Source organism: Anas platyrhynchos, chromosome 11 (assembly GCF_047663525.1).
Source record: "Anas platyrhynchos isolate ZD024472 breed Pekin duck chromosome 11, IASCAAS_PekinDuck_T2T, whole genome shotgun sequence".
Taxonomy (NCBI): domain Eukaryota; kingdom Metazoa; phylum Chordata; class Aves; order Anseriformes; family Anatidae; genus Anas; species Anas platyrhynchos.
Window position 1 is genome coordinate 11,285,399 of NC_092597.1, and position 406,123 is coordinate 11,691,521.

Here is a 406,123-nt window from a genome sequence, read left to right on the forward strand (position 1 = left end):
AGGCCTTTTAATCTCTAGGTTATAGCATTTATAGGCTGAGAGGAACCTTTCAGAGCACAACTGTTTTGAAAGGAATAATAATAGTAAAAAAAAAAAAAAAAAAGTGTTGTTCGTTGTGAGAGACTTTCTAACAATTGGTCTGTGCTTGGTGATAACTGAACCCAGACATTATTCTCACCCTGTCTTTTTTTTCTCCTCGTGAAAAAAGACTTCAGTTCTTCCTTCAAGTATTTGCTGTATTTAATCTGAATTACTATGTTTTATTCTTGATTTTGTTCTTTCTTGCAGCTCTCTTTCTTATGGGGGGAAAGGTGGGTCAGAGAGAGTTTCTTAGATCTTCACATGAGCCTGAAATGTTGAACGAGTATATGAAATGCAAGTATAATAAAAGAAACATCTGGTGCTCATTTGTCAGGATTGGAATAAGGCACTTTAAAATGTCATGCATATGGTTGGGACTTGCTTTTAGAAAGCACAAAGTTTCAACTAGTACATCAAAACTCGTAGTAAAACTTTTCTCTCCATTATGATGTATCTCACATGTTTCACCCAAATTTATGTATAAATTGCTATTGTCACTTCAGATATACATGGCAGCTCATGAGAACCTAATCTATGACTGTAAGCACTGAAAGCAAAGTACCTGAGCTCTAGGAAAATGTCTTTGGTTGTCACTAATAGGCTGTTTAGTTCTGAGCAAGTAAATAATGATCATGTTAGCTAAGCTGCTATTTTACACCCAATTGTGTACTTTTTAGTTTGGTATCCATTCCTGAAGCTGCAGCAGAAAATGCTCTTACACGTGTATTGGTAGGCTTTCCTATGCCAAACATCACCCAAGCAGCCAGTTAATTCTCAAGTGTAAATGAATGTCTGCAGTCACCACCTGTAAGGTACTGTTCTCATGAGGAAGAGTATGAAGGTATCAGGGATCCTGTGCTCCTGTGCACCTTTTTGTACCCAGGATGCTAGTTCTATTTGCATCTTGGTCATGTGAAGTTAGGACAGGTGGTGGCAAAGGAGACAAGGGAAGCATCTTTTTTTTAATTATTATTTTATTTTTTTTCCTTTTTCCCCGATCCCTGCAGACAAATGTTTGAATGGGTTGCTGAACTGAAGGACGGGAGGGAGAGAAGGAGGTTTTCCACTGGCTGTGGGACTTTCTCTGCCTGACTAAGCTGTTCACAGTTCACTAAAGAGGGAGAGAAGGCACAGTGGTTCCAGTCTCTGCATGTGTTATTTGCTTCATTGTAAAATGTTATTAATTTTATACTTCTTATGGATTCTCTTTCTAAAGTGACAATCCAGTTAGCTGCTTGAATTGGCTGTAAGCCTACTTTTTGTTGGAGTGGAGAGTCAAAAACTAAACTGGCACTGTGGCATCTTTGTAATTTTAAGGGTCTTTGTGATATGAAAAACATTTACAGGATCAGATGCAGAGGGTGCAACTCTGGCTGTTGTGAACAATTAGTAAGAAAACTCAAATTAGTACCCTTTATTCATTGGCAGTAAATGGAAAGCAGGTTTGTAATAATTAGCTAGGAGACTTTCAGAACATTTTCAGAAGTTGTACTTAGAGTTTGTTCCTATGTATTTTTGTGTCACTACCCTAGAATATATTTACATACATGGACACTCGGATCTTCAATGCCTAGTATCCGTTTGCATGGTTTGCTGGCAGGCAGGCTACGTGGACTCACACTTGGCTCAACCAGCCAATTACTTTACCACTTATCTTCATGTCACTGCCCCACTTTGTTACTGCAGCCTTCAATGCCACTTCTGTCTTCATCAACACTGTCCCATTCATGCTGTTTGCTTTGATGACTTTGCTGGGCAACCTCTTTCGTGTCCTTGTCTCCTTAAGAGGGGGGCTTATTCTTTTTTGGTTTGCTAGTCTGGCTCACAAGCCCTTGTGAATCAAATTGACAGTATTAATCTTACACAGAGGAGCCATGCTGGAGGATAAATGCCAGTGCTCTGCATGCTCTGGCTCCTGTGGAAGTCAGTGGGAAGAGGACTAAGCATGGCACATCATCAAACATTACATTCAGCTACTTTCAGATGAGATGCTTGAACCAAACTTTATAAATTTGGGAAACCTTTGAGTCATTTCCAGGCTGCAGAAGCCCATTTTACAGCGGTGATTCCACATACTATTCCTGCACAGCAAAAGAATGTTTTCTTGTCTCAGAGATCTTACGAGATCCAGAGCACACGTGCAAGTTCTCTAGTGATTCGATTCCATAGATAATATACATCACATGCTGTACGCTTTCCCCTGCTATTGTGAGTTATCATCGTGATGACTTTTGACACTATACCATCAATGAGAGTGTCATATAACGAAACAAAATCCAGATTTCTAATGAGATGATTGCTTGTTGTGGGCCACCTCTGTTTAGGGATGTGTTAGCAGATAAGCAGAAGTGTGGCGTGACAAAATCAGAGATTTTGTCTGTGAGACAAACATCATCTAGGTCCCAAGCTTTCTAGGACAGACACAGAGCAAAAGAAATAACAGAGGAAAAACTCCTTTTTATTTCAGTGATCATCAGATCAATCTCTGTGACTGGAGGATTATTGCCAACAGCACAGAACACCGTACTGGAGTTTGGATGCTGATCCCAAGGCAAGATTCAGTACTACGAGTTTTCCCCAACAGGAAATCCTGTTCTTCAAGAACTGCAACATTTGAGTTAATTTACGAGGTGGTAGCCAGAGCCCTGAGCTCCTAGTAAGAGATTCTTGAAGTTTGGTGGTTTCAAAATGCCTTCTAAAATGCAAGTGCTCCTCCCAAGCCGGACTTGCAAGTTTCCAGAACTGTGGAGGGAAACAGCTGAGGAAAGGCTTTCTTGCAGGGATGGGTCTGTTGAAAATACTAACTGCAATTCCCCTTGTGGTGTGTTGGTCCCATTGAACCTGCTATCTCAAGAGTGGACTTGGCAGTGCTAAGGATGAGGAGCCCCTAAACGTGCTCGCTGCATGAGGTTTGACAAGTGTTAGTGAAGAGTGCGCTGCTCAGGAGTCTGAGCCTTCTGTGTTTATCTGCAAGAGGGAGCCACCAGCTTACGCAGCTGTACTGAGCGGTGCCTGGATTTGTGACCGAGCTAGCTGAAGCTCTTGATGCTTCCTTCAGGAGGGAGGTCACGCACATTTCTGTAATGACACCTCAGCCAGAACTGACCCTGCAGGGAAACATTTGCCCACTGACCCCAAAACATGTGGGGTCAGGTATGAAGAGAGATCTTTTAGGCCCTTGCTATACACCCTCAAATTTAGTGCAGTGCAGTCAGCAGCTCTCATTTACTACTCATAGTTCATGTGTTGTTACTGGCAGTGATTAGCAGCTTACAGTTTAAAGTGCAACAGCCACCAGAGGAATGACCGGGATAGTTCAAATCTGAGTGCCCTCACTCGATATAACTGGAAAGAAACAAGTAATAGAATATGAGATTGGTGCAACTCTGTCACCGGGAGTTTCATGGTAAAAGCTGTATTGTGGAAATTTTCCTCCTAAGAACAGTGGTGGTAAAAATGTGTAGAGTGTTGAGCAGTGCAGCACTCACCGGTCTAGTGCAAACAGGCAAAGACAGGTCCAGTTCCTGCCCGCAGCAGCACAGTCTTAGAAAGCAGAGAACCATGGTTTCAACCCGATAGCTCAGTATAGAATAAGAGAAGGGACAGCAGTGGTCCTGCCTGGACTACGACTATAAACAGGAATTTTATGCGAATGCTCAAAAAGCAGCGGGTTTTGTTTTTCTCTTTTGCATGGCTGGAACCAGTACATACAAGGTGTTGATCCAGCAGAGCATTTAAGCATATGCCAAGCATGTTAGCATTGAAGTAAAAGTATTTTGAAGCACAATGTTTAAGTATTTTGCTGGTTCTGAGCCTTAATAACAGGAGTTAAAGGTAATAAAAGTCCTTTCCCATCTGTTCTGTGAAGGTTGTTGCCCAGATCCTGCAGAATCAATTTTAAGGAGGTATTTTATACTGATATTTTACCAAGGCTATATTCTTCAGTCCCTGAATTGGGGTTCCTCCCAGAAGAGTCTCCATGCGTTTTGATAAAATGAATAAGGGTCTGGAGGCCCTCTGAAGTGTCACTTTCCAGTATAAAAGGTACTCTATTGAGCAGCAGAAAAGAGAATGAGAAACTCAGGTTCACAGCTGGGTGGTCTAAATATTGGCACACGATCCTCTGCAGCAGTTTTAGATTTTGAAAAGCAGCTTTTCCAGCACATGTTTGGAATTGGAATAATTTACAATGTGAAGAAAAAACAAATGACAGATTTCCAGTGTAAGAATCAAGGACCAGTCATCCCTCGTTTCCATATACTGCCTCTTGTGCCAGGTTGCAGCTTCTGAGGAACCGAGTAATGTCCAGGAGAAAGTCTTTGCTGGGAGGATAATGCACAAAAGCTAAAAATGACTTAGTAATGTGAGCTGCAGACTGACTTTCTTTGAACCTTTAAGTCCTGGAAAGCTAGAATCTAGACACCTTCATTCTGACCCTGTGAGTGGCATTGTCAGCCATGGCCAGTTATGTTCCATGTGCAGTCACCTCTCCTCCTGTGCAAATCACAGCAAGAACAGCTTCTTTTCCAGGGATGGGAAGTTCCTGGGACTATCAGATGTGTTAATAGAAATACGTTATAGCAACTGCAGGTGAAGCACTGATTTGAAGTGATGCAGACTGTAAGTCATGGGTTTCAGTGGGCAGTGTTGCCTTTGAAAGACTGAATGCAACAGAATTTTTTTTGATTGTCTTCAGTCAACAATATCTTGAATTTGAGAGCTGGATTTCCTCCAAAAGCAAGTGGACAAAATCCACTTGTTGTGCAGAGTGAGTCTGTCTGTGAGGATTTCACATTGTCTAGCTTCTTAAAGAAGATCTCATCTTGCTGAGTCAAGACAATCTCCTTTGCTTTGCCATCTTTGCGCTGCTGTCTTCTGCACAGATTCTTTCTATTGTTGCTTATTTTTCTTTCTTTTTTTTTTTTTTTCTCTTTTTTCTTAAACACGAAGTGGGTCACTTTCCAGTCTTCCTGTATTAGGCTGTGGTGACAAAATGCAATGTGACAGCTCCCCAAATGTTCTGATGTTTCCAAGAGGGAGGTGTGAGGCAGTGACGAGAGGCTCTGCCCTTGAAGGAATTAAATCTCTTGGAAAACACAGTCTCAGGTCATTCCACGTGCTTCAGTGACCAACGTTCCGGCAGACTGCTGGAAACCTAATTGGACTGTTTCAATTGGTAAAGCAGATCTGAACCTTCTCAGACTGCTACATGTGCAAGAGGAAAACAAAGAGCCCCAGGCTACTGCCACTTCCTTTTACCTTCTTCTCTGTGGTGAAGTCTAGCTGGTGCAAGTCCCAGAGACCGCTTTGCTGAGGCTGGGCAGAATGTGCAGATGCTGGGCCCCAGGGAACCAAACTCGATCGTGTGCACTTTGAGAAGGGGGTTGGAGGGAAAGATCGAGGGAAGTCCACAGGAACAGAGCTCTCAGCTACCCGTTACATGGCTGCATCGTGCTCTCTATGACCTGATGCAGCTGCAATACAGTGGCTGAGGATCATGATCACCCCTCTTTCCAGAGTCTCTTTTGTCCCCTCTTCCTCTTTTAGGTGCCTGACTAAAAAAGGTGATGAGAAATGCTAGGGTTTGCTGGATGGCTCTGCAAACACAGTCCCTAACGCAGTCCAGTTAAGACAGCAATTTTTTTGATGCCATGCCTATTCCATTTTGGAGTGGCTGTTGTCCCTACTTCTGATGAAACAAAATCTCCAATTCGTGTTTTGAAACATACAGCACACGCTGAATTCTGATCAGACACGTTTATCTGAGGGTTAAGATGATGAGCATGTTAATATCAGTGGGGTGCATTCCACTACAAGCATACGCACTCAGATAAATTAATGCAATAGATGCAATACTTGTGGTTGAGGTGCAAGTTTCCTTGCAAAATTGTTATAATTGGAAGCCCTGATATCAAAAGCCCAGGAATATAGAACTGGAGTGGTCTAGCTGCTCCCAGTGGGCATCCAGAGATTGCATACAACCCATTCCGAGTATGAGAAAGAAAATCTGTTCTGAATTATTATTGTATAATAAATAATCTCCAGATGAAATCACTGGATTGATTTCAAAATCAGTATCCTCTGAAATAATAATGTAACAAGAACAGATGTATCATCGTGTTTACACGCATTACAAACAAAGTAAATAAATGACTGCTCAACATCCATCAGCTTCTATCTTGTAATAACTGGGGTAAGAAATTATGAGTAATTAGCATAATGACATAAACTCACATTCAATGAGAACCACAATATTGCACCATTAGCTAGTTTAGAAAGCTTTCAGAGGCAGTTATGGATAGATTTAAAGCTGCACTGCTGAACCCGTAAGCTCATCTATTAATCTTTCATCTGTGCCCAGGGCTGCCTTCTTTGCAGTTAATAGGAGTTGTTCTTGGTAATGATGAAACTGTTTAGAAATGAGCATTGGTAGAGACTTAATTAAATACCATTAAAAGATCAGAAGTAGCTCTTGTGGCCACAGAGAATCATGCAATCATTGAGAGATGATTGGATTTAACAGATTCGCTGAGCAAAACACCTCCTTTCAAGTCCTTTCATGGTCTGAACTTTTGGGTAGACCTGTGCGGTGTCAAGAGTTGGACTTGATGATCCTTAAGGGTCCCTTCCAACTCAGGATATTCTAAGTCTGAGTTTTAGGCTTTCCTAGGACAGCAGCTGAAATTCCTTTTCATGAGACCATGTATGATGAAGAATGGCATTTCCTTGTTTGGTTGTTCTTTTGTTTGTACAGTGGGTAAAGCTCTGTTTCTGTGTGTATAATGCTTTATTGGAAAGTTCGGACTGATAAATTTGGAGTAGATAATAACTAAAAACCTGGAGATGATTAAAGTTTATTTTGAAGATGGGGAAGGGTGAAAACCAATGGCATATGTAGAATTCATGAAGTAAAAAGGCATCTTCAACTCCAAAATTGGCACAGATAAGTAATTATCTGCTTTTCATTGTATTTTCCCTTTGAGTACATACCCCTTTTTTCAATTACTCTAAGACTTTATTAATTAAAAGTACCACTCTAAGTTGGTGAAAAAAAAATTTGTTTATGAATGTGACATGCATTGCATGGAAATTATGTCAAATTGTGCAATGTTCCTAATGTTCCAGATAAAGCTCTGCCTTTTATAAAAGCTTTCTTAGCAGCGAAATCAGCCTCATAGATAAAGTAATATCGTTCTAGCTGGAGGATTGCACAGTTCTTTTTTTAGGGAAAAAAGGTGAAAGAGGTGCTGTATACAAAAAATACAGTGCTTTTTGACAGGCATAGTTCTTACAGTGGCAGCCATTCTAGTAGGAGATAATCTTCCCAGAACTGATCGAAGTGGTAGAGAAATAATGATATCCTAAAGCAGCGGAGCATATTAGCATTTGCAGTGGGAATTTATGTTTCTGACACATTGCCCCTGCAGTGCTTTACCACTGCGGTTCCTCTGGAGTTGTGAAGTTCCTCAGTAGTCTCTTCTTTATTTTCTATTCCTGCCCAACCCAGAGGCTCATTCTGTCAATGTGCTCCTGTAAGGATGGAGATATCACAAGGATTTTTAAAATTCAATTTCTGTTTTGTTTTGATTTGTTGTTTGTTTGTTTGTTTTCCTTATTAAGTTCCAAGCCTGGCATCTCACGTTTACACGTGAGCTTTCTTTCATGCTATCACTGTAAATGCTTGCCCCGGTGAGACACAGCTGGCAGAAAACAGTACCAATTTCAAGCAGTACATTTAATATAGAAATAGGTGCTGCATGGAGTCTTTCTGGACATCTGTGGCTTTGCTACCACTTCTCTTACTTTTTTAAAACGGTTTTCTTTACACTGTAGCTTTGATAAAGATATAAAAAGAAATGTGGAATGACTAAATGCTGTGGCCCTGGCTAGGATTTACAAGATTTCCCTCTCCTCTCCAAACTGTAACTAACTTGGTAGAGCAGAGCTGGCTCCGAAGAGAATTTGAAGAAAACATCAGAACATACTGGATGCTGCAATTCACAAAATGAACAAGTTGAAAAGAATATCAGAAGAATGTATTTTTTTCCAGTTCTTTTCGTTTATGGGAATTTGTAAGAAAATCACAGACAGATATCATTTTGCTTCTTTTTCCTTTAAATTATGTCTGTTTTATGTGAACATAATATTCAGATTATTTCAGATATTAAAACTTTAGATTCCTACCGTACTACTCTCTTTATGTTGCAAGCTAGGGGAAGTGATTTTTCTTTACTTTCTTCTGATAAAATTCCAGATATCAATTTTTGTCCCACAAGTGAAACAATTAGACTGGGAGAACTGCCAAGAGCTTAAAACCTCTTCCAATATGTTGGCTTGTACATCTGATAGCTTTGCTAAGTAAATTTTTTCTAATACGCCCATCATTTTTCTGCATATGTACACAGTGCTATCCTAATGTTCTCATCTGCTACAACACCACATGGTGTCTAGAGACCGTAAAGAGTCAGTTGAGCGGAGTCTCTCCAAAACAAGCAGTGGTATCATGAATAGATGACCACCTCCCTCGTATTTCTGTTCGTGCCCAGGGCCAGGAAATTATAGGTTTTAATCTGAGCTGAAACCAGGGTGTTGATGTGCTGCTACTGGGCTTTGACAAGCAGCAGTAAACAGTCTTCTGGCTAAAATATTCAGGACTGTCATGCATTTAATTAGGGCTATATGAGCCCTAGCTGGCCTTACATACTATTTACCTTTCACTTTTGATACACCTTTACAATCATGAGACCATGATGCAGACCTTTTTTCCAGCTTACTCATGGGTGTACTGGTAAGAGCTCGTCTGTGCCAAGAATCACGTTACAGATTCTGCAAGGTGCGGAGGACTTCTGATTCTTGCTTCAAGGAGCATAACTGCCTCAGTATGAGTCCCACACAAGTAGTTTGTTGTCTATTTGTCTTTTCAGTGCATCACTTACCCTTTCTGCTCCTGTCTTGCTTTTCCTCACCATTGTGATTCTGTTTCATATTTAGCATGGTGCCCACCTACTCTTCGTCGGGTGTAATTAGTGTCACAGAGACCTGAGGAAGGAACGCCATCTGAGAGCTGGCTGTACTGACTTGTTCCCTTGGTACAATATGCCTCATCAGATACTTCACCTATTTCTTTGCCTAGCTATTTCCAGGCTTGGGACTCCATCTGAAATGTGTGCCAGCTGAATTGACTGTGAGTCATTTCAGATGTGTGAGATAATGGCTGAAGCCAGTAATACATTACATATATTTATGAGGTTTCTCCCAACCAAAAGAGGTTAGTGGTGTGGTGTACTATATATAGTCACTGTCATGCTGCACTCTGCATGTGCGTATGGTACAACCAAGCCCTTCAGAACTGTCAGATAAAACAGCATTTGAAACCTCTAGCCAGCAGCAAACCACTCCGTCACACTCATTAGACTAAAAACATGGGAAGTGCATTAGAGATTATTGTGAAAGTATATTCTGTCTAATCACAGCTGCAGGCAGCGTGTTGCTTAAGCAAGAAACAAATCAGCAGAATGAAGGTCTGATTTAACAGCACCAAGTCAGAAGGAGCTTATATACTGTTTACTCTAAAAGGCATGGTGAATCTTGTTTTTTGTGTCCACAATTGTTGTAATGAGTTAATGAAAATATTTCCTTATTAAGTTGTGCTTAGTCCATTTCCTAAAGGCAAATGTTGTTTCTGGAACTGCGATATCTCAAAATGATAAGCAGCAAGGTATTGTATTGCAGAGAAGTTTGCTGTTGCCACTTGAGAAAATCAGCAAACCTCTCACACACATAAGAGTGCATAAAAATAGCTGCAGCCTGTGCCACAGCCTGGTCTCGTGCCCTTCACCAGGAGGGCACCACTCCCTGTCACTGAACCAAAATGCTGCCTCCTGTCCAGTTCCAGTTCCCTCCATCTCTCAGTGCTCCTACCTCGCAGTTTCTCACTTGCAGGTGCAGCTCCCACATCTGGCGCCTGGAAGCAGTGGGATTCGGTATCCCACAGACCGATTGCCTTAGCACTGGGTCACCTATGCCACACCTATGCCACAGTCTACTGAAGTCCTTAGTGTATCAAATCCTTTGTTCTGTTTATTCCGGGACCTTTCCTGCTGTGAGGTCATTGATCGCATAGTTAAACCTTCTGCATCAGGAGACTGGCCACTGAGTCTTTGAAAAGGAATTTTTCAACCACAGTAACTTTATTCTAACTCAACAGTGAGTTCGGATTTCCAAAGCACAACAAGGTCCTGAATACAGTCTGGTTGCCTTGATATCTACCAGCTTTTCCCTGTTGATTTAGATCAAAGACAGCCCTCCTAGCCATCTTGCTTCTGGCAGTGGGACAGCTCTGTTCAGGAAGGTAGCCTCTCTGTCTCTATGGCAATCAGTTTAAGTTTTTTTCTTTTCATTAACACTACTCTGGCAGCAATGAATTTAAACCAAATCAGAAACTAAAAACCACACACATTAGAGAGTGTCCATTCAAAGCCAGTGGTATTATGTGCAGAACCTCTCTTGTTAGAGAAAGAAGGGTGCATTCACCATAGTGGCTTTCTATTATAGCTCATTAAGGAAAATCAGAATTAATCAATATACTACAATTTCCTCGTTTCCAGCTGTGCTAATCAGAAGTTATGTCTCTGACATATGGGCTCCGTTTCTTTTTAGAAATTCTGCTTAGGCTTGTAGACTTCCTTTTAGCAGAGATTCAACAATCTGGGTCCCAGATATATACATTGATTTGTTTGTGCCAAGAAAATATCATTCACAATTATTTATGAGTGAAGAAAAGTAGACAAAATTAGATCTATAGCACCTGGCATAACAGTGACTTTAATCTTTGGAAGGCCTTTTGAATGCAGTATTAAGAAACAATACATCATTGAAAAAGATGAATGTTGTATGAGTCCACCAGCCCTTTTATGATGTAGGTCCAGCTGTCTATGTGGAACTATTGAATTTTTCTTTTTGATGTAGACTTAGTGTTGATTTTAAAATGTTCATATAAAGCCAGTTGTTCTCCTTTTTTAAACTTTATCTGCCCAGACACAAACACTTTATATGATAGAACAAACAATGTTCTATCAAACAAGTTTAACGATTCCCCTTTAATGCTGCGCCTATAATCCTTCTATTGTTTGTGTCAGCTTTTATGAAAACACTCTCCTGAAATTTAGGTGCAGTATCTCTGCAACTAGTAGTAACCCCTGCTTTGGGGGTTGATACCTTCATATTACTTGACATAGTATCTCGTCTTTCTCCCATGTTTTTCCTTTTAACATTAGTGATGGAAGATGCCCATAGGAAACTGCTCAAGACTGAATGCAGCTGTGATTCAGATGGAAGGGCTACATGTGGGTGCGATGACATGGAGTGTGCTCTGCACTAGGTGGTGCTCATGGGAGCAGCTACAGCCTCCTGAGAGCTTCAGGAAATTTACTCCCACTATATTTAAAGTAAGAGGAGTACAAAGATATTTTGAGACATACAGAACAGAACACTTCTTAGATTTTGAATGGACTGTTTTGAGGGCAGACAGGACTCTCAAGAAACGTGAGACAAATTCCATTGAAAGTGACTTATTTGTGCTAAAAGGTTACATGAATGTCAAAATATGTCTGCTGTTCCTAAGGGCCTAGTAGTATGCACCTGTATCTTGGCCAGAATTTCTGCTTTCCCAAGGTATATTATACAAAGATGCCTCAGCCTGTACAACTACTCAGAACTTCAAACTTACTATGTCTTACCTAAACAAAGGGAAAGAGTTGTCAAAACCAGGTACTTCACTCAGAAGTACTGTTGAAAATCATGTGGATTCTAAAACCGTAAATTTAGAAATCTGAATGCAGCATCTTCTTTTGAGAATTTTGTTCATACTGTCCAAATTTGATTGCTTTCAGCTAGTTATCTAAATGCGTAGTGAGGCATGTAAATAAAAACATTGCTACTCATAGAGATGCTGAGCTCTCTGTCTTTTTACTGACATCAGTGGGAGCTTAAATTATAATTAATTCAGAAGACTGAGGTTCTTTTATAAAAAAAATTATAGATACCTTCTCATATAGTTTGATACAAGTTTCAGAATATAAATTTGAAAACTGTGGCCATAGTCACCTAGGTCCCTAGAGATGACCCCTCAAATCTTTAATGGTGTGGAAGTGGCTTGAGTTATCTTGATGCTTTCCAGATAATTTGTAGACAAAGAATGTCTGCATTATTCCTTTTCACTCTGAAATCTGCAGATCTAGTACTAGGGAGGAAGCCTGGAAAACAATGACCTCCTTGTCAGAGATGCTGATTTCAGTTGGGAACGGTCACTTGGCCTGTTTAGTTAATAAGCCCCAGAAACCTTCTGAATTAGAAAGAGCAAAGGATATTAGTTTAGAGGGTCAGAGGGTTAACAATGGAAGGAGCAGTTGTATTCAAGGTCATTTTCTGAGCAAAGTTTGGCAGGACAAAACAAAGAACGGAGAAGGATGGATAGGAATTCGAACACTTACAGCTTACATATTTCTGGACCTCATCTTCTGACTACAGAAATTGACATAACTTCACTGGAACTAGTAGAATTACAGTTACTTGTGCTGGGAAGAAGTGACTCCAAGCCCTTAGACTTATTATTGCTTTGAGATAGGCTGATGAAAAACCTTTGAAAGCACATTTGGAATTCTAAATTGAATTAACAGATGAGATTCCTATTTCCTGGTTCTAATTTACATGGAATGCTAAATACTGCATTTTGCCACGAAAGGGAAAATGAATTTTCTTCATCTTTTTGTCTGCCAGATGTAGTGGAAAGCTTTTGAATTTAACATACACACAAAGGTCAGGGCACAAGAGTAAAACCTAGGATTGTGCAAATGGTATGGCCCCTATAGCTTCAGGACATGGCCCTGTTGGGAGTTCAGTTCAGACATAAACGAGAATATACTCCTTTGAATTCAGTCATTCTTCTTCTGGACATGTGGAAAAAATAACATGGTCCTCTATCCCTGGGGACAAAGATCCTTTAAGAGTCTCCAATATCTAAGGTAATCCATGCATCAGCTTGGTCCATCTGCCTGAGTAAGTAAATCTTAATAGACCTGGGTCATCTTCAGAGAGGAGCTGACACAGGTTGATTGCTTTTATATTGACAGCTTTATTAATGCCTTTTGTTCACACAAAAGAGAATTGCAAAGCTCCTGAAAGCCTCTGTGAAAATCACTGATTTCTAATTTAATGATAACCCTTTCATGAGAAAGAAACAACTTTTCTGCATTAGTGATTGTGGGGAGTGTTCCCAATTTAACAACCACATTTCAACAATGTCAAATGCGAAATATCAAATCAAGGCTGCATAACATGCAGAGCACTGCTCTCACTTTTCAACACCCCTCACTTATTTGTCATGGGCACACAGGAAAACTACCAGGCATAGCTCAAAGGAAAGGTTGGGTTTTGAGAGTAGCTTTATCAACATTTCTATCTGTTGCCTGACTTAAGTGCACATTCAAAGGATTCTATTTAAAACATCGTATGAGGTATTAATTTAAAAGCCTCTGATAGGGGAACAGTAACTTTGTTCCTCACTGTTGAGCATGCCTACAGAAGCTTAGAGCAAGCAAGCTTGGCAAAGGTTTGCTTTTCTTTCTTAGACAGTGATGCAGACTAGTGTGATCTGACCTTGGGAGCCCAGGAGGCAGATTTGGGCTTCAGCAGCCTCTGCCTCAGGTCCTCTGCTTCCCTAGCCTAGGTCGCCTGTGAGCAAGTACAAGCAACTCCAGTGCTTTAAGAGCTCTTCATCATCTTATCTGGGGTGAAGGTACTTGTCTGGACAGAACCAGTCCCCAAATCAGTTGAAACAGTCTGAATAGACTATTCTGTTTAGCTCTCTTCAGCAAAGAATATGCTGGAGAAAGAGAAGAGAAGGCTGGAGTCTTATTTCCTAGTCTGTCATTCAGAAAGCCATCCTTGATTCACAGATCCACATAAAATCCATTTAAGCATGCATAAGGCTCTTCACAGAGGAGGACTTTCACTGCCAGGCCATTCTCGTGAGTCACGGGTTCTGAAACTCTTAAAATTCTCTCTCTTTTTTTTTTTTTTTCCCTTCCTGAAGCACATTATTTCATCCAACAAAACATGAAAGCTCTTTTTAGTCATGTGAATAGATTTTTTTCCTGTTCATACAAGACTATTTTAAACTTGGCAGATTTTTAATGTCCCTTCAAAACTGTTCCCTTCTGCCACGTTGCTTTATCTGAAGCAAAGGAGGTTGGGGACTTATATCTCCTTTGCAGCAGTCAAGCCACATGCAGAGTCTGACTTTTGGGAAACAAGAACTGAAGTCTTGTGCTGAAGTCGGCTGTTGATAGCTGGACCATTTAGACAGAAGGTAATGTCACTTATGCTCTGAACACTCTCAGTCAGTGCTCAAATTCTGTGCATGTCAGTTAAAAGGTCCAACTACTGAAAATCTGTATTAGATGTTTGTTATTCGGTGTGACCCTTCTGCATAAGGATTTGGCCATTTGTAAATGGGTTTCCAAAGCAGAGATTTAAACTATTACAGATAGAATATTAGTCTGAGACTGAACGATCTTGATCTTCCTCCCCACTGATATCGGTGGTACTACCCCGAGAAAACATGCCTGTGAGCACCTCTAAACCACAGTTTGTACTTATTGTGTTGCTGTTGTTGCTACTGCGCATTGCTGGATCCGAATCAAATTGCTCAGTGGTCTGCAGAATTAATGTGCAAGTGAAGAGACAATCAAACTCTGTATTCAGAGTAAGAGCAACAAATTATACATTGGTTAAGGAAATATTCTCAATTTCATTGTATTCTCGTAGCAGTTCATAAAAAAGATAGAAAGAGCAGGTGGCCAGCTTGAAGCCTGAATGCGGGAGATGACACAGATCAATTAGTGCCTCTTGAAAGGGAATATCATAGGGAAGGAATTAAGGTGATATTTATTTTTCTTAATGCACATAAGAGTGGCAGACACTTTACTGCCCATCTTTAACAATATGAGTATTCATTTGCGTTCCTATGAGTTAGGTCTCAAAACCCCAAAGGATAACTTGGGACTGGAAATCCCTCCAGCACTTTAGCCTGGGAACAGTGGGTATTCTTTCAACTGTTAATGAGAGTGCGGTAGACAATGCAACACTGCAGAAATGCTTTTTATTCTGCATACATCTGTATTACATTTCACCTATTGTCTTGCTGGAGGCTCGTGGTAAATTAATTTGGCAGATAAATTTATGACGGCAATTTGCCTTCCAGTTGTATAATTTATTCATGTCAGAAATAATTCATTATATTCTCCTTTAAACCATTCTTTTTTTGGAGGTACCACCTTAGTAAATAAAATTTATTGTTTACCCTGAGCCTTGTGTGACTTCACAGTGGTCAGTCAATAACCTCAAGGGGATAGTTTTGGTCACATTACTGGTCACTTATTTGGATGGATGATGGAGTACCCTGGTCCCATCTGTACATATATTACTTTCTTTTGTCTTAGGGGCACTGCTGGAAAGATTAATTAGGTCCATCTGTGGGGAAAGATCAGCCTTAGGGGATTCAGGTAAATAAAATAAACGCCAAGGGGAAAAAACTGCTGAAGGGGTTGTTTTGGAAATCAAACTGTTTCCCATATATGAATGAGGAAATTAAATACAGAAGGAGACTGAAAGAAAAGTAAAACTGCCTTTTAGTCTGGGTTATTTCAGCATGACCTGATAAACATCTCCTATTGCTGCTGTGCTAGGATAAGGATCTGTGATGAGGGGAAAAGTCCAATGAGAATATTCTCAGCTAACGTAAATCAGTAGCTTTCTGATCTCGGCGGAACTACCCTCACCTTATGACAGTGGAGATTTGAGTCATATCTGCCACAGTGATATTATTTCTCTCCTTCATTTGAGTGATCCAAGACATGAAGCAAGCTGATCCTGATTCTCATTGTCCCCTCTTATTTATTTATTTATTTATTTATTTATTTATTTATTTATTTATTTATTTATTTATTTACTATAATGGTGCTAGATTCTTTATGGCTCTTATATCCCACATCTGTTTTCTTTTCCTTTCTCTTGCCTTTCTTCAAGCTTCTTGCCATATTTTCTTCCTTATCTTTTTCTTCCTTTTTTTTCCCCAAGAAGTCCAGCATGCCTTTAAGTCTAACAGCATTGAGCTAACTGATATGATCACAGCTTGTTAACAGAAACTCAGCTCTCACTGACTTTTATATCCTTATTATTATACGTTTAGTTAATTGGTGTAACTGGTAGTTTAGTGGGTACTGTTAGCGTTAGGTCAGAGGTTGGACTCGATGATCTTGAGGTCTCTTCCAACCTAGAAATTCTGTGATTCTGTGATTCTGTGGTATGTAAGAAGGGAAATTTATCGCAATTTAAGTTATATCTCATTCCGTTGCCTTATCAGTCTAAGGGAGGACTTCTACACCACAAAAGAAGGGGGTCACAATCCCAACATTTGCATAAGACAGGAAAGGAAAAAGAAAAAAAACAAAACAAAACATTTTTCTCACTGAATTTTACCTGTCTTAAGGGCCTGGAACATAAGAGTTGCTTTGCTTTTAAACTTTTGTTGAAGTGAAGTTAGATTCTTTATGAGATTGCAGTTCAGATGCTGCCGACAGTTAAATGAATTGGTGAAGTCAGAGGAACGGGAGGGCATATTTTTGAGATAGAAAGGGAAAACATAAATGATTTAAAAGGAAAGAGAAGACGCCTACAGGAAGGCTACATGGAAGAATGTAGCTCAGAGGGCAAGGGGGAAATGGCTGTAGGTGATCAATTCAACTTCAGTATACATATGAAGCACTTTGGGTGAGAAGGAAGGCATGTGCTCTGGAAATACATGTGCCTGTCTCCAGCCCTGTACTTGCAGCACTGGCAGGGACCAGTCTCAGGGACAGTTCCTAGGGGGTTGAACTTTGAGGTCTAATTCTAAAGAGCCGGTGAACCCAGTCTGCACTGCTTGAGGGAAACTTGCTCTGTGTATAAATGAGGTGTGAAAGTGTACACATGGCCAGACAAAGCCAATTCAACACCCAAGAGCATATCAGGGGGGTTGTTTTAGAAACTATACTGTATAGGTGGATTGGTACCTCGCTGCCTGTAGAAAAGATTATTGTCTGAATGAAAATGTAGTTCGATGTCTGTGCATTTGGGCTGCATAGCTCCATGCACTGCCCTTGCAGAAGAGAGCCTTTATCACCCGTAGGCACTTGTTCCTTCAGCTTGCTGCGCTCTCTAGATGAAGGGTATTCTGAGGGCTCTCTGCTGGTCAGCATGAAATAGGTCAATGGCCACAGTCCAAGACAAAAAACCCCAGTCCTCCGTCTTAGGAACACTCTCACAGAGCGTGATTCCAGCTACTGAGAAGGGAATATTCCACCCACTGCAACGCTTCTGGTTCCGGCAGTGGTGCAGCAAATGAAAGAACAGTAGTGGATCTTAGGTGGTCCTTTGAAGACCAGCATGCCCCCATCTTAACATCTTCTGGGCCAATTTGTTTTCTCCGGTAGAGACAGAGGGTCCCTTCCAGTTTATGCTGCACATGTTTATTACCGTGAAGCCATTGTCCTGCAGAGGCCGTACTGCTCCCCCTCGGTCCGTGTGTACACGTTCTGTGTGCTTCTGGGAGCAAGCCTGGCCCGTGGCAGTGGGAATCCAGCGGTGCAGCTGGGAAGCTGAAACTGAGAGACTGAGCAGGGTCCCCTGCATCACGGCAGAACACAGACTTGGTGCAGGCTCCCTGGGCTTGTGGATTTTTGTTCATAAGATTCGAGCCTACCTGCACGAGGGCTGTGATCTGTGTGTGATCTGTGTGTCTGTTTGGTGTTTTCTTCCCCAGGTGTTTGGTTTGGTGGTGGTGGGTTTTGTGCTTTATTTGTGCTTTTTGCTTTTTTTTTTTTTCCTTCTTTTTTTCTTTTTAATGAGGTGACTGGGAACCTTAAAACATTTCAGATGGGGATTCATTCTCTTGTCATTTGCTAAAAGCTGAAAAATGCTTCGCATTTTTTTTCCTAGAGAAAACATGTTATTGAAAACAGATACTCCCCACTAAAATTTTTGTTTCTTGAAAAAAAAACACAAATACAACACATTTTCCTTCAGAATATTTCAGATAAAGAACCATGCCAGGTCTCCAGGGTATGCTAAAAAGACAGGAGAAAAGAATTGGTAGAAAAAGAGGGACTGTCAATGGAGAGAGGTTTTGTTCTGCCCGTATGGTTCTGCCTCACGGCTCTTTACTCGAGTACAACTCCTCCTGGGGTGACAAGTAGAGGAAGAGGAGAATGCTGCCTAACCTCTGGCTGAAGAAACTCCTAGATCTGTACATTTTCCAGGAGTGAACACATTTTATACATACCTCAAGCAACCAACTCGTCCATTTTACAGAGTGAGGCTAACAAGTGGAGGATGGTTGTGGCCGTACCGTGAAGCTGGCTCAGCAGAGCTTTTCCTATAATTACAATACATCTGGCTCTGGTCTGAGTGGGGAATCACAGACCTCTGAGCGTCTGGAGCATTTCCTTACGCACAACAGCAGCAGCAAAACTGCCTTAACCCGCCAAACCCCGCTCCCCTTCAATCAGCCGGGTGGGTAAATCAGCTGCAGTCCAGCACCCCGGACCTGACACCGGGACACTCGAGGCCAGGCACTGGAGGTGCTGCTGACACCGGGCGAGGCGCTCCCCCCGTAGCACACCGCTGGGGGCTGCAGCAGGCAGGGAACACACCTCGGGGGGCTTCCCCTGGGGCCTCGGTAACGACCCGGGGGTGCCTTCCAGCCGGGCAGCCCCACCTCGGCCCCCCTCCGGCGCCCCCAGCCGCGGGCCGACCGATCCCCCCCCCCCCTTCCCGGGGAGCCCCCCGGCAGGGCAGGGGGTGGCGCTGGCCGGGGGCTGCGGGGCCGGGCCGGGCCGGGGGGGCTGCCCCTGGCGGGGGCCGGGCCGGGGGCCGGGGGCGTGTGCCCCGTTGTGCTGCCGCCGCCGCGGCCCGCCCCGCTCACAAGGTGCCCGAGCCGCAGCCCGAGCAGCAGCGCCGCGACCCCGCCGCCGTCCGCAGCGCCCGCCCAGCCATGCCCAACTTCGCCGGCACTTGGAAGATGAGGAGCAGCGAGAATTTCGACGAGCTCCTCAAGGCGCTGGGTGAGCCGGGGGGACGGGACGGGACGGGACGGGGGGCAAGGGGCAGCCGCGCTCCGGTGCCCGGTGCTGGGCGAGCTGGCGGCTGAATTCAGGCTCTGCTTCCTCTCCTCTCCGCCCAGGTGTCAACGCCATGCTCAGGAAGGTGGCGGTGGCTGCCGCCTCCAAGCCCCACGTGGAGATCCGCCAGGACGGGGACCAGTTCTACATTAAAACTTCCACCACTGTCCGCACCACCGAGATCAACTTCAAAATCGGAGAGAGCTTCGAGGAGGAGACGGTGGATGGCCGAAAGTGCAGGGTAGGAGGAGAGCGCGCGTGTGTGTGCGCGTGGGGTGTCTGTGTGCACGCTTACAGACACACAACTGCTGCCCTAGCCATGAGGGATGCTGTGCCCATCCCACAGCGTTACCAATCTCTTCTTAGATAGGACAAACACTCCTGGTGCCAGCATCTCCAAACAGTGCCATCGCTGCCGTCCACCCACTTCATCCTGGGAAACACTCTGGGGGGGTTCATGGTGGTCGCAGCACCCTTTTTCCCTCTTCCAGCATTCTCCCTCATGCAGGACAGGGTAAAACTGAAATCTGAAGGCAACAGAGTGTTGCAGGTCCTGAAGGCACAGCTCGGTTCCTTGGCTGGCAGGGTTTTGTACAGTTCTCTTTGCCTCCCTCTGCCTTGGACACCTCAGCTGCAGTGGAGGATCTCCTGCGTCTCCCTCCATGATGGGAACACAGGGAATGGTGGAATGAGAGAGACTTCAAGAGTCAGGATTTAGTGCACAAGCCTGACATAACTTTTGTACTAAAATCAATCGGACATCTTCACAAGCAGGACCACAGACTATTGGTAGTTTTGGGCTGGAATCATCTCTCGAGTGCATGTCTTCAGTTTGCTGATCAGATAAATGTTTAACAGTGTAAGACAGACTTTCAGCCAGAGTTATAACAGACATAATTACACCATCTCCTTGTGCAGAAGTGCATCAGAGGGCGTTCACTGGAGTGTTTTGGGTTTGATTCTGAGTGTGTGAGCCCCTGCTCCTCTGCCCTTTGTAACCACTTTTGTGGCTGTGGAGGGGATATAATAGTGGTGCTGTCAGTCAGCAGCATCTGACACCAGCTTCTTGCTGGTGTAGATACATGGGATCAGGAGTACTGGAGAAAATCATAGCTGTCTTTGAAAAAAGTTAACAAAGACATGCGTTTGTAGTCCTTTGCCCAACTGCTTTGCTCTCACTGACATTTATATTTATATAGAGTACCAGAATGTAGTCCCAGATAAAGAGTATGGGTTTTAAAATATCTTGTGATATTGAAATAATCTTCTTGCCAAGCTGTAATCTCTGTTGATTTTTGGGCCAGCTTCTGAGACCATTTGAACAATTAAAAATTCAGCATAAACATGCTATCTTCAGTGCAATTGCTATGACTTTAAACTTACGAAAAAGGGAGGCAGATCTTGGGAGATGGTGAAGATTTAGAACATCCATTTCATCTCTAGGATGAGTTATCGTATATTTAACAGTTTGTTCAGGAAATGTTGCTGGCTTTGGTAGTTTATCTTGTTCAGCAAAAGTAGTATTTTAGTGTCTTAGTGCATAATGTGCACACAATAAATGTGACCCGCTTTCTGGAGAAGGATTTATTGCTGCAGATGGAAAAACAATAATTACGGCTGTAAGCTTTGAAAGTTGGAAAAATCTGAAAGAAATGTGTTTTCTGAAGTAGTAAATTTTTTCCATGTGTTGTGAAATTGTTTACAGTCCAGTCTCAGGAATGAGTTGTACGGTTGTGTATATATAATCAAGATGTGGCCACAGTGCAGAAACTGAGAGATAATAAAATAATACTTCAGAATATAATTTGCAATACCTGGCAAAATTGTGAACTGGTGATAGATTGTGATACACTTTATGGAGTGGAGGGTTTTGTTCTGCCAACTAACTTAATCCATTGTTCAGACAGACAAAGAAGAGTCCTACGCAGTTGCACTGAAAGGCATAGCTTCTATAACTGCTGCTTGAGATGGCTTGTCGGCCTAAAAAAAAAGTACTGTTTTGAAAAAAGTATTTATAAAGTGAACAGCTAATTCTAAATCAAAGGAAAGGGCTTTTATTTATTTAATTAATTTCCCCTTGCAAAGTCTGGGATGTGTTAACTTGGATTTATGCATACATATGTGTGCACACAGTATTTGTATATAATCACAGACTAATGAATGTCTCCCATGTGCTAGTTGTAAAGCAATTACTTGCACATTCATTATAGGGCATCCTTCTGCACAGCTGTTCCATTGCACCATAGAATAATAGTTCAATGCTAGAATGAAAAGCAACAGAAAGTCATGGCTTGCCTATTTGTGAAAGCTAAACAAAATCCTATGTTTTCTTAAATTATTTTTCTGTAGTTTCATAGTCATTATTCAAATGCTTTGAAAAATGCCTGAGGGAATTTCAATCTCCAGACCCACAGCCTTAAAAAAGAAATATTGCAAACAATAGAATCCTAACAAAGTTTCTTTAATTTAATTGTGATTTATTCTGGGTTGTTAGCACAATATGTGCTTAACATACTGTTAACTTGGCAGAGTGCCATATAGCATGAAAGGTTATAAGAGGCAGATACTGCATTATTTATGACCATAAAATGATACATACGATTCTTGATGCTTTTACACTAAGGGGACGCAGTAGTGATAAATAACATGTCACATCAAACACGTGTTTGGGAATGTGAACACTACATCACATTTTTAAAATATTTTTCACTATTAGGCATTTTATGAAAATGGCTTTTAATTTAGAAACAAATGCTGATCTACACTGAAAAGATACATCTACAATTACTTTGCTATTAATATATACTTACTTCCAGGAAGCCCACTTACACCTTAATTTTGATTTCACCACTTTCCACTGATGCCTTTTTCCCTTTGCCTTTATCTATGTGTTGCTCCTTTACTGCAGCAATTATTCTCACTACTGCTCATTGCTGTCTCTCTGCCTCATGCTGCTAGAGAATATAATTAATGTTATTCCTAATGGTTTTCTTACCCGCAGAGTTTGGCCACTTGGGAGAATGAAAACAAGATCTATTGCAAACAAACTCTTATTGAGGGAGATGGTCCTAAAACATACTGGACTCGAGAATTAGCTAATGATGAGCTGATTTTGGTAAGAACCTTGAACCCACCCAATGCATGCACCATATTAACAGCTTTCATTACTGTGTAGCATGATGTAGTATTTTTCCTTACCCAAATCTGTCTGGAAAACTGCTATTTTCAAAATTCTCTGTAGTATAGTTCACACATCAATCTTTCCTTTCTTTTTGATTTTTTAAAGAATGAATGAAAATATATGCAGTTTCTCACTTGCATTTTATTGTTATAGCTTTCATCATACTTTTACTGGTAAAATAATCACAAGTGGGCCACTTCTGCTCCACAATAACGCCAAAGAATTTGCTTGATTTATTGCAGATTTTCTCTGGTGAAAGTGAGATCAAAGTGTTTGACCTCATTTCTGAAGAACCTTCTTCTCCAGAAGGCATGCGTTTAATGTGTTGCTTCTTAAACAAAGTCACATGGTGTATAGGAGCGATGTGGCATGTTGTTAGTATGCTCTAATCTCATTTTGTTTATGAAGAACACACAGTTACTCCCTTTCTTTGCCACCCTCCCCAATTCCTTGATCATCTCTGAATGCAGTTCAAAATTGCCCTCATGAGCTTGTCAGAAATCCATCCATTTGCATGTTTGCTGTCAGCCAACATCCCCCCACTCCTGTGTAACTTTACATGTGGCAGCAGGGTTACTTTGAGCATTCTGAGCAGCACCTCTGCAACTGCCTCTCCATTTGTGCCATAAATCATATGCAGTTTCTGTATTTATATTGCACTTATTTCTGTTAGAGCTGAGTTCTCTTTACTGAATATTTCCTCAGTCATCAATTGACTTTAATGAAACAGTATCCAGAACTGGATATAGACAACAGTTTCTCTGGGTTGCAAGTAGCACAGTTCAGCTAGAGTTCAGAATCATTTTATTGCATGTGTTCTTACAAGTTAATTCTGGGTAAATCAGTAGGTTGAACTCCTGTGCCTCATCAGTTTGGTCACAGAAGGCAAGCTGCTGGAGTGACACGTAAGACATCAAAGCAGGAAATTTTTATTTTGAACTATCCAACTAATGAAAACCCTGCACTTTAAAAAAAAAAAAAAAACAAAACAAACAAAAAAAAAACCTCACAAATGCTTCTCTAAAGCAGTTGGAGCTCTGTTTTAAAGATTGCATCTAAAACAAAAACAAGACCCAAACCTAACCAAGTATAAATAAAAAGCTTTTAAGGTGTTAATGTTATTCCAGACATCTTGGAACTGTTCACCCACCCCTTAGGAGGAGGTGTATGCTGTTAATGAAATCAGAGTGGTTTCCTTTGAATTACTACTGTAATTCTGGATCTTTTTTTTTTTTTTTTTTTTTTCCAACTCAACCACTGAAATTCTTTATACTATCCAAAAAGTTTAGGAGACAAAGTACTTTGATCTCTGCTTCATCTTCATATATAGTGGAATGAACAAAATGTATTCTCAGCTATCATTTTTTCAGCCTTCTAACAATTAATTTTTGTAGTTTATCACCTAAACAACAAACTAGTGAGGTAGCTGTTAAACTAAGTGAATTGTTTCCAAGCAAAGCAGGAAAGCCAGTTATAATACTACTGTCTCCTGCAATCAGCAACATGAACTTATCCAGATGGCGAAGGGGAATGACGTTGGTTAAGAAACAAGAGCAATTCAAAGATTATAAAGCCTCCAGCCTTTTTTCTTGCATAATAGAGCCTGTTGAGCTTTTCTGAATGAATTGTTTTTCAAATTAGGATATAAGTTAGAAAAACCTCCTTCTTATTAAAATATTTCAAGTTATAGGAACACAAACATAACTTCTGATAAGTTGTTTTACTGGTTAATTGCCTTGCCACTAAAATATACACATTACTTCTAATCTGTACATGTCTAGATTCAACTTCCTGCTGTTACATATCGTGCTCATTAGAAGCTAAATATTATTCCTAATGTTCGTTATTGCAAATAATTTTCTTATCACCAATGAAGCCACCTCCTAGAAAAACCTTATTTTTGTTAGGCTAAATCACTAGAAGACCTTGATCCCTTCAATGTAAAACAAACTTTCTTTGAATCATTCTTCCAGCCCCTACAGTTTATCAATTCACTTTCTAAACTGTGAAGAGTAGAACTGCACGTGCTGTTTTGCCAGCAACCACACTAGCATCTGATGCAGTAGTGACTCCATCTCCCCAGTCTTAGCTGAAATTCTTCTGATTTATATGCAAATACTTTTTTTTTTTTTTCCTGGAAACTCTTGCTTAGCTGATCATGATCCCAAGTGTTTTTCCTAGTTTCTTATTCCCCAGACCAATCATCTTCCCCTTTTCTGCAAGTTAGGACCATGTTCATTGGTTGCTAAATAGGATTTTACTGTGGCCATTATAAAAACATAGTATATGTTTCCAAGTGATTGAGATCATTCTTCCTGTTTTTCACTATTTAATATGATTCTGTGATTCCATTTTTCTTTTCTGAAGCATAATGGCCTATTTTATTTTATTAAATAGTAGGGCATTGCTAGGTTCTCAAGACAAAGTTTCAAGCTCCTTGATGAGACATTTGATGAGATTGAATGTCCAAATCTTTTAAATGCATGGGTCAACATGTTCAAAATCCTCTGTCACCCTGGAGCTCGGTAATGAGGTTTTTCTGAGAGTAATGGTGGTAAGTGTGAGGGTCCATTTGGAGAACTTAAGATGGACAAAATTAATCCTTTTGGGAGACCTTCTCTTTAGTGGAAGACAGAAAGGATTAGGGGATACTACATTTATTGTCTGTAGCTTCTAATTGTAGAACCCCAGAATATTCCCTGCAGTCTGTTCTTTGGGCTTTAAAAGCTAAACTACCCAAAGGGTTTGGCTGAGGTGCATCCCTTGACCATGACAGGGAGCAAAGTAGGAGTAGGGAGCCCTTAGTGGGAAGACTGGGGAATCCCTTTTGATCTCGTGTCTCAACTGTGTTTGGATTTTTCATCACTCTGGTGAAGAAATGTTCAGCTTGGAATTTTATTTTATTATTTTATGTCTTGCTTGGAAATCTGCCTTGTGTCTGAGTCTGCAACCCCTCATTTATGTCTTACTTCTTCCAAACTAAGATCATGGTGAGAAGATGTATTGTCTTTGTCTTCCCCCCTTTTCTCCTTCCATCATCCTAGCTTGTTGAGGGTTCTTTAGGACCTGAAACTCTCATGCAGTTTTGCTGCCCATATCAGTTCAAACGTTTAATGGTTCCCATCTTCACACTTTTCAAACCTTCTTACTTACCTAAGAAATACTTTCTGGTCCTTCACTTTTCCTGAGATACTTTGGTAAAATTTCCACATTTCTATTCTGGCAAAGCTCCCTAAAGCTCCCTAAGCAGAAGAAACCACATTCCTATGAACTTCTAGATGTCTGCAGCTGGGAAAATGTCCTTTATGGAGCAGACCCTGTGATGTAGCAGTTCAGGAACTCTGTAAGGCTGATACTTCTCACACTCTGCTCTTGCTTCTCCAGCCAAATAAATCTTTCAAGAAGTCCTGTCTCCTTCCTAGCTATTACATGCATTTGTAGAGGAAATCAATAAAACTCATATACCATGTGCAAAAAGTTGCAAGAAGGAATCTAAACTGTGTTAGACTGAGGCATTAATGGGAAATAGGCTTGGGGCAACAGGCAGGGGGTGAGGAATGAGTTTTACTCTGCTAATAGTGTCTGTATAAACCTTGGAGGTTTGCCACATAATTTTTGATCTAATGTGCCACGTTGCTTAGGGGGTCCATTAAATTATGACATTTCCCTAGTGGAAGGATATATTTTTCTTTCCAACACAGCATGTTAAATAAAATGCATTTTTTAATCCATATTAAAAAAAAAAAAATCAGTGTTGAATTTTCATGACTACCACAGAGCTAAAATAAAAACTTTATTACTATATAATTATCAATCCTTATTGCATCCTAGCAGAAGAAATTCCTTGTGTTCTTCAAAGATACACCCTTGGAGCAATATGATGTTCTTTCATGGCACCTCTGTTCCTCTGGTATACAGATGCTGGGAACAAACTATTTAGTTAGGGAAGGTTTTCTTTACCTTCAGGTGCTAGTTAAGTTTGCCTTTAGTTCTTAGTTCCTTGCAGCATGGAGAGTGAGATTCCACTTTCTAGTAGCATAAGTAATATTTGGCTCACAGTATGGCAGATGTATGTCTGAAGTCCCATTAGAAAAGAGACCTTTCAGCTAAGTGAGGGATTCAGGATCGAGCTCTGCTTTATAAAAAAAGGTGCTGCAAATGTGCTAGATCATTGCATCTACTTTAATCAGTGCTGTTAATTATAATTTTGTGTGATGCTCTTGCTGAGATTTCAGCATTTCTGATTTTCAGAAGGACTGAATAATCTAGATGAAAAAGATTACATGGAATATGTAAACAAAGGAGGGTGGAAAGGATAGATCCCCATCAAAGTCCACATCTGCTTGTCTTGACTCTATTTTTGAGTCAGCATATCCTTGTCTACAATTCCACTCTGAAGCCACTTGGATTAGAGCTTGGGCAATCAAAATTGGAATCTAATACAAAAGTACGTTTTTCATTTACTTGTCTAAAAATTAAGACCTGGTATTTAGGCTGTTGTAACATGCTTTTCCATCCCTTAACTTTGCTTTTATAGTCTGTAGAGTTTTTGCTCTTGCTGTGTGTTTTTGTCAAGGAAATTAATGAGCTATCAATCACTTGGGTAAGTCAGAAGAACAAAAGGTCTGCTCTTACAAAGTTAAAGGATACTGCTTCCGAAAGTTTGCTATTCAAATGAGAAACATCTATATATTCTGACTTTATCTGCCTTGCTGCTTTCATAGCTGCTCATGCCTCTGTAGAAGTTTAATCTATAAAACAAATATTTTAAAGTGGATGGTTACTGAAGGCTTTAAAAACAGCCTCAGACCACATTTTGCACAGTTGATGTATCACACAGGGGTTCTCAGAATCAATTATAGCAAGGGTCAAAGATCAGAACATTAAGGGGGCAGAGGGGTTCAGGCATGGTTTATATCCTCCTTTCCCTTCCCAGAAAAATCATGGCATAGTTGATTAAAACTGGTGAACTGTGGAACTTAGATGAGTGAGTGAACATTTTTTAAATTATATTGCTGGCTTCTAAAATTAAACATAGCAGGTAAGAAAAGTCAATGAGGATTGGGAAAGATATTTTGCAGCTAAATGCTGAGATTTGTGACGTGCCTAAACCTTGTACAGAACAATGATAAACTACCTAAGCATTTAACTTTTCTATAGTTCTTGAAGAGTGATCATAGAATCATAGAATGGTTTGGATTGGAAGGGACCTTAAAGATCATGTAGTTTCCACTCCCCTACCATGGGCAGGGATGCCACCCATTAAATCAGTGTATTTAAGTGATGTTAAATTCAACCAGTTAACAAAAGGAGGGTCACCTCATATGGAAGTCAGTGTGGGACAGTGTAAAGTAATGTCTGCTTTATAGTATGCACGTGTACATATGGAGGTCTGCACGTGGATCCATGCAAAGCCTTTTCTGAGGATGGAAAGATACTACTCATTTAAGTAGTATTTTTTCTTTTCCTTTTATTTGCTGATGTCTTATGTCTTCCTTTTGAGAGTTGGCTCTGCAAGTTGGTCAGTCATGAACAGATAACATGATTTTTGCATATGGTGGCAGAAGTGATCTTAGCCAGTGATTGTTTCAGTGACAGTTTTCCTGATTATACTGTTCCACTTATCACAAAGGCTCCTTAGCAAATGTTTATAAAGAAGGCCTTATAAAAGCAATTTACTCATACAATTATATACTACTGCCCTGTAATTCTCATTTTATATGTGACGATATCAGTCGTCATCAGATCTTGAGGGAACTGAGAGATGGCAGTTTGTTGGATTATCCCCTTGTGCAGGGCTTTCTTTGCAGTGTGCATTTGGACTCTTAGCTACAGATTATGTCAAGCTAAATGAAGAAAACTCTTCCGTAATTGGCAGTCATTGCACATTAAAAACCCTATTTTAGATTCAGATAGAAGTCTGATCTTGTAGCAATTTGTAAATGAGTGGGTCCTTTGCAAGCTGGTGGGAGTGTGGTGTTTGAAAATCCTGCATCTTCTTGTTAGATTTGAATTCAGCTTGGTAGTGTTGCACTCTTTTGATTTGCAACTTCACCACCAAGTAGCCAGGATTGTTCTCTCTCTTTATTAAAAAGTTCTACTCCCTGAGTCATGGGAACCCCTAAAGTCTGCTTGTTCTGACAGGTACTAGCACTTTTTGCCAGTCTAGAATTAGAACCCTAGATATTAAACTGCTCCATCCTACCCCTGAATACAAGGATTTAAGTGTGAAGGATATAAGAGTAACAGCCTTTTGATTTGGATCTTCCCCTGAGCTTGGGCCCAGCTGTACAGTAGATGCTTCTGTGATTAACCACAAGAAAAGGAAAGCAGCACGTTTGAACGTGCTCCTCTTTGCTTGGTTTAGTAACGTGTAGTGGAGTTTTATCAACACTACTAGTAAGTTACAGTAAGGTAGGGAAACACCTTTTACCTAAGTCCACATTTAAACCATGTACATAACAACAACGGTCACAGCCATTTCTTTATGTGCTTCAGCATGGAAGTAAGAGCAGCAGCGACCAAAACTTCAGTTGGCTTAGCAGAATTTGAATGTACCACAGAAAGACTATCACTGTCAGTGACCTTCTAGTCTATACAGACAACCTCAAGCCCTACATGGTCTTGATTCTGACTTCCTTTCTCTGGCAGTGATCCTGCTGAAGCAATTTCACATTTGTGTATAATTTTGGAAATGCTGAAGGAAACCGTAGTGGGGGTGTTTGCAGCTGGTGCTGCGGGCAGTAGGAAACTAGCCGCATCCTTGAATATTCCTTCTCAGACATTTTCATGTTTAAGTTAAAAATCTTACCATCCAAAATTTTAACAGGCCTTTTTCTTCAGTAAAGTGAACAAAACACATGCCAGAGGTGGTTTTAAAGCCAAATCCCTTCAAAGTGGTGTTGGCCAAAGCAAGCGTAGGAAGCGTTAAAACAAATAAAGTCCAGCTGAATTTTCCTAACACACCGGGGTAGGTCTTAATTATATTTTCAGTGAGACCTTGGCAGTTATTACAGCCAAGCACCCCACCTCACAGCTCATTAGTAGTGAGCTTGAAACTGTCCATGTCAGTGTAGCTGGACATCTACTGTGCATGTAGTCAGTATTTCCTCATTCTTGCACACATATTTCCTTTATGTTTAATTGTTTACTTCAATTTTAGCCTGCCAGACTTGAAATCACATACAAACACTTTGGGTTTAGGTAGCTTTCTCAGGCAGCTGCCACAATCTCTCTCATGCCTAAAAGCCCTGATAATCTCTACTGCAATATTGCTGTCATTGAATTGCCTTTTACTTACAGGACTAGGAGGTGATTTGAAAGCAAGCAAGCAAGCAAACAAAAATGAACCAACAACACCAAAAACAACTCAAGTTTCAGATACATGTGAAACCCTATCTGAGTCAGTATAACATGATATAAGACCAACTCTAGGTACCTGGAAAATCAAGGCACCCTGAGATACTGAATCTGGCATGAGAAATGGGATGGTAATGGGACATTGTATTAAGTCAGTGACTCTCAGATGTGTAGTGATCAAATATTTAAGAGATATCATAATTTTTTCCTAACATGAAATGAGTTTGATCTCCACTACATTTTTTCTATTATGTGACCTCATTTCAGACTCTTTCTGTAGTTAACTAATTCACTGGTTAAGGTCGACATATCCTGAAAGAAGGCTGTGATTGACACTGTCCACATTACAGCTTGGGAGCAAAGGTTTCAATATCTTGGTAGGTTGTGTCAACATCTTGCAGCATTATGTTCACAGATCATACATACATATTCACCAACTCTTCAACATTGCTCTACTGACTTCATTTGAACTACTCTGATTTATACCTGCAAATACTAGAGAAGGTGTTTTGAACATGCCTTCTGATCTGAATTCCACCCCCACCATTTCCAGTTCAAAGTGTTGCAAATGTGTCTAAATATAACAGCACTACATTCCAAATTGTCTTTCTTTTCTCATGTTTATTTATAAATGCATGCCATGGAACTATAGAAAAAGGGAATTTCTGGGTCATTTATCATTCTGACAAAATTCATGGTGCCTGGGAAAGAAGGTCACCTACAGTGCATTCCTCTTCCAAAATGACTCCTTTCTTTGCTCTCATCTGTCAAAAGGCATAGGAAATTGCATTTCTGCTGTAGGACTAGCTACTATAGTAAAAGTAACATTAAAAATGGTGTTAAGCGTTTGCTGATTCTGTCTCTTCTGATTGATTTCTATTTCTTTTCCAGACCTTCGGTGCTGATGATGTTGTGTGCACGAGAATTTATGTAAGAGAGTAAAAAAATCCATTTACTTGTCATCTGGGATGAAGTGGAGAACTGTGAAAAGCCCCAGTGTAATGAGTATCCATGTGTGCTGTTACTAATGCGGTGTTGTATGTGACCGTGTGTGTTATATATGAATCCATATCCTGTTAAGTGTATTTCACTTTATTTTTCATCACAGACACTACTCCTTCTCATTTTTATGCCATCATTTTTTTTGTGTCTGCTTTGTATTCTGTAGTTGTCATTTGCTATGGTTTCATCTATTATTAAACTTATTGGGCATAACTCAGAGCTGTTTTGAGGTGTTTTTAATAGAAAACCCAGAAGTGCTTTGATAAGGATTGAAACGCTTTTTAACCTCTGTTGAAGTCAGTGTGGAGTTTCACTGCTGCTGGCTAGACTTTTGTAAGGCCTTTTGCAGAGCTGCAAGCTGCTTTCTCAAACTGGAAACTCTGCCTCTTCTTTTTTTCTGACCTGCCTCCTTTGGAGAGTCACTGAGGAACAATTCCTGTGATTGCTGGGGCTGTGATTCAGTGGAACCAGACAAGGAGAGCTCATTGCCCTCTTTCCAGCTGCATCTGTAAAGAATGACCGAGTAGAGCAACCATTTTTCTTTTTGAATCATCATTGGTTCGCTTTCTGGGTGGAAACACTCATTAACCAAATACAAAACCCAGCTGTATCTAAAGGACAAATAACATTTGTGATCATGACTAATACTTACTGTCATCACACCCAAGCATCTCAGACATAGTTAGAGAGCCAGAAGAATCTGGTAGACTTTACTTATTTTGGTCACAAAAAAGGTAATGCTGGGCAAAGCTGCTTTTCTCCTACCTTCTCACCTATGATGGGGAAAACTTCTGATGGCTTCACTCCCATTCTCAGTATTACAGCTCTCAATTTTGTCAATTCAGTATTTCTTTTGTTGAACTGAGTAAATTCACAAAGCAGGGCCATAGCTCAGTAATGAAACACCGAATTTAATGTACTTATTCTGGCGCAAAGTTCCAGCCACAGCACTATCAAATGTTAGATTCACTCTGAACAGACATTCCTATGATGAACCAAGAACTTTCTTGTTCTTCAGTGTGTGAGATATCTAGACATACATGCTAGGAGCACTACTTCGTTCTGTGCAGTCTCCAATCTTATCTGACCAATTTTTGGCTTTGCAAAATCATTTATCAGCTTTGCATTACCCAATCATAGCAGATTTTGAAGAGGTTCAGAGTTAGCAGAGTGTATGTCCTGTTCACTGGGCTGTACTCAGTATTCATAGCAGTAAAATAGGTCCAACTCTTGATCGTCTTTGGACATCTGTGGCAAAAAATTACTTTGTCTCTTTGTAGCTCTGCAGAAGAATCCCCTTGACATGATTCTTAAACTGCTGTGGAGAAAATAGCCACCTGTTCTATGTATCACACAGTGAGCTACAGCAGCACAACAGGAGAGAAACAGGATGTTTTCTGTCTCCTCTGCTCTCTGACAGGTCACACCTTCTTCATCCAGGATCAGCATTCAAGATGATTCAAGTTCAAGATTGTTCAGATTCACATAGTGCAGTTGAAGAGAGGGATCTTTTCCTTCCACACTCTAACCTTAAGCCAAGCCCCATTTTCACAATCTTGTTTCAGTTGGTACCAATTAAATATACTGCGTGTCAGCTTGCACTGAAGCATCAACTGAAATGAGTTCACTTTGGTTTGGATTTAGGTCATGCTGCCCACTGATGAGAATGAAACCATACGGGGGGGGGGAACAGTGATCTATCTTTATTTTTTATCTTATTTTAAGATAAAAATTGTAATTTTTGCCCACATAAATTCCATTTATGGAGTATCTGGACCTGCTTGTGCAATCAGCTATACCAAAGGGACTCCACAAAAAGTGCCAGGCAGAACTAGCTCAAAGCGTCTCAGTGATGTGGACAAAACTGTGTATTGCCACATCAAGGCTGAGAAGAAAAGAGCTCTGTGTTGTAGAGCATGCTGGCTCATGCTGTATCTCTGCATCAGCAGGAGGCTGCCAGCACTGTAGGGTGGGTGCTTTGCTTCCAACTCCTGACTCTGGGGTGGGTGAGAAGGTGGACGGTGGAGGCTGGTACAAGCAAGAGGGGGCAAGTACCAGAGTCCAGGCTGGTAGGTTCAGGACCCTTTTGCCTTTCCAGAAAATTGGCAACTACCTTTTCTGCCTGTATCTAAAGTAGCCCTCGGGTACACTCTGTGAGGACTCAGCAAAGAATTGGTATGAACCTCACTCACACTGTCTAGAGCCTGTGAGTGCACTTAATGGAAGCAGTGATGTCTATGTCTCATTTCGAGGAAGGATCATGCTAAGCTGTTGTGCCGCTCCAGCAAATATCCTTCAGAAAGCTTTACCACCAATTGGAAAATACCAACTTACATTTCCATCCAGTTGGCAACTGCTGTCCATGCAGTAAAGCACGAGCTGTGAAACTGGGTTGTAGAGGTTATGATTAAAAACAGACTCTTGAGATATGAGCTGCTCAGCGTAACTGGGAACTTTCCTCTTCCAGGATTTAAACTGTTCCCCCAAGCTCTGTTTACAGTCTGGCAAGAAAGAAGTTCCTTTCTTTAGTAATTTCAGTGTGGAACCTTCACCACTTGATTACATTTCATGGAGTTACATTAGAGTTACTGGTGCGTGGGTAAATTTGTATGAACAGAATTGATCCAGAGTTAGTTTTATGGTTCATTCTTGAAACTTTGCAAAGGCCAAATTGCATTTTGTGAGTCCTCCTGGATTTTAAAGCTCTTCAAATGTAGGCACACAAGGATTTGGAATGATTTTGCTGGCCAAAAGCCTTGCAGTCATCTCCTGCCCTTTTTTTCTTTGCTGAGATTAGGCCCCTTGGGAAACATGGGAGTTGAGCAATGCCAGGGTGGCCAACAGAGACAGTTTTATACACTTTTTGGGAAAAAAAAAATGAATTCATTTCTCTCCAGATGAGGTGATGGAAGCATAGTGGGGTGACTGTAGCCAGCATCCACAAAAGCTTGGTGTCACAGTGTCTGAGTGTTAAACAGTTGCTTAGCAGAGTAGGATCCTCAAAGCTTCAGGTGGCCATTCTGTGCACATGGGAGTGAGGGACTTCTATAGACGAAGATGCCAGGACAATGGAGCACCTAAGGGTTTACACAGAGGGTTTGTTGCCTACTTGATATCACTCGGATACCTGAAAAGGGTCCACGGCATTTATGGATACTGTTTTCCACATCCAGATCAAACAGACTCTCTACATCTCTAGGTGTTGAATCAAGCATGTGATGGAGCAAGCAGTAGGGTTCTAGGGTTCTGCTCACAGCTGTGTGTATCAGCAAGCAAGCTGTGCTCCTCCAGAGATGCAGAAACTTCCTTCCCCTCGTGCTGCTGTGTTCTAGATAGTGCGTTGGCCCTTGGCCTGGAAGCAGCCGGTGGTTACAAGCATGTCATGGTGACAAACAGCTCACCTCTGTCCAGCTGGTGGCTGCTCAGTTGCTGTACAGAAACCACTCACTGCATGTCTGCTCTCTTGCATGTCTCTCTGCCCAAAGAGCTCAACTTCTGAGGTCTGCTGGTGGCCAGTCGTGATGGCCAAATGCCCTTAGGGCTTTGTTGCTGTGAACCATACAAGTGAGTGTGTTCAGGAGCTCTTCTCCGTCATTTTATTCCATGCTGTTATTTATGGTTAAGAGTATCTCTCCACACAAAGCCAGCAGGTTACAGATAACTAAGAAGGTGGGAAGACTTCCTCCCTGGAAGACACTAAAATAGAAATGCCCTGATTTCAGTTGCCTCAGCAGTCCTACTGCTTTAAGGGGCCAAGGGAGTCTAAACATAGGTGCCTGTAGCTGTTTTAGATAACCTGTGTATCCACAAGATCTGCACCAGGCTAGTGTATAACACAGCCTGTGCATGAAATCTGTGCCTTTTTTTGGAGAGGCAGGAACAGACTGGGGACAAAACGTGAGAGCATTATAACGTAGGTGGCTGTGATTAGGCAGCTGACTCCCAGCCAATGTGTCTGCGGGCTTGGGGCCATGCTGTGCACTGCACGACTGATGGCAACTGCCTGCCACGGTAAGACAAAGAAGGGGCTATACAGCTATCTGCAGCAACTTGGAGCATGTGTAACATTTCACAAAAACAAAGCTTCTCCACATGAGTGGAATACTAGGATACAGCAGCCATGTTCTCTTCCCTAGGCAAGAAGAGTTCATTTTAGGATTTTCCTTTGGTTTTCCATACTTTGTTCTCATGCCGCTCTCATAAAACATGTATTGTTTTTCTTTTCTCCATGAAAAATAAACATCCTAACCAGTAAACAGATCAGGCAGTGAAGTTGAATTCAAAATAATCCACTGTGGGAAACCCAGCATAGGGAAAAAAAATCTTAGCCAGAAATGTGATATTGCTTTGAATTGTTCAGTTTGCACATATCTGTCCCAGCAGCTGCTATTGTATGAGAACAGAGCTGTCCCCCTGCATGCTGCATGCCCTGAAGAGCTAGTGTTGTGTTAGCTCAAGGGATCACTTATTGCACTCGTAGTGCAAAGGGATCTGTTCCTGCTGGCAGGAAACTCCAAACGCCACAGGGCTGCAGAATCCGGAGTCTCTGAGTCCTGTTAAAATATGGGCTGTCTGGATATTGTCCTGTCAGAAGTGGAACAACGTAGAGTTTTCTCTTTGATACTACAGATGGCTGGCTGGCTGAGGAGAGTGGTGAAAAAATGCTGGTTTTAATAGTGAAGGCATAGGTGGGAACAGATGTCATAGTCCTTTCTGCTAGTCCCTTCATTTCAACATTAACCATGTTACCTCCCAGATCATGAAGCCAGTTTGGATCAGAGGCAAAAAAGCCCCACCAGGATTCCTGAAATTTTCATTCACTCTTCCCCAACTCTTGCTGCACTCTGATAAATCCAAGTTCTGAAAGTTCTGAAACTGAAAACTCGTCCTCTGTCTGTCATCCTGCTTCCATCTGAGGCCTGCCGGGGATGCTCCACCAACGTAATCTGTGGCAGGCTCTCAGTTGTTTCTCCATGTTCTCAAAACAAAGAGGAATCTGGCAGCCCCTTAGTTTTATGAGCTTGAGTACAATTCGCTGTTAGAATTTGCTGTATGACCACACTGTGACCGGAGAGGAAGATGACAAGGTTTGAGATGGTTTCCGTGGCAGGCAATGCTTCAGTCTAGTACTAGATACTGCGACCTCCTGCACAAACCAGGTGTTCGCTGGGAGACAGCTCACTTGCTCAGGGGGAAAGGAGGTGAGAGTCTCGGTGACTGACTGAATTACAAAATTCTTAAAAGCTCTGTAGATACGTATCTCAGTGTTAATCTTCACAAGATTTCATCATACATCTGATGAATTCACAAAGTTTTCAAAGGGCTAAAGCTTTCATGTCTAAGTAGCTGCCAGTGCTGGGAGGTAAAGGTGCATCTGGAAATTGAGCGATCCCATGGAAACTGCAGAGAGGAATAGCTGCCATGGGTAAGAGCAAAGATTCTCTCTCCCCATGTGTCCACTGCCTAAGGCCCTTCCCTGACACCCTGATGAGCCTGCATATCACTTCAGCAGGCTGGGAGACATACAGCTAGCCTGCCTCTAAACCAGGCCTTGGAAATCTGCATGCTTGTGTCCCATTCTCTCAATTTCCTCACTTTTGTGTCCCACCTGCACAGAAAAATGCAGGACCCATCAAAAAGTGAAAGGGGTCTTCCACTGAAACCACCTTTTTAAAAGCACTGAGAATTTCGGGCATCTCAGGCTGGGCTGAGACAAACAGCATCACTGAAATCTGCAATAGTTTTGATGACCAGTGTCTTACAGCTTTTACCTAATGTGAGTAAAATATAAGCTTTGGTAGCCTTTTTTGTTTGGCTTCTGTTCTGCCCCGTGACACAAACCCAGAACATACACCTATGGGGTAAGAGTTTATCTTAGTGTCTCTGGAGAAAGATGAGTAATTTAAAGCAATCTTGATAGAAAGCAGTGTTATCAGTGTGAGTCAGGGAGACCTTTTGAGCAATAATTCATTGTCCATGTAAACGCTGAGATTCTGGTGCTATTAGGAGGTTACTGATTGCTGAAACTGTTCCTTTCAATTTCTCCTGCTGCAGCTGGGAGATTTTTAAAATGTTCCATATGTGGAAATTTATGCAAAATTGACACTGTGTGACTCTGGTGCACAGTGTGTCTGGAACATCTAAATAATGATTTTAATTTGCAGACGATCCTGCACAGGGTGTGCCAGGACATCAGCAATGACTGCAGTGAGAAGTCTGTGTCTGAAACAAGCACCTAATAACTCTTTTTGCAGCAGTTTTTAACACTGAGCTTATGCAGTCTGTGGCAAGGCTGGAGACTGAGAACATATTGCAGTTATTACAGACCCTGAAGTCCAAGTTCCTTTTTAGACACGTCACCAGTAATGCGTTTTAATCAAAAGTATTTTAGTGAAGGAAATTGGAATCATCTGGACATGGCTGGCATCATGTTCTCTCAAGTGTGATTTATTTCCTAATTCCCTTAATGATCTTGATATCAATACTCTGTGATGAGCATGAAGAACACTAAAGACCTGTAATGTGACCATTAGCTCAGGTTATACAGCAGTGTTACCGTCCTTGGCTTTATTGCAGCAGCAGAATCTTCAAAATGGGTCATGAAGCCATAGGGCAGCTATGAGAATGGTCAGAATGCTGTGAAAAGATCATTCTGGGGACACAGCTTTCTTCTTTGCTAGTGTCTAAGTAACAGCAGGGTGAATAAATTCACTGCTTTACTGCCCTCAGTTCATCCTGCTGGAAAAAATACCTAGGACGATACTTTGGGATGTGGGGTGGGGAACATAGTACAACATTTCCCCTCACCCTCTAGCCAGAGTCATAAGCAGGATGAACACAAAATTACATTTTCAAGAAAGGGAAAAAGTAGGTGAGAAAGGTGTAGTGTGTGCCTGCGTGTCTGTGAAACAGCCGTCATGCCAGAAGACCTGTATTTCACACAGCTCTGGCAGTCATAGCTAAAGCTGAACGCAGTACTTTTTTGCCTTTCTTCCAGTTTGTTAAAAAGTGACCAAATTTGTTTAAAAGTTGTTTCAAAAGACAGGCTAAAATGCAGAAGGAGATGTGCAGCTGACACAGCTGCAGTGACAGAAGGGAATGCGATATGCTCCCGTAGGCAGCGCCGTGGTACGGATCATTACCTTGTTGCTCCCAGAGCTCTGTGATTTGAGCACGTCGATCGATGCCGTGGCACACAAGATTTCCTGTACAAAACTCAAACAGCTCTTTCTCCTCTCACCCCAGAGAGCATTCTGTGTGTTATGTCAATAGATAAAAGTGATAAAAATCTAAAGTGTAGTACTTGGAGGCGTAGACAGACCTCAGAATAAAGCCCTGAATCTGTTCCAAGGTAGGGAGGAGGAGAGAGGGAGTTTATAACTTTCTCCATCATTTTTTTTTCTTCTTGTTTTTGGCTGAGGAACAGAATTTAAGGGAGAGATTGAATTCTCTGTCGTAATTAAAAGCCTGGGAAGAGCTTCTTTGTATGCTTTTAAAATTTGATGCAGTTGAACAAATTGCTGTTTAGGTCCCTAAATTGTTTGGCGTTTGCTCATGTTAAGGCAAATTGTGGTTGCATTTACTTTTGACCCCAATACCTTGTGAAAGAGTATGTTGCTCTCTACCAAGTTTAAACATTTGCATGTGATAAATTTGTGTAGTAAGTATAATGGTCTGTTAAATTAAGCTTGAACGTATTCAGAATATGTTAATTTACTTGGAATAAGTAATTGTCGTTTTGCCTGAAGCCTATCATTTGGATGCTGCAATAATTAGGGTGCCCCTTAGCCAGATTTTATCATAGAATAACACAGAGCAAGTAGGTAAGAAAATTGCTGGGTGAGAAGAATAAGCTTATACCTTGAAGAAGATGATACTGGGTTAAATGTAAAAGACTTGTCTCCATAAGCAGACAGGATTTAAATAAATTTTTGGAGCAGATTCAACAGTGGCAGAGTGACAGAGCTCCTCTCAGAGAGCAGCAGTCACAGCTGGGTGGCTGGAGGCAGCAGTGGGCAATGGCCCATGGAGACAGTTGGGGGCAGCCGCTCGTTGCGGCGGATGGAGCAGAAGAATCTGATGGCAGCCTGCTAATGTGCCTCTGGTGAAGAGAACAGTGCACATAAATGGGTCATAAATAGATGAGATCAGCCCCAAATAAATGATGCAAACGTACAAACATCCTGGTGTCCGCTGGCTGGGAATGGTGCGAGTCTCCCTCCTGTTTACCCGGTGCGGGAGGCGTGCAGTCACTGTGAGGCACTGAGGTCTGGGCAGCAGCTTCCTACAGAAGTGCATTATGGCCTGGCAAGCAGTTTATGAGCATAGTTACCCACACATATAGTAGAGGTGCTTTTTAAAATAACCTTTTCACTCTGTAGATGTGGCTTATGTTCCCACTAGAGCCCAATGAGTCTCTGCAGAAGATGGAAGGAGTTAGCTGGCTTTAGAGGGATATCCGCAGAAACACAGTGTGAGGAGACGTATGTCACACCAACGTGAGGCACCGTGGAACAGCAGGGTAGGGAACGCTGTGCGTGGAGCCAGTGCAAATCAGCAGACCAAAACAAGTTGCCTTTGGGCAAGGAAGCAGCTCTTGTTCCTCCTCTGCCCCTGCTTGCGAAAGTCAGGATGTGCCTTTCCCACTATGTCCAGGGGTAAGGCACGGGAGTGCAGGAAATGACAGGAAGGTGGGTGGTCAGGGACTGCAGCCATGCGCTGCTAAAATGGAAGGTGTTTGTGTGGGACACATGTTTATCCTTTGGAAATAGATGCAGCAGTCTCCTTCGAGTTCCAGGTGCCTTGCCCAGCCCGTTCCCTCCCCTAGTTAAGGCCTCAGACCTGCCATCAGGGTGCTGGATGCTGCTCACTTGAAAGCAAAGGGTGTTACATGCTCAGAGGCTGCTCAGCACGTGTGGGCCATGTGTGCACACTTCTGCACCAGGAGATCGTGGGGCAAGGTTTGAGGAAAACTACTGGCATGGGCATAGGGAATTTCTTTTATGGTTCGTCTGTAAAGTACCAACTGCATTTCTGACTATAAAAATAGCAACAGTGCCCTTTGTATACGTGACTTTAAGGGCAGCATTTGTCTTACATTAGTATAATAACTACTGTCTTTGCATTCTTAGTGTTGCAAGAATAGCCAGAAGGCATTCAGCCTGCATGAGGCCTGCATGAGAGATGCTGTGTTCTCCATAACATGTGGTAAAGTCCGCTATTGTTTCTGGAAATCTTTGTACTTTGAACGCATCATTTAGCTGCCTGATCATCTGTGTGCATGATAAACTGTGTGCTTTGACTACTCTTTTATAAAACTGTGGCTATGAAAATGCAATGGCCTTTTATTTTATTTGGGCAACAAAGTGGTGTACTGGGAGACGCACCCATTTCCCTGCTGGGAAATTACCGGGTGCTTTACGCCCCGGAGCTGACTGTGGGCTGTGTCTGTGCCTTTGCCATTGTTACTCACCATGGGCAGAGGGCACAAGAGGACTAAGCCCTTCTGTTGCCCTGGACTGTGCTGTGCCAGGTGCTCTACAAAGGCAGTTTGAAGATCTCCCAAACTTCAGCCTCTGTATAGGTGCCTGAGGGCACACTCCTTGTCCCTACGGAGTTCCACCAATCTACGTGTGGGTTGCCAGCTCGTATTTTAGTGGAGAGCTGGCGGGACGGGAGCAGGATTAGGGCAGTGCAGAAAAGAAGCCATTCACACAGCCTCATTTCAGGGCCTCCCCTCTGAGCACTCTGCACAGCAAGGCTTTCCTCCAGAGCCACACCATTTCCACTTTGCTGGGTTTTTGGCACAACCTGGACCTGGTGGAAGAGGCATGGCAGCACTGCCCCATCTGTGCAGTCTGCAGGGTGGGTCTCAGGACAACCTGCACTTGTGTGAAATGAAGCCCTGCTCAGCGTTAATCTGGTGTCACAGTCGAGCGCCTCCAACTTGCTTTGCTCAGCCACGATAGCTGGCTGAGCCCACTAGGCTTCATCTGGTGAAAGATACATGGCTGAAAGATGAAAACAGGGCTTGTTAATTGCCAAGCCACCTGAATCAATAGGGAGCTCTGCACGCTACTTCGCGTGGTCTCCATGGACCCCGTATGAAAGATGAAGGCAGCTGTGACCTCGCTTCACCACCCTTGCCTCAATCAATAGCGACCAGCTTTTAAAGTCCCAAAAGGTGTGATTAAGCCTCTGCTGCATGAAGTTAGCATTTCTTACCATACAGCCCATTGTCCAGAATGAAAGGGCCTAAAAGCCCTTATACCGAGAGAGTTAATGACCAGATGTCCCTGGAAGGAAGCCCATCAGCCCTGGCCCTCAGTGCCAGGAATTACCACAGCAGATTTCGTTCCTCTTTACATCTGTATCTTAGCTTCAGTGGGCACTCCACTTGAGTAAACAAGTGTATGTGTGCAGGACTAGACCCAGAGGTGTCCTGGGAGAGCACTGGAAGGAGAGTTGTGTTCCTTATTTCTGTGGCATGGAGGATGCTCCTAGTCAATGACAGGAAACATCAGAGGGTTGCAAGTTCAAACCCTTCCATACCTGGGAGGAGGGTGGGGTGTATTTCTGGTCCATATAGCCAGCACTTTCTCTGGACTAGTCCCTCTTACGAAGTGAGTGCTTGCATGAATGTGATAGTGGCCAGCGAGGCTTAAATCAGACTGTCCCCTTGTAAAAGCAAGGCTTTAATAATGCACAACAGGACGATGTCTGGGGGAAAACACTAAGGACAGGTTTGTGGTTTGCAAGAGCAGATGCACAAGCACCTTTAACAGGAAGGCAACGGGCAGCATTGTTTGGAGAAATGAATGAGGAAGGCAATCCTCATTCATATATGATCTATGTAGCATGCAGATTTGGTGGTTCTGGTACAGACACACCACTCTCCAAGGGCCGTCCCGATGTCGCTGTTTTCGGGCAGCAAACCACCAGTACATATGCCAACATAAAAGGATCCTTTGAGCAGCTGGCCTTCCTACTTGCATTTTTCTTTCCCCCCCTGTCATTATTGATCCCAGGGCTCAAGAGGCAGTGAGGACATCTCACTCCAATGCTAATACTGATATCTTGTTGTCCACATGGGGTACTATTGACTGGATGTTACTCCACACAATGGCACAGGGAATTTGGATAGCACAGTGTAACTGGGGTCTGTGCTGATTGCTGCGGTGTCCTTATCAGTCTTCTGTCATTCTCTTGCAGTTGCTAATTAAGGCTTTTATTTTACCTTAGCTATTTTGCATGTTAAAATTCTGAAAACCTCTGAAAAATATGGATAAACCTCTGGTGCCTATAGCCAGCAGCAGTTTTGCTTTTGGAGAAAGAAAAGCCCTGTAAGGCTGCTTCTCTGCAGTCTGTACCTTTGCAGGTGAGCTTGTGTGTAAGAACAGGTCGTTAGGGATTTGCTGCTCAAGGATGGAGGCAGAACTAAACTTTTTCAGGCACAGATGAAGCTGTTCATAATTCAGTTTGTGTGAGATTAGTTTCCTCTGAAACACCATCAGAAAGCACTTGTTCACAATCTAGGTCACAGCAATGAAAGCTGTTGGAGAGGCTGACTGAAGGCAATGGGAGTGAGGCTGAAATTACCTGTGTTCAACAGCAGCCTGAGTCTCAGCTGGATGCTTGCAAGGATAAATATTGTGTGGGAACAGAGGTCTGTACCCGTGTACTCTGTAGTGGGAAGAAACAGAATTGCGTGTTTAATCAAGTCCACACAATGACCTCCTAATTGTTTTACCTGTGCTATCGCAAATAATCTCTGCTTCTGCTTTTGCTAAAAGTATGCTGAATGCTCATTTTCACAGCTAGCTCGTACTGTGTTTTTCCTACAGTTTTACTTCCTTACCCTGAATAATAGATTTGTGCTTTGAGCTCAGTACCATGAACCAAACCTTGGTACGGATTAACATGACCAGCAGATGATGTGAACAGAAAATCCAGCTAGACTCATTCAGCATAAACAAATATTTTGAGGTGCATTTCTCAGACAGTGATTAGTTTGCCATCTGTAAGTAGAGCTACAGAGGAAATGAAAAAGATGGAGTATGCTGAAAACTGCAGTGGGAAAGAAACTACATCAGGGTACTGATTCATAATGCAGCCGGGAAACGGTGGGGTTTAGACTAGGATCTGCTGGGTTTTAAGATTCTTGCCTCTTTGAGAGTCAGCCCATCTGTGAGATGCTTTTCATGTTGTCAAGTCAGCAGTGGAGTGGAAACTTTTTTTTTTTTTTTTTTTTCAAATAGGCAGGAGGAGGGGGAAAACCCTGCATAAAAAAGAAGCTCCCATGAGAGGAAAATATTGTATGTACCTTTTCAAAATCCTTCAGGATGCAGCTGCAGATATTGAAGACAAATGGTTGCTTGAAAATGCCAATAAAGAGAGTAATGGAAACAAGCTATGCCTAAAATTCACTTCAGCCTTAAATTCTGAGAGCAACAAAGATAACAGCATAATTTAGGGCATTGAGTGCACCCTCAGTAAGTTCACAGATGACACCAAGTTAGGTGCGTGTGTCGATCTGCTCGAGGGTAGGAAGGCTCTGCAGGAGGATCTGGATAGGCTGCACCGATGGGCTAAGGTCAACTGCATGAAGTTCAACAAGGCCAAGTGCCGGGTCCTGCACCTGGGGCGCAACAACCCCAAGCAGAGCTACAGGCTGGGAGATGAGTGGTTGGAGAGCTGCCAGGCAGAGAAGGACCTGGGAGTGATGGTGGACAGTCGGCTGAATATGAGCCAGCAGTGTGCTCAGGTGGCCAAGAAGGCCAGCGGCATCCTGGCTTGCATAAGAAGCAGTGTGGCCAGCAGGGCTAGGGAGGTGATCGTCCCTCTGTACTCGGCTCTGGTGAGGCCGCACCTCAAGTACTGTGTTCAGTTTTGGGCCCCTCGCTACAGGAAGGACATGGAGGTGCTTGAGTGGGTCCAGAGAAGGGCGACGAAGCTGGTGAGGGGTCTGGAGAACAAGTCCTACGAGGAGCGGCTGAGGGAGCTGGGCTTGTTCAGCCTGGAGAAAAGGAGGCTCAGGGGTGACCTTACTGCTCTCTACAGGTACCTTAAAGGAGGCTGTAGCGAGGTGGGGGTTGGCCTGTTCTCCCACGTGCCTGGTGACAGGACGAGGGGGAATGGGCTTAAGTTGCGCCAGGGGAGGTTTAGGTTGGATGTTAGGAAGAACTTCTTTACCGAAAGGGTTGTTAGGCATTGGAACAGGCTGCCCAGGGAGGTGGTGGAGTCACCATCCTTGGAAGTCTTCAAAAGACGTTTAGATGTAGAGCTTAGGGATATGGTTTAGTGGGGACTGTTAGCGTTAGGTGAGAGGTTGGACTCGATGATCTTGAGGTCTCTTCCAACCTAGAAATTCTGTGATTCTGTGATTCTGTGATAATGGAGCCTATTGATGCACTAGGAGGCTGAAATATACAACAGCTAGAAAGGTAAAGAGTTATTTAGAATCTGAAAGTAATGTGTACAAAAGTCTGAGGTGGCAGATCATTGCTGAGATCATCAACACACAACCAGGAGGTGCTGAATAATGGAAGAACACTATGGCCTCCCGGCCTTCTCTTGCAGGCAGTATGAGGAGTGTCTCCAGTGCCCTCTCCCAAATGAGATATCTCAGCAAACTATACTAGGTGGAAGATAGTCACAACATTTTTAGAAATACAATTCTTTTTGCCAAGGAACATCAAATAGGCACCAAACCTTTCTTGTCAGTGATGGAAGTTTAGCCAGGAAAATTCAGTAGTGTTAGCGCAGGGTTTTAACTGTAAAAGCAACCACTTATAGAAAACATCCCAGTAATTTGGGCACTCAACAGTATTGCAAGAAAACTGGTTCTAAATTACTCTTGCTATTTTAGATGATGCTGTGAGCTTCAATCTGATGGTATGGAAGGTGCCTGCTGATGGTAAGAGCTTTTTGATGGCATGGAGATTTCTCCTAAGGCCTAAGAAATGAAGAAAAGATCTGAGAGAAATTAGTCTAAACTCTTCTGAAACAGAATAGAATACGAGTCCCCTTATCACTTCACATCTATACATCTGATATGTCGCAGGGCAGGAAAGTGTCCAGTTGTCCCACTTCCTCTGCTTTTGAAGGATCCTTGGGACACAAATTCCCTGCAAAGGAATATAAAGAACATATTTTGAGCTAGCAGTTCTAGAGAGGGGACTGAGAAGATTGAAGGATGGGACATAACAAATAGGAAAACAGAAAGGCCGGTTCATTTCTGTCAAATTCATCACAGGTTTCTTGGATGTTAATGGGGGTACTGTCTGAATCTGGGTAGGCCTGTTCTATGTACAACAAATACGGGTGGTCACTGAGCTCTGCTGAGAGCAAGGCTGTAAGTGTACGGGGCACACACCACTGGAGCAGTGGCACTTACAGGCTGCAAACACAGCTAGCAGCCTGTATTAATTAGGTTAGATCCGTTATCCAAGGATACCATAGATATATCACGGGAGTCTGTGACCTCCCAGAGAGACATCAACTACTGACCTCGCAAGGATGGCTTAGAAATGATCCTGTAGCCCTTCACGGCCTCTCCTCTTGTGTGTTATTGAGAATCTATCTCACACCTGCCCTTGAAACCTCAGCCTGCTCCTTTTGAACTTTCCCTGGTCGCTCACTTAGACTTTCTAACTACACATCTGCAAAACTCCCCAGAGGCACAGCACCGGCCCTCCTCAGGGAGCTTCCCGTGCCAGGGAGTCTGTGACACACTGGGCAGTGCTGTGGCAGCAGCAGGTCTGTGCTGTGCCACTGCTACTGGCGGCCGCTGGTACTTGGGGCTTCCCCTGCCGTCTGTCACCTCTCAGATGCTAAGGGTGTTGCAGCAGGAGCAGCCTCTGTCCCACACGCACATCCATTTTACAGCGGGGCCTCTGGTTGGAGGCAGCACTCCATTACCTCTAAACAGAAAAATACCACTACCAAGAGAACAAAGGCTTTCAGCTGAGATTAACATTTTATTGCATAGGCGGTAGGTATCAAAGGGCTTTATGGCTCTTCTGGAGGCACTTCAGTCCAGTTGGATTAAAATCAGCACAGCTGTTCCCCAACTGGTTATGAGAATGCTTCCAGCAAGCGCCACATCCTGCTGTCACTGTCCCTCTTCTGGAGGATGCGCCATCCGCTCCGCTTGCTCTTCCTCCTCCTCCCCCTCCTCCTCCTTGCCCGGGGGTTTGGTTCAAGCCTAGCAGCCTTCATCCCAGCGTCTTCCCCACACTTCCCGGCAACAACCTTCAGTACGAAACTGATGAGCAGGGAGCAGGGCGTGGGGTTACCAGTGAACAGAATGAAATTGCCCAAAGGAAGCGACGCCGTGAGGATGGGAGATGTCAGCCTCCTCTTGCACTCCTCTCCCCTGGACATTGGGCTTGTAGCCAGCAACTCCTCACCTGCCTCGGGGCTGCTCAGCAGAGGCAGCAGGGCAGGCACTGCTTCGTGTGGGCTGCTCTGGAGGTGGGGTGGTGAGGACTGCACAGCCACCACCACCAAACAATTGATCCTGCCTCTGCAGAAAACTTTAGTAGCAATGCAGCAAAGAAGAGGGGCTGAAGACTCAGGCCTCTGACTGCACCTGGAAGCGGGCAGTAGAGCGTGTACATTTAAAAGGGAATACACGAGAGGCCCTGTGCCAAAGAGGCCAGGACAGCAGGGCTGGAGCAGCTCCTCTTCTGCTACAGAGCTGCAGACAGAGGATGCCGGTGGGAAGCAGTGACAGAAGGAGGGTTCGGAGTTTGTCTAAGCTTCTTTGATTGCTCTGCGATGCACTGCATCAAGTGAGACTCTTGCTGTGCTCTAGCCTGGATTTCACTCCATCTCTAGGATGCAGATGCCATCTGCAGGAGCCACTCGATCCAGCCTCCTGGAGGCCACAATAGCCATGAAGGGAAGCTTTAATTCTAGCAGCTGAAGAGGCGTCAGAGAGGAGACTGCCTGCATCCCAAGAAGGAAGCACAACCTTGTTTGTGGCGTGAGCTGCAATGGCAGATGGCAGCAAAACTGCCCTCAGCCAGGGCCTGGGAGGGAGACCACTTGGCTCAGGCACGCTCCTGTTTTAGGTCATAGATTGTAGATAGCAGGTCTCTCCTGGAAAAGCTTTGGGTTTCCTGCCTTCAGCAAACATGTTTGATAGCATTTAGACAAGAAGACTGTAGTCCCCCTGCTGACTTCCACCCCTGAATACCTCTTGGGTTCTCCTAAATACACAGGTCTCTGGGACTCTTACCTAATCATGACTCGAGGACCATTTTCTAACATGGATGATACAGTGTTCTTATCTCAAACTAATACTCGGTCTCTGCTAAAGATGGGTATGGTTTTGATTGGTCGCTAGCTTTATGAATTGGATTTTATCTTGCTAAAAGCCTCATTCAATTGCTGTGAACGAGCCAGGTCCCACTAATCAGAAAACAAAATGCAGATAGTGGCTTGTCCTGCTGTGGAGGTTTTGGTGAATGACTGAGGATTGTCAGGTGGGCATAAACTGTCTTCATATTAGAAGTGTTTAATAACAATCAGTAGTTAAAAAGATCTTTAATTCTGTCCATACTCCCCTTGTGCACTAGGGAATTGCAGTGCCTGGTGCTGCGGGGCACAACTTTGCAACCATTCCTGCCAACTGTCTCACTAAATAAACCAATTTTCTCTGTTGTGGGTGTATGAAATGTCTTTCCTGCTGGTGTCCCTCTCTGAAGGCATGGAGCTGTGGCTCTCTGTGGCCCAGATGTGCCCGGCAGCAGTGCCCACTTTTTTCCCTCCAGCTGTGAGAATGCACATGGTGGTACTTGTGAAACTAAGAGCCCTCCTGCAGTGAGTGAGGAGAGCAAGCGATTTGGCTCTCCAGCATACAAGGGAGCAGATGGCAGGTGAGCCCTACTTTCCTGGGGGGGGGGGGGGGAATACTTGTGCCCCGAGGTTTTGGGGTGAAAGCTCTGCCAGCAATGTCCAGGCTTGTGAAGCTCCTGAGGTAAGAAAGCTGAACTGTGCCTCCCCCCACAGTTTCCAGCAGCATTTAGGAGAAGGCAACAGATGCCATCCATTTAAAACAAGCATGTCAGTAATAACCACAGCCTGAACCAAAACAGATGTCATCTCTATGGCTGTTAAGCCTGATATTTCACAGACTGCCACAAGCACTGGACAGTGTAGCTTGAGGTTCCCCAGTTGCTTGTACTTCCTGAAATGAAGACCTTGTGCTCACAACTCAGAATCCAGTTAATCTGCCAGCAGCACAGAATATCCCTTCTTCTTCCTGACATCTCTGGGAAAAGACTTTGCATGTTTAGACTCTAATGAGCAACTAGAAAAAGAGATTTTCAAACCCCCAACAATACAGCAGGACCAACAGTACTGTAATCTGAAAATAGATGTCTGCTGATGGAATAATAAAAGTTCATCATCTTATTCTTTTATTACATGATTTATTTGGAAGTAAGCATGTTTACCTTGCTGAATTTCCCCTTTGGTGCTAATAAGCTCTTCACAGCAAGGCTATTCTCCCAGACACCATTTAGACCACGAAATATACTGAGCCCCAGAATTAAGTTTTGAAAAGTGGCTTCCAGAATACTTAAACCACTCCTATACTCAGCCTGAACTTGAGAACAATTCATGTGCTATCTGCAGATATTTATAAGACAGCGTTATCATCTGATTTACTGAGAGTCTGCTGAATGTTTGGGAGGGACTTTTAGAGGGGTTTTAGCATTGTGTACATCTGTGTAAATGGCAGCTCCTGCAAGAGATTAAAACAAACTTTTTAACTTCCTGAGTGCCATCATTTCAGAGGAGAATTTACTGAGGCAAATGGAATTGCTATCAGTGAATCAAGTAATAAACACCAGTCTGAGATAATTAATATCCCAGGGGATGAGAAATCAAAGGAGTGTTATTTCTCAGTGGAGCCTAAACATGGGTGAGGAACTCGATTTTCAGTGTCCTTTGTGAAGCTGGCTCATGCAACACAGATTCATTGCCACACAGTTAGTGTTAGCAGTAAATGCTTTTTCCTCTGGAATTTATTTATTTACTCGTTTTAATACTGGGGATTTTGTGTAGGGATTATTAAACAAAATGCAATTGAAAGTAAAGCTTAAATTCATATTCTTGAAAACTACATGATGGCACTGAAGATACTGCAATACAAACAAATTACAAAAGCTAAGATGTATCTCAAATCATGTGGTATCAAAACAAAATATTCAGTCGGGTTCTTGCTGAAACATTCAACCTGCCTACGTGTCAGGAAGCTACATTCTTTGTTCATTTACAGCTAACCTAATTCCTGCAACTTTGCTGGAATTTTATATATATCTATACACAGCATGGGAACATGCCGTATATATATATATATATATAATTATAATTATATTTTTTTTTTTTCTTACAGGCTGTCCAATAAAAATTGTATAAACCTTTTCTTTAATTTTTTGTTACTAAAAATATGCTAATGTCAAAAGAGCTTTATGATCCTATTAATTAGCTGCCTCAAGCTACAACTTCAACACAGTCTGTGCATAGATTACTCTGTTCTACCCATCTCTGTAGATTTACTTGTGCATTTTAGATTCCTGATTGATTGGTCTGACCTCAATTTCTTAAATATCCTACACAAGTTTCTCAGGTTTTCATTCTCAAACTCCTACATTCCTGCATATGGAAAATAAATGTCAGTTGTTCTGGTTTTCAATCTACTACAGCTAGATATGGAAATTAAACATTATGCTCTTCCCCTAAATATCCCTTACTGCTTTAGACGGGAGAACTGTGTAAGGTTCACTGCATTCAAGCACTAAATACAGCAGTCACATGAAGCCTGTATGTAGCCAGGATTAAAAGAGATTTGATTCAGAGGCCTCTACTTCAAACTGCTGGACTGATCTGCTTCTCAAGTGGAACGTATGGGAATGGTGTGGCTGCTGCATGGCTGCTCCTACTATTGCCTTTCATCCACCTTTATAGAAAGGGGAGAAAAGCACAACCAGAAAAGTGTCTTGCGTTACACTGGGTTTTATCTTTCTTAGCATGATCTCTCTTCTTTATTATACTACTCTGGGACACAGAACTGAAAGCATTATTTAGCTCAGCTTTTTCTGCAACAAAACTACTTTATCCGTTTGAAGGTTGAAATACGGTAAAGGAGAGTGCTGACATTCTCTGTGTGCACTGGCTGCCTTTTGCAGAAGTAGCACAAAGTGCTTCCTTCTATTTGGATTCTCTTCTTCACTAAGACATTTCCATTTAGCCTGCTTCTGTCAGCTCCAATTAACTCTAGACCAGCAGTATCTATCCCCATTTTTCTTCTGGGCAAGCCCTTCCTTGAATTTGACTTATTTGGGATGTTAGGGTCCAGCTGGGAAATGGAGAAAACATTTTGGAAACTGCAAAAACACCTTTATTTTTAGACGGTCACATAACACCTTAAAGGACACCCTAATTCTCAAAGAATCACACAGAATGCAGAACAGTGGGGTAACCCAACTGCTACTAAGCAAAGAAAAAAATTCAGTACAAATTAAGACCATGACCAAGTGGCCAAACATTGTGTTATATCAAAATATATATGGGATTTGCTGTCAAAAAATCCATCTGATTTGATGGATTTGATATTCCTTTCATCTGAGAATGGAACTTAAAAACTAAGCATTTGATAATAAAGGATTTAGCACATGAACAAGAAATAGAGCAAAGTCAGACTTCAGTCAACAGTGGAAAAAAAACAGAAGTCATTTTGCCACTGGCACCCTGTAGACTCAGCCCTGTGAGACGAGAGGTTTCCCTCAGAAAGAAAAGCAAGTGGGTCAGCGATGGCGCAGAGCATCCCTGGAGATGCATCTTATCTGAATTTGTCAAGAGACAAAGCTGCCATCATTTGTCTGCCAACGCTTCATCTGCCCCTCGTGTCCCTCCCAGCACTGCCCCCCGAGGCTCCTGCCCACGCCCCCATTCCCACGAGCCAGTGCGTGGCCAGCACGTGTCACAGCCGCCTGCGCTGGGGAGCAGAGGGTGGCCAGCTGCCGTGTGCCAAGGAACAAGGCTGCAGCCCTCCCTGTTTGAGCTTTTAATGAAAAATGACTGCACTGATCCTACAAGGGCAAAAGCTGTAAACAAGATGCCGCACATAAACAATCTGTCTGAAGAACCAGACAGCTTTTGGCATCATGAACTCGCTTTATGCAGCAGAATTGGCGGAGCTCCCCTGGGCAGACGTCTCAGCCAGATCTTCCATCGTCTTCCTTCCCTCCTGCTGATCAGGGCCTGCCCCCTCCCTCAGCAATAATGCAGACAGTGCTGCGACCTGGGACAGACAAAAGGATGCCAGAATTACGTTGCTCAGGTGACTTTGAATAAAACTTTTGCAATCAGTGCCTCAAGTCATTCTGTTACAGCTCGGGATGTCAGTGTCAGTTTAGGTAAAAAGGGATGCAGACAAAAGGTAGTTTGCAATCAGACAGCGGCCAAGTCACAGACTCTCCTCGGCAGCCTTCCTGGGGGCCTGAGCCCGGTGACAGCCTGTGGGGGGCTTCGTGCCCCCAGCACTGCCTGGGCCTCGCAGCCGGGAGACACCAGCACTGAGGGATGGGGCCCACTGTGCTGCCACCTCAGGCACCAGCACCGTTGCTCTGAAGGTCAAGACAAAAATATTCCAGCCCCCAGCTATGGAGGAAGATCGTAATCTGAACGCAAGGAAAGAAGAAATCATGGGGTATGGCAGGAAGAAAACCTCCACAGGCAGGCTAACATCAGCAGGCGGCATGGCTGCACCTTGCGCCTGCCTTCCCAGGCTGCGGGAGCGCCTGCGCTTTGTGGGGCGGGTCGATGGGCTGGCACCCGCCAGGAGGGTTTGTCACGTCCCTGTTTATTAAAGCACGGGGATGAAAACAACGAGACAGCGGCTGTCTGCAAATAACGAGACATCAGTCGTTTTGGCTTGATTTCACGAGTACTGGTCAAATGTACAGCTCCAAAAATATTTTGGGGATATTCACATTGCTGCTGCCTTTCTCCCTTTCTCCCTGCGGCCGTTAGCCGTTAACCGTTAGCCCTCGGCCGTTAACCGTTACCGCCGGCCGTCAGACAGACCGGGGGTGAGGTGAGGCCGAGCCCCGAGCCCCGCCCCCCGCCGGGCAGCCCCGCCCCACCCCGGCCCGCCCCGCCCCGCCGCCTCCGTCACCGGCCCCACGGGTCTCGCGAGAGCTCTCTGCCCGCCCTCCCCTTTCCCTTCGCTTGCCCACTTCCGCCCGCTTCGCGACGTCTCGCGAGACCCCGCGCCCGTTTCCCTGCTGCTCGGCGGCGACTCTCGCGAGCGGCAGGCGGCGGGGCGGGGCGGGGCGGGGCGCGGCGTAGTCTCGCGAGATCTGTGCGGCCCCGCCCGGGCTCGCTCCCCCCCCGGCGCCGCGCTCCCCCCGCCGCGCTAATATGGTCGCCGGCGATGGACCCTGCCAGGACAGGTCAGTGCGGGCAGCGCGGCGCCCATACGGCCGGGGCTGGCCTCGCCTCCGCCCTCCGCACCGGCGGCACGGGCCCGAGCGCGGGGCTGCGCTGCTCCTCAGCCGGGCCGCCCCCTGGCTCCCTGTGTCAGGCCGGGCTGCGGCAGCGCTGCCTCAGGCCTGCGGCGGGCCGGGGGCGGCAGCGCCGGGCCCCGCACCCCCCCTCCTCCCCCCCCCCCCCCCGTTGTCCGCCGCCACCATCTTGGGCCCCGCGGTGTTGCTCGCGGGGCCGGGGCCTGGCGGCGGGGCCCGTTTGGTGCCCGGCCTCTGCCGAGACAAAGGGGCGGCGGCGGCGGGGTCGGCGCTGGGTGCCGGTGCCCCCGGGAGCAGCCCGGTCCCGTCCCGGCCGCAGCCCTTCTCCCCTGCCCCGCGTTGCGCCTCCTCCTCCCGCTCTCGCTGTTCGCAGCCCAAGGGGCTCGGAGGCACGGCAGCGGTGCGGGCCCTTCGTCTCGTTGGCGATTAAACAAGCCCCAGCCCCTCTGTGAGCCCCCGGCCTTCTCCAGGAGGCGTTTTTCTCCTCACTTAACGTCTGCCAGGAGGCTTGTTTCTGGCTCTTGCTCGCCTGTCATTAGCCAAGCACTTAATGATTTATGCTTTGTAGTGTATCTGGCTCTTATCTAGGTTGGTGAGGTGCATTTATTCTGTCCTGTAGATGGTAAACTGAGACAATAAAGGTCAGACGTGCATGTAGGCTTCTGACTCTGCTGATGACTTGCATGACCTGTACATACCTAGTAATATGAAAATTCCTGTTAGTCACACATCTCCATCGTCAGATGTCTTAATCCACTTGGAAGCTTTTCCATTCATGATTTACTTACAGTCCAAGAGGAACAATTTTTTTGGTAAAACTTGAAATAAAAATCTGGCCTTCTGTCAGTTATCACACCTTCCATTCTTTCGTATCTGCAACTTTTTTTTTTTTTTTTTTTCAGGAAGCCCTTACCAGCCCGTAATTGAAGCATTAACAAACTATCCACAAAAGAGGTTCTACAATGTCTCAAAGCTTGGAGGCTCCAAGTATGGTAATGATAACTTTTAACAGTTGGCAATTAGAACAGTGCCAGTAATAAACACACACCGCTTACTGCTGTAAAACGTTAGGAGATGCAATCGTGAATATGTGGGCTCTTAATAGGTATAGTTGAAAGCTTATTATTTTATGCTCTATTACTGCCTTGTGAAGCTGATTAATAGCTTAGGGCAGGGGGGATAATATTTCATGCAGCTTTTTTTCATCGAGGGAGAAAGCGCAGCAGGTATCACCAGAGTCTTACTCTAATACTACAGATCCGAATAATTTATCTTTTGTTAAAAAATACTGAAGTAACTTGAGAACTGGACTGTAGTGCTTCCAAAAAACTTTTTTTTTTTTAATTACACCTTTGTCCTGTTTGTTGGTGTGCTAATTTCACCTTAACAGTATCTTCAGACAGTGGATAACTGTTTACTGGAATGTAGCTTTTACTGCAGTTGCTGCGGAAGGATGAGTTCTGGTGGTGTACAAACAAATGCTGAGTCTCAGCATGTCATTAGTATGCTATGTGTCACTAAGTGATATGTGCCAAAAAGGTTTTTATTGGGCGTCTGTCTGGTTGCCTCCTAAAAAATAGAAAGCATTTGTGTGTGTGATGGGGGGAGGGTTAGAACTGCAGATGGGGAGAGCTATAGATCACTGTCAGCTGGAATAGGTTTTAATCTTGCAGATAATCAAAGCCTACTTTCGTTATTTTCTTAAGCTTTCATGTTAAACTCATAAAATACTTATACAAATAATATATTATTAGAGTTATTTGGGATTTTATTTCAGTTTTACTTTTTTTTTTTAAATCTGCGTTCCTTAACTAAAAAATTACCAGTGGATATTTCATTTTAAACCTGTGTTTGACAGCAGTAATTACTTGCCTGTCCTTAAAAGGGAATAGATGGGAGCTTTTTCCAGAGCAACAATGGCTGCTGCAAATTTTGTGCAACAGCTTTGTGCTCTTGCAAATTCCGACTAATGTAATGCTGTAGTTAATCTTTCAGATAAGCACGTGAGAAGGAGGTAGAATGCTTCTGTTCATGGCTTTGTCTGAGAAGCAGCAGTAGTGTGGTAGCAACAAAGCCAGTCAGTTCTGCTCTAGTTTTTCTGAGCGTCCTTGTGGCTGGAGTGAGAATTTAAACAGAAGATACTGCTTTCTGTCTGGATGAGTGAGTAAAGCTTGGAGCAGTACTGAAAGTAGTTGGAGAAATGTAGAGAAGTAATGTAAACAGAATAGGATAAGAAGGCCTTTCTCTTCCAATGGAGGCTGAGGTGCAGGAGGTGGAGGCTTCACATTAACTGCATATTGAAAGCATTTAAGTGCAGTGTGGGACAACAACTAATAAGGAATCCATTATCTGGAATTGTTCATTGCATTTATTGCTAGAACATTCATTTTGGCTATTGCTTGTTTGTCCTCTGCCTTGGGGCTTCTGACTATAATATGACAATAAATTAATCAGTTTTCTAATGTAAATGTTAATTGAATTATTTGCCAATTTGTAAGAAAAATCCAATTTTTCTAGTGTTGAAAACATGAATGAGTTATGGGTAAAATGGTAGCCATGAAGACCTCAGGATGATGTAGGACAGGAGGGACATTGAAGATCTAGGCCCATATCCTTGCTGGCACTAGTGCTAACTGGGAGAGCCTTTCTCACTTGAGCTCCACCAATCTGTGAGGATGGAGATTCCACTGCCTCTCTTGACCCTGTGCTTTGCCATCCTCCACATCATCTTCGCTGTATCCTATCACAGTATCCATTCCTGCACCTTCTGACTTTTTTGTGCTTTCAGTGGGCACATCTCAGAGTCAGACTTCTCCTTCTCTGCAGTTCCTGTTAGGCTGTAGAAGACAACAGTTGGTTTGCTTTGCTTTCTCCTCTCAGAGTGAGCAAACCAGGTCTCTCACCTGCTCCTGTGTGACAGGAGCTGCAGCTCCATAACAGCCCTCGGAGGCTCTTCTCTGGCTATGCTTGTTTTGTTGAGATCTGCCACATCCCCAGAGGCCCAAAGCCACACACGGTATTGCAGATAGGACCTTACTGCTGTCTGTTGGGGAGAAGTAATCCCTCCATAGCTGCTACCTGGCCCAACATGCAGTTAGCTCTTACTGCTGCAAGGGTGCCTTGTTTGTTGTTTGCAATCCAGGCAAAAGCAAAACAGTTTGGTTCTGGTTATTTGGCTTTTAAGTGAAGTGGTGGCATTACAGCTGCTTCAGAATAGGTTTGGTGACACTTCTATATTATTTTGATTGACTTGTCTAATTAGACAACAGTAGATGCATGATGAGAACAGTCAGCAAATCCTGTACTGATAGTCCAGAAGTTCATCCACAAGTTAGGTTGAGACCACCAAATCTTAACTCTCTTGGCTAAAACTTGAACTTAACTGTTTAACCCTCTTCTTCCAACTATTTAATATTTCTTACTGTTACCAAGTCATTTGTTTCCTTGAATTATACTGAGAAATATGGTATCTGGAGGAAAATGTGAATTCATCTTTTTTGTTGTTTGTGGGTAATAGTGACACATGCTTTTTTTCTACTTCTGCTTTTTTCATTTTCATTTCCAGTTCCCTGGACTTCACCATGCCAGAAAGCTGTTTCTTTCAATACCTTAATCCAGATCAGAAACAAAGTAACTGAATAGTGAAATGTTAGCTGTAATGTTTTATGAAATATTTTTATGGCACATGTAAGGATGGTTTCTGTTCTTTATATCACTGTTTATCAAAGACAAAGAAAATGATGTGACATTAGTTGCTTTTGGCTTGATGTCTCAAGTAATGATGAACTTTACAGGTTGGAAATCTTTCTGGCATATTCTCATTGCTGTTGCCTGTCACCCATTCTGTTTGGTAATCCCGGCTCTAGATGCCTTGCATGTATCTCCTGCTGGCATAGCATACCTCTTAAGTGTCAGTGACTTAACACAGTGCAGTCAAGGCATTGGTATCTTCTGTTCAAATTCTGTATGGTAATTCCTCTTCTGCAATGTACACGCTCTGCAGCTCGCCTTTCCACATCTTTCAACGAAGATCAAACCCAAAAGCAACTGGACAGTTGGGTTCCCATAGCTCTCATTCTTCTAATCCCTAGCAAACTGGACCTCTTTAGAAATGTGAAATTGTAACTTAGCAAAACACAGAAGCTTAAGGCTGTTGCACTAACTAAGTCACTTTGCCTATCCTAGATGTTCTGCCTTATTCTATACGAGTGTTGTTTGAATCCAGTATCCGTAACTGTGATGGCTTCTTAGTGAAAGAAACAGATGCTATGAACATTTTAGACTGGAAGACAAAACAGAATAATGTTGAAGTGCCCTTCTGTCCTGCCAGAGTTGTTCTTCAAGATTTTACGTAAGTGGAGTGTGTGCTTACATGTGTGCATGAAATACTGTGAAATATCTGTGTAAGCTCACTGAGTAGTAGGTGTACTTTAGCTTGAAAATAGAAGTAGCAGCTAGCCTTTTGATACTGAAATAGCTCTTTCTAAATAGCTCATACACTGCTGCTGCTGTTCAGCAGATATAACGTAATTGCATGTGATGGAAGAATAGGAGTCGTTCGTATGCTACCCTGGTTTTAGCACAGGTTGGTGAGGACGAAGCTGTTGGCCTACAAGGAACACTACAGGATAAGTGCCAAAACACAGATGGAAGTGACAGCATTCTGACTGTAGCCAGATGGCTGGCAGTTCATTGAAATACATAGTTTGTGCTTGAGACAACTGGGGATAACTATTGCTTGCTCCACAAGAATATGTAACCCAGTTCAAAGCATGAAAAATAGATATTTAATAAGTCTCTTAATATATTAACTTTATGTGATTTGAGTATGGCCAAGCTGAAAGGACAGTCCTTCAGCAACTTGCAAATATTAAGTGCCGGATGTCTTGGTGAATCATTATCTTAAGTGTTTATGAAGAAGTGAGGAAATTAAAAAATAAATAAATTAATTTTATTTTGTTTAGCAAGCAAAATTAAGAAGACTGATCTAGTACTGTGTTCTCCCTTCAGTTCTGTACTTCAGCTACTCTTACCTATGTAATAACCAGGGTATCAGCTTCAATAAAATGCTGAGCTTCAGAAATGACAGGTTCTGTAAGAACATTAATACATGCTAACATATTAAAATGTATAGCATGAGCATTGTTTGCAATACAAGATTTTATAAAGTAATAAGCATCTGAAAATTATGTACATCACACTTCAGACGCTTAGCAGGACAAAAGAGCAAATATAATTATTTTCTTTAAGGTGTTCTCATACTTTCTGGTATGTTAACCTAAAGCATGCTGTTTGTTGTGAATTAGTATCAATTCCATTAAATTATAAAAATATTTGGACTTCTTTAAAACTTAGAGAATAGAAAAACAGGGTTATATTGTCTGAAACAGAACTCAAATAGGTAGATATAGACTTAGAAAGAAGTTTCTATATTTTAGAGCATTAATGTCTGATGTTACTGTACTACTTTGTTTTTTCTTCTCTAAGTGGAATTCCAGCAATGGTGGATTTTGCTGCCATGCGGGAAGCAGTGAGAAATGCTGGAGGAGATCCTGTGAAAGTCAATCCTGCCTGCCCAACTGATCTCACTGTTGACCATTCTCTGCAGATTGATTTCAGCAAATGGTAACACCTTATTTTTTTGAGGCAATACATGCTTCTATCTGATGCTGAATTGTGGGTTTACTCTGGTCTTTGTATTGTCCCATCCCATTAAATCACTTGTTGTGTCTGGATCCCTGAAAGTAGACTTGATGGTAGCTTAAAGAGGACCAGATAAAAGTAGCAAAAATAATACTTTAGAGGGAGAAAGAGAATGGTTCTGAGGGGTTATAGATGGAGCTGACAGAATATAAATTCTGGGCAGGAGATTGCTGAAGTAGACTAGGTCTGTTATGTTTTCCAGAAGATAATGTCTCAAGAATGAGGTAGAGTGTTTGTCATTTTTGCTTTGCCCTGTTCTTACTGGTAAAACCTTTTGTTAGGTTAACATAATTGTAAGTCCCTTGTCGCAGCTCTGGAGGAATGGCTTTGCAGTCGGATGTATTGAAGGACTGTAATTTCAGCTCGTAAGTTATGACTGTGACTTCATGTAGGTCTTGATTTTGCTACAGATGAAAAACGGTTGTATAGATTTAGGGGAAGAGTGTACTTGGAGTCTGGAAAAGTATTAGGACAACAAAACTGTCAGCCTGGTTTTCTTCTGACACACACACTGATGTGATGAAAACAGCCTGGGGCTGCCTTGTGGTAGAAACATAATGCTGCAGAAAAGAAAAACTTGATTCAGTGTATGCTGAAGTTCCCTTCTAATACCCTCCACCCCTAATCCCCCTTCATCATGGAGCCTTCCCAAAGGTGTGCAGAACCGTGAATTGCTTGTTCTTTGCTCCAGGCCTTTTCCCCTGAATTATTAGAATTCACAAACTGGGTATGGATATGAGTCATAATTCTGTAGACCTTTCAAGCATATACAGGATTTCCATTTGGTTAATATCTTAGGAGAGTGGAAAATATGTTGCATATGCAGTTTCAGTCCTGTGGTCTGTCTCCTTGTGTCTGAAGAGACAGTGGACTCGATTACATTTGGGCTAGCCTGAAATTATCAGCAAGACCAAGTATTGACAAGAGGTCTCAGTGTGCTGCTTTGTAATGATAAATCAGGTTTCTGTAGTTTCACTTCTGGAAAGCTTGCAGGAACTCAGCAGCTGCTGGCCTAAGATAAGAAACCCTTCCCTGCAGGTTGGTTTGTGCTGCTTTTTACAGCTTGTATCTCCTGCTGATCAGAGGCTCATGGACTAAGTTGGGATTTAGACAAGGTATCCTCTAAGGCCATACAGTATTCTGCAGTTAGATAACTACCTATCTTTCTGTGTTAAAGCTGCAGAAAGCAGTGGCTTTACAAATCAATGATTTCGTAAATAATAATATGTAAGAAGTCATCCATCTTTCACAGCTGGTTTCTTGACTCTCATGGGGAAACTGAATATCCAACAAATAGTGGGTAGTGTGCCATATGGACTTCATTTTTAAAAAAAAGCACGACTTTTGTCTTCTGACAGAATTGATTAGAGCATAAAATGTATCTGAGCTTTTGAGAATTTGTATCAAAAAGCTTAATTAAATAGTAAGTTACATTTCTTTACTTGAAAAAGCTTTGTCATCTTCCTTAATGGATTGTATAAAACATGTATAGTACTACTGTAGAATAAGAAACATGCCAGTCCACTGCTTGTGTGAGGCGCTGCCCACCCATTCCAAGTGTAATGCCCTAAGTTTAGCCTTTGCAACATGTTCTTTTTTTAAACATGATCTTTCATGAATGAATTGATGGAGTTACTTGTCTGGTGTTAATCTTTCAGGAAATTCATTGCAGTTCACTTAACTAGTATAGCGGGGTAATAACTAAGTGAGCTTAAGTGGTTAGGAACAAAACAAACCTCATGTTTAAATGATTCTTCTATTTTATATTACAGTGCAATACAGAATACTCCAAATCCTGGAGGTGGTGAGTCACAGAAGCCGATGGCAAAGCTTTCTCCACTTAAAGTACAGCCTCGGAAGTTACCTTGCAGGGGTCAGACTGGCTGCAAGGGGCCATGTAGTGCTGGAGATTCAAGTCGCAACTCAGGACAGTTCTCTGCGCAGATTGAAAACACGCCAATCCTCTGTCCTTTTCACCTTCAGCCGGTGCCTGAGTATGAAAACTTACTATTTTAATTACTTGCATCTTTCTGTGTTGGGTACTGCCTGGGACAGTTTAGAGAGACACGTCTTTCTAAACATACTTCTGTACTTCTAGTCACACATTCTGTAGACTGGTTCCAGCATCTAGGAGGTCTGATGTAGCAGGTTTCAGTTAGTCTAAATTAGTCTCATTAGTCTAAATTTTTTAGAAGGATTTCAGTAAACAGTGCAGATGGCCATTTGTGTGACTCATGACTGTCATTTTAAATGATATTTTGAGACTTACCTCCTTTCCATACAAGGACAATAAAGCACAGGAGCAATCCTGTGTAAGTTAGAAAGTAAATGTCAATGAAACATTGTTTCATGGCTCAAAGTAAATTTTCATTTCCCTATGGGAGCTTTGCAGGAGTTTTTGGCTCTCAGCCTACACATTACTTCTCTCTCTGTAGTCTCGCAGTCTTTCTGTCACTGAGTTGAAAGTCAGCATACATTCTGCCTTTGTGTAATGGCACAGAGGAACCTCATCTGTTTGTCTTTTCCAGATTTTCAATATTAACAGATCATTGTGTACTGTTCCATCTATGACAATTACATGTAATCATCCTTCTTTCAGCTGCCACCTCTTTTCTCTGATAGACTATTCAGATGTCTATCACCTTGTGCCTGACAGGTGTAGAATTTAAAAGCTGATTGTCTTTGTTATTTTATAGATATGCAAATGTTCCTGCTCAGTGCAGGTGCAGTAACACAGAATTAGTGATGTTTTCAGCAATATTGATGTCTCTGGCAGGAAACCAGCAGTAGCATTTGTTAAGCTGAAGGTTGAATGATGGCTGTCCCTAAGGGCTTTGCAAAACAATATACCTGCTAACCTTCTGACGCTGCAAAGAAGAAAGGAGGAAGGGTCATGATGTAAAATCAGCCTCTGGAGAACTGAGGATTTTTTTTCCTTCCTGCTGTAAAACAAGTGTATTCCTTCCTTGTCCACCTTCTCAAAGCAGAGGTTATTGCTCTTAAGTTGTGGGTTATTCCATAATGGATGACAGTATCTTAATTAATATAACTTACAGAAGATAGTTCATGTTAAGAGACAGTACTAATGAGTAATCGTGAACAAAAAGTAGTGCCATAGAGGAAAAATGTATGGATATGGAGGATAGTTACCATGTCTTAACGTTCTACCCAGTTGCTAAAGGGCTAGTACTGAACATGGAGGGTGTTTTCCACATGAACTAGTGAACACCTTGATTCTTTACAGTAGTTGAAATTTGAGGTGTGCAACTCAGCAGAACATTAATTAGAGGAAAAAGATTCCTTATACTGTAGTACATGCTGGGAATAGATCTTATTTTTTGAGATTAAATGCTTGAGGCAAACTACACCTAAAACTAAATCTGTTCTCGGCACAGATTAAATCAGTTATTTTTGACTGTTTACAGACACTTTGCTGTAAGGAAGGAATTACCTTTGTTTTAATAAACCACTTCAAATTTTGCTGCAGGCTTAAATGAGTCTTTTGTCAAACAAGCAGAAATAACTTGTTTTTTTGTACTTTGAAATTATGGTAGTGCTTGTAAACTTACTGTCTTCCTAGGCCTGAGACAGTATTGAAGAATCAAGAGATGGAATTCGGCAGAAATAGAGAGAGACTTCAATTTTTTAAGGTATGTCTGTGAACTTCAAGCTTTGCGTGGTGTGTGTTTTGGTTGTTTTGAGATCTTGCTCTGTTCTCTGCTGGTGGTCAGGTTTAGATGATAAAAGAAATGTAGTAATTTGGAAATATCAGATGCTAATTAAATCCAAATTTAATATGTGAACAGAAAATTAGCTAATAATAGGTTTATGGCTTGAAATTTAAAATTGTTTAAAATTGTTAGACTGCACAGGTTCTAAACGTAGGTGTCACTTAAAGGGGAGAAAATATTTCTAATTCTGATTTGAAAAAGTTCACTATTTGATTGGTCTCGCAAATGTGATAGTAATGGGCAGACAAAGTAGTTATTTATGAAGCAGTAGTCTTTTAATGTGTTTTAATGAGCTCTGTGCTGTAGATCTCAATGAGCTTTTGAATAAAAGTTTTGCTTTATCCCTATTCCTGTTGAAAATCTTATTGAAGTTAGAAGTGTTGAACAGAAGCTGGTATTGAGGCATTGCTACTCTCCAGCTAGGCAGCCGTGCTAGTAGGCATTGTGATTAATACAAGTCTTCTGTGGCATCAGCATCTTTTTAGTCATGGATCTGCAGGATTGGTATTTGATCCTCATCCACTAATGTTGTTCATGAATTCAACGCAGTGATCCAAAAATCTTTTCATATAAGGAAACTAGGATATTTTTCAGAAAAGCTGCAAATTAGCTTGAATGTTACTGAAAAGGGGAAACTGCCAAGCTGAATTTTGTTACAAGTCTCCATGGCAGTTTCTTTTATATCTAGTATGCTGAGTTTAAGTGTCGTGCACTTCTCTAAATTGCCTGTTCAGTATTATACAGAGATGTAAAACCTGAACTGCAGTCTGCTAAATATTAATGGTCAGGTTCTGTTGTCCAAATATTAGTCTTAGTTGTGCTTGAAAATTAGTTGCATCAACTGGAAGTTAAGACTTCTGCCCAAAGCCCTGTTTTGGGAAGGCAATTATGAATTATTGGTGCAGCCTTTAACAGGAATTGAATTAATTGATTCAATTGCTAATCATTAAGAATATGTAGAATCCAGGGGGCTCATGTAACTCATTGACAACTGAGCCACTTATTCAGTATAACAGTACTTGCTGTTTATCTATTAGCTTTGTCATTTTAGCTGTTTAGTTCTAGTGAGAATTGAATAAGCCTTTGGGAAAAAAATCTTTCTCATTTTGTTAAAATCACAGTGGAGTTCAAAGGTTTTCAAGAATATTTCCATAATTCCACCGGAGACTGGAATGGCGCACCAAGTTAACTTGGAGTATCTGTCAAGAGTTGTTTTTGAAGTTAAAGATTTCCTGTATCCAGATAGTGTGGTTGGCACAGATTCTCATACGACCATGGTAAATGGCTTGGGTATCTTGGGCTGGGGTAAGTATGCGAAGAGTAACTTGATAGCACTTTCAAAGTCATACTAAACTGTTTCCTACTGAATATTTCTGTCTCAAGCATAACAAATTGTCTTGAATTGTTCTTCAAAATGTTTCTTGTTTAATAGTAATCTCAGGTAATCTCATCAACAAATTGATGTAATTTAAAAAGAAAATAGCAAAAAAACCTGTTGATATTGAAGTGCTTTTGGACATGCAGTAAAAAATCTAGAGAAAGGTTTCCTTCCTCATAGGAAATGAATTTAGATGCAGAGTGTTTTGTATTAGGTTGTGAAGTCCAGGAACTTCAGCAGTAATCTTGCTCAATGTCTTCCATGTACAAATATTTATTGGAAAATGTCTGCACTTCTTGCTGTAGCCTTTAGGCTTACAAGGAAGAGCTTTAGTAGATTTTTAGAACTTAAAAATATTTAGTCTGTTACTTAAACTGATGAAAACCAACATAATATTCATGTTACAGGTGTTGGGGGGATTGAAACAGAAGCAGTGATGCTGGGGATGCCAGTTACTCTAACTCTGCCAGAGGTGGTTGGGTGCGAACTGACAGGCACAGCCAGCCCACTTGCTACATCCATAGATATTGTTCTGAGCATTACAAAGGTAAGAGTTCAGTGCCTTCTCAAACCAAGTAAAATGTGTTGCGAGTTCCACCATGGGAGAGGTTGAGAAGAAAATAAAATGCTGGGAGTATTTGTGGTATACCTTTAAACATTCCAGAGTGTTTTTCCTCTGTAGTGGCTTATTTCTAAGTCCTTAAAAAAAAAAAGTCTGTGCAGTACAGAGGAACACAGAAAAGCCTTAATTCCCTTTTTTCTTCTATTTACAGCATGTAGGCTTCTTCTCTAGCTCAAACTTCTTCTGGATACCTTTTTTCTTCTAAAATCCTACTAGACACAAGGCCAATCTATAGTTATAATCTGGTATGACTGAAGAATGTATTTTCTGAAGCCAGGGTTTTGCCAGGGTGGCACAGACTATCCAGATTTAGTAAATGAAAAGCTAGTGTCAAAGCATTTAAGAACTTTGATTGCTTTGAAAATACATTCTGGCATAGTGCTTTGAGAAGCATCTGTATGTTCTTGACTAAGAAATCTGAAGAAATCTGCTGCAAATGGAGGTGTGTGTAATCATGTCAAGTTCCAGTCTAGAGAACTTAGTATCTTAATGGGGTTTGGAGGTTGTTGTTTTTTTTTTTTTTTTTTTTTTTGGCATATGTGGGACTTTGTTTTATTTCAGACAATCATGACTTGCTAATTGCATACTGTTGCAAGAAGTATTGCTTACATTATCTCTTGAGATAACAAATGTTGTTGTGTGTTCTTTTAAACAGCATCTTAGGCAAGCTGATGTTGCCGGAAAATTTGTTGAGTTCTTTGGGAGTGGCGTTTCCCAGTTGTCTGTAGCAGACCGAACCACAATAGCAAATATGTGTCCTGAATATGGTGCTATTCTGAGCTTTTTCCCTGTTGATAATGTGACATTGAAGCACTTAAAGCATACAGGTAAAGATGAAACTTCAGGTACTGGTTCATAGTAATAGTTTCAGATGTGTTAATGCACTTGCAGAAAACTCCATACTTAGAACCCTGCAGAAGACCACTCTTTATCTTGGATTTAACATACAAAATCCTGCCATACAATTATGATCCGTGTTGTGGGATATACTAGGATAAAATTTCTATCCTGTAGAATCCCATGGCCTATTTTGTCTCCATGTATTCCCCATATTTAAGTGAGGCTGTAACTTTTGCACATAGAACACTGGGGCACGGAAAACTGACTTGTCCTTGAGGTTTGCATCCAGTCTGGTTCATTTATCTGATACCTAATTTATTAACATTGTGTTGTTTTTGCTGAACTATTCTTTTGACTTTCAGAATCCTTGTTTTTGAAAGCATGTGTAAACTTTAAAGTATAAGAAAATTCTCATTTATATTTTCAAGAATATATGGAACATAAAATGGCTTGGATTGGAAGGGACATCTGTATATGAAATTAATCCCTTAACCACCTGTAGAATCCTTACGAAATCAACATCTAAAATACTTCTTAAGACGTGAAACAGCGAAAAACCCACAGCATGTTTCTGACTTTCACAGTGATTTTTTTCCTCTGAAAAGCATTATTTCAGTGACATTTGAAGCTAAGGTAGAAGGATGTCCATTCCTTATCAACCTAGAGCAAATGCAGAAAGCCACAGGGTAACAAGCAGCAAAAGCTTGTTGACATTAGTAAGCCTCTCTGAAACCGAAGTCTGTTGTTTTTAAGTACTAGTTAAAATATTTTTAATACCAAATATGCTTTGTCTGGTCAGCATAGATCAAACAAAACAGATTTTCTAACCATGGTCAGTAATATGGGATATTATAGACTAAACACGTGATCTGTCTAAAGTCTCAATAGGGGAAGAAATTAATGAACTTAAGGGAAAAATCTGTAAGTGTAGAGCTAATTGCTAATGTCGAGACAGCTTATTTTGTTCCTTGATTTAAGAGGGAAAGTTCAATTAATTTGAAAACAAATAAAGAACAAACAAAATGTGTTTTAATTCATATGTCATTCTTGATAGCTCCTAGATGGTGTGGTACAGAAGTGGTGTGCCTTGGAAAAAGGACTACTTTGGATGTTCAGGGATAATTTTAGATTGAAACAGTCTCAATTTCTGAGAGCTGTGTTTTGTTTTTATTTATTTGACTTTTTCATGTTTGTATTTACTAAGGTTTTGACAAGGCCAAGCTTGAAGTCATGGAAGCATATCTTAAAGCTGTGAAGTTATTTAGAAATGATGAGAGTTCTTCCAGAGAACCTGAGTATTCCCAGGTATGCTTGAAATGACTTGTTTTCTATTTGTTTGTTTCTCTAACAAGTAACAGCGGCTGATTTATGTATCTCCTGCTGTAATTTGTATTGGTTTAATGAAGTTGTATTTAACTCACAATACTAAACAGGGCATGTTTGCAAAACTTGGGTCGGGGTAGGAGAAAGGGGAAATGATGTTCATTCCAATGAAGAGGTATGTGTTTTAATTCCTGTCACTCCCAAGTAACTGTGCAAGTCTTAGGGATGGTAGAAAGTTAGGGGATAATGTTGAAAGCAGTTTGAAGAAGAACCTTTTAAGGTTTGGCTAGACAACATGTTTTTACCCCAAAAGGTTGGACCAGATGATCTCAGAGGTTCCTTCTAACCTGGGCTATGATTTTGTGATTTCTATGATTTTGTGATTGATAGCCTTGTACAGTGAACCATCTTGAAAATTGAAGGCTAGAGTTTTAATGTCTCAGAACACTGGTATTTTAAACAGAACATGTCCTGGGTGTCTCAAAGGAGTGTATTAAATAATGTGGAGCTGGGATTGATTAATGCATGCTTCTTTTCTTTCTTTTTCAGATAGTGCAAATTAGTTTAAGTTCTATAATTCCGTATGTCAGTGGCCCCAAGAGATCCCAAGATAGAGTGGCTGTTAATAACATGAAAAGTGACTTCCAAGCCTGCTTAAATGAAAAGGTTTGTACGACAGATGTACTCTTTGAAAGGCACCATAATCCACACAAGTAAATGTTGTTTACTCCTTGCACACCTACTGAGCCCTAGTTATTACTATGTGAACAGATAATCTAAAGATACTATTTTTTTGCTTGACAAACATCCCCAGGGTAGTAGCTGGTAAATTGTAGACATGTTCATCACAAACATAATATTCAAAAATCCTTATTCTCATAATTTAGACCATACAGAGGGAAACTTTAGTAATGGATAGTGTAAGCCGGGGAAGTGTTTTATTTTCTATTTTTTTAAAGAGCTGCATTTTACTTAATCTCCTAAACAGAACTAACAAGAGGAAGAAGTCCATCTTGTGTTAAAGGAGATGCAGAAAGACTTAGAAGATTTGAAGCTTCCTAGTGGTCTAGGTTTTTAAATTCTGTTTCATCCACCTTAACTTAGCACAGAACTTTTTGCTTGCAGCGTAATTTGACTTCAGAGGAAGTTATTTCACTCTTAAATTGGTATTTTTGGTTTGCAGTAAGCATAAGCATCTAAGAACGTAGATAATACAGAAATGCATGGTCACTTTTAATATTGCTCATTCAAGTTAAGGGCTAGCAACGATATTTGGTCTGAAACATTTCCACTTAGAAGTTCCATCAAAACTCTTTGGCTTTAGCATTTCTGGCTTGTAATGAGGTATATAAAATGGAATCATCAGTTGTGGTGGGGAGAGAAATCAGAACAGATTATGGATGACAGTGCTGCAGAGCTGGAGGAGCTAGTTTGCATTTAGTTATCCTTTTCAAATTTGTCTTAGGTATGTATCTAATTCAGAAACAAGCATTATATCAAATGAGATATATTCTTAATATACTCCTAAGAAACTTAAGGAACTGTTCTTACTGTTCTTTTGTGTGTAGCAAGAAATACGTGGCATCAACCATGCTTTGATTGGCATTTGTTCACAATTGTTGAAAAGTCAATGTATCTACAAAGAAAGGATAAGACTGTTATATGTATGGCAAGTGAGGTGTGTGAACTGATCCAAAATCTGCGTAAGGGTTCCTAATGGGACAGCTGATTATTAGTCTGAAATGTGTGTTCACTTGGTCAGGCTGTAATGTCATACTTAATATATAACATTTGCTAACATGTTTTTGTTATCTAGACTGGTGTTAAAGGGTTTCAGATTGCAGTTGAGAAACAGAATGACATTGTACCTGTTCAGTATGAAGGAAATGAATACAAGCTATCTCATGGCTGCATTGTCATTGCTGCAGTAATCAGCTGTACCAATAATTGCAATCCATCTGTCATGCTTGCTGCAGGTATGTTGTCTGGTAGCAACCTGATCCTAATGTTGTGCCCATGTTTATACAGCCTTTACCTTCATTTTCGTAGGTTCTCTGTAATGACTTGAAGGTTTTAAATGGTGTGCTTCTAGCCTTAAAATTCTACGTTCAAGAGGTTAGATAGTGTGAGATTTTCTTCAGTAATATGATCTCAAAATTTGTCATAAAGTAGTTGTAATAACAGTAATTCAAAAATATTTCTATTTGCTAGCATTTCAACAGGTAACCAGGTTTAGTGCTACCTTCAGGCAGATGCCCATTTTGAAACAAGTTGGTGCAGAAGGTGGGCTTTGTCATAGATGGTAATAGCTTGAACTGTATGGTTAGCAGCAGAGCCTGGAAGGTAAATCCAGTTTGCTGAACAATTGCTTTGTGCCTTAACAGTTAGGTACTATGTGTTATGTCTTTATAAGATGCATGTAATTTTCCTGGAACAGTTACATCTTCTCAGACCTTGCTTTGTTTCCTTTAAGATCCCTTGTGGCTAAAGCAAGTTTCGCTTTGAAGCTGTGTGACCTTTATCAGTAGAAGAGTGCTGTACTGATGGCCAGCTATAACATGGGAAATATTTTTGTTATAGAAGAGAAAATGGGCATCTACAGAGCAGGAATGAGAGCTAAAACCTGAATGATATTGTTACAAATAAAGTAACTTTATTCAGACAAGTAGTTACTTTAATAAATTGGAGGTCCCCATGGCCTTTTTTATGCTTGGTTTAAATAAGCTAGCATCATGTAAATGTTATTTTAAGGGGTATACAAAACATAAACTGTCTTTTTTTTTTTTTTGTCTTGTAGGACTTCTGGCCAAAAAAGCTGTTGAAGCTGGCCTAGTGGTAAAGCCCTACATAAGAACAAGTTTATCACCAGGCAGTGGAATGGTTACGCATTACCTCAGTTCAAGTGGAGTATTACCATACCTCAGTAAGCTTGGGTATGTTTTGATTCCTGTTCCATTTGTAATTTCAGAAAAATAGTTCACATGGGTTCTTGTACAGGTTGATAGCCATGCTTGCTATTCACTTTGGGATGGCTAAGTCTTAAGCTTGCTAGTCTGTCATTTTAGCTATGTGTTTATTTAGGGTTGTTTCACTGTTTTACTCCCACCTTAGAATTGTGTAAAGTTTTACTGTAGCTGAGCTCTGACTTTCAGTAACAATCCACATATGTGTGAGTATCTTTCTCGGGATGTACTAGTTCATGTATTTTGAAAGTGGAAGCTGGATGTAAATTCTTCAGGGCAGTCTGTTAATATTCAGCCTGAATTGGCCTTTTCATGCTTTCGTGGGGTGTTTAGCATGCTTTTGGTTACTTGGTAGAAATACTAGTTAGATTAGGTTCATATTTCTCTAATAGTGCCCAGCTGCGCGCTAAGAGGAACATAACTGCCTTTGCTTTGCTAGTATTTAAGGAACTGAAACCTTTTGAGGTATTTTATTTGATTAACCTTGATTGGTTACAAAAATTTTCTTGCGTCAATGAGATGCAATGTCTGCCATTAAATTCCTAAAATGCCTAATTAATAAAGGGGAAGAAAAATCCTCTTAGGGACAACTAGTAAAAAAAAAATGCTTTTTGCTAACAAACTGCTCTTAATCAAGAAGTACATTAAATCATTGTGATGTTTTTTTATTGTAGGTTTGAGGTTGTCGGTTATGGGTGTTCAACCTGTGTTGGAAACACTGCTCCCCTTCCAGAAGCCATCAGGAATGCAATAAAACAGGTAGAGGTCCAAGGCTTGTTGAATACAGAAACATACTTGTTATAGGGTTGAATGACTAAGAAATACAGGAATCTGCAAAGGAAACTTTGTTCTTGGTTTGGACGTAGTAATATTCTCAAGCCTCTGCATTTCAGAAGGAGACCATTGATTGGTGTGTAAAATAAATGTAACGTGGTCTTCATAGCATACAGATACAAACTGTAAGATAAATACATAGGAGCTAACCTTAGGAAGAATGTAATGTGCAAGGAGTTTTAGGAGTTATGTCCTGGATTGATTTGAACCAGCGGTGTCCAAATAGCTGCAGCACTTTTCTCCTGTGAAATAGAAGGAAGAGGTAACAAATTAGACAGGAGTTCACTGAAGTGACTGGAGGACACATGAAAGTTGAGAAAAATCCTTTTGATGGTAGGAGGAAGAGAAGGGGTAGCACTGGAGAACAAAGTGCCTTTGTGTTGAAGAATTAGGATATCTTTTTGAAGTGGAATGCTAAAAGCACATCTTAGTCATCAAAAAAATAACACAAGCTGTTGTAGTACTATGAAGTCCTGAAAAAGTTACATCTGGATCTGACTTTCAGGGTGATATAATTGCCTGTGGAGTGCTGTCTGGAACAAAGAACTTCGAAGGACGGCTCTGCGACTGTGTCCGTGCCAACTACCTTGCTTCTCCACCGCTAGTAGTTGCTTATGCTATTGCAGGCACTGTTAGAATAGACTTCGAGACTGAGCCTTTGGGTAAGTATTTCCATATGTCTCATATTTCTAATGCATATCTAGAAGAAGTTTCTTCCTGTGCATTTCAGCATAATATAACAGGATATTTGAAGAGAATGCACAGTTACATTTGATGTTGCTAGCAGCTAAAACAAAACATCCACTTAACTGTTTCTTAAATTCTTTGTCTCTGAAGAGCTGAGTGTGTGTACATATATGAATATAATGTGTATTAATAATCTAAGTATTTTGCTTCAAAATTGCTTTTCTGTTTAAAACCGTCCTCAGGCACTGGCTTTAATGGCAAAAGTATCTACCTACGAGATATTTGGCCCACCCGAAAAGAGCTACACACAGTGGAGGAAGAGTGTGTGATATCATCCATGTTTAAGGAATTGAAAGAAAAAATGGAGGTAAGAATGGTCTTTTGTTCTAAATAACTTAGAGGGCATTTCATTATAGTTTTATATTCCAGTTGAATGTGATTGGATTGTCAGTTATTTCTATTATGCTAAAGGAGGATTTGACTGATATGGTTACCTATATACTACAAATTACCTTATTGATATTATTTCACATAACTTAAAAAAAAAAAAATCACCGAAAGGTCTTTGCTTTCAGAATGTAAAAAGACTGTAAACAAATTCCTGTTCATTTTGGTTACTTTTATGTAGAAGGGAAACAAACGATGGAATTCACTGGAAGCACCTGAGTCAGCTTTATTTCCCTGGGATTTGAAATCTACTTATATCAGATGTCCTTCCTTTTTCGATAAACTTGTAAGTACATTAGATCTACCTACCAGACTATATGCATTAGATTTAAGTAAGGGAATAGCTGTTCCAGTAAAGCTTTGATGTGTAAGTATCAAATTTGATCATCGCTAATACTTGTCTTCTAAATACTGTTTGTATATTTGGAACGAGGGGAGCCTGTGCTTTCTCTTCATATGTTGCAGATGCCTGTTATTTCTAAAAGGCTCTTAGAAGAAAAATGGGTGTTATCCATCTTGTTCAGTTCCCCCTCATCACATCTCCCCCTTCTCTTTTAGGCCAAAGAACCAGTTTCACCACAAGCAATTGAAAATGCCCATGTCTTGTTGTATTTGGGAGATTCTGTAACTACAGATCACATATCCCCTGCTGGAAGCATTGCAAGGAGTAGTGCTGCTGCGAAGTATCTGACCAACAAAGGGTATGTTTTTTCATATTAAACAGCTCTGATTATATCAGAGGATTGCTTTACAAGTCAAATAACTGATCATCATTGTTGCTTGTCAATATAAATACCTATCTGCATCAAGTGGGGATTGTACATGGTTAAGCAAAATAGTAATTGCTACTGGGATTTATAAGTAATCATTGATCTTGTGGTCCTGTCTAGCGTTATATCAAACAACTGAGACCTACTGCAAGAGCTCCTTGTTATAACTGTTAAGGTAACATCTGCTGCCAAATACAGGCCAAAGCAAAAATGACTTCTTAATTTACAAAGTGTGATCTTACGTGAATGTGAGGTTAGAGACTGCTCCTGTTATCAGCCTCAGGAAGAGTCGGATAGATGTGCAGAACAGATAAGAAGTTCGAGAAGCATGTATCATTTGAGAAAGTGAAGCCTGGTCTTACAAATGTAAATTTGGTGCTCTAGATTATTTCTGCATCAAACAGCATCTTGCAGTGGTAGTACTGGGTGCCTTTCATCTCTTCTGAAATTCTGAAGAGTCCATGTAATGAGATGCTGATCTCTTCAGTGTCACAACTCCACTGAGTATTTTGGAAATTGTTTTGTACTATATTGCAAAGATGTATTATGATTAGTATCAGTGGAGCATGACAAAATAGTACCCTGTGGTGTGGACTCTGTGTTTTTAACTTGTATTCAGTCTGAATGAGTAGTATTAAAAGAGAATGGATGTTTGCTCCTAAGATGGTGGTTTGATTTAAGAGTAAAGCTGTCATTCTGGTGCAATATTTATTGATAAACATGCTGTTAGAGGTGAGAGGATAAGTAACCATGCTTTTTGTAAGATAATTCCTGTTTTAAATACCATACTGTTTGTAACACTTGATAATGAAGTTACAGAAAATGCATTTAAAATTTCAGCTTTCATGTAACAATGATTTACATGTTCATTATATTATTATAATAGTATCATAATTATAATAAAATTAAAACAATTGCATTTGTCAGATAAATAGGTCTTTACCTCTTGTGCTGATAACTTAATGTTTTTGAGATGCTGTGATACTTAAAATCATAATATCGTTCTAAATAAGGTAATCTTTGAAATGACTGATTCCCTTCTAAATGTTTTTATTGTAGACTCACACCTCGTGAATTCAACTCTTATGGAGCTCGAAGAGGTAATGATGCTGTGATGACAAGAGGTACCTTTGCAAATATCAAGCTTCTGAATAAGTTCATAGGAAAACCAGCTCCTAAAACAATTCATTTTCCATCTGGACAAACGGTAAAAATATTTGTTTTTATAGCTACTTTAAAAAATGTGACATGAATTTAGAACTCACTCAAATTATTTCATTTTTTTATTCCACAGCTAGATGTGTTTGAAGCAGCAGAGTTGTACCAGAAAGAAGGCGTTCCTGTAATTATTTTAGCAGGAAAGAAGTATGGACTAGGTAGCTCAAGAGACTGGGCGGCAAAAGGACCTTTTCTACTGGTATTGCTGGTTGTTTTTTGACAGCTGTGTTTTTTGGTACTTTAAAAGAAAAAATAGCTTCGGGTATAAATTTGTTTAGAAACTGTCTCCAACCTCAAATATAATGCCACATTTTGTTTGTAAAAACGTAAGTAATTTCTTTGCTAGAACTTCTGTAGAAGAACCTTCGTGGAAAAGTGACTGGTCAGAGGAGTAAATCTGCATTTCATAAATGTGTAGCTTACAAACATGTAACTTAGCATCCTAGACTCCAGACATTGAGGTAGATTAGTTATTTATCTAGTGTTGGACTCTGGTTGGTTTCTATTGGGATTTTACCATCTAGCTGTTATAGACTAATTCCTTGTAATATTCATAATATATTTGGAGTTAGTCATTCTTGCACCAGTCTGGAGTAATAGAAGCAACTGCATTGCATGTGGGACTTTCTCCCTGATAACTACAGCATCGTCACTTCATTCTAAAACTGTTTCATACTGTATGGGCCTGCTCCAGCTTATTTGCTTTTGGCTAGCAATAAAGCTAAAAGATGTTACCTACATACAGGATTCGTACAAAGCACTCTTCTTCACCTTGTATTGCAAGATTTTCTACATAAATTATTTGAAGCTTGCTTTTGTATTTAACTTTAACTCACTACTGTACTGAAATACTAAATTTTGTGTGTTTTTGCAGGGTGTTAAAGCTGTCCTGGCTGAAAGCTACGAGAAGGTCCATAAAAGCCAATTGATTGGAATAGGCATAGCTCCACTTCAGTTTCTTCCTGGGGAAACTCCAAATACTTTGGGTCTCACTGGCAGAGAGCAGTTTTCTATATTGTTCCCTCCAGAGCTGTCGCCTGGAATGACTTTGGATATTAAGGTATTTCTGCAGTATTTTTTCAATTTCTTACTGAACATGCTCATGATTAATTACTTTCTGTGTTTTCAGTCCTGATGATTGGAGCAGGAAAGAGTATTTGATCTTCTTCGAAAGTAAACTGATACTCTGGCCTAAAGTTTGACCTAGTAATTGAAGTTTACTGAAGTACATATAAACATATTAGGTAACAAGCCTTCCTTCTATGCACTCCTTGTGCAGCCTGAAATCCTTGATTTTTAATTTTTTAGCATTGCTTTCCCCCTTTATGGGCACTCCGTTAGGGTAGAATTGCGTCTTAGCTCATTCAGGTTCTTTGAAAGACAAGAGTGAAACTATTTGAGGAGGGTTCAGCTTTCCATCCTGTGTAAAGGATCTTTATGTTAAATATAATCTGCCATTTTAAGGAAGTGGCTCTTTGTGGTTATGGGTAGTGTAGTAACAATATATAGCATGTCCCCAACTGGATGGAAGCTGGTAGAGTAGGCTTCGTTCTATTCCCAGAAGTCTCTGTTCTGCAGTGACAGATAATCAAATTGAATTTGCTTGTGTTAGACAAAACTTGGGGTTAGAATACTAAGAATAAGCAAGGGGAGGTGAAAGGAAAACTCTTGATTGTGGTCTCTTTGTTTTTATTTTGAAGACAAGCACTGGAAAAGTGTTCAGCGTGATTGCCTTGTTTGAAAACGACGTGGAGATAACTTTATACAAATATGGTGGAAGTCTAAACTTTGTGGCTCGAAGATTCTTATAGTAACTACTGACTCTATGGGTACCTTGCATTAACTGGTAATCCTGAAAATGCCTTGTGTGAACCCAGGAATCTGTACTGTGGAACTGCAAACAGTCCTAGTGTGCTCAAAGTTACTTCGTCCATGGATGTAAAAGATTGTGAATCATTGTAACTGCAACAAGATCCTTCCTGATTTTAAATAATATTCTAATGGTGCTATTAAACATTGCTAAAATCAACATGTGTGTTGTGGCAGAGAGCTGTAAGTATGGAGGGGATGTTTTATGAGACCATTTTGTAAATAAACTACACGAAATCTGAAACTGATTGTGCTGAAGATTATTATGTAAGTTTTTCTGCAGTTGTTTCCACTTAGTTTTTGCACCTGTAAATCTGTGTACTGCTGTTTGTTGGTTTAAGGGTAGCAGATGGTATGAAATGGTAAAGGCCAGACGTTTTTTGGCATCAAAATCTTAGAACAGATCTTCAGTTTTGAATTACCTGCTCTTTAAATTATGCGCTGAGCAAAAGGCAGTCCACAAGGCGCACGGTGTCCTGTATGATAGATCATGATTTACCTTATGGCATTATATCCCTTACGGATTTTAAACTGCTCACACCATGAAGTACTGTGTGCTGGAAGTATGAAGTTTGCATGGGCAACATCTCCGCATTTAAGAAAATGCCCACGATGTATTTTGTTCATGCTGATCAAATATAGCACCCTGGCCTTTTGGTAAGCTGCAATTTGTCATGTCTACCTTAAGGTGTGCAGTTTGTCCTTTATGCCATCAGGTTTTTACTGTAATGTTTGATATCATTACCCAAAGTACTTCCCTTTAGAATTTTAACCTTTAAAAAACTTTATTATGACTGTTTAAATTCCTCTGCTATAAACACAGCATATGTCTAATAAATTCTACTTGTCAAATGTTAACTAGCTGAGATAGCCATGCAGCCTTTTACTGCTTTCTAATATGCTGTTAGTTTGCAGCTCTTCTGAACAAGTATCATATTCCCCAGCTGAAGATCTCTGGATACCGAACAAATTTGGCTCTTAGCCACTGCAACTCCAATAAATGTAATTATCAGTGTATTGGTGATTAAAAAAAATAATAATCCACTGTTGCATATTTAATGTTAATGAAAGATGCATAGTTTCAGCATAAGTGCATTTGTTTTTATCACTGCAATAATCATTGATTTTTCTAATCAGAGCAAGTGAGTCTTTACCGATAGCTTCAAGATAGCTATTTCTGTGCTCCTATATCTTGAACAGCTTCATAGTACCACTTATTATTATGCAGAGATAACTTCTTTTGAAGGGCAAAGCTGCAATAACTTGCCTATAACTTGTCGAGATTTTGCTTTTAGGATTTTGCTCTTGATAAACATTGTCTTAAATGTCAAAACTTGTAAGAGGAGTACATTAGCTTTACTACATGTGCTTTATTTAAATTTATAACCAGACGCTAAGCCAGTTGACTTGCAGAATAAGATGCTATTTAAGGATTTGAATGGTGTAGGTGTGACATGCCTAAAAATATAAAGTAAAAAACCTGACAATTATATCAATACAGTATAATTTCTGGACAGTTCAAATGCTATGTTCCATTTCTTTGGCATAATTCTGATATATCTTATTTTACTAGCCAAAATTCCTTAAGGTTTGAAATTCTATATGCTTCACTAATTTGGCTGTTTTTCTTTTAGTTGAAATGAAAAAAACAACCAACATTCCAGTGACTCATACCATTGGTGGGTACTAAATCAATGCATTTTTGAATACTGTATTCAACTGAATGCTGAATGAGTGTTCTGCGGTATGCTTTTGGCTAATTTTATCAAGAGTTAAGATCTTATTTCTTGTATAACAGCGTCTAATACTTCTTTTTCAGCTCAAGGATATATTCTTAATTGAAGAAAATGCATGTTCATTATTGAGGAGCAAATAAGACTTTAGAGCTGCCAGGTAATGATGCCTCATGCAGATGATAAATGAAAATACAGCTACCAAACTCTTGAAAAAATTTTTCTGTAACTGCTTATGCTTGAGTGGGATGCAGCTCCCACCTTCTCTAGTGCAGTAACACTCATTGCTTCAGACGGAGATAGTGATCCAAGCCATTTTAAGGTAAACCAATATTGTGAAGTTACGTGCAATTTCAAGGGCTGTGACTTATCCATGAGTTATTGTCACCAATAAAAGTAGTCATCTCTTTTAAGAAACTTGATGGCTTCATTTATCATAGCAACTACTTGAAATCTGCTGCACTCTTATGCCTTAACATCAATGAACAACAGCTCAAAGCAGAGATGCTGTTAACCTTGAGGCTCATGCTGATAGCATCTCGGTCTCTTGTGCAGACTGACTCCTACCCTTAGGATCTGTACGTATGAAGTGTAGCAGGTGCTGAGAGGAACAGTGCTGCTTGCATAGCCATCTCCTGCTTCTTGCGTGGTAGTGAACTGCCAGTGAAGAACCCTTGTGTGATTATCCATGGCAGCGTGCCTGTCCCTTCTCCCCATGTGCAGCAGTGAACATTACAAATTACACAGTCCAGGTCAATAATTCAGCAGTGAAGGAGGGACATTTGACTTTGAACATAGTGCTAGGAACCTGTGAGCAACAGTGAAGTTTGCCTTCTGGCAGTGGCAGTATACAATACAGTCTGAGGATTGCTGTGATCACACAAAAAAGCATTGTTCAATCAGACTTCATAGCATCTTAAAATATAGGAGAAAGTGCTCCTTTCTGAGGAAGTGACTGTGTTAGATGTATGTAACCTAGAATTCTGTCTCCAGTTTGATTTGGAGAAGAATCTATTACAGTTTTTCTAAACATTTACTCTGTGCCCTTCCCCCCCCTCCAAATGACAAAACTTTGGGATAGTGTTGATGTTTATACACTTTACACTGAAGTTTAAGGACATGAAATTATGTATATTGATAATATTTAAGCAACTGCAAATCTGTCTGCTGTTTAAAGCCAACAAAACAGTCATAAGTTTTAAGTTCAGTAAGTATTGTATAGCTGTATCTTACAAGAAGTTCAGTTGATGACAATTGTGCATAAAATGTTACTGATGCTGTAAATTATTTTTAATAAAGAAAATTGTATCACAGTTCTTGTAGTTACCATCTATTTTTAATAGATCGTGTAGAATAAAGTTAAAATGACACGAAGTCTGGAAGTGTAGGGTGAATAAGGAAAAGGGTATCATTATGCATCAGTGTAGTTTTCTCTTTAGGAGTATCTCATGTGGTTTTCCAAAGCGTGCTTAATCAGTTTAGAAGAAGGCTTCCTTTGTCAGCTGAGCTCCAGATATCCCTGTGGTTATTAAATCAAATGACTAATGAATAATCTGCTTATTTTTCTTAAGGTAAACATCTACGTCAATTTAGAATGTAGATCAACCCATGTATCAAAGCAGACTGCTGACTAAGGTTACATTTATGGCATGTAGAGCTTACGTATGTGACAAGTTTTTCCGAAGTTGACTTGGGGCTATCTGACATGAGCCTGTCCTCAAAGACTTGCATTCAGAAGAGGCAATTAAACTGGTATCCAATGCAGATGGTAATTTTATTTTTCTTACAGATAATGGTAGGAAAGGCTGAAGTACAGCTTTAGCCCTGGGGGTTGCCTTATGAATGCAGCATGCTTTCCACCAGAATACCAGGCAGGCAAGAAGCATGCGTAACTGTCTTAAATGTTGGCCCTGCTGTCTGGAGACTAAGGCAGGACTAACTGTAAAATGCACTGTAGTTATTGTTTACGGAGCGAGTGAGGACCTTCTGATTACATACTTTAGTCACAAGCATAGCAAGAATAGCAATGCTTTCCTGTTATCTCTGTTGCCCTTCAGTCAACTAAACCTTCTGTCTCAGAAATTGAGAGAGAACCTTCAGTCTTCTAGAGCACCTCTAATCTTAAAAAGCTCATTTGTGATTTCATGGGGCTGGGAGGCCCCTTGCTGGTAAGCAGCTCTGCATTATGGGGAATCATAGGAACAAAGACTGTCCTGGTAACCGTACAGCTTATTCTCTTTATTAACAATTGGACAGATTATGATTCTGAAATACGGGACCAAATTGAGGTCAAGGTGTGGGACTCTGCTACTAAAAACGGCAAGGTTGCAGTGGGATTGCTCGGTACCTTGCGAGCAGTCTCTGAAGCCTTAAAGAGCCCTGTGGGACCACAGTCAGACACGTGTGGTTTGCCAGACAGTGAGGGAGCTGCGGGCTCGTCCACGGATACTTCTGCTACACCATCTATCCCCCGCCGCTACAGCCATCGCAGGCCTTTGCTGTTACGCCCACTGCTGACCTGGATGGGCCTTTTGACCCAGGCCCTGTTGGCCCTGAAAAGGAGATGGGTCTGTTTCCCTTTGCTCCGGGAAGAATGGAATGCATAAAAGCCGAAGGCTGATTGCTTAACAACTTAAAGCAAGACATACAGTTCTGGTGTCTGTAATCAAGAAAAGGAATGGCAAATGGAGACTGTTATATGATCTGAGAAAAAATAATGATGGCATGGAATATATGGGAGCACTTCCACCAGGATTACCAACTCAGCTGTGTTCCCCCACTCATGGACATTAATAGTAATAGACTTAAAGGATTGTTTGTTAATCAAAAATGGTTGTTTCAATTGATACCTTTTCTGATTGCACATATGTATACAAGTACTCGGGTTTCTTATGTATATGTAAAAGCAATGTTCTATATATATTTAGGAAGTTTGATGTTTGTGTGTGCATGATGGTAGAGCATAGACTCCACTGGCACCCAGCGCTGTTTACTTGCCTTTTATAAACATTACTAAATTTGGATTGAATTGTATCTTCATGTTTAACAGTAGAAATATCTGCTCTAAAATGGGGTGGAAGGAAAAAAGAAAGGACCTTGTCTTTGTTACTTGGAAGAAGTTTCTATCATATGAATTCCTAAATGCATTAAAATATTCTCAAATGTATTTAATGTTATTCATAACACTGAAGTATTGAGACAGGCTTTTTAAACTGATCTACTTAAAAACATTAGGATTTTGGCCTTTTCTTCAGATTCCCAATGCTGTGATTGTTGAACCTCAGTGTTGTGGATTACTCCGTTTTTGTCGGGAGGGGTTCAGAGGAAAGTTCTGTACTGAAGGTGTGTGTGGTGGGGGGGAAGTGAGCTTTGTCAGCGGGTACAAAGTCTTAAAATTCTCTGAGACCGCTCAAGTGTTGCCAGCCTGAGTTCTGGTGCAGTCCAAAGGTCAGAGTCGGCTGATGCATCAAGTTTGTTTTAGGTAAATGATTATAGGTCAAACCACGACTTTTCCAAATCTTGTGTACTCATAAAATGATTTAAACACGCACGTGGACCTGTTTCTGCGGCTAGCAGGGGCACGTTTGGACAATGTTTGCAGGTTCTGACAGGAAGCTGCAGCTTTCCGCGCTGCTCGAGAGCAACCCCAGGAGGCGGGCGGCGCACGGCCTAGTGCCTGGGAGCTGCCCTGGCTGAGGGCTCGGCGGCCACTCAGCAGAGGGGCGGCCTGAAGCAGCCCCTGTGCCCCAAGGCCCCGCGGGGCCTCCCCCGACCCGCAGCCCGTGAGGCGCGGCCCCGGCCCGGCGGCTCGGGCGCAGGCGCGGCGGCGGCAGCGCCTCAGTGCTCGGCGGGGCCGCGTTGTCCCGGGGCGGGGGAGCTGCTGCGGGCGGCAGGAGGGGAGCGGGGGCAGCCCAGAGGTCCCCGGGCAGAGCCCCCCGGCGTCTGCTCGCTTCGCTTCGCGGAGGCTGCAGCTCGGCGCTTCCAGCAGCCGGGCGGGCGCCGAGAGCTGCGGCTGGAGCGGGCGGGCGGGACTCCGCCGTGCGCTCTGCGCCCCCGAGCGCTGCAGCTGGTGGTGGCCGGGCTGAGCGAGCAGGCCTGCTCTGCCGCCAAGTATCCGCAAAAGTCTTGCTTACCTTTCGCGGCTGCGAATCGAGAGCTCTCTGGTTAGGAAATCAGTAACTCTGTGCCTTAGGAAGTCGTGCCCTGTTAGCGATGCACTGGGTTAGGCTGCTACTGGAAAGCAGGCGATAAAAGCGCTGATCATTAACAATTCTGTTCTGTCTGCTTGCTGAGAACAGATTGGGTGCAGCTCACTTGGGAGGCTGACTTCTGGGGGGCAACAGATAAAGCAGTTGGCAAGGAGCTGTGATATAAGAAACGCAGACTTGCTTAGCACGTTAGTTTTTTTCCTTGTTTAACACACTCATCTCACTTATCTGAATGCAGTTTGTTGCAGTAACCGCTGCTTCCGATGTCAGAATGCAGATTGTGTCTTCCAGCATCTCTTTTTTTTTTTCCTAGAGACACGATGTCTTCTGAAAGCGAGAGCCAACCACAGACGTTGAGCAAACCAGCATTTGGTGAAAAGGAAGCAACAGAATTGGTTGACAGGGTGTTTGGATTAAAGGTGTCCTGGATCAGGCCTCTCCCCAGCTATGATGATCAGAATTTCCATGTGCGTGTCTTAAGAAGCAAAGGTGAGGCTGAAGGTGCAGACGAATATGTCCTTAAAATCACCAATTCGGAAGACAGCCAGGAGCCTGACCTCATTGAAGCACAGACACAGGCCATGATATTTCTCAGTGCTGAAGGCTTTCCTTCAGCTACACCTTACCTTACAAAAGATGGTAACATCATGTCTCTGGAGCCAAGAGGTGAGCAATTACAAGGACCTTTTCTGCCCTATTATCACCCTTAACTCAGTGGTAGTTTTGTGACGTGCTTGTTGCAATACAGCAGAGGGTTTGGATCGGTGACAGCCCGCATTCTGCTCCGTTGCGCTGATGCGAATGTGGAGTAATCTTGGATGATTACTTGCTCGTACGTGAGCGAGCCGGAGCAAGTTGCATGAGAGCTGGTGGTTTTCACCAGGCACTCTGCGCTCAGCTTCCACCTCTAGCGGTTCCTGTGCCTGCAGTAGTGGTCTGGTACTTTCTCAAGCCTGTAGATCCTGATCCATCTCACCTTTAGCTTTTGAACAAGAACTTCCCTGGTGAAATATTTGCTTTGGGGTGCAGGAATATCATGTTGAGAACATCAGGGTTGAGCCGCCTGCTTAATTCAGAGTGATAACATAGAAAAATCTGTAGAGACACCGGAGAACCTTGATCAGAGTAAGAGCAGTGCTGCAAGTGTCAGTAGGTGTGGGCTTGAGGTATGGCACAAGATCTTTGAATGGAATCTGTTTTTTCAACTACACCTGACTCCTGCACTGGGAGAAACCATTTTGCCTCTTGTGTTAACTAATGCTCAGTAGCATGTATTGAAGTGACTGTGTTTCTGCTTGCTTGTTAGGTAGCGAGCCTGACAACAAAAAGTACATGGTCAGGCTGCTGACTTACCTGCCGGGTACACCAGTAGCAAAAGTTGCTGCAGAACTTGCTACAAATCCTCAGATTTTCTATGAGATTGGTAAACTAGCTGCCAGTTTGGATAAAGCTCTCACAGAGGTGAGTTTTTGTTGCTCTGGCTTGAAAAACTTCAATAGATTTTTCCTCTGTTTCTTCTTGTGTTTGCTGTCAACTTTCCTGACTGTAAAAGTGAGGATGGTGAATGCAGACTTGAATTCAACTTCCAGGTGCCGGCCCCCATGCTGTAACTGGGGAAGCTGGCTGTTACTATAGCATTTCCCCAGGTAACACAACCAGCCAGTGCTTATGGCAGAGTCTCAGTGATCCTTTTGCAATGCATTTTTGTACCTTGAACAGGGATGTAAGTGTTTTGTTTTGTTTTGTTTTGTTTTGCAAAACTCACCTGTCAGGTATTTCAAGTCTGGCAAATTACAAGACTGAATCCTAGGCTGCCTGCACGTACAGCTTGTTTTGAAGCATTTTTGTAAAAAATGGTGCTCACAACTGCGTGAGCTTTTAATTTGAATTCATTTTGACTTGCTCTCCTGATCATTAGAACCATGACCAGTTATTGCAGTGGTAGCAGTTGGTTCCTTTTCTGTAATGCCACTTGTGCTAGTGAAGAGATATTTGGGACACTTCTGTCAGTTTCTCTGCTTCCAGTCAAATAATCTGAATGCATAGTAAGTTCTTTCTTTCCTCTGTAACTATGCAGAATAATAAAGCTGATAAATCATCCAGTGATTGTTTGATACATCAAAGAACTCTTGAATTATTTATTGCCTTTCATTAACCTTTCCTTCTCATGTTCTGGCTACCAGCTTCAGACAATTATGCGATGTGAATTGCTAGCTTTACCAACCGCATTCCTAAGTTACAGCAGCATTTTTCCATTGGGAAAGATAATTTACTATTGGCTTTTAATATTCTGATCGTGCTCTTATAATGTGATTAAAATAATTTATAAAGACCAGCTGGTCTCAAAAAATGCCTGTGACTTCTCCTGCCCAGTAGGAAGCAGCAGATGTGAGTGCAAATTTTGAAGGGAAATGCTCCTCGTGCCCTTAATATAAGGGTTATTATTTACCAAGTTTTGTCATTTAAAACAAAGAAAATTGCAATTGTTACTGTCAAAACTCCCAGATATCATTGACACCAAAAGTAATACCTAAGGTACTGTATTTTCTGATGGCAGATCAGGACGTACAGCCTTTTCTGTCCAGTTAATTGCTTGGTCAGTTTGATAGCAAAGGAATGTCCCATGCTTTGTTTTGTGCACCAAATAATAATTCCACCTTCTCTTGTTGGTGTCTTCTTTTGCCTGGATGCGTCTTTCATTTCATAAGTGGAAAAAAAGTGGCTGTTGATGGCTTCATAGTGATGAGGGCTCATGAGATTGAGATCTCTGCCTTTTTATTACCTTTCATGCATCTGGTATCTCATAGTTGGCTGGAATATCTGACTTGTGCTGGGGAAATTGCAGTGGTTGCTCACCAGATGGCACCAGATAGCACCAGTGTGGTGCTTTATAAAGGGTTAGGGACCCTCTGCAGTGATTTATATTTTAGGCTTGGTATTGCTCCTTAAATTTTCATATAGCTCTAGTTTTAACTATCATTTAGCTATCTTTAAGTAATAGCCTTAACTCTAAGCATTAATTTCTTTTTAAGAGGAAGGCAGCAGCTGTAATGGGAAGTGTTTATATGTGCCCTGTGCAGTGGCAGTATCTGGTTCGCAGGTACCTTAATGGGCGTTAAAGGGTTCAAGGATAAGAGTGGTGTGCAGTGAGAGAGAAGCTTTTCCTCCCAAAAGGTCACTTTCCAAACCACCTTTTTTACTTCTAGTGAGAGAGAGAGAGATCCTGTTTGTTTAAAATATTTAGGATACCTGGATGCACAAAGGCAAAGTCATACACAGCCAATTTGGCTGAACTTCCTTTCCAAACAAGTCAAGTGAGATGCGCATAGCCTACTGCACGTGGGTCAATTTGCTGGGGTCTTTGTGTACTGCAGATCCTGTAGACATTTTCATAAGAATAAACCTGTCAGCAGCTCTGTAAATTCCTGTCTTCAGGATTTATCATGTGCCAGTGGGTTCTAAGGCTCAACCCCAAAAACTGCCACCTTTAAGTGCACAGAGTGCATCTGTGTAACTGTTCTGACACGCTGGCACAGTTTGTGTCTCTAATCCTTTGGCAGCTTTTTGCAGTGCCAGCTCAGCTGCACAATCCAAACTCTGCCCATGTGCGGCTCCAGCCTTGGCAAGGCCTCAGAACTGCTAGAAAGTCAGTATCACTTGCAGAAACATTGCAGAATGCATCAATTTTAAATGAGTTCAGCGACAAAGGACTTATGATAACTTATGTACCTAAAGAATAGGGGGAAAAATGTTTTGTGTAGATATTAAGATGCTTGTCTGAAATAATCCGTCAGATTATTCTTTTGCTGGTTGATATAAATGGTCAGTGGTGTGGTGCTTTTCAGCAAGTCTTGTTTGGAACCTGTTAAAAGGGGCTTTGAATCAAGGTGTTTAATCACAGGAATGGGTTTTTAATTATGGCCTATTTTCTCTTGTACTTTTTCTAAAGAAATTCCATCATCCATCAGTGAAAAGTCTGCATCGAGGCCAGTTCATTTGGAACCTGGCAAACGTCCCTCTTCTAGATCGGTACATTTATGCCCTGGGCCAGAACCAGTATCGTGAAGTTGTGGAACAAGTTATTGAGCAATTTAAAGAGAAAGTCATACCCAAACTAAGCAGTTTTCGAGCCTGTGAGTATTTTATTCTCAGCTAATTATGTTGAACTGAGACACTGACGTTTCTTACTGAGGGTTCATGGAGAAGGAAAAAAAAAGGCAAAAGAAGCCTCCTTTATCCATAGCACACGTGGAAATACTGTGCTGAATTCTGCAGTGCTGCTGCTGGCAGTGCAGAACTTGCCAGGGGAGCGTGCTGTGCAGTACTGGTAAAGTCAGGTTCAGTTCTTCACCTATCTGCTGAGGTTGTTTCAGTTAAGGTCATGACTTTGATGCTGTTTCATTAGCTTAAGAATATGTGGAGTACACTACCTCCTTTCATAAAGGTCTAAGTAAATCACACAGAATCACAGAATTTCTAGATTGGAAGAGACCTCAAGATCATCGAGTCCAAATATTTACTATTTTTCTAAATCCAACTCACAATGATATTGTGGTAAGTTGACGATTTGATAGTTTGAAAACTCTGCTATTCTAGCATAAAACAGGTGTTACCGGAGCAGAATCAGACCTTGTACTTCTCCCTTGCTGTCTGGCCACCAGTTAGTGGAGTTTCTAGGCCCTTTGTATTTCCTAGGGAGCAGCAAGGCTGCTGAAGGCAGCACTCAGTGCAGGGGACACTCGTCTGGTTTTGTAGCAGAGTGTTAATTGCAGCCTCTGTGCATCTTTTCACAGCTGTTGCTTTGAGAAACTGGAAAAAAAATGTGCTGATTAATAATTATTTAGTATTATTTGTTTCTTCTGTGTTCAGGTATCAATCACGGAGATCTCAATGACCATAATATTCTGGTGGACTGCACCTCTCCCTCCCAGGGGGCTCCTCAGTACAGGGTGTCCGGCATCCTGGACTTCAGCGACATGAGCTACGGCTACTACGTGTTTGAGGTGGCGATAGCCATGATGTACGCCATGATCGAGAGCGCGGACCCGCTGCGGGTCGGGGGCCACGTCCTGGCCGGCTTCGAGCGGGTGGTGCCGCTGACGGCGGCGGAGCGGGGCGCCCTCTTCCTCCTGGTGTGCGGCCGCTTCGCGCAGTCCCTCGTCATCGCGGCCCACACGGCGCTGGCCTACCCGCACAACCGCGACTACCTGCTGGTCACGGCGCGCACCGGCTGGCGGCACCTGGCGCGGATGGCCGAGGCGGGGCAGGCCGCCGTCGAGCAGCTCTGGTTTGACACCGCCCGCGCCTACGGGCCCCGGGGGGACGCCGACTGAGGCGCCCCCGGCCCCGCCGTGCAGGTGCGCGGCCGCCGAGCTGAGCTGGGGGGGGGGGGCGGGCTGAGGGCGGGCTCCGTGAGGCGGCGCGCGGGCGGCCGTTACCGCCCCTCAGGGCGGGCCCCGCCCTCGGGCGGGCGGCGGCAGCGCGCATGCGCGGCGGCCATTTCCGACGCTGCGGTGAAGGTGCGGGAGCGGCCGTCGCGCCCGGGCCTTCTCCGCCGGCAGGGCCCCGACCCCCCCCCGGGCCCGGCCGGCCCGCAGTGGGCCCGCAGTGAGTGCGGGGGGCGCCGTGACGGGGGCGGCCCCGGGGGGCGGCCCTGAGCCGCGGGGGGAGCGCGCGGGGCCTTCGTCCTCCGGTGGGGGGGGGGCGGCGATGACTCCGCACTGCGGGCGGGAGGGGTGGGGACGGCCGGGAAAGGGAAAGGGGAAGGGATCGGGGTTGGGATCGGGGTTGGGATCGGGGTTGGGATTGGGATTGGGATTGGGATTGGGATCGGGATCGGGATTGGGATCGGGCCCGGTGCCGCTGCCCCGGCTCTTGGTAACGCTCCCGCTCCTCGCCGTTTTCCTTGCAGGCCCGCTCGCCGCCCGCCCGCCCGCAGCTCCGCGCCGGCACCATGGTGAGTGGCGGCCCCGCGCGGCGGCGCGGCCCCACGGCGCGGCCTGGTGGGGCGGTGACGGGCGGTGACGGGCTGTTTGTTGTTGCTTCTTGCAGTCTCGAAGATACGACTCCAGAACTACCATTTTCTCTCCAGAAGGTACTCGTTAACCGCGCTTTTTCCAATGAGCCGTAAATGTTTTAAACCGCTGTTCGGAACCAGGTGTCACGCAGATAAGCACAGATTCCCCGCGTTTCTGCCCACACGAGATGCAGAAATCAGAGTTACCCGCCCGGAGTAGTGCCCGGTTCTGTATGGACTCCAAAGGTCCAAAGTGGAGGCTTTAAATTCTTTCCTGTTCTGATTCAAGCAGTAATGTGCGTACGTTTCCACCAAATACCACTGATGCATTTTTTAAAAATAATTCAAATAAATCTTTACCGTTCATCTTTTGTTTGAGTGTGGATGGGTTTTGTTACTGCTTTGCCCCCTAGCCCCTAGAATGTGCATAGCATCCTGCTGGTGTGATCACATCTCCCTATTATTCTTATACGTGCTGAAGCAAGCACTTGCAAATATTTTTTTCGATGTCTTGTAGAAGTGATTGATACAAAATCTAGTATTTTTTTTTCAGTTAAAACTCGTTTTGTCTTGTTCTACTGTTTCAGAGAGTTCTTTATTTTTTTCTGCTTAGTAAATTATTTTTTTCCACACTGACTCTGCCCAAAATTGCCTTTTCAGATTTGTGTTTTTTCTCTCTTCTGACTCCTTCCTATATTTCAAAAAAAATTAATCTGCTAGTGACTGGTGATAGACTGAAGAAATAATCCTAATTTGCACACCAAGCACCTTTCATATTCTTGCGTATTTAAATCACCTTTTTGCATATTTGGTCTCATTCAGTGCTATTTTATGGCTGTTATAATTTAAATTGTTTCCTAGGCCGATTGTATCAGGTCGAGTATGCAATGGAAGCAATCGGACATGCGGGTACTTGCTTGGGGATTCTAGCAAACGATGGCGTTCTGCTAGCTGCAGAGAGACGCAACATTCACAAGCTCCTCGATGAAGTTTTTTTTTCAGAGAAAATATACAAACTTAATGAGTAAGTTGAAACGATGACCAGATGTTCACTGATGTTACGGCTAACTCTTCAGACGTTTTAGCATTGAGCCTGGATTTATTTGAAATGTTTATATTTGTTTTGTTCAGTGCTACAGTTGCGTATGACTACTTCATCGTTACCGCATTCATTGATTGTTTTAAAGGAGCACTGTGTTTTTATCTCTAAAGATAATTTTCCAGGAGGAATAGCCTGTTTCTTCTTACTTTCCATACACCATAATGTTGTTACATCACTCTTAAACTGAGAGTTCTCAGGTTACAAAATAGCAAGGGGTGGATGGGTAATACATAATCCACAAATCACTGTGCTGAGTCAGCTCAGCATCCTCTTTTACATCTTTTTTTTCACCTTGTATTATTCAAAGAGAGTAAGACAAATCAGGTAAAACACGCCTTAGCTTTCTTTGCTGCAGCTGTAGCAGAGATGATGTATGTCACTATTGTGACCTTCTAGCTCTATAAAAGTTAAACCTGTCATGGAGCTTCAGCCTTATTGTATGGTGCATATGAAACACAAACAGGTTTTCATCTGTTGATTTCCCATTCTGAATTATTTTGGAAGCAGCTGGAATTGTAGGAAGTACTGGATTTTTGAGGAGGTGGCAGTATAGTAAGTGCAGTGGAGTGGTTGCCTAGGCCGGCTCTTCCATCTTCTTAGCTAAATTAAGAACTTTTCAGAAGAATGTGAATTATTGTCTGGTAGTGAAAATTTTACAACAGTATCAGATTTGGCAAAAAAAAATTAAGACAATTAAGAATTAGATAAGAGGTGTTAATTAAGAAACAGTCAAGGACGCAAACTATATGTTGCTGGAAATGAAGATTAATTTTCAGCTAAAGCAGTTAATGGTGATTTTTGAAATCATCAATATCTCTAATTCATGTTTATATGAATGCCATGTGTGATTGGTGAATCCCACTGAAGGCTGTCACAGAAGCTGTACGGCTCCTTTAGTATTCTGGCGTGCTGTCTGTGTCAGGTTGTGCCCAGAATAGGTACTTGCTTGTAGCTAGTGGCTCTTGTGAAGATCCTCAGGATCTTGTCAACATGGTTAATCGTCTTTGGCATAGTCCTCAGAACCGTATGAGTAGCTGAGCTGCTTGCTTTCTGCTGTCCTGCCAAAACTTTTCTCCTCCTGCCAAAACTGTTATACTTTCAACATACGTGTACTCTAAATGCAGGAGCTTAGCAATCTGTTGCACGTGGCAGCTGTGTAGTTTTGATCAGAGAAGCCCAACAGCAGGTAATCTGCTTGAGCTACTGCATGAAGACAGGATTATTTCTTGGAGACTGATAGGAATCCAATTCATTCGTGTGCTTCTCTTGCAGGGATATGGCTTGCAGTGTTGCAGGAATAACTTCCGATGCCAACGTTCTGACAAATGAACTGCGACTGATTGCCCAGAGGTAGGTTTGCTGATAGTTATGTGATTTTACTTGCCTACGATGCCAGATTCAGTTCTGTCTATGTATTAAAGCAAAATGAACACGCGCTCAGTAGAATTAAGATTGATTGAACTAAAACAGCTAGGTTGGAGAGGCTTTAATGTAGGAGCTTGCTAAATGTTAAATGTACCAGGATAGTGTTAACAAAATTTTTGAGAACTCTTTTGTCTTTGATACTAGGTATTTGTTACAGTATCAGGAGCCCATTCCTTGTGAGCAGCTGGTAACCGCGCTGTGTGATATCAAGCAGGCCTACACCCAGTTTGGAGGTAAGGAAGTGTGAGGAACCATAGTGCTTTTAAATGTCTAAAGAAAGATTCTATTATGTAATTTGAAGCATCTGAGTCTCTGGACAGTTCTACTGAATTCTGCTGTAACAAGTTAAAGCAAGAAGAACTGTAGCCAAATTTAGGAGGGGAACAGGCAGTCATAATTAGTAACAAACTTGATTTGCTATTGAAGATGCTACTTTTTAGTCACAGAGAAACTGATGGCTGAGTTTCAGGCCCAGTGCTTTGAGTGCTCTTGAGTTTAGTGAACGCCTTCCAAAAGACCAACAGAAAATTGTTTGCTGTGTAGACTTTTAAAAGTTTTGGTCTCTCCATTGTAATGAATAGCAATATGTTTTTTTCTGCTACATGTAGCAGGGTATTAATATTGTAAAACATTAACAATGAAAAAAAAGTATTTTGGTGGATTGAGGAACATGTTAGAAAATGGCACTGTAAGGAGTGTTCCTTAGAATGTGAACTGACTATAATGGTGTTTTATGTATATGTAATGTGGAAGAATGACCTTTAATATATTTGCCTTTTGACTCTTATAAGTTAAATGCTTTAACTACATACTTCAAATGCTGAATTCTGATTTAAAGTTCAGAGATGATAAATTCCAATTTGTGGAGATGGAGATGAGCTGCTTATTGGGGTTAAATGAAATAAACCTCTGCTATTCCCTCCCCTCTTCACTTAGAAAGAACTAACGCTGTAGTGCTTATCTCAAGTAGCAGAAGTGCAGAACAGTCTGTTAAATCCCAGTTCATAGGAAAGGGTTTGACAAAGGAAATCAAAGAAAATAATTGTGACCAATCTTGTTACTAAATTTAGGTTACTAATGGCCTTCTTTCCAACAGGAAAACGTCCTTTTGGTGTTTCACTGCTGTACATTGGCTGGGATAAGCATTATGGATTTCAGCTGTATCAAAGTGATCCTAGTGGAAATTATGGAGGATGGAAAGCCACATGCATTGGGAATAATAGTGCTGTAAGTTCTGTGCTTTTCCTCTCCCCAAAAGTAATGAAAACCAAAAGTACATAAGTTGCATTGTACTAATTAAATTGAATTGTTGGTTATGAGTACAGAGCAGAAATGGATAACTGTACAAACACAATTACTTGTTTTTTGCCGATAATATCAAAACCTTTTTTGGTTCATTGTCCGATGATACCATTTTAATTTCCGTGGAATTTATAGGCAGCTGTGTCAATGCTAAAACAAGACTACAAAGAAGGGGAAATGACCTTAAAGACTGCGCTTGCGTTAGCCATTAAGGTTCTAAACAAGACCATGGATGTTAGCAAACTCTCTGCAGAGAAAGGTAAGCAGTTCTCCAATTTGGGATAACGCTCTTTCCTTAAAAAAAAAATAATAATAATAAAAAAAAAATTGTAAGTTTCTATATTCCACATGTGGCTTACTGGATTTTTAGTGCTCACATAAAAAATCTTCAACAATATAGTAGCAATCCTTGTTAACCTTGCTGAGAGGCATACCTATGACTTGGTTGAGGATGATCCAATGTGGTCAGCTCCAGGGGCTAGACCACAGTTCAGGCACTGTAGGTAGGCCACATGGGTGCATTAGCAGAAGTGGCTAAGTGTCTGGTGGAAAAACCACTGGAGAGGTATTGGGTGTGCTGCTGCAGAAGAAGACTGCTGCCACCTGGCTCGGCATCCAGGCTTTGTTGATTAGGTGGAGGCAGGACAAGAACCTTCTGCTTCGCTGCCAGTTGTAACAAATCTTAACCCATCTAACGATTGCTCTTTCAAAAGGACAAAATGTAATGCCGCTGTCTGTTCCATATGTTTCAGTTGAAATTGCTACACTGACCAGAGAGAACGGAAAGACAGTGATAAGGGTTCTGAAGCAGAAGGAGGTGGAGCAGTTGATAAAACAACATGAGGAGGAGGAAGCAAAAGCTGAACGTGAAAAGAAGGAAAAAGAACAAAAAGAGAAGGATAAATAGAATATGAAATCAAATATTCTGTAGATAATACAGGACCTGCTTCAGTAAAAGATAATCTGGATTTCTGTTTTGTAGCAGCCTACAAATACGCCATGAATTTGTATGAAACCAGAATTACTTTTGCTGAACCAGGTCCTTAATCATCATTCAGATAATTGATTTTCCGCTCCTTATATTGACCAATAATTGCTTTAATTCTCGAACACTTTCTTTCATCTTCTATTTTTTATTATGGAATAAAATTTAAGAAGAATAGTGATGAGTGTCTTTATTTCCTCAGTAATGCCTGGTTATGCACAATCTTGAGGGAGTTAATCGCTTTAAACCATTAAAGGTATATGCTAGTTGGTAAAGAACAAATATGGTGTTAGAATTGTTAGACTTTTGTGTGTGTGCGTGTGGGGGGGTCTTTTAAAGTAGTGAAAGGGGCTCCTAAGTTTGGAAAATCATTCGTGATCACTTCACAAATACTGAAATAAAGTGTGCTGGCATGCCAAGTTTTAATTTTGGCCTATTTTGTTCTATTAACAGGCTGTGTCAAACTGATGGTCTTGCAAGCAGTAGTATTTTAAACATGCCCTGTAGCAAATGTGTTCAGTTTAGCATAACCTTTCATGAGTGCATGTGTTTTCTATGAAATTAATCATATAACACTAGTTAGAGTCACACAAACTAGAAAGACACTTTACAAAGGCCATGGGAAAATGATAAGCTAACTTGTCCAAATACAAATAGTTAAATAATAGTGTGCAATTTTTAGGCCATGTTGACTATTTTACATTTTATCCTGAAAAGAAGTATACATGTTTTATATTTAGCTTAGTGTTGCTGATACTTCCCCAAAGAATTCAGTTCCCTTATGTCAGACAACAGCCTAGAAAACTAACCAGTTAACCACTTGAGAAATCATAATATATGTACATGAATTAAAAAACAGAATAATTTTTGTTGAGATTATTATTTTGCATTCAGAATAGGGACAAAAATTTCTGCTAGTTCTGAAAATGATTGGGAATTTATAGAGAAAATGTAAACAAGTTAGTTAAAATTGTTTTACACCCCTTTAAATTGTAAAAAGCAAGATGAAAAGCCCACTCAATTAACCCATTCTTAATCAAGAGGCCTTACCTGCTGTTCTTCAAGCTGTGCTAGTTGATTCAGCCTCTGTGGCTGACCCGGATTGATTGTGTGTGTGTGCATGCGCGCGTGATATCCGATGTTGATAGGATTTAATATGACCATTTAAAGCAAGTGAGTGAATCCATACCTTATTTTTAACCTATCCCAGATGTTTTCACTGATAAAATGTACATTGTCAACAGGGCCAGAAATTACCCTTAGTCTCAACAAAACCCATTTTTGAGCTCATTGCTGTAAGGTTTGCTGTTGAGTACAGAGGAAGGAATCTGGCTTGAGGTGTCTGTGCTGCAGCTTGCATAGATGTACTGCGCTCACTTCAGCATCTTCTCTACAGGCAGCGGTGTGGAGTGATGTGGGTTCTAAGCAGGCTGCAGTACTGTTGTTAATTTTGCAAGTCTCAGTGTAGGACAATTGCTTTAGTATTTTATACTCAGTACTTTGTTAGTTTTCAAATTTGATAGCTAATAAAGGTTAGAATTTTTTTTTGCACCTTGTGCAATATTAGATCTTTGCTTCCATATCATAACATAGGAATGATATGTAGCAAGTTCTGAATAGTTGCAGACACCATCTGATGAGTAAGGTTTAATCTCCACTATACATGGAGATTACAATCCTCTTTATAGGACTGTATAAATACCTCAAGCTCCATTTTTATGTAGAAAATATAGTGCCCAATCTTCTTATTCTTTGATGCCATAAATGCAATATTTCAGCGTCTTTTGCAGATTTCTAAATCAATGGGGATGGTTGTTATACCAAGAGCTCAGAATATGCCCTAAAAGTAGCAATGCTGAATGGGAGCTTTTCCCACCTTGTCAAAGATCACTTGAAACAGAACATGATAGACTCCAGCAATGCTTTCTGTCTTCTAGGAATCCATTAGAGCATTTAAGTCACGGTTCACCAATGTATATAAATCATGCAAGGTAATCTCACTGTTGTGCTACAAATATTACTAGATAATTTAGGTTGTAAATGTATTAAAATATTTTTTCCTAAGTTATGGTATTTCTAACAAAAAGGGGAAAATGAATACATGTAGGTCTTTGTTTAAAGAATTGTCAATAGTATTTCTTTGCCAAACACTACATCATTTCCTGGTAAAGGGGAGCTTTTCAGATACTGTAGTAAACATTGGAATGATTTAAATTTTCTCATCTCTACTCTGTTACGTGTAAGGAAACGTGATAAGTTGTGTAGTTACATTGCATTTTAAAAGGTCTACTTATTGAAAGGTTTTGTTTACTAAAAGTATTGGCAAATATTTAACAAGTGTAATCTTTGAACAGTAATAACCATTTTATTTTTAAAAGCTCCATCTCTACCGAGTGCTATTATTAGCTGATTGTGAGATGAGTCTCTACTGCCTTGGAATATGCAAGTAACTACAATATTAATAATAAGCTGTACGCTAGCTAACACCCATATCCAAAACTATCAGTAGCATTCCGCTAAACCTCACGTCTGATTCTTGTCTGCATTTGAGCCTAGGACAGTAAGCAGATGCTGGAGATTTTCTGTTGGATTGAATCTTCCTGGGACATTCTGACATCTGATGCAAATTTCTTACCTGTTTTTCCTAGAAATAGGGCAGCCTTTGACTGCTCAGGCCTACTGTGTTGATTCTGGCTTTGTGTGTTTAAAAAAAAATCACCACTATCTGTGCCTTTTCTGGGAGTGGTTTGGGGATAAGTCGTAAGAACAGAAAAATGATTCTGGCGATACATTTCTTTGCTAATCAAATGATCTTCCTGTTCTTTGTATTTATTTATTTATTGGGTGTATGTAGTGTTTATGTAGAATTTACGGTGTATTACATAAGTATTTCAAATATTTAGCTATTGCTGTGGATTAAATGTTATTTTAACACCAGAACTTCATGTGGTGCTGTGGAAGGTGACAAATTTTTCAAATTAGGTAGAAGTATTTACTTGAAATTGTTTGCATATTATGATGTTAGTAAACTTAAAGACTGGATAGTTTATATCTCACTTGACTGCATGATAGAACTTGCTAGGACAGGTACTCACACATAGATGTCCTAATAAATTGTAATGTGCTTTGTTACTCTTAAGTAGTTTAACGGATAATGAAACTACTGCTTCTCCAGTAATACCTGTGCTGTCTCTTGCATTTGTTGGTGTTTAGGAAAAAAAAAAGTTAGCTTGTTTTCTAGATTAATGTATTCTGTTCAAATAAAGTCAATTCAACTTCTAAGACTGCTTCTTATGCGTGATTTACTGTATTGTGCACTGAAAGATAGAAGATTCCTTTAGATACCTATTCATCTGAATGTTTTTCTTGGTGTAGTTAAAAAAATAAATAAACAAAAACACACCCACATTAAGATGCTAAATAACATGTTAAATTTGACTGCTTTTTCTATTTTGTAATGGATTCTCAAGGTCATTATTCTTTCAGTTCATAATCTTAAAACTAGGGATAATACTTCTCTGCCATGTGGTGAGAAAGAATATGCTAATTATTACAAAGCATTTAAATGTAATGCTTTTAGAGGCCGCAGAGCTGTATGTGATGCATGGTTTATACATAGCTATGTATACACAAGACGTCTAAGTCCTGAGTTAATACACTCAGGTACAGCAGAAAATTGAGAAGTGTTGTAGTTTCAGACCAGATGAGGTTCTAGGACTTCTTTATATGTCTTTCATGTCCTTTAAAGAAAAATTTTCATTACAGTTTTTTCTGTAGTAGAAGTTCTTATTTTAAAGTTTTAAATGCAGTTTATTCTATTATAATACGAAGAACTGCTAAAATAACTTATCTGAAAGAACTCATGAGTACCCTTAGCTGGCTATATAGCTCTTGGCTTTCATCTGGAGAAAACTCAGCTTCATAGAAAATTTTTGAAATATTCTGATTTCACAAAGAAAACTGAACAGCTTGCTATTTTTATCTGTGATTAATTCAGCATTCAGCTTTCCAGTTAAAGTACTCTTTGGTGCACGCTAAAAGCTGCCATCAGCCAATTTACTGGAGATTCACAGAACATGCTTCTGTGGGGACCTTCAGACGTCAGCTCCCACTGAGAAGGACCCTTTGAAAGATACCAGACAGTACTCGTGTAATTGTTTTGCTTTTCGCTTAACATGATGCTCTCAGTATTAACGTTTTGCTCCAAGCTCAGAGCAGAAGGAAAAAATCGGTTTCTTATTTATTACTACTCTTTTTCTATAACAGTAATAATGACATAATTAACGTATGCCAGATGATGTTACATAAAATATTTAGCAAAACGTTGGGCATGTAACCTAGACTGTTTAATCCTTATTTATCGTAGAGCATCTGTTTTTTCTAGCTAGGACGCAGCTGCAAACAAATTCATGGTTATGTAATAAAACCAGTGTGCTACGTCCTGCATGTTTGAGTGGCAGCTATCTTTAGCACTGATAACTAAACGTCATGGCTCTGAAATGCATTTACTGTGATGCACATACGCTGCTAATAGAAGTAAGGATTTTACATGACAACCTTATGGTAGGAATAGCAGGTGCAGTGCAGTGGTGGACCAGTTGCCATCCAAAACTACAGATTTCCAATTTCTGTAGAAACAATGCCCAGTAATTTTGGAGTACTTGGAAAACATCAAAACTCCAGTGTAATACAAAAGAATAGAATGCTTGTGGCTTTTTTTTTTTCCTTTTCATTGCTTTTTTTTTTTTTTTTTTTTTTTTTTTTTGGTGCCACACTTTGGGCTAGAATATGTTTTTATTTATTGTAAAATCTTGGGTTGTCCACTGCGTGCACACTGAGCATTTCAAAATAAGAGTCACACGCTGCATCCTTTAACACACACACACACGTTTTGATTGTGCATGCAATATATAAATGGATTCTTGATATACAGCACGAGTGTATTCACCGCAGAGCCTTCTGATCAATACAACATGCCACCAGAAGTGTGCTGGAGAAACTGCTGCGTAAGCACCCGCTTTTCAGATGGCTTGTACCGACTGCATTGTGTCTTGCACTGACACGCATAGCCTAAATATGGCTGCAGGACAATAAGACAATACAGAAAAAGATGACTTTAAAAATTAGGAGTGTGATTGAAATGCTGAGGCACTCCATTTTGATTGATGAACAGATTCACAGTGTACAGAAATAGATAACTATTCTTCTATAAAGCGAATACTTGATACAGAGAATTTTGATAATTGACAATGTGCTTAATGAAATTACTTCTTAGGATAATGTTCAGTTTAGGAAGTCTAAAGTTGTAATAAATAATCCGAGTTGAACAAGGTCCATTTTTTCTGAGCAGTCTGCTCTCTAGCTCTTCATGTAGCAGATGATGAGCACCGGGTTCAGCCATTAGCCCCTCTCTCCAAATCTTTTCTCTGTGTAAAGGTAAAAATCTTCACAAACAGTGCCTTAAAGACGAAAAAAATGTATTGCTTAATGCCAGCTGCTTCCATTTTCTGTGGCAATGTGCAGACTCTGTACGTTAACATCAGGATGATTTAGGAAGATCGCTCATATTTCACAGCTGGTGCTTTTAAAGCTGTCCTTCCTAACAGCTTTTATTCACCTGACCCTGGCATCAGGTTTGTTTTTGCGTCCATTATATTTGTCGGATATCCATAATACGCAAGAAGAGGGGAATACCCCGGGTCTTTTTAGCTTGCATCAGCTTATCTATTTCTGATGACGACTCCTAAAACACTCTGATTTAGAAACTCAGAAGAAGCTGCTAAGTTTTTTGTACGGAACGGAGGTTAAAAAGTCCTTTGCTCAGGAATCTCTTTCCCTGAAATCCGGCCAAAAGCACCCTCCCAGACGCCCCTGTCACCAGAGCCGAGCTCTGCGCTGCCCCGGGCCGCTTTACCTGGCTCATTCACCGCTCGCAGCGATCGCGGCTCAGCCCCAGCCCTCCGGGAGCCCCTCTGCGACCGGGGCAGCGGCCGGGAGGTGCCCGAGGTTCCCTCGGGGGCACCCGCCAGCCCCCCGCCTGCCGCGCACCGGCTCCCTCACGGGACGCGTCTCCTCCGGGCAGCCCGGGGGACTCCGAGCCGGCGTCTCCCGACCCACCCGGGGCCCGGCCGCCGGGGGAAGGGGCCCGGGAGGGCGCCTGAGGGGGGCTCGTCCCCTGGCGGAGGGGCGGGGAGGGCGCTGCCCCCCACCGGCCCCGCGCCCGCCCCTCGCGCCCCCTCACGGCTCCCCGGCGGGGCGGGGCCAGCGGCGCCCGTCGGGAGCGGAGCCGAGCCCCGTGCCCGCCGCGGGGCGCTGAGGCGGCGGGGGCCGCGTCCGAGCCATGGCCGAGCCGGGTGCCCGGCGGCGCTGTGGCCGTCCCCTGCTCCTGCTCGCCTGCCTCTTCGCCACCGTCCTCGGCAAGCCCGGAGCCGGCCCCGCTGGCCGTGCCCCCTATGCCGGTAAGGCGCCCCGCGGGGTGAGGGCAGCCGCGCGGGAGCTGCTCACCGGGACGGGCGCTGAGGGGACCGGGACGGGCTCTGAGGGGGTCCGGGAGCCGCTCGGGTGTGGCGGGGCTGAGGCCAAGCGCGGCCGGGCGCGGGGCGGCCCCTGAGGAGCGCTGAGGAGCCCGGCGAGCAGCGCTGCCGAGGCGCTGAGGCGGCTGTGCCCTGCAGCCCCGCTCCTGTCACCCCTCGCAAAGCCGCCACCCCGGGGCCCTGGTGCTCGCCGTGAGCCGGCGGGAGGGCAAACTTCGCCCAGCCCGAGCCGGTCACCGCAGCGGGCGGTGCTCCTACACGTCTGTAGCGCGGTCACGGCTGTCTGAAGTGCCAACTGCAGTATTCAGGAGCAGAAAGGGAATTCGTGAAGAGTAAAATTGACTCTTCTGAGTGTTAGCGCAAAGTTTAAGAAGTGTGGTTTAGGGCCAGTGAGTTGCTTTGGCGTCTTGTTTTTAGTTCAGCAGGCAAAACTGCGATCTGTTACTGCTAAATATGGTTTAGAAGGCAAGTCCTGGTCTCAGTTGTTAATGGAGCAGTGCTTTTCATCTCCGTGAAAGGTCTTGCGAAGTGACATTGCTATGGGGCATTATGTGGTGTATGTAAGCACCTGCAGCCGCGTTACGCCAAACCTGGCCTTTTGGCACAAGGCAGGAGATGTAACTTTGAGAACACACCGTACGTGGTAAGCATACAGCTTCCTTTTCACGGCGTTTGATCTAAAATAAAATGAGATTTGCTGTTAAGCTTAGGAAACGTTACTGCTGCCTGTTATTAAGGTATGGGCCAAACTGAAATAATAACCTCAATAAGTGCAGTTGGCATACCGGTAAAATTATTTTAGGCTTCTGTTTTGCGTGTGGTACAGCAATCGTTGTAATGAGTAGAAGAGAATTATGGATGTGACTTTGTTTTGATGATACTTCAAAAGCAAATTAAAATAAATTTGCTGTTTCCTTTAGTTAATAGTTTGGTGATGGACTAACCTTTTATCCTGGATCATTCTGATTTGACAAGACGAAGCATGAGCTGATTTAATATACAGCCAAATCATAAGTTCTGTTCCTTGCTGTGTATCTTAAATGAGCAGGAGAGATTTAAATGCACGGATGGAGCCGGGGCTTAACCAGCACCCAGAGCACCTCTGTGCCATGTGTGGGGCTGTGCTGGTGTCTCCTTGGGAGCTCCTTCACCCCAATGTGCACCGCTCGGCTTGGCACAACCGATCCTTCTCCTGACCAACAGGGAGCTGCAGGCCTTCCTCCTTGCAAGAGGCTCTTGGATTGTTTTTTTGTTGGTTTGTTTTTATTTTTTACTCTTTATATATTTTTTATTTCTTTGGAGATTCTTAGGAAGAAAAATGTGAACACTGATTTGTGGAGGAACATTGATTTGTGAGGAACAGGAAAAGGAAGTATTTGGGTACTTTCCCACTTCCCACAGTGGTTAAACCTGGTTTTTATTTGATATGTTCCAAAATCTCCCACTCTGCCTCTGCTTTTATCAGTTTCTGAATAACTGTGAGCCGTGGTTTGTATGTTCTAGTGTGTCCAAGACTGGAATCAAGCTGCATGAGCAAAATGCTGTTGTGGGCAGAAGGTAATGCCAGCGTGCAACTTTTGTAGCACCCAGGGCTGTGCTGGCAACTTGTCAAAAGCCCAAGGCCTGTGTCCTATTTGCATAAAGATTTACATCCATTGATACGTTGTTTACTTAGATTTGCTTCCTCTAAATTAAATCTGTATGAATAAATGGCTTGACCTTTAAAATTCTATGTACTCGCTCTTCCTTTTACTCCCTGTGCTCTCCACACTTGCTGTGTAAATGTCTTCTGCTGCTTGCACTCAGCATTCCTCAGTGCTGCCTTTGTGTTTCATCCTCAGTCCTTGCTGGCAGGTCGACAGTTGGGTGAGAACGATGCACATCTCCTATGGTGAGCTGAGGCTAGAAGTGGCCTAAGAGAGGTGACAGACTCCTGCATCTCTTGAATCCAACAGAAAAGGGCCCAGTGGCTTCTAAGATACCAGAACTCCTGCCCTGAGGCTCTGCCCATGCTTCTAGGCAGCCTGTTCATAAATGTGCCCTCGCTGCCAGGCAGGGAGGAGGATCGGAGTTCTCTCTTCTGAAAATGGAGCGGAGTGTGGGTGCCAGTGGACTCATAAGGAAGCGCCCTGCATCTGTAGGTGGTGCTTCATCAGGAGACTGCCTCTGGCCATGGCTTTGCTGGAGAGCACAGGAAGGTGTTTGGTGCATCCGTGTACTTAGCGTACAGTGCACGGCTTGGGTGTTGGGAAAGGGGCAGTTTGTGCTCCAAACAGCACGTCTGAAGAGTGCCACAACAGGGAAGGGGCAGTCTGCAGCTGATCGTGTGTTTCCCAATTAACTGCAAGCTGCGTGGCCATACAGTATGCTGATCTGTTATTTATAGCACTTGCACATGCATTCGTTAATGTGAGCAGTAATTATGCCTTGATAATAAGCTGTTAGGAGATAGTCTGGTTGTACTTTTCAACTACCAAGCAGGGAACTTTCATCTTTTAAATTAAAATTGAATGTAAGAAATATCTTGCCTGCTTTCTGTCTGTGTACTTCTGTTCCTGGTGGTTAGGGCCAAGCAACATCACAGTTCAAAATCCTTGGGAGTTTCGTGCCTGCAATAAGGGTGCTGCTGCTGGTTGGCAGCTTATTGCTGTGCTAGGTATGAGAGAAAGTAGAAATCCTCCCAGGAACTTGAAAACCCTGAAATAAATGTAAAATTTTAAAAGTTACTGCAGTAGCTGGTGGCTATAAGCGATGTCGTAGCACACAGTGACAGAAACACAGGACTGTTACCTTTGAGGTACCCAGATAGTGTCTGAAAAGAATAAAGCAGAACAATTCTGCACAAAGAGCCACCAAGAAGCAATGGTTAAGAATAACTGCTTTTTGTGTGCTGGTGGAGTTTGATTTGGCTTTGGTGAGTTTTCTGTGCTTGTTGTAGTGTTTGGCTTTATTTCTTAGCCAGGGAAGAACAAAAGGCCCATAGGAAGTTCAGAACACAGGAACTTTGGGCTCTTGCTGAGTAAATTGGGCAGAGTTGGTGGTCATCCTGCTCTGACTTAGGGGCATTCTGATAACAGCTGGTCTGTGCTTTCTGGATGCTTATTGCTAACTGGGTACTTGAACTTTCATCAGCTTCCAGCAATCTGTTCACTAAGGCATAGAAGGAGAAGTAGGGAAAAATACTGACAGTCATGCAGAAACTGGCTTGATCATTTTAAAGGGAGGGGAGGGAATCAAGGAAAAGATTATCATAATAAATTGAGCATAAAACATGTTCACACCTCTTCTGATCAGTGAAGTGGTGGCAGGAGGTTCTTGAAAATGCAAAGAAAGCTTTAGACAGAAAGAGATCTGTGTAGTTACTATTGAAAATCATCTTGTTCTGCTTTTTCCTGTCTGCTGCATTGTGAATGTGGCTTGCTGTTAAAGTCATCACCAGCTACCCAAACACTGTGGTGTGACCAGGGCTGTAAACTTAGAGGAAAAACACAAATGCTGAATGTAGAAAAAATTGGAGTTTATCGGAAAGATGGAAATGTATTTTAATTTCTCTCCAAACGACCACTGAACAGTTTTAGAATAAGGTGTCAAATGTTGCTGTTGCACTTGTAGCCTTCAAGGTGCTTCCTTTGTTATAAATCATGTAAAATGTACTAAACAAAATAGATTATCGCCTTAAAAATGCAAGTGCACTGAAAGTACACTTAGTAGTGTTATTTTCACTGTAGTGATATTTGGTTATGTGTCTGCATTAAGAATACGTATTTATTTGAAATGTGCACCTTAACATTAGGTTCCTAAAAGGTGACCCCTTACCTATCTCCCCTGGACCATGAATCTCATCTCCAGGCACACCAGGTGGCGATCCAAGGACAACCCGAGGTTGCTACCGCTCAGTTCTATCAATTAGGAAATGCTTTGACTTAAGTCATTTGTTCCTGGAGTTCCCACGTGTTCTTTTTCTAAGGAAGTGTATGTGTTTTGTCACTACTATCATTACTGCTTGCAATTTAGCAAACAGGATGCTTCAACTACAAACTATGACTAACTTGGTGGCTTTCTGTTTTAAATCATGAGTGTGCTTTGCAGAGAGAAACTTTTGGCCAACTAGCAGCTCCATGACTGAGGGCTCTTTGTGTTCTTGGCATGGAAATACTGAAAAGATTGAGTGGGAAAGAGTTTCAGGTGTAAGCAGTAGTAGACATTGTCACTGGATTTGTCATGGAACAGGATGGCTACTGCCTTGGGTTTAGGACACAGAACTTAACTGATGTCAGCCCAAGTAAAGTCATGTAAGCACAGGGGTGCTCAGAATGGCCCTTCAGAGGCTACAAAACCTTCCCAGAGTGTGGGGCAGTTTGCTGGTGGCAGAGCTGGGGGCTTCCATCTCCTCTCTGTCTGGTTTAGGGCGAGACTCATGCTGTGGATTGTTTGCTTGCTAATCACGCTACTCATAGGTTTTATCCTCTTTTTGCTTACCTACGACCAGTGTAGCCAGCCTGCTGTCCTAAGCCATTAACTGTATTTCCCCTTTCACTCCTTCTGTACTTGTTTTCTGTTTAGCACCAGTTCTTCAGAATCTTTTTCTTGGTGCTAACACCAGTAACGAACTTCAACAGTTACACACCCTATAATCCTAAAAGCATACAGACACACAGAAAGGAGAAATTGAACACCTGCAATTTGTGTGATGGGTGAGACGTGTGGTCCTAGGAAATAAAATATCCAAAGGTGGGGGGTTATTTATTTTATTTTTGCCAGCTCTTGTTATGCTTTTACCATCTCCAGCCTGCCCACGGAGCTCTCCTGGATGGAAGCTCCTCTTAGCGGGCAGCATGCCCCAGTGTAGCAGGAAGCACAGCAGCTAACCAGAAGTCTGGGAGGAGCATGGATATTGCTATGAAAGAAAGAAGTCCGAGAAAACTAGTTGGGTGATACTGTTAGCAAATGTGGTCATCTTATTAATTGGTGAGTATACTGTAGGTCCAAGTGAAAAATGTTTGAAAACACTTTTTTTTTTTTTTTTTTTTTTTTTTTTTTTTTTTTTTTAAGCCAGGAAAAGCATTAAGGGAGCACGTCCTTGTTTAGCACAGCATAAGAGAAGCTGCCCCTGGACAGTGTGTACCCTGAAGGTGCTGTGCTGGTGTACCAGAGGTCGTCTTACAGGAACATGGAAACCGTGGCAGTGCAGCTCTGCCTCTGCATTGCTTCAAGGTCAATTATCAGAGAGAGAATACCCAGCTGTGTCGTCACTGCAGATTGTTCAGAAATGCAGTACAGTGTCCTAACTGTAAAAGGGAAATGTAATTAATGCTAATGCAAAACTCAGGGATTTATGAAACATGAGGCTGAAATATATACAAAACTATTCATAATTCGGGAAATAGGGATATAGAAATAAAGAAATTAAGTTGTATCCTCAGGAAGTATTCTTTCAGGTGTCTGCAAAAAACAGGACCTGGCAAATCCATGTAGTTACAAATAAGAAGTTGTCCCTGGCTAACGAGGGTACTTGGAGCTTGTAAGGTGTCAGTACAAACAAGTACACCTTAACCCGATAGCTGTGATGGGTTGCATGCATGCAATGCCGTGTTGCTGCATCCTTCTGGGCAGCAATCCTTATGGCCGAAGTGTTTCCATGCGTCCAGCACAGCAGCAGCCAGGGTACAGGGTGAGCTGCCCCTTTGCTCCCTGCCCCTCCATGTGCCCGTGGCAGCACACGGGTAACGGGGCAGGCAGCTGTGCAGCACACGCAGGTAACAGCTCAAGGACCAGCAACGTGGTGTTTGCCAGTGAGCGACGTACTGCGTAAACAGAGGGGTGTTTTGGAACAGGAGGGTGGGCTGTATGAAAACCCAAGTGCTGATTTGGCATGCAACGAGAGCTGTTCAGCCACACCTTAGCATACGGTGGGATTTCCAGGGAAAGGGATCCTGCTCTTCCTGCTTTGCCGATCCTTTCTGAAGCCACAATTCTGCTTTTATCCCGACTTGGAAATTTCAGGCACAAGCCAGTTTGGGCTCATAATGCTGTTTCTCCTGGGCTGTCCCAGAACTGCAGTGCAGGAGGCAGGGAGCCCTCACAGGGCTGGGCTGGCAGCACAGCGCTGTGATGGATGGCAGGAAACGAAAAACTTGGGTGCCCTAGATGCCTAGGCCCAGCTGAATTGATGCCCTGATGGGGTTAGGCAGTCAAATGCAAGCCCTTGAACTGTTGATCAAGTTGTGAGGTGGATCTTAGAGAACTGTGTTAAAGTGAGAGCTGGTGTGCAGTGTGGTGCTACCTGCCCAGGCTCAGCTCAGTAATCTGAGGCAAGTGTGAAAGCTTAGTCTTCTGGTGTCTGACAGTCTGTGGTTCGCTGAACGTTTATGATGATAAACTTCAAATAGAAATTGTTTATTTAACTGACCCTTTTGTTTCCTTTCCCTTCTTCAATGAAAAAGCCTAAATATCATGACTGATTTGTCTGCATGTGTCATTCACTACTTCGTTTATGTCTGCTATGTGCACCAAATTCACCTCCTTGCCAAACAAAATAATGTTAATCTTTTAAATCTCTACTCATGTGGATGTCTGCCTCTGCTTTTAATCCAGTTATGCCATTTCTGGTGCTTTTCTATTCTTGATGCATCTTTTTTTAGACTGGTAGTGAGCACATCATTTCTAGAAAGGTCGTGCCATGCATTTATGTCATGTCAGTCGGGTTAAATCCCGTCAGTGAGCAGCAAAAACCCTTTCCTAAAGCAGGTGCTCCTGTCTCCTGCTTCTTGCTCTGAACTCGGCCTGGGCGTTGGAGGCCCTCCCAAAGCCGTTCTGGTCAGGGCGATGCCTGCAGCTTGCGCTGCTTCTGGAGGCAGTGCTCTTGTTCCACGCTGCCTTCACCTGAAAGCTCTTCTAACACAGGTTATTTTCTGGGTACAGATCTTTCCTCCTCTCTCCCCAGATCTTCCCCATGTTCATCCTTGTCATGTTATTTAGGGTATATAATTTTTGACATCGTGTCTCATAACAGAGAAACATGAAGCTTTACCCTAGATTGGGTAGCAGTGTTTCTACTAATTGTACTTAAGTGAGACAACAGAGGTAAAGGACTCAACTCTTGTGGGTCCTTTAAGATAAAGGACAGCAGTTGCTTGATGGAGTACCTAGGATGACTTAGATACCTGCTTTCAAATGTGGGCTGCTCTCTGCCTGCAGTTCCTACATTTACAGTGCTTTTATCCAAAGCTCTTCCAGGTATTCTCTTTGCTGTTCTTTGTAAGCTGCCCACAAAGATTTTTGGCTGTTCTGGGCCATCAGTTGGTCTCCAGGCCTTGAGATGGATCCTTGTGTACTCAGAAAATGAGCTAACTGCATGCCATTACTTAAAAAGAAAGGTGCCTTCCAGTCTATAAAACGTTAGAATAAATAGAGGAGTCACTGGTAAATAGATTAGCACGTGTTTTTAAAGTACAAAACTGTGTGTGTGGGGGGGGGGGGTGGGAATAGATCTTATGCATCATGGATGCATAACCATGAGAAGAAGTAAGGTGTGGAACGTGAAGGTGATTGTATTTCAAACAGGAGCACAAATTATGCAATATACTGAAGACCTGTATAGTGTGGGTGCAGGTTTTAGGAAGTGCCACCTTGGTATAGAATGATAAAACTTCGGTCCTGTGTAAGTTTTCAGTTGTAGAGGCTCTCTGTAATTACATGGCACCAGATCAATGACATAAGTGCGTTTTGCCTTTATTATTGTTATCATTATCCTTGTGTTTGTGAGTCATAGATTTAAAGACTGCGATAGTGGTATGGAGATGCTAATAAAAGCAGGTAAGCAATACATATGCACAACATTGGCCACGCTTCCAGATGAAAGGGGATAAGATGAGAAATTTAATACTGCATAAACATAATTGCAGCTGTTTGGACACAGGAAGGCAGATGTATTCTGTTCATTTAAATCAATGTTAATAAGTTATTTTTGTTGTATAGGCATATCTGAACCATCTTTTATTGCTAAAAGTGAAGATCGCTTGTTTAAACACTTATTTGAAGACTATCAAAGATGGGTTCGTCCAGTGGAACGCTTGAATGATACAATAAAAATTAAGTTTGGCCTTGCAATCTCTCAGCTAGTAGATGTGGTATGTATTTACTTTTTTCCCTACTTATTACAATTTTTGAATGCAGTATGAGGTGAATTAAGTGTGCATATTTTAGCTTAAATATGGTAGATTAAACATTTAAAATGATTATAAGCATAATGAGAAATACATTGTAGAAGGGGGCATGAAGAAGTGTTGACAAATTAATTGAGAAAACAAGGGGCTTTTATGTTTAGTAGTTTTCAGCCGCCCCCCCCCCTCAAAAAAAAAATAATGTGAGTGAAGTGCTTAATAAGCCTAGGGAATTGTGTTTTAATATACTTATTCACTAGGAAAACAAAAAAAAGCCAAATTTTAAAGCCTTATTTGTCAACTCTTTTTTAAAGTTCAGTAACACTTGCAAATACTACTCCTTTTTTTTCTCCTTCCTAACCAGGAAGAAATAAACAATATCCCTGAAAGCCTTCAGATACATTACTTCCATAGTAAGAAAGATTATCTCTTGGCATTACTTATCATGTAAAAAAGATGAACCAGATTTTGTTTTCTGAAACTTTTAACTTCAGAATATTCTTCTCATGTTGAATACATTGGTTATGGCTGCAAGAGGAGTTTTTCATCTTATAGCTCTTTTCCTCTTAGAAAATCAGTAAGACTGCATGAGATACAGTCAAAATAAAATGAAGGGAGGAAAGAGACACAGAAGAGGAAAAATGCAGCTTTTAAAAAAGTAAAGTGTAGAAGGCTCTCATATAAATGTGCTTACCAAAGACTGGAATGTTTTTAGAAGTGCTTTCTGTATTTAAAATTACAAACCTGTATGAACTATAGAGGTTAGTTACTATGAATGTGCTGTGCAATCTTTTTCATAAATGCACTTAATTTTTATAGGATGAGAAAAATCAATTGATGACAACAAACGTCTGGTTGAAACAGGTATGTGTAAAATATGAGTAAAAAAAATCTGAAGTTTCATAACTGCAAATCAAAAGTTGGAAGTAATGTTAAATATTTATGTATTGAGAACTTAAGTGCATAAATTCTTGTTTTATGTATTATCTTTACAAAATGTCCCTAGAAATGCTTTAAAGGATTAATTGCTATAAAAGCCAGTTTAAAGAAAAAAAAAAAAAAGTAAATTGGGAGGAAGAAAAAGTACCTGATTAAAAGAAATCTGACACTGCACTGCATGGCTATTTAAGACCAAGGCATGTGTATACACATGAAAGTTACTGCTTTGGTACATAAGCTTTCTTTTAAAAACTGTGTTAAGAAAAGTATGATGGATTTGTGTAATCTCTTGTATTATTGTTTTAATGTATTTCTGTTGTCAGAAGTTGGATAACTACCACTGAAGAATTTCAGAGTTGTATATGCTTGCTACAGAAAGCTACTTTTTCCTCTTAAGAAAATTTGTTTATCATCAGGAGAAAGCCTTAAGCCTGATAATAATCAAAGTCCAACAGTACAGTTAGCAGCCACTGTGAGCTTGGGAAATGCTTCTCACAAATCATTCTCAATTTAAGTTTGAGGAATGGTTGCAGACCCTAATTGTACTTACACGCTAACTAAATTATTTTTATTTGGGCAACTGCCTTTTGTTTTTCTTGGTTCTTCACGTTCTCTTCTTCTCCAGTAACTAACCTCAGGCATTTATTTTCCAGAAAACTTTGTTGCTACTTAGCAAGTATAAGATAGGAATATGTTGATGAGAAAACTTTGTTCTCTCTTAGTAATTTCTGCAAAACTTGTTGCAGTTAAACCAGTTAAAATGAAATAAGAACAGACCTGAATGTGCTTAAAATTGTCTTATGTCTAACTCTTAGAAACTTGCATTTTTTTTCTTCTTGAGATTTTAATTCAAATATAAAAATACCAAAATACTACTATGTTTTTAATGGTGTTATTTTTAGCATTGCTGGTGGAAATAGGACAGAGTTTTTTTCTGTTTGTTTTGATGAAAAACTTTATATTGCTTCTGATCACTTTGCAAGTTTCTCGATGTTCATTCAGAACCTATTTTTTTTTCTCCAAATTTAATTGTTTCAGCTTATAATACCTTTTATTTGTGTAAACATGCTCTGAAAAATGAATTTAATATTTTAAGGTCTCTGCATAAATACTGTGAATTGGCTCTTATAACAGAAAACAAACATGATGATATCGGTTGTCTGTTCAGCATATTCAGTGTTGTATGCTTTAGAAGAGTTTTAGAAGTTTGATGCATTTATTTATTTCAAATTGCCTTTATATCTGTTTTCATCAGATCTTGTCCTGCCTAAATAAACTTCACAATAATGATTTTTTCATTTCATGCATCTACAGGAATGGATAGATGTAAAATTAAGATGGAATCCTGAAGACTATGCTGGTATAACATCTATTCGTGTCCCATCAGATTCTATTTGGATTCCAGACATTGTGTTGTATGACAAGTAAGATTTTAATCTTTTCATATAAAATACATTTAGTCTTTATCACTTTACCATCCAAGCTGCATGTACAGGGCTTGCTGAATGGACCATGCATGTACATTTAGTAGAGCTAAGAATGTGTAGAAGACATTAGAATTTGCCAAATGCATTTTACATAGCAACAAAATCAATATGCAAGTTTTGGTTTGCTTCTGTATAGCATTTCCAGTCTTTGAAAAGTTTATTTCCACTTACTCATATTAGCTCTTTGTTAATTAGAAGACAACGTCTTGCACAGTGTTGTGTACAAACTAATAGTGTAGAGGGAGTGTGTGATGGGAGACGATTAACCAACTCATGCTGTTTTAAGTCATATTCAGCATGGATTTAAAATGAAGGACCCTCAACTGTAAGTTTGTTTTCTGTAAAGTAATGGATCCCAGAAGAAATAAATTTTGAATGAACCTTTCTGCTTAATTCAGGTGCGTGTACAACACTTTTACTTTTTATGACTTGCTGAGATGAGAAAAGCTGTTACTCTGATTATAACTTCAAGTTTGGAAGTGGCACCAAGTATTATCTGTCTAGAGTGTTTTTTTTCTTGAATGATCATGATTTTATGAAATTTAAATATATTTATGCTGTATTAGCAATAGAAACATTGGAGTTTGGTTATGGGGCTAAAAGTCAGGATTTTTACAATCCCTTGCTTTAATCATCAGAACCACCAAAAGTTGTACAGATATTTTCATGACTTGAAAATGTTCTTCACTATTGAAAATCTGTCTACCTGTATGAGATTCAGGTTTAAAAAACAAAACAAAAAACAAACGAACAAAACAAAACAAAAAAAAAAACACCCACCAAACAACCAAACAAACTTGAGAAATGGACTCTGCAATACAAAATTTTGAAGGAGCAAACAGCTGAAATGACATTAATGAAACATATTTTCCTATTTAAAACACACACACTCCATCATAAATGCATACATATATCTCTTTTTCAGTGCAGATGGACGTTTTGAGGGAACGTCTACAAAAACTGTGGTAAAATATGATGGCACCATTGCTTGGACTCCACCAGCAAACTATAAAAGTTCTTGTACTATTGATGTAACCTTCTTTCCTTTTGACCTGCAAAACTGCTCTATGAAATTTGGTTCCTGGACTTACGATGGCTCACAAGTTGATATAATTCTAGAAGATTATGATGTTGACAAAAGAGACTTTTTTGATAATGGAGAATGGGAAATAGTGACTGCAACAGGGAGCAAAGGAAATAGAACTGATGGATGCTGCTGGTATCCCTTTGTTACATATTCGTTTATAATTAGACGTCTGCCACTCTTTTACACATTGTTTCTCATTATTCCTTGTATTGGACTTTCATTTCTAACTGTCCTTGTCTTCTATCTTCCTTCAAATGAAGGTGAAAAAATTTCCCTTTGCACTTCAGTCCTGGTATCTTTGACTGTTTTTCTTCTTGTCATTGAAGAGATTATTCCATCATCTTCTAAAGTTATCCCACTTATAGGAGAGTACTTGGTGTTTACTATGATATTTGTGACATTGTCCATTGTGATAACTGTCTTTGCTATCAATATTCATCATCGCTCTTCGTCTACACACAATGCTATGGCACCTTGGGTTCGCAAGATATTTCTTCACAAGCTTCCCAAGCTGCTTTGCATGAGAAGTCACGTAGATAGATACTTTGCGCAGAAGGAGGAAACAGGAAATATGAACGGATCAGAATCATCTAGGAACACCTTGGAAGCTGCTCTAGATTCTATCCGGTATATTACGAGGCATGTTATGAAGGAAAATGAAGTTCGTGAGGTGGGTATATTAGTCATATTACACTAATCTTGTTAGAAGTAGAAATTAAACAAGTAATGGTTTGCTAAGTGATTGCATATTAAATATGAGCTAGGATTTCCAATTTTCCAATTTTGGTACTTCATGGGAAAGAAGTATGCTACAATACGGAGATACTGGAGATACTGGGCTGTCCTTGGATTCTTCAAGTATGTCTTTTTTTTTTTTTTTTTAGAAATAAACTCATGTTAATTATATGTTTTCAGTCACTTGTCTGTTATAAGAACATGTACTGTTAACATCCAGCAGCACCGCAGGTATTTTCATGTTGAAAGAAATAGGTATTTATCATTTTAATTTTGTACCTGAAGGCTACCTGAAACATATGTTTTGTTTACGTCTTCACAATAAATACTGCTAAGCCTTATTTTGGAGCTTTTTATTCCAAATAAAAACTTTTTTTTTTAATTCCATAATTTGTATTACTTCAAATACAGGCTATTACTGTGTATTAGCCATTTTGTGCTGAGACCGCACATGGACTCAACAATTGTAAGAGGTTTCTTGTAGCCCTATCATTATTGGTTTTTAAATTATATTGAAAGATGTCTGAGGGTTGTTTTTTCAGTCTGTACATTTGCACTCTGAACTATCCTTGGTGGGTATTTATACCATGCAGGTAAGAGCATTATGAATTTATTTTCTTTCCTTGCTTTGAAACTGGCACCACTGGAGCATGAGAGATCAACCTGCTGTTTTCAGGCCAGTATAGAAATACAGAAGTTTGCTGTCTTGTCTCATGATGTTGCTACATGTTTCTGACAGTGAAGTCTGAGCTTCTTTCAATTTACACAGAAATGATTGTCTTCAGAAGTTGCTGGTTGTTGAGAGGTATGAGCTTCTATGCTAGTATAGGAGTAAGCTAACTCCTCTGATGCAGCTTCTCAGGACTCTAATGTTATCGCAAGAGATACAGCCTGGATTTTGAATAACTGTGCTATCTACTGTACTGGTATATCCACTGTACTGTTAAAACAGGATCAGTGTATATGCAATGCATTGTGTACCCATGCCTTGTTTATACAAGGCAAAAAGAGTAGTTTGCTATTAAATATATAATTTCCAGTAAAATGATGGTTAGTTTTCTTTCTTACTGAGCCTACTCTGACTATGAGTGACAAGAAAGATGATAGCTTTTTTGTTTGTTTGGTTTGTTTTGGTGAAGAGTTGCTGTGACTCTAAACCTTAGAACTGAATACATAGATGACAGGGGGACTCACCTGTGTTTTGTTATTTGGCTTCCAGAGAATGCAAGTTTTACCTGCAGAAAGTTGTTAGCCCTGATTGTTGAAAATAAAATGTACACAACTGGTGTTGTAGCCTTGCCTCTTAGGAAGCAGTAGGCCTGGGAAATGCAGACAGCTCCATTTCAAATGAAAGATACTTGTTTGGCAGGGTTTTAATTTTCTTGTGTAACTACATTACGCATACTTGCAAAACTGTGTGTAGACAGGAGTGATCCTATCAAAAAGGAAAAGACTTTTGAAAGTAGTGTAAGTATTCTCCCTGGTGTGTAATTCCCTGCAATGATAACATAAGTTTTCAGGTTTTGTATATAACAGTAGACAGCAGCTATTGTATTAATCTTATACAACTTTTGTATCTAGCTCCTGCCTGGGAACTCTACTTTATGATGAGGCTGTGGCATGAATCCTAAATCCTTCTATGTTATAAAGTTGTCTACAGATTTTTCTATATATATAGTTAAGGATGTGCAATGCTTGTCAGGGTCAGTTGCTCCATTAAAATCTAATATTTGTGCTGTATGGTTTACCAGTCATAAAGAGAAGTTTGTTCCTGCTCTAGGTCATAGTGTGATTCTTATATATAGTGCGTGTGTGTTTGTGTGTGTAAATATAAAAGAGGAGTTATCAAATTGACCTGATTAGGAGGGGGAAGCAAATGTGAAGTGGTTAACTATTGCAGGGTTTGATGCTTGATGCTGTATTTTTACCTGTTCCTGCATGTACTGAGCAGCTCTTATATGTTCTTTGTTTTTTAGGTTGTTGAAGACTGGAAATTTATTGCTCAGGTGCTTGATCGAATGTTCTTATGGACTTTTCTTCTGGTTTCAATAATTGGATCACTTGTGTTATTTATTCCGGTTATTCATAAATGGGCAAGTATAATAGTACCTGTGCACATAGGCAGTACAAATGCATAAAATAGTTTTGGATCTGTCTCTTGCTGACATCCTTCTCTAAAAAGTTTGCAGTAACTCTGTTTCCATGCATGTTCTTTATAGGCATGTTTCTGATAAGAAAAAAAAGGAAAAACCCCAAGCCATAAAATTGTTTTGATGTTAAAGCATGACATATAGGACACCCAGAAGTCAATTTACTTAGTGCCAGTCTACTAAGATACTTCTAAATCAGGTCAGGCTCTAAAGAACCTTTTCAAGCACTTGCATGTATATGTCAGAAACAGTATATACTGACACCTACTGAGAAGTAGAAGGATTTAAAAATTTGTAATGATGATTGCTGTAGTCTTATTATTAAATTACTATGCAAATTGTTCTATTGCATATTAAATGTTTGCAGATACTTACACAGTAGAGTTGCTTATTTCAATTTATTATAGTACGCAAAGGTGAATTTATATTGGCATCAGCTGTCTTCAGTGTATTGTAATTGTACGGAGTTTCTACAGCGTAAATTAAAAATGATGATAAAAATGTCATCTGAACTTTATGCATATTCAGCATACAAATAGTGATTTGGCTGTGTTGTGTCTTCGTAAATTTTCAGTCGAATTTGCTGCTGAACTTACAACCTTTTTAACTCTATCATACTAATGTGAACACACAACACAGTAGGCCTTAAAACGCTTACAGGATACATGGATATTGAGATCTCTGTATCAGCTATGGAAAGAGAGGCAAAGGCAATTAAATGAGGTGTCCAAGTTGCACAATTGTTCTAATAGGTCAGAACATTCAGATTTCTTTATTCTTGATGAAGATTGTGATACTAATCTTAGTTGGCAAACATGTTGCTTTTTCCCGACCTTGTTTGCTTTGCAGAATTAAGTTTTGGAGCACAAATAGCAGGAATTTGAAGAATGCATTTCTGAAGGAAATAGGCTGAAAATTCATATGCCATGTAACAAAGTACAGACGATTAAATTTTCACATATGTTAAATTGAATTTAGAAAATTACCTTTTATAGGTTCTCTCACTTATAGAATCACATATAACTGAACTGTAAGGACTTAAAGCTTTCCATCTTTTCTTTTCTTTTTTCTGTGTTGAAAACTAAATAAAGTGTGTGTATATATATTGCAACTTTTTAATTATATCATTAAAATATATTTTAATAATGAATTTAAATTCAAATTCATTTCAATGCCACTTTTAAGAAAAGTTTTATTTCTGAAAGAGACGAGATAGTGTTTTCCTACACGTAAGCTTTGATAGTTACTTATGATGTTATTTTATAACACATTTGTATCCTGCAAGACTAATGGAGTAATGAAAAGGAAGAACAAATCTTGGTAAGTTTTTTGTTTGGTTAAATTCGCAGACCAATAATAGCATGTTTAGGTGAAACGTTTAATGTAAATTGTTATATTGTTGATAATGTAAGTAATAGTATTTATAGATTTGGGGAAAAGATACATTTTTCCTCTCTCTATCACCTTTAGAATAGCTCTATTTGACATTGTATTGATTATAATACTGATTGCTAATATCATAACTTATATATAACTGGAAGTTTATTTCAAATTCTTTCGCCAGCAGAATTTTCTTGGTTTTGTATAGCTTCTTCAGTCTCATGGGCAGGGAAATGATGCCAACCAATGTTCTATTTTTTAAAATATTTTTTTAAATCTAATTTCAAATAATTATGAAAAAGGAATCTCTTCTTCAGATATACGATTACATATGTCATTAGATATCAGTATATTCTGTATTTCCACAATAACTTAAAGTTGAATTTAAATGATTATCTAATCTAATCCATTAATTACATTTTTAACTTTCTCAGTATTACTAAGACTAATGCATCAGTAACTTTGTGTGAAAATGAGAAGTGCTTTAGTTATCTTCTTTTCTCTTCAAAATCAAAATTTCTTTTTATAGTCCTCCTTGTTTTTGAATTGCTTATTGAAATTTATCTGAACAGAAAACAAAGTAAGGAAAGGTATGGACTAGCTATATATATATATATATATGTATATATATATATATATATAAACACCCTTACTGCATCTTTTTGTTAAATGATGGTCGGAGACTGCCCAATTATATCATGAGATGTTTGGCAGTTTATTGGCAATGGAGTCCCAATCTTTATCTTAGTAACTAACAATTTTTGCAAATCCTTGAAATTCTTTAAGGTGTTTCTATAATCATACGATATGTTCAGATTAGAAAGATGATGCTCAAATCCTTGGGGTCTCCAGCCCATCCTCAGGTGTGTTTGAAGCGAAAAAAAAAAAAAAAAAAAAAATTAAAAAAAAATGACCCAGAAGCATGCACCTCTACTTATGTAACTCGTTTCTGAATGTGCTGAATTGTACCTAATGCTGCTTTATATGGCTTTTGTTACTCAGTCAAAATAAATGGGAAAAAAATCACTATTTTCAACAGCTTCATTCTCTTTATTTTCGTAACAGTTACATCATTTGATACCACTGCATTTCTAAAAAGTTTCCAGTTTGGTATGGAGAGAATGGTTCATATCTTTACAAAACATTTTCTCGTTACAGTATTTTGTTGCATGTTTTATTCATTATTATTATTAAATGATTTGCAGATATTAATTAAAAAAGAAAAAAGAAAAAGATGTCATATACCCAAGAGACAATTTTAACATACTTTACAGGAATATTTAATATCTACATGCCTTCTGTTATAATAAAACACTGTGCAGGATGTTTCTGTGTCCAAAATATCATACCACATTTTGATACTTTGCGTTACCCAATGACTGCATCTTACTGTGTTTAACTTGTATAGTTTTAAACATTATTAGGTTTAAATAACTTTGACAGACTTCTCATGCAGTGACAATACGGGGATACACAGACACTACATGACAATGCTTTAATTACCATCATCTATTACTCACCTATTTCTTCTGTAATAAACGTGCCCATAGTCCTTTCTTCCTACAGTTTGCATCAGTTTATACACTAGGTGGCAATGTTCTGCATTCAAGCAATTTGGTATGTATGCTTTCTAAATCATTTCATCCTCACGAGGGCATTCCTTAAACTAAATATGAATAAACTAAATATCCCAGAAGATCCTGCCAGGAATTAAAGGTACTTAACACCAGACAAAGTTGCCCAAAGTATTCTACCTGTCTTGACTCTTAGAATATTCATGCAATTTTCAGTTTCTTTACTAGCTTTTTAAAACATCCATGGCAAGTTTAATGTATGATCTGCATCTTTTCCAATTATTTTAAAAAATAGCTGGCAAGCATAGTGCATATTACTTTGGAATTAGCGGTCATAATAATTCAAAATATTTTTTTCATGTTTTCACATTTTTTAATAAAGCCTTCTTGGTCAAGCAAAGTTGAGGCCATGAAAGATCCTTACACTACTACTGAAACACATAGAGAGATCAGGTGCTTGGGTAGGAGTGCAGAGTTTGGTTGGCAAAAGTTTTATTTGACTTCACAATATAACATTTTGAATTTTTACATCTCATCTCCAGCCATCAAAGGTTGTAAAAACAATCCTGCTGTTCCTAGAATACATACCAGGATGAAAACCCATAGAAAAATACGATCAATTACCATGGCAACATATTTCCAGTCATCCTGAATCTGAAAAATAGATCAAATAGCAAGTAAGCAAGTTTATTAGATAAATAAGTTGCATTAGCCGTTAGGAGCATTTCATATAGCAAGCATAGATTTTTTTTTCCATATGTAGGTTTTCTTTCATGTATGTACAACTTTCATGTTGCTGTTTTCATTCATAAATATATTAATCTTGAAGAAGCTTTGTTTGAATATGCTATTAGTGTTAAAGCCAAAAGCTGTTTCTTCAAATACAAGGAGTTGTTCACCAAGACACTAAACATCAGAAGTACAATTTCTCCTCTGTATGTTAATCCTGAAAGTGAAAAGCCTTACATTCTTAAGTGATCAGGTTTTACAGAAAAAGCTTACTGAAGAAGACTGTTCCTATTGCTCCTTAAGCAGCATGTAGCAAAGATTAATTGGTATATAATTATTTGATATGTTTCCTATGTAATACTGAAATTTTACCATGTTCTCTTGCAAGATGTAAAACTGATCTCCTTACCTCACATTTAAGAGGGAACGAAGTTTCCAATTTTTTTTTCCAGTGGACATTACAACAGGAGTGACATTGAATGTATATGTATCTACGTATGTTACATATTAATAGTAACTACATTAGGTGATCCTTTTAGGTACTCTTCAGATCATAATCTAAATTTAGACTTAATTTTTCTTCAGGAAGGGTAATGTGAAATGGAAAATGGTTTTTTTTTTTTTTTGTTTTGTTTTGTTTTTGAAGTCTTTTGAAGCTGTTCTTGAAGGCAGACTTAAAAAAAAAAAAAAAATTCTCTATCAAGTATTCTAAATAAAGTTCTAATCTCAGCATAAACAAACTAACTTCATCCTAACTTTGAGTGCCTTACTGCATAGGATTTAGATTCAGTGATGATTGTAGTGGTGTGGTTGCTGTTCTTAGAATGTTTAAAGAATGCTGATACAGTTTTTGCTTTGTTTTTTTAGTGCATCGAGATGCAGAGTTATGAAAGGTGATGGTCCCTATCTTACAGCAATTGTCTCATTTCACTTCATTACTTTATTCCACAGCAGCAGAATAGGAAATGTCTTCACTGTGAAGGAAGTTTAAGTCTGATTCTCTCTATTGATGGTCAGGTGTAGGGAGATTGTAACTTTCTAAGGACACAGAAACAGCAAATTCCACTGTTAAGATTACAATTTGGAAAATCTACGCTATAAGTCCTGTAGGAGTTGATACTGAGCTGGCTGTCTAGTTACCCTAACATGCTTCACCCTGTGTATGTGTTGTCAATTGTCAATGAAAAGAATGCAACAGAGCTGCTCACCAAACTTACCTACATTCAAAGTTGCGTATATTCGTAATATACAAGTAAATTACACAAGCCATAAAATAATGGTGTTGTTTTTTTAAAGATATCTTTTTTCTTACAAAATATATTAATTGCAAATGCTGTCTGCAGTTTGAGTAATAGTAAAATACATTCTTACCTCTTTTGCTTCATTCTGCATTTTCATATTTTCTGCAATGTATTTAACACTTTCAATAGCATCTCTCATTTCTGGTGACAGAACTGAAAATGAAAACAGAGGATCTAGGGATTCAGAGCTTGAACTTCTTGTGAGATTGCCACTGAAATCTGAGAACTTCATTCTCTGATACTGGCAACAGCTGCATGCTGTATCTTGACATACAAAGCCATCTTTGCAGCATTTGGTTTCAGAACTGTTGAAGCAGTTTAAGTTTGAAAACTCAGACATGTAAAATGGTTTTGACTTATGATTAGTCTCTTCATCGCTGGCAGGCCTTGTCATAAACATGATCCTGGGAAGTAAGTTCAAGAAGATCGTTCTCACCCACACAGGCATTGTGTGTGTCTTGGGTGTTCTGTAGTGTACATTAAGTACAAATACCGTAATGACAATAGACAGAGTTACAAATATCATGGTGAAAAGGAGGTATTCCCCAATCAGTGGAATTACCAGGGACGTAGAAGGTATAGTCTCCGTGATAACAAGTAGAAACACTGTTAAAGATAGAAGGACTGATATACAGAGTGTCACTTTCTCACCACAGTCTGAAGGCAAATAGAAAACTAATACAGTCAGAAAAGAAATCAGTAGACATGGAATAATCATGTTGATAGTGTAAAATAAAGGTAAGCGCCTAATATAAAGAGAGTATGTGATGTCTGTATATATCTCTTCACAGCAGTTGTATTTGATGTCATGTTTATAACCAGGAGCTTTAATAATAGCCCATTCTCCACTCTCCCAGTAATCTTTCAGGTTCATTGTAGAGCCAATTAAAACCAAGTCAATCTTGGCTTTATCGTAAGACCAGGAACCAAACTTCATGGTGCAGTTTTGATAGTCAAATGGGAAGTAGGTTACATCTATTTTACATGAGCTTTTAAATATAGCTGGGGGTATCCAGGTCACATCGCCTGTGTATTTCAGTAGGGCCTTTGTCTTGTCATCGACCTGGAAATCCCCAACTGCACTGTAAAACAAATAAAAATAACAGTCAGAATGCAACTGATCCAGGTAGTTTCATATAAACAGTTCATGTACATTAAATCTTTAATCTGGTTTGTGAAAGGCAGCAGATACATGCTGATGTGGAACTGAACTGCATATGCAGCGCAGTCAATGGCTGTCATAAATTTTCACAGTTAAAAATTAAAATAAACAGCTGTGTAAATTTACTGTGGAGAATTTGAAAGGCAATATTCTCTTTTACAGGAACAGGACTCAGTGCAGTCAATATACAAAACAGCAAATGTGAGATCAAGCAAGTCAGAACCCAAGGGCTGATAAGAGGATGTGCAGTACTGGTATTTCCACCTCGTCTGTGGACCATGGAGGTAGTAACTATAGATAGAGGGATTAGGGTTGGGATGTATCTTTGCCTGCGTAGCATATTGGTGTATTTTTTCTTTAAGTCTCCCACATTGTTATCTTGATCTTGTAACAATTTCATTTGTTCATGTGAAAAAGTAAAACTAAAAAGGTAGTTAAACTTATTTAGGTCTGCAGTTAGAAAAGGACTGTACAAAGGCATAGAGGTAAGAACAGCAGTAGGGAGATGTGGGATGTTGAAAAGCAGTCTTTTTCAGCAAGTTCAGTGAACTTGCTGTTTGTTTGTTTGTTTGTTTTTTAAATAATAAATATCCTCCCTTCTCCCTAAAGAATACAGTCATAGAATGGTTTAGGTTCGAAGATCCTTAAAGATCACCCACTTCCAATCCCTCTGCCACGGGCAGGGACCCCTCCCACCAGCCCAGGCTGCCCAAAGCCCCATCTAGCCTGGCCTTAAATGCGTTCAGGGATGGGGCAGCCACAGCTTCTCTGGGCAGCCTGTGCCAGTCCCTTGCCACCCTCATTGTAAAGAATTTCTTCCTTATGTCTGATCTAAATCTCCTCTCTTTTAGTTTAAAACCATTACCCCTGAATTAAGCTTGAATTAAGAAGATAAACATGCAAGAGTCTTACTTGTTATATAAAACAATATCTGGCTTCCAGATCTGGCCAGATGGTACTCGGATAAATTCAGCACCTCCATAGTCCGCTGGATTCCACCGGAGCTTGTAATCATTCCAAATCTAATTATGGAAGAAGTGAGCCTACATTAGGTTTGTGATGAAATTGAAATTCTGTGGACCAAAGTCAGAACAAGTGCTGTCATATTGATTTTAGGGTTGTTTTATTCTGGACACTACAATGATTAGATGTTTCTTAGTTAAACGTGGATGTTTAGCATTTATTCACATGGAGACCATGGGCCCATGGGGCTAAGTATGACTTAGGCATGTTCGAGTCACTGTACAAGGAATGTGTACCCAGTAGATGAAAAAAAGATGAAAGTGTAGGATGGGAATAGTAATTCAGGTCTCAAGAAGCCAGGTCCACTGTTAAATGGTGAACACAAATTGTTAGGTAGCTCCAGTGCTAGATGAGAGCATTGAATGAAGGACCCCCACAGCAGATGGGTTGGGAAAAGCTGCAGGTGGCCTCATTCAGCGAAGTAACGGTCTTGTTTGTCAGTGCTCGTTAAGCCCCAGTTTAACCAATCTGAATATTAAGCTGAAGCTAGATATTAAGTTGGTTATTAAGCTGCTATTTACAACAGTAATTGTTTGAATTTTTAACCTATAAAAGTTCCTTGTAAGTGAAGTTGATGCTTTTGCTTTGTTATCACTTCTGTGGTGGCTAAACAGCACGGCATGGCCAGGTGAGGGACCTCCACGCTGGGGTGTTTCCTCTGTTCATTTTCCTAACCACCAAGACACTACTCTGGGGATTCCTGAGGGGAAAAAATGCATTTGGAGGCGCATTAAGTGTAGGAGGGTTGAGGCTGCAGCTGCCAGCTCTGCCCCTGGGCTGCACAGCTGCCTCCCGCGGTGGGCCCCGCGGGTACGCGCTGTGGCAGCCGCAGCTGCTGGCAGAGGAGGGCGGCGGGGCGGCAGCGGGGCTGGCGGCCGCTCGTGAGGGGCAGGAAGGGCCAGAAGCGCCTCCGGGCTCCTCGGGCGAGCCGCAGGGGGGCGGTAACGCTCCCGGTACGGCACCGGGGATGAGGGGAGCGGCGGGGACCGGGGCCCCGGGTGCCGGTGCGGGCCCCGCCCGTCTCCCTTCGACGCCTCCCGGGGGCTGCGGTGTTCCCCTGAGGGGTGGGGGCCGGGAGGGCTGAGGTGGCCCCGGCGGGAGCGGGGAGTCCCGCCGCGCTGTGGGGAGGGCGGCGATCCCTACTTACGTGCTTGAGCCACAGGTTGGTTTCCATTATCTGGTTGACTTCGTCCTGTAAAACAGAACTGCGTCGGGAACGGCGCCGGCCCTACCCAGGCCCGCAGGCGCCCCGGCGGGCCGCGTACTCACCACCTTCACCAGCTGGGACATGGACACCTCGAACTGGATGATGACGGGGTCCGAGACGTTCTTCACGGGCCGGACGAACTGGTTGTAGTTCTTGAAGAGGGCCGCGTACAGCCGGTGTTCGGCATCGGAGCCGCCGCAGCCTGCGGGGGCACGGCGCGGTGAGAGGGCACGGGGCCTGGGGCCCGCTCCCCTCACGGCCCGGGGGAGGCCCGCACGGCGGCCCCGCTGCCCCCGGTGGGCTCTGGCGGCCACCCGTGACAGGCTTTTCTCACATGCATCTCCCCAAACGCGCTCCAAAGATAGCGTGAAGAGGTTACTGAGGAGTTCGAGGTGCAAAACCGCGTTTCCCCCCACAGGTCTAGGCCCCCAGGCCTGCGGGAGTAGCAGGGGTGCGGAGCTGAGGAAGGGGTGAGCAGAACCTCACAGAGCGGGCAGTGTGGGAGCTGCTGGAGGGCTTGCAAAAGATTCCAGACAAAGGGTAACCTTCTGCTTTCTAGCCCTAGTGATGTCGGTGTGATAATAGTGATGATAGCAGGGTGCTTGTTGAAATATGCAAATAAGGATTAAAATTGATTAACCATTGTATTCAGCGTTGCTCAGTACATACAACGAAATGTGGTAATTACCCATTTGTTACTCTAAATAATGTTTATTTGCAGTATACGCCTTTTCTACGTTTTGCTGCTGATACTGCTGCTCATGGTGCCTTGTGGCTGATGGGAAAGCTGTAAGCTGGAATCGTTGAACCACAGGCTCCTTCAGCTGTTTACAGTGAGGTAGGTGTGAGAGCCCGTGTTTCAAACTACATCTTTATTCCCAGATCTAGCTAGACAAGTATCCTGGCAACTGGACGGTACTCAAAAGTCAGTGCCCTTTTCTCTTTTAAAGGCACTGCTGGACAGCACATTTTCTAGTACTCCAACCTAAAATAAATAAATAAAAATAATAAAAAACAACTATTTTTTGTATTATTTGGCAAAGACACAGACCTTAAGTCTGTTGAACAAACTCTACAGTTCCTCTGGAGCACAAATACAAATCTAGAGATATTTGCAAAGACACTTAATGTATTTTCCTCCAGGCTAGTGTTTTTCAAGGGGATAAATACAGGGGAAGCAGAAGTATCTGCAGGTGGCTGATCTGTTAGCAGATGACATTTGTAAGAGCTTTTCTCACACTCAGACAAAAGGTTCCCCTCATGTCAAGCTGTATTCAGTGAAAACTTCAAAGACAATTTTATTTTCAGATTAGTGAAATCTCTTAAGCCAACTTGCTAATTAAAAAATGAACATACTTCTTTGATACTTTTTAACTGCTAGCCTTACCCTAATTATTTTTTGTTATCTCTCAGACTGAGACTTCCTGGAAGAAATACTCAATCTTCTAGATGAATCATGTTAAAGCTAGATTGTAACTACACTTTACTATAGTCAAACCCAAATTGCCAGACTTTTTATGTGTCACCACCGATCTGATTAATCTAGCACCTGCTTTATCTAGAGAATAAGTGTATTAATATTTTTTCTTTTGAATGTAAATGTTTCTGTGCTTTCTATATCTGCAGATATAATGCATGCTGTTTGCAGCACATATGTAATGCTTTTTAATGTTGTTTCTTTCTTCTAGTCCTTCAGTACTCTACAATATATCAAACCAAATCTTTACATGTATGGTGCACTCCTTAATGTTAAAATGGCTCTGTATGTCTTGTTCGGCATCGTGATTCAGAACTACTTAACCACTTCATAAGAAGGAATTAAAAAACCACAAAACACTATATAACAAAAAGCTGGGGTAGGATTCTGTATGTTTCTTTCATTAGTTTGCAATAAGCTTCAACATTTCTTAAAATAATTGGCACCAAAGCCATCTTCTGCTCACCTCTTTAGCCCCCCCCTTTACCAACAAAGAAAAAACAAATTAAGGATCACTCACCTTGAGAGAGAATGCAAAGAGCAGCGGTTAGAAGGAAAGCGTGTATGCTCTCCATGGTGTTATGAATTACTGTCTGTCGACAGAGGCTGCTGAAGATGAGCTGAGCTGCGAGGATTGTATGAGCATAGGAAGTACGGGCAGCTCCGCTCCTCCGATGTGTGAAATGCCTGGAAGCAGCAGACGGCAGGACCCTGAGCGCAGTTCTGCGCAGTGAGCTCCCATTAGACTTGCTGTGCTGCCCCCTTTCCAGCTACTCGGACTGTCAGAGCATTGAAAACAGCAAATAAATTGCAGACAGAATAGACGTTATTGTAGGCAAAGAGCAGTGTCCTGGCAAGATTAATAGGCAAGAGTCCATAAACTGGTGCGTAAACGAACCTGGTACTCTGACAAGGCTGAAGATTTTTCCCGTTAGCTACTATAGAGGATTTTTCTTTAAAAAATTCTCATGCCAAGCTACTAGGAGAAGTTTAGTTAATGAAAATCTTATAATTGAATTGTGCCGAAATGGATATCGGCATTAGGGACACCTGATTTAGCAGTGAACTGAGATCATGAGACCTGAATTTCCAGTTATGCTTTTAATGTTGATTTTTTTTTTTCCTGACTGTGTGTCATCCTTGCAGGTGGTAGTGCTAGGTGCTTTACTGTAGCCTGGTTCTTCACAGTGTAAGAAGGATGTTGCTGTTCCCAGGGGTAATTCAGCACAAGCATAACTTCCCAGAAATCTAAGCCCAGAGTGATACACACAGCAGCCAGGGTCTGGCAAGAGACAGGGGTTAGAGCTGGAGGCAAAATTTAACCAAAGCACTTGAGAATAACTGTTGGTGGACCATCCCTGCTTTAAGGGGTTATAAAGGTGGAATTTGGGAAGGGGAATAAGAGCATAGGATCCTAGCCTGATCCCACAAAACCCTGTTGTTCAAGGGAAAGATGGGGGAGAATGGGACACTGTATTTGAAGTTCTGGTGAAGGTTACTCTCACACCATAACCCTGTCTAGAAGAGATCCTGGAGGCTGTAAATTCTCACTGCTGAGGAAATAGATTCAATCTTTTCCTATTGTCACGTATTTTCTTTGTGAAGTTAAAAAATCAAAACAAAAATGACCCAAAACAAACAAAAAAAACAACTGAAGTTCCTGACAGGATCTCTTTTAGCAGAGTTTTTATAGTAAAAAATCTTCAGGGGAGAGAATATTGCATCAGTCAAGAGAGAGAAGTGGGAATATAGTTTTTGTTTGTTTTTTCTTGGCATGTTTTTCTGAATTTAGGCCTTTTAGTAGGAACATGTAGCTGAAGTTGAGGTGTAAGGGATTGCCTTTTTCCTCTTGCCTGGGAAAAGCTTACTGCCAGGGATCATCCCATATCAGCCTTTCAGAGCCATCAGTGTTTGGTTTGTTTCCTCTTCAGTCAAAATCATGGTTTGCAAAGTGGCTCATTCCCCAGGTGCCCATCAGCTTCTTTATAAACTTGTATATCGCTTTTTGCCTCCCCCTGGCATGGCCAGGTGGCGCAAGACTCCTGCTCGCAGAGCTTGCTGGACTCATCTGGGCAGTGGGCGTGAAGGGAGGAGGGAGATGGAAGCGGTGAGAGGGGAGCGGAGTGGGGCGGCAGGCAGCCCCTAGTGGGTGCTTCTCTCTCTGTTGTTAGGGAAGGATAAATGACGACCCCATTTGGCGCTGTGTTAAGAGGCAGTGCTGAGAGAATGAGCGTCAGGCTGGGTTCAGCTGCTCTTGGCACAGAGCTTGTTTATCCAGTTTCTGTCTCTCAGAGCATCATTCACTCCATCCCCAGACACAAGCTCTCATGATAATTTCTGTAATTCTATTAGCTTAGAGGAAATAGGCTTTACTGTCCATTTGATTTTATTATTTTTTTCCAGAGAACTCAGCCGTTTGGTCTTGCAGCTTAACCCTTTGTGAACACATTTTCTTGCCTTGCCAGGACATTGAGATTAACTGTTTTCCCTTTCTGCCTTCTTGGTTTCCATGAAAGGGCAGCATTATGACTAGGATTTTTGTTTGAGTCATAACCAGAAATGAGCTAAAGCTTCAAAGATCAGATCCTAGCCTGTGTTTCCCAAAATTATGTGTCTAAAGCTGAGGAGTTTGGAAATGGCTGGTCTGCAGAGGCAGTGAAGAGCCACTGTATCCAGAGGTACAGGTATTTTAGCTTAATTTGCCTAGTTGCTGACATTTCCAGCTGTATTTGTATGTGTAGATGTTTTATCTCTAACATTATGTGATGAAGCTCCTGGTGAAATCAGCTCAGATGTGAGGTAGGATTATTTTTCTGTCCAGGGAGAGTGATACATTAAGAACACGTCACCATGACTGCATTGCAGAAGTACATAGAAGAATCTGTATGGACAGGGGAAAGCTCATTCCCCCAAGAATATCTGCAGTAACAAACTTTGTAGCCTTTGCTTTTTAATGATCATGCTACTTTGAAATGGCTTCCTTTTTGTTAAGATTTGTTAAGATCAGATCTTGATCAAATCAGGTGATGAGGAAAAGAATACCCTCACACCGTACTAGGGAATGGAGGTAGCGTCATCAGAACCTTTTCTTCACCAGAAGGGAAGCAACAGCTGGTTGTGCACTTTCATTGAAACAGTTTTAGTGGAAAATATGTTTTGAATGACCACATTCTTCCTCTTTAAATGAAAGTATTGCTGTAAAAACCTTGAAAAGTAGGAAAGTTAAAGTTTATTTTGTTTGATGAACTGGGACCTTATCATATTCATATAATCCTGCAAGAATACATTTCTAATGTTTCAATTTCTCTGGAAAATTTCTGGTTTTGAAATTTTGTCAAGAAATCAAGATGGAAAACCCTGTGATTCTTTGACAAGTTAATCTGGGATGGTTTATGTCTTATGTAGGCAGAGCTGCTGAGAGGCAAAAATAGATAGCGTTTACCAATCTGAAACCACAGTTTTAAGAGGTCAAAATTTTGTGAAATTTTAGCAATTTGGGTGAAATTTCCCATTCTGAAGTTTGCTATGGATGGAAATACTTCTGAAAACTTGACAAAAATGCCGAAGTGGTTTCTGAGAACATAACCTGAGAAAAGCATATCGCTTTACTCGTGATTATAAAGGAGTACGGCAGCCATGGAAAGCCCCAGAGCTCACCATATCTTGAGTGAGGAGCTCGAGCCCTGAAGGGATCTTCCTGGGGCCAGGGTTGTGCCTCCTGAAAGCACTTTCTGGGTTTGTCAAGTCGAGGCCTGGATTTGCCTGAGCTCCATGGTGGCTGCTAGCTGAGTTGCCAGATCCTTTTGGAAGCTCTCGGCTGCGCCAGGGGGGTAACGGAGCTGAAGGCTGCAGTTACAGAGCCGAGCGTTACCCATCGCTCCTGCTCACAGCATCAGACAGTGAGACAGGAGCACTGGGGGCCTTGTTCAGATGCGTTCAGGCAGTGCAGGGTGGGTGAGGCGAGAGGGTAAGTATTGGTAGGAGAGCCAGACGGAGCCGCAGTGCTGTTGGTGGGGGTGGAAAGGAGCGCAGAGGGGTCTCTGCTCTCAGCATCTGCCTACTGATGGGCTGCAGGGTCTGAGGACCACTCGCCGCAGCCTCGCTTGCTTGGATGTTTGAGTCCCTCTCCCTCCTGCCCTGCAGGTGGGTGCAGTGATTGGAGACAGTGTTCAAGTCTGTGCTGTCCCTTCCAGACTGGCTGTTCAGGGTTGTTGTGGGATTTAAAGTGGCTTCACCTTTATACTGTGCAGCACCAGCAGCTGCTCTGGCTTTCCTCTGGCTTCTCTGTAAGCAGAAAAGGCTGCGTAGCAGCTGTGACAGTGTGTGCACATGTGCTTGTAGTGTTCTATGCCACGGCAGCTTCTGGAGTATAACCCAACATGGGGTGTGCCTCCCTGCAGGGCACAGTCTCCCCTCTGCTCCCTTGGGACTGTGTGGGCTCCATCTCATCTCACAGCTGTGAGCAGTCTCACAGTTGGCTGGAGCCAAACAGCTCTGCTATTCGGGTTTAAGAGGGAGAAGACAGTTAAGAGGGAGAAGGCATGGAGGAAGGTTTGATCCCTTCCAACTCTACACAACTCTACACCACCCACCGGGCACCATGGGAAATTCCCAGAACAGTTAATGTTCGGGGGGGACCAAAGCATTGGCACCCTCTGGGAGAGGAGGATGAGGCAGCTCCTGTGGTTACAGGGCACACCAGCACTAATAGGGCCGTCCCACAGGCCTCCTTCACCCTCCTGCCCTGTCCTTCAGGGCACAGCTTGAGGACACAGCATAAGTGGACTGGAAGGGAGGATGACAGTGTTACAGCCATTCCTTCCTCTAGCCTACAGCCTAGGAGAGAGGCTGCTGCTGCTCACGGAGCCTTCCCCACCCCAATTCTGTTGCTTTTTCAGTGCATCTTTCCTAAGCTGCTGTGTTGCAGTGCTCAGGCCCCTGGGGAAGGCCACCCCTTCAAGCACTCCGGCTGCAGGTGGTGGCACTGGGAGCAGTGGGGCTGCAGCAGGGGGCAGGGCTGGCAGCAGTGCTGGGAGTGTTCAGCACAAGGGCTAGGAGTGAACGTAGGGATCAGCAGAGGTCCTGGAGTATCTCTGAACAGTCGGGAAGGCCTCCGTGTGACTGGTGTGGCGTGTTGAAATGTGTAGTTGTCTGTAGCTGCTAGGGAATGGTGATCTAGATAGGGATGTCGCTTAGTTCTGATGAGGGCAAATAAACCAGAGGTGTCTTCACCGGCAGCTTGCTGATTAATACACATTTAAGTGTCTGCTAATCCTCTCCTGGAACAGGTTGGCCTCAGGTCCCTTTCAGAAGAACTAGTAGGTGTTAACAGTTTGTTCACCAGTCGCTAGTTGTACCTATCAGTGGTGGTAAAATTATTCTGTGTCCTGACAGTGTCCCTAGCAAAAGCTGCGGTTGGTTTAGTTTGAATCAGCAGCCCACTGCTCTTTGTGGAGGATACGAGCTGGCTGGGACAAAGTTTGGCGAGATTATTCTGTGGTGGGAGTCTCAGGCCCTGATCTGCCCTTTGCTGAAGGCTTAAAGACTGTACATGTGCTAGCTCATGATAGCTTTCATAGCTCATTTGTTGAGGGTGGTATTTAAACCTGCGTAAACATCTTCTCAGCAAAATGCACAGGTCTGCTTGTTCTCAGGTGTCTAGCCTGATTCCAGCCACCTTTCACGGTTGTTGTGTCCTCTAGATGCTCTACTGGACTTCCTTTCATCCTTTAGATTCGTGAAAGCGTCTGTAGCCCCCACTTACACGAGCTGTTAAACTTGCAGGAACATTTCAGGACTAAATCTATATAAAGGAGGAGAAATTTTACATTTTATTTATATTTTATCACTGAACAAAGCATATAAACATTTGTTAATGATATGTTAATTTAGCCTCTGCTGTTTGATCTAGTAGCAGAGATGGCAAGATGAGAAACCTATTAGTGGTTACCTCAGAAGTGGCTCTGTTTCCCAGTTCGGTCTTAAATATCACACTCAGAGCAGCTAAACAGTGATTCCACCTGTCAAGCTCTTTATAAATCAGACACAAATAGTTTGATGCATTTGAAAGAACTAAATACCTTCTTTGAAGTATGGACAGTGCAGTATTCTAAGGAAAGAAAATGGCTTTCCTGAAGCAATGTATATAAAATTCCTTTTAATAAATAATCCCTGTGAGCCAAGCTGGCATATCGTACAGTAAATGCCTTTCTCTGTAATGTTCAGATGTCAAATAATTGAAAAAAGGGCCAAGATGCCACCAGAAGAACTGAACTTGTTGGAAAAAAAAAAAAAAGAAATGTTTTTGGATTTTTTCCTATCACAATAATCTAGCAAGTCAAGTTCTACTTTCCACATCCCTACCATAAATCTGATGTGAGAGCAACTCGGCTGACATCAGTCCGGATTTGACAGAGAGGAAACAGAGCCAAAAGAAACCCAGCATCTATGTAGGCATTGACAATTTTAAATAACAACTAAGGGTTCACGGCAGCAATGTGGTTTTGAAAAAGTGGCTGCAGAAATAATCCAACAGTCCCCAGGACACAAACAAGGACAAATATCCAGAGAAACAGCCTGTCCACTACCATGGCAACATACTTCCAATCTTCAATGACCTGGAAAAAAAAAAGCCAATTAAAGGTATTAGCAATTCGTCATATCCTTTTGCTTTTCCTCTTGCTGATACAGAGTCTTTGATTATGAAAACAAAAGGAAATAAATCTCAAGGTTCAGGGAATAAAATCACTTTAGACTTGGGAAGGATTCTGTCTCCTGCAACCATTCTGAGCAGTGGAGAAAAATACTGTAAATTTATCTAAGATGGTTTTGGTGCGTCAGTGCCTGGTGTCAGTCCGGAAGGACCCACGCTACAATCCAATTAAGGAATTTTTTCTTTAATTTTAGTTTGCAGATGCTGTTAATCTCAGTGGACAAATACAAACAGTATTTACTGCTGTTAAACAAGGTTAGCTTCTGAGCTCTTATCAGCAGTCTTCTTAACCAAGGGTTTTAATGTGTATTAGTACTGTTGTTTTTATTAAAATCCCTTTGGCCTTGCATGTGTTGAAACACAATGTGAGCCTTCGTTTCTGTTCTCAACCTGAAGTGACTTTGATGCTATTATTGTAAAGGATGAATATATCAATCTTCATTTGCATCTCCTCTGTCATTGATTCTAGTTACGTGTGGGACATCATCACCTCAGTGACTTTACCATGCTCGTCAATTATCTCACGTCTTACATTAGAACATTATATAGATTTCTTTCAGCGCACCCTTCTAATTTCCACTGCTGCTAATGGGAATTCTGCACTTCTGAAAAGAGGCTATAGGAAATGTACATGAGCGGTTGTTATCAGAGCGTGATAATGAAGGAAGATAGCAGAAATTAAGTTTATGAATCCAGAAAACAGTGATATGTAATATCAGAAAACCCCGTGTAAAAAGCATTCAATTCTTTTTTAATGCATGAAATACCCTCAGAAATTGTTCTTAGTCTCAAGTGGAGGCTCTGTAGATCCTTTAATATACGACGTATTCTTGCATGAGTTTCTGAGCTATTAGAATATTTTTTTTCCTGCTCTGTAAAGCATGCTTCTGTTCAGGCAGTTCTAATATGTATAGGCTCATGTCTAACATTAACTCCTGATCTTCTTTATTTATATTGACAGTAATTTCAGTTAATAGAAAACATGAACTACTCAGCAGCATGTTCCTCAAGGGACTTCTGCAATATCAGAAGCCAGACTATAAAATTATTTAGTCTGCTGGGCTGAAGGAGGGAGAGCGCAGCAGGAATAGAGAACCTAGAGTTTGAGTGGGATCTGGGACTGAGCGGGGTCACAGAGAGGATGCCTGACAGTTTTTCCTAACGGTGGTCTAAACAAATCCCAACCACCTGAGTTTTTCCAAGCATTATGTGCAGTGTATTTATATCAGCTTCAGCGTGCCAGCTAGTTACACATGAGCAGGGCATGTGAACAGGACACCAGCAACACTGCTTAAACATGTCTTGAATCCTGTACTTCTCATAGCTGATAACAAGTCTCACTTAACTCAAATGGAAGAAGTAACATCTCTGCTGGCATTAGGGTCTTGATTCTACCCACTGTATTTGCCATAACAGAGCAACATAATGTCTTGCTCAGTTATGGACAGAGATCTTAGGGCGAAGACGATGTCTGCAATTGTTTCCCAATTTTACTAAGTCCTTCTTCTGTGCCCACTTAGGTAAATTAAAGCTTGAGCTGCAGGTATGTTGTTTCTGGTTAACATGGGCTGATCATGTTCAAGTCTTTCTGAATACATTGGGGGAAAATATTCTTAAGCGGCATACTCCCAGACCTGGAACTCAGTATTTCCCCCCCCCGCTAGACATTACTTGAATGTCACAATGCAGCTTTTTTGAGGATGTTTCATGATTTACTGGGTAACCACCATTCTCTTTTCTTTTTATAAACATCCGAGTTACTTTCTAGGAAAGCATGGCTTTACTGAATTAATATTCATGAAGTTGTTTTAATGGCAAACATTATTTTGTCTGATAACCTATGGCTAGAATCTCTAAAATCTTCAAGCTAGCTAGGGAATTCAAATCTCCTTCCTGAAGAACAGCATGCTACAGAGGACAAGGGATGAAGTTTGGAAAGACCAGGATGATTTCTCATTTTTACTTACACTTTGGTCGTTGTCATCACTTTTCATGTGCTCTGCTATAAAACTGACTCCATCAATTGCTTCTTGGACTTCAGGAGAAAATTTCATGCCTGTTCTTAGCCTGAAATCTTGATGGTTGCTGACATTGTCAAGAGTCTCAGTGATTTTCATATCATATTTTTTGGCAGAAGCTGTGTTCACAAAGTAGGTAGAGTTCTTGTACAAGACGGCTGGGTCCATGGAAAGATTCTCTGCTCTTGTCTTTTTGCAGTTGCACAGCTTTTGCCGTGGAGAATTATTTTCTGGACGCTTCATGAACAGATAGGCTGGGAGTCTTTCAAGGAAAACCAGTTTTACCCAAGGAGGCATAGTGTGAGTACTTGGAGATCTGTGGTGGACATTGAGTACGCAGACACTGGTAACTATTGAGAAGGTGACTAGAACCATTGTAAACATGAGGTACTTCCCAATCAGCGGAACATCCAAAGATGTTGGAGGGACAATTTTGGAGATCAGCAGTAAGAACACAGTCAAGGCAAGCAACACAGATATGCATAAGGTCATTTTTTCACCACAGTCTGAAGGCAAGTAGAACACCAGGATGGCTAAGGAAGTAATTAGCACACAGGGAATGATAAGATTGATGGTATAGAAAAGAGGTTTCCTTTTAATAATGAAGTCATATGTCACATCGACATAATTGGGATCCAAAGGATTTACAGTCCTTCTTCCAGGGAGTGCTACAATGTCCCATTCTCCACTGGGTGTGAAGTCGTCCATGCTTGCCATGGAAGTTTTTAGTACCATATCAATTTCTGTATGATCGTATGTCCAAGACCGGAACTTTAAGGTGCAGTTTTGTTGATCAAATGGGAAATGCTTAACCTCGATCTTGCAGGCACTCTTGTAAATGGCTGGAGGCAACCAGCGAATGCTTCCATTATTCTGTACAATTACATTTGTGTACAGTGAAACTTCGTACGTGCCATCGGCACTAATGAAACAAGGGAAAAGAAAAAGGAGAGAAGACCAGGAAACATTAAAAGGGAAAACACAATTCAAAACAGAAAAACTTGCATTCTTTGTCTTGTGGGCCTCAGTTGTTGCTATAATTAAAGCTTAGGAAGATTTCAGTTTTGAAATCTATGTTGTAGGCAGCTATAATTTGATAGGGAGATTAATGTATGCATTTCTCCCAGTTAGAGATCTGATATTTTGTCCAATGCTTACAGAAAATTATTTTCATAAAATGGTTATTAAATAATAAATTTGCATGTCCAGTTTGTCCAAAGAACTGAAAGTGCTTTTAAATATTTTTTACAGTAATTAGGGCTTACAATATCTTTGAAGGCTGAGTAAAAATGAGATCATCCAGCAAGAAAACAGAGGTACCTTTGGTCTGGAGCACAGCCACTGCTAAGAGCACACAGCAACGCTCCTAAGTGACTTAGGCAAGGAAATAAGGATGTGCAGTGCTAGTTAGAAATGCAGGGAGAGTGCAGGCAGAGGAAATGTAATTATATAGTTTATAATTGATCGGCTTGTTCCAGTTAATGCTTACATATTACAAAACCAGGCCAGACAAGCCACAGGGTTCTTAATGCCCACAAATGATGTTGGCTTTGTGTCTCCTCCAAATGCTAAGCTTACACCAGGAGAGTCTCCTGTGTTATGCTGGGTCCTTTAATTCAGGGAGAGGATCATTATCAGTCAGTAGTCAGTATGGTTTCTTTTCCAGCGTTTCTGGGCAAACAACATGGGATTGTTTATCCTATGAAGTATCCTGAGGCAGAAGTGTGGTCAATTGTGAGAAATTTCCTTGAAATCTAGAGTTTGATAGTGTATTCACTGCATCTTTTCAAGCACGCTATGCAATGCCTTTCAAACTCAGTCAGTCCTGCTGACCAAGGAAATTGGAACAGGAGGGAGGAGGAACTTTCAGTGACTCTTTATTGATGGAAGAGGAAACTCAATTGCTGTTACTAAAACTGGGTTAGACACTTGTTAGGCTGCAAAAGTGAGTCTGGACTAGATATATCCCATTTCCTGTTGGATAAACAGCTACATTTGTAAGGAAGCTCATACAATTTAGAGACAATATGTTATCTGCACAACTAAAATACCAAAGTCAAAGTGTAAACAGAGGAAGTTCAACTGACCGTGATTAAATAGCACCCTTTTACTGCAATGGGAAATTTGCTCCTTGGGAGTTAGCAAGAAAGTCTAGTGAATCACCTGTCTGTTGACAAGTCATAAAAATAGAGCTGTTTCTGTACTAAGGTTGATTTTTCTGAGCAAAAAATCAGTGCAAGCATCCAAGGCTTGGCACGTGTATAGCTGCCCTCCAGATTGGTTACACTTGGCGATGCAAAGACGTCCTGGAGCCTAGCACTGCTGAGCTGAGACCCTTGCAGCTAATTTGTGTAGGCAGTGAAACAACTAAGTGCAGAAGTGAGAGGCTACAGTGTGTAAGGGTCTTTAGTTGGTTGCCAGTCAATATGTGTGTGTATATATTTATTTAGTTATTTATTTTTAGTAAAGAAACTATTTTGTCTCTCACATGTCTCTATTTCTCTATTTCCCTGAGTTAGATTTACAGTTAAGCCATAATACTGCATAGACTTGGGGGCTGAGAATATGCAGGTGCTTTTGCTTGCTGCCCCTGCCTGAGCTCTGAGGCCAAGCTGCTGGTGCTGTCTCAGTGTCCTCTACAGCCCCCTGTGCCACCTGCATTTGGGCAGAGCTGTGTGGTGCAGGAATGATCGTCTGTTTTCCTTGTTGGGACCATGCTGGACTGACTGCTGCCTACAAAACACTGCTCCAGCAGAAGAAAGTTACAGGGGGATCAGTCCTTACCTAAAACTTTAATTTCAAGCTTTGTACTCATGTAAAAAACAAACAAACAAAAAAAAAAAACATCAAAACAAAACAAACAAAAAAACCCACCAATATGGTGTTGCTAAAAGCTTGTTTCTGTACATTTAGCAAGCCTTTAAAAAATGTTCCTTGCCCTTCTTACAATCCACTAAATTATACTATTTGGGGAATAGGAAGAAAGACGCTGGGGGCGGGGACACAATTTAGCAGAACAAGATTTGACGAGGCAGAGTACATCCTAATCCACTAGCTGAATTATTTTGTGACTAATACAATAGTTTTTAGTATTTAAATATTTCTCAAATCTGATTTCCAGTAGTAGGATTCCAGGGACTTAATTCAGTTATATATAAACTTCCTAGGTTTCCCATCTGTACATGTTAGTAAACCATCCTGCGTTCATGAATTCATTGGTTTTCAAAGTATCATGAAAGTGTATTATAAGTTTTGGTTATTGTGGTGTTTATTTGTTTTCCAAAAAAAATGATATTATCTACTTCAACGCTTTGCTAGAGACTTAAAAACAAACCCCCCAAAAATCAGCAGTTGTTTGAAAGAAAAATCGAATCATGTTCTAGCTCCAAGGTTTTATTTTTCTTAGTATCGTGAAGCAGTGAGGTCAAATGTTGACAGATTTGTTATATATTCTTATAATTGACTTTTGAATGCTTTATGAAAATAGAATATAATCTGGTTTTGAAAGTTAATATTAACTCATGGAGTTCTGTTGTCTGTGAGCTTGAGGCAGATTTATGTCCTGGAGTCTGTGGTGGAAGGAGAGAAGAAGGAGGAGATAAAAATCTAGCACAGTGCCCAAGATGTCTGATAGAATTCCAGCTGTCTTTGTTGAAACCTGGTCAGCGTGCAGCTGTGCTTGTTCTTAAAATTCATTCTTTCCAAGCTTTCCAAGTAGTCTAATCTGATAAAGCCTTGTGTCTCAGTTGTGAGCCTTCTCATTGATCTTCTGGTGTTGTAACAACTCATGCTGCAGACTCGCCCCAGCTCTGCTAGAATCTCTCTGCCTAGAGTCCCGATTTTGCTGAAATGATCTTTAAGGCCAGGACCTCTGCCAGATATACTTGATACTGGCTAAAAGGTCTACCCTTTAGTTTCAGACTTGTCAGACCTACATCATTGGTTCTGATGCTTTTTTCTCAATATGTGGTTAACATTTTGTTCACCATCTGTATAAATTAGGGATGTTTTACTTACTTATTGTAAAGCACAATGTCTGGCAGCCAGATGTGTTTTGCAGGTATTCTCAGCGTATTTATTCCTTCATAGTCAGAGGGCTTCCAAGCCAAACGATAATCAATCCACTCCTAGGAGAAGAATTATACATTAGTGATGGGAGGATCCAGACCATCACAAACAAAACAATCACTGTGCTGTAGAGAAAGCAGTGCTGTTTGTGCTTTGCAAGGGCGTGCCTCTGTGGGTTTTGTTACCTGGTTCAGCCAGACATTTGTAGTCATGATCTGCTCCCGTTCATTCTGCAGGGGAAGAGACAGAGAAAAGCTGTCCTCTGAAATGTTCCATTTTATTGCAGTAATAAGATTTATTCTTTCTGGGATTTCAAGGATATTTCCAACTGTACAGAATGATTTTGCGTGGTGTATTTCAAAACAGGCAGTTCTCTACTGGTAGATGCCTGGCTTTGTGCACATATTGATAATGTATTGTCACCCCATAAGCAGGTAGGTCCAAGTGGCTTTTAACAAGGACAGTTGTGACTGGTGTGAATGCCACTCCTTGGGAACAATTTCTCCCCTGCAAGCTGACTTTTTTTTCCCTCGTGGGTCTTAGCTGAAACAGGAGGCAAACTTTTGCCACCAAAAAGCTCTAAAAGAATTTGTGTAAAGTTTATGTAAGGTTTGCCATGTAAGCTCTTATCTAGGAGGTTCATCTTCATGGAACTAGTAGGAGTTTCTACCAGAAAACCTTATAGCGGTCTTTCAGTACCAAAGAGGGCCTACAAGAAATCTGGAAAGGGAATGCTTTGTCAGGGTGTGCAGTGATAGCTCAAGGAGTAATGGCAAGCAGTGACATTATGTGCACAGCCCAGGAGAGATCCTGACCTGGTGTAACTCGCTGCAGCCTTACTGAATCCAGAGAAAGATCTTGATTTTTGATCAGTGGGATTGTATTGGATGAAGATCTGGCTGCTGTCCTTACGCATAGATTGTTGTAGCTGCATTCTGAAATAAAACCTGCAAACTGCATGTATGGGCCCTGCATGTTATGCAAAGTAGGAAATAGTGGGGACAGACTAACACCAGTCTGGCTTTTACTTAAGAGTGCTGTGTCCATAGTAATGAACTAAAAGGTGTAGCTTAACGTGAGCTTACCACGCTGATGAGCTGTGCCAAGGAAACCTGCAGTTCTATAGATACCAACTGGGATGAGTTGACAGCCGGGCGAATTAACTTATTGTACCTGTCAGGACTCAGTAGGTGGTTCATTAGCTTTTCTTCAGCATCTGCTGCGGTGCTTCCTGTAAAACATCACGTAACGGGCTCACAGAAGGGACACCAAGTGGCATGATGTAGAGATCATGGAATACCTGTGCATCGGATCATCTTCATGAAGTAATGAGGGCTTTTGATTTTCTAAAGACCGTCGTTTTGCAGGAGCAGAAGGATGTGGTGCTTGCACCAGTATCTGTTCTGCTGAAGCTGACTGTCTTTCACAGAGCATAGATCAAAAGCAGAAAGTTCAGGGCACTATGTGTTTGTGTTTGTTTTTGTTTTCCCCACAGTAAAATGCAAAGCTCAGGTTGATAGGTACTTTGGGGAGTGCATTCAGAAACCAGGAGGAAACCCACCTTCTTAATAACACAGGAAAAATGTTTCAAAGATCTAAATGGAGGGAGTCTGGGTGTGACTTTTCTCTTCATTGTCACAGGAGACGAGGAAAGAGTTGCAGGCACAGGAACAAATTGGAAGACTCTGGTCTGCGTAGGGAAAACCAGAGGATGAGCTGCAGGAGTCATAGGGTATTTTTAAAGATTTGGAGCTCTTTGGTGGCCAGTGATGTTTCTGTTTCAGAATACTTTTATATGAAATCCAGATGCACTAATATATGCCTTACTTTATGTGTAAAATCAACCTGATTTATGGACTAGCACAAATGCTTTAAATCTTAGGCAGCTAAAGCTGGAGTCCAGTATCTGCAAAATACAGGATCTGCAAGCTGCTGTCAAACAAGCCTGAACGTTCCCTGTGGAGCAGGATGGCTTATGGCACAGCTCCAGAGGTGACTGGGTCCCATGTTCTCGTGTTTGCTTTTTTATGGTATGGTAGTGGACTTTTCAAACCAGTGTTGACCACGTAATAATACTGATGACGAAGGTCCTGGTAACAACCTACCAGCAGTATTGTCCCCTTGCAGGAGAGTGATTCTGCTCTATGTAGAGTAATTCTGTGTTGTGTGGTACACCTGGCAGCGATGGACACAGGCGTTAATGAAAACAGATTCTAGTCCAGCGAACAGCGTGACTCTTCAGTAGGAAAGGGTACCTAACAACCTTAGAAATTGCAGAAATTAAAAGCATGTCTCTACAGCATATTTGCTTTCATGTGAACTGGGCTGTAAGTTGCTAGAGGGAACAAATCTCTCTTGAAACTTGGTAATTTTGAATTACACTCAGATATAAAAATACCTTAAGAACTTGTTTCTGATCCAGTATGAAGTGGGGAGACATGGAAGAAAATTTCATCAAACGGATCTGTCATATCTAAGCACAGCTTTTACTCAAGCTGTGGGGAAAGGATGAGATAAACAGCAGGCATGCTTTACTTCTCTTAAAAGGAGTATGTGCTACGTCATTGGTAGCACAGATTTTGTCACACGTCCTTAACTGTAATAGGGTCCTCTAGAATAGGCTTCTCAAGTACATCCCAAGCCATTTGGGAAAACATCTGTGTTTGTTGGGGTTGTTGGTTTTGTGATTCACACTTGCTTTGTACTCCTGCACAAGTCATTATGAAAACCTTAGTATCATGTGGTATTTTAATGTTATATTTATCCCCAATGTAAGCCTGCCTAATCAAAGGCTTATCAAGCTAGAGCTATGTTGATCCTTGCTAAGCTCCAGATTCTGTTTTTTTTTTTTTTTTTTTTTTTTTTTTTTTTTTTTGTATTGCAATTAAGATGGAGCTAAAGTTTATACAGTGTAGAAAAGGGGGCTTCATTCCAGGAATGGATTGTTTTGTGTTTACAGGGATAGCTGAAAAGCCTCATGATAGCTAAAGAGATAATTTATGTTAGTTATTTTTATTTAATTTTTAAGCAAATATTTGTGTTGCTGCTGCATATATAAGTGACATAAACTGACTGCTATAATTAAAATATAAACAAATTGTCATTTGGTTTGTTTCATATAGTGGTTGCTGAATGTTGCTAGCACAGAGAGTGAATTCTTGTTTGAATTTTTAAATATGGTTTCCCTGTGTTCCCATCTTTCTGTAGTTATTCTAGTGTATGGAGTGTTTGCCTAAGCGGTGAGAAAAGTGGAAACTGCAGAATATTTACAGAAACCTAATTCTGAAGGTACAGTAATCACTGCTTGTTCTCTGAAACCTGATTTGGGAAGTCGTGGTCATCTGGTCTGCAAATCACAACATACTGTGGGTCTCCATGTCTGATGAGAACAGCTTAGATTTTGAAGTACTGACTCTGTCAATAAACTTTATGCAGCTGAATGACTGCCATGACTTAATTATAAGAACAGCCTGTTAAATAATGAAGCCCTTTGAGATACTGTTCTCTGTTCTTAGGGAAGGGGTTCCTATAATGAAGAATTATTAACAAAATTGCCACACCATCCCAACTTTTAAAGAACTTAATCATCAAAAATTAAGGTCAGAGGGGCTACTCTACCTCACTCAGCTGCCTGTATCACATGCCGCTAGATGTCAGCAGTGCCCTGCCTTAAAGGTTGCCAGGTCTAATCTGCCTGTAAATAAAGTGTAAAAATGAGTGGCTCTTGAATAATTTTTATAATCCACTTTCCATTACCAATCTTATAGTAACCAGATGGCACCTAATGAAAACAAAATTGTCCTTATATGTATTTCATGATGTCAGTGGTTGCGCATTTGAAAACTCCTGTTTTTCCCCTCAGTGTTGAAAGAAATGCAAGTGCACTTTTTCCCCTCGCAAAATCCTTTTCTCCAAATAGCAGTAATCACCACAAATGCTGCAGGAAGTAAAACGTTGCTTTTAGAGAAATGATGTTAACAGTAATGATGAAGCAGCCCTAATTTGGGGGTAAAGTGTATTTGTGTACTGAAAGTAATAGGGAAAACACATTGGGGTGGATCCTGAGCTAGTGAAATTTTCATAGCTTCACTGAACATGCTGCACATCTCCTCCATTAAAAGGAAAGCAAATCACCCCATAAATTGCAGCACAGATTCTGCAGTAAGTTTGTATTCTCTGTGTAGGGGTATTACTGTTAAAAACAAACTGCTTTATCATGCTTTCAACTTCACAGTAGAAGAAACAAAAACAGGCTTGATTCACTACTCTGTGCAAACTTTACTTTTTACATGGTCAAAGTTAAATATAAAAAATGAAATAACTACTTAGTCTGTGCTGTACTGCTTATTTTCAGTGTAGTGACAAATACGTCGGCATGATTTCCCCAGAACAGAATAAGGAGCAGTGTCAACAAATACAGGCAAGTACACTGTTACCACTATCTAAACTGTAGAATTTAACAGAAGACATGCTTCCCCCATTTCCCTAACAAGTTATTAAAATAACTGTTGAAATAATAATAGTTTAGAAATAATATATTGCACAACCTATTGTCATTTTGGTCTTTCCTCTTTTGCAAATGACTTATGTTGACAACGGTGACGTACCAAATTCCCGTCTATAATTAGGAAGGAGCAAGTAGGATGCAGCAATAAGACAATCTTATTATCTTCTCTGAAATTACTTAGTGATGTTGTTACTTCTCAGTGTACTATTGAGTAAAAAGATCTACATGGCGTCTCAGGACAATGCACACTACTTTGGAATGCTTATTGTTCCTAAGCAAGTAATAGTGAATTTACTGTATTTTACAGCATATTTTAACTTCTGCAGTACAATTAATGAAAATAAAAATAAAATGCTGACGGATTCAAAAATGTGTAATCTAAAGTAGGCCCTCACCCTGCAGTAGTTACAAAGCAGATGTTTTCTGAAGTATAGAAGAAACAAAACTGCAGGTTGACTAGGTACATATAGGAAAATGTGATTTTTGTCCCAGTTCACTTTCTGCCAGTTTCACTCTGAATGCTTCAGTGGAGTCTCTCCGTGGGAAGATGCTCCCAAGGTAAATGCACTATTGTGTGCTGCTGTTGAGCTGTGCGTGTTGGCTAAAACATAGGCAAGAAATCCTGACGGGCTAAAGAAAATGTTCTTAATGTATGTTTACATTTTTAAATATATATTTATGTATTCTAATTGAATTTAAACATTAATTATGTATGAATCAAACAATTAGGAAATAAGAACTTTGCAAATACACAAACTTGAGTCAATAATTGTACAGAGGGGGGAGATCTCTCTCATTTATGCTTTATGTCTTGGTTCATTTTTTCTTTTTTTCCCTCTAAACGCAACGCCTGCTTTTCCTGTCACAGATTATCCGGGGAGCATCTAAAGGAACATTCTTTACTGGTTATCAATGTCATCTCCTACTGCTCTGTCATTTTATGTCCAACTTACATAAGCATCGTAGTGGATTTGCTGATACCGAATGAGCCAGAAACAACACTAAAACAATCAATTTCATGCATCTTCGTAAAGTCTGCAGCCTACTGAGGTGGTAGTTACGAATGGTATCATCTACCTCCTAGCCCTGAAAGCTAACACTGTTTCACAAACTGTATCTGAAAGAAAAGATCACTTACCGTTAAAATAATAGGAGCCCACTACAAAGAGAAAGAGGGTGTATGCATTCCTCATGGCAACAAGAAGAAGAGGTGGATTACTGTTCTTCAATTAAGACAGCTGGCAGTAGGCTCTGTTGTCAGGGTTGCACAAGGAAGAGATGTAAAAGCAAACCTGGATCTTGGAGGTATTAAATCCCTGGAAAGAGACAGACAGTAGGACCTGGCAGAAGCATTCTGCAAAGTGGAGTTTTCATAAGCATAGTGGTCCCTCCCCCTTTGCAGCTGTTTAAAGAGCTTTGTGGAGAGGAAAAGCACATAAGAAGAGGAACATAATGTGATAATGTTGAATAAGAGGAAATGAAAGAGCAAGCTAAAGAACATGATCTGCAAAACACAACTGCTTAATTCATGCTACTAGATAACATTTAGAAGGATTTCTGGTTAATAAATGCAGTGGGTGGGAATAGCTATGTGGGAAGAGCTGGATATAATTTTGTGCCATAAGACCTGTTAGTAAAAGTCATGTCAACTAATTGCACCCCTAGCAGAAACTTATCTTCTGTGTTAAGAGAAACAGTCGACTGCCTGTTTACAGCCCTCTTCCACTCCAAGGCCTGCACATGTGATCTCTATGAACTAGAACTCTAAAAGGCTTTCTGGGAGCAGCTGGAGGGGAACGGGGAATTTGCTGTCATTAGCATTTGACAGGATTTGTAGAAGAAAGCAAATGCAGCTTGGTGAGAAATAGCCAATAGCCATAAAGACATTTCAGAGCAGTGTTAGAGAAATCTTATGGAAGTTATCTTTTATAGCTGAAGGGTTCAGCAGAGTATAGAGTATCATGTTTTGGGATTTGCCATGGGAAGAGGTATAGAAAGAAGGGATAAGAAGAGTTTAGGTGTCCTTTGCAAGCACTGTGGGGCAGACTGAAGTTCGTGGTTAGAAAATGTAAGTTAATCTTCTAGTTACTATCTTATCCCCATATTGAGATTCCTCTCTGCGTATGGTGGCCACAGGATACAGTTCTGAGCTCGTCCCATCTCCCGGCAGTCTAACTCCCAGTGGAGGCATTCCTTATTTACCAGCATAACCCATGTATGGACCAGACCCTTAATCTTTACTTCTGCATCAAGCACAGTTGCTTTCTAACTGGAGCTATTTGGAGAAGGGCAACTGCTGCTATTTTGAGGCAAGCTGTTGGTGTAGCATTGAGCAATTCATTACCTTTCCTTTAAGCACTGTAGCCACCACCTATTTTTTTATTCGTCGCTAAAGAAGCCAGTGCAATCCAAGTGATTGCATGTGAATGGACTAACTGCAATGAAAACTTCAAAAGCTGGAGGAAAGCAGAGAAAGCACATGTTGAAATTGAGCTTTCCTACAGCAAATTGTTCTATTTTAATAGTAACAAACTCTAGTAAGTATGTGCCAAGGAAAGCGTTTATGCTGAGCCCTTCACTTCTGGCTCCTCACCATGGTGTGCTTCGCTTGTACCTCATCATAGGCCTCTACCAGCTGACTTTGCTACGCTCTTGTGCCTGCTGCTTAGCAATGTTGAATGGGGAATTGCTCTCAAGGGACTATGCCTTTAGTTGTTATGGGTATGGTTGAACAAAGTACCAGTCTGTTGGGGAAGAAGGACTGCAGCTGTTTCTCTGTTTTTACTTTCTGATATATGACCTATTTATCCTCAAAGGCAAATCTTACATCTGCCAACCCAACCTCTGTGCTTCAGCAGCAGTCACAGGAGTAACAGATGTATGCACCCTGAAGCCATTGCACTTGTACCATGTACACTGCTTGACGCTTGAGAGTTGAATAGCAGCTCAAGGTATAAGAAAACTGACAGGGACAGATTCACCAAACTGGCGGGTGGTCACAGAGCCAGAGTCACAAGTTGTTCACTGATTTTTGCTGCTGAAGCTGGGCAGGGAGAATGACCACAGCTGTGTTCCTTCTCTTTGGCCATATTCTTTCCTTTGCCATTCATGTCTGTGCATTCTTACCAACAGGTCACTGAAGGGCTTCCTTGGTCACTTGTGCTATGCAATACATCTTCCTAGGGTGATACTATAGAATTCCACTTGTTCATTACATTGATATCCTGAAATGACAAGTCTTTTCCTAGACGTTAGCATATGCACTGTTCTGGATTTGCATGTTAATACACTGTGCAAGCATGGGGATAGCATGGCAGACAGACATCCACTCGGGATTGTTCCTGGTGCTGCAATGCTTTGCATGTCTTACGGTCTTAAAGCTTTTAGGTACATGAGGAATATAAGATAGCCAAGTGCACAAGAGAACTGGCAGATCCTTTCCATGGATTTGTCACAGTGATTTGAAGTTTCCACTTGTATTAGGAAAGAAGCAGTCAGAAATGCTGGAGCTTCCAAAGCAGAAGCAGCCTGGAGTGCAGTCGCTCACTTTAGTGAGGCAGGTACAGCGAACAAATAAATGCTTCCAGGTAGAAAGCAGCAATTAATTTCCAGCAGTGGTGACATTGAAATGAATTTCAGGGTTGAGCTCATGTCTAAACTGTATCAATAAGGGACTTCAGATCATCTTCTAAAATACTGGCCTTACAAAACACAGAAGACTGTCTTTATGTTGTGCTTGCAGAATAGCTGTCACTTGCTGGCTGAAAATTGCTACAGAAGATGTCAACTAATGGCAAACTTTGTTTTTCTAGCACCTTACATTGAAGTGAACTTCTGTGATACCTGTCAAGGTCTTGGTCATCTCATCAACATCGAGGCATACTTGGCTTTCTGATCAGTTGAAAAATGGAACTTCTGGTACGTGAGTTCTCCAGGTAGCTGTTGTGGCCCCCTGTAGTTAAAATCATAGTTTTGCCTAGTCAACACTTTTTAAACAAGCTCATTAGAACAGCAGTGTTGGGGTTAACGTTCTCCCTTTTGTAATCTAAAACTTTGGAATTTAATAAGCTCCTTTTTCTTGTTCCCTCCCCCTCCCCCCCCCCCCCCCTTTTTTTTTTGTGATTAGTAGATGTTTTGTATGGGATAATTAGTTTTCATCCAGAGGTATGCTCTATGGTGGTGGACCATGTCTACATGTGAAATAATGTCAAGTCCACTTCTTACAGCACCTCTGTATTTATATTTGCCTTTCCAAATGGGATCTGACTAACATGGACAAGTCTTTGTGATAGGCTGTCTTCAGACATTGTGTCGTTCTATCACACTTTTGTAAATGACAGTGTGAAACAGGGCTGTGGATGCTACCAATTTTCAGATAAATAACACTCCTTTAATGTTTTGAACGATGATGATACTGTATGTTGATGCCTGATGTATCATCACATTACAGTCTGCTCCAAACCAACAAAATGTTCCAGAGAATTGCACTAATAGCACTGTGACAATAACACAAATGATGCATACAAATGATTCAGTAGCAATGGGTGTGATTCTGTCTCTCCTTGTCAAAATATGAATGATCAAGGATCAATGAAAAAGCCACCTTTCTACTTTAGGAATATGTCTGATGGTAGACAAAGTCACTTCTGGAAAAAATTGTTTTCTTTTTTCTGGTTTATTTTTTTAAAGTCATCACCATATGCTTTATGAGCTAGCAGGTGGGTTATGTTTGTAGATTCTTTGAGGCAGTAATAGTAAAGCATCTGACACTAAATGATTATTATCAACGTCTTAAACCTCCAAACTGCACAAGTGTAACAGGTTCAGAGTGTTTTCTAAAGCACTGCAGAAGCAGCAGCTGAGAGTGTGTTATGCTATTTTGGAGCTGATGCTTTTACTTTTATCAGTCTTTTTTGCTTCCTCTTATATGCTTTGAGATTCATTGCAAGCTTGCCTGTTACACATAGAGCCCAATGTTTCAGCTCTGTGCTGAGCAGTACCAGTATAATAATAAGCCAGTTTCATGATGTCTTAATGTATCCACTGAAAGTGTAAATTTTCAAATAAACACATATTTATATTGCTTTTTGAAGTACATCTGAGATGTATGTTTGTTGGGATTCAGGAGGTTTGAAGTGGGAGTGAACTAGTGCTATATTCAAAAGAGGAGTCTGTTGTTGGATACATCATCTTGGACATGTCTGGGTAGATTCAGGAGCTGGAAAATGTTTGATGAAATGTTTGAGGATAGTCTTATAATTTAGCCCACTGGCTTCCCTGTATGGGGACAAAACAGTTGAGTCTAATGTTATCAATTGTATGGGAAACTCAAAGCTGTATTTTTCTCCTGCTGTGGTGATCTGTTACCTTGGATATGGTAGAAGTGAGAAGCCCGTGTTCATTGTTCACTCATGTAGCCCAGATTAATCAATTTTTGTGAGTCATTTAATCCAAACTTTGTGATGCTGTAACTATTTATCTCCATTAAATCACTCCTCATATAAACTGTATGGAGGGATTAAGCCCAGATGATCAATTAGATCTTTAGGGGGATAACCTCATTGAAACACTCTATATCAAACCCCTAAACAGCATTACTGAATTGACACCAAGACATTGTTTGAAATGTTTTTATTCTGAAGTAAAGATACTACATAGTGAAGATCAAAAGAAAAAAGCAAATTTATAAATATATAGGCAGAATTTTCATATTGTATCAGTGTGATTGTTCAAGTGAGTTGAATAAATATTAAAAGATAAAAATATCTGTAGAAACCATCCTCTGTATAGATTTTGATTATCTTGAGCAAAGACAGGCAGTTTATAGGGATTTCAGTGTAATAATATTTCCTGATTATCAAACTGAAAATTTAGTGGAGGCTAAAGAAAGAAATGGAGGTGAATGTTATCACTAAGATAGTGAGAGACTTTTCTAGGTGAAAAATCATGAATAGAATCTGAAAGAAACTCAGAAATAAGACTGAATTCTATCTCTGTTTGTGTTATGTAAAATTCCAACTGATAGGGAGAAAAAAAAAAAAAAGATGAGAGATTTGGGGATTAACCCTAATTTTTCTTCTTGATTATAGAAGATAACAACTGAATAACATACAGATTTCTCTACTATGTATGCCATGCTTATGTCACTGGCAGAAAAGGTGTTCCCAAAATCTAGATAGAAATTTCCTTCAAGTTTACTTAGCGGAAGTCTCTAGGGGATATGAAGGAAAAGTACAAAACATCTTTTAAAAGATCGTAAACATGTTTGGTGTTGTGGTAATGGAAATAATCTTGCACTTGTTGAAAAGTGGGATGGTGTAACGTCACGAGGAGGAGAGGGGAGGTGGACCTGTGAAAGTGCCGCTCCAAAACAAGGCCCAGTACCAGAAATCTAGGTAGCCAGTTCATGTAAGGCAATGTTGTCCTCAGAAAGAGATCTTATTGATTTCTTTAAAAACGTACGGCTGACATGCACAAAAGAGGGAGATGAACTAAAATTCCAACTTGGGGAAGGCGCTTTTAAAGCTTCAGTAGATCAAGTCTCTCTCAGTGGAAAATGCAATCTGGGAGAAGATTCTAAGTAGGGTAGTCCCCAGCTGGCTGCAGTGAAATGCCACATTTTGTATTGATTCGCTGTACGTTTCTTGGTCCACATCACGATGCTCATCTCGTTCCTTAAGATATGTAGTGGATTTGGATCAGGTAGCTCTGTGACCATTTCTCTCTGTGTTATACCGCAGCAGCTGAAATATCCTGGGGAGTTAATTGCCACCCATCTATAACTCTCATGACCTCAGTTATTGTCTTCCCTCCAACCTCCTCCATTTGAAGGCTGTGGTAAACACCCTGATGTTGTTTATGTCTGAAAATTTTCCAAATTCCTTCTTTCAGGAGGCTTTCAATTTGTATAGAGCAAAGAAACTATATCTTGGTGCTTAAATTCAATTCCGTGATATCAGGTGCTCTAGAAATATCTTCAGATAGTTGCATTGTCTTTTCCAAGACTGCATCTGTGCTCATTTGTTTAAGTCTGTCAGCTGCCTTTGCTGACTGCAATTTTTTGCTGATATGTGCTGCAGCTCTTGCCTGAGTTTGAAATATGCTCTTAGGGGTTATGTTCTTACAGGTGGTGGTTTGGTCACTGATTTTAGCTCTCCTCAGGGTCTCATCCATGAGCTTTGGTCAGTCGTTCTTTCCTGATCACTGATGCAATCTCTCTCTTCATTTAATTCCCTAAACTAATATCTAGAATGAATTTGATGCTTACCTCACATTAGCTCAGAAGCTCTTCCCTGACTTTGGTAGGGGTATCACTCTGGTGGCAAACAGTTATACATTCTTTTAAAACATTGTAAATGAAGCCCTGGTCATTTCTGTAATGCCTGTATTTTTTCTGAAACTTATAAAAAGGGGCTAAATATATGGATGTTTAAGAACACATTTTAGCCAATACCAATATGCTCCTGTATGCAATATAAGCATTTCTGTGGGCTTGCACTTTTTGAAGTAAAAACTCTAAAAGTAAATTCCAGGAGTAAGTAGTGATATTTCTTCTGTTTATCTACCTTGCTATATTATTCCAGCTAAGAAACCATGCTTTACTACTGCTGTTTTCTGCATAATTTCTACCAGTTGTGGTAAGTTATTGAGAAGAGCTCTACTGACTACGAAAAGTAGGTGTTATGAGTAAATCACATGCAATATTTTCAATTCAAATGTGTGTGGAATTTAATGGTGCAGGGCCAGACCTACAGGTCATGCTCACTGTAGTGTGGTGCGAGTTTTATCTCGGAGGTTGGCAGATTTTGCACCAGACAGAATTGTATTAGGAAGATCCCTGTCTACTTGGCAGTAAAATATTTTTTCTTCTCAAGATGCCTCTATATTTTGCAGGGTGCTAATAGCAATAGAAAGCTCTCTGCTTCATAAATGGCCATTTGGAAAACCTAGAAGAGCTGTGGTGCAGAGCGCATCATTTCAACACGTGAAGAATTTTCCTTGATTTCTGAACATCTCTCTTCTTCACTGGGGTAGAACTGCCCATTGCTACCTCCTTCCTTGCTTTCACTGTATTGGGCCCATCCCAGGTTAGTAATGGCTGTTTTGTACACTGGGGCATTCGATAACCTGTGTGCCAGGAAAAAGAAAAACAAAACAGCTCTTTGTAGTGGACTCCAAAGGTTTCGGTTTCACATCCATGCTGAAGGGAATCAGAGCACCCGTATCTGCCTGTCCCAGCAAACAGAGGGAAGGGAGAACAGTGGATGGCAATTGTGCTGTTTGACATTTACCTTTTTATTTAGAAGTGCTGCATTTCAAGATGAGTAATTTGGAAAGTGCAGAAAACGGAGGGGTTTAGGATACAAGATTGAGAGCCAAAGGCAGGGGCTTAGCTCTCAGCTCTACCATGAGTCTCCAGGGCCTTGTCTAGATAAATACCATCGCTGTTCGGTGCTCCAGCTTCCCCGGTTGTAAAGCAAAGATAAGGATTGTCAGAGAATTAACTAATGTTTGTAAAAGGCTAGGATGGCAAGGAATGAAAAGGAATCATAAAAACAGAAGGAAGCCCAGCATTACTGTGGCTTTCACACTTAATTTCTAATACCACAGAGGTTTTTGCTTGTTGTTTAATACATGCACTGAACCAGGGAAGGAAGAGCTATCAGAAGAGATGTTTGCCTCCCTCTCGTAGGTGCCCTGCCTCCCCATGGCAGCTGAATAGGTCAGCTCTGAGTTGGTCAGGGAGCACTCCTAAGGGTTGTCACAGACCTTCCCCCAGCGGCTCACATGGCTGTGAAATCTCTGCTGGCTGCTCTGCAGTGGCAGCAAGCTAGATGCTACCTGCTCCTTACCAAAGGGCACTAACAGGGAGCAAACACTAAGAAGTATTTCATCAGAGAGCTCTGTTGTTAGCTACAGAGAGCTTTCTGGATTTATTTCCAAATTGATTTGCAGATCTTGAAGGGGATTGAAGGTCTGGAATGAATATATTGGCTCTATCTGTCATGAAGCTAACCTGGCAATAAATACTGCTTCATCAGGGCTGGTAGTCATTGAAGTCCTTTTAACTTTGTAATCCCTTTGTTTGTTTTTTTTTTTTTTCTTCTTCTTGAAGACAAAACCCCAGATGTGGCTATAGCGATGATGAACGCATCTTGAGCAATAGCCTGCATTATCACTGCTTCAAAGGGAGGATCATTAAAATCACATTAAGAGTTGGCAGAAGCCCATTAAAGGGCTGGGGACTCGCTGGACTTCCAGCTTCAACATTTCAGGCTTCTGCACTTTTCAAGTGCACAGGCTTTCAGTGCAGCACTGGGGGGTTGTTAGCGAGATTCCTTTTTATTTTAATTACTGTGGCAGGACATAAGCTGTACTTTATTTGCAGGTAAGGTTTAACAAAGTTTTGGGGGAGGCCAAGCAGTTTATGGCTGCTGCCAGTGAGAGCTGGATCCCTGTTTGGTGTCAGCTGTAGCCCAGCAGAAAGCCGTCTCGTGGCTCTTGCGTGAGACCTTCCTGTGCGGAGCTCTTTGGATCACACACAGCAGTGAGAACAAATATTAAGCCTGTGTAAGAAAACAGAAACAGCTACTGCTTCTGCCTCTGGCAGATACTGAAACTGAATGTGCAGACAGTGGCAAGGGTCTGAGAAGAGTGAAGTGGATAATTCCAGAACAGTTGTCTTACAGGAGCATAGAAATTCAAAGCAGAAATTCTTTGGTTTGGTTTGACAGAACACAGCCTACTGTGATTTTAGTGTCAGACCTTCTTAGAGGCACTGACAAAGCTGGCTAATGATTGGAAAGTATTTAACATATAGCATGGATGTTTTCGATGTCTTTCAACTCTTTAAAAATTAAACATGCTAATTGCAAGTAAATATGGCCAGGACAGATGTATAGGGCATGTGGTTCTGTAAATATAGGAGTGCAATAAGCTTAAAAATTTCAATGTGAGTGACTTCCCTTGAGGTCATTTAAAAGGTATTTGGTATTATTTTGGGATTATTTGGGGAGTTAGAGTGCATTAAACATTCTCCATATGAATAGCTGGGCAGCATTTCATTAAAAAAGCCTCCCAGATTTTTTTCAGTCACCTGTCTCTGGCAGGCTGTCTGTGGAAGCAGCATTTGTGCCTGCTCCTAACAATTCTTTAAAACTCTTTGTGACCTGGCCTCACTGATCAAAATGATGAAATGTAAACAAAGAAACAGCAGATGGCAACCGAGAGCTTGACTTCCAGTGCACACAGTGCAATAATAAAATGCTTATACAGGAAAATTGTGCAAGATAATGAAGTATTTCCATGTTTTTGGATTTGCAAATTAAGTATTTGTATATCAGCTAACAAAAACATTTTAAAGCCATGTTCCTGACAGCTTTTTTTTTTTTCTTTTTCTTTTTTTTTCTGGTCGTATTACTTGATCTAATAAAAGATGCTATCACTCCCTACAAGCCTTGCTTCATATAAATCTTGCGAACCTTTCCCAAACACCTGACCTCTAGCATTTCCTCTGACCTTTCTTCTGGTTTGGTCTACTAGGAAAAACTGAAAGAATAGGAAACCATCTAGAAAAACATTCTAAATGAGATTCTATTTTTTTTTTTCCAAGCCAAAAATAGGGCTCCCTTGTTTACTAGACAATAACCTATTATCTCAGTTTTGCACATCAGTAGATAGTTAATGGAGGGATATGAGCATCCAAAGACAGGCACTTCTATTGTTTTTTTTTGTAATCTAATGCAAGAATGCACAGTTGAATTTTGATTTTTAAGTATGTGAAGTTTTTTAAGCTCCACTAATGTCCCAAATTTTATTTCTCTCCTTTGCCTTACCTAGCATGCCACAGCCAAATTTGTTATTTCCAAATCAAAGGAAGCAGTTCCTTCTGTCTATTCAGATTTGCTTTTTGTAAGCTCTTTTAGTGCCTCTGGTCCTATCATCTGCGGAAAGGAATAATTTGTGCTGACATCATATAATTGCCCTGAAGAAAAAATATGTTGCATATCACCAAGTAAAGGAGAAATTTATCTATAATTTAGGACAACAGTAGGGTTTAATTCAAAGAGTCTTAGAGCATCTTGCATACTGACAGTTTCTACTGTCTTGGGATTCTGTTATGTGGGTATAATAAGATATGACTGAAAGGAAATCATTATGAGGACCTCAGTTTTGTAACTGTTTCTAAGACTTATTATCCTTTGTGGCAGCTGTGCTTTTGAGAACTCTGCAATCATTTGTTTTAACAAGGAAAAGACCCCCCACAAATGACTGACGTTCAGGGAGGTTCTGATAAGGAGCAACAGGCAAGGTTTGCCTCTCCGGTGGCAAGCCAGTGTGACAGCCTGCAGTGAGTCACTGGACTCTCGGTGGTTGTTCATAGCTCCCTAGCCTGCCAGGCCTGTGCTTGGGGCCCTGCCTTCAGCACAGCACTGCACTGCTGCAGAGTTTTGCAATGGCCTTGAGACATCCACTTACTCTTCATTTTCATGGTCCTCTGCACCTGGGCTGCTGCGCAGATGCTTGCGTCTCCCCAGAGGAAGGAAGCTGGAGCTGGATTTCGGTGTGAACCAGCTAGAGGTGGCACTGAGAGAACACACAACGTTCAGAGCCATAGTTCTAAACTCCAGACCTGCAGCACAGGGTGCTGTCTCTTTGGGGGGCTGCTGTCCTACAGCTGTGCTCTCTTCCTGTGCTACTCACTGCTAGAGGAATACCAGAAAGGCAGCTTTTGGCATTCCTTGTGTGGTATCCCTCTGTTCTAGGATATTTTTCAGGTAGTAAACTGTGGGATTTGGGGCGAGACATGCTTTTTGCTTTAATATTTTATGTTGTGTATCTGTTCCTTGCGTTTAGCACATTTCACATGCATGTCTGATCACTGGCTTTGCAGTGCTGTGTACAATAACAGCTTTTAAAAGTGCTGCAGAGTGATGGATGCTATGTGTAGTCTGGATTGCACAATAGCCATGTGTGTTTGGGAACAGGCCACCTCTTCCCTGCTGCCAGTGCAGGCTGAATAAGTAGCAGCGTGCTTTGACTAAGCTTTGCAGCTAAGCTTTTTCTGAAAAGCAGAGCCAGTTAAGCCCAGGGTGGCTGTTTCCAGGGCTCTTGTTGCAGAAGTCTTGCATCCACCTTTCATCATGCAGTTTAGAGCTAATGGTACCCATGTGCCTTGGCTGCGTTAGTCAACACCGCAGCTCTCCTTGTAAGGCTTTTCTTCTACTGGAGATGATGAGTCCCTGTTTAATACTAACACAGCACATTTGGGGCACACATTTGCTAGGCAGTTGAAGCACAACTGGTCCTCTTTTACAGATCGGGAGACTGAAAGTGAGAGACTGAAATTAAGGCAAATCATGTAGCTAATCAGTGACAAAATTGGGTTTAGTATCAGAATGTCGTTCTCAGTTCTCAAAAATTGTCACGTATCTGTGGTGCTTCCTTAGAGAGGGGGATGGATTTCTGTCAAATCCAAACCTTCCCAATCTTTGAGAGAAAAGCTTCCTTGACTTGTTCCTCAGTCCTAGCAGAGGACTGTGACTGGTTTCAGAAGGGTCTGCCGATAAATAAATGACAGGTTTGCTGTAAGATTCCATATGCTAATGCACAGCAGACGGAATGATCTATGTTCTTCATTCCTGCATGTGTTAATGGAGGCATGGGATTATTCACTTCATAAGAATTTTACAATTATGTATTTGTGTGACAACTGTAGATACGTAGACTCTAAAAGCAGAACACATTATCTGTGTTCTCCCTGCTATAGACCACAGGATACGTACCTCTCACATACAACTTAAGTTGATCTAGAACATAACGGCAAAACTTCTGCTTTTTCAATTAGACAATATCCATATCCTTAAATTGCAGAGTTCTGATGCTTAGTTATTTTGTTGAAATTTTGCACTTTATTTCTAGATTTCAGCCACTGTATATCATTATGTCCTTGTCAAAGATCCTCTCATATTCTTAAATATCCCCAACTAGATAAGTTTTAGATTCTTAGCCTTCTTCTGGATGAACAAAATAGCTTGTGTTTCTTGGTGTCTTGTTAATAAAGCAGGGTTCTTTTCCCAGACCGTAAGTCATTCTTGATGCTCTTTTTGCAGTTTGTCAGGGCACTCGGAGTTCTTGTGTCTGCAGTGTCAGGTAGAGATCTCACTACGTGCTTAATGGATTACTGCCACATTTTATTTGATTTTTCCTTGTTTGCAAAGGGTTGTCTTTGTTCTTTTAGTTATTGGCTCGTGGCACAGCCTTTGTGTCCTGGGATGTTGTCTTCAGCTAGCATAGGTCTAGTATAGATCATGATGCTTCATGGCATATAAGGCAATATATTGCCTCTGGTTTAAGAAATCAAGGCTTTGTTTGTGGAGATGATACATCTTTCACTAGATCATACATCTGATTTGGCAAGTAGTAGATCTAACTCACTGGGTCATTTATTTGTTTGATAAGTAGTGCATATAAGGTAATTAGTGAACTATCTTAGTTTCTTAATTGCATGCTTGATACATGATATGATTCTCCTGAATAATTAACGTGTGTGTGAGAGAGATTTATCTCTAGCTGTCTGTATGTCTGTCAAATTGTTTTTGTGGCATGTCTATCCCAATGCCTGGTTAAACACTACAGTTTCCCTGTTGTCACATAAAATACAGCAGCAGTCTCTCTGAATGTGAACATGAGTTAAATATAAACATACAATGTATTTTTTTCTCAGTGGAGATAGTGTATTTTTAGAATTCAACTGGAACATTACAATTTCTTGTATGTAACTGAGAGTCTCCAGAGACTACTGTGTCTTGGGTAGCTAAAAATCTATTTTGAGTGCTACCCAGTGCAGTCTACATTTTCATCTGCTCCTTGTTTGGGGAAGTGTGGAGCATGCCAGCATGCAGGAGAACAAAACCAATCCCATTTTTGCTAGACTAGAACCGCATCTGATTTCTTTGGTACAGTCCCATTTGAGGCTGTAGGAGAAATTGATTTACAGGGGTTGGCAAAAAAAACATATCAGGTGAGATCAAAGCTGAACTAATTTATTGAGCGTTTCTCATATGGAGTTTCTTTAAAAACAAATTTTCATCATTCCAAACAAAATGTTTTGGTTTTATATAGGCTGAGAACACTGCAGCTACTGAACTACAGATATTCTGGGGTGGAGTGCTTCCAGTCTCTGATTGCTCCTGCTTCGCTTTCCCAGAGCTATTTAAGTATTCATATCCCTCCATTTCTAATTCCTCTGCTTTGAATGACCACTTTCCAATACTAGGAGCAGGAGGCCTGCCTGGTTTCAAGCGTGTGCAGTCATTTGAAATTCAGAGTTAGCCTGGGTGTTTCTGCTTGCCCCTACCTTGTGCCATAAGGACATGCCCTGCCTTGTTATGATTTACAAGACTATTTGTTTCTGCTCAAGTATCCTTTTGTTAATGTTTCAGTTACTTCTAAGTGTAATTAATTTTTGTCAGATTGGAGCTACAAGAATTAAGAACTATCAGGGAGAGGTCGTTTTTCACCTGAAGACAGCTACTGAATGTGAGTGTCTGAGAACAAGGTGAATCCTTTGCCACTAGGGCTGGGTGGTTTGTCTGAAGGATCACATGGATCCTCTGAGCTCTCCTGGTGACCTGAGTTCCCTTAGTCCTTGCGCTTCTATAGAATTGGCTTGGGCTGCTGCCATTGAAACACAGAGCTAAAGCAGCCTTAGGAATGGGAGATGATGGGGGTTGGAAATCAAGGAGTTGAGAAACAGTTTGGTGGTTGGAGGAGAGTTGGACCAGATGATCCTGGAGGTGTTTTCCAACCTTCTGATTCTATGAAGGAGGAGAAACTTCCCAGAGCGATTGGAATGCGTGATTCCTCTATAACAGCTAGACATGTCAGGATGAAGAATTTAAAATGGCTTCAACATAAATGTTTAAAAAGAAAATGGAGCAAAAGACAGTTTAATCTAAATGTTCTCAACCATTCTATATACAGGAGTTTTAAGTATCCCCTGAAGAATACTTTTACGACAGCAAAGACATATATGCCATAGAAAATGGTACTGTTGATTTAACACTAGCTATTTTCTTCTTTTTTTGTTTACTTTTGGAGAGGGGAGAAAACAAATCTTCCTTAATTAGTGATCAGCTGCATTGAGTTTCTACAAATTTACTGATGGAGCAGGCAGGGGCTTTTGTAGCTTCCATTGACATGAGGGGAATGGGGAGAGGCTGTTCTGCTCTGCACAGCTGCACATTGCTTGATGGCAAATCCTCCTTCCAGAGGCTTATGGTGGTGGAGGGATAAAGCTCCCAGAGGCCATGCTGTAAGGCTGTACTGGGTGGGCTAAGGGAGGGTGTAAAGCAGATGAAAAAGCTTGGACAGTTTGAAAATTTGTAGTTATGAAAACCATTCATGCATTTTTTTTCCTGTTGAAAGTCAGTTTTGAAATTTGCAGAACTGTGAAAGTAGATATTTTCTTTTTCTCATTTAAAAAACAAATATGTTTTGGAACAATGCAGATACCTTTTGCAAAACTTCCCATTTTGCTGACGAGGTTATGTTCTGTTAGAAAAGTGACCGCTGTTTTTGAACAAGCGTAATTAATTGTCTGTGCAGAAATGCTACCCAGTGCTAATCCTTTCTGTACATGCATCTGGTCCAAGGATGTCATAAACTGGATTTGCTTCTGCTTTGTGTATGAATGGGTAAAAAAGTGAGGAGCTTAGGGTTTTAAAATCAGGAGAGACTTCCTCTCACTTCTAGATTAAAACTGACTCTTCTCTGGGCTGAAGTAGCAGAGTACAAGTGAAATGGCTACTACAAAGAATCAGGAGCAAAATGGCATAGGGTTTTCATTCTGCTTGTTTTTGAACTTGCTTTTATTTTTCCTGTTCTGAATAATTCGTATTTTGGAGAGAGGAAGCAGAAGTGTGATATATGTTAAAGATTCATTATTACCTGCTAACTTATATGTGGAAATAGCAGAGATGCCAAAAGCTTTGCCTCCAGCAATGTCAAGACAAGCTAGCCTTGATAAAGTGTATCCTTCTAAGGTGCAAAAAATTCTTTTAAATGTATCCCTTAGGTTTTGATGAATCCTTGGGGTAATGTGGGAAACATAACAACTCACTTTTCATATACAAAATTTATAATTCATTTATAATCAAACTGTATTTTGTCTCCCTGACAGCATGCCAGGATCAGAAAGGCTGTAGAGTGGCTGGCATGAAAGAGTAGGATTAAAAGGATACAAATGTCTGTCTTGGAAAGGAAGTTGGCTTTTGAAGCCAACAGAATTTCCCTCTGCTCTCAAAGCCTAATTGCAGGCTTTGTTAGGTGGAGCCAAGAAGGAGACAGGGAGATGCTGTTCATCAGTGTGCAGAAACTTTAAAGAGGGGGTTCCAAAACACTCATGTTATGTGTAACAGGTCTCTGCTTACAAAGGAATTATTCCAGCCTTTATATGACTAAGTGGGTTTCTTCATAAAACAATTTTGGAGGAAAGTGGTGACAAGTAAGCCCAGAGCATTAGCATGTGATGTAGTAGCTTACTTTGATTTTCCCATCCCTCACACCTCCCACATTCTATATTTCTCTCCGTCTGACTGAAGTCAGTTGCTGTGTGGTAGGTGGGGAGAAGTGTCACATTGCCAGCTCCCCCAAGTCCTGTCTCCACCAGCTTGTACTCGGAGGACTCTGATATCCTACCTCCCACTACCCATCCCGTGTTTGTATGAATCCCTTTGCTGGGGACGTCACCAAAGCTGCAGAAATAGAACTGATCTGAGCTCACACCCCATCAGCATGAAATGCTGTTTCCTGTTAAACTGAGAGCAGTGCTGATTGTACGCAAGTCATACTCTGCAGAGCGCAGATGAATACATCAGGCCATCCGTTTTGTCCTGACAGTCATGTAGAGTCTGTGTAGGGCAGCAAGGTGGTGAGCTGGCAGGGAGGTGCAGATCCCACAATGTCTTCTCCACCCGTTTTGCTTTGTCAGGCAGTTATGTTCTTCACATTGAGGTTTATGTTGGCTTCATTGCTGTCTTGTAAATCATCTTTAGGATGTTCCGTATCACCTTACTACATGCACTTGCAAAATATTTCAATTAAGGCAGATTAGTGTTTTACTAATATGATTTGGATATAGGCTGTTTTCAAGAAGCAGCAATGAGAGGGAGAATCTCAAAGCACTTGGTCCAGGCTCATGTTTGGAAAGGTTATACCTGAAACTTCCCTCTGTGTTGTGGTTAGCATAAAAGATAGCTTCGAACTAACTAGCCAGTGCAATACAAATAATAGAAATATTCTGACATGTTGCTAATTTAAATGAGTCTTTGGTCAGTGCTGGAATCAATGCGCTGCTTTCAAGTACAGCTGAGGGGCTGTCTGTGCATGTAGTCAGTATTTGTGCAGTATTGTTTCCCCAGAAAGCCCTTAGTTGATAAAGGAAGCTTCATTATTTTGAGTCTTCAAACTGTATGACAAAATTAAGGTGAGGCTCAGTAGCATCCTGACAGCCTGCTCTGCACTGGCAGCTGCTTCAACCACCTTGTAGCTACTTAGCCACGAGGAATAGTTTGTAAGATGGGGGTCAGAACAAGATGTACAGAGGTTTGGGAGGTCGTGCTAGTCAGCACTGCACTGCCTATAGGTCAGACAGGTGTCTTAAGGAGTCACATTGCACAAAACTGTAGGTAGTCAGCTTGTGAAGATGTAAGAAGGACACGTTTATAGGTAAGGGCTGTTAGTCCAAAGCTAAATACCAGAATGATTGGGGTACCTTTGTGTGCATGCCTGCAGGAAGAATGGGAGAATCCTTTGCAGTTTGCCTGGCACCATTTCAAAGCACCTGAAAATCATCACAGTACTTTGTATAAGGGTACTCTTTGAAATTATTTGCTTGAGGTCATACAAAGAGTCAAGATAACTTGATACTATATCCAAGGCCAGGCCCCATAGTACATGCTTCCTTTATATAGAGTAAGCCATGCTATTCTGCTTCGAGTTAATGTGCAACTACATTCAATTTTAAGTGGTGCTGTATTCTAAGGAGTTGCTACCGCCAATAAATAAATAATCAAAAAAAAAACCAAAACACAACATTCCACAGAAACTCGGATTTGTAGTTGCATCCTTTCTTGTGGCTGGGGTTATTCAAGGAGAATTGCTTATAGTTATGAATAAATCGGGGTCGAAAACTTCAGGACTGTCTGGAAATGGTGTCTAATTCACAAGGCTGTGTTTTGTATAGGTTTCCTGATGCTTTTAATTTAAGGTGAGCATATTGGCATTTCTCTACGCTGCTGGTTGCTGTTGCTGCAAACGTACTGGTGTGTTTAGAAGCCTAGCCCTTCTGGAGAGCTAGGCTTCAATAAGCTCTGAAGTTCAAAAGTTACTGGGGGCAAAGTAGACAGGAATGTAACATGCAGAAGTCTTGTTTCCTTGACAAGCAAGGCTGGGAACATAAAGCATGAAGTCACTACCCATCTAAGTTGAGGAACTGGGCTTCCCTTCTTTGTAGTGACCCTGTTTTTATTTGCTTTCCACTCAGACGGTGTGGTTTTTATTAGGCCGTTGCTTATACTGAATCTTCTTTCCCCAGTCCTTCCTCTCCCTCTCATTTAAATCTCTCAGCGCTGGCTTACCCCAATATCTTTGTGAATTAACTTTCCTCAGGATCTCCTTCACTGTTCAATTTACAGGAATATCCTTTCCTTCTCTCCCATCTTCTCTATCTTTATTCTTTGCACCTTCTTTCTCCTCCCTTGCTTTTACACACTTCCTCCTCTTCTGCTTCACACTTCAGCTGTTTTCTTCTTCCCATTTTATCACACTGGTGGGGGACCAGCAAATTGGAAATGCACAAAGTTTCTTCACGGGTGGCTCTTGCTATGTTTGCTACTAGCCAGCTGGAGAAGGAAATGCTGGAAAGCCAGATTCAGTCCATTTTCATCGAACTCCATGTTACAGTTTTCCTTTTTCCCTCGCCCCTGTGCCAGCTGGTTCTTTTCTGCTTACTTTATCTCAGAGCAGCATTGATGCTGATTTTGTGCACTTAATGGCTAGACAAGAGACCCAGGGTTGGTGTTGGTAGCTAAGCCTGATCAGATATTATGTTCTCTGAATGCAGCAGAAGTGCAGAGTAGGACTGGAAGAGGGCATAGAGGCTTGTGAACCAACAGCTAAGGAACCGTAGGTTTGGCACGTGAATAGGGGTGGACTTAGCACCTGTGTGGTCTTTATTATGCCACATGGTGTCAAGATGGCACCTTTGGCCTAATGCTCCCATTGTGTGTCTGTGTATTGGAAGTCAGCTTCCAGAAGTTGCTAACCTGTAAAACAAGATGCCAAGAGCAAGGTAATGGGGAGAGAAAGCTGGTGAGTCTGCCTAGAGCTGGCTTAAGCTGTCCTGAAGAGTACTGAGCAGGTGCAAATCCACTGGTGGTCCTGAACAGGATGAAGACTAGATTTCAGTGTTTCTGGATATCAGCGATTTGCTCCCCCTCAGAGGTCAGTTATATTTTCTCTGCCCAAGTGCAAGGGAAATTGGAGTCAGCAACCAGAAGCAGAACCTAAAAGCTTGCTTAGGCCAAAGAATAGAAAGTATCCTGCGTATCATATGTGTGAAGGTAGGAACCCTAGAATTTCGTCCTTCTATTTTCAGTTCTTTTCTGCAAACACGTACAAAACTCAATCCAATGCCCACAGAAGTCTCTAACGAAGTGTGAGCTTGGTACCCAGTGCCTCATCATTGCAAATTCCTCATCCCCAGCTAAAAAAAAACAGCCCTGTTCAGCTGCTTACAGCCCAGAAATACTATGAGTATTTTTCCATGGCGCTCTGTAGAAGGAGCAAGCTATTAAACTGGCGTGCTGAAAAAGCAACAGAAGCCCAGAGCCACATAGCAGGTGCACAGCATAGCACACCAAAGCAGTGAGCCTTTGGCCCCTCCTCACGGAGAGGACAAGCCATTCCCTGCCATTCTCCAGGGGTACGTGGGCACGGAGCCCTCATTACCGATGCAAAACCAGACTTTGTGTAAGGAGATGAAAGTTTACCCTGGCAGTGCCTTTGCTGAGCATCTCCTGTTAAAACATGATGCTGGGTCATCACAGCTAAGAAGTAACTTCTTACTGTTGACTAATACACTGCTATGAACTGACCTATTTGTGGGACTGAGCTCAACTTAAACAAATGTCTGTCAAACTCGGGCACTAACCTGCGTACAGTTTTCCTATGTCAAGGTTGCCTTGATCAGGAGAAGTGAAAAATGTATGCTGTAAGTCTGGCCATGAGGTACGAGAATTTCTGGCTGCTGACGCTCTGTTGCAGACATTATGGCTTTAAACAATATGAAAGTCAGCTAGTTTTTATTTTTCCTTTTATCACTGTTCAGAAAACAATTTGGCTCCATCATTCTGATGAATGCCGCATAGCAGTTGATTGCTTTTGCAAGGCAAAAGACAAATAGCCCAGCTCCTGAGATATGGCTTGAGGACCAGCTATGTATTCTGCTCAAAAGATTGCTGTCCCTCGACAGCTCGCAGAGGACACAGCCGGTTCCTGGCACTTGCATTGCAACAGACTCCTTATAGCATGTGCTTCTGAGGAGGTCATGTCATCCTGCTCCCGTTTGGCTCTTAGTTGTCTATTTTAATTAGAAGATTTCTTTAATCCTGAAGCAATTAAAAAAATCAAATTAATCTACTGCTATAAAGGATGATTACCTGCTGGTTGTTTATTGCTAATAGTTTACTTACTAAGTCATTTAAATAACAGGAAGGTGGGAACAGCCAGGTGATATGTCATATGTTAATAGGGATGCAATAGGTGCACGCAGGTAAGCACACATCAGTAAAGGTCTCGATCTGTTACAGTCTCAGTCATTTCAGGAGGGGAAATCTGTCTTAGTGCAGTGGTTTACACTCCAGCATGCGTAGCGGTCTTATCCCAAACAAAAAGGCAGGATCGGGTAACTGAATTGATCTTATATGCTCTTAAGAGTGAGTTGGAGAGATTTTTTTTTACTAAAAAATCGTGTCATGCTGCTCTTTTCTCACCTCACAGAGGGAGCAGACAAGCAAGTTCTCTGCTTTGCATACCGTTGGTTTTGTTCCTGCTGTGATCAGGAAAGGAAAGATTGTGCACTGCACTGCTGGTGTTTCCTTAAAGTCTCCTGTTGCTCTACAGGGGGAAAAAAATAGGGAAGAAAAACCACCAACAAAAATTGAGTGGAAAATACTTTCTGTCAGTGCTGCTTTTAAGTTTGCAAGAGAGGGTGATTACTTCTCTCCTTGGGATTTCCGGAACAGCACTAGAGCTCACACTCAACTTCACGACCTCTGAATGATAACTAGATGCAATCATTTTGGCAGATACTTACTGATTTCAGATTTAGGAAACCTGGGAAAGGAGGGAGCTTTACTCTGCTCCTTTGTGCTGTGCTTGAAAGGCTTGCATAGCTGCGTGTAGGCACTGTGTTTCTGCTCTGATTTCCTTCAAAGTATGCAGCAGCAGCATTTAGCGTTGTAAATCCCAGGCTGTCTCCTTTGGATGCAGACCTGCCTAAGAAATCTGAACAAGGCTGTCATTTGGTTTGTCTAGGTTACTATAAAGGAAGTTTTGAAGCCAGTCTTGCTGGGCTCCTCATCTCATGCTGCCTTTACTTTGGGAGACTGATAGACGTGTATAATAAGATAAATATTTTGGCACGTACAGCAGCCAGTGAGGTCATTCTTGGGGAGCAAAGAAGAGCACGTGGTAGTGTTGTATATGTAGGAAGGTGATAAGACTGGGCAAGTCCTCTTTGTTCTTGAACAGCTTTTGGCAAGGGTTTGGTAAACATGAACTGTAGCTGAAAACCAAACCATCCCTCCCCTGAGAGCTGGGGTCAATTAATTTCTGTTCTTCCTTTGTTCCATTGGGATGGAGTCAGGGAATGCCCAAAGCTTGTCCCTTCTCTGTTTCTGCTGTCAACTGGAACAGACTTCTCAAGTCATCTCTGTGCTATGCTGTGGTTAGAATTATCCCTGAAACAATGTTACTGAGGTCAATTAAAAGATGAGCCTGGATTTCGGGAAATTCATTTTCTGCCCAGCCTGTAGTAATTTATTTCCCTTGCCTTCATCCATGACTTCACTCCAAAACAGCGTGGTGAAGTTGGGAGTATTCCGGGACGCTGAATTTGTGTAGCAGATGCTTTGGAAGATGCACAGTGTTGGATTGTTTGTTTTCTGTAACCAGTGTGTACACTAAGTACTAGGCTAAATCCTTTCAGATTAGATAAGTGAGAGGAAGAGCGACTGTTTCTAGAGGGTATTTTCTTTCCATGGCCCTGATTTTTGTGTGCTTACTATTTTGCACTTGGCTGGAATCTGCATGTTTGGCACATTTGATCTTTTCAATCTATTACAATTGCAAAGATTTGAAGTAGCATCCAAAAAAAGTGCTGATCCCTTCAGGATGGCACTCAGCAGTCAGCACAGCACTTTGTCACCACTCTGCTTGCCAGCGTGCTGCGTGCTATTTATATCTCTGCACATGCACAGACTGTGGGAGCCTTGATGCGCAAATAAAAGGAACAAAAATCAATATGTTTCTGACATTGGAAAGATAATGGTGGTTTGTGCGTTTGGTGCTAGGGTTAGCTCTCCAGTGTGTAGTGAGCAAAGATGCTTCTAGTGCTTTGGAGCAGTAAAAAAGTATTAATATTTAAACATATATGCCTTTTCCATTCCACTTTCCTGAAAGGCATGCAATTATATATCCGGCTATCCCAGAGGCCTTTAAGAAAATGGACACACGCAGAGTGTTATGGTGACCTCCTTATTAAAAACTTCTTTGTCTTTTGCTCTGTCCTGGCATTGCTGGTAGAACTGTCCGACTCTCGTTGTAAAAATTCTGATGTGGAAGAATTGACATGAAGAAAAATAATAAATACTGAATAATGCCAGCTCTCGGGTTCTTCACCTCTTTGCCAGAGCTCCCCACATCTGGGTTGGAAAGTTTTTCTGTGTAGCAAATGCAGAATAAAAGTAAAAGGGTTTTGAAGGTACATTCTCATGCTTTTTAGGGGCTCTTTACGTGCTCTGATCATGGAATCATTTAAGAAGTCACTTCTGCTTTCACGATGCTTAGGACTTAGAGGACATTAAATGAAAAGCCAGTGGGTAATGGAAATAGTGAAATTTACTCAGTTTACAAATACGTTTAGGTAGTGTGATGCTGTCTTTTTATTTTTTAAAGATGAAGGGCAAGTGTTGCATGAAATAGAGAGGGTCTCATCTCTGAAACAGTGTGCACTCCAGGCTGTAGATGTCATTGCAGCCCATTAATAACAGTATAGAATAGTTACTAAAAAGTCTGCTCATGGACAACAAATACTTTTTATTTATAGTGATATGCAGCTGGTACTCTCACACAATGGAGAGCACTTTCCATATAGTATAAATCTTACTCCCCTTGCTTCATAAATACAGAAACTGATGAAGAAATGCAAGTGACTTGCCCCAAACTCTCTGTAATGTGTCAATTCCAGTAGTTCACAGATGAATGGCCAATAACTGGGCCTTAGCAGTAAGCACCCTAGTTTTGTGTGGAATGAGATGAAAGTGCACAGAGGAGATCAAGGAACTGGAAGAATTTCTCTGTCAGCTCCCAAGGCAGAGCAGGGAAGGTACGGTGGGTGCAGGAGATGACTCATTTTGCCTGCGGAAGCTGGGAATGGTTACAGTGCCTCCAAGGGCAACGGCTGAAGGGAGTATGCTTAATCTTGGTCTTAAAAACACAGAAATCACCATGAAAATTTGTCTTCAGGTGCTTTCTGCCATGCAGGGAGAGTGATTTCTCAGTAGCACCAGTAGGACTTTAAGCACTGTGTTTCTGTTTAGTTGCAGGGGGCCCTGGATACCCATCTTGGCCTTCTGTCTCTTTGAAATCCTTTCTAGTGGACTGTTGTCTCCTGGTGCTAGGCAGTGAGGAGCAGGGGCACTGCTTTGGGCTCTCCTTGTCCAGATAGACATTCTCAGGGGGATGCTGTCACTGCTTTGCTGCCACTTCATGCCAGCGGAGTCCTGCCACATCCATGTAGTCACTCTGTGGCTGTATTGCAAGGATGCAGTGTCTGGGAGGGAATGCTCAGCAAACGCTGCTTCCTCTGCTGCTGTACCTATGCAACATAATTAATTTGGTTCATTCTGAATCAAATTCATCGCTCTTTACCCAGTAATTGATTATTCTTCGTGCATCAGCAGGTCTTGTAAAACTTGTCCTTAATCCCAAAGTTTAAAATGCCAGGGTTCCAGATGTGGAAAAGACAAACACATCCAGACACCTCTTGCTGTTCTCACAGTGTTGAAGGTGTTCTCTCTGAACCAGCATCGGTCCCACTTGTGTGCATCTTTGTCCTCCAGATACACTCTGCAAACAGCAATCCAAGTGCTCTCAACAAGTTCAGGGGCCGGGGGGGAGCAGTCATGGTGCTGTGAGGCATTTGGGCAGAGCTGGGTGTGGGCTCCCTGTGACTGTCAAGCCCAATGGGTGCTGTGAGAAACAGTGGTGGCTGCTCAGTAGCTTCTGCTATGACATCTCAACTGTGTGCAGGGATTTAAAAAAAAGAATTACATATTCAATTTTATCTTCATTAACTATAATTCCCCCCGCTCAAAAAAAAAATATATAGGCAGGAAAAGGTGACTAGTAATTAACACAGGGAGTAAGAACAATCATGCTGGAGCAACTAAAGGTGCTTACTCAAATACCTGATCTATGCTGGAGTCGGTAATACATAAGATGCTTAGGGAAGGATATAAGAAATAGAGCAGCACTCATATGCAGGTATATCAGAGAGGTACAACATAATCATTCCAAACATCTCCCTTTTTACAGCCTTTGAGCATCAAACTAACATTTTTATTGACCCATTAGACATTATTCCATGTTATTTTCTTGAGGGACTATGGGTGATTTAGTCTATTGCTAAGTGCACACATATGTAGTTGGTGGTGTTTTACCCTTGTGTGCATTACTATTACATTGAATTTGAATACCCAGTGATTTAGTATTGTGGGATCTTTCTGAAATTCCTTGCAGTTGCATTTAGATTTAATTTTCCAAAATAACTGTATTTATACCAAACCAGTCAAGCAACTTTCTTATTCAAGTCACTCAGTTATGGGACTGCAAGGAAATTTAGCTTTGAGAGAGACATCTTGATTGCATGTGTGCTTTGAATATAAACATGGATTTTTAGGCTGACGCTATTCTGCTAATGATAGTATAGCTTTGCCTTTTTTTTTTTTTTTTTCAGATTTAAATGTCTAAGGACTAAGGCTAAGGTCCAGAATTAACAAATACATAATTTGATTACAGCTGTGGAGAATTGGTGAGATAACCTCCTGTGTTTACTATCAAATTTTACATGCATACATAGGGACAATGCAATGTACTTAAACTCCCAGTTTCTGTTTTTGTTAGTTAATACAGTTCTTGCATTTATAGAAGAATGCATATTTTCTATGGAGACCACAGGAAATACTGAAAGCTCATTTATTTTAGGTATTTTAGTGAAAAAGTGTAGTCTTGCTTTTTACATTGAGAACTTTAGATGGCTATAATTCAGTATTCAAAGGTGTAATCTAAAAATTATGTAAGATCACAGCAGTAAGTAGGGAGTTGGTAATAGCTAATAATATGGTTGCTCTGTATTTGTTTCTACTGTAAAACTGATCTGAAAAAAAGCAGTACTGAGAGAACAACCAAAAATGAACCTCACAGGGCAAGCTTGGTGACTGAAAGTAGTTTTTAGTCTGGTATGAGTTTGAAAGAAGAGAAAAGGCTTACTTAAATTTGACAAGCAAAGTTTTCTCTCTGTAAAGATCCAGTAAAATAAGAATAATAAAGTATCAAAAATATAAATTTTCTTATGAACTGGTGGCACAAATAGTTTCATTATGTACAAGAATTGGATGAAAAAGGTAAATTCTTTGGATGACGAATTTCTTGAATGGACAATTTATCATGGTAAGAGCCATCCATCAAGCCAGTCTTTTCATGTGAAAAATCACTGAAGACATCTTACCTCTTACCCCAAGCACTCCAGAGTTTGTCTGAAATAGAGCACTTATTGCTGTGCCATGATGAAGCCTGTTTAATGCTTAATAAGTCATGTTGAGAAAAACCTGCTTTGTAGTTTTCTTCCTCCCCAGAGGCAGCTGCATTTGAGGAGTGTGTGCCTACTGTGGGGCTGCCCATAGCTATTTTTAACGAACAGCAACTATACGTTTCTCTAATCAGAGGCTTCACTCTGTTGCGCATATATTCATTATGACCACAAGTGTGGTTTTACCAAGGAAGCTTCCAGATTCTTCTAGAATGTTTGGAAACTTCTTAAAACCAGACTTAGCTAAGCTGATGCTTTCCTTTTATAAATTCATCTATGACCCTGGTCCTTTCCTGCCTCCATCTCAGAATTCAGAGAAGTACGTGGCTAGTACTCATGGACGTGCGCGCTGCACTGGAGCTTCCCTCCTGTTGTTTCTCAACACAGCCACTGTGCTTCGGTGCTGTGCAGCTCTGTGGCAGAAAATGTTGCCTGGTTGTGGGCTGGGCAGAACCAGGAAGGCTTTCTTGAGACCATCTAGTTCTTGCTTGATGTGGGGACAAACCATTTCCCAGGATATGAAGTTAGTTTGCTAAGTTACTGTCTCCGCTTCATCCTTTTGAATTACTTCATTTGAAAGTCAGTGGCTATTTAATAGAAATTTAATGTCTCTTTATCAGTACTTCTCCTGAGGAAAGTAATTTGAGGGGAACAGAGGGAAGGATTTTTGACATCACTAATTCACCATTAGCTACCAATTACATTTATGGATATCAGTATGATACACAGAAATAATGCAGAATGACTTAATTCTCTGCTTCTTAATGCTGACCTGCTATGCTTTCTGGTGAGCCCACATAAAAGCACTTTAAAGAAGAGGCAGATACTAACCAGTTCTACTTACAGTTCTACTTATTTGTCTGTCTGTCTGTCTATTTACTACCTTTTGAATGTTTTACCTTATGAAGCAGGACTTGATTTTGCCTCCCAGCTCTGGTGCCAGTCCCAGTGACTGCCTGCCCAGAGGCCTTTTGAGCCCCATATGGAAGCAGGTGTGGTTCTCAGGCGGTTTTGAGGATGGTGTCTTCGCCAGAGAAGGCAGGGGATAACGGAGCCACGGAGACCTTGTTATTGTTTGTCCACAGGGGCTCACCTGAACTGTGCTCTGCTCTTGCGTGTGCAGTACTGCAAGCAATTAAGCTTGCTTGGATGGAGAAAGACACAATTTAGTAGTCAGCATAAGTAACAGAAGCATTAAATTATTGCTGTGACAAGATACTGACCATGGTTTATCTTCATAGCTAAGTTGCAGTCAGATTCGAGTCAGCAGACTCACGGGATTGGTGTGCAGTGGCAGTGCACTAAGTTGCAGGAGATAAAGCAGTTGTGGCCCTCTGCTCTGTTTCTCCCTGTGCCAGAGAGCTGAATGGGCCACAAATGAGCACCTGACAGGCTGCAATCTTTTAGATGGAGTGTAAATTGAGCCAAAATTAAATGTTGTTTACCAGGCTGAAGAAGGCAATGGTTTGGGAGTGGGCTTGTGTGCTGGTCCCTGGGGGGAGTGGCAGTCCCCTGGGCTGAGCAGGCAGCTGGGAGGGGAAGTTCATGGGGAGCGACAGTTTAGTCCACCATGTGTTGCCGTCATTTCATGTTGCAGGCCAGGAAGCATCAATAGGAAAAGAAGAGATTTCTTATGTATGGACCTGGATTTGGTTTCTTATCTGAGAATAAAGAAGTGTTTCTACCCTTCTACAGAAAAGAGTTAAAGGTTTTCTGCTGGCTATATTGCAAGAACATGCAATTCCTGTGTATAGTACAGTGATTCACTTAATTGTTATGTTTTCCCGGGTGTGAAAAAAGGAAATTACAATATCAGAAAAGATCAGACCCCCCCTGATTTCTTAACACGTGCTAAGAAACAGTGAGAAATGCAGTGATGTTGTTTGAGTTACTGCTCTGAGTAACAGTCATTTGCCCATCAGCTTTTCATGCAACTGCTTGTCTGCTAGTTTGTACAAGTCAGTTGCAGTTACTTTGTAAAAGGATGCTACTTACCTGAGACATGTGGAATGGAGAACTTAAGGTAATTACAGGTAATTCAGTGGTTCCCTTATCCTGATATCTTTATTCTTTCGCAGCTAATTGGTTTTAGGTTTTAATATTTTTTCGTTATATCACATCTGTGTAAAAAAGCCATGCAAGCAGTAGAGGAAATAAATAGGCCCCAAAAAAGGGAAACCTTGGGAGGACAAAACAATGTGTAATATGTGAACAAAGGTTAATTTTAACATCAGCAAATAGAAATTTTTCTGGTATATTTGGAAGAAGTTGGTTTTATGATGAAAGACTACTTTTAATTCAGAAATTGCTTATAAGGTCTTTGGTTTAATCTGGACATACGAGCAGCAGAAGGAAGATTATGCAGTGAGTAATATCCTCTCAGGGCTGTTTGAACCGAGTCTCAGCCTGGAAGTCAGGAAACCTGTTGTAGTCCTGGCTCTGGTCTGCAGCATGACTTGGGGCACTGCACCTCAACCCCATCAGCTTTCATTTCCTCTCTGACCTTGGGTATATTTTGTCTATTTGGGATGCAGATACACTGTAAGTCAGATTCTCTCTGAAGTACTTGTGCAATGCAGTCATGATCTCTGCTACTGAAATAATCTGTCATTAAATCTGCCTGGGTGAGGGGCCTTTCTGAGACTTTTTCTAATTTAGGAGCCATTTAAGATAAGCAGATCCTTCCTCCTCCCCCCAGTGCCAGTGATTTTTAATTGGAGCTGAATTTTCAATGCAATCAGAGGAATATTTTAATTTGCTTTGCACTTTTGTCTCTTCCTCATGGTACATTAGCATTGCTGGAATAAGTAATCTTCAAACAAGTTCCCCAGTCAGGAGCTTGGAGCACGTGCCTTGGCCCTGCCATGATGATGTTAACATCACATAACGCCCGTGCTTTGCAGAGGCTGTGGTTCTGAGCTTTCAGGTGCTGAGTTCCTTGAACCTGACTAAGTCAGGCAGTAGCTGTATGGGATTTCCTTGTGTTTGTTTGTCCTCCTTCTGATGACTTCAGAATTACTGTTACCCAGTCAGATCCTAAAGGGATGGTAAAAAATGTGACATTGTCAGTCATCGTGGGAAGATGAGCATCAGTGTGCTGGGTTTCATCTTGGGCTGTCAGAGGGGAAAAGGACTTGCTAATGAACAGTGAAGGGAGAGGCAAATAGGGTGCACTCTTCCTTCTTAAAGTAGGTCAGTCCTCATTAGGTAGTGTTTTCCTATGTCAGTGTAGCTGATAAATCCACACTTTTCTGAATATAAATGGACTTGTGTTACATCTGTGGATGTGAGAACCATTACTGGGTTGCATGTTTTAATTTGTGCTAATGCTTGCTCAGCTCCTGTGCAGCATGCTGAGTGTTAACTCTTTGGAGAAGTTTGACTTGCCTTTGACTTAGTCTCAAGCAGCACAATCCTCATTAGGCTCTGCAACAAATGTGCAAATTGTGCTACGAGTGTTTCAAGTAGCATTTTCATGCTTATGCGTCTAGCTCTTGGCTGCTAATCAACATGCAGAAGTGGTCTAATGTGTAGACAGGGTCAGGAAACTTTACTAGGATTTCTTGCAAAGAGCAAATTGCAGCACTGAGCTTCATTTCGCTGAATGGGCTTTCAAACGCCGGTTCAGCTTTAATGCGAACCCTTCAGACCTGCAGTTGCACCTGCCCCTGAGAGGCAGACTGCTGCATGCTGATTTAGCTGGTGTAGGCTGCTTGAGTGACCCCCTGGAGTCATCCAGAGGAGTAAAATGTCAGTAACACTTTCAAGCTAGCAGCAATAGAGCAATGGCATTTAATGGTTCTCTTCATCTGTATGTGTCTGGAGTGTTTTTGTTGTTGTTTGTTTTGGTATTGGTGTCAGTAACATCATTAATTCATCTGTTAGCTTTCCCGGTGAAGTTCTCTATTTCTCTGTAGCTGGGAATTTCTTAGGGGGGAGCTTCAGACTGGTGCTACGAGAATGGAAAAAGCCCTCAAGAAAACAAATACTCATACATACAGGCATCTATATTTATTATATATATTTGTATGCATAAAGTAAGTGGAGAAAGTGATTTAAACAAAAGCTTCTCCTAGGGAATATGCAGCAGGTACTTTCTCAGGCTGGTGCTTTTATATGCTACAAATGGAATTCCGCTCAAGAATACAGGAAAATGTAGGTTAATTTTGACTGAAAGGAGTTAATACCTATTTAATATGCTGGATGATTTAGGAAAAGAAAAGTCTGTTAAAGCATGTGTTGCATTTAAGATCACTGATTTACATACTGAATATTTCTTGTAATACTAGAGTGAATTGATGTAGTTACTCAACTGCTGGGTCCCCAGAAATTAAGAACTAGTAGATTTTAGCCCCTCTTACTTGGATTTTAGTCAGGGATTAGGAGAAGAAAATAAACTTTCCATATTTTTTCAGTTCTTACTTAATTTTGTGGCTTTTAGTGAAACAGAATGAGAAGAAAGTAAATTCTTATCCACCTGTGTAAGAGATGGCATTTGTGCAGATATGTTTATACTGAGCTTCTGAATGTGTTCAGTCAGCAGCCTCCATCACTTCAGCAGTCTGAATCAGTTCAAAATTTTGTAGAAAGTGTGCATTTATTTTGCATTTAATTCTAACTCTTTTAAAGAAGGCATAGTGCTATGAATCTTTGATGTATGATGCCTTTCAAATTACATTTGAAATACTACTTTCAAAAAACATAGAGAAAAATTAAAACTTTGTATTTTCCTGAGTAACATCAAGATACCTTTTTGTAGCATCCTTCATTTGAATTCCATTCCAGTATGCTTTATTTAATGAATAGTTTAAACTGAGGTGCAGTAGATGGTATTATACATGTAGGGAGAACTTGAAAAACTTAAAGACAGGGGCCCTGTACTACAATACCACAGGGTCTGTTCAGCTGTGACTAAGCCAGAAGCTCTTGACTGAATATTGAGTGTAATCCTTGTTGTGCAGTGACCTCTACAGTTAAAGGGATGATAAAGGCTGCTTTTAGCTTGTCTGCTGGTCCCTGACTGGCATCTGCAGTTGCAACTCATGTCAAAAGCAATCTGTGTAACTACTGTAGAAAGACCCGAGGGGTTTCAAATAAAGTTAAACTTGTAACAACCTGTCCCCATTTTGTTACTGAATGAAAATCATGGGCTGGCTTACATGTGCTACTGACATCAGCATTGTAAAAATACCACGGATTATCCATTCTTGGTTAAAACTTGACAGAGGAAACTTCCTAAAAATTTACAGTAATGACAAACTTCTGTATGTGCAGTGTAGGATTTCATTTAGGCACAGTTCTTCCAGAAGTTTAGCAATGGGTTGTTTTAATTTTACTTCACTTTTACATTTTCCTAGTTATTATTGAATTTTGTCTTTTATGGCTTCCTTCATTTCCACTGCAAAGATTCGAGGTTGTGTCTTCTGGTGGGAATTAGTGCTGATGCTAGCAGAGGTTCGTCAAAAATACCACAGTAAATTGATTTATTTTTTTTTAGTGTCTACAGGTGACTGCTGCAGTGACTCTTTTGTCAAGTATATTATGATAGAATCTCAGGAATAGATTAAAATCAGGGCCCTGTTGCACTGCTGTGCACTCAGGGACATCATCTCTGTTCCAAAGAACACCCATTCGTACTGTCCCACATGGGTCATGTCCATGAAATGGTGGAGGGAAGAGTATCCTGCTCTGCCTGCAAGCTAGGCATGGGACACCTTGTCCAGCTAATGCAGGAATTCTGATGCAAATACCATTTTGAATCAAGAGCTGGTGAACTGCTGTCCTAACCTCATTGTTGTCTTCTCTCTCAAATATCAAATTTGAAATTCCCCAGCATTACGAGGTTGTTGTAAATGAAGCCAGTGAGGACTCCAACAAGATTTTCAAAGGGTTTAATAGAAGGTCTAGCATCTCTGAGCAAGGTGTGAGGCTGCAGGCGAGTGTGGTCATAGAGTTCCTGGCTGTAGCAAAGAATTTTAAGGAATGTTAGTGGCAGCCACAGCACTGATAGTATGGCTTTTTCTGTGCCTTCAAGCAGCTCTGTGTTCCCATGGTCCCCTCTGTCAATAGGTTTTGTGATGCTAGACCTCTGATGTTCAAATAGGTGTTGACTAAAACCTGCTTTTTGTTTTTTCCTTTCCTGTTATTTCATCCATGATGCATGGTGCTAGCAGTATCTTTCCACACTTGACCACACCTAGAAAAGGCAGACAGGTTTCTCACAATTCAGATAAAGTTACACATTGGAATATGACAAAATGCAGGCTGGGCTTGCAGAAATCCTAACAGTGCTGCCTTAGGTATATAGCACAGTATGGTGTAGGGTTCTGTGCTGTGTCTGCTTGCACCTGTCTCAGGCTGATATTCTACATCTGTAGATGATGTTCTGACCCTGGTGTTCATCAGATAACCTTTGCTGTGAGCAGCTGTTCCCTAACATCTTCCAAATCCCTTTAGAACAAAGCCTGGAAGTCTGGAAACTGAGAGGCAAATGACACTTAGAATGGCACTCCCAGTGTTTTGTGTTTCTCTTTTAATGATTAAGAAAATCTTGATCTGCTGTTAGTCTGTAAGTTAGCACTGAGAGAGAAATCAACCTCCCTGTGAGACATTCCTTCATCAATTAAATATGAGATCTCATTTTGCAGATTAAGTATCTTATAGCGTGTGACATGGAGCATGCTATGGGTGGTGTTGAATTCATTGACAGTACAGAATGCCGGGTGGACTCTCCCAGAAATCCAGCTAATGCTAGATTGCTTCCCCAATAGTAGGCTTGTAAGTCTCCTGATAACTAGATTGATAGGATGATACAAGGTGAGCTTGTTTGTTGTCCTTCCAAAACCAGAAGCAATTACTGTTTCAACACACACACTCTTTTTTTTTGTCTCCAGCAAATCTTTGTTAAAAACATTTTGTGCAAAATGAAAGAGAATTAGCAAAAGCGTAAATCAAAGGTGCTAGCTGACATGCATCAAATGTTATTTACTGCAGGGATCCAAGGGTGCTTACTGCATCTTAGTTTCAGATCCCTCATTTTTTCATTCCCTTATCTAATTGTGAAAACATTTTTTACCAAGCAAATATAGCAAGCAAGCAAGAAGAGGGTCTGGTGAACCAAATACGTGATATAGTCAAGGGCTCAATTATGCATCAGTGGATTCAATTTATAGAGCAGAGAGCATCAGTCTTGGACTAAGTCTCCCACACAGAGCATTAAAGCATGTGCTGACAGAATGAATTAAATAGAGTGCTAGCCAGAAGTCACTAGTTCCAAAAGGTAATTTGATTCAGTCCTACAGAAATTAGACTCCTGAGGTAGACTATTTACATCTTTTGTTTGAAATAACTCAAAGTGTAGGACAAAAAAAAAAAAACACACAAAAAAACAAAAAACAAAAACCATATTTATTACTGTCTGCTTGTTCTTAGGTAGAAACCTTTCATCTCAGACTATGATAAATTTTTCCCAGCTGTATTCTGATACAAGTGAGCAATTTGTGTGAGACTAGCTGTAAAATGGTGGTGATACACCATGCATATAGGAATTGAGAGCATTGAAAACCATCTTATCTGCTTCTCTTATTTATAGGACCAAGAAAATCTTATTTGTGAAAAAGTGAGTGCCTCCCTGTGCTCTTGATGCAACATGTGCAGAGACTTCTTTAATGCACAGACAGCTGCAAGAGAGGAAATAAGCCTTGAGGATCCAGAATGAGGCCAGTTGCATTCCTGTTTGCTCTTGTGTGCCAGTAAAAGCTTTTAGCTGACTGTGGTCTGTTGCTAGCAAGCTAATAGACCTTAACCTTTGTTGTTGCAGGCAACCCAGTCTGGCCTCTCAAGTACTCCTACGTGGGTTTGTATGTTTGAACTGGTCAGGTTTCTCTAACTTTGCTTCCTGTTGGAAGGAGGATTATTTTTCAGAACTACCTGACAGATCTGGAGACTTTTGTTTTTCTATGGGAGTAGCCTTTTATAGCACCAAACAGGCAAAATTAGACTTCTTTTTAGTTAAAATGTATGATACAGAGGAGCAGAGAGTTGCAATCGAGCAGTCTCAAGTGCTTAGGTTTGTCTGAGGCATTTAAGCTCCATCTCAAGTGCTGGATGATGAAACATTGCTCTGCTGCCAAAGGAAGGAAAACAATACACATTTATGTCTGGTGTGTTCTGCTAGGAAGGCTGCTATCAGTTCCTATTAGCTGACTTAAGAGGTGAGCAGACGCAGCGTTGTGGTGAAGGACTTGGTTTTGTGGCCTTCCACAAGCCTCACCCTCCCATGCTTTAAAGAGTTGGGGGTTGTTTAGAGCTGCTCCAAAATGCTATACCTCATCTTTTTCTCTCTACTCTGTTCCACTGATGATTTACCAGCTCCACCAGAGGTTGCTGGACGCTGGAAAAGTGTGGTAAGCCTGTACTTCTCTGCAAGCTGAGCAGTCTGGCCCACGAGGGTTAGGCTGACTGCAGTGAGCTTTGCAGTGTGTTTTGCAGATATTTTTCACTCGATTGCTAGCATGGCCCCAGGCTGCTGCAGCTCACACCACTGACTCTTTCACTTGTGTTCCCAATTTTCTGTGCGTGAAGGTCCCAATCTATCACAGGCAGCCTTTCCACCGGCTGTTAATTCTCCCTGACTGGCTGATTGACTGGGCTCCTGTGCTGCATCCTTTAATAGGATTACCAGAAATGCAAGAACCTGGTGACTGGGGGGAAGGGAAGCGATAGCCAATTTGTCAGGATTGGTACAGGGAGTGAGTTCACCTCCTCTGAGGTATCAGAAATTGCATTTGACTCGTGGCAGCCTTAATGGCCCATTGTCATTTTGACTGACAGCCCTACAGCACAGTATGATGGAGGTGCTGTAAATCAATCGAGGACACAGTGACAGGCGTGTGTGCCTAGGGGCTGTCACCAGGGTGTACATCCTGGCTGCAGACAGCAAGTGGGGCCCGAGGCGGTGCTCGAGTCCAGCCCTGCCAGTGCTTCCACACTCTCTGCATCCATCTGAGGGAGACTGGAGGCTGTGCTGTGGACTCTGTGGACTGAAATGCTTGGCTGCCTGCACAGGATAGATGTGTCATGCCTGGTGCACTCAGTGCTGTGAGAACACACCAAAAATTAGCCTGAACAAAGAAGGAAAAGGTGGTGTTCATGGTAAGTTTGGGAACGGCTGGAGGTTAAAAAATCACCCAGGGTAAACAGTGGAACTATTTTTCTTAGAAATCTTCTTCCTTGGGTTAGAACAAAACTAAAAAATATTTCTTTTCACACTCTTGGCAAGATCTCACAAAAATCTGTATCTCTGTGTTTGTAGCCCAGCAGAGGAGGGGTTTGCATGTCAGTGGATACATGAGACAAATCCGGAAATTTCACAAATAAAGTTGGTGATGGACTTTCTGTTGTGAACCTAGAGAAGGTAAAAAGTGGGAAGATTGTCTCCGGGTAGGAAATATGTGAAGAAATTATAAAGTGAGGATGCTGCAAACCAAATGTTCTTGAGATTTTGAGGTGAATGATAGTTCTTCCTACTACTTGAGACTTCTACAAGTTTGTTCCCAGTACTTCAGGTATTCAAAATATCCCAACGTTGCCACTTTCTTTTTCTAGTATAGTTCACTGTAGTTCTCTGTCAAGACAAGAATTTCTTTAGTCTGTTCCTTAACTGCTGAGTTGGATTGATTTGTTTTTCTGTGCTTGAGTCAATCTTGTTTAATGAAGTGATTGAGGGTTTTGTATTGCCTGAATATAATTTGGGTGTGGTGCACAGGTCACATAAAACACTTCCCTGTGGCAAACACGTGGTGGTTTTGTCCTTTTGGTAACACCAGCATTAAGACCAAAGGCCAAAGACTAAAGCAGAAAGGATTGCTTACACCCCAAGAGAGATCTGTCTGTGTTGGAGGAACAAAGGAAGATTTTGGGGAACCATTTTTGTTGCCTTTTGTTAGGAATTTTGTGCACACTCCTCTTTTTCTCACAGAATCATTCAGCAGATTCAATTTATTTTATTCTTCTTTTTTTTTTTTTTTTTTTTTTCCTGATGAACGGGGAGATCATTTCTTTCTCACCCTCTACTCTCAAAGCGAGGTGTTCTCTCAAGTTAGCATTACTTTGTTTTGCACCTTGAGGACTTGTCACCATCAGCTTCTATATCAGCAAGGCTGCTCTAATCCTTTCCATCTGCTGATTTTGTGAAAACAGTTGTGTGATCCCTGTGCTGTAACTTGCTGCAGTTCCAAAGGCAGTAGTACCTGTGAGATTTCCGATAGACACAAGAACAGAACTGTTTTCGTATCAGTCATTTCATGCAACACCACGTGCAAATCCCAGCGTGCATGAAGTCTGCAGAAACTGTGTATCCTCACATAGATCATGAAAAGTGCTCATGAGGATCAGAAGTGCAATTTTAAAATATAGGCATGTACAACTTCCTGAGTTATCCTTTGCCTCTCTCAGTATTGGAAATGAAAAATAGATCCTTCTCAAAACAGTGCTTCTAGTCCTCTCTGAAAGCATAGGTTTTTGTACCAGTAGAGCAAAGTTAGTGTATCAGTGGAAAAAATGTAGGCTTATGTTTTTACAAATATATTCGTATGACAAAACGATAGTCATATAATTCATAATTAATCTGATTAAAATAGAATCAGGTTTCCTTTTATCAAATTTTCTTCCTGTGCAGAAATAACTCTTTCTGATTTAATACACACACAACATTGAGGCCTGGGGATAGATGTCTATCTTAGCATTACCAAGAGCACTGAAATGCCCCAAATTCTGTGTGTGACTGGGGCTAGGGCTCCATTTTGAGTGGTTTCTTCTCTCTTTAATAGCAGTGTAGCTAACCAGGAAGTTCTTCCTTGGATTCCCACTGCCTCTCTTTTTCCTCTCAGGTTTGTAAGCAAAAGACCACGTGTGTTTTGTTTTTAAAGCTAATTTGCTGGAGTACTAGTAAGCCAGAAGACTTTCATCTCTTACCATGCACAGCTTTCACAGGAACATTATTCTCTTCACTTACAGACAGCCAGAGAAGGCTGGACTTGGAAAAAAACACTCCAGATATAACTGAGAGTTGAACAGGGGTGCTGAAACTGACCTTCATTAATATTTTTATTAGGGGAAGGAGACCATGCAAAAGTTCACAGAGTTTCAGATCAAACCAAGGTTTAAATGGTTTCCTTTTCTATGAGGGCTGAAGAACAGTAAAGATGAGAGAAAAGCCCTATTCGTAGGGAGGCAGCTAAGTTTAATTTGCTGTCTGCGGATACATGCATAGAGCTGAACAGGTTTGAAAGGTACCAAACAACAAGGGGCTACCACAGTTCTTCAGGTATTTACAATGCATCTGCAGGTTGTTTGGGGTGATTCAATTCCCTTTACACATTGATTTGTCACAACTGTGTTTGAGGGGTAGGAGAATTCACAGGGGCAATCCTAACGTTAGAAGATAAAAATAGAGTGGTCCTTCCAAGGTCCATCTGCGTACCTCAGAAGGATAGGCACAAGTCCAAGCCAAGCATGGAAAACTGTGTGTGAGATTTAGAGAGCATCTACAGCTCGTGCCTGTGCTGTGAACCGGACCTAGAGACCTAAGAGGTGAGAGTAAGTACCCCATCGGGCAGCATGCATCTCTCTTGCAAGCCCAGCAGTGTCTGCAGTGCAGCAGTTGTATGAAACAAGCTGGTGGGTAAGGGTGCTGGGAATGCCAGGAGCTTGGCAGAGCTGCTCCAGTATGTCTGTACTCAGGAGCAGGACTGTAACTGCTGTGTAGATGCTCTGAATAAGCAACTGCACAACCTCTGCCATTTGACCAGCATTGCTTTCCACTAATCTATAGTTAATTTACTATTAAATTCACGTTGGTTTTAAGGCCTAATTTCCCTGCCAAGAAAGACAATCTGAGGAACCTCCTTTCAGAACAGCCAGAAACACAGACATTTTAAGAAAAATGCAACTAGAAAGGCCTGTACTTAACCAGGTGTCTCACAACAGTGCCAGTCTTGAAAAGGATCAAATCTTGTTCTCTAAACCATTTCTGTGCCTAGAAATGTTTTTGTTTGTTTTGTTTTGGTTTGTTTTTTTTGGTGTCTTGGATTTTTGTTTGCTTGGGCCCTTATGGTCCAGAACAGTGAGTCTAATTTCCACACACACATACAATAAACAGACAAAAGGAAATGGTAGCCCTGCGTTTGCCTTCTACTTGTTTATGGAGGGCAAAGCAACCAGAAGTCTGGGTGTAATGCCCTGACTGTGTGCTGCATATTGCAGAGCTGACTGTGGTACGTCTGCGTATGCAAGGCTTGCGAATTTTGCGTCTGCAGAGCTTCTGCTAATGCTCTAATCTAATAGCATTTTATGAATTTCTGTTTGCCTTGGTGGCCTTATAAAACATATGTTAACTGTATAAGGAGACTTTAAAAGGGTTTTTATGTACGGCTTATAAAGTATCTCCATGGACTAGTAGGAAAACAGTTTTTGCCTTGCAAATCAAGGCGGCCTGTACCAAGCTGAAGTTTAATTGCTCTTAGAGCTGTCAGAGTGATTTCTCAGTGTCTGATTTATGGCAGTGAATTGTACTTTATGTTGCTCTTTGGCTGTATGCCTTTTTTTTTGTTAATTTTATTTTCATGGCAGTCTTGGAGCTTTCCTGAAATGGAAGGAGCATTATACTGAGAAATGAATTTGTGTGTTTTACTTCTTTTTTGGGAAAAAATGTCCTGAACAACTGTTTACTCTTTCAAATAATGGAGCCTTGTGAGATAACTCAAAAATTCTCCGCTGTCATGAAAACAGAGCAACAGTGAAGAAATTCAAAGTAAAATAAAAGCATAGTAAAGCGAGGTTGCTGGTTGTGACATGTGCTAATAACATCTTGTGCGATTTGGAGCAATTTCTCATGAGTTCCCAAGTCATGTTTATAAATCCATCCCCTGAGAAGAACAGCGCTCAGGTCTGTGACTTCCATGAGCCATCTAAACTCAGTGTCCACTTCTGTATGCATTCTGCTTGATCCTGAGGGAATGCTGGAAGAGCTTAGCTCAGTGTATGGCGGGCCCTAGGAAGCTTCTCTAGCACACTTGGCAAAGAAATGAGCAGCAGCCAAAAACCACTGAGTGCCCTGGCTGGGCCAGGAGTGACTGGAATGGTTCCTGCTGGCTTGCCTAATGGAAATAGTTTTCAGGCAAACTGTGCTCTCCCTGTCACTGGTTTAAATCCAGAAGAACTTCACTCAGATGGGAGGAGAGCGGCAGAGACTGAAGTTAGCCTCATGGATTGACTCTGGAACAACTCATTCTTTCCTGGCAAGACGAAACCCCAAGGCATGGTAACTGCCCACAGGCTGCTTCCCTGCCTGTGCACTGCCCCACAGCCGGTGTGTTTGCAGCCACAGCTCGTGCTCTGCTTATTGTCCTGCTGGCTGCTGCAACTTTTGCCTCATCTACGCTTTCCTGGATCACCTTTCTGATCTTGGTTCACACCAGGTAAATCCTGGCTGTAAATACAAGGGAACTGTTCTGTGTGTTAAGAAATGGGTTGGGTGCTTTTAAGACCTGTTAGTCCAAGAGCAACAAGTCCTGTATGGGAGATGGGGGTTCTGGGAGACCTTCAGTGCATTAAATATATAATGTAGAAAATAAATACAAATATATTTACAGTGTTCACAGTGCCATCAGCCATAAAAAAAAATATGCAGAGGAAAGTTAATAGTAAAAGGATAAATACCTGTAGCCTTAGTATTTGTGTTTCTTTTAGCTTTTCATCTGTAGTGCAGCATGGAAACTGGACAGGGGTTGTGAATGGTGTTACTTTTTCTTGTGTGTGTCATGCCATGTTTTCTGTGATCCTTCCAAGTTTTCTGCTACATTTCCATTGACTTCACTGAAGTTGTTCCTGACCCTCCCCACTTGAGGGGGTGGGGTGAGCGTGGTGAGAACAGAAGTACTTCAGTAAGGTCAGTGGATTTTCTGAGATTGAGGACAGAACAACACAGCCAAAACTCCGCCCTGATATAATGACATTTACCTGCTGCTTTCTGTAACTGTGGTATCAGCAGGCAAAAAGAGTCATTGCTCTCCTTTCTAGCATGCAGACTCAGTCCTGAGTAAGTTTTGCTTTTTCCTGAGTTACCCAGAGGCAGCCACTATATCCTGGGTCTCCATAGCTGGTTACAGAAATGATGATGTCACAGAATCACCTAGGTTGGTGATTCTAGACGCCTCTGAGATCACTTAGTCCAACCTCTGACCTAACGCTAACAGTCCCCACTAAACCATATCCCTAAGCTCTACATCTAAACGTCTTCTAAAGACCTCCAGGGATGGTGACTCCACCACTTCCCCGGGCAGCCCATTCCAATGCCTCACAACCCTCTCAGTAAAGAAGTTCTTCCTAACATCCAACCTAAACCTCCCCTGGCGCAACTTTAGCCCATTCCCCCTCATCCTGTCACCAGGCACGTGGGAGAACAGGCCAACCCCCACCTCACTACAGCCTCCTTTAAGGTATCTGTAGAGAGCAATAAGGTCACCCCTGAGCCTCCTCTTCTCCAGGCTGAACAAGCCCAGCTCCTTCAGCCGCTCCTCGTAGAACTTGTTCTCCAGGCCCCTCACCAGCTTCGTCGCCCTTCTCTTGACTCACTCAAGCACCTCAATGTCCTGCTTTTCACTTCCCCATATCCTGCTAGTTTGTATTCTTTCCTGATTTATATTGCTGGCATCTTCCCTACCTCTCTTCCAAATAGTCCAATAGAAGTTAAAGAAAAGTTTTCCATTCTTACGTTTTTATTTAGCAGTTCCAGCTACTTTACAATAGAGCACTTGTGTATCAAAAATAAACAGGCAGGAGTATGAGCAATAAATGGCAATGCTCATTAATGCTATATGTTTTCCTGCCATGTGAATTCTTTTTCTCCTAATTATTTTTCCTTCTTCAGAGCCAATTAGTTTAATGTGGTAACAGGAATTTACAATAGGGCTGCCAAGCCATATGTCTAGAAATCTCCATGGATTCCCAGCATGACTTTTTGTTACGCACTGAGACATGACAGATGCGTGACTCTGAAAATATTACTTAAACATGGCCTATTTTTTGTAGCTTTGCACAAGACTCAGTTTAAAAAAAAAATAAAACGCGTAAGGTTACCGATAACAGTACATATTTTGGGAGTGTCTGCACTTGCCTTCTCATCCCTTGGTCCTGCAAAGATTCCTGTATATGCTGGGGTTCAGGTGCAGACAGGTCTTCTGAATTTGCCTGGACTATTCACAGAGATAAAGGTGAGCCTGAGAGTAAATCATGCAGGAAGGACTGGTACCTGAGCAGAGCACAGGGCTACAGAAACTGCAGCTGTCTGTCCAGGATGGGGTTCTTGAGTGTAGGGCGCTTCACAGAAAAGTGTGAAACATCTGTGATGCTCCTGGTTTCCCAGTGCTGTCAGTGAGGTCATGCTGTATTGACAGAGATTTTTCCTAACCTCCTCCTGGCCTGGATTCTAGTAACCAGTATCTGCTATCGAGGACTGCAAAAGAAGTACCCCTCTCTTTGTAGATGGCTAGACTTGTGATACTGATGGACGTTATTATTTTGGCTGTGCTGCACTGTCAGCATTTACCATACTACAGATTTTTGTATGTATTGTGATCAAGATGTGCAGTGCCAGCTGAAAGTGTTGGCAGCTAGATGGGGGAACATTTGTGATTTTGGGCACTTGGGAGATGTACGTGATGATTTGGGATTGGGTTTGAGCACTCCAGCTGACCATCTCAGTAAAATATTCAGCTGTGACGTACGTGTTTTGCAGTTTTACCCTTTCCATTTTCATTAGAATGTTTTTTACTTGTTGAAATGAAATGGTGACTGTTCAGGCGGCTCAATACTCATGTCTGAAGCCATCTGGGCAGTCTAGAAGATAGCAGTGGATGTGGTGGCTCAGGGATTCATGGTAAGGACTACACTTGAGTAACCTTGACATCCAGGAAGTGCACTACTTAGCAGTCCACGTGAACCATACAGTCATGCACAGAGTTTGGGAGGTGCTGGGCAGGTGATCTTTAAGGATCACAACACACCTCTGGCCTGGATGGTGGCTGGAGTAACACTGCAGCACACTGTGGCACAGCTGCATTGTGTAAAGACACAAATTGCTTTGTGTAGTGTAGAATGGAAGGCTACAAGTCTGACCCAGACTTAAGTGGTTTGATTTCTTGTTATAGCTGTTTCGGTGGTTGTATGCTGCCCTTTTTATGTAAATACCTGTTTTCCTTCCAAATAATTGTAAGGGATTTCTGGACAAGCACCAGTGCAGCAAGTTATTCAAGTCTGTGATATATTTGAAACATCTGTTTGGATGCTTACGTGAAGCTGAACTCACCCTTATCATATTACTTTATAAGCATCTATGTTATATAGCAATTCTTTCCAGGAGCAGTGTAGAAGAACAAATGTTAGTCCTGAAACAATCATTCAAGCTTCAGTTGTATTTTCTATTTATGTATCTGCTACATATGTTTCATCTGAAAGCACAGCATTTTCTTAGCAACGACCATGATGAAGCCCTTTCAGATGCTTTCTGATGTTCCTTATCTTTACTGATGGTGCTGTATCTGGGCATAATGTGTTTGGGTTTTTTTGTTTGTTTGTTTGGTTGGTTGGTTGTTTTTTTTATCTGAGCATTTGTTGTTCCAAAAGAAATCTGGCTATCCATAATCAGTGGAGTGAACGTAGCTTTTACAGTCACTGCTTTGTGTTCATCACCTCTATCCCTTCTTAGAATGTCTAATAATAGCGTGCCCAATTCTGCTGTATTTGAGGCCAGTGGAGGGTCCTGTTGCATTAATTGGAATCTGGAGTAAGATCAAAGAGAGATGACAATTAGGCTTGTTGTGAGGGCTGTGCATCCAATCCTGCCCTCAGCAGTGGCAGTATCCAGGCCTAAGTGTGAGTTTGGTTGTTAAAAAAAGGTGCAGTCCACAATGCAACAGACAGAGTGCTGTGTCTTACCATTGTATTAAAGGCTACTGACACTGAAGAGGAGAGTGTATTAGTTCAAGGATTAGTCTGAGGATGAAGGCTAGGCAAAAGGAGAACTACAATGAGCATCAGGAAAAATAATCTTGCTTCTGCAGTCCAGCGGAACAGAGAGGAAGTGGAAGCGCTATTGATGGGGTTATTTCAAAAAGGGTAAGAAAAACATCTCATCAAGAACAATCTTTGGCTGGTTAAATTACCCAAATGTTATTTGCCTTTTCAAATTGATGTAATTTTATCTCATGATTTTGTTGGGCATCTGAAGGATTAATCCCACACACACACACACACACACACACACACACACACACATGCAGATCTTCTACTGATGTCACTGGGAGATACTAAAGGTGCGTAGGGGAATCATTAAGACGTCAGTTCATAGGAGAAAGTAAAACTGATTAGGTATGAGCATCCTATAGAGCCTGCCAGCTCATCAGTGCACTACCAGTGTCATCTGTCTCTGTAGTGTTTTGGGCTAGTCTGCAGGGTCACCTAATCCTATAGGACGGCAAAGGATGGCAAAGGATTACAGCCCTCCTGCCAGTTCTTGGAATAAGGTACTCAAAGCAGGAAGGAAAGTTACAGTCCCCTTTGCAGTGGGATAGCTCAAGCAGAGAGCACTAGGGAGCTCCTGTATCAAAAGGGCAGAAAAGGAGTGGCAGAATAGGAAGGAAAGAGGAAGGAAACTAGCTCCAACCGTACCAAATTGCACTGTGACACCAGGATGTACCTTCATGGCAGCTGTGTGGAACAGCAAATGAGGGTAATAAAAACACACAGGGGAGTTTTCCTTTTGCATTATGATGCAGTGTATGTCATTCTGCTTCTGCAGTATCAGTTAAGTGATGATTCCCAGAAGAAACAGTTGATGATTGACAAAATGCCTTTGTCCAACAGGACCACGTCCTTCCCAAGAGCATTGTCACTGATTGCAGTGGGTACAGGGTTGATCTCGTGTGATGTCAACACCATTTAAATGAACTGTAAGCAGGCTGGATGTGTCAGCAAAATACACTGTCACTAAGCTCCAGTAATAACTGAGTCTGCTGCAACATCACAGTCCAGGTGTAAGTAGTGCCAATAGAAATACAGTAGCTACAACTTTTATTAAAATGTCTACTTTCTGTTAAAACTGTTTCTAACTCAATATTTTAACTGAGGACTGTGGAAATATTACGGGTTTGCAAGTGTAGTTAGTTAATGTAGACCATCACAAGCACTGGATTGAAATACGGGAGTTTCACCACATTTTCTGTGCAGACAGCTTTGATAGTATATAGGCATTTTCCTCTGCAAGGTGACAAAAGTTATGGTCAGACTGCAGTGAAAGCATTAACTGTGCCGTTAAACTGCAGATATTTCTTACCTGGATTATGAACTGTAGCAGAATTCATTTTCCATGCCATCCAGTTTTGCTGAAGATGTGATACGTGAATTGCTGTTCATTTGTCAGGGCTGATAATATTCGGCTTGTCTAGACTTCCCTGAATTATACTTAAAACCAACCAAACCAACCAAACAGTTTTGTGCATGAGTGTTGAAGGTATCTTCATTCTGGTGAACAGTTGACATAAGACTGAAGATTCGTAGATGCTTATTGCCTACAGTTATTTGTGGTGGAGGGTGGTGCTGTGCGTTCTGGTACTACTGAGGCACTGCCCATGCAATGGTGGGAGCAGTCCATGCCTCTGAATCCCCTAGAGGGGAGAGCAGAAACTCACGCTCACGTGGAGGATGGGACTGGCCCAAGAGGAGGTGACAGATCTGTCGGAGGTCAGTGCCCTACCATTAGCAACTCCCAGGTCTCCTGGCTGCCTCTCCAGTGCCCCTCAGCTAGAGCAGAGGGCATCCCCATCTTCCTTTGGCACACACTGCTTCAGGAACTCTGTCCTGCGTCATCCTAGGGGAAGGGGGCAAGTAAGCCACGCACCGTGCAGGCTGCCCAGAGTGCCTCTGGCGCTTTCAACATTCTGTCTCCCCTGACACACTGAAAAGATAAAATGTTGTCTGTAAATTGCATAATGTTACCTAGTATCTGGAGGAAAAGTCTGCACACCCACCCATGTTAGGACCTGGTACAAATGGCTGTCCACTTTTGGAGGCGCACTGAATTTTGGATACATGCTTAGAATGACACATCTGTTTAGAAGGTATGTTGAATTAGGGTCTAAATTTTTAGGTGGTCCGGGGGTATTGTGAATGTCATGTTTCAGAGCATCCTTTCATACTGGTGCTTTGCGTTGCCTGCTATGAGCTCTGCTTCTTAGTGCTTTGAAGCAGTTCTGTGGTGTGCTCCTGTCCATCTGGACTTGAATGTCTTGACACAGGTAGTTCACATCCAATCACACGTTCAGCTCACACAAATACAATCTGCTTTACTGAGGTGTTACCATCTACTACAACATAGACACTTAACAGGTAATGCTTCCACACGCTGAAAGTCACGAGCAGCGAAAGCACTGGGCTGTCTTGTTGGTAGGCTTTGCACATATGTTTCAACTATGGTCTTCAATTCCTTACGTTATTTTGAAAAACTGTAGAAGTTGTTAAACTGTCCTGTTTTCATTTGGACTTCAACTTCTGCGAAGATGAGGTGAAGAGGAATGATGATGCCCCTTGTTGTAATTTCATACTGAGATCATCAGTGGGTTTCTGCTGCATTGCACTGAAGTTGTTTTTCCTTTGTAATCTTATAATAATGGGATCCTAATGACTTCTCTACTAGACATTCGGGATGCAAATTGACAGCTTTTCAGCTCTATGATATTTTTCCTTAGAAGGAGCAACTTAATGGAATCATCAAGAGGGTTTCAAAAAGTTCTTTCTCACTTGTTTTGCTTTGGCAATGTGGTCTCTGTGTGCTTGCATTTACATCATGAGATCACTGAGATGGTACTAGGAAATTAGATTTAGTGCCATTTTGAGAAGGGGGGGGAAAGAAAGTAAATCAGTGTATTTGAGAGGTGGTGTAATCTGTGGAATAGTGCTCTAATCCTCAGTGGAAATCCAAATGGAATTATGGGCGCTCATGAAGTTTCAAGATTATAAACTTAATGATGATGGAGTTTCATTTTATTTTATCTTCTATGCTTTGTGGTTACAGCTACAGGGTTGCAAGCAAGCATTAAAATTCAATGAAAGAGATTTTCCCACAAGGAAGATATGTATCTGATAGTGATCAGTCATGCAGAAATTACACTAGCTTTTTTTTTTTAGGGTGAATAAGGTTAATGGGTTGAAAGTAAGTATAGACAGAAGAACTGTTAGAAAAATTACAGTATTATGGGCTGCTAAAAGTGGCTAGGGCAAGTGTGGGAGCATATCAGCTTTAGAATACCTGTGCCATTCTGTTTATGACTAGTATAAGTGTAGCTAAAGATGATGTTTCTCTGGCATGTATAGGGCCAGGTGCTCCAGTATACTATGAGATAGACGAAATCTTTTCTCCAGTTTCTGCTTTCTCTGATTAATCACTTCTGTGAAGAACTCCCACAGCAATTAACTGGTTGATCACTTTACAATTTCCATTGAAATTCCCTCTAGTCATTTGTGTGTGTATGTTGTGTATTTGACCTTCCTGGGAGTCCAGTGCTTGCTTCTGTACAGTTTGTTACTTTCTCTCTTCCACTTATATCTATATATCAGCTTTGGCTTCCAACGACTAAGAAAAGCAACTGCCAATGCTTTCTGGTTTTGGAAGTCTATTCAGGTGGAAAATAAACTGTGCTTTTACTTCCTGTCATTTGACTATCCCACAGTTACAAGGATTTCCAGAAAAAAATTTTCTTCTATTTCTTCTCTCTGTGCTGCAGACGAAAGAGGTGTGACTTTTCTCTTGGCTCACCTCTTTCTATTTATATTTTGTGTTTAAAACCCATAGGAGAATTGCTAGCACTTCTTTCCGATTCCAGCAATTTTGGTCCAAGACCTTGAGGTGTGCTGCACGCTGGCTAGTAGATAATCTCAAGTTTGCTCGTTAAATGCAAATCTCTCAGGCTGTTGACTCTTCAAGTCATAGAGTTAAAACTTCTCTTTCCTTGGCAGAAGATCACGGACTGTTCTTTATGGTTTGTTATCTATCTGCTATGGTGTTGCAAAGAGTTGCCTTTGCATGTTCACTACCACTTCTACCTTAGCAAGGTCCCCTGCTTCCAAATGCTGCTATGCTCATATAGCCAAACTCCAGATTCTTATGTAGCTTTTACTCTGACTCCTGTATGGGACCTGGTAAGAAGATAACGGCTGCTATAAGAGGCTGAGCAGGGGCTTTTGAGCTTGGATGTTGTCAAGTGACTTACTGTGTGAGTATCACTCCTGGCCATCTCTGTGAGGGGCTCCACAAACTTTCTTGATATTGCTTTGGCAATGTACTTCCCTTCTTCCCTGAGGTTTCCTGCCTCGCAGTCTGCATTCCTGTGGTCCTTACGTCTGCCTTTTCTTTCCATCACAGTCTGCCAGTGTGTCCTTACAGCGCTAAGTGATAGCACCTTTAACCTCTGAGGCAGCATGATGTCTTCAAATGTCTGCCCTTCCTTTCTGATTTAAGTTGCCAAGAAGGTGCACAGCTGATAGGCACTTAGGTAGTCAAACTACACCAGGTCGTTCCCCGAGGTTAATTCCCCCTTGTTTCTGGCCAGAAGCCACGTACCACCATTACAAGCAGGAATAGTTCTTGCTTTGCTTTTCCTCGGGGACTTTTCAGCAAGCGGGTCTTGGAGACTGTAGAAGGCTTTGTGTACAAACACAATTTTGTACCTTCTTGCTTTTATGGTTGGGACATAATTCTTTGCTTGGTGTCATTTTGGTGAAGTTGTTCCTCCTTTTGTGTCTGCTGTTACTTGAATGAACTGCCCTAGAGGGTTGGTAAGAGAATGGATGTATTCCTTTTGGTGTTTTTTCCAGGCAGTACTTCGAAGAGGTAAGAAACCTCTGTTGTCCTGGTGTTGTTTTTTGTTTGTTTGTTTGTTTGTTTGTTTGTTTTTATGTTATCACAGTCAACACTGGGAGAGATGTTGATGCATGGTAGGGGTTACAGCTAGCTTCTGCCCTTGTGCCTAGGTATCTGTCATATCAGGGTGCTTCTGTCTCAGACCCTTGGAGCAGGATGTTTCCAGGGAAATGCCTTGGGCCCAGGATCTTCTAAAGCCACTCTCTGGACACAGACACAAAACTATGGCTGCAGGTGGAAAGAAAAAATAGAACATGGTTTATTCAAGAGGGTGGCTGGGCATTTCAACCAGTCTTTCTTTCCAGTCAGAAGAAAATCTTGCCCCTAGGATCATTAACTGAACAAACAGTATTTAAAAGGAGAGCTGGCTGTGAATGTTTTGATTTGAAAACTTTCCCATTGGAAAACACTGACTATGTCAGAATCTCACTAGAAACATCAGTTTGGTGAAAATCTATTGGGAATTTTCTCAGGCATGAGATGGCAATTACTGTAAAAGCAAGCGATAATTAGGACATTAATTCTCTTACATGGAAAGTTAAAGTTTGAGGCCTTAGTCTTTTTCGAGCAGATATTTAGTCTTTCCAAGATCCCCAGTCTGAGCAACTACTTTTATTTCAAAAGTGAAGGTCTTGAATGAGTGCAACAATCAGATAAGCTGACTGTCTCGCTGTGTAAATGATGCAGTTTATAACCCAGTTGTGTATTTCAGAGCTGACTACAGGGGAGTCATCCATCAGTAGCAATTTGTACGACACTTCAAAATCCATTTAAATCAAAGAAATCAGAGTCGGAGCTCCTCCTGTGTAGGGGTCTGATAGAGCAGATCGAATTTCATTTGTGCAGATGATTCTTACAACTTTTTATGTCAAAAAGTTGAAATGCTAAAACTAGTTTTTTATAACGTGTCTTTCAGAGAAGGAAACAAAATCAGGTGACAGATAAAATTATATATACTTAAATGAGCTGCTAATCTTTCTGCTCAGAGTTGGAGTTAGAAAATTTGGTAAGGAATCAAATAGATGTCAAGTCCGTTTCTTTCAGAAGCAACCCTTGGTAGAATACTACCAAGTGATGACTTCTGAAAAAGCAGTTTGTGTAGAGGAGTTCTCTTAGCAAAGGAAACAGCCAAGCTCAAATGCAAAGGGTACAAAGCAGAAGGAGCAGAGGCTCTGGGAGAGGGAAAAAACAGCTCGTATTAGGTGCTTGCATTGGGTGTCAGACCTAACATTACTCTGTGGGGTGGGGAAGGGGGAAGGAATGGTTGGAAATTCCTGGCCTAAGAAACCAAGTTGTGGAAGCTGAGGAGGAAGATATGAGGTCAGACTGTGATGAAGTCTGGAGACTAGGCAAGAATTAGGCTTGTGATGAGGAGTTGCGGAAAATTGGGATGAAGTATTGAGAAAGATGAGGTTCGTGCAAGAGGCAAGAGATATCAGAGAAGTAATAGTAAGGACTAAACCGCAGGAGAAGCAGAAAGGTCTGTCACTGCCTATATGGGCTTCCCTCCAGGACATGGAGCTGCCTCTGAGATTCCCAGGTCTCACCTTGCCTTTTCTGCTGGTGTCTGCCAGCAGAATTGGAAGCAGTAGAATCCCTCATGGAAGTGTATCTTTGTCTAACATCAACTACGTGCCCAACATATGTATGTAACATTTATTAAAATAACTATTTATTTAAATGTCTTAGTGGAAGAATTCAGAAAAAAAAGTTAGGGAAACCTACGTACCTGGTGACTGGGACAAGAATTTTTCCTTTCTTTGGAGAAGAGTCAAAAATATTTTTGGTTTTCTTAGCTACTGTGAGATCTTCTTCTAGGTGTAGTGAAGATAGCTTTATGAAAGATAGGCAAAAGCTTGGGTAATACTTGTATCTAATATTTCTGGGGTGCATTTTATTAAAAAAAAAAAAAGACAAAATGAAAACACCCACCTGTGAATTATGCATGTACTTCCATGGTTGCATTCTGTTCTTGTTCCCAGCCTGGCCTATCAATGAACAAACACAACATTCAGCAAAGTTGAGACTTGCACCCGTGACCTCTCCTTCCTCTTGTAAAGATGTGGTATTATAAAAATGTGTTCATTACTGTGATTACCACTGCTGCCAAATTGTAGCAATGCTGGCGGTCTACATGGGGTCTACAGCGTACTTGTGCTTGCTGCTGGGACTTTGCAATAAGGGGCTGAAGCTGACAGCCATCACTGGCATCCATCTTACATTCCAATACGTTCCTACACTGCAATAAGCTAGACGGAAAATGTTTTGTCAGCCCAAGTTTATGCCTGCAGCTCTAGGTACTGAGCCATTTAACTGCTTGCAAATGTCAGCAGTTCTAGCTTATCTATTGCAATGCTTCGCTGCATTTCAAACCGCTGTCACGAAGTATGAAAATACTTCTTTCCTATGCGAGGTAGGCCAGCTGTGCGTTGGTCACCGCAGTGCTATTTTCTCACTCCTTAAAATGCTGGCTGTCATACATGAGTCATAAAAGTGAGTTAGTTGGTCCAAGCGTTCTGATTATATGTGGTGTATTAATTAGTATTCATGGTTTCCTTAGCATTTCTGCAGCCTAAAAATGGAGATGCGTGAATTTCAGTTCAGCTGTCAGTCAAGCAAATTCCCTCATGCTGATGTAATGGTGAACGTGTGCAATATATCAAAACATTTGGAAAGCAATTTTCAAAAGTCTGAGTTCAATTCTTGCATAGCAGTGGAGAAGCTGGGTGAAAGTATATGTGCATTAGGTCATCTGGAGATTGTGGAAATGGACGTAACTACCTGCAGTCTGCTCTATACCCTGTTACACGGGTCTGTAGAAGGGCACAGGGACACCTGAGCAACATACGTAAGGAGAGGGGTCTCTCCTTAGGGGAATGTCAAACCAGACCTAAGCATTGAATGATAGAGGACAAGGAGTGAGCAGGCAGCACTCAACAGGGCAGCTCTGGGGGAGCAGTTTTTAAGGAACCAAAGCAGAAACCACTGAGAAGCAAAGCATCAGCTCAGGGGTACAGCCAAAGCTTCACGGTCCAGTTCAGTTCTCTCCTAGCTTGAGGGATGGTTTGACCTGGATCCCAAAATATCTCTCCATAGGCCTATCCCAAGGCTGCCTTTCAGCACTCTCCAGTGGGTTGTGGGTATGACTTTTGTCTGTCAGCACAGAGTTCCTTAGGTGGAGTTTGCAGCTTACAGAGAGCTCGGTACTGCCATGGGCATCAGAACTAGGTGATGTGAAGCTAGCCCAGAAGGCTGCTGCAGGATGAAAGTGCCCCATGAAACCAGCAGTGCCCCAGCAGTGAGGGAGGTTGCTGTGCCCAGTTCAGAAAGTTCTGGATGTTTCTTTATCTGTACAAACCAACAGTGTTGATTCAGTGGTCCTGAGAGATCTCGCAGGTGAGTGTAAAGAGCTGTGAATGAGCATAATGATGCTAATGGGTTGTGTCACTTTGCTCTTGCCCTGGAGAAATGATGTGGAATGAAAGTAGAGTGTAAATTTTCCTGGAGGTAACGCAGAGCTCATTCACCCGACTGCAGCAGCAGCTCAGCTTGAGGTGTCAGGGTGTTTTCTTTTGCCTTCAGATCTTGCCATTATTACAGGTATTGCATGCAGTGGGAGTCATTCCTCTTTTTCAATTACTATGGTATTTTTGCTCTTATTCACTGTATTTAATCTTTACTCCCTCAATTTCTTTCATCTTTTTGTTTGTTTTCTGTTTAACAAGCAACCTGGGAGCTCCCAAAACAGTTTTTAGATAAGGGAAAACTCAGAAGCTTGTTTTCCAGTAGAACTTGGCCAGACAGGATGATGAAACACCGCTAAGAAGCAGGTTTTGTCAAACTGAGCTCTTGTGAAAAAGATACCTGCATAAAGAATTTTCTATATGACAGAAGAATATAGGTTTTAATTGATATTTTTGCATGCGGAGCAATGTAGTTTATTTTTGGATCCAAGTCAGTAAAGCTTTTGGTGTCCATATCCTTAAGTCAATGAACTGAGAACCTGGAAACTGGAGCTGCTCTCTGGCTTGGCTGCTGTCACTGCATGTGGCTGTGGGAAGACTTGTCCCACCTGGGAGTTTTTATAGCTGACTTCTCCATCTGTACCATGGGTTTGATGTTACTTCCTACATCTCTGTTCTGTATATAAATCCAAATCGAAGTGTTCAGATTTGGATGGAGGTGGCAGTCTAAGCTAGAAGTTCCACAGGCTACTTAAAATAAATTGCATTCCTATGCTGTCTCCATGCTAGGATATGCAAAAGCAGTTAATATGTATAAATAATGAGCCCTGCTAACAACAGTGAAGAATATATGGTGTGTTGGCTCTTGCTCCTCGAATAGAGGTGTTCTATAGGGGAAGGGAAGCAGGGTAGAAACGAGGCTGTACTGCCGCCTCCTGACGGCAAGGTCAGAACCCAGCCCAGCCTGCTCTGATCCTCAGTAGGAATTTCACTTAAGCTTTGAGGTTCAGCATGCCTCTCGCTTTACACCTGAACCGTGAGTTAGGTGTTCCTAGAAAGTACCTGCACAGCAAGTTACTGTTCACTAGTTACTGTCATCTCAAGCAAACAATCTGGCAGCTGACTTCTAAATATGAGTCAATCCTGTTATACATGTACTCCCCTTGACTAGTGTCTCAGGATTGCTCTATCAAAGATGTTACCTGAGCACTCTGTATTCTTAAAACTTAAAGTTGGGTACCAGGATGGGAGATTTGATCTTGCCTAAGCTCCTAGACTCCATTGGCTAGGTATGTGTCCTCTTCAGCTCACCCGGAGGAAAACAGAGCCGCATAGAGCTTTATGTACTACAGTTACACATAGACTTTGTGTTCAGTTTGCCTGAGGACAATTCAGTTTTAATCTCTTACTGCACAAGCTCAAAATAAAAATAACAGATCTGAATACCCGGGCTTCTATTGCAAAGTTACTGAGTGAAGGGCTGTCATGTTACATTAAGAGCACTGTTACTGCAGCTGATTACTTCATATAGTATATTTGCCAGTCTGTCTCCCGTGTAATCGTGAGGAATGCATTGACTTCAAAATATCTGTGGATAAATAAGTTGTGAAAAAGTCTAGGAGACAGCTGAAAGTCCCTGCCGTGATTGATAGTGGGGAGAAATATGCCAGAGCTATCAGAAAGGTTGTGTCTTTTCATAATGTATTCCAAAAGGTATGGACCAGTATCCCAAGAATTCTTCAAATTACTCTAAAAATTGGCATAATTAGTAACACTTGCTAGTGCTTAAGCCTAAGTTAATAGATTTAGTCCAGGTGAATACCAGCGTATGGTGTTGCCTAGAGCGCGTTGCTGTGTTTTGTTGTAGAAAAAAAGGAGTAAATAGCTGCTTGGGCTTGCTGTGGTCATTAAATACTGATGTGCTTGGGAGTATTCCATGTCTGGCTATTATGACAGCTCTTCAGAAGTCATCGTCTACAAAATATAGAATCATAGAATCATAGAATATCCTGAGTTGGAAGGGACCCTTAAGGATCATCAAGTCCAACTCTTGACACCGCACAGGTCTACCCAAGTTCAGACCATGTGACTAAGTGCACAGTCCAATCTCTTCTTAAATTCAGTCAGGCTCGGTGCAGTGACCACTTCCCTGGGGAGCCTGTTCCAGTGTGCAACCACTCTCTCTGTGAAGAACCCCTTCCTGATGTCCAGCCTAAACTTCCCCTGCCTCAGCTTAACTCCATTCCCGCGGGTCCTGTATGTATTCCTTGGTTCTTGTAAGGAGTAAAGCACTTCAGCTCTGTCCAAAGCCCTGAAGTCTACTTATATTCTGCTCTGGCTAGATAAAACCCAACTAAATAATCTCTTCAGTGAACTTAAGCAGTTTAGAATTGCATCAGGAAAAAGAACACCAGCTGCTTATCTTCTGTACATAAATCAGTGCCAAGGTGCTCAGTCACATACTTGTCCTGTTGAAACCTGGTGGCAGACACATTGCTTCTTCTTTGGGATTTTGTCTTTAAAAAGTCTTCCTATTTCTTTCTGCCTTAACTCATTTTTTATCTTCTCAAATCATCGTACTTCTTCTTAAGTCGTCTTACTGCCAAAGATTTCGTTTTTATTTGTCTCTTCCTCCTGTCACCAGCTGGCATTTCCATTTATTAAAAGATTATAAGAAGGGTTGGTTGTGTTCTTCTGGCAAATATATGGTTTTGCCAAAGATTGATTTAACTAAGTAAATTATCCAGAGCTGTCTGGATATCTCTTGGGGAAGACTACTTGTTTTTACTCCTCTTTTGTCTTGGGTAAAGCAGAGTTCCAGAGATGCTGTGTTTTGCTGTATATCTTGTGGTAGGCCAGTGGCAGATGAGCAAGCAGGAGCCAGGATCTTCTTTGGTCCAGCAACGCAATGAAAGTTCAAAACAGGGATAAGATGGGGAGCTATTGCCGTGTGCAGTTAAGCTGTGAAATTCGTGACTGTGGGATTCCATGTGCCAAAGATTTCCATGAACTTCTTTGTGGAAGTGATCTTCATCCTATACAGGCACCACCAAATAGTTCAAAACCAGGAAGTCCCTGAGCTGCAGCCTGTGAAGGGGCCACTGCCTTCCTGCGTGTGCTTCCCTCTGCATCTAGCTTGGCTGTTGGGACAGGCAGGATACTAGGGCCAGGAGAGTGTTTAGATCCAGCATGGCTGGATCTAGTGTGTCCTCAGCTAGAAGGTGAGAAATAAATGAGCGTGTAAATGGAGTTACCCGGTTCCAGTGACTGCCCCTTGCAAAAAGGGCCGAGATGCTTCATCAGGTCAGTGTCACACAACATTAGTGCCTGTTGCTCAGGCAGTACCAGCTCTGTGGGCAAACAGCAGGCTGCTGTTTTGCCTGCTGGTAGTCTGGCACCTCTTGTGAACACTAAATTAAATTTTAAAGTGAAAAAGTGCTGAACTATTGCCAAGAAGTTATGAGGCTGGGAAAGGTACATGGGGCCTGGGAGGAAGCCGCACGAAAAGAGCACTAAGTGAGGGATTCTTCTGGACAAGGTCTGTGCGCTGAGCCAGAAGTAACTGCGCTGAACTGGAACATGTTAAATGATTGATAGGAGATGTAGGCTGTCTCCAAGCAGCACAGAGGCCTTAGAGACTGGTAAATAATGAATATAGCTCTGCTCTGCTGCTGTTAGTGCTGTGACTCATGGCTAGCTGCCTGTTGTAACCACCTGCTGTAGGGCCAGAGGAGGACTGGACGTTGTCCTGAACATGGACCACAAGAAAAAAGAGCGGGGTTTTAAGCTCTCACTGCCGTCTGGTCAGTCCTTATCTACCTGGATATGAAAGATACCAACAGCACTTAATGATAGAGGTAACCTGAGAAGGGAGGACATAGGACATTCTCTGGTGTTTGGCAATAGAGGGTCTGGACTCGGAAGTTGTTTTTCTTCCTTGGCTTTGTCAAAAAGCAGGGAAACAGGAAGGCAACAGCTGCCATGAAGCTCTCCAGATGCGTCTCACACATCTTCTGTCAGCAGGTGCCAAGGGCTTCCCCCAGCACAAAAGTCTGGGAAAGAGCTGGGACAGAGCCCCTCTGCTAAGGGAAGGCCCCTTGAAGCAGCTGGGTATCTGAACTAGTGATGTGCGGATCAGTAGTGGCACTGGAAAAAACCTGGTGCTTTGTTCTGCCCATTTGACCAAGCCCAAAATAGTCAAAAGTTGAAGCCCTCAATTTTCTTCCCCAGCACTGATGTTCAGAAAACAGGAGCCAGATGTGCTGGGTGTTGCCGGTGCTGGTGTTACTGTCAGTCTGTGCCAGTCCCACTGCACAGGGCTAGGGGCAGCACAGAGCTAAAGGGTAAAAAAAAAAAGGGTAAAAACAGCTTGTGTGGCAGCAAGAGAAAGGTGTTGCAGGGCACCAAAAGCAGGGATCAGGTTGTGGTGTCCGTTGTGCACTAATCTTTGTTCTTTGATTGCCAGTTTCTGTCTGGTTGTCTTTACTCCCACATGAGCGTGGCGAACAAATGCAGGTCTGTAGCTGTGATTTTACCTCAGGTGTATCAGGCTCGTTACTCTGATGTGAGAAGAAAGTAAAGAATACCAAGTTAGTCTAATGGTTGTAAGGTTGCACTGAGAGACCAGCCTGAAAACAGTCAAACAGGAGCCGCAAAGCTACACAACTTTATTTCTTCTATAGGTGCCTTTGCATTTTCTGTTTCACTGAAGCTGCTGTGTAAACAAGTAACTCCTAGATTTTCCTCTGCAGTAAGCAGTACAACAGCAAAGAGCACCAGCATTCAGGAAAGAGTCCGTTCTTTTACTGCATACTAGAGAAGTATCTAGGATGATGTGGCTGTCTGGCAGGCAGCGTGCAGCACTGGGTGATGAGGTTAGGCTTGGTTCCATTAATGACTTCTGAGTCACTGGCATACGCTGATTAACATTGCTTCCACACAGGTCTCCTTTCTGCAGTAATACCATAGCTAAGGCTGTAGAAGGGAATGGTGGGACTGGGCAGGAGAAAAGAGACTGGAGAAGTAGAGAAGGAAGAAGGACAAGGCCTGAGTGAACTAAAGCGAGAAAAAATGTTCAGGGGGAAAAATGCCAGGCAGCACACCTCCTGTTAGAGGGGTCCTTGAACACCTCTTAGGACTGCATTTAATGTAGTTGTGATGGGAGGGTCCTCGAGGTCTTGGCAGATTTTTTTTTCTAGTGCAGAAAACTTGCCAAGCAAAAGAAAATTCCTTGAAGTCCAAAGTCAGTAGCAGGCAGGTGCAGCTGTAGCTGCTGTATATTAATTGCTGAGATAGACTAAATCCTTCTGTCGGACATCGGACCACTCTCAGTTTCAAGTACTTCGTCATCTTCCACAGGCTGCTTTGCCTGTTTCATTGATGGAGGATCTGGCAGCTGATGAGTGTAAGGTCACAGGTTAATGTTATGTGAACTGAGCCATTTTCTCAAGCCATTTACACCTCCTGCACCTTTCTCAGCCTGCCCGAGGCTTGCTGCCCTACCTTCTCCCTCCCAGTGTCAAGTCTATCTCCCTGTTTTTGTGACTGCTCCCTGCCTGCCCAGGGCTGTTACTAATAAGCTGCTTCTGTGAGATTTGGGACATATTTGTATCTGTCCTGTGCAGCCTGTAGGGGTGGGGTTGTGGGTTTTTTTGTTTGTTTGTTTTGTTTTAAAGTGCTTTCTTAAAAGCACTATTTTCTGTTGTTGTATTTTCCTTTTTTTTTTTTTTTTTTTTAATCCAGAATAATATATTGATGGTATTGAGACCAGCAAGCAGGCAAACACTTTGCACCAACATCCTGCCTTGGTTTTCACACCCCAAATTGCTTCATGTTTCCTACAGCCCCTCATCACTGGAAGTATTTTTCTCTGGCACATAACTCAGTGCCTTTGGTAAAGTGGGTATCTCCCTGTTTAATCCTACTTTATTCTGCAAGAAAATGTCCTTTCTGTTTACAGAGTTGAAAATCAAAATCCTTTAAGGTCTTTGGGAAACTGGAATATTCCCTAGACAAGCCTCCAGTATTTTCTGCTTAGACCACTTCAGAGTGTTTGTCGCGTGTTAGTTGTCTGTCTCTTCTCAAGTGAATTTAATGACTGTAATGTGCTCCCTGATTTGCTTTTAGACCTTCAGATAAGCAGTCTTCCTCTTTATGAATTCTGCCTTTGACGTGTCCTTCTGGTGATGCTCCTTGGGCTCAGTAGCCTAACACTGCCTACAGCCTTGCAGAATAGCTCATCTCTGCTTTCATGTTCTCTGTTGTACTGCCTGTGTGCCTAGAAGCTGCACCTGTGATCTTGGATGTATTTATTGTAGGAAAAAGGGCATGTTCTTCAGAGCTAGCAGTCTAAATAAATGAGGTGGATGACAGATGAGAATGAAAAGGAGGCACCAGCAGCCTGTGTGACTCACTTGACCTCACATGACTGGTGAGAAAAGTCCCACACGCAGGGCTTGTGACAAGGCTGGGAAAAAGCTGTCTGGGTTCCTGTCTCTAGACCGGGCAGTCTCCCAGAGTATCAGGTAGTTGAACCTTAAAAATACTAACAGTGCAGTGTGGCTGTAAATCAAAATGGTGCAAACATTTGTGGATAACTATATAATCTGTAGAGCCTTTGTATCTTAAAATGGGTTTGCTAGGGATTTACTCATCTTCTGTCAAAGGTAGCAAAGGCTGAGAAACTGTGCAAATACCAGCAGTGATGCAGCTACTTTTGTAAAGTACGAGATCATTCCCAGAGGGAGTGGCTGCTGGTAAGGCAGCATTAAAGTTCCAGGAAGAAACCTGCAGCTGTGAAATAACAGGAGCAGCGTGGCTACTCCAGAGACCGGCTAATTGATAGGGTCTCAGCAAGAATGTTCTTTGGCTGAAGTAGAAAACACTTGGATCATCCTCTTCAGATGTCCACCTCTGTGGGGCAAGAGCAGGACTGAACAGTCACAGCTGGGAAAGGCAAAAGTCACAGAAAGTCTTGGCTTTATTAGTTTCTTTGAAGTCAAATAGAAACTTCAGGTACTGTATTTATGTGTTATTTACCTAGTTTCCTACTCTGAAATGTACTTTAAGATCATCTGCTGAAAAAATTAATTTCCAAAATAAGCTTTTTTAATTTTTATTTTTTACAATACTGACAAAGGCACAGCCGGCATGTGGTAAGGAATTGTCAATGAAATTGTGAGGATATCGTTCAGCAGGGTTTGTTAGTGCATTAAAACACAATGCCTATATTAAATGTAGTAAAAAGGTGTTCTGTTACCATCCCATCGATTGGGTGTGCTATAAAGCAGATTTAACACCAAACTCTCATCTCACTTCTGCCATTGAAGGGCCCTGTGCTACAAATGCACATCTACTGCAAGTTTCCTTGTGGAGGAAGACAGGGATATTTATATCTGCAGGACGTTTATGTAAGGTGCTGCTGCCAGAAACATCTGAGCTGGTGCATAGGTAGGTCATTGGCAGGGTGTTTTGCAAAGCATTCACAAACAATTACTTATCCAAGGCTGCAGTAAAAGCAGTTGGGACGAGAGTGTATTTCGCACTGAGTTTAAGGTGTCGTTTACCTTGATATCACACTAAGTGAGGATGTGCTTAGTGCAAGTTGCAAGGGTGCACTCTTGTGGCTAAGAGGTGATAGACAGGGTATAGGTGGAGTTGAAATCACCTTCTGTTTGTTAGGAAATTGAATACTTTCACACAAATAAACAAGAGAGAAATTAGCTCTGCCAGAAAAAAAATCACTGCAGCATCACTGTATTGTATGAGTTCCCAGGTTGTGGGAGCTTTGCTTTGCTCTGCCGGAGGGTGCATTTGTACTCCTGTTTCTCTGAAGTTAAGGCCAGCTGCTGTTTGGCACGCCTCCCTGTTTGCTCCCCTTGTCAGCTATCCGTAGCTGCATCCCAGCCAGCTGTTTCTCTCTGCCTCTTATAGGAGGGGAGCTGTCAAAGGGCAAATATCAGTGGAGACACAGCCAGCTGTCTCCCTGAGGCATGCTGCATGCTTAGTGAGCCTTGCAAACCATGAAGCTCTGTCTCTGCTGCCTTTTCTCAGCAAACAATAGAAAAACTCCACAGTTGAAGCTGCACATGATTGTCTCCTACCCCAGCCTTGTGATACTTTCAAGGTTTACTGCCAGGAGAGGATGGCATGAGAAGGAGCTGGTGACCAATGCACCTATGAAATATTAATGGTAACTACTGAGCAGCAAAATCAGAGCCAAGGAAAAAACAACGGAACCAAAACCAAACAAAACCAAAGCAAACAAAACACATAACAACAACAAAAAAACAAGCTCATGTCAGAGAAGTTGCCAAGAACTGCTGCAGGTTGGTTCAGTCATCTTTTTTGTTTTCTTTGTTCCTCTTCTGTAACTCACAGGAGATTGTGTGCTTCTTTCCCACTGATGTATCTGCCTTGTGTGTTCAGAATGATTCTTTTTTAACTGTTTGCTGGGGTGTGATTGAGAAGTATTTAGCATGAGTCTCCATCCCATTCCTGCCACTGAAGGGCCCTGTGCTACAAATACACATCTATGACACGATGGGGATGTTTGCAGGACTTTTCTGTAAGGTAGTGCTGCCAAAAACATTTGAGCTGCTGCATAGGTAGGTCAGTGGCAGGGTGTTGTCCAAACACTTCTGACCATGTTTTGCAAAAGAAAGAGTAGTCAATTGACTAAATCAGTGAGTAATGTAAAAGGTTAATACCAAATAAATGTGAAGAGTGTTGCAGCAATCTGCCAAGCAGTTGGCTTGATTATACCTATGACAGATGGATCCCAGGTACCAATGCCAGTAACTGATGTATAGAGAAAAACATAATCTGTTAACGCTGCCTCTGCTTGTCATACAATCTCCTTCTGAAGATAAGTGGCTCTGCCCAGCTCCCAAGAGACCCAAAGCTCCCCTCACAGAGTCACTTTGAGCAGGACTTCCCAGCATAATCAAGAAATATCATCTGAAAGTGACAATAGAGACAGGTTTGATCAAAATAGATTTGAATGGTTTCCAGGATTTGTAGTTGAAAATAAGGAAAAAATGAAACAAATGGAATATTAAAAGCAGGAAAAATTAATGACCATCATTGCTTCTCCAAACTGTACATTTTTCCCCTGTGAAAATGTGTCAGTTGAATCAAATGGAGTAGATTAGCTTCGGAACACTGATATGAACATATTTTCCTTTTACAGCAATAAATTGCAGCTATTACCAATGGATCTGTATGTCAGACTGTCCTGTGCTGCACTCAGATGGTGAAGCTCTTCCCCGCAGCTCTGGGTGGCTGTCACACAGAATTAATGCCCTGGCCCATACAAGTCTGAGCCAAAGCAAATACTGGCAAGCAGATGAAGACCCATAGGAAGAAAATACACTTATATATTTCTAGATGCTTTTTCAAAACGTAAAAAATGTTATAGGTCTAAAGAAGAGTGAAATGATCAGGGGACTTTTAATCCCATGCTGGAAATACCGTGTGTTTGAACAGATGTTGAACAGGAAAATTGGTGTGATTTAAATTAATAGAATTAGTTATCTAGAAATAGTACACTTTGCTTGACCTTTAGAGTTCACTTTAATTCAGAATGCATTACCTGAACTAACACATCACTTTGGGAGGACAAAAACCGTCCCTTTCCATGGCAACTCATAAGGAATTATCTTTTAAGGTCCAGATTTTCAGTCTTCTCTGGACGAATTCAGACCCGTAGTAGCTGCAGTGATGTAATGAGAATGCTCCAGGTTTACCTTGTTGTCATGGACTTGTTGTACTGAGATACCTGCCAAAGAACGTGGTATTTCCCAGTCTTAAAGCTACCTTGATATCTTAAAAATATTAAGAACTATTTTCTCTACTCCTTTCCAAAAAGATTGTCAGGTTGTTTTCCTTTCTGTACTCACGTTTTACAAATTTTCAGAATATGTCAAATTTCCAAAGCAAACATAATACCCATTTAATGAACCAGCTAAATCTGCTCTGAGCCCATGTCTCCCACTGAGGTGGGCATCCCTCCTACTGTCAAGGCCGGGGTCAGCCCACCGAGAGTGCTGGCTGAGAGACTGTCCCAGTCTGTGGCAGCCTCAGCTGCGGTCAGCAGATGATTTTCTTGGAAATATGTTCCTCTCACGCCATCTCCTGGTCAGCTCTTTGGGATTAACTAACTGTACTTGGGGCTCCTCCTCCTCCTAGCCCTTCCCTGGACTGCTCCCCACAGGAGGTGAATCGAGATAATTAGATGTGCTTTTTGGTAAGATTTACTGTGCTCTTTTCTTGTCCCTACTGCTTTCCCCTGGCTTTTGACGAACAGCAAACATGCTGACAGCACTTTCTTAGGCATAAATGTGTTGAAGAAAGTTGTTTGTATTAAGCATTATCTGCTCCTAACTGTACAGGTCATACTGCGAGCTCCATGTGGATATTTAGGTCTCTTTCTTGAGGCAGGCTTTGCTATAAAGGGTGACAAACGTTCACATCAAGGAGTGTAGCAAGGTAACTTCTCCATAATTGCTTCCACAGAAGTACCGTGTAGCTTCCTGTGACTCAGCCGTCAGATGCTGCCCGTTGGATTAGACTGGTGCCTAGAGAAGCATTTTGAGCTGCGGGGGGAGAAGGGTTGAAAGTGTGGAGGGGTTCAGATCTCACTGCTGGGGACTGAAGAGCAGCGAGCCTGTAACTGGGTTGAAACATCAAAAGCAGCACCAGAAGCTGCTAGAAAACCCGTGTCTCCAGAAAGTACAAAATACGTCGAATCAGAATTGGATTGACAAAGGAGATTTGTGGATAAGTGAGTCTGAAGTCCAAGCATTTGTTTCATAGGAAGTTAACAATAACAAAACCTCCAACCCCCTGAGAAATGTGTGCAGGCTCAGTCTTTCCCCTGAAGCAGGGCAGGGAGAGGCTGACTAGAGAGATTTGTTTCTCCTGAATGTGCAGCGAAAACGGGCATTCAGCGAGGTTTTGTGTGGCTACTGAGAATGTTTCTAATCGATCCTAGAAAAGAGGACAAGAACCTGATGATGTAGCTATCACCGCACCCTTTAAACAAGAATGAAGTTCTGCATTGCTCCTGTATCACCTTGGCAATGCCGCTGAGACAGAGCAGGGACAGAAGAGACCCAGGTCGCAGTAAATGATGGCCAGCAGCTCAGCGGGGTGGCAAAATGGGCCCTTTTGATCACGTTCCTGAGACTGGTCACTGGCCTTCTGGCTGCTGCTGGAGACAGATGACTGTCAGTGCTCTTCTCCCATCCCTCTTGCAAGTTGTGCTCTGCCAAAGTAACTGCACGTACAGGCACTCCCTAACCTAGTTCTGTCAGAATGATGCAGGTTAGGTGAAGGTTTTGTATTTTTTTTTAATAGGGGATAAGTAGCCTCAAGGCCAGGTTCCCTCTCTTAACTCTTATTACAATAATAGCATGCGACGGTGGTATTACGCTCTGCAGAAGTGTGTGTCATCGGCTCCCGATTGGACTTAATGCCTCTGTAAGTAAAAGAAACACAGAACAAAAAGCCAGAGATTCTATAAGCAAATAGTCTCTCCGAAATCTGCCAGTTCCTGGAAGAGTTAACTCATTTAGCATGCTTTTTGTGGGACATATTGATGACACGGACGTGTTCGCAGCAGCTGTGGATGCTGCAGTAACAATGAGCAGAGGCAGTTTATCAGCACATCAGTTCTTTTGCTGGTATAAAAAGGAGCTTTAATTGGACTAATGATGATGGTCTCGATCTAATGCTGAAGCTATCTGGCCATCACAAAATTATCTTTGAGTGAGCTCATCTGTTTTGCAAGGAAGAAACTTATAATCTCCTAGGGTGGGAGATATGTTGGCTATTTATAGTCACTGCGTTTATTTGTAAGGAATATCTTGACTTCACAAGTGCAGTGCCACTGATCTCCCTAGTAAAGCATTTATCAATGTAAAGGGAGTTGTTTGCTATGGAGCCAGCCCCATGCTTACAAGGGCCGTTGAACAGATCTGCAGCGCTGCCTCTCATTTGCCTGTATAAGCAGGTGGTGAATCTGTGTGTCCTGAATGCGGAGCAGCCTGAGAGCCAGCCTGCTCTCTGAGAACGAGACAGGGAATCCGAGAAGACAACGCTCCTACGAACGTGGCTGTGACTAGCTGAGGGGAACAGGGGCGTTGGAGCAGCGAGGAGAGCGCTGCAGCCAGGCGGCTGAGGGAGGCAGGGTTCATCCTGCCCAGCTCAGGAGCAGGCTGCTCTTACTGCAGGGGCAGAGGTCACTTCTCACGTGTTTCCCGTCTGGTTCCAAGCTAGCTGGGCTGGGGTTAGCTGTTGGTATTAAGTGGTTTGGTTTTGCTTTCAGCATCTGCTGCCACGGGATGGAAGGACCATCCTGGTTACATTTGTGGGATTGCTGAGGACCGCAGAGCTAGCTGGAGACATCTCCCAGGGAGCAAACCTGCTGCCAGCAGGGGCAAGTGTGCTGTTAGTGAATCAGAAAGCAGAGGTGGCAGAGGACTAGAGCAAAGAGGGCTCTGCAGAAAGGGACCATGGCACCTGCGTTGCTGCTCTCAGCTTCCTGCCTTGCAGCTGCAGTGTCCCTCAGCTGTCAGCAAGCTCCTGGGCTGCTGCTGGCCCTAAAAGGATAATGTGACCTGTAGTCTGACTTTATTTTTTCTGCTTGGAGCATGCAGGAATAGAGAGGGGAGCAACACTCCCTTTTATGCTCTCTCTTTGCTTGCTTTCAGCCTGCTCTGAAAGCTCCGCTTTCCACCCCTGGGCTCGGTGATTGCACAAAGATAAGCAGATGGGTGCACAAGGTATGTACAGGATAAGCTCTGACCGTGTCAGCTGAAAAGGCCAGATATAATAGTGTTCCTTTAAAGCATAATCCTTCATGTCGTATCACACTTGGTTGTTATAGAAACCGTGACATCACCAAGATTTACAGCTCTGATCCAGCAAAACAGTAGAACATTTGCTTTTAATATAAAGTATGTGCTTAAATCCCAGTTATTTCTGTGGCATTGGTTGTGCACCTTAGACCAAAGCCTACACTTCAATTTTTTTTTTTTTCTAGATGAAAGTGATGTGGCCCCGTAGAACCCTCTGGCTGCTTTAGTTAAAGTGAAATCTGCCTGCATGTGTCTCAGTCATCAAAATTACAAATTCAGGACTGGTCTAAAGATAGTACAAATACAGGATTTTTTAAAGAGAATATGTTGGAAATTGAATGCTTGATTAGATTGCATCCCTGTCTCTGCTTCTGCAATCCGAAAAAGTGTTCCAGAATCACAGAATCACCTAGGTTGGAAGAGACCTCCAAGATCACCCAGTCCAACCTCTGACCTGACACTAACAAGACCTCCACTAAACCACATCACCAAGGAATTCTAATCACTTGAATAATCTGAGTTATTTTCATAACTAGCTCCAATGCTTAGAACATTGGACATTTTTTAGTTCTATTGAATGTATGAAGAGAATTCCAATTAGAAAACTCTAGAAAATGTGGAAATTTGGTTGTAATTTCAGTCTGACACAAGCACTCATGCTTGCAAGTTAAATAACTTCTGATGTAGCTGCTGACAGGGTATTTTGTGCTTTTCTTTAGAGGCTCATTTTCTGGATTGTTTAACAATTGCTATTATTATTTTAAGGTGTATTTTGTCACTCAAAGTAACTGAGAAAAGTATGAAAACATTCTTGTGTCTCCAAGAAAATAAACACAGACTGAAGACAGTTAGTGCCAAGGAAACACGCTGCTCTGCACATCTTCGATAGATGAAGGTGGCAGTAACCCCGCAGTGAGGTCGTGTGTTTGTGACTGCTTCTGCCAGCAGCAAAGCACAAAGATCCCAAAGGCATTGGCTTTTGTGGAAAAAAAAAGCAGGGTAATAAATGTGGCTGAGTCACAACTCACTTCCAGTTCAGAGGATGCTTGTAGACAAATCTCTGCTATTTCCTGAGCTCCACCAGCTGGTAAATCACTGCGTACTCCTAAAAGCTCCTCTTACCAAAAGCAACATATTTGTGAATGGAGAAGGGACTTGGAAATGTTCCTGGCTTATCTCCTTGCCTGGAGAGGAAGCTCTGAGCCTTTGTAGAACTATGTGAGGGTAAACCAGTAAGTATGCTGTTGATTTTGCTGACTCTAGAGTACCTGGACAAAAAGACAATCTTACCTCTAAAAAATGTCACTGAATAGTGTGGCTGATGTGAAGAATGAGTATTTATGGTCAGCTGGCTTGGCTCACGAGCCCAAGAGCCGTGCAGAGGGATAATTCCCCAGGTTAGTTGTTTGGGCTAGAATTACTGCATAAACTTCCTTAATTTAAGCCCTGATCAGCCGTCAAGAAGCTGAGGAAGAGCCAGGCAAAGGGCAGAGCAAACCCCTTCTCTTACCTGGGGGACTCAGTTTGGACTGACAGCTGGGTTTAAGACCCGTGCAGGGTTCCAGCACAGTCCCTTCAGTGCGTTTTAGGCATCAGACACAACAGCACTGAGTGTCCTGAAGGCTCCAGAGAAAACTGAGAGCACTGACACAGCCACTGCCGCCCTGCACAAGCATCTCCTGGTGCGGCCTGGGCGCTGCTGGCCCTGCAGGGCGCTGTGGGGCGCTGGGTGGCGGTGTCAGCTCGCTGCAAGGCACCCGGGCTGCCTGCACAGCCAGCAGCAATCCTCGCCAAGCTCACACCCAGCCAGGGCTGCTCGTGCTGTCAGAAATTGAAGCCAGTTACTTAGCCGTGTGGTGAGATTCACTTTGGGATGTGTCTGGCCAGAGCAGGTTTCTAAGCAGTCTCTAATGGGCATTTCTTGGCTACAGCTCGCCTTGCCCTGCTTGCCTCGCCACCCTGAAGCCGCAGCCTTTTCCTTTGGCCTTCCCCATCCTGCCCACCTCCATCCTTATCTCTCGTTTAGCTGCAGTGGTGGTGTGAGGCTGGTTCTCTGAGCCAGACAGCTCTTTCTCAGAGACTCAGGGGCACATTAAGTCTTGTCTAGAGAAGAAAATCATCCTGGTGAGTGTATTGCCCCGCTGCATCCTTGTAGGTGTCACACACACGCTGTGCCGTGTCAAGGTGGTTCTGTGCTGTGCCTGCAGCTAAGGTGAGTGCAAGCCAGATCTGGGATTGGAGCGTGTCAAAGAGGATCTGTGTGCACAGCCGAGGAGCTCGCTCTGGTGGTTAGCCCTTTTAAGTCACCCTTCACAGGTCTGTGCTCCGAGTCCCGCCCCTTGCTCTGCTGCTTGTTGATTTTCTGCTGAGATCACAGTGCAGTGCTGCAGGTACAGGTTTGTCTCCGTGGTTATCAAGGAGCTTTCCTTTCCTCGTGCCATGGCACTGACAAGCACCACCTGATGTTGTACTGACCTTGCTCTTCCTGCCCCTTGAACACATTGGCCTGTTTAAACTGTATTTAATATAAACATAGAACTAAAACCAGAAACTGTTCCACAAACTTTCTAAAACTCAGGCACTGACTACAGCCTGGGCAATAGCCGTAGAAGCTCGGTCTTGCCCTGTGTACAAACCAGAGCTCACCTGTATGAACAGGGCATTAGCCAAAAATATGGACTCCCTTTGGGAGCACTTCTTGAGGTGAGAAACTGGTGCCAGCCGTGGTTTTTAGGGTCCTCAGTAGGGTTCTGCTCAGTGTTCTCGGGCACCGGGCGGCCATGTTGGTGCCCAGGGCTCGCCGGGAAATGTAGTTCTCGGGAGAACGCACAACGCTGGGCTAAGCCTGATAAAAACAAACAAACAAACAAAACCGCAGCTGCTCCTCCTCCTGCTGCCTTGCTCCCTTCTTGTGCTCTGCCCCTCCCCTTCCCCCGGTGCTTGGGGTGGGTGCCAGGTAGGGTCTGGGAGTGTCTGAGCCGCAGGTATTCCAGCAGAGCTCTTTCTGCCTGAGGTGCTCTGCAGGTGGGAGCTTTGCTGCTCCTTCAGCCAGGGGCAGGGCTCCTCAGGGGAGGCAGAGCCTGCAGGTTGATGTGTTTCCCAGTGAAGAGAGGTTAGGATGTCTTTTTGAGGTAACAGCTAGCGGGATGTTTTAGAGTAAAGCAATCTGTGTAGTAGTAGGTGCCTTTACTGCACGCATCTCTTCTTCAGGTGAGTAGTTGTCACAGCACGCTTATGGATGGGAAGGTGATGTTACTTGGCGTGTTTGCTCTGTGGTTCTAGGTCCCTTATGATTTTTGCAGAATTAAGGGGCTTACTGTGAATGTGACCTTATGCCTTCACCTGTGTGTCAAATATTATCAAAGTCACAACCTTGGTGGTAAGGTGATGGAGCAGGGCTTAGGGAAATGTATCATCCAAGTTCCCTGTGCCAGTATCTATTTGAAAACAGCAACCGTAGGCACGTAAGGTGTAGTCTTTTTCAGGATTAGGGACAGTTTGTTACATTTTTGGAGCTTTTTCCTGCTGTTTTGCTGGCTGTAGAGACTTTAGACCTTGTAGCCTTATAGATTTTAAGTGCTTGGAATTCCCTTAATAGAGGGATGTTTAGCAGAGGTTGCTGGGTAACTTATTTTTGAGACATGGTGGGGTACGCTTCTGGTTTTGGGTTATGTTTTAATCTCTAGATATATCAAGCCATTTGCATAACACTCCAGAGGATTCACAAAGAGCTTCAGTACGCACCGCAAGGGGCTTGACCACGTGGGCACTGTATTGCCAAGAGACTGAGCAGGGTCGCCTTTTTCAGCTGTAAAGGGTAAGTCTGTGATGCCCCCTGTTGGGGCTGCTGTGCATTCATGGCCTGTTGGCATTTGTGGACCTGAGGGTTGTGGGTTTTTTTAATTTTTATTTTTTTTCTGTCTCTGGTCTCTGTGCTTGAGTCCTCTGCAAGGAGCTGTCCTGTTTGCGTGTCCATCACAGGTATGACATTCTGTTTTTGTTTCTCGTAGCCCAGGTCATAGAATCATAGAATATCCTGAGTTGGAAGGGACCCATAAGGATCATCAAGTCCAACTTCTGGTCATAGGCATGGACTAAGCCAGAAACTTGAATGAGCCAGGCGGGTGAGTGGATGGCACTGTGGGTCAAGAGTTGGTCAGTTGGTTTCGTTAGTCCGTTTTGCCTGGTGGGCAGGCTTGGCAAGCACCTTGTGACAGCAGTGTCCATCTCCTGCTACGTTCCTGTGTCACGTCAGATGTCAGCGGTTCCAGTTCCTGAAATGCTGGAGATGCTCAAAGTGCAAGAGGAGCAGGGAGTGTGACGCATCTCTGGGAAGTTAGGTGAGCAAAGCAGTGGTATTGGGTTGGAGGACGTGGGTCTGGGGCTTGGCTACTGGGGTAGGGGAAGAAAGAAGAGGAGTGGGTATAGACTGTTCTGTGGATTGTCATGTTTGTTCTTTCTCCTTGGTCTAAGTCACATGACCTTGCCTCGGCATGGCAAATGGAAGCGCCAAACCTGGATCAGGAAGGTGAGTGGAGAAAAGTTGGAAAACGGGCATAGGTTTCAGTTTGGTAGTCTATCCGCCCCCCTCTAGGTGACTCCTCTTTTCAGGGGATGAAGAAGAAACTGTCAACATCCTAGCTGGCCTCTGTGGTCCACGCTGAGGATGGATTCTGACCCTCTGAGAAGTAAGTCAAGGGGCAGATACTGTGTGTGAGGGATGGTTGGCAGGGGGGTGGGGAGTTGTCTAGCAGTTGTCTATCTGGCTGAGTAGCAGAGCAGGGCAGTTGACTACTGTTTTGCTTCTCAGGAGGGTGTTGCATTGGAAGAAGTTTGGCTGGCGTGCCTGATGGCACTCTGTTTCTGCAGGTGAAGAGGAGCCTTGTGTCTGAAGCAACATCCTGGCTAGCCTTTGTGTTCCTTGTTGAGGATGGAACCTGCCTCCCAGCATTCCCAAGGTAAGCTGGGGGGCAAATGCTATGTTTGGGTCAGGGTCGTGAATGGGCACCCAGCAGGGTATGTGCTTTGAAGTCATTGCAGTGGATGGGGCCTCTCAGGATTGGTCGTGGTCAGGCAGAGAGGGTGTGGGGGGGTCTGTCAGGTACAGCATGAGCTCTGCCAGGCAGGGCAGTTCCAGCTTGGTGTCTGTGTTCTGTGTTGTCTGTGCTGTGCTGTTGCTCTTGGTGTGGTCTGGGCGCTGCTGGCCCTGCAGGGTGCTTCGGGCTGCCTCCTGAGGGTGGTGTGGGAGCTCCGTGTCTGGTGTCAGCTCGCTGCAAGGCACCTGGGCTGCCTGCACTACTGGCAGCAATGCTTTCCAAGTCCAGGCCTTGCCAGGGCTGCTCGTGCTGTCAGAAATTGAAGCCGGGCTACTTAGTGGTGTGCCGAGATTCACTTTGGGATGTGTCTGGCCAGAGCAGGTTTCTAAGCAGGCTCTAATGGACATTTGGCTACAGTTCACCTTGCCCTGCTTGCCTTACCACCCTGAAGCCGCAGCCTTTTCCTTTGGCCTTCCCCATCCTGCCCACCTCCGTCCCCCCTTGCTGGCCGCTCTGGGGCAGCTCTGGCACGCTCTGCAATTGCTGCCCAGGGATGTTGTCTCCTCCATCACTGCACCAGTAAGTTTGGTCCAGCATTCAGGTCGTGTTTTCTCCTTCCCAGTTTATTTTTCTTGCTTAAATCCCCAGTTGCCTCTCTGTCTCAATGCTCAATAATTCCTGTCTTTACTTAGTGCTCGCAGTGCTTGGAAGCCAGAACACAAACGCAGGATCGTGCATTACATCCACTTCTGGTTACACTCCAGTCATGTGCTAGTGTGGTGGAGGGGATGATTAAGATCCTTCAGCTGCTTGCCTCCAGCCTTTCTGCTCTCCTCCTGTCCCCATGGGCATTAGGATATCTCTGTTTAACTATCGTTTAGCTGCAGTGTTGGTGTGAGGCTGGTTCTCTGAGCCAGACAGCTCTTTCTCAGATACTCGGGGGCACGGTAAGAGTCTTGTCTAGAGAAGAAAATCATCCTGGTGAGCGTATTGCCCCGCTGCATCCTTGTAGGTGTCACACACACGTGCTGTGCCTGCAGCTAAGGTGAGTGCAAGCCAGATCTGGGATTGGAGCGTGTCAAAGAGGATCTGTGTGCACAGCCGAGGAGCTCGCTCTGGTGGTTAGCCCTTTTAAGTCACCCTTCACAGGTCTGTGCTCCGAGTCCCGCCCCTTGCTCTGCTGCTTGTTGATTTTCTGCTGAGATCACAGTGCAGTGCTGCAGGTACAGGTTTGTCTCCGTGGTTATCAAGGAGCTTTCCTTTCCTCGTGCCATGGCGCTGACAAGCACCACCTGATGTTGTACTGACCTTGCTCTTACTGCCCCTTGAACACATTGGCCTGTTTAAACTGTATTTAATATAAACATAGAACTAAAACCAGAAACTGTTCCACAAACTTTCTAAAACTCAGGCACTGACTAGAGGAGAGAAGCTGCTCCCCGCCTGGGCAATAGCCGTAGAGGCTCGGTCTTGCCTTGTGCACAAACCAGAGCTCACCTGTATGAACAAGGTATTAGCCAAAAACATGGAATTTTATCTATAATATGTTTTTTCATTAGATAGTTTGACGTAAATATCGCAGGATATACATGGCAGGATAGATTCTGAAACCAGCCACAGCATCTGCTCTGTCTCATCTAGCCAGAACTGATGGTGGAAGTAGGAGGAAATATGGAGAATCCTGTGCAAAGTAAGAAGTGAGAGACATGGGAAGGAACTGGGAAGGGGTGAGGGGTTTTACAGCATGATACCAAGCAAGATGCAGTGGTATGGTGGTATAAAACCAGAAATGTGTAGGAAACCAGGAGTCACTAGGTTTGTGGCTTACAAATCAAGTGGTTGTTTTTGTTCTTACCATTTTATTTTTTTTGCACCTCTTGGAATTATTTTGTCTTCATTTTATGCAGAATGCCTCTCTGTTAGCTGATAATTTCGTTAGTCATAGTTTCTTGTAGATCATTGTGAAAGTCTTGAGATCCACTCTAACACAACACTACCACGATCCATTTAAAAATGATAAATACCTTTCCCTGCTCATTAATTTTCTATTTTTATTCCTTGATCACAATTGTTAAACCGGTTCCCAAACTATGTGGGTGCTGTACCAAAAGAAAATTGAATCAATGTTATTTATGGATTGTTGTGATGCAGTCTTTCAAAATTTTTTTAAAAGCCCCATATGTAGGTTCTGCTACATCCCTTTTATTATATCTCTGATTCTGATTCACAGACTTTAATTCTGTGGGAAGTACCACTCTTTGTGAAGGGCAAATAAAACTACTTGTGAGTCTTCTATCCTTCATCTGTTTTAGTGGCTTTTTGTGCTCATAATTTGTTCCTAGTGGAAAATGTGTGAGGTTTGCAGAATGGCAGTTGCTAGGGTCATTCTTTTCCAAGGTTTGTTCTTGCATTTGTTTCTCTGAGACTTCTGGGTTTGTGACTTTTTTCTCAGTAATCAGGTAACCTCTCATGCTGCAGGCCATCTTTGTAATGGAGAAAAGTATCTCATCTTCTGTCCTTCTTTTACCTGTAAAGATAAGAGGATTACTTTTTAAAATGTACTTGGCCACTTTTTTTTGATGCTGTATCACCAAGCTTGTATTGACATTTGAAGGTTCCTCGATGCAGAGTATGTCAAGGATCCCTTACCAGCTCCTGATAGGTCTTGACCTGTGCTCTCTGGGGCCCTGCGAACTCCAAATCAGAGAGTGGTTGAAGATCTCTGGCCTAGCTCACCAGTATTTTGATTCCTATGGATGCTGTATGACCTTGGTAAAGCATGGCCTGTCCTGTTGGGATGACGGCAAGAAAAAAGTGTCTGTGAAGTGCACTTGGGAGCAACAGAACTGACATTAACCCCTTCCCATAAAAACCTTTAGCATGAGCTCTCCACCCAGCGATGGACTTAAGTTTATGCTGCTGATGGACAGCATAAGCAGGACACATCCCAGCACTGACACCAGCTCACTGCGTAGCCTTGGGAAAGTCTTAAAGGCTGGGTCAGAAATTAAATTAGCTGAGTTACTGCAGTGGTTAGACTGTGGTTGGCTCCGAAGACTGTCTGTACACCTGGTTCTGCAATGTCCCTAACTCCCAAAATGTATTTGACCTCAGTGAGGCAGGATCGCATGCCAGCTTTGGTATGATACCCGTAATGTTTGTATTGGTGCAGCACTTTTGACGTTCTGCAGAGTGTTTGACTGGGGACAGCACTGCCATGGGCACTGCTTTGCTTCCCCAAATCTAAACTTATCTACAAAAAGTAGTAACAATAACTGAGAAGCCCTGCACGCTGTGTGTGTGGTTGCTGAGCTCTGCTTGATTTGTCTTTTCTAAACTAAGTGATGTGGTGACATCTGTCTGTGCTTGCAGAGTCTGAAAGCAACAGCTCTGACCTGCCCTGTTAATCTCAGTGCCTGCCAACCTGGATGCTCTGTGCTAATACTCTAAATATTGACCGAGTTAACTATTTTGCTGCCTAGCAAAACAAGGAAAGGGGAAGAAGTTGCACATTGAGCTATGGCTAAGATTGCATCTCAGTGCTGAGTTCTTGATCTGGGGATCTGTCCATTTCCCTGTCTTCCCCTCCAGCCAAAGGTGTTCAGCAGGACTGAGCCTGCCATCTGACCTCTGTTCCTATCCATCCCTTTTAAGCTTCTGTGATGACAAGGGAAGCTAAGCTTGCCAAGACCTGTAAGGCTTAGGACTTTATGGATCCCAGGAAGGGGTGTGAGGCTTTTGAAATGCAATTCTGTAACTGTTGCAGTCTTTAAAAGTAAAGTGGGTATTTGAGGAGGTAAGCAATATCAGGGTCTGCTGTATACTGAATTTCTTGAAACTGTATTGTCCATCAAACGCACTGACACTGTTTTTCTAAAATGCTTTGAAAGTGACTTCAAGTGACTGAAGCTATGACTTAGATGCTCCAAGCTCAGCTGTGCCTTCATGTCAGCTTCTATGGTGATCAAGACAGGTTGGATTGCATCTTGGAGAAGCAGGATCCTCTTGACTCACTGTCTTTCTGCCTGTGCCAAGGTTCCAGGTAAGGTTTCCTGCCATATGCTTCTCTATGTGGGTGTATCAGCCATTATTTGTCTTTTCTGGTCTCACGTTCTGATGCTACCTGGGAAAACCTTAAAGTATCTCTTCAATCCCAAGATCAGTTATTATCAAGTTACCTAATAAGTACCAGGGAAAAGAAACAAAGAGGGTTATGAAAGTATGTTACCTTCACAGCAGAGAGGTTTGGCCAAAGTGCAGAGCCCAGGAAGAGGAAATCTAGATGCATGACATCATGGAAACCACTCTCTATTTATCAAACATCTACAGGCAGGAAGAAAGGTAGAAAAAAAGTGGTGCTTTCAGGCAGTATAGATCAAGGAAACCAAAGAGCATCTGTAATTACTGGAATCTCATACAGTGCTCTTGAGGGTCTTTACCGCTATTAATTTCCTTTATTACTCAGAGATGTCAGGTCTTTCCCCACGTGCATTCGTTTTGGTCTTTGGGAAATTCAGGATTTCCTGAGTCACCTTGTGACCAATGTAAGATTCATGTTTAAGCCCTTTGGCAAGTCCCTGAAGGAAGGAATAGGAATGAATCAGACATGATGAACAGCTCTTTGCACCTCTGCAGCAGTTTCTGTATTCCAGACAGCAAGGCATCCCCGATGTGTTCTCAAGGTCTTTAACACAGAAATGAATTCGCAGGCAGAGCTATGCCCTCCCAGCTTGCACAATGCCTGCTAAACATGGAAAAGCGCAGCAGAATTTAGGGGAGTGGTGGCAGTGCAGCTGCATGTTGCTTCTTGAAGCCTGCAACAAAAAGGCAGACTGAAGGAGCTGGGGAATGTTCTCTACCAGACTTAAACAGCATATGGCTTGCAGGACGCACTTGGCCGATTAAGCAGTTTGTTTGGCCTGCCAGATGGCCAGGAGACACCATGATGTTTGGATCTTTGGGTGCCTGAGAGAGGTTGTCGTGCCTTCCGCCAGCCAGCCAGATAGCACAGCCGTGGCAGCCTCCCTGCCCACCAGCACACCCGCACCTCGCCACTGCCCAAACAGGTGGGGGGTGCAGGCAGAGGAGGGGCAGCACAGGAGAGAGGCAGGTGGGAATGCTGAAGGAGGACGAGGAGAATGGAAGCCCAGAGGTAGGGATGGACAGAGGCAATTCTGGGGAGGGCATGACGAAAGGTGCGGTTTGAACTCACTAAGCCTCCCTGCTGCGGTGAGGCGTTCTAGGCCAAAATCCTATCGTCTGAGCGAAATAGGGCTGAGTCACCAAATACACTTCTCTGCTGTTTCACGCATCACATCACGTAATGCCTAACAAAGTCTGGTTTGTTTGGTTTTTCTTCCAGTGTTCCTATAGAAAGGCTCTTCCAGGCCTTCCTTTTTTAATAGGTAGACTTGTAATTTTCTGCTGTTTGTTTATGGAGTGTATGCCCTTTGCTTACGTCTTCCCTTATCTCTCTAAGGTCTTCACTTTGCCCGATGACACATTGGCAGACAGCTGTCATATCCGCTCTCTGTCCTTGCTTTGCAGACTAAAGAGTCTGAGCTAACAAGACAGTTCAGCCCTTCTAGGAAGGCTGAGTTGCACACACTTTACAATAGGCACCTTTCAAATGATACTCAGAAAAACAAAACAAAAAACAGGTCTTTCAACTCTCTTTGGACTTTCTGGTATCTTTCATTCAGAGTTTTTAGCTAGTGTCAATCCTTCCTGGCTGGTTTTGCAGCAAAGTATGTTCTTTGCAGCTCTCTTTGCTGGAAGGACAGATTTCAAGCCCACAAATCAATAAGATGTCCATATGCTGCCATGTGGAGTTGGGCATGTGCATGACTGTTTTTCTGGATCAAGATTAGAGTTCTCACCACTTGAAAAGATTCAGTCTGTGGTTTGTGAAGCGCTGCCAGTTCCTCTGGAATTAAAGATTTATATAAAATATCAATGTTTAAAAAAAAAAAAAAAAAAGGAAGCCTTTCCCTCTTCCAGCTTTGTGTGTGTGTGCACGTGGTACCTCGTTAATTAAAACTGGTTGGGAAACAAGAGGGACTCTGCAACACTGCTCCCTGTAGTGCGTAGCCCCTTGGTGCTGTTTGAGCGTTGCTCCTTGTCCCCAGGCGCACAACCGTCTGTGGACAACGCAAAGACGGAAAGTGACAAATAAAGGCGAGGACAGGGGGTGTCCCCGAGAAACAGGGGCAGCATCGCTTCGTCCCTGCACGCAGTGAGTATTCACTTGCCTCTACTCTCAGGCTTCGCGGCGCTTGTCTTTGGGTAAACCGAGCGAGCTGTTCCCGAGGCACTGGGGAGCGAGGCTCGCACTTGTAGCGAGCTGCTGGGGCTGCACCCGAGCGGCTCCGTGCGCGGCCCCCAGGCGCGGGGCCGAGGGGAGCGGGGCTGAGGGGCGGCCCAGGTGAGCGCCGCGGGGCGGGGGCGGCCCCGGGGGAGGAGCAGGGCCCGGCCCGGCCCCGCCGCGCTCCCCGGGCAGCGGGAGGAGGCAGGGCCGGGCCGGGCCGGGGCGGGGCGGCTGGCGCGGGGCTGGCCCAGCCCGCCGGGGAGGGAAGGAAGGAAGGGAAGGAAGGAAGCGGAGCGGAGCGGGCTGCGCCGCTGCCCTTTGAAGCGAGCGGGCGGGCGCCGCAGGCCGGTCCCGAGGCAGCCGCCGCCGCTCTCGCCGTCTCCGCGCCGGCCGGGGCTGCCCCGGCCCCCCCCCGCCCGCCGCCATCTTCCGCCCCGCGGGCAGGGCCAGGGCCGGGGGCAGGGGCAGGGCCGGGGCCGGGGCCGGCCCGGGCAGAGCAGCCGCGGGGGCGAGGCGAGGCGGCGCAGGCCCGGGCCCGGAGCCGCAGCCGGAGATGAGGCCAGGATGTCGGTGTCAGGGCTCAAGGCCGAGCTGAAGTTCCTCGAGTCCATCTTCGACAAGGACCACGAGCGCTTCCGCATCGTCTCCTGGAAGCTGGACGAGCTCCACTGCCAGTTCGTGCTCCTGCCGCCGCCGCCGGGCTCCGGCCCGCAGCCGCCGCCGCCGCTCACCATCCACTGCAACATCACGGTGCGGGCCGGGCCGGGGCCGGGCAGGGCAGGGCAGCGCAGGGGCCGCCCTCGCCATTGTGTGCGGGGCTCGGGCAGGGGGCGCGGGGGGTGACTCAGCAGCCGGGGCCGGCCGGGGACCTCCGCCCGCCCGGGGCCGCTTCCCCGGGGGGCTCCGCGCTCCCCTCCCGGCCCCGCCGCGGCGCGCACAAAAGTTGGCAGCGCCCCGGGCCCCGCTCCCCGCCCCGCCGGGCAGCCCCGGGCCGCCGCACGGAGGGGGCAGGAGCCCGGCCGGCAGCGGGGCAGCCCCGCTCCGGGCCCCGGCGGGGCGAGCCCGGCGGGCAGGCGGGGGCCGGCGCTTTGCTGAGTGCGCCACACCGCCGCGGCCTGCGGCCCCGGGCCCGCTCCGCCCCGGGCCGGGCGGGGAAACGCGGCTGGGGGCCGGGCTTCGCTTCCCTTCCTTCCCTTGCTTTCCCTTCCCGTCCCTCGGGGCTCAGGCCCTTCAGAAGTTTAATTCTCCGCGCACGGTCAGGGCGCCCTCGCTCCCCTGCCCGGCAGCCGCCTTCCCGTGACGGTGGCGGTGAAACTCGTGAGGGGGCCAGGAGCAGCCCCCAGGCTGAGGGACCCCCGTGTGTGCTTTGCCTTGGGCCGTGGCTCTGTTTTTTTCTCAAACTTTCCTATAAGGAGTCGGGGGGGGGGGGAGAGTAAAATGTTCAGTGTTGTTTGCTGTGGTAAAATCCTCTGTTTTTAAAAGTTACTGGTTAGGGCCTAAATTTGCCAGAGGATTTGGCTGGTGTGGTATCTGTGACTCATGGACAGGAAAGCGCTGGAGGTTTGCTTTTACTGGACTACCTCTGCGTACAGGTGAACTTAGATGCATCATCTCTGTTCAGCTTAAAACTATTGAAAAGTTCTGACTGGGTGAAAATACAGTTAGTATCTTTGGGTTGCATAAGCTCTCAAGGCTCCTTTTGTCTGTAAGAGAATGAAAGTTTCAGACTGTGGGGGTGGAACCACGCATGTAAGTCTAAATACCTGAGTACTGAAAGGTGAAAACATGCATGCAAAGCAGGCAGAGCTCGTAATCTTGGTAGGAGCCTGGCTTGCCATACGGTAATAAATTGAAGGGGACGTGTTAAGGGAACCTTCTCATGACAACTAGCTGTGAAACCTAGAAGTCAGTGCTGTGTTTGTAGGACAGGTGTTCGTGTTCGCTGACTCTGCTGCAAGACATAAGATGTTGTTACTGGTAAAATGAGCAAGTTACTTTGGTGTTCTTGTTTTTAGGAACGGCATATCAGACAACAGATTGAATAAATAATATTTAAAGAAAGTCACACAATAGGGAGTGTTTCATTACTGAGAAGTCTGGCTGTCTGCCCCCCCAGCATGATCTATTTCATAAATATCTTCTTTAAGAATTAAATGAAACACCTGATGATTGTACACCCTCAGCAGGCAGTTGATTTCAATGGGTTATGTCTTCTTGTCAAGTGACAGCTAACAGGGAAGCCCAGCAGTAAGGCCTAATGTTTTTGTGCCTTGGATTTGTGCTGCTGTGTATTTTTGCTTCTGTTTTGTCATAAGTATTTCTGATGGTAATTCTTGCTTATTCTGCATCGAGATATGCCCTCCTGCTTGTAGGCCTTTGGTTGAGGTGTGCCAGAGCAACCAGGAAACAGGCTTAGGTCACAGTTGGTATTTTTATGTGTCATTGAGGAAACTGGTTCTGTAGTTGGCCACTGCAGTTGCTTGCCCTAGAAGTCCAGAGATCTTTTGTGTGTCATTAGAATTGTGGCATGCATGCTTCCAAAAAGAACAGGAAAAGAGCTGTTTCAAACCTTAGAGCCAAGGCTGCTGCTTTGAAAAGAAGCTGTATCCGAGATACTTGAAACTTGTGCCTCACAGTTGTCTGTGAGCAGCTTGGTTCTTTCCAGTGTTGATTAATTTTTGGCTCTTTGAGGTAGGTGGCTATTTTCCCCCTCTGCTAAAAATAAATGGGAGAGGGCAACTTGAGATACAGAGGATGGTTCTCTTGATACAAGTGGGAAGCTTGCGAGAGAGCCAAAAAGAGAAAGCTGTCCTCTGGACTTCTGTCCTAGTCTTTTGACATAAGTCTTAAAGCTCAAAGTGTGAAAGAAGTTCTGTTTGTCTTTCTTCCCTCCCTTCCCCTCCCCCCCCCCACACACAAATTGAGTCTATTGGCTCTGACTCCTAATTGCCTCCAGTTTGTTTTTTTTTCTGTAGGTACTGTAAGTGAGAAAGGTGTAAGTCTTGTTAACTGTGCTTCATTTGGTGTGCAGAGCTTCTGGAGAGCTGAATCAAGGTACTGTGGGAACTAGAGCTTCAAATGATGGTACTAAAATAAGCTGGTAAGACTATAAAGATAGCAGTAAAGGTTTATTTGAGGAGATTCACTCTCTGCCTCAGAAGCAGTTGCCCTCATGCTCTGGGTGTGTAGTGAAAATATGTAACTTTGTTTGTGTGCTGCTTGTAACCAGTTCAACCTCTAGAATAATGATAAAGTCTTCAAGGATGTTTCTCTTACTCAACAAAAGCTTACATTAGTTTGAACATCTGGTCACTCAATGCTATTAAGGGGAAGAAAAAACACAAAGGTGAATAATTGCTTTTATTCTTGTTGGTTTTATTTGGGCGCCTTAATATTCTAGCTAAAGTGAAAGCTGTCTAGCAGTATGTACAGGTGCTGAAGTTACTGGATGGAGAAAAGTCTGGTAGGGAAGGAAGCTTCCAGTAGCTTCTGCGCTAAGTCTGAAAAGAGATGTGATAACTGAGTTACTCTGATCCTCACAATGGATCTCTTTCTTTTTTCCAATCTAGAGAGAGAGAAGGCAGAGGAAGGAGGAAACATTCTCCTGGAGAGGTGAGGGAGAATATCTGCTTAGGAACTGTATGGATCTCTACCAGTGTCCTTGACTAAATTCCAAGGTTTGATTAGAAGTCTGCCGTGGAATTTCTATGATATTCTGATTGCCTGCATTTGAGTTTGCAGAACTGTCAAAGTTAAGCATTTGCTGCAGCATCCTAGGGACAGTCTACCTGTGGTACTGAGCAGTGCTTCTCATTGAAGCGAGGTACACTTCACTTGATAGCTTTCTGTTTTGTGAAGTGACAGGCAAGCCTTGTGAAGGTCTGTCTTTCCTTTCTTCTGGCAGTGATCTATGTTGGAATTTAAGTGGTTAATCTGATTATTTTAAGAGGCACTGTAGGGTGGAGTCATCTCTGTCAGAAACATTGCTTCTTATGCCTCAGAACTATCTAATTATTGAACTTGTTCAGGCTGTGTACCTTCACATTCCCGTTCTGTTATGCCAACAGCAGTGTCTCCATTCTGGAGTTTTATTTCTTTTTTTTTTTCAGGCTTCCTTTTCATTCGTGTAACAGCAGTGTTCCAATTAATCGAGTTCCATAAACCAGTGTTCTTTACAAAGCATTTTTATTTATCCTGGTCATGCATGTCTTTTGAATTAGTGTCAAATCAGTGGCTTTACTCAGAGTAGTGTATTCTTGATTATTTAGGTCAGTGCACTCTTATTGGTACCTTATCAAACTTACATACCAGTATTCCAATTCCCCTATTATTGGGGGGAGAGAGGGGGAAACCATTTTGGACTCCTAAAAGTGGAGGAGGAGTACATTCCCCCTCCCTAAAGCATATTTTTGATCTGCAGAGAGGCTTGATGATAGGATCTCTCCGCTCATACACAAAATTTCCATTGAATTCTGTGTCCTTAAGTACCACTTGCAAGGTAGGATAGGGTTTGTGCCAGCTCTGTGTAGGTGCAGATTTTGCCCAAACAGATGCCGGGTTCTGATGTGTAATGATATCCCTTGTACATTTACAATTCAATCCACGTGATATGCCTGACTTCGGTATGCTCTTGCTTCCCTGCTGTAAAGAAGTATCTTCTGCTTTCACTGAAAAATGCCCTGCTGCTAAATCAGTTGAAGATCCTAAGAAAGACTTGAAAAAGGTGCTGACTACAGATAATTGCAGTTGATGGGAGGAGACTGTTCTCCCTTCCGAACCAGAATGGATGAAAACATCTTACCTTTGAAACTTCTGACAAGTTGGGTAGATACAGAAAGTGAGTATATTAGAGCATATGATAGTTCTTCAAAGGCATAAGATCTTAATATCAAACACTCATAGCCTAGACAGCTGATAAACTTTTATAAAGGCTATTTATTTGTACACAGAACTAACCACGTAATGAATGAGGCTTCCTGTTCAAGCCACAGAAGTTTTTTTTAACATCACCACATGTTCTGTAGTGAGCTTGAGAAATTTGTCTTGCAGTCTATGGATACAAGGATTAAATAAAAGCATACAGAGCTCTACCTTCATAATGCATGCTTTTCTGACTCTCATTAGGTATGCTTTCAGTTTTAAAAAAGGCACTTGAGTAACTTCTCCAAGATAACACTTAGGCAATAGATGCTGAGAAGTTCGGTCTTGTTTTATTTATCAAAACAAAATTAAATAAAATGCAAAGAGTGAGGATGCTAACTGCTGTCTGTCCCAAGACTATGATTGGAAAAGGAATGATGTGAGAAGGAGAAATCCTTCATCTCTGGAAGACATAAGACCTTAGTGTCTGTTGCCACAGCTTACTTGTGCTATGTGTGAAAAGCTGTAGCTAGCACTTAAGAACTTTGCAGGTCAGTTTTGTTCTTCCCTCTCTAATGTGTGAAGTGCTCCTAAAATATCCTAGAAAGCCCCAGTGGTGGGCTTCAAATACAAACACTAGCATATGTTAAGGCTTTATTCTACAGGAAATTGCCCTTACTACAGATGGGTTGCTTACTGGAATTTCTTGTATAAATGGTTTCAGAACTGGGACTGTTTGTGGTCCTCACAGGAGCTCTCCCTGCCTTTTGATAATTGAAAGAGTTTTATAAAAGAACTATATTCTCTCTATTCAGCTTGCTGCTTTAACTGTTCTAGGAGGTTTTTGTCCAAGATTGAAAGATGCCTGCTGATTTTCCTTAATATTCAGTAACTTTAAAGAAACTAAAACTGCGGGCGGGGTGACTTCACTGACTTCACAACAGTCATTTGATGTTTTGTGATGGTTGCATTTGATTTGTATTGTCAACAGTATTTGTCAAAATAGGGAGCTGGCATTACCTTTCTTATCCTATAGCAAGGAAGAATACACTTAACTTTTTTTTTTAGTTGGGAGTGGGAGGTAAAATTCTTCTGTCAAAGCTTTCTGTCACTGAAATAGGAATAAGGGAGTAGTATATGAGGTGTGTCCTATTCTCCAAATAAAGCTGCACTTCCAAATTCACTATGGCAGTCTGTCTGCAGTGGGACACTGTAAAATCAGAAGTTATTAATGGAGTTGATCGCTTTTGCTCTCATAAAGTAACTTCTTTCTGTTGGACTTAAACTAGAATGAACCTGCAGGTATTTGGTCTGTCATATGCCTGTGGATATTGGTTATTGATGACATGTTGGTACCCTCAAATGTGTATTAAAAATTAGGGTTGATAGGAAGAACAGAGTGTGATTGGGTCCTGTGCGCTCTGTAATCCTGCTGATCCCATAACAGCAAAGGCTGTGTGCCTTGTGAGGTGGCCAGAATTGATTTTACTGGATTAAAGACCTGGCTGGCACATAAAAATTCTTTACTGGGTCATTGTTAATCTGGATCGCTTCCCAGTCTGCTTCAGCGTGTGGCTGCACAGACAGCTGTACCAGCACAACAGAGGGCAAAGGAATGAGTGAATGCTGGGGAACAGAGCCGCTTGTCTGAGCCCGCAGTGGTACTTGGGATCGCTCCTGTGTGGGGAAAACCTGAGCTGGTGTCAATCCCGTGGGTTTACACGGGTGTCTGGTCTGTGACAGTGATGCCTAAATTGAGAGAACTGGACTTGAACAGTCAAACTGGAATTAGAGTTTACCTGTAAAATCAAATTCATTTCAGGAAAATAGAAGATGGAGACAGTTCTCTGGATAGTGTTTGAGCTGTTTTAAAAATGGCAGTAAGAGTTAAAACTTCTGAATAGGAACAAATGGAGGGCCTGGAGAACAAGTCCTACGAGGAGCGGCTGAAGGAGCTGGGCTTGTTCAGCCTAGAGAAGAGGAGGCTCAGGGGTGACCTTATTGCTCTGTATAAGTACATTAAAGGAGGCTGTAGAGAGGTGGGTGTTGGCCTGTTCTCCCATGTGCCTGGTGACAGGACGAGGGGGAATGGGCTAAAGTTACGCCAGGGGAGTTTTAGGTTAGATGTTAGGAAGAATTTCTTTACTGAAAGGGTTGTTAGGCACTGGAACGGGCTGCCCAGGGAGGTGGTGGAGTCACCATCCCTGGAAGTCTTCAAAAGCCGTTTAGATGTAGAGCTTAGGGATATGGTTTAGTGGGGACTGTTAGGTTAGAGGTTGGACTCGATGATCTTGAGGTCTCTTCCAACCTAGAAATTCTGTGATTCTGTGAAATATTGGTAGAGGCTGATGAACAGAAAGAACTGCTGTTTTAGTTGTGCCTCTGTGGATTACTGTGCAGTGCTGTCAGGTTGTTTGCCTTTCTATGGTTCTGAAAGGTTATAAAACCCTGAATTCTGGCTGAAGCTGATTTATTTTAGATTATGAATGGGAATATGTCATTTGAAGAGATATGATTGCTTATTATTTAATAAGCAATCCGCTGTAGTTCTTCAGCTGTCAGCTCTGTAGGAGAAGTGAAAATGACCTGTCACCAGCTCACAGAAGACACCTGGAAAACTAAATGACTGATCACAGTAAGGAGATGCTATTTAATGTTCAGATGTTATGTCAACCTGCCTGTATGCAGTGCAGTTGAAGCTAACAGGAACAGAAGAGTTCTCAGTTGCACTTTGCTGGAAGTGAGCATTTAGCATATGTTGTGCTGGTTTCCTGTTTCCAGCTGTAATCTCTAAGTGTGGTACTGAAGTCATGATACTACATGTTTTGTTTCTTCTTTATCTCATGCATACAAGACACCCTGGTGTTTTAAGTAAGCGTAGAGAAGTTGGTGTGTGATTTCTTGAGATTTAGTTTGGGCTATGTTCTCCTTTCTCTCAGATCTCTTAACTTCTTAACCCCTCTGAGAGAGAGTGTGTTGGAGTTACAGATTTTCCGATAGCTTCTTCACTGTGTATTCAGAAAGACTGTTTGTGAAGGGAGAGGAAAGTTGTCAAGTTGTGAGAGGGGCAAGTGCACCATGTCTCCAATAGGATGGGGGTGAGCTATTTGGGCGCTTGAAAGGCCTAGATTCTCTGAAGGTAAAGAGAGTGGAGAGGAGGGAGGGAAAGCCTGTATTTTTGGGTGACAGCAGAAGTGACATCAGACTTTTCACATTGAGGATAACTGTCGTAAGTGTTAAACGCAAGACCATGTCTCCTGGGGAAGTTGTTCTTCTGAAGTTAGATGGGGGAAGAGCGTGGTGTGTTAGAACTGCTGCTAGCCTTACAAGAAGCCATTCTTGGCTACTCCAGGTTTGTGAAACATATGTTGATGATTTCTAGAAATACATTCAGAAAAGGTGTAGTTAAAGAAATAGGTGATTAATAACTCTTGATGGTTATAAGAAGTTTATATGTTTCAAGAAACTGGAATTCCTTCATCGACTTTTTACAAAAGTCTACCCACTAATGACAAAGGAAGAATATTGAAGAATCTGATTTGCAGTGTAACTTTATCTTTAGCACGTTTCTAGCTTCTTACTAGATAAACCATTGCCAGCTTGAATGCCTATGTAATGCATGGTTTAAAGAACCTGTGGTGGCTGAGAGCTCTAAACCAGCCATACTCTGACTGTCAAGTGAGGTTTTGTGCCTTCTCTACTTGGCTTGTGTGTGTTCTGGCTGCTTTTAGGGTAATGGTGCTTGTTTGAGCTGCAAGAGAGCATGTGTGTATGTGGATAGCAACGTGGATGTAAATCACAGAAGTGTGGCTTAGGTTACTTGACAAACTTGGAGATTACTGGCCTCCTGTACCTGCCTGTTTGAAAGTAGCATTTGGTTGAGTCTTTCTGGGAGTCTTTTTTTTTCTTTTTCCTTTCCTCAGAATGTCACTTTCTCCTTTATGTTTTCAAAGTAAAAAGATAAGGATTCTGCAGTAGTTTCAGGAGAATTCCTAGGGCTGGAGTTGAACAAAAGAACCTGTGCAGATGAGTCTGCAAGTTACAAGATTATTGCTTCTTGAAATATTCTTGTACAAATAAATTATGATAGAAATACTGGTCCTCTTCTTATTTAGCTGTGCTGTAGTTGCTATCGTATGAATATTGGCAATTTTAGCTGAATCTGTGTGTTGCAAGAAGTGTTTCATTATCTAGGCTTTCAGTTCATTTTAAAAATGTGTGGTAGTTGACGTGTGTTTGTACAGAACGTGGCTGTGCAAGGCGCAAAGCAGCAGACCATGGCACACCTGTCTGTAGGAGTCTGGTGAGACGAGAGCAAGGGGAACTGCACTGCCTGCCCTGCCCGGGAGGCCATGTGCTGTGCAGGCTGAAGTTGTGTCCGTAACCATTCTGCGTGCTCTTAGTGGAATCGTTTCCTTATGGTTAGCCTCCTGTGGTAGCCTCCTACAATCAGTAGGACGTGTTTGTACAGAGAAGTAATTTATTTTTGCTTGGAACAATTTGTGATTGCAGAGTGAAGTTTATAGGCACCTATGGAGGTGCGGTTTGTTGTGGTCTTGCTGTTCTCTGAGGCACCTGCCTTTGACCCTGCCATCTCTAATGTGGCTGCGTTTAATAACATAAACAGTTCTAGAGGAAGAAACGCTGCTCATTCCCTGGAGACTGTGTGGGAGAGGAAAACCACGACTGTGTTAGTTGTGTTGCTTTAATGTGCTCCTGAAGGTATTCGGCTGTGTCGTGATGAGTGCGTTAGCAGAACCCACACAGAACAGGATGATGGGATCCCTTCACCTGCCTCCTGCAAGCTGACGAATCTCTTGCAGTCCCTTGGGGTCTAAGGGGCTGCCAAAGCGTGCAGCTTCATCTTGGACTGTCTTGTTGTGCAGCCCGTCAATGCCAAGACAGTCACTGAAATTGAGGGTAGAATTAAAATAATTTTCTAAGTTTAAAAGCTGGCTGTATTGTAGTCAATTGAACTAGGTTCCTTACCAAATGTGGGACCTCTAACAAGTATTTGTACTGAACTGAGCAGGTTAGGCTTTGACTTCAGAAAGATTGTAGGGAAATTAAAACTAATATAATCTTGCTTTCTGTGGTGTAGTAGCAGCTAAAGATCGCTGTTTAACTCAACTCTAGTGTATAAAGTATGTCCTGCTGTTTATCTGCATTCAGCAAGTAACAGTGTGTTGTATACAGTCTTAACATCTAGAAAGAAAAGGTGGAAGTTTTCCCCTTATTCAGTAGGGACGTGTAAAATTGATGTTCTCTCCACAACCATCCTCTGTTAAATTTGATTTTTAATGCCCCCCAATGCATATAAGTGTTGCTCTGAAAATGAGTTTTGTTTAGTTATAGATGATGTAAAAACAGTGGAACTAGCTTCTGTCAGCGATGGAGATTTTGCAAAACCTTAGAAAATGGAATCCCATTAGAAATTCAATTCACTAAATTCCGTGCAGCTGGTGTACTAAGGAGATACAAAAAGGGGGAAAAATAAGACAGTCTAAGTTTATTTGAAAATTAAAATGAAAAACTGTCAGTGTGTACTTGCCATTTTAAACCGTAACCATGCAGATGTGTGTTTAAATGTGTTTTCTGACAATTTGTCGTGGTTAAAGGGCTCTGTTATGTGCAAGGAGACTTGGGTTACTTTTGCCTCTTAGTAAACATATGCAGGTTGCTGTAATCTTAGGAAGGTGAGCAAGATGATTTTATTATTTTTTTTGGGGGGTGGGGGATGAGGTTGTGGGTTTTTAGTGGTTTTTTGTTGTTTTTTTTAATTTAACTATTTCTCCCTTTAAATGGTATTGTTAAAATTTAGACATAGCTCATTCGAGTCCTTTTACTAACATCAAACAGTGTTGCTGTAGATCTATAAAGCAAGTTAAAGATTATATAACCTGGCAAGTAGAACACCCTTGCTGCTCAGCACCTATTGTTAAGAATGAGAAAGCTTAGATGGGATGTACGTAGAGGACAGATCTGTCTACCCAGGAGAAGCAAAATCAGTAAAATGTGAGCAGACCAACTTAGAGAAGATGGAACAGAGTATCTCAATGGTGAGATTCTGTGTGTCTTCTCTTAATATGCTGTGGTTTATTAGATGACTTGATAGGTTTTTGAATTGTTCCAGTGGCAGGAGCATGAAGCTTTTTTATTTTGTGTGCTTGTTAGCAAGCTAAATTCTTTTGCTGTATTCTGCAACAGAAGCACCAGACGTGTTTGTGCTGAAAAAGCTGCCAGTCTGTCCTGGTGTTACACAAAGGCTCTGTAGAAGTGATGATCCCATGCATTGTAATTATCTCTAGGTTGCTGTAAACATTCAGCCTTTGTCCTCAGGCCTCAGTCCCTGCTAGGTGTGAGGTCATCCCCGCGTGTCACAGCCTACTGAGCGCTCGCACTGCACTTGCAAGCTGTGCGGCATGCGTTAGCTTAGGAAAGCTGCCCAAATACGAGCATGCAGCCTTCTTCTCCTGTGAGGAATATTTGCTTTTGCTTGTGAAGAGCAGGAACATGTTACGTTACAGCAATTGCATAAAACAGATCATCTGTACAGATAAGCTAGATGCAGTGTCTCCAGAGGTCAGCTATGTAGTAATAGGTCCAAAATAATGTCGTTTTTAGCTGCTGAGAAACAATTATCATTTTCAACAGCAGGTATCTAGTATTGTAAAAGAATTGCTATTCTAGGGCTCCTTTTATGAAATGTCAACTTTTTTTTTTTTTAATTTGTGTTTCTTATGTAATATACCATAAATCCATCTGTCCTCTCTACAGAATGCAGGTACAGAAGAAAAGGCTGACTTCATTCTCTGAACACAATTAGCTCTTGTGAAGTTCAGTTGTTTGACCTCACAAACCACAAGCTTAGTTCTTCATTGCACACTGTGGTATTACAAACTCATGAGCTTGTTTATATCTCAGGATCAGAATGTTTGAAGTTTGTGTGTGAATTCTGTATTTCAAAATATAGTGACTCATATCCGCGTGAAACTCAGCTGTTCCAAAAATACGGATTTTTGATCTAGAAAAACTTGGTGTCAGTTATCTTTTTAAGTTAAAGAGAGCATAATTGTTGGTAAGTCTGAAGAATTAAAAAGTGTTGCAATAAGTAGAAAGGTACACTAACTTGCATTTGGCTGTTAATACTACGCATCTCCTCCTAAAAAGTTGGAATATGAAATGAAGTATCCATATTCCAGAATTCCAAAAATTCTGTCTTTTCTGCTACAGAGGAGTGAATGTGCTTACACAGTGTTTAAGAAAATCCTTTCTGATAAATGCATGGTTCCCATTCATGTTTCAAAAGCTAAAGCAGACTAAAAATAGAATGTCTAATGCATTTGGGGGGGTACAGTAATTTATATGTGCTGTACATTCACAGGGCAGGCAGTATCAAATCCTAGTATGTTTTCTCTTATACGGCAGGACTTGGCATTCATTACAGAAAATGGAATGAATTGAAATGAGAGCAGAGAATGAGGAAAGGATTTGTCATTCAATGCAAAAGGCGTCAGCATGTTCAAATAGCTGCTGAAAAACACATAATCAGTCCTGTGCTACCAGTCTCATGAAAGATTTGCTGCAAGTTTTTTGGAGGTGATTATTCTATAGCCCTCCAGACTGGGAATAAGTACTGAATGCAAACCATAAACGGCTTATTCTAGGTTTGTCCATGGTTTTGTTTTGGTGGAGAAAGGAGCAACAAGCGTCTTCCTTTTGAAGGGCTGTCTGCATGGCATCTTAGTGACAGAAAAATCATTTATTGTGGATCATGTGAGTGGTTGTTGGGCCATATTTGTTCCATGGTTACATGTGCCCTGACCATACATGTAGTTTATTCTGGAAAATCAAGTACACTTCTAATCCTGTGAAACCAGTTGATTTCACTGTCGTGACGATTGGTGCCTGCCGAACAGCTGTAGGAATCTATTGATGAAAGAAAGGTCTCTTCTGTAAGCTTTCTTGATAGGGTTGTGTGCATTATATCATTTGAGAAATCCTTCAGCGAAGGTTAGTTCTTTACGAGCCTTGTTGGTACAAAGGTAAAACAGTTTTGGGCATTGTGATCTGCCTGTTAACTTGTCCTCCAAGGCAGATTTGAACTGTGTTGCTTCAGTCTGAGGCTAATGTTAGAATAGTTCAAGTAATCCTGATTAAGGAGGAAATCAGAAGATTTCAGGTTTTGTTGCTTTCACAGATACTGTTTGGAAGAATCAATATTTCCATGAGAAAAATGGGGTGGATATAACTTTATTCTTTGATGTGTACTACTTGTGATTTTTTTTTTGTAATAACCATTTGTACTGAGTTTCTAAATGTCTTCCTCCTGCTCCACCTGCCCTCAGGGCTTGAAACTTTTTAGTACTGTCTTATGTATGTCCATTGTCTGATCAAGATAAAAATAGAACATAATACTAGGGGAACCTGTTAGCTTGGATTTCTTTCAACTTCTTTTGAGTTGTCTAAAATTACTGTTTTGCTTTTATTCCACATTACCTGGCTTAGAGTAGGATGAGGTGATGTTACTATGTTGTGAAATTTTTGGGTGATTGAGCTTTAAAAGCTTTGTGGTTTTATTTTGTTGTTGTTTTTTAAACAGGAGTCTTACCCCTCTTCATCGCCAATATGGTTTGTAGAATCAGATGACCCAAACCTGACTTCAGTCTTGGAGCGTTTAGAAGATATTAAGAAGAGCAATACTCTGGTGAGCAAGTGTCCGGGTTGTTTTGGGTGTATTTTTTTCAGTTCAGCTTTGTCACATTAATGAGCAACTAAATTAGGTCAGTTCAGGGGATGTTTTGGGGCCTTTGTAAACATAAGTTTCCTCTTTAAAAAAAAACACATGTAAGTAGCAGTAAAGATTTGAAGCAAGGAAGGAAAGATGACTTAAAAATGCTTGTTCTCTCACAGAAGTTTCATTCCCAGTAAGTTTAAGGCTTTCTGAAAATGATTAGTGAAATTCATGAGAACCTAACTGCTTGTATAACACTTGTAGTGTTTTCTTCGCACAGAGATCCACTACAGAGGCGAGAGGATATTCAGAGGAATGTTAAATAATATAGATCTTAGTCTGTGACCTCTAGCCAAGAAGACACAGCACAGCGTAATAGTAGAACACGTGGCCAAATGAGCTGTCTTCGAAAATGCATTTTTTCAGGAGGTTCTCCAGCTTGCAGCTGCTGTGACTAGTAGCTTCAGACTAAAACAAGGTTTTAGATAAGATGTTTCCTACTCCTAACTACCTACAGGTTTGCTTGCATTAGGGTGGAAAGCTTTATCATAAACACGTGTGGGACTTGCTGTGCTGAATTGCACGAGGACATAGACTACTTCTGTTTGTAGTAAGAACATCTGGTATCAAGATTGTACTTGCCTATGTAAATACTGATGGGTTGATGTAAGACACCTGTGGATGGCCCATTGTCTTCTTAGGAATCCACCCCACATCACGTAATGTCAAAAATGAAGACAGACAGGAGTAGTTGAAGAGACAAATACTTACGCTCCAAAATCTGACTTATTGTTCAAAAGGCTGGAGTTTGTGGGTATTGAGTTTTTGTACCTACAGCTTTCCCCCTTACAACACCCCCCATTCAAGGGAGTTGGAGTGATTGGCACACACCCTTCTTGTAGAAGGGATAAGGAACTACTTGCAGAAATGAATCCTGGAGTCTTCTGATTTATCTCCTAAAAACTAATTTAGTTGAACTCTTTTTTTTTTTTTTTTTTAAGTTTCAAATCAGTTTCTGTTTAAGTTATTGCAGCTACAAGACCATTTGTCCCATGTTGCTCTGTAGTTATATTAGAAACATTACTGAAACAGTAAAATTTTGAATGGGAAACTACATTGGGCTTTCCAGGAGCTCAAGTCAGCACAGCAAATATTATAAAGGAATTTATCCTGGTCTCTGAAACCATTTGGTATTACTCTGTTCTTTCTGCTTGCTTTGTAACTTTTGATGGATATCAGTTTGGGAAACTGAAGAGCATGCTCTTTAGGCATGAAAGTTAGGCAGGTATGTAAAAGCCTTTCGTTTCATGTGGTAGAAAGAAAACTGTTTTACCTATGTTAAAATCATGCGCATGTTTCCTGGAAAATCTTTTGTTGGTCTGAAGCTGATACTTATCTGGGTATCAGCATGGTATTTCTTTCTAAGAAAATTCCCCAAAACACAAAAGATTGAAAAGTTATTAAGAAGGTAGTAAGCACAGATAGCAGTGGCTTTGGAAGCTTCGGCTGTTTAACTGACTGTTCGTAGTGAATAAGATCCAGCCAGCAGAAGAAGGGGCTATAGGGTCTCTCTGACCCCTAATGTCTCCTGAGTTCATTATCAGACCCTGAAAATTGGCATTGCCTTAGTCTTGATAGGTAGTTGAAACTGACAGCCACCTTCCCTTGTGGTTGTGCCATGCAAAAGATAACTCCTACCTCAACTTCATTGTTCTGTTAAATATGAAGAAGGTTATAGTTCCAGTAGGGCTTAAATTCATGCAAAGATTAAAGCTGCCTGCAATCTCCAAACCTTGAGGGCTTGAGTTTACATGGACGACTTGAAAAGTACAGAATGCCTGGCACAAGTATGTGTACAGCTTGTCCAAATTGTTGTCACTAGGACACTACTTCTACATTAAGAACTTAGATTTAGCCCTACCTGGAGGAATGTCAGGTGACTGTTGGTGCTTCCAAACTAGCAGAGCAGCAGCAACTGTTATGTATCAAATCGTAGACACAGAAGAACACAAAAGTAAAGCAAAGTTCCTTTCTGAAACTGCCCAAGGCTGCTAAATACATATGGAACCAGTACTGTCACAGATAAATTGATAGCTAAGTAGTGGACGTGCTCTAAGTGACACTTACTTCTTCCCTCTCTTTCCTCATGTATCCTTCTTCAGCAGTTTTGTTCAGTGGTAGGCTAAGACTTATTTGTATATATACATATACGTGTATATATTCTCGTGTAATTATACACACCCTCTTCTACATGTATCTATATAATTACACTGTACTTGAACCCCATGTTTTCTTGGTAATCGGAAGACGAAGGTGCTTCATGATGAACTCAGCAGCACGCTAATCTCTTTAAAGATACCCTAAAGTTACTAATGCTTTCCTGCTGCATTAGAAAGATCTCCTTGCATGTCAAAAGGCCTCCCGATGTAGGATAGGTTTCAGAACAAATGTCCCGAACTGTTTTCAAATTTGTAAGATGTTAACACAGGCAAGAAAAAAATCCAAGAGGTGTTTTTATGTTCAGTATCAGCATTGTGGTGTCCATAAGAGCTGCTCACATTGCAGAATTTCTACAGGTACTGTTACAAAAATGACAATAAAATTTAACGATTATAATGTATGTATACAAGTATTTAATAAATTTGTTATCGTGCATTGATCATTTTCATTATTAATCATGCAGACTTTTTTTACACTGCACGTTTGATACCCTGTGGGTTATGCATATTGGTTTCTGTGTAGTTTCTGCTTTAGGCAGTTGATATTCTAGGGAACCTCTTGGTATCCTGATGGCCCACTTTCTGAAGTAGCAGCAAAGCTTGTGTGTTAAGCATTCATTTTCCATTTCTCAAGCACATGAAGTTAGCCAGGAAAAGCATTTAAATTATTCATACATGGCAGAAATCTGCTATTCCTTTTGATTCAGTGTCTTTGTGTACCACTAACACGCACCAAATCATGCTAGGCCTTGCTTAGAGCATGAGGTTGGATTGCATGATTTCCAGATGTGCCTTCTGGCCCAAATTAGCTTTTAATTTTTCATACATATGAGCAGAGCATAAAGGATAATGGTGATGGTGTTCCATGGCAGAAGGGGCAAGGGTATGAAAGTAATTCCTTCAGAGGAAAAATACTAAAATATTGGCAGTAACAAAGACTGAAGAAACTGGCATCAAGTGCTTTGTTATAAAAATGAAACTGCGCTTTGACAGTTGCATTAAACTAACCCTGAATTGTAGACTGCTGCCAAGGAAGGGAATCCCTCCTCTCCAATGCATGTTCCTGCCTCATCCTTTGTGGTGAAACTGGGTCTTTTGTGCTGAAGCACATTGGGGATTGATCTGTGTAGAAGCTTGTAAGTTGCTGCATGGCTGGGTGATTGTTGGTGCCAGTGTTTCTAGTCTTCTTTCTAGTGTGCTGCGCTGCTGTGCTCTGAAAAGGGATTCTTGATGTGAGGGATAAGGCTGTTCCTTCTTATAGTTTAAGACTTGTCTCTTCAAACTGGGAAACTGAAATGCGCTAGCATCTCTTAAAAAAAAAAAAAAACAAAAAAAAACGACCATTTGGTTATTCCCTAGCGATTTGTAGATCTGAGACCTATGCCTGGAATGGATGGTGTTGCCTGTGCAGATTATTCTTTTGCTTATTACTTTCTCCACTTGACATGAGGGAATCTTCTTTGTCTTGCCTTGTCCTTGGTTTCCCATTACGATAACTACAGAGAAAAATAAGTGTCTCTGTTCTAGTACCTGCAGACTTAAATGCTGGGAGACTGCATTGACTCCCAGTGACTGGGAGTTTATACCAACATGTGAGGAAACTTCTAAATACACCGTTCTGTGGTTTGGTTTAAATAGATGCTTCCATATTTTTTCTTGTTACAGCTTCTTCAGCAACTGAAGCGACTAATATGTGACCTCTGCAGATTGTATAATCTTCCTCAGCATCCAGATGTTGAAATGTTAGATCAGCCATTACCAGCTGGACAGGTAAATTAAACTCTGTGAATACCTTTGTATGGAAAATACTCTTTTTTCAAGTTTAAGAAAGTAGATGGTGAGAATGATTAAAGCATTTGTGTAAGCCGGAACTTAGATATGAAGCAGTGTTGCTTTATGGTGACCTCACTCCGTATTTTGTTTGTAGAATCCATTTCAAGTTGTAATTCTGGGGTTATGTGATACTCCACAATTTTATGTGGAGTCTGTGTCACTGAAAGGTGTCTCTGTAATACCAGTGCTGTTAATTTAATTGCCTTCTAAATTCTGCTCAAGCCAACTACTGCGTGTTCCTAGTGCTTCCCAATTTCATTTTTTTCTAAAACGTAAGTACAATAAAACACTGCTCATTTCTCCTTGAAGAGAATGCATTTTACAGTGTACTCTTGGATGAATTTACTACTGATATATTCCTTCCTCTTCAATCCCTTGCAGAGATATAGGATATCAAGACCATATGCTGCTTTGGGCAGAAAGTATCTGTTTGAGGTGCCTTGTTTACTTTTTGTGCACTTGACAAATGAAGAGTTGTGAAGGTCTGTTAAGTGTTCTGGTTGACTAAAATGTCTTGTGCTGAAAACAGAACTGGTAACAGACAGTGAATGTGTTCTCTTTTTTTGGTATTTTAATAGGATTATGATATCTGCTTTTGCTTATACATGCTAAGATGACAAGATTTCTAAAAACTCTTTTAGCATAACAGATGGTTTCCTGTGGTGATCGTACTATTGTAATGACAAATAATTTGCTTAATTTTGGTCATTTGCCAAATGGTAATTCTAGATCTCTTCTGCCTCAGCCACCCACGTAGCAGTGCAACTACAAGGCAATAGGTCTGGAGCACTGGGAAGTAGCCTCACTGAAGAGTCTTGCTTGTGCTCTGAAACTCAGAAATGAACTCACAGAAGGTTTTCTTAGCCAGAAATGTTGGATAATTTGCAAATTAAATAAGAGTGGGCCTAGTAAGTCAGATGAAAGATTCATCTAGTACACTATGCTGCATTGTCTACAGCAGTGGCATTCCTCACTTGACAAAGAAAAAGTTAGCAGAACAGAAGTGTCTGTCACTGTTTCAAAATAGGATATCCTTATCTGGATCTTGAGATTCCACTTAGAACTTAATGTGAAATTGTGACATTCTACTTATCTTTGGTTCATGCAGTTATTTCTTCACTATTACATTCCAGGAAAACATCTTTGTGTATTCTTCCCATTAAGCTTCAGTCCTTTGCAGACCTTGATAAGTGTGACTTTCATGTGTGCTTTTTGTTTGATAGTAGACTTCCTGATTTTTGAAATAAAAAAGCATGCACAATTTATGCAGAAACCTCACTGTTGTATTGCAGAATGGAACAACAGAAGAAGTTACGTCAGAGGAGGAGGAGGAGGAAGATATGGGTGAAGTATGTATACATACAGTATTGTCGTTCTAATCTAGCATTTCGCTCTGTGGTGACAGGTTAATTATTAAGCCCAAACTGTAAAATGTAATCTCCCTAGAGTTCAACAGAAAAGATGGTAGAAAAAAAATTGAGTGTTTACCTTAATGTCAGTTTTCACTTAAACCATCAGAACTAGTGATTTATTTTCTTAAACCTAGACGTCAGCTGTGAGCTACTTGGATATAGGAGTTGAATATCTGTTTGTGCTTTAGTCAAACAATACATAACATTGTATGCCAAATCAGTAGGCTTGAATTGTAAACTCCTATTTCAATCAGTGTTTGAACTTGCTCTGACATGATTGAAAGTGCCTGGAAGCAGACAAACTGAGAGTAAATCAGTTTGCTGATTTATTGGGCGGCTGAGCTTTTTTTTTTTTTTTTTTTTTTAACTGTAATACATTGAGGAAAATGGAAGGACATCTGCAATACATACACCCTTTAAACTTTAAGGGCCTTATGTCAATGTCTGGCTCTTTTAATGAGCTCTTCACTGTGTAAGAACCACCCCTTCGAATTAATTCTGCTATATTTTAGAATAGCTCCAGGATGCTTGGTATTTAAAGCACTGTAAAGAGCCTTATTATAGGAGAGCTGTTCTGACTTCTTCAGATTTAGGCTTTTTTTAATGAAGAAAGTATGTTGTAAGAATAAACAACTCATTCTTTGACTAGAATGTCTTCCTTCAGGAGAGATCTAAGTGTTACCCATTCTCTGGAATGAATTTGAAGCAGCCTTCCTTAAACCATATTTAGCCTAATCCAGACCATGTTGGTTAGAGCCAAAGTCTTTGTAAAGGTAGTATGAACACTTCCATATCCTCTTGCAGCAAGGCTCTTTTTGCTTGCAGACTTGTAACCTTTTGCTCTGTTCAGATGACTGTAGACAAAAAGATTGTCATATCTGTCATATTTATAAGCAGTCAAAACTCTTAATTCCAGTCCAGTTGCTAAACTGAAAAGCAGTTGAGGGTTTTTTAGGGCTATAGCATAATTTTGAGAAATGTGAGCACCTTAACAGATTCCAGATGGAGTATTCTTTACAGTTGGAGGAAACAGCATTGTCAAAGGCACCTGGTAGGTATGTTCCTTTCTGTAAGACATCCTTGAATTTGCATTGATGGCCGGGCTTTCCTGCTGTGCAAACAGATGGCGCTTAAGAATAGCCTCAGCTGTGGTGGAGCATTCTGCACATTGGAGTATAGCTGATAACTTCGTACTCGTAGATCGCTGGCATGGCTGCTGCAGTGCTTCCTTTTTCATCTTAAGTTATTTACATCTGTCTCTTCTGTTCCCCAGGTTGCCTATATGGCAATTCCAGTGCTGTTGTCTCTAATTTTTTAGTGTTTCTTGGCAATAGGATAGCCTCCATTTCAGAATATGGAGTGGAAGACTTTTTAGTTCTTAGTATAGAACTCAGAACTGAAACATTGGCTCATGTGCTCAGCGTACTTGACCATATCATTTTGTCTTGTATCGCAATTCCAAAACAGCTGCATCTAATCCCTGGTCAGAATGTTCACCTTGAATAAAACACATGCTGCTTTGTAATATTTAACTTTCTTGGAGGGTTACTGTAGCCCTGCCAGGTATGTTAATCACTGTTTGCCAGAAGTGTAAAGTAGTGAGGCTTCTAACAGAGAAAAAGTCTGCTTTTAGAAAAATCTTAGACCTGCCCTAGGTTTGTGTACTTTTGGATTCTTGATCCCTGTTCAAAATGCCTTAACTTCCTGTTTTCTGTCTACCTGTTTTAACAGGCTAATTTACTACAGTCTTCGCTTCTCACAGGAGTTTAGTTAGTGCTTGTTTCTGTGACCAGAAACAGGTTGTGAATTTGCCTCTCATTTATATTGAGGGCTCCCTATGCTTTCATTGAATACTGTTGGTTCAATGAGTAAAGTCTGAGCAAAACAGAAATGGCATGCAGCCGTCACTGATACCTAATGCCGTGCATTATGCTGACTGTATTTGTAAATGCTCTTACAGAGTTTTTGATCAAAGAGCATGAAGTTGTTTACAGTGAATCTTCCTCTATCCTACAGGACATTGAAGATCTAGATCACTATGATATGAAGGAGGAGGAACCAGTTGATGGGAAGAAATCTGAGGATGAAGGCATTGAGAAAGAGAACCTTGCAATCTTAGAAAAAATCAGAAAAAATCAAAGGCAAGATCACTTAAATGTGAGTTAACAAGATATTTTTTCTTTACAATACTTCAGCTTTAAAATAGAAATGATTTTCAGCAAATAGAACCTATTGCTACACGCCTAAAGATAAAATCAACCTATAGCTGACTTCCAAAAATGTATAGGACAAAATGAGACCTGTATAGCTCTTAATCTTCATATTTAGTTTATGAAGTTAATTATCAGTCAACATTCCACAGAGACACAAAAACTGCTTCAAAGCACTCTGCTTTTATTCAGTCTGGGAGAATGCTAGTCTAAGTTCTTTTGTCAAAATGGATTAGGGTGGCATGGGCCTGTTGGATAAAGTATCCCGTAGCTTTTGATGGAAGTCAAGTCTTACATACAAATCCATATTTCACACTTGTTATTTCACACGCATCTAATTCTTGTGCTTGATGCCCGTGTTACGAACTGCTTGCAGAGTAAGCAGAAAGATTCTGTCAGCAGGCAGTTGTAGAAAAAAGGCATTTCTATACAGCAGTATCCTGAGGACATGGGTTTCCAGTATTACAGTACGACTGTAAATACTGAGTTGCATGGTTTCCGTTTGTTTCCAGAGGCTTAGAAATGTCTTCTCACTAATGCAAAGTTCCAGAAAAGGTTCTGCTTCTCAAAGATGCATGTAGGAAAGAATATTGTTGTACAATCTTAATGTTATGTAGGCTGTCTTCCAAGGAAATTAAAACTTCTGTCTCACAGAGGCTTAAAATGTATAACGCACAAAACTCAAGACTTCTGCTAGAGTTCCAAGACCAAAGGTACGGGTTCTAAAATTTTCATGTCACCTTCAGAAAGTGGGTGCTTATGTAAAATTAGTCTCCCCACTATTTGAGCTCTTAAATACCTTTTTTAATGCTGTTTGGCACGTAAGCAGACTTGTAGATCTTGTCCAGATACAAAAAGTGCTTTCTCCTCAAGCTAACAGTTGAGGATGCGAGTAGTAGTAGCTAGGTGTGGGGTAGTGACCTGAATGTATTTAGGGAAGGAATAAGATTTAGGATTGGTAAGTAGGGAACAACTGGATTTTTGCCTGAGGAACCAGTTTTGTTAGTTCTGCTTTTTAAATTGGATGATTTTTCTAGTAAATCTTTTCTTAAACAGTTAAACTGTTCTTAAAATTAGACTGAAGGGAGCTGCTGTTGTCTTTTGATTTGTAGTAAAATCTGTATATATTGTGTTTAGTGGCAGATGAGTCAGTTCACTTGTAACGCTGGGTGAGCTCCTGATAGCATTTTCCCTACATGTTTATAACAACTAGATCTCCTTTAGTTAGCAGAAACTTGACTTTTTTTGTCATGAATTACTTACCATAAATAATTTAATGTAGTATAGAAAAGACTTGTTCATCTCTTACTGACACTTAAACATGGAGAAGAGATTCAGTTTGTAGCCACCTGCTTTGCAAAGGAAATAAATCAGAAATGCGTCTCAGAGCTCTTCTGCTGATCTAATAGGACTTGAATGCAAACTTGAAAAAAACAAACAAAAAAAAAAAAACAACATTTATGTTCTGCTAAAATAGGCTCACTAGAGGAGACTGCTCTTTGATTTGTGTATGAATTCAATATTTATATATCAAGTTTGATTAGATGTGTACAATAATGGTCATCTCTTTGGAAAAAAAAAAAAAACCTATACCTCATCAGCATTTCAGTATTTAACAGCAAGTAGATGTAAGACTCCAAACTTTTTGCTGTATCAGACTGTTCTAAGGCTTGACTAACCCTAAGCAGAATGGACACTTAATGTTTTTGTTTAGACTTAGATGTCTCTTTAGGGTTTGAGACTGCCTACTGAGGTTGCGTATATTTCTGCATTTATAGCTCGGACCTAATGGTAAAGGCTTCTTAATCATTAATTAAAACCTTTTGCAGCCTGAAAGGCATGGTTTACTTTCTGTCATCTAAACTGCAGTAGAACTGAAGGTTTTTGCAGTGTCACTGTTTTTATTTGGCGTAGAAAGCCCCTTAAAACTGCAGATTTTCTTTTGCTATTTCTTCTTTCCTATTTGGCAGATCTTACCTTTCCTTTTGTTTTTTCCCTCCACGTCTAGCGAAGCTGAGATGAACACTGCTGGTTTTTTTTTTTGTGTGTCTTTTTTTTTTTGGTTTGTTTGACAACAGCAGATTCAACTTACATAATAGCTTTTTCTCATGCCAAGACACTCTCGTTGATGCTGGTGCATAAACAAGGTCAGCTGAGTACAGGGAACAGGGTATTCAGCTGCTGCTGAGGAACTGTGGTAATTTTGTGGGTCGCCAGAAATAGCTGCTCTGGTTAAATAATTTCTCAATGGACTTGTGAGGTTTTACCCTTAACACTTGAGAGCTGAAAACGCTAGTTGTACCACTGACCCAGGAAAGAACTAACCTAGTAGCACTTAAATGCACTTTGCTGCTGCCAAAATGGGGAGCTTGTAACAGAATACAGTCTCTAAGGTAGCAGCAGTTTGCTTGGCATCCTAAGGTAAAGTGAAGTTTAAATCTCTACAGCCTTTCAGTGGGTTTTCTTAAAGGACAGCATGTGTTTCAGGGACTGAGGTGTACTACCTAAGCATAGTCTGTTTTTCACACACACTACAGCTCTTTTAGTATACTTTAGTCTGTCAGCAGAGGGAAGTAAAATAAAACCCATGCCATTTACATGCTTTTGTTGCAAGAGGGAATGTGAAGCCTAATGTAGGGCTTCAACTAATGCCAAATGCAACCAGAAAACTTCTATGTCTTTACACCTTCTTCGGCCTAAGTCCATGGGTTGTCTTCTCACCTTGACTGAAGAGAAGGCTGAAGGTAAGCGATCATATTAAGGATTTCCATAGGAGAGGAGTGCACGCAGTCCCAATTTTGCACCCTCCTAAGGTTAAAGACATGGTACTTTTTTCTTATTTTTTTTAAAAGGTTTGTGTCTTTTATATAAGTTCAGAAGAATATGTATCTGCTAATTTTGTAAACATGTTCTTTTCCTTGGCGGCATCCCTGATGCTATTCTTGCCAGTATCAAGAAATAACCTTTAATTTGACTTGAAGTACAGGATGTAACATGGAGCAAAATTTAACCCTCCTCTTGACATTGTAATACCTTTAAAGAATCACTTGCTTACTGGGAATTAAAAAAAGGTCTTTGAACTGGAATCATTAAATATTTAATGACTTGCTGCTGCTTGCTTTTCAGAGTTCTCTCCCCACTTAGTCATTTAGAGATGAATGTTTTTCTTATTTAGATAATGCTGTTAACCTTTTTGATTTCCTTCTGAGGAGTTTATGCGCTTTCCTTTAAAAGTCTCAAATGCCTGTACTTTAATCTTCGGGCTTTATGAATCCTAAGGTGTCACTTCCATTTTCAGCTTAATCCTTGAAATATGAACCTGCTTTAACTTCCAGGAATTAATGTAGTTTGCACAAATACCGAGAATGTCAAGTAATGCTAGAGGGAACTTGTCTTCCAAAGCTCTTTTGCATTCATTATTTTGTGGGAATTTCTTTTTTTATTTGCTTGGGTTTTGTTTGCAACGCCAAAAGTTACTTGATAAAAACAGCTGAGTTGTCTGAAATGTATTGGGAGACATTTTCCTGTGTTGTTCTGAGGTGTGCAATGTATTTCTGGTCAGACAGAAAACAGGCAATCTGGTACTCGGGTTTAACACTGCAGTGAATTGCACCTCGTGCCTTGGATAACTCAAGCAACAGACTGTGGTTGTGTTTTGAGAGGAGGGAAGGACAAAAAGGAATGTGCAAAGCAAAAGAACTGAGGCTGCAGAATGCATCATTAGAAGCTAAATGCAGCAGACAGCTGAAGCAGCGGCATGTGCAGTGATTTCTGCATGGTTAGGTGAGCACTACTGACTTGTGAATGCTCTGTTCTGAAGCCCTAGTTTAATCAAATGTATATGTTCCCCCTAAAACACTTGTGAAGATAAGAAGCACTTCTGAAAAAAGTAATGCTTATATTGTCTTGAATGAAAGATTCCTATTTCCAGTGGTGGCAGAAGCACTTTCCCTTAGGGGGAGAGTTTGAGAACGGGGCAAGCTTGTAGTGGTGCATCTAATGGGTATTTTTCATGTCCAACAGTTTTTGGCTCAGGGAATTCCTGCACCAGATGTATCTATCTCATGCAACCTTCAGCAAGTGGAATGTTGTCCATGTAAATGCTTGCACCCTTTAGCAAGGATTTCTTCAGTTACTTACCTATTGTTCTGTAGAACCACCTCATAAGCAGTGTGCTTGCACAGGACAGGATGATGGTGCGAGACTTTCTGAGCCTGTTCTTTTACTTTACAGGAAAAAAAAGTCACTCGGGAGCTTATCCAGTAGTTCTTTGAATCTTTCAGTTTACAGATCAAATGGCCGTGCTTTTCTGCTCTTGTCTCTTGGTACCAGTTCCACATAAACAGATACCTGCCACATCCTGTGACTGACCAGTTATTTCTAAAGCAACTGTAAATCTTGCTCTCATGACTGGAGAAATGGGAGTTTCCTCTCCTTTGAAAAGTGAAGTCACTTTTCCAGAAGGATACTTACTTCTGTCTGAATTCAGTCTTTGTAACTTGCGCATAGGGAGTTATTGAAAGGTAATGTTTTTAATTTTAGCATCATTACGGCTGAAGCTTAATTTACTTCTCTACTGTAACTTGCAATGGTGTGATGCAAGGAGTTCTCTTCTAAACAGCAGTTTAATATCAGTTATAAAAAATCCATCAAAATTGTCACTGTAATGAGGGCTTTGTTTCACAGCAGCGGCATTTAGCTTTAATGCTGCCATCAGGTATAACAGTTAATCTCCCTAGGCTCAGTCTTTAGTGTCCTCCCAGAGTAGTTCAGAGCAGGTAAATTATGCTCCTATGCTAATTTTTTTTTGGTTAAGCTTCCTAGACTCTTACTTGATCACATATTACTGATCTGCAGTGTGTGGATTCATCAGAGGGTCAAGTCGAACTTTTATATTGCTCTATAAGGTGTGGGCAGCCCAACAGGAAACTCCTGGGTGGAGAAACTCTTCCAGACGAAGTCTACTGAGGCTTGCTTAGGTGTTCAGGCAGGTGCTTCAGTAAACGGAGAAATCACTTCTCTTGAGCCCTGTCTTTACGTGGGCTTTATTTAAACAGTTGAAAGGAGTTGGTTATTATTTGCATATTCAATTACAAAGCTCATTCTTCATATCTATCCATTAAGAAAATGAGTGAAATTTCAGCTATCTGTATAACATTCAGTATAACATGAAAATAAATAGCCTAAAAGAGTAGTCTGCAGGTTATAATGTGAAGCTAAGCATATTAGATGATGCTGCTGAATAGAGAAGACAAAGGAGCATGTGGAGGCTTTAGTTTCAAGTAACTGGCTATTGTATCATGTAACAATTATTGGTCTTTAATCCTTATTAAGAAATAATTTGATCCTACAGTTGTGGAATATATAGTATACTTTTGATTCCAGGCAAACAGGGATGGCATTTCAGGTATAAGGCAGTGGTCCTGTCTGTTTCAGATTCCTGCCTAGTGGAGGAATACCTCTGTGACACTTCTGTCCAAATAAGATCAGTCTGTAAATGTTTATAACATCTGTAAGGAAACTGAGGGAACCAATCTCTTTGAATTTTTGGAGCAGAAAAATAGACTTAAACTAATCACTCAGGACTTCATGTTGAGAGGCTGAACTTAACTTTGTTCTACTTTTTTCTTTTTTTTTTTTTTTTTTTTTTTTACGTGAAACTATGCTGATGAGCCATATGTATTAGCTTGCATTTCAGTGGAAGTGACTGAGATCCAAGCAGCAGCAGAGAACTGCATCAATCTCAGGAAATAATTTTGTTTTGAAAAACCTACTTCCGGTGAAAGCTAAGAAAAACAAGTGATTTTTAAGTTTTCAAGGGTTAGGGTTTATAGCTCCTTTACCTTATCTGGAATCCTCATGCATCTTCCATGTTTTAAGTCTTGTAATGCTAATTTTTTGTCCTGGCATTATCCAGAAGTCTAAAATGTTAATTGGTATTCCAAGTGGAATATATAAGGAGAGTCATTAGGTAACATCTAAGGTTTAGTTTAAAAAATTTTCCGACTAGCTTTAAAATGGAGTTGCAGAGAGTAACCTCCGTACTTTTGACCATTGTGTTTATTCTAAATAAACACAGTAAGTGTATAAGACGAAAGAGTAGTGACCTCCAAAGCTTGTAGAACTGAGACAAGATGGTTAATACTCTGGTCACAGAACTGTCAGTATTGGTTACCTGTGCAGAATGTATGCAATCCAGCAATTGGCCGTATTAGTAGACATCAGTTACTTGATAACTGGTGTGTTCGTTAATTGGTGAATTACTGGTGTTTTTTAGAGCCTGTCATATTTTGTATGCCTGTCACTTGAAGGTGGTTTTTGCCTTTGGCACATTGCTACGCAGGTTGAAATACTAGGGTCAGAAATTGTATGTTTAGTTCTTAGCATCTCAGATTTGCTTAGCAATCCAGTACTGAGCTCTAAAAGAACTGAAGAGATTTCCGCTCTTGTTGTGTAAACTGCAAGAACTGTGACAAATCGTGACAAAATATTAGGTATTTAAAGCTTGCTTACCTAGTCTTGCTCTATATAGGTGTTGATTGCTTTTCTCTCTATTGCAAGTAAGTGTTGGTTTTGTTTGGCATTTTCTGAATATATAGGTTGGTCTTGCCTCTTCCAGAAGCTGGTGTTCTGTAGTGGGTACAGACACAGCTCCTATGTCTTGTTCCCTAGCCACATAAAAGCACACTTCTGAGAAAACAGTAAAACCTTATGTGCAGAAGCTTATACTTAGCAATAATCTTAGCTTTTTTTTCCTTTTGTGCTCAAAGTCAAAATGCCAAAGAGATTGAATTCCTTTATGGAAAAATATAACTGTCATTGTAGCCTGCTTAAAAGTTTGTATGGTACCACCTATACCATGTAGTGATATATATATTAAGGAGCTGCTATTGAGAGAGCATCGTGTTTCTTTGCTCACTAGAATATGTAACTTCTTGAAAATCTAATGCTAATACAGAAATTAAAATAATCTTAATACACTCAAGATAACGTAACTTTGTAATGAAAATAAAGCTGTTTATCAGTATTACTTTTTGCTTATTTGGAGTCTTTCTTGTTTGTTTCAGGGTGCAGTCTCTGGGTCAGTTCAGGCTTCAGATCGACTTATGAAAGAACTCAGGGATATATATAGATCACAGAGTTATAAAACAGGTAACATGCTTCAGATTTCCCTTCTTAAAATGCATTTTAAAAGAATTCTCATGGAAATACTTCCTGTAATCCTGTGTTTTGTACTTGTGTGTATACGTGTATATATTTATAGATGTGAAAATGCATAGATAAGTTATATATAAGCTAACTATATATAACAGTGTATTTATGAAGAGAAAGGAAGTCAGGATGCATATCTTCTGAAATGTTCTTCCTTTTTGTTATGTAAACCTTCATACCAAAATTAACAGGATTGATATAACTATGGGAATGCTCTTGGGGTGGATGACTACAAAGTACAGCTCCTGATGACTACTGTGGGAGTTCTTGAGTTTTCAGAACTGCCTGAAATTTATTTCTCCAGGTACAGGGCAAAAGCTGTGAGCATGTCCTGGTGGGTGGCACTCTAACAAAGAATATGCTTGCTGTGGAGGAATTTGTGTTTAACAGCAGAAGGTTTTGCTATTACGCAAGATTTAACCTTGATTACCCTCCTGTTAGTTGCATTATTTTGTCGTGATGCTAATCTGATCCTGAGCTCCATGTATTCCTCAGAATAAGGATACAAATGACAAGAGAAAAGAATTTTGTCTTTTAAATTTGTTTGGTTAACAAGCATTGACTAGCTTTCTGTAGGTAGGTGGTTGGCTGTTCTCTTGGCTGCTCCATATAAGGGCTATGTCTAAACTAGCCCAGCAAAGGAAACAGCATGTTGAATTATATGAGAATAATTGTGCAAGAAGTAGAAGTTACATACATTTCAGGCAAGTTGTATTCCTGTAGGTCAGCCCAATAGCCAACTCCATCACTGCAGCCAGGAATGAGAACCTGCTGGTGCAGGCCAGGATGTGAACAGGAGGAGTGCCGGATTAGAAAGTCAGTCTAAACTTTAATCCTCTATCTTGTACTTGTCTGAATTACTCCCCTAGTTTGTTTCTAGTGGGTTTAACTCTTGTTCGGTGGCTATGGGATTTTAATTTCTGTGTAGAAAGACAGTTAAAGAAGCAATAGGCTTCTGTTTTTATTTGGTACGTTTACCTTTCGGGTAGTTTTATGTGCTTTAAATACTGTGGACAGTGATAAAATGTTTGAAGTATAAATTTGATTATAATTTACTGTTGATCTAATGTAGCCTCATACTCTCAGGTTTTATCTCAACTGAGTCCTTGCCAGTATATCCTAATCATCATCTATGTGATAGAGAATGGATGAATAGGGTTAAGGAAGAGCCTATAAATAGTTCTGCAGTAAGTCTTGGGGGATGCTTTACTGCCTGTATGTGATCATGGTTTGCTTATATGGACAGAACAAGGATTGAGTATAAAAATCTGTTTGATGAAAAACTGTACAGTGCATAATGACATAGATACTGCCAAAGGGACAGCCAGGAGCCTCTGTAACAGGTGTTTCAAGGTGAGGATTCATGTTGCTTAAATAATGCCATTTCTGGACTTCAGATCAATTGCAAGTCTTAAGTAGTTACAGAAGACTAAACCACTCGTGTTAGAAAGCACACTCTAAATGACGAGGAAACGAACAGCTTTCTTTACAGATGAGCAAGATGAGATACTGAAAGATGATTATGGTAACTTATTATTAGCTTATGACTCAGGAATATCTAAACAGACTGCAATTGGACACCCTGTGTGGAGTCCTGAAAAGTGTTAAAGAAGTCAAGTGAAAGAATTCCCAAGTCCAAGGAACTACCATAGCTTTCTTGATAAAAATGCCAGTGGGGGGTCCTCCAAACACTTTGAGTGGTGTTTTGAATCACTTCCTAAACTATTTTATTCTGTTTCGGTTTTTTATTCTAAGCTATAGGAATTTGATGTTCTTTATGGGAAGAAGTATTAGTGCCCTCTGTGGCAAAAATTATGCATTTTTAAGGAGCTAAATGACATACTCTTTCCTGTAACACAATATAATCCCATGCCATTTCCTAGCAGTCTCACAGAACAAAGTAAGACTATTTTGTAATCTCAGTCTATCCTAGTCAAGGATCTGTCTTGTTTACCTGGACTTCTGTAATTCCATTTCTTCAAATCTCCCTGTATAAAAAAATGTCTGATCAGAGTAGTTTCCCTGGTTAAACTGGATATCTCTAAAATTTCACTATCCTACTGATCTGCTTATTAAATTGTCAGTAAACGTTGCTACTTGTTATGAGACACCTGGATTCATTCCTTCTGGTTCATTTAGTCTTAGGGCTTCAGTGAATTAAGTATCAGTTCCTCTCCTTTGCAAACAACTCCTGTTATTATAGCCTGGTTCTGTGTTTTGCTGTCAGACAGCTGTCACCATGTGAGCAGGGGCATGATAGATAACGAATTCTCCCCCTCACCACCGGGGTTTTGATCTGAGTGCTTTCTTCCCAGGTCATTTTTCCTGTAGTTTGAAGTTCTTGCTATGAGCACACAAAGGGAATCACTGTGATACATTAAGGTTGTGGTAACTGTTGCAAGGTAATTTAAGGCTGGTTTCATTTTTTGTAATATAAGCCAGAAAATTAAAGGTTGCATAGGGATCATTTTATTTAGCCTCTCTGAGGTTACGTACTTTTGGGATTGTCAGGGAATGTGGTGATAAGACAAGGAGTAATGGTTTTAAACTAAAGAAGGGTAGATTTAGGTTAGATACTAGGAAGAAATTCTTCATAATGACAATGATGAGGCCCTGGCTCAGGCTGCCCAGAGAAGCTGTGGCTGCCCTATCTATCCCTGGCAGTGCCCAAGGCCAGTCTGGATGAGGCTTGGGGCAGCCTGGGCTGGTGGGAGGTGTCCCTGCCCATGACGTGGAATTAGATGATCTTTAAGGTCCCTTCCAGCCCAAACCATTCTGTCATTGACAGTAGGACAGCACTGGGACTTCTAAAGTAAGCAATACATTTAGTAGTAGTTCTTTAAAATCTTCTGCTCTGTTAAACTATTCTAAAAAGTAGCATGAGAATAGAATGAAATTGTCTAAAAAACAGTGTTAAAAATAAACCCAGGGCACAGGATGGGAGGTGCAGGGCAGTCCCTATGGCCGAGGGGCAGCCTTTCTCTCTGTCAAGCCAAATGGCCCAGGGGAGCCAGCCCCAGAAAAGGGGCCCTCAGCCCCCCCCAACCTCCTCCTTGTCCACGCGAGGGCATCTTCCAGGCCGCTCCCAACACAGCCACCTTTGGCCACACGTGGGCTGCTCCATCGGGGGCCTGAGAACATTCCGGACGGAAGGCATCCTGTCTGGGCAGTCCCGGGCAAGGACTGGCTTAGCCTTCTGCCCAACACCACCGAGCCCATGGAGCTGGATCCACCAGATGTGGAAGAAGGGATGGAAGTGGGTCCACCTCGGCCAGAAGAGACCTGGGGCTACTGCGGCACGTCTTTGTGCTCTGCCATCCGAGAGCACCAGCAGCATCACAGGAGTGCCCGGCGAGCCCCCTACTCGTTGCTCAGGCTCCATCACAAGCGTTAGCTTGGAGCCACCAAACACCACAGACATCCCACAGGTTTGCCTGCAAGATGTCCCGGCAATAAATAGCTCTTGCGGATTCTCAGGGGTTGTGTCAGTGCTTCTTTTTTTGGGGGGTGGGAGAGGAATGGGCTCAAGTTGCACAAGGGGAGGTTTAGGTTGGATATTGGGAAGAACTTCTTTACTGAAAGGGTTGTGAAGCATTGGAACAGGCTGCCCAGGGAAGTGGTGGAGTCACCATCCCTGGAGGTCTTTAAAAGACGTTTAGATGTAGAGCTTAGGGATACGGTTTAGTGGAGGACTTGTTAGTGTTAGGTCAGAGGTTGGACTAGGTGATCTTGGAGGCCTCTTCCAACCTAGGTGATTCTGTGATCTTCAGCTAAGGGTGTGTGTTCAAGATAGTATCCATTTTAAAACCAAAGTTTCTTCAGTGATTTAAATAGTGCTGTTGGAGCTCAAGCAAAAGCAAAATATAGCTAGAGGCTTGCTGGCAACGGGAGAGTTGCTGACCTACCTGTAAAATGTAGTTGAACTACCCTTAAAAACCGAGAACCCTTCTCTCATAAACCTCACATAAATTAACGCAAGCAAAAAATATTCCAGCAAATTAAATGATTCTGCTGCAAGTTAAACAGAATTTCATTAATCTTTTGGATAACGGGAATTGCAAGTTCTCCAAAGTAAGAATTATCTTTTGTTTCCAGATACAAAATGGGAAATTTGGTTAGTTCATATAAAAAATTCTTAAAGATCTTAACTTATTTTTGGAGGATGGGGAGGGATGAAGAATAATTTGTTTATATTTAAGTGAAATAACATCTATTTGTGTCTTTAGTGGCTCTGTTGTTCATATCATTACTTTTATCCAAATACTGTATGTGGTTTATTTTTAGTTACAGTCAGGTTGCTGGAAGCAAGAAATGCTGTCTGTTCCCAAGGGGTTGTTTTCCATACTACCTTTTTATCTCCTAATCTCTGGCTTGCTTTGTGGTTCTGTTGTGTTCCTTTTTTTTTTTTTAAAAAAAAAAAAAATTATCTCCTCTATGGATAGCCTCTTAGAGGAAAAAAACAAACCACCACTATCGCCACCAGAACCCTTGTGTTAAGAGGAGAACCCACACTGATTGCCTTCCCCAGTTCGAGGATCTATCAGGAACCAGTATGGAAATGGTTAGCAGAAATACTTCTTGAGAGTAACTCTTCTTCCTGTATTTTTTTCCTCAATTAAGAAAAAAACATCTGAGATGGTTCCAAATAACATCTCTTGACTATTTAAAAACAAAACAGCAACAACAGAAACCAGCTACGGATAGTGCTGTTAAAAAGCGTCCATATCAAAACAGTGAGCAACCCCCTGCTGCTGTTCAGGAGGACATATAAATACTGCTCAGGTCAACATTTGGGTGCTTGGAAGGTTGATTAAGTACCTTACTTGTGTGTTAAGGCTGCATTCTTGTCAGTCCTGAGCGACGTGCATCTCTGAAGAACTGTTTTACAACTTCAGGTTTAAGCACAACGCAGCTCTGTAGGACCAGCAGAAGTTCCATCAGAGAAGCAGCTAGTGAAACACAGGGCTCCTGGTAACTGGTAGAGTTGAAGGACTAGCACACAAATTGTGGGTAACAGTTGGGCAGCTGTTCTGTTGATGCATCTTTGAAGTTTTCTGGCTTGTCTGGTCATCTGTTGGAAGTGTTTCATCCAATGCAGTTCTGTCCTCTTGGGCTCTCACTCCATACACTGTTTGTGTCCTGTCCTGGTCTGCCAGTAGTGGAGAGAAACTGGGCTTGGTCTGTGTGTTAAGTGTTTCAGAAGTGGGTCGTTTGCTGGGTGCAACATTTATACCAAGTACTAAGCAAGCTGTAGTTACAGCTATGTAAAATTGGAAGGGGAACTGGGCTGGGGGAAGAGGGTCTAGAAGCCAGAAAAGCGTTCTGATACACATGTCATTTTTTTGATATGTAAGTGACAGAACTTTTTTCCCTTGTAGTTGCTCAGAAGTGCTTCTGCTGTTGGAGAAAGGATGTGCCTCAGTATCTCACCCATTGCTTACATCTACCGATAGTATTTGCACTTAAAAGCAAGGAGTAGTTTATGCTAAATGTTGCCTTTCTAAAATGTTAGTGCATAGCTAATCCTATCTAATGTTTCCACAGGGATATATTCAGTGGAACTGGTAAATGACAGCTTGTATGAATGGCATGTTAAGCTTCTAAAGTAAGTTCTTGAACTTTTTTCATGTTCTGAAGAATCCATTTTAATATTGCTTTGGAAATTCTAGTTTTGATGAATGAGAATCTCTAGCCAAAGACTAAAAAATAGTGTGCAGCTGCAGTTCTGCTATACCAAAATGCATTCAGAGATGGAAGCTGATAATTGAGCTGGTAAGAAAAAACAACTACCAAAAAAAGAACACAAAAACACTTTGCACAGTCAGCTCTGTGTGTATCACCATAACACTTATTACTGTCCTAAAATTACTCTAAAATATGAAACTTCAAGTGGTTAAGTTCTTTGTCTGGAGCTTTTTTTTTTTTTTTTTTTTTTTTAAAGAAAATGCAAGTTGTAGTTTCTTATAAGACATACGAAGGAACAAAACTGATTCAGTTTGTTATTTCTGCAGTTGAGCAGGCACATAGGGCTCTCACCTGGTCTGGTGAGGGGTGTCCCTGCTTATTGCAGGGGTCTGAAACTAGGTGATCCTTAAGATCCTTTCCAACCCAAGGCATTGTTTGTAAACCTAACCCTGTAACAATATGAAGAATTACATTTCTTCATCCCAGCAAAAAGTGTCCGTAAACAAATGATCTACCTACAGTCTAGTTGAGGGGTAAATATCAGAGAGAAAATAGCCCTTTAGCCTACAGAACATTCTTGTCACTGGAACAAGTAATTCTTAACTGGCCTGCTGCTGGCTGTGGCTGGAAGTGTTAGGTTTCTAAGCACGGAGAGATTTTTTTTCTGACACAGCTTTTCAGCTTGAGGACAAACTAAACTGCTCAAGTAACTCTGCAATGGTTTGTAAGCTTCACCTATAGTAGAGGATGGGACTCCCATGGTCCCTTTAACTAATCTTTTGGCTTGTTACAGGCATTTTTGACTAGTCCCTTAAAACTGTATGGGGTGTCAGTGCCTGGGTTGGATTAACCCCGTAGTGTCTGAATTAATGTTCAGGGTGCTTGCCACCAGCGTTTTTTAACAAACAATTGTTGAAATTCTGCTGAGAGCAGAAAGTGCCAGCTTCAGTACTTCTGTGGATGCAGATTACATTTAACATCTGATCCAGACCTCTGATCACATACTTCATGGAGGATTCACTAAGTCTACTGAAAACTAGATCGCTATAGCCTTTTCCTTAAATGTTTTTTCTCTTGGGCCATACATTTCCAGTGAGTTGAAGATTATTAAAGTTACTGCTCTAGAACTAACAGCTTTTTTTCTTAGTTGCCAATGTTCAGATAACATTGGATAGTGGTGGGAATGTATCGCATTGCAGTAAGCTTCCAGCGTGATCTCGTGGCAGAGTGTTTACTTTGTAAGGGGAGCAAGTATTTTCTACAATTAACTTCAAATTACAAGTTGTAATCTACGCATATATAGAGGAGCTCTTACAGAGAGTGGTTGTTACTTACAGGTAGTGAAAATACTGACTTCATCCAGGATCTCCCCCTGCTTCTTTTATAGGGTTGATCCTGACAGCCCACTGCATAGTGATCTTCAGGTCTTAAAAGAAAAAGAAGGTGTAGAATACATCTTACTCAACTTCTCTTTTAAGGTATGTGTCTATGGGAAGAAATGTTGGGGGGAGGAATTGTAGCAAAATGTAGAAGATGACTTAAAATACATTGACGTATTTAAAATGGGTAAAGATGGAGGTACAATGGTTATTTATTTTTTTAAAAGTTCAACTGTAAGTGTGGAACTAAAGCTTCCCAAAAATTGCTTTTGAACCAGTTCTGTGGAAAAGTGATTATTACAGAACTGAAAAATGTTAATGTTCTAAATCTTATTTGCCAAATAAGGCTCCTGAAGTATCTCCTGATTAGGAAAACAGTGTCATGATATAGTTCGTAACTTGTTTTTTTTTTCTTCATGCTTTTCAGGATAATTTCCCTTTTGATCCTCCCTTTGTGCGAGTGGTATCTCCTGTGCTCACAGGAGGGTAGGTTGGAGTCGCTTTACGGAAATCTGTCGTATCTGTAGTCTCTGTGGTAAAAGTGTTGCAGGGAACTTTTTGAGATTACCAAGGAGACCTGAAGATATTTTCCCTAAATATCCAGCAATGAGCTGCTCTAGTCCTTGAGTTTGGTGAAAGGCTCAAAGTGTGATACAGAGATGTGCTTCTCAAGGGTTAGAAATGATAGCAGACAAACAGCTAGGTGCTCTTTCCAGCTGGGTACGATTCATTTGTTTGAATAGGATTGCTCATTTTGTATCCAGTTTGGAAAGGCGCTGTCTGCCATAATGTTTAAGAACTGGTTTCTTTGTGGGCTGTTAACATCACTGTTACTTCTGTTGTTCCAAATAGAAATGTGTTTAGAGTTCTTGCTGAAGGATCCTGTTGCTTCAAACTTGCTGCACAGTATTAACTGTGTGTTGTTGTTGTTTTTTTTTTTCTCTTCTGGTAACACTGCTATAATTTTTTTGTCTAAAAGTTCCTCTGATGCTAATCAGAAAGCATTAAATCTAATCAACACTGTGCTCTGAAAACTATGTGAAGTTATCTAAAACTTGGTTGAAACATTGCGTGGAGCACAGAGGCTTATATATATCAATGGAGAGAAGATGAAATTCACCTTCCAAGGCTTTTGTGCATCTTCTGCTGTCAGGAAGTTATGGCTCTGTTTGAAAATGTAGTCTGACAGCTGGTGCTGAGTCTAGTTTAAAATGCTGCCTGTCTTTTCATTTCCCTATGAAAGATGTATAGATCGTCATTGTTTAAATGCACTGATCACAGGGGAGGCTACACTTTTGGAGTGGCAAATTCTCTGTTCTCAGTCCAGGTTTTGTGATGGCCAGTAACCGCGTCAGCATAGCCATGGTGTAGCAGCAAAAAGCAGCATTCCTTTCCATGGTCTGGGGACAGTTGTGTAAGCATTTTTACATACCTGCTGCATCACTGATTTCAACTAAGCGTATGTAGCAAAGGAAAGCAGTTTCTTTTGTCTTACGGTGCCAATTAATCTCCTCTACAGCAGTATGATATGGCTAGCTAGTTACAATGTATTACTGGCCAAAAGGCGTTCCAGCTTGTGTGAACAAAAACATTAACTAGCCTGAAAGAGCTTGAAGTACTTTGAACTGTTGCATATTTTACTAACTGTTGATGTAAAATATAATTTTGTTTTCACATTTATTTCTAGGTATGTCCTAGGTGGAGGTGCGTTATGCATGGAACTTCTTACTAAACAGGTGAATGCAAACTCTTCCTCTCGTTGCTGAAGTACCATGAGTAAAGGTGCATTTTTTTTCAGTAAAAAGGCACTTGGTGGTAGTAGCTTTTGTCCAGATGAAGTAAACATTCTTGAAATAAAAATAGGCATTTCCCCTGAGTTTGAGTCCCTGTGTGTAAAAACAAATAAATATCTGTGCTCCAAAGGGAACATGGTGGAAGAACCTTCAGTCTCACAATACTAGTCTTGCTCCTTTTGTGCAAGATCTTCATTTCCACCTTGAGTAGGTTACAGGAGGTCGGAGAAAGGAGCCAGAAGTGAGAGCACATCAGTTTTGAGCTCTCAGAATTTCTTGGAGGAAGCAAGTGTAAAGAGTGAGTTCTGAGAAGCAAGATGTGTTCTTTCCTTTTCCAGAAGCCTCTGCTACTGCACAAAGTCAGTTTTGGAGAAGTGAGGAATGTAGAAGATTCTTGTGTAGACACAGTGATCACTTTTCTCTCTAAAGTGTAAATGAGAGAGTAACTAGTTGCAGGCTCTGGCAGAAGCTTCTGTGGACCCTGAAAGGTAAAATAATGCCAGAGAGAAACTGCAATTTTGAGAGTAAAATCACCTTAGCTCACTTACTGGCATTGTTAGATAGTGGTCTTCTGTGCTTACAACAAAAAGTCTAAGTTCTGTTGTGAAGTTGCTGACAATGTGTAAGTGCTGTAACATACATACCTGTTCTTGTTTCTGTCTTGCTGCACTCTGGAAATGTGTGATTCAGCCTATTAATTTTTCCTACAAGTTCTTGGTACTAACACTATATATCACTTGCCATTTCTATCTGGGCAATCACAGTTGGTAATAGAAAATGAGTAGTTAAAAACTAAAAGGCGTCTTACTGGAGTGCAGTTAAAAAAAAAAAAAAACACACCACTGCACACACAAGAAGAAAAAAAAATAAAAAGATACCACAACAAAACACACATTCCAAAACAGGTTTGGGAGACGAGCCCAAGAAGTATGTATTACATAGAAATGTTTTCTTTCTCCTCCAGGGCTGGAGCAGTGCCTATTCAATAGAATCAGTCATCATGCAGATCAATGCCACTTTAGTCAAAGGAAAAGCCAGAGTACAGTTTGGAGCCAATAAGGTAAATGTACCATGTCCATCAGTTACACAAATTATTGGTAGGCTGCTTCTGTTCCTTGACTGACTTGCACAGAAGATGCTTAGTGACAGAATTAATGATTATACTTGCATTTTCATTTACCTCAACATACGGTGCATGTGTGAGTATTTTATTGGTTGTTAATGCTGAGTTTAAGGCAAGATGAAGGTTTGAAGAGGACAAAACTGTTGGATGGGCAGGGTGTGTAAGTAGGGAGACGTGATGGGGGAGAAGGAGGACTCAGAATTAGAAATGAGGAAGATTCAGAAGGAATTCACAGAAGCTTTTTATGATCACAGTTCTGTCTAGCCTTGTAACTTGTTAGATGAATAAGGCAGAATCTGGGGGGAAGGAAGGGTGTGCCTGAAGTGCTGCTGCTTGGGGCAGCTAGCACGTGGTTCTGAGCCCTCTGATAGAGGGGCCTGTCCAGCAGCAGGGCTATGCCAGTCCATGTCGTCATGATCAAGGCAAAATGAGGAATTAAGGGTATTTGTTCTGAAAATCTTGTACTTGAAAGCCAGGAACATCATACATCGTTTTGATTTGGAAGTCCACCATAGAGTTTCTTTCTACACTCTTTGAGGTCTTGCATGTTTAGATGCAGGTTCTCTCATGCTGTTTTATTTTTTTTTTCCTTTCAGAATCAATATAATCTAGCAAGAGCACAGCAGTCCTATAAGTCACTAGTACAAATACATGAGAAAAATGGTAAGTATATCTTGTATTTTCGTTCTCATCTGCACGGTATCCTGGGGTTTGATATTTGGCAGTGATAAAACTTGGAGTGCTGGAATGTCTTAATGTTGGCTTGGAAAGACTGGAAGTAGTGTTTCTGTTACTAATCTTCAAGTGTTGTTGTCTTTCTTGTTCAGGTAACTTGACTAACTGTCAAGTCTGTCTGTCTCTTAAAAAATACAGAAAGTCCAAGGGAAGTGCACTGTCTGGGAAACTGCAACTGAAATGAGAGAGGGGCTCCCCTCCTCCCATTTAAAGCCAGTTATTGGTCTCTCAGATGCTTAAAACAAGTATTTAAAGGACTCAAGGTATAATTGCAATCACTGTGGCAGGATGAGAAGGCAACAAATGACCTGAGGCTTTAGAAAGGTGTAAGTGACTTACATTGTATAAAAGCAGTCAACAGAGTTGGTACCTGGTCTTGTGATGAGAGATTTAGTCCCAGTTCCCATCTCAGTCACCGTCTTTGACTCAAGGTGGACACAGTGTTCTTTGTGAATTCATGTTGCCATGAACACAAGAGCATGTTTCAGTATGAGTGTAGTGAGCACCTTAGTTTTCCACCTCTGAAATGAACGTAATGCCTCCGGTACTGTAGAAAAGGAGACGATTATTTTAACTGCTTTCCATTTTTGTGATTTATTGATCTTGCCATTAACAGAGTCTTTTGCTTTTTTAGTTTGCCACAAAAGCCAGCATGGCTGTTAATTTTTAGCCACGTGCTAGGGTTGACTACAGTGCTTGCTGCAACAGTTGTTGTTCACAAAGCATTCACAGCAGATTTACTGCTGCTGCAAAGCTGTCTGTGTTAACTTCTAGCTGCTACCAGTTCTCTGGGACAACATAAATAGGCCTGGTACCCACCATACAAACACTATGAGGAATTGTTACCGTAGTGGCTGGGAGAATTAAGATTGGAGATCTGAAGGTGGCCAGGAAGAGCTATGCACACTTGTGGTATGATTCAACTGCTAAACATGCCAAATCCTAGCAGGAGGCAGAGTTAACTCAGCTGACATTCCTAAGCCCATTACTGCAGCAAGACTTGCAAAAGTGGGATAAACTGTGCAAAGGCTTGTGCACACCTAACTCTTCCATGTGCAAGATAAGATGTGTATATAAATAACCCAGTGTAGTCGTGTGTATGCCTAGACATTAAATGGCTGGAAGACATGTTTTGTTTTGCTTGTTTGTTTTTACCAGTATTCCACCTGTTTTTGTTATGGCAATGTTTCTCCTTCAACAGCTTCTTCTGTTCATGCCCAACTTGTCCAACTAAAGATAGCTGCTATTACAAAACAAAAAACAAATACACCACCACCAAAGAGAGGACCCATGAAAATACTGAGTTTTCACGCACAAATGCCGTGTCTGATCTTGGAATATGCCACATGCTCTATGTCCTGCTGGAGATGACTAAGGCCTAGGGTGCTGGGTGTCACGGAGCTGGCCTCCTTTGGGAGGGAAGGAAGGGAGCCAGTCAAGGCTTCCGTCTCCCACCAATCCAGAACGGGCTGGTAAGATCATCCTAACCTCCCAGTGTCAGTACCTAACACGTGTCTCTGTTCTCCGTAGGCTGGTACACTCCTCCAAAAGAAGATGGTTAATACTGAGGACTGTTGTATACCTGGACCAATGTCAACAAAACAAGCTCTTTTTTATGTTTTCCAACACACAGACTCAAGCTACGAGTGCCCCCTATAACAGCCGTACTGAAGACTTTAGCTATTAGATAAGTTAGTGGATAATGTCAACTGACACGTAAAGTATAAGTTACAGCCTTACCATTCCGCTCTTCTTAGGTATCTCGGACTGAGCAATTTGGGCCTTTACTGTATTTGTTCTTTATGGATTGCGCATATTTGGGCCACTCCCTTCTTTCTCCCCCTTTTTTTAATTTTATTTGAAAGTGTAAGCTCCCTACGGCAGGCTATCAAGTTACTAAAGATCATTCAATAGGAGTTGTTCACACACTTTTTTTTTTGTGTATTTCTTAACTTTGGCAGAATGCAGACTGCAGACTTGCGTTGTATTGTTTCATTTAAAGCCAGGACATTGGATACGTTGTTTAATACTGTTCTAGGCAATGTCAGATCTTGCAAATCACAGTAGTTTTTCTGGTCTGAAATGACGGCGTTTGTAGTATTTCCAAATTAATGATATAGGAAAAGCACATGTATGTTAAGTCATTAAACATTTTTCATGGCCGTATGAGAATATGAACTGTTTCTTGGAAAAGATGCTCTTCGTTTAGAGTTCTTTTCACGAGGAGATCAAGGCCGTGCCACGGAGACCTTCCTGGGGCAGCCGCCCCTGCGGGGCCGTTCCTCGCTGCGGAGCCTGGAGTTACCCGCAGTGCTCCCCTCTATTATCGGGTTGTTGCAATCGTTTGTAACCTAAAGAACTTATAAAGCCATTGGAACCAGCGCGCGGCGCTCCGTGGGTGGAGTTTTTTATCCAGAGCTCGCAACAAGGTGCGGGAAGGGCAGCGGCCGCCTCAGCGGGGCCCGCGCCGCCCGCAGCCGCCTCAGCGCCGGGGGGCCCGGGAGGGGGGCGGGGCCGCGCCTCGCGCCGCCGGAAACGGAAGCGCGCGCGCGTGACGCAGCGTCCCGGCGCCGCCGCCGCCGCTGCCATGGAGGCGAGCGGCCGGGCCGCCTTCGTGCTCAGCAACCTGGCCGAGGTGGTGGAGCGCGTCCTCGGCTTCCTGCCCACCAAGGCGCTGCTGCGCGCCGCGTGGTGAGGAGCGGGGGGAGCGGGGCGGGGCCGGGCGGGGGGCGCCGTTTCTGAGGGGGCCGGGGAGGGGCGGTGGCAGCGGCAGCCGCGGCCGCCCCGTGTACGCGCGGTGTGCCTGTGCCTTGCAGCGTGTGCCGCCTCTGGAGGGAGTGCGCCCGACGGACCCTGCGCACGCGGCAGCGCCTGGCCTGGGTGTCGGCGCTGGAGCCGGGGCCCGCCGACAGCCACGCGCTGGTGCGCGCGCTCGCACGGGAGCTCGAGGTGGGTGCGCGCGCGGCGGGGGCGGGAGGGGAGGGGAGGGGAGGGGAGGGGAGGAGCCGCTGCTGAGGGGGAGGTGGTGCCTCAACGGCCAGTCCGTCAGTCAGTCAGCCCGTCCGTCTGTCTGTCTGTCAGCGCCCCAGCCGTCGGCCCGGCGCTCAGGCAGCCCCCCAGCCGCAGTCAGCCCGCGCGGCTGCCGCCCCGTCCTGGCAGGGCTCCGGGGAAGGTGGGGACAGCCCCTGCCAGCACCCCCCCCCCCCCGCCCCGACCTCTCCCGAGCCCGGCCGGTGGCTCAGGGAAAGAGGAGGTGCGGGGAGCCGGGACACAGCGCAGCCTGCCCCTTCCCTCCTCCTGCAGAAGGTGCACGTGCTGCCCCAGACCGTGCTCTACATAGCGGATGCGGAGACGTTCAGCGGCCACGAGGAATGCCACGAGCAGAAGAAAGGTAACTGCGTGATTCCTGCTGCGAGGGAGCTGGCAGCCAGGTCCAACGCAGAAAGGAAACATCACCTACCAAGGGATTCTCTTACTTTGAATTTCAAAGCAGAGTAATCTTTTGAAAAAATATGACCACTTACCCCATTTGCGGTGCAAAACGCAGCCCTCAGTTGTTTGTTATTTTACACAGACGCGTGTTACATGGAGGAAAGTACAGCAATTTATTTTCTCACCCCACTGACAAGATTGATTCCAATTCCACATGCTGTTAGTGCTGCACGCTTACATATAGTACAGGTTTTTTGTGTTTGTAGTGTTGATAAAATAGGGTGGGGTTATTGCAATGCTTGTTCTAGTCCTGTTCAGAACAGCTCCCTTCTACTTCTCTGTGCTTATTCTTTTTTCTCTTTTAACAGCTAGAAAAAGAAACAGTAAAGAAACAGCAATTGCACTTGAAAAATTGTTGCCAAAACGATGTCAAGTTCTTGGACTGGTCACCCCAGGGATTGTAGGTAGGAGTCTTCTTTAATGCTTTGGGTTTTTATTGTTAGCATTTTTTTTTCTCATTTCTCACCTTAAATTCTCTTTCTATGGTGTACTAGGGTGTATTTTTCTGCTCATCCCTATGAGCATAGAGGATAGATTATGCCCTGTATGTTGGTAGCAAGCTGTCGTATATCAAAGTGTAGCAGGAGTCTGCTTAGTATGTTTGCTTTCCTTCTCTGTCACTAGTCTTGAACAGTCCTGCTTAACATGTGTCAGGAAGGGCAGCACAGGCCTCTAATGTGAAGGAGTAAGGAGTTGCTTGGGCAACTTTTTGAGGTCATCTCTAGCCGTAAGTACTTGTGATTCTGGTCCTACTAAAGATTGTTTGAATACTTCCGGTTAGAGTAAGTAGATTATTGTTCTCTTCTTTTGTCAGCAGGATCCTTTTGCTTTCTTGGTTCTTTTCTTCCTGTTTTCTCTTGCTGTATTTATAAAGTATAACAATCTCAGCCTGTAATTACTTAGACAAATCACATAGTTTCTTCCTGAAAGGAAGAAGATAAGACCAGGTGGCTTATCTCTGCAGTGTGGATACAGACAGTGCATCAGCTCGTCCTTGTCCTGATGGAATTAGTTAACTTGATGCACTTTTTTATTTTAATTTTTCCTTGTGTTGATGCTCAGTTCCCCTGAGATCAAATGGCAAAATCTTTTTAGTATTTCTAAGTGAGGACACCAATTGCATAGCTCAAATCCAGGTTCTCAGTCACTTGAACCAGATCTCTGGAGCAGTGCCATCTCTTCCATTTATCCTCCCCTAGTCCCGAAGTTGGTCCACGGTGTTGTAGTATTGCTCTACCTTGACTGTGGTGATTGACTCTTGTCAGCAGCATAATCCAATAATAGGGTTCTGATATTTGTGTCAGTTTGCTTTATACTGTATCACGCGCTTGTACAACACTGTTCCCTGTTTCGTAGGTAGTTCTTAAAAATCAGAGTATCCTTGTGTAGCCACAGAAGTTGGCTGGAAGGCTGGGAGACTGTTGTATTGCATGGTACTTGTTTTCCATTTGATTTGAATTTGGTGTGGCTGTGGGAAATTTTCCAAATTGTCTCCTCCTGCAAAGTGACTTCAGCATCATCTGTAGCAAAGGGGACTCTTAACATGTTTCGTCTTTCCAAAACAACAACAAAATTAACACCAACTATCTTTACATGTGTATGGAAATGAGCTGTCATGTTTTACGTCATGTATACTGCTCTGCCTCTTTTAATCTACATCATGGTGTAGACAAAAACATAAGAATCACTGAACGTGAGGTGTCTTTTTGTGTCATTGTAGTTACCCCTATGGGTTCAAGCAGCAATCAACCTCAAGAAATTGAAGATGGTGAAGCTGGGTTTGCTCTACTGTTTCCCAAAATTGATGGTGTAAAAATCCAAACCTTCCATTTTCCTAAAGACTTGAAGAACAGGGTCTTTGATGAAAGTAAATTTGCTGAAGCAGGTAAGTCCCTGTTCACCCTTCGATCTGGGCTTTTGTGAAGTGTTGTCTGGCTCTTCTAGGCTCCAGCATGGAATTACACATAGAACCAACAGCTTCTGTGCTAATTGTGTTCACAGAGCACTGTGGGGCTCTGTAGGGCTGCTGTTGGTCGATCTATGTTCCCTTTTTTGTCTGGAGTACTGAGGGTAAATTATCCTGAGTACTGCTTTCAGATTTCTTTAGGGCTGCTAAGAGGGAGCTGTTTTGTTTCGAGCAACTCTCTTAACTCATTAAAAGTAACAATAAGTGAGTTTGTGTCATTGGGAATCGTTCTTACCACCACAGTTTAGAGGTGGGTGGGGGGGAGCTGCTGCTTTTCTTCTCCAAGATAACTTTCCTATTAGATCCTAAGTCATTTATTGTAGCAAGGAGAGGCAGAAGAAAAGACAACAGATTACAATAAATACAGTTTGCATTCTTTATGTTGTGTTCTTAGCAGGACACAACAGATCATTTATGAAGAGTAATATGAGGATTTTGTGAGTGTTCTTGTTCTGCAGACTTGGGATTTTCTGTCTTGGGTTAAACAATTGGCTGATGAGTGCAATTTATTAATTTTTTCAAGTAAAGTTACTTACTGCACTGTGGTTCGTCTTGAATAACTTGTATGCTCGATTCCTATCTGTAAAAGGACAATTAAAGATGTCAAGTAAAACATAGAAACTGTGCTGTGGTAAAACAAATGCTCTGTGAAAGAAGCTGGAGGAGCAGATACAATCTTCTTTTCATCAGCAAGATTTTTCAGAAATTCTTACGTAGGTAGAGAATGCAGCCCAGCTCCTGAATACGTGACCAACCTGTGTTTTGTTTTTCAGTTGCAGCAATGGAAAGCTGTTAGTAAAAGCATTAGGTGTTATTTAAGGAGAGAGAGAAGAGTGTATATGGGATACCTGAACTTCAGGGGAAGTCAAAAATAAGGGGAATTATGCTTGTGTTTTTATTTGCAGGTCTGAAGAATAATCCAGATCTCCGTGTGGTTCTTCTGTTTGGCTACAACTCCTGGAAGTCTGGAGCTACTCGATTTCTTCATCAAATAGTCAATCCTTTGAATGAAAAAAGTATCATCCTAGCTGGGGGACAGGTGGAAAGCTTTACATCGCTGACATCTGAGAAGTAGGTATCTTTCTCAAGGTAAATTGTGAATTAGATTTAAAATAGGAAAAACTCCGCAGAAGTTGTAGCATGTTAGCTGTGTCCTATTGGAAATGTCCTAGTGGTAGCAGAATGGTAAATTATTTTTTTTAAGAGAACAAAGGCCAACTGCTACACCATGATTCAGCAAGAAGAGCTGGAAGCTTTGTTTGACTGTTACAATTAGGGTTCTGGAAACCCAGCTAGGAAAGAACTGTGAACAGTTCCAGCTTCAGAAGCACTGTATGAGTTTATTGCAGTCTGTGCTTACTCTCTGGCTTGCAGATAAATTGTCACTCATTGTGACAGAGACCACTGTTCTGGTTCTCTGTCAGCCTCATCTCACTTCACATCACAGAGCAGTAGCTGAACGTGCAGCCAGGACTGTTCCCAGGAGCACACTTAATGTGCTGCAGCTCTGCAAGGACGTGGCACTCACAGGAACCGGCTTGATATGATCCAAGTTAAACCTTGTCCCTCTATCACAATCCCTGCAGGGCAGATGTGGGCTCCTTCGCTCCAGCTGCTCAGCTGTATAGGGAGAGCTGCTTGTGCCTTCTGACTTGCTGGTGCCAGTGCATCCTCCCTAGAGCAGCCTGTGCTGGGGAGTGTGGTGCAGACACTCCTGTGGGCTTCTGCCAGTGTAGGTCTGGACTCTGTAGTGTTACAGACATGTTACAGACATGTTTCTTGGGTCTGAGTTATACCAGCTGCACCATTATTCCAGATAAGAGAGCTGACCATGTTAAATTATTGCTCATAAGCAATAGGTAACCATTAAAACCGGTGCATTTTGGCCAGCCAGGGAGACCTGAAGCACCAGGTCTTTGCTCAAGTTGAACTTATAGCTCAGTTGGACTTAGAGAGCTGAGAAGCAAGCTTATGATTAATTCCAGGTATTGATGTGAAAGGCTTTCCTTGTGAAAGGTTGCTGTTAAAAGAGGATAAAAATGTTGGAAGTTTTTTTTTTCTGTTTTTTTTTGTTTGTTTTGTTTTGTAACTAAGGCAGCTTCCAAAATCACCAGGATGTTGGTCTGTTTTGCGTCTTACTTCTGTGGCAGCAGATTATTCAGGTGTGAAGTTGACTTCCTGAAATGTTCTCTAACTAAGGCCTATTTCCTTTCAGTAGTAACGCCCAGCCCAGCGATGCCTGTGGTGTGGTTGGACTGGCTTTCAGTGGTCCCCAGATCCAGAGTGCGACGGTTTTGTTAGACCAGGATGTAGCTGATGAGAGGACAGCAGAAGCCGCCATGCAGCGTCTCAAAGCAGCAAACATCCCTGAGCGTAACACCGTTGGCTTCATGTTTGCATGTGTTGGCAGAGGATATCGGCATTATAAAACCAAAAGGAATATGGAAGCAGATGCATTTAGGAAGTTTTTTCCAAATGTTCCCCTCTTTGGCTTTTTTGGACATGGTGAAATAGGATGTGATCGAATAGTTACTGGGAATTTCGTGTTAAGAGAATGTAATGACGTAAAGGATGACCTGCTTCACGGTTATACTACCGTAATGACTCTTATTCATCTTGGTTCAACAAAACCAAACCAAGTGTAAATATGTTTTTAATGCATCAGTGACCTGTTTCTTTCATTACAGAAAACAGAAAAGTCTGGCAGAGTGGGCATCTGCAGTCAAAGCACTTTCCAAAGCATAAACATCATTCTTGTATTATCCAATCCTGTAGGTGGAATAGAGTTTCTTATAATAGCTGTGGGAAAGCTTTGCATTGTGTGTAATCCCATGTACGCATCAAAATTGCAGGCAAATGGTATTTAATGGAATTCTGCAATTGAAGAAAGACTCCTTTTTTTCTAAAATGAGAATGGTTTGCACAAATTGCAGTTGGAGTCCAAGTAATCAACATGTAGAAATAAACTGTACTTTGATGTGTTCTATTTATGTATCCAAAACAGTCTGGAAAAACTACTGATGCATACTGAAGTACTGATGCATAAAATCCACCATTTCCTGGATTTTATTTTGAGAAATGCACAACCTGCCCAGATTTGAGTCCTAGTTACAACACTGAATGGGTTTACTAGGTAAAATGAAAGAATATCTTTAGAAAGAAAAAAAAAAAAAAAGCTCATTAAATAAAAATGAAATTATGTAGAAGCATCTGGCCTGCCATTCTTAGAGGAAAAGCTCTGATTTAGTGAGATATGCTGTCAAGTTAAAAGCTCAACTCATTTCACTATCTTGAACTCAATTTAAGTTGTCTTAAATATTTGGTTTAGAATATTATCTGATAGTTTGTACGTACCAGCAATTTTAGTCTTGGTGTGTATCAGTTTTCTCAGTCAAAATGCACTAGTTACCCTTCCTTTTGGATTCTCTTATAGCGTGATGCTTGCTATTACAAACTTTTAAGTCCAAAGCACAAAATATGAAGACTTCATCTGGTATCTTTAAGTTCCTTTAATTCCTTCCTGCGTTTTTCTTTCATTTAGTAATAGAGTGACAAGAAAATAGGATTTATTTTGCAACATATCAGCACATTTCCAGTTGCCCTATCAAGTTACTGGCCTGTCCAGCGTAGTAAAAAAAGAATATAGTTTGCTGTATGTTGTACTATATCATACTAAATGTCCTATAACTATATTTTGCTGTAAATGTAACACCCAAGACTACGCCATGTTCTTGTCAATGTCTAGATGAAACTTTTCACTGACAGTAGCCTAACAGGCTAAGGAAGAGGCGTATCTGTTCTGAGAGTTGAACTATTGGTCTCACTGGGTGCTGAGCACTGACAGTACTTTCCCATGGCTCTGTTGGTGATTTGGTGATCTTTTCTAATTTTTTTATTTTTAATTCAAAGAAAGTGGATGGGATGTTAAACTCCCACTGGCATTCTAGGGATAGGAGATTAGCTACTGCATTTGGAAGAGAAAGTAGCTGGGAATTCAGAATTTTAAGAGAAGCATGAGGGTGGGCAGGGGGATACATGTTTTCAGCATAACTGGAATGTCATGTTTGGTCCTTTCTGATTTTGTAATGTTACACATTTAACAGTAGGCAAAGAAAATGTGTGTTTCATTTCTGTAATAGACAGGTCTCCTGTAACAGTATGAATTAGGCCTAGTTAGCAGCATGGCTGTTAGCATAAGCCTGTGAACTTTACCCAACTTCTTGCTGTAGTAGAAGTAAATGAATTACAATCAACCACGTGTCTGGAACAGCAGTGCAAACATGTCTAGAAGTGTCTGAAGAAGCAGATTGTGAGCTTCAGCAATGGCACAGCAAAACAGAAACTGAGAATGCAGTTTGAAGGAGCTAATCATCAGCGAGGTATTCTCTGCCCAGTCCTGTAGCTAAGGGTGCTTACACATCTTGGAGGTAAGCACAGTGCAAAAAAACCTCTGGCAATGGAATCCCAAGAGCTTGCAACAGACTGCTGGATCACCTCCAACACCGGGGAATGGGGAATAGGCCAGGGAATCCCAGACACATACCCTGCCTGGCTGGAATTGCTGTGCTGTCTCTCCTGGACTACATCGTCTCTCTGCCGTGTAATTCATTACACTGCAACATGTGTGATTAAAGCGTTTTGGTATCCGGATTTGGTTTGCCTCCACATTATCATTTAGTCTAAAACCATAACAACTCCTGAGTTAACCCCGAGTATATTTGTTTAAGGTAGCATGTACCACCTGTCTAGTGCATTGCACGAAAAGGCAGTGTGTGTTCTTTGCTGACAGAAAGCTTTGCAGTGCAGTAACTTGTACCTCTGTCATTCAAAAGTGATAAAGTGGACAAAGTTAGTCAAAGGACTGTTCAGCAACTGAAGCAAAGTGAATAGCAATGCTTCTCACAGAGTGCATGAACACACAAGACTTCTCTAATGATAACTGTCTGTACAGTTAGTTAATGTGGTGATGGTAATGTTTGCTGCAAGAGAATATAAATCCTAAGGATTTTGTTTTGCTGAAGGAAAAAAGAAAATCTAAGTCACAAGACGTGCAGAGAAGAGTGGTGATTGTGCTGACACAAGGTAAAAGACATTCTTTATCCCCATGTTTTGAATATGAGCAATGTTTCATTACATGTTTCTTTTTAATGCATCTTTTAGTTAAGTGAACTGTAGGTGTCAGAAGTATAAAAAGTAATAGGCAAATGTATGATGTCTAATCTCTTATTTGCACAATCAAAATAGCATTTACAAAACGTAAAACTATTACAGGAATTTTTATTTTCAAATTAGTAATTCAATTAATAATGGATTAGAATTCAGTTGTTAATTCAAAAATCCACTCTGTAGGATTTTTCTATAATTTGCCATTGTAAGAAAGCAAGAATAAATCAGTTAAAGCGGAGGCAAATTGTCACAAGTGTATGTTCAGAAAGCAGTTTCAGTTAAAAACTGCAGAAAACATTTTTTACTGTATGAGGCTGTAGTGAATCCTTGTAATAATTCCCACCTTAATACAGCAATTGTAATTCATGCACATGAAAGCAGTTCAAGATGAGTGTTAGATGCTAATTCTCAAATTTCTTACTTGAATTTTTTCCTGTTCCTAAGTCCATTTCTCAGCCAGATACAGACTCCAGAAGAGGCTGCTGTTTTGCAAGAGGCTCCAGGTTAGCCTCAAGGGTGTTCTGCCTAGGAACATGTCTCCTGATCTACAGGCTCAAAAGTGTGCAGCAAGGTAAACAGCTCATTTCTGGTGGTGGTGTGCCTGGGTCCAGTACCACAGTTTCAGATGAAATAAATACAAGTTCAAACATTGTAGGACCCTTGCACTGGTTACTGTACACCTACCAGCAGTTCATAAAAAGTGGGGTATTCGAAACAGGTAACACACAATTAGTGGGAAAAAATGGAAGCTTTTCAAAGGAAAAGAGCAAAAAAAAAAGTTTAGATTATTTGGAAATGATATTACCTGGACATGTGTGTTTAGACTTATTAACAAAGAAATAGCTATTTGGAAAATAGCTTTGATAATTTAGGAACAAAAAATTTATTCCTAAATCAATGGGATTTATGCTTCTAAATTGTTTAAACACTTTAAAAAATATATAAATTGCCATAATTAACATTTCACAGCTAGATCCTCACTGAGATTAGCAGGTAGCACTGACTTCTTAAAATAGCTGTTTCAGAGTGATTCTTATTGCTGAATCAGTGGTAGTCATGTCACCTTCTCAAGATAATTTTTCACAACTCTATGAGTTAGAAACAGCTTTTTTAAAATTAAGCTCATTTTAGTTGAGTAGACAGTGTGGCAACAGTGAGAGCAAACACTAATCCCCTGAAAACAGGAACTCCAGAACCGGTGAAAATGACTGAATAGTTTGAAACAGCAGTGAATGTTGTGATGGAGAAAAAAAGAATAGAACATACAACATAGATTCGAATTACAGAGCCCTGTTAAAAATGCCAGTAGATGGTCAGCTACATTTTTACAGCCCACTGTTTGCCTGTACAAAAGTAGTAGTGCAAACACCATTACTTATTTCTGAGAGCTTAACTTGAAACCAGTCTCCTGTCATGTTCACTGAGAAAGTTCAGATGTGGTACAAACTGACACAGAGCTGAATTTAAGTGTTAGAAATTGTATTTAGTGTTCATTTGGGGGATGAAAACATGTATTTAGTGTTCATTTGGGGGATGAAAACAGCGCTATCTTGATGTTATTTCAGGTTCTGTTTATGCACCCTTAGCTAGCTGTAGGAAAAATTGCTGGTGAAAGGCTTTTTGGCGTATCGCTTCCAAATATGCAACTGAGCTGCAACCTGCCTGTAAGTACTTCAGTACTTCATTTCTGTTTGGTACTTTGCTGTCAAGACATTTCTCTCAGACACTAGAATATAGGTTATGTTGAACAGGTTAAAAGTACTAAAAACACAAGAAGAACAGACTTTGAATAAGCACAAGCAAGTAATATTACATACAATAATGATTATTATTTTTTAACATCTTTAGGCGAACACATGTTTTTGTTTGCTTGTTTTCCCCAAAAGTGCAGAAAATACTGCAGTACTTCTTTAAAGAAGAACCTTTTTCACTTATGTTAATAAAAAAAAAAAAAAAAAACAAAAAAAAACACAACAATTTGTCTAGATTCTTCTGGTTATGCAGTATAATCAGAAATACAGTAAAGTTCCATCTCTTAATTTACATGCATAGATGTCAACAGAAGACATTACATCTGAGAGAGAGATACAATGAAGATCTGCATCCTGGTAATGTAAATAACATTGCCAAAGAATCATAACCAGTTTAGCTCTAGTTCCCCTCCACTCCCCAACTCGCACAGATACACATTCAGTAATAACCTGGGTTTGAATACGGTCATAGTACAAGTGAAAACTCCTACCCAAAATAAACCACAGTTCTGTCAGTTTTTATCTTTAAACAGCTTGGTATAGTTTAAAGCTGAAAGGATGCCAAATACCAGTAGAACATCATTGATGGGTATGGGCTTGTCTTTTAATGTAGTAGAGGTAGTTGTCCCATGTTCCATCCATAACCACCTTGAACAAAAGCTCTCCCTCCCTGGGCAGCCCCTTATAGGTACGTATCTCCTGATACAGAATTTGCTGAACACATGTCAGGAAGTTTAAGCTTTTTAGCCATGATCACTGCTTTACCTTTCCGCATGGATTCTGGTCAGTTGGTAGTTCCTACAGTCACAACACTTAAAACAGAAAGCGGTGGTGCAGATGGGATGTCTGTTGTGATAAGTGCTCTCCCCCATTTCTTCCCTGCTTTCCATTTTGAAATAACTGAATCATACTGTCAGAGCCTCTCTACTGTTCTTTCAAAATGCAGGGCCAGGAGAAAAATAATTCTTTTGGTGCAGTAAATTGTGAAGGGGTGGCATAATATTGAAAGTACCATTAGAGTGGTTAGTGCTACCAAATGGATTGCCCGTTGGTTATTCCACATAATATTTAACAATATAAATCCGAAGACAGAAAAATCTTCATTTTCCTTGAACAGGTATTTGAAAAAATACGGGAGAGAGAGACTGAACAACATATAAGCAGCCTCTTAGGTCTATAAAGAGGTTTCCTGTTAGTGGTTGGCATTTTGTTCTGCAAATGATCAGAAGGATTCACTAACACATTAAAAAGAGCCCTTTACTATGAGGAAGGAAAGGAAGGAAAACATGATCCTCAAGTATAAGAGAATTTTTGCTGTAACAAATCAATTGGTGTGTAATTGTATTAGTGTAGGCTCCTAGGAAACCAGTCTTTTCCCCTTCTCTTCCCCCTGTAACTTTTAAACTGGTGTAGAGATAATTTCAAAGATAGATTTTATGTTTCATGAAAACTGGAGTCAAGCAGAGAAGAGATCGTGACTCATCCCTGTGTATGCACGTAACACCCTTTACACTCCACTGACTCCAGCCCCAAGATCAGATCCATTGGAACCAATGTTTCTGTAGCTTTCTTGCTCACAGGACTACTTGCTTAATTTTGTAAGCAAGCATTGCACAATTTTATTAAATTGGATGTAATGTTGGCTACCCTGCACTTCCTGTGGCATTTGGCCAGCTTAAAATGAATTTGCAGCCAAATCTCCTTTTGACCTGAAAGACAAATTCCCTGAGCTTGCGAATTGAAATAAATAATTTTAGAAACTGGAATGTTCTCTTTTGCAGTGGATTAGAAGGAACCTGAATCGCTAATAGGATTTCATTCAAAGATAACATTGTTTCAAAAATTGACCTGTTTGCATTTAAACATGGTTTTGTTTTATTCATTCTCACTTGTACAAATTGTTTCCTGGATAATGCAAACATGATTGGTAATACTGAGTAACTATTCCGTGTTTGTCTGGAAAGCTGAGAGGGTTGTAGGAGGTTATAGTGTACAACTTGAGTCCATTTATTTTTCACATCTTCTATTAATATTTCCTTCCTGAATTTCCATTTAAGACGACCATAAGCCTTTTCTTCTTTCAATGAAAATAGCATGCTGAAGTTTACTAAGTCTGAATGTCTCGTGATCAATAACACATGGAAATTATTTAACAGCCATCTTCTGTGACTAATTTCCACTGAGGCTATGCGAAGTATTTTAGGGAACACGGATTCTAATGTAGCTGTCATTATTGCTGCACATCTAAGCTCTGCATTTAACACTGGTATGTCCATATGTGATGAAAAAACACTTTCATCTTTCTTAGCCTTTAAAACAACATTATCAGCTTCCTCATGAGTATCTGCTAAGGGTTTGAAGTCCAAGAAATAACATCTAAGTTCAGTTAATTTGGGGAGAAACTTATCTTTCAGTGCTTTATATAACTTAATAAGGAACTTGTCTGGATCAGGGCCTCTACTTGATTTGATGCTTTCAGATTTTCCCTTTAGATGCCAAGCTTTAACTTGGGCTCCAACTTCTCTGAAATGAATCCTCAGAAAGTAATGTATTTTTCTGTGTTGTTTTCTAATAGTTTCTATGTTACGTTTTTTTCCTTGACTTCTTACCTTACACACTGTAGCATTATGCCTTTTCTTCTCTGTCTTGCTGTACTTTCGTCTACATTGATATAAAATACATAGTATTTTTTCTGACAAAAGAGCATGCAGTAGACACCCTAGGAATTGAAGCTTATTCAAATTTTTCTTTGCACTTCCATTTTTATACACCTCCATTTTTTTTATTTCAGAGATGAGAAATATGCATTCAGCATTTTCTCCCATTTGAAATCCTGAAATTTTCTCAATAAACTTTCTCTTCAAAACAGTATTATAAATGCCATACAGTGAACTGCTAGGTAATGTGCCATTATGGAAATAGGTGCATTTTTTCCTAGTTGCAACCTCCAGTGATAGAAATGAGTTGAAAATAAAATTGTTCAATTCACAATTTCTGTGCCGCTGACCACCCATCCGGTCTCTTTGTGTCATCAAGGCAGAAAGAGAGAAAGACCATGCCATGTCATTTGACCTCTCTTTGCCAGAGTAAGGGAATCCTGTAAGGAACCAGATAGCGATATATATATCGGTGTGATCAGCAAATGGTTATGTGAGTAAAACAAAGGGATCCTTAGAGAGGGCAGTGCTTGTCCAGCCAACACACCTGGCTAGATAATGTATTGTTTCAGGAATGGACCTGATGAATACAATTCCTGACTTCTACTGTCTGAAATATCAACTGTAAACCTAAAGTAAGATTTAGATCAGTAGTGAGAATTTTAGAAGGCGGCAAGACAAAAATAAAACCAGCAAGGAAGGTACCTTGCTTAGTATTAGGGACATATACCAAGCAAAGGGTAAATACTCTACCCAGTAGGCTACTTTAACCATTACCAATCTCTTCTTTTAGTATTTTCTTTTAATTTGAATTAAAATCTTGTGCCAGAAAGCTGACCAATACAATAGTGGTATCTCACCCTCTTATCTTACTATTAATAATAATAAAAAAAAAAGCTGAAGAAAGGTACTTCTTTTTTCCTACATCTGGTAAGAGTATTCTGAAACAAGCCAAATCCTTGACATATTTCACAAATATAAATTTTGAAGCTACTGAATGAAGAGAGTTTTCAACTCCTTTGGGATGATTGTATCAAAAGTTCATGGTGTTACCTCGTGCTAAAAAATCCTGATAGTCTCACATTCTCTATGTAGTGAAGAAAGATTTCATACTTCTCATGCAGTAAGAAACAAAATTATGTCATACTTTTATCTGTTCATCGTTGAAAACAGTATCTCACAAATTTCAAACATAGGTTATACTGATTTCTGTATAATTTTATACACCTTTAAAAAACATAAAACTCTACTGAATGCAACTGTTTATGTATTTTTGCAGTTTTCTCTAACACAGAAGTAGGACTGCTCTTACAGCCTACTTTCTTTACTTAACCCCCTTACCATTTCAACCACTACAACTTTTATGGTTGCTCTGCACGTCGTTTTCTCACCATTCTTCCATGCTAATGCTTTACTCTGTTATTATTTCTGAAAAACAAAAAAACATGAGTTTCACTAATGAAAGCTTCCTCCCCAGCTTTTGTCACAGAGTCCAATCATTTCATTTTAAGTGTACTCACTGTTGCAGCCATTGCTGCTTGTAGTATCAACCAGGTTGGCACCGCACTCTGATGAACTTGTTCTGGGAATGGATGCTTTCCTGACCGTAAGAAACAAAAAAGAGACATCAGGGATGAATAAATCAAACGACACAGAGAACAAAAAGAAGTTGTCAAAGAAGACACTAATTAAATGACCCTTCTACCAGGGGAGAGTAACACAGGTCTTCTGCAATTACTGTTGAACTAATACTCATCATTGCTGAGAAGCATGTATGTGAGGGAGAACAACAGAGATCAGAGGCAGGAACAGCACTTGGAACTAGACAGCTTCTCTCCTGAAGTTAATGTTTCTGTTCCAGTCTGATTTCTCAGGTCTTTATTAAACAATGAGTAGATACCACAAAATTATTTAATTTATCAGTAACTCTCTTAGCATTCGGAAGTGAAATGTCAATAGTGTGATATTTTCCATACTTTCCTGAGGAGAAGCAGATCCTTTAGACAGAAATGATCTCTTGTTTCTTTCCTTCTTCCTTTTAATAGTAATTAGGCATATGTGGTCTTGAGAAAAGTCATGAGCTATTCTCTTTTCTGTCCAGTTTGTGTCCTGTGGTGGTATAACTCCTCCACAAAATCTGTTGTCTTGGATAGCTCAAATGGCTTTATGCCTAGACCCTGTTGTTTTGGCTGGCTGAGTTCCCATTCATCAATATAAGCTTATCATACAGGTTATTTGGCATTTCAATATGACTTACAATAAAGTATAGCAATAAATTGCAATTTATTTTATTTTTCCCTAGGGTTTTCTCTACCCCTCTGAGCTGTGTGCGTGGCACTCTGCACTATGATTTTTTAAAAAAGCTGTGTTATGTGAAATCTGTGCTAATCAGCTTTCTAAATTGTCTTCCGGTAAGCCTTGTACAGTATGTTTCTGGAGTAGGAAGGCCAGGTGGACCTCTGCTGACACCTAAATTGCTTGTAGTAAAACATACCATTTGTTCCTTCAGTAACAATGTAATAGCAGGGATTCTGAATACTTTCCTGTTTTCCTTAGAGGACAGCTGTAGACTTTATCAGTGCTGTTTACAGACAGGGTGCTGTGTGTGTTTGAGAGCAGCTTGATCTACTTCCATGTATTGGATCATGTACTTCCATCTGCTCACAGGTTATACTGCACCTAAAGAGGCACTGCACCCATACTCCAAGACTTTTTTTAAATTATTATTAAATAGCAAATCACTCTTATAACACCAGTTCTGATTTAAAATGTGTGTGTGTGTTTATATATATATATGGATATATTTTACATTTTCAGTCTTTGCTAAAAATATAGTTGTTGGTATGATGTCCCCTTCCTAGAAGTGTTCAAAGTCAGGTTGGATGGGGCTTTGCACAGCCTTATCTATTGTGTCCTCATATGTGTCCAGATGTCCTTATCCAATAGCTAGACATAGCAACGTGCTGAGCTTCGAGAGGAATGCAGCAAGCAGAAGTGAGCATGCTCTTTAAAGACTGGGATTCCCCCTTTGACAGAGAATTGACATTTATTGCCCATGAAACAGCACAGTCCTGGAAATAAATAGGAAGCTAAAGTGCTGAACTGGTTTCCACATTACTTTTGGGCGTGGACAGCACTGTTTTTACGGTGATATAAAATTGTTCTACGAGACTCATTTTTGATGAGGCATAAAAACATAGTCTTTTCTTTGTAACTGTTAAAGATTCTTCTTCATTTTTCATAAAAGGAAAGTAAACCAACTCATTACTACCTAGATAATTATATCCTATTTACCTGAAACTCAGAGAGAGTTCTAAAGTAGCCATTCCTTCAGCAAGTTTCAGCAACAGTAGGAGGTTTAATCTAGACAACTGTTTATACTTCCCAGTTATAAGCTGTTTTTTTCATCACCAGTCTTTCAGCACTCCTGAATTCCCTCTTCCTTCCCTACATTCTCTGCTGTTCCTTTCACTCAGACCTTAATTCCCCTATTGTTATTTCACTCTACTTTCCATCATTCTCATCCTCCAGCCATTTCAAATACTGTTTCTTCATTATCTTTGTTTCTCTCTCCTTTGCCTTCTCCTTGTAGGTTTGATTTCTTAAACTATATCATTGTGAGGAATCCTTGTATATAATCAAATACAGCATGAAATCAGCCTATCAGTAGATTGAAAAAAAGTAAATCTTTGATAAAAATGCAATGAATAAGCTAAATATAAAAGGAGAGTTGTTTCCTAACGTTCACCCTGAGCTTTTCCTATGCAGCCCTTCTCTTTTACAGGCTACTTTCACCATTACATATGAGTTTTATGAGCAGAGTAATGCTATCCTTTCTCCTGTCCTTGTATGCTGCATGAATTTGTTTGTGGGGAGCATTAAATGGACACACGCATGCCTGGTCCTGAAATCCGCCACAAGCAGCCTGAGAGGAAGAAAACTTGGAAAGGAGGGCAGATGCAAGTGATTACAGTGACAAAATAATACAGCATTGATTTCCTAAATTCTAAAAGAGCTGATGTATAATTGTAGGGAATCAGTTTCTCTATAATAAGTTGCAATTAATGTCTCCTCTTCTGCATTCTCCCAGATCACATTATGTACTAAAAACACACTAGAATCCTCTGCTTAAAGTGCCACAGAAATGCTTACTTACACACAATATGGGGGAAGAAACTCTGCTTTCTTCTTTTGGATCAAGCATATTTGCTAACAAAGTGTAGTAGTGGAAGCTTGATAGCATAATATATTTCTCTAAAACTTAGATGCAATATATCCTGTCAAAGAGGACAAAGTCAATGACAACACAAACTTTCAGCTAACCCTTACAGGCCCTGGTCCCACCGTCTTCTAATATGTTATGATACAGCTGGTAGGGCAAAACAAAACATATTAATGACAGCTGCTAGCAATTATCCTTGTTTGTACATCTAAGGACAGGAGAATAAATTAAAGTAGCTAGGTAAGACTCCTCTGATACATTGGTTACATCAGTCAAGAAATAAGGACTTTTGGATGTGAAGTGTTTCTTTTATAGAAGAGTTCCCTAGTATATGATGGTTGTGTTACACCCGCCTTCTGGAGTGTTCAAGGTGAGATAAGTCAGTTTTTAGACAGTAATGTTCTTTTCTGTACTTTAAAGAAATTAATTGTGATTTTTATGAGATTTCCTAAGTTAACCTGGTATGTAAGCTAGATTTAAGGGCAACTGTGTCAAGATTGAGTTGCTGACCTTGTTTCTGTATTAAAGAGACTCTACCTGTTCTGCCAGTTAAATAAGGACCGAGTAAATTGATCTCCTATAAGTAAATGGTGTTTGAGGCTCACCTTAAAACTGTGTAAGAGAGGACTTGTGTAGGCCTGCAAGTGCTGTACTTTTAAGCTTGTGTACTCTGTTATGCAAGGCTCTTTGACTGTGAAACTCAGTAGGCTGTCTCCAGCCTTCACCTTATTGAAGGTATACCTTACTTGTATACCTTACTGTATACAAGACAAAAGGGTTTCCTGAATGGATTAGTCTTTGAATTCTCTGCTCTCTGAAGCCTTTTTTCCTCTTTTCGAAGACAAGATTTGCTTCTAAAGAAACAAAAAAGTTATAACGAGACTTGCATGAATTTTTCTAAGTTACTTAGCACCGTATTCTGTTTTGGTAACTTTATAGTAATCTGCAAATACTCTTGCTAACTACTAATCTGTGGCTGCACTGCTGATAAGACAGGATTAATTTAATTAAAGTGACTAAGGTAAGGGGTAGCCTCTACAAAAACTTTATTTAATACAAACTTTGTTTGTCAAATACTCTGAAGTCTTTTCTCAATGTCCTCAGCTATGGGAAAAACAGGCACCCGGTGGGTTTCTGTGACAGCAGCTGAAGTGAAAGTAGACTGGCTCTTCCCTGAAAGGCATGGATCAGAGAGGTTGATTTGGTAATATGATTATTTAAGAGCAAAGAAGCGAATTGCAAGAACCTTAGGATATCATAGCTAAGGAGAAATTCAGAAGAGCAGCAACAGAAAAAGCAAATGATCGCTAATAATTACAGGGGTTAGCAAGTTATCTCATCAATACATGTTCACAGCATAAGGGAAAGTAAGCTCTCGCAAAAGGCATGGTACCCTAAAAACAAGGGAGGACATAGGAGATGAAGTTGTCTACTCAGATGCAGAGGGTAAGTTTGTTTGGGTTTGGTGCAAGTCTACTGATATACATGTATGTATTTAGCATTACAGCATCAAATAGATGGGTTATTTAATCCTACTAACTCTTTACACGTTTTCATTGGGGTAGATGAGTTAGCCCTCTGATGTGTTCTAAATTTCTGTTAGTTAATGAATATCTGTCTGGGATGGTTCTTGATTTTGATTCTTTACTTACAATTTTCCTCATTAAAGTGGAAGCTGTAAAGGCATCAGTTAGTTTGGCTGCCAACTCAATGCAGTGAAACAGTTTCTAGTCACTTCGGTAATTTGCTTCTACTTCTAAATCTTTGGAGAACGTAAGGGTTGACCAATATTTCAAAGTAATAACTCTAGGTATACTGTAAAATCTATCAGAAACTAGTTTACTGGATGTGTTGTGGTTTTTTGTTGTTGGTGTTTTTTTTTTCTTTTTACAAAGCAACTAGAAGTAATAGCTTAGAAAAGTCATTTAGAAGGAATACCACAGGCAACAAGTTGAGACATCCACATTAATTATGCTGAATAACCACACAAACCTTATGGATAATGCATTACATACTTTTATATTCAAATAATTAGTACATGATTACCAGAAGAAATTTCTACTTGATTAAATAGCTTCAACACTCTGAAGCACTTTTACCTGCAAAGGAAGTAGAATGTTCCAATTAAAAGAACTCCTAGCAGAAGTAGTGAAGCCAAGAGAACTGCAAACAGGTCACCTTTTGTTTGAGACTTGATGCTGGGCAGCAGAACTTCTTCACAACGGGCTCCCGTGTAGTTCTCAATACACCTGGAAAACCAAATTTTATACGGATTAGAGCATATCTTGTTTGTGAAATCCAAAGGCTGCTTTTGGTCTTAAGTGGTGTAAGAGTGGGGAGAGATTTATATTCGTTTCAGAGCACACTTTCTTATAGAATTTCCATTTGCTTCTTATTTTTGGAATATAGGTAATTGGGCATGTTGGGTATTAAGTTTGTATTCTGACTCACACTGCTTTTATATGTCAAAATGTTAAACTATATCTTTTGTTATACATTCACTGGATGAGCAATATATCTTGCATTTAAGTTTGCCTTCACAGGCAAACTGGATTAAATCCACCTTTTCAATGTTAACTCTGTCATCCCACTGGTTCTCACCTTGCACGCAGTAGTCATGCTTTTTTCTTTTGGTGTAACTTTTTATTGCTCTTTGCTAACGAGCTGGTACTGTCAGCTGCATAAATGAAATGAGCATTCATTGAGGCAAAGTGCACCTAAGACAGTTGACTAGCAAAGGTAGCTTATGAAGTAAAATAACCTATACAGGGAAATGTTACATGCTTGGGGAATGACCCTCTCATTCATTGAGAGAACTACTTAAAGGATTTCCCTACTATGTTTATTTTACATATTGAGCTTCTGAAATTTTTTTCCAAAGACGATTCAAAATACATCAGGAGCTGCAGAAGCAGCAAAAATTCCCACTGCTTTACTAAGTATTGCACACAGTGCAGAAAAACACCTTGGATGCTTATACTTCTTTCAGACAGGACTCGTTTGCATATACAGGTAGTCAAGCGAAGCACTCTAGGGAACGATGCTTCTGAAAAGCTAGAATGAGCTAGCTGAAACTGAAGCTAAATTTTTCTTTATTTGACTTATTTTTTGCACTTATTCCGCAAAATTTTCTTGGAATTTAGTGCATCACAGAAAATGGAAAGCACTTAATTCAACAACTACATTCTGTATGTATTTTTCTTGTATGTATATTTGCTCCTTTCTATTTGAATTACTGAAGATCTTGCTCCTTCTTGCTATTTCTGGCACTGACGTCGTAATAATCTTGTGCCATAAGCAATTTTGGGCTCTAGCTGAGGAAAGTGGGCTGAACTCCTTAACGTGTTTAGTGTTCTCCATTGGCAGTGGCAAGGTATAACTTTAGATGAGGGATTAAAAGTTGAAAGGGGGACAAACAGCCAAGATGTCTAGCTTATTTAAATCCAACAAACATATTACTGTCAGTATACCACCATGCGTGCCTGGTATGGCTCCCAGCACCAGTTTCCTGTAGCTTATGGACTACTCTTTCAGTACTAATTGTCTAAAGAATTGCACAAAGAATTACTACCATTTCTTTTAATTCTTTGCTTTTGAAAATAAAATGGAAGATTTGCACAGATCACTGGGAGAGCGATCTGGGCCAGGATGGGAACAGGTATCCTTATCGTGTATTAAAGCTGTGCTTCTGATCAAACAGTCTCCCTTTAATAAGGACAACGTGAGACTATTCAGAGTTACTACATTTGAGTGCTGGGAGAAGGAAAGATAGGCAGGCTGCCCTGATTGCTTGAGATAATATTCCAGATACTTACTGTAAGTGTAGTGGCACTTCAGTAGCCTATTCCTGTACTGTAGAATGCTTTAAGAATAGAAATGTAGTTTGAGTGGGGCATTGTTCTCTAGCAAGTGAGAGAAATGCTTTATAGAGCTGAATAGAATAACAGGAATAGAAAATGGAATGTAATATTCATACAAGTATTTTTGAATACCAATGACATCTGGAGAATAATGCAAGGCTAAAATGATACAGGAATAAAAAAATAAATAGGCTTTGGCATCAAATGAAGAATTGTAGAAAAGTTCTAGAGAATGAGTATAAAATGAAGCAGGAGGAAGAAAAGATAGTCCTTCTAGCTAAAGAGAGCTGCATAGGTAGGGTTAGGCTAAAATGTCACGGTTAGAGAACTGTTGTGATAAGGTAGACTGACCTGTCATGAACAGTCCATGGAAGCCACATTTAACATAGATTAAAAAAATTGGAAATGCAATGCCGGTGCAGCTAAAAGGTTGTTGAGATTTTAGCCACATTGTATGAAATAGAAAGCAGAACCAGATGTTTAAGGCAGTACTATGCCCAAAATAAGCAAAGGAACATGACAGCATTGCATCGGTTTCTATAGGAGGTCTTAAAATACCCTCATGGTTTGTAAAGTGCCAAGCATACATCTTAAAGCATGTTCTGTGTTCTGCTCTGGAAAATGTTGATTATAAAGAGGGAGGGAGAGAACAAAAAACAAAGAAAAGCAGCACACAACCTGTATCTTGTCTGAAATAAAAAAGATGACTCTCAGCCATCTTTCAAGTAAGCACATGGAAATATCAGAACTTCACCTCAGGCAATGAAATCTTAATTCTGCACTGTGTTAATTAATGATTCTGGGACAGCTGCATATCAGGTGCTGAGGCAAACATCTTTCAGCCCCGTGTTTGATGACACACCTGAGGCGGCTGCTTTTACAGCCTTCTCTGTTCTGCTGCCTGTTTGTTTCTGTAGTACAATTGAGCATTCCCAGGTTTGAAGCTTATCTTGTATATGGTGACAGGTGTGCCTTTTGCTGCTAAGGTCATTAACTCAGTGCTAGAAAAGGAACAAATAAAGATGGCAGCTGAGCAACTTCATGTTTTAACATACATCAGCTGTATTTAAAAGCTGCTTTGTTGCACTGGTGGGGGAGGGTCAACTAATGTTTTATTTCCATTAAATATCTTCTATGTATATATATCAATTTCTTAATAGTGTAAATAACTGAAATGTCCAAAAGTAAACAGTGGCTCTTAATTTGATCATGCTACAAAATACGTGTTTCTAAAGAATGATGCAATTTTCCCACTTACGTTGTGGAATTACTTCCAATGACATTGCATCAGGTAATGTGGACTATGTTGAGCACAACACATTTGTCTAAATAAATAGCATGCCAAGGCAAATATGTTTTAAGATACTTTTACATTTTGCTAGTACATTCTTATTGCATTTCCCCCTTCTAATCAGTGCTTCACAGTGATGCAGCCTTTGGTTCTAAAATTCTGATTCAGTTGTTGTGTTGGTGGGAAGTAATCATTTGAGAGCACTTGGAAGCTTTAGGTTTTCTGCAAGAAACCTGTATCATAGAAACTTTGAACAACTGTGATGATGCCAGTTTTGAAGATCCAGAATGCCAAATATTTTTCTGCATTCTGCTGAATAGCAATGCATTTTTTTCTGTTGTTTCTATTCACATCACTGCTGATTACTAAGATATCTGTGTGTAAACAAAACCTTTCTCATCTATAATTAGCCTCCTCTGACTGATTAAGGAACATGCTTAGAATGAGGACATACTTAAATAGAAGCGTTCTATTTAAACCCGTATAACTTCATAATCAACCATTAGATACAGAGGAAAAATACTTGATAATTTAAATGCTATAGGATTGCCTGAGTATAACAGAAATGCTCTTATAATGGTACTTTTTCTGCTTCAGCAGATTATAAAATCTTCTAGTACCTGAATTACAAATTCCTTCATTTGGAGCTCTTTTAAAGTAAAGTTGTCTATGCTGTTCGACTTGTGCTCCTGAAGATTGAGTTTTTCTGAATACGTTACTTCATCAGATAGACCTTTTTTGTTATGTAGTCCAGCAACAGTTGAGAGTGGGTGCTTTGAAATCTTATCACCGATGCTGCTTAGTCTACTTTTTTTTCTATTTAAGCATTTTAATGTCAATAATAAGGGATTCCTTCTTGAGGAAAAAAAACAAAACAAAACACATGCATATATCAACATGCATGAAATGCATTACTTTGTGTGCACATAGTATTTATTTTACAACACAGAAGTTTGAGGTTTATCAGCTAGAATAAATCATTACAATGCAGCACGCTTGTGCTTTATCCTCATTTCTGGATCTGATTTATTATATGACAGTGATATTCTGTATATATTTTTAAATGACCATTTACCACAAAATTATTTTCTCACCTACTAGATGAGTTTACGTACCTGAGTGTATTTGTTTAGATTGAACTGTCCCATATAAAACAAAAGAAAGTAATATTTGAATTAGACACCTTAGAAAAGACTGTTTCCTTTGTCTGCTTCACCTTATTATTGTTAGCTACAGTTTATGATTGGAGATGGAGTGGATGCTGCCACAGGGAGGAAAATAGGTAGTATCCTGAAGTACATACAGTAGGTGTCTGAATGTCTATTATTATGTTATGTAAATTCATTAAATTAACCATAATTTATCTTGATAAACAATAGCTAAGAATTAGTAAATACAGAACCATGACAAACTAAAATTAAATTTAACATCGTCTTATGTCTTTGTTTAAAAAAAAAAAAAAAAAAAAAAGAGAGAGGGCTGTATTTACACAGGAAACAAATACATATGCAAAAGCAGGAAATATTTCTTTTTCCAGTGTGCAACCGGGGCTCCAAAGGGAAAAATGGACCTATAAACTAATGGCCCAAGAAGCATCTATATGCGCTGTCTAGATGTTTCTTTAGCAAGTGGTCTGTCACTGTAAATACTGCCCTTCAAGTGTTGCAGTGAGATTCAGAGAACACAGTAAGTCTTGAGTTACGCGTTGTGTTGTTTTTATCTCCCTTAAAAGATTATATTCCTTTTTGCATGCCTCCTCCTTTCGTTCAGGTCAGGCCATTTTTATGTTATCAGAAAATTTGCAATATAATTCATCTGCAAGAAAAGCTGGCAAGGTACTTTGCCATTCTGAATGCCTTTCCTACAGCTTATTCTCCATTAGGCAAAGGGTATTTTGTTCCTTTCAATATTGTAATGAGGGGAGGAAACATGGCCCTAAATATAGATATCATTCTGAATGCATATATAACGGAGTACTGTTGCAACCGTCAAACAAGTATATCCCAAGTACATGACTGTTTTTCTTCACTGTCATTTCTGTGTGGGCTAGGTAAGTAATCTGAGCATGAATTACTGAATTTGGGATAGCCAAGGTAACAGGTATTTTCTTTCATGTAATGGTTTAACAATACGTTCTTAAAGGAGCAAAATGGAGAAAGTTTTGAGATAGCTACTGTCCAATATTTAAAAACACAAGTTTTGGCATCACTAACCTGCAGAATGGACTGGATACAGTAGGAATCATATAACAAATTCCTCCATTTAGACAAAAAGATCCATAACTGGTGCCACAGAGTTCTTCATGATCTTCAAAATAAGACCAAAATAAACACAGTGAAAAATGGAGATTTCTGGATTTTTATCAATAATTAGACTTTTTTTTTTTTGGGGGGGGGGGGGGGGGAGGGGAGTGAGGAGGACAGCTTCATTTTAATAAAAACAAACTAGAACAACAACAAAAAAACCACGCTATCACTACACTAGGAACAAATATGAAATCAGTCTTGCCTTCCAGGCTAGCAGTGTATGGCATTATCCATCTTGAAGAATTGTTTTATGTAATTACATGCAAAAAGATCACAAATCTGTCACTGTATCAGATAAAGAATGCTAAGATTATGAATAAATTTTAAAAGTTTATCTTGTAGGAACAGGAACTTTTGAATTTTCTATTACCTCATTTGCCTTTTGTGACCACAAACCATACAAAATAAAGGGATACATATAATACGAAGTCCAGTTTGTCCTGTTACATTGGCATAAACAATTTTGAGCTTAACTAGTTTCTATGAGAGGATCAGAGTCAGTACAGATAATCCCAGAATATTCCCAGCTGTGGCCCAGGACATTTTAAAGCTTCTTCAGGCTGTATTAAGAACTGAATCATAGCAGTTGGACACTACCAGTTTTTCTCATCCTAATAAAGTACCTAGCCTGTGAAGTGTCACATACATAGAAGACTGTTACAATGCAATTTCCACAAATCTCAAAAAATTTTATTTATTTTTTTAATGCAGTTCATGCAAGAAGCCTAAGTTATGTTTTAAACGTAACTAGGCATTCTAATGAAATGTCCAGGACACTGATGCTGGCACTTATAGAAGCAATTGCCCACTATATGATAAATGGAATAGCTGACTGCAATTACACTCTTGTTGACAGCAGTCTAAATTTGGAAGTTGGACTGCATATATTTAATGTGTCATTAACTCATTTCATATATATGCGTATATATTTATACTTTCAGTCTTATGAAACCACAATATCTCAATCAAAAGTAAAATAGAACAGTCTTCTGACATCACAAGCCTGAGAATCATGTGTTACCTCACACTTCAGGTGTTGTTTTTGCTGTTATTTCTCCCAGAAGTTCTGAAAATCAGAATTCTGCTGTGTCACTACTTATGCATGGAAGACATGCTCTATATAAAATACAGCGTTGTTTACAAGGAGTTGAGATTTTAATTTTCGTATTTGTTTCTCAGAAAACAAATAGTTTTGGTTCCTCTTTATTCTTGCAGGAAAAAGGAGAAAGTATGGTCATAAGACATTCTTCCTTAAAGGCAGCTTCCATGGCTTTGTGCGTAGAATAAATCTGACCTTTCAGAGTAGTAGAAAAGCTTAGCTACCCCTTACCCTGTGCAACAAACACATCACGCACCCTGGTAGGTACTGGGCCATCTTTAGTAATCCTACTGTCTGTCTTTTCACGCATTCTTCAATTTCTACAATGTCATATTGACACAGGAATGTGGATGATGTCCATATATCATTGTAAGACCAAGGCAGTTCTATCACAGAGATCAACAGGAATTCAGTTTCATGTTGGTGCTATCAAAGTGTTAACATTCAAATGGTAACCAGACCTTTTAGTGTGTGTGCAGATAAATTAGGAAGCTGGAGGAGAGATGTAAGGCTGGAAAGATTGTTGATGTTTGACCTGATTGCCCTGGTTCAAGATGTGGCATAACAAATATATGTGCTTCACCCAACATTACTAGGAGTTAAATGGAAAGTTATTTTAACTCTGAGGCTATCTGTGCTTGTCTAGTGGCAAATCATTTACTGCAAGTTCACTGTAAAAGACAATATTATTTTGCATGAGTAACAGTATAACTACAATTAGAATAAAATGGCAACAGGAAAAAAAAAAAGAAAATTTTTGAACAAGAACTACAAATGATTAGATTTTAGCCTTTTTGAATGTAACAGTAGAACTTCTGTGGCAGTGTAACTAATTGAAGGCCATATCCTTCCTTAAATGAAGAGAGAGGATATTGAATGCAAGAACACTGTATCAGGATATCTGTGCAATTATAAGAACTAAGAGAAAAAGCAAAACTCTCAACTTTGACCTGGTCTCAACTCCATTAAGTATCTGAGGGAGTCAAATGTTGTTGACGTTTTACCAGATGGAGGAGCGAGATAGTAGAAGGTAGGCCCCACAGAAAAAGGTCTTCACAGACAGCTCAGGGGAAGCCTTAGAAGTTCTTGAGAGAACTTGTTAACTTTCTTAAAATTCTGCCTTATGGGTCTACGCCTTTTCCTCATTTTTATTCAGAAATGTACCTGTCTTACTTTTTTTATACTGGCAGAGCAGTAGAGTATTGAAGCAAACTAGATGCCTCAGTCATTCAGGTCTCCGAACATTTGGGGAAAAAGATCCTCTCGCTGTTACAGTGTGATCCATGTATTAAGGACCAGCTCTGCAATCCAGCCAGGCATTTCTGTTCTGGAAAAATACCTCAGGCACTCTGTCTTATGAAAAGCGAGGGACAGAGAACAAAAAGTGCCTAGGAGGCCTTCAAAACCTTTTCGATTATAACTACAGACAATTTCCCTACAGGCTGTTTCTTTCTAGTGCTAGACATTATTTCCAATGTTAAGGGAAAAATGGTAACCTTAATTTTACCAGAAATGTGATATTTGAAGAAGCGTCTACATCCATGTGGGCCAGGTGCTCCATTTTCCAACCAACTGTGCTTTTTATTAATCCTAGCTTTTGTGTTAATATTTTGCTACTACTTAATGAAAGTACCTGAGTAATGCAGTATTAAGTAGAGCACACAATTATGAAAAAGAATAAAAGAAAATTCAGGATGCTACTAGTAGTGGGTTTTGATACAAAAAAGGTATTATTATATTCCATGCCCACTTTACTGGAATACAGTAGTTTGGATCAAATTTGATAGCTACAGCTCTGGACAGGAGTGTATGAAAGGAACAGTTTATCCCCTTGAATTTAAAATCGGTGATGGAGAAGAATATAATGGAAAATCAGAAAGGTTTCAATACAAGGAAAAATCCAATTACATTAACACTGGGGAATGTGTTACAATTTTTCATGACATAAGTTAATATATTAAGCTAAAAATGCCGATTATATGTTTTGAAAGTTAAATGTATACATTTATGTATAATGTTAAATATATACATTCAGACTTTTATAATCAAAATAGAGAAGTTTAACAATTCATGTGATGACGGGCAATTAAAAAATATGAAAGCTTTACCTTTGCAATTAATGATTGCAGAAATGCTATCAACATATGTTCTACACGATATGTCTGTATTTTGATATATCTGTCTATGTGAGAGATTAAATAGAGAAGTAGGAGACAAGTTACTTTTTTTTAAAATAAAAAAAGTCATCTTTTACTGGTGGGGGGTGGAAAAGAAAGAAAAAAATAGTGCTCTTTTTAAAACTAGTCTGATTACTTAAAACTGGCAGAGGTAACAGCAGCTTCTAAATACACTGATGCACAATTATTTTTTTTCAAGGACATGCATGAAAACCTGCCCCTAAACTATCTTGCCTGTTCCCATTCAAACTTTTTTTAACCTGGCCATCCTGTCTATTAAAAAAGAAAAACAAATAAAGGCTCAGCACCACCTTAACCCTCAAAGAACTAAACTAGCCTTGATAATCCACATTGCCTCAGCTGTCATGCCTAGTCCAGAGGATAAAATACTATAGACCGCCCAAACCTGAAGTCTGCTAAAACACAAGGGAAGGGGGACTGGTGGGAAATGCTGACAAATCAGTTTTGGACTGTGTGATAATCAATTAAAACCTGTGAAATGTTAGGAATTATCAAAGCAAACATCTTAGAGAGTTTGTTCCACTGCCTAATGAACTAGTTTGCTGCCTAGTAAGTGGAGTCCCACAGAGCAGTTGTTACGATCCCAATGGCAGCTGTTGAAATCAATGCAACTTCAATGAATACTAATTATACATGTATACATATCCAAGTAAATACCTGGAAGACGTTACCTGTTCGCATATTATTGCAACAACAATTTTTAATCTTGATCAGAGGCTATTCTTCCAAAACAGCACCTAAAAAGAAACACATAAACGTAGCATGTCATTATTAATCCTAGTGACCTTTTCCCCTGAAGGAACAGCTATTGGAATGCATCTTACAGTGTTGCTGCTAAGATATTTCTTGTACTTTGACAGCAATATTATGTGTACATTCCATTAATTCAGAGTTAATGGCAAACATTCAAGTATACCGTCAAGTTCAGTTAACTTCTAAGGGCAGAGCTACAGAGTGAAAATAAATTCATACTAAAGCATGCTTAAACACCAAGAAGTTCAAAAACAACAACATTATGCCATGGTTATTCAGAATTGTATTCCTGATGCTTTTAAAACACCTAAATTATTGTTTCTGGCTAGCTAATTAAATTATGGTTTGTACCTTGACAGTCAGTGCATATAATTGACTCAGTCTTCAGACTGATTATTATTCAGTCAGGTAAGATCTTAGTGGTAGAATTCTTGCATTTCACAAATAAGAACAATTTAATTCTTGGAGAGAGCATGTGTGTTTCACTTGAGTGCTTCTTGCATCTGAATGTCAGGTGAAATTAGTAATGTAGGCTGTGAATTCAGCAGAAGTCAGCAAATCTAAATTTGGACTATTATTTTTAAAATATGGAATAGGAACTGTCTAGACAGAAGCCAGCTTTCAGTTTACATTGCTAAAAAGCAATGTAAAGAAATTGTTATTCTGTCAACATGACAACTCTACAACCATCTACCATTATTACATTCTCTATTCTTGTAAGCTGAACTCAAGGCTTAACGTAGCAAATAAGTTACTAAACGTGCCTAACATGAAAGGTTTTATTTTTCAGTGTTTTTATTTTTTTTGGTCTTAATTATATTTTAAAGTGTAAATAAAACAAATAGTCAGGCAAACTATCCTGTATTGGAAGAAATGCAAAGAATCACAGACAGTAAAAGAATCCTTATTTCTCTTTCACCTTTAAAGTAGATATAGTAGTTCTTCTCCTTGCACCATCTACATGAAAGTTCTTCCTCAGTTAAATGATTTTTTGCCCATTAAATGACCAAATAAAATAAATTGCCCCTTTCACCAGAAATAACTTCAGCTTTTAGTAGTACAAAGGAAACGTTCCCTAGAGGCCCATTTCAAAAGGTATAACATGTTTGTACTTACTTTATAAGCAGACAGTTCTATTTTTCTTTGGCCCTTAAATGGCTTCTCTAGCTCTTTAAGTGTCCTGTCCATACAAGAAAATCTGAAATGGCAGTTCCCTGTGATACCAGGCTGTAACAGCAACGTCACCACCCAAAGGCTGTCCTCTTGGGCTGTCTTACAGATATGCAACTTTGCTTTCTTTGTGTACACAACCACGATTAAAATAACGTGGCACAAAGGAACCAACCAACGTTATCCACTTCAGAACTAAAATCCTGTTTTCCACAAGAAATAGGTCAGCCTGGAGATGATTATTTTCAGCATCTAAGATCTGGATTCTGTGTGTATTATTAAAAAGGCTTCAAACTTACACAGTTGTGTAGTGCACTGTGGGTGAGGTTACAACAAAGACAAACATGAATACGGAGGCCAAGTATAGAGTAGGGTAACACCCCATTATGCTCACAGAATCGCTTGTGTATTTTATTATGGTTACCAGAGCTGAAATTTACTGCAGAATGCAAAACATTCACACAATGCAGTGTATATAAGTTGTGTTATAAAAATATGCAGCAGTCAAGAATCTGATTAGAAGCTGCATTTTATTAGAGCTAGCAGTGCTTTATAATTTAACCTCCCTTTTCTCAGAATCTCCCACAAAACTATATAATATCCAATAGCTCTCATAACAGAAAATATAAATAGGATATAACCTACATTTCAGACTAGTTCCTTTATCAGATTTAATCAGGCTGTGGGCCCTTGAACAGCCAAAAAACCTTGATTTTGCTGTTGCCAAAAGGAGATCTCCTATCTCCTTTCCTATCTTACTGCCAGGTATGCATCTCACCATCTCTCTGCTGCTATGGGTATGTGTCGAACCTTTTCATGAGATGCTTAAGTTCACCGATTTAGCAGAAAATAACTTGGAGGAAGCTGACAGCTTTTTACTGCATCAGTGTGTTGTGTGTTGAATGGATATGCTATACCTCGTCAGTTGTTTGGACTAGGACTATACTTGTTCAGCGTACTACAAATTTACAAACTGACTGCAGAGAATGAAATAATTTAAAAGAATACTTTTTTAGACTGTTGCTCGCATATTCATAAAAATTGGGGGTGGTGAAAAAGGGAGTGAAAATATCCCCTGAACAGTCCAGGGGTATGTATGTGTGTATCTATAACTCTACTTTGTGCTTAAGTTTTGATAACAAGTAGTACAATTTCAGATTTGTCTACTTGTTTATGTTTAAGACTTAAAAGTAAATCATTAGGTAACCATGCATTTATTTATATAAGCAAATATTTTTCTCTGAGATGTTTGTTTCACTCTTACCAGAAGTTTAGGTATGTATCAGTCTGAAACAGAATAAATCGGGCTGTCTACCTCATTAGAAAAATAAACTGATGTATGGTGACATAAGGCAAAGAAAACAAATTGTTACAGCAGAAATTGTTGCTAAACCTGATTCTAACTTGTTTACATCTGTGCAGTGAATGCAGTGAACCAGTACTTGCAAGACAAGGGATTGTTTGTTCATCCACTCAACACTTTCCAAACTCAAAGTCTTCTTTTAAGACACAGCTGTAGCTTTACTTTCAGAGAAACTCGAAATGCAATTCTGTGCATGTTCAAACATTTACATTGCATGCACCTTGGGAGATCTTTGGAAGATTACTTTGTATATCAGGTTAGAGTATTTTAACCTGAAATTTAGTCTATTTTGCTCTGTGGCAGTTTACTTTGCTGAAAACAGTTCAGGTCAGCTCTACCATTTTTCCTACACATTTTTCATCCGAACCAATATTAATATTAATACATTGTTTGAAAGGTTACACTATATACGTTAAAGTTAGGTCACCTTGTATACTGAGATATATATACGGATACCGTTTCAACTTCTTCAATTACTTGAAAGTCCTGTCCGTCTTCATCTTCATGATCTGATTCTGTTAACAAGGGCTTCAGTTTAGGAAAGGATTTAAATCATGTTTAGAGTTAAAAATATCCTAGTCCCCTGTAAATCACCAAATTAAAGTATATTCAAGTACTTTGCTGAACTGGGCCTGTGAGGTAGGAACTCTGTGTGTGTCCCCTGTTGAATGCTCAGAAAGCTATAGAAACACTGGGTTGCTATTCTGTAGCTGAGAAGCCACAGATTAAAGTGAGCCATGTGGGAAATCGCATGCACATTTGTGCTTCTTGGGCATTGGAGCACTAGGGGAAATAATACAGTTGTTCTTTTGTGGGAACCACTACTGGGTTTCTGGGAAAACTGAGGGCTCAAACCCCAAACTGCAGCATGTTCAGCTCTCTAGCAAAAATATGCACTAATGTACAGCCATACTGGAGGCTGGGAAAAGCCTTGGCAACTAATCAGATTTGTCTTTACATAAACCCATGTGCTTTACTCCCCATACACTTAAAACAGTGAATTGTTATTACCAAACACACTTGTGTGTATTTTTAATGGCTAACTATTCGAAGCATCCGCCAGATGCAGTATCCCCAAAAGATGATAACTGGAAGTTCTCTTAATGAGCAGATAAAAAGAACACACTGAAAAAGGATCTGGGGTTTGTTTTATGGTTCTTTGCTATCCAAACATACTCAAAATTAATTTCTATAAAAGCTCTCCCCCAAAATAAAGATCATTTCAGTCACGTGACTATTTCAAACATACCCTGTTTGCTCATTTAGATTAAGTTGTACCTTACGGCTCTCTTCAAGAATGGGATTTTACCGCATTATGTATTTATTTTTAAAACAAAAGAAGTAAAATCTCATTCTGCCTCGGTACTGAGCTCAAATATTTGTGTACTGAAAAAGTTTTAGGAATTGCACTATCTGCTAGCAGGCTAATTAAACCTAAACGTCATTCTCAGACGTGTCCTTGATATCTCCCAGGCAGTTAGTGCCTTCGCCTCTTGCTTCCTCGCCCAGCGCTGCCGCCGAGTTTGTCCCCGCCGGGACGCCCCGCGCCTTGCGGCCACGGCTCCGCGACCCCCGGGGCTCGGCTCGCGGCGAGGCGCGGGCTGCAGCCGGCTCCCGGCTCCCCAGCGCCCCGGCTCCGAGCCCCGCGGCACCAGCCGGCTGCCGGGGCCGGTGAAGGGCACTCCCCGGCGGGGACGGCGCTGCGGCAGCGAGGCTGTGCCCGCCCCGGGGGTCCGCTACCGCCCGGCTCCTGCACCCCAGCGCCCTGCGCTCAGCGCCTGCCTCCGCGGCTGCTCCGCGGCGTGCCCGAGGCACTGCCCTCGCCTCCGGCCCGGCGCCAGCAGCGCTCGGGGCGCCGCTTACCCCGCAGCTCTGCGCTCTGTGCTCTCAGCCCGCGGGACCCCGCCGTCACCTGCCGCCGGACCCGGCCCGACCCCGCTGCGGGACCCCCCCCGCCGGACCCGCCTGCCCCTGGGGGCGGGGCCTCCCTCCGGGCCCGGAGCCCCCTCCCCTCCCCTCCCCTCCCCTCCCCTCCCCTCCCCTCCCCTCCCCTCCCGTAGTACTACAGCGCCCGGCGCCGCCATTGGGCTGGCCGCGAGCACGTGACGCGGGGCGAGCACGCGCACCCCCCCCGCCGAACGTCCCCGCTGTTTCCTAGGCGACGCGCGGGGAAGGCCGGGCGCGCGCGCGAGCATTGCCCCCCCCCCCTCCCTCCTTTTCCCGCCTCCCCCCCCCCCGGCCCCTCACCTCGCCTCACGGCCGCCGGCCCCGTGCGGGGAGCTGAGGCAGCGCTGAGGCGGCGGGCGGGCGGCGGGCGGCGGGCGGCGGGCACCCAGCGCCCGGCACCAGGTACCAGGTACGTGCCGAGCCCGGCGCTGCGGGACGGGACGGGACGGGACGGGGCGGGAAGGGGAGCCCCAGCCTCCGCCGCGGGGAAAGTTCGGAGGCGGCCGGCGGCGGTGGGGACGGGGCCGGGGGCTCCGGGGCCGGGGTCGGGGCCGGGACCCGCCGTGCTCGGCCGCGGCCGGCCGGGGCCCCTCGGGCCCGCTGCGGGGCTCGGCGGGGGCTCGGGTCCCGCCCGGGAGGTGCCGCCGCTGCCCGGCTGCTCGCTCGCTGCGAGACCCCGAAGCCCCGGCGCTCAGGGGGGAGCCTCCTGCCCTGCCCCCCGTATCGCCTCGGTGCCGCCTCAACCGGGACCGGCCTCTGCTGAGGTGGAAGCCGCTCGGGCCGAGGGGACCGACCGCGTGCCTGCTGCCAGCGTGACAGAGGTACCGGGCCCGCTGCGGGGCGGCTGTGGGAGCGCGGGGCTGTGGCCGGGAGCGCTGCCGTGCTGCAGCTACCCTGAGGGAAACAGCGCGCCTGTCCCCCGAGTCCGGGGAAGGAGCCCGGCAAATGTCCCCGGCGGGATCTCGTGGTCCTCACACGCGTGTCTGCGAGCAGACCGATCTGCGAGCTGTGTGCTGGACCAGGCGTGCAGCTGGCACCGCTGTGAGGGCTGCAAGAGGCTGTGTGTGTACGAAGGGAGTAAAGGAGTAACGGGGTAGGCTGCCTACAGCTGTCTGCTCGTAAGGCAACCAGCACACAGGGGAGGTTTGCCTAAACGCAGGGCACCTGTCACCTCGTAGGCACGAGTCAGGAATCCCCATTTTGTGGTAGGACTGACAGGATTCCCTCTTTTTTTTTTTTTTTTGTGATTTACTACTGAAATCTGCACAAACCAAGAAAGGTAAGTGATTTGCCTGTTTTCAATGTGTTGTGAAACGTTGCTACCTGAGCATGGCTCAAGTGGCCAAATACTTGTGGATAGTGGTTTTCTGGTAGTTCCTGTGTGGGTGCTGCAAGTTCACTAGGGATGGTGGTAAAAGGGTTATTAATAGTGTGACTGCATTATGGACATACTGTAAATTGGACTGTATGGTAGTAGCATATAAGTGCTCACAACAAGATTTAGTGATTAACATCTTGCAGCAATTATCTTGTAGGGAAAAAACTGTTACTTGATCCTGTGAACAAGGTCTATATTGTGAGGCAGAAAAGGGAAGGAATGCTTCTCAGTTACTGAAGATGCTGAATAAGAAGCAAATGTGTACTGCCTCAAACGTGTTATGTTTCCTAAGCACTCCGAGGAGAATGCTTACAGTCAGAGAAGTGACAGTGTGAGTAAAGAGCCTGTATTCTGAAGCAGCACATATGCTTGAATGTTTGGGAAGAAAGTGGAGTTTTTGTAGCTCTGTTCTGATGCTACTCATTGAATTGCTAAATTAACTTCCCTCTGTTTAGCACAAAGGGTTGTGTTTTTTCTACCTGAAGGTTGAGAAGAGGTCCAAGTTTTTAAAAAAAGTTAAATGTTGCTTGCATGTCATAAGTATGCTAAACACAATATCAGGCAAAGAGAACAACACGTAGCAAGAGTTTGTACCATCTATTCTGGCTTGTGTACTGGAGCAGTGAAGGAGATGAAGATCTCAGCTCCAACGGATTTATGAAAAGGTCAGCAAGAAAATTAAGACATGAGCAGTGTATGCTTGCAGTGCCAGTGCTAGCGAAAGCCTGCTACTCAGCTGAAGTATTTTCAGACTGTGACTGACTGTAAATGCAGAACACAGTGCTCAGCATAGCTGTTTTTCTTGTCACTGTGTCTGTTCTTGAAGGTTAGTAAGGTATATACCTGTGACGGTAGTTCTGAAGGTGCCCTGTAGCAGATGTGTGCAGCTCTTTTTGCTCGCCCTGGGTGCTGTGGTGCTATTTCTTCAACTTGGGTTCAGCTGAGACTCGCTGAAAGCTTGCTAGCTGGCAGCTTGCTGACGGTTCCATCTCTGATGGGCTATACACTGCAGTTTCTGACTCTGCAGTAGTATTGCATCACAGGTTGCTACTTCTGTCCCTCTAAGCTAAAAGTAAAATTTCAAGCGTGATCAAGAACGTGGTTTCACTGTAGTGTGTTTTCTGCCCTGTTAGTAGGAGAAATTGCATTGCCCTATAAGACCCTGATAAGACACAAATTTACCTACAATTTAACATCAATGTTCATCTAGATTTGCATGCGTTACATACCAATAGAATGGTAATTACCTGAATTGTGTTGTGTAGTGTAAAACCATCTGCCTTCTCTCTACAAGAGCATCAAAAGACAAGCCATGTCTGCACAGTGCTCAGCCCAGGTGCTCTCTGGGCAGTGGGGTTACTTAACAGACAGGATATTTTGTCCATGTGAATGCTGCAGAACCACTCCTACTGGCAGTGAGACAGAGACCTTTCTGCCTGGTGTTATCATCAAAAGTGTCAACAAAATGCTATTTGCAGAATCTTTGTTGCTACTTGGTACGTGAGAAGACGACTGTGGTTTGATTCTTCCCTTTCCTCTCCTGGCAGGCCCTGCCTGATACTGTGTGCTGTTGAAACCTGGTGGCACCACTCTTGTTAGGTTTAGCAGTTTGAAGTGCAAATCTGGAATGTGCAGGGTTGGAAAATGGAGAGTTGTTTTTTACTTGCCTTGAAGAAATTCTGAACTCTATCAATACTTGTAGGATTGCCTTTGTAGCAGGGGTGGGCATCATCATCCTTGGTAAAAATTCCAACTTCAAGTGATAAGTAATAGACCTTAGTTTGTTGTCACTGTGGGGTGCTAACAACTTGCCCTGTGTGCTTTGTTTGGTTCCAGAGGCTCATGCTGAAGGTGAACTGAAACCTTCTTTTGCACTTTTTGTCTTAGGAGGTACAGTGGGAGCTAGGGCTGTGTGAAACACAACGAAAGGTTTACTTCAGTCTGTTATATTTCAGTCCACCTGTTTGCTGGGGGTAGGATTTAGCTCAACAAGAGCTATGCATAAGGGTTTAAATCCTTAGTTATAAGGTCACAATGAGCTCTTGGTTAGATACCTGTAATCCTGTCAAAATCACTTTTTTCCTTGAGTGTAATAAAAGGCTGACCCAAGTAGCAAGGGAAGCTTTAGTGATTCTTGTCAGTACCTAAGCAATATAAAATACATCTGCTTATTTCCTTTTTATTCAAGACCATAATAACTTCAACATGACGAGGTTGTCCTTCTGTCTCACTTTTGTTTCATCTTGTCTAGGGTCTAGTGTTGCTTTAACATCTTCCAATTGGAAGCCTTGTGGCAAGTACTGCATCTTTCCCTGCATTGCGTAAATGCCTCGTGCACCTGTGGTGTTGTATGCTGATTAACACAATGTGTTAAAATGTATGTTCAAATGTTTTGATTGCAAAATCAGAGACCTGTAAGTCAGAAACTGTCTGATTTAGAGATGGAGTGACTTAGCTCTGCCTGTACGCTGAATGAGCCAATGATTTGCAGAAACACAGCATGTGATTCTAGCGTTTAAAAAGATGACCAATGCAGACAGTGGTTGTCAGATGCTGTACTAAGTATGATGCTTCCTAATAGTCTGGAGTTTAACTTTCGACTCGAATAGCTGTCTTGCTAAGTTAGGTTCTAACATGGAACCTCTTTGTATTGCATAAAAAAAAAAAAAAAATACGTAGAGGTATAACTTCCCTCCTTGACCTTAACGAATCCCGAAGTGAGATTTGAGTCTTCAGCAGTAGCTGCTAGTTCATGCAACTGCCTTATTCGGTGAGGTGGTTGTTCTGTGGGTGAGGAAGGACCTCTGGGGTCTGTGCTCTGTCTAGGGAAACAATGGGTGAAGTCTGACCTGTCTTGTCTTCTCTCCTGCCTCTCGGTGTTCTTGCTTCAGCAAGCTCTAAGTGCTCCATGGCACTTGTCTGCTGCTGTTGTGCCAGCAGTGCAAGCTGCTCAGCCATGGTGTACATGGAGCTTGTGGCCAGTGGATATTTTTTCTTAAGAGAAAAAAAAAAAAGGCAAAGGAAAACCATTCAGTTGCATGGATTGCCATGAGACAGAGTATCTCTGCTGTCCCAGACAGCTTCAGAGGCTGCCTGCAAACAAGGCAAGTGGCAGAGTTTCTAAAAAAGTTGCAAGTCTTTGCAGTGGGAAGTGCTACATCTGAGACTTAAGTGTACCTACCAGCTTTTTCTGCTAAGAGAAAATGAAAATTCATATATAAAAAATAGCAAAGTACAATGTTCATTGAAGTTGGTGTGATTTTGGCTGTTGATTTTAATGTTTTACCTTAAATACTCGTTCTCAAGTCTATCAAATAATGTCTTATAAAAAAAATCCATAATTTGGACAACCAGTTCATTTAGGTGATAGTGCAAATTAAAAAAAAATAATCTCTTCTTAAAGGGAACTAGAGAGCTCCTGTCTGTAATAATTAATGTCATCAAACAGCCACGATGTAAACAAGAGGTGTATGATGTCTCAGCTAGCGCACAGTCCACAACTTTTTTTTGTATGTAATAGCTACCTGGATTTTATAACCCGTGTCTAGTAAGTTATCACATTCTTATCTGGAATGATAAAGCTAGCTTTGAAAGCCTCTTTTGAAAAGGAAAGTGAGATATGGGTCAAGGTGCACGTTAACTTGCACAAAGGTCTTAGAAATAGAAAACAAAAAAAAAAACAACTACCTTTTTCTTGCCTATATTTATTTTTTTGTCTATTACCAGCTGCCACCGTCAGCAATATTACTGCGTTTTTTTTTAAGAAGGACTTTCTGAGCAGGGAGCAGTAGTGTAACAAAATAGATGTGCTTAACTTTGAAAGGCGTTATTTTTAGGATTAGTTCAAAAGGGCAGGTACTCCTTGGAGATGTAATTTGGCTGAACTGACACCTCCCGCTGAAAGAGCAATGCGACAGTTAGGTAACATCGAGGTTTACCTAAAAGTTTTTGACACGATATCTCTGGGCAAGAAAACCTCAGAGGATGGTGCAGAGGGGGCGCAGCTTCTGAACCTCCCAGCTCTTGGTGGTGTGTTGGAAGAGGCCTCTGCAGCCGTGCCATGCCTGTCTGTCTTCCCTTCTCTTCCCCTTACCCTGGGGCCATGGCGATGAAGGTCCTTGCCCTGTGTCTGTACCGTGGTTGCCCTTAGGAGCGCAGTGATGCTGGGTATGGTGCAGGGGGGTCCCTGCCTAGCAAGGATCAGGCTGGAGACAAGAGCTGATCCCTAGCAGCCCCCTAAGGATTGCCCTCACTTCCCTGCAGGTCGGATCCCCAGGTACAAGGAATGAAAAAGTTTGCATGAGCTTCTGGGAGGAAAGCGTCTGTACAACTTAATGGGTGTACTGCAGTGGTATTTGTTTCCCCACTCTCCTTCCTTTTTTTTCTGATCGTATTTGCTCGCTTCACCTTTCAGCAAAGGAGAGCATATGGCCATGTGCTGTCCATCTGGTTGCCGCTTACTGTGAGGTCGTTATGCAGGCAAATTTGGCCCATCTGACATTTCTTACGGAGGTAAAACTGGTAACAGAGTGACAGCTGAAGCGTTTATTCTGAACTGTAAATGGGAATTAAGTAGGGAGCGAACACAAAGGGTGCTCTATGAACACTTTCAGACTTCTGTCTTTAGAATTACTTGTGCTATGCTTGTATTTAAGGCAAAGACGGGGACTTTCACTGTGGTATGGACTGCTCAAGTAGAGATAAAAGACAAGTCCTGTCCCAGGGGGGTTTATAAGGTAACGTTGTGAATGGTGATAGATGTGTAGGAAAACCTTAGTTATGGAGGTAATACTCTACACACACCACTAAATATTCTGCTGACACTTTCCCATCCTAGCACAGGCTTGTAACACAGTATTTTTAAGTGCGTAACAGACACTAAATTCATAATGTAGTATGTATGAAATAAATTGCATTTAACCTTCTGTATGGTTTGCTTCTTCAACCAATAGTGTTTTTTCCATGTAAGAACATGGAAAATCCTTTTTTTTTTTTTTTTATACTGGAAACACTGATTATGAAACCAGAAAGCCGGTGGGAGAATCAGAAGCTAGTGATTTACCTGAAGCCATCTTGCTTGCTGCTTAGGTCAGGGATTCTCATCTTTGGTAGTTACCTGCGGGTTCGTTATGTAAGAGTGCTTCAGCGCTCCTGCTGTGGTAGTGAAAGTGCTGGGGGGCTGCTAGGAATAGGTTGGGCTTGCGGGGCGGGGGGTGGAGAGTGGCTAGAGTTGAAGTTCACTTCATTCCTCAAGGTTTTTATTTTGTATTAAGCAAAAGCTCAGTCAAGTTTTTAACATGACACTGATATCTTTTGTTGTTGTTCTTTTTTTTTTCCTGCAAAAAAGATTTTGCCCTGTACTTAAATATTCAATGGGAAGCTCACATGAAATTTTCAGAGAAAGTGTGAATTTGAAACTCACATTTCAAACATAACATCACAGGAAATGTTTCTGAGTAGATGCTCTTTGTATTAATGTATTTTAAAGCAGAAGTTTAACCCTCAGTACCCAGTTGTGTAACTAGGCTGACCGTGGGAATACCGAGTGGTGTTTGGGAGCAGCAAGCACACAGCGCTGGGAGTCCCGCTGCTGGGGTGCAGCCGCCTGCAGCGCTCACAGCACCGAGGGCGGGTGGCTCTGTGCTCCGGGGCTGTCACCGGCAGGGCCTGCCAGCTCACCACTCAGCTGCACCATCTGGTGTTGGGGTGGAATTAATCCTAACGGGAAGGGCTGAAGACCTCTGCTCTGTGAAATCGTCTCCGCTTCAAAAGAAGACACAGGAAAACCCAAAGGTTTGCTGTTAGCCTCCAAAACGGAGCTTCAGAGACAGGGCGGTTTGTGTGGTGGCTGGGTTGTTTCAGTGCGGGATGTTGTATGACTTGCAGTGAAGTCTTGTGAAATACATTATTTAAGTACTCAGGAGCTTGCTGAAGGTTAAGTCCCTGATGGATGTAATTGTGGCATGTTCATTTTCGTGGATATTTTCACCAAACTTGGCTCCCTGCTATTGACTTGTAATGTGACAAGGGGGCGGGGAAATCTTTAGTAGTCTGCTTTTTGTGAGCATGAAAAAAACTGATAAGGCAATTTGTTTACGGTCCTAGAAGTGAGGATCAGGTCATCATAGTGACTTGCAAGACTAGCATTAGATGAGGGGTTTAGATGGTATTTAAAGACACTGGCCTTCTTGCATCTGCTGTTCTAACCCTAGAAACAAAAATAACTTGTGCAGGTATAATGAGACAGCTCCAGCTAAGCAGGAGTCTATTATTTCTCCTTTTGAAGTGCAGCTTTTCGGCTAGTGCCCAAGCTTCAGGTACTGCCAGACAGTAGAGGAGTTTTGATGTGCAAATGAAGGTATTTGAAATGCTGGGAAGGCCTGGAATGCAAGGCAGAGGATTCCCTCTACAGCAGCAGGAATAGGGGCTCAAAGACTTTACAACCCCTTTTGAGGGTATTGAATATTGAGCTACATACTGTCCAGTTTTAAGTTTTATTTCCTTACTTTTGCTTTTGATTAAAAACATTCTTTGGCAACTCACTTAGACTCCTTTGAAGTTTGGGACCTATGGAAAGAAACTTGGTCCTTCTCGCTTTGGAGGCTGGATGTTGCACCCAAACTGAATGTGCTGCTTGTTGGAAGATCAGATGGGCTTGTTGCTCCTGAAGAACTTCTAGCTGTGTAAGATAACTTTACTTTTGGGGGGAGGGAAGGTATTGCAGCCACAGAAGCAGATAACCTGTCAATCTGAATATGAAAGTGCTGGGTGCAATGAATAGCAAAGACTAACTGGTTATTTGCTTGCTTAATGCATTGAGAAATGCAGCCAGGTCTCAGAGTGACAAGGTGACTGTCATCAGCTAGTACCCAGTTGGAGTTTGCTGCGTTCCATGACGTACACCAGCTCATCTATTGAGAAATGGCCCACGGCCTCATCTAAAAGTACCGAGTAGCACTTTCACAGGCAGCCTTGAACTGTATTCGCTTACATTGTCAGCTGTGTGGGACAGGAGATTTCTGTCCAGGTACTGTCTAGTGTAAGTGAAATCCTTATCTTGATTATGATGCTACCATAACACAACGCAGGATGCTTTGTTGTAGATTGAAGGTAGGAAAGGAGAAATCCGGTGTTGAGGTCCCTGAATTACATAATGGAGAATCTGGTATTGCAGAAAACACAGGTGGTGACAGTGGTGTCTTCCTTCCCTAAAAGGAAGGACATCTCATCTTGAGGCTGTGTACTGCTTTTGCTTATGCAGTTTATCAAAGCAATTAGTGGGCTGAAATAGGCTGTGTTTTTTTTTTTTCTATGAGTTTCACTGGGTATGTAATGCATGCTGCATGAACAGCAATAGGCAGAAGAACATAATGTGTCTGAAACCTTTAATTACATGCAGTAGACAGCTCTGTCCAGGTCAGGAGACATCATATTGTCAATAGCATATCAGCATTTAGAACTTTGCCAGCAGTTTGATTATGCCTTGAATAATTGGTTTGCATTAAACAGATAATGGCAATGTTTGCATTCCAAGCCTAGATTTGAAATATATAAAATATGCATATTTGATATGTTATCTGGCTGGTGGAAGAACTAAATTGAGTTCTGTGAAAGTTTTTACAACACCAGAGGCTGCATATTTACTACCTTTGTCGCACTTCTACTTTCTGTGTGGTACCTGAAGTTCTGCAAGTGTCTAAGATGTTTTGTGGTTTATCAGATTTAATTTTGTTACGTGTGTTTGCCCGCAGCAACACTCAGGGCTGTACAGACTGTTTAATCTTCAGGGTGTTGTTTTTTCTTAATACAGTATGTTTAAAACTGTCTAGAAGCTTACCAAGCTGCCTGGGAGGAGAAAAAGGAGGAAAACAAAAACTTGTTCTCCTTCATTATTTGATTTAAGGCACGCAAGTGGAATTTTAGACAGAAATAGTGAGTCTTTCTCAGTCACACACTATACCTTATTTTCCTTCTCTGTGGAAGAACAAGTAGCTCTACCTTACAAATAATTTAGATTTTGATGCTTTGAAGATTATAAAGTAAAATAGGAAACTGACTGCAGTGGCAATAGCTGATAGTTCTTGCAAGTGTGTCAGAGCATGATCTAAAGTAAGATCACAGGTTCATTGGGGCGTGTGAGTTCCTGACTGGAGTGAATTGTCAGCTTGGCAAAATCCCCAGGTGCTTCAGTAATCTGCTTTAGAGCACCTGGGGAACAGGTCTTGATGGACAAACCTCTTTCTATGGATTTCATTCTGCTTAAAAGCCAAGCATCTTTTTTTTTTTCCTAAACTGGAGTTTAAAGAAAAAGCAATGATGTGATAAAGCAATTGCCTTAAAGGACAGCAGAAGCATTCAAACCTTCTCAAAGTAGTGGGAGCCCAGCGTGTTCAGTTAGCTGGCCGCATGTTCTGTATCTGTGACTGTTCAGCCTGCAGAAGATCAGTCTGCCTTGCAGTAGAGAAGCTGTATTTTCCGAGTGAGCTATATACCTATTTGAGCTGTGATCAGCACTCTCTGCCTTCCCTAAGGAGATGGCAGTGATTGAAGCATTTATCATACATAAAGGGATCTGTCTAGCTGTATATAGCTGCCAGAACACACATGAAAAATGGGTAGCAAGAGGGCAGTGTCCATGATCTCAGTAACCCTTCAACCAACAAAACTGACAGTGAACTAAGGAAATCATTTCCTTGTGTGTGTTTTATTTTTATTTTTTTCACCTGAACCCCATACTTAACAGCGTAGCCATGAGTGGGGCAGATCTGGCAGCACGTCTGTAAGGAATCTGCTAGCAAAATGCTGTCAGAAATGCTGGTCTAGCGGTCTGCTCATGGAGCCATTGGCCCGAGCAGTGACGAGATGAACCTCTCAGTTGAAACCAGTTCTTGTTCACTCCAGAAACTGAGTACGCAGCTAAAATGCTGTGGCTTGCTTTAAAAGTGGCTAATTGGAAATATTGTGGAAGTGATGGCCAGAAGTTTGAGTTAGTGGTGTTTAAATAGCAGCATTAGTAAGAGCAGAGAGTTGTCTGGGTTATTCAGGATTGAGAAAAGGGCAGAATGTAACGCGTCTTCAGCTACTACCAAGCAGCTCTGTGACTGGAGCAGAGACGAAGCCAAGGGCAAAAGTTGTCCTTGGGAGGGGAAAAATGAAGCAGAGTGAAGTGCTAGAGCAAGGGAAGACAATGAACATTTTTGAACTTGGCTTTAGTTTTCCCTTTGTGCCTTATAACTTGTAGCAAAGATGACAAATTCTCCTGACCTGGCAAAATTGACTGCTTTCTGGGAAATGCAGTAAGAGAGCGTCAGAGCCTCTCTGGGGATGCCTACGTGTTTGCGCTCTTACGACAAGAGTGCATCTTCACAAGGAAAGGAGAGAGAAAGGACTTGCTGGTAAAGATCATAGCTGGTGTACCACAGAGTGGGACGTTATCTTTTCCACTTCTCTCCTGTGGGCTGTGAAGCTACACGGTACGTCACTTCTAATGACTTCCCTCGTACCGGGCTAGGTATGCTCGCACCCCAAAGGTCTGAAGTGTTGGGATTATTGTGGTCCAGCCCGGGAGCGTGGTATATAGCTACAGCACTGAATCTGCGTGCTGCACCCGGGTGCTTCCCTACTCTGCCGTGGCGTTTGTCAGTGGCCATTGACAACTCCAGTGGCCAGTTGGGAATTTAATGTCCAAATGAAAGGAGGGAAGAGGATATGGATGTGTCCATAACTAGCTTCTGTGTGTCCCCTGTGTAAGGGGAGTGACAGTGTTGTGTCCAAGCTTAGGCTTTTTTCAGGTTGGTGCGAATTTTGTGTTTGTTTTAGTGCATGGATAAATATATGTTTAAACCAGTTCTTGTATTTCCCCCCAAGGCACAGTTTTGCATTTTTATCGTCATTTATAACTGAACTGTTGGAAAAAAGCTTTCAGGCATGAATTTACAATAAATTAAGATCTAATAACACTGTTCACTTCAGCAGTCCATTCCCCTAGAAAATCCTGCAAGGTGTTTTCATTAAATAATTGGGTAAGACTTCCTGCTCTTTCCCAGTTTTACACAAGTTTCAGCACCATATCTATGGAAAAAATGCATAGGTCAGATTAGGAAAATCGTGGAATTAGGTTAGGAAGTGCTGTGGAATTTTGTTATTATGAACGTGTGCATGGCACGGCCAGGTGAGCCCCAAGCCCGCAGCTTTCATGTGTTCAGAGCTTTCCTTAAGGTTACCCTGCTGCAGCAGTGCAAGTTGATTCACATTGTATACCAATTTGTCTCTGGGACAACTACTTCTCCCACTGATTTGTTGTGACGTTTTTATGCTAACTCCAGCAAAAGGAGAACATTTAGGGAGAAATATTTTTAATTGTAGATGTAATTTTCCACTTTTGGATGCGAAGTGATGTAGAGGAGGGGGGAACAACATGCTGTGACCAGTCACCTCTGTCTGCTTTCAGTAGAGCACGGTTTGAGAACATCTGGACTGTAAAATGCACCTCTTGAACTTTCATTGATCAGTTCCTTGGGCTCTCAGCCATAATGTGTATTTTTAGATACTTGCAGTAAATCTTCTTGCCTGCTAAAGAGTGCCAAATCCATAGTTCCAGTCAGCTGCTGTTCTTCTGCATGGGAAGTATGGAAAAAAGGTTCCTGGTTTAAATAGTTAACCTGCTGCAACGCTGCAGGCTGCAGTTTGTGCAGCTCTGCCTGGCTTGGCTTTAAACTGGCCAGCTTGGCGACTGGTGTCAAAGTCCAGCTGCAGCCGTGCTGGCTCAGCATGACCTGCTCTGATCTCTCTCTCTCTCTCTCTCTAATCTTAGGAGAAAAACTATTGGCCTGGACACAGTAAAACAATCTCTTTCATCGGCAAAACCATCTTATCTAAGAGCAGAGAAGGGAAAAAATGAGTGGGGCTTTTTCATTTTCATGGTTTATGCTTTACCCTTCCCTTTTACAAGAACAAAGATGCATGGTAATGTAATGAGAAGTGAATGGGTTGAGCCCTTATCCAGGTAAAAGTTTGATGCATGCTGCAGTTACGTGTCACACTATAGCAGAAGTATTCACTGGGACTTTAGAAATGGGACACGCCCTTTTTGAAAGGGGAAATTAGTTCTGCCCTATAAATGTGTGCTCTGTCAGAAGTTCTCTGCTCTTGGATGAGGGTGCCCTGTGTCTTGGCCTGCCTGCACTCAGCAGACAAGTTTATTTTAGTCCTTTGGGCGCTGCCTTTCACTTCTATGAGTAGTCTCTGAAGCTCATTACATTTAGTTTGCACACCTGTCTCTTTTGTGCTTAGTAGGAAAAGAGTTTCTGTATTACCAGCTGTTAAAGAAGGGTAATGTGCACTAAAAAACCATGCTTGTTAACAGGACTTTTTTTAATTATCGCTTTTGATTCAAGACAAGTCTTCCTGTCTCAAAGCATACCCCATTTCTCATGCTATCCGTCCTTCAGTTTTTCCTAAAAGTATCACAAAGTATCTTAAAACAACTTGTATTTATAAGCTATTGAGCTTGCTCAAAACTGCTCTTACTGCTGCAAACATTGTCTCAGGTTAAGCGCTTTGGAGCAGGGCTTATGTTACTTGAAAAAACCCCTATCAAGTGCCTGCTGCATCTCTAAGTAGTGTATGAATAGTAAACTTGTGGGCCAACTCCTTCTTGCCCTGGCAGACTGATCACTTCTAGGATCCTAAAAATCAAAGAATTTGGTTTGTCAGCTTTTTCTCTCTCCTCTCCTGCTCTTGTAGTGGATGCCTTTGTCAGCTTGCCCTGAGAACAGAAGCGTGACACCATCCGAAAGCTCTGTATCCTGCATTTGTCAGTTGTAAGCTCTTAGCAGGTCATGAACTATCAATTGTTAACCTTCTATGTTTGAAATAGTATATTGAGAGTGAGCACAATAACACAAGGGAGAACAGGTTTGTTAAGGAGCAGTGCCTTAGAGTGATGAAGAGGAGAAATGATCACAGGATCCTGCCTCTTTGACCCCCTTTGCTGGTCTTTGCAGCCAACAGTTTGTCTCATTTCTGCTGCTTGTTTTACAGGTCAAGTGCAGTAAATGTCTGACCTGAGGCTACTGTAGTCTGAATTCCTTGCAGATATACTGGTTTTGTTGGAGAAGTTGTATTGGTTTTGCAGTGTTTTATATTGCTCATTCAGACAAGATTTAAAACAATTACTTTGATTTGTGGGAGATTGTATAGAGTTGTAGGTATTTAAAAACAAAACCAAACCAACAGCCTGTGCTAATAACACTGGGGGCTTTGTTTTCTGTTGGGAAGTGGCATCTTTCAGCTACTGAGAACCAGACCCCAAGTCAGAAACATGAATTCTGACCTCTCTGGCACCATTTTCTATGCGGTCTTGGACTTGGGTTTTAGTTAGGGAGTATGTATTCATTGCACTTAGATTTTGGGGAAGGTGCTAGTGCATCTTTGTCTGGAGATAGCTGACTCAGCAATTGGTGACTGGCTTGAGAGTCAATGCAGTGCTGGTGTTAAAATACTTCTCAAGAATGTCCAGCAGGCTGGCCGGTTCTTTGTGCTCTTTGTCTGGAAGCGAATGCAGCTGTAACTTGCTGTCATCCCTTTGGGTGCATTTTTCTGAGTTTCCTACCTCTTAATGATGCTCTCCTGATGAAGTTTCTTCTTAGTTTTTCCTAAAGAGGAATTGATAAATCCTGGAAATCTGTTTGCAGCTGTAACAGACGTCGCTTGGTTCCAAGCAGGAGGACAAGGTATTGGATTTAAGAGCAAGGATTTTTAACTCGGCATTTTTTCAGTGTCTGAGGGCTTGCATTGCAACGTGGCTCCTTTGCCTGGAAACATCCTTGTATCTGATCAGTGAGTTAGAAACTCCTTTTGGATATGGGCTGCGGGTTGTGAAGCACCAAGTAAGGCAGTGCCAAAACAGAGCTGTGGGGGCTGCTGTGTTGGGTCACGGAGCAGGGGCCAAAGCTTCCCTGCCAGGGCAGTGCTGCGAGGGGCAGTGCCCTTGGCTTGCCCTGGCGGGTGCTTGGGAAACAGCCTGGTGTGCTGCAGGATGAAGGGAGCTCTCCTGTGGAGCAGCGTGGTTGGATGGTCCTGTTTTCTTTCTCATCTTGTTTTAAGGAAAATTAGTGAGGGAACAAGCTCTTTGGAATGCGTCTGCTTTACTGATTTCCTGTCTGAACTCTGGGGTAGCAGTCTGTTGCACAAATGTGCAAACATTGTATTACATTCCCCCAGCAGCCTGTGAGGTCAGTGTTCACAGAAAACTGTTGTATCACTGTTAATAAATGTTTGTTACAAATACTGAATACACAGGAAAAAGCAACTGTGCTCTGATTCAGAGTTAGTGCCGGGCATTTTAGATGGCACTTTTCTCAGCTAGTTATCTCCCTAACGCTTTGGGCTATCAAGAAACTATTAGTTCTGTGTTTAAAGAGCAGCCTAGGAAATAACGTGTGTGCCTTTTAATTGAAAGTATATGAGGCTTTACGTGCTGTTTGTTTCTTCCAATTTCTGCTATGTCTTGGTAAGTATTTGGTAGAACAATTACACAAAAGCTGACGTTTGGAATTGGCAGAGAAGCTGCAGCCAGGTGCTTGTCTACGCAATGCTTCCTGTGCTTTTGTGCTTTTGTGCTACATCTTCAGGGACAGCAGAAGCCTCCCTGTGCAGCACCTCTGGGGTTCTCGGTGCCACGTCAGGCAGACCATTTGATGAGGTGAGGGTCTTATGTCTGCATGACGAAGGAAGTCTTGCTACCCTTGCACTGCAGGTACTTTTTGCTGCAGGGCAGTGTGTGCTTCCCATCCTGGTTCCAGGGCCGGGGAAAGGTTTGCTCTCTTCCCTGTGCAGCTCCCTAGGCACCCTCCAAACATACTCTAGCCACACCTCCTCTGTGGTGTTATCTTCCAGAGCTCAATTAAAAGTGAGGGGGGAAGGTACACGCTTGGTCACTAAACGGGGAAATGACGGGTTAACACGGCTGTCCTGGAAGGGCTGCTTGCTTCGGGCTGTAAGCAGGTCTGTCAGGGTTGAGCCTGCTTCAGCTGGGGCCGGGTCCCCCACCACCAGTAATTTGTGGCAGAAACCCAGCTGCTGGCGTGTCGTAAGTGCATGCCATTGCCTGCTGAGGGAGCCAGGGTTATGCACGTGAGTGTGTTGACTTCATGCTCTGATAAGGCCATCCAGTCCTGTGTTTTGGGCTCCACGTGGCCAGGTGAGGATTCTCCCAGCCACGAGCAGTACAACGGAGGTGACCACATGCACTGTGAGAAATAGCTGACTTTTTTCTGAAGTATGAGGCAGGACATGAGATCAGGATTGTCAGCTGTCTCATCTAGCAAAATGAGGTTTAACCTGCATGCATCAACGGGACAAAATACTACAGGTATCTGTAGTCGAAACAGTTGGGCTTTTTGTTGCCAGAAGCCAAGCTACAAGGCGTAGCTTTGTGCCTGGGGGAAGAGCAATGTATTTCACAGTAACAGGCTGGCTGGTACATGCTTGCTTTTAAGATGCACAGTGAAGCCGTAAATTCATGTAAAGTTATTGTGCTTTGTCTGAAAGGCTGCCTCTAATATTTATCATGAATGACACAACCTAGCTACTTCTCAAAAGTGTATTTGTAGTGTGGTTGGTTCTTGCAGCGAAATCCTTAGTCCCAGGTGCTGGCTATGACTTGTCCAATGGTGTGACCAGACTTAGTACCCGTCTAATGGAGTTCCTCTTGCTCATGTACTGCTGACTGTGAGATGGAATTGGTCAGAGGAACTTTTTTCTCCGTCTCCTTACATATGAACATAATATTTACTGGCCTCACAGAGCCTGTATTGGTAAGATGAACTGAGATCCTTAGCTCCAAGAAAAATAAGTGCCAAAAACTTCTCAGATGCTTCTTCTGTTTTTACTCTGTTCTGATTGTAGCGTTCTGAATCTTTTGTATTTTGGGTGACGTTGGCTTCTCTGGAGAACTAGAGAACAGTTCTAACAGTTCCTAAAGGACTTTCAGAATCTGTGCCTAGGATGCTAGACAAAAAATAGTTTTCCTGAGGAAGGCTGAAGTCTAATGGCTAATTAATGGCTAACACGTTAATCTAAAGGTATGAACAGATACTGAAGCTTGTGTTTATTACAAAGTTCACATGTAAGTCCGATGAACTACAGGTATTGTGGGTGCAAATTAAAATGTAATGAGTTCTGATCATTTTCATGGCAAACATGGGGCAGCCCTAGGACATTCGCATGCCTAAAACCCAATCCCTAAGACAGCTTGACAGTGTCATTCCCCTGAGCTGAGGCACTTTCTTTAGAGGGACCTCTCAAAGCAGGGAGACTTTTTGTGTTCCTCTGTCTTGAGTTAAAAAATCCTGTGTGAAATTTCTGCTCTGCTCAAGTCAATTGGTATTTTACTGTTACATTCAAGTGGACTTGTATTTTTACCTCAGACACCATTGGCAGACTGCAAAAAGTGAAGTTCGTGTGTGATTAACTCTAAGCTAATGAGAGAAGGCAGATTTCTTTATAGCACTAAAATTATTCACACTAACATGGTGAAAAGGGTGTGTATTTTTCCTTAGCTGTTCTAAAGAGTGGCTGGACTTATCTTGCTTGGATTGAAAACAAAAGAAAAAAATAACACATGGCTGTGTCTTGGAAACAAAGACATGGCTGCAGGTCTCTGGTTAGTGACTCTTCACTGCAGTTCTGGGGAGTTAAGGGGGAAAAATAAAAATAAATAAATAAATAAAAAAGCTTGAAACCAAATCCAAGAGCTGATTCCTGACAGACACCAGCAAACCAAGCTTCTTTGAGATGGAATTGCTCCTTGATTTGCTTCTATTAATAACACAGCTGACTTCAAATGACTCAGGTAGGTTAATGTTACACATTTGAAATTCAGGAATAAATTGTTGCCATGAAATAAATATCAGCCCAGCTCTGTTTGCTTGGGTTTGAAATCTTTATATTCTTAACTAAAATCTACTTTAGATTTCTTTTTTCCCCGTTTGAGAACCAGAACTTGTGACCCAAAATATTGAGGGGGAGGAGGTGCCAGACTGCCTTTGTCATAAAGTTGATGCAAGTTGCCTTCTACCCATGTGTTAGCTTAGCCCAGAGCTGTTTTGTTTCCAAGACTGGAGAAAAACAGATGCTTTCAGTCTAGTGGTGCTGTTAATGCCAGGCTGATGTCTATCAACATGTGCAGAGGCACATAGCAAAAGCCAAGCTTTCCAGCTCTGAGCCCAGAAGCAGCATCAACAGCATCAGGCCTGAGCTATTTATCTGAGTCCATGGTCAGCGTCTGTATCATCGTACTGGGCTGTATAGAGGTCATCTCACTAGAAGCCCCATCTGGTCTAAGTGGTGCTGCTTGGTATGTGTAGGTATACCTTCACTTTTTCCTCAAATAGAAGTGCTTTTTCTAGCAGTTAGAGGTGTGAGCAGAGCAGGGGGTGTTGAGATGTGCAGTAAAACAGTGCAAGCTGACAGCCTTATGCCTAATGCTTGTATGTGAGACACCAAGCATTCTTTTGTGGTTTCACTTATTAAACAGACCCAAACCTTCAAAGACTAGATTAATCTGTAAATGGGCCTTTTGAATACATGGTTGATCTCTCCTTCGTTCTCTGGACTTGAGAGTCCGTTAGTGTGGTTTGTTTTCCTCCTTTCACTTTAACCACACTGGGAAGCTACAGAGGAACAATGTTGGGGAAACTAATTTACTGCAGGTAAATGGGGATGATGTGTAATGAGGTGGGGTAAATAGCAAGCTTGTAGAGTTAATCCAGAGTTAAAGGCCAAATGAGTACTCTCCGTACTAAATGTGCGCGTGTCTCTTGTTAAGGAGCTAACTTTCTGTTTGGGTGGCCTTGGGAGCTGCTCAGTTCTTCCAGAATTTTGAGATTCCTCATAACTCTTGTTATTTGCCGTAGGTTGTTAAAACTCAGCAAGAAGAAGGCCTAGAGAGGTACCTTTTCTTCATCCCCTGATGTCTTCAGATTTAGCTACATTGTGAATTGCTGAAGTACCTGCTGGCTGTTGTGCTTTTCCTGGAAAATGTTGGTAGTGCCTCAGAACAACTGACTGCAGCTGCGACAGCAGCACTGGTATGTACTGTACAGTAATGTGAATTGGAAGGGCAGCATGGGCACGGGCTGGGATGCTTGTATGTCACAGAAGCCTGTCTGTAGGTAGGCCTGCTGTGTGGCTCCCTTCCCCTCTCCCCAGTTCCTCGGTGAAGAGGCAGCAGAGGGAAGGATTATAGGAGGAGTCCCTCCATAACCATCCCAAGCAGAGCAGCTCCTCCAATTTCTCTCTGTCTGAAAGTACCACGTGCTGCAAATCTGCAGGTGCCTTGGAAGAGAGGGGGCTGGACTGGGCTATCCTGGGAGTTTGTATTGGCTTAGTCCTCCTCTGATGGGTTTTAATTTGTCCTGAGGTCCAAGTTTGCAGTACTGAAAGCTCCAGATTCAAACAGTGCTCATACTGTGTTGTGGAGAGATTATGCTTGTGCAGAAAATTATTTTTTCTCTTCTTTTGCCTGTCTAAACTTCTCTAGGAATTATGAACTATACTTACAAATAACAAGACAGTTTTTAGTTACATGATTACATGTCTTCCCACCCCCCAGCATTCTGCTTAATTTCAGCATACAGGATGATCCCACAAGGGGATGGAATTATAGCTGCATGAGCAAGTTCCAATCTGCCACTTCCTAATTTCTGGATGCCTGATTTTTTTTTTTTTTTCCAATAAAAATACCTTCCCTGTGATGGAGGTTCGTTTTTTTTTTTTAATGATGTATTAAAAAACTTGACTGTAGATCACTATGACAAAGAGAAAAGTTTAATGTCCCATTTTTTTCCTTGAAATAAAAAGCTCTATCTTTTGTACCTCTCTCCTCTTCTGGATATTGTATAGGAATATTGAAGCTACAAATAGAGTTGGGTATCTGCAACTGTTAAAATAATATGAATCAAATGTAGTTGGTTTGTTGAGCAAATTATTTTGCTGTTTGTTTTCTGTGAGATTTCTGCATTCATAACCTACTAATAAATTTAATATATTTTTTTTTTAAATAAAGGACACGTTAAGTGTCCATATCTAGAGACATATAAACAAATAATTCCTTAATGTTGGGTAACTGAAAGTGGATTTGAAATTTGTTTTCAACCCATTTGTTGGGTAAATGAAAGTGGAGGGGCAGTTCAGTCAATCTTGTTTTTTTAATCATGATGAATCTCTTAAATTTTGTTCAACCTGGAGTGACGAAAGGAAGTATTGCTACCTCTTCTGCAGGAGTTTTTCAGGGTTTCCCTATCAGAAGAGCAGGCTGCTGGATTTCTGAAGGAAACACTGACATACATGACCATTAAAATTTTCTAAACGCAAATGCATGGAGCTGGTGAACATTCACCCAGATGTTGAACTGAAAACACGCCATAATTGCCAGGTTGTGATCCCAGGGAGCCTAGTTTCAATCTGTAAGAAATGTAACTTTTACTGGTATAGATAAGTGATGAAATAGAATTTGTGCCAATCTTCAAGGTGATAGCAACGGTGTTAATCACAAAATCCCACGTGGCTAGGCTGATTCACAATTAGCTACCCCTGAATTACACTTCCCCTTTCTCTTTAAAAGCTCCAAAGGGTAACATTGGGTTAGGTATTTCCCCTAGCCCTATTCAAAGTTATTTGCACCTTTCTGGATAGCTCTGTTGCTTCCTTAAGATTGTCTGATAGGAACTTTAATAGCCATAAATTCCATGTAAATACTAGATCTATAAGAAATTTAATTTATAGACTAAACTAACATAACTTACTTTGCACAAATTAAACAATTCCATTTCCTCATGTGTACTAGATTCAATGTAAAAGCTTTAACGTCACACACACACACAAATCCAACAAAACACAATAAGAAAAAGCCCTAAAGAGAGGGCTGCTTTTCATTTCCCCCTTTGTAAATCTGTTAAGCATTTCCAGGTCGGATGCTTATTCCAGTTTAATATCACCAACTGCAAGAGCTTGGCACATTATCTTAGGTTTAAGTCTTTCTGAATTAAGCTGCTTTAAGTATTTCTCCACCATGCCATTTGTTCCCGTGGCTGTGCCCACGCACCACTGCCCTACCCCCCTTTTGCTGACACAGCTATTTTCGGAGCTGTAGTGTGACCTGCACCAGGGAAGCAATCCTGCTTCAAGAAAAGCACAGAAATTAAAAACAAACCAAAAAAATCAGCTGCTGTTGTTGATTAAAGTGCCATATTTTCCTGGTCACATTCACAGTAATGGTCTATGTGCATGGTTGGGGCAGGGGAAGAGGGCGAGACAGAGGCTGTAGAAGAATGCCTAAAGCCTGTTACTGCCCCAACAGCAGCGTTGTGGCCACGTGCGGCCTGTTGCATGTACTTTGCCTGCATCTGGTGAGCCTGTTCACCTCTAAGCTTCTGTTAGGGGGCTATGTGGAAGAACCTTCAGTTAGAAGAACAGGTGAGAATCTGGCTACCTAGATACTTGTCAGTATAGAAACTCAGGTGGCTCTTTCTGTGTGTTTCATGCAAGAGCTCACAGCATCATGATGATAACCCGGGGAGAGTGGGAGCAAATACAACAAATACTGTGAGACATGTTGTCTTGACTTCAGCTCAGCTAAAGAAGATACAAGCTAGCAGGGACTCTGGTATAAAAAGCTTAAATTAAACCATTTTCCTCCATCTTCCTCTTCCCCGTATCTGCTTTTTTGTTTGTTTGTTTTAATTCAGGCTTTTTTTGTGCCCCATTGTGGCACATTTTGTGAGACTGTCTAAAGCAGTGCTAAAAGATTTTAATTCAGATGTGGAATATAGATTTTTTTTTTTTTGAAGTTACTTTTTAAAAAAGCTTTGTACTTAAAGCATGTACCATCTTACACATACAGTGATTCTACGTATACTTTCCCAGCTGTTCTGCATGTTGCATTGTTTCAGCTGACCTCCATCTGCTTATTAGCAAGCTATGGCTAAGGTGTGGTGACTGACAGCGGAAGGTTGTTTTAAACATTAACAAATTAACTCAGACAGGATGGATCTGTGCTGGGCAAGGGCAGCAGCATCAACCTTTGCTCATGCTCTATAGCACATGACACTGCTTTTCATCCTGCGTGATTCTGAGCATAACCTGTGAACTGTGAAGCAGCTGTGTGCCTGTGCCCCCACACAGGAAGGGGTAAAAGAAATCATAATTAAACAGAAAGTAGATTACAAATGTCTTGGAGACACCAGTGTGTGTGTGTGATATCTGTGCAAGGAACAGAGAAAAGCTGAAGGGATTGAGAGGCAAATAAAGCATTTCTAAACACTTCAAAGGCCTTGCTTCAAAAAGAGTTCAGTGAATTGGGTGCAACTTCCTTTGCTTACTGCAGACGGGTGAAGAGCTGAGTCAGCTCTGCCGAGATCTGAACTGTGAACTTACGTGTTTTAAGCTAGGCTATGAGCCTACAAGCTTGACTCTGCACAGAAAACCAGGTGCAGAAGTATGCTTCCCTTCAGACTACACTGCCTTCTCGGTACATGCAAGCTGGTGCCTTAGTCATTCAGTCCTGTGAATATTTCTGGGTTTTACAACAGTTCAAAGCTTGCACATGAAACGTTTGGGGGCAATTCTTTCCTTTGTGTTTTATCACCTCTTAAAATTAATTATAATTCTGTTTAACTTGGGAAACTGTGCTCCTTCCACAGCCATCTCTCCTTGAAAATACTTGTGCTGCAGAACAAATAGAACTGCTGAACTCCCACAAAACGGGCATCGCTCGTACTCACGTGGCAGCTCAGCCAGTACCATGTGCTGTCTGGTTTCAGTTCCGAGAGGCAGAAAAAAAAAGGCACCCTGAAACTGCTAACTGATGCCCTCAGGTGAGACCACGTCAATTTTTGCCTCCTGAGCAGTGACTGGGCTAGGTGCAGATAGGGCAGTACAGGGAAGTTTCCACTCAGGTGGTGGATGGAAGCCCCAAAGGTTGCCTGCCTTCTGCCCCTGCTCATCGCTGCTGGCAGGCAGGAGAGCCACATCATTGCCCTTTGCCTACTCTATATCCTAGAGGAAGGCAAGTGAGAGATTAAGTACAGGGAAACAAATTCTCTCTGCTGTGCCTTGTTGCCTTTAAACACTGCTCAGTTGCACAGAAATTTCCTGTAGGACTTCGAAGTGTTTTACATTGCTTTAATGAAGTTTTGTACATAGTGGCTAGGTGGGCTGGAGTGGATAGAAAGATGAAGTTTCTGCAAATAGCAGTACGTGCTTGTGTATAGCCTAGAAAAAAGCATGAATCCTCCTAATCCCTTTAGGATATAGATACAACCTATTACATCCATTTTGAAGGTTTCTATTGTGCTACTCTCTTACTGGGGGCACCATTAACCACTCATCTTTTCAGTTCATTAAATCAGCCAACACATTAGTCATCTGCATCAGAAATTACTCACTTTTGCCACTTTTTCTCTCAGGAAGGCTCCACTGAGTCCTTTGGAGACTTGACTCCCTTTTCTCCTTCCCCGTTTCTTTCCACGTTTCTCCCCTCAGCTTTGCGAGTGCCTTATGGCATGGTAGCGATCCCTTCGGCAAGGGTGCCTTGGACTCTGCTCTCTGGGGAGCCCTCAGAGTTATCGGAGGGTTCCCAGCCGTGAGTTGCTCCTTTGCTCCTGGTGGTCAGCAGATGTTTCCTGCAGAGCTGCCAGCTTCAGGAGGAGGGGGCAGGTCTGGCTTACTGGTGCTGCTACTGGTCGGATCTGGTTGAGTGAGGAAACAAAGTTCTGCTTGAATGAGAATGTATTTCTAGCTTTAAAAAAAAAAAAACAACACATACATTGCATGTTCAGGTCATGTTAAGGATTTGCAGTGTTGCTGGCCCCCCTGTTATGACTTAAGTTCCCTAAAAATATTGAGATTTATTTAAAATAATAATTTTTAAAATCTAGCTGTTGTGTTTTTAGTCTTCCTGTTTGTCAAAGCTCCTTTGGGAGAGAAGTGGTGAATATTAGCACTCTCCCAGATAGATGGTGAGTTTTCATCTCTGTGAAAAAATTCCCATCTCCACATCTGTCTGCTTGTCCTTGGAGTTCAGTTTCAATCAGTTTTAGTGCCATTTCCTAAATCAGATGCATCCCATATGCCTTTTATTCTCAAGGCTTGCAAACAGGAGTGCGGTAAGATTTCCAATTTCTGTTTCAGTCTCACAGGACAGGTGCAGGGTGCCATGTCCTTTACCATTGTCCTAGGCTGACTGCTTGAGCAATAGGTTTGGGTAAAGCACTTAATTAAAAATATTTTTTTCTATTTTGTTTTTGAAAAGAGTTGTGAAATTTCAAAACAAGGCTGATGGTGACATTTTGGTTTTGTTGTGTGCCAGTAGGTGTAACAGTTGCTGTTACACAACTGTCACAGGCACAGATTCACCGTATTCCTTCAGCGTGTGATTTAAATAACATTTAATTTTAAGAAATTATTTTAGTGGTTTGCTGCCTTGGGGATATAATGAATGAAATAATTCAAGGATTGAGAGTACAAGGAAACAGACTCCCATTGATACCAAATGGATGTTGAATTAAAGCTGTACTGTATCAGATAAGGTTTATCTGAAACAAGGTGGGTTGTTGCTCTGACTTTACAAGCATTGAAAGTGTATAGATAAGTGGAGTGTGTGCGTTTTTCTGGAACATGTATGTTTTCTGTTTTAAAGTCAGTCATGTTTCTTTTCTTCATATAAATAATTAAATGTTTTTGGCTGCCTTATCTACATGAGGAGGATGATCACAGTCTAGGTCCTTTCTTTTCTGTATACCCAGGCACGTTATCTGGAAAATTTGAGAATGGATTAACTATATTTTACATTATTGCAAGTTTACGGGACATGAAGTAAAGCCTTGGAAATGACACTACAAATGATGTAAGTTCAGTTTTATTATTTGGTATCAAATGATTACCAAGGATTATACTTTTGTTATATTTATGTTTCCATTGTAAATACTCAACTGATACTAACAGTTCAGCCTGTTAATGACTCTATGTATAAAGTTCAATATAAAAAGTATTTTCTATCATCATGGAAATAGTTTGGTGTTATTGTCAGTAATATGCTAATTTTCCAACTGCTATTTTTGTTAAAATACAGTAAGAATATCTTTTTGTATTTTAGTTACTGATTTTAATTATTTAGCTTATAACCCTGACAGTAGCTTTACAAAATCTCTCATGATATCATTTTCTATGAATTTCTATTTTTTATATAGTATCCTTTAGATTATATTTTCCATCTACTAAAACCTATTTTATCAGTAGGTTTTATTCTCACAAGCTTGTTGTTTTCCATTCTGGTTCCCTTTGGTCTAGGTACAACACAAACGGAGATTTTGCCATAGGTAAATCTGGTACATTTTCCAAATGTGTTGGTGGGCTTAGTTGGTTAGTTGTTTGAATTATCATCTCGATAACAGCCTATCTAAACTATTTGACAACGTGAACTAATTTTTAAAAGACACTCGCCAAAGTATCAGAAGAAGTCAGGAACACGGTTCCAATTAGAAAATGGAGAACAAAACTTTGTAGACAAAGCTAACGTTCATCTCTATTCAGTATATTAATTTGTAATTGAAAATTGTAATTATAAATTGTCCTTTGGCTTCCAGTAGCATTTGTGCTCCTGAGGCCCTGAGCTTTGTTTGAAAATCCCACCACCTCATTATTTCTCCAAACGGTCTAGAAACTTAAAGCAAGATACATGTTGTTATACATGTTGTTGGTTTATATGTGAGCAGGTGTCTATGTGTGTACATAAATGCAATGTAGCTTTACCCCTTCCATAAAGTAGAGGAGTTTACCTGAATAAGAACACCTAGAAAAGAATCACAGGGGAAATAAAATAGGCAAACTCACAACATGACCAAAAATGTCAATGCAGCCCTTTGGAGTTTTTCCAACTGTGTTCTAGATTTTTAGACTTTGTTTTGCCTCTTGCAGAAAGCTCATCTTAGAAGGCTAGAACTTCTGTGCAAAAGAGCTGGAATCAGTTAAATACTGTAACCACTGCTGATTGGGTTGCATCCTCCAACATGACCAGTCCTCAGTAAGTGCCATATAAGGATAGTTACAGCTTATTTTAAATACACCATAACAATTCCTACCTGCAGGAGAATGTTGTTGTGATATTGAGAGAGTTCCATCAGTATTACTGGGAAAGAAAGTTGCTACTTTGAGAAGGAATAGTAGGATTTGGTCGGTTATCTGAAGAGTGTGAATTAGCAGAAATAGCATGAATGCAGTGAGTGTTTTGGATGTGTTACTGAGAGACAGTAGCTGAAAGCTACTTTGTCATGTCTACATCAGACCCATTGCTTTTTTCCTTTCCTTTCACCACAATTCTTGCAAAGCTGCTTGCCAACACTAGTCTGTTGGCATATTTGTTTTGCTTTTCGGTCACATCAGACTCTGTCTACCATGTAGTCCGTTTAAGAAATACAAATGTAAATACTTTTGGGAGGGGAAGGCTGCACTAATCCGTTTTCCTTTTTCCTTTATTATACTGAAAATTTGATTGCTCTGTGGACTTCCATGCAAAACCGAACCAGCTTATCTTGGACTTGTAAACATAAAGGTCCACAGGATGGCACTAAAGGTGAAAATCAAAGAAATAACATTATTTCTAGAATTGGCTCCTCCCTCTGGGCTTCCAATTCCTGTTTGTTAACAGACGAATACAATTCTATTGGAAATTCCAAGAATCTCATTACTTTCAATCATTAGCTGGGCAAAAAATAAACTAAAACCAGCCTTTAGGTTGTTTAAATGGTAGTGCCTCCCTTCATTTCGGCTTTCTGACATAGTATGACACAGTCGCAGCCTTCCTCTCACAAATACTTGAGTTACAACAGCATTTTCAGATTTTTCAAATAACTTTCTTGTGTAATGCTGGTAGTGATTAGCTCCTTTAAATTTAGGAATGTTTTCCATCCAAAAGGGTTAGTTTAATGGTTAGGCTCTGAGCAATAGGGTTTTTGTCTCTCTTTTGCTTAAAATTTTAGTTCCTTCAACTGCATCTTCAGACTTACAACATACATGAGTTAAGAACTCTTCTAAATTATTCATTTTTCTGGAAAAATGAACTGTTATTCAGGGTGCTTTAATAGCTGGAAGATTTTAATAAGCTTCTTTAAAAACAAAATCACCACAATGAAGTCACATAACAGAGGGAAGTTGGGTGCTGTGAACTTTTTAACTATATCCCTAAGGAAAAAGTATCTTCACACCTGCTGTTGAAAACCTCTGAGAACTAGCCTGAGATTTCTTGAGAAGTTAACAAACTTCCCTGGATGAAAGCTAGAGCAGATTATCTTTGCACCCTACTTTGAATCAAAAGGAGCAAGTAGCATTCACTGGGGACTGCAAAAGATCAGTTACGACTGGGACTCGACATACAAGGTTTCTCCTAAAGTGAAGTCATCCTTCGTATGTACTAGATAGTATGCTAGCTGACCAAGTTTGGGTTTCTAGGTAAGTACTATCTTACAAACATGGAAGACATGCCTGCGGTTAGACACTTGCATACAGTTTACATTAATGTTAGTGGTCTGGTAGAAAAATGTATGTCCAGACTTAAAAGCTGTTCATATGGCTACTTAAGATAACTGTTATAAATAAGTTCTCAATCTTTGTTCTGCTTTCAGAATTATTTTGAAATAACTTGTAACAGAATGATATTTTGTGGTTGAATGCAACCAAATCACCAGCCATCAAAAATCTGGCTATACTGACTGACAGTGAAAGAGGGATCATATTGCATCTAGTAACTAACAGCTGATTTATACATAATTCATAAGCTGAACTATTCATTGTTCCCTGATTTAAGTTACAAAGCAGTGAGTTGCTAAGTAAGGTAGTCGCATCCCTCCTTTCTGTTGTTCTTGTCTGTTTTGCACAAATATTTTGCATTTGGGTTCATACATTGTTTCTATTTTTGTTTGTTTATAACACTTTCATTTTTATTTAGTGCTTCTGAAGCAGCTTCAGCAGAGTGAAATGTTCTCTTTTATCTGTGAGGGTTCTGTTGATTTCAGTGAGATGTACTGAAGACAAGTTTAGAGAGATCTGGTCTTTCCCCCTCAAAAACGATGCCTCCCTCAGTGTCTTTGCAAGGGCCATTTCAGTTGTCTGGTTTTTGGGGTTCACTGAAGTCACTGTCTTAAACTTATTTTTACTTGTTTGTTTATATTTGTTTATATAATGTAGATGTATATGTGTGCTTATCTGTAAAGAAAGAAGTGTTTTTTATCGCTGATTATATTTTCAGGCCTACAATAGAAGGCAGTGTTTCAGAAGTTGAGATAATTTCGCAACAAGTGGAAGAAGAGACCAAAAGCATTGCTCCTGTACAGCTTGTGAATTTTGCCTATCGAGATCTCCCATTAGCTGCACTTGATCTGTCTGTGGCTGGGTCCCAGCTTTTGTCAAATTTGGATGAGGAGTACCAAAGAGAAGGGTAAGTGCAAAGGACAGAATTTAATGTTCTAGTGTTATGTTATAGGAATTTCACAGCCTGAAAAAAAATATATATAAAAAAAAAAAAAAGTCCAGCTGGAGAAGAGCAGCCAGCCAGTTGTCCTTAAACGCATTTTAAAACCACTGTCTCAGAATGAAAATGACTTTTTTGAATATAACTGATCAATGCTGGTTTGGGGCTCTTTGAAATTACATAATTCATAGCAGCTACTCGACCACAGTCTGGAAACTTTCTGTCAGACAGAGGAAAGTAGACTAAGCCTTATCAGACAAGCAGAACAGCCTGGTGAAAGCTCTTCATTTGAGGGATTTCAGGAGGCTTTCAAGATAACAAAGGGTTAACTACTGTGATTCTTTTATGTCACTGTACATCTCCTGACCGAAAGATAGTGACTTAGTGCTGCTAATTCCAGAACAGATCGTTACTTTTCGCAGAATAATTTGTACTGTGTAGTTTGCTTATGTGAGAACATGGTCATTGATGATATCAGCATATTACCCTTTGTTTTTGTAGAACAACTGCTCCAGTTTTATTGAATGAAAGATCTTAACCAGTTCATAACATTTGCTCAAGCATAACCCAGTGTAAGCTTATGTAGCATTGTTTTTCTGCAGAACATAAGAAGTTGTCCTTATGCCTGATTCAGGCTTTAAGTGGCTGTAGGTGGGCTCTTGTGCTAATTTTTTCATGAAAGTGTTGGGTCAATTGGAAAGAATCTAGAGCTAGGCAGTGAGAATGATGAGAGGTGCAGAAAACCTGCTGTTAGAGGACTGATGGAAGGAACAGTTTGCATTTCACATGAAGAGACTTTGGGGGAAATTATAAGGGACTTCTCAGTGAGGAAGTGAAGTCTGTTCCATCTCCATGGAGTGTAGAGCAAGAAGTGAAGAGCTTGAATAGCAGCAAGGAAGAGAAGAATAAGGTTAGCAAAGTGCTGGGATAGACTAAAGTGCTGGGTGTGCGTGGGGAAGAGGGGAGTAGAATTGCAATAGCTTAAAGAAAAAGCTATTACTATTAAAGAAAAAGCTATTTTCTTTAGTCTTAAAGAAAACACAGCTGTCAGGAACGTGAATGTGAACAGTGTAGTTCAACGTCTGTTGGCACAGAGGTTCAGTGAGTGCTTGTGCTTAGCCCCTCTGATTCTGTGATTACCACGCACGGTGTGTTACACTGGATGTATATACATGTATACTCCACTGTTGGTAAGAACCATCTAAAAGCACTTCACAGAAACCCATACAGAGCCATGATGAAGACATTAATAAGCCTCCAATTATTGGTGGCTGAATGTGTTTTAACATGTGCTCAGAAATCAGTAAAGAGACCTGCTTGATCTCTGCTCAGCAGGTATTCTGTATGGTAGTCAGGAAAGAGTACAGAGGAAAGACTCTTGCCTTTAATTTCTTTCCAAATTAGACTTTGTGAGACATCTCCAGAAAGTTGTTACTCCAAACAAGGGGAAATACATTTCAAGTAGGTTATGTAAGTACGGTACAACTGTAACATAAAATAGCCTGCATAGCAAAAGAGGCACTTGAAAATTAATTTGAGTATGCAGGTGTAACCCTCAGGATATTTTGGTGCTAAGTAAATACTAGTTTTGTTCAAATATGCATTTTAATAGATTTTTATGATCTGAAACTCCATTCTTCACTGTGCCAAAGTGCACAGATTTCTCTATGTGACTTTTTGAGCAGCCTTGCAGTCTAAGCGTGGAAATAGACTTATCATTTTTTTCATCAGCAGAGATCCCTTCCTTCACACAGACTTCTTTTGTGGCTTTATTGCTCTGAATAGAAATAAGCAGGTGCCATCCAGACTGCCCAGCTGTAGAGGGGATTCAGTGAAGAAAATTCAGAGCTTTAGTTTGTATATCTCAGTGCATTTTGGCTGAGTAAGTTCCACTGAGTCCTAGGGCTGCATCTTCCTTGTAGGAAAGGCTCCTTCTTTCTTTCAGAAGCGCTGATTGCAGCTGAGATCCTGTGAAATTTAGGAGCAGAGTCAAGCTCAAGAAGGCCCTAAGCAACAGTAAAATTCTGTCCCCGTACGACCTCGTGGCTTGTTTGGGAATATGTCTGGTTTTACAAGAGTGCTTTAATTCCATTCTAGTGGCCTTGTTAGATGTGGCTGGCTCACTTCTCTTCCACCTGGGTAGGAAGGATCCATGGTGAGTCAGATCAGCCTGGTACAGGACCTGCCAGCTTCCTGTCCCTCATGTTTGGAGAGAATGATGTGGGAATGGCAGTGCAGGAAGTGACAGAAAATGTTTAAGTCCTTGTATTTTCTGCAAGTATCCATATTCATGACTGTGAAGCTCTGTGCCCCCACCACTTCTGTACAGGTTGCAAGTGGAGCTACCGGAAGGTAGAGCTAATGCCGGAGAGTACTACAAGGGGATGTTGGCCTCATCTTTGTCTCATGGCAGTCTGCCTTTATCACAGACCTCCAAATGTTACCTGCTACATACTTTTGCCTGAGAATTGCAGGGAAGGTGCCAACCTCTCTGACCTGCATATATTCTGTATGGCTCTGTTGGTCTCGATCTGTAGCCAACCTAGACAAACTGTACTTACTCAAACTGCAAGGCTCTGAGTAGGAAAGTCTGGTGCATGCCCCCTTCTTGGGAAGATGCAATAAGAAAATGGTAGGGATTTGGGAAATACTGGGTGGTTGTCACAAGCTGCATCTGTCTGTTGATGGGATGCTTTTATTTATCTGAGAGATTTTCTCTCAATAAACCCAATATTAATAGGCAAGCAGGAGCAGGTGGGTGATAGCTCAGCTCTCCTTGTGTGCCTGGAAACTCTCAGATGGCATCAGACCAGCTACCCCTCACACAAGAAATGGGGGGGGGGGGGAGGGGAGGGAGGGAAGAGAAAGGAAAAGTAAACAGAAAATCATGATCTGTCTTTTATTAGGCAGATCATATGTAAACTGACATCCCATGGCTTTAAAGATACTGGAATCAAAGCCTTATTTAGCGCAGTTTGATGTGGCTTTGCTCTATTGTATCAAATGCTCAGGGCAGGCAGTTTCCATCTCTCAATGTTACCAAAGGAATTATGTAGGAAGTTTGAGCTATTTCCATCAGAAATTCAGTTTACAACTATGATCCATGCACTAAGCAACAAAGAAAGGACTGCAGATTTTATGACACAAAGTCAATCCCTGAAATACACCTGTAAGTAGTAAAAGTGTAACTATTAGGCAGGAAAAAAACTTTCTCTGGCTGGCATTGCCCTCCTCTCAGTCAGAAGCAGTGAGCTGCCTGTGGTCTCTGCACGCTGCAGTGTGGGGTAGGGGGGCTGCTGCATCTGCCTTGCTTCCTAGCTGCAGCAAGGCTGCTGTGCCCCGCATTAATGCAACCGGGGTTCTGCCTTTTCAGGAAAAGCACGTGTTCTGATGAATGCCAGCAGTCCGTAACTAAAACACTTTTAATTTTATGTGACTGTAATGATTTGTGTTTACAAAGGTCTGTCTCCTCCATGCAGCAGAGCCCTGTGAATAAATAGTAGCCTGGTTCTCAGAACCGATATGAGAATGATGTTTGTTACTCATTAGTCCTGCTTACCTGCCTTGCAGATAACTCATTTAACTGTCCTTAGATACTGCTGCTCTGTGATATGCTCCATGATTAACTCCAAAACTGTGCCTTGGGTGCCCAGACCACCATTCATTTCTAACATATCTGCAACAGATTAGATGATATGTGTATACCAAAAGCAGAATTTCTTTGTGTCTGTGAATTTAATGGAGAGTCTATGTCTGCACTGAGCTCAGTTTGCGTGAAAAGAGCATAATCACCCAGAAAGCTAAGGAACTTTTTCAATGTTATTAACTCTAAGTGCCACTCTTAATTTCTTTGTTGTCAAGTGTTCTGTCCTCCAAAAAAAATACTTTCCTCTGTTTCTGCATCAATGGCCAATAAAAACAATGGAGAACAGTTTGGAAATTGTCTACATGTAGATTGTGGTATGCGCTAGCTTTTCTTCTCGTATTTTCTTTAAACGCCAGTTAGGAGGTATCATTCATAATAACCTATAAAAGAATTTACAGTCAGTTGTGTGATAGACTGTACTGTTGGTGAAGTAATAAGCAGTTAGGCAGTGAGCCTCTCTCAGTAACGATCTGTGTTTGGTTCTGGTTGGGAAGCAAGGGGAGGGAGGTACACCAATTTTCAATTACACTGTATTTGTTTTGGGTTGCAGTTCCTGAGTTTCTGTATGCTAAACAACTTTGAAATGTGAAGATGCTTTCAAATGTGGTGTTTTACATCAACAGCTGTAAAGGTTTGGAGTTGACACAGTTAATATGATTCACTTGACATTAACATCATGCCATTGTAATTTAATCATTTATGATCATGTCTTAGGGTTGTTTGGTCCCAGCTTTCTTTTCCTTCCCAGAAAGTGAAGGAAACAGTTGGAATAGCTGGGAAAATAAATGATGTGTGAAGGGATAGAGAGAGAAATAAGAAAGAAGGAAAACCAAAACTGACCAGAGAACACAGAGATGCACAGTTTCAAAAGTTAACACGGGAAAGATTCCTGCAAGCTTATCATTTCAAATTGGTAGAAAGCTGTCCTTGATGAATCTGTTCACCCATTCTGGGAAAAAAGAACGTCTGTTCCTTTGATCTATCTTCTGTAATTGCATCCAGTGTATGCCATTATTTCTGGTTTTCATATTCACGCTTTAGTTTTTATTTTGATCTCTTTGAGGGTTTTTACTTATATTTTCTGCAAGGCTTACAGGTGTTTTAACCAATTGAACTCAAATGGATTAAGTTCCTATGTTTCCTTTGTTTTCTGCTTTTCTTGTCTTCATCTGGAAGCATACTTAAAGTACAGTCCCTTTTCTGAAAGGTTCTTTGCACCTCATGAAGACCCTGGAGCACACCATATCGATACGTGGTGAATAATCAGGTCCAAGCTAGAGATAAGGTGCAAGGGTTTTGGATGGCAGAACCATTTCCTATAGTGAACAAGCTCCTTGTATTTACAAAAGCAGCTTCTTTAAACTTATTTTACATGCTGTAGTGCTGATTTGTCCTCTATGTGGTACTGTATCACTGCTGCTGCACACAGGTGCTCTGGTCCAAAATCAAGACCTGCACTGCAGCACAAAGTGAGCATTTGGTGCTACAGAGTTTGAGAGGTGCCCAGCTCTTCACTAGAGCATGCATGAAATGTTGGGCTGTGTTAAAGGATGTTCAGTGATTTAGAAACTTCCTTTTCTTCTACAGATCCTTTTAAGCATTTATATTTGTAAAGGTTGTTGTCTTCAATAGCTTGTTACTGTGTTTATCCTAGTACCTAAAGCCTTTGACTCTGTTCCCCTAATGTCGTTCATCAGTAATGCCAATTGATAGAAGGAATGCCTATTATAAATAAATGTATCTAGCTTAGTGGTTTGCAAACTTTTTAGGGTTGTCAATTTTTTTTTATTTTTTTTCCCAACAGAACTTACTTTTTCTAGGTACTTTTTGTGGATAGAAATGTAGTAGATGTAGCCCACAGACCACTGTTTGCAAAAGACTTTTGGAGAGTGGAAGTGATGTGGATTTGACTTATCTGGTTTACAACTGGGAATGATTGTCTAACTTGAAGAGGATGTGGCTTGGTGTAACAACTGAAAGATGGATGAGCAATTGGATAAGGGAGAAATGTGGAAAAGAGGACTATTAGTCTAGAAGGAGAGCTAAGTGCTGAGCAGCAGTGTAAAAACAAACCAAGTGTTAGAATTTGTAAGGAAAGGAGTAGAGAGTAAAACAGTACATCATTGTGGATCTCTATAAATCCAAGCTTTGCCCACATCTTGAACGTGAGTGTGTAGTTCTGGTCCCTGTCAAAAAGGACATGGTAGATAAAAAAAAAAAAAAAAAAAAAAAAAAAAAACTGGAAAAGATTTAAAGGAAAACAGTGATCCAAGATGTAGAACAACTTCGGTTGGAGAAATGACTCCATAAGCTAGGGCTCTTCAGTCTGGAAAAGCCCTAGATAGAGCAGGTAGATGTGAGGTTTGACTGAGATTGTGGAATTGGTGACACAGACTTTAAAGTGTGACAGCCCCTCCCTCAATCCAAGTGCCAGGGTACTTTACTGGAGTAAGGTGCTTTTGAAAACAAACAAAAAGGTGGTTGGTACTTTACCTAGGGGGCAGTAGATGTGTGGAAATACTTGTTAAAGGATCTGTGGCTTCTAATAGCTTATGTGACCGTAGGGAGAGTTTGGACAAGTCTGTGGAAAAGGAATTCAGTGAAGGTTACTAAGTAGAGGCCTAGAAACCACATCTGGCTCAGTAAGTCCTCCAGCTGAGAATAGTTGGATGCTGGGAGAGCTTGAACAGGAAGTATATCTATTTGCCTTGTTCGTGTTTATCTTGAGACATCTGCTCCAGGCCTCTACTGGAGACAGGACATCAAACCTCTCTTCTGATCTCATGTGGCTGTTCTTGTGCTTCTTAAAGGTTGGTTTTAAGTCTGATGTTAATATTTCAGTAAAGAACTTTAGCATAAAACAAAGCCTAATAAGCAATTTTCTAATGAGAGGAGTAATCATGGGATGCCTGTGAGCAAATGGTGTCATATGTATCTATGAAGGAGGCAGAAACAAGCCTAGGAGCATCAAGTAAGATACTTCAGGGAGAGCTGGGAAGCATTCATGTAATTAAACCTATTCCAGAGTATTATGTACCACTCATCTTGTCTGTATTCTCACAAGGGCAGTCAGAAAAACTGAGTGTCTGTGTTACAAAAAGCACACACTTCTTTGACTAAAGTAAATGAGGAGATGTCACTGCTGTATATAAATGCACTGCAGACAAAATGCCAGCAAGGGAAAAGAGCTAACTGTCCTAAAGTACAAGACTGGCACGAGAACAGATATGTATAAACTGGCCATGGGTGAGTTTAGGTTGAAGGCTGGAGGAATCTTTCTGGAGTTGCTCAAGGCCTCCAGCTGCTATTTGCGGCCTCCTGTGAGGCTCTGCTGTCTGTTTTGTCTCAGCCAGATTTTGTGTTGTTATTTAACCTTTCTGTGTTTCACTTACTTCCTGACCATGGCCTTTCTGCTCCTACAGATAGTGATTTGGATCTCATCCATCCTTCTGTTTTCTAACCATATCTGTCTTGTGAGATGCAAACACTTGCTGCTGAGCCAAAAAAAAAAGGCAGGGTAAGGTATAATACAGATTTGGGGGGATTTATTTCCAAGACCAGAAAATAGAAACAGTGACAGCTGTTAACAGCTTGAACAAATTGTTTGTAGTGGTTCCTTACCAAAGAAATGTGTTAAACCTTTCCCAGTTTTGCCTTATGTTCTTTTCTCCAAGCTGTTTATTAAGAATACTAGCAGTGATGGTGACAGATTGGTTTTCCACAAAGCCATGTGTTGAAAGTATCTTTAAAAAGAATTACCCCTGGTAAAATTCCACTACATATTTAAATTTCCCATAACAAAACTTTAGTCATCAACTGAGATATTCCAATTCTAGTGCATTTATTTACTTCACCCAGGTATTGCAAGACAGGTGAATGATGCTCCTACTATATAGAGTAGCTGAGATACCTGAAGAACCTGACTGAAGTCATGCAGTAATGTTGTCCCAAGTGACATTTTACGTGTATCTTAAACAGTGCCTGGCATCAACAGGCAACACAGTCAGGACACTAACAGAAGCTGTATTTGTCCTCTGAACAAAATAACAGTTTTGTTGTTGTTGTTGTTGTTTTTTAACATATAGAAACCATATGGTTTCTCTATAATCTCTAGATAAATTTATGAGCTGTATAATTTAACTTTTATTATTCTGGAATATATTTGTGGCTGAATTTCTAGTGTAAACTCTAAACTTAGCATTGCTCCGTAGTATTAGAGGAGAAATGGCCAGGATTTGGAATGTAAATTTAAACCTACTCTAATTCTGGTATGGATTTGTTTTCCTCAAATACCAGATTCCTTATCCGCTGGCTAGACAAACCTTATACATCAGGAGAAAGAGATACTCTAGTAAGACAGGCTAAAGAGTTAAAGGAGATGAAAAGATCTTTATACTAGGATCCAGTGTGGTTTGTGTGTCACTAGGTTTATCTAAGATACATTTCTAGCACAGTTCCTTTTATTATTTATATCTCTTCTTTACAGGAGGTAAGAAGAAGAAGAAGAAAAAAAACAAAAACTAGGCAAGATCACTCCATTATACAATTGTGTAGAAGTAGCAGGAGCAATGAGCTATCCTTCCAGCACCCAGCAAAAAAAAACACGCAGTGCTCCTTTTTTAGAGCACGATGTAATCATCTGTGTCAGTGGATTTAGAGGACTTGGAGGAGATCTGTGAAGAGCTTGTTTGCTAGGCAGTGATGTGAAGGTGCTAATGTCCATTCACAGGACAAGCTTTAAATAAATGTACCTTGGTGTAGTGAATTAAAATATGAAACTGGAGGTGGTTTTCTAGGGCTTAATTTTCAAACATTTTTGCATCTTTGAAATCAAATTATATATTTTGTGAGTGATATGTAGGTGTAAGCATGCAGGTGATCTGCACTTGGTCTCTTAAAATTGTTGCTTTTTCAGTCATAAGCTGATAGTTTCATTCAGAAGTTTTTTGGAATTGGTGGGATACTGCTGCTACACAGACAGAGGAGTAACTCTGCATTCCGTAGCAGTTCTAGGAGTAACGATGAGCTTGAACAAAGATTATCATGGCTGCATGTAAAGCATGCTGAGAATCACAGGTGATTTACTCTTAGTGGTATGTTTGGTGTATTTGCAAATCTTGACTACACGGAGTTTTTAAAGGAATGTTTTTAGGCCCTCTACTGATCATTCTGAGAATAGGACAGAGGAAAAGCTACCCTGCAGTGTTAAAATGCTGGCAAAACAGATCTTTTTGGAAAAGAGAAGATAAATGTAAGAAGGGAATAGGACTAAAAACTTTTCTAATTAAACAGGGCCATTCCCTCACATTATTTTTGGAAATACATCAGAAAACAAACAAACAAAACCCAACAAAAATACCAGCTGCAGTACAGATGGGCTCTCCTGTTTTGAGAGGGAGTCAAATAAAATCCGTTAAAAAATCAAGATTGCATGAAGGCTTTATTCCAGTCTCCATTTTTCCCTTACATTTAAAAAAATACATATTTAAAATCTAGTGCATCTTGTATTTTTTTAGTTCTTTATGATTGTTTTATCTTGCAATATTTTTTTTCTGGCAATGTTTGAGAGAAAAGCAACTTTGAGTACTGCTTCAGGTTAGAACCTTAATGCAATTGAACTAAGGGCAAGTTCCAGATAGTAACACCTGCCAAATCTTCTTGGAGGTTTTGAGAGTCAATTGAGAAGGTCTTTTAAGGGTAGGTAATCAGGCAGCTCTGTGTACAAGTATTTAGCTGATACACTCAGTTCAGAGAAGCTGCTTGAAAGTGCCAAGTCTCCGAGCACTGTTTAGCATCTCTACTTTCTCCCCCATTTTTAAGTGTGGCTATGTCAGGGAATGTTTTGTGATGTTTTTCTGTTTGTTTGTAACAGGAGTTGGTGTATCTAGAGCTATTTATGTGGAATTGCTCAGTATCTTGCATGCCGCTGATTTCTGCATATTGACGTTTTAGTTCAGACAGCGTGGTTACCTCATTACAGCTCGCGTGCTTGCAATTATAGCTGAGCCAGTAATTCACGCCAGCTCTTTATTAGTTAATGCGTGTTTACAGGGCTTTGAAAATAGTGTCAGAACTTCCAGAGCTGGGCCAGTACAAGAACATTACAAAACACTGAGATGAGAAATTATATGATAAATACTATGTCAAAGTTAAGCTATGGGAGAATTTTAAGAGGAAAAAAAGGCAGCAGGATGGGCTTTATGTTTTGGACCTCATATGATTACTAATATGTTTCTGAATTTCTATGATTCCTAATACAAGTGTTTTCAAAAGAAAAAGCAGATTTTTTAATTTTTTTTAACAACCACTTTGAAAAATGTGGATCTGCATTAGCACAGCACTGGTATGACATTTATTGTTTTATCAGCTTCCTTCCAGAGCTCTCATCCTCACAGCTGTAGTCAGCAGGAATTGTTGCAGTTTCTCTCTCTAGAACATGCAAGTTTTCTTGTGAAATTCAGCTACTGGTTTTGGTTGAAGCTGCTGATTCCTAAGTTCTGACAGCCTTGCTGTATCCCATGGGCATATACTGCCAGCTACTAAGGGAAGTGCGAACCAGGAATGAGAGAAGATTTCTGCAAAGGTTAAATGGTTCTAGCAGTTGGCAGTTGGGAATTGCAGTGAATGATCTGCACTCTTAATTGGGCAGTGGTTATTAACTGGTACTAAAACCAACTATCATAGTTTTTGCTACAGATCTAAGCTGGTTCTCATACTAGAACAGGGATAAGATGCAAGACAATAAAATTCAATGCCCAGAAAGCTCTTACGAAGCTTCATTACCTTCGAACCAAATAGCAGAGTCCTGCTATGTCTTGATAACCACAGGTAAATGATTGCAGCATGTATGTCAATATAAAAGTGCATGAAAAATAGTGAGGCAGGAAGAGAAGCATGTATGATAATTAAGGTTGCATTACTCAGTGCCTTGGAAGGCTCTTGAGCACTGATACGCTCAGGAGGGTTGGAGAACCTCATTGAAGTTGCCACACGTGATCCCCAGAGTGAAGTGTTGGCCGTTACAGGTGTGATTAGCCATGCTTATTAAATCAGATGGTGCAGTTGACAGATGTAACCAGGATTTATCAGTGTACCGATTTGGAAAATAGCCCAACCTTAGTAAAGAAACCAAGAAAAGTGCATTTAGCAAACTCTATATACAATATTGATGAGTGTATCCATAACAGCAGAAGTTGTCATTTTGAGTCCACTGCTCATTAGCGCTCTTTCTTTTTCACTTCTTCTTCTTTTCTTTTCCTTTCTTTTCCTTTTTTTCCTGTTTTTTTTTTTTTTTTTTTTTTCCTCTTAATTTTCTTTCCTTAGATCTAACTGGCTAAAACCGTGCTGTGGGAGACGAGCAGCTGTGTGGCAGGTATTTTTGCTCAGTGCAAGTCTCAACAGTTTCCTGGTAGCCTGTGTAGTGTTGGTGGTGATTCTTCTGACTCTGGAACTCCTAATAGATATAAAGCTTCTCCAGTGTGAGTAGGAGGATTATTATTATTTTTTTTTTCATTTTAATGAAATAAAGGCTTAACTTGCTGGGAGGTTTTTAAAGGGTGGGGAAGTTGGTGGGGATTTTTTTTTTCCTACCATGTAAATGATTAGTAGGCTAGGAGAGAACTGTGTTTGTGGAACCCTGGTATAGTGAAGTCAGCCCCTCCCCTATTTTGCTGACCAAATTCAGTATAGGACACATTTTCAGAGGATACAAGCAGACTGTACATGCAGATATCTGCACATATGTCATTAGTACGTGAAAAGGTCTGTCCTTCAGGACAGCCACATTCTGTATGCAAAGAAGAAGGTCATCAGTGTATCGTTAATCTCCCTGCTACTTGTCACATGTATGTGGATGGATACGATGAACTTGCTAGGGTACTCAATGCCATCATATTATTAACTTAATATACTAAGGTGGGTAGGAATTGCAATTAGTTTTCTATTTTATGAACAGAAATGATGTAGATTGGCATTCTACTCTGCTAATATACAGTGAGTCAAATAATAGTTTCAATGGAGTTTTGCTATATCTGAATTCTCTGAACTCACTCTACACAGGTTCCACAGTGCTATTTTTCATGCTGTTGTTTTGCTTCCCGATTCATCTTTTTTTTTTCTTTTACTGCTGTTTTCCTCCATTCCTTTCTTTCTTTTTTTTTTTTTTTTTGCTTTTAAAATACAAACCTGATACGAACACAAATACCAGCTACATTTTTCCCACCACTAATTGTTACAGAGCAGCCTGCCCTACAGTCTCAAATATGTCAAATGGTAATTATGGGGTTCAGACAATCCTATAAATGCAAGAATACACAACATGAGAGTCACAGTCTGGTGTCTTATATGGCAACTTTGAACCGAGCAAGTGAATGTTGAAGTCCTTTTATTTTCATGATTTTTGTGTTGATATTAATGAAATTAGATTTCACTGTAAAAATTTAGGTATTACAGTTGTAATAAGATTAGTTTAAGGGATTTTATTGTTACCTGCAAACATTTTTTTATTAGGCCTATAAGATAAATCAGTGATTAAGCTGCCTTTCCACAACATTGTCCAAACTTTTCCCCAGTCCTCTTACAACCCTGTCTGTCCGTACTACACACAGTGTTATTATGAGCATGGCCACTCCACTCCACTTGTTATTTTCTGCAGTCTCTGGCAGCTTACCATTTTACATGAGGAAACCAAAAATTTGGACAAATCTGTAGCTTCTAAAAAAGTCAGGAATGCTAATGATGGGTGTAAGTCCTTAAAAATTGAATGAAGAACTGTATTAAGCCACCACATTTTTCTGTTCATGTATAGAGTTGTCACTTCCTGCAGAGCTGAAGAGTTTAAAAGCTGTTTCTGTTGATTTGTCTTAGACTTTTAACAGAGTTTTGGAGACTTTCCTCTGGAAGCACCTGCTTTCTTAGCCATTTATTTTGCTTTAGAGAAGGCTGTATTTTAAGGGGCCATTTCTCCTCTTTTTACCTGGTGCATGTGATACTCTTAAAAGCATGCCAGCTTATACCTTGTGCTTGGCCTAGAGATGCTTGGAGAAGCCAGGTGAGTTCATTGTGCAGAGGCTGCCCCTGCCCTGTATGGATTTTCTCAGTACCTGAGAGTGTGTAGCTCTGTGCTGCTACTTGGCATTTTAGCTAATACGTAACCCATCATGCTTCTTGCCTTCGCTAAGCTGAACTCTTTCTGTTTTGTTTTAAACCAGATAAGGGTTGTCTAGGTGGGGCTAACAGAAGTATTGCAGTTGTGTCACAAGGAATGTACATCACTCACGTTAAGCTTTTAATAAGCTGTTAGGACGTAATTACATTTTTCAAACATGCTATTCTAGTTTATAACGATTCCTTATTCTATATGAAATTGAGCAGTGCATTAGGATACGTTAGGGCACATCACTGCCAATTTTGTTTGTAGTAACTGCTGTTCCACATTGTAGATGGCAATTAATTACTGTCTCCTCTTTTTTTTTTTTTAATGAGGGATTTTAATGGGTTTTGGGTTGTATGTTTAAAACTATTGCATGAGAAGTCAGGTTTCTTTGACTGTGACATTTTGAGAGCATCATTTTCCTCTCATACTTTTAGTGCAGTCCTTGGTTGCACCATGCACTTCTCTCAAGCAAAATGTGAAATAAAGCACAACTCCTTGGCTTTTAATGACAGCTCGGAGAGGGCTAAAAAAAAAAAAAAAAGGGTACAAGTAAAACAAACATGGAATGCTGTTCCAGATAAAAGTAGCAGCTGCTGACTAGCTTAGGTGTTTTGCCTCGACCTGAATCCCAGTGAGGTATCCAAGCCACCACAGAGCAGGGATGGGCACCTCTTGCAGAAGAGCCTTCTCCCTTTTTGTAGCCTTTCATTACATTCTTGAAGGGCAGTCTTATGGAAGAGGCAAATGTCCAGTCAGTGTGTGGGCTAGTGATTCAACTCTTGAGCAAACCTTCTGGTTTGGGAGACTTTTTCACATTTACTGTTTACTGGCAATTTGATTGCACACTGTCTGGCACTGGGCCCAGCATTCTCCTCCAGTTACTGCAGCATCAGAAACTGATTTTCTTTCAAGAATCGTTGTCTGCTATATCTTTTTCTGTCCACTAAGGGGCAGCTGGAGCCTTATATGTCAATAGACAACTGTTTGAAAAATAGCTTACAGATGGTTTCCATTTCTTGTTCTTTATGCCACCCTATAAAGACAGTGTCATGGGAAAGGTAAATATATTATATTTTTCCCTGTTGTTTCATCTGTAAGTAGTTCCTCTGCAGCAAACCCTCTCACATCAAGCCCCAGAGGAGCCTCAGTTGTGAGAGCTCCAACAGCAGCCCCTAGCAATGTTTTTTTTGTATCCTGATTTCTTCTTCCATTCTTTCCTGCCCTTTCTCATTTTGATGAGTTTTAATTTTAAAACAAGATGCTTGATTTAATGCATGGCATACATGTTCCTTGGGACTTGGTTAATTCTGCTGCAGAGCTGCATCTCTGTGTGCAGAGTCATCAATTGCCTTCAACTTTTCTGATACACCATAGTTCTTTGAAACTGCAGGACCACACATCAGTCTGCTCAAGGGAGGGTAGACTCACAAATACCCTGAAGTAAAGTGAGGTTTTTCTATTCATTGCCTTAATCGAAACTTGATAGTGTGTGATCTCCAGAGTAAGAGTTGCCAGTCGTGCAGATACTGGACCCTTTCTGCTTTTTGCTTTTTGTCATTAATGAATTTCAGTTGAGCTACCTTGAGAAACCTTCCACATTTCAAGACAGGCACTTAATCCCACAAAGACAATCCTTACCATAGAGCTTCTTAGGTAGTCTTACAGCAAACAAGCAAAGTAAGTTGAATGAAATGAAAGCACAATTTAATGCCAGTGAGTGCCCATGCAAGGCTTTGGTACACTCTCAGTTCATGCTTTTAGTGAGTTCAGGCTAGTGTTCCTCCAGTCAGGTCCTGAAAGGACTTTTTTTTCAGTTGTTCCGCTCTGATAGTGAAATAACTACATCATAGTCAGTGTGCATGAGGAACACCTGTATGGAATGTCTGTGCGCAGTATCCAGCGTTCTCTAAGTTTCCCCTTTAGTTTACTCTTTACAGACTTTGTTTCATGGAGGAGTTTGAAATGAATTGAACAGAAGTGATTTTAATATTTCCTATCTTTCTGAAAAAGATTGTGGAAAAGAAGTTGTATTTTTTAACCAGTTATCTTACCTCGAGTTTTATTTCATTTGCTGTAGCTTTCTCAAGTGCTTGTATACCAACCTACTTAAAGACAAAGCTGCCCCTTTGACAGCCACATTTCCTGAAATACACTCTACAAAAGTAATCACATTTTTATGTTGTACAAGTTAGAATCACTGCTATTTCACAAACTCTAAAAATAATACATTGAGATTTGATCTTCATAACAATTAACAATGACATTCATTCTTTCTGTTGCTGAACTTGCTGCCATATCCGGACAGCTGTGTGGAAGTCCACATAGCTTGGTTATTCATTTAGGTGAAAAGGTTTTTAAAGCCCAGTTTGAGCAGTAGTTTTTAATCACTTGTTCCAGACAATTATTGTTCTTCTGAGCTGAATTGTCAAAGACTGCATATAAGGAATGATGTGGGAATAATGGACCATTGCTTCCTTGCAGAATTCTAACTGAATTTTTAGGTACGTGGGATTTAGTCACACATCTCGTAGTAAAGCAGTGTGTGGAGCAAAAGCACGCAGCAGTGACAGATTGTCAAAGGCCTAATGTGTATGTCATTGCTTACTGGTAATCTGATGTGTACAAGATCCAAGGCAATATTGCTGTGGCTGCTGACGTGCTGGCCTGAATTAGGGTGAGCAGCTGATGGGGCTGGAGTTCTGTGTTCCATTACATCCCATTCCCTTTCTGGCACTTCCATTACGAACTTTAAGAAAGAAAGCTTGACCCACATGTAAGTTGTAGCAGTACTAATGATACTAAACATAAGTTGCGTTCTGCTCCTATAATGATGCCTCATTGTACTGTGTTAATTGCAGTTTCAAGTGCTTCACAGTTTGCAGGAGTAATTCACTGGATCAGCCTAGTCATCCTGTCTGTTTTCTTTTCAGAGGTATGTATGATCAAAGACCTTCATGCACAGAACTGCAAAGTATTTTTATGATGTCACTGGAATTAGCAAGCATTTAACATGGTTTAGATTGTGAATAAAGGTAGTGCAGTACACTACAAAAAAAAAAAAAGAATGAAAAACAGAAAGGGAAAAAATGTTGCTGCTGAACTTAGCAAACTAAAAGATCTTGTTTGTAGTAGTGCTGTTTGTCAGTTGCCTAGAATTGGCTAGGGAACATGGAAGATACTGCCTTATAAATTACAATTGATAATCACCTCTGAATCACCACAGACACAGGACAGACCTATTTCAGACATTTCTTCTCACAGAAATCTTATCAGTGTCACTGGGAATAAAGAATTAATTTGGGGTGAAAGATCTGCAGATTTATTTTGCAAAAAGGTCTGTTTTAAGAATGGAATTCTCTCAAGATTTATGGAGCTAGTTTAGATGCTCTAGGTTGCTGCATGTAAACACAGTGAGAGAATGAAACAAATGGTGAATTTCTTTGCAAATATTTCTATGAATGTGCTTTCAGAAATTGGAAAAAGCTGTAGTAGTGACATAATGAGTGACAAAATTGGGATTACCTATTACAGTTTTCAACTTTATTCCAAAAAGAAGTAATTGATACCAAGACATTTAGACTACACCTGAAATATCTCAAAGTATTCATTAAGGTTATTTTTCCAGGTCATATGGTGTTACTTGTCACCAAAAAAAAGAAAAGTTTTTGTTTGTTACATCATACCAACTTGTATGTTGGAAGACAACCTGGACTTACATATTTTAAAATATTTTTTCTAATTCATAGGATAAAATATTGTCGTCCAAAAAGAAGTTAAATTCTTCACTCTGTGAAGACGCATTGACTTCACTCTGTGAAGACACATGTAACGTTCACATTGACGTGAAAGTTACAAAGAAATTCAGACCAACAGGGAGCTGTGATATCTGCAAATTATTTGGTAGTTCATTGTGTTGAATTGATGCTCACCGTATTATATCACTGATTATTTTTGTGGTTCTATTATGCCTTTATTTACATATATCATTTTGTATTTCTACTTTGCATTTCTACTCATGACAGGGGCTTTCTAGCTGGTGTTGCCACTGCCAGTGGGAACTTTCAGAAAGCATTCCTTGATAACAGGCAGGGGTCTCAAGACTGCTTTACATCCTAGTCTCCTGGTGCAGCAGTTATACAAATGGATACAGCTCATTTTTTTTTTCCCTATCCTTTGACAGTGATTGTGGGTTGTAGGATACATGTAAACTGCCTGGAAAAGAATCTCTAAACCATTCAACAGTTCTGCAGAATCTGCTTTGTGTACTGCATATCCTAATACTTGAATGCTTAGGTTTGATAGGTGGAGTCCATTCCCTGTAATGAAATACTTGCCCCTCTCTCTGGGAAGCTTTCTTTTGCTCCAGTGGGGATTAGCACCCTGGACCTGTAGTCCTGAGCTTTCCAATAGGATCAGCCTGTAACTCTGCTGCTGGCAGCATGGCTGCACAAACACGCACCTGATCTTCATCGCTGCCTGGAGCTTGTTTCATAGCAGCTTCTCCTGTGGTCCTCGATTTCCTTCTACTGGGCATAACCTTGAGTTGTGTTTTTTCCCCAAAGCCTGATGCAGCTCCATGTATCCTAGCAGCTCCTTGAAGTGTCTTGTTCCTGTGCCCCTTCCATAGTCTGGTTCACATGCAGGCAGTTTTTGTTAGGTTGCTTGTGGCAGTGCAGATAGGCCAGTTCTCACCTGTCTCAAGGCAGACATCAATAGTTTTGGTTCTACTCAGAGTACCTGCATAAGTGAACAAACTGTTTCAGAAATGCTTTGCAGGAAAACAGTAACAGAAAAGATTAGCACAGCCAAAGCTGATTGCCTGACTCACCATCCTCATTGTGCATTTGTCTTGGATATTTTCCTCCTTTCTACATTAGATATTTCAAATTAATTTTCCTTCTCTGCTTGCAGTCCTAAATTTTTATAAATCTCTTTCTGTCTTTCAAAGTATCTTCTTTGTCTTCCTCCACTTATTTGATTATGGGTTGAATTTCCATCAATGAAAGCCAAGGCTACAAGGCAGCCATGTAATGAGTGCAGAGGAGGTTAGACGTTTGGATAATGGTTCATTAAGTGAATTTTTAGCAGCTCAGAGTCCTAGACCATGTTATAGCAATAGGGGTGGATCTGCAGCATATCTGGATATGCTTCAAAGACCACAGACCTGGAACAGAAGGAAGGTGTACCATTGCTACTGGGATTGCTGGGAATGGTCTTGTGCCAGGGCGGTTTAATGAACAACAGCACAAAAAACAGTGTATAATCTTTTCTCATCCAAATCAAAAATGTTGATTTGTCAAGGGGTTATAAAATACTGTAAAAACTCCATATCACAGAAATGCTTTTTTTTTTTTTTTTTCATTGATCTTTATTTTATTTACTCTTCTGGTGCCTTCAGAGGCTTTCTTGCCCTCTGATTCTCAAAACCATGAGTCAGTTGTCTTTTTGAGTTTTTGAGTTATTTGTTGAGAAAACTGTATGTTACAGTGAGACTTTGCAGTCTGTGACTGTTGATGTCAGAATGAGTTTCCAGATTTGAGCAGGCTTAATTGGTTTGCTTGGATATAACAGGCAACTGCTGAGGATTGATTAGTCTTTCAGCCGGTGCTTTTCTCCCCAAACCAAGGATTGAGAGACGCTAGTGTTCACAAAGGGCTGTTTCCATAGCAAGCACCATGTCCCAGCCTTGGATGTTTATTGGTTTTTCTGTAGTTTGGTTCCCATTAGTAGTAAAGGTGGATACATAATTCTTCAGAGAGGCTTCAGCTCAGATGTGGAGAAGAAATAATAGAAACTTGTAAAAGACTTATTAAAATCCAGAAAACTTCCAGAAGAAAATCTGAATGTTTTAGAAAAATATGACCGATTAAAAGCTGGTGCTGTAAAGACACTGCAAGCACTTTTGGTCCTATCGTGGTGGAGTTAAACAGGCACTGGCTTTCTGCTTGGTTAAAATGAAGGGACAGACATGCCAGCAACTCGCAACTGCCAGCAGGACATCTGCCAACCAAATTAAGTAGCTACACTCCCAGCATTTTCCATCTCTCTCTCTATTTCTGTTATAGCCATAAGCCTTAAAGGAATTTATTACACTCCGTCAATTTTATATTTTCTTTCTGTCACTGTCTGTGACTTTCCAATGTTAAAATAGCCTTATTCAAGTGAATTGCACATCAGCTCTTTTAGCTTTTTTCCAAGTATTTTGAAGAGGATTTACTAGTGGTGATGACTGTATATGTTTGTCTCTTTACATACATCACTACAATTTGTCTGTGCACCAAATGTTACCCAGATGTTAAGACAGAAGAGAAGAAAAAGACACTGGGGGAGAAACCCCAGTACCAACAGCAAAGCAAGGCTGGGGTTACACCCTGTCAAGAGGGCAAATTCAGCCTTGGTTGACTGAGAAAATGATGATGGGGAATGTCACAGTGCTTTGGTAAGTGGCTTGGAGTATGCTTGTATTTTAACAGCCTTATCACATTGCCACAGATATCTGATTCTGTAGCTGTTCAGTTGTGTTTTTCCACTAAGATTGTTGAGACCATTTGCGTGCAAGAATCGAGTTCTTTGATATTCGTTGTTCGTGTTGCCCTGTATGCGCTTCTGTCAGCCAAGCACTCAGGCATTCTGCTAGCTTTCAGCACTCAAATGTTTCCATGGGAGAAACCAAGTCTTCGGGTGTGCTTAAAGTTAGGCAATCACTGAATCACCACTTTTTTCCTGTAGCAGGGTACAAGAAACAAGTTCTGGAATGGAGTAGAGTAAGTCTGGAGTCCTAGTTGATAAAGGATTTGTTTCATTGGCTATGGCTCATGAGTGCATATTAGATTTTGTCAGATAAGCAGAAAGATAATAATCTTCTATTAATTCTGTAATGTTTCCATAAGCTGGAAGAACATTTGTTTCTGAATATTTGCTTTCATTCTGTGTACACAAGTTTTCTCATGGTGCACAAATATGGTGCATTGCTGGCTGTGTAGGTTTTGATTCTTCAGGTGGTTGATGAGGGGGGATCTAGGATGAAAGATACAGATTTTCGATGCTAACATAATTTATAAAGGTAAATTGAAGGTTACTTCTCTGTTAGTGTGTAAAAATTAAATATTTAATATCTTGTGGAATGTATTTTCTAGGCTCTTACTTTTCTTGCTTTATAAATGAGTAGTTACCAGGTTTCGTAGAGGTCTAGTGACCTTGCTTGACACCTTCTCTTGACACCAAGAATATATCACACACACACGCATACATATATACAGGGTGTGCTCTATCAGCACTTCATCTGGGCTTTCATCTCCTGATAGCCACAGGCCAGCACCTTCTGCACTGCCCTACAGAGATAAGAACTAACACGAGCGTACTCATGCCTAGAGGGAACCTCTGGTTGCTTAAGACAATTTTCTGTCCAATCTGTACTTACCTTCTGGTGGCATACTGTGGCTCTAGTAAGCCATTTCCATTCCTGTAAAGCTCTTTCAAATCACTCCAGAGCTTTCAGTTTAAAATTCGTTCTTTTTCTCCTTATTCTAAGAGCAGGACTACAGTTAACTTCAGTGTTTGTGCAAAGGTGCATTTTGAGAGTATGTGATACCACAGGAGAGAATTAGTGGTAGACGATGACAAAGATGTACTACGTTCGTGGTTGTTCGTGTCACCAGGCTTTTGCCATTAATTATTCCTAAGTGACCACGTGTGCTGATAGAGCCACAGCAGTGACAGAGAACAGTAAGTGGGGAGTGTTTTGTGCTGTGCGATACATGAAGGGAGGGCAGTAGTTATCCTTTTCATTTTGGAGCCTTGCTTTGAAGAGAATCCATGTGAGGAGGATGCCCGTGCACTGGAAGCAGAAGGATGTGTCATTTAAAGGTGCTAACGTGTTCCGCCATGCTCTGCGGGCAGGGGAGTAGCACACCCTAGAACAACTAATGCAGTGCCTCAGGTCAGGCACACCAGGAAGTGACAAAAGATTGTTTTGTCTATGAGCTAAGGCCTCTGTGGAGAGATCTGAGCCAGAGAGATTATAAATCACAGGCTGGGTACAAGGTGTACTTCCTGAGAAAGATTTCAATAAACATTTGGACTTATGAGGTATATCCTAAAGACAGATGCTTAATCTTACAGTTTCTGCATAAGGCAGAAGTAAACACCCTCTGTAATACATAGAGAGTTTTGCGGCAGTGGAAGGAGGGAAGCACTCGACTGAAGACCCTTTCTGCTCCACTCCATCTCTTGTGCAATCCTCCTGTGCAATAATTAATCCTCATCTAGGAATGCAGAGCTGTGAAGGAAATCTGGTGGGCCAGCCTCGCCTGCTGCGCTGCCTCCTTTTTGATTTCTTTACACCATGGATGAATTTAGCACAGCAAGTCACTCAGTGGTAAATAGTATATTAATGGTGCAAGCAATGACGTATTTAAAATTACCAAATGTACAGTGCAGTCAGCTGACAAATGTGGCTAACTCACGCAGGGTGTGGGGATTCACACAGCTGGCTCAGCAGAGGACTTGGCCAAGCTTCCCTAGAAAATTGGACAGCAAACCTGCAGCATCACACAGTTCTGCACAACCTGCGTTGCAGGCAGGCCGTGTTGTGCAAGCAGCTGTGCATAACCAAGGGATAAAGTCAACTTGGAAATTACGTTTCTTTCTAAAGAATGGTTTAAGGTTTTATTTTTATCTGGCTTTACTCTGACTAAAACAAGTTAACAGAAATGTTCAGTCCCTTACTTTTATTAGTACACTGGGCAGACTTCTATGTAATAATTTAGCTTTCCTCAGAAAGCAAAAATGTATTTCTGATACAACTGAAATACATACACACAAACACACACACATATATATGGACAGATGGATGGAAGTTAAGTACTTTCTAATTGAAAGTTCTTAGGTCAAGAAATGTTAAAACATTTTTTTTTCTTTTTTAACTGTTTAAAGGCAGTGGCCTTTAGCAGAAATATATTCCCACTGATATCTAATGTTTGCATTCAAACCTCTGTGACCAAAAAGCAGAATGCCTGTAGTGTACTGCAAAACTGTGTGTGTGCATCTGCTCCAGTGCTGAAAAATACCCCCACACCAGGGAAAACAGCAGCTCTTCTCCATTTCTCCTGATTTCTTGTAGATTTTTATGTCAGTTCTGCAAATGGTAAGAGTCACATCTAACATGTCTGTTTCATCTGTGATGAATGCTCAAGTTGGAATTCCTTTTCAATTCATTTGTGCTTTTCAGTTTGGTCCATATACAGTGCCTAGGAAGTTTGTTGGAGTATTTATTTCTGTCTGTTTTTTTTCAGATTCTGCTAGGTTCTGTACAGAGAAACCACACAGACAAATGCAATGGGTGTTTGTCTGAAAGCTGTTTCTGACAGTTTAGGAAAAATACTAAAGTGCTGTTTATAAGTAACACTGGTGCTCTCATTTCAGTCGAAGTATTTATTGTTTTGAACACTCAGGGAGATTTGCCTTGAGAAGCCCAAATGTGTTTGGTTCAGACTCTGCTGGGTAAGAGCAATGACAGCTGAGGTGGGTGTGATCCCATACTTTGTGCCCACACAGGGAGGGCAGAGCAAGCTAAGCCTGCTTTGGTGGTGCCAGTAAGTGCCAGTAGTAAGGACTGGCAAGGGGCCCATGAGCATACCGCGGCTGTATCTCAGGCTGCACTGTATGTGTGAGATGCACTCGCCCACGGCATTTTCCTGGGACTCCAGCTCCCTGAGGGCACCAAGGCAAAGCTGTCTTATGTGGTTTTTTTTTGCAGCAGTTGTGAGGTGCTGTGTTTGGTTATGAGCGAGCGACAAGCTGATGGATAATGCCAGCGTGTGGCTTTAAGGCCTTCCATATAGAAGAAATGCTTATACAGCTTAGCCCTCAGTTGTGCCTGGAGTTTGCCCTGAGGTTAGTGGCTTTCTGAGAGGGAGCTGGGTTCATCCTGCCTTTGTGCTCTCCCCTCCTACAGCTCGCTTGTTCTGTGTGTGAGCAGAGATGGTGATCATCAAGGCGTTTCTTGTGAGGGGGGTGCCTGTCACCTAGAGGTAGCACCCAGAAGCATTACTGCAATAAATGTCTGCCAGAAAGACTTCCCGACAGTGCTGACTTGTGCTGATTCACACAAGCAGCCTGAAAATGAAAATGTTTGTGCTAGCTTCCAGCCCTTGGAATGGCTCAGGCCCACGAATCTGACAGTAGTGCAGTCTTACTTAAACACTGCAGTGAGAATTAAAAAGGCAGAAGTGACTTTTTTTTAATGTTCTCTCAACAGTTCAGTGTTAAATTATCTTTGGGGGTGTGAGGCAGTATATGTGTTTTCTTTGTGCAGGTATGCCCTGTCATTGCAACAAAAAGATCGCTGGACAGCTGCACACCTATCCAGAGGAAGGTTTTCACCATCAGCTACTGTAAAGATGTGAAGCGTGTAGCCATCCTGTAGTTGTTCACTGATATAGCACTTCATAAGCCTGCCTAGGCATAGAAGAAAATGACCTGGATTCTTCCCTGCTGTCAACAGGGTTGCTGAAAAGGTAGCACCCCGTACTGTAAGGAAGGCACTGCTTTTCCTCATGCATTGCCTGCCAGCTGTGGACACAGGTTAACTGACACAACTGGATGTGTGTGCTCACGGGTGCCTTGTACTTAGTGTTTTGTACAGCTTCTCCCTGGGGACTGGGGGAGCTGCTTACAGGGGAGCTGGGGTGCTTCTGTCTGAAAGGGCCTGAGCTGAGACTGCAGAAGTGCTGCAGTCGTACAGCAGTGTGTGCACTTACACCTTGTGCTTGCATCACGTCTCATCATGCCAGCAAAACGAGATTTGAGGGGCTGCTGCTGCTGGGCATCTCTTCTTTGCCATCTAAACCACTGTGCATACAAGTTCCTGAGGAGATTGCTGCAAGTAACCTTATTCCTGCATTGCGTTTGTGAAGGGCTTTGGAAGTAAAATGTTCTTTTAGGAACAGAGACCAGCAGCATTAGCAGTTCTTGGTGTCTACATAAAGTCTTACCATTTTTTGTAGAGGGAAGAGAGCACTGCATTTGCTCTTCTGACTAGTGACTCCCTTTCTCAGCCGGACTTGGCCAGTGCTTCACGTGTACCATTCCTGAGCGAGCACTGGCCAGTTCACTTTCCTGCTCACTTAGGAGTGTTTATATGAGACTGGATTGGGGGCAACAGATCTCCCGTAGCAATGTCTCCCTCTGCAAAACACGTTAAGGTTTGGAGTGCCAAGACAGAGCTCTGCACAGTCATCCTGGGCCCAATGAGGCAGTTGGACTCCTGGGGTTTGACAGAAGCATGCACAGGAGCAGTACCCTCCTGAAAAACCCAGGGCTGTTCTGCAGATTGGTAGTGCTGCTATGTTTGGCACAAATTCCGAGCTGGTTGGGATTTAATATGGCTGTATTTTTAATGAAGAGGAGTTATGGATATTCATCGCATAGGCACTTAGTTTCTTTGGCACAGTTCTTGGCATGGTGACCCCTCACACAGCGGCCTGCCGCGTTCCCTGTCGGTTGTGCTGTGCTTTAACGCAGAAGGGATTTCGTCTTCTCTGTGAGTTGTGGAGCTCCAGTTGTGTCTGTCAAAATCTGAGCTGATGTTGTAGTGGGCAGAAAACATCCCTACCAGTTTTGCTTTTATGTGAATTCAATCGCAATCATCAGATTGTTGTTTTTTTTTTTTTTATTTAATGGTGTATCCTAAAAGCCGGATTTTAAAAGAAGGGGAACAATGCCATTGGATTGTTAATAGGAATTCACCATTGGTTCATTCTCTTTTCCATCTGTATTGTTCTTTTCTAGTTACTGATGCATCTTACAGCTCTTTTGCTTAAAGAGGAGTATCATAGAAATATTTTTCTCCCTTATCCTATGACTTTCTGGAACTTCATAATAAGGCAACAGCTCTGAACTCCCGAATAGTACAGAGAGGTTCAAATGTTCACATCCAGAAGAGTACAGAGAGGGGACCCAAGTGTGAATCTTTTAAAGGCTTCTTTTTTTCTTTTTCTTTTCTTTTTTTTTCTTTCTTTTTTTTTTTTTTTGGTAGTAATCTGAATCTCATAACTAAAAAACTCTAAAATGGAAATTTTTGGAGGATGGAAGGACTGATGAACATTTGAACTTGGAACTTACTGACTCAGTGAAACATCATAAAATGTGGTTAGAAAACAGTACCTCCTTTTATAATATACAGACCTAGCTATTTCTGGATCCTCATTATTATTTAGAAGAAATACATAATGCATAGATAAGACAAAAATGTACCCCTAAATAGATAAAGGACTAAGTGTTTATCTACAATTGCAATGACATTCATCATTTTTTCCCCTAATCTATTTTACTAGACTATTTTGAGGATTGTGGTCCTTGGCATATGGGATTACATTGAAAACAAAATAGAGGTGAGTAGTCTTACTCTTTGTACTGTTTTCCAGGCACGCACAGTAAAAATATTAAGAACTGCTCTGGGTGTCTTCGTTACAGATCCGGTGCAATACAGATATCTCTTAAATCAGATAAGTATGCACATACCTCTTGGTGTATGCTTGGATACATAGCAGTATGATTCAGTCCCTTGTTCTGTAAGACTCTCAGAAGAGCATTGTGTTTGGAAATATTTTATTACAGGGGGAGGAAGGGGCTGTAGGTTTTTTGCTCCATGTGTCTATGATTTTTATTGTTAGAGCTGTGCTTGTCTGACAGTTGGTACCGCTACCCTGAGATAATGAACAATATGAGTAAAAAGTGGCATGTGACTTGTGTAGCCATGTTCTCATGATCAAGTTGAAAGTAGAACAGATTGAAAAATAGTGTGTAGTTTTCTGATAGACAATACAATTTTGGAAAAAAAAAAAAAAAAAGTATTTTTGAAATGATTTTTTTAGTTAAATCTGACTTTTGATAAACACTGTCATTTATACCTCAAATTAAAGATGAGGTAGAATGTGCATAATGTTCCAGAGACAGAAAAGGAAATGCATATGTTAAAAGTAACACATAATCCCAATCTGAGCAACAATCTGGGGAGTGGGAAAATGAAAAACTCTTTCTTGATACTGTCTGGTGTTCACTGTCCATCAAATAGGAGCAGTTAGAAGTGTTTATTTTCAATACACTGGATTGTAATGCACAGTTCTGACTTGTAGTGGTTACAAAATTTATGTCCTGTCTCCGTATGAAAACCATTAACCAATGGTCTTTGGCAGCTGGGAAGCATCCCAGCAGGAACGAGGACACGGTACTCTGTTCTACCCTGCTAGGCAAGTGTAGCACATGCACAACTCTATTGCCAGTTCGCTGTGAGATGTGTTTACTCTCACAGTTGCTTTTTCTGATCTAATCCACAATGCAACCAACATCATACAAATCATTCTGAATAGTCCCTGTTGCCAAAAGCCTTGAAACCCTTGCTGCCCAGTAGCAGTGAGAGCAAAGTCTTTCTGTCTTGCCATAGAGCCCACACATGCTGTGTATTCAGGATGTGGCCATGAGCCATTAAGTCACTTTGCTCCATCTTTTTCTACTTGTCTTCTTGATCTTTTCATTTAGACAGTAAAGTCTGTAAGCAGGGAATGTATCTTTTTTGGGGGATGGCATCATCCCAAGTAATGGGTAATAAATACCAGTGATAATAAAACTCTTCAGCAGCACTATCATTTAGTCTATCACTTCTACATGGAGATTTTGGCCAGGTGGTCCAAATACCTTTCTTCCTGCCCTCCCATCACAGTTTATTTCTCCTCACCTCATAAACTGTGGGTGAAGCACTGAAGAATTCTATTGCACTGCCTCAAAAGGACGCAGCCTTTGTGGGACTTGGCCACCTCTCGTATCCCTTTCACATACATACCATAATTGCATTTCTTTCTGGGGAAGTGGGAGTCCTTCATGACCTCAGGCAGAAATGGCAGGGCTTGTGATCTTTAGAAAGAGTTTGAAAAAACTCATTTCTCTCTAGGTGTTTGATGGTGCTGTCATAATCTTGTCCTTGGCACCAATGGTGGCCTCGACAGTGGCTAATGGCCCCAACAGCCCATGGGATGCTATCAGCCTTATTATCACATTACGAATATGGAGAGTGAAGAGGATCATTGATGGTGAGTGGTGATTCAATTGGTGACTCCAAGAATTACCTGACAGGCTGGGAAAAAAGTGGTTTTTAAAGTTTGGAAAGAATGCTTACCTTCTCCTTCCTCTTACAATTTAAAATGCTTGCCTTCTCCTTCCTCTTACAATTTACCCTGGCTGCACGTACAGACTGGGTGATGAGACGCTGGAGAGCAGCCTAGAAGAGAGGGATCTGGGGGTCGTGGTAGACAGCAAGTTGAATATGAGCCAGCAGTGTGCCCTGGCAGCCAGGAGGGCCAACCGTGTCCTGGGGTGCATCAAGCACGGCATCGCTAGTAGGTTGAGGGAGGTGATTGTCCCGCTCTACTCTGCACTGGTGCGACCTCACCTCGAGTACTGTGTGCAGTTCTGGGCACCACAGTATAAAAAGGACATGAAACTGTTGGAGAGTGTCCAGAGGAGGGCTACGAAGATGGTGAAAGGCCTGGAGGGGAAGACGTACGAGGAACGGCTGAGGGCACTGGGCCTGTTCAGCCTGGAGAAGAGGAGGCTGAGGGGAGACCTCATCACAGTCTACAACTTCCTCGTAAGGGGGTGTCGAGAGGCAGGAGACCTTTTCTCCATTAACACCAGCGACAGGACCCGCGGGAACGGGGTTAAGCTGAGGCAGGGGAAATTTAGGCTTGACATCAGGAGGGGGTTCTTCACAGAGAGAGTGGTTGCACACTGGAACAGGCTCCCCAGGGAAGTGGTCACTGCACCAAGCCTGTCTGAATTTAAGAAGAGATTGGACTGTGCGCTTAGTCACATGGTCTGAACTTTTGGGTAGACCTGTGCGGTGTCAAGAGTTGGACTTGATGATCCTTAAGGGTCCCTTCCAACTCAGGATATTCTATGATTCTATGAAAAGCACTGAAGAGGAGAGAGTTATGACTCCCATGGAGGACAGTAAGTCTCAAGTTTGTGGTTGTTTTTTCCTGTTCCCTTTGAGCCTTTAAAACTGATTGTTTTGTATTTTGTAAGGCCTCTTCAAATCCCCTATCTGGTCAGGAGCATTTTCTTACCATGGTGGTTCCATGCTGAAGGTGCTCTCTGCAGCGCCAGTGTACAGCACAGTTGTCACTAAGCATGAGTCGTGTGTTTTGCATAGACCTCTGTGGGGAAGCACCAGGAGAGAGAAGTCCTCGGGAAGTCAGGATTGCAGAGCAGCAGCAGTGGCTGTGCCTGGAAGGAAGGACTTAAGTGTAGGCTACTTTATGCGAAGTGGTTTCAGGCATTTCAGGTGACAGTGATAAGAGGTGGGAAAGGAATAAATGAAGGATCACTTTGGTCCTGCGTGAAAGATCAGTCAAGCTGTTATTTTTGATTCAGATACCCGAACTATATTGAGAGTTGAGGAAAGGTCATAGCACCATGAGTGAAGTGTCCAAGGCAAGCTCAGGATCTTTTGTAACTTCATAAAACATCAAGAATTGCAATAAATGTTGAACAGCTTTGCTCATCAGTCTGAGTTTGCCTTGATTGTGAGAAAAGCAACATTTCTAAACACATTTGGAAGGCCTATTGAAAACTGGGCTGTAACTTAAAAAACAATAGAAGTTGTTTCCTTTTTGTTTTTTAAAGTCTCCTTCTTAGTCTACTATTTCCATCAGGGACTTACTTCCTACCACCAGGTAGGAATTAAATGCTTAGGGCTCTGGAATTGTTCTTCTCCCAAGGGAATGATGCTGTTCAGGTTTAGAGGGGATGGGAGCAACTCCAAGCAGAAAAATTTGCTACCCAGCAATTCAAAAAAACTGTGGTAAGCACTGGGAAAGATCAGCATTAGTGCCAAAGCTAGGAAGAGCAAGCAGGATGCATTTCAGCTCAGCCATACAATTGGAATTCTGACCAAACAAGAGCTAGGCCCTGCTTATGACTTGTATTTCAGGTGTTAGAAATCCTTACCCAGAAGAAATACTCGAGTTCTCTCACTGTGGTTGAAAAGGTTGAAATTCTTTAGTCTGTAAAGGGTTTTCCTCTGATTTAATAAATAAATAAATAAATAAATTACAGCTGGGTTAACTTTAAGTACTTATTTATGTTTTCCAGCCTATGTCCTTCCAGTGAAAGTGGAGATGGAGATGATGATTCAGCAATATGAGAAGGCAAAGGTTATTCAAGATGAACAGCTGGAAAGACTAACCCAGATCTGCCAAGAACAAGGGGTAAAGTTCAGTTATGTTTTTATTTGCGTAGAGCTTGTTATGGCAAATCAAACAGTTTATGTACCTTGCCACAGGCTAAGGTTTGAGGAATATTGCTGAGATTTCTGTTGCAAGGTGACAGATTTCATGTCGTTAAAGAAATATTAGCTGCAGCCAGGATATTGTCAGCACGGTATTTGTCAAACAGCAGTTGTCTCCCTCTGCTGCTGTGCATGTGTTTTTTAAGGTGAGGAGAACAGTTGTGAGGAATAGAAAAGGAATGCTTCCAGAATTTAATTTATTGATAGAGTGCAGTTAGACATAATATTCAGAGCATGCAAAATTCATGCAAAAAGATTGCAGCAATATTAAAGCAATATTCCTAGGCAAATGTATGCATGTGCAGGAAAGCTAGTGAATCTCCGTGCTTTGAATGCAGGAGGCAGCTTCCCAGTAGGTCAGTCGGAGGCTCACTTGGCAGACTTCTGTTGCATCAGAAGCTTCTAGTTTCTGGAAGAAAGTCAAGATTTTAGATTCTTCCCAGCCCACCCCAAATGTTTAGTGATTCGGTCTTTGAGATAAGGGAGGTGAAAATAAAAATATCTCAGACAAATATGTTTGAGAAAAGTGTAAAACCATCACTTGGGGAAGAAGCCAGGAGTTCTGAATTACACTTAATCTCATGTAAATGAGTCCCTGAGTAAGCTGCTTTAAAGTAGAAACCAGCCATATAAGTTAAGACTCAGGCTAAGCGGGGCATTCAGGTCACCACCAACCCACAAAGGACTGATCCCCCAAGTAACTTATTTCAATTGCAGAGTTAACTGTGAGGTGTCCAAGTAAGGGCTGGAGTTTTCTAGCATCAGCTCCCACTCCCCACCTGTGACAGGTGCTTTTCACATACAAAATGAGGGTTAAGTCTGAGTGGATCAATCAGTCAAAAAGCTGAAGGGCCTGAGTAGACTGGAAGGGAGGCAACTCATCCCAGAACAGGCCAGCTGTCCAACGGGAGTGTAATCTGAGTAGGGATTTAGGTGCCCATCTCTTACCTAGGAACCTAAAACCTGACAGCAGTCCTCTTCGTGACAACTTTGTGCAATGATATTAATATATCCCTGCTTCTGCACTGGTCATGAAATGAACAGGAAACGGTACATACCCAGTTTTACAGAGAAGAGCTTATCCTTTGACCAAACGTGCTAGACAAATCAACGATTTCCTGAGTCCCCCTACAGTATTTTGTCTGTCAGACCATGCTATTAGGTTAAAGTTCTTGACAGACATAAATATGAAAGCATTCATTTTTAGGAGATGTATTATGCAGCTAGATAATATTCTCAATAGTTAAACAATGTCTGTAGTCTGAGTGAAATGGGCTCATTATCCCAAGTGGGGTTCAGGAGTAGCTTTTGCCACCTTGCATTCTGATCCCCGTTCTCTTTATCTGCATGCCTAGCTTGCCAAATATCTAACCATGGTAGCCCTCATCTGAGCTCTGATGGTTACAGCATAGCTGTACATCAAGCACAAAGAAATACTGCTTTGCTAGATGAGTAAATCTGTGAAAACAGAGCAGGTTCTCTCCTAGCTTTCAAGTGTCATCAGCTATAGAAAAATATGGACTATAGAAAAGTGACAGCATACTAATATCTCATGTTTTACTGTCCTGAGTTCCTGCCAAACAAATGTCTGAGCTGTTTAATATGAGGTAAATGTACTAATTTGCTGCCGTTAGCAACAGAAGACATTGACACAAGTCCTGCATCCTTTCTTCGTAAATTAATAGATTCATAATTCAGTCAAGAACAAGTTGTCAGCATTATAATATTCACATTAACATTGTGTACAGTATCTGGTGGGAAAGATATCTCCTAATGGTATTTAATGTCTAAAATTCTGCCAGGTTTTTGCTTTTTCATTTCATCAGCTTTCCTGACCTTTTAAAGGATTGCTCATTCTTGGAGTTTGAGTGTGCATGTCTGTGTGTTTTCAGGCGGGGTTCCCTACAGCAGTTCGGCTGTTCTTGAGTCTGGAGCCCTGGCAGGGAGGATCCCAGAGTGCCTTGCCTGTGTAGGGCCACATCTGGCACAGGCAGCCGAGGTAGCAGGGAGCTAGCTGCCCAGGGCCACCTCTGCACACGGGCTGACCTGTTGCCTCCACTGCATGCAAAGTATTTCCCCTCTGGGTACACAGCTGGACACACCAATGCCAGCCCCAGGCTACCTACCTAAATAGGAAGAAGAGGCAAGCCACTGTGGTTGTCTGCATCCCAGCAGTGGATGTAGATACTGCTTCATCCCAAGGCTGTGTCGTCGTGACCACACCAATGAACTACGTTTGTTTAGTAATTATAGACAGGGCTGAAAACGTTCCCGTTAGAAAGGTTTCTCAGCACTTTCTTTTCTGAGATCTTGTTTGCTCTGTCAGGGAATAGGGATTGAAATTCTGAAGGTGTAACATCTTCTGCAAATGAAATTATTTTGAGTGCTTTAGATAAATATGCAGTATTTCTGGTTTGTTCAGGATTAAAAAAAATAAATGGTGGCCAGTTCTCTGAGAAGTCCCATGCCCTCCTGTTTTGAAGCTGATACTTAAGACTTGGCAGGCTAATAGCCTTCTTGTCATAGATGAATTTTAACCTGTATTTGTGAGCAGTTATTTCCTCCATGCTAAACCGTGTGATTTGAGTCCTTGTTGTGCATCTACACAAAGGGGAGGAATCAAAGTCACAACAACAGCATTTGTCTGGCATTTCTTTCCATGTAGGTTTGTTGAGTGGAGTTGCCTTGTTTGTAATTAATGTAAACATAGCCAAATGCATGTCATGACTGCATGCTCAATTTAAGTTGGCCTATGTTAGTACTGCTAACTGTGCTAGGCGCATTATCCTCCTTCCCCTTCTGCCCAACTGCCTTCTGCTGTTTATTTGCACAAATGCTTTTAATGAAACAGATCTGGAAAGTAATCAAATTAAGCTTAGTGTAACCAAACAAAGTATCAGTTTTTATGGGAATAATTTCTAGAGCCTGGCTCACTGCACAGTTGCAGAATTGCTTCTTTTGGCCCGAGGCAGGAAATGAGGTAGCAGGAATGAAAGATGAGTGCACAGGCGTACAAGGAAAGCAATATCACCTGTTTGCCAACTTGTACCAGTGTAAGGGTGTTGGTTTTTTTTTGTGTGTGTGGCTGCGTTGTTTTTTGTTTGCTTATTTTTTTAATCTGTTTGGTTATGCATGTGAATAATTTATCTTTTCCTTTTGCTTAAAGTGTAGCTTCCTGGAGAGCCAAATTTGTCAGCACTAAGGTTCCCTAAGCATCGCTAAGTAAAACGTGCACAAGTCTTGCAAATCCTTCAAATCTTCCTGTGCTCTTCCCAGTGTCCCCAGCTTGACCTGGCTTCCAATGCCCCTGCCCATTTTCCCTGCGAGGACAGCCTAGGAGAAGGTTGGGGTTGGCTGTGGCCGTGATCACGCGTCCTCCACATGCAGGTGCTTTTGAGCCTGGCCAGTGTCTGTGTGTCCCCCTCAAGCTGTGCTCCTTGTATGAGTTACCCTACCTTGACAGAAATTCTTGTTGCTCTCATTGCTCCATCTTTTCAACTTCTCCCCTCACCTCTATTTTACTCTTTGGTGACCAAACATCTATGGCATAGCCTGTTCTAATGAGAAGAAGATGGACAGGTCAGATCAGACCAAGCAGCAGTCTGCATGGGGGTCTTTGCCTGTAATTCAGCAAATGGTGCTGCATATAGAGTGTGAAAAATGGAGTTCACATTTAAAAAAAAAAAAAAAAAAAAGGCAAGAAAGATGCAACCCCATTGTCTTGCTTTTTGAATTATGCTTCATTTGTCAGTTGTATATGCTTTTGCCAGTGATAGGATATCACAGCTATAAAGCTATGTTTCCATTCCTGAGCAACATTGGATGTTCCTGAGGATATACTTGTACAAACATGAAAACTCTTTCCAGATGTTGTTTTTTTGGCCAGCTATACATCCGAAAGCCAGGATATATTTTATAAATTATGGGTGCCTGGACTACCACTTTGGTCTCTGTAGTACCCTGCTGAAACTGTTTGAATAGTTTGCTGTTTTATTTATTCTCTGTTGGACAAGAAAGATGTCATTAAAAGGGAGTGGAGCAGGAGGGTGGTCAAGGCAGAAAATGCCGAAGGACTGAGATGGTTAAACAGAACTTCACAAAACCTCAGAAACATTAGGAATCACAGTAATGGGGATTTCTAAAAATGTGTAACAGTAAAAGCTAAAGAAGTCTCACTGTAATTACTATAAAATTATAGAAAGAGTATATTGCTGATGGTATTGCTCTATCAGTTTAATAACTTAATTAAATCCTAACACAAAGAAAATCCTGAAGTTTCACTAGAAATGAAAATTCCATTGAAGGAAGATTGTCTTGGTTTTTTTCCCCTCTGGAATCACCTGTAAAGGAATTTCCATTTCTGATAATACATCTAGTTATATGATCTTTTCTATTTAACATTCAAAAGAGTCATTTGGCTAAGTACTGTGCAGCCCAGTCTATGTATTCAGCCTTATCACAACAGCTCCTTTTCTGTCAGCTCCTATAGAATAGGGTTTTTCATCATTCTCAAAACTGTAACAAGTATGGAAGCTATAATTTCTTTTTTATCTTGGAATATAATTTGTACAACAGCTGCTAGCTTAATGACAGGGCTATTTAGCTGGTAAAATTACCTATCGGAGAAATAACTTATGTTATCCTTTTGCAATAATTTTAATTCATTTCTAACTAACAGTCATTTTCTTGGTGAATGGAAGGCAGCCAAGGTCATCCCATGTTTCGTTCTGCCCATAAATCATTAGTTTGCAACTGTCTCCTGATTTTTATTGTTACCAACAATGACTAAACTAATGGAAATAAACATTGGATTGTATCCCAGTGGCAGATGAGTTTTAGGGCAGGGCGTTCTGTACAGACAGCACTAATAGAGTGGAGCAAAGTTATTACTCCTGCATTAGACACAAGTAAGCTTCTGGCTAAAATGTTCATTGATCTCTCTGAAACTATGTCAATCATACTGCCTTGCAAGACCATTAAAGGAAAGTACTATAAGATTCACTGTTACGTCTGTCCCTTTTTGAGTCTTACAGGCATGTTGTAAAACATCAGATAGGATGGGTGGCACTTTTTATACAACCAGGCATATAAACTGAGATGTTATGTAGAGCTCTGGGTCATTTTACCTACTTATAAATAATTAGCTAATGCATTTGTGAAGGGAGGAGGTGCACAAGCATGCCCTGAGTTCTTTCTGGTTTGTTTCCTGCCAAAATAGCACTAATGTTGAGAACAGTAAGTCAGTTTAAATTTCCAGACAATTAGCTTTCTCTTCCAGCCTGACAATGTAGCTACTTGTTCTTTTGTGAGATGATCTTTGTCTCCCTTTTTCTTGGTAATAAGTGTTTTTTCACATGAGCCACATGCATCACACCTTTATTTTGCACATCTCATCCCATGTAAATACAAAAGTTGCTCCAGCAGCGGTACATGTATAAAATACAAAGACATCTTAAATTTTAGTATGGCTTTCTTTTGCCTGATGTGAAAAAAACACGTGTGATTTAATCCTTTGTACCCTGCAAAGTTAGGATTTAAGAAGTGTAGCCCAGTGCTTGGGAGATCACACCTGGAGTGCTGCGGCAGTGGGGGCGCCCCAGTATAAGAAGGACTTGGACACACAACAGTGATGGGTAGGGCTGCGGAACATGGTGCAGGAGGAGAAGCTGAGGAAGCTGGGCTTGTTCAGCTGTAAAAAGAGATGAAGAGGGATCTTACTGCTGTCTTCAGCTCCCTCAAAGTGTTGGACTAGGTGACCCTCAGAGTCTGTTTCAGCCTAAATTATGCTGTGATTGTACAAAGTTTTCAAATACATTTTTCCATTGCGAGGTATATTAGGAGCTTATTGATAAAGGAACCCACCAGAAGCTACCAAAGGAGCTGTAATTAAAGACAATGAGTAACATAGGTGTGCTGGTAAGTAGCATGATTCAGTTTGTAATTATCTGAAGTCAGGAGGTAGTTTACCTTAGTCTCTCAACAAGTTATCCTCCACACAACAAAGTTATTTGCCCGCTGGCGCTCTGTGAGATTTCCACGGTTCCTAACACAGAGGTGATACCTATGAGTAAGTAAGTCTTAATTAAAACAAATCAAAGCGAGTATATAAGCTCGCATGCCTTTTTTTGCTTTTCCCTTACGATAAGCTTTTTTTTTTTTTTTTAAAACAGATAAGTTCTTGTAGGCTGAAGTAAAGGTCGTCTACTTCAAAATACGAACCATAACTTTCTCAGTATAGCTCTCTTGTAGTTACCTGTATTCGAGACGCCCAGATCCATTCGGATAGCTGCATCAGCTCCTACTGCAAATGCAAATTTCACATGTTAAGCTTTGGCCCAGAATTTTTACTGAAAAGGAACATTATATTTTACACCCTCTGTGGATTTATCTGGCCTGCCCTGATCTGTGTGACATGCAGTCCGAGCAATCTCATTAGTTCTTTTACATGTTAGAACTGCCCGAGGTCAGCACTCAATGTAATGTCCAATAGATGTAAGCACCTGCAGAGTGATTTGTTCTCTCAGTCTCTCATTGAATTATGCCTGTAAGGAACACACACTTCTCTTAGGCTTAACCTTTGTTTTTAGCGGGTTGCTTTTAGTGGTCAAACCTGCCAGCTTCTCTATAACTTGGGATATTTTTTAATACTTGTGAGCAATTAATTCTGCACTGGTCTCCTGAGCATCTGCATGCCTTACATTAGCCGAACCCCTAGGAAAATCTGTGTTTCCTGATAGACTTTTCTTAGATATCTTAATGACTGTCATACTTTCTTAAATCAATCCTTATGATAAATGGTGATTTGCCATCCCCCAGTTCCTTTTTTGAACATGGCACCGTAGCATAAGAGAGTTTTGTTTTGCGTTTGTAAGCAGTAATATTGAGCTGGGTTTTGACCCTGTCTTGTGCTCTGCCATCTGTGACGGAGCTGTGGTTTGTGTCTGTGTTGTATGAACCACTTTGCATCACTGACAGTGAGTGTGGGAGTGTAACAAACACTGTCATTACAGGGCAATACCCTCCTCTGACAATAAGAAAATGACAGTTGCATACACAATAGTATCTAATTCTGACTTGCCACTCTTTTAATGACTACACAGGCTTCAGGGCAGACTTCAGAGACCCGGACGCTGACCATCTGAGACAGTGGAAGGGAGAGCCTGTGTTACCCAGCTGCAGCTGTGTGGTCTTGTAGGCAATGTTGGTTCTTGCTGTTATCTTTCTGAACATCTCTGTGTGCTGGTATTTACCTTTCACGTGATGTTGAAGTCCCGAGCAGTGTGCTGCTTTCCTATGGATGTAATCCTTGTATCTGCTCTTGCCAGTGGTGTGTTCAGTTCTGGACTTTACCAGTCTAACCCAGCGGTAGACAAACACGTAGATGGTATTTGCAGCAAACAACACGAGAGGGTTCACGTAGCACTTCAGAAGCAGTGGATGAGTGCACTCCACGGGCAGTGGATGAGGGAAGCAGTGCATGAGCCAAGGTACCAGACCTGGCTTCCAGTTTCTTCTGCCACATGACAGTTGTGCCACCTTCATAAGCAGCTGCTTCCTCTACTGCTGCAGACAAAGGCATGCACTTCTGCCCTTTAAGCATAAGATGGCAGCAAAGCTTCTTCTGTTTCTGTGGTACCAGGGTGAGTAGCTGTTCACCTGGGTAACTGGTGGTTGCTTTTTCTGTGGATTCCAGTTTTGCATGTGGTCTGTGTGGTTGGGACTCGACTAAGGCAGTCAGTTTTGCTATCCAAATAGGAAATGAAGAATTCTTTGTAAAAAGTGGAGTTATCCAGTGCAGAGATCCCAGGCAATGGTTGCAGACTGCTACTTGGTCTGGCATGTCAGGCTGAGTGCTTTATAGCTTGTTGGCAGAGCCATTTTAAACAATAAAATTCATGAACTCATCTGTTAAAAGCTGGACGGTGCTCATGCGTGGAAATTTTAAGGGTTAACAGTCATCTATGGATTTAAAATATTTGGAAACTGTTGCTTTATTAATTAGGCAATGGAAGGAGGAGTCAGAAAGTTGGTCTCTTCCCCCATTTTTGTTATAGGTTCACCACAGCAGGAAGGATCACTTGGTTTGCATCCCTTAGCACAGCTGTAAAATGCAGGGATTCTCTTCAAGCTTTTGAAGCTTGAAGATTTAGTTACAAGGTTTAGTCAATCTTCATAAATGCTTAAGGTAGCTAAATGGGGCGTGATGCAGAAATAGAGTTTTTGAGCTCACTTTTAAGTATTTATCTATTTGTGTTATAAAATGCCTGCCATTTTTTTCTCTTCCATGAAAAAAATTATATCTTGTTTCTAGGCCAGAGGTAAGCATTTTAGGAGCACCATTTGTTTTTTGGAGACACAGGAATATCACTGAAGGATGAAATGTGAAATGTAGAAAGACGGTAATGATGCCTAATTCTTACTGCCTTTTCGTTTGAGCTAGGATTAAGCAATAGTTAAAAAAAAAAATAATCTCCAAATGTATTTTTTACCCTTCACTTTGATAGGTGCTTCTCCTTTTATACCAAGGGAGCATTTGAAAGGGTGTTTTTTTCCCCTTAAAGGAGAAATATGAGCTATTTGGCAGTTTTTCTTTCCTTCTAAGATTCAAGAATAAAACCTGAAATTCTCTTTGTTGTAAAATCAAGCTCTCGACAGCTCTTTCAGCGCTGAATGGCACATTGGTACTGCCACCTCTGAAATGGGTGTCTGAAGCCTGGGGAAAGAGTTAGTTGTCCCATTTTGCTACCTCCTAGCTGGTAGGTAACCACACAAAACACCAGCAGGGACCTGCCATGGAGATTTCATTGACGGATCAAGGAGCAGGGCTGTGTTTTGATGTTTGTTGACACGACCTGACTCTTCTGACTGCCACAGCCAGAGGCCCTTTGATAAGAGCAATAGGCATTTCATGCAGCATTTCACACAGCATTTCATCTGGCCTGCATCTGCCAGACCGCTGTCCACTGATTTAAAGAGAGAAAAAGCTGCAAGCTTTGTTAAATCCCTGTAGCAGGTGGTTTGAATGTGACCAGAGAGGTAAAACTGCTCTTTTGCTCTCTAGATTTGAGTTCTCTCAGCAGGCCTTCTGATCACTGTAAGCTCCTTTGCTTATGCTTGGAAAGCAGATAGTCTCCAGATATGGCAAGTTGGAATCCCTTTTTCTTTTCTCTCTCATTTTTACCAGTCCAAAATCTGTGGAAACTCTGTCTCATTTCCCCTCCAGTCACTTATAAAGCTTGGAGGAACTGCTGGTTCTCTGCACCTGGTGTTGGTGCTGTATCTCCTGTGGACCGCAGGGAAGCAAACTAGGTCAGCTGAAGGATTCCAAAATCTGACGGCAAGGTAGATTGGAGTCAGCATCTGAGAGCCAAGAGCCAGAGCCAGCTTCATTTAGCCGACATGCTGTTACACACTGGTTTTCAAGCATCGGGGTGCTAATTCCATCTCTGCTGAAACACAGAGTAACAGGTGCAGTGTGGCTGCTGCAGCTTCATGCTCTCTGATGGCTTTTCTGGCTTTGAACTATGGGAAGCCCAGCAGCACTGCATTTTAAATGCCTTAGCCTGTTACTTGCCTCATTTGCTTTCCCCTCTCAGATTCTTTATAATTAGATATGACTTGGTCAGTGCTGTACTACTGATCTTAAAAAAGAGTCTGAAGAGGGGAAGGACAGTGGGATTTCATAGAACTTATATAAGGTTTTAAATGGTCTCTGCAGCCTCTCTGGAAAAATGATTTTCCTTCTTGCATTACGGAAGACATGTGGCTGTCAGACACAGGAAGAATATGCTGTGTCCATCAATCAAATTGTACCTGGTAACTTCTGTCTTCTTGTCTGTGTCTGTTTTATAGCATCAGTCCTGAGACAAATCCTATTCTGACTGCAGAATGCCATTAACTGCTGTAGCTCATATATTTCAGGAGAGTGGACAGGAAAGTGGCAGACTGCCCCCAGGAGTTTCTGCACACTGGGGAGTACAGACGACATGGGGCTGGAAGAGTACCTCAGTGCTGCTGATAGAACCTTCCTCCACAGAAATCCCCGTTATGAAGTCTGGCAGATTAGGGATGTTTATCAAGAATCTAAATACCTAAATGCTTATCAAGGGTGGTCTTCTGTAAAGGTTTTCTTTCATTTAGCAGTTTCATCTGTAAGAAATTGTCCAAAGGCGTGTCTTCAGGAGGCAGAGATATGCAAGACAGAAGACCAGCAGGAGACGGTCATTATTTTTAGATGATATGAACAATGGTCTAGTTCACATGAGCTGCGGGATAGTATCAGCACCTTGGACTCAAATCCCAGCCTAACCACATTGTGTTTGCTTTCCCCAGACTGTAGTGGTTTAGTGATAAACCAAAAAATAGGTACCAAGCTGTAGAACGTGGATTTCTGACCATGTTCACCTGACATGAGTACGTGTTGTTGTTTTATTCTTCCAGTTTGAGATCAGACAGCTGAGGGCCCACCTTGCTCAGCAAGATTTGGACCTGGCTGCAGAGAGAGAGGCTGCGCTGCAGGTCCCCCACGTACTGAACAAACAGAGCAGCAACAGATACAAGGTGGTGGCAACTGAAGATTCAGACGATGAAGGCACTGAGAACATCACTGAGTTGCAGACTCCACGAGGTGAGTGCTGTCTGTGTGCTGCTACCTGCTAGCACAGCTGTTCCCTTGCATGGAGTGACTGAACCCACAAAATACTTTCACTCTGCTAGTGACTTGATTGCTTTCCCTGGAGACTGCATTTTCCCATTTTTGCAAAGAAGCTGTGTCTGCTCCAAAGTGGCAGGAGCTGTTATATTTATGAACAGGTTCTGACCAGAGCCAATAAAATGACTCGGGATGAAAATGACTATGATGTACCTTCCCAGTGTCCTCATGTTTATATCCCTCAAACACTAAAGCAGCCGCAGCCAAATTGGAATTGGCAAAACAATAATCACTCAGAGGTAAAAGCAGGGCAATCGAGAAGAACATTGAAAAACAGTTTCTGAGTTTGGCTGCTTGCATTTCTGCGGTTTAGAGAGGACCTGAGGCAGTTCTGAATTGATGTCATGTCTCACAGCTTCTGCTTTGTCTGTCTGCACAAAAACCTGGTTTGTAAGTATTCATAGTATTGTATTTTTTCATAAAAGTATCAGGTTAAATTTATTAGGCCAGATTAGCCTCACATGTAACCTATCTTGTCACAATATTTACAGATCTTGGGAGTTAGTTTGGCCAGTTTTTTACCCTTTGTTTTTGGCCATTTTTTGAGTCCATCTTCATCCAGGCAAAGAGTCTCGTGTCTGTTGGGAGGTACTCAGGAGCATGTATGTACATGTATGTGTAAGAGGAATACAGACATAGCTATGTAATTTCAGCCATGTAAATCCATAGAAACCTGCGTGTCACATTTTGTTCTGTGAGCTACGTTATGTTTTGTGAATTAAGGAATACAAGACTGTCTCTCTTCTACTAGTCCCAGCCATCCTGCTCACTGCCCCACATCCCAGCTTGCCTACCAGGGTTGGGCAATTGCCCATGCACCAGTTGTGAAGCTTGCCTTGCCCAGAGACTGTTCTCTCACTCGGTGCCTTAAAACTGCCAGTGCTGGGCAGCCCACCTGTGCTTGGACAGGGCAGCTCTGGTGCCAGAAAAGGAGCATTTGCACACTGTAGGCAGCTCCTGCTCACCTGTCAAAGTTTCACGTGCCTGTGGTGAGCAGCAGTCCTGTGGGTGGTCTGTGAGCTGTCCATTGGGCCAGGTGTGTTGTTCAGGGGAACACTACTGCTTATATCTACCTAGCCCCATGTTATTTTTGTCACTGAAATCTAGAGCAGAAGGCTTTATTTGAAAGGACAGCTCTTTGTCCCGTGATCCCCCAATGCTCACAACGGAGGACAGAATCTGTCATGGTTTCACTAATGGTTGCCGTAATATCCCAGAGAAGACAACATTTTTCACCATGGTGATACGTTAGTCTTCTCTGGACGTCCTAGTTTGGTCATTTTGGTAGATGAGCAGTATGTGAATAGATATGAATTACAGGTTTGCCTGGTATCTTTGCCACACTCCTTAGAATTTAAGGCACAGAAGTATCTTAATCAAAATTTTAAGAGAAAAAGCTCACCAAACTTTTTCAAACTATATTTTTTTCATTTTCTACATAGTAATGAAAGCACGTAGAAGTTGTTTCTGTTTCTTCCTCTTTAATAATAGCCAAGCGCTAACCACAATTCAGCTATTAATTATTCCTGACTCAAAATTGTGTTTAAAAGCAGGCAGTTGAGCAGGCTGCCCCCTGAAATGCATTTCCCCCTTTTCTGTAGGATTTCAGAGGTTTCCCCAGTGGATGTATTATAATTTATGCATGTGTTCCTTGAGGGTTACATTTGGACAACTGTGCACAACCAGAGAGTGTTGTGCTCAATTATAGGAAGGCTTGCTGAAACTACAGTGCTGTGGAGGTTAGTCTAATTTTTTTTTCTGTGCAACGTATTCAGTCCAACTTCCAGGTTAACACAAGTACTCATTATTTGTTTCTCTCTGTAAAATGCTGGCCACACATGCAACAAAGCAGGAGTGATTTCTATGTTCAGTAAGGTTACGTGATGTGAGCAATTAATGCTTTTTACTGGAAAAGTATGTCCAGCAAATAAGAAAAGGTGCATTACTTCACATAACAGATAAGGTGCAGTTATGCTATATTTAAACATTCATACTGAGAATATAGAATTAATTTCTGATTCCCAGAGGTCAACTAAAAACAGAGGAGGAAATATTTTTTGAGCATTGTATCATATACTGCATACAAAGCCTTCGTAGCTATATCATTTTCAGTGTTTTTTCTTCAGAAGTTAAATTTAGGTCATTGAATGTTTTACGGTTGTCCTTTATGTTGAGTGAAGTAGGAGTTGAACAAAAGAAATTTCCCAGAGCCTTAGAGCAAGGCCTTATTCCATCTGTGGTAGTATCCATCGTAGTGGAGCACTGAAAGGGGGCCCAAGTGCAGATTGCATGAGAAACCACAAGCCGAGCGGTAATGTTCAGTGCTGTAGTTCACCACCCAGAGAGCAGTCAACTGAGGCAGTCAACAGTCAGCATGGATTCTGCGTGATTTTTGCATGGGGTACACCTGATGGAAGAGGAGCATGTCCTCAGCTAAAGGGGCCCCTGTTTACATACCATGGGATGGGTTTATCAGGTTGGTGTAGGATCTCCCATCAGACCAGTGAAATGCTCATCAGGCGTGGCTCTGCAGAGCAGAGGCTATCGAGACATTTCCTCTAGGTCATTTCTGCACCTCCTGCTCGTGCTGTAGTTACCCTGGCTGTGCTATCTTCAGGGCTTCCCACACCACTTGTTCTGCGTGGAAGCATAAGCCACCAGTGTTTTCACCCCTGACTTTTTGGGTTAAAGGTGATATATTGCCAGTTACTGCTCTCTCTTATCAGACCGCATTAGGAATTGCTTTGCGTCCACTTTCTTTTAGCTGTGTTTTCCTCCTTAAAGACTCCAGAGTGATGACTGCAGTTAATCATCCTTTGTGCTACATTTGCGAGCTTTGAAAACCACCTGTAATTGCCTATTACAGCGACTAGTTTAAGGACCAGGTTGCTAATATGTTAAAAGAAAAGCAACAATTCAAAGCCACAAGCCAGCAAAACAGGCTCTGGGGGGTCCCTCCTCTTATGCTCTGGCAGAACACGAGCCCTACATACAACACCTGAGGGCAGGGTATGGCATGGAATGCATGTGTTTGTGCCAAAAACTTTGTCAGTCTTCAAAAAATCACCATCTTTGGAGAGCCCTGGGTTCTGCCAAACCAGCAAGCTTTAGTTGGCTAGAGAGCATATGGCAAGAGAAAACGGGATATTCCATCTCAGGCTAATCTCATTTCCCCTGTCTGCATTGAACAATGGAAACATTGAGCGCAGAATGCTTCATCGTGGACGGGTTATGGAATAAAAGAGCATTCAGTCTTCTTGCTCATTTCCCTACCTAGGAGTTTTATGGGACAGTGCATAAGCTGAAGCTCCTCAGGGGCTGTAGCTGTAGCTTGTACTCTGGTATTTATACCAGGTTTTGTGGAACCATTCAGTGCAGCGTTCAATAAAGCAAGCCAAGTAACCCCAGCACCGCGTGGTATGCGCAGCACCTCAGGGAGTTGTGCAGACACACCGTGGCCTGCACCAGGAGAGTGCTGTACCTACTAGCTTGTTTGGAAGCTTTCGGTACATATTGCCACCCAGCTTCTCTTTCTGTGGATCTCTTTCTCTTTGTGAAGTACCCTCATTGCTGGTGTGAGACTGGGAAAGGCAGGAGTTCCAATCTAGTTCTGGCAGCCAGTAACCAGCGGGGTCCCACAGGGCTTGATGCTAAGGCCAGTTTTCACAGTTGTTATACATGATCTAGACACAGGACTTGAATGTGTGCTACGTTTGTGGGTGGGTGATACTAACTTCGGAGCTGTTGACTCCCTTGAGGGTAGAGAGGCCTTGCAGAGAGATCTTGGCAGACTAGAGGGCTGGGCAATTACCAACTGGTATAAAATTTACCAAGAGCAAGCGCTGGATTCTGCACCTGGGATGGGGTAATCCTGGCTGTATGTTCAGACTGGGGAATGAGAGGCTGGGGAGCAGCCCCGCAGAAAGGGATTTGGGGTCTTGGTCAGCAGCAAGATGAGCATGAGCCAGCAGCGTGCCCTGGGAGCCAAAAGGGCCGACCGTGTCTCGTGGTGTATCAGGCACGGCATTGCCAGCTGGTCGAGGGAAGGGATCGTCCTGCTCTGCGCTGCACTCACGTGGCCTCTGTTCTTCTCTAAATGATGATTTTTTTCTTGATGAATTTTTGCCTAGTGCAGTATGAAGCTGGTCATGGCCAGCATGACATCTAACATTTTCTGCTCCTGCACAAATCATTTTTACTATTTAGTATACAAACCTCCAGGCTCCAGGGAATTCCAGGTTCACCACACACCATATAGCCATTAATACTTCCTTCCAAAATTTATTATTCTGTAATCTCTCCCATAATATATGAATTATGGTCTCTAGAGGAAATTCCTCATTTTCTTGCATATATCATTGCAATTCTTGAAGTTCTGCAGTAGTTTAAAATTGATGTGCCAGCCTTATACACATTTGAGCAAGAACTAGATCCCCGACTCTGTTAGTTCCCATTGCAGGAGGGTTATTTTAGCTATTCGGAGCCGAATTTCCATGTTTGCGAGGTTATCGGGAAGTGGTTTTCTTTGTGGAACTGCTGCAATTTATGTTCTTGCTTAGAGCAAAGTAAAGCTTGCTCTCCCCGTAGGTCCTCAACGTTCTGCAAGTGAAGGAAGTGGGATATTGGCAATAGAATATGAAAAAATCTGGAGCTTCAAAGGACTCCCCATCAGATTATTGATAAGCTGTCTGGGAAGGCAAAGTGGGGCACCAGAAAGCATTTTGACAGCTGTTGCTTGCGAGGCAGTCCGAGCTGGTTTAACACTTCCGATTTTCCAGCTCTTAAGCCACTTCCTTTGGTGATCGTCCGTTAGTGATCTGAAGAGAGCCCTGTTACTGCAGAGCAATAGATAAAAAAATAGTTTTTTTTCAAATGTTGAAATGTATCTACTCTGAAGCCTCCACCTGGGAGCGGTTATATGTTATGTGTGCTCCACTTGGCCGTTAAACTCCGTGAATCCTTGCAGGAGACCGGCTTTGGCTTCTCCCATAGGTGCTGGTTTTAGGCTTTTGGGTTCTCTGCACTGATATCTGGACAGAAATAGAGGAATTACACCTTAAGTAATGGTTAAGTAAATGTGTGTGTAGTTAGTGAAGCAAGGCTCTTGAATTTCATACTAAAGGGGTGAGGTAGAAACTCTTTATCACTTCCCAAAGTAGAGACCAGTATAATATTTTGTTTTTGAATCCATTTCCTTAAATTATTCTCATCTTACCCTGGTGTTTACCCTGAAAGTTCCTGTTTCATCAGTATCCATGTTCTTTGTCAAATTATGGTGTTCTAGCTGCAACAAATGAAGCTGTTTTGCAGAGGCAGACCCAGGCTCCTGTGTTTGCTCCAAGCTGCCTGTCACGAGCCAGCTCAGATATGGAGCTGCCAATCCATATTTACAGAGAAAAGAAAAAACGTTGAGAGGTCCCCCAGGCCATCCCACACCCAAAGCCATCAGCCATAGCCACTCACAGATGTCTTACATCTCAGCCCTGTTCAGCTCAGCCCACTGTGCTCTTGCAGCACAATCTGCTAAAGCAAGGGCCAAACCAACCCAGTACCTCGTCAGTTAAGGATGTTGGTTTTCTGGGACAGAAATATCTGCTAACAATGGATCCCGTTCCATGTCTTGGATTTTCCTTGCAGACAGTGACTTCCATCTCAGGTTCTTTCCTTAGAACCAGGCTGAACCTGGTGCTGTTTTCTGTGCAAGCCGACTTTGACAGTTCCTCTCATGGTGGATTATCTCACGTGCTCAGGCATCTATCCAGCTTCTCCAGAGCCCGTGTGAATGGAAGTCATGTGAGCGCTGCAGCTTGCACCAGTGAGGCAATCTGCCTTCATACGGAAGTCTTGTGCAAGGCGCCAGCTGGCTGCTGATATTTCCTATTGGCATAAACTTTCCGTGTTGCTAGAGGGAAAAGAGGAGACACCTTTTGGGGCCAGCAAAGCAGAGCGGAAAAAAATTCCGCTCAGGTCATCTTACGCAAGACCAGAAAGGTGAACTAGGCACAGCACAGCCTGGGGAGCATGCATGTGCCTTCATAAATGGGCGTACAGGTGAGCAGTGAGCTACACTTGGTCTGCCAAGGAGAGGAGTTAACGTCTGGCTGAGAATTTGGTTATATGTTCAGACGACCAAGGTCAGAGCAAGCTGAAATTCCAGTGCATGGCAATTTGCAGGGGAAAACTCCCTGGGAGGGTTACAGCTTCACCGAGGAATTTTCCCCTGTGGACCACCAGTGTGCTCTCAGAAATGCTTGCATTTTTCCTCCTTTATGTCCCTTCTCTCTTCCTTTCTTACTGCACCCCAGTGGTACAGTAAGGCTGTGTCCGTTTCTTGCCAGGTCACATTGTGGTGGTGTTTCTGCCTAGTTCCTGTTGCTGTTCCTACATCTAGAACTGTTCGGGGGTCAATAGGTTGGTCCTATAGCTAATGCCTTGAAAAACTTCCTTGCTCACTGTGTCTTTGTCTTTTTAAGCTCCTTGCTTTCAGTAATGAAGGATATAGTCAGAGATAACGGGAATTGTTTGTAGCCTGTGATACCCCAAAGAGCTGTGACCCCCATATGGCTAAGATAAGTTTGTCCATTGTCAGTTTGCTTTAATGTAATTATTCAGAAACTTAATCTGTTGTTGAAATATTTATCCTGCTGTTGTTATGCCAATGCTCTTTATTGCTTTTTATTCATGAGAAACTACTTGAGGTAAATATATATATATATACACACACAGACACATGCGTGTGTTTGTAGATACTATTTACATATATACATAGAGAGAAATATACACATACATAAAATCACCTAGAGAGCGATGAGGTTAATGGGGCCATCACACAATGACAGGACCTGAAAGCAGGCAGCTGTGCTGGTCGTGCGTGCAAGTGGTCACACACATGGCCAGGCCAAAGGGTAAAGCTTAGAGGTAGACAGCGAGTTAAATATGATGAAAATACATTACCAAAAACTACACATATGCAGGTGTTTTCTGAATGGATCTGAAGGTTCCCTGCCTGAGCAAGAACCGGTATCTCTACAGGCTGGCAAGTTTGGTAGCATTTAGAGCATGAATTATGTATGATAGAAATGAAGTGTATTTTAGTAGCAGATAGCTGAAAAGCCTTGCAATGTACTCCTAATCCAGCGGCATTGCCTTGAGCTACTTTGAGGCCTCTTTGTCAAACGCAGACATTAGCACAAAGCACACCTCTGACTGCAGGCATTTAAAGATCAACAAGGGCCAAAAAAGCTTTTAAGAGCCAATGAAACCAGGAAAACGACCATGTTCCCTTTCAGTGTCAGGTTAGATTGCCTTCTTATGAGTGCAGCTATTTCAGGTACAGAGTGCTTGGTGGTTTGGGTCTTGTTGCATGGAGAATGCGTTCCCCAGAAAACATCTGTTTCCTTCACCTGCAAACCGCAGTGTGCTGTGAAAAGGGAGGGCTGTAGCCGCAGGGCCCCAGGGGAACGAAGGGAATCTGGCTCAAAGGGATGATGAGCACGGTTTTCTGAAACATGGTATCAGAGGCAGCACTTAAAAGCAGAGAATGCTTTTAGAGCACACCACTGCTAATCAGGCAGGTCCAATTCCCAGGCAGGTCCAAGAAAGAAATGTTCCAAAGGAGAAGCCCCGCTTGAGCTGGTTCCTGTCAGCCGCTGGGGCTGGTGGGGGTCTGTGGGCAGTGTCCCAAATCACACCTGGTCTGCGGCCTGGCAACACACAGCTCAGGCGGTGCTCTGGGCATGGAGGACAGAGGAGAGTGTTTCACAGTCTGCCATTTCAACCATTTAATCAGGTGCTGCTTTTTTTTTTTTCAGAGGATGACATGAATAATTACATCAGTCGGTACTACAATGAACCTAGCAGTGGTAAGTTTTGCTTTAAAATGTAAATGTAAACTGAGTTTTTACATCTTATTGTGTGCTGTAAACCCAGCGAGACTGACCAGTGATGTATCTCTGTCCCAGAAATCAAACCCAAACATGCATCTGGGGGTTGTGGTTGACAGCAAGCTGAATATGAACCAGCAGTGTGCCCTGGCAGCCAGGAGGGCCAACCCGATCCTGGGGTGCATCAAGCACGGCATTGCTAGTCGGTCGAGGGAGGTGATTGTCCCACTCTGCTCTGTGCTGGTACAGCCTCACCTCGAGCACTGTGTGCAGCTCTGGGCACCACAGTACAAAAAGGATGTAAAACTGTTGAAGAGCATCCAGAGGAGGGCTATGAAGATAAGCCTGGGGGGGAAGACGTATGAGGAGTGGCTGAGGGCACTGGGCCTGTTCAGCCTGGAAGAGAGGAGGCTGAGGGGAGACCTCATCACAGTCCACAACTTCCTTGTGGGGGGGTTGGAGGGGAAGGAGCCAATCTGGTCTCCATAATCACCAGTGCCAGGACTCATGTGAATGGTGTTAAGCTGAGGCAGGGGAGGTTTAGGCTGGACATCAGGAGGGGGTTCTTCACAGAGAGAGTGGTCGCACACTGGAACAGGCTCCCCAGGGAAGTGGTCACTGCACCGAGCCTGACTGAATTTAAGAAGGGATTGGACTGTGCACTTAGTCACATGGTCTGAACTTTTGGGCAGACCTGTGCGGTGCCAGGAGTTGGACTTGATGATCCTTATGGGTCCCTTCCAACTCGGGCTATTCTGACTCTGCTCTGTTGGGTTTCTCTGTGGCAGTGCTGTGCCAGGAGTGGGCTCCAGCGCTTCAAAGTGTGGGGTTCTGGGTCCCAGCTCCTACAGGTGTGAGGTGGTGGGGCCCGGGGCTTCAAGTGTGCCGCTGTGGGGCCTTGTCTGCTAACGGTGTGCTGGGGCGGGGCTCGTTCCTTGGAGCTGTGCCTTACAGAGGGGCCGTGTAGGCCCCAGGGCGTTTACGACCCAGCTGCGGGCCCTGGGCCGTACCAGGGAGGGTGTGAGCGTGGCCCCCGGCTCCTGGCGGCGCCCGGCTCTGGGCCCGGCTCTGCACCGCTGGGCCCCGCTCAGCGCTGTGTGTGGGCCCCGCCTCGCGCTGCCGTGCGCCTGTGGGCCCGGCCCTGCCGCCTCCAGCGCTGGGGGTGGGCCCGGCCCGGGCTGCGGGGCGGGGACACGGCGCGGCGCTGAACGGGGGCCGGGCCGGCCTTAAAAGGGGAAGGGGAGTAAGGGGGCTCGTAAAAGGGGCACGGCGCTGTAGGGTCTTAAAAGGGCAACGGGAAGGAACGGGGTTCTTAAAAGGGGCGGGGCCGTGGGGAGGGCTTAAAAGGGGCACGAGCACCGGCTTCTTAAAAGGGCACCGATGGCAAAGGGACTCCGGGGATCGCGGCGCGTGAAGTTCTGAAAAGGCGCGCGACCAAAAAGCGCGGCCTTAAAAAGGGAAACGGGGGGGAACGGGGCACGGACAAGGGGCGGGAGCGAGGGGGTGGCCTGAAGGGCACGAGCAGGGGAGGGGCTGAGCGGGGCGCGCACCCTGCCCCTGGGGCGGGCCGCGTGTCCGTGCGCGTTGGCAGCGCCCCCACGTTCGTGCTATTAAATTGCGCGTGGGCCCCGCGCCTCTCACACGGGGTGTGCGCAGCGCGGGCTGCCAGGAGGGGCCCCCACGGTTGTTGCGGGCAGTAGGGTCGGTGCTTCTGGCAGCTCTTAGAAGGGGCACGCGGCTGGGGCATTTCCCAGGGACGTGTAAAAGAAGTGCGCCCAAGTTCGTAAAGCGGGTGCCTCCAGGGGCTCTAAGAACCTTAAAGTTCAGCCAGTTTGTAATTTGTCCTGTGCAGCCCGTGGAGACAAAAATGACTCTGTCTGTCCAGGCCTGTTGTTACACCTCTGGTAACACCACTTACATTTACCCTTCCTGCAGACAGCGCCATTCCCGAGGCAGCCGTCTGCGTCGTTACCACTGCCGCCATTGACGTCCATCACCCCAACATCTCTTCCGACATGTTCACCGTGGAGGTGCCGCTGCGGCTGAACAGCACCGGGACGTCTGCCAGCATCACCTCGGGCAGCGCGTCCCGCTCCACCGTCAGCTCCGGTACCCAGGCGTGCAGTGAGAGCAGCCAGACGCTGGGCTCCTCCCCAGAGTGCAGCGTGACCTGTGAGGATGCTGCAGAGGCTGGCACCAGGCCGCGGGCTGACCACATGTGCACCGAGCAGCAGGTGGCACAAGCCATGGTGCAGGAGCTACTCTCCTCCCTGTCGGAAGAGGTCTGCCTGGCTCAGAGGAGTCTGGACCCCGTCAACCTGAAGCTGCCCAGCCCAGGAGACTCAGTGAGGGCCAGCCCCAGCCTGGGCCACCGGCTCACTATCTACAACCGCAGGAACCAGGACAGCCTTGATGTCTTCCAGCTCAAACCGCTCATCGACTGTCCACAGGGGGCCCCAGTCATTGATGAGAAATACGCAGCACTGGGGCACCCTGAGCCACCGCTGGGCAAGGTCCCAAAGGCATAAGAAGAGCTGCAGGGACATGCTCACTGTGCGGGCATGCTCACAGTGCTGAGGCATCAGGCTGCTGCAGGCAACACCCCGATATTGGAGGCAACCCAGAGCAGCTCCTGGAGTGGCTGCCAGCCCTGCGCCAGGCCAGCGCCTCCCCACTGGTGTCCACAGGACCCAACCACCCCACCCACCTCCATATCTGGGCCAGCCCAGACCTACGGTGTCCTTCGGGCACACACAGTGGACCTCCCAGCCATCTTCAGCCCACATGGACCCACAGTACCTGGTGGGGGGGAGAACAGACTGCAGCCCTGTCCTGCCCTCAGCCTGGTCCCAGCCCCAAGGTACACGGACCGTCCCCTGCTTCAGAGCCACAGGGCAGGACAGAGCCAGTGGCCAGCCTGGGCCCAACCTGGCCTCCTAGCTTGCCATCCTTCCGGCCAGGGGGCTGAACATAGCTGGGAGGGAGTAAGGATGGCAATAAACACTGATAAACACTGGTGCCTCCCTTGTTCCTACCTTCCCTTCAGCTTTTTTCCATCATTCCTTCTTTCCCCTACCTCTCTTTTCTTTGCTTTCTTGTTGTCTCTCTTCAGTACCCACCCCACACCCACCACCTGCTGTCCCAATCCCATCACCTACTACACACAGAAAACAACAAGAAGCACAGCGACAGGCCCTCATTACCCTACAATCCTTTATTTGTTATTATTCCTTCTTACCACCTGTCCCACCAACCCACACTGCCCAGCAAAAACATATGCTGACACCAGCGCTTTCCAGTACTCTTTTTTCTTTCTTTGTCATTTCCTCCCGCAAAACGCAGTGCAGGGGCCAGCGGTGTTGCTCACTTCTTCTTCAGGAGCTCCGTCATCTCGGGCACTGCCTGCAAACACCAGTGCCAGGGTAGCACCTGCTCTCCCCTGTCCCCCCCAAAGTCTCCATGTGAAGCACCCAACCCCCCCCAAAGGGCAGCCCCTGCCCTCCTGTTCCAATGCGTAACACACAACTCCACGGGCTGTGGGTCACCCCAGCTCACAGCACTCCCCGCTTCCCTCCTGCTGAATAGAGCCTCTTAATTATTTAAGAGCGCTACATTTCCATTAGGTGGAAATAATGCATTCGTACAAAATTTATTAAGGAAATTGTCTACACGGTGTTTCTTCAGAACGTGACTTTGTCTCTGGCTTACGAAAAGGCCCGCTCTCGCTGTTGAGCCAGCGGGCATCAGTTCAGGAATGGCATTAAGTGCTGGCAGAGTTTCTGTCCATGCCTCTCCACAGAGCCACTACCAGCCCACGCCAGTCACATACGTGGCCGCGCACACAGGCTCCCACCTGTGAGCCGTAAGGCACTTGGACATGGTCTACTTCACAGCGCAGTTTTCCAGGAGAAAACTGCCAGTTTGTCATGAGCTGCAGTAAGGCAGTGAGCCCAGGCAAAAGGGAGAACTGCTGCAGTGTAAAGACACTGCTAATTCTGCATGATCATACTTTCTGAAGCTTAAAAACACATCTGAAATACCTACATGCAGTTATTTCTCAGAACAGTGTGTGATTCGAGTACCAGAATATGGGCAGGCTGACTGTGAAACCCACGCCCCAAAATTATCCTGGCAAGCGCTGAATTCTGAGACTGAAAATAATGAAGTCATAAAGCCAACTCTTTAACTAAACCCAGAGCAAACACCCTGCCACAAACATCTTTAAAATTTAGTAGATTATATTACCTATTTAAGATACCATTACATATCTGAATGAGTTATCCCACACATTTCCAAGTTTAGCCTTACCTGAAATAAGTCTGCCACCAGTCCATAGTCTGCCACTTGAAAAATTGGAGCTTCTGGGTCCTTGTTAATAGCAACGATGGTCTGCAAACAACAGGAAAGCACCATGTGAATTTATAGTGATTTACATCTAGGGTCAGATTACACAGACAGGTCTCATCTACAAAGCATGGCCTAACTTCTCTCCTAGCCAGCAGACACAGCGGATAACAGATCGAAACACTTAAAATGCTTTTCCTTTCCACCTCAAAAAATACAAACACAAGCAAGCAAACAAAAAACACAAACACCTCTAAAATCCACCATTACGAAAGTCTCCAAAACTGAGCCACGTGTTCATAACAGTGATTAAAAAGTCCTTTCCTTGCTTGTAGCACACATCAGGGCTATCCTTCCTCGTTCAAAGTAAGAACCTTATTTTAGAAAAAAATTACTACAGCGGATTATCTGCACTACTAAAGCCATAATATTACAGAAATAAATCAGGTAGCATTTAAAACACGTATGATCAAATGATGCCAGAGGCCCCTGTACTTACAGTGGGCCACATGATTTACTGTGTTGCACAGTAGAAAAACATACAGTAGACAAATGTGATCTAAATCCCAACACAACGGTCTGTAAAATGCCTTGATTTCAACTCTTTCATACAGGTAAATCATTCCATAATCATCTGTGACAGCTTCCAGCAAAGTAAGTGGGTGTCCACATCCGAATGTACAACAGGATGGGCAGACTCCATAAAGGATGGAAAAAATCAAAACCGCGACAGCTCGTAAAATGAGCCTGACACCAAATGGGTCTAAACCACAGCACTCCGGTAACTGCCTTTCCACCTAAATGCAGCAATATGAACTCTGATTTGAGGCAACAGGAGTCCTCAGGACAGCTCTAACCCAACATTTACTTCATAGGCTTATCTGCCATTCCCAGGTAGCCACGGCTCATGTTTCTCACGTGCTTTACTCCCTCCACTGAATATACTCATCCAACAAAATTAATAGCTCAGTGCCATGTATCTAATGGCAGTAACTCAAAGATGTGAGTTCACAAATCCTGCGCTCTTAAGCCCACGGAAACATTCTTTCTTCACAGCTCTTTTGTATCCTGTGACTCACTATAAAGAAGGACCGCATCCTTTATGCAAGGAAGTACCTCCAGCAGAGCCTTGCTGCTGCCTGCTCGCCAGCTCACAAGCAAAGACTTGCGAGTATTCCAGTAAGGCTTCCCCTGCAATATTTTCCCCTAAAAGGTACTTGTTTTATTTCAGTTACACCATTTGTGAACACTAGCCTCCGCTAACAGCTCTACAGTACAGGAAACAAAACCTAGGTTATGTCAGCCCAGGATATTAACTCAATAAAGACCTTCTCTAACCATGCTCTAAGGCCCTACCATGCTTTCCAAGAGCCCTTCGCAGGAGCATGAGGCCTGAGGGGCTAATGCTGGGGCCTGCCGTCGGTGACACCCTGGGGACTGCTGGATCTGTCCTTAAGGCTGTGGGAACTCTGGCAGGCAGGAAAACGATCCAGCTGAGATGGCAAAGCACACACCTGGGTCATCAGCCCAGCCAAACCAGGCAGGAGGCTATGGGCAGGCAGATGGCTCCAATGCCCCTGCTCTCACCTGGCCCAGGTGAGAAGCACACAGGTACAGCAAATTCCCATAAGTTGCTACTTCAACACAAAGGATACCTTCAGCCACAAAACCAGCTGACTTTCCCTCCGCATGCTCCCCTCTTCAGCCCCACTAGCCCTGGAAGGCTCCTTAAGAAATACTGTGCCACATTCACACACACAAAAAAAAGAAGCACCCGTTGTTTGAAAAACATCTATTGTAAAGCTTTAAGTTTGGCAGCCTAGTCCTTCCTCCGCCTCTGTCTGTTCAAGTACCTCTGTACTGAGATCTGGTTCTCTACCTCATCGCTAAAATCAGACTTTCCATAGTAAGAAGCAAAAGCATCACCTTGTTTGCTACAAAACTTTCAGAAGTTACATCTCTTAGAGCAGATGCTGGCTGGAACTACCTCAGGAGGGAATTGAAAATAAGGGAAGAAAGCAACAAGGATTCACCAGGCCTCCTCAAAAGCTGCATTTTCTACCTTGCTGTAAAAGGACAAATAAATTATACATTTCACTTGGTAGAACGCATCTGACTGCTCTGGAAAACATATCCTTAAGTGTGCAAGTTCACAATGCCAGATAATTCACAGTGCTGATGGAAGGCAGGGGACGCTCCCGAGACAGTTTCCACGGCTGCATAATTCTTTTATGTTTGTATAAATGGGATCTTTTCCATAATTACACCTCTAATGCTTTGCCTAAAAGGAATGCAGAATACACTTCAAACACAAGTAAAACAACTTTAGAATGCACATATTCGTTTACACTAGAAAAATTATCATCTCTGGGTGAAATGAATCTTAAGTATGTCTCTAATATTGACAAATCTTATCTGTACTTCTTTCATATAAAAAACATCTCAAAGTACCAAATACGGCACCGAAAAAGCCAAAAAAAAGCCAAAAAGCTGGAGGTCTTACTGTTACAGCACAGCCAATACTGCTACACAATATCAAAGGAAATTCTGGCACATAAAGTAATAGGTTTCCAGTATGGCTGGTAGTTTTTCTGAGATGAAACAGGAGATAAACGCAAACAGGGTCAAATCAAGACTTAGGCAGCTTTACGTATACCTTTCTCAGTCTGTGCCTGATTTAATCCCACCCACCCATTTTCTCCCTCACCCAAAAGCAAGGCAGGAGACTAAATGCTGTGAAACAAAGACATTTTTTATGCTGCGGCCCATCAGCTCCTACTCCTAGCAGAGTCCAGGGGAGCTAAGGACAACGGGGACGACTGTGATAGTACCGCATCAGGGCTGCTTTAGCCATCTCTCCTTGGTGATGGTCCCTGTTGTCTCCCTGTTGCTGTGCTGCAAGAGACTACAGCAACCCTGTTTCCATTAAGAACAGTGAGAATACACCGCTACAGATACTATTATCCACATTTCTCTATCTCAAGAGTGACCTTCATTACCTCTGCCCATCATTCATCCTCAGCTTCTCATTCTGGTTGTTTTTTCTCCACTGTGTCGACTTAGGCAAAACCAGCTCCACTCCCATTGTAGAAAGCTGAGGCACCAAAAAGGGTGCTATCTCCCAACTCCACATATTTAAATCATATGTTCAAGAAGAACTAAATCCTAAGAAAGTGTGGACCATCCTACCATGCAGGCTGGATTGTGAGGACAAATACCAGTCACATAAACTGATTACAGTCTGTCACTGGTCAAACACAAGACAATTTCAAGGATCCACCTGTAAAGTTTTATAATCTTTTCCTTGGTTGGCGATAGTTTTATAAAAGCCTCTCATCAAATTTTTGGGTGCTGGAAAACGGATTCAAAGCCATTAAAACTTGTGATAAGTTCCCCGAATATAGACAAAAAAAATCATTTCTTAAAATACTTGGCAAGAGACAGGACAACCTACATTGTCTGACATTTGGCATTTAACAGTATGATTCAGCAGGTAATTCTGCTCCTCTTTCCAAACACTGCACTGTGGACTGAACTGGCAATTCCAATTTCAGATGATGTACTTTGGCAACTAATGAGTTAAACCTTTTAAAGTTTTACTGCCATTTTATAATAGGTTTCCATTTGAATGGCTAAATGCAGGAATGTCAGAGACATCTTTTACTTTATGGAATACTAAGTTCATAATTCAAATTACATATTGTTATGCATGAATTAATATGTCATACTCTGAAATAAAGGCAAATGGAACTACTGTATAGAATTCAGGCAAGTGTATGTTGGTTTTTAATAAACAAGTCAACTAGCTTCTTTTACTTAATACTTCAGGCTTAGTGCAATAGTTGCTCTACCGTGTTAGTCGTTCCACCACAGAATCTTTTTCAGCAAGGCTTAGAGGCATGGTATAAAGCAGCAGATAAAACTTCAATCTTACCACGGAATGAATTGGAAAGCTTGTTAAATTACTGATGAAAAACAAAGAAGTCAACTCTTTTCCTTCCTCAAGAATCTCTTCTACCACATCCAACTTTATATACCTTGCTGTCTTTCATCCCAGCCAAGTGTTGGATTGCTCCAGATATTCCCACGGCAATATAAAGTTCCTAGAAGAAAACAAAAATGAGACATTTTTGGTACCCACAACATAGTTTGAGTAAGCTCTCACAAACCTTACTCAAGATCAATTACATACAGTAGTTTTTACATGAGAGTAGTTTTCAATATTAAAGTCAGTTCACGATTTGTTCCCCTTCCCACTTTTGGATGCAATGCAGCTGTAAAAGGAGAATCCCAAAGGAATGTCTGCCAAAGACAGATGAGAAAAACGGGGATCTGCAACAAACATAAGACACTGCTGGGCTACAGGGTAGGGCAATCAGTGCTACCCATAACCCTAGAGATTCCCAAAACAACTATTAAGCAAGATAACCTATAACCACATAAATGCAGTTCCTAAAGAGAAAAAACAAGACTCTTTTCCCTGAGTCCTCCCTCCGTGATTCTCCTAAAATAAGACAATGCACAATGCTGAAATTTGGGTGTTTACACCATTAATAAATTTTTCTACCTGGCAGGACAAAAATACTTCAGACACTGGGGTCTATGAGTGCAACTTCCACTTGTAGTGATAGTTTCTATTACTTACGTACAGAATATCCCAAGTTAGAAAGGACCCATAAGGATCATCAAGTCCAACTCCTGGCAACACCCAGGTCTACCCAAAAGTTTAGACCACGTGCCTAAGTGCACAGTCCAATCGCTTCTTAAATTCAGACAGGCTTGGTGCAGTGACTACGTCCCTGGGGAGCCTGTTCCAGTGTGCAACCACCCCCTCGGTGAAGAACCCCCTCCTGATGTCCAGCCTAAACTTCCCCTGCCTCAGCTTAACACTGTTCCTGCGGGTCCTGTCACTGGTGATTACAGAGAATAGGTCACCTGCCTCTCCACTCCCCCTTGCGAGGAAGCTGTAGACTGCGATGAGGTCTCCCCTCAGCCTCCTCTTTTCCAGGCTGAACAGGCCCAGTGCCCTCAGCCGCTCCTCAAGTCTTCCCTTCTAGGCCCTTCACCATCTTTGTCGCCCTCCTCTGGGCACTCTCCAACAGTACACATGCCCAACACGACATGCCCTAACGCTTTTCTTCCCCCATTCACTATCAACACCTACACCAGATGAGAAAAGAAGTACTTTCCAGGTAGGTACCACCATGCAACTGAATCGTTACACTTCCGGACTGCCAACCCGGCACATCTAAGGAGACTTGCATTCCCAATACAGGAAAAGTAAAGCATTCTATATCGATGGTCTTAATTCATAGCAGAAAAGCAGTTTTCCCCCTTGGGCTAAAAGTTAGCCAGGCTATAACCTACCCAAAACCAAGTATATTTTTAACTCGGTGGCAGCTTTCCCATCACCACCATGTCAAGTAACAGTCAAACCTGCACTGCTCACCTACCTAATTTTACAGAAGAAAAAAATAAAGGAATTATTCTCACTAAATCCATTATAAAAGCAGCAACTGGAACACACAAAAGTAGCTAGGGGATCATCTGTCAAAAACAATTACAAGGTTGTATTTATACAGACTTCAGAAAAATGCAACCTTAAATACTAGCAGAAGTTCTTTTTCAAAAACGCCACAGTTAGTCCCCATTTAAGCACACGCAGATCTACATCAAGAAATTAAAATGATCTCATCCTGTGCAACTGAAGATGCACATTCCAGCTAAGTGGCTTTTAACACAACAGAACAAAGCCCAGCACAGCTGTAGAACAGGGACGGACTACAGAAGAGGCTGGCAAATGAAGGTGTTCAAATGCAGAGAAATTGCAGACTGCATCTTCCATATAGGCCTGATAGTCACCATATCAATTCCAGAAAACAGACAATTGCTTTCTGATGTTTCTACAGCTACAGATTCCACCTATTATGTTGGCTTTTAAATACAAACAGTGAAATCCGAATGACGAATATTCTATACTTTTTAAGAAAAACTATCTCCTGTAACAACTAAATGGAAGGGTAACAGCGCAGGAATGAAGTATTTCGTATTAAATCAGCTTGCTTTGAAATCGAAACACAGAATCTACTCTACATATTTGCACAAAACCACACAGCTGTTGAAGATACCCAAAAATTTCTTAGTCTTAGTTGCTTTTCAGTGTGTAGATTAGCACTGGAGATCAACCCATTTCAACCACAGCTGCAGTGTAATATAATATGTACGTATAAGATCTTGTAGTAAGAATGAAATATTTTAATTATACCATATAAAAGAACAGATGTTACAGAAGACATTATTCTAACATCCTATAGTCTTTAATACAAGCTCTTTTTAAAAACACATTACTGTGATTTGATTTTTTGGAGCAATTCATTAAGTGCCAGTCATCTAGACTACCAGATACTCTTACCGCTCTGTTTAACAACATAAATGTTCAGTCTTTGGAAAGAATCCAGCTAACCAGGAGCCAGAAGCCTTCATATATATTCTACTAAAATATCTGGGAAAGACAAGGATGTTTCATTAAAAGGACATCTGTAAACCACCAGGTTTGTCTAAAAAGCCTTCATCATGCTTTTAAGCTGTGCCCTTCTAGGTTACGGGCTTTTGGCTCTCTAGCCAAAATAACTGGTCCATTCACTAGCTTCTAACACTTCACAGAATCACAGAATTGTAAGGGTTGGAAGAGATCATCGGGTCCAACCCCCCTGCCAAAGCACGTTCCCTAGAGCAGGTTGCCCAGGTAGCCATCCAGACGGGCCTTGAATATCTCCAGAGAAGGAGACTCCACAAGCTCCCTGGGCAGCCTGTCCCAGTGCTCCATCACCCTCACCGTGAAGAGGTTCTTTTGCATGTTAGTGCAGAACTTCCTGTGCTCCATTTTTTGGCCATTGCCCCTTGTCCTGTCCCCACAAACCCCTGAAAAGAGGTTGGCCAAATCCCTCTGTCTCCCACACTTAAGATACTTGTAAACATTGATAAGATCCCCTCTCAGTCTTCTCAAGGCTCAACAGACCCAGGTCTCTCAGCCTTTCCTCATGGGGAAGATGCTCCAGGCCCCATATCATCTTTTGTGGCCCTCTCTGGACTCTTTCCAGGAGATCCCTGTCTCTTTTGTACCAGGGAGCCCAGAACTGGACACAGTACTCCAGGTGAGGCCTGACCAGGGCAGAGTAGAGGGGGAGGATCACCTCCCTTGACCTGCTGGCCAAGCTCCTTTTAATGCAGCCAGGATCCCATTAGCCCTCTTGGCCACCAGGGCACAGTGCTGGCTCATGGTCAACCTATCGTCCACCAGGACCCCCAGGTTCTTCTCCGCAGAGCTCCTCTCCAGCAGGTCGTCCCCCAGCCTGTACTGATACATGTGGTTGTTCCTTCCCAGGTGCAGGACTCTACACTTGCTCGTTAAACATCATTTGGTTACTTCCTGCCCAGCTCTCCAGCCTGTCCAGGTCTCGCTGAATGGCAGCACAGACTTCTGGCATGTCGGCCACTCCTGCCAGCTTTGTATCATCAGGTACTTGCTGAGGGTGGGCACTATTCCCTCAATCAAGGTTATTGATGAAGATGTTGAACCAGCACCGACCCCTAGTGACCACCAGTCACAGGTCTCCAGCCGGACTCTGTGCTGCCGATCACCACCCTCTGAGATCAGCCAGTCAGCCAGTTCTCAGCTCACCTTACTGTCTCTACTTACAGTAGGTCACTTCAGTACTGTTTACACAAAAATAACACAAATGATGGTATGTTTCCTATTAGTAGTCTGATACTGCAAAAGAGATCTGATTGCTTAAATCTTAGTTTAAATCTATTCTACCATTTAAACATGTTCTATTATTATTATTTAGTACGGGGGAAACAAAGGACACACAAGAACTGAATGATAAGGATTCAGGACTGTTCAGTGCTCTCTAAGGAGAGAATTCAACTGCTCATTTTCAGGGCTTGTCTGTGTAGGAGACTCATGCCAAGAACAAACCAGAACAAGTAGAATCTGGATCACACCTCTCAGGTGCCAACAAAGATGGCTTTACACCAACACCTGCTTTTTGGACCCTTGGAAGCTGCTCTAATTACCGCTGTCATGTGGCTGGTCCACAGCCCACAATTAGAGGCATTCATGGCAGAGATCAGTACATGGAGTGGCATTTACCAACTCCCCGCTGCTTGCACACAGTTATCACTGGCCAGTTATCACTGAAGAGCTGCTGCAAGCACTGTGCCACACAAGCACAGCATAACAAAACAGCAAAGAGATTCTGTATCAAGGGGCTCACTGCACTGTCTAAGATGAGATGAAACCCCAAAAGTAATTTAAGTGGAGAAAAAGGAAAATCACAGTTTTGGTGGTATGAGGGCATGGCATCACATCAGAGAGTTGTCTTCCCTCACAATAACTTAACTTAGCACAGGAAATATTTATTATACATATGTCACCACTATGCCACAAATCTTACTTTTTAGGAAGTGGATAGCAGACAGATGACTGAGAAAAGAGCTAATGGTAAGAAAGAGCAGAATGAAGGAAAGAAGCAGCATGGGAAGTTGAACAGACCAAACAGCCTAAGAGGGGATGAAGCAGAGAGCAGGCAGGCACAGTCAGGAAATACTTACATTACAGATGCACTACTGCAGAAAGGGCTTGGTATGTCAGTAACGGGACCATGTGAAGGCAGGAGCATCAGCACGTAACATACCCATTAAGCTTCTCACAAAGGCTACAGCAGCAGACAAAGCCAATTCTGCCAGTAAACCGGCACACAGCAACAGAATTATAATCTGTCCTGCTGCAGAGCATCCTGCAGGACACCAGTGGAAGCCAGGGTCCCAAGTGAGACCTCAAATCTTGTAAGCACAGATTTACATCAGAATGACCCTAAACAGAAATACAACTCCAAGCCTCAAATGTTTCGTATTTAAAGGCAAAATTCCAAATCAAGAATGCAACTTCTCATTTGCTATGTAAATAAAGCATTCATCTAAGGATTGTGGTTTTTTTTTTCCACAGCCTTTTAAAAACATGACCCCAGAATGCCTTGAAGGGAGAGTCACTGTACACTAATCATCTAAATGAAATAATTCTTAGTCATCCTATAAACTCCCATTTCTGATTTAAATGTACCCAACACGTATTGGCATGTACAGAAAGTCCATGAGATTTCACGTACGTGAATTTGCACAACTGGCTCCAGAATCCACAGAGCCACTTACACGCTGTTTGGATAAATGTCAGAGTGCTCTATGTGGATGATAATTACCAACACTCCAATGAAGTTTTTTTCCTGTGCATACTGATTCTTCCAATTATTTATAATTGCTGGCATATAATATTACTTCATTTTTTCTTAGGTGAATATTTTTTTTAATGCCTTAGGCTGTCTTGGGGCAGTTAAAGCTACATTTGAGTAAGATAATAACAAGAACAGTTTTTAGTTGCAACTTACAGTGATTTCAAATGCTGTAGAGCTCTATTGTGCATCTTTCACAGGTGCAACGCAAGATGAGGCAGTTACTTTGCAAGAGTGCTGTCAGCTACTATTTATTTTCATGTCAACTTTTAAATTGCACTGAAAACCCTCAGTGTACATCAGTTCATCCCCCTACCAGTGGCATGCATTTAAACATGCTAGTTTGATCAAGTCCTTTGGCACGTGTCCTCTTTTCAAAGGCAGCTCAGACATTTTATTTTCTTTGCAAGAATGAAAGGACAATGGAATTAGAAAGAAATTGTTTTAATGGGAATTGGAAGGAATCTCTTGTATGAAACAATTACAAACTATGAACCCAATAAAATATGTTCTGGCTTGACGCGAGTTCTTATATATTGCACTGTATATCAAACAATTATCCAGTATGTACTACTCAGCAACGCTGTCAAGTACATTCCATTCAAGAAGTACATGTCACTAAACTGCATCCCAACTACAGTTTCTTTTTCATCGTAAGTACCTTTGATGAGACAAGCTATGTAATTACTCTTAAGCATGGTTAGGGTGTCTGCTGGAGTGTGGGGCCATACAGCAATTTCTTTTTGCTCTCTAGAGAAAAGCACATCAATTGCTTTCAGCTAAATGCACTCACATATGAATATTTTAGTACAATTTAATGTTTCTGCACCAACCCCCAAGGAGCAGAGCATCAATTTGTGAACATAGTTTCCTTGGAGTTAAAAGCTACACTGGATAATGTGGGATGAAAGGGGTTGTCAATCCTTAGCTTTTTAGCAAGTCAGAGAAAGGTAGTCTGTAAAATTCAGTCCCAGCTGCATACAAAGTTTGCCGCTATAAAGCTACTTTTCAACAGTAGCGAATTATCAGAGGAGATATTCCAAAAACAATTTTCCAAGCCTGGTCAGTGTTCCCAGCCTTATTCCCATCTGTGAGCTACCTAACAGCCTCAGCCATTTATACGATGAAAAGTGCACCTGCTGGTCTATTAAAAAAAAACACAAATTTAATGCAGAAATAACATTCTAACAAAGCTGAAGGTGTGACAAATTAAGTGATGTATCATACGTTTGAATACAACAACTTTAGTAATCTCAATACTCTCTTCTATGGGTAAGAAATTCAGAAGTAATGAAGATCTTGTCATCAATAAGTAAGGAGAAGAACATTTTTCAAGTCATGGGTTACACTTCTCATGAACCTAAATAAATAAATTAATTCATTCTATTGTTAAAAATTCTAGATAAGAGTCAAAGACCAAAAAGGAAGATAAATACTGGAATAAAACACACCTTGTTTCCATTTCCCTACACTTCCTCACAGGAGCAAAGGGAAACAAACCCTAACAGATACACTGATTTGAGCAAGTAAACAATATCTAAGAAAGTAACAGAAAGAAAACTGGAAAAAGAATTTGTATCCATGTATCCACTCATGCTTTTTAGAGGAGAAAGAAGAAATCCTGGCTAGGTGAGGTATTTGATTGCTTTGGCACCAAATACAAACAGAAAAATAATGTTGATAATATTAAATTGCCCTTCACCTTTGGAGCTACTCCCAAAGCAAGGTGGCGACTATCAAATGCTAACAAGCCACTCACTGAGCTGAAAAGGACAGCTGAGTAAAGCAACGGAGCAAATATGAGCTCAGAAGAGCTCAGAACATGTCCCATCACCTTGTAAAACAAGTGGAGAAACAAGAGTTCCAAGCTCCTTGAAAGACCATTCTGCAGCTTCAGGTATCTCACTGCTAGGAAATGCTTTCCTGCTATTCAGCTTTCTTTTTCCCCACTTATATTTTCATCTCACTCCAGCATTTTCTACCTGATACAATACACTAACTCGTTCCTGTTTTTCCACAGCATTTGTGTCTTTCAGCCATTTGAACCAGTATTTCACACTTCAGTATCCTAGTTGAAGCTGCACTTCTTTAACATGCCTCTTTTCCCCTCATTAAGTCAATTCCTGCCTGTTGTAAATCTGCCTCCCATTTCCTGCAATCCATAACACCCATGGAGAGCCTCTGGTATGAAACTGAAGCTTAAGCACTGAAGCTAAATGGATCAGCAAGTTTACTCCTGGTGATCACATCAGACCTACACTGATACTGAATTCCCACGTGCCTCCCCCACAGGAGACTTCTCAGCATATGCAGTATCCAAGTGCATCTGCCTTCTGTGCAATCAGATCACATTTCTAGCACAACCACCTAATCTGGTGACATTATTACTACATCGTATATTTCCTAACTTCTGCCTTCCTGAGTTTTCCATCTTAGCTTCTTGTTACCTCTCTGCTGGAACAGTGTGCTGTGCCCAACTTTGGAAGAAACAAGACAACTGCAATGGAACATCTAAAAGAATGAATGGAGTTCTGCCTGGCTGGAGGGACCCTCTGTAAAACATCTTTCTCAGGAAGACAGCCTTGCAACATCGTGAATTACTGGTCTGGCCACCTTCCTCGTTGCCAGCTAGGAAAACCTATAAGGAAAGCTAAAGCCGTTACAGAACTGAACCCTGAAAGAACACTGACTTCTAACTCTGAAGAAATTAAACCAGAAGGATGCATTTCAGGAAGCAGAAGATCCTTCAAAAGGTCAGAGGGTAACAAAACAAACAGCCTGAAATGACACACACTTTCTGGAAAGGGGAGAAGCTGAGAGAGTGAGAATCCCAATGCGACCCCATCTTCAAAAGCTGAATGGAGAACATAACCAGAAGAGGGCACAAAGGAAACCTTGGGAGACCATGGGAAGAATTCTGGTGCCCACACATAGGCACCTAGTGGGACTGTAGACAGCATAGGATTTCCCACCTAAATCCCAGATGCTGCTCCATATTGACAAATCCTCCAGGTCCCCACAGGAACTCCCAGCCCTGTAAATCTATTTCACATACCCTAAATGGCTAAAATGGCATTAGACACCTATTTGTATAGAATCAGTCATCCCCTATGTGCCTCTCCTCACAGATCTGTACTGTGAAGGTCCCAAAAGAAAAAATACCAAAGATCCAGTCAAAAATAAACAAAATGCGTAAGAAGCTCACGGTTTAGAGATCCAAGGCTATTTTGAGAGTGTACACGTACTGCATAGAACTACTTCTCAGCCAGAAAGAAAGGTGAAACTTGTACTCCTTAATTAACTCCATTCTTTCATTACTTAAACCAAACAACCTGGAACTGTTTCCTGGTTGTTTGTTCATGTATTAATACATCAACATTTCAGCAAAGTTACCGTGGCCGTGAGGTTCTCACATGCTGTGATACACTGGTGGAACTGCACTCTTAAAAACTGAAGTTTGTTATGGAATTACTGGAGGTCCAATGACCAAAAATTACTCTTTCTTCACCAATTCCCCAACAAAAGGCACAAGGGAAGAAACAAGCTATCTTTTAGAAGAATACCCAGTGATCAGCTCAGAAACGCTCCCCACACATTCATAGGCAAGAAGCAGCAGCAAAAGCACCTCCCTTCCTCCTAAATTCATAATTAGCTCTTCTCCCTCCATAGTCTTAAAAATGACCCTGTTCCAGAGGCCTAGAAAAGCAATGCATTCCAATCCTCCACTGAGGCTGGGCGAGAGACTATTAATAGCAGAGCAAGAACACACACTAAGATCCTTTTCCAGCGGAAACTAACAGCTGCATAGGATAGCAAGTATGTCTCAAACTCCAACTATTCCTTGTATCCAAGATTCTTATCCTGCTCAAATCCCACCTGCCTAGGAGGGCATACACCTTGTGAACCAGAATTCAAAGCTAACCACAAAGCTAAGGACTCAGCTAATACAACGAACCAATGTACAAAGCTGTTTTGCAATTCTCCAGAGAAAACATCATGAGCTCTCTCTGAACTGGTAATATCAACCAAACCTCATAGGAAGAGGAAGCAGTCACTTTCTAGAGGATAGTTAAAATAGCCACTATAATCTTAATCTGATGAAGAAAGTTCAGTTCTACTTCTTTAAGTGAACTCTGTCTCCTACTGCACAGGACTGTATTCTCTCTAAAGAACCAAAATGATGGTGAACATTAGGAATGTGAAGGTAAGTATGTGCATCTTCAAGTCTTCTCCTCTTTAAACACCGACCCTGCATGCTGAAAAATTAATTCGAGTCAGTAACTCCAAAGGCTTAGTACCAATTCAATTTGTACTTCCATTGCAATTAACATAAAATATTTTCTATCACATTTCTAACCCACCGTGTGCTGTCCTTGCAGGTATTCCCAGGTCCAGAACAAATATCCAAACACGTGTGCTGTCCTTGCAGGTATTCCCAGGTCCAGAACAAATATCCAAACAATTGGAAACAAGAGGGGTGCAGTTTGCAGTACTCCAGATAACACATTGCTTATTAAATATTCGTTAAGAAGGATGAGGGGAGATGAGAGAGTAATGCATCAAACTGTTGACAGAAGGATGTAGCACCATGCAATAGTACCAGTTAGGATCATTTATTGACACAATAGTTAAATATTCATTAGTCAGCCAAGGAGGTTTCTGATGACACTGACATGGTCCTATGATGTGGCTGTATATTCTTACGACTTTCACATGTTGCTATGAACCATCTGTGCTAAGTGTTTAGCACTATTGCTTCATCAAAAACTAGCCTTTTTTTAATGTCAACATAAACAGTTATCTGCCCTTGACTCTGGAAAGAATGCTCATCACTGAGCCTTGAGACACAGAAACAAGAGCTGAGCTGTTTTCAAATTAGCATTTCCCACTTCACTAATGGAAATCTGGGTAGTAAAGAGCTAAGGACAGTCAGTCTCACGCCCTTTCAGAAGATGCAGTTAAATGACATTCCCTTCGCAAAGAGAAAGTATTACACTGGGGACTATGGCTGGCCTGCACTATTTCCAGAAAGATAACAATTACATGTTATGCCAAAACAAAGACATCACCAGAAAGAAGAGTTAATGTTGCATTTGTATTCTGTACTGCTTCACAATTTCCTTGCATAGCAGAGGTTAATATCACTGCTATCAAGGTTTTGGAAGGACACAATATGCAAGCAGACAGACCTTAATTCTTATCAATAGGTTTTGTATCTGTTCTTCAGATCCTGTTTTTTGTAGCAATGGGTTATCACAGTGATTAACAGCTTAAACATTAGCATGCCTAGAAATACTTCCATTTAGCCCTTCTGCAAGGCTATCATCAGGCGGCCTCCTTCTTGATAAGGACTTAAAAAAGCAAACAAAACCAGCCAGCATCCCTGTTCACATTTCAAGATGAAAGAACTCGGAGGCATAGAGTATCCCGTTCAAGAAAACCCAGGAGACAGAACTGGCAACAGACTCCAGGAACCCCAAATTCCCGTCTTTGACACCTCCAAGTAATGCCGTCTCCTGCTGGACGTATTACTGGAAAAATAACGGTCATATATTGACTGGTTTGACACAGTCTCACTAAGACCTTAACAGGTAAAAAGTTGCCCTTTGGTGTCTTCTTCTGCCATACACACTCAGAGGTAACTGCTTCCTGAAGGGCTGCACTTTTGCTCAAAGGGTGCATCTGACAGATTTTCGTGCCCACCCATGTTAGTCACTCGTGTCCTTACTTGTTTCATCTCATGACACTAGTGTACATTCTACCTCAACACTGAGATGAGCTCCATTTGTACCTCCTTATTTTACAAAAGCTCAGCTGTATTTTCTTTGTATATCGCTTTCCCCAAATTTTCCTGGGTCATAAGGAACAATGAAAAGTAGTCTCAAAAGCACCAGCCCATCCCAATCCAAAAAGATACATGAGGGCAGAAATCAGTCCTCCGTGATATTCACATGCATTGCAGAAAAGCAGTACAGCAGGTTTTTTCCCCAGCATTGAGATACTTACTAGAATATGTCCCAGCTGGAATTCCACTATACAGCAGCCAATCTGTAGATCACTTATATCTTAAATTTCTCACACTTTCATCCCATACAAATAATTGGCTTAGGATGTAACACAACAATCCATTTACAGTTTACCAACGCTTAAAAAGAAATCATCATCTAGCCTACCTGCAAAAAGAACACTTCCCAGAGGCCAAGCCATGTGTCAGCATGATTTCAAGTTTACATTAGCAACAACACCTTTCAGCCTATCAATAACAGTTGTTAGAATGCTAAAAAAGATCCAGCACAGACAACTAGAAAAAAATCCAGCATGTATAACCTCTAACAAAACTGTCTGCAGAACACTTCCAATTGACCTGAAGTTGAGATTTATATCACAGCTTGCTGCTACAGTTTTCAAATGCATATTCCAGTGACAGTATCATGCCGCACATAAGTTTTCCTGTTAGGGTTAGGATTAAAACTTAGCTCATTTCTAAGCATTTGCTTTGAATGAACATGTATGCTTGAAGACATCACAGCTCTTTTATGAAAGATATTTCCATACTTACTGGTGCTACTATTTTGCCCGTCTGTCCAACTTGCAGATCATTAGGAACAAAGCCAGCATCAACAGCTGCACGGGAAGCTCCAACTAGTTGAAAGAAAATATTTCCAATGTTTTCTTTTAAAATATTAGCAAGCCAAATTTATATCACCATAAAAGCACATGCATTTTACTGAAGAGTCCCACACACTATGGGCACGTATTAGAAACTTCCCTCTAAAAAGCTCTTATAGTAATCCCTCTCCATACCACTGGCTCAAACTTCCAAATACTAAGTGCTAATGCACTTCTTAAGCAACAGGAAATCCTTTCTCCCAGCACCAAAGGGCCATATATTTAAAACCAAGGATTTCGGTCTGGCATGTTTCCATTATTTTCTCTTGTTGCTTTGTCAAAAGAGGATTTTCCCATAAATGCCTTCTCATAACGTTCCACCAAGTTTGAACAGAACACATGTGCCACCTTATATTCTCATCAAGCTCAGAAGTCAGGCATAATAAAGAAAAATAAACTGAACTTGAAAATACCACATGGTCATTTATCCAGCGAAGCCACCGATTTAAAAACAAAGACATTCATGTAAATTTTTTATTTATTATTACATGTAAAATCTAAAGCTAATGTAGTAAGAATCCTAGCACAAACGGTTCTTCCTCCTCCCCCAACCATTACTTAGAATATTCGGCTGAAACACTGTACACAGTCAGTTTTCTCCTGGTAAAGCAAAAGCATAGCAAGCAGAGAACCACTCAAACCATAAGAACTGGTATTCTGTAAAGAAGCAGTATATAAGAATGTAGGAAGAAAACATCAGCACTTTAAAAGTGCTAAGCCCAGTTTTTTTAATTTATACATTTACAATTTCATTTTCTGTTTGTGAGCTCGTGTTCTGGAGATTTGAGGACAAGGAATAGGATGGTTTACCATTTTGCTTCAGACCCTGGAATTTAAATACACAGTTGAACACCAGGACAAATCAAAACTTTAACCATGACTAAACTGACAGGATTTGATAGAGATACGAAAATAAAAGACTTACGATCTGTACTGTTTTTCATGGGACCTTTTTAAAAATGTAATTACAAGGACTAAAAGGAAGAGGAAAACAAGTTTACCTGCAGCATGCAATTGATCCGCAAGATCATACAGCAATTTGAAATTTTCACCGCTCTTTAAGCCTCTTCCTTAAAAGTTCAGAAAAAAAGATGAAGAAAGAACACAATATGCTTTAAGATTTTTTTATGACATACATACACGGTCTGTATTAGTATCTGCATTTGCAAAGGCAGAAATACATTCTTGTGTAGGCTATTTTTGGATATATTATTAAATGGTGTTTAACATTTTGAGATTTAGCTTTCCTCTTTGAAATAACTGTTATTTTGCATGTATAAACCAACACCACTCTGACTACTTTATTAGTACTATCAAGTTCTTACTCTAAAGTCAGGAAATGGGATTTTTGTGCTCCCTCTGCTGGCTTCAGGCAGAGTTTTAGGTACAAAAGTCTAGTGGGATAACAAAGTATTTTTATATTTTTTAAGCTGTAAGCACAAAAAAATCACAGTCCTTCACTTGATACCTGACCAGCAGAATACAAGCAGAATACAAACAATGATTTGTAAAATGACTGAAAATTGCCTGTAATGATTAGCTGTAATTTTAAAAATTACAGATTTGCATCTAAAAATACTTCATATTTCTATAATTTTAAAGAGACTTGCCACATATGATTACGCTCTTAAAAAAAACTTACTCATGTATGTTAAACTTTCACGTTTTGCCTCTACATGATACACAGATGCTGGATGTCTTCCCACTGTCTCCTATGCCCCATTTCAGAATTACATCATCATCTATTTCAAAGATGTATCAAATTACAATATTTTGCTACAGATACTACTTAATCAAGATGTACCATCACTTCAGTGCACCATAACACATTTCTAATATTGTCTACTTACCACCTGATACAACTACTTTTGCACTGGTAAGCTCTGGTCGATCGCTTTTGGTCAACTTCTGCTCAATCCATTCAGATAGACCAACAGGTGGTGGAGGGGTTACTGTTTTAATCAGATTAAGAAAAACGTCCACAAGAAAAAGCATGAAGCATGTACTTTCAACCTTGAGTTTAAACTTAATGCACAAGTTCATCCTAGAACTAATTCTACCACAAGATTTTAATACAACCCTATCTTATCAGTTGTGTTCACTTACTCTACAGTACAAGAAAACACACTTATATAAACAGTTTCTTTTTTGTACATCAAACTGCACTAAAGTGAAGGTCTGCAGTATGAGTAATGTATTGATATCAATCCAGCATAGTAAGTGTGGTCCTTTTCAAAGACAGGCAAACAAGCCAACCAAGGAGTGCAATGACAATACAATACGCTAATCCTGAGTAGCAAACAGCATCTGTTTCCTAACTTCCACAGAAGTTGGGAAATAAAGGAAGGTTCAGGGGCACTTACTCAGCCTCACAGAAAAACACAAGGAGTGGGAATGCGACATGGGAGACATGCAGCATATTAATAATGATTGCCTCCGCTGGATTTATAGTACTGTCATAAAAAGCCCCAAAATGAAAAGTGACAGTGGTGATCAAACACTGGAACAGGTTGCCCAGAGTGGTTGTGCCCAGGAGACACTGATGACCTGTTGGAGACATTCAACACCCAATTTGACAGAGTCCTGGGCAACCTGCTCCAGCTGACCCTGCTTGAGCAGTGGGGTTGGACTAGATGATCTCAATAGGCCCTTTCCAATCTAAATAATTTTGTTGTAGTCTTGAGACTGCAGATTTCTCTGTGATCATAGCTACAGTGGCTTCATTAAAATAACAATTTAAACTGATTTAGGTAAAGCTAATATAAAACCATAATGGAGTGTTCTCAATCCAATTTAAACTGCTGCTAATTTAGCTCGACACTGTAACGACCCTGTCTCAACCTAAATACGACAGATTAAACCAGAACTGTGAATAGCCAGCCACTGTTACTTGCGCCCAATTCTGCTTTGAAAACTAACCTGGCTATTCAAACAGCTGTAACTTTAAGGAAAAGTTTCAAGATTGGCGTGGCAGAGGTTTAAGCAGTGAGTGAAACAGGCACAGATTTCTGCACAGACAATCTCAATTTCTGGTCAAAGAGAAAGTAGTGTGTGAGATGATAATCTGTATCTTCCCTTACCATGCATCAAAAGAAATGCATGTACCCGTAAGCATAAACCTAAGATTACAAAATCATTATCAGTTTGCTTTGACAAATACTCCTGCAGCGAGCAAAACTACCTCTATCACATAAAATGAAAAAATACCAGAACAAATGCTCACCTTTTTCTACACTGGCACTACCACCACTTGTTGGTGCAGCCTCAAAAGAAGTTCCACGTACAGAAAACACTTTAACCGCTTCATCGCATTGGACGGTGCAAATGACATTTCCTAAAAAGAAACAATCACACTGTTTTTACAGAAGACAGTATCACACACACTAATGTGAAGTTATATCCAAAATAAATGTTTTAGATGATCAAAACTGAAAACCTAGGCACTTAATAAAAAGTAAATTAAAATACTGGATATGTACGTTTATCTCTATGTTTCTTCATTATAACAATTCCCTTGTTTTAAAGGGATGTAATGAATTCAAATAATCCCTTATGTATTTTTTTTATTATTATTATTTATTTTTTTTACATTTCTGAAGGAATAAAGACACTTTGCAAGCATTGTTCTTAAACATAAAAAGGAGCTATAATTCAAAGTTGATCTTTTACCGTTTCATGACTTCATCAGAACAGAAGACAATGAGGTCTGCTCCAAGTACCTGTGGGTTTGTGTTTCTTCTCAATTGTCTTAGCTATATAAGGTATTTATTTCACAGCAAAGGCTACAGGGAAGACTAAACAGAAAAAATGCTGCAACACCAACTATTTAAAAAAAAAAAAGTCATCTTGAAACTGTGAATTAATGGGAAGCAGCTTAAAAATGCAACACAAAAATCACATACTGGTAATATAACTCAAAATAAAATACCACCTTGGTACATGTGGTATGATCTCGTACAGTAAAATTAAAAAACACAAGCTAATGAGCCCATCTCTTAATTAAAACATAGGGTCATACAAGCTTTAGAGAAACAAGACTGAAAAAAGAATTACAAATTATGACAATTTAATACTATAAATAATCAGTTTAGTGTCTTCATAATTAGGAAAAATAACCCTGTGGTATCTTAAATCAGAACTAATGGCAACCATATTAAATAAAGTTGGACAATTGACTTAATGTTTTACATTTTACAAAATTGGGTCAGAAGTACACTGAACAAAGAAATGGAATATATATAAAGAAGAATATAAAATTCTATTCATTTAAGTGAAAGACCTAGTTTCTAACTAAAATCATACAGTACCAAAGGTACTGGTATTACTTGGATTCTCACATATGGAGCACTGCATTCACCCCCACATTTGATTTTCATGAACCTCTGTATTTCAGATTGCAAAGCGAAAATTCCTGATATATACCAAGGCAGGACCCAAAAAAACAGTTAACAGCATTGGGTCCTTCTTTGCACAAGCACCGCGTACCTTTTGTGATCACTTACCTGCATAAATCGTTCTCACAAATGTGTCTGGTGACTTAATCTCAATGATGTCAGAAATAGGGGCAACATCAAGTTTAGCAGCCACTCTGGGAATAAGATTCTAAAAGTTAGAGATGAAGAGTTAGCAAAGTAAATGCCGGAACCTGCAAACTGAACATGAGAAAACGCAAAGGAAATAAGGTTAAATCCCCATGTTAAGTAAAGAAACATTTGCTGGCCTAATTTTAACTTCATACGGTTCTGTCTCTGAGTAAAAAGGCGCATGTGACTCCAAGATTACTGCAGGACTACTCGTGTAGCTTTAGCAGCCAAGTAAAAACCCGGTATTGTAATAACATTATAAATTTTATGAACCTTACAGTAAGTAAACCCTTAATTCAATATCTTAAATTAGGAGGCTTATTTGCTTCAATAGTTTAAGACTATAGATGCAATTTACTCAGAAAATTGACAATTATGGATTGCTGCGTTCTTGTAACAGCACTTCAAAAAGAAAAAAAAAAGCATTTTGGAAGCTATTTATCAAAGACAACAAGAGGAAAAAAACAGTACTCTCCCCCAAAAAACAAAAATGTATTCTTTTAAAATTAATATATATATATATACACCCCTACTCTGAAACTGACTCCAGAAAATTATTTGGCAACTTTGGGAATGGGAAGGAGGATAACAAGAGCAACATAAGGCAATAAGAAACTAAGGACAGCAAGAGCTTTACTTGGTTTTTCTCCCCCTCCTGTCTGGTACAATACAAAGAGCCCAGACATCTTCACTCACATTAAGCAGTATATAACTATGACAATAGTTATTGATTCACTCCTCTAGAAAAGCACTACTCAATGATGGAAGCATACCCATCACTGATATTAACCTTTACTAAGACACTGAAGATCAAAAATAAGTGAAAAATAGAGGAAAAAAATAAGAATAAGCCTTAAGGCATGTAAAGATTTCTCTTAGCAAAATTACAAGTATGTGAATTGATATTGACTGGAATCAAAAGTAGCCAGATAGAAGGCTGATAGCACCATTCATTCCACATTGGCAAGATTTCTAAAATATTCTTTTTCCCTAATGTACCTACACTACAACATTGACCAGATTGTTAGTACTAGGGCTCTCTTAAGTATGTACCTGTTAAAAAGTACTGATTTTATTTTTTTTCCCAGAAAGATCTTCAGTAGAACTTGGATCTGTATTTTGACGTATTTACAGACATTTCCATCTACATCACAGATGCAATTCCTCCCCACAAAAGCATTTGCTCCCAATAGGTCTACACGTCTTCCTATCAACATGGAAATCACACAACAATCTTGATAGCACTAAAAGTGGAACAAGAGTCACCAAAAAATGTTTAATAGGTTTTCATCTCTATTTACTGCATTCTTCCTTAAAATTTTCATAATACTTCTAGATCTCTCAGTGTAACACCAGATAATGGTGTTACACATTTTATACATCCTGCCTTATGCACGCAGGACTAGCTGGCTACTGCTTCTGCACTGCTCCTTTGTCCAAGTCAGCCCATAATAGAACCCTGAAGTGAATCAGTGTTCCTAACTAATGACTCTTAAATGCACAACTTTAACATTTTTTGAAAACTCCAAATTGTCCATGGCTGATCTGAAAGCCCTCTCTCAGGTATTCGATTTACACTCATACCTATAAAAGAGCCTCTGTCTCTTTTCCACAAGAAATTTTTGATACGCTTTGATCTACTTACCTTCCCAAAGGCAGATGCTCCAGCGCAAATATGGGTGTAATTAAATTGCTTCTGAGTTGCCAAAACCAAGGGAGTCAGCTCCTCTGAGAATAAATAGATATTGCTGAAAATTTACAACTATTTTATCTTCAGCGAGAAATATAAATACCACTTCTTTTGTCAATAGATAAAAACAAGTCTCACCTGCTAGAAATCCCTTGTATACATCGTGCTGAGCCACAAGAACTTTTGCAACACCCTGCACCTTGCTGAGTTCTTGCGCTACCTGCGGTTACAAACAAATTATTACTAGTTTGTATTATTACTGCACATGGAGGCTCCAACTGCACTTAGAGCTCCGTGGTGGCCAGCACCATAAACAAATAGCAGGAGACAGTCCCTACTGCAAATTGCTCACAGACCATAGCTTACTTAAAACTGGAACACAAGAGCACATGTATTTCAAAATCGGAACAAACCTTTCAGAATGAGACATGGATCTGACTCACAGCACAGTGCCATACAGGGTAGTGCAAAGGCATTTTTTTGAGTAAGAAAACTAGAAAGCAAATCAAACCTAGAAAAGTTTGTCCTCTGTATTCAGGACTACACAATGATTTCAAGTTTTATTATAACAGCCAATAACAATCTCACTCAAAGATTATTACTCAGTATTCAAAATATAATAGTCAAGAAAACAATCCTACTTTCTTTTACATCAGTCAGTATCTACAACACAAGAATATAATAAAAATAAAACCATACAGCGATGTTATGATCTTTGTCCAAATGTTAGGAGCAATCCTTTGTTTGCAGCTGACTCTGCCTACTGATGCAATGTATATTTTCAACACTGTATTTATGCATTTTTTTCCTTTAAATTTGCAGAAGTGAAGTTTAAATGATAAAAGGGTTATTACAGATCAGAGGCAACATGACTGACAGCGATGTCTGGAGGCCACATGCATTGTCCTAGAACTAACATAGTTTACTGAGTTGGCCGAGAATCAGTTTTACCCTTACAAATTACCAAGAAGAAACAAACATATTCCATAATAGCTGCTACAGAATAGTCTTTTGTCCTACTAATACAGATTCTTACAAAGCAGCTTAAAAAGAGAAAAAAAAAAACAAACACTTCATTTTCTGTGAAGAACTTTTCCCCAGCATGACATACATTGCCAAACAGACACCATACAGTTACCATTAAAAAACAAATAAATGAAACATTCCCAATCATTGTTCTATTATACAAGTGCCAAAGAATAAGGAAATCCAAAGGCAGGAGTATAAGATGGATTTTTTTTTGTTTTCTTTCTTGATCTAGATAAGTATTTGCTTTCAGTCTCAACGCTGAACACCTGGGTCTTAGTTGCAAATTAGTCTTCAACAACCAGAGAGGTTTCCCCAGCCACTTGTGAATTAGGTGCTATGAATGAATGGGCCTCCTGCACGGGACTGTATGTGCCACTTTCAGAATAACAAGTCATAAGCAACAACCTAGCATAAAAAATACTAAGCATAATTATTGTTACTTTTCCTGTTATGCTACTAGTAGCTGACTAGTAATAGCAAGACACTCAGAAGCTCCACCCGTCGCCGTGCTTTTTCATTTTTGCTGATGTCTGTTTGCACAGAACAAGTTTTTTTTTTCCAAATCCTCAGCACCACAGTATTTATTTTTCAAACATTACAGTGAAATGTTGTTTTAAAAGTTAATTGCCATTTAGTCTTGTAAAAACTTGCTTTCTTAACTTGTAACAGCTTATACTGATACTCTCCCTTGTGAAATCAAAACTATCCCCGCATTTCCACTTCAGAAGAGAAACAGCTCAAGAGCAGGACGTTTCCTGCAGATTAGCAATTCATGGCACAGCTCCGCTTCACTAGAGATTATATTTCAAGCCAGCCAATGTGCTACTATGCATCATTTCACTGCATTCATTACTTCATTCACATGAAAATAGCATTTCCTACCTTGTCACAGCTGGTACCAGCTACCAAACAAGAAACTTCACCTCCAAGACGTTTTGCCGCAGTGATGGCATTTAGTGTAACGGGTGTTAGAGTCTCATTGTTGTGTTCTGCTATGACCAACGTACTCTGAAACCGCTGGAGCAGTGATGTCTTTAAAGAGAGGAGAGAGATGAGTTTGACACTTAGCATTTAAGTAAAAAACCTTCCTTAAGAGAATCCAACAATTCACAGAAAATTATGAATTGTACAAACTGTATACCGGTGCTGTCAATCAAAACAGACTAAATCTAGATAATATTTATTAAGTAAGCAAAATACTTAGTATTTAATTTTAAAAAAGTATAAACTTGCTTGACTTCAGCATACCAATTTTAAGCAACTAAAACCTTCACAGGAAAATACTGAACAATATTAAGAAGAAAGTTTTAATAAATCACATTTAAAATAAGTTGATCAACCGAACTAAGCACCTTAAAGAGTGAATTTAATTTAACATGAAGGTAATATTAAGATTTCAGGTGTTTGTGGACTGAAACGCACACGGAGATTTGACAAGCAAGCCTAAGACCCCAGGAAACCAGGGGCAGGAATTAAGTAGTTACTTCTTTTTTATTATTATTATTATTTATTTATTTTCCCGTGTGTTTTAGCCAAAATCTTGCTACAGAACTCATTTTTTTTAAATTAGTTATCTGTAACAGCAAAACTGTACATAGTAGCAGGATGACAGGTAAGTAGCCCAGGCTCCCAGTCTGAAAACACACGAATAAAGCCTGTTAAACAGCATCAGGTTTGACTGGTAGATAATCTATTTTCCTTGAAAACATTTGACACTTTTGTCCACTCAGTCTACACCATCACGATGTAATGGTGCTCAAATAAGCATTTTCATCAATTCACCATCCACACTGACTTCAGCTTCTAAGGCAAGAGAAGAAGAAGAAAATAAACAAACAAAAAAAATCAAACCACAACATTCTGAGCTCTGAAATTTCCCTCGCTAATTTTCAGGTTAACCTGGAAAACAGGTTATTCCTCCAACACTAATACTAGGGTTTAGAAAGGGCTAGGGGTAGGGAGGGGAAAATTAATCTTCAAGTTTCTGCTTTTCATACATGAAGCCTAAATGAAAACTCCAGTTATGATCACCGTAACACAGAAAGCAAACTACATTTATTAATGCGACAAGGCACAAATACTAACAAAATGCTAAAGAATACACAGCCAAATACTACTTTAAACATACATTCTGAGCCCATCTCCACTCATGCCAAATAGGTAACCCCTCATTTAAGCTAGGAAAACAGCTCACAAAAATCTGAGAGGCTGAAATCTGGCTATGGGGCTCAAACATACAAATCCTACCACCATGTTAAGCTTCGCAGAGAAAGTGCACCCGAGGACTGCTCTGAAAATAATCACAGTATAAATATGTAAACACAAAGATAAGTTTCTGCAGAATCAGGACCATCATTTGTCATTTTGATTAAAATGATAAGGAATTATTGTAAAAGTACTGTTTTTCATATTTTAATGCATAAGCTACTTGTTATGATTAAAGATTCTAAGAACGTTTGAAGCCAATTGCCAGTAACAAAATATTTATTGCCAATATAGATCACACAGCATATTTTTGATTATGTTTCATACATCATTTGCAATAAAAGTTATGAGATTTTAGTCACCGTTTGAAGAATAAATCCATGCTTTTGTGGCAAATAGCCCACTTCTTAAATGATTTATAGTTGTGTCACAGGGTAAAGCGGACTGTGCTCCTGAAAGATTGTGAAGTTTTCAAATTTCCAAAGGGAGCCCCAGACTCTTTAAAGATTTCTTTAATAAGTGCCTGGCTTGGCTCGAAGCAGCATGCATTTTAAACACACATTTAGTTCTGACTATATTATGAACTTTTCCCTACATAAGCACTGCACCACCAGAAGTGCTCTGTATCACTGTCATCCAATTCTAAAATAAACTGAGAAATAATTCCTTTTTTAGCCAAAAAGAAGAAGAGTAATGGCTGTTGCTTGAACACACTGGATATTACAGCATTAACTAAATATTATTTCTAAACCGATAATGCCCCATTTTATATTTGTGGGAACCGTACACCAGAAGGCCACTTGACAGAATCACAGAATCATTTCAGTTGGAAAAGACCTCTAGGATCATCGGGTCCAACCGTTAAAATGCCTACATACATGGCATCTCTGAACACAAAGGTACGACCGAATTTAAAACAAGTTAAAATTCCCATTCGAGATCTTGGGTAAAAATCCTGGATGACCAAATGAGATTCCGATGTGAGTCAGAATTTTAATATACTAACACAGGTAACACCACTTGTAAAATCAACTAAAACCAAACCAGAGTTAGCCATAAAAAACAGGTTAATTTATCCAGTCACAGATGATCCTGAAAACTGAGAATGTGCAATGAAGTGGTCAGTGAAGAAGACTGGTGGTTATTTTGATCAATTAACTTCTCCAGCTGCATGTGAGCAGGAACCCCTAACTATGTCACTGACAATTTCTCCACCAGTAACAAGGCAGCATGTCTAGTTTCAAGCCCAGATAAAATAGGAAGGCTAAATGTAAACCTAACCAGCTGACAGCAAAAGCACACTTAATAACACATACAGAACAACAGAGCTACTGAAAACAATGCCTTGAGAGGGAACAGCACTCAGCACATGTGCCATGGAAGGCTCCTGTTGAAAACCAAGTTCTAGAAAAACAGGCTAGTCAAGAAAACCCATCACAATTAAACATCTTGGGCAATCAAGTGTCTTCTCACATGCACACCAATATACCACAAACGCATCCAACAGTGACCAGCAGGACTGGAAAGTATTTCACCTAGCTTTACACATTGATCAAAGCTAAGCTAGGTACCCCGGCTCCCTCTACAGGAGGAACATCTCCATTTTCTTTCTGGAGGAGCCTCACGGAGCCACACGGTGACTCGGTCTACAGTAAAATACACATCTGTGAAGAAGTGTCTGGAGCTTTCACCTCCCTCCTTTCTTCACTCACTGGTGACTAGACCTGGCCTCTGGCTTCCAGATTAACCTAGATGCAGCATGCGCCACTTCAGTCACTCACAGAGCACCAGAGGCCTCGCTGACTCTATCTGCTCAAATTACCTCCAAGCATCTCTTTGCTCCCCACCTGAGAAACCCAGCAATGCATTCCAAGCAGAACGTGAAAACCTTAAATGTAACCTCAGGAATTCTGTGCTTCGTGCAAAGAAGCTGAGAACACTCACTGTTACTGCCCCAGACAAACCTTTGAAAGCTGGACACACCCAGGACAGGGGCAGAGAAACCCATGGAGAAGGCCAACAACATGCCATACATCCCAAATCCTCCTTCAGTCTGCACAGGTGGCCTGCTCCTCACAGCAACACCAACACCAACCAAGTGCAAGCCGGTCGCCAGCACATGGAGGGGTCACCTGTACAACGCACTAGTAGGTCCAGCGCTTCTTAAATGTGGATTTGCTGCTTATACACTACAAAGCACATGTACTAACAGCTAGGAAATCAGAGACAAGAGTGTCATAAATCTTTCATTGCTGCTTGGTACAACTGGTGATGAAAAAGGTGCTAACTGCCTCTACAGTCAATAGTTGACAGCAAACAGCCTGCAGCCAATCCCTAGTCATGATTTTCTTCGCTATAAAAACAAACCAGCCAGGAAACAAAGTTCTAAAGCAGCTTAACAGAAATTAAGTATCAGACCCATTGGCACTGGACAAAATTCCCAAGAACAGCCTCCAGGGACAAGCATTCAGGGTACAAATCCTAATAAAGACAATGGCTGCATCCCTATACAAAAATAAATAAATAAATAATGCCTAATTGACAGTCTCACAGCTGCAAAGCTTGGTGGGGAAAAAAAAAAAGTAAAAAACTATTTGGAAAGCTCAAGGAGAGGAGGGAGCTCTAGCAATGAAGTTTATACTTCTTGAACATCTGTAGAGATCTGACCACAGAACTGGTCTGAGACACTTAACTCCAGGAAAGGCTTTGCTAAAGGTACTAGACTTGAAAGGGAGGAACTACAACTGCAAGAGGAAAAAAAAAAAAAAAAAGCTTAAAGATTTATTTAGGAATTATGATAAATTACGAAGGACTTGAAACAGCAGTTGAAAGATGTAATACGGAGGTTCTTCCACATGTATCTCACGTGAACTGTTAGTAAGCGACAGAGCTGTTTTTAAACACAGACAACACTACTGGCAGTACACTCAGGGTACATGAATACACTGAAAAAAAGGCACCAGTCTGAGCCAGCCAACGGCAACTGAGGGCTACATACAAAGCATTTCCTGAGGCTACAAATAGAACCCTGTGCATTCTGAGTAAGGTCCAAATTCACTGGTATGTTTCAGGCTATTAAATCCATTTATTTTAGTTATCTCAGGCTAAAAAAAATAAATAAAAACCAACATATGCATCATGGTGTGTATATATATATATGAAATACAATACACTGATTTAAAAAATATCAGGAAATTGGGAGCCCTGAAGAAATCAAGAGAAACTGAAAGACTCATTAGCTGTGAAAACTGGGTCGTCCCTCAGCACACTGTAAAGACAAGTTATGACTACCTGCTCCATATCACATAAATATTATGCAAGTGGCATTATCTTTATTCAAAAGCTATTATATGGTAAAATACTACACTACAGAAGAAGAAAGAAAACCTTTTAGTTAAGCCCATCTCCACCTGAAGATCCCCAATAGCTTCACAAGAAGAAGCCTCTTATTTCATTTAATGAGAAGCCAACTCTAAAGCATCTCTTTTCAATAAAAAACACATCACAGAAACAAGATCAAATATTATTCTATCTGGATCTTTAAAACAAAATCAGAACCCTGAAATATTAGACAAAGCAAAGCAGTGCTCTTAAATGGAGAGCCACAACATCCTTCACTCTTTGGCTCTATTGTTTTCTTTTTTTGAAGAAGCAGCATAGAAGTGAGGAAGGCCAAGAGATTCATTTATGTCTTTAAATAGCCAGGACGAACACTGTTTGCCCTTCAAGAATACCCGAAGGATACACTAACTTCAGCACAGGCTGAATGACAACTGGACACAAATTTCAAGGCACTGGTATGATATCTACCCACAGTGAACTTGGCCTTGCACTGCTGTGCAATGTCATGGGGCGGGGGGGGGGGAGGGGGTAGAGAAAGGCAAGAACTCAGGCACATGCTTATCTAGTTAAAAAATAAAAAAAAAAAAAAATAAGGGAATATGCAATCAGTTATTTCATAGAAGTATGAATGTTTGACCTCAGAACAATCCTGATGACCACAAGCTGATACCAATGACAAGCAATCATATTGATGCTACTTCTGACATATGTCTAGCTCACTGTTAGAGCATTCCAATGACTCCTAGGCAACCTATTCCAAAAAGTGACTAACCTTTCAAAAAGATTTCTTAACGCCTGCCTTCATTCTTCCATAATCATCTTCAACCGCTTTCTTGTAGTTTAACTGTACTGTTATTATTTTACTGTCTGTGGACTGGTGAAATGGCTTATTCCCACTGCTGCACCACTTCTTTTTGTACTTGCACTCGTACCCTTCAGTCCTTGTTTCTTTTAGTTATGCAACTCCAACCTTTCCTCGACGTTTGTACTTTACAGACCTCTCAAACTCTGTTTCTCTGCAGACACTTCAGAACTGCACAACCCAAAACCCCATGGAGTGTTTCAAGTCTTAGTGCTGAACAGAGAACTGCTTCAGGTCTCCCATTGGCTACTTTGTACCCTGCACATGGAAGATGGACACAATGTTTGACTGCTTTTATAAATGTATAACTTCAGAGGCATAAGGCTGAAACAAGGAGTTGATTTCATTTCCAGGTTGTGAAACTGAATCACGTGGCTAACCTGGGTAAATTATTATTTACACAGCCAGAGCATATGTTCTAGGAGCTCTTAAGGTCATAAAGACCTTTGCTCTGGAAACCCTACAGTCTAACAATTACTCAGAGACATCTGTGATTACAACAGCTACAATTTTAGATCCATTAAATCATGTATGTTCCAGTGTACCTTTGCTCTTTAAACCACTCTTAGTACCTCACAGCGATTAACAAATATTTTTATTATTTTAGAGCTCTCCAGGACTGCAGTACCTGTAAAAGCACTCAAGATCTCAACTGGAAAGTTGGGAGATTTAAAGCTCTTTTACTCTGGCTATCTGTGCACAGTTCAAGTGCACGTCCCGGGATGTTCGGGGAGACTTCATCAATCATCTGCTGCAACTAACCTTGAGTTCACCTAGCTGTTAAATTTGGCAACGTGGGCGCAATGGCAGAGCAAGCGGCCTCCCAAGGCCATCGAGTTGAGCAACGCGAGGGTCCCCACGGCCAGCAACGGGCTGCGTTTGTCTTCAGCTCCGGCCCGCAGCTCACTCCGGTTCCGCACGGCACCGAGCTGCCGGCGAGCGAGCCCCGACAGCCTCTCCCCGGGCCGCAGGCAGCCCCCGCCCGCTGCCGGCTTCGGGACGAGCTCCCGGGGCCGGGGCCGGGGCCGTGCCCGGCTGCTCCCCGCTGGCTGCCCGGGGGCGCCCCCGCAGCGCCAGGCGCCGGCCCCGAGGGCTCGGCGGGCGGCTGCGAACGGCCCCGCGCCCCTCCGGCGGCAGCTTCGGTCCGGGGCAGGGGCGGGCTGGAGGCGAAGCGGAGCCCGGGGGGAGCGCGGCCCCGGCGGCGCCCGCCGCTCACCGCCCGGCCGCCCCCTCCACCTCACCTCACCTCACGGCCGCCCCCGCCAGGCCGGGAGGGGCGGGGGGGAGCCCGCGCCCCCCGCCCGCACTCACCGCCCGCCGCGCGCCCCGCGCCGCGACCGCCCGCAACATGGCTCCGCCGCCGCCGCCCCGCGCCGCTCTCGCGAGAGCCGCCCCGCCGCCGCCACCGCCTCATTGGGCGCCGCGCCGGGCCAATGGGCGCGCTCCGCTGCCCGCTCCTTGCCTCTCGCCGCCGACGGCCGGCCGCGGGCAGCGCGCGGCGGGCGGTTGGGGAGGGCGGGAAGCGCGTGAGGGGCCGCTGGCGGAGGGCGGGAAGCGCGCGGCGGGGCGGGGCCGCACGTGCCGCAGCCCCCTCAGCCCGCTCCTGCGAGGGGCTGCGCGAAGCCCGGTGGAGTCAGGGAGCCATCCAATTATTTAGGCCAGAGGGGCTCGAAGATCAGCGAGGCGTTGCCAAGGCCACCGCTAAACCGTGTGCCTAAGCACCGCGCCTGCAGCCGGGCCCGAGCGCCGCTTCTTCCTTCCCGTCCTGAAGGGGGTTGGGGGAAAGAAAACAGGCGGTTACGGCCCTTGGCCCGTTCTTCCAAGAATCAGCGTGGGCCTGCAGCACATCAGTGATTCGTTCTGCGTTTCTGAGGCACCCGCAGGAAAGCAAGAGGCGAGCTGACCAAAAGGGCTCCTCAGCCTTGCCACAGCCCTGGCACCGGACCACCTCTAAAATGCATCCAGCCACACGGCTTTCACCTCAGATGCCAAGAAGTATTTCAGCTTTACAGCAAAACGTAGCCAGGTCCAGCAGTACAAGCGTCAGAGCGGACACTACTTGGTCTCAAACGCCTTGGGCACACTCCAGCTCCCCGGCCCCAGAACAACAGCAAAACAAGGATGCAAAACAAAAACATCCTCAGCATCCCTAGCTCAGCCATGATTTCTTTTTAATTAACTTGTTTTACTCATTAAAAGCATGACACACAATTTCATAATCCTATTGTCAGCTCCAAAAAGGAGCTTCCAACGTGCAGACAGCACATCTCATGGGGATGAACTCTTTAACAAACAAAAACAATGCATGTACACCTAAAAACACCAGAGCAAAGATAAACAAACTGATTACATTTGAGTTTGGGGGTTTTGGTCTGTTTGTGAGCACCTCAGACCAAAACAGAAGTGAGCCACTCCATCAAAGTTGACCCAATTGCATCCTAGCTCGGAATAAGTTGTTCCTTCCCCCAGATATCTGCTGTAATAGCACACAGGTATTTGGACGAGCAGGGTGATGTTGCCACCCGCCAGGTCAGACTTCATAGCGTAGTGTCACCCATCCAGAGAAGTGACAGGCTGTTTATTTTCTGTTTATGACTTTGATTTTAAACCTCAGCAACACTTAAGATGCACATAATCTTTATTGAAACTGGCTTGATGCGGATTACACCCTGAAGCACAAAGGAAGTCTATCACGTATGGCCAGTGTTTTAGGAGCTTATAACTGTAATCAGGTAGGGATTATATCAGCATGATCCATATTAGCTGCACGGTGGCAAAAGGCTTTTTTCTACTTGACCTTCCCACCTAAGGCATGACAATAAAAACAGTAAAACACGCAACAAGCAGGTGCTGCTGAAGGTGGAGTCACTGTCTAATGCATGCAGAGGATCTTACTCTGCATTTGAAGGAAAAAATGAGTCCTTAATTAGTGGAAGCAGATCCATTTATGGTGCATTGTTATCCAGGATTATTTCATTAGGATCTGCTGACCCAATTTCTGCATTTGAAGGGGAATTACATTTTTTCACACTACAAATCAATAACGCTGATTGCTCAAAATTATATAAAAAAAAAAGGGTTTCAAATGAAAGCAGGTGCCTGCACTGGCATCTCTAACAAAGGCCACAGAAGAAAATGAAATGAGCCATTACAAATATGTCATTATGTCTGCATCAGAATCGGATTTCGGTTCCCTTAAAATACATAATTCCTAATTAAAACATATGGAATCCAGCTAATACAGTCTCATGACTATGGGATTTAGAGAAGGAGAGGAATTTATTTATTTTTTTTTATTACTGCTATGATGGCCCCTCTGGCAGGGTTCATCCTCAGCTTACTCCTCCCACCATCTCTGGGCATAGCTGACTCTGGTAAATTAGAAGAGCTTCATTTGGGAAGCTTCCCCAGCACGCGAAAGGATTCGCCTCCTAATCTGTCAAAATCCAATAAGGTTAAAGCAACTGCAGCCTGCTTAGGGCGCAGCGGGGCTCTCCAAGCCATGCAAGCGGGACCCATGGCCCAGTACCAGACAAGCAGCCGCAGGGAGAAATGGGGTGAAAACCCACCTGGGAAGGGGCAGTGGGAGAGGTCTCTGCTGCTGAAATATTCCATGCCCGCACTCTGTAAATCCACTCAACCAAAGCAGTTCAGCAGCCCAGGACACTGCCTGACCCCCTGCACTCATCCCTTCCCCACAGACAGGGAATGGAGGCACCTCCCCAGGGCCCTGCTCTCTGATCCCCATCCATCCTGCCCCTGAAACGCATCCCAACAGCTTTCAGTTCCTTTACATTGAAAGCCCCAGCACAGGTGTGCTTAATGCTCTGCCCAGATCACCTTACAGCCTCCCACCTGCACGCCTCCAGTCAGCATTTGGTCTTTCACAAGGCCTCTAGAGGGCTCACCAACAGGGACAATGTCACCAGCCCCATTTCCAAAGCTGGGGATGGAGGCAAGCACTCCCCCAGCGCCACCCCACAACAGCCATCAAATCAAACTAAACCTACAAATCCCATTTGCAGGAAACATCAGGCAGCTGCGTTCCCTTCCTCATCACCTCCTCTCCCATGCTAACCATTTCCAGGTGCTGACCAGGTAATGAGGGAGCGACACCGTGTTGTGTTTCCTGCAAGTTGTCACTGTTCCCAGAGAACATGGTCACCAACAGAGCTCAAGCTGCCCCTCCTGCTGAGGACAGGCACAGAGGGGAGCCGCAGCCTCTCCCAAAGCATGGGCTGTGGTTCCTGGGCAGGCAGCTCCTGCTGCCCAAGAGAGCAGTGCCCGGTTTCTACCGGGTTGAGGGGCAGGCATCCCAGGTTACACTCCGCTCCCTTCCTATGCCGGTGCCTGTCACGGCCGCCTGGTGACCTGCATCCCTCCTCTGGCGCGCGCCTCGCCTCCTCGCTAATGGGAGATGCGTGTAAAATTCACAGCCAGGTTGTGTCAGCATTATTTTTTAAACAGGGAGCTGCTTTTTCTGCCTGTTACGCTGCTGGGGAGGAACCTGGAGGTTGCAGTGCTGCCACCAGCCCACTCAGCAGCAGGGACGCCCAGGGGAATGGCCCTCCCTGTGCCTGCAGGAACAGAAAAGGGAAAGTTGCTTTTCCTTTAGTTTCCTTCAGTTTCAGCTCAGTAAATAATACCTTGAGGGCCTGTTTTCAGCATTTGGGACCCGTTTGATTTTTGACGTTTTTCTCCACTGAGAGAGGAGCACCTTCTGGTGAAGCTGCCTGCTGCTTTTTCCACCTGGCGGCAAGGCGAATGTGCCTCCTGCTCCCCCGTCCCCAAGCCTAAAGTGCCACAGCAGACCCACTGCCCTGCAGACACAATACACCCACTGTCCCTTTTACCCAGCAGACAATGGCACAACAAGATTCCCACAAACATAGATGCAGTTTGCATTTCAGTGAAAGTTGCGAGAAGCCGGACGCTTCACAGGGAGCCGGGCAGCCTCTCCCATGCTGGCAGCCTACATCAAGACCAGATGCATCTCTCCGAGACATGACTGAGGTCAACCAGAAAGTAATGGGATCGGAGCAGGGGGAAAAAAAAGAATCAGAGGGGGTCTGCTAGCACGGCCTGGTGTGGAGGAGGCTGGATGGGATGGTGGAATGAGTCCTTCCCCTGCCCTTGAACTTTCTGTGTCCCTCCTACCCAGAGGGCACAAAATGGCAAGGACTCCCTTTGCCATTTTACCATGGCTGATTCTTAATCAATAGCAGGGCTGGCAGTAGCTCTTGTGCAATACCACTTTCCGCAGAGCTGGGCCCTCTTCCCCTGCAATGCTCCCAACCCCTGCTGGTCTCAGAAGAATTGAGCCCAAAGCTCCACATAGCAATTCAAATGCATCACCAGACATTAGGCCACCGGGTTAACCACTGTTTAATTTCGTCACATTTGTTTGTGAGTTATGTACGTGCCTTTCTTTTGTCAACATCTCCTTTTAAAAAGGATATTGATTTTGTTTTCAAAGGCTCTCGAAAATAAAATGAATGACTACATTCTAAGGAAGAGTCATTTTCTCAACAGCTGTAAATAATTTATTGTTCGCAACCCACCCAGATCAAAAGATACTTCATCAACTGATGTGGCAAAATCTGGTGCAAGCTGCATTTCTATTATCTCAGATCCAATTAACCATTTGGAGCAGACTAAAACATAACTAGATCAATCCAGAATCAGATTAATAACCAATCCATAATCACATTAATCACAATCTGTCCATAATTAGCCATCAGATAATCCCATTGGACAGGAGGTGACATGCAGTATCCCATTATCTCATTAATTATCTATTTTCAGTATCAGGCATTGTCCCCAAACACAGGGAAATGTTTTCTAAAGGAAAAATGGACAGGGAATTCGCCTTTGGCGACATCCTCCCCATGGAAGACCCTAATGGTTCGACGCTGAAGTTTTACACCCTTTGTTCGTGCGTGTTCTGCTAGAACCAAAGCTGAGTCTTTGGGAGATGTCATGTTTTTGAATAAAATATGATTATCTTAGGAAGACAGATAAATAAAACATTTGTTTCATGTGAACAAGTTTCTGAAAGAAAAGGAAAGAAAACCCTTCATCAAAGGTTTTAATGGTAATATGATAACAATAGCTTTGCAATGCTAAATCTTATTGCAGATGGTTCCTGTCCTTTTTTGTAGTGTAAGTGAAATTGTGTTCCATCTGTTTTAATTTTATAATGGACTTAATCCATGGCTGGCTCTGAAAGAATCGACATTTACTGCCTTTGCAATCTGCTGCAAACAAAAAAAATTGTTACCGTTTCCCTTGTCTAGAGGCAACTCGTATTTGTGTTTGGGAGCAGAGACCAGAGCTGCTCCGTAGAGAGCAGGAAGCGCTGCCAGCCTCCCTGCGGCCAGGCAGCCCCGCCAGCGCTCACCCCAAACCCCGCTGGAATTGCCCCAAAAGCTGTTGGAAACCCTGGGCG

At 41.8% G+C, this 406,123-nt stretch overlaps 12 protein-coding genes and 3 long non-coding RNA genes across 34 annotated transcripts; 9 read left to right on the top strand and 6 right to left on the bottom strand.

Annotated features, from left to right (window-relative positions):
- The first annotated feature begins 19,008 nt into the window (after window positions 1–19,008).
- Window positions 19,009–31,057, top strand: CRABP1 (cellular retinoic acid binding protein 1). The gene is made up of 4 exons (XM_027466465.2): window positions 19,009–19,241; window positions 19,361–19,539; window positions 22,300–22,413; window positions 30,730–31,057. The coding sequence occupies exons 1-4, from the start codon at window positions 19,172–19,174 to the stop codon at window positions 30,778–30,780; spliced, it is 414 nt and encodes a 137-aa protein (XP_027322266.1). The 5' UTR covers window positions 19,009–19,171; the 3' UTR covers window positions 30,781–31,057.
- A 21,094-nt stretch (window positions 31,058–52,151) lies between these two features.
- IREB2 (iron responsive element binding protein 2) lies at window positions 52,152–77,810 on the top strand. 2 transcript variants are annotated; one of them, XR_011812050.1, is made up of 23 exons: window positions 52,152–52,307; window positions 53,282–53,371; window positions 56,565–56,730; window positions 57,867–58,004; window positions 59,855–60,076; window positions 61,663–61,732; window positions 62,935–63,118; window positions 63,599–63,738; window positions 64,469–64,640; window positions 65,858–65,958; window positions 66,526–66,642; window positions 67,793–67,952; window positions 68,774–68,909; window positions 69,614–69,698; window positions 70,279–70,435; window positions 70,703–70,827; window positions 71,089–71,193; window positions 71,466–71,608; window positions 72,737–72,884; window positions 72,972–73,094; window positions 73,770–73,955; window positions 74,596–76,443; window positions 76,584–77,810. XR_011812050.1 is itself a non-coding variant. In XM_027466466.3 (22 exons), exons 1-22 carry the CDS (start codon window positions 52,289–52,291, stop codon window positions 74,704–74,706), a joined length of 2,898 nt encoding a protein of 965 aa, XP_027322267.1. In that variant the 5' UTR covers window positions 52,152–52,288; the 3' UTR covers window positions 74,707–77,810. The 2 variants fall into 2 exon arrangements, 1 of the variants encoding a protein (XP_027322267.1); XM_027466466.3 differs by having other exon boundaries at window positions 74,596–77,810.
- A 2,235-nt stretch (window positions 77,811–80,045) lies between these two features.
- HYKK (hydroxylysine kinase) lies at window positions 80,046–87,729 on the top strand. 4 transcript variants are annotated; one of them, XM_027466470.3, is made up of 8 exons: window positions 80,046–80,098; window positions 81,019–81,371; window positions 82,012–82,166; window positions 84,655–84,838; window positions 85,575–86,062; window positions 86,617–86,661; window positions 86,757–86,799; window positions 87,583–87,729. In XM_027466470.3, exons 2-5 carry the CDS (start codon window positions 81,026–81,028, stop codon window positions 86,036–86,038), a joined length of 1,149 nt encoding a protein of 382 aa, XP_027322271.1. In that variant the 5' UTR covers window positions 80,046–80,098; window positions 81,019–81,025; the 3' UTR covers window positions 86,039–86,062; window positions 86,617–86,661; window positions 86,757–86,799; window positions 87,583–87,729. The 4 variants fall into 4 exon arrangements, with proteins under 4 accessions (XP_027322271.1, XP_027322274.1, XP_027322272.1 ...); XM_027466473.3 differs by lacking the exon at window positions 80,046–80,098 and adding an exon at window positions 80,170–80,607; XM_027466471.3 differs by lacking the exon at window positions 80,046–80,098 and adding an exon at window positions 80,171–80,660.
- PSMA4 (proteasome 20S subunit alpha 4) lies at window positions 86,213–91,712 on the top strand. Its single transcript, XM_027466474.3, has 9 exons — window positions 86,213–86,312; window positions 86,617–86,661; window positions 86,757–86,799; window positions 87,583–87,745; window positions 89,096–89,173; window positions 89,393–89,481; window positions 90,345–90,475; window positions 90,686–90,809; window positions 91,303–91,712. The coding sequence occupies exons 2-9, from the start codon at window positions 86,659–86,661 to the stop codon at window positions 91,455–91,457; spliced, it is 786 nt and encodes a 261-aa protein (XP_027322275.1). The 5' UTR covers window positions 86,213–86,312; window positions 86,617–86,658; the 3' UTR covers window positions 91,458–91,712.
- A 2,204-nt stretch (window positions 91,713–93,916) lies between these two features.
- On the bottom strand, window positions 93,917–97,735 carry LOC113844895 (uncharacterized). The gene is made up of 2 exons (XR_003499879.3): window positions 97,450–97,735; window positions 93,917–96,994 (listed from the first exon to the last, which is right to left on the bottom strand). It is a non-coding gene; the product is annotated as an uncharacterized lncRNA (long non-coding RNA).
- Window positions 97,736–97,774: 39 nt separating this feature from the next.
- CHRNA5 (cholinergic receptor nicotinic alpha 5 subunit) lies at window positions 97,775–114,846 on the top strand. Its single transcript, XM_027466468.3, has 6 exons — window positions 97,775–97,993; window positions 106,046–106,197; window positions 107,050–107,094; window positions 108,484–108,593; window positions 109,582–110,413; window positions 112,455–114,846. The coding sequence occupies exons 1-6, from the start codon at window positions 97,876–97,878 to the stop codon at window positions 112,614–112,616; spliced, it is 1,419 nt and encodes a 472-aa protein (XP_027322269.1). The 5' UTR covers window positions 97,775–97,875; the 3' UTR covers window positions 112,617–114,846.
- A 282-nt stretch (window positions 114,847–115,128) lies between these two features.
- CHRNA3 (cholinergic receptor nicotinic alpha 3 subunit) lies at window positions 115,129–123,257 on the bottom strand. Its single transcript, XM_027466467.3, has 6 exons — window positions 123,002–123,257; window positions 121,067–121,206; window positions 120,945–120,989; window positions 119,687–119,796; window positions 117,683–118,694; window positions 115,129–116,236 (listed from the first exon to the last, which is right to left on the bottom strand). Exons 1-6 carry the CDS (start codon window positions 123,054–123,056, stop codon window positions 116,108–116,110), a joined length of 1,491 nt encoding a protein of 496 aa, XP_027322268.1. The 5' UTR covers window positions 123,057–123,257; the 3' UTR covers window positions 115,129–116,107.
- LOC106019666 (uncharacterized) lies at window positions 121,086–215,151 on the top strand. Its single transcript, XR_005268637.2, has 11 exons — window positions 121,086–121,224; window positions 121,423–121,544; window positions 121,726–121,842; window positions 143,599–143,704; window positions 207,925–208,055; window positions 208,249–208,578; window positions 208,712–208,766; window positions 208,850–208,926; window positions 209,108–209,196; window positions 213,165–213,316; window positions 215,037–215,151. It is a non-coding gene; the product is annotated as an uncharacterized lncRNA (long non-coding RNA).
- CHRNB4 (cholinergic receptor nicotinic beta 4 subunit) lies at window positions 128,290–141,512 on the bottom strand. Of its 3 annotated transcripts, XM_005027921.6 has the most exons (7): window positions 140,925–141,512; window positions 136,841–136,969; window positions 136,365–136,510; window positions 135,465–135,509; window positions 135,229–135,338; window positions 131,161–132,133; window positions 128,290–129,098 (listed from the first exon to the last, which is right to left on the bottom strand). In XM_005027921.6, exons 3-7 carry the CDS (start codon window positions 136,476–136,478, stop codon window positions 128,958–128,960), a joined length of 1,383 nt encoding a protein of 460 aa, XP_005027978.1. In that variant the 5' UTR covers window positions 136,479–136,510; window positions 136,841–136,969; window positions 140,925–141,512; the 3' UTR covers window positions 128,290–128,957. The 3 variants fall into 3 exon arrangements, with proteins under 3 accessions (XP_005027978.1, XP_038040984.1, XP_005027977.1); XM_038185056.2 differs by lacking the exon at window positions 136,841–136,969 and having other exon boundaries at window positions 136,453–136,510; XM_005027920.6 differs by lacking the exon at window positions 136,841–136,969 and having other exon boundaries at window positions 140,925–141,510.
- Window positions 210,815–215,681, bottom strand: LOC119718032 (uncharacterized). The gene is made up of 3 exons (XR_011812052.1): window positions 213,503–215,681; window positions 211,924–212,063; window positions 210,815–211,801 (listed from the first exon to the last, which is right to left on the bottom strand). It is a non-coding gene; the product is annotated as an uncharacterized lncRNA (long non-coding RNA).
- A 183-nt stretch (window positions 215,682–215,864) lies between these two features.
- UBE2Q2 (ubiquitin conjugating enzyme E2 Q2) lies at window positions 215,865–256,942 on the top strand. Of its 2 annotated transcripts, XM_027466619.3 has the most exons (13): window positions 215,865–216,331; window positions 229,044–229,148; window positions 233,060–233,164; window positions 234,520–234,576; window positions 236,656–236,796; window positions 243,917–244,001; window positions 249,606–249,666; window positions 251,134–251,224; window positions 251,553–251,611; window positions 252,813–252,861; window positions 253,883–253,978; window positions 254,638–254,704; window positions 256,307–256,942. In XM_027466619.3, exons 1-13 carry the CDS (start codon window positions 216,146–216,148, stop codon window positions 256,336–256,338), a joined length of 1,134 nt encoding a protein of 377 aa, XP_027322420.1. In that variant the 5' UTR covers window positions 215,865–216,145; the 3' UTR covers window positions 256,339–256,942. The 2 variants fall into 2 exon arrangements, with proteins under 2 accessions (XP_027322420.1, XP_027322421.1); XM_027466620.3 differs by lacking the exon at window positions 229,044–229,148.
- Window positions 256,943–257,306: 364 nt separating this feature from the next.
- On the top strand, window positions 257,307–264,884 carry FBXO22 (F-box protein 22). Of its 2 annotated transcripts, none has more exons than XM_038185060.2 (7): window positions 257,307–257,467; window positions 257,593–257,725; window positions 258,080–258,167; window positions 258,577–258,672; window positions 259,989–260,153; window positions 261,140–261,305; window positions 262,450–264,884. In XM_038185060.2, exons 1-7 carry the CDS (start codon window positions 257,364–257,366, stop codon window positions 262,877–262,879), a joined length of 1,182 nt encoding a protein of 393 aa, XP_038040988.1. In that variant the 5' UTR covers window positions 257,307–257,363; the 3' UTR covers window positions 262,880–264,884. The 2 variants fall into 2 exon arrangements, with proteins under 2 accessions (XP_038040988.1, XP_038040989.1); XM_038185061.2 differs by having other exon boundaries at window positions 262,453–264,884.
- On the bottom strand, window positions 259,685–313,088 carry NRG4 (neuregulin 4). Of its 7 annotated transcripts, XR_005268635.2 has the most exons (9): window positions 289,934–290,070; window positions 288,498–288,585; window positions 285,456–285,521; window positions 281,395–281,488; window positions 276,130–276,279; window positions 271,329–271,408; window positions 271,150–271,236; window positions 260,771–260,814; window positions 259,685–259,788 (listed from the first exon to the last, which is right to left on the bottom strand). XR_005268635.2 is itself a non-coding variant. In XM_027466618.3 (7 exons), the coding sequence occupies exons 3-7, from the start codon at window positions 285,463–285,465 to the stop codon at window positions 271,220–271,222; spliced, it is 351 nt and encodes a 116-aa protein (XP_027322419.1). In that variant the 5' UTR covers window positions 285,466–285,521; window positions 288,527–288,585; window positions 289,934–290,070; the 3' UTR covers window positions 266,863–271,219. The 7 variants fall into 7 exon arrangements, 5 of the variants coding, with proteins under 5 accessions (XP_027322419.1, XP_027322417.1, XP_038040987.1 ...); XR_003499904.3 differs by lacking the exons at window positions 259,685–259,788; window positions 260,771–260,814 and adding an exon at window positions 266,863–270,248; XM_027466618.3 differs by lacking the exons at window positions 259,685–259,788; window positions 260,771–260,814 and having other exon boundaries at window positions 266,863–271,236; window positions 288,527–288,585.
- TMEM266 (transmembrane protein 266) lies at window positions 290,297–368,674 on the top strand. Of its 5 annotated transcripts, none has more exons than XM_038185055.2 (14): window positions 290,297–290,426; window positions 308,315–308,488; window positions 312,101–312,274; window positions 314,204–314,304; window positions 315,375–315,480; window positions 317,701–317,889; window positions 328,892–329,046; window positions 333,581–333,654; window positions 343,058–343,114; window positions 344,671–344,809; window positions 346,872–346,987; window positions 357,508–357,694; window positions 365,590–365,640; window positions 367,597–368,674. In XM_038185055.2, the coding sequence occupies exons 5-14, from the start codon at window positions 315,467–315,469 to the stop codon at window positions 368,187–368,189; spliced, it is 1,575 nt and encodes a 524-aa protein (XP_038040983.1). In that variant the 5' UTR covers window positions 290,297–290,426; window positions 308,315–308,488; window positions 312,101–312,274; window positions 314,204–314,304; window positions 315,375–315,466; the 3' UTR covers window positions 368,190–368,674. The 5 variants fall into 5 exon arrangements, with proteins under 5 accessions (XP_038040983.1, XP_071899569.1, XP_071899570.1 ...); XM_072043468.1 differs by lacking the exon at window positions 343,058–343,114 and adding an exon at window positions 343,148–343,226 and having other exon boundaries at window positions 344,669–344,809; XM_072043469.1 differs by lacking the exons at window positions 312,101–312,274; window positions 343,058–343,114 and adding an exon at window positions 343,148–343,226 and having other exon boundaries at window positions 344,669–344,809.
- Window positions 368,675–368,860: 186 nt separating this feature from the next.
- Window positions 368,861–401,144, bottom strand: ETFA (electron transfer flavoprotein subunit alpha). 2 transcript variants are annotated; one of them, XR_005268636.2, is made up of 12 exons: window positions 400,987–401,144; window positions 394,149–394,298; window positions 392,376–392,457; window positions 392,193–392,275; window positions 390,467–390,566; window positions 389,188–389,298; window positions 387,815–387,916; window positions 386,966–387,034; window positions 385,855–385,937; window positions 373,940–374,108; window positions 369,970–370,050; window positions 368,861–369,063 (listed from the first exon to the last, which is right to left on the bottom strand). XR_005268636.2 is itself a non-coding variant. In XM_027465605.3 (12 exons), the coding sequence occupies exons 1-12, from the start codon at window positions 401,023–401,025 to the stop codon at window positions 369,025–369,027; spliced, it is 1,005 nt and encodes a 334-aa protein (XP_027321406.1). In that variant the 5' UTR covers window positions 401,026–401,144; the 3' UTR covers window positions 368,861–369,024. The 2 variants fall into 2 exon arrangements, 1 of the variants encoding a protein (XP_027321406.1); XM_027465605.3 differs by having other exon boundaries at window positions 374,043–374,108.
- Window positions 401,145–406,123: the final 4,979 nt, after the last annotated feature.

Excerpts from the sequence above, each read along its gene's own strand:
- CHRNB4 (XM_005027920.6), bottom strand. The coding sequence starts at position 140,979 with ATGAGGAATGCATACACCCTCTTTCTCTTTGTAGTGGGCTCCTATTAT. Across the intron at positions 132,134-135,228 it reads GACATTGTGCTTTACAATAA|TGCCGATGGCACGTACGAAG; the intron begins GTAAGTAAAACA and ends TTGTTTCATTAG. Across the intron at positions 129,099-131,160 it reads GTGATGACAACGACCAAAGT|GTCATTGAAGATTGGAAGTA; the intron begins GTAAGTAAAAAT and ends TTTTTTTTCCAG.
- TMEM266 (XM_072043468.1), top strand. Across the intron at positions 329,047-333,580 it reads AGATATAAAGCTTCTCCAGT|TTTCAAGTGCTTCACAGTTT; the intron begins GTGAGTAGGAGG and ends TGTTAATTGCAG. Across the intron at positions 357,695-365,589 it reads TGAGTTGCAGACTCCACGAG|AGGATGACATGAATAATTAC; the intron begins GTGAGTGCTGTC and ends TTTTTTTTTCAG.
- PSMA4 (XM_027466474.3), top strand. Across the intron at positions 89,174-89,392 it reads CTGCGACTGATTGCCCAGAG|GTATTTGTTACAGTATCAGG; the intron begins GTAGGTTTGCTG and ends CTTTGATACTAG. Across the intron at positions 90,810-91,302 it reads CAAACTCTCTGCAGAGAAAG|TTGAAATTGCTACACTGACC; the intron begins GTAAGCAGTTCT and ends CATATGTTTCAG.
- FBXO22 (XM_038185060.2), top strand. The coding sequence starts at position 257,364 with ATGGAGGCGAGCGGCCGGGCCGCCTTCGTGCTCAGCAACCTGGCCGAG. Across the intron at positions 258,673-259,988 it reads GGTCACCCCAGGGATTGTAG|TTACCCCTATGGGTTCAAGC; the intron begins GTAGGAGTCTTC and ends GTGTCATTGTAG. Across the intron at positions 260,154-261,139 it reads AAGTAAATTTGCTGAAGCAG|GTCTGAAGAATAATCCAGAT; the intron begins GTAAGTCCCTGT and ends TTTTATTTGCAG.
- HYKK (XM_027466470.3), top strand. The coding sequence starts at position 81,026 with ATGTCTTCTGAAAGCGAGAGCCAACCACAGACGTTGAGCAAACCAGCA. Across the intron at positions 82,167-84,654 it reads TGGATAAAGCTCTCACAGAG|AAATTCCATCATCCATCAGT; the intron begins GTGAGTTTTTGT and ends CTTTTTCTAAAG. Across the intron at positions 84,839-85,574 it reads ACTAAGCAGTTTTCGAGCCT|GTATCAATCACGGAGATCTC; the intron begins GTGAGTATTTTA and ends TTCTGTGTTCAG.
- CHRNA3 (XM_027466467.3), bottom strand. The coding sequence starts at position 123,056 with ATGGAGAGCATACACGCTTTCCTTCTAACCGCTGCTCTTTGCATTCTC. Across the intron at positions 121,207-123,001 it reads TCTTTGCATTCTCTCTCAAG|GCTGCGGCGGCTCCGATGCC; the intron begins GTGAGTGATCCT and ends GTGCCCCCGCAG. Across the intron at positions 118,695-119,686 it reads GATATTGTTTTATATAACAA|TGCAGTTGGGGATTTCCAGG; the intron begins GTAAGACTCTTG and ends TTTGTTTTACAG.
- UBE2Q2 (XM_027466619.3), top strand. The coding sequence starts at position 216,146 with ATGTCGGTGTCAGGGCTCAAGGCCGAGCTGAAGTTCCTCGAGTCCATC. Across the intron at positions 249,667-251,133 it reads TGGCATGTTAAGCTTCTAAA|GGTTGATCCTGACAGCCCAC; the intron begins GTAAGTTCTTGA and ends CTTCTTTTATAG. Across the intron at positions 251,612-252,812 it reads TCTCCTGTGCTCACAGGAGG|GTATGTCCTAGGTGGAGGTG; the intron begins GTAGGTTGGAGT and ends ATTTATTTCTAG.
- CRABP1 (XM_027466465.2), top strand. The coding sequence starts at position 19,172 with ATGCCCAACTTCGCCGGCACTTGGAAGATGAGGAGCAGCGAGAATTTC. Across the intron at positions 19,242-19,360 it reads CGAGCTCCTCAAGGCGCTGG|GTGTCAACGCCATGCTCAGG; the intron begins GTGAGCCGGGGG and ends CTCTCCGCCCAG. Across the intron at positions 22,414-30,729 it reads CTAATGATGAGCTGATTTTG|ACCTTCGGTGCTGATGATGT; the intron begins GTAAGAACCTTG and ends TTTCTTTTCCAG.
- NRG4 (XM_038185059.2), bottom strand. Across the intron at positions 276,280-281,394 it reads GTATCCAGTCCATTCTGCAG|GTGTATTGAGAACTACACGG; the intron begins GTTAGTGATGCC and ends TTGGTTTTCCAG. Across the intron at positions 271,409-276,129 it reads ACATTCTACTTCCTTTGCAG|GAAAGCATCCATTCCCAGAA; the intron begins GTAAAAGTGCTT and ends TCTTACGGTCAG.
- CHRNA5 (XM_027466468.3), top strand. The coding sequence starts at position 97,876 with ATGGCCGAGCCGGGTGCCCGGCGGCGCTGTGGCCGTCCCCTGCTCCTG. Across the intron at positions 97,994-106,045 it reads TGGCCGTGCCCCCTATGCCG|GCATATCTGAACCATCTTTT; the intron begins GTAAGGCGCCCC and ends TTTGTTGTATAG. Across the intron at positions 106,198-107,049 it reads TCTCTCAGCTAGTAGATGTG|GATGAGAAAAATCAATTGAT; the intron begins GTATGTATTTAC and ends TAATTTTTATAG.
- IREB2 (XM_027466466.3), top strand. Across the intron at positions 58,005-59,854 it reads CAGATTGATTTCAGCAAATG|TGCAATACAGAATACTCCAA; the intron begins GTAACACCTTAT and ends TTTATATTACAG. Across the intron at positions 69,699-70,278 it reads TCAGGAATGCAATAAAACAG|GGTGATATAATTGCCTGTGG; the intron begins GTAGAGGTCCAA and ends TCTGACTTTCAG.
- ETFA (XM_027465605.3), bottom strand. The coding sequence starts at position 401,025 with ATGTTGCGGGCGGTCGCGGCGCGGGGCGCGCGGCGGGCG. Across the intron at positions 390,567-392,192 it reads GAGCATCTGCCTTTGGGAAG|AATCTTATTCCCAGAGTGGC; the intron begins GTAAGTAGATCA and ends TCTAACTTTTAG. Across the intron at positions 369,064-369,969 it reads TGGTGGCAGACTTATTTCAG|GCAGTGCCCGAGATGACGGA; the intron begins GTAAGGCTAAAC and ends TGGTGTTTGCAG.